The sequence below is a fragment of the Anser brachyrhynchus genome, assembly GCF_964034855.1.
Source record: "Anser brachyrhynchus genome assembly, chromosome: 4".
Lineage (NCBI taxonomy): Eukaryota > Metazoa > Chordata > Aves > Anseriformes > Anatidae > Anser > Anser brachyrhynchus.
In genome coordinates, this window is record NC_137698.1 from 27,803,600 (window position 1) to 28,353,321 (window position 549,722).

The 549,722-nt window shown below is 36.6% G+C and overlaps 1 protein-coding gene and 2 long non-coding RNA genes across 13 annotated transcripts; all 3 read left to right on the plus strand.

Annotated features, from left to right (window-relative positions):
• The first annotated feature begins 28,600 nt into the window (after positions 1 to 28,600).
• Positions 28,601 to 85,121, plus strand: LOC308195036. 2 transcript variants are annotated; one of them, XR_013951170.1, is made up of 6 exons: positions 28,601 to 29,265; positions 59,520 to 59,596; positions 73,601 to 73,710; positions 82,505 to 82,643; positions 83,858 to 84,197; positions 85,029 to 85,121. It is a non-coding gene; the product is annotated as an uncharacterized lncRNA (long non-coding RNA). The 2 variants fall into 2 exon arrangements; XR_013951171.1 differs by lacking the exon at positions 85,029 to 85,121 and having other exon boundaries at positions 83,858 to 84,916.
• Positions 85,122 to 128,252: 43,131 nt separating this feature from the next.
• On the plus strand, positions 128,253 to 446,825 carry SPOCK3 (SPARC (osteonectin), cwcv and kazal like domains proteoglycan 3). 10 transcript variants are annotated; one of them, XM_080591793.1, is made up of 14 exons: positions 156,035 to 156,090; positions 160,560 to 160,736; positions 161,829 to 161,978; positions 168,240 to 168,476; positions 192,408 to 192,491; positions 317,396 to 317,441; positions 336,835 to 336,949; positions 369,133 to 369,259; positions 388,160 to 388,274; positions 424,442 to 424,561; positions 435,429 to 435,650; positions 442,273 to 442,335; positions 443,549 to 443,686; positions 444,678 to 446,825. In XM_080591793.1, the coding sequence occupies exons 5-14, from the start codon at positions 192,417 to 192,419 to the stop codon at positions 444,848 to 444,850; spliced, it is 1,194 nt and encodes a 397-aa protein (XP_080447919.1). In that variant the 5' UTR covers positions 156,035 to 156,090; positions 160,560 to 160,736; positions 161,829 to 161,978; positions 168,240 to 168,476; positions 192,408 to 192,416; the 3' UTR covers positions 444,851 to 446,825. The 10 variants fall into 10 exon arrangements, with proteins under 10 accessions (XP_080447920.1, XP_080447919.1, XP_080447922.1 ...); XM_080591794.1 differs by lacking the exons at positions 156,035 to 156,090; positions 160,560 to 160,736; positions 161,829 to 161,978; positions 168,240 to 168,476 and adding an exon at positions 128,253 to 128,315; XM_080591789.1 differs by lacking the exons at positions 156,035 to 156,090; positions 160,560 to 160,736; positions 161,829 to 161,978; positions 168,240 to 168,476; positions 192,408 to 192,491 and adding exons at positions 246,295 to 246,401; positions 246,610 to 246,795.
• A 48,825-nt stretch (positions 446,826 to 495,650) lies between these two features.
• Positions 495,651 to 512,383, plus strand: LOC308195043. The gene is made up of 4 exons (XR_013951181.1): positions 495,651 to 496,217; positions 497,657 to 497,764; positions 507,947 to 508,076; positions 509,918 to 512,383. It is a non-coding gene; the product is annotated as an uncharacterized lncRNA (long non-coding RNA).
• Positions 512,384 to 549,722: the final 37,339 nt, after the last annotated feature.

Below are 549,722 nucleotides of genomic sequence, written 5' to 3' on the forward strand. Positions count from 1 at the left end.
ATGCAGGGTTTGGATTTGCTGTTAATGCTGTTAATCTCTGTTAATACTGCTGTGAAAATCTGCCTAAATTTTTAAAGTGACATATACTGTCTATGAAGTTAAACTGCTTTTATAATCATTTGCACTTTGTGATGATCTGGGCAGTGCTTTAAAAGAAAATGATCCATCAGCCTAATTATTAGATAATTACACACATTTTACTAGCTAATGTGCAGTAGTGCATTGTTTTTTTTTTCTGGCAATGCTTATGAATTCAAAAAGGGTAAAGGCCTACTCAGTCATTGAAGGACAGAGTACATGTGACAAGTATTGTCTCAGTCCTCCCACAGCTATGTAATTATGAACGCTGTGTATTGAAAAGGAGGATAAAGCTACTTCACTATTCTGTTAACATCCCACTTCTTTTTAGTATAGGAAGAGAACAGTGTAGGCAACTGAACCGAATGTTTAACTATCTTGAGGGGAAATGACACTACAGGCTTGTACTTAAACTCCCATGACTTAGACCTTGCCTACAGCTATATGCTCTGTGGATTTCCAGTACTGAAAAGACAGGAAGGGAAAGGAACAAAGGAAAATTCCAGAAACAGGGGCTAGCAGATAATCTTCGTTGGTTTTGTTTTCCTTCTTTTTTCTCTCCACATTTGGGGTATTTCCAACAATTATTTCTTTAATTACATACCTGTAACTGGAAGGGAAGGAAGTGAAACATCCAGCAGAGCAAATTATTGTCCTTGGTAAGGCAGAGCTTCCATGAGATTTCCACGGAATAATTCCAGAATCAGATCATCAATCAGCACGCAAACAGAACTGAACCCACAGCACAGATTGTCCTCCTCTGCTATGTTTTTCATCTGTCTCTGCACTTGCTGGTTAGGCTGAGGAGGAAAATACATGGGGCCAATGGACATTGCATATGCATAAACATTTCCAATGGTGTATGTAGATAAAGAAATAGCAATAGATTTCAGCATCCACAGCCCATATGCTCACTTTCCATATTGAGGTATGCACCTTGAAACCTTGCTGGATAAACTAAGCCAGAGTTCTAGGCATTAATGACCTAAAATTTTGAGGTCAGAGCAGTTCAAACAGTGGATCTAATCATAAATTTAAAATCCTGTAAATCCAGTGCTTTTTTTTTTTTTCATTTTTCATATTTACGGATACTAAGCAAATAATTCTGGAAATCTCATAAAAACCACGTTATCACGAGAGCAGAACTTTGGTGTTGAGTAAATTTGATGATATATTAGTGGATTATATTTCTGAAATTTCAGAACTGAAAAGCTCAAAATGTGGCTCTCAATCACATCTTGATTTCATGCTATTATGTGTCCTGATTTTGAAGGTTGCTCTGCTTCTAGCACCTGCCCTCAAATCTTGGCATCGCTCGCTATACAAATAAAGATGAACCACTCTTTTTGAAACTTGGCTACCAGTAATTAATTACTTGTTTAAAAATAAAGCATACAAAAGCCCTTAAAGCTGCACATAAGAGCAGTTTTGACACTGTAGCTAACAGGTTTTGAAGCTTAAAATACAAAGCAAAGCGAAAATATGGATAAACAAAGGAAAAAAATTGCAAGCATTCTGAAAGCATAGGCTTTTGTTTTCTATCACACAGATAGAAAGTACAGAGTTTGAGCTGAACTTTTGTAAGATAGAAATGTCTTGCAAGTATGACAAGATTCCATTGAGCTGAGAATCTTAACAATAAATAATCTTAAGTAGCTAAAACGTTAAGCGGGGTTGCTATAGATGTAGTAGGTAGAATTCTGATTAGTCTCTCATCTGAGCAGCAGTGAGGTGACACAATCTTCTGATGCCTCTAGTTAATCAGGAGTTAGAAGAAAGAGAAGTCAATAAATGCAGAACCAAGTGGGTATGGGGGGATATGGCAGCTATTCACAAACTGCTTTAAAACTCTGTTGAGTGATGAGGTATAAATGGTGGCTGCCCTTGCAGTGTTTTAATTTGGAAGTTGTCAGTTTGAAGAATTTTCTGCATGTAGAGTGGAAGAACTATAAAATAATGGGAGCTTTCAAACTGGTAGAAAGTTTTTCAAGAGAACGCCATCAAGAGAATTGAGATCCTGTCATGGGTTTATTTAATCAACAGCTACTCTTTTTATCTGGGTCTAAACAAAAGACAAAGCTTGACACCAATTATTTCAAGTAAGCACTTACAGAACTGTACATACCGCTTCTTCTGGAATTAATTTAGGTACTCAGTTTCACATAATTGCTTTATTTTTGGTTTCCATATATAGCATATACGTCTACAGTTCCCAATAAATACCTTACATGAATTTCTCGTATTTACATTTTACATATTTACATATTTTTTACATATTTACATATTTTACATTATACATTCTCTGCCCCATATCTTAGACTGGACACTTCTTTCTTTGGTCTTAGCATCAAATTCATCCTGGGTTCAGTATGAAAACACTGTCAGTCCCCAGCGCAGATCAGCTATTCAGCTGCACCTATTCTGTGTCCTCAGTGTCTGGTGTCAGTATGAATGCAGAGAAGAGAACGTACCTCTAAAGAGGGAATGCTGAAAGGCCCCGTCTTTGTCTTGGCCAAGAGAACACAAGTTAAGGGCACATTTTTTCTCTTTGAAACTTCCAGAGAACAGGCCAGAGAGCAGTCGCTTTTCAAAAAAATGTTTGTAATTTAAGTGTTATGATTTAGACCAGACAGCAAAGTAATCACATTCTAACTTCATAAAACCCAGCTCTATACAAATATTGAAGAAAGGGTTGCCACTTAGGAATAAGTGAGTGAAAACTGCTCAAAGTACTTCCATCTATTTTAATCAAGTACGTTACTGAAGGCAACATTATTTTAAAAGAGGTTTTGTGCCAGAAGCTGTCTGCATTGGAATTATAAATCATTTTTATTTGTTTTGTCACTTGTGTACTTCTAACTTGATTAAAACTGAAATTCCTCATTGCTTACTGCAGTTTTGGAATATGTGGCAGGTGAGTTTAGACTCATTTTTATTTACCACAGCAACACTTCTGAAATAAGCAGAAATCAATGTCTCTGAATAGTTGCTGATGCAATTCCAAACTGATTTTAAGATTACTGCAAAATATTCAGGGAAGGACGGAGGAGGGAGGAGGGAGGATGTAGTCTTAGCCTGAGTAAATGTAGAGGTGTAATGGCTTCTGCTGGCTGGTGGTCTAACTCTTACTGTGTATCGAGTAAAATGTGACAGTCTAGCTGAAAACAGGATTTATTGTTTCACTTTCAAGCAAGGCCCCTTGTTTCTCTCCCTATATGCTCTTAGAGGGAAATCATGTTTACAGTTTGCAAGATCACTTTAATTTCCATGACAACTACCTTGCAAGTCAAATGTACAGGACTAGTAGTTCTTACAGTGTCAGGCAAAACAAGGACAGATAGAAAACTTTTATTGTTATTATTATTTTTTAAATGAAAGATGAGTGGCTCTAAAGATTTTCATAAACAACAACCTGTTTTTGACCATGACATTAGGAGCATTGTCAGACCATTGTATGTCTGAGACAGTTTCAGAGACTCTGAGAGTGGCCAATAGTAGCTGCTTAGAAAAGATAGTAAAAATAAGGCAAGGATACAGCAAGCTTGTTCTTGGCAGATTCTTGATGGATTTCTTTCTTTCCTTTTTTTTTTTTTCTTTTTTTTTCTTTTTTTTTTCTTTTTTTTTTCTTTCTCCTGTACTGTTTTTTTGACTTCAACTATTATGGCTTAGAAAAAAAAAAGAAAAGAAAAGTAAAAAATAATGAAATAAAACCATATGTGTTTGTGTATTTAGGTAGCTTGTGCATCCAGTTCTCTGTGGAAGCATGCAATATTTCAGTAGATGTACTGGGAGGCTTTGGTGAGGTTAGGTCTGGCAGGAACAGAGAGGGTTCCCAGAAAGATAAATATGGGTCTGGGGGTCAGGGGAAGTTTTGGGAGGACTTTAAAGAGGTTTATAGGTGTTCCCACAAGGACTGTGGGAAGAACACAAGGGGATCGGTGTAGCTCAGAAGTGATGTGAGAGCTGGGCAGTGGGTCATGGGGGACTGCTGGAGATTGCTCGTGAAAGGGGATGCTCGGTATGGAGAGGGAGCTGGGAGTGGTCAGAGGATCTTCAAAGACTGAGGAAGGGTTTCCGCCTTTTGCTCTCAGGCCTTCCTCTTCCTTTCCCAGTGCCCTCTGCTAAGAGACCTTTATACCGGCACTTCCAAGGACCTTTTCCAATGCCAGGAGAGGATGCTCACATCTCCCTCCATCAGCACTCATGCCTCTGGCAGCTGCTCAGGAAGGGAGTGGCCTTCTGTAAGGAAGGAGGGGGACCCTGGACAGTTCTGTGGATGCTGCCAGGATGGCTGGGCTGAGGTTGAGGTTGCAGCCCTTGCTGCTTTGGGAGGCTATTTCCCAAAACTGTAGCTAGTTTTGGCTATACACATGTGCATGGTACTCCAGCAGCTGATTCCTATTTCCTTTGGTGTAGGTGAAGAGCTAGTCAATTGTGTTTGGCTTGCTTTTGCTCTGGCTAGCATAAGTTTTCTCTGGAAACATAGATACAGCAAAATATATGATGTCCTCAAGATCTAAATATCTGAGTAATAAGTAAAAATGTTAGGTTTTGTTAGCTGAGTGAGTTCACTGTTGAAGGTAAAAGGGTCCCTACCTGTTTGCTGCACGATTCGGCTGAGACAAAGGTGGGGATGAGGGTAAAACCACCCTATCTGCCATGTTGCATGCTGTAACATGTAGGAGCTCTAGGAGGGACCGTGTGAGAGCAAGATGGAGAAGGCTTATTTGTACAGCATCTCCAAAATACTTGGAAAATACTGAACATCTGTTAGCATCTGTCCTCTTTGTCCAGTTAGTTACCCTCTATGGACCGAAGTGACAAATCTAAGGCACCATTAAGTCCTGCTTACTTAGTTGTTTGGAACTAACTAACTTGCATGTTTCATTGGTTACTTTATGGTCTATAAAATAACGACACTGACATTTTCTGTAGATATTACATGATGTGTTTTGTACTACAATATAATTTTATTATCAATGCTAACAGCTACTGAATTGCTGCAGTTCTACTCCACTACAGTCTGTAAGAGCTCCATGGGTGTATAATAAAACTTGTAACTAGGAAAGTGTTGTTGGGTTTAAGCTTATGAATGTTATGCACAGCTTTTTCTTCCTTGTTGTTAGATGCTAGCACAGCTGATGGTCTGATTCTGCTGCTCTAAACCTTGTGAGCCCTTATGCTGCTCCTGTGTACAGTCATGTATGAGTGCCCCAGGAGCTGAGGGGGAAGATGGTGTTAGTGGTACAACCTCAGCTGCTTTTGTAGGAGCATTCACCTTTGCAGGAGAAGTGCTCTACAGGCCAGTTATAGCCAGCTGGAAAACAAACTCAGTTCAAGGAATCTGGCAAATAAAGTTCTGGTGTCTTGACTAGGAGTCTTGATTATAAGTGCTTACTAGCAACAGGAATGACTAATTTAATATGGCTAGGGGAAAGAAGAGGTGAAAGGAAACTGCAAATTTTACAAGAAAATGTGCATACAGTTAGTAACATTAAAGAGCAGTATGCTCTTATAGTGGGATGGGGAGGGGAGAACCAAACAAACTATCATAAAGGTAGGTCCCGAGTACTTTTTCTCCTCGGAAAGTCTAGAAAGAAGTATTTTCAGTTATCTGTAGAGTCTTGTGACAGATGATAACTGAAATGCCTCCTGAGGATAACTAAAAATACTGTGTAACTATAATTTATTTTCAGTGTTTTGACATTATGGGCACCTCTTCTGACCTGACCCTGAACCAGAGGTGAGAGTTTAGAGCATTAAGCATTTGACCTAAAGCCCACTGAAGTCAGAGGTAAACTCCCTGCACATCTGGTCGTGTCCCCAGTGAACTCAGAAGACCTTGTGATCAAGTCCCTGTATCCCTTGAACTGGTTCAGACCTATTACGTACTTCACAGAATATTCTTCAGTTTTCACTGAGATCTGTTTCCTGATATTGACCTTCATTTGTTCTGTTTGTTCAAAACCTAATTTAGTGTGTTTAAGTAATAACAAGTGAGGCCCTGGGCAATTTCTGGTGATTAATGACTGATTGAGAGAGTTGATGGCCTGAGGCAAGACTTAGGGCCATTAACTTTATACAAAGAAAATTTCTGAGGAAATGTTTTAGAATGAAGTTGTTGTTTGGCACTCAGCAGCTGTACCTGAATTGAGAGAGGATCACTCTGTGGGAGAAACAATTACCTATGAAGTCTGGATTGGTTTATGGGAAGAAAAGTGAAAGGAAAGGGAAATGTAACAGTAGGGGAAATGGAACAGTACATGTCCTCCATCCCTTTTACCAGCTTTTTGGCCCTAACAATGTGCTGTGCAAAAGCAAGGCAGTGGACATTTCCTCTCAAGAACCTTTTATTATCTTTTAAAAAAAAATGGTAAAGTATGGTAGAACTTCATAAAGCAGGTGATTCAAGTTTCTCTTATAGTTTGAATATTCCACAATTCCACAATATTCCAAAATGGATCTTTAAGTCTTTTTTTTTTTTCTTTTTATTTTTGTTTTATTTTTTTTTCCTGCTGGTCCTACAAGGGCTTGACCAATATGTAATGTATTATGATCATAATAACCTCCTTTACATCTGTGACTTCAATGGGATACTGGCTTCTAAAGTCTAGCAGATTTTAAAATTCTGCCTTAATGTGCTTTCTGTTTATTAAAACTAAAGAAATGTTGTGCCAAACTTGAATTAATGGTTATGGTTTTGTTTTTGCTGATATTCATAGTCAGTGTTGGCATTTTACTTCATGTTAGAAATGTGTCTTCACTGTGGGTTCTCTTTTGCGTCAAATTGCTGTACTTCATAGTTCATCATAGAAACAAATATAAAAAGCCTTTGTCAAGTGAAGAGCAGTTCAAAATACTTCCGTGTGCAAGGAGAGAGTTTGTAGTGTAGCACACCTCCTCACAAGGCTGCTCTTTCAGGTCTGCAGCGAAAAGCTGGCCTCTTCTTGTGGAACATACACCCCTCGCACTCCTGTCCCATAGAACTTTTATATTTTTATGCTATCCATTCTCATTTCTTTATATAAAATACATTTAAGATTTAAAATATATTTAAGAACATTCTCATTTCTATATATAAAATATATTTAATATGTTAGGTTTTCTGTCTGTGATGCTCATTGCTTGTGAACTGGGATAGGTAGATCCAGCTAAGCACTGTTTTTGAAAAAGTAGGTGGACACAAGGATTTAATTAAAACAGGAATTGAACATACATACATTTTAATTTGATTTTCATTTTCCCCTTCACTACAGTTTTATTTCTGAACTGATTTGAAAAATGACATAATGAAACATTAAGAAAAGATCTCTCATATGAAAAAGCCATGAGTATCTATACCAGCTGAGGGATTTTAAACCTTATTTTCAACTACAGCATTGCATCCACAAAACTTAGGTGAATGCAGAACTCTAAGCTGTTTGGTGCTTACCCAAATCAAAGCTAAATCTGACAGTTTTTATCAGGTGTGGAGAACCATCAAAGTTCCAGTTATTGGGAGTCTTTTCTCCCTTATTAAGTCAATGCATACTTAGGGAAATGCAGAAGTGTTTTATGCGGTGTTTTGAGTTTTCTACTTTTTGAATTTTCAGCAGTTCTGAAATCTCATAATTTCAGACTTTGAAATGCAGCATCAGCATTTTTAATGGTACTTTTCTTTACCTTATTGAAGAAGAAAAGACAATTTATTGAATATGAAGCTTATGGAAGGCTTTTTCCCCTGACAGCACAGACTTCTTTGAAAGAATTATAGATGCTTCTTCCTGTATTATTTTGAGAGTCCTAAAATTCAGTGATATCTGTGAACAGCAGACAACATAAAGCCGCTCCACATACCATTTGAATACTTTTTAGAGCTAAATTATTGCAATGAATTGAAAATGTGGATGAAAAATCTCTGAGAAGTGATTCAAAGCTGCTGTATTCGTCTTTGGTTTTGACCCTAATAATGTTCTGAGGTACCTTTTTAAGTAGGGAAGCTCTTATTAGTTTCTCAGTGTAAGGCTAATGCAGTATTTACTGGATCAGTCTACCTCTGAATGATTATGCATGGAGAATGAGGACCAACCATTCAGTGATCTCTGTCTCATGTGTTCCTTTGTTGGTTTCAGCCATTGCAATGTCGTTCACACCAAGCTGCATGATATTTTTCCATGTGGAATACACTGAAAAGCAAACGTGTTTCTCTCCAAACATCATCTACATGTATTTTAGTGTTAATAATCTTTATTTTTAGTATTTTTTTGTATTTTAGTGTTGATAATCTTTAGTTAAATTTTATCATAGTCAACAAGTTGAGATTTGAGAGCCCCACTACCTTTCTCATACACCTGATTATTCTGTTTTATACTCTTGTATTTTCTCTTAAAAGTTTTGGAGTCTTGCTTTACTTTCTTACGTTGGTTTGACTCTGCAGGTCCTTCTGTAAGCACTGAGGTGTGAAAGTCCTGGCCATGCTAGATGTAGAATGGAGTTCAGTATCTGTGTTTTGCAGAGAGCATGCTTGGTTTCACTTTGCAGATGTTGGATGAAGATATATCCATATCTCCTGAGAGATACCATTTTCTAATTTCACTGCTTCTCTGACTACTCTCATGAGGAACTAAGCCTATGTTGTCATTGTATCTGCATAACAGCATGCAACTTAATGAGTTTTGCCTGTATTGCTTGAAGAGGAGGTTTCTTTTGTTGGTTTCATTTATTCCAGGTGATGGCAGTAAAGGACCTTTGCTCTCCTTTGCTCTTTCAGCATGTGATATGAAGTACAGAAAGCTCTCAGACTCCTACTCCACCTCCGGAGGACAGAACTCCCTTCTACCATTCCTGTTCCTTCCTTGCAGCTCATTATGACATACACCATGAGATGCAAAAACAACATGGCTTGGATTGCAGGTGGTTTTTTTTCCTTCTCATTCTTAATAAATAATAAATATGGTATATATTTTTCACTTGCCTTTGTATGGGGCTCTCACACTGTATGTTCTGGTATAACCTTTCAATGTATTTCATACAGTGCAAGTTGCAGTGTTTGTTTTTAGACTTAAGATATTTAAAACTGCCCCTTGAAGTTTAGTATAGATTGTGTGTTAAGGGACAGAGGATGTCCCAATAAAGCTGTTTATCTGGGATTTGTCACTCAGGCAGACGGTAACATAGCAATGTTATGTCAAAAATGGTTTCAAAATGAAAAGGCTTGCAGTAAGCCTGGAGTGTACCTGCTGGAACTGGAACAAATCAGCCATTCACAGCTAATGTTTTATTGATGGTCTAAAGGAAAGGAGGAAAAAAAAAAAGAAAAGAAAAATCTACACCAGAAAACACAAATGAATTCAGTGTAGCCTTGAAACTTTTTTTTTTTTTTTAAGCCTGAATTTAATGAGCATAGGACAGGACAGAAAAGAGCTTAGCTTTGTGTTCTCAAATAAGACACGGTGATGCCTATTAATAGAGGATGTGCTTCACTTGTGATTTTGACTAGACTGGGTAGTGCTCTCTTGAAATCAGTGAGGGGGAATGGGCCAAGTGTTTTCCTCACAGAAGAAAGAGGGCTGGGTGTGTCTGCTGAAATTGTTGTCGTAGAGCAGCTTCGGGGAAGGTACCCAGTGTCTATCTCAAACTGCATGCAGCTTAAGGGCCGTAATAAGGGACCATGTCATTACAGTACTGTAATGACAGCAGTCTCGTACTAGTTTCAGAATGCCAGTGGGTATGAAAGTATTGTAGTAGTGTTCTAGCTCAGATCCAGAATGAGCTTTCGAAGCAAATTTCTTGATTGTCTCCTCTTACTGCCCTTTGTTTTATCTTTTTTTTTTTTTTTTTTATAATGGAGCAGTTTCTCAGATCACGACCTGGACTGATTTCAGACAAAGCTTAACGAGAAATGTGTTCCAGGAATGCATCTAATGCACCCTGGTCACAACAGAGTTGAGATAGAGTTAGCACAAAGGGAAAACTCCCTGAAATATTTTCAGTGTCGATGTCAGGTCCTCAGCACCAACTATTTTGCCTGATGGATTTCCTCCTGTTGGGCTGCTCTGCTGGCTAGTGCAGACCTGGCTTGTATTTCTCTCTGGCAATGTGGATGTTCACACAACATGTGGTGTCAGTGGCTGACCTGCGTGTGTGTCCAGTTCAGTTCAGAGGGAAAGTTAACTCTGCTTTGTTGATGCTAACCCGTGAGCCTTGACTAGGGGCCAATAGGTGCCCTAAGCTTTGCACCTTACAGGTGTGTCCCTGTAAAGTTATATGCTTCCAGCTGTGACATAGCTGTATGCTTTTTCCACCCTGAGAAAAGCTACACAACTGTGGTCCTTTCCCATGAGTTAAGTTTGGTCTTGCTCGTATTTCCATTTGCTGCAGGGAGAGGGAAGGAACAGGGCCAGGAGCCCTGAGCCGGATGCATTAGTACATCACCCAGACGTCTTCTGAGTCACTGAATCTATTTCCCCACTAGCACACACAATTGCATCACAGATCCCTATCATCAGCTGGTGGAGTTCTGTCTGGAACAGATTAGTTTTCCTCCTGTGATTACAATACAATGCATTTCCAGAAATATTTCTTTGGAAACTTTTCTCTTTATACACGCCTGTTTTGGACCAAAAATGTGTTAAAAAACGCCTCGTTTTCTGGTGTTTATATGTGCCTTCTGTGTTTGTGAAAAAACAGTAGTCAGCCTCAGCCATTATTGATAAAACAGGCTTTGCTTTCCTCTGGCTCCTTCTCTTTCTCGCATTATGTTCTTCATAGTGGAAGAACAAGAATAGCTCAGTATATTGGATGAGGCCCCACAAACTCCTTGTGTAATAGGACTGCAGTTAGTTCTCATCTCTACCGGTAATATTTCATCTTCCCTGCCTCAGTTCACATTTTTCTTCTACAAAGTCGCTTCACAGAGTCGGTGTGCAGTCACAAGACATTGAATGAGTCCACTGAGGTCTCTCCTTTGTCATTTTAAACTGATGATATTTATGCTTTAAGTGGAAGTCCCTGTAAGAAATTGCTGCATTCCTGTACTTGCGCTTGATAGTGTTAGATCTCATTCAGTTTGTATTAGTTCAGTTTTCCAGGTCATCTTTATTATTTTTCCCCAGCATATTCTTGCTTTCATTTGCATTCCTCTCAACTGCGTGTCATTAGCAAACTTCAGTGCATTTCTATCTTTGAGCCAAGGCCATTAGTGGAAATATTAAATAAGATTGTTCCCTAAGCCAATCCATCAGGAGCTCCATTGGCAATGCTCTTCGAGGCTGACGATCTGCACTTCAGTGCACCGGATTGATGTGTCTGTATTTAGCCACCTCGACCTTGCCCACGGAATAGGGCTATCATACAGCTTCAAAAGGAATACTGCAAAAAGAGTGAAATCTCTCCTTTATCAAGGGCTACACTGCTGACACACGTTGTCAGCTGGGGCTGGCTGCTCCTCGAGGGGTGGGGAGCCAAGCGCGCTGCGGGCCCAGCAGGGCCAGCACCTTGCCCTGGCCACAGCATGCCGTGCCCCGAGATCTCAGCCATGTTCAAGCAGCAGTGGAGGCTGCCCAGAAAGTTGGCGGTGATGGGGCAGGTCCAAAGTCAAGCTGGGAAGTCAGTCCACAAGGTCAGGGTCTGGATCTGTGGGGTGCACATGCAGGCAGGGCCAGGCTGTGGCTGAGTCATGGCCTGGTGCTGCTCAGGTGTGGCTTGGGCAGATATAAGCATAGGCTGCTGTACTTACCCTAGTAAGTTAAAAATGCTCAGGAATGTTTGCAAACGCTGAAGTCAACTAAATAGCATGGGATAGCCTGCGCTGGTACTTTTAAACCTTTTACCCTTCAAAACAGGAGGCTACCAACTGCTGGAAAACTGCACATTTTGTAATGGTCCTTGCCCAGTACTCACACCTGAACTGTTCCCAGGCCAGAAATTGTTTTGAAGATTGCTATTTAATGCTGTAGCCGTTTAACAGTTTAGAAGATAAACAGGAATGGTTTGGGCTGCTTTTATTTTATAGTTATAGACAGGCATTCAGTGCTTCTCAGCTTTCCTGGGTCATGGACAGCACAGTCGCATAGAAACCAAAAAAGCAAAGCAGTTATACAAGAAACACTTGAGTGTTTGGAAAATCATCCAAGTGTTTGGGAAAATACTGAGTTTCTTCACCTGAAGTTTTCAAAGTATTTAGTAGTGATGTAAGTTACACTGATAAAAGGCGAAATGAGAAGGGTACCGTAATGCTGAAATGGCAACGAGATCTACAGACAGACCCTCCTCTAGTGCAGAGGTTGTTAATGGGAATAGCCATTAAATAACTTCTTATCTTATCTGTTCTTGTCTTTCACGTGTTCCTTAAAACCCCCTGATGTTGAAAAGCTGTATATAGAATCAAACAGGTTAGAGATTTGGTAGAGAAACCTGTAGATCTTCAATTACAGATGTTGACATATAAACTGTGATCATTTTCTGTTCAGCATGTAACAATATAGGAAGACAAGTCAAATATTGTCCTTTGAAATTGTTTGCTTTGAGGTCAGTGGGATGCATGATCTTCAGCTGCAGGAAGCTAATTCATTTGAATTAGTAGAAGAAGCTGGAAAACAGGCTAAGATAACAGTCCAACTGTGATTTTTTTTTCATAGTGACATCTGACCGGTTATTTTTCTTTGACTGGAGGGATGACTGGCCAGTAAAAAGAAACTGAAAATGAAGCATTTGAAATGGAGCCACATGGGAAAGCTGTAGGCAAATTAAGATGGGGACTGAGATAAAATGTGGGAGTTATGCATGGAAAAGACTAAGCAAAAAGTGAGTAACGCTTAGAGGGGAATTACTAAACTAAAAGGAGATTTGAAGTGGTGCTTCTCTGAACTTGGGCTTGGGACTGATCATGTTTAACAATTTCATAAGTGACTGAGGCACAGAAAGTGTACTTTTTAAATGCACTGCTTAATGTACATTTGCAATGTGCTAACAGAACAAGAAAACATGGAGAACAAGAACAGAAGGAACTGCGTACCGCTGAGAACAAAAGTAACTTAGTGCCATGTAATTTAACAGTAAATCTAATAGTACAAAGGACAAGGCAAGCACTTAAGGACTAATAGTAAGCATTAGTAGTAAGACTATCATATTCATTTGTTCATATTCAGGAGAGATGGAATTTAACTGAAATGAGTGAAAAGAAGTGTTAACAGTATTAAATGAAAATAAGAGTTTGTCTCAATGGGACAATAATAAAAAGCAGACTGGCAAAATAAAGACTGAAGAGTATGATAATGGTCAGTGAATATTTAGGATGATAAACATCATGGACAGCACAGGTCATTTTTAGGTAGCGAATAGTGTTGGCACAGGAACAAATAAGAACAAATGGTACATAAATATTTTTAGGATTTATTTTATTTTTTTTTTTCTGGAATAACTAGCTAATTAGATTAGCAGTAGTAGTAGGTTTTCTGACATACTAGCAATGGACATTTTGGCCTCTGAGGACCTTTCTAATCTTATGTTCTTATTAATTTGTATGAAAATAAAATGAAGGAGAATGGAAGACAATGTCTGCAAAATTAGAGATAGTCTCATTTGTAGACAACACCATTGCAGAAGTATTTGGGATAGTAAGCAAAATATTTGAATAACCTCTTAGTCTTTTTTATTAATTATTGCTGAATAATTAAGCTGTATACAGGAATAAAACTACTCTGCAGAAGATCACCTTTCCTTAGTAAATCCAAAGTTTCATTTTATGAAATTCTGTGTAGTCAGAACTGCCAGCCATTGCTACACTCAAAATCTTGTTTATGGACAAAACCAAAAAAGGCCAAGAATTTATTGCTACTGTAATTGAAATCTTAATAGGTTAATCCAAGAACCATTAATAGTCCAAATGTAATTACTACAGAAAGTGAAAGAATAAATCTATGCCAAAAAAAGTTTAATAGCAATGAGCTCGCTGGCCGAGCCGCTTACCATCATTTATCGGCAGTCCTGGCTATCGGGGGAGGTCCCAGTTGACTGGCGGCTAGCCAATGTGACGCCCATCTATAAGAAGGGCCGCAGGGCAGACCCGGGGAACTATAGGCCTGTCAGTTTGACCTCAGTGCCAGGAAAGCTCATGGAGCAGATTATCTTGAGGGTCATCATGCGGCACTTGCAGGGCAAGCAGGCGATCAGGCCCAGTCAGCATGGGTTTATGAAAGGCAGGTCCTGCTTGACGAACCTGATCTCCTTCTATGACCAAGTGACGCGCTTGGTGGATGAGGGAAAGGCTGTGGATGTGGTTTACCTTGACCTCAGTAAGGCTTTTGACACAGTTCCCCACAACATTCTCCTCAAGAAACTGGCTGCTCGGGGCTTGGACTGGCGTACGCTTCGCTGGGTTAGAAACTGGCTGGATAGCCGGGCCCAGAGAGTTGTGGTGAATGGAGTCAAATCTGGTTGGAGGCCGGTCACTAGTGGTGTCCCCCAGGGCTCGGTACTGGGGCCGGTCCTCTTTAATATCTTTATCGATGATCTGGATGAGGGCGTCCAGTGCACCCTCAGTAAGTTTGCAGATGACACCAAGCTAAGTGCGTGTGTCGATCTGCTCGAGGGCAGGAAGGCTCTGCAGGAGGATCTGGATAGGCTGGAGCGATGGGCTGAGGTCAACTGTATGAAGTTCAACAAGGCCAAGTGCCGGGTCCTGCACCTGGGGTGCAACAACCCCAAGCAGAGCTACAGGCTGGGAGATGAGTGGCTGGAAAGCTGCCTGGCCGAGAGGGACCTGGGAGTATTGGTTGATAGTCGGCTGAATATGAGCCAGCAGTGTGCCCAGGTGGCCAAGAAGGCCAACAGCATCCTGGCCTGCATAAGAAGCAGTGTGGCCAGCAGGTCTAGGGAAGTGATTGTGCCCCTGTACTCGGCTCTAGTGAGGCCGCACCTCGAGTACTGTGTTCAGTTTTGGGCCCCTCGCTACAGGAAGGACATGGACGTGCTCGAGAGAGTCCAGAGAAGGGCGACCAAGCTGGTGAGGGGTCTGGAGAACAAGTCTTACGAGGAGCGGCTGAGGGAGCTGGGCTTGTTCAGCCTGGAGAAGAGGAGGCTCAGGGGCGACCTTATCGCTCTCTACAGTTACCTTAAAGGAGGCTGTAAAGAGGTGGGGGTTGGTCTGTTCTCCTACGTGCCTGGTGACAGGACGAGGGGGAATGGGCGGAAGTTGCGACAGGGGAGTTTTAGGTTGGATGTTAGGAAGTACTTCTTTACCGAAAGGGTTATTAAGCATTGGAACGGGCTGCCCAGGGAGGTGGTGGAGTCACCATCCCTGGAGGTCTTTAAAAGACGTTTAGATGTAGAGCTTAGCGATATGGTTTAGTGGAGTACTTAGTGTTAGGTCGGAGGTTGGACTCGATGATCTTGAGGTCTCTTCCAACCTAGAAATCTGTGATACTGTGATACTGTGTGAGAACACAGTTAAAATCGTTACTTACACACTTGCTATCAGGGGAAGGGTCAGAAACAGTTAGGCTTACTTCTCTGGGACATAAGGTCAGTGGCGCCTTCCGGGCGGTGGTGCGGGTGTTGCAGGGGTTTGTCAGCATACAGACTCCTCTGCCTGGAAGAATGCTATGTTCATGTTGATAGCTTCATCTCCATCACTCAGGGATCTGTGTGGGGCCATTAATTAAGTGTGCTACCACGCTTCTATGCCTTTGTTCTTTTTTCATTGTTTTTCATTCTTTATTGGTCTGCAGCTACATCTAAATCTGGTGCTTTCACATGCGTTCGATGCTATTGCTTTGTTCTATCTCACACATAAAACTGCTGTCATCCCACATTTCCTTTAGTGACCATTAGTGAGTTGTTTATAGCAGCAGGGTATCCAGTACCAGGCCTGCGCCCCATCTCACCTTATTTTTCAGTGCCTGTTCTCCTCCATACTGCATCCTTTTCTCCACTTCTCAAGATCTCTGCTTTTATATCAGGCCTGTACTATGCTACTGAGTGCCGTTATGTTAGCCATAAATATCTCATTCTGCATAGAATAATGGCTTGTTACTGCTATCTGTATAAACTGTGATCGTACTATAGGAGATGAATAAAACAAATTAGCCATAGAACCTGGTCAATTAGGAAAAAAAATGCAGTTAAAGTGAAGGGAAGTTGCAGGCAGGTTAAGAAGAGGCCAGGCAGACCAAGCCAGATGATCCTCAGTCCTGGGGCCTTACAAATTCAGTACAAAGCCTGTTATTACAGGGTGACACAGTTACACCCTCTTTACCCTGCATATACGACTTCATGTTACAGCAAGGTCTTTACCCAAGTTATTAGCTGAGAAACAAACCAACCAAACCAAACCAAGAAGAAAAGAAGCATGATGGCTAAAATCAAATTGATGGTACTAGTTTTAATATAAGGAAGCAGTATGTTAATTTTCCATCACATCTGCCTCTTGAATAATATAATCCTCAAACACTTCGGCACCTTTATGGGACCTGATTTGTTTCAATCTGTCCTTGCTATCTCAGTGAGACTGTTTGAACCTGCCAAACTCAGCAGTACTTTTATGCAACGTTCTCTTATGGCATGTATTCTGAATTTGACTCTCATTTTCCGGAGAATTGAGTGCAACTGCCAAAAGTCATTTTACTTGTCATCTTTAACAACCATCAGAAAAATGGAACTATGTCTATAATACAATGAGCTAAGAGGTACGTAGTCATCCATTAGTAAGTCCACTTAGACCGATGTTGTACTGCTCCTCTAAATGAGAGTGACACCTTCTATATCTCAGAATATATTAACTGACTCTGAATGCACACCATTATTTTTCTTTGTTAATTTGGCTTTACACAAGAAGTAATCAAATAGAATGTGAAACCTGAAATTAGAAAGACAGTAGAACCTCTTTGGAAACCTCTCAGTGCTTCATGATCCTTTTTCATCTTCTAGTACCTTGCTTGTTCTTCTGAATATGCTTTGTAAGCATTGGCTAAAAATGTGTGACAGAGATACAGTAAACTGAATAATGATACAGACATACACTGAAACAGTTGTGGCTTGTGAGTTCTTCTGTGCAGAAAGGCTAGCTCTCTCAGATATCTAGGAAAACCCTCACCAGAATGCTGGTGGTCAGATTAGTAAACGTGGACAATCACAGATCCTCATACTATTACCTTCTTACTCACCAAGGTCTTTGAATTGGGTATGTCCAGTATTGAATTCACAGAATGATATTTCTGCCTCCACTGAACAATTTGAAGAAGCCTGTTATAAAACACTTGGTTACAAGTCTCCTCTATTCTGTGCCAAACCCCAAGGAAGGGAAGTGTTAACCTTGTGGTAGGGAATTTCTTTGGACTATAAAGTTTGTTTTACAACAGTTACTTTTTCTGTGTGAGGAGTCACTGTACTCTGATCCAAGTCATTGCTATGCAGACCTTGTCCCAGTTGTGTATATATACATTAATAAAAAAAAAAAAAAAAGAGGGAGATGGGGGTGGAGCTAGAGCCACCTATCATGAATGGAAAGACTCTTCTGGAGAAATGACTCATAATCACCCTTATAAATTTTCCATTAAAAGTCAGAGGAACTGATTTAGTTGCTAGTTGCTGTACCGCACCCACTTGGGTAGCAGCACATAAATTTTACTATTTTCTGTAGCTTCAATTATGTTATTGGATGATAATGTGTAGATGTGTATTGATGTAGATGTGTATTTACTATCTAATGTAATACATACATACATTTTGTATTTAATAATACTAATACATTATGTATCTACTAATACATACATTATGTATTTACATAATGAAGTAGATGTGTATTTACTATCAAAATAGACAATACATCCTAGACAATACATCTACAATAGACATACAACCTTTGTTTTGTTTCTTGATTATTTCTTAATAAATTCTTCTTTTTTTTTTTTTTGTCTTTTTTTTTTTTTCCCATCAACCTTTGGAAAGAAGAAATTCACCCTTTGTTAAACTCTCCCAACACAATAGTAGAGGGAGGCATATGCTTAGTGGACCATGGCATCTGTGAAAGTTGAGTTTTCTGTTAGCAAGGTACAGACTGAATGACAGTGCCTCTTTCTGTTTCTCAGTTTTAAAAAGTGCATCTCCATATTTTCATTGGCATGGCACAGAATTGGCAGCACGGGGTGTCTCAGATGAATTTGTATAAACACTATATTTTTTCTTTGGAGCTGTACACTATCTTCAGAAGAAGGGATAGACATCACTGTGGAACAGGTCATTGAGGAGAACATCTGGTGAAAGTTGGTGCTTCCAAGTCAGCTGAAGCGTCACACAGGAGGCTTTGCCTAACCCATATTCCTGGCTTTGTTACCAAGCAAAGTGAGACCTGAGAGCAGAAAGAGGGCAGTCTGGGAAATGAGAAACAGGAAAGAAATGCAGCTTGTGCTGTGACAAAAATATGCGCGGCAGAAATGACAACTGTCAAGAAGGATTTGTAATCCAGTGGAAGTCTTCTGTCAGTATAGCCTTTGACTGGGAGAAAGAGGAGAGCTTGAGATCATAGGTGGTGATGGAGAGCAAGAGAACACCTGGGATTTTTGAGGACAGGTCTAAATATCGCTGCAAACAGTGTGAATTGCTTGGGAGTTGAAATGCATAGGCCTGCTGCATACATGGAGTCAGTGCTGTGTTATTTTTAGACAGTATGAAAAGCATCCATGTTGCAAATGGGTGATTGTCCACACTGGGCATTTTCATACAATTACATGTAGGATAACAGTAACTTGTGGCTTATGCTTAGTTCAGTTTCTTGAACAGATTATTGTAGGTATGTAAATATGCATAACTGCTAGTACTGCTGAAGGGTTGGAAGAGGCCAGAATTAAAACTGAGGCATGAACAGCTGTAGCTATGAGAGTTTGAACTTGGGAGAAATGTTTCTGGAAATTGTGCTGCCCAAAAGGCGCACAGTTAAACTTGCGGTGAGTAGCTGCCAAGTGAGAGGCAGCTGTGCTGCTGGGAGGAACCGTAAGTACTGATGGTCCTTGCTCAAAGCAATGAAACCTGTAGGTGCCAAGCACCAGCCAGGCCAAAATACAGGATGTATGTAAGGTTAATGATGCAAAGATTCACTCATGTGGCTCCAGAAAGCACATTTTGTAAAATTATAGAGGAAATATATCCCGTCTTTGTGGCTTATTTTCTCCCAGATCAGCTGAAAGGGTTGGGGGAAAATCTAAAATCAGCTAGAGGTGGCATGTAAAGTGAGGGACAAGTCACTCCTGCTTCATCTGTTACTACACGGGTTTAATCTTGGCAGGAAAACAAGTCTGCACCTTAACTTGATTCAAAGTGTGAACTGAAGCTGCTTTTTACTTCTTGGTTGTTGTTTGTTTCTCCCGTGATGGGACCTGCTGACACATCATCAAAAGATGGCAGGTAGACTTAAATTAGCAAGCAAAGCAAAAATCAGCAGGAAGAAAACTTGGAACTGCATAATAAAGTAATGTAAAAGGCTGTTCCATATCAAGGAAGAGTAATTGAATTTGTGAATAGTAGGCAAACATCTTCCAGTAAAAAAAAAAAAAAAAAAAGAGAGAGAGAAAAAAACCTGCCGACATAGGTTTTTCTTCTTAAAAAAAAGATATGAAATAAATCATCTGTCTTAAATTTCTGGCAGTGGAAATATTGTAAGGTAACTTTTGGAAGATGTTGTTGCTCTACAGAAAAGGCAACGTTGGATGAAATATTAACGAATTTACTCAACAGATAAGGAGCAGAGTATAAAATGAGTTGTCACTGTTTTCTTGAAATTTATTTTTTTGGAAGGATCTTAGCATTAAACAAGAAAAAAAAAAGGATCAAGGAAGAGCCACGTTATTCTTTTTTTTTTCCAAATGGCCTGTTGGAAAGGAAAACATGACCAGAAGTTTTACCCAATTGAAAGTTCTTAAAAATAAGAAAATTACCTCATATAATTGTGCTGTCTACTATTTTATAACATATAGCTATGTAAAACAAATATTTACATAATTTATCATAGAAAACTTGTATGTAGTATAAGGACTTTTAATACTGGCACTATACGTAATATTATTATGAACTTAGAATACTAACTCTTGACCTCATTTGAGTAGCAAGCCTGCAGCACAGTTTTATATGCAACTTATATATACTAGAAAATGATTACAGCTATTCTGGATGGCAATGGTACTTTCTTACTGGGATTTTCTTCTATCCTGTAAAATTTCTTATGGTATTTTCAGCACTTATTTGAACTAAAATATTATTGCAAGTAATAAAATAAATATGACTTGATTAAAACCTTATTTACTCAAAAATAGGTTCACAACTCATATGTCTGCTATATCTACCTATGTGCATCTGTGCTGCATATGGTTATTATTAAAATAAAACATTAAAAAGAGCTCAGTAGTTGAAAAGAGTTGCCAGAAAGTAGGATTGGTGATACTAAATATTTCTGTTTTACTGTTTGCTTTTTCCTAAATGGCAGAAGGGTAGGATTAGCCGAACAGTTTGTACAAAAATCAAAAATCCAGCCCTGTAGAAACAGCATTAAGGTCTTCCTTGTGGAGGTCAAGTATTGCTTTCAGGAGCACTGAAACTCTGAAGGAAGAAGGACTAATAAAACAGGGGGGATTAAGGGATAAAAAGAATGATCGCATCTTGCATGGCCATCGTTGTGTAGTTGTAATCATATGTGATGGAATCGCTGGTAAGCAATGTATTCTTTTTTGGTTCTTCCCTCTTTGTCTTTCTATACTTTTAGAATTAGGAGTTAGCAAAATATTTCTGTAAATGTTTCCAAACTTTAACTGTCTGTGGAGAGTTAGTACGACTGTTTTAAACCGAATGAGCTCAGATGAGCTACATAAATCAGATAGTGTATTTTAGTTCCTGTTAGAGAGATGAATATGATCCTTCTGTCTTTGAACATTTTGCCACTGTGCATACCTGTTGTGCATATGCAGTCACATTTCAGTTTCAAAAACAGTCTTCTATACAACATGTTTTCAGTTCACTTCAAACATGTGCATGTGTAGGAGGAAGGGAAAGACAGTGGAGTGCTGGAACAGTCTTGCAAGTAAGTTAATTGTATTATTTATCACTGTTGGGAAATATAAAATGGGTGTTGTGACTGATGCAATAAAGAAATTGCATTAATTAAATTACACATTTATATATTATTATATGTATGCAATTTTACCCAGTCTTTTTGTGGCTGTGGGGTTTATGATATTGGCAGATAGTAGGCAGTCACAGCAGAGAGATGTAATAGGCTACTCACTGATAAGTAGCTGAAAATAGATTATTGATATAGTTCTCTCTCACCCCCCTCAGTTATCTGACAGGGTGCACTGAAAGGTGAAAATCTGAAGAAATTGGGATTAAATTGCCCACCAAGAGGCTAATGCTTACTTTTACATTGAAAGATGAGCAAAACTCTCTACTTCTGTCACTCATGTTGCTATTTATGTGGTTTTGCTGCAGTCTTCTCCCTGCTTGGTGCTATTATTTTTGCTACATACCTATCTCTGTGACAAGTATCTACGTTGCCAATAACTGTGCTATTCTGCCCTCTAAGTAACTCTGTACACTGATGCAGTCATACATGCATATTTGCCAGAAGAAAAATATTCTGTAGAAAAGTTGCAATAATCAAAATATTTTTTCTAGACCATAATTTGGTTCCATTGCCAACATACAGCTCTACTTGCTTGAGTTTTCTGCGATCTAAGCATCCTGCCTCCTGTCTTTCTCTTACTATCACTCAGTAACATGTCAAAAAAAGTACTGACCTCCGAGATTAGCCCCACATTTTTCTACTTCCCACCATCTTGATTTCTAAACTCATGAAGTTGATTCACTTGTAAGCTGACTACAGCTCTTGTTTTGGTGTAGACTCCTTGGAGCAGTTGTCTTCCCCTCCAGGCTAAAGGAGGGAGTGGTTCAATGCTCTTTTGTTTAGTAATTGCTAAATCAATAGAGGCCTCCAGTCAGTAACATAAACCCATGGAGCACAGATGAACAGAGGAGAGGCTATGGCATGTGATTAAATGGTTTTCTAGGTGATGGAGAAAAGGCCCAGAGGCTCTGATGAGTATGCAGTAGGTAGAGCTGTGTATGTGGCAGTGTGCCCTGGAGAAGCAGAAGCAAGAGTTGGAGCACTCCTGGACAGAGGCACCCCACAGGAATGTGGTCCCCATGAGTGCTAGGAATACCTTGGGGTTAGGTGTGGCCAGACAGACTGCATTTCACAAATCATGTGCCTCAGGTAGGGTCAATGTTGTGCTTAGGAAACCACCGATATTTAAATGAGGAAAATCCTTTCTTCTTTTTTTTTTTCTTTTTTTTTCTTTTTTTTTTCTTGTCTTTTCAGAGAGAGAAAGCTCAACAACATAAGGCAAAGACAATGACTAAATTTGTGTAATGAGTTTGTTTTGGTTGTCTTTCAGCTAATTCAGTCGCTTGGAAAAACATACTGATGATCTTATCTGTATGCCCTTTCTAATAGCTTTTGTAGGCTTAATAGCTGATGAGTGACCAAACTGCAATTTTTTTTTTCACTCTACTTAATCTTAATATTCACTCTTGATCTTGAGCTGCAAGGTATATGAAAACTAAACAAACTACGGAATGTATGTAAATGAATCTGGCTGAGATGGTAATTAGACATACAACTCATTGATGGGGTAGTACATGCTGTAGGTTCAACAAATAACTATAAAGAATTTTCTTAAAGAATTGTGAATAGGTTTCTTTTAGCAAATACAGCTTTTTCCTCCAAATAAGTAGCCTGCAGCCATGATTCCTAGTGGCTTTGACTAAAATAACTAGATGGGTGTATAAATCATTATACAATGGAAAGATGAATTAGGTTTCCTGCTCATAATTCTTCTGCTTGGGAAGTGGGCTTGTGTTGCTCTGTGATTTTTTTTTTATGAGTGAAGTCCTCGAATGAAACAATTTGAAGAGAATGTGTGGAATAGGAGTACCAGCTGCGAAAGGGAATAAGTGCTGGAACTAACTTCCTTCCATAAAGCCTCACTTTTTGGGAATAAATAGAAGAAGATTGGAGTGCCTTTAGCAGCCTAATCAGCTATTTCCTGTTCTTCTATTACCGTGTTCCTTAGAAATAACCAGAACTCTTGGTTGATATCAGTGTTCATTGTCTTACTGTTTCCAATATTTATTTCTTTAAATTAGTTTTTGGTGCTGTTAATTTTTGTCTTTTGCAGCTTTATGGTCTTTAGTGCTTTCAAGGCCACTGAAGGAATGATGCTAAAATGGAATTTTATTGTTAATTGTTGGAAGCATCAGTCTGAGGTCTGAAAAGAGCATTTGGTGCAGTTTAAGACTGTTAACTATAGAGTACCCCTCACAACCGTCTCTCTTGCTAGAGAGAAATGTTTTATTCTATGATGTAACACATTATGAAAATATGTTTAAGTAAAAAAAGAGACCTCAAGCCAAAGAAAAAAACCTCTTGAGGGATGCCTGAACTCCAAAAAGTAAGGGAGATGAAAGCAATAAGTAAGAATGGTTGTTACTCAGAGAAGACTACTTGAGGCTATTAATTTTATTGACAAGATAAAAATACTTGACTAACTGCAAATAATTAATCTACAGTTTCTTTTTATCTCATCCTGTTTAGTCTGTAAATGTGCTGCTTGTATTCCTTCCATATTTCTTGCAGCTCTGAGAACATATAAAAAATAAGCTGCTGTTTAGTTATATTGACAGGTGACCAAAGCTTTAAATATATATATATATATTTTACTTAAAAATACAATTTTTCAAGAACCTAAGTGATTTCTCAGACTCTGACAGATGAAATTTATTTGTTCAATAGTTATTTCTACTTTGCTTGATTCAAAATGTGAGCTACAAACACTTTGATCAATGAATCGAACAGTCATCTAGGTTCATTACACAGTAGTTCATTCAAATGCATTTCTATCCCTGAAATCTTGTAGAGCAGTACAAGTGAACCACAACAAATCTACTTGTGCTTTTTACTCCAGCTCTTTATGAGTCAGATGGCTGTTAGAGAAAAAAGATCCTTCTAGCCAGGCTCATACAGACCTATTTTAACCTAGCTGATTTCACAGGAATGTTATCAGAAAAGAGTTCGGTATAGACTTCAAAACTTACAGAAGCTGAATAAATATTTGAGTTATGAGGCTGTGATGGGCTCAGCTAATGCAGATACTTTGCAAGCTGCACCTGCACTAGTTTAATACTCTGGGTATTTCTATTTGAAATCTGTTCTTAAGGTACTGTATATTCCTGTATTGCAATATGCCAAGACAAACTTATTTTCAATTAATTAGGTCAAAGTAGTTATATATGCTATAAATGCTGGGAACTATTTTTTTGTTCTACTTCTAAAATTCATTAAGGGGTGTTGCTAATGAATGCTGTTTGAAATAGATTATCTTCTGTCCTGGATCAAATTTCTCCTTGTTTGTTGCAGTGAAATGGCAAATGGCATGATAGTTGGGGAAAAAATCATTGAGATGGATACCTTTCAAAACTGTTACGTGACTGTAAAAAAAAAAAGAAAGGGGGGAGGGGAGATAGGGGTTGGGACTTGGGTGTGTGAGAATTGCCCCATCAGGGATAGTTTTGAAAGTACTTTTTCTCTCCAAATCATAACAAGAATGAATCAAAGAACATCATGCTCCTCACTGCCACTGGTGGTAATCTCTTGTTTCAGCCAGCTCAGTTTCAGGTTGGCAAGCCCATGCAGGAGAGCTGAGCCTCCTCAGCAGTCTCTGTGGTAGACACGGCTGTATGATCCAGGCTTCTTAAAAAATAAGCTGTTCTTTAAAATGTGCCCTTTTCCTTCTGTGAACCACCTGTACTCATGTATACATCCTAGTCTGAGCATCCGGCGCTAAATCTCATGACTGAAATCTCCTTTGTTTCTCTCTCACAACTTTATTAGCACTTCTAGTTTCCTTCTCTGTTTCTGTTCAAAGATTTCTGCTAGCAGCTAACATGGAGGGAAAACAGTTTTTGATCTGCAGGTCCTATTGTATATTGATCTGCCCTGAGTGTTGCTCAGTTGAGATTTGTGTGTTGTTCCTACCTAGTGCTGGTGCTTCCCAGGCAATTCAGCCCTCAGCTCAGTTCAGGTTTGGTAACTTTCCACATTGCCGTTTCCACTGCCACTGCCTGACCAGGTGGTCTGATCCTGTTCTCACTTCAGGCTGTTCTCTCACTGTGCCTGCCTTTCATCTCTGTTCCCTTTTCCCAGTGCCAACAGAAGTTCAATCATTTTTTCAAAACTGCTTCTAATTTTTCCTGGTGAATCTGTTAAGTATGCCACATTTTAGGGTTTTCACAATGACAGAAACATCTCCACAGAAGAATTGTAAGACATTCTACACCCCAAACACTTTTCTGCGGAGCTGTGGTTTGAAATTTATGCTGCTGCTTTATCCCCGGTCTTTCCAGTTTAGGATATGTCTATAATGTGGACAGTGGTAGAATATAAAACTCATTTTAAGTGTGGTGGAGTTCTGGAAACATCCTGGCTTCATCGCTACAAAATCTACATATTATTTATGTTAGCATAGATGCAATCTCCTGCCAGTTACGTCCAAGAAGGTGTGCCCAAATTTAGGTCAGTGTGAAACAGGAAAACACACAGCACTATTAACGTGAAGGTTTGGCTGTAAAAAATAAAGTTTCAGATAAGAAATCTTCCACTATTCACAGTCGGCTAGGAAAACACAAGAATCAGAGTCTGATTTACACGGGTGCTGCTATATTTGTGCAGATGCCTGCTTTTCAGCGAAGAAGACCTCTTTTCTAAATGACATTTAAATAACACTCCTCTTGCACCTTGCAGAAACATCACTAATGACTGCAGACCAGTGCAAAAGCTTCATGTGCCTCTGTAGCCAAACACAGTTTTTCTTAGTAGTCAGAGCATAAAAACACTGGTTTTAAAGAAGCAGCACTGATGTACATGCAGCAGTCAAGAAAAAAGTCCCTTCTAAATTTCCCGAGAAAGACATTACTACTGATTTTGATGCAAAAAGTCTTTCTTTTTTTTTTTTTTAAATAAATGTAGTTGCTACAGAGATATGTTAATCTCATCACTGCCTTTAGATATATCTTGTGACCTATTATATCTGAGGGATAATTCCCAAACATCATAGGAGTTTTTTACAATTTTCCTTTTCCTTAAAATTCACTATATATGAATTATTCTAATGGAAGGGATTGTATGTGAATGGTCAGGCATGGTTGTAGGAGGTTATTTCACAACTAGAAAATCTCTTGCTGTATAAAGAGAAAGCATGTGGCTGAGAGAGCTGTTTTTTGGCCTTTGCTCTGACTCTTGGGCATCTAGGAGACTCCATCCACTGATGGGACTTCTGATCTCCAAATGCTCTATGGGCCAGCACCCTCCTCTGCAGAGGCAGGGGGAAAGCCCTGCAGCACTGTGTTTTGTAGCTTGCAAGAGGATCCAGCTCTCAGGTACAGTAGTCTGTAGGCTTGTTTTTTACTATCGAAGTATCCTAGGTTAAGCAATGGTCTTAGTTAAGGCTGTGCTGACAAATGTTGTGCTGCTGATCAGAAAATGAAAAAAGTGTTACGGCAGCTGGTCACTGGTAAAAAGTCTTACAGAGAGATAGATGAACTTATGCGCTATATAAACACACTTTTATAAACATGTTTAGTGACATGTAAACAGCTACTATACAGCATAAACTACCAAGTACTGAGAAGAGTAATGATCAGTAAATAGCAAACTTCCTCCAAAAGGATGAGAGATTTGGTAGCTAATTTCTACACAGAGAAACTCAAAAAATTGAAGGTGGAGATGGCTTTCCTATGCAAGAGTTCACTGTTTTTTTTTTTTAATTTAAATTTTAATTTTATTTTTTTATTTAATTATTTAATTATTATTAGTTTGATATAATTCACTCATGAAAAGACGCACATTATCCCGAATCACTGACATAGGGTAGAATGTTGTTCTGATAGTCCACATACTTCATAGGTACAACACAAACGCAAAAGTTCGGGAAGCTACTGCTGGCCAGGAACTTGAGAACTTTGTGATATTGATAATTGTCCCAAGAGAAAATGATTTAGCTCTGTGGAATTTGACAAGTAGTGGTATTCAATATGTCTGACATGAATGTCTAATGTGAGTTTTTTGTTGCTAATAAACGTGTCACTTGAAATGAACAATAATGGAAAATAGAAACCTTCTTTTAAAGTGTTACCCTAAGCTGTTTGGGGAATATCCTGGGAAAAGAACTGTCTGATACTCAATTGCTGGGCTTTATATGCTTCCTAAGAGTCTGTAGCTCAGGAAAACTTCATGATGTTCCCTTTCAAACATGCTGGTATCTTGTCTCTGTAAAGGTTAGAGGCAAATTTACAGTGTGCCACAGGGCGGTTGAGGACTGATCCATTTCCACTTCATGCAGGGAAATGGAGCCCAATAGCTGTGGCTCTCACTTTGCTCTGGTTCCTTTGTCTACCAAGCCATGGTGGGGAACCTTTCCTATAAAGGTGTGTAACATACAGTGCAAGAGCATAGGCTTTCATTTTGTTAACCCACATGAATAGACATTGAGTGATGTCTGTTTAATTTGTGGTTTGTTTGCACAATATGATTTTTAAGAAAAGAACAACCAACACAAGGGATTTTATTTATTTATTTATTTCTAGTAGAGATAGAAAAAGTAAAGAAATTACTAAACAAAGGAAGAAAACAACAAACACCAGTTGCAAAGTTCTGACAGTCTACTGTACTTTTACTACATAAAGTGGAAATACTGACAATTTATTTCTCTTTCATTGACTACCAATTCTGATAGCTGTTATTACATATTTAGTTTGTATTACAGTTTCTCTAATCATAGAATCATTTCGATTGGGAATGACCTCTAGGATCACCAAATCCAATCTTTAACCTAACACTTCCAGGTCCACCACTAAACCATGTCACTAAGCTCTACAGCTGCACATTTTTTGAGGACCTCCAGGGATGGTGACTCAACCACTTCCCTGGGCAGCCTTGTTTCAATACTTCACAACCTTTTCAGTGAAGAAATTTTTCCTAATATCCAACAGAAACCTCCCCTGGTGCAACTTGAGGCCATTTCCTCTTTTTGTATTGCTTTTTGCTTGGGAAAAGAGACTGACCCCCACCTCACTACAACCTTCTTCAAGGTAGGAGAGTGATAAGGTCTCCCCTGAGACTCCTTTTCTCTAGGCTAAACAACCCCAGTTCCCTCAGTCACTCCTCGTAGGACTTGTTCTCTAAGACGTATGGAATGTTCTTGAAGGACCATATATGTATTGTGTTGTTTTCAGTGTTTTATAACAGAAGAAACATGGTCTATTTACCAACTCTTATGTTTTTCAATTTTGAGTCTTTAATCTTCTGTAGATATTCTCCTCAGCCTTTATTGTAAAAATAGGCAAGTATTGTTTAAAAAAGAGTTATGATAATTACTTTGAATGCATGTTGGCACATATCTATGGGTATTTCTGTGACTTCAAGCTTAATTTGTGTGTGTGTGAGAGATCTTCAGTTTTCCATAATAAGTTAGTCTGACTGTTACTGAAGCTGTTGTTTCTGGCCCAGTCACCTGCCTGACAGAGCCACTCTAGGCTGAGAACATGGCCAGAACTTGCCATGCCTCACTGATCGTTATTATTCTTTGCATTCACAGTACTGTTTTGTGACATTTTCCTGCATACATTTTAAACTTTACTGTTGATTGTAAATGCAATGAAACTAACAAAAGATGCAAACCAAGGGCTTCTCAGCATTATTTCTGTGTTGTAGTACATGGTTATGCTATATTTTCTCCAAGATCCTCCTCCAAGACAAGCCATCTGAACTTGGAATCATCCCTTACAAAGCTGTATTTTCTGTTACGTTTTCAGTATACCATTCTGTTAATTCAAAATCATCTGTGATACAAATCAAAAGCTTGGAGAGCAGAGGGTTAATCTCCAGGACAGGTTCAAGACAAACCAGATGTTGCTGGGAAGGTTAAAGGGAACAGGTGAAGCTATTGCAATGCTAAAGGGGGTGGCAGTAGGACTAATTATCTCAGCTGACTGCCAGGTGCTTGTTTGCTAAAATTTATAAAAGGATGTGGGGGTAGAAAGATATGGGTGGTGTTGTGGGCTTTCCTTTCTGATTTTTGGGTTGGTGTTGGTTTGGTGATTCAAAGGCCCTAGGTAGGTAGTGATTTTAATTTTATTTCAGTGTGTGTATTTTGTTAGGAATATTTCTCTCTGTTATGCGTTCTTCTCTTGCTGTAAGCTTCACTTTGGGCTGTGTAGCTCCATTCCATGTATATAGGCTAATAACTCAGACTAAGTTGCTGAGAGCTGCCCCTGTGAGTCCTATAAGTTTTGCAAGATACTATGACTCAGCAATCAAATATTGATTTAGGAAATCTTCTCCTGTGTATGCTCTTCGGCTTTAGTTGTCTGCCTGTTATTTGTAAATAATGTCCATCAGAAAGTAACACAAAACATGGGAAGACAAACTGCAGTCAGTGGGTTTTGTTGTGCCATTCTTAAGAAATAAGCTCTGAATAAGATGAAGTGCAAGGTGTTTTTTGTTGCTTTTGTTTTTTTTTATTATTATTATTTTATTTTATTGACTGCAGCAATTCAAGGAGGAAAAAGTAACCTCTAAAGTGAGGAGCAGTGCTGCCAGCGAGAAATTGACTCTGCCTCGGCAGTGTGCCGGGGTAAGCTGCAGCGCGTCGGTGCGGTGTGGCAGGAGCAGATTGGAGAATCTGACGGCGGTCTCCTTTCGTTTACTGTCGCGCTGGGTGGCAAGGGTAAAACAGCAATTGCTTATGTGGTTAAGGAATATTAGGAAAGTACTGAACAAATTTAAGCTGTCTTCCCCTGCAATTTAGCTGCTGGAAATTATTGCAAGCTAGTATCATAAGATCAGTCAGTATGAAGAACTGTCATCTGAGAACATCTGTGTTTAAATGATCAAGCAGTGCTATCATAACGATTGCTTAATTTTCATATGTCCCATATATTCGTGTGACTAGCCATAACTAGCAACAGCATAGATTTCATTACTTTTGAAGAATTAAAGAAGTGGCCTAGAAGTGGGCCTTCTCGGTGATATGATTATAGGTGGTGATATGATCATAAAAAAGAGGGTGGTATGATGCTGGCATATCTGAAAAGCTAGGAAAGCCAGCATACTGCTTTAATGTCTGGAAGAGTTCCAGATTTAATGAGCATTTAAGCTCTTTTCTACTGTGGGAACAGCATAATGAATACTGACAAGCCTGGGTTGCATGTTGGCTGATGCAGCAGTCCTTAGGATTCATGGGCTTTAATAGCTGCCCATCCCCAAGCTCTTGGCTGTTTTGAGTAACCCCCTGCTCTTGGTCTCAGTACCCTTCTTGACAATGAAAGCAGGTCAAAGGCTTGGAAAAGTGCTTTCTCACTACTTCTAGAAGTGTCACTGTGCAAACAGCAAAACCCCTCCTGTGTTTCATTGTGCTGTAAATAAATGCTGATCTTTGTTATATGCTATTCTGTGCATACATTTTTGGGGAGGAAAGTGGATGTAAGTTCAGAATGCTACCACTGCCAAATAATTGTAGAATAAGATTATTTTACTGAGTGTAATGTCTAATGCTAGTGAAAGGAACCAGTAGGGTTGTGTGACTGTCTGGCACAACAGCACTCTTTATTACAACAGTTTTTATATTGACTGCAAGCAGGATTGTTTTCATAGTGTTTGAAAAGGAAATAGCCATGTTAGCTAACACATGAATTGTGATGTTCTTGATTTACCTGTGCGTTCACAGTTAAGTAGTAAATGCTTGCTCTTATCAGATGCATAGGCAACATTAGGGAAGAAGTCATCATTCCACAAAGACGAAGGTATGGAGAAAAGTAAATACAGCAAAATATAGAGGAAAAATGCCAGTAGTTATTCTGAATAAGTACAGGGAGTAAGTCTATGGATGCCTATGTATGAGATAGAGGACTGCAGGCTTTTGTGTGTGTGTATTTAAAACACCGCCCAAAATCCCCTGTTCATCTAGAGATACTGCATTGTACTCTAACCCTGAAGGTCACTGTGAAGAAGGACCTCATGAAGACATTTGATTTACTTAGGGGAGCCAGTCTTAATGGCTGGCAGCATGATTCTACCCTCGTTGAATCTGGCCATAACATCTTGTGCATTTATTATTTCCAGAGTAGAGGCTGAAAGGTTCTTTCAGACTGATATCAGTTGGTTCAGACTACAGATTTTAGAAAGACTTTGCTTCAGATTCTGTAATTTAATTTCATGCTCCTTGTTTGGTTAACTCTACCACAGCAGGTGCATAATAAAATATGGCTCTCAACAGGTGAATCTGATTCTGAAAGCAGCAGTGGCAGGTGTGACCTCTAAGAAGTTCACAAGGATAGCACCTTTCTGTATTCAAAATACCTTTCTGGAACTCTGGGTCACCTCAAAAAGCAGTAGAGAGTAGTAATGTTTTGGAGTTAGAGCAACTGGTTATGAGAGACTCAGACTGAATGCACAAACTTCCTGAGTAACATGAACCAAGTGCTCTGCACAGCAAGGACTGTCTATTCTTGTAGTATTTTTGTATTTTTTTTTGAGAGCAATTAGTGCTAAAGGCTCCAGCTGAAATCAGGGTTCTAAGTGCTTTTGAATCTGCCTTTTTGTGAGTAAGCTGCTAATAGACTTTTACTTAATCCTTGGTGATAACTCATACTTCTTTTAGGTTGGGAGAGGCCCATGGGGTTGACTAGTTTAAACCTTGGTCAGCTTCCCTGTTTTTACTGTGCTGGGAAAAAAATCATGTAGCACTTTGAGTCTGGTCACAAATATTTTGGGTAAAATATACTTTGCTCTCAATATATATATATATATTGTCTAGATAATGAAGTATTCAGACTACTTACTATACTTAAGGATACCTAAATATCATATTTGCTTTCAAATTCCAGTGCCCCAGATGAGAAATGATAAAGTCAGAGGTGTGGAGTATTAACTTCTGGGCTTTGTGCTGGCAACCAGCTTATCCCCAGTACTCCAGAGCAGGGGTATTTGTGGTTTGGTCTGGATCAGCTTTCACCTTCCCTTCACCCCTGTTAGTGATGTCTGTTCTTGCATTAAAGTAATAACCTTTACAGGAGAATACCCATTCATATATTTTTCTCCAAATTCGAAGCCTATACAGTTAAACTTATGTTGAATACACCCATGTTTCTCCTGTTCAAGTACTTTAAGGCTTGCTGATCAAAAATGCTTATCAAATTGAGCTAAATTAGTGTACTACAGATTTGGGATGCTCAATTTAGTGTTACTGTGACAAATCCATTTGAGATAATAGATTTTGCCCTGGGATTTTAGAAGAACCACAAAAAATCATTCTTGGATTGCTTATTAAAAATCAGTAGTGTTGGGAAATGTTTAATGCTTCAGTCCAGTTCTTGACAAATATGACAGGTCTTCTGCATAATCTGAAAGCCAGCATGGAAGGACGCAAAGGAAGTCTACGGAGGCCTGAAACTGGCCTCTGTTCTGCCACACTATTTCCATCTGTTTTTTTTGCCTCGCCTGTTTTTAATGTGTGGCCCAAAAATGGGGTGGTGTCATGGCATTTACTGCTAATACAAAGCTGTTGGTCTCAAGACAAGCTCTTGGTTTCACAGAACACTAGAATTTAGAAAAAGCACAATGTTAGTAGAGCCAGGTGAAATCTAACAGTACAGAGTGTAAGGTAATTCTTAGGAATAATATGAAGCTTTTTGCTGTGAAACGTGGCTTGCCACCTTGTTTCATTGGTAAATCTTAGGAAAAGTATGTATCCCTAATGTCCTAGACTTTGCAGAAAAGACAACCAAGCCTAAGATATGTCGGGTGAGAAGTTTGGCAGGATAGTTTGAAATACTAATGCTAGCACAAAAGGTTAAGTCTTTGCAATAACGTGTATGCTGTTGAAATAGCAAAGTCAAAGCTCTTTTTCATCCCCCGTCATTGAAGCTATTTGAGGACCCAGAGGCTTTGGCTTTTGCCAATCCTAGCAAAACTGAGCACATGCAGGCATGCAATTGCTCTTTACTTAACCCTGCTTTGTATTAACAAAAGGAGGAGAAGAGGGAAGTGGACAGTCAGGACAAACTTGTATGAGCAGACTATGGGCTCACTTAGGCTGCAAGTTAGGAGACAGATTCTAGATATCAGAGGAAAGGTTTTTGAATAAACTTTGACTAGAGTGGGAGGAAGAAGTCTTAACTGATTTCTAGATAGAAGCCTTCATAAATCTATAGCATCTTGCTATCTACTCCTTTGCAGGAAACCGTGAATTATGTCATACAGATTTTTGTAAATCCCATTAATTTCTCTCACACCTCTGCCCTCACCCCGCCCCCCCCCCCCCCCCCCCCCAGAGAACACTGCTAATTCTGAGTACAGAGGAGGCTGGCATCAGTTTAATTGCCCAGAAAGTCTTGATGTCACCACTTTGAATGCTAGTTAAGCTGCTGCTTCCATTTTCCCTGCTGCTGGAGACTCTGCACCCTACTGAGCAAACAGGAACAGTCTGGAGTTCATCTGTGTTTCAGTATAGCAAACTGAAGATTGTCATTAGATGGAAAAAAGAACAAGCATTATAGCTTCAGACATTGTCTTCTGGACTGGATCCTGCAGGTTGGATTCTGCATCTGAGGTGCTGTAAAATAACTTACTGGGGAAATTAAATGTCTTTTGCGAAGAAATTTTTTTCTGGAATACGCAGAAGAGAAATGTTGCACTTCTTAAGTAGGAAAGAAATTCAAAGATGTAGACATTACTTTTTAGTATAATGCAACGTGTGAAGACAAGTGTGTTTAATAATGTCACCTTATAAATAAAGAATGCTTTCTAGTACTGTCTGAAACACTTAAAAGTACTTGTTTAGTCAAAGCAACACTGCTTTTAAGTGTGATGAAGTTCATTAAGTCTGTTCAGACAGACTTAATATATTCCTGCAAACTTGCAAGATGTGGTAGGAGCTGAGGAAAAGTGTACATGCAACCCAGTGTAAAGCTAAGCTGAATATTGATTTTTATGGGAGTGTTGCATTTGCTGTAGTTCAATTTGGATTATGTGAAAAATGGACTCCGGTTTGGAAGCAAGTGCCCTCAGAAGAAAATCTGTTTTCCGAAGAAGAATACGTGGTATAGAGAGCTATAAAATCAGTGATAGTGTGTCATTTTGGAGAAAGTTTCAGATATTGATATGTTTCAGGGTTTTCAGTATAACCAAGTTTTAAAAATTGGCTCCCACCATGCTGTACTCTGTCCATTCACTGCCTCTCTGGTGTGCAGTGCATTGTGACAGCAGTGGTGGTTCTTCAAGTTGTGCTATCCAGCCTGTGGCTCAGTGTGCAGGGTATACCAATTTTACTTTTGGTCAGTGCTGGTTAAGAATTTTGCATGCAAAATTGAAGAGGAGGGGTTGGCTCTTTCTTGGAGTGTTCGTTTGTGTTGACTTCAAAGGCCTCCATCAATTTAAATTTATCCAAGGCTTCCCATATTTTTTCCCATTTTTAATGTGTTTGATGGCTAGCATATGAAATTTAATGAGGGAAATGTGACAAAGTGAAATGATCTAGGAGAGGTACAAAACTTATAAGGAACACAATTTAAATTGATGTGATTACATCTTTTCCTCCTGTGTGCTTTCAGGCAACGATCTCCTTCCTAGTGAAACAAAGATTTCTTTATAATATATGGCTACATATTTAAACGGGCACTTAGTGTAGTTTTGGTTTAAAAACAACCTGCTTTCTGTGTGTTATTCTTTAGGCAAGCCCTGTAATAACTTAAATGTGCGAGAGTATGCTTTATTCAAAGCAATGTGCTTCTGTTGTTTTCCTCAAGATTTATAAAAATAGCTTTATAAAACTGCATGCATTTGGATATCATTTTATATCAAACAGGTTCCCTGTATCAGTTGTGGTCTTTGTGATAAAATCCAGAGTCTCAAGCTAGTGGAAAAATAAATAAATAAATATTACTAAGTTCTGCCCTTTACTCTTGTGGGAGAAAGAAAGGTGAAGCATGTTAGAGAAGCTGATCACGAAATCATAAGGAGCTGATGTAAGTGGGTGGAAAGGGAAGAGATGTCCTTGAGCACAATCAGACTAGAATACTTTGCAAATGATCTTTGGATATTCAGTGGTAGTTGATATCCATCACTTAGGTGAATGTTTTGAAGACAAAGCAAGTAAGGAATGGCTGCTGGACTCTAGCTGTAGAAGTATATCAGCAAGAAATACAGATGAGCCTTGCAATTTTGTTCTTAATATGTTTGCTTTTTATAATGGATGCTATCTGACCTCCTAAAGTCCATAGGACAATGTAGCTACCCACAATGGCACCAATAATATTCTGTGATGAGAAACGGATCTGTGGAGCTAGCATATTTATAGAGCTGTTTTTATTGATAATGTTAGTATTCAAAATCCTCCTGTGGAGTGATCATTAAAGCTCATTTAAAAACTCTCAGAGGATTGCTTATGGCTCGAGTACAGTGCAAGGAATTTAAATCTTAATTATATACAGAGGGATATAAGAAATAGAATTTGCAGTCACAATGCATTTCTTGATTGTGAATCCATAATATATTGTTTCTTCAGAGAGTTGAAATGATGCCATTAACTTAAGAGACGAAAGTATTCATTAAATCAGTGGTGCAGCGCTGGGCTCTTAATTTGATAAAAAAAAAAAAGATTCTTAGAACAAGTTTGCTGCAGTACTACAGCTTTTGTTAGTCTCTGCTACTGGTTACAGTGGTGATATTTTGGAAGTGAGTTGCATATTTCACTGAAGTGCAAAAATTAATCCTTTAAGCCACAGAGCACTCAAGAATTAATCCATGGCTAATATCTAGATTTGACAATTGCTGGTGGTTAAATTTTTTTATGGTCTTCTCATTGTTCAAGATATATACTAAATATTAGCGACTTCTAGTGACAAGCTTTTTGTATTTATTTACAAAAGATATTAAATTTCTAAAATTATGGATTTGATTCCATTAACTCAGGTGCGTATACTTATTGTATGGGAGCCACGTGCTTTTTGACATTACTCAAATGAACTTCTTTGAAAGGTCTGCAAGAAATTTTCACCTAGACCTAAATAAGAGTAATCTGAAGCAGTCTGTGAGTTTGCCTGTTCACCTGTATCACTGTATCAAATATTCAGCCCTGAATATCATTTTTTTTAAATGAAAGATTTGTCATCTAGAGTCTTTATTTCAATGTTCAGTGCTATTTAGAGTATTTTTAAGAACTTGAAACCTAACAGAGTATTTTGGTTGAGCAAGAGAATTATGCTGAATGAATAATTTCGTAGGAAACAACAAAACTTTTCTCAATCCTACCCCAACCTGGATGTGTTCTTGCTGTTGCTTTGCTTTCATTGCTTATGGGGATGGTTCCTTATATTTTTACATCTAATGTGCATGGGTCTTTGCTGTATCTATGTCACAGAAAATAAAAATGTGGATGGAGACCAGGATGTAGCCTAGAATATCTTGTTTATTTACCTAGATTTCTAGGAAAGCTATGGAAGTACTAGGCTATATGACAAAATCTGTTTGCTGTAATCTAGAGAATGTCATCGTGTGGTATTGGGGTTATTTCAATGGAGATGAGTTGGAATTGAGATATGTATTAGAGAAAGGCAGCTAACCTAAACCTCTATCTGGAAAACTTCAGGCTGAACATTCAGTGCTGTAATTACCTCAAAATGACTAGCTGAGGCTGGACAAAATCATTTTCTTTGGCACTTTGCTTTATGCCTCTAGCTTGAAAGAGAAATTAAACCTGCAAATGCTGGAGGTACTGTCAAAACAAGACAACTGAAACAAGAAATATGTTGCTTGCTTTCTAATTCTTATAGTTTTTTTCTCAAGCTCTTTCAGCTTACCTTCTGCAACATGCTATATCATTTACTGTTAATTAAATTCCAATGTATTGTGCAAGGAGATGAAATTGAACATGGGTAAGGTGACCAGCATCTAGAAGTGCACAGTGTTTACGTACAAACACCTAGGGCAGGGTAGTTTCATGGGCAGAGTGAAAGAGCCCAGCAGTCAGCTGAGTGGGAACTTCTGTAAAGAGACCTGGGGGGGCTTGTGTGGTGGTTCTGTGACCTCTAGGCACAGACATGGAAGATGGGCTGGTAGCATGATGAGCTATTCATACCAAGTGAGCATGAACTCAAAGAAATATGCAATTGTCAGTGGTTCTAAACAGAAGTTATAAATGTAAATTTGCCCAGTACCAGAGAACAGTTAATAATTGGCTGTGAGGGGATCCCAACAGTGAGCTTAAGTGTTTTCAGGTGAACTGGATGTCAGAGCAGTTCACGTACTTTCTAGTTTTAACTTATGGTAGACATTGCTAGACTCCTAGAAGCTCTTTAGGTAGGATTGGTGAGTAGGTAATAGACTTAGGTCCTGAAAGAGGGTATCTGTTCAGGTTCTTCCAGTCACTTACCTTGGCCGCTGTAGAAATCTACACAAACAAGGTTATCCTGAACTGCTGGTAACCTTTTCATTAAGAGTATGCCAGGAACTCTTGATATGCACACTTAATAGTTCCTCACTTAAAGCCAGCCTTAAGTAGTATGGGATTTTAAATATTTGCCATCAGGTAGCTTATTTGTACTATCTCCATTGCGCTTGCTCTACTTGAAAGTCTCTATTTCTCGAGTTTCTCTGGAAGTAATTTGAAATAGAGCATGTGGATAGCTTCCCTGTAGCACACCTTGAAAAAAGTTTCAAGAACCATTTTTTTTTCCTGAAGGGGGGTGATTATTTGGAATGTGGTTCAGAGTTATCACCCTTAGACATGTAGGAGTCTGTGCTTAGACAACACAAGGGTGTTTAAAATAGAAATGTACCTCACTTTGAAATGCATTTATTGGCAGGAGTAAACTATTTTTCACTGTTGTGAGACTGGTCTGAACAACATCTTGAAGGAGCACAGAAGAAAGGAACTGTGAATCCAGTTTTCCCAAGGGCAGACTGATCATCTAACCTAACTCTTGCTCACTGTTAGGGCAATAGTTAATGTAGTGATGGTGCTGGCTACACAGAACTTATATTGAATCTTTTATTAAACCTGCCTGGGTATAAAAGCTGTAGCCTGATCTTTCAAAGCTGAAAGGTCTGTGCTTGAACATCGAACTAGGCATAAGAGATGAAAGCATAGTGCAGATATTTTCAGGAGCATGACTTATCTACTGGAACTTTTGTTTGCTTTTTTAATATATTCTTCAGAAAATATCTGTAGATCATGCTTTGGTCCTACTCCATCTGTTTCCATCTGTATATTGGCAGTTGTTTTTAAAGGCTCCATGTTTAAGAGATGTGGGTTGTGGTTGTTCCCCACTTGGCTTACAGAGACTGTTCCAAACTGACAGCTGAATGGTAGATTGTTTTGGCTGAAATTCAGGAAATGGGGACTATTTCTACAGCATAATGCTTAGTGGCTAAAGCTTCACAACTGTTAACATTTCTTTAATGCAGCTCGAATAAAAATGTATAGTTCATCTAGCAGTCAAGGAAAAGGAATATAGTTGCTACTTTTGGTTGTTTTATGGTAATATTGCTCTTTCTCAAAACTGCTCACTACAAATGATGCTGTGATGTATCAACTTGGTGGATGATACAGCCTTGGTAGTATCAGTGAATTGAACAAAGGACAATGTGTCTGCTGCTGTGTATCTTTGTACAAAGCAGTTTCTTTCATTCATGGGGGCCAAGACTTTGAACAAAGTGAAGAATTTTTTATCTGTTATTTTAGAAATGAAAGAAAAGATGAGGAGAAAAGAGTAGAGATGTACTTGGGGTGTATGTAGAAACTTGAAGAACTCTGACGATAAAATGATTAATAAAGTTATGCTATTTATTCACCTTTAAATGGTGCAACAGAAACAGGAGATCTATAGAGAAGGACCTTCAGGAGATAATTGGATTTTCACCTGTGCCAGAATAAAAGGTGTAGTATAATGCAGCCAGCATGGGTGTAGTTTGGAACAAATTTGATAAATGAAATCTGAATTACAAACTTGTCCAAATTCAAAAAAGGAAAATTTAGAACCAGAGCATGCGAAGTACTTTTCAGGTAATGAGTACACTTAGATAAAATCTGGAACTGCTGAAGAATTGCCTGAAATACCTTCCTGCAAACGTTCAGTTGGCTTAGAAAGAATGGAAATGAAGAAGAAACCGTTGGTTGGCATTTTGAGGGAACAAGACAGGCAGATAACAAGTCTTTTTCTAAAATTAATAATAGCATTGTTAGAAATTTAGGTGAGAGATGGACAAATTGGTGACAATCTGTAAAATGTAGTTGCAGAAGTACTGAGGAAAAAGGATTGGACCTGATAAACTTCACAGATCAAACAAAAGCAGGAAATCATCAGAAATTAAATCTAATCTTAATAGCCTTGAAATAAAATGGAGAAAGGCAGTGGAGGGTAAAAGGCAATGAGTTAGTGAATTAAAAAGCCAGAATTAAGATAACGGTACAAGTCTATTCAGCAGTGGGGGGGGAGGAGGGGGGGGGGCGCGGCAAAACAGAACAAAATAGCAGAAACTGCACTGATGGCAATTCTGTGTGACACTGAGCAAGGGGAATAAGAAAAGAGAAGGCAGGATGGAAATAAAAACAGTTATCAGATAGGAATATACAGAAGTTCATAAAGATGAACCTTTCTGCATGTTAAACAGTCCTATACAAAATTCACAGATGAGCTGCCACCCTTGCCCTTCCTCTCTGTCAAACAAGGAGGGCTATCTCACAGCAGCTGAACCAAGAGATTACAAAGATAATGTTAATGTGACCCAATTATCTTTCAATTGCTAGAGGAAATTCTATCACTCCATTAAGAAGGACGAAAACCAAAACAAAACACTTGTTTACTTTTTTCCCTCCAATTTCTTAACCCTTGTTAGGCAATACAGCAATACCATGTAAATAAATGACACAGTATTGGATGTGTTTTAGTGCACAGAGAGGAACTCTTCTCAGCTCTTCAAATTGGACACTCTCAACTGGAGGTACAGTGAGGAGTGCAGTGACTGTTCCACCTCTTCCATCTTATTAAAATAAAGTGGATGTCAGCATCTCTGTTCACCTCTGTTCAGGGCAGGAGGCTTATGCTACCTTATTCCTACTTGGATTTTTGCTTTGATCAGCTTTGACACTAAAAGCATTGGTGAGAGTCCTTGTTCAGGAAGACAACCTCTAGACCTTGTGCTCCACTGGTTCACTTTGTTGTTGTAAAGCTTGTACCAAAAGCTTTTCATGCCCCTCCAGAAGTATATGAGGAGGCACAAACGAGCTGTGTGTTTGGCATGTGTGTAGTTGTTTGGTTCAGTATGGTAACCTCAGGAAGAGAGGCATGTATTTCTGTCAGAGTGATTTATACAAATCTCTGGAGACTGAGCAGATGTTCACTGTTCGATTTATTCCCCCCCCCCAAAATGTGTGGGAAGTGAATAAAAAAATCGATCTTTTCAGGTATAATAGATATTGACAGAGAAGACCCTTAAATTATTGTCCTTATACTGGCGGTGGGTTGTGTGTCACCAAATCACTTTTGACCAAACATGGTAGGATTTAAGCAGGGGGAAAATTTGAAAGAACATAGACAATATAGAGAGAATGCCCTTCATTGAAGGTGCGAAGTGCAGCTTATTACCACTAAGAAAAAATAATTACCAGTAAGAAAAAAATAGTATCCTACCTGGAGAAATTGAAGGAGACAAGTGTGAAAAAGATTTCAGATTCTAAAGCTATTTCTGTTTCATATGGTAAAGACCATGCGTGTACTTCCCTCTTCATTATATCAAAGGAAGACATGTCATTTGAAAAATCATAGCTGTCTTGCAAGAGATGGGAAGGATTCGTCCTACAGATCACAAATCTTGGTTCTGTTCAGCTGTTGTGCAAATGGAAAATGCCTTACGGAAGGCTGGGTTTCTAAACAAAGTGTTGCAATTTAAAATTAATAAAAAGATCTTTTTTATACTCTGGTTTTATTTTTGGATCAAATTAATGCCATGAACTGTTTTGTATGCTATCTTAGGTCCATTATATTGAAGTAGGCTGTCTGTGATCATCTTTAGAGATTTTTTTTTGTTTGTCAAATTATCTGACAGTTGTGGTTATTTATATTATCACAGCATCTATGGACTACAACGTGTGTGGACTTCGTAATTCTTTTGTTCCTATCAGCACAAATTCAAATCCAGTTTTTCTTGTGCTTAGTCCAAATGCTCTTGGTTCAGATAATGAGTTACAGTGAAAAGGTCAGAAGCCCTTGAAGTTTATTTCATAAAATAGAGCTTGTTGCCTTGCTGCCATTTTACACAACTGGTGTTTTAGCACCTATCTATCACCTGTACAAATGACATCATATAAAACTTGAAAAATAGCATAGAGAAGACTGCAGTAGATACCTGGTACATTGCAGACAGCACTTTTGGAAGAGCTAGGATCATAAAGTCCCTCAGGTGGGATATTATGGTATAGCTGACTTCTAGCTGATCAGTTTTATTTGGCTGGGTTATCTGAATGCTTGCCAGTATCTTAAATCATATGCTGCCAATCATACACTCCTTATGAATGGGAAATGCTAGTATTGCACTTCTGCAGATGAAGAACCAGGAGGGAATGCATGCCAGGACACAGGGGAAGCTGGTGGAGGGGAAGGGAACCAATATCGAAAGCGCCTGAGGCTCCTCATCCCTGCTATAGCATGACTCAACATCAGAATGAACAAGAGGGGAATGAGAAGGAAATGAGAAATTTAGAGATTATGTGGAGGAGAGGCAACCTGAGCCTTTAGTAGGTAGTTCCTTCAGCATGGTACTTGGACCACATCTGTCGTGTGCACACAAAATCTATCACTGAGAAGTGTGTGGTTAGCGTTGACACTATAAAGAGTGGAGAAGAAACTCCTCCTGGTTATATCACACTGGAATTTTTAAGATGAACATAAAATCCACGAAAGTGGTATTTCAATAGAAACTGAAATAATTGCCTCTGTATTTCACTTCTGTCATCCTTCAAAGCTGCAAAGTGGTAAGAAATTACAGCATTAATGCTCACAGCAAAGCTGAATGAAAATTGACTCTGTTTCTAAGGAGGGATATCCAGTGCAGTAATGCTGCTGTAAAGTAAGCAGTTGGAATTACATTTGTGGAGTTTATAACCTGAACCCAAACAACCTGAATCCTTTCAATGTTCCACTTCTGTGCTCATATTTTAATATCTCTGATGCTGATATTACTCTAATTTTATGGGCTTGAGGGAATGCCTGCACTAGTTGGAGTGCTTTCAAAAACGAAGGCTTTATTTTTAGGTCAAATGAATTTGAGGCAGAAAAAATCTAGACGTGAACTTGGTAATTAACTAGTTTTGAGCAATGAGTGCCACATCTGAGGAGGGAAATGAGTTGGGATTCTTATTTTGGTTGTTACTGAATATGTGGGGACGTTAGAATGTGTATTATGCTTATATTGATATCACAAATTTTTGCATACTAATAATGTAGAAAGCAATAAAATATGGAAAATATCAGTTATTTGTGCATAGCAAGAACATAATTAACTGCATAAGGTTATTAGCAACTTCTGGTGAAATGTTAATGGAGAAAGAGAAAACAAAAGTGCTCTTTACAGGAAAAAGCATGTCATTTTACCATTCATTCTCTACAACATCTAGCACTAATCCTGATCGTGCCTTGAAGGCATGGCTATTAAATGGTGTCATTGCATTAATACTAGTAATTTAGATTTTTTCAATAGGCTGCAGCTGATGGTAGCAAGGCAATCAAAGGGTCTGTCTAATTCTCAGTTAATCTTGTATTTGAATTATTTTAAAACTTGGATTATGTTAAAGAGGCTCCTGGGCCGAAAGGGAGATGGCAAGAGATGTCTACTGGGAGGAAGCTGTGATGTTCTCCATGTCATCCATTCTCCCATAGTCTTGTGTCAGCATAGGGATGAGCAGTCATGAGATAACATGAGCAAAGTGCACAAATGTTTTAGTGAAAAGTTACTAGCTTTGTTTTACTGTTTTTAGGTCTTAGAGAATATTCTAGACTTAAATATAGTTCCTGTTCCTAAACAAAAGGAGTGCAAGTACAATAAAAAAAAAGCCTTCATCCTGTTGAAATATTCTCAGGAAGAAACAGCGAAAAAAAGTTTGAATCTTCATGAGTTGATGAACAGTTTGTTGCTCTTAAGTGTGCATTTCTTTATCTACAAGATAAGGTAATCAACATCCCAACATCTTTAAGTACCTTAAAAACTAAAAGGATATATCCCCTCTAATATCAGTGCTTCAAAAAGCTATTTTTTTCTAAGAAAAATATTTATTATGGAGATTTATTTTACTTTTTTTACGTATCATGTGAAGTCTGCCCTTTACTTATCAGGTCCCGTGGGACGAGGTACATCTCTCTTTGTGAAGTGATATGCTGAAAGTAATGTTTTATGCTATGAAGTGCTCCTAGAAGAAATGAAGGTGTTTTTTAAACTTTTTCTAATAGTAAGAAACTGAGCAGTGGGAATTCTTTTCCCAGTTTCCTACAGAACTTCTTTAAACCTCACAAGAAAATAAAAGTACTGCATGCAATATGCAGGGAAAATAAAAGTTAATAGACATGCAAAGGAAAACCCATCTACAACCTCTACAGCCAAGAGATCCTCAAATTTCTCTTGAAGATGAGACAAAGTAATTTAAAAGTTCATCTAACCAGATTTAAAGATTAAAAGTTTATATAAAATCTACTGATGTTGGTTGGACAGCTTTCTCAATATTAAGTTTGTAATTAGTTGACATGACCTTGTCTTCCAGATGCAGTTACCTTCTTATCGCTATACTGTTATGCTGAAAATCTGCATTATCTCCCATGCAGTATTATCTCTTCATATTGAAAGCAACATTAATACCTTCATTTTTAGCCATCATAAATCAGATCTTTTTTTCTAGTTGTTGAAAAAGATCTTGAAGTGATTTTATAGCAGAACTCCAATCAGATAATGCTAATCTGTACGGAGTACAGCAATGCATTCACAGGAGAAAATATTAATATTGCAGTTCACCCCAGAGGTGACTGCATTTCAATTTGATAAATTGTTTATCATCATGGAATCATATCTGTCAAGCTTCGAATCTATTTTGGGGACTTTGGAAAGAATGAATTTCTACAGGCATGGTTCATTGCCATTTACAACAATATGCCAAATGGCACATGCTCTATTAGACATAGTCAAAGAAGATTAATTGTCATGTTTGGCAGAAAAATCAAAAACTTTTTATTAATTGTTTTCACTTCATGGGCTTGTCACAATGGGACAATCCTGGAACAGCCATAGAGCATTCTTGCAGCAATGGGAATATCTTATCTTTTCAAGCATGAGGCGCCTGAATCAGCTTCCATTGACATCAGAGGAAAAGTTAGTGAACTTGCATCATCATAAAATGGCTGTAACAGCTTATTCGACCTCAGAGTTTTGCTGTTGTGAGAACTTGAAAATCATCCAAATTGCAAAACATTCAGTTCAAGGTTCATACTTCTTGCACTGGCAGATTACATAGAGTTAACTATGGCTTTAATATATAGAATGCTTAAAATATAACTTGGATTGTGCAGAATTCTCAAGTCCTTAGAGATTTCATGAAACGTGATGCATGAATGGTCTTTAACCTTGGAAGTGGTAAACTGGTATCCAGATATAACAAAATACCTTAATGTTTGCCTCAACTTATTTAGTCTTTTTTTATAAATCTCTACACATATATGCATGTGTATACATAAAAGTAAGCTTTATTTATTTTTGTCCATTATAAATTGACATTTTTACTGCCCAAAAGGGATTTGTCTTTGAAGATATACTTTGTAATACACCTTCATCCTTCCACTGAAGTGAACTGCCTGTGCATCTATAAGAAATAAGATGCTGTCATTTGCTTTACTGAAAGTGTTGGTTAAACTAAATTTCTACACGAGACTTTAAACCAGAAGTTATATAACCAAAATATATTCAGCATTTCAAGACCAGATGGCTTCTGTGGTTTTTCAAAATGTATGTTCTCTACTATAACAACTTCTGGAATTTTTGCTTATAACTTGAGCAGAAGCTAAAACCAGTGCTATATTTGAGTTGGAAGGGACCTTAAAGGTCATACGGTTCAATCTCCCCTGCCATGAGAGTGTACATCTTGTTAATCAGTTTCTTGCTGCATCAGTTACAGATTCAGTTTTGAACTGCCCTAAATGTAGCTCATAACAGTTTTGTTTTCTCTGACTTGGCTTCAGGCAGCATGTGGAACTGGCTGTGTCTACACTTCAGGACAGGTGCAGTCAGCACAGTAACTCTCATCCCTTGTTCCCTGCCTAACCTGAAGAGGAAGAAGCACAGAAACCACATGCACAGCTGCTTTGCCATATGTCTGGGTTTTCTGCTGTAGACAACTGAAGTACGTGTTCATACCTAATCCTGACATACAGCTGGGCTGTGGTCAGCATATGCACTCCAGTGCTGAAGCTGAGGCATAGCCACTAAAGCTCAAGGCTCCAAAATAGTGCATTTTTCTTTTTGCATGAGCAACCAAGATGTTTGACAGCCTTCAAAATAATGTCTGAGCCTTATTTATCTATGAATATTCCTGTGATGCAAAAAATCCAGCATTGGCCTTAGAATATATAACATATGTCAAAGAATGTTAAAAGCAAACTGTAATATTCAATTTTATTTAAACAGCAAAAGCACTGTAATAGAGTCTCATGAGAGATCCTAATATTGGCTGTTTCCTTACAGTTTCAGGACAAGTGAAGGAAAGTGTATTTGTCTCATACTTTCTCTTGAAACTGTGCTTCTTCCATGGCTTGCTTTCCAAGTGTTCTTGTCTCAGCTACAAAATTCTTGCTTTAAAGAACCAATTTCATCTCACTTAATATAAATGCTCTTATAAGAGTTAGCAGATTAGGGGAAAAATTTGTACAGAGCTGCTGTTTCCTAGAATACTCAAGGAATTCTTGTCAGTTGCCTTAACTGCGTAAGTGGTCATATTTCTTTTTTTCACAATCTTTTCATATTTTTTGTGAACTTGACAGTGGCCTTCATTTCATGTTTGGCAATGACACTATTAACCCTCACAAACATTAGTGAACAGTTTCCTTACGTATGTGGGATGTAAGGTATAGTGAGAAGTATCTGAAATTAAGGCCTAGACAGGACCTTCTTGGCAGGTAGGTGAGCTGTTGCACATACACCAGAGGTACAGGTGGTTTCTTTGGAAGTGTTTTGTTTTCCTAGGATCTGTTTATCTATTATGGTCCTATTTTGTGCTGATTAAGGCGAGATGGTAAACACCGAAGTAGCAGTAATTGCATTTTCATGGCTTTACGCAACAGACAATGACAGAGAGAACCAGAAATGAGGAGCCAGCAGTGGAGTATAAGGAAGTCCTAGAAGTCTGCAAGAAGAACGTAGAAGATGCCATGCTGCTGACTGGCACTTCTGGGCAGAGCCATGTGCACTGACTGGGCAATGCAAAAACAAGTTTCACAACTCCCAACAACTAGAAGTGCCAATTAATGTAATTCTATTCTGATGAGCCTTGTGGAAATAATTATATCTGCATCTCCTCTCCTGGGAAATACTAAGGAAGATTACAAGTCTCTGGAGGACAAAGTTTGTAGCCATCTGTTATGTAGGTTATCTCAGACTCTCTTACTCTGCCTTGAACTAGCTGAGGACTTTGCCATGTACTTTTCTTTTTAACTTGCGTAACAGTCCAAATTTTAGAGTTCAATGATATCAACTTTAATAGTTTAAATATTGTTGTGGAAATTAGGTTATTCCCAGGTTTATTCTGTATTTTACAAGTCAACAGTTCATATTACTTAACCTGTGTCTAGAGGTAAAGAGGAACGATGACTTTAATATTAGTAAGATTCTGGAGTGAATTCAGCAGATGGACTAACCCCCATGAGCTGTCTCACAGTAGGATTGATTCCTCTGCTCTTTTTTGAGGGGACCTGTAAGTAGAGAGGTCAGATGTTTTACAACTCTCCCATTTGCTAGCACAGACTGCTTGTTGTTGGGTTTGTACTTCCAAAGCCCTTTTGTGCAGTGCAAACATGCAATTTTTATGTAATGACTTGAAAGTCTTAACACTAGATACGTTGCATATTTAACTGATCATTTTACACTGTCTATAAGTCTAGATTTGTCCCTTGACCCTACTGTGGCATGAAACCCTGAAATCTTGAAATCCCTGTAACTAGAGGGCAACAACAAGTAGAGGGCTAGCCACTGGAGGGCTACTACATTATAGGGTGAATACAAATTACACCAAGGTCTGAGCATCTTGATGCTATTACATTCTGAAACAGGGACTCAAAGCAGGATGATATATTTGTACTAGGAAATATTGGATTTGAGGGTTTAGATTTCAATTTTAAATTGGGAGTGAAAGACAAATTATATCTGACATCATGGTATTGTTGAGAATGGCAATATCTTCCATTGAATGCTTAAAATCAGCTTTCCCTGTATATTTTGATGCAAATAGCCAGCAATAGCTTTTTTTTGTTCGTTTGTTCGTATCTTTTCAAGAGTTAATTCTAAAGAATGCCTTAGCATCACTTCCAAAATGAAATTGTCAGGAGTCAAAATTATTATTCCTTTCCTACTGCTGTTTCATCCACTGACTTCATATGGTAAGCACCCTTGGTCTGATCAAATGTTGCCTGACCTGTAACCTTTGCTTTTGTAGCCCCATATGAGGCAAGAGCTGAAAAACAAATGTCAGAATTTCACACCTACGCATTGATTTTGTAGGAACTGTTTCTAAATGAAGTAATACATTCTGAAGATCATTTGAATTAATATTTAAAAGACACACCACATGTTCTGCTGTTCTAAGGCTATATTCTGAATGAGGAGAAATAGTTATTTTTGTTTTGGGAACTGCTTTTTGGCTGGAGGAAAAATAGCCTTTCTGTCACTGAGAACAGTAGCTGATTAGATCTCAGATAAAAAACCCAATGTGTACTTAATAATTCCATGAAACAGATCATATTGGAGGCCAAATGTGTGTAAAACAGATTATACTTGTTTGTATAAAGTAAACACTTCTGTTTCCCATAAGTGCAGACAGCTGTGAGTGTAGGTTTAATTCCCCTTCACTTCCAGGCTCTAACCACCCAAAATATTGTTATGCTCAAAGCTTTCATGAACAAACTTAATATAAAATGATACCCTGAGTAGTTTAAAAAAAATGAATCAAGTGATAGCAGTTTGGAGGAGGAGGATGGCTATGAGTACACAGAATGTCATAGGAATAGTTCTTATCAACACAACTGAAGGTTTTGAGTGGGGTTCAAACAGTGGCTGGAAACCACAAGTCGTAGTCTTAGTCATGCACAGTGGAGGTACTGTTAACCTGAGTTCCTTGGCTGTATTTCTTTCAAGAAATGAAACATTTTTGCAGGCTATTGATCAGGATTTTAGGTATGCAATGTACTTTTATTTTTAAAAATGATTGCCTTTGTTAGGCTAATACACATTTGAAAAAAAAAATCAAATTATATATAAATTAGAAAGAAAAGGCCTGAAGTTATAGCCATTACCGTTCAACCTTAACTGCTTTCAGCTAGTTGAGGTGATGTGAGCAAGTACTTGCTATCTATGAGAATATCCTGGGTGTAATTTGTGAATATGTAGGGGACAGCCAAGACTGTTCCTGTACAACGGCAATATTAGATTCAGAAGCTTATTCGAAGAGTTGGCACTGCCTCAATAGCTGCTTACGGCAACAATGTACATGGATTTTATACATTATTTTATATGACCTACATAAGATCTACTCTGTATAACGATGCTCTCTATAGTGAATGGAGTGTTGTATTATTCATAGGGGGCTTGCAAAAACATAATTGTGAAGAAATAGCTGATGTTTGACTCATTAAGGCTATACATTTTAAAAGAAAGCCAACATTTAAATTGATCATTTAATCACTGTCATGTATCACTGAAAGAATCTTCCATTATGTGTGTTTGAACAAATGACCTCTAAATGAGGATATTCTGAAGTGGAGCAAGAGAAGGTATTAAGGTCTCAGCTGAAGTACAATTTCTTAAAAACAGTTGTACCATGATGTTAAGACACAGCTGCAATTTTTAGCACTCTAGGCATGTTATTTTGTGGTAACTTTTTTTGTCACCTAGAAAAAGTTGTGTCTCTAAGGTGGTGGGGTAGCTGAGCTCTAGGTATCACCAGGGGAGTGCTAAACAGAGACAGTCTGCTGAACATAGTAAACTACCCTCTTTAACTTCTTACACCAGAGCTAACCTATGCTGTAGCATGCACAGCATGAAAAAAAGCCAATGGATACAAAAAAAAATGAACAGTCAAGAAAGGAAGAAATATATGGTCCCATAATGCTCATTCCTCACCTTCCAAATACTTCTGTGTGTGTGCAAGAAGTAGTTCTGAATTAAAGATGACTAAGTTACATTAATGAAATGTAAGAGTTGTCTAGAAAATGGTAGCTTTTTCTGCCATGACAACACAGCACAACAAAGATCTGTAGCAACAGAGGAAAGATTAAAATGCAAACTTCAGTGCATAGAAAAAACATGCATGATTATAATATTCTTGTCTTCACTGCTACATTTTTTAGGAAAAGAGTTAAGTCAGATCTCTAAGCCTTGTTTGTATAACTCTTTGCAGAGAATTTTCTGAGTACCTTTCTCCTTTCTGTTCACCAACAGAATTTGCAAGAGAGGTTTCTTAAACTGAGTCTCTGTGGAATTACCTGCTTGCTTGTATTGTGAGCACGATGTTCGGTGTCCTGTATGGAAAGCTGAGGAAAGGGGAGATACTCCTATTTTATTGTTGTGATATTTTATTCATACCTTTTTAAAGGAACTTTAAATGTATTTAAATATATTGAATCATGAAAGTGATGTCAGCAAGACTTGTGGGAAGGTTGTTAAGGCTTTGGGCTTTGACTCCCTGCCTAATAGACACCACGCTAAGTGAGTAGACAAATGTGTTCGTATTTGTCACAGACAGTGAATTAAGATAGAAGGTAATCTCATCTCTGAATACTTCTTTAGATACTCAGTATTAATTCTTTATCACAGATTTATTTGCAGAATTCTTGTTGCCTGGACAACATCAACGATCTGCAGAATATAAACTCTGGGAGGTTGGCTACACTTTGGGTCTTTGGTTTCTAGTTTTCACGTAAGAGAAAACAAAATGCATACCCACTTAGAGCATGCATTATTCTAACTGTACAGGATTATCATCTTGTACACTAAATTACCAAAGCTCTTTGCCTATGTGAGATTTCTTATAAGCAGGAAACTTAAATTACGTGCATTCTGGTTACTGTTTCATAGTAAGATCAGTTTCTAGCAGATAAATATTTTGCCAGTCTCAGAAGGCATTTTTGAAGCTTATTTGTCCCCTGTTCTTTTTATTCTGTTATGTTTGTTGGAAATGGCTTCTCACTCCTTTATGATTGCTTGTCACTTAAGTCACAACAAGAGATCTGGATGAAAATGGCAGAATGGAAAAAACAGCATTTCAATGGCTTTTTTGTAATATTGTACAAAACTGGCTGGCCACCTCTTCCTAATTTATAGTAAGGTTGGTTCAGCACAAGCTGATTTGGAGAAGTTTTGAAAGTGTGAATTTTAATTTTTTTCTGATGAATGTATACATGATTCATTTTGAACTTTAATCCAGCCATCATTGAAGTCTCTGGTGATACTGCCATCAATTCCTATGGTGCAGAAGTGGATTTATAACGAGCTATTTAACATGTCACTTATCTAAATTGTCACAGCTTGAAAGGTGTAGTAAAAGACTGGTGGGGTTTTAGAGTGACTGAAGGGCCTGTAAATGTAATCAAAGAGACCAAATTGTGTGTGAGAGGCTGTTTTATCTCAGTGTCTTTCATCTACAGAAACCTGATGGAATTTCAGTAGCTTCTGGCATACAAAAACACATAGTCAAATGCAGTGTTTGGAATGACTCTTCAGAATAAAACCAGACAGATGAGGAGCTTTACTGCTAAGCAGCTACAATTCAGGAGTTCTAAGTTCTTCAAGTTTTGTAACAAAACTTCTGATGCAAGTATTGTTTGTAAGCTATTTCTAACTTGGTTTTCTTATCTGCACAATAATGGGCTCCTATCTTGGAAAAGATCTGAGAATGTACTCTATTATTTACGATGTGTTTTGAAAGAGATGATAGTGATGAATAAGATAAATCATGAAAGCTGTATATAGTTGGTGTGTATTAACAGATTTCCTTTCTGTCTCCTGATCTTAATGTGTTGTTCAGAATTACGTAATTACATACACCTGATCTCAAATGGAATAAGCTTGCTTATTTCAGGAGTTTCTCTCATTCTCTCAGCTTCTAAAATTAAATTTGATTAAATACATCCAAAGATATACTAGTTAAACAACAGCAACAACAACAAAAAAAACCCACCATATTTTCTTAAAACAAACAAAAAAAATCAATTCCTGATGAAACATGGAACAACTTGTAGCAATTGTTAGGCTAGGTATGTATCCTGTTGCAGTAAATGAGGTGTGAAAAAAGTGACTTCATCTTCTTTCCAAAAGACTTAATTATAAACACTCAGGGTGATAGCATACACAATATATTTATTGTTCTTTTACCACAAACTGTCAGCAGTGACCTGCAGCAATGTGGGAAGAGCTGCAGTGTATGTTACACAGAGCTGACCTTGGAATTGCCAGAAGTTCTGAGCAAAAAATAACTTTAAGTTAATGGGAAAACTTTTATATAATATTTTTCCTTGAATTAAGGGATTCTAAAAACTAGTTCAGGAACCAGAACAACAGCAATAATCAAAACTTGGCCAGATTCCTTCATGTCTCTTCAGCCCCAATGGATATTGAATTGTGGAGGAGTTAAAGTTTCATAGGCTGGCTCTGCTACAGAATTTCATTTTTATTAATAATAAATGAGATGTCAGTGAATGAATCATCTAGAGTATTATTCAGCATCTTCGGGCTTTGCATTATCTTCTTTTCTGTTATATATGTTCCGTATAAATGTGTTCAGTGCAACTGCCCATGTTGGTTTAATGCGTCTGTCGTGTGTTTATAAAATAATGGATAAATTATCGCTTTCTCACCTTTGTTTTGAGATTTCAACCTAAATTTCTTTTGATGGTTTCTTTCCCTGTATTCAGATATGGTGCTGCGCCATGTTACTCTCCTGGCACCAGTTCTCTTGGCAGGTAGGCCATCTCTCCTCTCACCATCTTATCTGCTGTTAATCTAAAATTTTAATTGACAAAATTTTCTTAAATTAGGTTTTCCTTGTGCAGAAAACATTTCTTAGGAAGACAGTTCCATGGAATGTTAAAAATTCTAGGAATGCTTTAGAGTGATTTAGAGGCAGTATATTTTTTTATCATTGATTTGTTTGCAAAATGAACAAGCCAATAGAGTTAGGATTTTTAAATACACATAATGTATTTGTCTGTAGTAATGGGCACGGAACCAGATCTGTTTCTTCATCTTACAACGTGTTATCAGTCCTATGAGCTAAATGCCTGTATCCAAGAAAACTGAAAAAGAGGAAGGAAAGATATTTTTCCTAAAAGCTAAATCTTTCCCTTTTCCATGGGCTCTAACAAAGGATAATTGTAGTGTCAGTGGAGAAGACTGATCTGAAAAATCCCAACAATGTATTTTGCTATTACTTGTGTGTTTTTTTCTTAGGTGAAAGAACAGCCAACACTTCTGGAGACCATTCTGAGTAAACTCTGTGATAGGAAATGATGTTGAAATCATCTTTTAGACTTTTTAGGATATGTGACTAAGAAATTATAAAAACATAGGAGGATGTAAGTCAAAATGTGATAACACTGCTTGAGAAATGTAGTATAGAACTAGGCTTCGACAGGTTCAAAAGTTTCCAAGCCTTGTACTGACTTATTTATAAAACTGATAAAGGGTAAACAAGAGCGAACATGGATCTCAAATTTAGGGCTGTAAGCTCAAGGAAAATTGGCATCGATTGTGTAAAGCTTGGAATCCTTAAGGTTGTCTTAAAGGTGACACATCCAATTTCTCATCACTGGGCAAAACAAATGCCAAAAAAAAAATAATCCAACTCTGCCAACTGTTAAACTGCAGAATGAATTTGACATCAGAATATTCTGAACTTGTGTTCTTCATGGCAGTATCCAGGTGCATCTGGGCATAGAATATTATTTACAGTTACTTGCAAGAGTGTTTCTTGTTTCATTTGTGTGGTGTTTTTTGTTTGCTGTTTTTGTTTTCAACTAGAGTCATGCAGTGATTGTAAGTAATAAGGGTCAAATTTAGTCTAAACTGAGTCACTGCAGCACTGATATAACAGGAATGGCCAGGCCAAAGCCCAAGTGTTCAGGTTAACATTCAGGTTTAGAAAACTTACAAGTACAGTCTGGAAAAAAAAAAAAGCATCTCATTCTGGTAAACAAGAATTAAAATATATGAGGACAAGCCAGAATTTGATAGGAGATTCACTGATGGCCATTTGGCATCTGGATGACATTTTATTCTAGGTAATGACAAAACCACAAACAACTGAAATAAGTGGGTTTAGATGGCTTTTTCTTCCATACGGAGTTTTTGGGTTTGGTTATGTGCTTGTACTCTTCAAGCAATGAGTAAGAAGTAAAGAAGAAAGCAGTGTTGAATAGGGCAAATGCAACAAGAAGAAGATAATGAGGTAAACCTCATTTTTTTTAGTGTTCATACATTCATACACACATCGATGTGTATATATGTCTGTTATATATGTATGTGTATAAACATATTTAAATGTGTGTATATGTATACATCTCTTAGCCCCTGGTTTCATGGTAATGCTGCTCAAAATATCCTCAAATATGTCAGAAAAGTTACAGATGCAGCCAGTTAGTGGCTCTCATGGGTTATTGCTTAATCTGTTTTACTAGACCCAAAATAACTATCAGTCATGTGAGAGAAAAATGAAGTGCATCTTAAAACTTGCATTTCCAATTGCTAATCAAAATCATAGTTTGTTCTAAAGCCTCTTTAAAGTAAACATATATTTTTTTCCCCAGTCTTTGTATCTGACCCTTGAGGATTCTGTAGTATGACATGATGTATCAGTCTGTGCAAACAGGGAGAGGAAAGATGCCTGCCTCTGCCTTAATGGGTTTTTGACCTTCAGAAATAATAAGTAATGTTAGTCATGTGGGGCAGAAAAAAAAAAGGTAAAGAAAAAAAATGATTCATTGTTTTGCTCAGTAAATGTATGTTCATTGCCAGTTTATAGATATTTTGTGCTGCTATCACAGTGTAAAAAAAAAAAAGTAATAAAATAAGCCTGTCTATATAAACAAAAAGATTCCTTATAGCAGTTTCCAGTGTAAGATGCACTTTCACTCATTGAGCCTGGCTGTATTTTCAGATTGTCTTACTTTTAGCCACCCTGCTGTTAAGTGATGCAGAGGCAATCACTCACCACCTCCCCAAGCAGATGGATGCCCTTCCAGTCTCTCCACCCCCCACACTTTATTGCTGAGCATGGCATTATACCATGTGAAATTCCCATTTGGTCAATTTGGTCAGATGTCCTGGCTGTGCCCCCCAGGTTCCTGCCACCCCCAGCCTCCTTGCTACACTTGCAGCAACAGTGCTGGTGTTACCAATGCTATTTAATCACACACAGGAGCCAAACGGGCTCCTATGAAGGAAGTTAACTCCCTGCCAGCCAGAACAACTACAGCTCTTTTCTGTTCCTATCTCCCGTGGCTATGTATACTGATGATTTCTTGTTAGCAGCCTTTTCCCATTAACCATTTAAAAAAACAAACAACCAAACTGTTCTCATCCTCCCAGGCTTCTTTTCAAATATTTTTTTCCAATTCATCCATTTGTTTTGGATGTTGTCTTTTGTATTATTCTCTGAATGATTTTGTTTCTTGTAAAATTCATTCTCCAATTGACTGACCAAAATAATGATCCATCTGAATCTGTATTAAAAAATCCCAACCTCATTAGGGTTTTTCTTTAACTCTGTATGCTACCTTTCTTTGCTGTCTTCCCTAACATTGGTCACTCGACACTGTTCTCAGTTGTCTGCACCAAAACATTTTTACGTGTTCTGAGCCTGATGTAATACAACTTAAGCAGCATGATTGAGTAGTTCATATTACTTTGTTTACTGTGTATTGCCTCGCATTTTATAATTCTGTATTTCATCTCGCACCAAAATTTCCCCAAAGAAATTAACTTCTCTCTTTTCAGCTATATCTCTGCTTGGTATTGATAAATCATACCAACTCCTGATTCAGAAAAGCTGTGTATTCAAGCTTAAATGTAAACATGCACCAGAAGCTAAAAGATATTGAAATGTGATTAAAGCTGACCCTGAATTTTCTGACTCATCAAGTTTCTAGACAGTAATATTCTCATGCTGCTGGTCAGAGGTCACATCACTTACATGCAAGTCCTTTGTCAGTCTGAGTTACGAGGTTTGCTGATACACCTAGAAGACTTAATATTCATGGACTATGACTGAACAACTCTGTTACTTTTTGTGTTCTGGATTTTCTGCTATAATATATATGATACTCCATTATAACAGTAACCTCAAATAAGCAACACATCTGGAATCAAAATATTTTATTTCCTCATTTTTTTCAGTGCATTTTCACTAAAAATCTCACTCCAATTTTGATCATCTGTAGCTCTTTCTGTAATACAGAAGGTTAGATATGCCTGTATGCACGTAAGTGCTTACAACAGAGAAGTAGTGTTCTGTATTTAATTTCAGAAATGCGAAGGATTTGATGAGATGGAGGGACAGTGTCTCACAAAGTCTGGGTAGAAGGTATTCTCTTCTGTGGGGAGTGAGTATGGGTAGTTGCTGAGTGGTGCTAATGACTGAGACTGAATTTGAATCGTGTCCCAAGACTCTTTAGTAGATCAGAACTGCTTTTTTTCCCCCTTCAGTAGGATAGGGAAGGTGATGTGCAGACGTGACAAGCTGTATGAGGTGTGATTGCAAGTGTTCATGATCAGACATAAGAATGGCAAAAGTGTCTGAAATCTCATGCTACTTCAATCCCTGCCTTGCTAGGTAAATTCCCATCTGTGATGCTGCAGGCCACGCAGGCCACACATGGCCCATTAAGTGTTTTATGTAGTATTATGGGTAAATTTACTTTCCAGCTTCCCACAGGTAGAAGGCATCACTGTTGCAAATTCAACTGCAAGTATTTTAGTGGGGTGTATCTCTGCTTTTATCATGCAAATAAAAACATTCTTGATATAAATGATTTGAGCAGCTAGAGATCCCTGGGGAGGGCATGGGTATAAGGGGGTGGGAATGAGATCTATCTGCATCCCCAGCAGACTGCCAGCTTGCAAGTATGGTTTCACTGGTGGCACTGCTTACTTTGCTTGGTAGGGAAGAGCTGGGAGAGGGAAGAGTCTCTAGAAGGGGTTTTAAAGTGGGTAAGAGTCTTTAAGGAGGACTTGTTACCCTGTCTGTTTAGCATATATTGCTGGGAAGGAGGTATCATCCTCTGTCCTTGCCTCTGTGTAGTGCATGCTATACTTTGGGCACAATCAGTAACTTGGCATCCTCAGAAGCCATAGCAGTTTTCAAGGTCCTCATGAGCATTTGTTCTGATGACATCTTGGTTATCACTGTACCTCCTGGCAGAAAAAGTAAACACCTCTAAAATCCTCCTGCATGTTACCTCTGGAGGTCCTAGTATGATTTCTGAGATAAAGTGGGTTGATGCACAATGTTGTCTGGGGGCCTTTTTCAGGCTGCCCCCAAGCCAAGCTGGAGTGTAAGCTGGTTTAAGTGATGTAGTTGAAGCCATAGACTGATAGTAGGGAGTATTCAGAGCACATATTTCTGCATGTGCATAATATAAATTGTTTCCTTCGTATACTAGAAAATGGAACAGCGATTTTGGCTATTATTTTGCAAATAAATTTGCTGGGAAGATGAATACAAACCAATTACAAATATGCCATTCTTAAGCTGGTTCTTGTTTGAAGGCTTTGCCAGCTCAGTAATTGCTCTCAAACTAATCAGTTATACAAATTATCTTTGAACAAATTAGAGTAAACTGCTAACCTGATTTCCTGATTATTGTCCTTTTATGTTTTCATAAAGCTTTTAGATTAATTAATTCACAGATGAACATAATTTTACAAGCACAGTGGATGCTTTCTGGAAAACAGTCGTTAATCATTATAATGTATGACCTCAATCATGTCTTGTGTCTTAAGGATATGCTTTTATATTAGTAATTAATGTTAACTTGCAGTGTGTTTCACGCTTAAAGAATTACCCTTTTAACTTGCTTTTTGTTTGTAAAAGGCAAATAAAATTGACTTACAGACTTCCCATAGTAGCTTCCTCCTAAGCTGTTTGACTGTCAGAAATAGATGGTGGAAAATTCAAGATACTGTCTGTCATTTATTAGCTGTGTGGAGGATGGGGGTTTGAAGCAAAATATTCTTCCTGTATCAGTGTCAGTACATATGGAGCACGCTATGCAGTACACTGGACTGTGCATTTTGGGGACCGAATGTGTCTGCCGGGTTGGTTGTGCATTTCTCCCAAGTCCTTAGTGAGTTCATCATTCAACCCCAGTTTGATTGTTAGTCTGAAAACTGGTTCTTTATCTTTAGCGTCATGCCTGCAAATGTCAGATTGTTCTGCAGTTAAAAGAAATACATATATGTAAAGTCATTTTGAAAACTTGCATGTATGGATGCGTATGCATGTCTGTGTGTTTTACCTTTCTTTCTGGGTTTGGTAGGCAATCTGCTGGCAGGCTGTTTCTGACTGTGTGACCTTGAGAAATCCTCTTAAGATATCTCCTCTCAGCTTCCTTAATTTTTAATAGAGGTACTGATGCCTGCATGCCTTGTGTTCTGCAGATTCATGCGTGAAAGAATGCATCTTGTATGTGTGTACTTACCTACAGAATCAATGGAGATATGTCTATTTATTTATTTTTTTAAACTCCTATTAAGGAATTCCAGCTACCTCTTATTTTGAAAAAAACATAAAAATAAAAATCTAAGGAATTTCTGCAAAGTCTCTCCCAGTGACATGTCTTGATTTTAAGTCAAAATGAATATGTGGAGTTTTAGTCACTTTATTCTACAAAGGTTAAGCTGTTTAGATGGTTGTAACTAGAGTGGAAATTGCTTGCTTGACAAATCTACATCCTTGATCACTGTGCTAAGATATCCTCTACTGCCAAATACAACTCCAGGTTAGGTAGAGTGGGAGTAGTTGGTTTCTGAAAGACTTCCATGGAATACATTTACTGTCTGTAGAAAAAAGTCCCTGTTTAAAGCTTGTGTTGCATATGTTGGCAATTCACAAGTTTTATGGTATATTTCAGCTAACAAGTTATTATCTGTCTTATTTTGATATAACATCCATGTGTTTCATTAAATCCAGTGTTTAGAAATCCAGTATTTAGTTTTCAATATGCTTGGTATATTCATTATAACAAGTTCCCCTATTTCCTCTCATATGAAACATAATAACCACAAATTCCCATACCTATACTGTACAAACCTTCAAGAAGGGGACGTTATAATGTTTAATGGGCGTTTCATGGAAGTGAGACCAAGACACATTAAAGGTTCTGGTCACTATAATGAGGCAGTGTGATGTCGCTTCCACTGAGCTGCTTGGTTTTGAACCAGCTGTTTGAAAATCTACCTAAAATATTCAATTTTAATGTAATAGATTGCAGAACAAAGTAACTATGGAGAAGCTCTTCTTACATCTTTGTTATAGTAATTTTTGTATACAAATGATTAAATAGGGAAGAGCAATTCTTGTGATTAAAACAATAAAAACAGCTACCCAGACTTTCTGATCAAATGACAACCATAGCCATCTTCAGACTAGTGACCAAACACATTTTAAAAAATAGAATAAAGTTCTTATGGTTGTTACCCTTTCACACTCTAACCCAGGTTATCTTGAGAGCTCGCAGCTTCGGTTCAGGATGGATGCTGGTGGGTAAGGAATATAAAGCAGGTTTTACTTGTTTTGAGTGTTTTATTATTGTCTTAATATCTGTTGCGCTTCTGAAACTAGATGTTGTTTTCAGTGTTTGAAAATCCTCTAAGAAATTAATTAAAGTCTGTTCTTCTAGAAAACATGTTTGCTAGGACAGAAGAGAGAATTTATTGAGCTTAATCCAGGGGGATTTTCCTGAACTAGAATTCACATGTAGGCCACAGTGGTACATGATATATAATACCCCCTAGGGTTCACTGATACAGTTTCAGTACTCATGATCCTTAATTCTAAAGAGTATTTTAATCTTTACAGCATTGTAAAAATACCCATGAGATTCCTGAATGTTTTTGAAGCTACAATGGATCTGAATCGTGAAATGGAACTCAAAGGTTTGTTCTCTTGACCCTCATTGTTTCACATGCTTATCATAATAAAATAATTCCTATTATATTTCACACATTATCTTTCATTACAATGGAGGAATGTGAATGTAGCCAGGGAACAGCTTCAGAAATCTGCAAGGTTGTTTTGTTTGTGTTTTTTGTTTGTTTGTTTGTTTTTTGGTATTCTAGCTCATCTTTGCAACTAAAGCAACTAAAGATTCAGGACTGTTTCAGAGGAGGCAGTGAAAGGGAGTGAAGGAGAAATAAATAAGTAACTACAGAAACCGTAGACTGATAAACAACTAGCTTCTTCCCTCTTGTATTACATTTTTCCTGTAGCACGTCAATTTGGGAAGTTATTTGAGTGGAAGCATGAAGTATGAATTCTCACTCCGTCTGTCAGTCCTGTTTTGTAATTCTCTTGGCTTAAAATATTCTTTCCTCTTTAATAATAGAGCAGTTTGGCAACATTAATACTGACTTCACCACATCTCTGGTTGCCATTTTATCTCAGACATGGCTGTAGCATTAAAAATGTTCAATGTTTTCTTTAAGATTTTTTTTAGAATTATTTAATGCTTAGGTGAGTTCGTTCGAGTCAGGATGTGCTTATACCTAGGTTATTTTGTGTAATATAACCTTTACTGGCATTATTTCATTGTTGGGGATGGGACTTTGTCTACTTTATGGGGATGGTTAAAAAAGGGTTATTGTTCTTCAATCCATTTAGTAAGTGAAAAGAGAAGGTTCTATATAATGCTCATAAACTTGAAGTAAATCTTTAAGAAAGCTGAGAAAGACAGGATGTGTATATAACGCTAGAGGAGATGCATGCGTGGAAGTGTTTATGACACGCGGTCTTCCAAGGCCTCATCCCTTTAGACTTTCTCTCATTACTTTGAGACCCAGTAAAACAGGATCCAGTCCTTTGGGGGAATCTGTTTCCTGATGAGACTTGAGCTACAGTTGCTGGATAACTGGGGGGGTATTCAGGAGAGGATCCGTGTATGCCTGTGCTGTAACTTCCTCACATTTTATTCAGCATCTGCTACAGCAGCCTGCAGGGCTAGATGGACCTTCAGTCTGGCTTTAGTAAGGTATTCTTATGAGGTCATTTGAAACTTCTCGGTACTCTGCACTTTTGACAAATTGAAGCTACTTGTTTGGCTGTCTGAATGGAGACATCAGAGCTGAAACGTGAAAGTCTTGTGTTGAAAATTCTCATCAGAGTTTCTTTCGAATAATGGTTTTCAAATATAATTGAATAAACCTTAGCATGAAAATGCTACAGAAAATGCATTAAGAACATAGAAACAAAAGGTTTTTAATTAATTAGAAGTGCTTTCTGAATTGGCAGATAACTTTTCCCTGGGGATCTCTAAAATTTGCATAAAATGCTAGGGTACACAGAACAGCATCTTACAACAAATCAGCGAGTTTTCTCTTTAGACTCAGTACAGCACAAAAAAAGATCTCTGAAGGAGTCAGCTTGCTGCCAAAATAATCTTCCAGTGTTCTTTCCTCATTTCTTCTGATTTTGTTGGTTCACTAGCTTATGAACATAATTTGTTCTTCTATGTTTTTGTGCTATCAAAAAGGATGAAAGATTGGAAGCATTGTGATACATTCCCTGAGAGCTCTCAGGGTTCAAGAGTGATCCACAGTATTTTGGTGTAGTTTAGATTTTTTTTTTCCTGGCTGAAAACACATCTGCCTCCCCTGACTACTGTAATAAGAGCTTTCCACCGGTGCATTATCCTCAGGATTCAGTGGGGAATTTGCTGTGGACCTGCATTTCTTGTTGAAATCCCAGCATTGCAGCTTACAGATCTATCACATGCTCTAGGCAAGAAATGCCACAAAACTGCTCTTTGCGTAGTTCAGGCTGAGCTGAACTGCACCTCTAACCAACCAAAGCAGAGACTTACCCCTGCATCTGCAGTAGATAACCTATACAAGATATCACTTAAAAAAGAAGTTAAAACATACTGTACATACTGTATGCTAAGGTTAAATTAAAAGTCTGTATCTTTTTTTTCTTTTCCTGGTGGCAGTTCTCTAGCAGAGCTGCAGGTAGGGTTTCTGTATTTTGCATACCTTGTATCATGTTTGTGTGAGATAATGCATTGGTAACCCCATGACCTTCCATACCCTGAAAGCATCAGCCTCTCAGTATTTTCAAGGAAGCTTGTGATGTCAGATGAACTCAAAAGCAAGTGAGCAAACGGCACTGTATAGCATATGGGTTTCCTAGCCATCCCCACACCATTCAAAATGCAGTGGTATTAAACAGCCACCTAGTCTGTTCGTTTATATTAGGAGCATGTTTATAAAGTTCCTAAAGGGTTAGTGGGATATAATATGAATGAGTAATTTGAGTGCTAGTAACAGTGTAGCAGCATTTCTCCTGGGCTCCTTACATTGCTGATAAACCCTGGCAGAAGGCCAAGCTGTGCAGATCTTCGGAAATCTGGCTCCTTCTGCAGGATTATACTTTGTGCTGTATAGGCATCTCCTTACAGATTAAATTACTGCATGGTTGGTTTACCATATGAGGAGCACAGAGGAGTTAGACTACTACAAGAAACAAGCAGAGCTAATTTTATACTAACAGAGAACCTAATGCATATCAAATGTATCTCATGCTGCGTTAATGACATTGACTGTCCTATTACAAAAATACTTCCTGTAGCAAGCAACCTATTGACTTAGTAGCTTATGCAACAATCCATAGTGTTCGAGGACCTGCCCTCCTAAAGATTAATGCTTTATTAAACTTCTATAAACTGTTTACAAATGCTTCTTCAAAAAAATCTGTCAACAAACGTGACAAGTCTCTAGTTTCAGACCACTTTCTGTCTACTGTGAGATAGAGTAAAGAAAAATACAACTGAATTCAAGCAAATATACGGTACGAAGGCCATTCAGCAGATTATTTACACGTAGACCTAACTTCAAGTCTGAGGCAGTAGGGAGATGGTTGGGCCAGATGATTTTGGAGGTCTTTTCTAACTTTAATGATTCTATGCATCGTTGTGACCACTGAATGCCAACTAGGACAAAGAGATAATGACACCTATGAAAAACTATATCCTGGTCTCATGCTTTTCTGAGATTGTACCATCATTCATACATGCATCCTTGTTATCATCATCATCTTACCTTGCAGGACAGCTAACCTTGGAACAATGATATTTGTACATAATCAGATAGGTCCTACTGTTTACGCTAGAATGTGTTAGAGCAAGTTGTTTTTTGTGTTATGTATAAGGAGTGCATACTCATAAGGTCATGTACTCAAGGACAAAATATGCTGATTTATGATTACATCGCTGTTTAAATTTTTCATACACTTTTAATTATGTAAAATTATGAAAATATGTTGTTCACAAGTAATCTTTCCGGAACAGATCTCCAACTAAATGTTTTGCATTTTGTCTGTAAATAGTATTATTCTTTGCTTGCAATATGTCCTAGTAAGTGTTTATTAAATATTTTTAAAAGGGATTTATTTTTGCAACAAACTGGCTCATGTACATCAGCAGAGCTCATTTTTTTATATCTGTAGCACTTAGCTATGAATACATGATATGCAAACTGTAGCATTGTTGGGGGGAAAATACTGGAATTTGTTCGATATGATATTTATTTAAGAACTTTATGATAAGACTGCATCCATGGGATTGTTGGAAGAAAATTGTTTTTGTGTGATCAGTGTGGAGATAGAAAGCTGTGGGGAAGTTCAGCAAATATTTGTTGAGTGCTTTAAATTGAGCACAGAATCAAGTGACAGTTCTGAAAGACGAAAATGCTTGGCAGGAGGAAAGATGCTTTCGTGTGATCAGCAGTCCCAGACATAATGATTGGTATTACGCAAAAAGGTATACAGCCTTTGAAAGCCCCAGGGAAAATTGTTTGCTTCCCCCCCACCCTACGCCACAGATTTGTGGAGGGGAAAATATAATATTTTTTTCCCTGCTTCCTTGTCATGCAAGTTAAGACATTTTGGAACTGAACAGTGGGGAAATTAGTACCAACATTTCTCAGTGCACATTCAACATTTACTTATTTACCAAATCTATGCATCCTTTTGGAAATGCCTATCTTTTCAGTTTTGACAAGCTCTTTTGCTGCAGTCATTTGTGCCAGAAGATGCTTCTCCAAACAGGCCCTTTCAAAACGTTTTGCTGAAGAAATATTTTGAAAAATACATAGGGTTAAGCAATGAATCCATGTGTCTTACTATTAACAGACAATTCTGTTTCTTTGAAGAAAATCTAATGTTATATCTGTAGCGTTCAATTCTATATGCAAAAAATTAGAGATAATCTGTTTAACTGAAGGTTCTCCTACACTATAGTCTTTTCAAATTCATTTTGTATGAGTTTATTAAAACCCGGTATAAAAAACAGCAATTTGTATTTACAGCATTTAGGTTTCTGTTTCTGAACATAACTGCCTGACAGAAGTGATTTATAGGATTAATGCTAAATTTTGCACTTTTGCTTCACCTGAGGTATGTTCTCTATCAAGGCATTGTTACTTTTGCCTTCCTTCATCAATGGCATACAACTTTGTGTGTCATCATGCCTGTAATGCTCTGCATTGGAAACACACCTCCCTGTTAATAATGCACCTGCTATGAATCACGTCCTTAATGATGAGATATTCATTTTTCAGAAAACTGTCTAAAAAGTAATAGAAAGTTTGCAACAGGAAGTTTGTGGGCTGGATTGCCCTCATCAGTGCTTGATTGAAAATGGTGCCTGATACCTCTTCACTCATGAGCTCATCTGTGTGCCCCTCTACAAAATTAACATCTTTCTGATTGAAGAAGATTTGGCTGTATATCAACTATGCAATTCAAAACAGTATGAAGGAGCATGCTTCTTTGTTGCAGACCTTGAGTATACCACTCAGAATTAATTTATTGCTGTTCCCCTTATCCTTTTTTCTGAAGATAAGTGTAAGTAACAATTCAGATTCAGTAGATCCAGTCTTATAAATTCAGACAATTTATTACAACAAAGAACAGGCCGTTCAAGTGTACATTGGTGGTAATAAAGAAGGCTAGAAAGAGAAGTATAGGCATATATATCACGCTGTAACTTACATTTTTTTCCATTTTTGCAGGCTGTAAATGCAATCACAGAACACTATCATTAAAGAAATGCATAATGTATACGATTGTCAACAAAACTTAGTTCACTGGGGCACTTAATGGGGAACCTTTTGTACCAAAAAATTATAAAATTCTCTCCTGGAATTCTTGTATATGAAATGCATATGTTCATTTTCATTACAGTCACTAGAAGTGGGTGGAACCTCAAATCAGGGTCAATCAGTGGTGCTGGCCATTATTACAGCATTCTGGAAATTCAAATTCTATTTCTCTGTTTTTCTAGATGTTTGCTAGAGAGAACAATTCTGGTTTAAGAAATGAACTCCCCATGCTTCAAATTGCTTTTTTTTTTCTTTTTATTTTCTGCTACTCTTTAAAGTTATTTTGAAAACAAAGTCAGAAAGTACTGTTTGTTGTGCAACTGGCATGTAGAGCTACAGAAAGTCCTTTTAAAATTTTGTTCTAGAACTTCACTCTCAAGAGTTACTTATTCTACTTTCAAGCCCAGCCTTATTTATGATCAATCTATAATGATATGGTTGTGGCCTTTGCCTTTTTCCTTAAATAGCTCTTCTAATCATTTGTTGGTTTTCTACCACAATTGTAACTAGAAAAAACCTTAGCCTTTCCACCTCTGTTCTGGCAGTTGTTGTATTAAAAAACTTTAAAAGTGCATAAAAAATATATGTAGGGGATGGTTGGAGCAGATAATCTTAGAGGTCTTCTCCAACCTTAATGATTGTGATTCTATACAAATTAGGTAACACGAGTGAAAAGATTTTCATTTCCAAAATCTAAAAATAATATTACTTGTTTCAGTAGAAAATTACCTCAGCACTCTTAGAAATACAGAAAGCATGTTGATCAGTTTATTTTGTTTATTTAGTTTGTTTTCTATTTTCCCTTTCAATTATTGGGGCTTAGAAATACGTACCCCGTATTCTGTCAGGTTCATTTGATTTTCTTCATGTTTACTCTTTTGCATGCTTGTTTCCTTTTCTTTTCTCTCTTGTTCATGACAACATAAGTCTAATAGTAGGGTAGATACACTATTTAGCAAATCTTGTATCATTGTAGTAACGCAGTCACTTAAAAATATCCTTCAAGTTTTTCTGTCTCCCAAGATATGCAGATCTATACTTTTTTAACAAACAGGAAAATCTTTGACATTCCTTAAATACTCTGTAAGTCAGTTGAGTGTTAGCTGATTAGTAGAAACATTATATCAATTTTTATGGTGGGGAAATTCAGAAAATCAGGATTGGAGTCCCACTGCACTGTCACTGTGTAAGCACAAGTGGAAATCATTCCTCTCTTACACTAGAAGTCTTGGTCCTTCACTGTCCTATGCGGATCCTTAACATTAGATTAATCCCATTGCAGTGTTCCATTTGCATAAGTTTGCTTTTTCCCAGGACCTCAGAAAAAATTGTCTGCAGTCTTAGATACTCATGTGGGATGAAAGCTTGCTGGCCCTTTGGATACCAAAGCAGCCTGAAAGCCCCAAGAAGCCTTGCCCGTGCCTCTTTGTGAATCATGAGCCATATACTCTTGCCTCTCTACCCTCCTGTTCCTCAGAGCAAAGAAGAGAAATAATGGCATGGCCCCTATAGGGTAACATGGCATTGCTGCTGAATGTTGATAAGGGGAAATTTCTCTACCCTTTTAAGGACCTACAGCTGCAATAAGACTTCATGCCAGCAATAACAGAAACCATTGTCTTAATCTGGCTTTAAGCAAAATAGTTTATTTTCATGTTGCATACTGAGTATGTATTATCATAATGAGAAATTCTGTTTATCTAAAGATATGTGTACATCGTTATTCGGCTTTCCTACCATATTTTGGAGTGCCTGACTATAGAAATGATAACAATTTTTCTCTTTTTATTTACTTGCTGCCAGTAGATAAAATAGCAGACAGAGGATGTTAAGACTGCATAAATTAGAGCACATAAGCACACAAGGCAATAGATGGGAGTTACTATGGAAACTTCAGCTCAAAGTATTTGTTAATGTTAATATTCCACACTTATTCTTGCATTAACAGGTATGTAATGAAACAATTGTTTGAAACACTAGGTAACAGAAATGTCTTCAAAACCAGAAAGTTATTAAATAGCAAGAATAGCGATAAGCAAACTGTATCATTTTGCTAAATAAGCCATCAGCATCACTGTCATCATATACCGCTGGCCAAAAAAATTAACTAAAGATCCGTGATCAGTCATTTATTATTTTGGCTGCAAAGACTGGGCAACACAAGCATAGCATAGATGAAAATATCAACAAAGATAGATAGTAAATGTCATGAAGGGGTTGGTAGCAATTTGTGTGTGTGTGCGGTTAGAATTACAAAGATACAAAATGCTCAACAAAAGACCGGCATTATGAGTTTTAAAGAAATCAGCAGGTCACCTCCAATTGAAATCCTGGGATGGAAAGGGAGGGTGTGTTAACATGAATGCCTCCGTACAGGGAAAGGCAAAGGAGAAATGTTTCTGAGGAGCTAGAAACGTGAACTGGAGTTTCAAAAATTTGTTTTGTATCCCCAGTTCTGCTTTTGTTTTCTTTTATCATTTTTGATTGCCTCACCTGTGGCACCTGCAACTCTGTGCAGGTTGGTTAATGTGTCTGCAGGGCAAAAGTTGCCTTCATGTGTACTTGCCAAGCTACCTGGTGGGTGCCCCAGTACACAGAAGGGTGGGTGTTCCTCCTTTGCTTTGCCAGGGTATGTGATGGGTACAAAGGGAGTGCTGATGGGGCCACTGCATTGGGGTGTGAGCCAGACCCTCCGTGCTGGCTTTTGCTCACCACTCTGTAAAAGAAGTTGTCCAAATTGTAGGTCAGGGTAATGGTTAAAAATTTGTTAAAAAATAAATACTCACATAAAGAAGTTAAAATTGTAATACGACGGTGTGTGTATTAGAAGATGCTAAGTGGGAAGGTGTAGCAAGCTGTGGAGGATTGTTCCCTGACAGGAAACAGATGGATCCTTGTGCTTAAAGGGAAATGGAGATCAGCTGTCAGGAAAGCAATAATGTTAGAGTCTAAAGGCGAAATCAAAACTGAGCAGAACAAACAGTACTTTGCAAAGAATCTCTGACATAAAAACTGATAAGAAGCTGTCAACAGGAACAAAAGAAGTTGCAAATATTCTCAGCCACCAGGTTAATGGATGTATTTTTTTGTCAATCTTAGCACTGCTGGGGAAGGAGTGCTTTGCGTTCAACTGTGCTTGGGAAATGTGCATGTTGACATGACAGCAAATATTTTTAAGCACAGAGAAATTTAAGTTTTCTTTTTTGTTGTTTTCCCAAATAAATCTGTAAATGAATGAACATAAATAATAATTGAATAAATGAATGTAAATGAAACCCCTTCAACTGTTACTGGCTTGGCCCCTCTTCATGTTTCCTACTGGAAGCATTTTTCAGAACTGTGGTCTGTGAACGGATTCATGAGATGCAAAATTTCAGGGATAAGTATTAAAGTAATGACCTGTAGTTGCAGTCTGCTTGGGTTCTCCTCACTGAACTATGCTTTCATTGTTAAAAATATTAGAAAAAGGCCGCAATTTTCAAGTATAATTTCTTTTACTGTAGCTTGAATATAGACTTTTCAGGATAAAGTATCTTAAATTTAAAAAGCTAAGACATTCAAATATTTTGGTCAGTTCTTTTTTGGTAGCAGATCAGTTTTGTTCTGGGTAATCCCAGATATTGTATTTTTTCCTTCTTTTTGTCCTAAGACTCTGCATGTTTACACATATTTTCCAAAAGAACCCATGTGTTTAGCTGGGTTAAATGCAAGTATTGCTCAGCACCTTTACATGTTTACTTCTGTGGAAAGTAGTATATGATGAAACTAGAACACTTTTTATAGATGCAGATTTCCATGTAATCTTTTTCCCAGAAGAAGGAACTCACAACTTGGCTCTTTATTGTCTTTGCAAGTTCCTTTCTTTGCTGTATGTCTGTTTACAGCAGTGAACAGTCGATATCGCTTCCCTCTGAGACCGTATGTAGAACTGGGAAGTGCAGTTTGCAGCAGGAACATTGAATAATAGACATCTTGTGGGACAACAAAAGTATGTGCAGAACAGGAAGCAGGTCTGCTTTACCTGGGGTGTATCGCAGCTCCTGAACAGAAGTGCTGGAGCCTGCGTAGGTCTTTGGTCTTGGTGCTTTTGTCAGGGTGTTTGCATCACCTCTTCCTGCCACAGGTAAACCTGCAGTGGTCAGCAGTGTGCCAGAGGAGGAGCAGCTGGCTAACGTTGCGTTAGCAGAACATAAGTTTGATCACAGAGGAGTCTTTGTCCCTGGTGCAGCTTTTCTGCTCCTGTGTATGCCAGTACCATTCTGTGCAGATATTGCCAGATCTAATATTTGTACCAAAAAAACTCAACCCAACAACAACAACAAAAAACAACAACCAAGAGGTTGCAAACAAAATAAACAAATAAAGAATTTGAGATGATTAAATTAATTGGGTGCTTTCTTGTATCTAGCTGAATGAATTTTGCTTGAAGGGCTCCTCTCTTGAGAACTCTTTTTCTCCAGCTTTCATGTTATTCTCCGTAGATTCCAATTTGACCATGAAGCTTGGTCATGATCCTTGTGGTACCTTGATTCTTATAACCTTAACAACAATAAATTCTCATTCTTCTTTTGCCTTGAACTGATAATACACTTCCAGACTGTTTTAGAGGGAAGGTGAAAAGTGAATAATGATTGAGCAAACTGGCTACATTGTCAGCAGAGCTACAGAAAGGTGAAAAAGTAATGATTGCGTAGTTTTTCTTGCATGTTCTGAAGAGCAACAATTGGGTCATCCTACTACCGTGCAACTCGCGTTTGCGTGTATTCCAAAGCACCTATTAGTTAGCAAAATAACTGTTTAGGATCATTTAAAAAGTCACAGTAATATTACTGCCAAATTTGGAGGAACATAATACATTCTTGTCATCAACAATTACCATGTAGTTAAATAATCAAAACATTAAAATGATCCAAGATGGAATGACTTGATCCTGCAATATGCTGGCAGTTGGATAGTACTATTTTGTCCTTTCTGGACTTCATCTGGAATAGTTTTGCTGATGCTGGTATTATTTTTTTTAATAATATACTTTGATATTTAGTGTTTGTAAAATGATTATGACTATAAAATGCTCTGCTAAGAGGAACAAAGAGTCTCTGATGGGATTGATTCTGCTGAACAGCAATGGCAGGTGTTACTTTGCATTACAATAGAATCAGTAAAGACACCCCCTCCATTATGTCCGTCTGCAGTGCTACTGCAATTACTGTCAGTATCGTTACTGGAATTCTTTAAGGTATGTCATTAGCAGTTATGGAGGCTATTAAAATAACTATTGATTATTTCTAAAAGATTTAAACCTGAATGCAGCATACGGAATAGCTGTTTTATCTGTTGTTTCCTGTTCCTGTCTTTACCAAAGTGGTATTTTATTTTCCTCCACACTTTCTTCTTCAGTTCTAAAGCTGTGCAAAAAAAATAATAAAAAAAAAAATTACTTAGAGAGAAACTTATTCTTTAAGATGCTAGACTGTTTTGTCAAAACCAACATTCTAATTGGAATCTCCCTCCTTCTCTTCAGTGCTTTCCTCTCTTTTCTGCCAATGACAGCAAAATTGCTCATCTGGATACCACATCCCTTTGAATTACGGCCTCCTTTGCTGTACTTTCAGTTCTTCCCTTTTTCTTTCTTCTTAATTTTGTGCACTCCTGTGGTTCCCCTCCCCATTACATTAGAAAGGTTGTAAAGCTTCATTCTGTGCAGCACAAGCTGCTCTGCATCCAACTGCAGCTCTACCTACAGCATCAGCTCTACACCCCCTGATGTGTACCAGCACAGAGGCTTGTCCCCTTTTCCATCTCAGTTAGGTCTCCAGTGGCTTCTGATGTAACACTCAGTTATCCCTTCAGTCTAGATGAAAATGCGAGTTTGTCCACTTGAAACTTCATGCTCACCTTCAGGATGAAAGAGGCTTTGCTTTGCAGCTTTCCTAATAACACCACACAATGCTGAATCAAGAAGAGACTACCTTGTAAGTGGATCTGCAATAAGCTTTCATTTTTAGCCTTCATTTCTTACAAGATGAGCTCAGACTATTCAGTTTTCATATACAAGGATTATTTCTGAAAGTTACCCTTTTTTGTCTTTCATGTTCTTAGCAATTGTTTCCGTACTTTTCTCTCTTGCCATATTTTCACTATAATCAAACTATATTATCTGCTTACCGATGCTTGCTTTCTTTGATAATGTTTGAAATGCAGATATTTCTAAATCTAGGGGCATATATGCTGTAAAGAAGAAGGCTTTTGTCTTTAGTTTTCTAAAGAAAGATCTCCTCCTGCTCTACGCTGTAAAAAGTAATATCGTCACTCCTTTAATTGTCAGTACTTTTCTTTATATGTAAAATCCCTCCTCAGACCTGTTGCAGCTCTCAGGGACAACCCACTTCCAGATTTATAGCACGTATTAACAGCACCCTGTTTTAATGAATGCAGTTCATATCCCTCCACAATAACGACTGAAGGCTCAACATTTTCACATCAGGCCATCCTCCTTTTAACTAAAGCACCTCTTTTTCCTGTTCATTTCAGTGAAAGATGGGAATTCAGTATCAAATAAATACCCATTTAAGCACTGATGTAAGTATTAATAGAAATGTAAATAACAACAGAAATAACAAACCCCTTATCTTGGTTATTACACCAGTACCCGAAGGTTCTCTGTACCATTGTCCAACGTGAAATCATTAGCTTTCTCCACCACAAAAGTAAATCAGAACCTCTAATGATCATGGGATATTGTACAAGCTTCCAAGGAGATGGCCGAAGTTATGTCTCTGAAGCAACATACTGAATCTCCAAAAGCATGCTCAGAAAATCCACAGACTTCATCTGTTCTCAATTCTGTTACATTGTAAAAGGTTAACTTTACAGAATAATACTTATATGCCAAAGATACTCAGTCCAGAATACTGCATTGTATTGTATTTAAATTTTATTTTGTTTTATTGCTTTTACTTTCTTTTCTCCTAAACATGAATTCCATTCAATCATATATTTGTTTAATACGTGATAGTATGAGCATATCAGTGTCAGTACTCCAAGCAAGGCTGAAAGTGAAAGATACTGACAGAAAGAGGGAGCCCTCCAGCCAAAAGAGATTAAGTGTCATGAAGTGAAGGTCGCTTTGGGAAATCACGATGGACATTCATTGAAATGTAGGAAATGCCTGTGAGCATGTTTATTTTCATAATAAATATGAATAAGTAAATAATAAGTGAACTCCAAACTTTGATCTGGTCTGCAAGCTGGATTGTCCTTCATACTAAGATTCAGAGGAGAAAGGTGATTTGAGCAATGATCTGTCCACATATCTCAAAACAGACGGGAGTAAGGACAATTGTGGGGCTGAGCCATCATTTGAAAATAGGTATGGAGGGTAAAGGGTTGTTGTAACTTTCTATTGGATAACATCAGAAAAAGTCTCTGGACCTATGAGAAACTCAGACTCCCCAGTCCAGATCCAAATCCTCATTACAGCTTCGAAGGGCATTATAAGGAGCTGTAAAAATAATGGGTTTGGCAGTATGGGATGGACTTCTTGTTCAGTTCTGTGAAGTCTTGTCATCGGAATTAAATTGGTGCTATGTCAACTCTGTGGACCAAAACTAGTCAGCAATGAGTACCTTCATGACAATCTGTTGAATATTACTAGAAAGTCTGACACGATGGGATTGTAGTTCACGATGAGGGCTCAAAAAATATATGGTAATTATGAGGCAATAATTACAGGTCTGCAACGGTAGGATAGGGTAAAAAAATACCATGTCAATAAATATGAAGAGAAAAAAATATCTAAGGTTTTGGAATGGTAATGAGTATTGAATTGAGCTTTTAAAAAGCAAACTCTGCTAAATTTGGTCTTAAATTTTAGTTTTTGATTTAATGTTCTAGACTTAAAAAATAAGGTCTTTGGAGCAAGTGATTTTTCTGAATATGGGGTATGTGATGCATTTGCAAACCTGTAGTAAGGCTGTTCAGCCTTGTTATGTTATATGTAATACACAAATATTTGGTCCTGGTAGCAAGGGATATTTTTATTCCCCAGTATTTGTAACCCTGCTATTATAACAATTTGCTCTTATACTGGAACAGACAGAATGTGCAAATGTTCAAAAACCAGTCAATGAAAAGTGAAATGCCAGAAGGAATTTCATAGTCCGATTTGGAATAAGTGTAAAACTAAACAAAAACATAAGGACCAATCCTAGTATCTTCATGTCAGAGAACAGCAGTGTCTAAATAATGCCAGTCAATTTGGTGTCTTGCTTTCTGCAATTAGGAGCTGCCATGCAAAAAGGACAGTTTAGGCCCAAACCCTTGCATCTAGGAATAAGCATGCATTTTATTCTATTCATAATGGTGATAGTGTTCAGAATATTAATTGTCAAGCAGAGCCTCAAAAGCCTTTATAGCAAATTCCAGCTTCTCTAACCAGACTTTATTAGTGTGTTTCAGAAAAACATCAGGAAAGCAGTTATTTATGTGGAGCCTATAGGATTAGTCTACTACTGTGTATGCAGGGCTTTAGGCAACAGATCAAAAAGGAATGGCAGAGAGTAAGCATACTCTTCTGTAAGAAATCTGATCCTTAAAATATGATGCAGAGATTGAAGTATGTGACAAAAATGATTTTTCATAACTGGCTTCCTGTTCTTATTGCGTTAGTGTAACTGCTTTATGTATAATTTATAATGTTGTGGCCATGTTGTGGCTGAGATCAAAATACTTGTAGGCACAGATGAAATGCCCAACTATTTTTCATGTAAATTTATTTCTGAATTGTAGGTATGAACATCATTTCACAGAAGTGCTGGGAAGTATGAGTGAAGCACTGAAACAGCTTGCCCAAGAAACTGTGGAATCTCCTTCTTAGAGGATTTTCAAAAATTGGTCTGGTAAGATCCTGAGCAAACTGATTAACTGCTGAGTTCCTCATTTTGTGTTCAGAGGTTGGACTAGATGACCTCCAGAGCTCCAGCGTCAGCTTTCCTATGATTCCCTTTGGTGCAGCAGAAGTGGAGTTTTAAAGCTGAGCTGACCACACACACATTCACGATGTCAGTGTTTATATGTTTGCTACTATGTTGGAGCTCAGAGAGAAGCACATCTTTGCAGTGCCCGTATCTGCTACTCCTCAAGTTCTCTGCAGGAATATGTAAACACTGTATGCCACTTTTGTTTTCCTTAGTATGGACAAAATCTGAGTGAGTTTTGAATTTTGAGGAATTAATAAGTACGGATAAGTTAATGATAATCTTTTTCAGCCGGTACTTGTCTGTCTGCAGTTGTACAATATGAATAATTCTAAGTATTGTCTCATTTAATTTGCCTGGATGTGATTTTGCAAGTAGAGTATGTGCTGAATACAGTGTCATTTTGCCACCTTTAGACACGCATTTTTTTCTGGAGATAGAACTGCTGAGACACTATCTGTTTAGTCAAAGAGTGACCCATTAGTCAAGGACAGCACACGTCATTAGAAAAGCCAGATTTAGCCTGTATTGAAATCTCCAGTTGCCCAATCTTCTGCTGTCTAATACCAGCTCCCTGCTGCCTGTCTGTTCCATAACCCAAATCTGAAGGTGTTGAAATGCTGCATGCCACAGCTCATGCCTAAGTGACGACTAACACTTAAATGTGGGTGAAACCTGCTTTGGTTTGGATTTAACTTGTACAGAACATGCACGTATCTATCATTTAATTTAGAAACAAATTATTGATGTATTCACTTAAGAAACAAAAGTCATGCCATTCCACTACTGGCTTTGTCTTATAAAAGAAAAGACTCAAATCTAGATTTCCCAAACATTGTGGTATCACCAAGCAGAGGATTATCAACGTTTGGGATAGATTCTCTGTATGTAGAAGATAAATTGCACAAGATTTATCAGCCTGGGGAAAAAAATAAAAAAAATCAAGAAGGATATTTTGAGTCTACAAAATTATGGCTTTCATGGAAAAGGGGAAAAAAAAGCCAAACATCTCACTGTTTCTCATAATGCGAGAGAGGAGGAACTAATGAGGTGATCGGGTACTAGATAATTATTGACTCATACATTGACTATCGATTTATTATTTATTTATCGGAACAGATTCAGATATAATAGAACTGAAATGACTGGCTTTAGACTGAGACACTGGTGTGCATGAGCTGACCACATCAAAGGCGTAACTTTGACTACCTGCTCCTTTCCCAGCATGCTGCTTGATTTTAGGCTGTCAAATCAGTTCCCAAACACCATCACTTTTTTCCTAGCTCTGCATAAATGCTCAAGGTTGTTTCCCAGCAGCCAAAGGTGTCGCTGCCTGACATTGGACTGCAGTTAGGATAAACAATAATGTTTTATGGTTAGCATAGTGCAGAATAAAATGTCAGCTTCAATTTCTGGAACATAAGCATCCACAAGCACTGTATCACCTCATCCATCTTGCCATTCGGAGTTATTTTTCATCCTCAGCAAAGTAATGAAAAGAGACAAGTTAAGGGAATCATATGGTTGACAAGAGATGCAGCATTTGCCTTTTTGAGGACTTCTTTGACTTAATGAGTATGCACAGGCAGGGTATGGATATACTCTGATTTCTGTGTAAAGAAAAAAATAATTCTCACTACATAATATCACATGGAAAGGGTTTGTATTGTTGCAGTCCAGGACTATGCAGAGATAGAAGATCCACAAGAACAGAACCACCGTTTTTGATTTAAAAGGCTGGAGAACCTAGAACAGCTTCACTTATTTGGCTAACCATTCAGTAGATAAATGGCAGCTATCCATAAACAATATACAGAACAAGCAGACTCCAATACTCAGCAGAACTGTGTTGGTATTGTAGTGCTATCTCTTGGTAGGGAAATCAATAACTGCAGGATTATTTTCAGCTCATATAGTGCAAGGATTGCCAAAAATGCTGCAACTAAGTCTGCTTTGGTTTAAAAAGATCTGTAAAAGGATAGAATTAATTTTTTTTCTTCTTTTTTATCCCTCCAACATTGAGAAGAGAGTCGATACTGCTGCATCGGCAATTGTATTATAATGTGATTCATGTTGGAGGGACACAAGATGGTTGCAAAGCAGTTACAATTTGTTAAGACAATATTGAGAACCCGTTACAAGGAATGCTGTGCTCATTATCAGTGAAGTCTCATAGTTCATTTCTGTAATTTATGGACTGTGAACTGTGTTAACTCACGGTTTTGCTACTCACTGTAAAGAAGGGTGACAGTCCTGGGCTCAGGTTTGTTAAAAGTAGCAGTTTCTAGGCTACAGTGTGGGTTAGTTGTCTCTGGAAAGTAATAGCCTGCAAGAATGTGGAATGAAATGCGTGCTTATTTCCATTTAGCTTCTGTGGATTTAAAGACTCCCTAGCAGAGTTCTGTTCAGCACTAGGGCTAGCAGATAGGTTGCAATTTTTAGATGCTAAATAAAGAAGGAGCAAAAGATTGGAGATAAGGAGATAGCAGATCAAGTGAAAACAAGTGTTTCACAGAAATCATGACCATGAAGGTGCATCTGATCCTTTAACCCAACTTTTCAGTGTTACAGGCTGCGTCACACTCAGACTGAAGATTTTAGGCCAGCGTTCAAACTAGCTTTAAAATTTATGCAATCAATAAAGACATAAATTTTTCATTGCCTGAGATGCCTACAATGTAAGAGGATCGCCCAGGCAATATATATCCAACAGTTCCTCCTTCTACATGCAAAGAATATTCCCCATATCTCTCTTAGTTTCATTGGAGAATCTGTTCTTCCTGACCAAAACTCTCACAAACAGTCCGATACCGTGTATCTGAGTAGTGAGTACTGGGCAGGATTTTTGTAGAGAATGATCTATTTCTCAGCCTGCAGCCTCTAGCCATGGTGTATCGCTGATATATTAGAGTAGAGTAGGAGTACTCAAGGAGGCAATGAGGGGGAAAATAAACTTTTAAGTGAAAAGAGTGACTAGCAGAAGACCTGAGGCCTCGAAACAGAGTTTAATATTGTTTTTATTCAAAGCTGCAAACATTATGACTGTACTAATGCCTATCCAAGCAATTATTTTCTTATAGAGATCTACGAAGGAAGAGGAATGGAAGGACCTCAATTTATGAATTCTGAGACTGAAAGAATCACTGCAGATCCTTCCCAGCCCTTCTTTCACCCACCATAGGGCAAAGAATTTACACCAAAAGCTGGATCAGGAATATATTTTAGTAAGACAATAGATTTCATCTTGAAGATGATCAGTAATCATGAGTCTCTGTTTAGCAAAGGACTACTTTGATCATCCTCCCCAAGAGGAAACTGCATATATTTCCCAACTGAATTTGTCTAGCAGTAGATTGTATCCAGTGAGCCTGTTCTTAGTTGTCTCGTGCCCCACTTGCCAGGATTCATTTTGATTTTTGAGTTGTTACAACGCATCATCATGTCATCTTTCAAATTTGTCTTAAAGCAAGCTTTCAGTAAGGTGAGCTGTAAATCTTATTTTCCAACTTGCATATCTTTTATTCCCCTCTTTCTTTTTCACTTTTTCTCTCTGTCTCTTTTATTTTTATAAGCTTATTATATATATATATTTAATTATAATTTTATAATTTATAAATTTTATAAAAATTACTTATTTTCTCTCTGTCTTATTTTTACAAGGAGACCCTTAACTAGCCCTAAGCACTCTAGGGTTTGGAGCACAATGCTTTATTTGAAACTTCATTAATTTGCGAGAACAGGTCAGGTTTCTTAACAAAATATTTTAAAGATAATTCATCATACCTATAATTTAAGAAGTATTTTCATTTCTTCATCATTCCTAAATTTGCTACTGGGTAAAATACATTTTTAAAAAATAAATCTATTTGTAAGACATTTGTTTTCTTTAGAAAAGACATTTGTTTTCTTTTCTGTTAGAGTTTTTATCACCTCATGCCCACAGAATGAATGGAAAGCATATTACTGACCTTTGGACCAGTTCCTGGGTGACAATGCATTTGATATGTATAGAAATAACTGCACCCTCAAGTGCATCCAACAAACAGTTGAAGCATAGTAATTGTCATGACACCAATTCTGTTTCCATATGAATGTCACTTGTAGGATAAACAGGGAGAAAATTTTAAAAAGATACTGGACAGAATTATTCCACTGAAAAATTTTCTATAAAGAATCAGACACTTTTTTTCTATTAGGAGATGACATTTACTGTAGAAACAATAAATGTTTCTTGCAAATATGAGGCACTTGTAATTGATTTGCCATCCTTGATAGTGCCTAAGTAGTGACTAACAATCTCCAACATAGACTTGTCTACCAATACTTATCATTTCTTCCAGTTCACTCACCTCACTCAAAGACAATCACAGTGTTTCTGTAGCTTTTTTAAAGCTGTCTTCTAGAAAAAAACATCAGTTTCAGCAATCTCCACTGTATCAGACATTGCAGCCCCATGTACATATCACTTTTACACCTTTTCTAGTCTAGTAGTCTAGTAGTCTTTTATTCTCGGCAGAGAAATATTTGAAAAAAGGTGTTGCAGACATTCATAATATGACAATTTCTCTCTTTTATTGAAGCCCTGGGTAAGGAGTGGAGCTTTAAGTTATAGTGCTGTTTGAGTTATCATTAAAACTAATGAATTTTGACCTAAGAGCTATTGATTTATTGGAACTCATTGCTGCACTCCTCCTGTTGGAAAGGAGAAATGAAGCTGTTGGTTTCTTAGACTTTCATTTGGGATTCATTTACTAGTCCTCATGTAAGTTAGCCTTGAAGATAGGGATTTGGAGAAAAAGTCTTCTGTGGTAACAACATCGGTTAGATTGGCCAGGGCAATTGGCCAGGGCATGCTTTTAATAGCATCAGGATAAAAATTATACTGCTCTGTATCTGTTGTGGCTCATTTGAAGAGGGGTTGAGGAGGTGAGATCTGGTGTGGAGACTCAGCAGAAGTGAATTCAAGGACAGCAAGCCTGTGAGTCACCACTGAATCAGGAGGTGTCTCTCAAGAGGGCTCCAGATGGGTGAGCTTTGTGTAAAGGACAAAAACCTTTGGTCCTTTGCAAGACAGCTCCTAGCTCTTGGTGCAACATGTAAGCTGAGTGAACAAAAAGATTTTGGTTTTGCCCCTACTTGGCGTTGTCATCCTATAAACTGGCCTTAGATTCAATTCAGGCCTGGTAGGATTATAGTACTGGGCCTCTGTGCCGAAGAATGTGGCAGTTTGCCATTTCAATCTGTGCTGTGTGTCTGAGCAATTCTTGCCTGCTCATCTGAGCAACTTTTCACCATATCTGAGCTGGGGAATAAGAAGGAAACAAAAGATGAAAGAAAGGCAAGCTGAACAGAAATTTCAGCTTTTGAATAATCTTTCTTTCATTTGCTTAATTTCCAATCTTATTTGTACAACTTTACTTGCTCAAGCGTAACAAAACTTGTATTTATTTATTCTTTGTATAAACTCCAGCAAAACATTGGATACAGCTCTTGGAGAGAAAAATCCAGTGCTACATTTGTGTGTTTTTGAACATCTGGACACAATTCTCTTCCATCTCTTCAAGGACTGCTTTGTTTACCACATTGTTCATTGTTTTAGATAAGTACTTGGCTTCTAAAGTTGGCTCTTGCTGTGTTTGTTGCTTCTAAACAGAAAAAGACAGAAACACATTTTAACCTTTTGGCTACTTGGTCTTATGCTCTGAATGCATTTGTGAGATGGAGTCTCCCAGAAAGGACAAAAATAGTTACGTTGCCTTCAAGCACGAATAGCCCACAGCTTGGGGTATACTTGGGAGGTACTTACACTCCTCTTCCTTCACCTTGTCTGTAAACAATTTCCCTCTCTTCTTTCACTTAGCTCCCAAAAAAAAAAATAATATTAAGGGTCAAAAACTATGCTAGCAACAACTACATCATTCCTTCATTCTGAAGTATGGGCATGACAGAAAGGAGTCTGAGGGATCTTATAAAACTTTGCTGAGAAAGTTAGATGCAGCATTCTAGCATAAAAATACAAAATACATATATATCTATAGTGAAGAATTGACCTTTATAAAAATGCTTATTTTTATTCTTCTCTTTACCTCTAGGGCTGTTACAGCATGTTGTCATCTTCATAAATTTTTAAAAGCTTAAGCCAAATCCTAGGTGACTGTATGAATTTCTGTGGGAGGGAGCTTTGTTGCAGAAAGTCATAGCTCTCCTTATTTCCGTGTAGGTTCAAGGCAATCATGACTAAATACATTTTTGGCCATCTTGCTGGTGTAGTCACCATTCTTCCAAAATTGTTCATGTTTGCAACACTCTCCCAGTAATTTCTGCATCTAAGATGTACTAAGAGCAAGTTTTTATTACTACTTACCTTCTTGCATGGACACTGAAGTAAGTCACATGTTGGTCCTAAATAACCAAATTATGAGAAAATAACACTGTCTCACTTTCAGAGCAATGGAAATTAAACAAAGAGATCACAGATGAAATTAAAGTCATAGCCATCTTGAGCTAATTCAAAGATAATGTTTTCACTCAGCAAGCAGTTTCTTTGCTTATGTGCACTCTCAGTTTGTTCTTCATACATTTTTCATATGATTTCAAACCCTTCAAAGAACTGATAATTGCACACAACTTCATTTTTTTTTTTTTTAAATCAACTGGTAAGTTGATTTGAAAAGTTGTCCAGGTTGTGATAGCCATAAAGCAGGCTATGTGTAGCCACACTGCTCCTTGTGCACTCCTGAATGTATTGTGCCTGAGGCAAAAAGTTGCAGAAGCCAGGATGCCCTACTGGTTCCATTCCTTGCATGACAAGAGGTGATAGCGTAACCCCACATAAATATGGAATAGGTGCTGGTTCACTCATCTAAGCTCCTTAATTGAGCATGTTTGTAGGTGGGATTCCTTCGGAGCAAGGTGCTGGGGCAATTGGTGACACATTTGGACTACTGAGTTTATGCAGCAAGCTGAATGACAGTACCACTACAAGGCTTTCTCATTTCAGAGGATTAGTTTATGTTGGACCAAGAGAGGCTCAAAACCTGGGTTAAGCATCTTTCTACATTTTGTACTTAGGTAAAGTGAATTATGATCTTATTTCTGAAAGCTTTTTTTTATTTTTTTTAATGATGGGCTTTATATCCTGCCTATACTTCAACATGGGCATTGTAACTTTAAGAGTTAGTACATCTGCCTTAATGTAATTTTAATGTGATGCATTTAAGAAAAAAAGGCAGTTTCACAGGTGGCTGAGAAGTAATTAACATTTGGTTACTGAAAAAACTTGTGTTAATAGAAATTTGCTTAGAGGCATACTGAAAAGTAAGCAGGACAAGCATCAAGGCTGGGTATACTTCTCTGGGATATCATAGCACATGATGAGGCAATAAATGTGTTTTTTAATGTCTTACTTGTTATTTGATATTGATGTAATTTACTTTACAGCCTCCTATTTTACAGTACCTAATATCAAATCACACATCAGTATACAGCAGCAGAATCTGAAAATGACATAATGAAGTACAAGCAGCTGTGAGATGCATCATAAACATGGCACAAAATGATGTGAAACAAATAATATTTTATAGTAGAATTATACAATTTGCTAGAGATATTTATCAGAAATACTTTCTCTGCATTGATTGTTCACAACCCAAACACTTCATGGTATAAATTAAACTATATTATATAACATATTTTCTAAACCTGAGACCACCATTAGGTACTTCTGGATTGTTTCATGGCAGATTTTACTTTGTGTGGTTGGTTTTAAATAAAAAGGGAGACAAAGCCCTGTCATAACTACACTTGGAAGAATTACAGGATGGAATAGTCAATGTTTTCCAGATTTTTTATTTTCTTTTTGTTTTCCGATGGGGGAAAGTTTACTAAGATTCTTCCATCTTTCAAAGAAAATCTATCCACCACAACCTCCTGTGGTGGAAAAAAAATCAGAAAAAAAAAATCAGAACTGAGAAAGGAAAGAAGAATTTTAGCCAGAGCAAGTTGACAACTGTATGTGGGAAAGGGCGTTGAGTGAGAGTCGTCGGGCCTTGGGATAGAATAGTAGTCTGTATGAAAAATGGTATTTTACTTAACCAGTAGTCTTGAAAAGATTGTCAGTCCTGACAACATTTATGAATATGGCTTACACAGTTCCACTTTTCTCTGGTTATGCTGCCATAAAACTTTCTTAATCAGTGGAAATTTCAAACATGGCACTGCTGCCATAAATTTTTTAAACGGTCAGTTAAATGAAGACATTTTCTTGAAGCACTTCTAGTATGTTTTAAATGTTTTTCAATGAGGAGAAGAAGAATTTATAAAATATAAAACGTTTAGAACTGATGACTGGTACAAAAATCTAAACGACTGTTTTATTTTCTGGGCAGAGCCATGTAAAGTTTCTAAATTATTAAAAGCCTGCTTTGTAATTCCCTTTAAATCTCCTGTTTTACATTTTGTTTTGAAAGAAATCTGCAACTACTGTGGCCCCCAACAGTAGTTTACTAAAATATTTTTCAACAGTTAAATTATTATGGGGTTTCTGAATGGAAGAACAATGAAAGAAAAAAATCCATTTATTTTAGCAGAGAAAGAAAACACATTTTTGGAATAATGCGGCTAGCATTTTTTGAACATGCTATGTTACTGGAGATAAATTTATAGCACTTTACAGTCCAAGGGAGTTCAGACTCGTGCTGTTTTTTTATGGTTGTAGACCTCACCGGGCTGCTTCAGTGGTGACTATTTCTACCTGAAGATGCATGCATTTTTTCAGCTTCTTCTACCAGTGTTAGCCTTTGTGTCCAGTAGCTATGACAAATGAAGAAATTACACCTCATCAAGATGAAGTACTGGTGAGTTTTCTTCACAATGCAGACACTTCTCATTAAATCTAGGTTTCCTGCTACTGCATTCTCTTTCTCCAACTATGGAAATAATGTAATGCATATAAAAACATCAGAAGATATTCAGCTGAAAACATAATCCCTTCCATTCATATTTCTAATTTGGCTTTTGATTTCCTTCACAAGCAAAATTATATGTTGTCTGGGGAAAATACTGTTGAGATATTAGAAAGCAACCTAAATCTGAGAAGATCAAAAAACATGGCAAGCTTGTTTTTCTAAAGTCCATATTCGTTCATTTCTGAAGTATGTTAACAGGATTCTTTTTAATCTTCAGGAGTTAAGTCATGCAAAACAATGTTGTACTGTGGCATGGAAACACTTTCAAAGTGTTACATGGTTAGGAACAATATATTAAGTGTTTTCTATGACATTATTTTATAAAGACTACTAATTCATTCCCAGTTCCTCAAAGTATCAAACCGTTACTTTATTCAGCTGATAATACTTGTTCAATTTTCAATGAAAATTCTGATACAAGAAAAGACAGATGAATTGCCGAGTATTAGAGAAGCACATTCTCCTGCTTTTGGCAGTGGCTGCCAAACTGGAGACCTGTCCCATCCCCTCAGTTAGATTGGAGCTGTACTGATGCCTGATTGCTGCTAATTAAGCATTTAAAATGTTGGAGCTTCAGGCTACAAACAAAAGAAAACATCCAAGGTTAATTGTGCCTTAAAGATCGTATGGACAGATATTGCTAAATCCTTACATTATACATTCATATCAAACAATCTTCTGAAGAGCTGGCAGTCAGTATTTATATTTGCCCCATTATATCTTTGCAAATGAAATCTGAGGCACAAATAAGTAGTGCTGTATAAATAAAAGAACAACATTGCTATTTAGATGTTTCATTTCAGTTATATTCCTACTTACGTGTGCACAGCTAACAAGTCCATAGGCTACACTTTATTCAATGTATCTTTTAAATGTGGTAAGAAATAAATTTATTTGCAAGTATAATAGTTACACCAGCACTCTCCCAAAATTCAATAGCAAATTATTGTTTCAATATCATATCTATAAAAATAAAAATTCAACAACTCAGATAAAATTCATGCCAGATTCACTGTAACAACTATTGGGAATTAAACACTCTCTATTGTATTAAAGCTGTTATTTAATTGCATACCAAGTCAGTTCACGATTTTCTCTCACAGCTTCACATGTTTTGAACAGGAAAGTGAAAAAGATTGAGATAGCTTCAGTGGGACATTAAGCACCTCAAAGAAGTGGAGCACCAAAAGTAAGCCTCTATTGTCTTTCCTAAAATGAATAAAAGGAGCTAGCTTAAAATGACTCATTGCATCCAATCCAGGAGCCATACAGGAGATATGATGGCTTTACAATTAACAGTGCAAAAGACCACTGAGGTGATGTAAGGCATTTGTGGAAGATCCTGGTCATTACCCACAGTGCTGAGCAAACCATCTCTTCTGAGGGCACCAGCAGAGACATCCTTGCTGTGTCTGGCACCTGGGACAGGCAACCAGCGTGGTGGTGAGTGTCCTGTACAACATGTGTCCTCCTTAAGTTCAGGGCAATCTCTCAGCTTTGCACTGGGCCTCTCAGTCCTATTCTGTGTTGCTGTTTTATCAGCTTGATAAAGCTGCAACAGGAAACTGTGGGAAGATTTAGATCACAGCTTGTAGTCAAGAATAGTTTGGTGAGATCAACTGTGATGAATTTGAGTATCTTAAAATCAGAAATAGCTTGTGATGTATGATAATACAAATATTCTGAACATGAGTGCGTGCTGTCACTGTGTTAGATCGTGGAGGAGGTGTAATATATCATACCTTTGCACATATTTAAACATAATTTTTGTTTAAAGCAAAAAGAAATTAGAAGAGCATCTCTGGCTGTACTTGTATCAGTACAAATGAAACAATCTGTAGTCTTTAATATGTATGGAAGCAGCCCTTTTAAGTGATTAATATAATAATATTGACTGTAATTAGTATTGTTTTTTATCAGCCTCTAATTTGGAGCACAGTGTGCCTAGTATCTTTTGCCTACAAATCTTGATTGTTCACTTAATAAAGTACCCATATAGGTCAGCCTTCATGTTGTTGCATTACTCTCCTCTGCTGCTCAAGAAACAGTATGTAATCAGAGAGTTTTACTCTTAGATTTTTCCTGATAAAGCGTGAAGAATACATAGGGGATGGCAAGTGCCTTCAAATGCATCTCATCTGAAAGCAAGTGGCAGCCCATTGCACCCGTCCTAGCGCTTGCAATCCGAACGAATTCAGTGCTGGTGGCACCAGCGGGGGCTGCTCTTTGCAGTGGCTGTAGATATATGCAGTATATATCCACTGTGCTTTTCAGGTTCCCTGGATGCCCAGCTAAGATACTTAGAAGTAATCTCTGGATGATTGCCAGACGGGATATAGTTTGTTTCCTACAGATCAATACTCTGGGCTGGAGGGACTGCGCTGGTGGTTCCTCACTTCTGCATGAGCATAATTAATTATATAGGTGAGCTCTGTGTTTAGACGTCCTTTCATCCTTGATCTGCCTAACAGGCACTCTGCTAGGGATTATCTTCCCTCCTCACTGACTAATTTAACAACAGACTTTATCTGTGTCATTTGAGATAAAGATGAGAGACACAGTGCTGTCTATTGGCACTCTGAGTTTTGTAGTGTTTTAAAAAAGTGCCTTTCTAGCATAAACTCCATTATGAAAGATACAAAGGAAGCCCCCACTGCAAGTATTCTAATCAAAGGAGAACTCCCCTGGTGCTACTGAGGACAGAAATTGTGATGAGCTCTGTTCTGCTCTAAACTACTAATTGACTTTTTCTAAAGAACACCTACTAGGAGTCTTGAAGTTTTATGGCAAATGCTAAACAGCAGCTGTTTTCTAATTGTTCTTCCCATTCTATACTCCACACAAATATCTTTTTGAATAATAAGCTGGAGACACTTCCAGTTAGAAGCAGTGCAGATCAGAGAAAACTATGTAAATCTAAGAGGATAGGTCTTAAGCCCACAGAAGACATGAAATTTATGGATGAGTTTTAATAACTCTCTCTTTAAAGTTCTTTTGACTGTTAGTATTTCCATGGCTTGTATTATGGCATGAGAGACTGACATGCTCTTATGACGAATATCTGCCTATTATGACAGAAAAAGAAGTAATTACAGTATTAAATCTGAGTTTTATATAACTAAATCACTATTTAGGTTTTTACTGCGGCGTTTTCCAACCTTAATGATTCTATGATTCTGTGGTTATTGTTAGAAAATCATCATTGATGATCATCTTGATAATTCAAGAAAATGACTAGTAACAGGACATTCTTCTAGACAAAATCAGACCCTTTATGCCAAATTCTCAAATATATTACAGCCACCATGTATAGAATCACAGAATCACAGAATCATCTAGGTTGGAAGAGGACCTCCAAGCTCATCTAGTCCAACTTCTGACCTAACACTAACAAGTCCTCCACTAAACCATATCACTAAGCTCTACATCTAAACGTCTTTTAAAGACCTCCAGGGATGGTGACTCAACCACTTCCCTGGGCAGCCCATTCCAATGCGTAATAACCCTTTCAGTAAAGAAGTTCTTCCTAATATCCAACCTAAACCTCCCCTGGCACAACTTTAGCCCCTTCCCCCTCGTCCTGTCACCAGGCACATGAGAGAATAGACCAACCCCTACCTCGCTACAGCCTCCTTTAAGGTACCTGTAGAGAGCAATAAGGTCGCCCCTGAGCCTCCTCTTCTCCAGGCTGAACAACCCCAGCTCCCTCAGCCGCTCCTCGTAAGACTTGTTCTCCAGACCCCTCACCAGCTTCATTGCCCTCCTCTGGACTCATTTGAGCACCTCGATGTCCTTGGTATACGTATATGCTTCTTTGCCTACATTTGTAGTATCTTTCATTGTACTTAGCCGGTTCACTGGCTTGTGTGGGCCAGTGTAGAAATTTGTACATAGTTCTTATCCCAGGGCAAACATCTTACATATGAGTGATACCAAAATTTTTGTATTGCTCCCAAGTAGACTCCTTTTCTGTTAATAGTGGCTAGGTGTTTTACAAACATAAAAGTAGAAAATGAGTCAAAATGCTGGTGGGAGGAATACTTAAAAACGGAAGATAGGAAAGAAGAAAGAGGTTACAATTTTGAAGGTGTTCTCTCTGAATAATTTACCTAACACTTTAAATAGCTGGCCTGGTTTCAGTTCTGTCAAGTCAATTTAGATATCTTAATATATGTTTAGGAATGTAATTAAAAGTTTCATCAAAATTTTTGTATAGCTCCAAAAATATTTCTGATGAAGATGAAGGTGGTTGTAGGGGAAAACACTCCTGTGTATTTCATACAGTACGTTTTCATCAGGATAGCAGTTGGAGCCAGGTAAATCAGCTGTGACATGCTGTATCAAGTTTTATCCACAAATATGCCTTACCAAAAGACTGTTTTTAGGTCTTAAAGTGCAAAATCTAAAGATTTAACAAAAGAAAATCCTGGTGCCGCTATCTATGCATGGGCAAAACTTACCCTTGCCTGAGATGATTGGTTCCAGGGGTGACCAGCAGACCAGAGCATTACAGAGACCAAACTGCATTCTCTTTATGGACAGCCTGAATTCACCATGCCAGCAGGTCTGATCTGCACTTGCCTCAGACAACAACAGGACCTTTTGCTACGGAAACCTTTCTGTCTTGTTTTCTCCGTGGTCTGTCACGCAATTTGGCTGCAAGAGATTGAGTGGACAGGCCAGATTTGCAGGGGGTATATCCGTGCCATGGATAAATAGAGCCTGGTATGGGAGGCACTCCCTGTGGTGCATCAGCTGCTACATCACCCCAGATCTAAGACAGAGTATGTTTCAGTAGTTACACTGCGCAGGCATCTGGCAAACTTAGCTTTGGGGCTGCTCTTACACTAACTACTGTCTCATTATAACTGGAAACTGTCTCCGTTGAACCATGTCTGATCAGAGGTTCAGCGAGTGCACTGTGATAAATTGCTGCTAGGTTAGAGGTCTGGCATCTTTAACATTTATCCACTTTGGTGCGAATGACTATAAAAACCACAAGGCAATAAGGGCTCTGATTTCAAAGAGGACTGCCTGCATGAACAAGGCATGCAGGACCAGTCTCTGTGTGAACTTTTGAGCAAGGAGGCATTTTATATTAAATTGTCTTTTCCATCATCTAATCTTCTTGCCTTGGGAATTCAGTTGTGAACTGACCCCAGTCCATCATGCTATACATAAATTACTAACAGAACTTTGAAGTTGTTTCCACATTTACAGAGGAAGTTCAAAAGTATTTCCTGAAGGGATTTTCAACAGATATGTTTTGGAAATTAAAGAAAATAACAGGCAAGAGATTCAATATCCAAGTGAGTCTTGTATCAAGGAGGACAATATTACCAGTGATTCAGAGTATCCATCATGTCAAAATGTGCTAATAGGCAAACTGGCCTCCCTGCACAGTTATATATAGGTATGTGTTTATTTGTAGATATATATGTATGCTTTTACATGTATGCAGACAGGGATATAAATGACACCTGAGTATGGGGACATTACATTTGAACTTCTTCCAGATTGTGAGTATATGAAACTTGCTATATAGTTATTTTCCCTGTGTAGGTAATGGCTGTCAGTTATGCCCTCCTAACAGTGATCCCACATCAGGTTTCACACAGACAAGTCATCACACATTTTATAACAATTTCTAAAATTTAAATTATTTACATAGAGAATTCTTGTTTCTTAGGTGGGCGGCTACAGTAGTTTATAAATACTATAAAATCAGAAATAAATAATTCATGCATATTTATTTTTTAATCTGGTACTATGAAACCTTTTAATATTCGGAGTAAACATTTTAGGGATTGTTGGCATTTCTGGATTGTAGGTATCTTTTCACAGAAGTTAAGGCCTTGTTGCAGTGATGTACGTAAGCTGCATACTTAATTTTGCGCACATTCTGAACCCCACCCAAATCCTTGAAAGGCTCAGCACAAGATTGTGCTGAATTCAGTGAGAGTTAGTATGTGCTCAAGTGCTTTCCTGAACAAAAAAACAAAACTCATGCTAGGCTTTTACAGCCTCTCAAAATCCCCCCCAAATGCAGGTTTTTTGCTGCAGACAGAACATGCTGCAAGTACCATTGAAGACTTTCTTATCTTTGCTTGCATCTGCTTGCAGCTGATCCAGCACTGCTCCTGCATTCAGAGAATTTAAAGGAGGAGGAGGCATGTGGATTTCCCTCCTCCCAGCTTTTCTCATCCACAAAGCCTGATTCTCATAGAGGGAGAGCCCATCAGATGTCAGCAGATCAAACCGAGAACTTGCAGTTCTGGTTTTGCACTTCATCTTTGCAGGCCAGAATGAACAGGCTCTCATTCTTGCACAATTTGGGGTGTGCTTAATCAATTAGAAAGGAGCTTGGGTTATGTACGTTGTGCTTCTGTTGTCAAATAAAACATTCGGATTTGTTACCTGGTGTGTGATAAGCCAAATGCACAAACTAGGTTGAGATACTGTTTATTTCAGAGCTGTGCAAGTCTGGGGACCAGGTGGTGTTCCACAAGGTTGGCCCGACTCTGGACTTTCCCTGTTTTTTATACAAGTCTACACAGTCTACTCTGCAATATGAGGCTAGTATTAATGTCCTATTAAAAATTTCACTCAGGAGATGTCAAATAACTCTTGAGATGTGGTGATAGTTTTACTTCTGCTCCAAGAACCAACACTTGACATCAAAATTACCTGTTAGAAAGTGCTGCCTTTTTAGAGCAATTTGGTAAGAAAGCTTTTCTACTGAAGCAGCAATGCAAATAACAAAATGCCATGTATCTGTGATGCAGGAAACAGCAGCCCTTCTGTAACTAGCGCAGACATTTCAGGAAGTGTCTGCTGACTGTCACATTTGAAGCAAGGGTAGTCTTTTCATTTCATTTGTAGACTATGACTCTAAACACTACATTAAAGTACAGGAGATAATCATTAGGAATTTTATGAAAACTCAAAATGTAGCCTATGCGTTTGAGAACTTTTGTCCAAGACATCTGCCTTGGTCCAGATACATGCCTGCTTTTGAAACTTTTGAAGTGGTTTTTCAATTACTATGCAGAGTATTGCCATTAAGCTTATGAATGAAAACAGTTACTGTGCTATATGTGGGGTTGTCAGCTTTTCCTAAACCTTCCACTTTTTGAACTGTATTTATAGTTCTGTTTTTCAGAGCTGCCTAGTTTTCATCTCATGATGCACTGACGTACGTTGCTTGGTTAAAGGTTCTTTTCAAGGATGATGGCACATAGAGATACTGTGAAGAAAGCTAAGAAACTTACCTTAATTTTCTGTAGTCTTCATCAGGTGGGCTGTGAACGAAAATAATTTCTTCCGGTACTATGTTTTGCACTGTTTGTCTTTATTCATCCAGACATGACCTTGCAAACAGCAGTATATTTCCTTTTGACTATGAAGACAGATTGCTGCAGTTCCTTGTAGGGCTTACTAGAGAAGTTTTATTGTGCATTATGGATAAGGCAAAATGGAGTAGTGCCTCAGCTTGAGCCAGAACCGTTGTGACCCATGATAAGCTTGCTCTGTTTGCTGTATTAGTTCTTTATAAAATAATTGGTTATATGATGAATAACTGTTAGATTTTTTTGAAAGTCCTTGGTAAGGAGGAGGGATTACATTTGAAACCCTCTTTATGAAACTTTTCCTGCTTCATTCTTGTGCTTTTACACGCCTTTCATAAAGCCATTCAGTGAGTAAGTTGAAACTCAAGATATATGCAGCAGAAGCTAGCTATTGCTGGTAAAAGTGAAGAGATGGGTATTATCAGAGTTCTAACAAGCCTCTGTGGGCATTTATTTTTTTCTTTAGTGGTGCTGGCTGGTAGGATTTGGATGAAAAAGGGTATCTGGTGGATCACTCAACATAAACAGCTCAGAAAAGTCACAGGCTCAGCTAGGTTGCTGAGTGAGACTGGCCAATAAAACTGCTGGCACATGGCTACGAACAAGAAAAGCTTCTTCGTGTCTGGCATCAGGGAAAGCAGTGCTGAGAGCGGGCAGTAGCTACAGCACGAGCAGGCTAACTGGGCTGGGGAAATCCTCCAGGACAGGAGCCAGACAGGCCCAGACTCTCCTCTCCCTCCAGCCCAGGCAGGGAAGCAAGGGAGTAGGAGCAGGGTCCTGTTGTGCTCTGCCTTTCTCCCCTGGCCTCTTCCCGGCCATGGACAGCAAGTTCACCAACACTCAGGATAGGGTCTGATGCAGAGATGTCACTGCTTGCAGCAACATGGCATCTGTTTGGCAATGTCTGTTCCTTTGTCCCTAGATTGTGCTATAGCATTTCTATTAAGCCGTGAGGAGACTTGTCCTTGAACTTCTGCTGTGGAATCAAAACTAAAAAGAGAAGGTAGATTTGTAATAAAATAAACATGTAATTTAGTTATATAACAGGGAGTGATTAGGTCAGAAGGGTTAAATGCCACTACTCCTTGGAAGAGGGGTAGCAGGGTGAGCTAGCACAGTCAGCAATCAATAATCAATGACATGGCAAAGTAGGGAGGTAAGTGGTGGAAGGAAGGGTGTCAGGATAACTTGGAAAAATGGTCTAAAGTCTGGATTAGACATATATAATGATTATGGTTAGCATTTAACCTATATGATCATTTAAAGAAATTATTAATGTCTTCTTTTTTTGAAAGATTAACTTTAATAGTGTATGTATTTAAATTGCTCCAACTTTTCTGGATCTGAAGTGCTATATATAGTACAGTAAGAGTATTATTTTTGATATTTTATATGCAAGCTGGAGAAGACCTCAGGATGCTCATATCTTTCTGTGATGTTTGAAAAGTTTCAGTTTCTACACATGTGATCAGTTCTTTCCCTTTGACAGTGCTATTAATACATACGTATTCCACAATTCATGTGCGCTATATTTCTTATATTTCTTATTAATCTTGTGAATAGTATAAAGAATATGCATGTATTTACATGTATATACATACATGGGGAGGTAATTAATTCATTTGTTCTTGATTTTTCTTTTTGATTCTGCCAGACTCATCAGCATTACTTTTTGTTATTTGTTTAATAATGTTCTGATGAAAGTTGTAAAACCAGAACATTATTAAACTTATTTTTGCTTCCTTAGTAAATATATCTATAAGGTAGATGCTCTAAACAGTAGTCTCTGCATCATCTATCTTTTTACAGAGGAATGTAAAATAAAAGATTTTTCTGAAAAATAAAAGTGCTGAATTTACCTCAGCATTCTTGACATCAACCCAAGAACTCTGTGAAAGATCAGGATCCAAAATGAAGAGTTATCAGTCTGTGAAGTTTAATTCGTGAGGCGTCCCAACAGTACTATTCAAATTTTAAAAGTTATGCATTTGATTAAATATTGCACTGATGTATATGGCTTCTCTTGTCTGCCTGGAGTATCCAACCAAACCAAGAAAGATTCCTCCAAATTTAAAGCCAAATTTTTCAAATAAGCCATTTGTATATGCTAAGCATCTAGTAGTCCAACCTATCGATGCTGCTAAACTATGGAGATAATCATGATTCAGTATGTTTTTAAACCAGACATGTACATGTATTTACTGTTGAACACATATTTAAACAGTTTGCTCCTTCGTGAGACAGGTTCTGCATGAGCAAAAGAGTCCAGCCCCTCCTCACAGACTGCCTGCTGGCAGGATGGGTGGACATACATGCTGTGTACAGGCATTGTATTACAGCTTGTTCTTTTTGTATCATATCACTGCATAGAACTGGGCAGAAAAGGCCATTCTGAATGACATGCATGTTGGTAGCAGGACACTATATCACTGTATCAGGATTATCTTTTTCTTCTATTTTTCTCCTTTTATTTTTACACATATCTTCCAGTGAAGATGAGTTTTGAATGAAAGACAAAAATTTGTGAGATGTTTTGCATGACTTTTAGTGGGTGTTGACAGAAACGTCAATCTGATTCATAAACACAGAAAAATAGATTAATTTTCATCCAGAGTTGCATATAATGTACAAAATGAACTACACGGTACAGCTATTAAAATGCAATATAGTACTCATAAAATAAGAGTCTGTATTTTCAACAGCTCACGTGATAAAGGCAGGATGGATTGTGCCATGGTTTATACAGTAGTGTGTGTAATGGCCATGATTCCTCTTGCTGTGATTGTCTACATTCCTCTCGAGTTTGCAAGGTCTGTTTTGTGATTACATCTGCTTTGTACTCAGTAAAATTTGAATTTTATTAAATGTATTGGTACTCTCCCATTCTAATGTAGATTTCCAAGAATTTTGCAAAGGGAATATTGTTTACCTTATCTTCACGACCATTTTACAAAGATATTTCAGTTTGGAAGGGAAGTGTGTTTCTGACGTTCTGGATTTAAGCTCTGAAAATAGCACATTGGCTTCAGAGTCACTTGTGCCCTTTGAAATTTTTATTCCAATGCCCAATATTTATTTTTACTTGACTTAATAATTTTAAACCAGAAGGTAAATCAAAGTGAATAGTTAGATATTTGAGTTTAAATAGATATTCCTAAATTAGTATAATAGGATAGGTGATTAAGAAATATGGTATAAATTGGGTATATGAGAAATGTATGTAATCATATGACATTTAGCAGTGATTATTTAATTTTAAAGCATTTACAGTGCAATTTGTGACAATTAAATTATATCACATTTGCAATTCATTTTTGAATTATAAAGTATTGTGAAGTACATGAAATTAGCATTTTTGTTTTATTTTCATGTCCATTAAGGTAAAAAAAAAAGACTATAGTAAGTGACATGTTATAATGAATTCTTTTGATATTCAGAAGAATTTTGCTGTCTTTTGATAAAGAAGTAGTCTATGATTTAGTAGATATTTTTCTGTAACTTAGCATAGGGCTACCAGAGGGCAGCTCCTGACAGATCCATTCAGCTTCTTCAGACTGTTTGAGACCCAAGGAGCTGGGACCAAAACCATGGCTCCTGTGGCACTCCTGTGAGGCAGGTGCAAGGGACTTTTGAAGCGCAGTTGCCTCCTCAATTCTTCTCTAATCTCAGGACTCAGATGGTCTTCAGCACTCTCTCTGCTCTTACTGTCTGCACTTTAGGTAGGATTTAGCACCCTGGTTTCAGGAGGATCTTTTGCGCGCCCTATAAGCTTGTCCTTCACCATGAAAGCCCTCCACTTCTGCAAGTCAACTCTGCCTTAAGGGAAGGACTGGTGGGGCCTGTCCCTTGAGCAAGGCAGAACTGTCTTCTATCTCCCAGAAAACACAAATTCCCTGTACCTTTAATACATAGACTCAGCCTGTGTATATCACAGAATGGTTAAGTTTGGAAGGGACCTCTGGAGGTCATCATATGCCTCAGAAAACTCTCTTATTTAGGAAGCTCAAGTTGCAGCCTTCTTTGCCACTCCACACACCCATGTCCCTCCCACACACCAGGACACAGGACAGGACTCCTCCTGTTTGAGGAATGCGAGTGCACCTACGCAAGGTGCAGAAAGGTGCAGAAGGGTGTTCAGCTGAGCCACCTGTGCCTGCTGTTGCCTTTGGATGCCCTTCAGCGCAGCCCCCCCCACCCCATGGCAGAGAGGCCTGCCCAGCGCGGGGCACGGCACCTTGTCCCATGTGGCTGCCCGGTCTCCTCTGCAGGCCCTGTGCGACTTTCCTCAGGAGACAGCTGACAGCAGGCATGCTGCCTCTGATAGTTTCTGTGCTTTTGGCCTGCCCTCAGTGCCTGCTGACTTCAGGCTGAGCTTTGAGAGCATGAGAGAACAAAAGCAGGTCTTTGGAGCAAACATGAAGTACTTGATAGCAGATGCCTGCTCTGAACAGCCACATCAATGGCATTTAGCCTCTTCAGCAAGCTCTTCTCTGTGCTTACTTACTTTGTACATCTACACCTCTGTCAATTAGCCTTTTATTATGCAGATTTCACTTCAGTTTACTTGGAAAATAATACTGAATAACATATTTACTGGTACTAATGAGTATTGACTTGAGATATTTCTTCTCTATTCATGCCTAATGACTTAAATAACTTCAGCAGTTTGCTAAGCTGCAGCTGGCATCTTTACTTTTGATTTTTTTTTTCCTTCCTTCTCTTCTCCTTTGCAGGGAGAAAAATGAGTCTTAAAGGCGTTACCAGTGCTCAGGTACATGCCGGGTTTCGGGATGAAAAATAATACATCTTAAAAGCATTTAGGTGGGCAAAGTAATGCGTGCTTCCAGGATGAAAACCCTTCCTGAAAGGCCGACTGTCCCATCTGACACACCCTTTGAGTAGGTCATAACTGCTGCTGTAGGAGGCAAAATTTTTCTTTCTCTACATCCTGTCATTAGGAAGTAGGGAGTGGACCAACTGAGCTAATTCTCTTTCCTTCCCTTTTTCTCCAGTCCTTCTGCCTGTCTCTCCATTTAAGGTGAAGAGCACCTCCTGTGCTCATTTCCTCTCCTTTTCCAAGGAGGACCAGAAAGAGGGCAGGTGGGTGACAAGCCCATGACAACTTCTCCCCACCTAGCCTTGGAAGGAGGCAGGAGATGAAGAGTCCAGTGACAACTGAGATTAAGAAGGTAAAGTAGCTATACTGGAGAAAATGGGAAGGAACAGATGTGGGGAATGTACTGATATGGAAGCTGTACAGTGTAGGGAACTGCTAAATAGGTTTAATAATAGGAGTCTTACTTTTTAAAACCCCATTAAATGCTCAGCTGTAGCTGGAGTCACTGCAGATTTGAGGACTATGATCAGGAAATAATGTTTATCAGGACAAAATCAAAGAAGACTTTTTTTTCTTTTGATTAAAGAAAATGAACAGATCGTATTTTGTCCTTATGTCAAATGAGATTGCCAGAATAGTTTAATTGCTGATGAGGAAGAGTAACTTTCAGGCTTTTTTCTTGGATGCCACTAGCTGACTCACTAATTGAGAATCTATGCATTTATATGACAGGTGTTTTACCTTTGATTGATGGTATCTTCTGTTCATTTCTCTTCTGTGCCATATCTGATGGAAACACAGTTTTGATTCCTTATTTCTCTAAAATTATTCATATTTTAAGGGTAAACTCCAACTGTAAGTTCTGTTGAGCAGTTCTTAGATAAAAACCTTTACTCTCTTAACAGTGAAAACCTATATAATGAGGATTTTGATATGTTTTAAACAGAGACTTCTAATCTCTGCATTACACCTTCAAATTAGCCCCACCATTTCTGTAACATCCAGTGTCAATCTATATCCTAATACTTTCTGTAGATCATCTAGTGTAATGCTGTATTGCAGGTATCAGAACCTCAGGCTGCTGTGTTGGCCAGAGACACTCTCTGGAAGACATATCTTACAGGACCCCATAGGCATCTTATGAAAGACAGTAGTAGCAAATTAAAGCAGTCTGATGCACTGTTAATGACATAGCTAAAGAACAATTAACAAGAACAAGCATGGAAGAAGAAAATCCATTTGAATGATGTGCAAAGAGAGGAATTTTGAAAAATTGGAGCTGCTCTGACATACTACATGAATATTAGTTAGACTCCTGTCAGCAAAATAAGAGTAAGAGCAGAGAAAAATGTAGTGATACAAAAAAATGTAGGCCTGTAGTGATATGCACCAATTGAACTATTCTGACACCGGTGTTTGACCAAGTTCTTGTGAAATAGCATTGACAATTCTGAGTATGTGTGTATGGACAACTGTTACAAATATTATAAAACAAAATAGGAATAACCAATTCTGTTTCTCTGTTGTATTTTCTCTTACTAGCAATCCACACAGTGTGATGTAATCTGTTCTTTCTCAATGCATAACATTTTGAGAGGAAGAAGTACGTGAAAAGTGTATTCTTCAAGAGATCTGTAATTTGTTGTCTGAATTTCACATAGGGAATACTTTCATGTCACATACACAAAATATTTATATATATTCATTCAGGCTGAGTGTTTAAAACCAAACAACATATCAAATCATTTAATTAAGAATCAGAAAACATACTGTTTAACAAAATGCTTTGTAAATACTGCAAGAAATGGGAAGTGGCCAAATTTCTACAAATTTCAACATGGCCTGTAGTCTTTGTTCAGTCAAAATTCCTACGAAATTACTGGGAATTGTGACAAATCAGGACTGGGGGGAGAAATCCTGTCATTAGAAGAGGCATTATTTGCTAGAGTGGCAGCAACATTTAATCACAGAACACAAACCAAAGATAGGAAAACTATGTGCAGTTAAACTGAGTGCTCAGATTTTATGTGAAAGTAGGTCTATTTTAGATACAAATCACAGAGGATGTGGAAAAAGGAGAAACAAGACAAAACTGTTGTCACTCTCATGAATAGTTTCAGTTCTAACCGTACATGTGTGGTTTCTCAAAGGATTTAAGTCTGCAGATGGCCCTTCACCTTTCTGTTGAGCACTCTCACAGATGATGCTTTGAAGGAACAAGTTAAACAAAGGTTGTAATGAAGCACAGATTTATACATCATGAGTTATGCTTAACATCCATCTTTCCACTGGAAATAAATTTCATGGTGCTAGGGGTTTCAGCTGAGTCCTGATTTATCCACAGGTAGCAAGTTCTGGCATACCTTGATGTGGGTTGTCAGGGCAATGATTATATATTTCCGTAAATCCATCATCAATTGCTTTTATGAAGGCTTGGTGTCTGTGTAGTATGGGGGGAAAATTGTTTCAGGGTAGATAGATACAAGTGTATTAATTAGCAAAAGCTGCAGACTTTGGAAGATGATGGCCTTATAATAAAACAAAGCCTCAATATAAAGCAGAGGCTGTAACCTTTCTGGTCATTCTCTGAATAGGAATGTGTTTCCTAGAGGTCGCTACTAGAGGTCACTTGCTATTCATATAGCTAACAAATTATAAACAAAAAATGGACCCTTTTACACATTGAAATTTAAAGGATTAATTAATTAATTGGTTGCGAATATTGCAGTTTTAATCTTTCCCTGTCATCTGGGGCTTCATGTTGTTAACTGATAAGAAATCAAAAATCAGTCATTGAGTCCCAAGTAGAAAAAATCCATGTGTTCATTTGTGTTAAATCAATACAGCTTCATTGATGCTGATAAGTACTTTATGTCACATAAAGAACTGTCACATAAAGGCCTGTTTACCCTGGAAAACATAATTGTTTTTCAGTAGCAGTTAAATAATTTACAGATCCAGAATCCTCCATGGTGGATCAGGTAGTCAGAATATTCTTTCTCATCCTGTATGTACTTTGAATCTTTATTTGGCTGAGATATATTAAAAAATAAAGGTGGAAGAAAAGAAAAGGCAATTAGACTCTTTTAGCAGGCAAAACACAGAGCCCTTCCCTCACGCTGACTGCTCAAGCAGTTCCTCGCAGCACATTCAGTCGCAGAATCTGTCCTTACTCAGACACTGTCTCTCACTGAAAGATGCTCTTACACCTTGCCATCTGTCATGTGCCGCCTGCTCCCACGTTAAAAATGGCTCCCCCAGTATAGTCAAATTTGACAGTTATTTCCACTGAGATTGGTGATGGAATAAGCTTTGGAAATGCGTTCCTTTTCTCACGTCTTTCCTTGGATTGATAGCGTCTCACTTTCATATGTAGCCCTAGTGACTTTGTTGGGACTGCTAAAGGATGAAGACTGATGCACATAAAAGTTGTGCCTGAACCTTGTTATTAACTAACAGTGTAGAACAGCTTTGCTTTAAACTTTCCTTTTTCTATTAAACTTGGTAGAGTTGCTCCTCTTTACTAGAAAACCATGCATGTTAATTGGACACTGTTGTACCATTTTCGGGAATATGTAGCAATGATAATGGAGAAAGAGTGAGTAAGAAGGCAAGAAATATAGAACTGTCTGCAAAGATAGTGGCATACTGTATGCTTTCATGAGAAACAACAAAATTACAACATTGTCAATTGCATAGTTTTACTGGGATCTATCAGCTACAACACAAATACTAAGCTGAGAGCCCATACCCCTCTTTTCCCAATCAAATATGAACTTGCAAATACTAATCTTTTTTTTTTTTTTTCTGGTAGAATAACAAATTGAGATATGTTAGTACAAATTAGCAACTTCAGTGACTTCTGAAACATTTTTGAAATGTTCCATTGTCACTGTGATGCTAATTTTATGCTCAGTCTTCATCTCATTTCCCAGATAATCGGAGTGTTTGTATCTCAGAGCTGCAATAGCTAAACCTCTCAGCAAGCATCAGTGCCACAGGTTGCTCTGCAGTTCCGTGTGCACCAGCTGCAGCACATCTTCAGGGAATGCTGTGGACAGATTCATTCCCCCACCAGTATCTGCGGATGTCTCCAGCACTCCTATCAGCCAGACTCTCAGGTGCCTTGGCCTTTTTGGTGGTCGAGGATTCCTCTCTGGAAAAATGTCCAGAATTAATAGGCAGATTAAAAGGGCACACTCTCAGATATTGATTGCTTAGCTGTGTGAATTGCAAAATAAGAAACAGCATACTAAACTAGATGGCTATTTGGCTGCCACGATCCCACGTAGGACATCTAGGTAAAAATATTAGAGCACATTCAAAGATGTTTTGGATTTGTTGTGATTACAACAGATCTGTGGTGCACTGGGTATACTCCACATATCCAGATTGTCATGCATGCCTGACTTTAAATGTGTTATAAGAATTTGAGGTAACTAAGGAACTGTCTTGGTGTGGAATAAGAAAATAAATTCTTCGGTGATTGGAAAACATGGGTCCAAACCTTGCTGGCTGGAGCCTCTGTTAACGCTCTGAGAAATATCTGGAAATCTAAAGCAAATATATGAAGCCCGCAGGCTTTCTGCAATAGTTTTGGGAGTACATGTTTTCAAAAGCCTTGCTGAAGACTTCTTTAGATTGTGCATGTCTGTCTGTACTTTCCATGTAGGTAGGGTTGTCAATAGCATGCTTGACCTTACTACCTACTTGCTTTGAGCTTATGCTAGCCAGACAAGCTGACAGGAAACCCGTTTCTTCAGCTGGGGCCTTCTGTCAGAGAAGGATTTTATAGGGCATTACTGCTATTCCCTGTGACTGTGCAGTTCTCCCAGCTGCAAGAACTGCACTGAATGTTCAGACGCAGGAAGGGACAGTGGGGTTTCACAGAGTAATGCTAGCTGTTAGGAATAATTATATTTTTCCACTCGGGGAAAATGTTCTAGGCTATCTCAGGTATATCTAAGAGTTTTCATCTAGGTTTCTTTCTAAAGAAGCTCATCTGTTTTCTGTTAGCTCCATGCCTGGCCTAGGAGCACAGCAAGCATTGTGTGAATTCCAATTTCCCAGTGTGGATATTCTAGAAAATGGAGAGAATGCTACAACGTGGGTCTTTTCTGTGTTAAATCAGCAGAGGTTCAGATCTTCCAGTTAAAGACTTCAAACTTGCTTCTCTTAGCTTGAACAGTTTATCATAGGGAAAATTTCTATCAGTGTTTGCTGTCATAAATGTAACAAAGAAAATTGTTGGTCGGATACTTCAGCTGCTATATGGTGATGTAACCCTGTAGGAACTCTGTGAAATCTTGCTGGTTTACAGCAACTGGTGATTTTAGGTGGTAGTCACTGCAATGTGTAGTTATATGATTGTGTCCTTTTATAGTCTTGTCAAGAAGGCATTTCTAGTAGCATCACAAGTTGTTCAGAGAAACCTGCCAGACTCTCGGTGCATCTGAAAGAATATTTAGAAATATTCATGTTCATCATCCTGTATTAATTCAGGCATGCAATGCTTGACTTGTTTGTGTGATTAACTGTTGTTAAGACTTTGTACTGTCACAGAATGAAGTGCTTAGTATACTTTTTTGACTCAAGGAGAGGATTGCTTCTATTAGAAGGCAATGTGAGCAAATAGTAGAGGCAAGATTAATGCATCACCATAATCTGCAGTTATTAACAAACATAAAAAAGCTACAGAGAGCTGGAGCATGAGTGGTTTTTAAAGCAAAGGCAGTAAAATTTTCTAAATGTCTTTTTGGATAGAATACAGATTGCTATCCTTTTGTGGAAATCGTGTTGTTCTTAATACTTTTTTTTTTTTTTTTTTTTTTTTTTTTTTTGTATTCCACTGCCATTGCTGCTCTTTGGAATGACAGTCCAGAGTCATACTGCCATAGGGCCTCTTTAAGTGGAAAAGAGAGACCTTTTCCTTCCAGATGGCTTCTGTACCCACGGACAGTCACACTGGGCAAACTGTGATGGGAGACTAGGTAGCATTGAGCAAGATTGTGCAGCTGGAACACCTAATTCGAGTTCTGTGGGCTGCTGACAACCTTCTGGCTGCTGTAGGCAAAGCTGTCCCATATCAATAAAGCTCCTAAAGTAGATGGCAGATCTGTGAGGGACAAAAATGCTGTGCAGTTATCTTTGTCTTTGTGGCTGTGCCTTTTGGTTGGCTTCTCTCTGATTTGTGATCTGTTACTTCTGGAAAATATCTTATGGAATAATACTTCATCTGCTTTGGAAACTTAACAAGTTACCTCAACAGCTTTGTCAGTGTATCACAAGTAATCTTTCTGGGTCTTCTGTTAGCTTTTAAATCAGACCCCACTTAGGGATGCATTTGGATAACCCATGAGAGATGGCTTTGCCTTTGAGAAATGAATTTATGTCTGATAAAAAGTTGCCCCAAAATCTGTCCAGTGTTTTTACTGTGAAAGCCTCTGAAAATCAAAGCTTCTTTCTTCACTTTTTGTTTCAGAGCCTTGTCTTTTCTTTGAGATATTCAAGTTAGTGTTTATATGATCTTTGTAGTTTCCCACTGTTGCAGGCTAGTAAGAATAATTTTACATTTTAAGCACTATTTGTTTGTTTTCTTTCTCTCTGCATGGCATCATTCTTTATTAGATCTTGTTATGTCCTGGAACAGCATCTAAAGAAATGCTATGAGGTATTTTAATGACGTAAGTGACAGTTTTGGCCTTATGTCTCATTATCTGAAAGACAGCATCTCTAGCAGAACAGACATATCTCATCCTGCCAAGGCCCAATGTCGAACATAATGTGTGAAAGAGACTCAAAATGAGGAGAATGGATCTCATTCTTGCTTAAAATGCAATGAATTTTAGTCCTTTAGGGTGAATGACTGTATTTTATAATTCCGGTTGTAGAGATAATCAATAATTTCAAGTGACTGAAGTGACAGGGCAGTACATTTGTGTGAAAAGTGAGTCATTTGGGGAATAAACATGAGTGAGATCACTCAGAATGAGGTGCACGAGCCCACAGCCTGAGTTACTGGTTCAATATCCAGGCAGTAGAGTGCAAGGGCTTCCTTCATGCATGTCATATGGCAGAGATGCTAGAAAATGTGATTGAAAGCTTTGAAACTGTTTAGATCTGACTCTGGAGAGGAGACTGTAGAAACTCTGGTACCTTGTTTTTACTGTCTGGCCTGTCCGCAGTATCTTCCAGAACTGGAGACCTAGAAGCTGTGGGGTGCCCAGGCGAGGGGCAGCTGTGTGGTTTGTGAAACATGGTGCCGAGGACTCGAGGGCCTTTGCAGTCACCCCGCCACGAGATCCTGCTGGCTGCGGGATCCCAGCCCCAGCACGGATGCACGAAAGGGCAGGTGTGTTAGTGCCTGAATGCTGACGAGTAAGACTCATGTTCTGCTCTTAGGGCTAAGAATATCCATTTATCTCAACAGATGCAGGGGCTGGAAGCTTGCGGAGGTGGTTTGTTTTGCTGTAGGGCTTCAAAAATATATATAAATCACATTTGGTTCAAATTTGGTAGTAAAATTTAAATTTGAACCTATCTTTTTGAACAGATCTTTGAAGTGTCACTTTTTACAAAGACCTGAATTCTAATTTAAGAGAGCCCTGCTATGTCCTACAATGTCTGGTGAGGTCACAGAGGGAGAGTGGCTGCAGGTTATTGATTTCTGGACCTAAAGAACGTTCAATAATTATTATCAGTAGTTCACAGATCACAAAACACCTGCTGATTAACTTCCTTATCTGAAAGCCGTTCCTTTTCATGCTGTAAATGATATCTAGCACTCCCTGAAGGGGTCTATAGTTTATAGATTTTATAAGTGAATGAGAGAATGAATGCATTATTTTCTTGCCTTTTTGTGATGCTGTTAAGTTATTCACAGAATGTTCCATTTTAATATAATTTATGCTTTTACCAGCATTTTAACATTTCACTGTAGAAGAAAAAAAATGAGGCTTTTATCATTCATATTGAAAAAAGCTTAAGCCTTAATCCACTCAGAGTCAGTAACTGTTATTTGATCTTAAAGGATGGTACTCATAAACTATAGAAAGGCAAAGGCTAAAATATTCTTTATGGTGTAAATGTTACAGTGCATCTCATATTTATCGAAGGGACCATCATTATGCAGAGCCATTATAGCAGATATTCGTGGCACTGTATCAAGCAGCATCTCTGAATTTCATATTAACTCTGTGAGCCTGAATGAAGTACCTGTATCTTTCCATTATATTCCACTTTTCCTCCTATTTAAATCAACTCCCTCTGGAAGACTGTGTTGGTGCATAAATATGTACAGCTGCAGCAAAGGAATTAATGAAAACCATAATCATGGAAAGGAGTCTGTGTAGGGTCAGGTTGAGTAATCAGAAAGTGTACATGTTGTTTTTTCTATGATTTTTCATAGTGTATTGTGTACAATCCTCTGTCCATACATTTGACTGATATATAACAGTGTTCCAGGTACTTTTAAACTAATTTTTAAGAAAGTACAGATTAATGTTTGCTCCTTATTCAAAAGGATGCTTCACATTTTTTCTACTGATTATTAGTGTGAAGCAGTTACAAACCTGACAAAACAGCGAAAGTACAGATTTCTCACAGGTTTAGGAATCCCCAGTTTTTCTGATGTTGGTTATCAGTCGGAAGAGCTGAATTAATAAATATAAACAAATGAAAGTTGTTTATTGACATTTTCTTGAAAGTCTTATTCTCATGTTGGTACCTGGGGAAATGAGTCAAAGGCAGGCAAACGGAGAAAGGAATATAGGCTCTTTAAGGTAGCTCCTTTATTGAATCAACCTCGTAACACTGCAAAACTTCCATAAACCAGGTCCAGGGAAGGGAGTGCGCAGTTGTAGATTAACTGTTAATTTTTACCTGATGTTTTGAAACATTCTAAGATTTCTATACCCTCATTTTCCTCAGATGTATTTTTTGATGCTCAGTGGTGTCACTGCATTGCTACATAAGGGTTTATTAACCGAATTAGAACAAATTCAAACATTTGAAGCTTGGAAGAAGGTGTTACTGACAGCGGCTAAAATATATTTAGGCACCCTTTAAAAATTTGTCACATTGGGATTTTCATAGAGATGGAAACAGTTCCTGCTACAGGACTGCAGTTACCTGTTCCAACTGTTACTAGTTATCACTTGTAGTGTTTATATACTGTTTGGGGGGGAAAAAAAGTAAAAAAAAACAAAAAAAAACAAAAAAAACACCATCTATTCCCTGCTGTTGGGTAAAACAACCTATATAATTTCTGAGAATTACTAATATTCTCTCCAAAATGTGCTGTTATTTCAATCATGAAATTACATGCTCTTCTGAGTTTATTCCTAATTTTTGGCATTGCATTAGGGGAGAGAGGGTGTCTCAGAAATCAGTGCCTCACTTGGCCTGCCCACCCTTTCCCAAATGGCCAGCTGGCTTGAACTCACCGAGTGTTAATAAAAGAATAAGCTTATGGTACACAAGACCTGGAAAACTAAATATTTGCTCTTATTTTAGGCAAGGCATTAGGTGAAGAATTTGTAAATGTTCATCTAGAAATGAAACATTGCTGCTCGCCTGAATGGCACCCTCCACAACCAGGCCTTGGCTTTACGTGTCTCAGAGAATTGCTTGTGCTTTGGAGAAGCTATTCCCACTACTGAATGTTAAACTGAAAACAAACAAACAAACAAATCCCCATGTAGCTGAGCTATCAGGTTTTCTATTACCTGTTTTACAATGCTGTTTAATTTTTCTGTCATTATATAAATTATAAATGCAATGAGAGAGAATGTCTTTGCTCTTGCTGCAGGCAGTGTTCGGATATGGCACGCCTGCTGTCTAACCCCTGATGCGACTGCTGGGCTGGATGTGGTGTGACCCTTCTCTCTTTTCTCAGAGACATCTCTGAAGGCACAGCGAGAAACACCGTGCTTCTCTCTGGTGCACTTGCCCAGGAGCTGTTCTCCAAGCACTGGGGGCTGTCTGGTTTAACAGGCTGAAAACAGCAAGCAGCCTCCCACAGCCCAGGCACGTTCGGTGGTGTGATGTATGGCAGTGGCTGTACACGCCTTTGCACGCACGCAGGCATGCGTGCCCTCAGTTTAGGGCATGCAGAGGGAAGGAAGGAAGGAGCCTGCTGCTGTAAGAGGAGGGGGCTGCAGCTGTCATGCAAAGCGATGGGCTGAGCACCGCTTTCAGCAGCACGGGGCTGGGGCTGCGGTGGGAGCTGGGTAATGAACCGTGACAGGTAAGGGAGGAAGGAAATCACAGCACTCAGCAGACAGACCATTTAAAATGGTAATACAGTCAGTCGTCATCTCATCTCAGCCCTGACACTCCTCAGCACTTGCCTGTGCCAGTCATTCTGTGCAGATTGTCAGGTGGGTATCAAAACAAGCACGACTGGCACATAAATAAGAAAATCTGAGCAAATATTCTCTCTCCTGCCGGAATCGGAGACAAGCGTGACTGACAGGGACTCACTGATACTGATGATCGAGTTTTTATTCCGTGACTGCACTCTGTAGGTTTTTCCTAGTCATGCCCTGTAAATTTCAGATTACTTATGTAGGTCTCTGGTAAGCTTCCCAAATCATATCGGTGCTTAAGAATATAATTTTAACTCACTGTATTACATCAGATAGCTCTCTGAATGATTTCTCTGAAGCAATTTCAGGGATAAACCTTTGTGGTTTAATGATGAAAGTGCATTGACTAGGATTTAATAGATCAGCTATTAATAGATCAAGTAGTCTGAATTGCTGCTTTCATAATTTTTCTGCTTAAACTTTCTGTAACTAGGATTAGATGGAAAAACAATCCCATGAAGAATTCGTTTTAATTTCAAACCTTTATGCTCAAAAGTAATCCAAGTCTGTTATGTCTTCATGTACCTGTTATTAACAGAAGTGAAGCCTCAGGGCCTGGCCACAATCTGTTGAGTAGATACTATTTTGTCAGAAGTAAAATATAAAATATTTTTCTGTTGTAGGGATAAGAAGTTGGTTCCATGATAGTTAGAGGGAGAACTTTTTTTTTCTAAGTCTGGAGCCACAAACACAACTGTCAGTATCCTACATCTCTGTTGCAGGGCAAATCAGATAGGCTACCTTTGTCTCAACAACTGATTTTGGCAGGCTTTGGACCAGGCTCATTACTATTCTATTTCTTATTTAGAAATCAGGAATACTAGTAGTTGTCTACAAAAGAAGAGCTAGGAGAATTTTTGCTTTTTTTCTTTCAAACATGACCTGAAAATATTTTGAAAACAACTGTCTCCTGATGTTGCTGCAGGTCTTGTCTTAGTTCAACTGGAAATGAGCAGTGAAAACCACACTTCTTATCTTCAAAAGTGATTCCACTGAAGCTCAGATCTGAGAATAGGTGAAGAATCCTGTACGCTCATATTTTGCCCAAACCAGTTTGTTCCTACTCTTCTTTCTTTTAGAGCTAGACCAGAGAAGAAGACTTGTATAAGCCTGAATTTTGTATATATTTGATCAAGGTGTCCTAATCAAAGTTTCAATGATCATTCAACCAGATCAATGTTTATAAGCTATGTTTGTTCACAGTCCTTTATGGGGATTTAAACATGGTGTCCTTTCCACTGTTTGAAGTTTGGTTTGGGAGTTCTTGTGGTTAATGTCACACAGGAATTATTTACATGTAAAATCTGGAATCATGATTAGAAGTAGTACATTTTAGAGTGCCTTTAAATTCTATTCAACTGAAGCCATTTAAAAAAATACTTTCTTCACATGGCCGTGACAGAGAATGTAATACATATAATACTTGACATTTTGAGAGGCAAGATCCTACCTATAGTTACTAATATACAGACATCAATTGTGTTGCTGTTGGTATACAGTCTACACATATTCTGTTTTAATGTCTGAATTTATACACTTGTGGTATCTCCTTTCACCCAACAAAAGCCCAGTGTCTTTTTCAGTAAGTTTGAATAGTATTTGGACAAACATCCAAATTATTCCCTTATTAAATTAATCTTACAAATCTCACTATTAGGCTCATCCAGCTTGCAATCAGAGGAGATTTCTCCGACTGTGTGAATGGTTCCTACTGGATACTGGATTGCATGGAATATTTTGGCTGATTGTGGAAATGACACTTGAGAGGTAGCTGAAATGAACATTTTATTAAGGATTTTTTGTATCTGTGAGTAAAGTTGATTTACTGTATTTAGTACTGTTTAAAACAAACAAACAAACAATTCTTCCACTCCCAAGTCTTTTTATGGGACCCTTTAATTGGGAGAAAAAAGAATGGTTTTATTTTTTCTCTCCGCTTGCTGAAAGAAGCAGTAGGAGAATTGTATTATTTCAGGGTGGTATGACTTGGTATGAATTAACATTTGAACTGTTTCATATTTACATATTTAGTTTATACAACAGTTACTCAGCCCATATTTTGAAGGAAGAAAATAGGTAAATGATGTTAAAGTCATTTCCATGTTTGAAGAATTGTGCCTCAGTTTGTGAAACAAAATTCTCTTTCTCCTTTTAGTGGAAATGGCCTTTTTGTGAATGGGTATCCTGCTGAATGAAAACCAAACGTCTTTCAAACATTGTGCCATGACATTTTGTACTTCCTCTACACAGCATGCATTTACCCTGACTTCAGCCTATTAATGGCAAAGAGGAAAGGACTTTTCAGTTGCTTTGTCGACTGTGATATTAATAGGGATTTTCAATTTTTCTTTTCTCACTCTTCATAAACTGTTGGAATTTCAGGTCTGATGTCTATTTCACTGGTACTTGTTATTTGGTATGACACTCTCAAAGAAAAGGTTTGTAAAAATATTCTTATATTTAATTTCACAATCTAATAGTCACTTCATTACCTCTTATGAGGTTCTAGGCATTTGTCCCTTTCCTCTCCTGTGTGGTTTCATCTAAAAAGGAACGGCAAACTTCTTAACACATTTTAGGCATTGTGTTAAGCTCTCTAACCTGTTCACTGAGGTACGAATAACTACTTGAATACTGACATAGCATTTTGTTATGATATCACTTAGCTGAACAGTTAATGGAGTTTGGGATCTTGAAGGATTTTGCATCGTGGAAGCTATTACTTGAAGCCAATTTTAGCTTTCTTGTTCTTTTCAGCTCTTTCTACTTATTTTATTAATTTGCATATTGTTATAGACCATGTAGTAATTGTCTGCAAGTTGGACGCACAGTGTAACTCTTTCTGTAGCCAATTCACTAAATCCTTGTAACAGATTGTGAAAGTGTCACTTCTCCAGCGTTCTGAATACATCATTTGCCTTTTAACATTCTTGTAGCCACCCTGTTCCAAAACTGCACTCCACACCTGAAGAAATCTGTAATGCTACAGCACCATTTACCACTCATCCCAGTCTTCCTCAGCTCTGCACTTCTTTCCTTCTGCTCTCCACACCTACTCACCCCATTTCTCCCAAACAGGGCACAGCTCTTTTGCCCCTCATTGTTCTCTGTTCCTCAACTGAATATTCTGCTTCTCATTCCCACTTCCAAACCTCCCCCCTTCAAGGAAGAAAATGTAATTTAGGTGTAATAGCATTTTTTTTTAAAAAAAGAACCTCATTTGATTTCTTCTTGTTCAGTCAAAGACAAGAGAGAAAGCATACTGTCAGAGGTCATGAAAATACAGTTTTTACTTCATTTTCACTGTAACATTTTCAAGTGTGTTGCATTTCACCTCATTTAGCCTAGACAAACTCTAGATTTCTCCTGAACTTAATATAATTGCTAAGAATTAAATGATTTTGTTTGATAATTCCACCATCTAGTGCAATAAATCTTGTGATTAATTTGGGAAGTAAACAAAGAGGGACTTGTGCTCCATCTGCTCTGGCTAGAGAAGAACTGCCTGTTTAATAGATGTTATAGTTCAAGACCAGATTTTTCTGTCAGTGTTGTCACCTTCTCTTGAATTTGTGGAGATTGCATCAGCTTTATATTTGCACTACACGAGTGTCATGTTTTCCTGGTTTCCGTACTGCATCCTGAAGATAAGCCATCCCAATACAAATCAATCCACCTGCAGTACAGACTCACCATCAGCAGATTCCTACCAAAAATAAATAAATAAATCCACAGTAATGCTCCACGAGCAGCAAACTCCTATCTGAAAATTTCCACCCTGACCCTGAGAGACAACCAAGAGACAGCCAAATCAGACCAATGGTTGAGGCACAGTTGAAAGTGGGTGTGCCATGCAATTCTGTTGAGATGAGTTAAATCAGAGTTGGGCAACTTTGAAAGATCCTAAATGTGTACATGACTGTTTGGCATGGCATCTCATTGACTAATTATTGTAGAGAAAATTATAGTAGAGAATATTTTCAAAGATGCAGAAGCATATTGTGAGATAAATAGGCAGCGCCTGTGTTGGTGAACAACGTCTGATCCATTTGCTTCCAGATCTATTCAGGAACTGAAAAACAGACACAAATTTAGGGTGGGGTTGATGACCTCCAAATCTTTACCCCACGAACACTCCCCTGCAAGCAGCCTGGAAGTTTAGTTTTGTATTATGCCAACCTCTCCCACTTTACAGGGACGCCCCATTTTCCAAAGCTCATGGTTTAATTCCTGGGGAGGTGTTTAGTTATGCTTTATGTGGCTTTTCAGTCTACTTCCATTGCATACATTTCTGAGCACATCCCTCTGCTGCAGTTAGTGATGAATCTGATGTTTTCTACTAATTGCTCATTCTATTCATCTTCACCTAGGTGGCATCTTTAGACTGGGCCAGCTTTGTTTTTGGGATAATTCTTTGTTTTCACAGGGGCCTGTGTTTTTAGTGTATGCATTTCTGCACATGTTCCCATAGGCAAGGCTGTAGATGAGTCTTTCTTTTGAAAGATGGAGTCTGGCAAGATTAGAAGCATTTCTTGGTGCTTGTAGAAGTTAATTCCTTGGTCTCAGGCTGGCGCTGGCCCAAGATAAGTCATGTGCAGGTAGGCTTTATTCCTATGGTTAAGGTGTGCCCTTATACTTCAGGAATGGAGCTGTCAGCTGCAGTCCTTGTGCTTTTTGCAAACATGAAAAAATACCTTTTACCAGCCCACTTCTTTCAAAGGAGGGGAAAATGAAATCAATGTTAAGATGTCTAGGCTCTTGAGAGCCATCATCAACTGGGGTGCTGCCAAGAGTCAAAAAGTTATTAAGAGCCCAAGCTCGTTTCCATTGCCAGTCTGACTTTTGACTTCAGTATGGCTTGAATGAATTCCTTAGAAAATAAAGCAGCTTTGCAGCTGATGGGTAAGCTATGTGGCAAGTAGAAAAGATTACTGTAATATTTTAAACGAACTGTTTTCTATCTGTCCTCGATAGTTGTAATTAACCTGTGTGAAGCCAGTGCTATGTATTATGAAAGAGTGAAAAGTATCTGTGCTGTTTGTAGAAGAGGCAAGTTACGTATTTTACAGGCAGTGTAGCATTTTAAAATATAGACCTTTAAGGCTTTCATTCTAAATGACAGTGGTATGATCTGTAACTGCAATATGCTGCTGGAAACCATCTTTACCATACTCTGTATTACCTCTGGGGCTGTTTGTTCCTCAGTGGGATCTGAAAGAATAATTCAGACAAGTTTCATTTATTGTTCCTTCACCACAATAATATGCTTAGCTAACAGGTTAACAAGTATGCCCTTCTCCTTTTCTTTTTCATACAGAATGATTTAACAGGTCCTAGAAAGTACCTGCCAAATCTTGCAGTACTCTCCAGATCTTGCAGTAATAATAATGCTCCCTTTCCATTTTCTGTCTTTTTTTTTTTCTCTCCTATTTTATTGTCACACTCAACCCTTTTTATAACTCATGACAAGATGCTGTCTTCATTCCAGTCCCTCCAGCAATCATATTATGTGGGTTTGATTTTGTGTTATACATATAATATATTAAACAAGAATCTTAGCAGGAACAAATCATTCTAACTTCACTGGTGCATAAGTTCTGAAACAGAATGTGTGTAAATGTTGAAATTACTTTCCACTATCTACAGATGGAAATGTTGGAATTACAGGCCTCTTAATTTATATGGTATCTAAAGAAGATATAAAGGGAAGGTAGATGTAACAGTAAAGTAGAAAACTCAATAGGTTTTTCCCTTCTGGTTTTATTAGAAATCTCTTCTGAAAATAAGTTTTTAGATAAGTCATTTTATATACAGTTTTAGATACGTGTGTGAAAGTTAAAAGGTATTACCCATACTTCTGTAAAGTTCTGGACAATAATGAAATATACAGTGTCTTGCTGGTGGTGTTACGTTATTGATTAGATAGTCTTAGTAGAAATCAAGATACAATCTGATGTGCAAGAAGTACTTTTTTTCTGATTTTTTATCCCTCTGCTTATGAAATTAGCTCTCTGAGATCCAAATATATTCATAAAATCTGTACACATATAATGCCAAGATGTATATTCCTTCATCTACTATGTGTCTCAGGAGTGTGAGTGCCACTAGAAGCAGCCAGGTAACTCTGTAAGTGACAGGGTTTTTTTTATTTAAACTAGTAAACATGGAGTTTTCTCTAGTTTCTATTTATTCATGTTAATGCATTTCAACTATATTTTATTTTTGAATTGCAGCAACAGTGAAAAGACAAAAACAATCTAAATTAGTGTGATGTGTCTGGTTATTTTTTTTCTTTTTTTTTAATTGTAAAAGATTCTGTTTTGTTCCTGTTGTTTTTAAAGTTAAAAGATTCTTAAAGTTAAAGTTAAAAAAGTTAAAAGTTATGTTAAAAAAAACTTAAACTAAAGTTAAATAAAAGTTAAACTAACTAAAAAACTAACTTAAAGTTAAACTAAAGTTAAACTAAAGTTAAAAGGATTTATGAGTTTCAGTCATCCACTCAGGGATGAAAATCAATAGATCTTAAAGGGTCACTCACACACCGTGATCCACAAACGTCAAATATCAAGAACAAATAGTAAACAGAGAATATAACTAACTCTTTGAGTAAAATAATAGTGAATACTAATAGTGAATGCATTCAAAGATATCATAAATGATTCAAAGAAAAATTGGCGCTGTAGTATTTTCATAATCTTTTCCGTACGGGTAGGCCCTCAGTGATTACTCTGAACACCATGTCAAATCCAGTATTCCTTGAAAACTGAACCTCAATTCTGACATTGCTTTTAAATTTTCCATGTATATACTAAAAGCTTTAAACAGAATTTCTAATATTATAATGCGGTAACAGCTTTGTCACTGTGGATTTTCTAGGCTTGGCATTTTTTTCTTTAAATAAACCTTTCTAAACGTTGCTGATGTGTCAGGTCACATAACTTTAACTCCAAGGGCCAAGTATCTGACTTTAGGCTCTGGTGCAAGAATTTCCAAGGTATGACCAATGGTTCTACTTTACCAAGCCTCTGGTCATGATGTGACTTGCTTCCTCCACTCATAACTACAGAGAACAAATAATTGGGAGGTGGTGGTGGTGAAGGTCATGGAGGTGGAGGGTGGATGGGCTGGTCTCACTCCACCTGTAGAATCAGGATGGTGGAAAGCACTATAAGGTCCCTGTCAACCTCAGGATTATGTCTCAGCATATCAGGTTTAACTGTTCTGTGCCTGGGCAGCTCTGCCTTTCTCTGCCTCCCAGAGGGCTATCGACCTCCTTTTTACTCCAGCCTTTCACGTGGAAGTGCAGAAACTACAGCAGTAAGAGTTTTTCATCTATTAGAAGGTAAATGTAAAACTCATTGATTAACTGTACTGAAAGGGATCAGTGGTTTACTGCCTATATATATATATATCTTCAGTGCATTCTATGAGGGTCATGTTTAGGACCATAAGAAAGATATAAATAGTGGAATATACAATGTGCCTGCTAGGGGTATAAACATATTAGAGGACAGGATTTGAATTCGAAATATTCTTGGAAAGTTGTAAAACAAAGATTTGATAATACTGGATTAAAGTAATACAGATAAATTCAATCTTGGATTTAAGCAGTGGTAATCAACTGCACAAGTTCTTTTTGGAGAACTGGTAAAAGGTTTGTGGGAAAGGATGTGGAGTTTACAACTACTACAGTCTGACTATAAGCCAGTAGTGTCATGCCATTGCAATAAGCAACACATGTAGCCAAAGGGATGCCTGTGACACAGAAGACGAGTTTTTGTTTGTTTGTTTGTTTGGGTTTTTGTTTTTTCTATTCAGTTTGGTGAGACATCGTTAAGAGTGGAGCCTCCACTGTATGAGGCAGCACACCAAAGAGAGAATAAACAATAAGCAGCTTGTGCACAGGGAAAAAAAAAAAAAAAGACTGAGGAAACACAAGGGGAGTGATTTGAGCATGCAAAAGACAGAGAGCAACAGAATGGACTAGATAGCCTCCTGAGGTCCTCGTTAGCTTTATTTGTCATAGTTCTGGACAAGCATCTCTGCAGGAGATTTTTGCTATTTGCAGTTTTAGAGTACCAGTAGAATTATATGTTTTTCTTTTAATAACGCGTGCATATGTTCATCCATATGTTTTCAGGGTTACTCTTAAAATTCTGGAGTTTGCTTTTTGGATTAAGGACCAGTTTGCAAAATGCTGTTATCTTCATCAATGAGTAAGTGATGTTTCCAGTGATCTCCCATTAACATGATAGTGTGGAAAAGCTTTGTTTTAAAATGGTTGAAGAGTGAAACATGTTACTATTTATTACAAAGACCTGTTACAGAACTACTGAATCATGCTTTATTCCAGCAGTTACAAAGTGAATCAGTTATTTTATACATTATTTGTACGTTATAGTGCTTCTGCTTTACAAAATAGGTGGTTTCAAATGATACGTAACTTTCTCAATGCCAAATCTTTCAATTATTATTTTTTTTTCTTTCATTTCTGTTCATTTGCTTAGTGAAGCATAGATAGGCTAGCTGTCAGGTTGCTGATGACATGTAGCAGGGGAAACAACTCAAAAAAACCCTGCAATTTAAATAAATAAACGTTCCCTCTTGTGTTAGGTCAGCTGAATTTCTGTTTTTGGTCTAAGGATACTGTCTTTGGAGACTTGCCCAGACTTTTATCTAGAAGCTAAAGATCTGTTAGAGATCTTATTGATACTTTATATCAAGTATTTAAAAAACCTCAGTCTGATTAAAGCCAAATGTCTATCCATACTCTTATGAGCAACAACAAAATGAGTGTCAGCCCTGATACCTATATGGTTGCTCTAGTTACTTTACAACAGGGAGACTGTATATCAATGTGTATCTACTTTCTAATGTAATGTCACTACAACCCCATCTTTTATGGACATTTGGAAAGACTTTATGTCAACTCTCTGATAAGGACCAGTAACTACTGGTGAAAACACACTTCAAATACTATAAGAAGATCTCTGCATATAGAGTAACAACACCTGATTTCAGCAACGGGTGCTTTTTTTTTCCATCATTTGAAGTGTTCACAGGATGGTAGGAAGGGCTTTGCCAAAGGACTTTTTATTCTGAGTGCTTCTCTAAGGAAGGAGACTAACGGCCATGCCTTACTCCATGCCAGTGCTGCTGCTGCCACCCTTGCTGATTTGGTGGAGGGTCTGAGCACTACCAGCAGTAGGGTGCGTTCAAGTAGGGTGTTGGGTGAAAGAGCTGAAAGAAATGTGGAAAGCAGGTACAAAGAAATTTTAAATAACTTGTGTTTCTTTCAGTGGTTCTCTATAACACTGTATTATTTTACTTGGATTTTAAGCTCAAAGGATAATACAGAAAAATCTTCAAACAGTTATGATTTTCCTGCTGATCCCATTTCTTGCATATGAAGCTGATGAGTCTGATGGCTGCAGTAAGTTCAGCTATTTGCATATAGCCCTGTTGTTAGAGATTATTGGGATTTAGGGGGTTAGGAGTGTGCTCCATTTCCCCTTTGACAAGATTTTGACTAACAAAAATCAGGTAGGTTCAAAGCACCTACACGTTTTCATTACTAATTATCTGGAAAGTACATTAACTGAGTGGTGACAGAATTGGTAATAGCTACTAATTGTTAGGATTAGGGAAGAGCATGAAGGATTTCAGGGGGGATGGAAGTAGAAAAATGAACAAGTAGTAGATGGATTTTTATGGTGAAGTGCATTGTAAAAAGTGATAGGAATTACTTAGAAACTCTGCTGGGCTCAAGATTAAATGCAGCAACTCAGGAAAAAATGTTAAGAGTCAGTACAGATAAAGGACTGTAAACTTTTATACCTTTGATTTACAATGAGAAGGGAAACTAAATATCATGATGTTTAAATAATACAATAAAATGATGTTACTGCCTCGTTATGTGATTCACTGGTACATTCATCTCAAACGTCATGCACTTCCAGTGAAATTATGTATGTGCACAAGGACATCATAGTTTGGCAATGAAATACAGAGGTGAGTTGTTGAGACACTGTTCTGTTTTGGAGTCAGGCTTTGAAGGGAGGAAAGAACATGACACAGTGAATAAAGTAATGCATGGTTTAGAGAATAATGTATGGTTTACAGCACAAGCTCTAGTTTTCCCTAACCTGGGAATAAGGAGAATGGCAGCACACTTGGAATTAGCAAAGGAGTTTTTATGATGCATTAGTTACCTGTGGAGTTGATTGGCAGCTGCAGTGGTGACATCCTGATTATGGAGCATCCTCATCAAGGAGACTTGGAGTTCCAGATGAGATAACCTCTGAGGATCTTCTAGCCACTAGTCCGTAGTCTGTATTTGGTATGCATCACTTCACTGCCTGTGCACAAACATTTCTCTCTGGTGGATGGATATTTAAAGTTCCAGCTCAAACTTTTCCAGTTGGTTGTCCTTCCTTCCTTCCTGTCTCTCCTGCTTCTTTTTTCTCACCTGTCTTCTGTCTAAATTTATTTTTGTCTTATGCCTATAAATTCAATTTATCAGTTAATTCATGCCTCTGTTACTGCCTTTTGTTATTTATGCCTTTTTGATATTTAGAAAAAGATTTCATTCTCCTGCTAGCCTATGATGCTAATATAAATCACATGGTTGTCTCTGTAGACCATGACAGACATTGCAGCCCTCCTACCCACCACTGGTCTGATCGCCTCAGGGTGCTCTTGTACGTTGTATTTGCAATTCATTGGTATCTAGGATGCAGACGTTTAACTCTCTAGTTTATGTACAATTGTAGTTTCCTCCCCTGTGTATCATGTCTGTCTGAATATGCTGTTTTCTTAGGGTTTTTATGCTTTGAAAGACTCCATGGTTCAAAAATTATTACTACCTATTTTTATTTTTTTTCAACTTTTGTTGCACTACTTTTATCATATACTCTTGGAAAGGCCTGGATCAGACTCCAGGATGTCAAGATGAGTAATAAAATGAAGTCTAACAAAAACGATCTTTACAAGCCAAAAACAGTGTGTATTTCAACTCCTTTTGTAGAAAATGCTCTATAAAGCATCATTTTTTCTCCGTCTCGACTATAGTTGCTGTTTAGGCTGTTAAAGTGTAATATCTCAGTTGAAAAATTTAATTCTGCTTGCACAGTGGCTTAGACACAGCAGTTTGTTCCTGTATTTAAATGACAGACCTACTGCACCACATTTAATTTAACAGTGCTGACTGAGTGAGTCAGCATACCCTCATGTCACGGTAGAGCTGGATGACAGGGGCAGACACCAGAGTGTGGCTTATTTTCCTCCTCTTGTTACAGTGAAGTGTGAACTGCAGCGCGCCGTCAGACTGCCTGACACCGGCTGGTTCTTAGCTCATCTTCGCCTGTCATAAAGATCTCTTTAGGAAAGTTGTTTTTTAGGCAAACAGTAAATAGCACTGAACCAGACTGAAGAGGAAATGAGGAAAACTAAAACATAGCATCTTCTTAGCTGTTAAATATTTCCTTTAATGGCATAACATGCCTTCTTATTATACCATAGGTATTTACAGGCTCCTGCAGATAGATCTAAGGCTGTTTTCATGTTTCTGCTTGAAATTGAAAGCTGAATCCAATTTATTCTATTACCAGCAAATGGATGAATATCTAGCAACTAAAATATTATGTTTTTAATGTAACTATTTAAAATCAGACATCTCAAGAGAATCAGACCACAGGTAAACACAAATGTCCAGTAGATAATTTTCCTCATTCTGCCAATGTCTGTGTGGTCCTGATTCTAGTATGTGCAAAAAGTTTAGCCAATTCTACTTCTAATGGTTCAGCTGCTGGATTTCTACTACCTTCATTTTGCAGACAGTTGTAATTTTTTACCTATCATTTATTTATTTATTTATTTATTTTCTGTCAATTATTGGCAAAATAACTTTTAAAAAGCATTTATTTTGTGGTCCATGCCTTATTTTATTCACATGTAATGCCTATTTTAATTCTCTGTTAGTATTTCAGTAAATAGTGTGATCATTTTATATATCATTAAGTTAAGCTGGATACTAGCATAGGCCAAAAATAAAACCTCTCTTCTAAGGACTTCTATTATTTTACCAGAACATAAGAATTAGCAGCAGGCTGTGTTTAAAGACCTGTGGTATGTGATGAGCACTGTGTTTGTATGCGTAGAAAGTCATATTTCCCTAAAGCAATTGAGTAAATGTTTGCATAAGTAATTGCATTTGCATTTGCTCAGTTTGTATGTGCCTTTAGGTACCAAAGGAGAGTTAACCCTGCAGGAAATCTTGGCCTATGTGATGGTCTTGAGCTCTCGTGAGGCAGTCTTAACACAAACCCTCGCAAGGTACTGTGATAGAGTTTTAAATCATGATCGCTTGGTTTTCAGTGTTTCATTGAAATATTCTCCAGGACTTTTAAAACCATCTCTCAAAAAATTTAAACTTAAATAAATGTGTGTGCAGGTTTGGTTTGACAGTTGGGCAGAAGTTTGTGCTGGATCCTATTTTATCTGAAACAGTTTGACCATCCATAAAACAGAGCTAAGTTTTATCCAATTTCCTTCCTTTGAGCTAACGCTCAACGGTATAAAACAGTACATCCCAATACATCCTCTCTATCTGTTGCCAACACAATTATATATAAAGCCTCAGTGTTGAATTTTGAATTCTTTGATTTTGTTAAAGAGAGTGACAGAGTTATGAAGGAAAAAGTTTGTGGGAATGCAATTCGTCTTCCCTTCAGAAAAGTAATTTTAAAATAGAAGTTACATTATTTTCCACTTTTTGCTATTAGTAGATCTCCTGGGTACAGTTACCTTGGAAACATCATATTTTAAAGGAATAAGAATATATGGAACATTTTCTTGCACCCATTGATAGTGTCTGGAAAAATGACGCTGCTGATAGCAGTGGAAAAACATTCAATTTAGCTGAAGCAGAAGCCTGACCTCTGAGATGAGGCTTGAAAAGAGGAGAGAAATCTGGTTTGTGAATGTCTGTAGTTGAGGCCTGATGCTTTCAAGCCTCTCCATTATAAGAGCAACTGGTGGCTTAACGGAGAAGATTGTATTCATGTATCATCACTTTATCAACTGTAGAAAGATACCCTAAATAAGAGGACAATTAGAATATAATACATACATTAGAATATAATTACACAGTTAAGTTACAAAGAAATATAATGCAATATTCAGGTCTAAACTCAGTGCTTAATTATTATTTACAGATGTCATGGTTATAACAAAGATGAAGTAAACATTGTAAATTCAGTTCTGATCAACCTTCTTGAATTATTAAAATTGCAAAAGCGTTATTACTATTAATTATAGTTCCTTTAAATTTCTGAGAGAGAACACTGGCACTTGCTTGGTTTTGTATGAACCCTGATGGGAAAAGTGGGGCCTTGGTGAAGTGGAGCTGTCAGAAGGCTTCCTAGAATATTTAGGATGTGATTTTCTTAAACTGCAAAAAGACACTTGAATCAACATTGTACTGCAGGTCTACACATGATCCTCTGAAAATTGCAGTCCTCATTCAGTATTTTGGAGAGTGACTTGTTACATGGGCACATAGTGATAGGACAAGGGGGGATCAGTTTTAAACTAAAAGAAGGAAGATTTAGATTAGATGTTAGGAAGAAATTCTTAACTCTGATGGTGGTGAGGCACTGGCACAGGTTGCCCAGAGAAGCTGTGGATGTCCCATCCCTGGAGGTGTTCAAGGCCAGGTTGGGTGGGGCTTTGGGCAGCCTGGTCTAGTAAGAGGTGGGGTTGGAACCGGATGATCTTTAAGGTCCCTTCCAACCTGAACCATTCTGTGATTCTATGATTTTGGTGCTTTGAAATTCAGGCTGTTTCTGTTGAAATGACAATTCTTCAGATGAGGCTGTCCTGAATGTAACAGGAGTACCATTTCACAGATTCACAGATTCACAGATTTCTCTAGGTTGGAAGAGACCTCAAGATCATCGAGTCCAACCTCCGACCTAACACTAAGTACTCCACTAAACCATATCCCTAAGCTCTACATCTAAACGTCTTTTAAAGACCTCCAGGGATGGTGACTCCACCACCTCCCTGGGCAGCCCGTTCCAATGCTTAATAACCCTTTCGGTAAAGAAGTACTTCCTAACATCCAACCTAAAACTCCCCTGTCGCAACTTTAGCCCATTCCCCCTCGTCCTGTCACCAGGCACGTGGGAGAACAGACCAACCCCCACCTCTCTACAGCCTCCTTTCAGGTAACTGTAGAGAGCGATGAGGTCGCCCCTGAGCCTCCTCTTCTCCAGGCTGAACAAGCCCAGCTCCCTCAGCCGCTCCTCGTAAGACTTGTTCTCCAGACCCCTCACCAGCTTGGTCGCCCTTCTCTGGACTCGCTCGAGCACGTCCATGTCCTTCCTGTAGCGAGGGGCCCAAAACTGAACACAGTACTCGAGGTGCGGCCTCACCAGAGCCGAGTACAGGGGCACAATCACTTCCCTCGACCTGCTGGCCACACTGCTTCTTATACAGGCCAGGATGCCGTTGGCCTTCTTGGCCACCTGGGCACACTGCTGGCTCATATTCAGCCGACTATCCACCAATACTCCCAGGTCCTTCTCGGCCAGGCAGCTTTCCAGCCACTCATCTCCCAGCCTGTAGCTCTGCTTGGGGTTGTTGCAGCCCAGGTGCAGGACCCGGCACTTGGCCTTGTTGAACTTCATACAGTTGACCTCAGCCCATCGCTCCAGCCTATCCAGATCCTCCTGCAGAGCCTTCCTGCCCTCGAGCAGATCGACACACGCACTTAGCTTGGTGTCATCTGCAAACTTACTGAGGGTGCACTGGACGCCCTCATCCAGATCATCAATAAAGATATTAAAGAGGACCGGCCCCAGTACCGAGCCCTGGGGGACTCCACTAGTGACCGGCCTCCAACCAGATTTGACTCCATTCACCACAACTCTCTGGGCCCGGCCATCCAGCCAGTTTCTAACCCAGCGAAGCGTACGCCAGTCCAAGCCCCGAGCAGCCAGTTTCTTGAGGAGGATGTTGTGGGGAACGGTGTCAAAAGCCTTACTGAGGTCAAGGTAGACCACGTCCACAGCCTTTCCCTCATCCACCAAGCGCGTCACTTGGTCATAGAAGGAGATCAGGTTCGTCAAGCAGGACCTGCCTTTCATAAACCCATGCTGACTGGGCCTGATCGCCTGCTTGCCCTGCAAGTGCCGCGTGATGACCCTCAAGATAATCTGCTCCATGAGCTTCCCCGGCACTGAGGTCAAACTGACAGGCCTATAGTTCCCCGGGTCTGCCCTGCGGCCCTTCTTATAGATAGGCGTCACATTGGCTAGCCGCCAGTCAACCGGGACCTCCCCCGATAGCCAGGACTGCCGATAAATGATGGAAAGCGGCTCAGCCAGCTCCTCCGCCAGTTCTCTCAGTACCCTCGGGTGGATCCCATCCGGCCCCATCGACTTGCGCACATCCAAGCTCCGTAGCAGGTCGCCAACCATTTCCTCATGGATAGCCAAGGCCACATCCAGCTCCCCATCCCCTTCCACCAGCTCAAGGCACTGGGTGTCCGGAGAACAACCGGTATTGCCGCTAAAGACTGAGGCAAAGGCGGCATTAAGCACCTCAGCCTTTTCCTCATCCTTAGTAACTAGGTTTCCCCTCGCATCCAGTAAAGGATGGAGATTCAGGAGCTAATACAGTCTCTTGATGTTTCATTCACTGAGAGATTTGACTTTATTTTATATTATGTACTATTTGCACTTTGTTGAATGTAGGAATAGGTAAGCTGAGCTTATTAAACTCATGCAACTGTAAGGTCTGTGTGACTGACAGTCTTTATATTAAAGCCAGTAGCAAAAGAACCAGTGGTGCAGAAGATCTAGTTTTCTGTATTTGTAAACCTCAACAAACAAAGCCTTCAGCAGCAACTCTTATGTACAGATGCACAAAAAGACATGGAATATCTAGAAACAGCATCTTTGAGTAAAAATCCATGGCTCAGTCTGGATCCTCAGGTGAAATTGTCTTCAACTTGTGATACCAAGTCCCTGACATAACACATTAACAAAGCAAGTACATACCAGTGACATCTCATATAAATTTCATCTATAATTGTTTCTTGTACTGTTTCTTTTTGAACTTGATTTTTCAAATTTTTGCCTTTCTCAGAAAATGACAGAAGTCTGAATGAGACAGAAAAGGACATTCTCAGAGCTTCCAGCTCTGTACCCAGTCCTTTTTGGGGGACCAACTTAGTTTAGAATAGCTTTAGTTTGAATTTGTAACTGATAAACTGTGGAGTATTGAAAACACCCAGGAACAGAACAGCTGCAACTCTCTGCTTTTTGGGAGGGAGGAGATGTTCAACAGGTGCCCGGCCAGTCTGCTTCTCAGGACACAAAGGATCTGAAAAAGTGACAAAGAAACAATGCAAGGAAGAAAATATTGGAAGAGATTTAAAATTGCATTAGAGGTTACCGGAAATACTGTGGAGGTAGAATTGGGAATACACTAGAAGAGATAATTAAGATTTTAATCTGTTAATAGGAAGGGCAAGAAGAGTGTTAGGCAGCAGAGTATTGTTTATTCTTTTTTTCCCCTTAGATTCTTTTTACTGATAACTTTCTCAAGGAAAAGACAATCGCCTCTCTCAAATACTGTGTATGAGTCAGCTAGATCTTATTTCTTCTGTGGTGCAAGAGTCACTCTTTGAGAGTGTCTTGTCGTGTCAAGTTAGCCAGTCCTGTTAGTTTTAGGGAGGTGATGTACCACTAAGAATTAAAGATTATGGTCACAGCAGTGTCAGGCAGAACATCAGTCGTGTGCTTGCTAGAACAGCTCAAATCAAACAAATGTTTTACTACCTCACCTTCAACTGACCCCATGGAGAATGAAGCTTATATACTTACCTCCAGTGATGCAGTGAGACTATGTATATAGTTAAAGCAGGTATGGAAGTCAATATAACTAGGCAGTTTTATGAATATCTGAACCAGCATATGCAGGGGTAAGTGCCCAAAGACTGTTCTGACACATTACCTCATGCTAGAGAAAGGAAGTCAGTCTGCTTTCAGTTTAAAAAGACTTGAAAAAAAATGGAGGAAAGGCTGATGGATCAAGACAGCAGTGAAGAGAAATATTTGAATTGTTGACAGTCCAGCCAGAGATTCTGGAGTAATTTTCAAACTTGGTTGATATGGAAGAGAACAAAAAGATGTAAAATCAAAGATGAAATCCCAACTAAAAAACAAAACAAAACAACAACAACAACAACAACAAATAACACACACAAAACTCCTCCCCCCCAAAACCAAGCCAAACCAAACCCTTTTCCTGTACAGCTTTCATTTGGAAAGTATTCTATAATTTCCTCTAGAATATACTGCATTACTCTAAACAGATCTTGTGTATCCTGAATTTATAATTCTGTCTGGGTATTGTAGGGACTACAACTGAAGATTGAATTTTATATGCATGCTACTTTATTCAGGCAATAATGGTAAACAATGCAAAACACTGCATACCAGGGGTAAAAGAACATTTGGTAAGGTTGTACTGGGTTTATGTGGCAAGGTTTCAGTAGCAGGGAGGCTGCAGGGGTGGCCTCTGTGAGCAGAGCCCAGCAGCTGCCCCATGTCACATCACAGCAACAGATCAGCTGCAACAGCATTTGGGAGACAGGAGTGAGAACTGTCCCTGCAGCCCCCAAGGTCAGTGCAGCAGGAGGGCAGGAGGTGCTCCAGGCACGCAGCAGCAGTTCCCCTGCAGCCTGTGGAGAGGCCCCTGGTGGAGCAGGCTGGGAGAGGGAGTTCGGAGAATCTTATCAAGTAGAGATAGAGCGCTGACAGCATTAAACTAGGATGCTACTTAGTGTCTTTGCTAACTATGGTGCATTGTGCAAATTAACTAAAGCAAGAAGCCTTGGGCCCCTTACCAAGGTCAGTCTCTTAATAAGAGTGTGAGCCTATCTTAAGAAACTGGTAGAAACTGGTTCTGTGGATGGACAAGAGCCATGGAGCAACTGAGTCTGCGGAAAGACAAGGTCAACTAGCAGTGACAAGGAAGAGTCATCAACCTTCATCCCCATGACCCCCAGCGACCACCACCAGGAGACACTGCGCAAGCGCAGATGGGAGGAGTTTATGGATATGACTCCTTGGAACTAATTTTAATACGAAGCAGGGACAGGTTATGAATATGTATAGGTGTATTGTGAAACGTCATGCATATGTAACTCTTTGCTGCATATAACCATGGCAAATTGCCACATCAGGTGTGCATGACTTTGGTGGGACTACCCCCTGTGCTGCAGCGCTGAATAAACATACCTACTTTACAATCTTACTGATTGTGGAGTCCGTTTTCCGCAAGTCAAGGCTGTCCCCCTGCAGCCCATGGGTCCCACATGGAGCAGATCTCCACGCTGCAGCCCGTGGAGGAGCCCCCGGTGGAGCAGGTGGATGTGGCCTGGAGGAGGCTGCGGCCCATGGAGAGCCCCCGCAGGAGCAGGCCCCGGGCCGGAGCTGCAGCCCGTGGAGAGGAGCCCACGCAGGAGCAGGGGGTCTGGGGGGAGCTGCTGCCCGTGGGCGACCCGTGCTGGAGCAGTTTGCTCCTGGGGGATGGATGGACCCCGTGGTACGGAGCCATGTGGGAGCAGTTCTTGAAGAGCTGCTGCCTGTGGGCAGCCCCCGCAGGCTCAGTTCGGGAAGGACGGCATCCCGTGGGAGGGACGCCACGTGGAGCAGGGGCAGAGAGTGACCATGAAGGAGCGGTGGAGAGAAAGCATCGGGGACTGACCGCAGCCCCCATTCCCTGTTCCCCTGTGCTACTTGGGGGGAGGAATTGGAAGAGGGTGAGTGGGGGGTGAAGGCGTTTCTATTATGCTTTTAGTTTCTCACTGCTCTAGTCTGTTAGGAATAGGCAATAAATTTCATTAATGTCCCTATGCTGAGTCTGTATTATATCAATAATCATTATATCAATATAATTATATCAAATATCATTATATCAATAATTGTTGAGTGATCTTCCTGTCCTTATCTCAACCTTTGAGACCTTTCCATTGCATTTTGTCCCCCTTTTCCTTTGAGGAGGGGGAGTGAGAGAGTGGTTGTGGTGGAGTTCAGCTGCCTAGCAGCATAAAACCACCACAAAGGTCCAACTATGCAGCACTCCAGGCTCAAAGGGATGTAGCCATGGGTTTCTTTTGCCTATGCATCTTTAATCAGTTATGTTTAACAGGGCTTTGTATGTTGTACCATTTATTTCCTAAAGGTTATCTTCTGCCATGCAACTTTTATGCTTTTATTGATTTATAAATTGATTTAGCCAAAAGTCAAAGAGATACTCAGGCTTTCAGTTGTAGCAGCACTCTGGCATTCAGTTCCTTGTGAAACGTCTTCAAATGCCATATGAATAGATATTTTCCATCATGCACATTCTCATTGCTCAAAACAACTGGCATCTTTATGTGGATCCTTGCTAATTCACTGCTGGATAATACACACATTGCTCATTAGTCTATTATCCAGTGCTTTATCTATCAGCCTCTTAAGTACCCATCACTTGAGTTGCAACAGTTGTGCCTCATAATTTTCAGGCCAGTTCGGTGTTGTGTTAATGTGCACTCACAATTCTTTATTGTGCTCCAGCGTCTTTCCTCCATGAAAACTTGCAGCTGACAATAAAAGTATTCACGTATCATGACAATATAGGATTTGTGTACGTGTGTCTGACTGCAAAATGTGGGCTGCACAATGTAGGCATTGGAAGAGGTAAAAACTGGCTGACTTTCTGAGTGTGAGGTGGGAGTCCAGGACTGGCCAGCCCGCCCCCCCCCCCCCCCCCCCCCCCCCCCCAAATGTACGGCATCCTTCTCATACGTGAATAGCTTCTGTTGGGAGGCAGGAGAACAGGAGAGTCCAAGATATTTAAAACCTCGACAGCTTCAAAGGGCCACCCTGAATGGCGCCGGTCAGAATGGCTCTGCGATGTGGGAGATCAGCAGATTGCATCGGGCTCTTAAAAGGTCTGCTGGCTGCACACCTTCCTGGCACCAAGGGCTGCAGAGGGAGATTTCATAGCAGCAAAGAATTCCTCTAAACTGGGGAAATGTTCAGCTCCGCTGTTCTGTGTGTTTGCCATTATGTAGCTAATGCCAAATAATGCAAAGCTACTGGGTAGACAATGAAAAAAGAATAGAGGCACCATAACACAGTGCTACACTTTAGTGAATCACCTTTCCTAGTAGGACCGTGGTTTAAAGATTGCTACAGACCATAAGATAAAGCAAATTATTTTTTTGGAGGTGGGAAGAAGGGTAGCTTTTTTTATCTGCTTTAATTTAACGTTCTGGAAACTTCCTTTCCATTTCAGGTAGCTTATTTAAATTTAATCATAGGGGTGTTGAAGTATGGAAATGTTTAGTTGTGATACTGTTGGGAAATTTCAACTTTAACTTTAATGATACTACTTGTGTCTGCATTAAGAGGAGAAGTATCCATGGAAACAGTGCAGTAATTCATAAACTGCAGAGCTGTATAAAGTCTCTACCACAAATATGTCTCAGCAAGAAAATCATTGAGACACTTTTCATGTCAATGTTGCATAGCTGAAGAGCATGTCTATCTCTAAAATCAATGATTTGGGCCATTTTAGGATAGAGAGGATTATTCAGTATTGCATGACTTAATGAACCAACATAACCAATCCAGAACCTCAAAACACCCACCTGCCCAAGTAGATGATATTTCATAAAAATACCTGAAAATAAATTTTCTTGTGAACTAAGTATAAAGTTGTAGTAAAACTGCTTTTGCGAGTCTTTTTTCTTTTCTTTTGAATTATCAGATAGTAGTGAAATAAATGGAAAGAAGAATATTCTACTGGTACCTGCCCACGCTGAATTCTGTGTTCCTATTTAAGTGCTGTTAACTAAATGTGAATCAACTTGAGTAAGGTAAAAAGATTTTTAAGAAGTTATTCTAAGCACTCCCAAGCTTTCTTTCTAGGACAAAGTTGTTTTGTAGTTTATTACGCACCTCTGAAAATATAATTTCCCTCAAGTTAAATGTCACTCTGTTGCTTAAGTAAGTGCAAAAATGTCTAGTGCTGCTCTGTTCTGCGAAATGGGAACCAGGGTTCTAGGCATGGATTTGTCTGACTTCAGTCCTGTCAGCAAAGACCGCAGGCTCGAAGGGTGTGCTGCCTGCAGAGCAGGGCCCTCAAGCTGGTGTTGAGCTGTGCTGCAGCACATTCCTTGGCCGCAGGACAAACCTGGTCTGCAGTCAACTCCCACCCAGTACCAACTGTCTGGCCACCTGCGTATCTTTGCATTTACCTCACAGTGCAGCAACAAGTTATCATGTAAACGTGTCTTTTGTTTGGCAATAGAAGTGCCAGTTAGATTCTTTTTTTTCATGAGAACATCCTCCTGAGAGCTCAAAAGACATGAATGAGGTAGCCTTTCCATGGATGGGGTAGCTATGCCCTGGTTGGAGGCTTGCTCAGTGCTGCGCAGCTCAGGGATTCCACCATCTGAAGGGATGTAGGGTAATATGTGATATCTGATTTTTCTTTATAGTTTTAGCTCTAATAAATCTCATTTTAAGGGAAACTTACTGTAGGGTCTGAGTACCTTTCTTAATGGGTTCATAATGAACCAGCACTTCCTGGTGCAAAATGTGTATATAATGTAGGTAATCAAATAAATCAGCTTTCTGAAATGCCAGAGGGATTAGACATGGCTCACAGTGAGAGCTGAGGCATTGCTCTGCACACATTGCCTTTTCGCTTTGAATTTGGAAGTTCAAATATTGATGTGCTGTGTTGGTGTCTGATAGTTTATTCTGACATTTCTGGTTTACTAGTAAATAACTCCTTACACAAACTTACCTTCATCTGAAGAATGTCCCTTTATGCTAAACCTCAACACAATTTTTCAAATACCCTCCATTTTCAGATTTTAAGATAAGCTGCTTTTGAGATAGACCAGGTTAAATAAGTTTTAGAGCAAATTTGGAACAAGATGAGCAACACCTTTTCTTGAGGCCTCTGTATCAAAAATAGCTTTTTGAAATCACTTTAAATGTGGGGAAAAGTAAATTTTGCTGTCACAGTTCAAGCATGCAATATCTGAAGCAGAAATAACCTTTTTAATTAGACTTTTAAGAAGAAGGTACAGTTGAGCTTATAATACAATACACACTTCAACATTAGTGTTGGAAACTATTCTTATATCGTCTTAATACAATTTTTACCAAACAATGTTATACAGTAATTTCTTATTTCCTGTGAAATAGCAGGTTGGATTTTTCAATCTTGCAATACTTTCAGTATATATTGGAGCATCTGAAAAATAGAAAAAGAAATTACAGCCTGTCTGGTGTATCCACATTCAACAGCTAATCCTCAAAGGCAGGTAACCAGACAAGTCAAACACAATCAGGAAGACCTTAGAACAAACGCTAAAATGCAATTCCCTGTAATGATAGTAAGACAACACTTACATATGTAGCAGCATGTTGCAGATTGTCAGAGTGATCTGCTCTGGATACCTGATTCCGAAGTATGGAGCCAGAACAAGCAGTGGTTTTTATTGCAGGCTCACACAAACAATCAGTTCTGGGCAGATCTCATAGACTGATACGAATTTCTGTATGTCATTAAGTGATCCCTGGATGGTTGTTGACAGAGGAATTAACAGAAAGTTCCTGATTTCCCTCACCATCCTTCAAAATAGATAATTTCCTTTATCCAGGGATTCCTGTTTTCTTTCACCACCGTTCAGGAGATACACCTTTCTGAGAGCCTGCTAATGGCTTTGTCAGCACAGCTAAGCCATGTGTATTGCTCCCCTTGTGCTCTAAAATCACTTCCTTCCCAGGCTGCATTCAGATTGATCAGTAAACAGCCATCTCTATTTATAGTCCTAGCCCCTCTGGTGTCAACTAACGCTTGCACTTTCAAGGCTTCTGCCATCATTCTGCAATCACTCAGCTCACTCTGCAGAGAAATAATCTCTTAGGTGTGTATATGCGTGCGTTAACACCTTGACTACATTTTGTTAGTATCTGTCTAATACTGGTAATGCTAGTGGTATCATTTTGCTTTTGGTTCTTTGGTTACAATACGTTTTTGACTTTTGAGGGTTTTTTTAGATAACTTGGAGTAGTTTTCATTGCAATTATTTTGTTTTAATTAATAGAGGTAAATCTTAATCAACATGTAACCTGGCTAGCTAGGGTACTGACTGTAATTTTATAATAGATGCGTGTTGATAAAATCTTAACAGAAAATGCTGTGGCTAGCTTGCCTTAATTTACTTTAATACAGTTTTCACTGTTGTTTACACCAGCTCATATTCTGAGCTATTAGGTTCCATTTTGTCTAAAAGTGTCTTTCCCTTATGTGTTTATTTTCCTAAGTACATACCTCTCCTACTGAAATTCTTCCACATGTATTTATAGTATGTCTTTCTTGTTCAGACATAATTATCTTTTACTATAAATTCTTCTTAATGTTTCATTTTCATAAACATTTCAGGTACATTTTTTCCTTTTTAATAACTTCCCCATTCTCATGCCACCATAAAACAGAATGATGTTTTATATCTGAAGTTAGATTTTCTCAGCAGTTGCAGATAAAAAACTAATCTTCAGAGAAAATAACTTTTACTTACAAAGTAAGTAAAAATTGATTTATATCCATTGGTTGCTTTCTCTCTTTTCAAATAGTTACCAGATATCAAGACTTTTTAATATTCAAGCTGCTTAACATATCCTACCAGGTAACTGTGGAACTGAAAATATTTGATCCCAGGTAGGCTTTTTGCCTGGAATCCAACTGATACTCTCCCAAGATAGCTGAGGAAGGAATAAGTCTTTAAAAATGAAAGTTTGAAACTGGGTAGAACTTAGGGAAATTAGATACTTCACCATGGTTACATTTTGCTTTGCTCCCCTTTTCTCAAAAGCAGCTGTAGAATGTCCTTCTATCATGACTGGGAGTTTATCTGAAGCTCTAAATTAACAAATATAGCTTGTAAAAAGATTTTCACCCTGTTTATCCCTGTCTCTCTGAATAATTACCTGAAAAACTTGTCAATACCTGCTTTTCAGATCCTAAGTGTTGAGATTAGTTTTTGGATTTCTTCACAATTTTGTTCTCCATCAAAAGACTTGGCACAGAAGGCATGCTGTCCTTCTACATGTTTTTTCTTAATTGCTTTTCCTACAATCAAGATATGTCTAGCTGTTTATAGTCAGAGTTAGTGAGATTATCTCACCTTTGAGTCTCTGATCCTCCCCACTTGATATTAACATTCTTCCAGAACAATGAAGGACAGTCTTCTACATGTGCAAATCTGTTAGTAATTACTGGTTGTTGTTTTTTTTTCTGTCTAGATTTTGAATCCCTCAGATATTCTATATGCTATCTGTGGTTCACCTATTTCACTCAGCTCTGTCATGTAACAGGACTTACAGAAACACATCCACATGCTGTTGCTCTTGTAGGAGATTAATCCTAGCTGCGATTATGTCTTTTTAGACTCTGACAGTATGATAATTTTGGACATTTCTCATGTGCCTTGAACTAATGAGGGTATGGTTAAGCTGATTGGTGAACTTGCATGTAAGTGTCCAATTATGCCTGTTTATGTTGTGTTCTTCACAGTGTCTTCATATACGATTAAATTAATTAATCTAAATTTGCTGTTGTTGGTTACTCTGTGAAAGCATTCACTGTCTATTGTTCATTTCCATACCTATTCCTTTACTCTGCCTTGATTTAAGCCCATATGGAAAACTTCTATGATATACTTTTGAGAATTTAGATTTGGAAAAGTCCATTTTCAAATTTTGCATGAAATTAATCTTTTATGTTGTGTTCTTTTTCCTCTCAGTGAACTTATTTACTGATGAGATCAGTATTTTGGATTTTCTCTGTATCCTTTGCTACTCACTCATTAATACCTTCCAAGCCAAAGACTGATAATTGCATAATTTTTCTGCTTAATGTCTACAATAGAATTGTGCATATATTGTAATTTGGAGAGGTGTTTATACATAACTTCTTGCAAAGCTGTGCTGTGCATGTAGTCCTGTTTTGGATTCCATCACACCACTGAGAACTCTTGGCTTAGCTAAGCTTCCAACCATGAAGACTGTACAGCTAATGCATAGCCATATTTCATACTGTGTTGTTTTTGTTTTACCACCCAGCACAATTTGAGAATCTTTGCCAGTTACACATTTTTCTGGGTGATATTATGCCTTGTTCTTATTGGCAGATTGCTTCTTATGTCAATCCCCATCCTTTTACTTTCCTAGAAATGATCCCAAGTCCTCTATAAAATTAAGAATTTTAGCCTTTTCTCTCACCAGTTTTGCAGTCTTTCTGGCATTGTCAATGTAAATGAAAAGAAATTCAGTACTAGTATTCCAGTTACGTTGATCCAGATCACTTAGTCTCTGACTTTATTTGGCCTAAAGAATGGACCTTAAAAATATGATCTCTCTTTCTCTGTCACCATCCCAATCTCTTCTTTTTAAAGGAATTCATATGGAAATAGCAAGGCTAGAAGCAGATGAGTAATTGTTTCAAATAGATCTTCAACCTGCTATATTCAGTAGATTAACTCTAGCAGCAATCTAAGTGAATGGTAATTCAAGTGATGTGAAAAACAAAGCTGCACTGAACAAACAAGTATAATGAGTAATGTTCAGGCCATCAGTCTTAAAAAAAAAATAATGTCCTTTGTAGTCATGCAGAATCCATTCATTAAAATGAATCAGTCTGAGTTATGTATGGACTTCGTCACTATGGAAAATATAAAGAACAAATCAGAGTAATTTATCGATTGTAAACAACTAAATTTGTGTCACTGGCAATAAAAAAAAAGAAAAAAAAAAGAACAAGCTTTATTTTCTCACTCTCAAATATAGCAACTTATTCAGTGATTCTTCACCCCAAGTCCTACAGCAATAACTGATAAACCAGCTCATCAATATCTAGTTAACAGCTTTAATTTGGTTTGCTTATTTGTTGTATCTCAGTAGGCTTCTCTTTCCCTTACGCCAACTCACATCTCGCATTGCTGCTGCTACAATGATTAGTACTGGGGCTCTTCTACAACCTTTGCTACTCTTAAGGGTACCTTTCACCTTTCATTTCTTCATGTACTGTTTAGTTTGTGTTACAGCGAGCTGGAGAAATTAAACCGTAAACATCAAGTACGTAGTTAAAATATTGCAGAAGGGTCAAAAGACCAGCCTATTTATGCTATAGATGGAAAAATCATTTATAGAGAAACATTTGTTTTCAGTTTAGGTTCAGGGACAGATAGCACTGTTGTCTTAGAAACTTGAGACTCTGTGGGCTCCAGCTCTGGTTTTCAACAGAAGTGAGAAAACGAGATTTATATTCTAGGAAAGATGTTCACAGGCACCACACACTTCAAGATTCAAAAGCATTCTTCTTTAGTGCATTATGTTCATTACTGTTGCAGCTTTTCATATCCCCTTTGACTTCCTTTTTAGCTTAGCTTACTGATTCTGAGGCTTGTCCATTCAATAGTATTTGTTGGGGACATTGCAAGGATAAGCAATGACAACCTTTTCAGAAAAGCCAGCATTTGACATCTAAAGAATCTGTGCTTACCACCTGTTTTTCTTTGAAGAAAGTAAGGAACCAGATCACTCACATTCCTCACTTGCAAATATTTACTGGGATAATGAAAGGAAAAACAGGTGTCATACACTAGGACTTTTGCAAAGGCAAAACTTCTCGATGCTTTTGTTACAAGAGATAAAGAAACTTGTTTTTGTTATATATAACAAAACTGTTTGGTATGGCAGAGAAAGTAGGGAGAAAGAAGCTTTATTATTAGGAGATCTGTGGCTCTAAGTCCCTAAGCCCTTTTGCAGCAGGTGCCTGGATGTATACATACACTGCCTGCATCCCAGCGCTGTTCATCAGAAACACAGCTGAGAATGACTCCCAGGCACCACAGCCAGTGATTTTCAGAGAACAGTAGGAGTGGGTATTTCTCATCAGACAACCACTGATGAGAAAAACTGAAGTTGACAGGTAGTCATGGTGTGATCCCAGGGTGACGTGTCACCTGTAACATTTAAATTCTGACAGTACCATATATTTAAGTATAGCTGCCTTGTTCTGCTGGAAGCAGTAAAGCTTATTGCTGGGAAAGTACTGATCAGATCCAGTCAAATTTCATCTACAAGATGCGTTAAGGTCACAAGCTCTCCACACCTTCTTGCTGGCACTTGGTGGGCTTGAAGGAGCTGTGAAAGTTGGGCAGTAACCTCTCTGCTTTCTCTTCTGCCTCTTCAGGTTGTAGAACACATTAATTAATGTAGCTTCTAAATATTCCTCCAGTCATTCCTAGTTTTAGGTTGGTGAACATAAATGCAGGGCTTTGTCTCACTAAATCTTAAAAACAAACAACAATAAATGCCAGCAATAAGCCATTGGGAGTTACCTTTCCAGTTACAATGTGGATCCAAATCAGCTTTGATAACTGCTGAGTGCCATCCTAGTGGGTCCATCTTCACAGAGGTATTTAGCAACAAGCTTTCACGTGCATTATCATGGGAGCAAAATCAGCAGCAGGAACATCTTGTGCCCAAGGTCAAAAAAGTTGAATTGCCATGACTGGAGAAATAAAGTCAGTTGAATCCCTTGTAGTGTGAGGATAACTGATGATCCCACAATTAAGGTGGAAGTCACAGCTTTTGAATATAGAGATTAACGTGACAGCTTCTGCTTGGTGTGGCATGCTGCTGGGAGAGTCTTCAGTGTGGGTGTGGAGGGGAGGAGAAGAGGAGGGGTTGGATTGATATTTCTTTTACACTTCCACCGATGGTTTCCTCAGAAGGCAGGATCCACAAATAACAGTAACTGGTGCAGTCTTACTGGTGAGAAACATGTAAACACTGTTTTATGTGAACACTCTCACAGGCTGAGTCTGACGTTTTTTGTCTGTAATTTATGTTATCTATCTAAGCTGTTTTACATAGCTGCACTTAAGAAGTAGAGGCCTTAGGGTGTAATGCTGTAGAAATCTGCATTTGCTGTGGAAATGTGGCTGTGTAGGCACCTGTCAACTTATATATCCGTTCAGCATGCAAGATGCTCGATGACTGGTACGTAGCCAAGCAATGTATGGCTGGACAGGTGCTATTCCAGACCCACAGCCCCATTAAAGTCCCTGTGTTATGCTGGTCTGCAGAGTAATTACCCCTGATTTAGAGTACCGGTGGCATCATTTCATACCGATAGATTTTAAACAGTTTTTAGCACAGTTGAGTAAGCTGGGTAAGTTTAATCTCAAGAATAAACTTTCAGCTTATCCCCCTCCCCCACCCTAAAAAAGCTTTAAAATTTGGTTGTCTCAGAGCTCTGGTGTATGTGTTTGTTTTGGCTTTCTGTTATTTGATTTCTAGTGGAACGTTATAAAGTTTATGTAATTTTGGGCCTAGCAGTTAATGTGTCCCCTGCAGGCAGACTCCATATGAATTAGAAAGAAATTCAATTACTGAACTACTGATAACTTATCTCAACAGAATGCAAATGGATTAAGATGGCTAAATGCTCACTCGCTTACGAATGTACCATTTAACTTGACATGCTCTTTAAGAAAAAAACAACACAAAAGGCTATTCTGATATTTTATACTTTTAGGTTTTTGTGCATCTCATGTTACACTATTTACAAAGCAAACTATGGTAGTCTTTGTTATAACAAATTAGATGAAAACCTCAAAAACTATTTTGCAAACATGCCAAACAATTTATTAGCTTTCCTGAACAGATAAGGTGGAAATATTTCCCCTTTAAAAAATACGAATGACGCTTTTGCTAAGAAGTATTACGCATTTTAGCTATGTACATTTGTTTTATAGGACATTATTTACCATATGAGTAAAATTTTCTTATCTTTCTCAGACTTTCTTACATATAATATATGGCCATCTCTATGTATGGTCATTAGTTCTTACACATGGAACAATCAGATAATTTTATATTCATGAAAAAATTTCCCTCTCATGCCTGATCCTAATTTCTGTAATAATTAACTGAAACTGTTAACTTTTTTGACTTTCATTCCTCTGCTGATTTATCAGATTTTAAAAAATGGTCTGTGAATAGTTTGTATTCCTCATTTTCGCAACCATTTGAGACAATATGTTTATTAATTTACATAGCTGATGGATTAGCTCACGTTTCACAATGGGCTTAGAGAACATACAAGCTCATTTACTCACAGTGTGTGCGATGTATACTGCTGTAGGCTCTTCACTGGTGCATTTCTCTGAAAAAAAAAAGATTAAGAAATCTGTTATCTGTTTTATAGTTATCATATAGGAGACTAGCTGTCATGTAACTTTGGGATTCTAGTTTGACTGGATTTAGAACCTAAAAGCTAAGTTTACTCTTACCTTTTATTTTTCAAAAATTTATATGCATTTGTCTGAAGGGATGTACTTTTTAAACAAGAAAAGCCTTTTAAGAATGTTTTGCTTGCCTACTGAATAATCACACTGTGAAGTCGTCCTACCAATTATCCTGCCAATTAAATGACGGCTCCTTTTTAAAGTAAAATGTGTGGATAAAAATGTATCTTTTGTAGACTGAAGTTGAGGAGCTACTCTATCTCCTTTATACAGAATAGCTCTAAATGCTCTAATTGACACCATTTGCAAGAATCTGGGCACTTGTATAGGTCTGTTTCATTTCAGTGGGCCTTTAGAAGCAAATTTGTTATGAAATATCCCTGTGTAACTTTTATAAAACAGATATTTCTTCAGACCATAAGGCAGTTTTCTTCTACTTCACATCAGTGAAGACATTAAATGTGACTTGGAGTTGTGGGGTTAGAAAGATGAGCTTCATAAAAATGTTTTTATGAAATAAGGTTGAAACAGAAATAATGAATGATATATATCTGGTGTCACTAACAGCATATTCTTATTGGATTCTTCAGGATGCACAAAGTGTGTTTGAAAACCAATATCCTGGGATTGGGGTTTAGTCCTACAATGTATAGCACTTTATAACCCTGTTGAAAAAGGCATTCATATATATGTATTTAATCGTAAGTATGGAAATATTTCAGTTAGGCTTATAGTCTGGACCAATCCTGCAGTCTGCCAACCCCATAAAAAAGCAGCAACTGTCTGCACGTAGACCCAGCAGCTTTTCAGAGGGAATGCCGGCATGAAGAAGAGGCTCTGCGAATGCAGCTGTGTGGACTCTGCCCAGGCAGCCAGACACACAGGCACACACACAGCCTGTGCTAGCATGGGGTGCGCACCCAGCACCTCGCCCCTGGCTCCTGCAACCACGTAGGCATAGCCAAGGGTCTGGTTCTGCTCTGTTGAGAAACAGCATCCATGCTAACTTCAGTAAGATCTGGATCAGGCCATGGAGCAGATGAGAATGAGACTTTAAAGCGACAGTTTACACCATCACGTTATCTTTATTTCTCTCTGTTTTCTTCCTTAAACCAAGGGTCTTGACCGACCACGGCTCTGTTAACAAGCATAGCCCTGCACTTCAATAGATGTGAACTGATGTTGAATCCCACTGGAGTTTTCAGCACAAACCAGTTTGTGGATTACAACTACAGTATCACGGACATTGTAGGACCAAACTCTGAGAGCAGAAAACTTTCCTGCACACAAATAAATTCAGATGTATATTATGATACAGACAACACATTTACAATTCTTTTCATTCTTGCTTCAGAAGCACTTTATGAATCATGTAATACGTTAGTTCATCCGGAATAATAGCTAGCCTACTAGCCTTACATACTCCTTTGCCAGCCTGATGGGTCCATGAGAGAAGATACTTGTCTTTCTCGTTCTTTCCTTTCTTTGCAGACTAGCATAATCTAGCCAGAAAGCATTGATATACCTTCTGTTTTAATATGCTCAACTATTTTTTCACTTCATCAAGTGAGTGAAAGATAAAAACAGAACTGTCCTGAGGATTTTTTTGAAACCATCCCAAACAGAAGTCTGTGTTCTGGGGATCAGTGTTCTCTGTTACGCAACATAAACAGAAAGGTACCTACAGGCTTCACACCATCAACAGTTTGGAACTTAACAAAGGGTGGTGTGGTTTGCTCATATCTTCAGTCATCTGTGTCAGTGCTGGAAGCGAGAAGTAGTTATCAAAGCTTACTTCAGTCATTCTCAGTAGTATTACTAGTGAAGATGCCAATTAACATAACAATTTTAATACCCAAAGCACCTACAAACTGTAATTCGGATGATTTGATGCTGAAGATGTTGACCTCAGTACAAGTTCTTCCTGTAAAAAATACCGATGAAGAAACAGAGAATTATTTTCTAGGCACCCCTAAGCAAAAGAATACAATGCTGTCTTCTCTGAATTTTTTGTCATTTGCATAGTTCCAACAGAAGACATTTTGAAGTCTTAACAAACTAGTTTTACATCTATTGCTCACCCTGACTGTGGCTTGGCTGCATGTGACAAAAAGGGAAAGAAAGTTAAGAAGGAATGATAATGCTGAAAAAAGTTGCATCTGTAGTTCCACTCGAAATCCAATCAGCCCCAAATTACTTCTGTGTTCCTCAAAGGTAACTTTAGTAGTACTAATCAAGGCAATGCAACGAATTTTACTACCAAGAATGATAAAATTGTTCTGTTGCCAAGAAAATGAATTCATTGATACTGTGCCAAAGCAAGGTGTGCTTCTAATTATTGCAGTTTTCAATTGCAACAGTGCAGGAACTGCTTTAGACAGATGAACCAGAAAGCACACAGTTCTCATGAGATGTCCTTTACTATAAGACCATCCCAGACACATTTTTGACTATAAAGATCTCTTTCTTTTAAGGAACATCACCTTATCCTGTAACAGCAAACAAATTTCAATCTTTTCTTAAAAAAATGATAGTTTACTACTTTACAGTAAATAACAAAAACCTGTGATGGCTGTGGAAGTTATAAATTTCACTAAAAAATACCAAACCATCACAAATGTTGCGGGGTATTCTGTAGAATAAAATGTAATATTAAATTATTTTTTGTTTGTTAAAATTTTCAGAGATATCAGTAGTAAGCAGCTTTGAGGCAAGAAAGAGAAAAAACCCTAATGCAGACAAGCCTCTTTAAAACTCTGTGAATTGCAGTGTTCACCCATCTTGCAGCATGATTTGTAGCTGTGTTGGAAGAGCAATATGGTATTTATAACGTGGGAAGGAAACTAAAAAACATCTAAAACTAGGCAATATATATCAATGTAAATAAGCATGTAAACAACGCTTGCACCTTTCTGGAGGCTCCTTCAGGCAGACTTACTCATCTGTCCGTTGGTGTCTTTGAAGACCATTACTCCTTTAGGATACAATACAAACAATCAAAATTAGACACTTCCATGAAAGAAATTGTGCAAATACATATTGAAAAAAATCCTTTTTATTAGAAGTTTGTCTCCAACAGTAGAAGCAACAAAATCTTTGCAAGAAAGGAAGAATAAGGAATAAGGACAATAGAACTTAGTAATAATTTAGGAATTGTGTAGTATCTTAAGGGAAAAAGTACTAAGAGAGATCAGAAAGCAATTCAACAATGCAGGGTAATTATAAAAAAGAATAATATAAAAAAAAATCAACAGTATCAAAAAGGTAGTAATGATAAACTGCTTCAGTATAGATAAAGAAGGAAGTGATTCTCTAGTGATTCTCAGTATGGGTCCTTTCCCTGGAGGGTATTAAACCACCAGGTTTGGGGGTTGTGGGAGGCAGGGTAGTCTCAGGAAAGATTTGAAGCTTTTCCTCATCTTCTCACAGAATTCCTCTTTCTGTTAAGCTGAAAGCAATATCTAAACATGTCCTGTGATATCTGCATCTGGACCAGTACTTCGTGTACAAACAGTAAAACCAACAAAGAATCAAAATTGTGTAACTAACTAAGGGATAAATATAGAAGGGAAGCCTACAGAATTAGGGAAAACAAAGGCACAAAATGGATTACAGCTATTAGGAAATGTGAAAGGCAAGAAGAAACTCTTTAAAATTATAAGAGGAATGCCCCATTAGTTAATAAAGAAATAGAAGGTAAAACGAAACACAGAAGAAAGGCTGTAGTATTTTATCCTTTTTTTTTTTTTTTTGTGTGTGTGTGAATCTGTCTGCATACATGGATAAAATAGGCCAGATGTGACCTGTAGGTTAGCATGATCATTTTAATAAGGAGGGAACACAGGTTCCAACAGGGTAAGAACATTCAGATAATACAACTTCAAGTTATCAAAGCCTGATGAAATTCACCCTGGAGTAGTTAAGGAACTTCCAATGCTCTAGTCATTATTTTGTGAATAGGTGAGATCCTAGAAAACCAAAGAAGTTTTAGTATAAAACCTGTCTCTAATTTTGAGGTTCAGATGAAGGGAACATTAGAGGTCTGGAAACAATGAACCAATATGCTTTGTTTTGTTAACTTAAAAATACTTTAACCAATTATTAAGCAACCTATAAATATTTGGAAAATAAGTAAAGCCAGCATTGATTGGTTCTTGAAAAATCTATCTGATTTTCTTCTTTGACATAATAATTGGTCTAGTAAAACAGAGAAAAATAATAGATATTATAGATCTTGGCATCTTCATAAGCAAAGGAGATTAATACAGTCTACAGTAAAATTACCATTTTGTGGAGTGATGGGTCTATAAGCCCTGTATAGCAGGAAAGAAATCAACTCCAGCAGCAATTAAGAATAAGCTGTAAATGGGCCAGTCTGCAGAATACAGTACTTGTAGGAGACTAGGAAGGGAAGAATACTGTCTGGAAAAATCCATTTTGTGAGTAGATTGGGTTTCTAAGAAGATCACATGCAGACTCACTGAGGGAAAAGCTCCCACTTGATAATTGCAAATAAAGCCTCATAAACTGGGTAAGACTGCTATGTGCCAACAACAGCAGGCAGTAGCAGTGGCTGTGGGCAAGCTTCTGGCCTGGGACAGGATGGCCCTGGCTAGAAGTGGTTATCCCTTTGCATTGCTACATTAGCCGCAGGTGTGATATCTCTTCTCTGTTGAAGGTCTGCTCAGCTTCCACAAGCAAAGACATGCAATTGTTGGAGAATTGTGACGGGAATACTGATGTATGCTTCTGTCCCAACAGCACTGTCTTGGAAGTGTCTCCACTTTTTGGACGGCAGTGGTTCTGCTGATTGTGTTCTGAAAATCTGAATGATCCAGATTTCAGATAATGTTTCAGGAATATTGTCTTAATATGTGATTACACTGTCACCACGTAAAACAGTTGCGATGATATGCCACCCTTCCAGCCTGACACTACCTTGTGATAAAAGAAGAACCAGCTCACAGTACTCTCCTGGGTAATGGTGGTGTTAGCAGAAAGTTCCTGATTTAATTTTTCTGTCAATAAGAGGGAGGCAAAGCAATTTAAAGATCTGAGCAGTTAGATTGAGCAGTGATCAAAGATCCCGTTTGTTCATCCACATCAAACCACATCTGGAGTTAAGTCAAAGATTAAAATACCAGGCACAAAGGACAAATACAGGGAACTTACAAACAGATTCAAACTTTAAACATGGATGTGAGTAAGACGTCACATTTGAGAAAGGAAAATCTACGAGTAAATCTGGAGAACATCATATCTCAGAGATAGTAACTCTGAATTGTAACTTTTCCTTTGACTCCTCTAATCACCTTACATACACCTCTGCACATAACTACTCTACTGGTAAGAATGGCATGGTGGAACCACTGCTCTGGCTCTTTCTCAGCCTCTTGCTCTTGCTTCTTGCCACTAGCAGAGTATGAATAGATAGATGCTTCCATTTTGCCACATTGCCTTCCAGTTGTAGTGCAAATGCCAGGAGGCGGATTTGCTCTCATCTGACCTATTCAGTCAGTCTGTACTGACTGAATACATATATCCAGAAGTCAGCCTATATGAATTTGACAAATTTTCCAAACCAAATGCTGCTCAAGACTCTTCTGCCAGATAACCATGCCAAACTTAGTGAGAAACACCAGAGGAAAGAGAAATAACAGTTAAGAAACTTAATGAAACATTGCCAGTGCAGGAAGGAAGAAGTATCAAGATGGAAGCATATTTCAGAAGAGAGAAAACAGATGGTTATACCTAAATTGCCACATTCTGAGTCTGGAAAAAGGATAAATAGGTAATGAGCCTTAGTGAAAGAATTACTATAGAGATGTTATGGACATAAATAGGTTGTGTTAAAAATTGTTATGAATCCAACATGAAAACATATTAGTACTCAGAGCCATTGGCTACTGACCTGTAGCCACTGCTGGACTCTGTGCTGTATAACATCTATTAAGCATCTGTTAACCCTTTACAGCTAAGTGGGAGTTTTACATAAAGTGTAATCCTGTGGAACATAAGATAGCAGAGGTAGTATGATATTTATGAAGCACACCTTTTAGAAGGAAGTGTTTGCACCTAAGAAATAGCAAAGAGGTTGGGAGATCAACAACATGCAGATCTAGATCACTGAATGCCAGCCATTACATTATAAATGTTTCACTATCATCACATAATGGTAATTCACATATTTAAGTAGTCTTTCTTCTCTTATTCTCACATTTGTAAAGAATCTTGAATCTTTTATTTCTCACTGAACAAAGAACCAAAAGCTAGTGACTGTTACACAAACCCAAGTACAGTTTGATCTCTAACCTAGTCTCATTGGTCTGCAGTCATACACTGTACAATAGAAATATAATACAATTTTGTTCAGTAAATTAATGCAGATTTTAATCCTACACTGGAGCTCATCAGAACTCATTCAAGATTGAGGAATGTTCCCCTCATGAGGGGAGCACAAAACAAACAAACATGACAGGTGTTTTCAATGAGAAAATTTGTTGGTTAATGATCTGAAATGCCAAAAAAGTAGCAGAAATATGGGCAAAAAGGTTCAGATGCAATATGTAATTATTATAATTTGCTAGAACTTTTCAGCTCTTTAAAAATACTGTACAAATTCAGTGAAATTAATTAAAAATTATATTTTTTGTTAGACCTGAGTATTTTTTTAAAAAAGAATTTTAAATATTGTAGAAGGAAATTAATAGATCTTTTTGTTTTTCTTAGTGCTAGAAAAGTTCTTCATTAGCTGAGACATTTGCATGGAACATGAAAAACATTTTTTTTCCTTGTTGTATTAATTACCACAATTGTGAGTGTAGACTGGATAAACAAACTTACAAATGGCTAAAATTAAAAATTCGCCGTTACAAATGGCATTCCGTATTCTAGACTAAAGCCTTTCAAACCTGATGAAACACGGTTTGTAGCAGAATGCGTTCAGCTGGTGATTAGTACTGAGATTACATTTAGTCATTATATTCTTATGCATCTCTCAGAATGCAATGACTTCAGTTTGAGTTTGGTACTCTTTTCAATGAACACACTTCTAGAAAAAGAAGAAAAATTCAGAAATATCTGCCTTTGGTTCACAAGAAATTATGTGTGTTATCCTTGTATTATGCTGTTGAGTGACATTTTTCAAGTCTAGTTATGTAGGATAGATTTTTGAGACTGAAGCTATACTTAAGTCTCACAATTTATTTTGGGGTAATTTATGCAGTATTTTGCAGACAGCTGTGCTTTCAGTTTTGTCTGAATCAAAGGCAAAGATGGCTCAGAAGATAGGTGGCCCCCAGCATGTTTTAGGGTGTTGGGTTGTTTATCCCCACCTGCAGGACTTTGCACTTCCCCTTGTTGAATTTCACGAGGATCCTTTCAGCCCATTTCTCCAGCTTCTCAAGGTCCTGATGAATGGCAGGGCAACCCTTTGGTTTATCAGCCACTCCTCCCAGTTTTGTGTCACCAGCAAACCTGCTGCATTGACATTCTGCCCCACCACTCAGATTATTAATGAAGATACTCCACATTATTAGCCCCAGTATTGACCCCTAGGGAATATCGCGAGCTAGTAGCCTCCAACTAGGCTTTTTACAGCTCATCAAAATTCTCTGAGCCCAGTTGTTCATTCAGTTTTCAAGCCACCTCTCTCTCTGTTTACCCAGTCCATGCTTCATTAAATTCTCTATGACAATGTTATGGGACACAGTACTCTTGCCTTGTTGAGGTCTAGATAGACAATATCCATTGCTCTCCCCTCATCTACAGGGCCAGTCATTTCATTGTAGAAGTTTATCAAGTTAGTCAAGCTTGACTTCCTTTTGGTGAATCCATGCTTACTGCTTCTGATGATTTTGGTTTCCTTCATGTACCTCAAAATACTTTCCAGGATTGCTCCATCATGTTCTTAGGGGCTGAGGTGCGGCTGACCAGCGTGTAGATGCCTGGGTCCTCCTTCTTGCCCTTTCGCAGACAGAAGTCCTCCAGTTCTCAAACTTCTCTCCCAAATGCCTTGATCATTTAAAGATTTTTGAAAGTGGCCTTACAATGACATCAACTCCCTCAGCACTTGTGGGTGCATCCCATCAGGGCCAATGGATTTCTGTATGTCCCATTTGCTGACATATTCTCTAACCTGTGCCTCATTAGTAACCAACACAGATGATTCTTGTCTGCTTGCAAAATATCTGTATTTATGCACAGGTTGTTAGCTTTCCTGGGAAAGGCTTGGTATCTTAATTCTGTGTTTGTTTAATGGCCAGTATGATCAGATTCTAGGATAATTAACATGACCATTCAAATATTACTAATACTGTAAAAGAGTATGGATTGATACACATCGACATTACAAATTGCTTTAAACGTAAGCAACTCTAGGGAATTTGTATTGCTGTGTCACAGGTGAAAATGGTTTAAACACTGTATGTTCACTGTCCACTGAGTTTTTACTATTTTTTTTTACTGCTATTAATGAGTAGAAATATATGTTCCAGGTGATATGTCTTGAGAGGTTTACTCTGAAGGACTCTGAGGCTAACATTACTGTCAGATATTACTGGTTTATTCAGGAATGTCATTTGTTTATTCATTAGCTAGTGGAATACTTTTGTTTAGATTATAAAGTGTTCTAACATGAGATTTCACTTTGTGGCTGTTTATAAAACCAGTTCACAAACTGTTCTTCATTTTGTCACCAAGCACTTATTATACTAACCTTAATTTATACTAAGCCTAATTGTGCTGTATAGCAGTTCATCAGGAAAAAAAAAGAAAAAAAAATACTACTCCAGGCAGTGAGATTGTCAGACATCAATGTAAAAACAGGGAAAATGGCCAAGTGTTGAAGGTATGGATTAGATGCAGAAAGTGTTACCTATAGTTTTGAGTTTACTCCAAATTTTTCACTACATTCTTTGCTAAGTCATTGAGGACAACAAAATTAAGATGTTTAGGCATCCAAATCTGGAAAAAAAAAAGGGGGGGGGGGGGACGACGACTGAAGAACCTTTAAATAGGACTTCTGTAGACTTTAAATACCTAGATCAAAAACTGAACCCCAGAAACTCCTGCTTGTTGGGCTGTCTAATCAGAGTACAGAAAAACTTACCAGAGAGAGGAAGCGAGAATAAATGTACGTCTATATCTTGTCTGCCTTAAAGAAGCCTCCTTTGGATTCTGGTTTGTTTGATATAAATAAATGAGTGATCCCAGGGCTCCCCTCTCCCTCAAACCATGTAATAACTAGTTTGCAGAGTCATATGCAGGTCATAAAGCAAGCTCTCTTAGTCACCAGTGCTACCTAACAGATATACATCATCATGCTCCTGGCTGAAAAAAAAAATAATAAATCTCTTACCTGTTTGCAAAGAAGAGATGTGAGCTGTAATCCTGTTTGAATGAATGCCCTGACCTACATACTGAGGTCAGACATCTAAGCCTTGAATTGAGGCAAAGCTCTTGACAAATTCTTGTTGATAGATGTTTTTATTTTTTTAGTTTACTCAGAACTTATTCTAACACAGCTGACCTTGTAAAGCTTCTGAGATGCTCCTTCTTACACACATCCTGGCTTTCAGGCTCATTTTTGCGTCAGATAGCAAAAAATGATGGATTCTACTAAATCCCTTATGGCATTATTCCTAAAAGCATAAATGCATAGCAGCAATGCAAATCTGAGAGATGCACGTATTTGACTTGCTGTACTTCAGGTCATATTTAAATGCTGAAGAGCAGCATGAGAGTCCTGCGAGGATAGGTAAATGGACATGGTGGGATGCCCAGATACTGCAGCAGTGAGGGTCTTGATACAGCCATGGCCTTCTTGTGTCCTCAGCAAATCCACCTCCATACCCATAAGTATGTCAGTAGAAAGTATGGCAAAAACAGGTTCTGTCTATAGTGGAAAATAGTCTGTGGGTATCCTAGGAATGTGAACATGAGCTTTGCTGAAATAAGACACAATTGCACCAGCAAATGAGTCAATATAGCTCATATTATACACAAAATATGCATAAAATGCTACTTACCAAACACTTTATTGGTACTAAACTAAGCTCTATTGTAAATGTTGTCAATATGCATTTTTTATACATTTTTGTTTTATATATTTTTTTATATTTTTATATATTTTTTATACATTTTTATACATTTTATACATTTTTTGCATGCAAGACACTAAAACTTCACATTTATAAATAAAACACATTCAAGAGCGTATCATAACTATAAAAATATGTAGGGGCTTTATAATTATATAAAAACTTTGATAAGCTATTTGAGTTTGCTATGAACATGAGTATGATAATGCACATGGTTTAATCAATACACCTTTCAAAGGAGCCTCATTTGGGAAAATGCAAAAGCCATATCTTGCAGTCAGTAATAAATATTTCATTAAATTATCTCTAATTTAACTTTCACTCCCATTGGCAAACCTCTAGTGGTACATAGTTTTTTCCTCTAGATTTTATTGCTCTGGTAACATGCAATCATCTCACAGCCGTTTGCTTTCTGATCTATGGCATATTGCCTTGCCTTAGATTAATCTCATAATCATTATCTCGTTTAAGTAGGTGATATTTGACCATCTAATCATCTTAAAGAAATTTGAGTAGAATAACATAGACTTACATTTAGCATTCAGAAACATTTTTGAAACAATGAGAAAGTGATTTGACAAAAATATAGCATCTAAGTTATTCTTTTTGTGCATGAAAATGCACACTGCATTTACTGACATAATTAAATTGCCTATGTATCTGACTTTTTAATAATGAAAAAGCAAACCCTGGGGTGCTTAGATTATTTGCTATGTTCATTTAAAGCAAGGAATTCAGTAGTACCTATTCAGTCATTTACTCTTTCTATGCAATGTAGACAGAATGGAAACGGTGCCATAGCTTTCTAGGGTGACAGGTTTGATACAGGTTTGTTATTTTTTCTGTTTTAAGTGTTCCTTTTCAGTTCTTGCATTTGTATATACTAACTACAGAGAAAAGAAAAAATTCAGTTTATCTTGTCATCCAGCTATAGAAAGAAGCAGTATATTCAGATGTCACACTTATCAAGTTGCAATTTTTGATAGATAAATAACATATTTTTTTCAAGGCCTTGTTATGGTTTCTGGGCATATAGCAAAAGCTTTTAGGTGCTCTTGGAAATCAAATTTAGATCTTAAAAATTTTTAACTATTTTTCCTGAGGCCAGGATAGCAATACTATAAGATGCGTTGTCTGTGATATGAAATTAATTGAAACTGATGTTAACCTGCAAAGGCTTAACTACCTGCTAATCTTTGGATAAAGACCCTTGACTTGCTTAGACTGAGGGTTAGATAACATGCATTGGTTAAGACATCTGTTCAGTTCTTTATATGTAATCTGGTCTCTATGAAGCAACTTCTTTGGATGCTTGCCTCATTCACTAGATGCTATCCATCTTCTCCAAAAATATGTCAGTAGCTTTTCACATTTAATTCCACTGCTTTCTTGCATTTATGGGTAACTGAGTGAGTTATAACAGTAAATCTGTTAGCTTATGTTAAAATTAATACAAATTCAGGACTTCCAGAAATTTCAAAAATGTATAGACCAGGTATTTATTTGGACTTAATCAAAGTTTTAATGGGCATGGTAGTTTACTCCTATCTGCCTAAATCCTGGGTGTAAACAGTAATCCTCTCAAATCAAAAACCTTCCTTTCCCTTCTAGCTTCAAATTCCAGTACTTGCATAAGGCCTTCAGCAAATGTGCAGTAAACCACCAATCCCACTCACAGTCCTCTAGCTCTCCAAGGAAAAGTATGGACTTAGCTATTATTCAATAATGTACTCTGTCCAGTTGCTAGATTTATGGTTTCTCTTCCTTCTGTCCTTCCGTCCTTCCTTCCGTCTGTCCTTCTGTCCGTCCTTCCGTCCTTCCCTTTTTATCAGTGATTCTACTCCTGTCACTTTTAACTTCCTTCTTTCATTAGCACCCATTAACTACAGTCTCTGGATATGGAAATACTATGGGAACCATTGCAGGATCTTCTGTTCCTCTCTAGGTCTGTGTGCAAACATTGTTAAACTTCTTTCATTCCATATATTCCTCATAACCTTCATATTATGCATTAACTTCATGTTAAACCAAGGGAGAACTCTCTTAACCCCCTGTTTGTTCTTGCTCTGAAGAACAGCTGTTTTAATTTCCAGTATGTTGATTATCCCAACAGATGAAGCAAGTATGTAGCAATGTCCTTTGGTCATGTGCAGACTCTAACAGATCCGAGCAGCTAAAAGCCATGAGTAAAACCTGGATGTAACTTGAATGAAAAGTTAACATTCGGCAATTGTTTTCACATTTTGAGCCTGGAGGCCAATCATGAATAAAGCGTATTAGATCTCTCTTCATATGGGATAGATGGATAGAAAGATCTATGTTGCTTTTTATGACAGTTTCAGATACTCAACATTGTGAAATAAAGGACCACAGCATGACAAGATTATTTGTTATGAAGTATGCATGAAAGTACCCAGCAGTCAAGACGTGCTGGACTGAAGATATTCAAGAGTTTCCAAGTTACACCAACTTCACTTGCCATATTGTCTTTTTTGTTCCTCGTAGATATTTGGTATTTTAAGTGTATAGCAGAAGCATTCTGAGTCTGGAAGTGCAGTGCACTTCTTCTTCTCAGCACTGCTCCCTTAAGAAAGCCTTCGGAGTTTAGTGAATAGATGGCAGGGAGGTCCCATAATAACACTTACCTGCCACTTTGAAGAATAATTTATGACTACCATTACATGGTAATTTTAGTAGGCCTTTCTCTGATACTGCTGATCCATTTGTCATTTAGTCTGTTGATTAACTTGAAAGAAGAATACTGGATGTTTTCCGTTTGAAAAAGTGCAAAGAAAAATCCCATATACTAAAATATCTCATGGGCTTGATTTGGATACTACAAATTTTAAAATGTTACTTCAGGAAACACACTACATTTTATATGTATCATTCTGTAACATGATTTCAGAGTCTAGTGATTGTTAGAAAGACAGAGTTACTGTTATAACTCCCTCAGTTACCCAAATTAGGTTGCATATGCAATTCAAATGTGTAAAAATGTTAGAACATACCCTCCTAAGCAAAGCAAAATTGTAACCCTGGTGGAGGAATGTTTGATTACCTGGATTTAGATCTGTTTGTGTCTCTTGTAAAGAAGGTGGTTGTTGCAAAGAACATGAAAATTGAAGTTGTTTATCTTCAAAGGTAATACAACCAGTGTTAATTGGTAGGGGAAAAAAATAGATCTATCCCTAGTGACTTGTCTGCAAAGTACGTTGAATAAAGAAACTGCAAAAAAAAATTTTGGCCTATAGAATAGAGTAAAAAATAAATAAATTGTATATTTAGAAAATAACAATACAAACCACAAAAAGAATGTGTGAAGAACATGAAACCTTTTCTGATAGCTAAATATAATAAATAGAAGGAGAGAATATAGAGAATAAAACTGCCTTCATAATGGCAAATTACTAATGGGTTTCAGGCTCTTTGTATTATTTATGCTGTCACACTGCACTGTCATTAAGATTATGGATCTGTGTTATCTGTGTGGTATACTCAAGCTGAAGTGTTGCAATTTCTATGTTGTTTTACCACTCTTACACAAGTTCTGAAGAAAATATGCTCTGAAATGCAGTAGCTCCCGAATGTGTCTGGTGATGGCAAAGCAGCGATACTGTTTGTTCCTCTACATGAGATGCATATATTCAGTGTCAGTTCAGTTTTTAGACATTGTATAGTAGAGGAACCATGGGGTTTTGGTTTCTTTTTTTTTGCCAATATGGCAGCGTTCATTCTCTGCTGATGTCAGGAAGGAGCAGTGTTTCTACTTCTCTTTGCACGGGGACCTGAAATTTAAGATGTCAGAACATAAGAAGCTGCTTGAGGGAGGCATTTTCATATTCATCTATTCCTGAAAGGGAAGTCATTTTTTCCAACAGACTGGCATTTAAAAGACTATTCTCACTTCAAGCTCAGTCTGTGTGTATTCAGGCTCGTCTTTCTGGGCTTGTTTCTGACCATTGCTTTTTTTTTAATTTCTCATCTGGCAGATTAGTACAAATTTCTACACTGTCACACAAGTGCCCTTGGTTATCCTTTTCGTTGAAGCCAGCCCGGTCCCTCCTAAACATCCCTTTTGGCACTCTAGTTATGGCTCACATGCCCAGAGCAAAGGTCTGGAATATTCTATGCAGGCATTGGAATAGGGACTCTTCAATATGGACTGTATACAGGAGATGTCTGGATGAAAAAATAAAGTACTTAAATTACTTGCTTGTGAAGGAAATGAAGATATTATTATGATATCATATTCATAATGATAATCTGCTTGGGTTTAGCTGTTGGGTATCTCAAATTCACTTTTTTTCTGCTGAATAGCTTGCTTTCTTCTTTTGCTCAAGGAGTTCCTGGCTTGGCACTCTGTTCTTGAGGGTTTGGGAAGACTCAGACATACATCAGTCAGCTTCTGTAAAGCTGGAAGCCAAGTTCTTCATGGAGCTGAAACACTCATGTCATAGACTCCTGATCCTATGCCAGTCAGCCAGGAACCCCAGGGCAGATTGCACTGGTCTTTTAGGAGCTGCAAGTATTAAGATCCCAAATGCTATTCACTTTTGTTGATCTGACTCTCTTTGGAAGGAGGCAGCTTGAAATCCTGCAAATCCCCAAGAATGGATTAGTCTGACTACTGAAGTTATTCTGAAGTAAAGGACACAAGCTGGGAGCCAGGATAGTGCATGGAAGGATGTTAAAACTTAAGCTTTTCTCTGATGGACGCCTGTTTGTGACATGGCAAAAGTTTGCAAAAACTTGATGTTCCCATGTAAAGGTCATTGCTGATCCATCCTAATCCCCTCTAATATGGGGGTTTGGTCAACAGAAAGCTAAACATAAGCCAGCAGTGTGACCTGCCAGCCAGGAGGGCCAGCTGTACCCTGGGCTGCATCAGGCCCAGCACGGCTAGTGGGTCGAAGGAAGGGATTGTCCAGCTATACTCTGCACTGCTGTGGCCTCACCTCGAATACTGTGTGCACTTTTGGTTATCACAGGATAAGAAGGACATAAAAATTAATATTTTTATGTGTCCAAAGGAGGACTACAGAGGAGGTGAAGGGTCTGGAGTGGAAGATGTATGAGAGGCATCTGAGGTCCCTTGGTTTGTTCGGTCCAGAGCAGAGCAGGCTGAGGGGAGGCCTCATGGCGGCCTGCAGCTCCCTCACGAGGGGAGCGGAGGGGCAGGCGCTGAGCTCTGCTCTCTGGGGACAGCGACAGGACCCGAGGGAACGGCATGGAGCTGGGACAGGGGAGGGTCAGGCTGGGTGTTAGGAAAAGGTTCTGCACCGAGAGGGTGGTCAGTCACAACACCGAGCCTGCCATAGCTTAAGAAGCATTTGGACAAAGCTCTCAGATACAGGTTTTGATTTTTGTGTGGTCCTGTGTGGAGCCAGGAGTTGGGCTCATTGATCCTTGTGGGTCCCTTCCAACTTGGGATATTCTATAATTCTATGATTCTATATGTTTTTTCTTTTTTTCTTTTCCCTTCCCTTCCCTTCCCTTCCCTTCCCTTCCCTTCCCTTCCCTTCCCTTCCCTTCCCTTCCCTTCCCTTCCCTTCCCTTCCCTTCCCTTCCCTTCCCTTCCCTTCCCTTCCCTTCCCTTCCCTTCCCTTCCCTTCCCTTCCCTTCCCTTCCCTTCCCTTCCCTTCCCTTCCCTTCCCTTCCCTTCCCTTCCCTTCCCTTCCCTTCCCTTCCCTTCCCTTCCCTTCCCTTCCCTTCCCTTCCCTTCCCTTCCCTTCCCTTCCCTTCCCTTCCCTCCCCTCCCCTCCCCTCCCCTCCCCTCCCCTCCCCTCCCCTCCCCTCCCCTCCCCTCCCCTCCCCTCCCCTCCCCTTCCCCTCCCCTTCCCCTTCCCCTTCCCTTCCCCCTCCCCTTCCCCCTCCCCCTCCCCCTCCCCCTCCCCCTCCCCTTCCCCTTCCCCTTCCCCTTCCCCTTCCCCTTCCCCTTCCCCTTCCCCTTCCCCTTCCCCTTCCCCTTCCCCTTCCCCTTCCCCTTCCCCTTCCCCTTCCCCTTCCCCTTCCCCTTCCCCTTCCCCTTCCCCTTCCCTGGAAAGTTCTCAGATATCTTGATTTAAGATGCTTAACCCATAACTACTCTCTGGGGTTTCAGCCCAAACTGGGCTGAAAGACATAAAAAACCAGGTAATTCTAATTCTCATAAACGTATTGGAGCTGAGAAGTAAATACAGATGTTCAGAGTTCGTCATTTAAAATTGGAATGAAAAATTTTACCTCTGTGCTCAAAATCATCACTTTTATTTGATAACCTGGATTCACTTAATGGAGCATAATAAGGAAGATAAATTAATGTCTCCTCATTTCTAACCTCTTGTTCCACTCATTATCCTTCCTTGATTTCCACTAAATACAAAGATGCCCCTACTTCCAGATGTTTCTTTATTAAAATATTTCCAGGACAGATTAAAAACACAAGTCATCCAAAATGCTGAAAGTTCTCAACTCATTATCACATTTTACATATCATACAGACATACTGACAATGTTAATTAGTGAGAAAGGCTTGATTGTTCTTTAATTACTTTGCCAAGAGCTAGTACAAAATAGGAAGCCACAAATTATATGACATATTATAAGTGGATTGACTTTAATGATATCTTCATGTACCAACATGCATATTTCATTACTAAGCTTTTAGCTTAGTTATTAGCATTTTAACATGGCCATTAATAATAAAAATGCCAGGTTATGTATATGAAGAAAATTATTTCTGCAGAATTTCAAAAGACACCTGAATTAATGGTGCACTTATTTGTGTTTTGCAAAGTTCCTGATATCAACATCAGGAAACAGTGTATGGATCATAAACTTCTTCCTAAAACCCACCCTACTGTGGTGTCCTTATGCATTTTATAAAAAGATTCCTTACTGAAAAAAAATGCAAGCAATCTATGGAACAGAGTACAATCCTAAGAAAGTGCCCTATTGCGTAGAGAGTCAAATCTGTCTCATCTTCTGTGGCCCCTGAAGATCTGATTTTCTAGTGTTCAGTCTGGGGGAGGATTCCTCTTGTTGTCAGAGGATATTACTCCTGCATCTGTAGGTTTAAGGCTGAGGTGGGAAAGTCCCTAACTTTCCAAGCACTCTGAAAGCAAACCTATATGCATAAAATGGAAATAGTAAACTCACCAAGCTGTCTTTCTGAGAAAAGATAGAGCGCCTGCTTACTGAAACAAGTCTCATCCGCTTTTACATGGATCATGTTTTTACAGCAGTGCTATACTTGCTTGGATAAAATGACTACTGTTACTGATTGATAACAAGACAAAGCTAGTTTAATTTATTATATCTGCTTGTTTATTACCATCATATTATAAAGATGACATTTATGTATCAGCTTTGATTTGAGCAAATAACTTTGACATTCAGCAACAAAAGGTCAGTCCCTCAATTTTGCTTTGAAGTTTAGAGTTCTATTAGTCAAATATGGACAAACTTTTCTCCTCTTTACCTCACCCTATTGTGTACTATAGGATACTAATGACAATATGAAAAACAAAAGAACCGCATGTATCTGGTGATGAGACACTCTTATATTTTCCACTATATTTTCCATCATATGTCCACTCTCCTTTAAAACCAAAAATGGAGACGAGATATTTCAATCTGATTTAATAAAGAAGAAAAGCTATTGATCGCCATTGTGTAAGTAAGAAAACAGTTGGGCTTGACATTTTTTTTTTCAGTTTTATAATACTGTTTTTCACAGAAGAGTTCTCAGGTGGAGTACCTCTTTCACTATACCTACATTCAAGAGTGCTTTGTGTCCTGAATAATTGGAAGTCTATTGTAATTGCCTAGTCATGATATCTAATGCATTACAAAAATGTCACATTTCACTTTACTAAATATGATTAAAAATCTAGCAGAAGCATATGGCTTGGCATTTTGAAGAAGGTAGACTGCACAAGGATGCTGAGTTCCTTCACAAGGTTGCATTCTTCAATTCAAAAAGATGTCTTGTTCGTCCGGGTGAGGAGCTGGGAATACTCTGGGACTGACGGTCTTTCTCTTTACAATTAATTATGCACACATAATCACTTTGAGAATCTTCCAAAGGCTGACACATTATATTCTCGACGGAAAGCCAAGGATTTCTGTACTGTAAAATAACACGAGAAAGGATTCAGAACAGAGAGATTAGGATAATAGGTGAGAATCAGCAAACACTCTTTGGACCAGAATGCTCTTTTAATTTTCCGAAGGGAAAATCCTGATCCACTGATGAAAAGTCATGATTTCGAAAATCTGGAATACTCTTTTCTAGCCCAAAGAAGAAGAACTGAAAGCCTTGAGGAAGAGAAATGACTTGATATATGGTTGTATTTTGAGCATATTCCTAGGCTAAAGTTGACTTGGCTTTTATTTTTTGCTCACTTGTATATAGTTCTAAACAAAAAATAAAAAAATGTGGTGCTTTAGAAGAGTGGTTACTGTGCAAAGTAGACTCTCTGTGGAAGCTTTTATGTATATTTAATTAATCAAGGGCTTATGCATGATTAATATTTTCAGTTGGAGTGTAGGCATAGAAAGCTGTTGTTCACCTCTGGTTCTGATTGAGTTTTTCACTCTCGATACGGCTTACCACTTCTTTATAAGGGGAAAGACAGCTCATGGGCTGAAGTGAGAGTGAATGCATATAAAAAATTCTGAAGGTGGATGCAAGTGTTAATAATTTTCATTTTTTTCTCTCTGGTGCTGAGGCTATTTATTGCCTGCCAGATTTGCTTGCCCATTTTCAGATATTGCCAGCCTTCACTGGAATGGTGTGGAAAATATTTCCATTAGGAGTAGCAACAAAAAACCAAACTCCATGTTAACATAATTCAGTCCTTTATGTGAATTCAATATGAATTATGTGTTCACATATTATCTTCCAAAGCCTCTTGCCTTATGACACTACAAATAGGCAGCATTAATTTAATGATCAGCTTCTCATTTCATGGCTCTGTGAATGATCCTTTTCCTGATTTACTAGACATTACTCAAACCACACTTTGAAGACAGAACTGGTAATTTATTACTTTTTCTGTCACCTGTCTTCTTTTTTGACAGAAACAAATTTATTTGTACAGTGTTTGTGAATTAAGGGATATGATAGTGTCCCATTTGACAGAAGTGAAACTTCTAGTCAGTCAAAGGATACATTAAAATTATGGCCGAACAGTTTTACAGTTCAGTTAACAGTTTTCTTTTGTTTCGTATTAAATGTATTGGGTAAGCCCAAAGCCCAGCTCCTAAGTCATTGGGTGAAGCTGTGTATGTGCAACATCGAAACACAAGTGGACAATTTCAGTTTCAAGAGAATATCAGCCAGAATGGGATTTTGGTTAAACTGAAGCTACTGGTAACAAATAAAAGCAGAAGCATTGCCACACAAGGAAGGCAAACAAAATACAGCCCTCACATGTTTCTTGGTGGTAGCCAGCTGGTTAATTAGCACAGATGTGTTGGCTACTTAATTAGCAGATTTACAGCTCTCAGTAACAAAAACTGCTGTTTCTTACTCACTGAAGTGATATGAGGAGGTAGAGGGAGGAAAAAAGGAAGCTGAAGGTGAGAAATAGGGGATCCAAGGACAGACACCTGTAGTAAGCTAAACGTCATTAGAGCCTACTCCAATACTTTTGGAACAGCTTATTCAGCTGTGATCCAGCACTGAAATGGTCAGGAGATCCTTGGTTGTGGTTTGGATTCACAGGCAGTTAGGTAATGGAGTCCTGAGGGCAGGATGCTAATGTCAGATCCTTTACCCAAATGCTTTCTCTCTTCTTTGCCCTGCCAGTCTCCTACTTCAACAATTTTCTTTTTTTTTCTGCTATTGGATTTTTCAATAATTTCATTCGTGCTAAATGCCAGTGAGGATGGCGTGCTATATAAGAGCATCATAATAGAAACTTGAACTGCTCTCTCTGGTTTATGTGTATATTATGCCCTGGGATCATGATAAAGTGAGAAAGTATATGCATACCATACTTGCAGTTCTTTACGTAGTGACTAGGTTAGCTTAGATGTTTACATAGCTTCATATTGTGAATTCATATTCCTTTTGGTAAGGAGGGACAAAGCTATTTGTTTGTTTGCTGAAACATAAACAGTCCTATACCTGTCAAGGGACAAAAATCTTTGGATTTCATAGTGTGCTATGGGGATTTCATCTCAGGCCATCATCATGGAAACTTGTGAGATAGATATTTGAAGTACTATGTCTCAAGGTGACCTGGAAAGTGTCTCCATTTGATTTGGAAGCGTTACTTGTCTATTTAATATTTTTAATTTGCGTGTTTATTAACCTCCTGACACACACATTTTGTTTTGCATCAAAATATGAAATTCAGTGGGTATTAATAGATGTGTATTTTTTGAGGGCACCGCAATGGCATGATTAGTTGTGGTTACACAAGATGAAGGTAGTTAAAGCAAAACAAAAATCAAAAGAAAGAAACATCATTGCCCTAGGAGAGGTTGGTGAGATTTGTCCATTTGAGACTGCTGGAAGGAGGCTGCACAGTAGATTCAGAAGAGTCATAAATTTGTAATGTGTAGCCAGTGTGGCTGGAGGGATAAATATTCAGTACCTGTTATTAACTGATAAAGTCATACATATGTATGGATCTATTTTATGTGATAATTAGAGAATCTAGTTTTAGCATCTGCTTTTACCTGATAAACCAACTTTATTATTTTAAATAAAAGAAAGGCAATAATTCACAAGCTATGGGCATCAGGAAGATGCAAAACAAAGCTGTCAAAGAGGAGGAAGGATAGGAGGACAACATTTTAGATGGATACCCACTGGTAAGCAGGAGGTTGTGCAAACAAGAACTGCATGTGCTTGCTTCCTATACACTTTTTTGGAAATATTCTTGCCTGCTTTCAGAATACATTTGCAAACATTTAAACTAAGTTTACCTTTAAATAAAATGGAATTATGAACAAATTTGGACATACCATAGATATCTATTTGGGGATTTATTCTAAATATGAGTGCTTACAAAGATATCTGTTTGCTATAGCTCATAGCTGACAGAGGATTTTACCAGTGCATTTTGATAACCGATTGTTGCAATGGTCAGGTAACAGCCAGTGAATAAATAATAAGAAAAGAGAATTTAAGAATTCATATTTCATGTTACAGTCTTAGTCTGGAGCAATAATATATGCGTGCTGCTTCACCAAGTGCAAAATATTTGGAGCTCTTACTTTTCCTCCCAACAGCAGCAGGGTGGAGGAACAGATCTGAGCTTCAGATTGTTTATTTGGCTGCCGATAAGGTGAGAAACACTTTTAGAAGGTATTGCCTTTTTAAGAGCTTTTAAACTCCCACTGCAGTTTGTCAGCATAATTTATCTGCTGTCTTTTCGAAGTGCCACATTCCTTGAACGTGTTTTTTTTTTTTTTTTTTTTTTTTGGGGGGGTGTGGGGGGAAGGGAGTTGTGGTATTGTCATGGTGTTGTTTGTTTTTTACCCTCAGACCATGGTTTAGGGAACATTTACTGTTCTGTATGCAGTTTGCTTTCTTATAGAGTACTGTTGATACATGTTGTATGTGTTCTAGGCTTTTTTGTTTGCTTGTTCATGTAGAATGCAGTGCACCATAAAATATAGCCAAGTACACGTGTGACATGCAGATATGACTACTGTGCATTGCCTCAATACACCATATTGCAGTATATTTGCTCACAATTGTTACCATGTGTTATCCAAGCTAAACAGATAAGACAAATATTTCAGATGGTGATTCCTTTGAGGAATGTATCTTAGGAAGGTGGTGCTGTGAAAGGCATAGATATTTTTGTGAGAAAGTGGGAGATGATCTGCAAAATAAATGATTAACTCCTGTATATCAGGGAAGTTATGGTATGGCTTTCAATACTTCTTTGGAAAGTTAAGGCCCCAAGGACAAGCGGTGGGAAGGGAAAACACTGTACCACCTTAATGGGACATATGTATGAAATAGTGTTTTTCTAGCTTGCCCTAAGAAATGTGAATTTGTTTAAATGTTAGCCACGTGACCTAGAGCCCTGGAGGATGAAAACCCACTTCCAAAATTGCCATCGGCATTCTTGGAGGAGTACTCCAATAATGCTCTAGGAATTACCAATGACTGCTCACATGGTCAGAGTAGACTAGGGCAACAATATTAAAGTAAGAGAGAGATTAAGGTCAAACCTATAAATATCTGGAGAAATAATTTGAATGTGATGCTCTTACCTTTATTTTTCAAAGGGCTTGGAATTACCAGTAGATATCTGGTATTTAATTTTGCTTGAAGACAAATGTGCTATTCTTTTATTCCTTGAAATAACAAATGTTTGCTTATCAAAATAAATTATATACTAAATTAAATCTCCTTTATAATGCAAATGTAATGATGATAACTTCTTTGCCTCGCTGAATTTTATTCCACAGCACAGAAATATTTCACAGATTCTGCTTCTCAGCTATGTGGGTCCCTCTGCCAGTTGTTCTCCCTGCCCTTTTACGTGGGCAGGATGAGGGGAAAAGGCCAAGGCAGAGGTCTGCCGTTTCTTCTCAGTGAGCAGTCCCTCAGAGCCCATTGCCAGCTGAAGTATAAGGGTTGTCTCAAGGCAACTCAGGATTTCCATACATTGAGGTGATTCTAATTAACTCGCTGATGACCCTGTCACCTCCCTTCTCAGTCACACCAGGATGATCTCCTCTGCGATCCCTCAGGGCTGTTCCAGCAGCCTGCTGCATGGAGCTGGGCAGACTGGCCCTGCTGCAGCGCCCTTCTAATGAGCAGGCACGCAGCCTGAGAGATGTTGCAGTTTAGGTACAATATATAACATGTTCTCCTTTCTTGGGAATATTTCAAGTGTGGTCCTGACAGAATTAGTACTTAGCTCAATGCTCTGCATGGTTTGTATCATGAATAATCAAAAAAATGAGTTATAAAGTGATAAAACTCATGAAAGGCAAAAATGACAAAAACAATAATTAAAAGAAGCAGGTGGTTAATGCGAATTTGACTGGTGTTTTACTGGAACCAAATGTGGGGCATATATTTAAGGACAAGGAGTTCAGCCTGTATCTCCAGGTTTAAGAATTCTGCCCACAAAAGCAGTGACTTTGAAACCACTTAGGATTTATAAGGTGCCTATGCTAGTACCTTAGTTTGGATGAAGGGTGTGTTATTGTAACCAGTTTCCCAATCATCCCACTAACCTTTAGTTTATTCCAGGAGCAGTTCTGGAGCACATGAAACCAATTCCTTTTTGATAAAGCTAGACGTGCTTCCAAGGAGTGCAAAAATGTGTTGATGTGTAAACACAGTCTATAGTAGAAGAGATCATTCTGCATATAAGTATGCATTTATTCACAGTTATGTGACCAGGATATCCCATACCGTTCACCTTCCACATTTTCAAAGGATTATAAACACAGACTGTGCAATCATAAACCATTGAAGCTGATTCTAAAAGATACTTGGAGAAAGAGAGAGCCATCTGAATCTGCAGGGTGGTGTTTTTTGTTTGTATGTTTTGTTTTTTTGTTTTGTTTTTTTTTTTGTTTTGTTTTGAGGGGTGGTGGTTGTTGCTTTGATTTTTAATGTTTGATTATCGTGAATAAGAATCTTCAAGAAGACTATTATGATGCGAACTCATGGCTGGAAGATTGACAAATTCAAACTGGTGATGTGCATCACTTTTTTTTTTAAGTGGTGAGGATTATTAATGTTTGGAACAACCTTTCTTGGGACGAGATGAACTTTCTATCTCTTGATGTTCTCAGGTCAAGACAGAATGCCTGCCTGGAAGATGTATTCCGGCTAAGCACAAATTGTAGGTCCCACGGCAGGGCGATGTGTGATATGCAGCAGGTTGAACTAAGTAATGTCAGACTAATAGTCCTTTCTGGCCCTAAAATCTATGAATCCATGTTAACAAATTTATGTATGCTAACCTCTTATACAACTGACACCTCATTTTGAGCCACTTTATAACCACGAGTGACCTGACACGTATTCTATCCAGTTTCTAGTGTGCTCTTATTTCTGGAATTAGTATCACTCCATCCCGCACAGTCCCAAGGCACTTCTTGCAACCATTGCATTCATAAAGATAAGGTGTTCTCTAAACAAAAGAGCCGAATGCTCTTTTGACAGGTGGTGCTGTAATATAACCTTAATCAATCAAGCATATTGCTCATGATTTTTTTTTTTTTTCCAAAGAGCCTAGCAAGGGCGCTAGCTGTGGAGGAAAAAACACATTTGAAAGGAGAGCTGATAGTTTCCCACAGTTGAATTTGTCATTCCATTTTATCTCAGAATGTTTTCAGCACTTTATAAAATTTTAACCTTCTCTTCTGAAGTCTACTGTAGGTGTTTATTTATTTATTTATTCTAGGGAATGAGATTAGGCACAGTAGCTGGTATTTCTAATAATTACACTTTTATTTTTTTTTTTAGTTCCCTTTTGGAAGCCTCAGTGCTCCATGTGTCAGCACAAGAGGGAGCTGATATTTGAAAGGAAGAGAAATCATGATGTTGGGTGCTTTGCCATTTTATTTTAATCCAAATGATCTTAGACTTGTAAGTGTAGGCTACTTTGTGAGCAGTCTTTGTTTGCCTGATCTCTGCCTGTGGAATAGCCTCTGTTTCTCAGATCCACTTGTATGTGGGATTGGTGATGTCTACCTCTTGCCTAACCTCCTGGACACCTAACTAAAACTAGCCCTGAGCAGCAGCTTGTGTAGGCTTGTATAAGCTAAATTGCCATCTTTCTTATTCTGTCTCCAGTAGTTATCAAATGTTATTTCCAAAATTACCTTATGCTAAATACTATACTTACTGCCAAGTAAAGGAGTTTACACCTCTCCTGAAAACTGCAAAGATTCATATAATGGATGTTAAGCCCAACCATAAATAATGCCTTTCAGATATTTTAGTTTCAAGTCAATAACATTCACAGAGGTTTTTGACTTACTTTCCTCCATAGTAATATGTAAATTAAGATACCATATCCTTTCAAGAATATTACTTTGAATACAATGAGATTTTTTGCCTGTGTTGATGGAAGGTTGAAAATTAAAATTCAGTGCTGAAGTGCTTTCTTAACATTCTTACTGCTCAGTGACATGGTGTGTTGTTTGTGTCCTGCAAATTAATATTATCAAGGCCAGTTGCCTGGAGACAGCGTAAGTATTTCTGTGTTTAGAAATGAAAGGAGCTCTGGGAATTGTATGAAAAATATGTTTAATTAATAGGGACAAGTAGGGAATTAAATGCATTTAATTTAAGGACACCTTAAAAAGCACACCCATTTTTGTAGCTGTTACAGAAGCTGTCCCATTAAATAGAACCTGCTGTCCAATTTCTTTCTTATTTTCTCAATTAAATAAAATTTCAGCTCAAAAACAATACAATAGGAGACTGAGGATTAGATTATTTTTAATTCCAGTTGACTCTCTCCAGATTTACTCCATAGGCAAATATGTTTCTCTCCTGTCTCTGAGTTACTATAACTCAGACAGAAATGCCCTGAGTGGTGTAAATTGAGCTGTTCCTCACCCTCTCTCAGCTCCATGCCAAACATCTCTATGATGGTGTCATTCCGCACTTCTCAAATGGGCTGCCAGAGAAAAAATGACACAAAGCAGTGCTCTGAGTGGAAGAATAATAGGAGTCTCTCTCCAAACGTTCTCCTGTATCAAGATGTACTCTTGAGTCTGTTCTGCACAGCGATACAGCCTATTTCTGATGAATGATGCTTTCTCCCAGCCTAGCCTGTGGCCAGCTGAGATCAGGTCCTCAGGATCCATCAGCACAAGAGGACTTACGGTGACCTTCTGAGGATCACTGACATCAGTCACCACTGAAGCACATACTTCTCCTTCCCTTTATTCCCTGCCAAAAATACCATGGCCAAGGGACACAGGAGACAGGAAGACAGGTCAGGTAGCTTTTGGAAAGTTTCATCACAGTGCTTTTTTTTTTTTTTTTTTTAATACGAAGCTGAAGTCATGAAGATGCATGTTAGCATAACAAGCTATGCTTGATAGGCTTATAGAAATGTGTAATAAATATTGTTAACAAGTAAGCTGCCTAAAAATTTCCTGCTGTTCAATACCTTGTGATTAGTATGTACCACTGAACAAATGCAGCCCTTATTTCCTGGTGCAGACCAAGCAAACCTCTCTTCTCTTTCCAGCATCAAGGATAGGGATTTTGTCTTCTTCAGCTTACAAGGACCTAATGACAGATACTGAGCAGAGAAGTTCAAAGCCGTTGACTCCTTTTTGACTTTCAGCTGCAGCTTCAGAAGCAGCAAGCACACAAAGCATTCCTCTGCTCAGAAAAAATGGAAAGGGAGCTGAATGTTCAGTATTGATTTAATTGCTGCATCATTTCTGGAGACTGATCTTTTGAAAGGTCTGGATGGTAATTATAATAATGTGAATTTAAAAAATGGCTCAATGTTTGGATTGAAACATTGCATCAATGTCTGTGTGTGCCAGATACGGACCCCACCAGTTGCAGATAATTGATGTGTACACATACAGTAATGGAAATATAGTGAACAAATCAAAGTTTGCTGAAGGAGAAATGGAAAGAAAGAACAAATAATTTTCAAATATATGTCACATGCTATCTATTGGTCTTATGCATAATATGAGTAATTTGACTCTGAGTGCATTCTCTAAGCTTTGAGAGTTTTTGTGTCTTTAACTACAATTTACTTTACCCATTTGTCCAGATGACTCCTTTTCATGCAACCCCAAAGTGGCTGAATTCATTTTCTCTTAGTTTGGGTCTTACTCATCTGAGGTTGCATGTAGCTCAAAACCGATAGCAAACTCAGGGTTTATAGTAAAAGGTTAAAAAGAAAAAGTTTTGGTTAAGTTGGTCCTTGTCTCTCCAACTCTTTATTTGTTCAATGATAGTTTAATATGACCTATATTTGATAAGGCTGGGGGATGTTGTTGTGGTCTTGGCAAGATCAGGTTCATGGTTTTTCTTTTATTTATGTATTTTTTTTTAATGGTCCAGGAAACACACGTGGAAGAAGAAATACCAAAAATCTCCTGGACGCAGTGCCTGTCTTACAGTGTTAAATAGAAGCCCCAAACCTCAAAGCTATACAGAGACTGACATAGATACACTCATTAGATGTGTATCAATTAGCTTGACAGAGAAAAGGTATGGTATCTATGGAATAGAAGGAACATTACCATGAAGAAACATATTAAGATTATGATCTTTTCATTGCAAGGGAGGCATTTTCATTTACAGACTGTGAAACATCGACAGGCTAATGTGGAGAGAGATTATGATTTGCTATAAAACCAGAACCGTTATTGAATCCTGATGTTTGCTATCCAAGAGAGTTACAAAATGCATTGTGATGAGTTACATTTCGAGGATGTTTTACATGTCTCCCTTCAGGATTAGGACTGAGAGATCAGAGATAAAGGGACTGGTTTGTGTGTTCCCCTTCTGAAAGTCAGGCGTGCGGGGAGCAGGACTACTGTAGCTTTGATTCCAGCTGGGGTCTAGAAAGCAGACCACATTAGATCTAAATTTCCTGGAAGGCCAAATGCAATAGCACTCACGTGATGCTTAGGAAAAGAGACTTGCAACAGCAACACTGAAGGAATTACATTTTCTCATTCCTGGTGTGTCTTTGGGTTTTCACACAGTAGTCTCCTCCTTGATTGCTTCCCTCAGAAATCCAGTTTCATTTCTTTCCTCCACAGTTTTTTAGATGGGAGGACATAACAGAAAAAGCTATATTTCACCAGATAGCACAGCCTCGCTATTGTTAAATGGCAAGAGTACCTCCAGAGCGTTATTGTGAAGGCACCAGTTTTCTAGAACAGGTTTCAGACTATGGATATTGTAGGAGCTACCTGTGGTGAATGTCCTCAATATTTTATCCTAGTTAATTAGCTGAAAATGTAATATGATGGCTTGCCATTTTGTGTATCCCACTTGGAAACCCTGTCTTTTCCATGCACTGTGTAGGAAACCTAGGCACTTGTGTAGTTTTAGCCTGCAATCTTTCTCTAGTGCAACTTCACATTTATCAAATAATTGTACTGCTTCCTTATCTCACAGGGGGCTGCATGGCTCGATACCCAAAATCACTATGAGAGTCACAAAGACAACGGTCTGTTAAACATGCTGTGAGGAATAAATAGAGAACAGTCTGGAATTTTTCAAATGCAAGAGAAGTCAAAACATAAGATATTAGCATCATTACTGTTACTCTCTCTACAAAAAGAGAAATGAAACACTTGACATGTGAACAGCTCTTTACATTTTTGGACTTAAGTAGTAGGAGAAAGGGGGTGTGAAGGTAAAATTTGCATGGAAGAGCACATGCAACTCCTTTGCAAGATGTGCCTTGTGCTGTGTCACAGCTAGGCAGGTACTCTGCAAGCAGGAGCAAAGCAGCACTTCCTTCTTTGGGGAACTCACAGATTCAGGGAAGGTGAAAAGCCTGACATGGGTTCAAGGGGACAAGGAAGTAAGGCCATGAGATGTAGCCTGGCAGCAGTTAAAACACGGTTATATTAACGCACTCTAGAACACAATACATTATTTGCTCAGTTATGCCTCAAGCTTATTCTCAGTCCCCTAGTTGCCGGCAGAAGTGGATTGCAGAGGGAGGAAAGCAAACTTTTCCTGACAATAGCAAAAAGCTGATGTGAAGAGTGAAGAAAATTTAGGTTTGCAACAGTAGAAGAAGGGATTGTAGGGCAAGGTAATGAGTCATCGGTAAATGCATCCTTCATTCCTATGTCTGATATTCCACTATTTTTTTTTTAAGTTTATTCTACTTAAGTTTCATCTTAAGTATTAATGTATTTACCACCAGTCTCAGGAGACCTTTTCTTTGCTGCCACTTTTTATACATGATATACCATTTTCCTAACTAAATTACCATAAACAGATAATTTAAAAGTTATGGTGGTAATAGGAAAAATGTAGGAAATTACCAAATTCTCACAATTCTTTCAATTAGTAAAAAGAATGTCGTTGTATTAGATCCTTGCATTTAGAACTCAAAACAAAACTAGAAAAACAATCTTTTTGTTTTAGTTCTTAATGCCAGAACTTCTGAAATGAAAATTGTCTGATCTGTTTTGCAAATATTACAGAACATAAGCCATTCTGCAGTGTCCATTGTCTGCTGCTGTACAGTTTTATGCACACATTAGGGTATTAGCCTCATTTTCTTTTTTATTAGCCTTGTTGTTTTTAATTTGTTTTGTTTTTCTTTTCTTTAACACTGAAGACTGAACCTGCTGTGAGAAATGTTATCTCAAAGGAACCATCCTGGTGTAAAATGTTTCATCAAGTCTCTTCCAGATTGACAGTACTCTGCCAGCCTTTTGACAAAATAGCAAAGCCTGAACCTTTTTCTCTCTTCTCTTACATCCTGCCTTTATTTCAGTGTTTACATGGCCTGCACAAAGAATCCAAGCCTAGGAGCAGCTAACCACTCTCACAGCACAGAGAATAAACACTTTAGAAATTCTTCCTGTAGCACAAAATTTGCTGCACTTACCATGAATCTTATAAACCCTAAATAAGCTAACTGACATCATCAAGGCAGTGTATAATTACCAAAAAAAAAAAAAAAAAGCGAACAAAGAAGAGACATCTCCTGGTAGTTCTGTAGAATCTATAGGACAATATTAATAATCCAAAATATGGACGAGCATATGCACAGTGTTATTTCTAAATGAAAATGCCTAATTGTATCAATTACACATTCAGTTGGAGATGTATGTTTTCATCTATTAATTTTTCATTCATTTGTATTATGACACTGTATCATATTGCAGCTGCTCTCATCCCCCGGCATCTTGATCCGAGAAATGCTGCAATTCCAGCATAATTTCCAGGGAGCTCTCTGCACTGTTAGCTTCTCCTTTTCCACTTAGCTTCCCTCTCCCTTCTTTCTGCTGTTCCACTTTGTTGAAGATGCTCAGGCATTATGTGGCTGGAGAGTCAGAGCAGCCACTCTCCCAGCCTCAGTTCGGATGGGGCAGTGCTGAGCTGTGTTTCACACTGTCCTGCTGCCTTTCACTTTGCTGGGCTGTGTGTCGAGAAGAAACTCGTGATTAAATTAATTAAATTAAACCAGTGTCATGTAATTTGGTTCCTTCTATTTATTTACAACTAGCAACTTCTGCAACTCTTTCAGTTTTTAGTTGGCTTCTCATTAGCTCCATCATTATTCATTAGCTTCATGATTAGCAGAGTTTCTTTCACATAAACCCCAAAATTAACAACATTCACAATTGCCAAGGAAATGCTTATCAGTTTTTTTTTTTTTTGTTCATTTGTTTCATTTTGTTTTGCTGTTAACATTCTCAAAACAAAGATTCAGATTGTGCTTTCAGGTATTAAACTGTTATTTATCAATAATAGCACAGTGCTGCATTTTTTTCATGACTTCAGTTTGTGTACCTGATTTCTGAGTAATTTCAAGGCAGGGATTCATTAGATGAACCTCTCTCAGTCAGATTGTATGAACTAGGTACCTAAAATCTGCTTATACTTTCGATTGTCTACACAGTTTTGCATATCTCTTGTCTCTCCATTTTTAAAGAAGCATGGTTTCACTGGCCTTTCTGTATAACTATATTCTCCAAATCTATGCATCATTCAGTGTTCCTTTTATTTTCCTTTCTCCATTCCTGTATTATCAATTTTATAGCAAGGTGACCATAACTGAGCTCAGTATTATAGTGTAATGTTGTTGTAGGTCCACCATGCATCACATCTGTTATCTGCTAGCAATTTCTCTCTGAAATTTCTGCTTGCCACCAGAAAAAGAGTGACGGAAATACCTAAGATGTATGCTCATTCACATACTGATGCTGGTCTCAAGGTGTGTTTGTTTTTTAAAACCCATGCCCCTCGATTCTGCATTTCATAACTCATCATCATGGAAGTGTAAGAAATTGGGTGAAATTTAATTGCACAAAATTTCAAAGATTCAAATTGGTCAGGTAAGGGAAGACCATATTAAATCCATTAAGTTTTCAAAAGCATTGGATGCTGATATTAAAAGGCTCCAGAGGCGATAGCATTCAGTGCATAATGAAGTTCCTCAGAATCAGTTTTGCACGGTCTCCTCGTACAGTGACAAAAGCATCTATCTGTATCTGCAAGTGGGGCAGAGAAAGGCATTCAGTGTGGTAATGACATTAAGCCTCTAATGCCTATAATATTCTCTCAAACAACATATGAAACATTATGTTTATCTGCAGCTTTAATTCAAAAGCAGAACTAAGTTTAAATTCCTCAAAAATGGGCCTGCATGCTGTTTGCCTATTGATAGCTAGCAAGTAACTGTAAAAGCCTCATTTCAGGTAAGCCAGTTTGTCCACATCTTAAATGGTAATGGGGAAAACAGTGGTTTCCCAGTGCTATGGCACTTCTGTCAGAAAACGATGACTTGGAGGAATACCTCAGTCCCAATGCAACCTTCACTGGGCAAGGTGCAGGGGCAAGAGATGCCCCATACCAGCCTGGCAGGGCTCTTCTCTGGGATGGATGCCAGAGCCTCTTGCATGGCCCCAGCTCCTTGGTTGAATTGAGTGGGACAGGAAGGTGCTGCTGGTCACTGGGATGGGTGCTTGGCAGAAGGAACACTGCTCGAGATCCCAAAAAGTACTCTCATATCGCCAGGTGATACTGTAGTAACCTTGGCAATAGTGACTGTGAGCTGCAAGAAGCAGCATTACCTTGAAGGAAGTAATCAGCTGCCCAGATGGTTAATAAAGAATAAATAATGAGACAACTTAGTCTGCGAAGGCACCTCTTTGGCCTGAGACTACACGATAATTTTAGTTTGGTAAGTAGTATGTAATACGTTAATAAATTAAAGCAGAAAGCTTTGCGTGAACAGAAATTGCTCTCATCTGTACAGTGTACGCTCATTTAATAATGTATTGTAATGTATCTTTAAGATATATATATTTTTTTAAACAGGGTAATTAAAAAATTGCAGACCTAGTGATACTCTGCTCCTCCTATAAAGGGTCTGCACTTATCTGACTTGTTTTATGGATTTCAATAAAAGCTTTTTGTAAGTAGGTGCTGCAGGAATATGTTGCGTTTGCATAAGCTCATCCTCTTTGTACAAAATCAAATCCATCAAAGCAGTAAGTACACAGCTAAGTTTAAGACTGTGTTTGCTGTAAGGATGGCAGTTGTAATTAGGGCAGCTCACATGCCTGAGTTTTGATCAACAACATCTGCAGAAAGCAAGCAAGAGCTGCTCATTAAACATTGAGGAATTAATGAAGGTAAGGACCAGGGAAGGTAGACTTGATTCATTCCAAATAACTTTGTACTTACTTCTCAGGTGTAAGAGTAATTATTTCCCAGCCTTAAGCCTCACTGAGCTGGAAATTTTACTTTACGAATATCCACTGATTTGTTTATCTCAAGACTTAACATTTTTCTTGCGTTTCTTCCCGTGATGCTCTATATACATCACAGTCATTTTAATCCAATTGAGAACAATGATCACCTACTGTGCACCCAGATTTCTTCTTAAAAGAGTTTCTGTCCATTTTCCTTGCCACTTTACCACTTTATCGCTGTGAGTACAGATCGTAGGTAAACAGAAGAGACAAACTCCTTTGTTCAGTCTTGCTTTCTTTTGTTATCTTGGGTTATTTGCTGGTGTTGCGGTTGTAAATTGGCAGGATAGAGCACATTAGTGTGTGTGTGTGTGTGTGTGTGTAGAATAAGGCCACTTTTTGAAGTTTAGCACATGAATAAACGGTCACAAAAACAGTACACTTCAGAGCAGTACCAGTGTTTGTAGTACCAAGACAAATACTGTTTAGGGTGTTGTGATGCTATTCCCTTCCTAGGATTTTCAGGAGGTTTTGGGATAAAAATGCACATGTCTTTTTCTGGGGGAACAACCATGACAGCTATGAGATATTTCTACTTCTTTTTTTTCTTTTCATTCAGTCTTTACATATCCTCTATGCTGTACTGCCAGCTTTGGTTAGAGATCTTGCAGAGTGTAATTTCTATGGATGGCAAGCCTAGTTACCAGACTTCCTGGGCATATCAGTGATCACAAGATTAACTCCACTTCAGTTTGTATTTCAGCCTGCGTAATAATGACTTACAGTAATTAACCAGCTTTCTCTAATGTTTGAGTAAGGCAGCTCAGAATGTTTTTCCTATTAATCCAAGCATTCTGCCAAGGAATCTTGAATCTTATCCCATTGCTGATTTCAATTAGACAGTTTTGCTATGGTGCTTACTTAAAATTAGGAAAAGCACTATCACAATTAATTATGAATTAATTATAAATTATTAATCATGCATACATCATGGGGAAGTTGTGTCAGTTGTCAGAGTAGAATGAAATTGGACAGGACTTATCCTACGCTCATTATTTTTGTTTGTTTCTAGGTACTATTACTGAAAAGTCACTGCTTTACTTCAGCAAGAATTCAGACTTAAGGTAGCACTCCCTTAATGTGAAAGTCAGAAGATGGGATGCTGCCATAGTCAACACTGCCCTTCGTACCAAGATGTCGCAATTACTTCTCCCTGAACATGCTCCACAAGGACAGTGACAGCCTCTCCTCCCTTGATAGGCCATATGAAGGCAGTGCCAGCCTCTTGTAACACAGCCAGGGGAACAGGGTATGTTCAGATCCCTTCCTACTTTCCTCCATCACATTTTTTCTCAGAAAGAGCAGTCAGGCATTGGAACGGGTTGCCCAGGGAAGTGGTGGCATCACCATCCCTGGGGGTGTTCAAGGAAAGGTTGGACTTGGTGCTTGGGAACATGGTTTAGTGGGTGACATTGGTGGTAGGTGTATGGTTGGACCAGATGATCTTGGAGGTCTTTTCCAACCTTGGTGATTCTGTGATTCTATGAGCCTGCTCCTCATCCCCACTGTCAGCATCACAGCTGGTGCTCCCTGGTCCTCTCTGCTGTGCTCATTCACTCCTTGGGCTTGGGTTGCTGCACTGTGCTGTCCTCTCTTTGGCCACCTTCAGGTCTGGCCACCAGCTGACTCAGGGCCATGTAGCAGGGGGCATTACCAAACAGCACTTCATGTAAGTGCAAGGCTGCACCTCTTAGCAGTCTTTCAAGTCCCTCCAGCAAAGATAATAATGCAAATACCTATTAAATAACATTTGTAAAGAAAAAAAAAATAATGTGGTTCATGCCCTTCTCCTTTCTTCCATCTAGCTGAGTGCCTTAATATCTAGGCAACTCTACCTATAATATATGTGTAGTAAAAATAGCAATGCCACTTATTTGTAATTCAAGTCACTCTACGAAAAATTTTTGACGTTCTCCCTGCATGTATTTCTGCAGAGCTAATTATGCTCCCCTGCAGGATCAATGCTTTACTAATTTAAATATGTTGTAACAATATTGTCAGCAATGAATTTTACTGCTTCAAAAGGCAAATTGTTCTATGCCAACAATTAGAAAAAAATGCTTTGTTTTTCTTTTATGTAAATTCTTTGACATTAGCATTCACCTTTTCAGGCAGACATTTGATAAGGGACAAGTAGTGTATTACATAAAAGGGTATAAAGCAGAGAAATAACCACATCTGTCCAAAGAGAAAATTATAGCAATCTCTTTGTGATAAGCAGAGGATCCTTAGAAATCAAATACTGAGGTCACATCTGCTCTCAAGAAACCTGATCCACACATACAGTACCCAGCAGATAAGGCATGTCCATATTGGAATTATAATAATAAACCCCATGCCTGTAAAATACATTATACCTGATTTATTTTTAAAATATATGATTTGCTGATCTTCAAATGTCAGGAAGCACTGTGAGCTGCTGGAGTGACACACTGTCAACCAACTAACTCTTTGGGGGGCAAGTACCACTTGCTTGACATGAACTGCCACATTGACAGGCCCTAATGATCCTTCATTTGAGTAAAATAGGTGTGCTGCCCCTCCTTGTCTGTTCTTTAACTTCATAAGCACTGTAGAAGAAAAGGAGGAAGAGAAATGTCTCTTGCTTGGAAATGTTCATGTTTGTTTGATAGAAAAAATGATCAGATTAATTGGCAATTAAATAAAGACCGTAAACTGAAACTGAGGGAGTAACATTCTCCCTGTTTAGCTTTCCACTTTAGTCTCTCATCTTTTCTTTTGCAGCTTGCGATTATGAAGCAGTGGCTAACAAAACCCAGAGACATCCATTTTAAGGCACTGGAAGTGTTTGTCAATTCAGCTTGAGTGTGGGAACTTTTCTTGTGGTGAGGCTTGGAGCTGGTTTAGTGTATGTGCAGGAGTTGAGGCTTGCTGTTTATTCAGTTGACATTAGGACTTTCAAAAAGTATTTTATGATCAGGCTGGGGAATGTCTGGGAATTGTCTTTTTTATTTTTTCTTCACAGTGGCTTGTGCACGTGTTATCTTTGCCTTTTCTTGGAGTCGTGGCATTTTACATGCCAATTTGAAGTTATGACACAGAGTGGGCAAGAGCGATGCAGGCTGGCTTGGTGACACATGCAGGAGGCTTTGCCCTCACTGTGTTCCTGCCCTTGCAGTACTGTACAGGTGTCCCAGCAGCCCCAGTGTGAGCTCTTGGCCATGACCTACTCTGAAGCAAGTCTCCTTGACTTTCATAAGCAAAGCACAGTGGTAACCCTGAGCTGCAGCATGGTGCAAAACACCTTCACCCAAGTCAGAGTGCCCAGCTTGTCACACTCAACAAGTAGTACCTGAAGTCGTTGAATATCAGTGAGTTGGGTAATAGTCTCTGCTACTTCAAAAACAACACCCATCACTGACTGTGTATGTCAGTGTATGTATATGCTGTGTATGCCTGAAAATGTGTATTAAATGTTGACCACTTTTCCTTCCTGTTATGAACAGGTGGGATTTCACAGCTCAGTTTGGGAGCAGGTGCCTTCGTTCTCTACAGAACACAACTCGTTCCCCTGCAGCTCTGCTTATACCTGGTCCTCAAAGCTTTGCTGGATTGTAGCTTGGAGCTCTCCAGAGGCTGGTGCAAAATCACTTTAAGCTCTATGGAGCTGATGCTTAAATAACATTCAAATGAACTCTCTTCAGCCTCTAAGCTACTGTTGTACCAGGTCTGCCTCACAAAGCATTGTAGACTTTCATGTCTTTCTCTGGAGAAATAAATTTGAGGCTTCATTCACATGAAAAAATTCAGTATGATTTATTTACAGGTTAAGGGCCCAAGCACATCCCTATAAATAATGCTTTGGCCTTATATTTTCCTTTGTGAACTTAGCATTTTATTTTTTTGTGTGTGCTTCCTAGGGCCTTTGGGTTATTATCACAGTGAATACTGCTACATTTTATGTACTGTGTTGGAAAAGACTAGTTGTTTTCCTCAGCCTGAGGAACTAACACCTAAATCTACTCTGTGTAGTGTTGATACTTGATATTCTTTCTTCTGTTAATTTCTCTTGTGATTGTGCTTCTTTCCAAAGTAGATACCTAACTACTAGCACTCTGTTTACTTTGATATGTATTTCAAGATGCTGCAATTAACAGCATCGATATAATTATTCAAATACGATTATAGGTATGTAACAAAAAAGCAGGAAAACCACATAGCAGAATCTAGGAGAAAGAAAAAAAAAGGTATTTATTTTATTCTAATAACTTTCTTCAAAGGCTAAGTATAGGCCTTTTTGCGTTTTAAATTACAGCTATTAATATGATTTACTAGAAGTCGAGCTTTGGCACTTTATACTAGCTGCTACAAATATTACCAGTTTTTACAAGTAGAATATGCATTAAAGTCTTCATTAACTATTAATTTTAACTGAAGTCAATTAATTATTTTAACTTAAGTAAGAGCTTCAAGCCTGAACACCAGTTTATAAGAGGACATTAACAAAATTGCTAGTTACAGAGCAAAAGAGGAGTGATGTAGAACCATGCAATTCCTTTGAAGATGCATATTCATACAGCGATTGGCATTGATTTTGTTGCTGTAATCAATATAAATATCTTTTAAAACCGTTTTTTTGATATTTTAATATCTGACAGTTTTAGCCCTGTGTGTGGAATAAAATACAGTTACACTTTTCTCACTGGGCTGCCAGCTGATCTGTTGGTGGAATGACCCCAAGGTCAAAGATATAACAGGCTACTTGCAGCTTTTTACAGTGTTTTTATTGGGGCTATTTTTATTAGAGTTACAGTGGATGCTGTTATGCCTCTAGTGAGTCAGGGCCTTGGGACGTTTATGCCACCTGTCATCCCCTCTTAACAGCTTTGATCTTGCATGCACTGGTTGGAAAAATTATTGTGCCATTTTTCAGTTTCAGCCTGCAGTGGTTTAACACAGCTCCTGACACTTTTTCACAACATGAGTTGATACAGACAAGAATTTTTGAAGAGAGCCCTAAGGCTAACAATAATATTTATATCTTCTGCCATTCATGGAAAAGCAGAGCCAATAAAGCAGGCAAAGGCTCTGGTATGTGTTCCCTGTTGCTCATTAATGTTTCAGCCGATTCTGTGGGTGTTCTGTGGAAGAGTGGTTGCTTTCATTTTCTCATGAAAAGAAAATACGATATTTCTTATTCAGATCTATTACCTATGAGATTCTGCTTTAAGCTTTTGCTTGAAGGATGTTGTTCATCTCTTTTATGAAGAGAGATATATAACACAGGCATATATGCAAGTAGAACAGTGCTGGGTTGGCCTTGAAAAAATAGATGCACTGCAAGAATAGTATCTGACAAATGCAGATGGAGAAACAGAGAGCTTGGTTCAATAGGAAATGCCTACAACCTTCCAGGCTGCATATCTTTTTGAATGAGGAGAGGACTTGTCCTCAGACAGGCAAACCTCTCCTTCCTGTGGATGCATGTGTATATGGCCATGCTGTATTTCTCGCCCTGAAGGCTCTGCCAGTCAGTATCTGACTGCCTTTATACAAAGAGTGTCCAACTCCACTGTTCTAGTCCTCACTGTCTTGCAACACATGCTTCTGATCTGTCCCAGTGTCACTTCGTTGTGAGGTGCTGAATGACTATCTTGCACCCCTAAAAATGGTAAGGGTGCATTTCTTTCCTGAGCTTCTGCTCCAGTAATATACATGTTCAATAATTTCTCAGTTCTGAGAAAAACACAAACTCACAGTACAAGCACTGGGCATTCCTGGATCCCATCTAAATGGGATTAAAGTGTTGTTTAAAATTTAAATAGACACTTCTAAATGACAGTGAAGAGGGCTGAAATAGATATTTGTCCTGAAATGGCAGATCAAGTAAATTATTCCTTTTCCAAATATACTATTAGAAATTGTCTTGAAAAGATCTGATATTTGTTCTGTTCTTACCAGGGTGTGGGGTTTTTGCCCAGCAGGGCAGCTGGACTCCCAACACAGCCACTCTATCACTCCCATCCTCAAAGGGAAATGGTGAGAAAATACAACGGAAAGGTCTCAAAGGTTCAGATAAGGACAGGGAGATTGCTCAACAATTATTGTCATGGGCAAAACAGACTCAACATAGGGAGATTAATGAAATTTAATGCCTATTACTAGCAGACAAGACCAGTGAGAAAATAAAAGCACACTAAAAACATCTTCCACCTCCTCCCTCTGAGCAGTGCAGGGTAACAGGGAATGGGGGCTGCAGTCAGTCCCTGAGGCTTCTCCGCCGCTCCTTCACGGTCACTCTCTGCCCCTGCTCCACGTGGGGTTCCTCCCACGGGATGCCGTCCTTCCGGAACTGAGCCTGCGGGGGCTGCCCACAGGCAGCAGCTCTTCAAGAACTGCTCCCACATGGCTCCGTACCATGGGGTCCATCCCCCAGGAGCAAACTGCTCCAGCACGGGTCCCCCACGGGCAGCAGCTCCCCCCAGACCCCCTGCTCCTGCGTGGGCTCCTCTCCACGGGCTGCAGCTCCGGCCCGGGGCCTGCTCCTGCGGGGGCTCTCCATGGGCCGCAGCCTCCTCCAGGCCACATCCACCTGCTCCACCGGGGGCTCCTCCACGGGCTGCAGCGTGGAGATCTGCTCCATGCGGGACCCATGGGCTGCAGGGGGACAGCCTGCTCCACCAGGGGCCTCTCCACAGGCCGCAGGGGAACTGCTGCTGCCTGCCTGGAGCACCTCCTGCCCTCCTGCTGCACTGACCTTGGGGGCTGCAGGGACAGTTCTCACTCCTGTCTCCCAAATGCTGTTGCAGCTGATCTGTTGCTGTGATCTGACATGGGGCAGCTGCTGGGCTCTGCTCACAGAGGCCACCCCTGAAGACTCCCCGCTACCAAAACCTGGCCACATAAACCCAACACGTAGGGTCTATTTTAATGTGTGCTTTTGTTCTTTGAATCTATGCTGTAAAGCCACATCAAATCACGTCTTTGAAGATCAGTCTTCAAAGTTTCCCCTCCAATTCTGTCTCTAATTTTTCCTGGCTCAAAAAATCTGGCCCAAAGTCAGTTTCCTTAATGGAGTCTACATAAAGAGTAGAACTGTTATGATGTTGGGATTTCTTTGACAAAATCTAGCATTCTGACACAGCCAAGCTCTTTGCAGAAAGTTATCAGAAGAATACATTTGGAAATTGAAACAGCAGCTTCCGGATCAACATAGGTTTGGAAATTCTAGTATGGAATGAACATATGGAGTTAAAAAGCAAGAACAAGCAAAGGAGAAAGGTAATCCCTTTCAGTTAGGCATATTTAACCCAGTTCTTCAAAGCAGAAGTCATTCTTGTCAAAGCTGGTGAGAAGGTACTAAGGTGCTGAGGTCAGAGGTAAGAATGCAAGTGTTCAGCTGATTGTCTGTAGAGAATAAAATAATAATGTCTCCATAAAACATAAAATACCGGGTTATACCTACATATGAAGAAACCTGACAAAAGGTGAAGACAAATCTTTTGAAGTTGAAGGAAGTGAAATAAGTGAAAGCAAACTACAGTAGCTTCAACCAGTAGTGTGGCAGGCAGATGATGCAGAGAATTTTTTAAAGTTAATTCATTTTAAATGGGCCAAAAGTCCATTTTACTCACTTACCTGCATGTGTTTATAAAAATGTGACCCATGCATTTGGATCCAAAACAATGTGATAAGCTGTGACCAACCTGGAATTTGTGAGTAAACAAATGTCATTGTTTCTATTGTATATATGCAACAGGCCTATGTGATTTGTATGTATTGTTTGACATAGTGTCACACACACATACAAAAATGCATGGTAATTTACTATTTTATTTTTAGTTTCAGGGATGTTCACTTTCAATTCAAATGGACCAAATCCACTAGATAGAAAAAAATACAAAGTGAAGTATTTCATAATTGCTTTTTCATTTGCGTATTTTAAAATTCCACTGTGTAGAGCAAAGTTTGGAATAATTTAACTTGTATTATTTAGAAAACTATCATGAAAGTTCAGAATAATTCAAGTGTGTGTACCTGTTTGTCATAGTTAAATTTGGAGCCTAAGAAAATCGTGTTGCAGTGGTGTTTTAGATCTTCAGTGGGCTCAATCTCAGTTGAAAGTTACTTCATTTGAAAGTCATGGTTCATGTAAGAAGCAAAAATAGATTTCATTTAAATGCTGAAAATGGGCTGATGATAATTTTGAGCCCATCTATAGCAGCAGCAAATTCCAGCTATTTCTCTTTGCACCCATAGTTATTGCAGTCATGGAAAACTGTTTTTCACCAGGTTGCATGTGCTTATTCTTTCTACCGTTTCCCAGTAGTCCATGCTGTCCTAAACAAAGTGAAATAAAGAGGGATGTCATGGGCCACATAGCAAAATCTGGTAGTCATTCAAAGTTAAGATACACTGACAATTTATAAGAAGATGAGAATAATACATTGGAAGAACAGGGTGACCTTAAAACAGCATTAATAGAAATAGAATGAAATGTTCTAGTACAAGGTCAGGTACTTAAGAACTACTAATAAGAAATCTACTGTAAATTGAAAATGAGTGATAAAGACAGAGACACAGTTAATCATAGAATAATTATGTGATGTAGCTCTGAAAAAGACAAAAGTTTTCCTAAAATGTAAGTGTTCAGACATGGGGAAAGTATTTGTGCCAGTGAAAAAGGTCTTGATGAAATAATAGTTGACCATATTCCAAAAATACTAGCAAACTTTCATGCATATGACTCAAAAATTATCTGGTTAAAACAAAACAAAACACAGAAAACCAACAACCCCCAACAAGAATAAATACTTTTGTCATTATTCACAAGCATTGCAGATTATGTTTGTTCTTATAAGACAACACTAAATCACATCCTGGTAACTTCTGAGCCTTCTTTCTTTACTTCAGATGCTTCCCTCCCCTAACTTTTCTATAGCCAAAGCTCTTTATAACTCCTGATCCAGCTCCATCTCTGTTTTTGTCACTTGCTATTTTAAACAGGCTGGTACTAGAAAATAAGTAGATAAAGAAAGAAAGTGGACATTTACAATGAAGGTTTTACAAAACAGCATGTGGGATGATCAGCATGACACAGGGCATATCTTATGGTAGGAGACTGAAAGAAATCTGCTTAGCTTAGAAAACTTGAGTCCAAAGGAGGGTAAGATTGCTTTCTATTGAAGTTATGTTGGTGTCATCAGTGGGGTAAGTAGTTCAACACAAAAAACTACTACTTAAGATAAAAGTTAAAGCAAGCAAACAAAAAATAGAGGTATTAATGGGCCTGAGTAACCTTATGCAGAAACTATAAAATATAAATATCATATGAGTTATATTCTAGAATAGTCTTGAAACTGGAGCAGTGGAGAAGCAAGCACCAAAAATTAATTGCTCTTTTTTGATTAGTTTACAGAAGGGATTAGTTATCTACATTGCTTGTGATATCAGAAGGCCAGGCTCTTGATGATCTTGGAGAGTATTTCTGATAACAAAATCTGCGATCAACAAGGTCCTTGTTGCAAGACATATCCTTTTTTTTTTTTTTTTTGGATTTTTCCCAATTTCAGTTTCTACAAGCGACATAACTCAAGTCTGAAAACTGGCTTGAGTTTAAAAGTATCATGTATTTCTATTACAGCAGAAGTCTGGTCATCTTGTTTAAGGTGGGGGTTATGTACTATTTGTATATCAATCCCAGCGTGAATTAATCTCAGGCACTTAGTATGGGCTATTGTCTTTTCTGTTCAGAAGCTGCAAAGTATTTTACCAGCAGTAATTAACCTCAAAAGAATTCAGTGAATTATCGAACTCATGCGAAGATACCTATTGAATCAATAACAGAACTGCAAAATAATCCGTGTTTCTACTAGTTAAGAATTCTATTTCCACTCACTAGAAAGTAGCAGCACAGGCAAATTTTTAGTATATTATACTGTATTTTATGTTATTGTAAGGTTCTGTGAAGAAATCATTAGTACAGGTTTGCTTCAAAATATTGGAGAAATACTGTCTGATTTTACAAGAATGGGAGGTTTCTACAAGCTTAATTTGTAAAAAGTTCATTTTTGATATCTTTATCTCAGTTTTAGAGTTATTTATGGTCCCTAGAACAAGCTACATGCCTGAAGAAGGAAATTAAAACAGAGAATTGTAAAAGGCTGGTAGTAATGGAAGAGTGATGTCATGTCTGTTATCTCTTTGCATCACTGGGTGAGCAGTGTTAATATGTCCTAGGCTGACATTTCCAGAATTAAGCACTTGCTTACTGCACTTGCTTAACTCCGGTTTTACCTCCCAGAAATATTGGCAGTAAAGACATCACATATAGAGCCCAGTATCCAGATAAATGGATATGAAAATGGGGCAAGCGAGAACTGCAGAAATAAGTGATTTATTCAACACTGATGTGTTGCCTTGAGAAGTATTTGGTATCTGCTTTCATTGTAAATCCCTCGAACAGCTAAGTGTTAAATAATTTGTATGAAAAGTATGTTAACCTGAGTGGTACTGAAGCTCTGGAGATTTGTGAATGATAAATAAAAGATTTTTGTCTGTTTTAGCAGCATGTGTCCTTACTACTCACTGCCATGCTGAGCAGCTGAAAATGAGATAGCGGGGACATGATGTCATGTTTGTGTAAGTACTGATTTAGGGAAAAAAAAAAAATGGAAAAAAAAAGAGATCAAATACGCAACCTGTGAATGCATATTTTTTTACGAGTGTGCAAGTAAATATTATGCTAGTTGTGAAGCCATAATTAAACAAACCATTGAAAAGGCTACTTTTATTAACGTAAGAGAGGATGAAGAGTAATAGACTCATGCTAGACAAGTGAGCCACATGAGACATCTGCTACCTGAAACTACCCATCTGGATGCTTTTCAGTAATCAGATTTCTGCTGATTTATCTAGGATTTAGGCACCAATCTTGATATCACGTGCAAAAGAGAAAATATTTCACGTCAATGCAAATGCAATCCTGCTTTTGATTGCACTTTGGGTTGTGTCATGTATGGCAAGAGCTAGTGCAAGCCAGGGAAATGTGACACAAAATATGTGAAAGAGGTGGAATCTGTACTGAGAGATTAAATGAGCCTGCTGTCATAGTGATAGAATCAAGTTGTCTCTGCCTTGTCCTCCCCTGCACTGCATGAGGGTTGTGAAAAGTTCTGGCAGGTAGGTTTTGATATTCTCAGGTGTGATGTCTTTCAGTCAAGGCAATTGGAAAAAGTCAGATGCTTATATCATTAATTCCTTACGTCCAGTGTCTGTCTTAGAGTTCAGTACCTAAAAGGGGATTAAGCAAGCGCCTAGCGCTAGACACCAATCCCTCCTCCTCCAAATCTCACCCATTGCTGCCTATTACTCATATAACTCTTGAAGTTGCCAGGCACTTTTGTAGAACAAAAGACCTTGATTATTTTCAATCACTTGAAACCTCTTAGCTCAGTTACAGGAAGCAATCTAGCCACTAAGTGCAGTGCAAGCTGCAAAATTCATCTGCAAAGCGGGGTAATTTAGTTTTTACTCTGCTCCATGCTGGAGCTCAGGGGCTGGATGCTACTAGTTCCAGGTTTGGACTAATTTGACGTTAGATCTTTAAATTCTCTGTTTCATTCAGGATAAGGCCATGACTGCTATGCTGATACAGTCTTTGTTTTAGGAAGTTTGTCATCTAATTTTAGATATGGTAAGGAATAACAGTAAGTAATGGATAGGTGTGTGCCAATGTGAAAAAGCAAAAGGAGCTTGTTGTTCCATTATGGGCTACATGCATCTTGATGGTTCTCTTCAAGAAAATTGAAGGATATAATAGTAATTTCTCATGAAAGTTGCATCTGTTAGAAAGTAGCAGATTACTTATCGCTAGAAAGCGATACTACGCTAAAACACATAGAGCAGCCTTTTCTCCCACCAAGATATTTGTTCAAGGGCCTGGAGCTGTGGTTTCTGTCAAATGCAAGTTGGCTGCCCTGTAGCTACCCATAATGTTTGCCGTGAAGATTGAGTTTCGAGTTGTATTTCAAGTGGCATTTAAATTCTTATCCACCTGTATATTAAGCTCTCTTGTCTTGCTTCTCTTTGCAGGCTGTCTTGCCAAGAAAATTGTGGCTCAGTTTTTAATTGTCTACCTTCCCCAAATGCTGTCAGGCTAAGGTACATTATCTTATATATCATCCACCAACAGTTCAAGATTAATTAGTCTTTCACCCATTTTAAAGGTATCATCTATATCCTGAAGGCAGAGTATGGTGTTTGGCAGCCTCTTCAATCACTTAAAATTCTTCTCTGTGTACTGTATAAATAATCTGTGGAAGAATTGCTCTGTTCTGTGAATAGCTACAGATACAAATGGCATATTCTCTACAATTCCGCAGTCTTCAGTCTATACAGATTACCCCATTTGAGTGTTATATAAAGGATAATAAATATTTTTCACGTCTTACAATCTTACGGCAAAACTGACATATTGTTAGCGTTTACTCTGTGATTTCAGGGCTTTATGTATTTTTTGTTTTGCCTAGTTTGCAGAATGATCACTCGATACAGGATGTGGAAGGTCTGTTTGCGCTGCTGGGAGTAAATGTTATTAGGTGTACATAGAAAAAAATGAGCAGGCAAATTCTAAGCAGTTGCAGTGATGCTGTTTGGATGCATTACCTATATGATGATTATTAGCTTTTTAGATTATTAACTTTTGCAAGCAGATTTAATAACCTACTTGCTTACTTCCTTAAGTTCCTGCTAATTAGTCCTATTTCTTATGAATTAGAATAGCTGCCCAATATCCGTATGAAAATATGACGTCTGCCATAACGGTAGTGTGTGCGGTCTGAAAGCGTGCAGAATACGTTATCTAATGACTTCAGTTTTATGTATGTTTTGTCTAAGATATTGAGACTTTAACTCAGTGCCACTAGTGAACAGAAAGCAGGGCAAGTGTAATGCAGACAGGCTCTGTTCGTCTGTAATGCTCTGTGAACTGGCATCTTGCTGTCTCACTGTATGCTAGGGTAAGTCCTATTATGGGGCTTGGCTGTTTACATTAAGGATTGGTGACCAGTGTCTGAGGGTGAAATCCTCAGTAAAAGCCTTAGAGATTAGAAAAACCTAGAGCAAAATGCTATGTTTACTCTCCTCTATCCTTGTAATGCCAAAGGGAAGAAAACTGTGTCTACGGATGCGTTTTTTTAAGCGCAGTGATTGCAGAAGAAGGCTCTACCAAAGCGGCATTTTACAAATTGACCTGACAGTGTAAGGGTTGGATTCTGCCTGATTTCTGCCTTGGCCCGAGGTTGTGTGGGCAGGATTTTGCTGCCAGGAAATGCTCTGGTCCCTGCGCCTGCGAGTCAGCCGGTTGTCACTGCCTGACAGTTCTGCAGCTGATAGAATCTGAGCTGTCATTTATAAATAAATAAACAGGCTTCCTGCATTGCAAAAACACTATTCATAACATGAACTGATGTACTGCTTCCTCGATAAACTGCCTTTGCAAAATCTCTTCAGCCGAACAATAGAAAAATAAAGGCACAAGATTTATTACCTTATGCTTCAATATTGCTTTCACTTCAAAGCTGTTTAAACAAGCTAATGCTATTAACCATGAAAAATATGATTTTTTCCAAATGACTTGCAGGTAAGTCAAAATATCTTCACCTGGTAAGGAGGTGGAATACATGACCTAGTATATATTTTCTATTTTTAATGTCTATGAACTACTTTTGTTGGAAACACAAGGAAGAACAGAAATTACTGCTTTGTTATTCCCCTTTCATTTTTCTGGATAAAGCATACATATCTTCTTCTCTAAGGTCAACATAACAACAACCAAACTCCAATGCACTTCTGTTATTCTCTTATAGAATTAATTTTACTGAATTTTCACTGTATTTGGACCATTAATCTCTTGTAGCATTATTCAATTAATATTATTTTTTGCTGAAGTGAGATCATAAAACATTGGCTGAGTATTTTTCACATTTAAATAACAGTTTTGAGCCCCTCTATTTTTTTTTATATTTATTTTTAAAATGTGATTGGACGCTTTCCTGGAGATTTATATAATGCCTTTGATAAATTCTAAGCAATGCTTTTCTTTGCATTGATGGAAATGTTCTAAAACTGGTTTAAAGTTATGGATGAGAGACATGGCTGAGGTCTTATGAGAATGTACCAAGACACAAAGAAGACATTTGTATTGATAAGTCCCATGCGCACAAGCATACATAAGTTTCATCATAGATTGGATCATCTTTAAAACTCATGGCTGAAAACTCACTCAGAGAGGGGAAAACACATGAAATCTACCTACATCCACGTTAGAGCTTTCAGCTTCTGGTTTGGTGGATCTATGCATTTCAGCCACGTCTCCTATGCTGAATGACAGTTGAGATAACAGATACCCCTCATGTAGCCTGTTGGTCTCAGTTTGTAAGTCACAGACTATGGTAAAAACAAAAAAGCCCATTTACACAGCTCCCATGCAGATGTGCAAGCCTACTGGCATGGCCAAAGGCTGCTGCATGAGCTGCAGGCACTGCATCTGCAGGAACCAGCTTCCAGCCGACATCAGGAGAAGATGTAAATGCTGTATTGGCCTTGCTTTTTCCTATCCTTCTTGCATGGTGAGTTATGAAATGGGCTGCGAAGTTTTCTGGAGAGTTATTAAGGGAGGATTTTTTTATTTTTTTTTTAAGTATTACAAAGAAGTATTATAAGAAAAAGTTGAAAGAAAAGCTGTTTTATGGTCTTTGGCATGCCTCCGAGCCATGCCAAAAAGCCACAGCAATAGGCAGCTTCTCTGCTTTCCTCCGGGCATAAAACACTCTGTATAACAGCTGTCTCGTATTTAATGGATTCGGTAAGTTACCGTTTTAGAAAGAGAATTCTGGAAATCTCAGATCTCTGTGTCATTTCAATATTTAAAGTGTGGTAAGCTAGGGAACTGGTCCATATCTACTTTCTGTGAATATCCAGTGTTTGTTACAACCTTTGCCACTACATTTGTTATGCTGGCCGTATATTCCTGGTTATTTTTGCTGTAACTATGAGAACATCAAATTGTGAGGGTATAGCGGGGAGAGTAACAGAAGAAGGTCATCTTACTGCACAGTGCACACCTCTAATTTCAGGGGAATATGAAATTCAGACACCGTGTGGGTTTTGGACTTTTTCCACAGAACTGTCAGAAGAAAGCTGTGGCCTTTAATGATCACCAAGTATCTATGTTCAATTGAGTGTGACTAGATGAAGCAAGAATTCAAACTGAGTCTCCTCAGCGAACTGTCTGCTGATTGAGATGTAGCTCAGTGAGAGCAAAATGGTCCCATGAGGACAAATTTCTATTGAAAAGGCAAGTGCAAAAACCTGATTTGAGGCTAGAAAGTATTTGCTGGACAGGTTGTGATGTAGAATTTTGATAAAAAGGGAAGGGAAAATGATAACAAAATGCTAGGGCATTTTTTATTTTGAAATAAAAATGTGTCTCTCTCATTTCTACAATAAAGAAATACTCTTAATTTCTTCCCCTTTCTGTGGAAATGCTTTCTATTTGATCTGCACACAGAACTCATGGAAATTCATGTGACTCAGATGTTCCCCTGGAGTTTCAGTATTTCTTTCAGTGAGGTATTTCAGATTAACAACTGTCACCTTGTGTTGAGGTAAAGAGCAGCGTACAAGTTACACACTCACTTGTGCCAGCTTTTCTTGGCACCTTGATGGATTTAGAATTGGCAGGATTTCCCTTCATTTCTACCTTTCTGCTATTCTCATCATCCTATATTGGATAGTAAAATATTAAAAAATATAGCAGAGAATAAAAGAAAAAAGAGAACTACAAGGAGAGGTTAATATACAGCTCAGAAGAATTCTCATCAGATGCAATCTCTTCTGATGTATAGACAGAACAAAATACTGTTTGCCTAAAGCAGCATAAAACATCCAAGTCTTCTCCAACCTTTCTACCTCCTCACAGTCCAGGAAAGTGGCTGAGAAAATGGTGACATTTTAAGGTGAATGACAAGTTACTCTGAAGTTCCTTCCACACAAGGAAAACTTATGAGGTGTCTCAGGCAATGAATAAATGTCCCTGTGAGCCCATGGTTTACATCCTTGTCTTATTAGTCCAGGTACCTTTTCTCATTCAAGTCACTGTCTGCTGAAGCTGCTGAAACCTCGACGTAGGAGAGCTCTCATCAGCCTTTTAGAAATGCTGCTGACGAAGCTCTTCATATCTGAGCACCAGCTTGCTTAATGGCAACTTTCTGCACAGATCATTTGTTTGTTTGTTTTCAGAACAATTTTCTCCATCCTCTTTGGATGCCCTTATTTCACGTGGGTTACCAGTTTGTATTGAAGCTCAGCACTGGCCATGGTCACTGGAAAGTGCTGGGCTCCTCCAGAGATGAGGACACACAGCTGCCTGCAGTTTCTGACAGTGCTTGTTCACTCCAACCACGGAAGTCGTGGCTGACAGCAATAGCAGGTAGAGAATTCCCTGGCCATTAAAACATTTGCTGTTGAAATTAATAAACTAATTTGGTTTCGTGACAAAAGATAGCAATCTGGTTGTGCTAAATTTATGTTTTCAGGTGAGAAAATTCTTCGATACAGTTCCTCCATTCAGATCCACACCCATCTGAGGTGCACAGGACAGAGCCTGTTTGCCGTGGATGATGGCTGCGGTAACATTCCTCCAGCCAAAATATTATCAGCAGTTTTGTAAATGAACTTATGATAATTTTTATAAGCAGTCAGAGCATTCAAATTCAAATTTGAATATGGATAAGTTTCTATATGTGTTTATTGGACTTTTATCTATTTTTCTTGTTTTGTAATGAACACATTGTAGCTGTATAACCGTCTGCCCTGAAGTCTGCAATATATAAAACATAGAGCATAGGTAATGAGAACTGTTTGTCACAGCCTTAGAGTCTTCAGGGACCTAATATAAATCTAAGTCTAACTCCTCCCAGAGGTCTAGTCAGTTTTAAAGCATAGGTTTATATTCCATTTGTATTTTGATAACAAGTCATATTTATTATGGTCTTCCTAATGGCAGGTCTTCATTCAAGTATTAAAGAAGATATAATTCACAGGTGTGAATATACAGGTGTAGTCTGGAACTAAAAATAAAAAGACCCTGAAGAATATCATCCCTACATCATTACTTTAGCCATTGCTAATGAAAAAAATGTGCATTTAAATGAGGCAATTAAAAAGGATGCAAATTAAAAAAAGGAAATTGAAAATGCACATGACATGAACAGTATTTGCACGGGGGCTACCAACTTAAAGGTGATTAAAATGTTTTCACAGATTAAACCATAGCAGGAACATTGCCTGGTTATTCATATAGTTAATTATCTGGCTATACAGTAAGTGATTTTCTTATTATATTGCATCATTTAAAGGCTGGCTGCTACAGAAGCGGTTTGTCATAGTTTTGGATTAAATCTGGTTTTAAATCATGGCTATACTGAACAGTGGTATCTGGCTGAAAGCGTGTTAAGCACTTTAATTTGGGAAGTGCTTTTGAAAAAGTAAATACCTAAATTGGATGGAAATAGACAATCAGATCAATTCAATTGTCCTGGCCAGCACCAAGGCTTCAGAGGAAAGTGTTAGGACTTGGTATACAAAGCTCATTACCCTTCCATGCTGGGCTTATGGTAGCTTAACCCTGAAGCATGAGAATCAGTACTGTTCTACAAAGTTTAGTAGAAATGTTGATAATGCTGTAATGTCCTGTGAAAATAACTTGAAAAACATTAAGTTGCAATACTCTGATAGTGGAAGGCCAGATTCTGCTTTCAGTTGTACTCAGCTTCAGTTGCTTATGTGCTCTGGAGTCAGATCTGGTTCAAGTTTAAGATGCAAATCTACAAACATTAATAATTTTTGCTAATGAAAACTATTATTTACCATGCCTATTGTTGTCTGCAGTACATCACTTGTAGTTTTTGACTAGGGGAGTCACATTTCTTCAATTCACAAGACTGAGATTCTGAGGTAGTTCACCTTCAGGTAGTGTTAGCTGGGAGAAAAAAAAAAAAAAAAAAAGAGGTTATAACAGAGGCTTTAGTATCTCTTCAGGTCCTTTTGATCCTGTCAGTTACATCTGTATTATTTAACAGAGGCAGCTGAGGACAAGGACAGCATGCCATGAGGCTTTATGGGTTGCCTGCATTTCCACCAAAGCAAGGTGCCTTTGCCCACTCTGCCGGGATGCAGCAGTTTTCCTCTCTCTTTGGTGTCACTGGAGAGAGTTTTTCCCTACAGAAGTTAAAACTGTGTGATGGAGCATGTTAACAATCAACCAGTTCAGATCACGTGTGCCCTGGAACTGTGTAGTTTGCTAGTTAAGAATAGAGCCATTTTAAAAGCCGTACTTTGTCATTGACTTTGGAGGCATGTGAGTGGCTGGTGATTACTTACATCGGTGGCAGCAGCCTTTGGCTCTGCTCCACGCTGCCTGCAGAAATGCAACAAGAGTTAGGAGTTGTCACAGGGCACTGGGAGAAGTGGCCATCAGCTGCTCATCGGCTGTTGCACACAAGGGTTCCTGCATGTGCTATGGATCAAGCTCCCACAGGCAGCTCAGTATCTTTCTATAATCAACGCTTTCTTAGAGTCAGCTTGCTGACTGTAAGAGGAGCTGAAGCACATCACATGCAACTTGGTTACTTCATATTTCACTTGATGTTGTGCTTCACAGGTTGGGAAAACTTGTTTTCACAGTAGGAGAAATTCCTTTATGACAAACTGAGGTAAGTACGGGAAGCAGAGTTCGCTGTCTGGCCTGTCTCTATGTATTATAAGTTCAGTAACATGAAAGTACATTAATGAGCCAGTTTATCTGTCAGGAAGCTACAGGCTACCAAAGAGCTCTGTCCTGTGAGATACCAGTCTGCCCACCAACATTTCTTGTGAATGCTGGAGAATGTACAAAATCCCCTGCAAATGAGATGCACTGCAGTTGCTTTCCTCCCCCGATGCTCACTCCTTGGAAAGTCCTGTCTCATTATGTAAACCCCACTGACCTCAGGACCTGTGAACAAAGCTCAGAGGACAATTTAAACAGAAGGTGAACATGGATCATGTTTTTAATGAAGTACGTTGTTGGAGAAAATCCGACTGTAGATGTTCTTGTATAGAACATAGTGGGTAGAAATGGGAAAAGATCTGTTGGGCTGGGAAGTCTCTGTTCTTTTAGTGCAAGTTTATTCTCTATAAAACCTTCCCAGTTTTATCACCTTGGGAGTCTCAAATGATAGGGATCAAAGACAGCTTTTAAAAGGCTATTCGACAACTAGATTTTTGTCTGTGTCAGGAACATTTTTTTTTTTTTTAATATACTCTCTAAATTTTTGCTCTCTTAACAGCATTTAGTTATATTCCTTGTGTCACACTAAATTTTTTTCCACTATTATACACGCCCTTGATGCATATCTGCTTCTAGATGTTATATTCACATGCTCTTTCCTAATCATTGGCCACTGCCACGGATACAAAAGATTTCTCTTTGTCATAGTATGGACTCTGTACTTCGTATTCCTTAACCTCATTTGGAAAAAGTCATTTTTAAAGGTGAGTGAGCAGGCCAAGTTCCTTTATTCTTCCATCTCTGCTTTCATTACAGAAGGTGAAATTTGGTTGCCCTAAACATTGGCATCTGGTTTAGACATATTAAAGCATCCTGCCTGTCCTCCAGCCACCAGTGCAGAACTGTGAGTCTCCTCTGTCCTATTTGTCAATACCATGTGGGCAATTGTCCCCTGAGGATGTATCAGAGAAGACTGGGCAGCTTCATCATAATCTAAATGTCTATACTGAATGTGGAATTTAGACCTTCAAACAGCATCACTGAAAGCTGACTCCTGAGGAGCTGTTAAGGATAATGATTCAAAAGTGTCCATTTGAAGCAATAGCTTATGGTAACTAGGAAAAATCTATGAGTATGTTAATATAGAGATGTAAGATTGTCTAGAGACAAGGAAAAAACATTAAAATGTGTGAGTGCAGGCTGACTAGTGACTACACAAACACATACGTAAGAAATCCTACAGGCCCATTTTGAGTCTCCTTTCAGGAACATAATAGGCATTTTAGAAATTTCTGTTACCCATTTGTGGATTGACCCACTTCATAATTACTGTTAATAACCATTGTTAGTGTTCATTTTTGTAAGTTCAGATAAAGAGAGTATTTGGGGTATCTAGTGACTAATGAAAATAGTATTGAAGACTACATAAAAATATACGTGAAATAATTCTTTAATCATGTAAGGAATCTTGTAAGAGAACTGGGAATTAAGAAAACAATACTCTGTAGCTCAATATTGAATTAAAAGCATTACTTTTTTTCAAGTAGAAGTATTCATGATAAGTTACATTACTGTATTGATTTTACCCTGAGCGGTAATTATTTTATTGTTCTACAAATCATACCAGAAGACTAATTTGATATAAAACAGTGCTGACATGGAAAACAATAAGAAAGGAAGACTGTGTACTAGTGAATAATATGATAGGATCATATTTTTCCCTTTTTGCTGTAAATTTGACAGCTGTCTCTTTGTAAGAATCAAACTAAAAAGTTCAAAGGAAAGTGTGTAAAAAAGAAAACTGCTGGTCTAGCAATGTTTCATGGTGCTGGCACAAACTATGAGGTAGCCCTTCAGCTTGTTGAGTGCATATAGCATTTTCTACTAATAGTGATATTATTTTGTTACATTTTTTAGTTATACTCTTTTCTTCACATTTTAGCGGTGTTTTATTTTGATGATACCAATATGCTTTATATATGTAGGATACTTTCTGAATCTATTTTTTTTTCTTCCAAACCATTGTTTGTTTTGACTAAACTTTCCATTGCTGCAGCTACTTTCTATTTTTTTCTTGACAGAGCAAGAATTTTTTAACCATTGAGAATCCCCAGCAACAATCTACAAATAATAACATTATTTATTATTTGTTTCAGAAGCTCTTAGTATGTCCCTCCAAATATGAGAAAGAACAATTTCCCTGTAATGAAGGAGTTCACAGTAATACTATTCAAATTATTTCTAGCAATAACAACTTTACAATAAAATGTAATTGTAGCTTAGGAACATGGGAAGTGTAATAACGATGGAAATAGTCTTTTATTAAAAAAAAAATAAATTAAAAAGCATCCTCTCCCTTCCTGAGGATTTGAATTTTGTTCTGTTTTGTTCATTTTAGAAAACATGCAATAAATCATCTCTTAAATTTACTCAATGATATATTGAGAATCTTATATTAAAAATGTTGATCTCAATGTTGTTTAGAGCTAAATAGTCCTTATCTTGGGATAGACACACACATTACAAAATAGAAATAAGTTTGCTTCTAGTGCTTTAGTTCAAGGAAATATATTAGGCAAAGGGAAATATATAGGACAATGTCTATAAAACACCGCCACCAAGATCATGCAGTAATTCTATACTGTTGCTTGAAAAACAAACTCAGTGCCAGTTAAAAGAAATGGGTAGGAATCTCTGTTCTTCACATTTAAGCCGTCAGTCTTGAGGACATCATTTTTCAGACACTTGTGGAACAGCTTCCTTAGAAAATGAACTAGCAGCTGATTAGGGTGTGTGGTGTCCAAAGAGCGATGTCCATCACACTAACAGCTTAAATGGATGCAAGTGTAATTGCTTCTTTTTTCATCAGAGGGTATTAACCTTTAACACTGGCAGAGGAAAACCAGCTGCAATAAAAACCATGCATTTTAATATCCAAGTTTTACTTACAGTTCACATTAATCTCATGGGGACGTGGGAGTAACTTTGAGCATGAGTTTCTGAAGGTACATTGAGCCATAAGGCTTAGTAAATCCTGTCAATACTTCACTCTTTCATGGTCACGTGGGAGAGATTAAGGGGAGTATTGAAAATATTGTGAAAATTAGTTGGTTAAAAAAAAAAAAAGGAGCATTGCAGAGCTTTTATATTTTCTCAGGCCTCCAAGAACGGCTCTTTAAGGGGATTTTTTATTATTATTATTTTTGTCTGAAAGACAGAATCAATCTATTTTAATGGAGTCACTTGGGAATGATAATAACACCATTCTCTTAAGCTACAGGGAAAAGGATCATGAAATTCACTTAGCTGGATAGCCAAGAAAGTATTTCAGAAGATGATCATTCCTAATTAGTCATAGGTTCAATTTTTATATTTATCTGAGTAGCGGTTTGCTATGAGTCCAGTCTGTTGCAGCTTAAACCCTGCCAAAATGCATTTTAGCCTGAAAAATTTTGGAGAACTAGCGCATGTAATAAATGGATGGACAATCAGTTACAGAGATGTGTCAGTTCATAACACTCAATAGGAACTTGCTTCTGGATTATTACAAAGTGCAAGTTGCTTACAGGCTTTGTAGATTAATGCATGAGATCTTTATTGACTGCACAAGAATTACAGTTCAAGAAGTGAATACTCTTTTTAATTAAAACCTTCTTAATAAACACAATTTACGTTCCAAACATTTTTTTCTTTTATTTTAATTAAACAAACAAATAAATAAAACTTTTTTTTTTTTTTTCCACTTTGCAGTATGTGTACTTCCTCAGAGAAGCATCATCTTTATACCAATTGGAAATAAGTTATGCTTAAACATGTCTGTCATTCTATCTCTCAAAGACAATGTCATGGATTATTCTTCAAGCCCATAATCACCCCAAAGTTTCTGGTTACCATCATGCTTGAGCTCAGTAAAAAATCAATAGCATGTTGCATGGATTAACACCATTTAGATAACAGTATGATTATCATATTACATGGTTTTATGGAATATAAAGTTCAGACTCAGAACTAGACTATTGCCTGTGCAGGTGAGAAATGGGCTAAGAATCTGTTTAGGATTTAGCCAGACATTTCATTTTCTGAAATTAAAGGTCAAATTTCCTCCTGATGATCTTTGGAGCAAGAAGGGGCAAAGGTGGTAAGAACTGACTGCAGAACCTCATGGTCCTGACATTCATTGCTATGCATTGGGACCAACTCTTTACCCATATAACCCTGCGTGAATGGCTGCAGTTTGTCAGCTGGAGACAGAAGGGAGGAGGGAGGTTCCTGGATCTCGTGCTGCAATGCATAGGCTATATCTGGGCTTTTTTCTTCTCACCCGTCTGTGTAAATCCTTGTAACTTTCCATTTACGAAGCTCAAAATATACAAATAGACTTTGCTTCTGTCTTTGACTGATGTGCATCAGCAATGATTCAAGCTAATAGAGTAAGATAATCTCCCATCTTTAAGCACTTCACATCACTGACTGTTGCAACTCTTAGACTTGGTGTTTTGGAACAGTTGCTGCACTTGACTCATGAACGGTGGAATATTGCTTTGGCAACCCTTAGAACAAGGGTCCTGGTGGGATCTAGAAATGCTTAGCATCCCACTGCACATCTCCAAAATGCTCTCAGCTTGCACCCTCAATGTGTTCCACGTGCTACTTTGTGTGGAGTTGACAAGGCAAGGATCTCCTAGCTACTGCTGTAAACCAAGTGGACTCGCTGCTGGCAGCAGGGAGTAAGGGTTTACTGAGACAGGATTTCAGTGAATGTGGATACTCTGTTCGTGAATTTAGCATGAGTGTTCCATTTACTATATTTGTATATTTAATATGATTATTGCACAAATAAATCTATAAATAGTATACATTTAAAGTAAATTTATATAGGACTTTCCAAAGAGGTTTTAGATGGAGGTTACTTTTTTGCAATGTTTAGTTTGTTTTTTTTTTTTTTTTTTTCCCCATGCAGTATAGGTCTCTTTCTGATGATTGTTTTCTGTTCAGCTGATATAACATTCCCCATGTTCGAGAAACATAACAAAGACTTAATATTGATATTCACATTTTTACTGTTAGTACACAAGTTTTATAGCCTTTGGCCAAATTCTCCTCTTGCTTACACTGAAGACAAACTTTAGTTTTTAAATTTTTATGAACTGTATATGAAAACCCATATACGCCCACTGGTGATTTTTTTCGTGCTAGTAGAGTGTATTTGGTTTACGTGTCAAGGTTTTGGTAGCGGGGGGCTGCAGGGGTGTTCTCTGTGAGAATAATCCAGAAGCTGTTAGGTAAGGGTCAGTTTCGGCTGACTCCAAAGGGACCCGCTGCTGGCCAGAGCTGAGCCAGTGAGTGATGTTGCTTGCATCTCTGTGAGAGCAGAGTTAAGAAAGGGGAAAAACCTGCTGCACAACATCAGCTGGAAGAGAGGAGTGAGAAGCAGCCCTGCAGCCCCCAAGGTCATTGTAGCAGGAGGGCAGGAGGTGCTCCAGGCAGGCAGCAGCAGTTCCCCTGCGGCCTGTGGAGAGGCCCCTGGTGGAGCAGGCTGTCCCCCTGCAGCCCATGGGTCCCACACGGAGCAGATCTCCACGCTGCAGCCCGTGGAGGAGCCCCCGGTGGAGCAGGTGGATGTGGCCTGGAGGAGGCTGCGGCCCATGGAGAGCCCCCGCAGGAGCAGGCCCCGGGCCGGAGCTGCAGCCCGTGGAGAGGAGCCCACGCAGGAGCAGGGGGTCTGGGGGGAGCTGCTGCCCGTGGGCGACCCGTGCTGGAGCAGTTTGCTCCTGGGGGATGGACCCCATGGTACGGAGCCATGTGGGAGCAGTTCTTGAAGAGCTGCTGCCTATGGGCAGCCCCCGCAGGCTCAGTTCGGGAAGGACGGCATCCCGTGGGAGGAACCCCACGTGGAGCAGGGGCAGAGAGTGACCGTGAAGGAGCAGCGGCGAAGAAGCCTCAGGGATTGACCGCAGCCCCCATTCCCTGTCACCCTGCGCCCCTCAGGGGGAGGAGGTAGAAGAGGGTGATGAGGGGAAGGTTTTTTCAGTTTTTTAGTTACTCACTGCTCTAGTCTATTAGTAATAAGTAATAAATTTCATTAATCTCCTTATGTTGAGTCTGTTTTGCCCATGACAATAATTGTTGAGCAATCTCCCTGTCCTTATCTCAACCCTTTAGCCCTTCCCATTGTATTTTGTCCCCCTTTCCCTTTGAGGAGGGGGAGTGAGAGAGTGGTTGTGGTGGAGTGCAGCTGTCCAGCTGAGTAAAACCACCAGATAAATTGCTCACTTTTTTTCTAACATGTTTGTGGGAGTTATTGTGGCCATTAGCATGGATCAGAAGAGCGTACGTTGATATTCAATAGAGTAATGCAGAATGCCTATTTCCAAATTTGTCTTTCAGAGTCCTGAGATGGCTGCATCCCAGACGCTCCCATTACACAATTCAGTGAAACACCATGGCAGCTGGACCTGTAGCTTTTGGGAGGTGAGTAATAGGTGACGTGAGAAGTACTCTGAAGAATGGGGTTTATGTAACTGAAGTCAGACAAATTTTGAGCCATTTTTCAAGACCACAACATATTGTGGCTTATTTAAATTATGATGTGCAAGTGTAGCTGTAAGTGGACATATGTGAATAGCTTTAGCACAATCTCCGTGATGCACCTGCGAGATTTGCTAAATGCAGAATTGGAACTGTGTCCTGGTTTAGCTGCACGTCAGTGAAAAGACCAATTTAAAGGCTTTGTTATGGTGAGTTGAGCACTACATTCTAAACTATGCTTTTCAGCCACTCTAAATATTACCTGATAATTGTTTTTGACTTGAGGTGTCTCATAATTAGTCCCATCTTGTAATCAAATTGTGGTAACTTTTGGAAAAGCACCATTTAAAGAGAATTTTATTTATCATTGCCAATGTATTTTTCAATATCTTCTTTTGGCTGTGAGATGATTCTGAACTCATATACTGTTAACACTTTCCACTTGCATGTATGTAGTTCAGATTGGTACTAGGTTCTTTGCCATGAGCAAAATGCTTGGCTGTAATATGATATACTTAAAATAGAGAGATGTAAAATCCACATACACTGTAGAATCATTTCTTTAAACTTAGTGATGACACAAGGAGAGAAATGCAAAAAAAAGAAAAAAGTGTGTAAATAGTAAATGCTTATATTGTTATTAGGTTTGGAAATGTTTACTCATGTTAGGAATGAAACTGTGGCCTCTATGAAGTGGCTGGAGTTTCTGCCAACGGCTTCAAGAGGCAAAGTATTCCTATCAGAAGTGACGAGCTGTTGGATAAAAATGTCACAGGTTCTTAACAGCATCACTTCCAAGGATTCTTTTGAAAATCTTGCTCTTTTTCTTGATGCCAGTTACTTAACAGCTCTGCATTAAACACATTTTTCATAAAACAGCAACTACTGCAAACTCCCCAATTTGCCATGCATTCATTAAAAAGACCAAATCACTTATAGCATTGCATAAGAGCATACCTGAATGAAAAAAATAATGGGTTTCAAAGTAAGATGTCAGTCTGTGACCCCCATCAAAGGACACAATCATCATCAGCCAATTCATACTTGTCATGTGTACAATTTGGGCTCTCCAACTGCAGTGGAGGCGATACTTTAGCTAAAACGTACCCATACGTGACGTACTATACAAGTCTGTGGTAGCTCTTGGGTGTGTTACTGCTGCCTGACAAGGTCCCGTCTGTCAGCTGAGCTACAGGAACAGCCACGTCTATCTTCTTAGCCTGTCCCAGCTTCAGAGTGAAGCAAGCTGTCTGAAATTCAAGTTAAGGAAGTTTCAGCTAATGTATTTTACTTCCTAGTCTGAAAGCCAGTTCAGCTCAGAGCACATAGAACAATATTCCCACTCAGCTTGGGTGCACTCATCATTCCTCATGCCAATGGATCATTCTGGCAGTCTTTTGGTAACACTGATTGTTAAAAAAAATACAGCCCGAGAGTATTCTTCTGTACCAACTCTATTCCCTCAGATTTGCTTTCTACAAGAGAACCCCAGCACCCTCTTGCTAGTCAAATAACTAAAGTAGAAGTTCGCAGAAATTTGCCCATTATATTTAGAAAATCATTTGAACATAGTGGTAATGAATTGCTGTCTTGCTAAATTGTTAGAGATGTTATATAGCATCCCAGTTGTATTACCATGCAATTATCTCATGCAGATCTGCCTGGGAACAAAAGGGAAATTCAGAAGAGATATTTGCTTTTGATTTCCTGCCTTTTGTACTACTGAAGGCTCATTTTTAAAATTATAAGACTACACCTTTGCGCATAATGTATTGTCATTCTATTTTGACAGCTGATGAGCTTAGCATTCTGTGATGACAGTTATTAGAAATGATTTTAAATAACACGTGCAAACAATACCACTGTGTTTCTGAGTACTTACTCAATGACTTGTTTACTGGCACTTCCCTTCAGTACTGCACAAACTATAGTGACAGATTTTTCTCTCAGAAATCATCCATCATTGCCTTGAACTTGTCAAGATGAGTAAGACTGCCATACTCATCTATAATGGCATTCATATCTTTAAAGCCAAGGCTTTCATAAAGATATTCAGCCTATTGGAGGTAGAAAAATTTGATTAGATTCTTTGAAACAGTTAAAATCACTCCTTAGTTGAATGCCTAAACTCTAGAAACACAACTCTTATAATTTCTAAAAGCTCCTAAAGAAAAAAAAAATTGAATACTCTATCTGTTACTTTCTTTTGGACTGGCTTAAATAAACATCAGTTGTCCATACTGTGAAAAGACAATAGGTAAAACATGCCTTTTTAGCTGCTTCTTAGATTTAGAACTTTATACCATATCCATTTTCATACATATGTTAACCTAAAGAGTTAATGCAGCAATTCACAATTCACAATTCTAAGGAAAGCGAAGAGACAGTGCCATAGAAGACAAAATAAAGTAAAAATAGTTTTTTATTGAGGATGTTTGGGTATGGAGCCAGTGTATGGGGTGTGTGGCCCCTATAGCAGTGTTGACCATTCGGTCCCACTCAGTCCACTCATTACTGAGTGATCAGCACGCTAGCTGATGCTGCTGGGGAAACTACCTTCCCCTCCACCCCACTCCATTTCCCATGACAAATCTGCCCACGTGCTGAATATGCACAGGATCACAGAATGATTTGGCTGGATGGGATCATCTACTCTGACACGCCTGCCATCAGGTTGCTCTAAGTCCTGTCCAACTCAGCAATGAACACTTCCTAGGATGGGGCATCCACAACTTCCTGATATCCAGTGCACTGGTTAGCTTTGTCCCACTCATTTGGAAACTCTGTGCAGACTCCTAGACTGAAGTTTTTGTTAAACTGCCTGTAGTATCTACCTATACTCTGCATCAGGCACAGCAGGCATGGGGTACGCTGCTGACTCAGATTTCCACTGGGTATCAGCATTTGTAAACATCATACATCTTGCTTTTTGTTTAATCTGTATGAGGGAACGTAGGCTGGAAAACTGGAAAGCAGATAATCTTATTCAGTGAAGATGTAGCCAAGAAGCCTGAATGATTGCTCTTGGGCTTCAAAAACATTAACAACTTTCAGGGAGCGTCACTAGGCAGCTGTGCCTGGGCTCATGCCAGGCAGAAAGAGACATTCCTGGAGAAGGAACAAGTTCCCAAGGAGAAGGTACCAGCGGACGTTAGATCAAGCTCCATTTCTGTCCGTACCAGGAGAAAGTTATCCCAGATTACTGTAAGCACACTAGAAATGGCTCTCTAATTATAATTTTAATTGCCTATAATTGCCATGTTGCATTCAATTGCATAAAAGTCTGCCTGTTTCTATGGCAGATGCATATTCATTCAGCTTAAAAACCTTTCAGAGCTTGAGGTATGTAGGTTCATGGCAGGCACTGCTCTTGCTCCAGATGGCTGCAGCTATAGATTTGTAGCAGATTTTTTTAGGAGTACTTTTTAAAGTTCTTCAATCATGCTTCCACATTTTTGAGGACACACGATAATAAGGAGCAATGATATTGGCTAGTGACCCCCCAGCTCCAGAACACCTCACTTCTGTAATTTATTTGAAAATGAAAGGACAGAACTGGAGAACCTGGAAAGATTAAGATAAATGAGAAGGGATGCAAAATAAGATGAACAGAACTCAAAAGTATAGCATATGAGCAGACAGGAATGAGATGGGAGAAAAAGTTCAGAGAGGTAACATTTGGTTTATTTTCTTGTCGTTTGCAATACAGATACCATTTTTCTATGGAATAAAGCAAAGAAATTACAAATATCGTTATGATTTTCTGAAAGTGGAATTCAAAGATAATTATATGATTATTTCTATTACAGTGTTTATAAGAATAGATGATAGAACTGGTTATCATATTTAAAGGTCTGTGTCAATACAATATCTAAAAGCCTCAACATTTAATATATTGTAGTTGCAGAATTCCTGTCAAGTTTGAAAATGTGATTTTTCCTGTATTACAAATAACAAATTGAGGAAGAGAAAGAGGTAGTGCTACAGAAGGACAAAAATGTTGTGAAATTACATGCGCAACACTGAAGTTGGTAGAGAATGGATTAAGTAGACAGGAATATTACGGCAGGAATAGAAAGTGAAGAAAGTCTTTCAGAGAGTGTCTGGAAGCAACAGGTCTTATATATTTCAAATGATAGCTTTTGAGAAAGAAACTGCTTTGCTAGACTGCTTGAAACATGCATGCTTAAAAGATGTTTCAGTACTTAGTCACATTCAGTAAAAAAATCAATTTCTTATGTTCATATGGCATTTCATGTCTTTTAATTTGTGCCCATTGCTTTTTGTCCTGTCGGTGGACACTGCTGAGAAGAGTCTAGCCCTCTCTTCTTCATCTTCTCTAAATGGGCAATTGTATGCATTAATAAAATCACTCCTGAGCCTTTTCTTCTCCAGGCTGAACAGTATTAACTCTCTCAGCCACTCATATAAGAGATTCCCCAGTCTCTTAATCATAGAATCAGAGAATGGTTTGGGTTGGAAGGGACCTTAAAGACCACCTAATTCCAACACCCCTGCCATGGACAGGGACACCTCCCACCAGACCACGTTGCCCAAGGTCCCATCAACCTGGCCTTGAACACCTCCAGGGATGGGGCATCCACAGCTTCTCTGGGCAACCTGTGCCAGTGCCTCACCACCCTCAGAGTAAAGAATTTCTTCCTAGTATCTAATCTAAATCTACCCTTTTTTAGTTTAAAGCCATTACTCCTTGTCCTCTCACTACACTCCCTGACAAAGGGTCCCTCTCCCGCTTTCTTGTAGGCCTCCTTTCTTGAAGGCCACATCCTCATGGCCCTGTGCTGGACTCACCCACGTAAGTCCTTGTCTTTCTTGTACTGGGGAGCACAGAACTGGACCCAGCACTCCAGATAAGGCCTCACCTGAGCTGAGCAGAGAGGAAGGATTGCTTCCCTCCAGCAGCTGCCAACACTTTTGCCTGTGCAGCTTAGGATACTGTTGGCCATTTTTTGCCACGAGGGTGTGTTGCTAGCTCATGATCAGCTTTTTGTCCATCCCCAAGGTCCTCCTCAGCAAAGCTGCTTTCCACCTGGTCATCTCCCAGCATGTACTGGTGCATGGGCTTACTTATTCCCTGATGCAGGAAAATCAGTTAATGACTAAAACAACATGGGCAGCCAGAAGGGAACAGGAAAGTACAGATACTTTTCAACTGGTGTTTTAGTATTCATTCAAAAATTCCATTACTGACATTAAACAATGCAATTATCTCAAATAGGTGTGCTCTGTAGATCATTATTCTGGAGATGTTGTAGTTTTGGTCAATCCGTCTGTTATGACCACTGGTCTTTCAGCAAGTGCATACGGTTTTATTTCCTAACAACTTGAAAAGTAAAGAGGATAATTGTGTCTGATTGTCACAGAAGCCAAGCTCATGTTAACCTCTTGTCTGGGGTGCCTAAAATTAGGAGTTCCACCAGTCTCTGTGTCTAGAGGGAAAAGAGGTGAAAAGCACCTTTGGGGGTATTTCTGATCCTGGTTGAACTGTGTAATTTTCTTTACTGCCTTTCTCTTGGGAGATCATAGGAGCCATCAATAGGCTACAAAGTGGGGTGAAGTTTTCAAGAGCCTTGAAGTGGGAGGGAGGAATTAAAACCTCAGTGATAATGAGGGACATTAACACTAACCTGTGTAAACCTTTGGCCACCCATTGCCACAGACCATTGCCTCACTTGCCTACAAACATGCTTGTGTGTTAAATCACGTGTTAGTGCTGCCTGATGGGTAACCTGTATGAGACCTGATTGACTTCAGGGCATCTCTGAGCACTTGGCAGAGCTGATTACAGACTGAAATGGGAAGGGATTTCAAACCATACAGGTGGAAAGCAGCATTAGTTAGGGTCCTTCAGAATAGTGTAGTGCCTGCTCTTCGTGTTGAATTGAGAAAGAGCGTGTGTTATGTCAGGGCATTCAATAATCGTGTTAAAAATGGAACGACGTGTTAGAAATAGACAAAGCGCAATGTTATGATCACCGATACAGGAATTAAAAGTCAAGGTAACATCTGCTTCAAAAAATATATGATGTATTTCAATTTGCAAGATTTCAGATTGCTGGATGCCTTTAAACTGGCTGGTTCAAAAGCTTATGGAGAAATGTATAACACTTAATCACTGTCAAAACGCAGGACTTTCTGGTTCAACCTCTAATCATAAGCCAATAGTTAGCTGCAATAGCCATTGTCGGAAAGAACACCCACAGCTTTTTTATAAATCAGATGTTAAACAGATTGAATGAATTTTTGTTCATGTTTTCTGTGCACATGGTACAGGTCATAGATGAAGCCTTGTTTTTTACCTTCAATCTGACCATTGGGTATCCATTTGGAATGGAAAAATTAATCCTGTCTCTTCTATTTCGTTACATTCTAAGACAGACCATTTCCTGTCTCAGCAATAGAATTTGCTAATTAGCAGCTCTGAGGCTGTAGCAGCATATCTCAGGAAGAACCCAAAACTCCTCAAACCTTTGAACATTACACTTCTCTTTTGGATATGCAGAATACATTGATTTCCTTGTCAATAACCTGTGAATTGATTCTGTCCTCAAATTTAGGCAAGCAGTTTTTGTCGGTTTTATGTTTCTTGATAAACAGTGAGGCAGATATTGATTGCGGTGGTGTCCGTTCCTGTTGGCATGAGGAATAGATATTTGTTTTTGAGGTGGCTGAGCTTTATAATATACTATACATGACTGGCAGCTGCATTACAAAAATGAGTCACAAAAGATTTATGCCATACACATATATATTAAGTCACCCACTAGTTTTCACTAGATGGCTGAATAAATTAATTTTCTGACAGGGAAATCCACTGACACCATCAAATTCATCAGGAAGAAATGGAACTCAGGTCACTATGTGTGCTCATTCCTGGATAATACAAGAGAAGTGGTGGCATTGGCTCAGTTAGACAGACAAAACTTTGTCTTTTTCTAGGCTTACTGATCCTTTAGCTGAATCTGATTCCTACAGACTTAAAGTATCTAATGCTGGTGCTTAAATTGAGAGAGAAATTGTTCTCTACTTCCTCTTTAGGCCATGGTATTGCAAAGGGAGCTTCTCAGGCAGTGATCATTGTAGAGGCAGGTGCTGGCTGCTCTGCCAAATGAATTTGGGTGGCTACACCCAGCTTGAATGACTAATTAGATATGGATTGGCAATGATTAGTTTAGGTAACAGGTTAATAGGAATGATTAATTTAAATGTACAGGTCTTTAATTCTTTCCTGTGCTATCTCATGGTTTTGGTATGAAGGGTACCCCCATACCTGCCTAGCAGGTTAGGGCTTGGGATGCTTTGTTGAGGATCTTAGCTGTGGGTTCCAGTCCTTCTGGCTGAGCTCAGGTTTTCACTTTGTGATTTTTTTATCCAATGAACTGCGGAACATGCAAAGGTTTGGTAGGTTAATAGAGATGATTGTTCAATAATCTGTTCTTTTGGCTTTATTTTATTTCAATAAGCAATGCTGTTAGGCACTGTATAAATGATGTGTGCTGAGAAACCTAATCTCTGAGGGTGGCCATCTATGCATCATATACATTGGTGCCTAAACCTGAGAAAGAATAAGACTTGGCATGTGCCCCTCTTTTTAGCATTTTTCAGTGGCCAGTGTAGGCAATTTCCTACGAAATATTTGTAGGATATAGGATTTGAAATGAATTGGAAATCCAATTTTGGATAAAAACAGAAGAGGGAAAGATTAAAAAAGCACTATATGTGTTTCTTCAGCCCTGGGCTGTAGAATCCCTTCTTCAGGTGTGGCAATGAAGGCGAGCACTTCTGAGCCACGCTGTTCTCTCAGCCTCTTCAAGCACCTGCTTATGTTGGCAAAACGACAGATGTTACAGGCCATATTCTCTGCATCTCCAGAACGTGTTCGTGGTTTCTAACCAAATAGTCTGAAGACCCTAATCCATTCCTAATGGGCTTCTGTAGCCAAAGTAAAAGGCTTGGTCATGCTAAATAAATTATCTGATATCAAATCAAGGAGAAACACCAATGCAAAAGAGTTGATGGTGGTTTAATTGTGTGTAAAACAAAACTCTTTTCTGTCTTTAAAGTCAAGAAAACAAAAAATTTTAAGTTAATGACAAAGCTCAGTGCTGCTTTTCAAATTAATGTGCACTTCAAATTACTGTCTATATGCCATTTCTTATAATTGCCTAGTTGTACATTGGGAAAAGTTTCTGGAAACAAAATCACTGCAATGACTTTTTTTTTTTTTTTTGGTAATCATATTTTGCAGCTGTTACGGTGCCTAGAGTTCTGTTTCTAGGGACAGTGTAACTTCTCTTCATTATTTTTTTTTTAATCCCCTCCCTACCCCATCCTCCTTTTCACAATTCTTTATCCATATATATATATGTGTGTGTGCGGTGAGAGGGAGAAACCTGTTTAAACTTGCCTCACCAATCCACTGCTTTGAATTTTTAATGATGACAGCTAACTAATAAAAGCTCTCCAAAGGTAACGAAATCACAGTAACATTCTGATGTCTCCTCTGTAGTCTGCTATGGAAACAAACATCTGTGAAAGATGATTTCCTTTAATGCTGCCTGATGAAGATGACCTTTTGAGTTATCACAAAAGTGAAGCTTTAACCACCTGCTTAGGAATAAAAGGCAGATATTTACACAGTAAATATTTTAACTACTGCAGGGGGAAAAATAATAATAATAAAAAATGCTTTAGGTAAATCTTCAAACTGTATGATTGCTGATAATTGGAACTTTTCAAAGTTAACTTGTTGCATTTCATATTCAAATTAAGTAGGTAATAACAAAACAAAGGAACACCTCTCCCCCATTTTTTTTCAAATAAATAGAGCTTTAAACAGGCAATGTTTAATCTGCAAATTGAGAAAAGAACTATATTAAAGAAAATGTAAATTACTAAGACTTTAGTAAGCACTGCAAAGTAATGACAGCAGTAAAGACAAACAAACAAAAAACTGTTAGAGGAGCCTCAGGGTAGCAGCTGGAGTATACAAGGTGATGGTGGATTTGGGCTGATGCAGAATAGTAAATCTCTTCTGAAAGATGTTCTGGGTTAAGTCAGAATCACAAGATGCATTTACAGAAATCTGCCATTAGAAAGAGTGGGAGATGGAGTTTGGCATTCCTAACATTTGGAACAGTGAATTACTAAGCTTTGAGTCTATATCAATATAATTTTTAAAGGGGAAAAAAATGGAATATGCTTGTTTGGGGATTTTTTTTTCAATTAAAATCCAGTTAGATTTAGACATATATCAACATCATTCCACATAGTGTAAATATCCCCATAAATGCAGTACAACTCTATCATACTTAGATTATTCTTTTTATTGCAGAATTAATTATATTTTGCTATTGAATTCCACTTTTTACTATTTTTCTCATCTGACTGAATGAAATATCAAACTTCTCAATGGAAAACTGGTTCTCAAATCAGCTACGGTCAGAGCTCCTGTTCTTATTCAGAGGAAAAGTTTGTACCTCCCAAAATGTGTTTCTCCAACATTAGCTAGGGGTGTTGATTAATCTTGCCCTGCACACCTGATGAGCCATAAGTAGTCTCAAAAGATACCACATGCTGAGCAACCAGCATTCCTGGGAGACCTCTCCTTTCATGACCTTGCTTATGTTGTCAGAGGTAATGGGGTCGCAGCACATGGTTCGTTTAATGGGCACCTCTTCTTGGTTTGCCTGTCCCCCTGCGTTTCCGGTTCAGATAGGACAATCCTTTTTTTTCTTTCTTTTTTTTTTTCCCCTATTGGTATCATGATTTAGCCTTCACAAAGTAATCTCTAATACTTAGGGAGCAGACTGCCAGCAAAACAGTATGTGGGGATGATGCCATGTAATTGTTAACAATAAATAAATAAAAAGTCTGAAGGCAGGAAAATGTATCTTTCTTATTTGCAGACATTTATTCAGTGACTGGAAAAAAAGAAAATGGATTTTTCAGAGAAAAGCAATTATAAAAGTTGGTTAACTATTAACCACAGTATTTAATAAACCTTAAATGATTCAGAGAGAAGGTAAAGCATTAAAATCAGCCTTTAATTATAGAGGCTGGGCATTTCTGGTGGGAGTTCATGCTAAATGTCTTTTCTGTACAAAATGTGTGAATTAATTTCCTTTAATATTTCAGATAGACTGTAAGATTCCAAGAATTATTTACTTAATTTTTTTTTTTGGGGGGGGGGGGGCAGGGTAGGGTGTTTTTTTGTGTGTGTACGTGTGTGTGTGTGCGTGTGAAGTTCTTTGCATCTCATTTTACAAACTGAATTTGGAATAATCTTTTCTATGGTTTCCCTGGTGTGATTTTCTGCTAGTTGACAGTTCCTTGAGAACTATTCTTCCAGCAAAGCTCACTAATACAGTTTTTGATATGCACGCAGCCCATTTGGGTCTAGGCTGTACAGTGGATACGTGCTACTAGATCACATTCTGTTCACATAAGCTGTTCTAAGTTAAGTTTTGAGAAAATGTTTCTGGATTTGCCTGGACACACTCTCAGAAAATCCAGTAATACTTCTTTTTACCAATGTTTTGGGAAGTGAATAATTGCACAATGTCTTGAATTTCAGCTTGAGCTGTCCTAAAAATGGCCTGTACCATTAGGTAAGAGAAAATAAGTTTCTTTTTCAGAGACCAAAAATGAATCACTGAAGATCATGGGTATCTCTATAATGTTTAGCCATGGGTTAATGATACTTGTTGCTTATGGGAAACTCATGCTTGAGAGAAGAATACATCTGATAGTGTCTAAGATTAAGTGTGTTAGTTTGAGTTACTCTCATGAGAAACTCATGGCTTCTGATAAAGTACCAAAACTTAGAGAGAATGCAGAAAGGCCACATGCATATTATGTAGAAAATAGTTCAAGTGTATTCTCAGCACCTTACATATATAACTGATAAAATTCAATTATTGGTTCCCAGAGGCAAGAATGTTCAAAAACGTGAAGCATCTTCTTTAAGGATCGATCTAAATTTCAATGAATATTACTTTGGGGACTTGCAAAACAACATAAAGCTCTCTTTGTTGGTTTATGGTGAGAAAAATCATGAGGACTGAAATATTGATGATTCAAGGATTTGAGGGCTTAAGCAGTTTGTGTATGGTGAGATTGTTTTATAAGACCTTCATTAAAATTTTGTTTGAGCAGTTAAGGAGAGAAATAGCAGTGCTAAACCCATTTTCTTGTAGTTGGACTACTGGATTATGACCCACTTATATGCTAATTGAAGCTTTTAACCTGTTTGAGTTTAGGACATAGGCCCATATCCACAAAGCCATTTAAGGGCCTAATTCTTATTTGACCATCTAATTGTCACTGATTTGTGGAGAATGTACTCATCGGAATGGCAATTAAGTGCCTAAATACCCATGAATAACTGAGCCATGACGCTTTTCTCTGGAACTGTAGTTCATGTAGGTACTTATGTTCTAGTTCTTTGGGATATGGCAACACCCTTCTCACCTTTCCTATTTAAACAATACATATCTGCTAGTTAGACTCTGCTAGCACTAAATGGATAGGCTTTTATCACTTTGTATTTCTACAGCAATGTAGACAAAAGTTAGAAATTCATGTAAGCAAAGATAACACTTTACCTTTCCATTTCTGTAATATTCCTTGAATTTCTAGTCATTGCTGCTCATTTCATGAAATGTTGATGCAGCCAAATTAAGCACTTTTGAATCAGCAAGGGATTTTTCTTAACTGGAAGTGCAATATCCAGTCAGCAGAACCACCTGATTACTCCACATTTCTATATTTATATAGCTATGCTCACTTCCGTGTAATTGGGCTGCTACTATTAGCAGAAACCATTCAGACTTTATTAAACGTATTTGTAAAACCCATTTTCATTAAGTATGTGACATCTGCATTTCTGTCTGCTGGGCTCTGCTTTCCTACTTCAAACAATCAAAACTAGACACATTATACATCTGCCATCTTTCATAAACTAAACTGCCTCAAGTAGGAACAATGCATTTATATTTTATAATGAAAAGAAAGTCTCTGAATGCCAACTAGTAGACACAAAAGATTATCTTCCTATTTACCAGGCTTGGATTGTCAGACATTAAATTTTTTAGCAGCCACTTCTGATGAATTATTGATGCTCTCACTATTTAGAAAATGGATCACATCACTAGAGTAATTAGCACCCTGCCACTTCTGCCTATCATATTTAATGTGTCATGAGAGAAGGCTGTGTTGAACTATTTTTTTAAATGAGTGACTAGCTTTGTTTCTTATCCATTGCCCTGTTGCATATTACCATCTAGCACATGCAGATGGTATTCCATAGGGTGCATGTTTCTTGTAGCAATTTAATGATGTGGATTTTTCCTCTGAGGATTACTATGCCAAGCTAAAGTTTGAACCTGTATTTTTTACACACCAGCAGAATCTGTTGACCATAGCAAAACACATTCTTCCATGAAATATGAAGCTTTATCAGGCTAAAAACGACTCCTTAAGTCTGCCATGTAACGATTCATGTTCAGCTTGTAGCAGGAAATACTTCCTAAGTAACTGGCTTACAATACAATTTAATATTGTTAGCTCAATATTTATTTGAGGTTATCAACATATATGGTTTTCTTTTATTTAAATTGTTGCGGATTCATAAATCTCTAAATTAATTTAGTAGAGATTAGCCGTGGTGTGAATTGTCCATGTAGTTTGGCTTCAGTGATACAGAATTTAATTTTTACATGTAAACTGGATGCCTTCTGACACTGTCAAGCTGCGGTAAAGGTACAAGGTGTATTCAGATCAACGTAACCAAGTGGCGGCTTCTATATGCAAGATACTTAGACATCCTGAAATGAGGTATTTAGAAATAAAGTTGGTTAGCAGACTTTTATAATTTCAAATCAACAAAGTAGAGTTTTGCTTTGAAGTTTGTATTTTACAAAAGCACTTCTAGAAATATGAGGTTTAGAGTAGAAAGCACTCTCAAAATAAACTATACCTTAAACATAAACACAGGCCATGGAGATCTCATCAGAAATAAAATTATTTGCCATAAGTTGCTGTCCTTCAACAAAAATTAAGATGCAGCTGTGGGAGTTATTCTTTTTTCTTGATTTAAATACGTTCATGTGTTTTGGAGTTTGTCATGCCTTAGTCATCCATTTCTTCCTAAGAGCCTGCTAGAAATGACTGAAAACACAGGGAAATGTGTACTGACAAAGTCATTTTATCAGACCAGTAACTTATAAATATAATGCCTGTTACTTAGAAATACAGTTTTTTAAAGATATCTGCAAGTGTGTGCTTGCCTGGGTTATGGTGCACTTAACTGAGCACTCAATTGTTCTCTGCATTTAAATGATTTCTGTGCTTGGTATGTAGGAAAATAGAAATATTAGTGGAGGTACTTAAGAAAATAGGAAAGCAGAGGGAAATATCACATGCAGTTCATGAAGTCTTTAAGAAATCAATAACTGTGTACCTAAATAAAAGACGGAATGTGACCTCACTCTGGACACGTGTATTTAAATGGACAATGGATCAACATGATTAGATGCTTAACTGGGCACGCTAGTCCTTGAATGTGTAATTACAATACACAGTATTGAAAGGTAGCCTGCTCTGTTTCAAAGTGCTTTGTTTTCTGGTTTCAGGTATTTTAAATTACTGAGGAATATATATTACGTAAAAAGGACAATAGTGGCAAAAATTCAAAACCAGATGCAAACAAAAATCTATTCAACTGAATAAATAAAACAAAAGCGTAAACTGGGGTAATACAGAGCAAAAAACAGTAATGATAAACAGGACAAACCTAATGACCTTCAGTCACTTTTCCAGACAATTTATTCTCAGTGGTAGACATGCTTTTAAATTGTCCTACAATTGCAAAGTAAAATTGTTTCTTATTTCCCCGTGCCAAGCTGGAGTGGACTCTGCTCAAAGACGTGATAGAGGCTGAAGAAATGGCAGCTGCCCTCCCCTTGGCATCTAGCACCTTGGGGTGGGAAAGCTGCCTGGCAATTTCTGCGATCACTTGGCAGCTGTGGTAGGTGCTGGAGCACCTGTAGATTCTCTAAATTGAGTGCATTAAGCCTTAGGATATACTTAATGCATTAGTGGAGGACGTACTGCTCCTCAGCTCAGTGTGACTTGTCTATTATGCTGTCAAGCTGCCTCCACTCTGCTAAGGAAACCGCAGATGTGTAACAAGCGGAGCGTGCGGGAAGTTGGCAGAGGTGGTTGTCGGCATGCAACCTGCTGCTTGCAGGGGAACAGCGATAGTTTCGTCTCTGCCGGTCAGCGCTGGGATCCACTTAAATATGTGAAGGGTCTTACAAATCTCTCTGTACATCCAAACCATCTCAATTTCCTATCTACGCCCATATCTCTGCAGAGGGCTTTACAGACGTTAGCTATTTTGTTGTCTTTGTGGTGGTGCTGAAATACATCAGTACGTGATTGCCTCTGAAAATGTTAATTTGTGATTACTTCTTATTTTGATTGATAATAAAGGCAATGGGAGGGACTTGATACTGTCTACCCAATACAAGCTAAAACAGAATTAGCAAAGAACATGTGTTAATGACCAAGGAAGGTACTGATCGTGCTGCAAATGCAAGCACCCAACTCATCTATTCATTTTTACTGTTGCGAGGCTCAGTCTTTCTCTGTAGGTTGGAGAGCTGAATACAGTGCTGTTAAAAAGGAGGTGTGTGTCCCTCCGAGGGCTTTCAGCTTACCTTAAAGCTGAGGCAGGAGGCTTTGATGTGGGGTTGGACTTCAGGACCTGGGAACCAGGTAGCAGATGTATTGGGCTGGCATGCCAGATGAGCCTCTGTGCAGCCCATCTCTTTGGCAGGTTGCTTCTGGGTAAAGTACCTCCAAGGAAGCTCCTCCTGAGTGGGTGTCCACCTGTAACAGAGGGTGGTGGCATTGCCCAAGGAGGGGCTGCTTTCTGAGGCATCTGAGCTTATGGTTGGCAAAGTACTCGCAGTGGAAAAGCAGGATATCTGCTTCCTATGAAAACTACCGGGTGGTAAACTGTACATGCACTGCCTGGGTTCAGAGGGAAAGACAGACTGAGAGATTCGAATTGAGCAAGCCAACTGGCCAGTTTGCCACCTTCCCTGTTACTATCATCCCTGTCCATATGCTTTTTCATATCTATTAAGTTTTTCCTGAGCAGAACTCACTTTTTACACTGTCATCAAAAACTCAGTGCTGGGTCCTTTGCATTTCATGATTCTGCAACACAGCCTCTTGCTTGCTAATTCTTTCTGTCATAGATTCTGTTTTAGGAGGAGGATCTGAAACCTCTTTTGTTCCAAACATTGTGCTATTAGCCAAAAATCTAGGAAGTGCTTGATACCACAGTGTGCATTTCACTTTAGCTCTAAAGTAGGGAAAATAGTTCAATGCAGCAGTTCCTCTTCACTGGCAAGTGAAGTAAGGAGGAAAAAAAAAAGACAATGTACATCTGAAATGCAGGGTCTCCAAGCTTATTAGTGTGCACTCCTGCAATTACCAATACCAAGGCTCTAGCACTGAAGTGGCATCTCTGATCAGTGGTGGGGCTTGCACAGAACAAGAGTCACTCTGTGTGCTGCCAATTGCTAGCTGCATGTCTTGGTTTATATTCCAAAGTGTGCAATGCCAACATTTAAATACCACTCAAGATAAAGTCTGTAGGAGGCAGTGGACTGCTGCTATGTTCTCAGAATACAAATAGGAAAGTTGCTATAAAGAAAAAAGTCTGTGTTAAAAATCACTTAAATAGTTATTTTTGTATTGTTGTGTAATTAACTTGGATGTACTTCAAAGTACAATTGTGGTTTACAAATCCTTTTTTCCTGAGTAAAGCCAAATAATAATGAACAAAAGATGCGTAGCAAAAAAAAAAAAAATCACTTCAATTGCTTCCCCAAAAGTAATTATGTACACAGAAAAAGTAAGAGATATTGCAAACTAATCACTGAATTTAATATTCTCATTTAGCTTGGATGGCAGCAAGGGTCCTGAATACTTAACTCCTCTTTCTACTGGGATCATAAAACTCATGCAACATTGTATTTTTCTTCACATAATGTCAATATGAAAGTCTTGGATTCTCTGCTGTAAAAATCTCTCTGTGGTATTTGACATAAATAATATCACACTGAGTAATGGAAAGAACAATATAGAAAAATGTTCCGCAGTGACTCCAAGCTTCCTTCTCATTGAATTTTGGTAATACATAGGCATCTAAAAGTCTAAAGTTATATAGGAGGACATGTCTGTTTAAATTCGGTTTTAATGTTCTTTAGTTTCCAGCACTTCAGTTCAAAAAAAAAAAAAAAAAAACAACCTACAAACCATTCAGTAGTTACCTTCCCTTAAAACTGGCTAACTTATCCAGTATCCCCTCTTTACCTGATCAGGCACTTGTATAAGTTCTTGCTCAATACACCCACACAGCTGCCAGTTGGCTTTCTGAAGCTTTACAAAGATCCAGAAACTAGGTCTAGTGATGCCTAAATCCTTCAGAGGACCTTTCTGGTACTTGTGCTCTAGGCATGCCCCTCAACATTGACCATGGTGGCCCTTCTTCCTTCTCCATACTTGACAGGATGCAGACAAAAAGAGATGGTGTTGCACTTTAGTAGTCAGAGCAGTCACCCAAATAGGAGGCTGTTCCTGTGGGGATCTGGGTGGATACCTCCATTGGGATTCCAGGTCTGATGACCAGGGTTTCCCCTGTGTATTAAGAGTCATCCCAAGGAGTCTAACTTGCAGCTTTGCCTGTGTTCTCATGAAGTTCACAGGGGAATCTACGAAGATTTAATATCCTGAAATGAAGTTTAGCAGATAATATAGACAATTCCATTGGAGAAAGAGGAGGAAGTGCGCATTTTCTGTGGTAGATTGCCAGTAGGGTAATTAACGGGTCTGGAGAGATATATAAAGCCTCTCAATTATTTCTGGATATTGTACTCTTCAGTTGGGCTCCCAGATGTTTATGATTTTACCTGATTTGTGTTTAAATGAAAACTATGTACACGTATGCTAATAAGCTCTATCTGGGGAATCCCAGTACAGAAACTAATTATTTCTTCAAACTGATCTGACATAATGCACTATTGATACTGATGGGTGATATTATAATTTTGATGTGATTAAGCTGATTGCAAAAGCAGAGTCAGCTGTCAGTGAGTAAGGCTATCCTAACATTATAAATGAGTGATGGTCATAAACTCTTCAAATTGTCGGGGCATAATCGTGTTATTATCTCTTTATAGTAAGAACCTACTGGACTGAAAGTTTGATTGAAATTGATTTGTCTTTGTAACTCTCTCCGAAGCACAAATGTGCAGTTGTTGTACTAACGTGACTGCTTTCTTAAGTAGTTGTGGTAAAACAACATCGGGTCTAGTCCATGTGGAAGCTGGATCTTCATCAGCAGAGCCTCTTCCTTCATGACTTTGCCTGGAAGGGGAAGCCTGCAGTGATGCAGTTTTAGTCTTTTATATGTCTGCATGGTGACTGTTTTTGTGTTTGGGTTATTGACCTATTTTGGCCTTGAGGGGAAGTCTCTGCCCTTTTGGAAAATTCAAGGGTATAGGATGAGGAAAAGAGTATCATAAAAATGTATAATAAAGCAGACCGGCTTCTCTGCATCTGTCAAGGCCTAACTTGGAGCCTTCTTATAAGAACTTATTATTACTAGGATTGCAAAGTCAAATACTCAAGTCATTAATGTCAGGATTGTTTTAAGGATGTAAATTGCAACAAGGTTGACATGGTACTGCTTTTACCTTGCACCAGACCCCTGGCTTATTCAACATGCAGAATGTACATCTCTCATGCCCCATACTTACTACCTTTAATCTTATTACTCAGTATAAGGTGCTCAGCTTTATCTACTGTTCATTGTTCTAGCACTACTACAAATACAAAACTATTTTCCCTGGGGGTGTTTCTGTAAACCTTCATTATCATATCCAAGTGCTTAAACTGTAATTTATCACAAGACTGAGAAAAGGGATATTTTTCCATTAGTTCCATTTTACAGATAGAAGACCTTGCACTCGGGATAGCATCAGAGTTAACCACTAGTGGAGCAGCTTCTGACTTTTTTTTCCAACAGTGAGCATTGCAAACTTCATGTGTTGCATTGAAAGCACAGTGCTAGCCGGCTTTAGTCACAGTGGTGGCTCCTGTGCAACTCCAAATCTGTAGTCTCAGGATGAATGCTTATAAGTAGAATATGTATTGGTAACCGATTATGGAGTTTAATTAAAATAACTAGTCTAACATCAGAGATGTATTACATTTCACAGCTGTGTGTTGCTGTACACTTATGTCTCTGCTTGCTTAAATACTGAAACCAGCAGATCCGCATTAGTATTACATTCCCACTCTGGCTCATAAGGAGATGTTTTGTTTAGCCTCAGTGGAGCTCGATGTGAGATGGCTTAAGTATCTCAGCACAGTACTGCATTGTGCTATGCAGATGTGTCCTGTGTCAGATGCAGCAGCAGAATCCAGCTCTGTGTGATGCCATTTAACTTCCATGTTCATAGGGGTAGCTTCTGTCTTTGTGAAAGCCCTTGTCTTTGTTCACTGCACATTCTGACCCCTGCAACAATGCAAGATCTGATAGATGCAGGTCCCCCTGCATATTTAACACTGTGGGGTAAATGAATGCAAAGCAAATTTTTAAAAGATTTAGTTTTCGTGCATTTCGTGAAAGGGTCTTGATTTGAAAATCTTGACCTTGTTTGGTGGGGTTTCTGGAGGAAAATGCGCAGCCTGGAAATTCTGATCCCTCTCACACAATTTATTTCTTGTTCTAATGCTCTTCTTACTGAAATCTGCTTACTCCACTGCTTACTGTGATAATGCCTTCTTGCTCACGCTGTCTTCTCTCTGTATGCTTCTTACATAGATCCTGTCTTTTGCCCAGCAGTTGCCCTCATTCCTTAATAGGCTAAAACAAATCCAGGAATGTTTCTCTAAAAGGATGTGAAATGTTAGACCTTTCCAATGCATTTGGAAATACAAATTGCACTACTTTGACAATCAGTTTAACAAAAGGCACTGTAGTTCAAAAATAATTATAGTACAAGCTATATAGTACAAGCATCAAGCTGTGTTCTCTTGTGTGTGTTTTTTACCAACTTTGGTGAGTCTGGTGTGGCTCTGTACAGAAATCTGATGACCTGTTGAGCCTAGGGAGGAGAGCGCGGAGCTCCTGGCACAGAGCAGGGATCACACTTTGACTTAGAATCACATTTCACTTATTGCTTAGCATCAGAGGGGAAGTAAATTTTGTCATTCTTGTTCGTGGGGTATCCTGTGCCTCCCTTCTTAGTTCATTTCAGCTCATCCTTTACCTCCCTGTCTGGGAGCAGAAGTGAAAGCTGTCTGAAGCCCTGTGCTTCACGTACAGAGAACCTGGCACTCCCTGCTCTGAGCAGTTCAAGAGATCAGCAGAACATCTCCTTTGCTTCCTCAGGAGGATGTGTGGCTTGTCCCACAGCCCAGACACTGGCTTCTGTTCACTTTAGCTCTGCTCTTACACTCTCATGGGTGTGCACTTGTTCTGGGCTCATTTGTTTTGCTTGCTTCCTGCTCTAATTTTTATTAGGTGATCTTCAGGCTTTTGTTTATTACTTCTGAAAAATCAAAGTATACAATATTTTCACATGCCTTCTGTGTGTAAGATCTTAAAAGACCCCCAGCAAGTTAGTGAAGAGACCTTTATCTCTCAGATCCTTGCTGAGTCTCTGTCAAAGCGCATTTTCCAAGACCGTCACACACTGTGAAGTTTGTCATACATTCTGTATGCTGAAAGCTGATATTAAATTAACTTGTCCATAACTGTGTGCTGCGTAATAGCAATCTATCATCCTTCAGTGTTGCTCAGCTATTTCATAGAAACACTGAGCTTGTTTGGGTAAGGTGAAAATGACATTATCCTCCTGAGAACACTTCTTTTTCAAAATGGTATCTTCAGCCATTTATGGGAGAGAGGCATTATTTTCTGTACAAAGAGGATCATAGCATACATGACCTGATCTTCTACTACTTAAATGCCCCTAACCTCCATTTACTTTGCAGTCAAAATTATAGGAAGGCAAAATCAATACTGACAGTTCAAGGCAAAAGAAAATTAAGCCAAGAGCTTTCCTTCTTCTGCTTCTCCTTTAAGGCAACCTGTGGTTTTGAATGTAGGCCAAAAGTTTTGGTTTTGCAGGCTAGAGATGAGTGGATGCACCAAAGCCTGCCTTAGTAGCGAGATAAGTTAGCATACACAATGCTAGTACATGAACGAGGGTTCTGATTTTTGCATGCCTCTATCAGCTATATTACAAATGCACACTTTATTGTGCGACTTCAGACGCTGACTTCAGACAGTGCTAGGAGCCTTATTCTCCCAAAAGTTTGTTCTTTTTCCTAGCCCTGATTTGAGAGGCTGTCATGATAGTTTTATGTCAAACCGGGTAAAGTGACCCGAGTCTTCTCTATGGCTATTTCATGAACAGTTGTAATGTTCTAATATTTTTCAATCTTTTGACTCATGTCAAAAAATGTTCTTCATTTCCATCTTCATTTCCTTTCAGTCTCATAGCAATGTATAGCTAGACATAGTACTTTGCCTACTTTAATATGTGAATAATCTTTTCGGACCCATTTCCACTGCTATCTGTGCACTACAATTGCTAACTGTATTATACCATGGAATATGGTATCCAGCAGTCCATCAATCCTCTTTATTCATCTAAAGGCAGAAGATATATAGTAATTGCTTAATAAATCTGCCATTTCTTTATCTCAGTCTCCAATTCTCTATTTGCATTTTTAGTAGTTTTATCTTTAGGGCTGGTTGGTCATCTAACCAAGACAGGATGATAGCTAACTTTTATAGTACAAAAAGCAATAGGATTCTATGGTGAATTAATATTTTTTATTAATAACGGGTACTAAATCTTGATACAATTGTTAATGTCATACATAGCTCCAGCCCCTGCAGAGCTAATGTTGGGTACCTGGGATGGATTGCGTATTCTCTGTTTGCCTCAGGGTTGTAAGGCAAGGATATTTCCTGCATTTCAACAAAAAAATTGGCAACAAATTCAGTGATGAATTCCAATAAGATTGGCTTTCCCTGTGATCTTTAGCAACTCTTTGTCAAAAGGACTACCAAATTTTTAATGATTCGTTAGTGGCATATTACTGGTGCAGGGAATTCTTTTTGATTTCCTGCTAAAGCAATGACAGGTTCACTAGGTGGGCTCGTACTGCTGTGCTAGAGCAGTAGAGACAACATGCTTAGCAGAGGATCTGAAAGCAGATAGATCTTAGTGATTCTAGTTTTTTATGTATATTGACAAGAATTATTTGCTTTGAAACAACCTAAAATTTCTAGTCAAGAAAAAAAAAAGGAAAAACACAAAGGCTTCCAGCTTGTTTGTTTATCACACTTTAGTTTTACACCACATTCTGTACTGCATCAGAGAAGCTTAAGAACACTCCATTACTTAACTGAAGTTTAATTTTATGTTCATTGTTTGGCTTCTGAACTTGCTGTCTGAGTTGTGCTGGGGAGGATTTGCAAGGAAACATCAATTGCTGGTCTTGCTTATCTGTGCTGCCTGCCATTTCTGAACTGAAGTTTCTATTGAAAAGATCTTCAGATTTGATAATGAACATTTTCAGAATTTAGGAAGCGTGAACTGAGGCAGAATCCTAAAGCATATCTCATTAGCAAAACAGGTTTTTAACATGTTTGATACATCCTACCCACTCTGCTCCTCAGGCTTAGGTGAGAATGTCAAAGCACGTTCAAGATCCTTGTCTCTATCTTGAGCATGAGTCCCCAGACATCTAAAAGATCTTTAAAAACTGCGGCATAAAGACTCTGATAATTTGCAAGAAGCAACTTCCTACATAGGATTACATCTCATTTCTGATGACCATAAATCTCTTAAGGCTGTGCTTGAGACAATGGAATAAATACGCTGGGATTTTCACAAATCTTGCAAAAATCCTCTCTTGCCAAAATGTTGCCCTTGCTGGCATAAATACATAGCAATAAAGAGAAACTTTAAAAAGCAAACTAGAAATGACACCAAGTCAAGATAGTGATTGCATGTACTCCTAAAGAAATTTTAATAATGAAAACATGGGGACAATATTTAGTTATTTGTTAATACTTAAAAATATTAAAAGAAACCTGTGGAGGACTACCATAGAACTGTCAGAAGGTACTGCTGCTTGCTACTATTACAGTATACATCAAAATCTAGGAAAAAATGTAAAATCACTTATTTTGAGTCACGTGCCAAAGCAAGTGGAAAAACTTTTTTTTTTTTTTTTTTTTTTTTTTAAGAAAGTAAGCACAGTGTAACACACAGGTCCAGTCTTGCTTGTGCTATATGGAACCTAAGAGATTTAATTCCTAAGAGAGCACAGGTCCATATGGGAATGTACAGTGGAAGAATTACTGCTTTATCGTTTCCATTTTCAAAATAATGGAAAACATAACTAAGACAGCTTTTTTTAAACATTTCTTCATAGGATCCTACAGCATAATCCTTTTCATACATAAAAAGGATCAAATGGCAGGTGTGAGACATGAATCAGGCTTCCTGGGGTGTGTGGTCCAACACCCACTGGATGCAAGTGGGGAGGCTACCTCGGATCTTGAAACAAAATACTTTTAATGTTGACAAACAAGCACAGCAAGAGACAGAAATGTGTTCTGTACAGAGGAAAGACAAATTCTAAAACTGTAGATCTTACAAACAAGAACACTAAATTCAGACGTGATAGAATTGCTGCTTGAAAGGTGGGAAGGCCACATGCAGTTAGTTTACTCTCTTTTAGAGAACTAGATACACCAACTAGAATCAGGGGTCCTAGTGTAGTGAGATTGCGGTGTGCATATCTCCCTCTCCTATAACACAATAACAGTCTCATTCTTTTAGCTTGATTCTGATTCATCTGGGGGCCTCTAATTCCTTTCCATTTTTCAGACTCTTCAATAATTTAAAAAAATTTCATTGCTTTTATTGTTCTTGATTATTCAATCTTACTTGATAAAATTGGTCTCTACTGCCCTATCTCTTTTTAGCTTCAGCCTGGCTGAATTTGAGTTGTCTCAAATTCCCTTTGCAGTCAGTCCCCTTTACAAGATTTCCTTTCCATTGTAGAAGTTTGATCGCATTTCCTTAGAGTATTTTACATTCTTTCAAAGCTACTTGTATTATAAGAAATAACTTTGGTTCTTGCGAGTGTTTTTTGTTGAATGACAGTGCTTTAGCCAAGTGTTCCTTAGTTTCAAATTTACCTGTTTTACTTTTTCTCATTTGGCATACAAGTTCTTCTTAGATACCTTTTTTCCATGTTGCCTGGTCAGCAAACAGAAGTATGAATTCAACTCTGTTTTAAAACATAAATCCTCCTGATTTATCTGGGAAGGACTGAGACTATTTGTAGATGTCCTTGGACATATCTCCATGTTCCAAAGCTGCAGTTCTTCTCCCAGACACTACCTTTGCATTTTTCACAGGTCTCCTGAAACCTCTCCTGCTCTTCTCCAGATGTAGAACAGCATGCATGATTCATCAAAAAGACAAAGTGAATAACTTCTCTGTATTTCTTAAGTATATTGTTCTTTACCATTATTATTGATGCTCTTTCTGCACTGTTACTATCCATCTGATAAAATGGGCATTCTGGTGTTTTTAGTTCTATGTAACATTTATCCTTCAGTCAATCTTTGATATATTTGAGGGGGAAGGATGATGGAGGTGGGTGGGGTTTGTTTGTGGTTTTTTTTGCTTTGTTTGTTTGGTTTTCAAGTAATAGTGCTTTCTAAATGCATTCATAGAGGAGAAAAGGGAAGCTAGCCTTTGCTATCAGTATAATAAGGCTTATGTCTGTAGATAAAACATAAATGACTTCACAATAAAAATCTTAGGTCTGTTGATAATGAGACTATGCATTCTGCAATGATGGCCACAGTAAAAACCTGAAACCTCTGTGCATAAAAATATAAAACTTATCCATTTTATTTTCTGTCTTGTGACAACAAGCCGATTCTGGGAAGTGACCTAAATTGCTAGGTGTCAGCGATGAACATGAAGCTGGGGTATAATGCAGAGGAATCAAAGTAGTTTGAATTGGTTCTTTTCTACATGCTATGTCTATGAACTACTTCGTACTTTTTTTTTTTTTTTTTTTAACAAAGAAGAAACTAACTTGAGATATGAAAATGTTACAAGGAATTATAAATTAATTCAGGGATTTCTATAGGAACTATCATTATATATACTTGAAAATGTCATTGTGCAGAACATATCCTCATCTAGCTTGCTTTGGCTGATTGGCTGCAGAAGTGCAAAATGTGGCAGGTAGAGGCTCAACAGGGAAAGAAAAGTTGATCCTAGTAAAGCGCAAAGTTTTCATGGATTTCAGCAGAGCCAGGATTTCACCTGAGGAGACAGGTATCACTCCTGCTTGTCCTGGGACACAGCTGGAGCTGGCAGTGAGTAATTTCTCAGATGTTAGATTTTTGTAACCAATGAAACAGTGATAACAATAACCATTCAAAATACTGGTTTGCTCTGCAGGAAGGATATTCAGGTCTGAATGGATATTATATGTAGATCAACAGTCTTTTGCACTGGCCATAGATATGCTATACTAATAAACTCAAATTCTGGGTTTAAAAGGAACTCAATTCTGCAACGGACTCAGAAGTTAGACTCCTTGTTACCGGTTTCACTGCTGGAAGAGTAACTTCATTTCTAAGGCTTCAGGAAAATAAAAAACTACTTTGTATGGAGGTTCTCTGAAGGCCTAGAAACACTAGTGCCTCCAAGAGGACAGTATCCATTTGTTAACTGCTCAGTGTCATCCCTGGAAAGTTTTTTGCTTCTTGACAAGCAGCAACAGTGGAAGGAAATCAGGCTGCATCTTTAGGTTATAAGTTATTTTAAAAAGGCATAAGATCTGGACACACAAATAGAACATGTTAGCTGCCCAAGGTGGAAAGTGTCTGAGCACAGAGCACACTGCATGCTGCAGCTATGTATTTATTGCAGGAACAAACACTACAGAATTAGTGTCATTGTGCACTCCAGACAGTATGTAGTATGGACGCAATTAATGTAATGTAAACAATATGGACATGGGTTAATCCTTGTTGTTTTTACCAGGATCACATCCTGGAGCACAAGACAATGTAGGTATATTACTGAGTTCAGATATGTTAAGTCAAACATACCGTAGGCCAGGTAAGGGAGAGACTAGGACAACTATGAACTGTATGTTACTTTTAAGAGATCACTTAAAACTAATGTAACTAATGTTAACATTAAAAACAAAACAAACAAAATAACTGTATCCTGTAAGGGTACAGAATATTTAGGTATAACATTAATTATGGACCAAAATATCCATCTACAGCATCTGTCTTGTTTATTTGAAATGTTCTCAGTTCAGATATGTGAGTGTTTAGAAGTCACTTTACTCTTGACAGTCTGTGTAGTATCTGTTCCTGTTTTTTGTTGCATTTCTTTTGCAGCTGTGATTTGTGGCCATTTGCATTTTTGCTGACAGGTACTAAGAGTAAGTCAATATTTATAAAGTACTTCTTCTATGCCTTCCTTTTACTAGAGACTTCACTGATCGTAATGAGCTGCTGCTTCAGAAAATGAAATACAATTTGGGTGCACATGCCAACAATAATTGTACTTGTCAAAAGAAACAGATAATGTTATAACTACCCAAAATTTAATCACAGGAAACGTGATAATTCATATGGGAAATTGTGTTTTACAATATCTTTCATTTCATGGTGTTTAGTGTAGATCAGGGGGGAAAAAAATTACACTGTTTAGGCAAAGCATGCAGAATGGTATAGAATGGCAATTATGTGCAAAGCTTTTAAAATGTCTTGGTGTATCCTGCTGATGGAAATGTACCTGAGATTTCAACAATAATACCAAACAAGAAGTTGAAGTAAAAGTTGATTATAGCTCATGATTGTATAACATACCTAATTTGATTCAGTTACAAACCATTCAAAGATTTTCTGGCATCGCTGCTGGGAGTGTGTATAATGTAGCATTTCAGCTGTGGACAGTGAGATTCAGTTGGGTCATTAGTGCAACTCTGGACTAATCCATTAAATCAGATTTGTTGCACGTTGATAGCCACAAAAGTGATATCTGAATCTGGGCCAGATTTCGTATGCTAAAATCCACCACAACTTCAGATTCTGATTTACAATAATGACATTTGAATTACTTTTTTAAAAAAATGATCATCAGTCCATTGCGCTCAAAGCTAAATAAATAACTGGATTTGTTGGGATAGGGGTTAACTTTTTCCATGACTAGCGCTTTTTTTTTTTTTTAAAGTTATTGAAATAAGATTTTTCATTTTCAGATTTTTAGTTGACGTTTTCACAGTGACCAAGGTATGTTCTTAAGAAGTTGTTTGAAGAAATTGATAAATGACATGAAGCTTGCCCTTTAGAGACAGGCTTGAGATGTGTGAGCCTGCCTGGAGGTGAATGCAGAGAGCTCCTGATTTCAGTGCCAGGACAGGGAGCCTAGCTAGAGTCCAAGCTGGGTGGCTTAGCTCCGAGCTTCTACTTGTGAGTCAGCTCCTGCCAGGATGATGAGCCTGGATGATGAGCCATCATCCTCTGCTGGTATCGTGGTGCGTTGTGGTACCCTTGAGTACAGGAGACATCTTGTTTAGTGACACTGAGTGGCTGATTCACTACGAGTACAAAACTACATGTAGTACCAGGAGAATGCACTAATGTAAAACCCAGAAGAGCCAGTACTTTCTGTATCGTAGTGCTCCTATTGGACACACAGAGAAAATCATTATGTCCTGGAACGATCTCCTTGAATTAGGTCAATGCATAACACAGATAGTACGTGTGGCCTGGAACAGAGACGGAGCCTGCTTTGCTTTGTATGCAGTAATCTGGGGATTTTGCCCTGCAAAAGGGGAAGCTAAGAAATTCAACAGCCTCTTGAGGTTTTCATAGTGGTGGTGGTGGTATCTGCCTAGAAATGGAGTGTTGCAGGAGAGAGGCAGGCTCTACGAAAGAGAATAAGGAAGCTCAAAGTGGTGAAAATGAGGAGCAGCAGGAGGCTTTAATGAAAACAGGACATGGCAATGAAAACTAGGATGTTTAAAATGAAGTTGATGTTAAAATGCAGTTCAGCATAATCGCTAGATACTTTTCATCAAACCTGATAGATATTTCTTTGTTCAGCAAGGAAACTTATGAACAGTGCTATGTAACAATCATGGCAGGAGGTTCTTTGCACTCAATACCTTATAATGTGTAAAGGAAAAAAACAGTTTGTGGATTGTCTTACCAAACTCTGCTATAAGCCCTTGGTTTTGTTCTATGCTATCAAAACAAAGAAGATGCAGAGTAAGATCTTTCTTATACTTCAATTTTTATTGTCAGATATGAAACGTAAGCAGGTATACCTGAAAACAGTTCTGCTGACTGGTGTGCATGATCATAACACACCTTGCTTAATATTTCAAGGGCACTTTACGAACAGTAACTTTCCCCCTTCAGAAACTAGGTCTCAAGCCATATACAGTGACTTAAAGCTGATATGACAATATAACCCTAAAGAATCCAGCAAATAATTTTGAGGAAACCATCTCTTTATACTGAAGTTTCATGCAGCAAGAACTGTGGGGATGTAATCTAAGAGTCTAGAGCTCTGTAAGGGTACTAACCATCAGATGAGTTTGGCAGCTCTGTAACTTTGTTCTCTGTGGGTTCCCATGGTGTATTAGTGAGGTGATTCATAAAACAAGTCAGCTACAGATTTAGGATTAGTAATATCTGGACTAAGCGAAAATCTCTTTTAATCACTTTATATTTATACAGAGTCAGATTTACTATTGCATTTGAGGAGCATTATACCTTGAGAACAGTATCCCCTATACACTATAGACAGTCTGCTTTATCACATACACATTTCAATATGATACAGGACTTGTACTAGAATGTAGTCTTAAGTCAAGGCAAGGTGAAACTTCCTTCAGCCCTGCAAAAATGCATAGGAAAGGGTTAGAAGGATTAAACTCGTCATTTTAGTACTACTTACTGGTTTCTTAAGAACTGATTCTTGCTTAACCTTTAAGATTCTATTTTGCAAAAAGAAGTCAATATTGCTCTATAATTTTTCCATAATTTCATTCAGCATTTGAGGTACCAATAACTCTTGGTTTAAGCTTGATAAGTAACACAAATATTGTTGTTTCCTTCATCACTTTACTGGAGTTGGTGACTCATGAAATGGCTGTGACGCATCTGATGCTGCTACACTGTTGGCAGTGTTCATCTGTCACCAAATTTGATATAGGTACCAAAGATGTAAAAACAGTTTGAGGGAACAGAAGTTGAGAAGAGTATATATGTGATTTCTGAATGCACCATGTGTTTTCCTGAGCCATGCCCTGTGCTTTTTAAATGGTGTTGTTTGATTCTAGCCAAGTGCTACAGGAAATAAAGAAGAGATCCACTAATGAAAGCATTTTGAGTAGAAATTTCTTCCCTACCTTGATGGAAGAAAGGTTGGTGTCCTACCTGTTTCCCTACTGTCTTTGTAGAACAAATAAGAGCATTAAACACTGCTAGAGTTTAAAAATATCAAAACTGAGTTTTAAGAGATCTCAACAGTTTGGAAATATATTCAGCTGGAACACCAGGAGACTAAATTACTTTGGGACATCATCAGTAAGTCCATTAAAATATCACCATCTATTACATAAAGCAATAGAGAGCAAGAGGAGCTCATTTAGAATTAAATCTCCCAAATTCAGTAAAGAAAAGCGAACAACCATCTTCTTCCATTCCTAGTGTCTGCCGGAAGTAGATAAGGGAGAGCTTCCTGTCTTCTGTCCATTTGTATTCCTTCCTTCTACACCTTTTGATTGCTTTAATACTTCAGGAAATTGTGTTGCATTAAACTGTAGGTCTTTCCACTGTATAAACTTTGCAAGGGTTATGCAGTGTTTTCCAGACTCTTTAGTATGTGACTGGATTAAATGAGACGGGATCTTTCTCTAGAAAATAATATATTGCTAAATGGAAGTGAATGATATATGAGCTGCTCTCCAAGGAGTTGAGGTAGGTAAAAGGAGTGTATAGCATTTGAGATGAATGATCAGCATATGGAAGCTGGGAAAGTTAGTTGTTTGTGTATCAGGGTCAATGGGGTTTCTTATTTTCCCTTCCATGAAATAAGGTTATTAAGCTCCTTCACAGACATACTGGAGAGAGTCCACTGAAGGACCACATATATGATGAAGGCACCTCTCCTATGAGGAAAAACTGAGAGATTTGGGGCTGTTCAAGCTGGAGAAGAAGAGGGCTTGGGGGATCTTACCAATATCTATAAATACCTGAAGGGAGGGTGAAAAGAGTATGGAGCCAGGCTACGATCAGGCTCTCTGTGAACATGAGGAAGCGTTTTCTTCACTGTGCACATGACTGAGCATGGGAACAGGCTTCCCAGAGCAGTTGCTGAGTCTTCATCCTTGGAGATCTTTGAGAACCACCTGGATGTGGTCCTTGGCAGCCTGCTCTGGGTGGCCCTGCTTGAGCAGGGGTTGGACCAGATAGACCAGAGAGCCCTGCCAGCCTCAGTCATCCTGTGGTTCTGTGAAAGTGGAGGTAACAAAGCAAGATGAACATTTTAAACATGTAAGAGTAAACATGTAAGAGAGGTGTAAATAAGGTTAAATACTTGGGGTTAGTGTGTGTATGTATATATGCATAGAGAGAGATGGGAGTATGCACTCATTTTTCCTGCAGCATTTGGGAGATGGTGAATATTAGTTAAGCTTTGTAGCCTTTGAATTACAATTGTTCAGAATAAAAACAGAGATCCAAATATCCTTGTACATTTTAGAAGTTCAGAACTGAATCTATTCCAGTGTAATCCAATCTAATATTATGACTTTCACCTGTCCTTGAATTCTTGATCATCACTAACAGAAGAGAAGAATCTCTTAATCTGTATAATTAATTCATGTACTGAACACCAAATCGCTCTCTAAATATGTAGAAATAAATCACAGAAGGAAAAATCATTTCAGTCCAAAAAATATTATAATGCAGAAGATTAAAGAACTTAAAAATAATAAAAAATAGTAATTGGAGAGTTACGTAACAAACAAAACCCCTGAGGAAATGAGGGAAAACTCATATTTCAGGACTATGGCTCAAAACCTTTCTTTTTATTGATGGAATAAGCAAGATAAAGCAAATTTTATGGTAACTTCATCTGGGATAAATTCTTTTAATTTTAATTAAACAAATGCATCAGTGCCTTTTAAGTATTAGATGGAGGTGCTAAGTCACATACCTCAATGCAGTGACAGGAGCAGTACATTCTCTAGAACAGTATCATTCATCTGCTGTGATGATACATGGCTAGCAGTATCAGATACTGACTGTGCATGTGATCTTTTGAGTACATCTGTGTGAAATTTTGCTATCAGAGCCATGTGAAATGCTTCTCACATTTGAACAAAAAAGCAGAGTTTGTAAGTTAGCACTGACCTAGGGCAAGCAAGGCTTGCTTCTTGGTGATGAAAATGGCGTCCTCTCCCATTCTCATAGCCCATTTGCTAATAGGATATATTCTAGTGACATGCAAACCTTTTCGGGACACAGGGCAACAAGATTGCTCTCTACCATGTCTGCTGTTTCAAGGGAACATCTGGTTAACAAGCTTCAAGCTAGATGTTGATTCTAACTTGTGTGTCTGATTTTTATTTTTTTATTTTTTAAATTGGGTGGGGGTGAAGGAACCCAGGGAGCAAGGAAAAACAAAGCAACTACCTTGGATGATGCTCAGATAGGTACAGAAGTATTTCAGGGTTCAACCTTAAGTGTGGAACTATCAGAAATTTACATTTGCTACTTTGGTTTGGCTTTTTTTTTTTTTTCCCAATGGCTGTTACATATCAATCAGAGTAACTGCTTCAACTATTTTTCATTCGGATGTAGAAGAAGGTGGTGAAAGGCTATCTGAATATTTCAAAAAACTTTTTTTTTTTCCCTTATCTATATTAACAGTTACTACTTCAAAGAACTCAAATGGGAATGTTACCTCATTATTCTGAACTCATCCTTAACTCGTCACATTTTTCAGTTTCTCTTCATTACCATGCGGTCAGTTCTCTATGGTTGATGGAAATCTTGTAGGTTTATGGATTTGTTTCATTTGTCTCCAAGCAGGCTAAAAGCAGTGCAATTGTGTGGCACGCACGCCAGGAATCTCTCTGCTCCACAGCAGCCTTGCTAAAGCAAATACAAAAGACTCAGATCAGACACCAGGAGAGGGAGACGTTAGCACATCATAGGAACTGCTTCTGAAGTTTGAAGGACCTGCCTGTGATGCTTTTGCCTATACATCTGTTCTGCCTGTGGGTCCTTTAGTTATGCTTGCTTCCACACGTGCTCGCCATCACAGCCCATACCACTGGGCTCCAGCAGCTGTCCCACACACTAGATGACGTAAAGAAGTTATGTTGGACCAGATGATCTTGAAGGTCTCTTCCAACCTTAATGATTCTATGATTCTAGGTTTGTTTTATTTTCCTGCCCACTCCCTTTCTATTCAGTCACATTGTTGGAGTAGTTAGAGCTACATTTACAAATACCTTGTATAAGTGAGCTCTTGTACGTATAATTGGTAATTGAAGGGCGTGTTTTGGCATTCTTAAATGTTGTTTTTTAAACCTTTTTTCTTCATCGTTCTAGCATACACTAAAAATAAAGACTTGATTTGGACACCTGTATTGCCTCTCCATGTATTGACTCTTCTTACAACAATTGTCAGTATTATTTTTCTTTCATTTATAAGGGCTCTGTCAGGTTTCTGAAAAAAAACCTGATGAGTGTTTCAACTGTTAAATGGAGATTATGAATTTCCTTCAAATAGGAAAAGGCAAAAAATGACAATTACACTAAAAAATATGAAAATAATGCCCCATTCAAAAGGGTAAAACAAACTGCAAAAGCCTAGTGAGTTATAATTTTCTTTCACCTTGAATTTTGGATTTTCTCATTCAGAGCTGATTCACTGGTGTGCATATAACACGAACTTTACATTTGTAAACAGCTATGTAATAAATTTAGTGAATGGCTACTGGTCTTGAAATTAAAATTCCTATAGGAATTTTAGGAATAACAGTTTCTTAATGCATTTTGTATTTTTAAAAGCTTTTAGCTTTCACAAGTTAGGTCATTGCTATAGTATTTTTATACAGAGTTTTTTTGCAAGGGAGGAACATTAAATTTGATTGTATCTAATTGGTTACTTTGAGCTTATGTGTAGTCATTTATCAGTTTACTTTCACAATATTCAATATAGAATTTTTACCTTCTGAAAGTGAAGGCAACCTTTTTCTCCCCCTTTCCCCCTCCCTCCCCAAGATCATAGCCTTCCATTAAAGATTAAAAAAAAAAAAAAAAAAGTTTTATGGGCTTAAAACATGGATATTAATCTTGCACGTGTAAATTATGACTGTAAACCTTCATCATCAGGACTGTGTTTTAGATGCTGTTAGAAAATGGACTAAGAGAGGCATTTGCTAATTTAAATTGGCAAACTTAAAATTAGCCACTTAAAATAGACAACTAGGACCAGCATGAGATGGAACAGATGTGATTTATCTTTCAAATAGATCAGTCTAATGCATGTGTAGATTCCCTGATTTAGCTGGAGTTACTTCTGCTTAGATATACAGTAGCATATGGAAATTAGACTAGAGTCAAATATTGTCTTTTATGCTCTTGGGAGTTCTTTATTTTTTAACAGAAGAAAATGAAAAGTCACATGTAGAGCAAAGCAAGGTTAAAAAAAAAGTAAAAGATAAAATCATATTAAACACTCTATGCTCTATTATCTTCCTATTGCTCTGTTGTAAGAAAGGAACTAAAGCACAGAAAAGCTGTAAAAATGGAGGAAGGAACTGAAGTCAGAATATGATAGCTTATAAAGAGATGGTACACATAGCCAGGTAACTGTCCATACTGGAAAGTGCTACACAATGCCTCTTCAGTACAGTGCTTCCAAACCTTCTTATAAACATCCGTGTATAGAACGTCATCCTATAACTATTTATTAAACAAAACATTTGGGATCAAATTGTTAGTTTAAATTCTGTTATGAATGGAGAAAGATGGGACTATTCACTCTGCAAATCATAGTTATTTCCCTAGCTGCCTTCTAGTTCCGTGAAGAAAAGTAAATTGCTTTGGATCTAGCCTGCCTCCACATCTTGAGTGGACCAATTCAGAATGATTTACTGATCTCACTGCTAGCTTGTTCTGTTTGGCTAAACTTCATGCTTGTTTGCCTTGGTGAGAAATTCCACATGCTTTCTCCTTCAGGCTTTTAGGGACCATAACCTACTCACCAGGTATCCCAAAAACTATTTCAAAATGAGTATTCCAGTCGTGCACCAGTTAACAGTATTCATTGTTTGCCATACACAGCCTCTGCTCTGAAAAATCCATTTTGTATTGAGCTATTGGCCATTCATTTGCAGAAAGAAATACAGCATAGAGGACTTCTAGAACTGACTGGACTGTGGGATATTATTATGACCTGGATAACTATCAAACAAAGCAGTTAATTAGCAGTATGAATGAAAATCTGACTTAAATCCTGCACAATTTGGGGAAAGTTTGAGAGCATATACTCTGTGTGAGACAATATGCTGAAGTTCTTATATTCTTTCTCAGAATCATAGAACTGTTTGGGTTGGAAGAGATCTTAAAGACCACCCAGTTCCAACCCCTGCCATGGACAGGGATGCCACCCACCAGACCAGGCTGCCCAAAGCCCCATCCAGCCTGGCCTTGAACACCTCCAGAGATGGGGCATCCACAGCTTCTCTGGGCAACCTGTGCCAGTGCCTCACCAACCTCAGAGAAAAAAATTTCTTCCAAATATCTCATCTAAACCTACCCTCTTTTAATTTAAAGCCATTAGTCCTTGTCCTGTCATTACACACCCTGACCAAGAGTCCCTCCCCAGCTTTCCTGTAGGCCACCTTTAGGTACTGGAAGGCTGCTCTAAGGTTTCCCCTGAGCCTTCCCTTCTCCAGGCTGAATAATCCCAATTCCCTCAGCCTCTCTTCATAGGATAGGTGCTCCAGCCTTCAGAATATTCTGAAATATATTTCTCCAAGATAGTCCTATTTCTTCATGCATCTGTACCATTTTTCATCTTAAGGGTTATTTTACACAACGATGTTTTTTGCCTCTTTTTCAGTTTTGGCTTTGTTGTTAGGAAAGCTGCATCCTTTGATGTGTGTATTTTGAATGTTCCATGAGGTACTTGAAATGCTTGACACATAGGAAACTTTTTCAAGCAGCCTATGGTAGAAGAAAAAGTTATTCATTAAGCTTTTGTTTATTTCTTTTAGAATTCTGAATAATTCTCACTTATTTTGGTGACTCTCTTGCACTAGTATCTTATAGACTTACTTTTGCTAACAAGCGATTTTTTAAAGACCAACAAAGTATTCACTTTCTTGTAGCAGTTCTTGTGATTGCTTGGAGTCCTTTCAGTTGGTCTTTTGGTGGTGGCAGTGGCTAGTTGTTTGTTTTTTTTTTTTTTGTCATTCTATTTTTTTTGTCACTATAATGACTATAATAATCCAGAGTTAAAATTTATGTCCTGCCTTGCTCCTTCATGATCTCTTCTGAGTTGACATATAATCCTAGAATAATTCATATTTTGGCATCCTACATCTTTCATGATTTCCTTTCATTATGTGTACATATGGCTGGGCTATACACAGACTGTCAAAAGACATGCCTTGTTAAAAAGTACAGGTGAAATAATGTTAAATAAACATTCTAGTTTGCTTGGAATTGACCTTAGCTTTATAAATCTTTTATAGGAATGCAAGGTCATATCTAATGATGATTGAAGTCAATGGAATAAATTGTAATTTAGAGACCAATAATAGTTTTCTACATTTTTTAAAGAAGAATTAAGATTTGTTAACATGAACATATTCTTACAAAAACAAGTCTAACAGACATTGAAAATCAAAACTGCTTGGATTTTCACAAGAGTACTTTTAAAAATTGTAGCATTTACAAAGTATATTAAGTGTTGGAAGTTACTTGACAACTTGAACCTATTGCAGGATTACTGAAATATTGCAAGACATAAATACAATACAAAATAAATGTATTGAATGTAATTTAAAGAGTGACCTAAACAAATTATGTTTTGTCCTGAATAAATAAACTCTAAAGTGACAAAGAAGATTAATAATTTTAAAGGGAGTACTGGTGTGTACGTAGTGAATAGAGTACTGAAACTCATAACTTAATTTCACTTGGGCTACCTATTCAGGAAGGGATGCTGTGTTGCCCATTGGCAACCCCTGCCTGTATAAAACTTTAAAGAAAAATACACACGAGTGAAATACCGTGGCTAATAGGAAAACATGGCATAAAAAAATAAATAATAATAATTAAAAAAAGACGATAAGCTATTCAATTAGATCCTGTTCTATTAGAACGAGAAGCCTTACACCAGTTTCAATACATATTTGGAGATGAAGATAGTCTATAGAACTGTTTATAAGGGATCTTTTTATTTGAAATGTTAGGTTCACTGTACTAAAGAAAAGAGCAAACAAAATATATAATTCTGAAGGTTTCTGTATGAATTGTCTATCAATATATGCCCACTAATTAATGAAAGATTTGATTCATTTTTCCAGTGCTAGAATAGGGTAATGACCTAGTCTTTCCAAAAGAAATAATCACAGAAGACTATTGCCATGAATGCATCCTTTAGCAATAATTATCTTAGTCAGAAATTAAATAGCCTTAGTAATAGGATTTAGACCTGAATTACTCCTACTCTTGCCTACAAATTGATTGTCTTTCAAAATATTATTTTATATTAATTATGTATCACTGTAAAATCACCCTATATTAATCCTAATAAAACAACGTTAAATGCTTTCATACCTCCATATTAATTACACGTATATGGAAAATTGGTGGAAGAGAAAATAGATATGTGACTTTTCAAACTAACTGATATTTCCAGTGAAAAGGTGGTTGTAACCATGGAAATAAACTCCAAGTTTTCTAGCTGCTGTACTAGTAACTACTTGTATAAACAGCCCACCAGAAGTGGAACAACAAAAAGCCTTGAAGACTGTAACTGACCAAGCAATGTTCATGAAATCATTTAATTTTAATTTAACTTTAATCATACTACAGGTCAGATGAATGGCAAAGCAATGTAATTACCTCTCCTGGCTTTTACAATGTGTTGTGCTTACCAGGGTCTGAATAAAAAAGTATATCCCTAGGCCTCACTTGGAAGTTAGACTTTTTGGTTCTAACTGGGTTCTATCTGATGTGATAAAATTCTCTTTAAAACAGATATGCAAATGTTAGATTAAAAAAATACAACAAAAGATTGAGGAATGTTATCATGAAAAAAGTGAAAAAGATTGTGTGTAGTAAAATCCCACCAACTTTACACTGAAAACTGTTTTTTTGAAGTCTATTTTGAAAGGGAAACACATGCAGCATAGATTTTAGCAGTATTCTTATTAGCTGCAAAAGCTGAGCACCTGTTTAACACTAATATGCACATTTTATATGTACATTATTGACCTCATAGTGAGTTACAAATCTGAAACATCTAAATCCATACCTTGACTATCAGACTAGTTCACATACTATTAATACAGATGAAAACACACAATGTTTTGAAATGAAATAGTGAAATTGAAGGAGAAAATTTAACCAAACTAGAAAATCAAACTGGCTAGCCGTGTTTATTAATGCCTTAAGCCATCTCTAAACACTGTACAGAAAAAGGAAAACACAGATAATGAAAATTGTCATAAAATTTAAATAATAGTCATTGTAGAGAGTAATGCTTTTTAAATCTTTCTCACCATTTGAGTAAGTACTTTTTTTTTTTTTTTTTCTCCCTCAGTTATGTTAGAAGGAATCAGATGTCTTATTTCTGTTGACAACTTTTAGGCTTCCTTTCTTCTCTCTCTGCCCACTGCTCGTTAAAGAAGTTAACTTACGTTGTCCTTGCCTTACATATAACTCAGTTATCTCAAGTAATGACATGCATGGGGCTGCCCATGAAAGTAAAGATCACTCCACCTGAATTGGGTGGTAAGAGTGGAATATCTTCATCTTAAAAAGAGAATTTCTCAGAGGAAGGAAAACATAAGCAATCCTATATCAAAGAGAGAAAGTGATGAAAGATGAAGTAAGTAAACATTCAAAATAAAATATGGTGGCCTTTCTTTACGTTGTTACTGCTTTGCAAGGTATCTTTTTTCTCTCTTTTTTGATCTTGATGTGGCATGCCTTATGAACTGTCTAACTGCCCAGGCATGAAACTACTGAATGGCAAGTCTGCAGCTGCTGAAATTGATCTTATAGGAAGGCTAATGGAAAGAAGGCTAAACCTTTTTGCTGTGGATGAGCACTTCTGGAGATATGCTGTTTTTCAGCTCTATTAGGTCAAATTTGGAAAGATCTATTAGACTGTAAGTCTTGATTAATGGGAGAACTTGAAGGTCTGGTACCTTGGCACAAGAATATTTTAATGATGTTTTTGCAAAAGTTCTTAATTCACCTAATTTGCTTCAACAAAGCTGTTTGAGATAAGATATTATTGCTCACAGATGACTAAGCCCTGCATAGTTTTGTTGGTGTTCATTTGCAAGGGCTGTTCACAAAGTTCAATCCACAATGACTCCTTTTGGTGGGATGCTGAAGGAATTAGGGGAACAGAGAAGAATATGTAGAGCGCAGCTGGTCTGGGAGATGGAAAAGCAGCTTAGTGCTGCCAATGTATTATTTTTTGCTATCCAAAAGCTGTTTGAGACCAATACCTCCAGAAAGAAGTTCAACAAAAGGCCAATACTTTGCTGTGCCTCAGTGGAGAAACAAAGGTGCACTCAATCTCCTTGCATTACAAGTGTTTTTCTACAGAATGAACTCTGTCTATTACAGACTCTGTTTCCAATAGCTGTACTGTGTTCTGTGGGGATGGGGCCTGTTACTTGTGTGTGTAATACTGCATCCAGAATACACAAAATCTAAATTTAGCACTGCCCAGTTGAACTCCCAGTTGTTTTTTTTTGTTTGTTTGTTTTTCTTTTGTTTTTTACTGGCAAGAAAGAAAAATGTGTAAGTTTGAAAATATATACTTTAGTATTGTGTTTGCAGAATCATATTATGAACAATCTAGTGAAGCTTCTTGAAAATATATATAACTGCAAAGATGAAATTTGGAATACTTTGTAGCAAAAGATAAATTGTACACTTGTAGTAAATGTTTTGCATTTTGTGAATGCTTTGAAGAAAGAGTAGTTTCTTGAGGGACAATTTGAATGTTTTATTACAATCTTATAGATTCTGTGAAGCATGCTGTAGTTGAGGCAAAAAGAGGGTGGAGGAGGGAAAGGACACTTTTTCACTGTACTCGTGTCCAATGGCCCTTGGGAAAGGTGTGCGCTCATAATAAGCTTACCAAATAGGTGTAAGCGGTACTACTTTTTCTTATGTAAGGAAACTGATGGACAAGGAAACTGATAGATAACAGGATTCTTTCTGCCATTAAAATACACTTTTAAAAGTCTCATATTCTTCTGGCAGCTTGAAGGACAGAATAAAATGCTAGTATGAGGTGGAAGAGAAATTGCTTTAGACTGCTATTTCACATTTAAGCAAAATCTGTTATACTATTGGTTTCTTGTGTTGAAAAATCTATAGCTGTTTTAAACCAAACCAAACATGCAGAATGACAGAACATAGTACATACAGGCTTGCTATTTGTGTCAAAGTCTGTGTACTTCAGTCAGGACACACCAAACAAGGAATGTGAAAATATCTCCCTGGTTATAAAAATCCTCTTTTTGCAGCTGTGTCTAAACTGGGGGCTTCTGCCAGTAGACAGGTAACAACAGCATGTGCTGATCTAAACGTTATACTTGATTTCATTTCTTATTAAAAATGTCCTTTTTGAGAGAAACTGTCAACAGGTGGGTGGATACTCCTGTGTGTGCCATACTTTGACCTAACTTGTAGAGTAGAAGCGCTTCACATAGAGTAATCAGTGTTCTCATACTCCAGAAGCCATTGTTCCTTTTCTTGTCATGATCTTATCCCATGTAATTTGGGCATTTTCCCCCTAGTCCAGTGGTCCTACAACATTGCTCTATACTCTTTTTCTTTTCTCAAAGGTTGATCCTGTACAGTCAATAGTGTTCCCATCACTGTTTTAGAAACAGTAGGCATAATTTCTATAGAATTATAGCTACTACTATGCTAATTTGAAAATGAGAAACATGAAGGTAATGAAAACACACAATAGTGTTAGGATGTCTTGTCCACTTGCCAACTAGTTCTGCACCTTGGCAACTGCTATGGAAACACAAAAATATGAGGGCATCCTTGAAAGTACAAGGGAAACATCCACCTCCCTGCTGATGTATGTCAGTGCAAAAGTGGTTTACAACAGGGATGGCAGTCAGTTATGTACACTGATGATACTGAAGCTTACAGAGAAGGTATTCTAAACAATGCAGAGAAAAGAGGCAACAGAGCCTCAACATGAAATTCCTTGATGTGTTGTGGGTGTGTAAACAAAATACCTTTGGGAGTACCAGTGAATCACTGGAAGAGTTCTATGATATTATTATTGGTTTAATGGAAAATAATGCTCCAATCCTGGAGTATGGCACTGTTTAAAAATAATAATGATAAAAAAGAAATTGAAAGCATTAGGTGAAAAGAATAAATATGAAATAGGGGGAAAAAAAGTTGAAAGCAAGCTGTCTCTTCCACAGCTAGACAAGTTACAGAAGTCCAGTGTGCTTGGCTGACAAAGACTTAAAATAATGCCTTAGAGTGCCATTTGTCCATTGTAAATTGTGGTGCAGCGCTAGTGCGGTCAACAGTGGATTATTGCAATTGTTTGCTGTAGTTGGCTCAAACACTGGTTTTAAAGGATCCGCAAAGGCCCATTTTAAATTAGAACTGTGATGCAGCATTTTGTTAGAACTGTGTTAGAGCACTTTAACACAAACTGAACACACCAACAATAACATTCAAAACTTATCAAAAAAAAAAAGGAACTAAATTTTGTACCCTAAAAATGTTGAGTAGAAGCTTTCTGCTTCATCTTTTACTATATCTGACCTTTGGTGCTGGTTTCAAAGTGGCAGAGATCATAATATGACTGCTGTCTTGGCTGGGTGGATGGCTTTGGTGCTTAGAAATACACTGAGCTGCCTAGGAAGTATAAACAGTTCCACACATGTGGAGGTTTTGTGGGTCTTTTAGTAGCATTTGTTTGCTGTCTGAAAAGGACGTACAATCCCCTTGCACTTCTCATTACAACTTTGGGCTGGGCTGTTTTCTCCAGGAACTATTTATTTTGGTCTTGTCTCCTTTGCTATTTCAGAATTATGACCCATGCATGAATTTTCCTTTTGTTTTCCTGAAAGTGAGTTTATGATGAACAATGAATTTTTTTTTGCCTTTTTTTTTTTTCACAAACTGTTACCTCTAGGAAAATAATAAGTGTTCAGCCATTCTGCGTGAAATTTCCTAAAAACAGCAGTAGCAATGTCTGATTATATGGGCCACATATGCTCTTCATTAACAAGAGAAGACCTTTCCTTTGACAGATAATCTGGTTTACTAGGCACAAACACATAGATCTATTAATTTAGGCTTACAGAGTGAGAAATTGTCTGATTTCCTCAGTATCGATAGAACAATTGCAGATGTTTTTCAGGTGCCCTGAGAAGATGATGAGTGGCTCATGTGTCTAGCATCTAGCACATCATCTAGCACAGTGTTAGTGCAGTGTGATAGCACTACTTGCCTTCTTACTGCAGTACTGTAGGAGGGAAATGAGATGCTAAGAGGAAATAAAAATGATTCTAAAGACAGGCACAAAAAACTTCTACTGACATTAAAATGCTAGTCGCTTGTAGAATCAAAAGGGTGCATGGCTCTTACTGACACTCTTCTGGATGCTTCTCAGAGAACAGCAGTCCTAAAACATGTGAGCAGTCACATTGAAGTGCCAGAAAAGCTCACTATAACTCTAAGGATGTAAGTTCTAGTGTCTGCAGAGTTTCCAGGATCAAGAGTTTTTATGATCCAGTTACACTGTAAGAAACAGAGAAACACACCCGTTGTCAAGTGATATCCACTTTTACTATTAATAGTTTAAGTAGAAAAGGAATGGAAAAATTATTGCTAAGACGACGCAAGTATAGGAATTGTGTTTAAGAGATGCAAGATGAGTTACTACATCTTGACTGATGTTTAAAAAAAATAAGAAAATGTGATTTTCAGTAATCACTAGGGGGCACTCCTCTCCTAAATACATCACCAAAAAGGACCAGACAGTACATTTCTCAGTGACAGGAATATGAACGTGGGTCTGCTAAAAGTTTTCTGTTTCTCAGAGTAAATGCTAAAAGGTAAAAATATGTTGGTAATTGCCCTTGTGTCACATTCCTCAAATTTATGAATCTGACTAACTTCAATTTAAAATGGAATTTAGAAATGTTGGTTTCTTTTTAAAAAAAGAAGAGTGTTTCTTGAGGAACTAGTACTTTTAATGTATTCTCCTTGATTTCTTGTCTGTTTATGAAGAATATTATTAAATATCTTATTCCTGCTTAGAACTCAACAATGCTTGCACAAGACTGTCATGTTCTTAATCTTCATTGTTAGTTTGTAATCATTAACTTAACATTAGTTAATCCTTCCCTTATTCGTTATCCATATACTTTTGAAGAAATTTATAATTTAATATTCTTTGACTTAAAAGAACAAAATATGAAAGCTTTCCAAATATTCAGTGTGTGATCATTGCTAACTAGAACTCTTCAGACCTTTAACCCAGAAGAGTATTTTGATTCCCTACAAGTACCTTGGCACTGTATGTAGGACAATACAAAACAAACAAACAAAAAACACACAGTGCGTAGGACAATTGGTAAGTGGGTCAATCAGCGTAGGATCAGGGAAAGGAATAAATCATGGAATGGCTTGGGTTGGAAGGATCTTTAAAGGTTGTCTAGTTCCAACCTCCCTGCCATGGGCAGGGACACCTCCCACTAGATCAGGTTGACCAAGGGCCCGTCCAGCCTGGCCTTGAACACTTCCAGGGATGGGGCAACCACAGCTTCTCTGGGCAACCTCTTCCAGTGCCTCACCACCCTCTCAGTGAAGAATGTCCTCCTAACATCTAACCTAAATCTCCCCTCCTTTAGTTTAAAACTTTTCTCCCTGGTTCTGTCATTGTCTGCCCAAGCAAAAAGTTGCTCTCCATCTTTTTTATAGGACCCCTTTAAGTATTGACAAGCTGCAATGAGGTCACCTTGGAGCCTTCTCTTCTCTAGGCTGGACATCTGGAGCTCAGCCTTCCTTCATAGGAGAGGTGCTCCAGCACTCTCATCATCTTCGTGGCTCTCCTCTGGAGTTGCTCTAACAGGTCCACAAATTTCTTGTGCTGGGGGCCTCAGACCTGGATGCAGCACTCCAGGTGGGGTCTCACAAGGGCAGAACAGAGGGGGACAATTCCCTCCCTTGACCTGCTGGCCACTCCTCAGTTGATGCAGCCCATGATGCAGTTGGCCTTCTGGGCTGCAAGCACACCCTGCTGGCTCATGTTGAGCCTTTCATCCACCAGAACCCCCAAGTCCTTCTCTGCAGAGCTGCTCTCAATGAGTTCCTCTCCCAGTTAGTGCTCGTGTCTGGGATTGCCCAAACTCAGGTGCAGCACCTTGCACTTGAACTTGAACCTTATGCGGTTCACATGAGCATGCTTCTCCAGCTTGTCCAGATCCCTTTGGATGGCATCCCCTCGTTCTGTTGTATTGACTGCACCACTCAGCTTGGTGTCATCTGCAGACTTGCTGAGTGGTGCACTCAATCCTGTTGTCTCTGTCATTGATAAAGATATTAAATAGTGCTGGTCTCAAGAATGAAGAAGGAAAAAAAAAAGAAAGTAGTGTCACTATAAAACATGAAACAATATTACAAGTCAGCACTAGTTGATTTCAGTACTTAAGTTTCTTCAGTTTAGTTTGCAATAACCTCTTAGCAAAACTCAGCCCAAAATGCAATATAGGGTTAGAACAATGGTCACATTAGTCAACATACACATATTCTTTTTCAGGCTGGGAAAAGTGCAGTGAACAAGTTATAGAAAGGACAGTTATATTTTAAATACCAAGTTTGTTGTTAAGAGAAAAGCATTAATTGCATGCTCTGTAACTGCCTGTCTCTTTATACCCTCTGTGTACATGGCCTAGGATCAGGGATAATCAGATTCAAACATAATTCTAAGTCTTTAGTGATTAGGGCAGACTTCTGGCATACTTAACGTGACCTGGTATGTAATGATCAATGTAGTCTATTCATTTAGTGTTTTACGTGGCAGTTATAATTTGCTTCTATCATTCTGATTCTATGTACCATTGTCAGAACAATTTCTGGACAGCAGATGTCAAGATGAAAATTTCATATGCAGAAGTTCTATGGCACTGTCTAAAAATGTCTTTGCTCTGTCCATCAAAATATTTCTTATCAGCATAGCTTCCATTTTAGTCTGAGAACTAATATATATTCAAAAACCATTGAACTTATTCTCATGCTACTAAGATAGTTACAAGTTTGATGTCAAAAATTAGAAAGTTCTATGTCATTCTCTCACTGCTGGTTTTCAAGCTTCTCTTGGTGCATGATTCCCTCCCTCTACCAGGAGCACTTCAGATGACAATGCAATTGCTTATTGTGAGTCTCTCACAGAAAGAAAGGATTGAGTCATCTCAGCATCATGACTCTGATGTGAACTAGCACTGTAGGTGGTCAGCAATGTAAAATGATGGGGAGTGACAAAGAATGGGGCTGTTCCTCTTCCTTGATTAAAAGGATGTCTTCTATCCCGTGACTAAAACTGTTCCTATTATGTAATTCTGAAAACTGAGAGACCCTGTTATTAGGAACAGATGGTACTTCGATAGAGCTCTGATAAACACAAGCCTAGATGCTATGTAGTATTTCGGAAAAACTGGGACACTGATTTCTTAGAATTTGGCTGGATTTGTATAATTTAATGAATGTAATTTGTATAATTTAATGAATGTAATGCCTCCTTCAAAGGTGTTGATATTTTGGGGGTTGGATTCTCAAAAATGCATGGATCTACATTAGGAAAACATGGTTTGCTTAGCATGTGGGAAAATTGCCATCTTAGAGAAATTTAGATTTGAGACTGGATTAATGGCAATTCTCCTGGCAGTATCTTGTGCCCTTTGAGCCAGATCATCCTAAAGGAAAATCATCATTATGTAAAGGGCATGCAAGTTTCCAGCAGGTTTGTAAATTGTTTTCCAGACTCCTCCTCATGTGTAAAAAATTTCATGCCTTTCACATCTTCTTTCATGTCAAATCTACAAGGAAAATCGTTGTCCTAAATCTTTCTGTAGAATCAAAACTTTTTAAATATTGTGTATGTGTGTGCATGCTTTGATAGCACTGAAATGAAATGTAAATTTGAATTTAATTTAATCTGAATATTCAGAATTTGAGTCTAAGATAGCAGTAGAAGTAATTTGACTAAACTAATTCTTTATTGTCTAAACACTTTGGGTTCCTTTCCTCGCCTATGGTCTACCTAAGAAGCCAGCTGGTAAGAAATTTCCAGGTCTCTGAGCAGGCTCTGTGGCTGAACTACAGCTTCTACAATCCATCATGGTCTCCTTTGAGGTTTAGACATACATCTGGCCCACAGAGATTGGGAATATGAGGAATTTAGTCTTTGAAATACAGCAACTACACATTGCAGCTAATTAATTATGACAAACACACAAATTTACCGTTCAGTTACTTTTTGACAAAATGGAATCTTTCAATTTGGTTAAATAAAGTGGTTAATTTTTATCTTGCTATGTGAAAATCCACACTGTATAAGTAGAAGCATCATCCAATAGGGGGAAAAATGATTTTGCAGATTTTTTTTTCTTTACCATTTAACAGGATTACCTGTTAACTGGAGTACCATGTTCTGCAACTAGGTCTCCCTTTTCTTAATTCTTTAGGTTTCCTTCCTTTCATCCATCCATCCATCCATCCATCCATCCATCCATCCATCCATCCATCCATCCATCTTTTTCCTCCTTTCAACCATCCTTCTTCTGATTTTTCATGTATCAAAGGTGCCAAAAAGATTAAAATAGTAACAAGAATGATCGTAAAGCAAAATATGTACTTCCTACATATCCTGATTAAGACAAAATGCCAATCGTGAAACACTGCTGACCATTCAAAATGAACAAATTAACAGCTCAGTATAGAGAGATTTGGCTGGACATTGCAATAATTTACAAATTTGTACCAGTCTTCCGAATAGCTTCATCAACGCCAGTAATCTGGAAGGGGGGCTGTAGTCTACAGCAGTGTTGTTTGTGTTGTGTCCTTCTTGTTTCACATCAATTTTCCACCTCTGAAATAGACCAAATATATGATTATTTATTAAGTTAACAATGCAGACAAAGCAGTCAACTGAAGAAAGTGAGAGGAGGAGAATAAAAAGATTGAAAAAAATGAGTAAAAGAGAAACTGGATATTTGTATTCTGGAAATCACAGAAAAGGCAATGAATTGGAAGAGAGTGATTCTGAAAGGCAGTGAGTGACAAAGACAAAAAAGGTAATCTTAATAAATGACATTTCTCTAAGCAGGCAATGTGCCATTGAAAGGTGTCCCACACCAAACTTCATAGTTTCATATTTCAAAATCAGGCACAAATGTGCAGAACCTCTTCTGAGTTATATCCCGAAAATCCTGCCTTATTCTTTGCAAGATTTATGATGCACTTTATTTAATTTTAAATTACACAGTAAGTTAAATGATTACAGCACACGCTTATAAAAAAAAATAATAGTTTCAAAGACTTAGACTGCATATCAAGGCTATTTGTAAAGGAATTGCACATAATTGCCCCTTATTGTCTCTAAATGATTTGGTAACAAGGTAAGACATACAGCATGTGTAATAGCGCCTACAGGCCCGAAACAAATTAATGTAATAGGCTCAAATGTGTACTTTCATTAAATTAGGTGTTTGATTAGAAATGGACTTGGCTCCAATTGAAGATGTGGTTTTGAAGAGGAAAAATATGCCAGTAAAGTAAAACCATGTAATTATGTAATATCTTCTGCAGGTATAGAAACAGAGCCAAAGAATAGATGTAGTTTGTGATCTGACTGTAAAGTAAGTAAGATTCATCTTCTCCCCTTGCCATACAGATTCCTTTAATGTTTACACTTGCTCCTAAATCTAACACAATAACTAAACGTCATTTGTTTTTTAATTATGGTTGTGTCAATAAATCTTCTTATTGATACTCCCTAAATCCCAGTAAATTACAGAGCAAAACTCTCTTGAATACATGTAGTCCTCCAGATTTAGAATCATAGAATCATTTATGTTGGAAAAGACCTTTAAGATTATCAAGTTCAATCATTACAATTTAAATCGAGGTCCAACCACTTTACATCAAGGTAAAGCTTTGTTTTAAGTGGATGGTGGGTTCAACCAGACTGAAAATTGCATCACTGTGGCTATCTAATTCCATAGTTTAATTCGTCAGCCTACAGTTACTCAATAAAGTATTCCAGGTCAACCCATCATCACTACAAGATACATGATACTTGTTGGGGAAAGCCTTTGCCCAGTTTCTGGCAAAAGAAAAGGTGATTATGTTTGATCAGCTAAGCTTTTACTTTCTCAAGACTTTAAATCTTTCCCTTAAATCTTTATACTTTCTGAATTTGGAAAGATTTCTGTCTTTCAAAAGCACAAAGCTAGGCCAAATTAGTAACTATTTTTGTAGCTACCAATTTTTACTCTAAATTATATGTATAGTCCCGGTTTCTTTTATTAAGCAAAAAAAAAGTTAACTTTTTTTTTTTTTTCATAAATGAAACTTTATATGAACATTTTAAAACATGATTAAAATGCTCTGGATTTGGTGAAATGCTCTGTAACAGTCTTGGTAATATGTCGATGTCTACATTAGATGTGTCATAATATGTGTTATATTCAGAAGATAGGCCTTGATAAATGGCTGTATCCAACAAACAATATCCAAACATTGTACTGTATCTGGTGCTTTGAGTAGCATGCATCAAATGTTTCATAGGAAAAACATTATTTTCTCAATAAGAGGGATTTCAAAAAAGACTTAAAATATGAACTGATACAAAGTAGAATATTTCTCAATTTCATAAATTTGATCAAAAATTGGTTTAATCAATTTGATTAAACAATGTCATTTTAATTAGTGTTTTGGGAAAACAGAAAAAACTAAACTCAGTTTTGCAGAAAAAAAGTAGAAAGAATCATTTAGAATGTTGAAAAATGAAAATGCCTTAATATTAGAATTTTATTTGCCATCAAATCATTGTTTTGCTTGTTACGTTATGTATAGGCTAGAGCCATTGTTAAGAGAGACATATAAGAATTTTAAGAACCCTGTCTCGTCAAAATAAGATGTAAAATCAGACAATGGCTTGTGGTCAGGGAGAGTAAACATTAGAAAGGAGATTAATTAGCATGCCAAAAGATCTTTGCTAAAATGAGGAGGCTACAATGGGGCTGAAAATCTCCAGCTGTGCAGAACTATCAGGAAGGAGGAAAAAGTGGTAAATGCAGAATCAAAAAGGACCCCTACCTGTTTAATCAACTACAATGATTAGAATAATTCATGGATTTTTCAAATTGTACAATGAACAGACATTTCTTGAGATGCTGGTGAGCTCCATAGGAAGGAAAAACAGGAGAGCTTGTTTCAGAGTAGTTCAGAGGAGAGAAAAAAAAGTTTTCTGTAGATATGTCACATGCATTTTTTCATTTTTTATTTTATTTTCAGTCTTCTTCAAAAGAATGAAGACTTAGCCTGCATAGTACCTATCTAGTTTGGGATCTGTGAAAAAGAGTTTCATTTTTATGTACTTCATCTTCTAGTTTTGTCTGTACTAGAAACACTTGTCCAGATAAGTTATACAAGTGGATTTGCAGTGACATAGCTCACTCCAGGCCCCTTTTTCCAAGCAATTTATAGCTTATTTCAAACCCCCAAATCCATAATAATTATTATTTTTTTTAATGAACCCAACAATAATACATTTTTCACCTCATAGTTTCATCCACAGTACCTTTTTCTGAACATAACTCAGATTATTATTTCCTACCCCTGGGGAGGAAAAGATTTTGTTTTTTTACAGAACTACTGAAAACAGTTAGATGAGAAGACTTTGCAGATTATAATGAATAAAAATAATTGAAAGAAAATTGACATGCAGACATACAAGATTACTCTTGACATCAAGACACTGTGTTCTAGATTTTAAAATATAGTTAAAATTGTTCACTGGATATGAAGAGAGTTTTACATTTTTGAACATCAGAAAATACAAAATGTTATTACATGCTTTCCTGTAGATACAAACTTAATTTTAACAGTGACAATAGCTGAAAATACTCAGTACTGAAAGTGAAAAATAAAGATTTCATATTCAGAGAAGAGGCTTATCTTGAACAGACTCTGGTCAAACAGCTGCTGAGGTTGGTGTGGAAGTTAAAGGATACATTTCTGCAGCTTGTATTTTATGAAAAGTCAGATTCCTCTGTGTTTAAAAGCTCTGGATGAAGAACTCAAAACCCATGAAATTCTCCTATCTGCACAGGCCTGAGTTCCAGGATTTATCTATGTGAGCTCTTTCATCTGCTGAGGTAGCCGCGGCTGTATAGAATGGCAGAAAGATTAGGTGAGATGTCAGGCAGAGATGTCGCACCAGTAGGAAGCCGTTCTGTTTTTCAGTTCTAGGCTTGTGAGGACTTGGCTAAGCCCTGCATTGAGATGGTTGTCTGCCCCTGATCCTGGACAAGCCCATTCATCATGCCTTATTCTGATGGGTGTATAAACTGTCAGTAGCACAGATAGATGTGTGCTTTATGCTGATCACCTGAGCTCCTGTGCTGTCTGGATCCTTGCTTGTGCTTTCTGGCTTTCTGACAGTAGTTGTGTCAGCAGAGATGCGCAGATGTTTAGCAATCCAATTACATTCCTGAAGAATGAGCATCTCAGAGCATTTACCCAACAGGGTAAATATTAAGGATTAAATTGCAATAACAGCAGAAGAATAGGGAAAGTCATAGAAGACCAAATTTATTAAATCTCGAGGTCTGCATCTGCCTGAAATTGAAGATGAAAGTCAAAGAAGATTACTAGAGATGAATATTTCAAAGCACAGTTCAAGACACAAGTATCAAAAGCCAAGGTGAATCTGAGATGCAGCTAGCAAAAGACTTCAAGGTTAATGAGAAATCATTATGAACATTGTATTAGTATAAAGAGGGCAAAAGAAAGGGAAATGGCCTTTGTGCAGGTGGAATGTAGAGAAAAGGTGAAAGCAGGGAAACGGAAGGAACAAGTATTTAAAACCTGTGTACCAAAGGTCAAGACCATGTAGCTGGTTAACTCAGCTGTCACAGCAGTGACAAGGAAGCAGCTTAGATAAGACTTTGTAGCAACTCTGTTTTATAATTTTTGTGAAAAATATGATAATTTTCATCATATTATGAACTCTCCCCCTGAATATTTATACAATTCCTTGAAAAAAAGTGTCAGATTTGCTAGCAGTTGCTTTTGAGAAACTGTGGAGAACAAGTAGGGTAACAGATGACTGTAGAAGTAAATGAAAAGGGTTTTAAGAAAAGTACCTTCAAAATGACAGTGTGTCGAGAAGGGATCAGAAAATTAAATTCCTGTTGTCCAACTCTCAATTTCAAGAAAACACAGGAAAAGATAATTCAGTACACTAGTTCTAAGCATCTGGATGGTAAAAAGAAGATGCATAGCAGACAGCATAGATTTGACACAAGAAATCATATCAAGCCAAACTAATTTATTTTTATGAAGCAATCCTTCTGCTCTGATCAACACTGGGTAGGCATAAACAAGGTGTTCCAGTGTTCAAAGCACTGATGATGAAAAAACAGGGAGACTGATTTGAAAAATTCAACAGGATAGTAGGGAAAGTGATCAGAGGTCTCAAAGCCATGGCGCAAGCTTGAAAGAATAGGGTAAAAATACGATAAAAAACATCACAGACAGGAAATACGGAATGGGAATCTGATAATACAGAAAAGACTACAGAACAGAGGAAGATATTAATTTGTTTTTCATGTTTATGGTGAAGATGATTGACCATCAGATGTAAGCTTAAACTGAAACCTTAAAAACTCAAGTATTGGAAACATCTTCCAGAGCCAGACTTGTAAAAGTCACTGACATAGAATAAGTGTGCAGTTTCCATCACTGACTGGGACTCAGTGGTGGTCTAATAATAGATTGAGATTGACATCTGCCAGGATTGACAAAATATAGCTGGTTTTGCTTGTGGGCAATGGAATGGCTACGTGTTTCCTTGGGAGTTCCTTCAGGGGAAAAAAAAAAAAAAAAAAGAAAGATTTTTAACTGCAAGGACTATATTATTGTATTTACATAAACTTCATGCTTTAGTGCCTTAAATGAACATATTCTTCATTTGCACAAAGTGGGTAAAGCACTTTTGAGGCACTGTTTTCAGGGCATAAATTTCTTTGTATTTCTTAATAATTTCTCAGCATGTCCCCTCTGTTTCATTATCAACTTATGCATATAAACTTTTCTTCCAGTGCAGCTCTAGGCATCTCTATTACAGATTCCAGCACCCTTTCATACAACATACATAATTACATATATACTTCCTTTTTTTTCTCTCCATCCTTTTCCATAAGCAACATCCATATTGTTTATGACAATCTACTACCGTTGTATGTGTATATTACCAGCTACACCATCTTCTCTGCTATCCCCCTGACTCCATCAGCTAGTCAGCTTTAATATTTGAAAAATCTGTCATACTGAAAGCTTGGAAAACATATCATATTTTGAATTTTGAAATTGAGAAGAAAGACATTTTTAATAATAATACCAGTATTTCTTAACAGAACAATGATGAAAAGAGCTATAGCTCAGTTTCTATGATCTCAGTTTAAAATTATGTACCTGTTACCATTAATTTGATTCTCTTACCACTACAGCGATACTGGATTCCCTGGCGCATCTTAACGATACCATTTTTAGTCACATAAGTATGTAAGAATGCAGATATACTTTCTGTGAGAAATGTAGTTATATTTAAAATAAAGAATAATTCTCAAGATACGAAAATTAGATCTTTGAAGAGTGGTGAAATTATTGAGGAAAAAAAAAAGAAAACTTCTTAGTTTCATCTTCAAAATGCCATTTCAATCAAGCATCATTTTTTGTGTGCTTGAAGAAATGGAATTACCAACTTGTGTAAAGTCCTTGATCAGAATGAGGCTCTTAAACCAATTATGTGGAGATCAGAGTGCTTAAAGTTATGAGGAATACATTTAGAATTATTAAAGGCTTCAAATAGCTTGGTTCAGGCAAAAGTACATATAATTGATCATTTAGTATGTGTTGTCAGTAGAAACTGTAGTCATCGGTGTGGAAGATCACTTTTTAGACAAATCGCAGTGAAACTTTTGTAAAACCCAAACCACATCAGAGCTCACTTTTCTAAGAATTTTTACTGAAAACAAATCCCAGCCACTTTTATTTCTATTCTCCAGTTATGGAAAGATGCACCATAACTTAAAGTACTGAATAATATTATTATAACTGAAAAAGTGCAATACAGATGAAGCAAAATCAAAACAAATTACCTCGACTGCTAGGTAAATGAAGCCACAAAATTGGGGATTGGGGTGTTTTTTTTTAAGTTTAAATAAGTGTTTTTTACCAAGGGGGGGAAAAAAGCTGAAGAAGAAGAAGAAAGATCATTAGTTTTATAGAGAAATTTCGTCTTTGCCAAAGGGCAAAGGGGCTTGTAGGAAATTAACATGAAGATTGACAAACACAAACTGGATTGTCAGAAAGTGATTGTATAAGGGACTGACTCTATAACCCCGCTGAGAATAACATGGCTGTGATATTGATTCTTGTTTAGCCTCTGTACAGTCCTTCCATCCCTTTGCCTTGAATTTTTTGATTCATTTATTAGAGAATATAGTATTATTCTGGGTAGGCTGCATTTTCAGTCAGGACATAAATCTTAATCTTGCAGTCATCCTCTGTATCTATCAGACTGGTGACAAGATTCTCATTGATTTTCGTGATACAGGTTTAGGAACAGAATGGTATGTATTATGTGGTGTAAGATGTGGGCTAGGGGACTTAATTCATACTTCGGTATCTGTCTATAGTTACAGTTTATGACCAAACTCAAAATTTGCTAGGATCGCTCAGAATCTCATATTCACACCTCTTTTTGCATAAAGTGGCATTTTTCTCCTTACTGAATCTGGGAATGTCTGACGGAGTTGAGCCTAGTTTCAACTCCAAAGGTAACTGTGTTTTACCATGGAGTACAGTTCCAGGTAATGCACCAGGAGTGCTGTGTTCTCTTAACACACCTAGTAGCCTTCTGGTGGGTTAGCCTGAACTAAAAGCCCGCCTGCCCACTTCACGAGCAGGGCAGGGAGAGAGAATAGGAAGACCAGGAATGAGAAAGTTTGTGGATTGAGATGAAAGGCAGGGAGACTGCTCAGCAGTTACTGCTGCAGACAAAAAAAAAAAGACCTGGAGAAAATTACTTTATTGCCAATTACTAATGTAACTGCTAATTTGGATAGTGGGAAACGAGAAGAGGAACATTAGGACAACCTTTCCTCCCCCTGTACCCAGGCTCAACTTCTCCCTGTGCCCCAAGCAGCAGGATGGGTTTGGGAGGGTGACAGGGTCCAGTCATTGAGTAAGGGTTTCTCTTTGCTGCTTCTTCTTTCTCTCATGTTTCCTCTGCTCTGGCATGAATTCTCCATGGGCTGCGGGCCTTCAGGAAGACGTGCTGTGGTGTGGGTTCTCCACAGGCCACCGTTCCCCTAGGTATATCCATTGGCTCTGGCGTGGTGGGCTGCGGTGGATATGGCGGTGCATCTCCTGCTTCCCCCAACTTTGGTGTTGGCCCTTTTTGCTGCTCTTTCCTTCCCCAGCTCCTCACAGCACTTTTTGCCCCAACTATGCTTTCCTGGAGGCACCACCAGCCCGGCCCGCTGGGCTTGGCTGTGGCCTGTGTGCCGTGCCCATGGTGCGGGGCTGACATGGGGCAGCCTCTCGCCTCCCCCCACAGCCTCCCCCAGCCACTGTGCCATGGGCACCCACCTGATGCACACCCGAAACGACGCAAGCAGTGCGAGTCTGGGGAATCAGGCACGCATCGCAGCGCTCGGTGAACTGGGTCACCAGGCGGGCTGGCGGAGCTCGAAATCAAATATGGAGCAAGCCACACCAGGGAGGAAACCGAACCAGCTCTGCACCTCGCCCATTTCTAAATCACATTTAACCAGCTCAGGAAGGAGGGCGGCTGTCACCGAGGGCTGAGCTGCCGTACGGCCGCCGCAGCTTCGAGCCCCACCAGCCGGGTGAGGAGCGCCGGGCTCGGGCACCTCAGGGCCGGCAGCCATCCCCCCCCCCCCCTCACCTCAGACCGTTAGCCCCGGCGCGGGGCGGGGCGGGGCGGGGCCGGGGGGCGGGCGGGGCGCGGGGTGGGGGGCTGCGGGCGGCGCGGGCAGGCAGCGGGCAGGAGGCAGCGGGCCGCCTTTCCGGCCGCGGTGAGGAGCGCGGTTGCGGGGCTCGCGGCAAGGTGACGGGCTGGGCAGCCTCCTCTTCCTCTCCTTCCCCTCGCCTCTCCTCCCTTCCCCCTCAATGCGGCGCGCCGGGCTCCCTTTCCACCTGCCCCTTCCGCACCCCTGCCCGTTTCGGGCGGGCGCGGCGTGGGTAACCCGCCCTCCCCACCCTGCCGTGTCTCCTCTCGCCCAGATGCTGAAGGTAGCAGCCTTGGTGTGCGTGTGCGCGGCAGCCTGGTGCAGCCCGGCGCTGGCGGCGGCGGCGGCCGGGGGCAGACCGGACAGCGGCAATTTTCTGGACGATAAGCAGTGGCTCACCACCATCTCCCAATACGACAAGGAGGTCGGGCAGTGGAACAAATTCCGAGACGTAAGTTCAGCCCTTCCCTGGGAGCGCCCCTCATGGGGGCAACCGCAACTTTATTTTCGCCCCCGATTTCATTCCGGTTCTTTAAATCCCCGGCGGTGCCCGGGCGCTGCGAGAGGAGGAGGACGAGGAGGAGGAGGAGGGGGGAGGTGTCGCCGGGCAGTTCCCGGCGCGATGCCGCCGCTGAGCGGCCAGCCCGGGCCCGCTGTGCCCCGCGGTTCGCCGGGCGCTCTGCTCGCACCTCCGGGGCCCTGCGGCAGCCGCTCCCCGCCCGCGGCTGGTGGCGGCGCGGGGCGGCCGCTGGAGCGGGGGTGGGCTGAGGAGGGGGCGCGCGGCGGCCGTTGGGCCCCGGCGTCGCCCCGCTGTGGGCTGGCGGCGGGCAGAGCAGGGCAGGGCGGCTCCTCACCTTGCCGTCCTCACCTCGGCGGGGCTTGGAGCGCCTGGCAGGCGGTGCCAGAGCCCCCGAGCCGCCCCGACCCCAGTCTCTCCCGTTACGAAACCCGTCGGTGGTTGTCCCCCTTGGGAGCGCCTCGCTTTCCTGAGGAGTTTGTTGTAAGTTTAGCAAAGCCCAATGCGTCTTCACGAGGCCGTCCTGCGGTTTTTGATGTCGCTTTTAATAACCTGAATTCCAAGCGGGCAAAATCAATCTCTCCTTAGCCTCGCTGCATTGCTTACTGGGTTTCTTTGATTTGGTTCACAACTTCGGTGTCAACAGGTTCCTCGTGCTGCAGCTTGCTGGTGATGGGTTTGCCATCGCAAGCTGAAGTCGGGGGCTCCAAAAAGTCTCATATTTTTATAAGGAGTCTCATATTTTTATGAGAGCTATAGTGTACTTGCCATGCATGTGGATTTTGGCTTTATATATATGCTGCATGTGGGATGCAAACTTGGCTATTTATGTTAAGTAACTAGGGAGGAAGAGTTACTGTAAGAGTTGTGGGAGAAGTTAATTCCACAATAGCTTCTATTAAACAGAATTAATTTAGCATGTGACAACACTCATGTTAGTGTTCAGATGTTTTTGTTTACTTGGAACAGCTTAAAATGTAATAGTCACATGAAAAATATTCAGTGTACTGTACCTTGGGACCTGTGTTTTTAGAAAAAAATGCGCAGTGCCATAAAAATGTTTTAGGATGAAAGGCTGCTGCTGGAAAGCACCAAAATAAGTACATCAGTTATGTTCTATAACGGGGCAAAGTTGTCTATGTGAGGACTACCCTGCGAGGCTGAAGAAGCTAAGTGCTGCCTAATGCCCGTCTCCTGGGTGCCCACTGACATATACTGTAATATTGGATATTAGCCAGATAATTTATTCTGTGACAAGTAGGTGTCCCCAAGGGTTTTAGGAGTGACTGCTCTGAGAAAGTACTGCATACTGATTCACCTGAAGCAGCTTACAAATAGGCTGGCTTATTTATTTTTACGCTGTTGAAGTTCTATAAGACTGGCTCTTGAGAGAGGAGTCTGCTTTTACTTCTTGTGCAGAATGCTTATATCCTATTGATTGTTACTTGATCTGGAATATTTATGGATGAGCCTCATGCTTGACAAGGCTCTCCCTTTAAAGCGTGGATGGCTTTCAGTAATTCAGAGCTGGAAAAAAAATAAATTATGAGTTAATCTACCTGCACAATCATGAGTTATAGAAAAATATCTTGTAAGATGCACTGATCAGCTGATCAGTTATCATCCTTAAATATAACACTGTGGAGAAGTTTTATTAACATCCTCCAGTTTTATATAATTAGCAAATTTACTTGAATGACTGACTGTAATTTGTGGGTCTTGAATTTGTGATTAGCAATTTGATTAATGATTCAAATGTTTCCCCCCTGTTACGGAACAGTGCAAATACACCTTAAACATATGGAGGGGTAACTGTCTTGCAGAGTTAAAATAAACATGGGCCTTGCATACATTTGTAACTTAATTCTATGTTTTCTGAACAGAGCAACACATTTGTTGTAGGCTTTAAATACCCTACAGATATATGGGTGAGATTGAATTCTGGTGTGAAAAGAAGTATTTAAAGGCTTAACTTTAGACTTAACTGACAAGACTGATTAATGTGGAAGATAATGACCCTGACTCTGGTCATTGACTCAGTTTCTTAAGAGTTTTAGGTCACAGCGAGAAAGAACATAGTCATTGAGAAAGGGAACACCTACAAAGCCTAAGCCAGAATATGACTTTGAGATTTTGTTCTGTTTTAAATAAAAAAACAATCTTACCAACCTCTAAAATGTCATGCTTGTCAGTAAAGTTTGTTATTAACATGATACTAATATTAGCTGACGTCATTTCAGTACTTTGTACAGTCAGAACTGTAATGACTCTTCAGTTCTCCTGAAAGATCTTGACCATTCCAACAAATCTGTTGAAAATGATGAAACAAATCTAGGAAAGAACTTTGCTTTACTTTGCCTAAACGTGGAACAGTGGGAAGTTGAGTGCACATCAGATGCTCTTTTCACATCTTTTCTTGTGCAAAAATTGAGAATAGGCTCTTAGAGATGAGACTTGGTGGGATGGGGATAGGGGAAACATGTTCTTCATATGGCAGAGATTAGCTCTCCCACCTTATACGTGTGATTATGTACAAGGCTCTGTTTGTTTGCTGGGGAGGAAGAGATTTTAACTCACTCTGCTTTTTCCTGTAGTCCAGTTGCTGAGTAGCGGCAGCTCTTTTGTCACTAAGTAAGTCTTGGAGTTGATGTGTTTCTTACATTTTTTCAAGCTGCCTGGTTAGGCTGCTTCAGCAGCCATGATGCTGGGATGTCCTAGCCCACGTGTTCATATCCCTTGTTTATCTCATGGCTGGGAATTGAGGTTCTTTAGTAGACACTAAGTTGGGGGCATCTTCTTATTTCATATTTCGCTATATTTATGGTGTTCTGTGCTAATGGTCTCATCCATGATAGTTGGACTTATATTTTTAATAGATACATTTTATAAAAATATGTACTTTGTCTAGAATGAAGATTATTCCTTTAAAAAAATGTAATTGAATAATGGTGTTACACTTACACTCTTCAACTTTTCACATCCTAAATCTTACATATTAAACATTGATTACCTATAATGCTCTGAATCTGTGGAGGAAAACAAAATTTAGGAATAGTTTATTTTCTCTATGATGTGATTCCAAATAATGATATTAATTTTAATGTTAAAACCAAACATAGTGTCTTTGTCATTTATAATCACTTCGTTGTTTTTTTTTGTGGTCTTTACAACCAGTCTGACAAAATTTCACACAACTGTCTTTTATATTGCTATCTGAAAGCCTTTCAGAAACTTTTTTTTTTAAATTCCATGAAACAACATTCTTTAGCATACCTGATTTTAAGTATTGATATTTGCAACATGTCCATATGTGTTAATTAAAAAGGTTGTATAATAAATGTTTGACATGCTAAATTTGACTTGGTGCTTAAGGAGAGCATTACTGATGATCTGGCTTGCTTATTAGTGATTTTTACTTTTTCACTTCAACAAGGTGATAATTTTAAACAATTCCTGTACTTGTAAATCTAAGACGTGTTAGGAACTTTGTAAGGAAACATGCTTGTTGTATATAAATGAACTCCAAACAACTCAACTATGGCATAGCACTGTTTTGAAATGGTGTGATCTGTTGATCAGTATGATCAGTTGCATCATCCTACAGTGTTACTGTCATCCTGCTGGATTGATACAATTATCAAAGGTAAAAAATGTAGGACGAAATTCAAGTAACAGACCTTAAAACCTTGTGTCGGATGTGAATGGGTAGTTTGCACTGTTAATGCTAGCTTTTATTCTGTTTCATTGTGCCTTCACCTCCAAATGTATTCTAAAGCACTTGGCAAGTTTGGGCAACTCATGTTGGCTTCCCAGATGCGTCCTTTGGAGATAAGTGGAAGAATGTTTTTCCTCGGTGAAATCTAAGCCTTGGTGTTTGGAAAAGAAGTGAAACAAATACTAAGTCTCCATACAGATTGTGTAATTGTTAGAGTATTCATTACTCTTTTTTTAGGCTCTGTTTTACTCTGTTTTTAGGCTAAAGGCTTCTTAAAAACAAATGCCCCCCCCCCCCCCCCCCCCCCCCCGCAAACCTAAGCTCCCCACCACCTCCTCTACATGTGATGTTTCTTTAGTGTTGTGAGCAGAACATCTCTGCATGATTGTTCAGCCGTATGACTGCATTTCTCTGCAACTAAAAAGGCCGAGGGCTGTTTTAAAAAGGATTAATCACAAGTTTTTTTGCACTTTGTTGTGTGATCACCATGAAAATATTTGGAAGGTTTTCATGTTTCTGGAGTGGAGTGCTGATAACCTGATTTGGTGAGAAGAAGGGCTCCTGCTAAACAAGTTTTTTTTTTTTTTTTTTGATTTGGCTAGAATCCCTCTTATTTTATATATTTCTTAGATTTTTTAACAGGATTTTGCAGATAGCTATGTTTAGTCTAAATGAATGAATTTTTTGTTTTAAGGCTGAGAAGGTTGACAGTCTAAAGTCAGAGGAGCAGTTATGTTTTTGTAGTTATGTTTTTGTTGAATTCATGATAATGGGATTGGCATCAAATACCTGTTTTAAAACTATAGAGTGATAATCATCCGGAGGGTCTCCATTCTAGTTTTTTAGCTAGCAGTATAGCATTTACTTTAGACTTTGTGGATCAAAACTTTATATTACTATTACAATATCACTTAAATATTGTTACAATATGACTTAAATATTTTCACTTCTCAGACATATGGTCTGATTTTTGGGTGGTCTGGTGCGGAGCCAGGAGTTGGACTCAGTGATCCATGTGTCTCCCTTCCAACTCAGGGTATTCCATGATTCTAAATAAATGCTGTTACACAGGGTGACTGGTACATGCTGTGCTATTTAGTTGACCAGTGAAAACTGAAAGTTGACTTAGGTTTACCCTCTAAAGAAGTTTCTTTTCTATTAATAATAATAATAATAAAAAACTTCCTGAGAAACTTTTACTGGAATCCTGTGAAAATAATAAAAATTTTTTTTTCCCGTGTAGTCCAAAAGACTACAGTTTGGCTGAATGCTGGCGCTCACTTTTCTTTCACTGTGGACAGTGATTAATGTTACTTATATATTACTTAGTGACTATGTATATATTACTTGTGAGTGTAGGCTTTGTTTGTGGCTTGTTCTTTGGTCCAGGTCAGTTTTTGTCTATAATTTTTCTTCCTATTGCTTGTTTTCTTGGTATTTTCCAGTCTGTCTATGAACTGACAGATCATTCTCTTTTCATAATGTCCATATACCATTAATGCAAAATGTGGTTATGTCATTATACAAAAAAATGTAGTTTCTTTAAAGGTACATACTGCTGAACTTTGTTGTGAAACTAGCTGCTCTGCAGTCTGTTTAATGACAGACTAGGATGTAGGCTTTTTTCTTTTTCAGTTTAAAGTAAATCTTGAAAAGTAGTTTTGCTGCTTCAGAATCATCTTGGACTAAAATACAGCCAGCAGCCAGTTGTGATCTTAAAGTGAGCTTTTGCTTAAAAAGAAAAGGATTGTATATAGTAAGTAGGTCACTAATATGCACATGATAGAAGGAAAGGGAATGAAAAAAGGATCATGAAAGTACTTTCTCTAAAGTCTTTAGGATTGGATAGCGCAGCACTCATCAGTCTTTCATTGCTGAGGTTAAGTCATTAGCTGTCAAAATTGGTTCATTAGGCTTATTTGTCTTGTACTTCTTACCATTCAGGGTAAATAAAAATATTTCTTTCCCTATTAGTGGGTGCGGCAGCTCTTCTACTACATACATGATAGAAAATCGTCATTATGGAAAAATGGAATTGCAGAACAAGAATGATCAAATTCTTCATTAAGTTGTCCTAGGCTTAAGTTAGAGCAAGAAGAAAAGGATGAGCAAGAAAAAGCTTCAAGATTCTTTCTGGATAAGGGCACCGAATCTCAGTTTTCCACATGCCAGCTGGTTATTTGACAATTGGTTATCAGCTATTCTGAAGTGTTGTCAGTGTTTCTCTTTTTTTTTTTTTTCATTGTGACTTTTACTTTGTATAATCTTAGTTTTATTAATATGGTGAGGGAGGAAAAACTTTGCAACCCAGAATATCTGACAGGAAGAATGAGTATTTTATACTTACAGTGGTCGAGTCTTAATGTAGTTATTATAACTGTATTTTAAACCTTGAAATATAGGAAAATATTAAGAATTTGTATTAAAATTATGGAAATTAAAAAAGCTATTTAGTTGTCTATCACTTTTTAACTGAACACGGTATGTTGTATTGGAAACCTTAACTTTTCATTCCTTTTGCATTGTGGGTAAAGGCTTCTGATTCTTATACGTACTTCTACGTTCTTCTCAAGTATGGATTCCTTTTTTCTTTCACCTGGTTGCTTTTCCTCCAGTCTGTTTTTGCTTGGTGTTTCTTGTAACAAATACTTTTTTTGTCTGCAGAGACAGTCTGCTAACCTCAAACTATTGTTAATACTGAACTCTTAGCTGTCTCTTGGAAGGCATTAGCTTGGAAGCTCTTTATATAGCTAACGCCGAGGAGTTAAGTAAACTGTAATGTGCTTTCCCTTAGATTGGCCTCATAATCTAACGGAAAGCTGATAACATCGTTTCATCTTATCTTTATCTCCTTTCTGTGAAGAATAATCTTTATTTTATTTGCTGTAGGTTGTTTAGTGGATATGGATACCCAGTATTCTCTTGTCTTACCATTAAATCTTATTGGGATTGACTCTAGACATCTGTGCTTATTATAGTGTAGTATAAATAGATTTGTAATACACTAATAGGTGGTAACAGTAACAGAAATTGCATGGTCTGTCTTGGATTTATAATCAGAATGGAAAGATGTCTGGAGCGAGAGGTGTATTATCAGGAGAAGTTGAATGTAGAAAAAAACAGAATATGAGTACAATTAGAATAAGTTGTTTTTAGACACCATCAATTCTTTTTTCCCCCCCATGTCTTCCATCTCTGTTACTTGATAATCTTTGAAGCATTTGTAATAACTAGCTGTGGAAAGAAGAAGTAATAGTTTGGTTTAATTTCTTAGTAGTTCTTGGCCAGTTTTCAGGCTTAACTCTTTCCTTTAAATAGACGCTTACGTTTAAATAGTTTCCCTCCCACTAACTCCCACCAAGAGGTGCTGGGTGCCTACAGTTCCATACAGGAAATAAGGAAGGAAATCCCCTTCCAAGAACAGTGGTTTTTTTTTTTTTTTTTTTTTTTCTCCATGCATAGCTTTAGAGCAACTCCTATACTTTCAAGTATAAGGAAACTTGTTCTAACCAGTTGATTTCTTTGTCTTTCCTACCAGTACATGAAAGATACTTTTTAGTAACATAGCTTCAATTTCTCTTTATGGGTATCTTTCTAATGTAGACATTTAAAAAAAAAAAAAAAAAGTGTACAGTCATGTTTTTACTATTGTATATATGTTTTAATCTCACATAATCACCCTCCTTGGAGATCTTCAGAAGCCACCTGGACATGGTCCTGGGCAGTCTGCTCTGGGTGGCCCTGCTTGAGCAGCGGTTGGACCAGATGGACCCAGAGGTCCCTGCCAGCCTCAGCCATTCTGGGATTCTCTGATATCTGAATGCATTAGTAACCACAGATGAACAGCTTCTTTTTCTGAATCTGGAATTACCAGTCTCACTTTGACTATGCTTAATGCTAAAATCTGCCTTGTTTGCTGTAGACACAAATATGAAGGCAACAATGCTGGCAACAATAAATGCTAACATAATATATGGTATTAAATGTTATTTTCATACGTCTTAAATTTCTAAAAGAGTCTTGTTGTTAGTAATAGTGGTGTTCAAAGCTCCACTGGGCATCCTTACTTAACGTGTATGATCTTTAGTTACTTGATAGATATTTCTTTTGATGATTTTTCACTCTTGCTTTCCCAACTCACCCCATTTGACACTGACACATTACAGTAGCAAAAATTACCAGTTGAATTACTGGTGTATCTAAGGTTGTGCAGGGTGAGGTAGGAGTCTTGGATAGGACACAAGGAGAGCTGGCATGAAATTCTAACCCAGTACAAAGTTTTCACATTTCAGTGAGGACGTTTTCATTACTCTGTTGATATCTTCACAAGGTAAGATAATACGTTGAAAAGATACCAAAAAGTTTGGATGATTTGCCTTTTCTTTTATGGAAGCTATTTTCTTAATACATTGTTACTAAAGGTTATCAAGTGCTTGTTGTTTTTCTGCAGAAAATCCTCATGACCTAGTTTTTTATTTTCTCATGTGATGTGCAATCATTGGGTCAAAGTAGACTGTCAGTTCTCAGCTTGTTCAACATCTCTCTAAAAAAGTCTGCAAGTTATTAAATAACTTTATGTATTGCATTTGTAATCAGGCCTGTCTCCAGCTGAAAATACACTCCTTTGATATTTGTTGAGTTTGCATTAATGATGAAGTTCATTCTATTGTTAGATCTGTCTAGCGGTGATAAGGGCAGAACTTACTCCTCAGTATATGCTTCCGAGAATGGACAATGCCCTGTGTTTTAACAGCTATTTAGTAAAACTGGGGAAAGTTATTAGTGTGAAGAGTGTAGGAGAGTGCATGTATCTTTAAGGATTTGGTGGTTGTGTTCACGACTAAGTGATCACTCTTGCAGAAAACCCAAACAATGATTCTTGTAAGCAGAATCAATCTGTTGGTATGCAGAGCATCAAAGCCAGGAATCCATTGTGTAAGGCCCTTCCAGCCTTAAGCAGAGGAATACATTAACCAGTTTGGTCAGATTTAGGAAGCCCATGTGAAACTGAAGGAACTCTTTGTTTAGCGTCCAAAGGGACCATTGGATTTGATGATATGCTTGCGTGAAGATAGTATAGGTTGTTTTAAACCTGAAAATTCTAGTTGGCAAAAGCATTGCAGGCTTCAGGAAGTTGTACTGTGTGCCAGTGGCATAGACCAGGAAAGACTTGATTTCTAAGGCCTTTGATGTCAGGAAAGTAATTAGCTGCAATATTTCCAGATGATGTAGGCAGCAAATCTATGCTGTTTTGCAGCAGAATAAGGAAGAATGATGTTTAAGCTCATGTGAACATGATCTGGGGATATTTACTTCTTTGGCCCCAATATGACGAGTAGGACTTGATCAATCTTTCTTACACTTCATTTTAAAAAAGAATTCTCTCCTACCATTTTCAAGGCGTTGTCTTGTGTATATTGCCAGTAATTGTGGCCCATTACTTTAATGAAATAATAACAAAGAATGTTGGAATAGAAGCCAATTTAAATCCTAAGAAAGATGGAGAAATGGCTTCTGAATTTCCATTAGGATATTCACTGTGGTATAAAAATCTGATTGTATTTGTTGTCTTAATCCAGAGTGTAAGTCTGTAAACGTAGTAGGGATTAGGTAGCTGGTCTTCAGGGACCTCCACGTTGCATTTAGTCAAAAGCTACTATATCTTTGTCTTTCCTTCCTTTTTCTCATACACTAAATGTTTACAGTTCCTATTTTTTTCTGTTCCTGCATAAAGGTGATTGTTTGTAAGTGTAATTCTTGCTTCTTTTCCTCTGAGTTTTCTAGATGTGGATTGCAGCGTAGCTTCTTGAATTTTAAGACATGAGTAATGTTTTTCCCCAGGAGACTTGAAAATACTAATGTTATGGAACATCTGAAGTTCAGCACATTGAATAGTTCAGTTCTTTTGTTTTTTAGAATAAATATGAATACATGCTATGTGCATGTGTGTGTGCACATGTACTCCACATAGGCATACGCTAACTGGTATCCCAAATTGGTAACAGCTGAAAGGAGTTTTATTCAGTTTCCTGTTGGGGAGCAAAGTACTCAGAATGTTCGAAGTATTTCATAGGTCCAACCTCATCATGTCTGCTGATCCTGTCTTAATTTCAGATTTTGATGTCCCATCCACTGTAGAGCATTTTTTTGGTATATACTGAGAGTGACATGGATTTAACTATGTTTGTGGAATGCAGAATAAAATGATAATTATGAATTCATATTTCAGCTATGCGAGGCAGTTGTCTACAGTAGTTTCAGTTAACTGGCTGGAAGAGATACCAGTTTTTGTTACATGCTGTTATGTGTCACATCAGAACGTGACAAGTATGACTACAGATATCTAGAGATTTGCAAGAAAATGTTTGTGTCAAACTCCAATTTGCCCAGGAAACGTAGTGGAAGGTATCAAAAATATTTTAATGGAATTCGTTATTCTGTGAAGCAAAACTGTAGTTAGATTTTAGCAGTGCTTATCTCTTCCTAAAATGTGATAGTATTTTCCATAGTTGATGTCTTAAAACAATCTTGCTTGTCAGAGATTCTTTTAGTTTGAAAGTGAGTGAATCTTTTGAGTTAGAAAGAGTTGGACTGTGACATTAAAGCCTAGTTCGGGTGTAGCTGGACTATTCGACAGTATGAATATTAGGAAACCTTTATTTTAAAACATTGAAAATTACTGTCAAGCAATACTAAAGCTTCTCTTCACAGATATTTCTGCTTTTAAATTTTTAGTTTAATGCAGATGAAGGATAGTAATTTGTATACATTTACAGATCCTACTGTTGATTATCTGAAAGAACATTTCACTAAATAAATATACTAGTGGCAGCTAAAATTGCTATAGTTGTAAAATTACGCGCATTGTTTATACAACAGGTTTAAAATATATCAGTGTTCAGCTTTTACTTATACTGGTTCCAAAACATACATCTACTTGATTTTCAAGCTTAGTTATTTTCAGTTTTGACAACTGAATTTTTCAGTTGCTTTATTTAGGTAGCTTTAGCCAAACAGCTTGCTCATTAGACCAAAAAACCTGCCAAGAGTAATCAAGCATAGGGATGAAACAAAAGACATTGTGATTTACTGTTTTATGCTTGGCATTTATCAAGAGAAGTGCTTGATTGAAGGGAAGAAAAAAGGAAAAAATGAAAAAAAAAGTCTTCATAATGCTGAAGTAATTACTATCATAAAAGTTGAAAACCTCACTGATGTGCAGGCAGCTAACCCTATACTTCCTGAATTGTTGTAGAAAATCTTACAAACAGTGTATTTTTAAGGAGTTTTGCAAAAAGTGAATCACTTTTTGTGAAGTAATTTTTTCCCATCTTTTTTGAGCCTTCATTGTGGATTTTACTAGGATAATGTCCTATTAAGCTGGACTACAATCCAGTTTGTATGGAGTATTTTCTTGTTCAATTGACGTCAATGAGAACATGTTCACTGATGTTTGTGAGAGGTGGTCTCTATCTTTAATTATGCCGGTTTACTTACTGTTCAAATAATGATTTTAAATAAGTCTATAAAAATAGACTTTGGAATGCATTTTGCAGCTTGGAAAAATAGAAGATGAACTTGAGCTGGAGAACAAACTAAGTCATCCATTTCATTAGGAAATCCTATCTGGTGGTCTAAATTAGAATACGTATCAATAGGATTTAAAAAAAAAATCCTTTTCTTTTTGCTTTATCGTGTATAAGGGAATTCTTAATTTGTTGCTATGTCTTGGAGCACAGTGAAAACAGTGCCTTTATTTTCTTAAGCCACTGGGTCTGATTGGGATTTTAGTTCTGTTTTTAAACAAATTGTTTTCTTGAGTAAGTTGTTCACTTGGTTTTTATTCTTCTCCCTCCATTTCTGAGGGGAGGGTAGAAAACAATCTTTCAGTTTCACTGACCTGAATCAAAATACTTTGTTTTGGCTAATTCATCTGAGATGATCTCTGCATGTGTATTTTTAGCCTCTGTCTGTTTCGTTTGCTGGATTGCTTCCTGGAGTTGTAGGTAGGCACCTCTGTGCTGCCCTACATGCCAGGCTTCTACAGTGAGTTACATACTGTGTGATGCCCTCAGCTTTCCCTTCCAGATGAATCCCATGTTGCAGTGTGCAAAACAGTGCAGAGATCCAGTTAAATGGGAGGATGGTAAGTATTAAGTAGAAAAATGAAAATCAGACAAGCATAAAAAAGCTCTGGAATGCATAGCAAGATAATATTACTGAGGCTAGATTTTCAGGCTGTATTAGAAAGGCCATTTATATAGATAATATTATTAAAACTAAAGCTGAATAACCTATTTGTGAGAGGTATTAAAGCATCTGCTACACAGCGTAATTCTCTGGGAAGTTATTAGAGTTTATGGTAAAGCTAAGCAGTGGGATGGATTTACATGCTATTCGTTTCTTTTATCTGAAACTGGATTTTTTGATTTATTTTATTTTTTTGAGATCTGATGATGGACTAGATTGATTATCTAATGTAGTAATTCTTAGATGTCAGAAGTAAGGCACAAATCTGTAGGTAGTGCTTTAACTTGTTTTGACAAATATATGGTGTTTCTTTTTGTGTCAGGAATCTTTCTTGAGCAAGCTGGAGAGTACAGAGAAGTCAGTGATCAAGAGTAAAATTAGAACCTGGATTAAGTATGAAATACCACAGTATAATTCAAGAAATATTTTTTTTTTGGAAATCTGTAGTCTATTTTCTGTTCTTAGTATGGTGCATAGTACTTACTTCACTTGTTTTATGAGTTCTGAAGCTCTGTTACACCTATCTCAGCTTTATTTTCTTACAAGGTAGCTGTGTCACCTGATGCTTCCAGTGTTTGTATTTTTCCTTATCTTTACTCAGAAAGCTATTAAGCCATTCCCTGCAAACCTCCTGTATGTAGGCAAACAAACACAGAGAGAATGTTGTTTATCTTTAAATATTTCCTCTAAAGCTAAAACATTTTATACCACTTTCCTTTTATAAGATTCATCAGAAAATGAGGAATGGGGAGCAAATGAAATGAAAATCAAAATTGTATTGCCATTTTGTTAACTATAGGGATTTGTAGCATGTACATTCTTTGGATGGAGGCATCTTTGATACAGATTACTCTAGTAGATGTCCATTTACACCAGGTTAATGTCCCTGATCATTCCCATAAACTTTTTTATGTATTTCGTTTCTTGTGATCTCCTTCAAACATAACAAGTAACCCCCAAAAAGGCACGTGAAGTTTTACAGCTCAGAGTTCTGGTAACTGTGGTACCATTTGGTCTTTGTTCTGAGTACCTGTGATCAGAGGTTTAGAGATGATCTCTGATCTAATCAGAGATTAGATCTTCATCTAATGGGGTGTGCAGCAGTCAGAAATAGCTCAGTTCAGCTCTGAGGGGACTCTTAAGATACATAGATATTTTCCTGACTAGAAAAGCACAGGTGAGGTGATGTTTTTTCATGAAGTTAAATCTAAAATAGTTTTATTAACTTCAGTGACAATATTTTTGCTCAGAGGCTCCAGGCAATGGCCAATGAATGTTAGTGCTGCTTTAAACCAGTTGAAATTATTTTTATGTGGTATAAAGGAATTGAAAAAACATGGATGAAGAAGTAACTCATTTCTCTTTCACCCTGGATGTAGATATTCAGGATCTCTTCTATTTTAACTCTTAACACTTAAATGCACAAGACTATAAACTTTGCAGTTGAAGATCAGCAGCACCAACCATGTAACGCTTTATGACAGAGTTACTAAACATGTAACTTCTTTTCCTCTGTAAACATATATTAGTAGAAAGCTGCTCAGCGTAGTTACATCATCGGAAATAGAACATTTATCTAGCGTGACAAAATTGCATCAATTCAGACCAGAATTACGGATCTTATCATCACTTATACCATGAGTTTGGAAGAGTTTTCTATCATTCTGTTCAAGATTTAACTTCATTGGAACTGGAGTTCAGAACTGGAATATTTTGTCCTTTTTGACAGTAGAAAGTATAAACCCAGAGGACTTTTTCCTTGCCTTCTGCAAATTTAAGTTTAATCTTAAATAAGGATTTGAATGGATGTGGAAATGTTGAGCTTGTTTAAGTGAAATGTCTGTAATAGAAAATTGTTCTTTTTGTGTATGTATTCTGTGGACTTTGTGACTTTAACATAAAATTTAACACTTACTGCTTTTCAAAATATAGTTTGTTCCTTTTTTTTTTTTTTTTAATTTTTTACGTTTAGGAGTTCTGGTGTTTCTTTTACAAGCCATCACAATATGGCAGGGAAAACATCTTGAAGACACTGTAGGTTGATCACTGGAAAAAGGATTTAAAAAATGTTCCAGTTATATGTGATTAAGGGGAGGTTAAGGGCTTCACTCCAGTGGCATAAAATTAGTTTAGGACCAGATAGTGTGATTTAGCTGTGTAGTGTTGCTCTGAGGAGAGCAACTGTTAGGAACAGTTGTAAAGACTGGCTGGTAGCTCTGCTGCCAATAGATTTCTAGGACCAAGGAGAATCCTGAGATGATCTGCAAACTCTGTTTTAGTTTTCTAAGAAAATTAGGAGCAAATACATGGAGTCTTATGGAACAACAAAGTAAATGTTTTGTTTGTTGGACATAAAATAGTATAATAATAACTTAATAACCACCTCAATAACCTTGGCTTTAAAGTTAAAAATAGATAATACAAATATGAAGTAATTGTCCTTTGATTTACTGTTTCTCTCCTAATTTGATGTACATATTCAGTTTGCTCAGTTTTCTCTATTTTTTTTTTCTTACAGCAGTTAAATCAGAACCCTAGGGAGAAAGGTTGAGAATAGGGGGCTCTTAAAGGAAAAAAAAAATACCATGATTTATCTTTGCATGAAAAGAACAGAATATGGTGTTTGATGATTTGTTGTGAGTGTGCAACAGCCCAGCTTGTCAGAACACGGAACATTTACCCAAAGGCACCAGGGTATCCAGAGTTCTTATCTCGGTGATGTCTGGCTTTCCTAGCTAGACAACCTGCTTACTTATGTGTGCTTATTTGGGGAAATGAAGTTCGTGTCTCATATCTGTCAGATTCCAGGTTTATTTCTAGGAGTCCATCTTCTAAAACACTAGAAAAAGAGACTCATTTATTTCCTTAAAAGCTTTGGGTAATGTAATGAAAATCAGACCGAGCAATTTATATACTCAAAGTCTTAGTTGTCACAATGAACAATAATGTCTGAACACGTGAGTTTGTTGCATCCTTCGCAATGAAGGAGCAGGTGGTCTGGCAGGCTGCTCTGTTAATACAGCATTTAAACATAGATTCATTTGTAGTCCAGTGCCATTGGGTGGTGTGATTGACATCAGTCCTAGAGGGGTTCTGACACGGGGTTTCTGAGGTGAACCTGAGTAAGACAGTGCAGTCATACTTAGTTACTTTCTACTGAGCTTATAGATGTTTCCACATGATTAATTTGAATTTCTCATGTCCTAAGTGCACATATATGCCCTATCCAGCAAAAAGATTAGGCTGATGGTTAGCATAAGCCTTATATGTAGGCTTAATTTGAAATCAGTTGCTATGATTCTGGTAAGTGAGACTCTTCTTTCTGTTAAGACTGTTACTGTCTGGCCATTTTTTTTTTTTCCCTGCTGCTCATTTAAATAGTTATTTTCAGAGGTAGTTGTTGAGTTTGTTTGCTTTTAGTATAGGTAAGTCTGCTGTTGGTGGGCTTGAAATTTATTTGTAATTATTTTTCGTATTTTTTTTCTAAAATCAATTTTGTTTAAAATAAATAACTTTTAATGAAAAATATGTATTTTATTCAAATGGCAAAATTATTAGGATAATTTCTGTGAATTCTTGCACACATTATTGGAGAAAGATGTGCTACAGTGTTATTGTTCCTTTATTAGTGCTTGTTCCTTTATTAAACACTCTTCCTAACACCTTGGTTGTGAATGCCCATCATAGAAGCTGGAATGAAGATAATACTGCATTGGCTACAGCGGATGAAACTTTTAATTTTCCTGTTGGTATTTTTAATTTTTTTTTATTTTTCCTGAGTTCAGAAGGTATTTTCTTTCCCCTTGCAGCCAAGAGTTCATTTATTATGTAATTTAGTAACTCCAAAATATGTGTTTAGTTGGTACTAATATTTAGATTAAGATATGCAAAACCATTAAACTGTTTTACTGTGTTGACTAAAAACTTTTCTTTTTCCATTTAGGTTAAAAGTGTACCCCTTAGTTTGGTTAATGGTTAGTACAGCTCTGTGGAATGTGTAATGAATAAGTAAATTATAATTAAAAGGAAATAATGTGGAGAGTGAAACATTCTATGCCTTACTTTCCTAGAAATATTTTTTAAAAAATGAGTAATTTAATTGGATTATTCATGTCTTGTTCCATAAACTTCTTAAATGGCAAATGAGAAATGACAGTCTCTGTTAATTGTAGAGCAGAAAGAAAACAAAAGTTGGAGGCGTTAATTCTGAGGTGGTCAAACAAGCTAAGTCATTATATTTTGGTGGGAGAAAAGACTGATGTATTGCAGTGTGTATCCAATTATGGTACTACTGTGATGTAATCCACATGATTCTGAAACCACTTTTCAGAGATCAGCTTTTAATTAGCATTTAAAATAAATGTTTGCATTTCTTCTTTTGACTTCTAAAGGATTTTTGCTCTACTGAAGAACAAATGTTTTTAGCCATAGATGTTAGTTGCATGGGAAATCAGATGTTAAATTTAATGGAACCAACAGAAATACTCAAAATTAAGTTTTTTTTTTTTTTTCTGATTCTGACTTAAGATTTTTCTGCATTGTTTGGTGTATGTAGTATTGTTTGCTGTGTAAAACACTCTTGATACAAGAAGATTATTCTGACACTTCAGAAAGTAAAACTCTGCTACTTTGGAAAGATTAATTGTAGCGCCAGTGTTTTTGACAGTCTAGTTCGCATTTTAGTGTGATACAAAAACAAAACACTATAAACTGTCAAACAACTTGAAATACACTGACTGAATTCCATGTTCTGGTTCTTTTACTGGAAAATGTTAATATCACTGCTTTTGGGGACCAATGAAACTTGCAAATTTATTTTAAATTCACTTATATACATGGTATAACTACCCAAAATGTAGAATCTGTGGAGGGATCTGCTGTGCAGGGGCAAATAGTGATCTAGTGCCTAGTAGTATCAGAACAGGTGTGTAGAAACTTCTAGATTAATTTTGAGATAGCCATTTTTAGATATACCTATCCTGAGTAAACACTGTGCTTTTCAGTATTTTAAATTTTATTAATGAAGAATATACCTCTAGAAACGCAAAGTAAATATCTTTTCAGTAGTTTACATGGGTCATTTTATTTGGGACAGCTTTGAGATTTTAATGTTTAAAAATAAGCCTGAAAGGGAGATTACATTCAAATTTCAGACCCCCGTCCCCCTTACATATTTAAAACTAAATGTCAGTTTGTGTATTTACAGAAACATTTAACTTGATTTTGCATGTTGGCTTCCAGGACATAGGTTTTATTAAATTTTTGTATTTATGAACCTCCTTAAGAAGTTTTCTTCTATAACTGTTTGTGTGTTGCAGATCTCTCACAATAACTTACTGAGCTGAAGAGTAAGCAGTAGCTAATCAAGCGCAGCAGAAATCAAGGGCATGACCTCAATTTTCCTGTCCCTGGGGAGCACTTACTATATGGATTGTAATATGAATATCATGAAAAAGTCTGTGGGCTAGTTTTTCTTTAGCAGACAGTTCCCATATTTTGTATGCTTTCATTTTGTTTTCTGGATATTTGACCTCTCTGGGAAACCTTTCTTTCTCATTCTCTTACCAAAAAAAAAAAAAAAAGGCATTGATTTCTGGAGCTGATAGCTGTGCAGCAAAACTAATTTAAGTACATACCAATGAGCACTGGTCATGTGCCATCACAAAAGCATCAGCGCTGTGAGCACTGGAAGGTGGATTCTGCACTCCTGGGTTGTTGAGGAATTTCTTTAGACATGCATCAGCTGTCAGTTGACATATGCAGAGGACAGACTCTCCTTGACTGTTGCAGAGTATGCTGTGGGTACAAAAATAACATGATCAACCATTTTGAATCAACCATTTTGAGGACATAATAGTGGTATGGGTCATATTTGCAGGAGGAGTGTTTAGAAGTTCTCTGTTTGGCGAGAAGGTTTTGAAAGGACAGAATTAGAGGTGCACAGAAAAATATTTGAGATCATCGTTTTCATAAAATGATATTCCTCTGCATAGCTTTCAGCATTTTAGAGAGAAAAATGAAGCAAAATGACAGATGTCCCTCCTTGAACATGCTCCACAAGGACAGTGACAGCCTCTCTTCCTCCCTTGATAGGCCATATGAAGGCAGTGCCAACCTTCTGTAACACGGCCAGTGGCACAGGGTACATTCAGATCACTTCCTACTCTCCTCCATCATGTTTTTTCTCAGAAAGAGCAGTCAGGCATTGGAACGGGTTGTCCAGGGAAGTGGTGGCATCACCGTCCCTCGGGGTGTTCAAGGAAAGGTTGGACCTGGTGCTTGGGGACATGGTTTAGTGGGGTGACATTGGTGGTAGGTGTATGGTTGGACCAGATGATCTTGGAGGTCTTTTCCAACCTTAATGATTCTATGATTCTATTCTATTCTATGACATCAAGGAACCATTCTTGGAGACATGGTTGCTAACTCCTATTTGCAAGATGTGAAGGGAGGGCTGAGCAGCATTGTAGTTGTAGAATTGTAATCTCTAAACTAACTCTGCCCAGAAATGTAGTAAGAACAAGACACAGAAGAGGGAAGTAGTCAAATTAATCAGAGGAGACTGCTTCAGAAGAATAATATTCACCTACATAGAACGCAGACTGCACCTGGGACAATCACCATCCAAAAACTGCGCTTTCACTGAAGGTACAATGTTGTGGGATGTGGATAACTACCCAATGGCAAGGAAGTTGTGTTCTGGATGCAGTCCTGCTAGGCACTGCCATCTGGAATAATAAAGAAGTGACTGTGCTTACTTGAATGCTTTCAGTCTCCCTCTTCATTTTCCCCCAAAGTAGATATAGAGACATGAAAAATACAATGCAAATACAAATCTAACACTTCAAAACTGTTATTTCCAAAACAGAAAAAATGCAAACATAATGCCTTCTAATGCTAGTCATTAATTTAATAAAGGCAGCTCAGTCTTTTCTTGATTTTTTTTTTTTTGTGTGTGTGAGTGTGTGCTGGTACATCAATCTCAACATGAAGTTCAAGAATTGAAATTTGAATTTTCTTTTTTAACCAGAAAAGTAGCTACATGCATTTTTGAAGCAATATATTCATCATTGGTTAAATAGCATGACTGTTTTGATTTCGTGTTACTAAATAATTGACTCATTTACATGTTCCATGTTTCACAGGACTATTGATGAATTCATTGAAAATAGCTAAGTTTAGTGCATGTAGAAGATGGTTTTTTTTTTTAGAAAATAAAGTTATCCAGTGGGATTTGTCTTGTTTTTTTAAATTAAAAAAAAAACAAACACATTTTTTGTACGCAAAATTGATTATTTTCATCAAATCATGTGATCTGCACTGAAATATATAAAATTGTTTCCTACAGAAAATCTCTTAATGAAGATAAATCGATTGTTTACAATGTTAGTTAATATACTTGCTGTAGGAAGCAAAGTAACATTAGTTGATATACTTGGTAGGAAAAGTTGCTTGCTCAAACGCCTCAGTGTTACGTAGCAGCATCTGGAAAAATGTCACCAGACACATTGTTTGTACATGAAGAGTACTCACAGGTTATGTAGTTATCAAACTATCAAAAAGACTGAAAAATACACAATGAGAACTTGAATGAAAACCAGGTGTATGATATATGGCTTTTTATGCTGCACTGGTGTTATGTGCTCCCAATTCTTTCAGTTCTTTGGCCATTCTAGAATATATTTGTAGTTGATGCATTTCTTGGTTGTTTCCGTCAGTGTGCTTTCTATTTTTTTCCCCTCAAGTATTACTGATTTAGTACAAAAGTATAGAGCATCATGTTAGAGTATGGTTTCAGGATAGGCATTATATTTCTTGTTACAGTTACATTTTGGTATTCTTTATATGTGTGTGTATATAGTATAGTTCTTACATTTGTATTAAAACAACAACAAAGCAACCTAATCTATACATTTTTTTTTCTGGTTATTAAGTTAGTATTAATGGAATTGATTAATGAATAATTATTTATCTTTAGCATATGTAGTCCGATTAGAGGAACAAAGCATGCTTAGTATTTTCTGTCTGTTCTTAAGGAGTAAGTTATGTGCTTGGCATTTCTGTATACTTTTCCTGTTTTGTTTTTCTTGCTCTCTCAGGTGTTTCATATATACTTGTCTTGTGACTGCTTTTCTGTTGCTTTGTTAGGTAATGAATGGAACAAAGGAATCTAACAGGTTTTCTAGGGGAAATGGCAAAACAAAATGTTGATAAATATACAACATAAGCTGTCAAAGGGTATTTCTCTCTGATCTTGAGAACTATAGCAGCAGTATGGTAATTTCTTCACAACTGGATTTTTACAGACAGTGCTGTCTTAGATTCATTCAGGAGTAAAGCAAGAAGGTAAGTATGTGGCTGTTCGCAGCAGGAGCAGGTTTTGTGTGTACACATCGCACTAATATGCACATTTATAGTGTATATTCATATATAGCATACATCATATATATGTGTATGAAAATGGTAGATTTTTTCCAGCATAGAAATCCTGTGACTGTCAACTATAGGATTTTGTAGTCTACAGGAAGAAAGAAGAAAAGCAGATGAGACCAGATGTTCATTTTACTTTTCCTTTAATTCTGATTACGGAGCTAAGCTTGAGGAAGGGATATTCTGGATTCTTTTTATTGGATTCCTTGCCATATATGTCATAGCATAGATTAAGCCTGTAGGAAAATTAAAAGCTTTTCTTTTTCAATTTTGCAGATAAAATTTCCATTATGTTGTTACAATTCTAAGAGGACTCTTGCAAAAATACGTATTTGTTAGATTTACTGCATATACAATTAAACCTTTGTTTCCATATATAAGTTATTCATTTAAAGTTGGGAAGGTTTGGAAGACTTAAATCAGTTTGTGATAAATGGACAATATGCCATCCTTGCTAGCTCATATTTAGTAGAGAGAAGCTTGGAATTACTTTTATCCCTGAATTAAATGGAAAATCTTGCTGCAAATCTTTGTCATTTGCTCAGAACGTCAGCAGAGCATGAGTTATGCCTGTGGGTATTAATTTCTACTGAGCACTTTTTCTATCAGTGGTGGAAGTGTCTTGCAGTTTTACCTTGAAAAGTAAAATAAGCTACAGATGCAGATAATATTTTGCTGGAGTCACGAACTGTCTGCTGAATCAAGTCATGATTACAAAATTGCTATCAACAACTGATACATGTGTATGAACTTCAGTGTAGAATAAGTAGGGAAGGGGAACATCCCATTCCTTTGCTTTAAAGCAAATGCATTAACTATTCCTTCTGATATCTTCCTGTGGAGGGACTTAAGGTGTGTCTGCACTACAAAGTGTTCTCAAGAAATGTGTAATGGATGAAGAGATAGAAGTAATAATGAAAATATGGAAATAGTATAGCTCTAGTAATGCAGAGCTGTAAGCAAGCAGTTTTATCCCGTTTTTGTTGAGTAAAGTCTACAAAAAGCACTATATGCTCACACTTGTATTAACTGTGATATTGGAACTCCATATGCAGAAATGATGTGGGCATCTCCACATGGTACTTTGCTTGATTTACATGGTTACACAAAAGAGTGCCTTTATATGGGGTAATAAAATGTAAAAGTATTTTTTTCAACTCCAGTTGAGATTTTTTTTGCAGAACAGTTATTATGCTTGCCCGTATGCAGCAGTTAGTTCATTAAACTTATTTTTGAATGATGGGTATTAAAAATAAAAATAAAGGTACCTGTTGTGGCTAGCAGGATATTTATTAACATTGCTTTCTTAAAAGTTCAATGACAATGTTATATAAAAGCAGATGTTCAGTGACTGAGTCAACTTCAAATCGCTGTTCTTATCAGTAAGATATTTAATTAGGTTATGAATTTTTAAACCTGAAACTTGAAGAATTATTTCATTTGTTTGTGTACCTGTTTTTTTTTGAGTTGGTAATTACATTTTAATTCAAGAGAAGAAGACAAAGTAATAATTTTTTAAAGCATAATTGGCTTTTTTCATGAATTTTGCTTTTTCTTTCAAGAATACTTGAGAGCTGTCCAAACACTTACCAGAGAACCAGAGAAAGATCCCATGGAGATCAGTGGCTCTGTTTACAGTTACTGATTGTAAATCAACTGTACTGCTATAGCATTTCTGATGTTTCAGCTGAGACTCAATTCAGGACCCACCTGAAGATTTAGAAGGTTTTTTTTTGTTGTTTGTTTGTTTGTTTTTTAAGAGTCCATGCTTTCTTGAATTTCTTTTGTTGTAGCAACTGAATTGGGTATGAGAAGGAGAGAGTCCTGATGTATAGGGGAAATTCTTCAGTGTTCCTCTAGCCATGGTTAACCTGACCTGTTAACCAAAGGAGAAAGAGCAATAAAAAGAATTAGACTGAGGAAAATAAGAGAATATGCACATTGTAAATGTTAGAATAGAAGGGAAAGGTGTTTTTTTTTCTGTATATCCATTTCAGACAGTGACTGGAGAGAAGAGAAAAATTCAAACAAACAGAGCGAAAACAATGTTTGAGTTTATGTCCTCTGCTATGTATGCACGAAATATTTAGGTAATTTGCCTGTTTAGCAGCCAAGTGAGAGAAGCCTCTTTCTATCCACGTGCTGCTTCAGGGTTCTTAACAATAAAACAGCCTCTGGGAAATAAAGACATGAGTTCAAATTCCTTTTAAAAGTATAATTTAATTTATTTTAGACTACTGCATCTCCTCTTTTCCTGTAAGGACGGATTAGGAGCTTGACCCCAAAGTACTGGAATAAGATGATACTAATGCAGGAAAGCATGTGATTGATACTGGATACTGCTATTGCTGTTGCATATCAGCTTTATGATTATGAAAATATTTAAGACAAGTTTCAGACTCTCTAAGTGTGTTTAGAATACTTATGGTAGAATTGATATTTTAATAGGAGTTACCAATTAATATTACAGTAACCTTTCTACTGCTAGACGTGTTCCTGTACCTTAGACTCTATTTCCTGTCCTTTTTTTTCCCCATTATAAGACTAACTAGAAATGGAGGAATTAAGTAAGACATTTTATCTTTTAAGCCTTTCAGCTTTGATTAACGTGACAGTTGAAAAGGGAGAAATCTTTGCAAAAGTTTCCATCTACTGAAAGGTCATACCTTTTCCACATAATTTGATTTGTAATTAGAAGCAAGAGTTGTTTAAAAGGGGAGTGAGTTTAATGGATACTATGCTTGATTAAAAGAGCAAATCTGCTGTCAGTACAAATTCTACTTCCCAAGTGCCTGGATTTCCTTCTCAGAAGACCTTTTTCCTTTTTCCCCCCATATGAGCCTTTCAGAACCTTGTGTAGGATGCTTTTTCCCTCTGTCCTAAAGATTGAGAATACAGTCCAGGCAGAGGTAAATTGGTAACATGATCATCAGAGGAACAAAAAGCCTTCAGGCTGCGTAGATGACCGTGTTGGTTTTGCTGACCGTCTGTTAACCTGTCTTAATTAAGAAGCTGTGGTGTGTGCCAGGTCTGTCCTCTGTACTGGTTCACTGCTAACCTCAGTAGCTTGATCTGATAATTGTTTACATTGTCTGAGCTGAAAACAGTAAATGCTTGTCTTGCTTCTGCTTTACCAGGATAGGAAGTGTGCTGGGGAATGGTGTTGAGTTCATTTATTTTTTTATTTTATTTGCTTGATTACATATGGTAACAGTCATTTAGCAGAAATATATTGTGTGTGAAATTTTCTAGCATTGAATAATTCTAGGTAGGGTTTATCAGGATCACTTCCAGTGCAGATTGTTATTGTACTACTAGTGTTGCTTTTCTTCATTGCCGCAATCCTAGTTTTCATGGATGAATTTTGCTTTGATCCAAATGTCAAGTACCCGAAAACTTCATCGTATTTCTCTGTGTTAGGAAGAAAAGTGTCCTGTGATAGGGCAAGAGGAGATTTTTATTTTTATTTCTGAATAGTTTTTTTATTTTTATTTCTGAATAGTTTTGTTAGAGGAAATAATAAGTGAAGAAAAAAGCTGATATTTCAGTTTCTGCATTCCATCATCCCTCACTCTAAAAAAAATACCAAAAACACTTTTGTCATAATTTCTTTGCCATTGGGATACAAATTTTGAGAACATGAAAAACAATCATGTCATGAAAAGTAAATACTGTTTCTCAACAATGTCAAGAAAGATACCATGTGGCTCCTCATGGCCTTTTAAATCTATCACCCTGAAAATCAGGTATTAGTGGACGACCTATGAGGAAAGACCTGCCTTGTACAGTTCATATATCTTTATGTATTCATTTTTACGTTAAAATTATATCTGGGTGAGAAATAAAACTAGGATATGACTTCCATGGCTTGTGCTAGACTGGGAAGGCCTTTCAGTGCCAGAGCACTTATCCTGGTTCCTTTGGCCATCAGAAATTTCTTTCCCGTTATTTTCCTCACCTAATTTCTTTCCTTACATTTCTGATATTTCTCTTCTTCAAGTCTTCCAAGTTATGAATGCTATTTTCACCAGACTAAATAGCCAAAAATAAAACTCTAATGTAAGACTTGAGGCTAGACATGTAAATTGTCTTTCTGTTGGAATAGTGTCACAGTATCACAGATTTCTAGGTTGGAAGAGACCTCAAGATCATCGAGTCCAACCTCCGACCTAACACTAAGTACTCCACTAAACCATATCGCTAAGCTCTACATCTAAACGTCTTTTAAAGACCTCCAGGGATGGTGACTCCACCACCTCCCTGGGCAGCCTGTTCCAATGCCTAATAACCCTTTCGGTAAAGAAGTACTTCCTAACATCCAACCTAAAACTCCTCTGTCGCAACTTTCGCCCATTCCCCCTCGTCCTGTCACCAGGCACGTGGGAGAACAGACCAACCCCCACCTCTTTACAGCCTCCTTTAAGGTAACTGTAGAGAGCGATAAGGTCGCCCCTGAGCCTCCTCTTCTCCACGCTGAACAAGCCCAGCTCCCTCAGCCGCTCCTCGTAAGACTTGTTCTCCAGACCCCTCACCAGCTTGGTCGCCCTTCTCTGGACTCGCTTGAGCACGTCCATGTCCTTCCTGTAGCGAGGGGCCCAAAACTGAACACAGTACTCGAGGTGCATAATGTAAATCGAGTACTCGAGTGGATAATGTAAATTAGATATTGCCATATTACAAGTGAAAATATTGATTCCGTTTGCCTAGAAAAATATCAGCATTAAAAATACTTTAGAAATTTTGTTTTAGGGGAAAAGGAACAAATGTAAATTACTCTTGTTTAGAACAACAAGCTATTTCTACTAGCTTGCAAAAATCTAATTTGGATGGAGGTTGAATTAACTGTGCTAGCAGCGTATTGCTTCATTTTTGTTTGGAGATCCTTAATGTTGCAGCCTAGATTAGAAATACCATAATGCTGTATCTAAGGGGAAAAAAAAGTCTCAAGGACCCACCCTCCTCATCCTCTCCCCTGAAATAGTTCATTTGGAGAAGTTCAGTTCTGTTTGCTTAAATTTTGTAAAACATTAATAAAGAAAACCTGTTCATTAACCTAGATCGAGAACTATTGGGTTTGTGTGTCTTGGGAGTGATCAGGGCTGCCTTGCTTCACTGAAAAATGGGAAGTGAAACATATTCAGACTCATCTCATGTAAGTCTCATATAAGACTCATCTTTCTTAACCAGTAATAGTTTAAGTTATATGCTTAGCATAAGCTGATTTTCTGTAGACTTCCTTCATAGTAAGTTGAGACAGATACCTGCTTTAAACAGTTTGTAATGTTGTGTATGATCGAGTCACCTTTTCAAGGTGATACCACCTCTTTCTCTCAAGAAATCTGATTGCCCTAGATTCTGTGTAGATGAAACAGCTTATTTTTGAATGACTGAAATTAGATGTAGTTATTCTGTATTAGATTAATTTATGGAATAGACTGAGACCCAAATTACAGGTGTTCTGTACAAGTAGGAGCTATTTTTTTTTCTGAATTAAGTCCGTAATAGAATAAAGTTCAAACCCTGCATGTTAAAGAGTTGCTTTATGTGTAGAGTATTTTTTTAAATGAAGCATTATACTTTGAAAAAAAAAAAGAACACCTGACATGTATGATGGTTATTGTGTAGTTAGCTGACCTTTCTCTAAAACCTATTATTCTAAACATACTGAAATGTGAAAATAAATATTCTGTTCTAACAATCTTCTATTTCAGACAGATGTAAGGTTATTCCCCAAGAATAAGGCAGATTTCCAAAGTTATTCCCTGCAGGGAAATCCCAGGATTTGTTCTTTTCTATCTTTTAATTTTGATAATATTGTTGGTGAATAGGTACCCTTTTATGACCACATTTGTGTTAGAGAAGATATATTGTATACTTCTAAGTAATTATTTCTCAGATTTTTCACAGAAGTGACTGCTTTACAGATGAGCTTGTTTAAATGCAAAATGTTGCAGCCTTTTTTCTGTATGGTGCAAAACTGGTAAAGGGTATGGCCTGAAATTCTTGGAAATCTGTGGAGTACTTCAGTGGACCTCGAAGGCAAAGTGCTATTCATTTCAGGGAGATATACAAAGAATATTCTCAGAAGTGATACAGTTTGTTAAGGAAGTGTAGCAGTATAACCGTGAATTGCTTTCCTATCACTCAGCTAAACTACATCCATTCATTTTCTGTGGTTTCAGGGAGAACCTTCAAAGGCTGCTGATCAGAGTAACAAATTGAGGGATCAGTAGTAAATTTTGTAGAAAATATGGTAATGAAAGCAGATGAGGTTGGTGTTAAAAACAAAAGCTTTATAAAATGATAAAATGATACAAGCACGAGTGGTAAGATGCATGGGTATCCATGTGTAGGTAAACCTGCTCAGCAACAAGAAAAAATCTGAGAACAAGAAATGAAGCAAACAAAGCATGTTTTCACGTACAAGATGTCATACTTTATCTAAGAATACATTGCATGTTTTTATAATGTTGCTACTCTGCATACAAAGAAAAATTTTCTAAACCTGTAATCTTTGTATTGCAACTGGTTATTTTTGAATCCGAAGAAAAACAGCATGGCACAGTACATGCAGTTACCTGTGCAGAGACAAAGGTTGGGACTTACCCCCAGAATGCCTCAAAACATTAAGAAGATGGATATGGTCACTATTTTTAGCATGTTTTCTGAAATGAAGCACCTTCACACTAAACATTTTCTTTTTTTTGGTCCTACATATCCTTAGCCTGAGAAGCAATGAGAGTTCAAAGAGAAAATATTCTGACTGTAAGATCCTACCTAAGGGACTTTGTGGAATGGGGCATAAGGCTTGAAAGGATTCTGGTGGCTCATCAACACCTGAAACTTCCTGACTAAAGGCATTCTTTATCTTACAGCCAAAAAATGAAGAGGCAGCTCTCTGTCAATAGATGATTGCAAGCATTTCTACTAGAAATGTATACCGATCAAATCTGTTTTCTTTTTTTTTCTTTCCTTTTTTTTTTTTTTTTCTAGCTAGTTAGAAATGATTTTATTACGAAGTGTAAAAACTCTTGTCTTCACTTTCAGGCTACAGGATAGGCTAAAGAAAATTTTATAAAAGTCTAGGTTTGACTCTTATTTCTATATAAATGGGCTACATAAAATACCTTTTTAAAGTCACTTGAATGCATTTAATGGAAACTCTATTTAATGAAGTAAAGCAAAAAAAGAAATTTTGAACAGTTGGGAATAACTAAGTGCTGGTTTGGAACACAGAGTAATGCCTATAAAAATTCCTGAGAATTAGAAATGTTTGTCTGCAGAGGAATTAAGATAATGAGGACACAATCATCACTGCATTTGAATTTCAAAGCAAAGAATAGCTGTTACTGTACACTGGAAGAAAGCCTTAAAGTTTGAATTTTTATTTTTTATTATTTTTTTTCTTTAGTATTCATTTGGATAAGCCAGATAGCTTCAATTTTTTGGATGTTCCAGCAACCTTTTAAGAAAATCCTACTAGAATAGGAAGTGTTAATTCCAGAGCCTGATCCCTCAGTCTGTATGAGGTTTGGTTAGTTGATACTTTGAAGTTGGTGTCGTTTGCTTTTTGATTCTGTTGGAACATCAGTTGTTGAGAACAAGTTTAGAGGAGGTTCTAAATAGGTTTAGTTCCATTTCCTATTCTCTTCAGTGAAGCTAAAAAAAAAAAAAAGGCAGTATTTGTGGGTATTTCTTTCCGAAATTGTATTTATTTTTTAAGACCTCCAGTAAAGTTTCTTTGTAAAAACAATTGATAGTGCAGTCGTTGTCTTTACAGAGAATAGTTAATCCACTCTAATAAGAAAACAGTTCTTGTGCGCATTTGCTATGTTCTAGTGTCCTACTGCAAAGTAGTTTTACTCTCAAGTCTGACTCCTTTTTAGTCAAGTTGAATGAATTCAGGCCTTAGACTTGTGAATTCATCTATATTAGTGTAGTCTAATGACAAGTTCTTTGTTTTTTGACAAGCCCTGAGCTCTTTTTTTACAGAGTTCATTTTGTCACCAGAGTTCAGGCATCTGTGGTATTTTTTCTCTTCTTTTTTTCCTCTTCCTTCTGGAAGTATATTTTGTCCACTGAGTCTAAATACGTTCTAATCCTTTTGGAAGTAATTAACTTTGTTCTGAAGACTTCTATAAGTGCCTTTTATCTAGAATGTGCCTATCCTCTAATAGTAACCTGCAAATGTTTACTTTCTTAAGACAGGAAGTCTTCCTTTCTCTCTGTATACTGACCAGTAAGTAACTGCCTTTGTGCATTTTGTCTTCACTAGTTTGGAGGAAAAAAGTTTATCTTGCAGCCTCATTAGAGCTCCGTGTGTTGGTAAAGCCAGCAGTCTAGTATGGTTACTTATTTGCTCATGATAGTTTTGTTCAAATTAATCCACTTAGTAACAGTATGCTTTTTTTTTTTTTCTGCTCCTTTCTAGGAAGCCTCCTCTTAAGACAATATAATTACACTGAAAGTACGCTAATAACTGGGCTGGTATAAAACTATTATAGGACAATCTAAAATATCTAAGAGATCATAAACAGGACCAATTCCCTAATTATTTTAGACATAATTACTCCCTTGTAATACAGAGCTAAATTATTTTTTTTCGGTAAATGTTTCAGTTGTTTCTTGTAAAGGACAAAGGCATTATGAAATCTAGAAACAAGGAATATCTTCAGTTTTACTGACACAAACAAGAAATTTAATGATTCAGGAGACACAACACATCTTTCTTGTTTACAATTGTTTCATTATATTGAAAATTTTCATAAGAAAATAATCCTGGTGCATATGAAGTGGCTTAACAGCTGAAGTAAGAGCTTGCTAGTATTATTATTTACTTGTAAATTGGACTATTTATTTTTAGATAACAGAATTGAGAATGCTCTGGCCATGACTGTATAATTTCATTACATGCTCCCACAACATCACAGATAAATTTTCTGGGGGGAAAAAAAAAAGTTTTGAAATTTATGAAATGAACACATGGCATGTGTATCAGCCTTCTGTTTGTTTTGACCAAATTTACAGGGAATTTCGACTTTGTACTCTTTTAAAAATATATCCAGATAATCATCATTGCTAAGATAAATTTCAATACTACACTTGTGTCTCATGTCACTGGCCTATTTATTATTCTAGATTATTGTAGATAAATATGAATTTAAAGTAGTATGTGGAGGTATGCTTTTCTTTAAAGGTATGTATCTATTCAAGGAGATGTCGTGATTTCTGAAAGAACATCACAAACTTGTATACAAAGGAAGGAAAATGATGCTGAATTTCTTCTGAAATGAGAGAAATGGGTAATTTCAGCATGTAGTTTAAAGAACAAAACTATTTTGATGCCAGAATTCATGACACTTACAAAGAAACCTTGAATTCAGGACTAGTGGAATAACTTCACTGATAACTGGTTAGGTCTTCATAGTATGGATTTGTCTGAAGAGAAACTTGATGTATTTTTGGTTGTGTTTTTTTTCCTCTCAGTAACTTTATATATGTACATATATATATATACACATATAGACAAACATAAACAGACACATTAATATATATATATATATAATCTTGTTTGCATGTAGTAAAAATATACATGGAAAAGGGGACTGTGAAACTTGAGTATCCAAAATCTTTTTTTTAATGACAGAATGCTGTCCATTTATCCTACCATATATTCAGGTATCAAAACTGCTTAAGATAGAAATGCAAAAGTCACAAAGGCCATTATGCCTTAAGGTCATTTTAAAATATTACAAAGGCACTCAAGTACAGCAGATAATGTTGCAGACTTTCTTAGCATTTCATCAATTTTTTTTCATAAACTTCTTCATAAACTTCTCTACTATACAAATCAAAATAACTGGATACTTGACAAAATGATATAGGGTAAAGATGCTATTAATCTCTGATATAGTTAGAATGACTGCAACTAAAGAAGATAATTAGTTCGTGCTCTATCGACAATTCCCCAATTCATCTCTAAAGCATATTCAGAAAGACTTAATTTTGGCAGTATGTACATTGCAGGCTGTATTCCACTAAGTAGTTGGCTCAGGTGCAATAATATGTCTTGTTATGCAAAAGTCACTGCAAGTCTTATTTTTTTCACTTAGTTGCATGTAAAAGTTCCTTTTCTTGGCTATATTATACAGAATACAACAAGCAAATATTTAAAATTGTTGCTTTAGTTGGTAGGTGATCATTAGAGCATAACAGACATTCTCATCTTGCATTTAGTCTTCCAAAAGTTCAAGCAGCTGCCTTGAATCATGTATTTATTGCATCAGGCAGAACTGGCAGCTTATTGAGTGTTTGCAATCAGAATACTTTTGTCGAACATGGCAATAATGGGACTGTGGGATTGCTAGAATCTTCGTTGTGATAAACTGTTAGTGTCAACGTCATTTTCTGAAAATACAAGCTTTATTTGCTAACTCTTGAAGTCTTAAGTCCTTTTTAATTTTGCTACGCTTGGAACTCTGAGCTAAAGGAAGCCCATCTGAGACTCTGCCAAGCTAATTGGTTTCAAAAAAAGGGTGGCAGTACTCCTGGGTTTGATGAAGAGAGCATCCAGTTGTTGTAAATACTTGTTTCAGCCCTTTGGGGAGAGAGAAAATGGAAAGGATTATTATTATTATTTTTTTTAATAACTTGGTGTCCTGATGCATGGTGTCAGCTTGGTGTTCTGCTCATCAGAATCTGAGAATCACATTCTCAAATAACGCTTGGCTGACCAGTATCTACCTAGAACTGAAAATGATGAAATTTTGAAAATATAGTATTTCCATGCAGCACAGCCTGATTCAAGGTGCAAAAAGGCTTTTTTCCTCATACGACATTTCAGTAGCCATTGTTTACTTCATTTTTGTTCTGTCCTGTTGTGACTTTATTCATTGAAGTCTACCAAAAAATGTTCCCAAACAGCATGCTAAATCAAATTTTGTATGCTTAGAGGTGTAGTGACAACAATCTGCTTTGGAGTTATCACTTATCGGTGATGATACACAATCTTACAAGTGCTTTTGTGAAATTCCAGTAATTTTCTTTCAGTTCCATTTTGTTCTCCTCTGATTTGCTGAAGTCCAATGGCATAAACCAGCCTGTTATTTCTGTCTTCCAAAGTTGTCCATCCTCATTCTGTGCATTTTTTCTCTTTCCAGAAGATTAAACAAGTTACACTCTTGTAGTTTTTTTTAAATGCCTTTTATCTGGCCAAAGTCTCGATCTCTACCAGTGGTCTGGTAGATATTCTAAGGTATGTAACCAGAAACCGTATAAGGAATACCGAGAAACCGCTACAGTTGTGTACATAATAGTTGTGTAAATCGTAAATGAGGGGTGAAATGAAGAACTGAAGAAATTATAGTGACATGTACCTACCGTGTTTTAATTTCCCTGAAACCAATGTGTGTTCTTGTTGTCCTCTAAAAGTAGCCAACGCTGGAGTTGGCCACCAGGGGGCAAACCAAACATACACGCTCTCCTCTACATGTTCTTGAAAATCGGCTGCAATTGCTCATGTCAATAAAATTTGCTTTTTCCATATAGTAATTGCAGATAATTGCTCAAGATTTTTTTTTTTTTTCAGGAGGCTTTGTTGTCTTGATTCATTATATGGCCACAGTAATCTGAAAGAACCGTTCTGAAACAGGAAGTAACTGTTCTCTAGGAATAATACAAAACATGTACAGCTACACTGTTCATCTTACTGCTGACTGGGTTTTGGTGACATATATAACCATATCTAGTCTGAAAGAATGTTTTAACTATTTAACCAAGAAGGCAATTCTGTATAGTCACTATATATAGCAGCTTAAATGGTCTTCTGTTACTGTCTACTAATAGATGTATTTTAGTTTTCATTTCATTCTCTTTTAAAGAATATCTTTCCTATTTGACATTACCTAAAGCTGTCAGATCAAATTATACATGTAATGCCTTTCTTGTTAGAATGTAAAGTTAGTGGCATACTGTTTTCTTTATACATATTATTTACAGTAGGAATTTGGTGTCAATTTATACACCAGTTTTAGAATAGGTGAGTGTACATTCTTCCCAGTGTTTATCAATATCAAGGAATGACTTGGCATATTTCTGTTATGAATTCAGGATTCTTGAACATGGTCAATTTTATTTCATAAAAACCAGTATGATCTGGATCAAACCACTGTAAATAGGTGAGATACTGCATGATAGAAAAAAAAAATGCTGTGACAGGTTTTGTATTGAGTAACTTTGACTTGCAGAAATTTAGGATTTTCTAAACCTCTCGTGAATTTCATTGCTCTCTGCAAAACAGTGATTAATGTAGCTAATATGCTTATTATACAATTTGTGTCATTCTTTGTCAACATTTCTGAAATTATTATATCTCGTATGTTGTTTGGTATTCAAATGATCTTCTAGAAAATTTGGACTTGGTTCATTTAGAATTGCTCATTTTATAGTGAGACCACTTAACAGTTGGAAAATGATCCTGACAGAGTGAACTAAGTATTTGACAGCTTTGAGTGAGTGTGTTTTATAGATAGTAAGTTGTAACATAATTAGGTATTTGGTTCCTTCTGATAGAGGGGCACTTTGAGCTTTTACATTAGAGGCTAAGAATTTTATTTGGAACAGTGTGTATATATATGTACATATTAACAGGTGTTACAGTATAGAACCAATTTTTGACCAATTAATTTGTATATTAGGATTGGCATGATACTTAGGCATGGAATGTTTGATAATTTAAAGCAGAATGAATGTAAGTTTGGAAAATGATATGTAATGCATTTATTATAGTTTGTTTCTTCCGAGGGAGCTTGATACTTTTTCATAACATCTTGACCATATCCATTACACTTCACGATGCTTTTCTTTTGAAAGAGCGTGTGGGCTAGATGAACATGTTATTGTGTTGGAGGTGTGTCCCCAAGTCATTTAAAAATGCAACAAAACAAACTAAAGACTAGAATCTTTTACAACAGAAACAATTACAAGCTTCAAGCATTTGTTTCACAAAGAAAAGATGTACATTCACTTTCTCATGTGTTCAGAACTGACTCTAAGGCTATTTCAGAAACAATGTTTTGCATTTCTTTTATTGTGTGACTCAAGAGGTTGGTTGATGTTCTGGAGCAGTACAATTTAATGTTGAGGGAAGGAGCAATCTCTCATAAGTCTGTAGAGGAGAAAGAGGCACCTGAAGTCAGTAGGCAGAGAAAAAGTGATCTGAATTGTGTAACTTTTTTAGATGATGCATAGCAGCTTGTAAGGCAAAACTGTTATTAATCAAGATTTAGTTAACAGTTTAAAAAAAACAAAAACAAAAACAAAAAACAAACCTGATTATTCACCTACTTTCCACTTAACTCTTAAAGTCAGTCTGTTCAACTGCATGCAAGTGAGAAGGTGTAATCTTACAGAGGATTAAGTTATCTCAGTGTGGTTGTTTCACCTGGTTGGGCAGCTAAATTCCACCACACCGCTCTCTGACTCAAAAAAACAAGTGGAGAAAACACTATTAAAAAGGGCTCAAGGGTTGAGGTAAGGACAGGGAGATCACTCAGCAATCATTATCACAGGCAAAACACAGTACAGGGAGGTTAAAGTAATTTATTGCCTATTGCTAACAGACTATAGCACTGAGAAACTAAAAGCACACTAAAAACACTTCCCCCCCCCCATCCAGTCTCTGCAAAGCCAGTTCTCACTCCTTGCTCTCCCAGCTGCTGTTGTGCAGTAGGTTTTTTTCCCTTCAAATCCAATAGTATTTTGATATCAAAACCTTGCCATGTAAACCCAATACACTCATAACAAATTTCTATAGGATTTGAAGAAGATTCAACTGAAGATAATCTAAAACTAAGTCTTACCTTCCCTTTACCTTTTGAATTAAAACAGAGTAAGCATGAGAAGAATCAAACAACTGTGCATTATTTTGGAAATCGCTATAAAGATGTTATGATATATTTACAACTCAGCACATTTTCTTTTCCTTTTTTTGAAGTAGATGAACACATGAAAATACTCTGTGTATTAAAGATATATGCTTATTTTTTAAAAAAACTTAACACCTTATTTAATATGAATTTTTGAGATAGTTCTTCAAGAATTTCTAATGAATTGCCATGAAATCCACCACAGCATGTAGGATTGCATTACAAGAAGGAATTGACTACATTACAAATTGGAACAATAATCTGCATAAGTTTTTATAAGTTTATCACCCCCATTAACATTATAATTGTATAATGCCTACTAAAAATTTGGCAGTATTAGGGAAAAAAAAGTCGCTTATATTACTATTTCAATTGCTTAAAACTGAAAGGATGGTTTTGGTAAGTACCAATTAAAGTGGTATATCTATGGAATCACTCAAGATTCTTTTCTGAAAGATTATTGAAATCTAATTTAGAATTAACTTAGAAATTGTTATTTTCATGGCATTAATGCCATCTCTGGTTTGAACTCCAGTCTGCATTAATGATACACATTTCTTTTCCTTATACAATCTTTTCCCTGAAATTGTCTTGGTCTGCTTGTTCATTTTATTCTTGAACAGATGTAGGAATGTCTCCTACATCTCCAAAAGAATATCTCCAAAAGAAATTGCTCTAGAGAAGAAAAGTAGCTTGGAAGGTAACCACAAAAATGAGAACTTGCTGTATTTGTTAGTATATTTCTTGTGCTTCAGGAACAGAGTATAGTGAACGACTTCTAATTTCAAGGGAGATGATTAATAACGTGAGTATCAACTAAAGTACAGAGACAAATTAAATCCCCCAAAATGTTCTGTTCACATACCAACAGCAGGATTTCCAGATGCGTCAGAAGAACTGACATAAATGTCTTTCTCTGCCTTTTCTGTTCCAAGTAGAAGGAATGCTCGCTGCCACTGGATGAGATGAGTGACAGTTCAAGGATGGAATAGGAGGGGGGCAGGGACAGGGAGGAGGAGAAAGGCTTTTTAATAATCTTATTCCATAAACTACTGTAGTTTATAATCAAAACTGCCTTGAGTGTGATGTTGACAACTTGAACCTTAAAGTCTTAGGGTGCATGTTTTCTGTCTGTGGTAGAAATCTTTTAAAAACCTGACATTTTCAGATAATCCTGAGCTATTTATTCTTCTGTCGTTGTGAACATATGTTTATGTGACACAGCATTTCTTCTGAAGGTAATTTTGTTTGTTTAACAAGCTGTCTTACGTTCAAGGTTTTTGTTTTGGTAATGTGCAGTTAGTGAATTATGGACTGCACCGTAATGAGTAATTATTATGGGAAGAAGAGTGCATCCACTTCATAATTGCCTTTTGCTTCTTAATTTAGTCAAATCTGTAGTTATAACCATTCAGCTATTGTCTCTCTTCTCTACAGTCTTCAAATAGGATCATTTTATATATAAACTATTTGGACTATTTGATCTTGTAAATATGTTGGAGATTTAAAGATTAAGGTCTTGTAGAAGAAAAAAAAAATCCCTTCATTGACAGACAAACCCTCACGTGCAAACTTGCCTGTTACTTTTATGATGCTGGCTATCAGCAGGTTGTTTTGTAATTCTTCCACATTGGAATTGAATCTGGAGATGTTCAGGGGTCACTTAGCAGCCATCTGATCTTCTAATAAAACATAATTGCACCTAATCCTTCTGCAGAATACTATCTAAGGTAACTAAAGCTATGTCTTTGGAATATTTTCTAAAAATGTAGCAGCATTGAGAGGAGAAATAAGATTGATTATTCTTTGTCAGGAAAGAGTAAGGCTGTTTGGAACCAAGATATTCAATCAATTTATCAAACTATATATATATATAATATTTTCATATGTTTTTATATATAAACATTTAGATCCTTATCAGATTGCATGCAAGTTTCTGTACTTCAGTTCTTTCTTTCAGTATTTTCTTTTTATAAACAAGTTATTTGAATTATAAGAGGAATCAGATAAGAGGCTTTAAATAAAGTGTATGACTTAAATATGTGGTATTGAAGGGCTATGAAACAACAGCAGCACAAGATATCAATGTTGGAAATGGCAATGACATTCATGTTGTAAAGCTGTTTACCTATGTATATTTAAAGGGAAAAGTATATTAGGCAAATGATGGATGACTGCAGTTAAGATATTTAGAGTACAACTCAGTTACCTAAGCACAGGTATCTAGTTTCAGTTCAGTTGCTGTAAATTATTCTGTCTGCTTTCCACCTGCCAATTCCGGAGCAGAGATTTCCCTTAGATGCTCTGTCATGTATGACAGCCATGTGCAAATGCGTAGAATCTCCTAGGTAACACAGTGTTTAGGCAGCTACATCCCACCTCAAGTCCTAATGTGAACTTTTTCTTAAGATAAGCAACACATGAGAAGTTTGAAAAGCAAATTTTAATTTGCAAATGGGAAATCTGAATATCATTTGTGCTTTTGAAACTACTGCCAAATGGAGAGATTGAATTAACACTTCAGTGTCTTTACTACGTTTTCCTTAAAACATTCTGACTGCTTTGAGGCTTTTTGTAATTTAGGATGCTGTTCATTTATGAATAGTATTTGTTATTATTTGGCCTAGCTTGTAACCTTCATTGGTCAGTCACTAAGTTTACATAAGCACTTAATAGCCAGCAGTCTAGTTTTCCGTCATATCACAGTCACCAAAATAAGCTCCCAATATGTGTGGTATGAAGCAAATTATAAATCTTGTGTTACTGCTTTGCTTGGTCTGTGGAAATTCTCCTGTGTTATCGATCAACTCTTGCTTGTCAAGACAGCTGTTAGAATATTGTGCAGTGTTCTGTTGTCTGCATTACAGATGAGCAAGTTGAGACCCCTATCCTACAACTTAGCTTCCCTTTTTAAATTATATTTAGGGATAGCTATTCTGTGTGAGTAGAACTGTACTTATTTGTAGGTTCCTGGTTTTGTATGTAACTTGATTGAAGTGTATGCTGTCTCCTTGCACCCAGCTTCTATCTCTGTAGCTGTGTGTCACCTTGTGTGCCTTCTCCATTATTTCTCTCTTGCTCTTGTTTCAGTTGTTTTTAATTCTTTTTTTGTTTATAAATATTGGAAAGATAAAAAACTGTTTATGGTCAGGAACATAATGTCCATAACATCCTACAAGAAATAAACCTGATGGCTTCCTATATGTAGTTGCATTTCTATATTGGTAATTTGCTGTTGGTATACTACTATTGTTTGCTGTGTTGCTCTTGTACTACTGCAATACCTCAGTTAAGTCTGTCTCATATCACATACATGGTAATAACTTATCCATATTAAATATGTGGGAACAATACACAAATTGAGCTAAATGTTCCTCTAGCCCAGTAACTAACTTGTTTGATGGTTGGCAATATTGACATGTAGAACAGCAAATAAATGCGGAGAAGTAGGTAAAGATCCTTAAAATAGCTTTTCCATGCTCCAGTTCATAAAAATTTTCTTAAATACTAATTTATGAAAATCTGTACTGTTATGGTATCTTTTTATGTTTTTGTAATGTGATATTGCTGCATTTTTGAAAGCTTTTCGTATTTTTTTTAAGTGTATTGTTGTAGTCAGGACTGAATTAACAATTTGCTCCCATATTTAAGCATTTTTATAAGGTAGATTCTTTTGTACTTTCTTTTGGAATCAAACTTTTTGATTGGTATATTACTTTTACAACAATCAGGAGAGACATACGCAGCAATTCAGGTAAGGTAGCCTATGGTGGGAGGGGTTGGAACTAGATGATCTTTAAGGTCTCTTCCGACCCAAGCCATTCTATGAAATAAATAAAGCAAAAGGCAATATGTATTTTTTCAGTAATTCTGGAGTTATCCAGAGGGTAAGTAAATGAAACATATTCTTTGAAGGCCACATTCCAAAAAAATTTGAGTTTATACCTCATTTAGGTTTGCTACAGAGGTAGTTGAAACTGATGTTACAGAGCTGTCTCATAGATACCAAGTAAAAAATAAAGTAGGGAATATCATTTGGGAAATGGTGATGACAAAATCGAATGTGTAGGCACATGGCAGAGTTTTGGGACTAACATGCTCTGCGAGCAGTGTTCAGCAATAGCTAAAACATTGGTGTTATCAATGGTGTTATCAATGCTGTTTCAGTCATGAATCTAAAGCACAACACCATGTGGGCTACTTTAAAGAAAATGAATTCCATCCCATCCAAACTCCATGTTACTGGTTCATAACTTAAATGGCTTCCCTCAAAACTAAACAACTTCTGAAGGTTTGAGTCTGTCTTGTAAGAATGGACTGGCAAGTGTTCTATCTCCCCTTGTTTCTTCCATATTTGCTTCCACTGCCATTCTGATATGAAACCTGCTATGAGAGACAAGACTTATCACATAGTTTTCCTTCATTCTGTCTTTAAGAGCACTTTCCAAATTTTGATTTTCTGCTGTAATCATACATTGCTCATAAATGGCTGAAGCCAAAGATTGCTGCTGCTTCTAGACACTGATTTAGCTTCTAATTTAGAAGCATTAGGTGATGAATACTTCAGAATTGCTCACCCATATCTATTCCTGTCTTAAAAGGACAATTACTCACTTAGTCAGTGTTTTCTGAGGTGAGTGCTTCCAGTCCTCTGGACTTGCAGGCCAGTACTCAGTTTGGATTACTGTTATTTTTTTTTCTTTTTTTTGTTCTTTCACTGTATATTCTGTCTTTTTTGACCAAGACAGCTGGGGTCAAGGCAGATAGCTTATTCATTTTGTATATACTTAAATAAATCCATAAAACTTGTTTTTGATAGGTTTCATCTTTTAAAAATTATTACTGTCCTTTCCCTAATGCAAAATAAGCACTTTGATTTGGCAAATTGATGAAATTAAAATGTCTGTGTCATGTTTTGAGTCCTGATGAACCAAAATAAAGAAATACATCATTTCTGTATGGAAACTTGCTGAATTCTTGCAGGTGTTGAATTGAGAATGATTGATTAAACTCTTCAAGAGGTTTTGGAATTACGCTGTTGGTTAAGGTGTGCATGAAGATTTTCATGAGTTTGTTTTCCTTCATAATTTTCTGGAAAGTTAAGGTACCACATGTACTGTCAGTTTTTAACACTTTACTGCATAGGGTATAGGAGGGGACTTCTTTTTTTCCCTCCCAGTACTCGGTGGAACTTGCTTTACATAAACTTTGTTACAGAACTTGTACTATGAAACTTTCACTGTAATGAATGATGTCACAGAGTTGTGTGTGACCAGCTTCAGGAATTCGTCCTTACCATGTATTTGTGTATTAAAAGTATTGCGTACCCCAGTTCTTTGCCAAGGATGCAATCCTTGTAAGATTGCAATATTGAAGACTATTCTCTTCACTGCTAGCTGTGATTTTTGTGTCATTGTATTAATAATTCTGTTTTTAGTTGCTGTTTGTCAGTGTACCGTAAACAGTGGAGACCTACAACTTTTGTTTACAGCAGTTACATCACAATGCTGTTGAAGTTATGTTCGAACATTCTCTTGAATTTACTCTCTCCTTTCTCTTGCTTGTTACCTTGTGGGATAATGCCACTGAATGGAGGAGAGAGGGAAAATGATGGAACAACTTATTCCTATGAATAAAGTTTCTACTTCATTTTGTTTAGTGTGTTTTTTTTCAGCAAGTAGTCCAGTTAATATGCAAATATGCACCCAAAAATTCAGAGGATTCAGAACATTGCCATTACTATCTACACATACTCATTGTGTCGTTACCGAAACTTTACGGAAATAACTTGTCTCAAAGCTAGTATGTTTTTAAACACAACCATAGATAAGATAGCATCAGCATGATTTTATTTTATTCATTTTTTCCATTTTTTTGGTGATTTTATTTTACAGGGGAAATAGCATTTTTAACTTTTTCTTTTTTGGATAAGGCTATTCTTTTATGTTTTTGAGCACTTAAAACTGGCAAGGAAGAAATCAGTACTTCAAGGACAAAGTGAAACTAGCTTTTTATGAGGAAGCTGTTGAATATAAAGTGATGCTGAAAAGAAAAACAGTTTTTGCATTTTTCACCCACTGCTTTTATTGAATAGTAGTTTTGTACTAAGTAAAAGGAAAATAAAAGCTTTTCTAACAACTGTGACTTTTCTCTTGGCCAGAGTTCTTCCAAAATTAATAAAAGACTAAAGTTACTATAAGAACTGTGTATTAATTTATAGCTTAGGAGCCAGCTAAAAAGAAGGAAAAAAAAAAAGTCTAACTATACAGTAGCAACTAGTAGCAATAAAAAACAAATGGAAGACCTAGTTAAGTTCCTGTGTAATTCTATGTGGCACCTTGTACATATTGTCATTCTCCCTCTTCCCTCTCCTCAGGATATAGTAGAATGAGAAGAAAATTTCAAAAGAGCAACAATAGTAATACACAGTGTGGAAAAAAAAAAAGGCAAATTCTCATAAGGAAATGCTTAATAATTTAATGATTCTCCAATTGGGAGCAGAAATGGTAAGGAAGAGATGTTGATCTGTTTTTTTCCCCCCTCTAAAAACCTGTGTTTATCTATTTGAATAGTCTGTTTATCAGACTAATATCAGTCTGCTATTTTATCTGTATCTGTTCAATAACAGATCACAGTTCCTGGATCTGATTGTAGATGAATGGAAGGGTGGTGATTCCATGGGAGAGGGTTTAGATGTTTCACCATAACACCATAAATTTAAAACAGGTAGTCATATGTAAATTGAAGTATTTAAACACACAGGAAATCTAATGGAATAGGAGTCAGAATCATCTGAACTGTAAAATAGAAGACAGTAGAATAGTTTTGACAAAATATGAAAGATGTATGCGGCATAAGTCATGGGATGCTTCTGCACACATTAGTGGGTTTTCAATCTTAACAGGGACCGTACATTTTGAGAACAGAACACTTTTCATTTAATCTGAACTCTGCTTCATTGGAAAACAAGTAGGGTCACAGGGGCACTAAAAAATCTATTTTTCATGACTTAGGCCAGCCCTAGCAAATATACAATCGTGATTTTTTTGTTTAATCTAACACCAATGACAATGCTACTACTGGTGATCAAAAAGAATCCTGAAAAATATGTGATGATATTTTTGATGTATTTATGAAGTCTGTTGCTGTACTTATTACTTCATAATAACAATCATCCTCTGTAGAAACACGATCAGTTTCTGGTGCATTCAAAAGAAAATTAACATGTATTTCATATTGTAATTTTTCTTGATACTTGCTGAAAGTCAAGATGGCAATTTAAAAGATAACAAACAACCAAACAAAAATCCCAGCAAACCAAGCTAACAGAAAACAGTTGTTACTTTTCCTTCAGTTTTTTATAGTAATCTGTTCTTTTATTTTTAATTTTTTAGTTCAAGTTTAAAACAGCAAACAAACCAAAAAGTGCTGTCAACACAGCTCCCTAACCTAGGGAAATTCATGTCTCCTGTCTTTATCACTGTACTTTCTATGAATAGAACTGTTGTAGGTTTCAGTTATTGAGGAAAAAGATTGGAATAATCTTTACTGTAGAATATCACTGCTTTAACATTGAACTCACTTTTCTTTGTGGAATGACTGATTAAAAAACACACCTACCAGCTTCTGGTGACTCATACTGCTAGGGAAGACTTGAGATTTCACATCGGTTTGTCCTTATTGAGATATCTCAGTATTTTTCAGGACTTTGATATGGTATGGGTAGGATTTGATGTGACTCTTTGCTTTCACTAGATAAGATTTTATTTATTTATTTTTATATTTTTCTCATCTTACTCTTCTTAGTTTATGATGATTTTTCTGGGAAGGTATGACTAGAGGAGGGGGCATTGCATTTTGGGAAGGCAAGTGGCAATGCGTTTGGAATATAATCCTTTTAACTTTTTTTTTGTCAAAGATTTTTAGAAGATACCCAAGAAAGAGAAATACAAAAATATTCCGAAGAAAGTCTTCCAGGAGTCATCATGCCTGGCAGATGTTTCATCATGGCAGAGCTAAGTTTGAGTGCACTGTCAAAAACTGGGTCTAAACAATGAGCACTGAAGCTCATTGCTGTGGAATAGAAGGACTGGTACTTGGCATAAATTATAGAAGTTGCCCAAATAATTAATTTCTTGCAAGTACACTTGCCTGAAATAGACACAATAATTGAATGAATAATAGTTTTTGTCAGTCAAAGCATTCACGTTTTGCCCTTACAGGAATTACACGGTCAGAATCAGAGGACATTTGACCCAAGCCCCACGAATGCCTGAAACTTTCAGATATGACAGTAAGTTGAATTCACAAAATAGAAGTTGGCTGCCGTAGAGGATCTGAGCACGTGAAATGTATGACTGTTTCATTTAGCAGTCATTTCAGTGGTACCATATACAACTTAATCTTTGTTGTGGCTGTAACAATTCTGCAATAAGTGGTTTTTATTTTTTTAAATAAATAAATAATTGCTTACAGAAATTCAGCTGCATATCATAGAGTCATGGAAACATTTAAGTTGGAAAAGACCCATAAGATTAAGTCCAACCATTACGTAATGCTACCAAATATACCACTAAACGATATTTCTAATCGCCACATCCGTGTGTCTCTTAAATACCTTCAGGGATGGTGACTCCACCCCTTCCCTGGGCAGCTAGATCCAATGCCTAACTACTCTTCCTGTGAAGAAATTCATCCTGACATTTAATGTAAACCTCCTCTAGCGCAACTTGAGGCTGTTTCCTTGTGTCCTATCACCTGTCATCTGAGAAAAGAGACCAATGCCCTTTTTTGCTGCAGTCTCCTTTCAGGTGGTTGTGGACAGCAATGAAGTCTTCCCTCAGCCTCCTTTTTTCAAGATTAAACAAACCAGTTCCCTCAGCTGCTCCTCATATATGTTGCTTTCTAGAACATATATGGGTATTACATACCTAGTTACATAGATATTTTAAAAGTAGCTTTATTCCTTTTGCCTTAAATGAGGTTGGGCCATATGTCACCATAATTTCTCCTTTCCTTCTTAAATGCCCTTAGAGGATTTTGCAGAAATAATAGGCTGAAAGTCTGCAATGTTTCTGGCATCTTGATTCATATCTGCTTGATCGTGTACGTAGGAGAGCTGATGTTGCCTCTTAATGGAGATGGAGTGGGAGTATTGAAGCCTGTGTTGGGTGATTTATTTTTCTCCTTTTTTTCTTAGAGTTTACTTTATAAAGTGTTACACTTGCATTATTCTGATCCTTCTCTGATACAGCTGCAATAAAGCAGTTCTGAATCAGGCCAGTGGGATTTTAAACATGCATTTTAATGATACACTAAAAGATGTTGTCCCTTAAACGCAGCGTGAATGAGCATCATCATTTTTATAGTGTTATTTTCTTGTGAACTTGCATTGTGGCATCATGTGGTTTATAAAGTGTCATGGTTAGAAAAAAGCTGATGAATTGATGGGGGAAGGTTCTGAAAATCAGAAGTTCTTAGACAGCACAACAGTATGTTGTTCCATATAGTGGATACATTGACATAAAAGAAATGTGGCAAATCAGGTTTTTCATTCCTTTGAAATGCAAAAAAAAAAATCTACTCTATTTAGCAGGGATTTGTTGCAGGAGCTGCGTGTAATATGTTGAAGAACAGAGATACTAAAAACCCCATTGGACATGGCCTGAGTGACCTGCTCGGCTTGACCCTGCTTTGAATGGGGGTTGAACTAGGCGATATTCAGAGGTCCTTTTGAAGTGAACTTTTCTTTCTCTGATTCTGTGAAATACAGATTCTGTTAGTTCCCTGAATGAGCACTCAAAACTATCAGTTATTATTTTCAACTTTATACCTTAAAGTTGGCTGTTGATAAATACTTAAACGTCTTCTGTGTTCAATTGTGTGTGTTGTTTTTTGAGCACAGACTTGTTAATGTGTTCCAGCTACAGGGATAACATGCAATTCTTGTTTCAGTTTAGAAATGTTCTATAAATGTTCTATTGCAAGTCCAATGACAGCAGTGTAAGTGTTACACACATATGAAAAAAAAAAAAAAAGAACTTGTAAGCTATTTGCTTTAAGTTCCAAAACTGACAGAAGCCTTGCACTGCTTTCCGCATAGTGAAATGATACTAATCTTACAATTGACTGCCTTGTAGCATCCTGCAAGTGCTTTTACTTGCGAAGAATAGGAAAATATACCTATGGGTTCTGCCCAGTGCTTCTTTTTTGCAGACATACTTTATTCAAGGTGAAGTAAAACCATCCTCAGTTTATAATCAGTATTATATTCAGAGGCTTTGGTTCCCATGATAGTTTGTTCCTTTGTCTCAGCAGGATCTGAGTAAGACTTGAACATTGTGTTCCTTGTTGTTTCATCTTCATATTTCTCCTGCTCTTTCTATTTGTGTGTTTAACAGATTTTTTCCTATAGTTGGAAAGTATGTAATGGATATGTTACATTACAATACAAATCAAATTGTGGCAGGCACAACATTTATTTCTGATATGATTTCTGTTGTCTGTATAGCATCAATTTATACTTCCAGAAAAATGGAATGAAACTAATCTATTTGGTTTAAACTACAAATTATTGTATGACTAGAAATAGGTATTCAGTGGTAGTAATGCACCATTTTAAAGTCTTACTGCGTCTCAAGTACAAATGTGGTGGTCTTTTCTAAAGAGAAGTTACAAAACAGCTCATTAACCTTACCAACAAAGCACCATCTACAATTTGTGCTTAAAATTAAACTTAAAAATTAAAAACTTTTCTTTAGCTGATAGTTGCTTATGGTTATATGTGAGCTTAATTGTTTGTTGTTTCATTTTCATATTCAGTTTTTCTAGAAGAATATTTTCCAGTTATAATGCTTAATAACAAAATCACCCGATCTGACATATTTTGCTGCAAAATTAAGTATATAAATTGAAAGAAAAGCTTCATCATATAAGTGTATTGAAAAACTGTATGGATTTCAGCTCATCGTTCTTAAATGGGACTTCAGTGGTTTCAGTATATTCCTGGAAAATAACCTGCTTAATACTTTATAAACAGTTGGATAAGAAGGCAATTACTTAAATTTTTGTGTATGTGCACGCGCACACTTTAAGCCATCAAATGGTTTACCAAATCTAATCGTTTGGCTGTTTTAGACACATTCTAGTCTGAAACAAACAAACAAACAAAAGACAACACCAAAATATTCCGTTATAAAATTGACATCAATTACTCCAAATTACTCTTCGGCTGGAGAAGCTGGCTGCTCATGGCTTGGACAGGTGTACAGTTGTCTGAGTGAAGGACTGGCTGGGCTCAAAGAGTCCTAGTGAGTGGAATTCAATCCAGTTGGCAGCCGGTCATCAGTGGCATTCCCCAGGGCTCAGTACCAGGGCCGGTTTTGTTCAACGTTTCTTTATCGGTGATCTGGATGAGGGGATTGAGTGCACCCTCAGTACGTTTGCAGATGATACCAAGTTAGGGGGGACTGTTGATCTGCTTGAGAGTAGAAAGGCTTTGCAGGTGGATCTGGATAGTCTGGATCGATGGACTGAGTCCAATCACTTGGCATCCAACAAGGGTACAGGGTCTTACACTTCAGTCATAACAACCCTGTACATTGGTATAGTCCAGTTGCCCAAGACTATGTCCATATGGTTCTTGAGTATCTCCAGGGTTGCAGAATTGCACGATGTCTCTGGGCAACCTGTGCCAGAGGTAAATCACCCTAACATTCCTTATGTTCAGCAGAACTACCTGGGTTCCAGTTTGTGCCCATTGACTTTTGTCCTGTCAGTGGGCTCCACTGAAAAAAGCCTGGCTCTGCATTATTTATACTCTCTCTTCAGGTATTTCTATACATTGATAAGTTCCCTCTTGAGCCTTTTCAGCATTTTTAATGGTGAATGTGATTTGTTTCTTGTTTGATTTAGATTTATTCCTTAACAAAAGCAGGTAGGCTTTTATTTACCTCAACTGCAAATCTGTGCTTTTTTGCTTCTGTTGCGTGAAGTAAATCTGCTGATGAGCAAGCTACTGGATGAACTGGAGTCAGAGTTAAACCACAAAGTGACCTTTGCTTTTCCCATATATTTTGAGTTTCAGCAGTGATGCAAAAAGTACCTATGAAGAACTTTAGGCAAGTTTTGGCAAGTAGCATAAAAGTATTCAACTATAGTATTAGTGCAGTTAACAGTGGATGTAATTAACATCAAAATATTTTTCTTTGTTCTTCCTAGTTTATTTTATGGTAGTTCAGGTAGATTCTAAACTTTGGACTTCAGGATAGTTAACATTTTTATAGGCATAGAGAAGGTTCAGTCCATGATTTTTTTTTCCCTTTTTCTGTTTGGACAAGGTAGATAAAAGATGTATGGAAGCTGCAGTGGTATAGACCAGGCAGCTGACTTGCCCAAAACTCAAATATGAAGTCATTGCCAATGTCTGTCTTAAATTATTTTAATTATTTTCTTCCTGATTGAATACAAGAATACCCAAAAGACACCTCAGTTCACGCCAAGTAGAACATGTTAATAGGTATTTATCAGGAAGTTTCCATCCAGCACGAAATGTATGGAAACACATGGAAGTAGGAGGAAATACCTTTATACTTCTGGAAGAATCAGGAGTAGAATGATAACTTGGCATTGTGTATTTTGGATTAGATATGAATAGTTCTTCAAATAGGCTAACATATATTGTGAATTTTGACCCAGAAATGAAGGAGAATATTTTGACTGCAAATGCAGTTGTTAGGAGCAATACTGTATGAATTCCATTGATTTTTAAGTATTTATCATGGTAGTGTCTTTGAGAAGTCAGTATTCAAAAGACCTAATAAGAAACATAAATATTCCCTTCAGACAGCATTACAAAATGAGAAGGAAAATACCATTACATTAACAGCATTTTTGCTTTTTTTTTTTGTCTTCTCAGTCAAAGCATTTGTTGTCAGTACTTTGCAAAAGCCATTTTTTCCCATGTGCCAACTAACCATTCAAATACATAGTTTAGCTTTATTTCTCTGGTTTCGAAAGAATCTAGTTTTAGCAGTAAACTGCTACTCTGACAAGAAATGACTAGAAAATCTTGAAATTACTGAAACTGGAAGCCAGTTTGCTAATGTTCAGTAGGCTCAATATATAGGATGCACTGAATCTATTGCCTTCCAGCATGTGCAGGTGATGAAACTTATGTTTCATTTATTGGGAAGAATAAGTAGAAATATTGACTGTTGTCAATTCCACATGATATTTGCACATTAGAAACAGTAACTTATTGGTGATGATGATCCAGTGTTTTGTTATTCATATATTATTATTATATTCATGTATTATTCATGTATGCTATTAAGAATACAAATATTATTACTGCAATATGTATCTCAAAGCTTTCTGTTTAAAGATATTTTTCATCTTGATGTGATACACTTATGTAATTTCTCAGAATTTATGTATGCACAGAATTTCTCATAGACTCCAGCTTCTTTTTGAAAGCATTCTGAGTTGGCTAACTTCCAGTACAAGGATGTTTAGTTAAGGACTGCAGTTATGATAGAATAGGAAACTAATTTGGTTCAAACAAGTGTAATTTCTGAATTCTCTTTGATTTTAATTTGGTGATTTTATGAAGTTGAAGTGGGGGGTGGGGGTGGGGGGAGCAACACTTAAAGGTTGCAGGGTCTTTGTGTTTCCTGTCCAGGGTGGGAGAAATGAGGTTATTATTATTATTATTATTGTCTTTCACCTTTTTTGTAAAAGAGGAAGCTAGACTAAACAAGATGAGAATTCCATTTCTGAAGCTGTCTCAGAGTAGACAGCTTGATTTATATGTAAGGAGATGATGATGATTATTTTCCCAAGGGTTTTGATCACTATTTTATTTTATTTTATTTTATTTTATTTTATTTTATTTTATTTTATTTTATTTTATTTTATTTTATTTTATTTTATTTTATTTTATTTTATTTTATTTTATTTTATTTTATTTTATTTTATTTTATTTTATTTTATTTTATTTTATTTTATTTTATTTTATTTTATTTTATTTTATTTTATTTTATTTTATTTTTTAAAATTTAATTTTATTTATTTTATTTCAATTTTATTTATTTTATTTTATTTTTATTTTTTAGAACACACTGATAACTTTGAAGTTTTCTATGCTCCTTGAAATACTTTTAATTTCTTTGAAATCTGAAATGCGTAAAAGTGGTGTTATTTTTCACTTACTGTTTGAGAATGGAAATTTTCTAAGTTGTTGGTTGAATTATTTTACCTTATCGTACACACTGTATACCAGTAACAACATGATCTCAATTCACTTAGTCAAGACGGTCACTTAGGAAAATCTTCTATTTTAAGAAAACTCGAGATAATGCTGTGTTAATGAAAGTTCCCTGTGGCACATCATGGTGAAGAGGTGCAAAATATCAAAAAAATCACTTAATATTTTTCACAGTAATTCTTTTTTTTTTTTTTATTTGAAAGTGAAGGTAAGAGTTTTGCTTAGATTCTCAGACATGTTTTTAGGAGCAAATCTGCATGGATGCACAGTATTAGATGATTTTTTTTGAATTCTTTTGAATTCTTATGAAGAAGGATGTTAAGATTTTTTTCCCACTTCTCTCTGTCTCTCTTTTTCCAAGAAATTATATGTAATTATAGAAGTTAAATTGCAGAGCATCTTTAGGAAAAAAGGTGTGTATTTATGTGTATGTTATTCACACATACATAGGTTATGTACACTAGCTTACAAATCCAGATTTATTGCTTGAGTTGTGTCTCTGTCACACTAGGAAGCTTGGACTAGAATCAGACTAGAAGTCTCTAGCTGGAAAGAATTAAGGACATAGGACAGACAAATGGCTACATCTTACAAAAGTAGTTTTCTGTTCGTGCCATTTGTCAACAGTAAGTATTTTGTTAATTTTTCTGTGGCAAAACTATAACATCATTAAATTACAGTTTCCTTTTGATTTTTAATGATTATCAGCAAACATGCATTGAAAAAAGAATCACATATTAATTGCTAGGTTTCTGCCTTTTTAAAAATTATTTTCTTTTTTTTTTTTATTCTTAGCATTTTGGTGCATGTTTCCTTATCTGTGTTATTGGCTGGCTTACTATCTCACTTTGTACAGTGGTTTAGTATTATAATTTCTCAATCTCATGAGAGGGAAGATCATCTGTTTGCATTTTTTGATCACAATAACACTAGACTCCTCTTACCTCTCTTTTTATATCAGTACCCTTTTGTTAGAATTTCTCCAGCAGGGCAGCTTACGGACATACTTTTCCTCTGAGCCTTTTAAGTACTTTATCTCTGCTGCTATTGAGTCAGCTGATTATTATTTTTGTTTAATTTTATTTCATTGTGAGATGGTGGAAAGCAAAACACTATCTCAGGCCTAGTTTTTGTTGTTGTTGTTGTTTGTTTTTTTTTTTTGAGGTAGAGTATCATCTGCTTCTGGATCTAACATTATTGAGGCATATCTTCTGATATCTGAGAGTGGTAATATGGTAGAGGATTTGGGAGGTTGTCTTTTATTCACAAGCACCATGATTTTCATGGAGTACCCTTATGTTTTATAGAGAAACCAGGAGTCTAAATGCATAGGATTGGAATAAGGCTTTAGATCCCTACTGACCATGTACTCCAAAACAAGTTCTCTGGAGTATTTTGTGGAGAAGGTCACCATATCAGTGCAGTAGTTGGTAGCTGTTGACCTGGAAAAATAAAATATATATATTTTTAATCATTTATCACTGTAGTGTTTTACAACTGACAAAATTATAAGTAGCCAAAATGGAAACTCAGTCTGTCTTTAAGGTATCCCCAAGAAGAAATTAACCTAAATGTTAATTCACACAAGTGCCATTTCAGGTTGTTGGTTTTGATTTCAGCAGAGGGAAGGTGGCACAAAGAAATCTCTACTGCATTAGAAATAATGGTTGACAATCTTCAGCTGTGATTGCCATTTATATATGAAGTACAATATTACTGAACATTTCCAGTAGACTAAAGAAGGGAGTTGCAGTCTTGTCTTAAATCTTAACTTTAGTTCTTGTTAGCATTGAATTGACTGTAAAGATTTGGTATATTGTTTTCATTTTGTAGCTATCATATTGACAGCTATGACATTCTGTTCCTGCCTGTTTGTCACCATAACTAAGATGACTTCACAATGTAGTGCTTCTAGGTAGACCCATGGTAAAGGGACTAAGGGTTTGAATCTCTAGTCTTCATGTGTAACTGGTTTATTGCAGAACTTAAGTAACAGGGAAAGGAAGTAATGTGCAGTATTTTAGAGGTTAGTTTCATGGTAGGTCAAGATTTGCTAAAAAAAAGTCAACATTGCATCTGCTGCATTGAGCTGTCATTCTTTACAAGGTTTTTACTGCTTTTTCCTTTTGTTTTTATGTTCTTTCCGTCTAATTGATAGCTGTGAAAACTGCTATTTGTAAGATAAATCAGAAACAAATATTAACGTCAACATTTCCAGGAAAGGTCATGCAAAGAGGGCACAGACCGAGAAAGCCTGATTCTCCTTCTACATATATAATATAGCTTTTAGAATCAAAGCAGAATTAAACATAGATAATGAGTTATCTGTAATATTTTTTTTTCTCTGTAATCTTTGGTTTCTCTATTTGGAACAGGTAGGCTCTAGCTGGTTTCTACTACAGCAGTCTCCTCGGTGCCGAGGTTTCCTTGGGCAGGGATTCAAGGTTTCTACTGGCAGTCAATGTTGAATTTGATGTGCCATCTTTAATAAAAGCTGGTTAGAAAAATGCTTATTTTGAATAGTGACAGCACTGTACAATGGGAAGCAGGGATGCGTTTTATTAGTGATGGAAGTATAACCTAAGACTAGTCTTCTTTTAATAAGATAGATTTTGCTACTCGGTATTTCCTAATGAATCAAACTCTAGATACAGACGGTCTGTGTTGAATCAAAAGTAGTGGTAAATAATATCCACCCTATTTCTGGTAGTAAAAGATAAGTCATTTTTTTGTGTTACAACTTGGAATGGTATGGAAAATGTAACTAAATATATGCTGGATGTGTGAAAACCACCATTTCAGCAAATTGATATAATTAGTTGCTTTCAAAGTCCCTTTTCTTGCATACATTATGTGCAACTATTCATTCATATTCCTTTTTTTTTTTTATTTATTTGGTCTAATAGCCAGTGATGAAACTAATGGTGAAGTCTGGTCCGAAGGTGAAGAAAATCTTCAGAAAAACTTTTATTGGCTTATGTGGATTTTGGGTCAAGTCTATAGGGAAGTGTTCCTGAAAGTAAGGCTGTGAAAGCAGATGTAGTAAAATGAAAAATGGGGGTGAGGATCTTTTGATCCTCAACAGAATTCAACAGAATTTTTCAGCATAATGCTATAGGGGTAATTAAAGTAATAGAGAAGAGATAAGTATATAGACTGGTTTATAGGTACTAAAAAAGTAAATTTAATTTGGTCTTATTTCTTTTTAGCTCAATTTAGGCATTAAAGATAAAGTTCAGTAAAATACTACTGATGACTTCTGAACAGAAAAGAGACAGCACTGTTTGGAGAGGAAGAGTGGATGATGGTGTGTTTTTTTTTTTTTTCTTTTTAATTCTTAGTGTAGAGAACTTTAACAGGGCTTAATTCAGAAACTAATACAGTGAAGTAGGAAAAGGCTGAAGTTCACAAATTGCTTCCTATTTGGAAAGATCCCAAAATACATTGCACTTTATGCTTTACAAATGGTTAACATTTGGTAACACTGAAATCGGTCCCATTCTGGGACAGGATATAGCAGATTGTAGTGCTCAGCAGTATAATTCTATTTTAAGGCAAATTGAAGGCACTCACTGTACTTGAAGCATAGGGAAATCTCAAGAATACAGAATGTAATTTCCTAATTGGGCATCAAAAAAAATCAGAAAAGCTAATCTTCCATTTTTTATATGGAAAGAGTCATGTCAGTTGTAATTATAGCTGCCAAGAATTTAGCCAGAGTGAAATAGTCAGGTCTTCAATATTAAATCCCATAGAAGAAAAAGATCTTCTAGCTGCACAGTCCTTTCTAATACAGTGCTCCTATATGAATTCAACACTAACTTTGTCTGTCATGTACTGAAGCATCAGCAGAGCTTCCTGCAGCAACTGGGATTATCCTTTGTCAGTCATCCTGGCAAGGTCCGAACCTACCCGGTTTGAGATTAAAGGCAATAATAACCTGCCATAGGACCTGAGGGACTGAGATAACAGAGTGGTTTTGTGGATGGGAAAGAAGATGATAGGGTGCAGTAAGGTTGTGAAAGTAGGACAACATAATTTCTTTAACTGTTAAATAACCATTTATGTTAAGTCTGGCATTTTATAGTAATAGATGTAAGGTGCTACCAGAAATTTGATACTGGTTACAGGAATACTGGTTTACAGGAAAGAACCAAGCTTATTGATAAACCTAGCATTTCATTTTCATTTGAATAATTTCATGTGAATAATCCTTCAGTAGAATCAATGAAGGGGGGTTATGCATTTGAAAATTTACCAGGTGTCTCTGTCAGTGAAAATATTACTGCTGATGTCCTTGATGTTTAGAGAAACCCTGAAGGCTCAGGGATTAGACCAATAAGTTTTACAGTTTTACTTCATAATGATTTTGACACAGTAATGAGCAGGAGATATTTTTTATTGATTAGGCCAGAGGACTCATTGGGTCCCTCCCCCCATGACCTACACAGATAGTAACAAACATTTAAACATTAAGGAAATAGGATTTTTGGAAAAGAATCTGCACTAAGTGAGACAGAAGATAATTTAGGCAACACTCCTTACTTGTCTGTTAAAAATTGAAAGTAGAAACCATTCCATTCCATGGGAATAAAATTTGCTAGATGATGGTGCTGTGCTAAACTGACTAAAAATAATGTTAAAAAAAAAAAAAAGTAAAAAAAAAAAAAAAAAAGTAGTGTTTCAGAAAATTTCCTGATGCCAGTAAACTGGGGGATTTTTGCATCTGTGATGGTCCTGATTGGTGATCTGTCTGGGCAGACAGCATAGTTCCCAGGAAACAAGGAAAATTATCAAAGCTGAAGAACGGGATAGTATGTCAAAAGACTGAACTAAGGAAAACACACTTTTAAAATAAAGTTGAAAAAAAATCCTGGAAAATTCATAAGATTAAGAATAAGTTATGAAAGAGAGTAGATGATTAGTAAAGGAAATTCTGAGAATGTGATGGTGTCTATTAGTGGCAAGGTGCCGCTGATGCAGTGTTACTAGATGATAGACGTTTTTTTCTTTAAGAAGATTGGTTTCCAGTCTCAAATTTATGGTAGTTTTTCCACTATCAGGCTTATCTTAACAAAGGGAAGGAGACTTTCTTTACTCGTGCTCAGTCTGCTGAAATTTCTCACTGCAGAATTTTGTTCTTTTATATATTCAGAATGTCTGTAATATGAGAGAATTTGTTGCAACTTTCAGGGAACCATTTAGGAATGGGCTGTTTCTTGCTCTTTGTCTTGCTGTTCAACAACGGATGCATTGTCAATCATCTTACAGTGCCAACAGTCAAAGTTGTTTGGAGTTTCCCATATGAAACAGGAACTTCATACTATACTGCATATGAAGATGTCATATATTGTATCTGTATAATGCAGTTACTAATGATCTAAAAGAAATGGGTCAAATACTTAAATTGCATGTAAGAGTAATTCCTTTAAGAAATTTAGCACTTGGTAACATACTGATTCATTATCCTTGATGAATCTAATAAAAGAATTATACAGATATTTCAAACTTACTTTTGTGCTTAAAATTCAGATTCCTTTGCTGAGCTGCCTTTCTTTAGGCCCCATCAGTGAAAGTTACTTCTTTAGAGGCTGACAAATAATGTTCTCTTACAGAGAGCTGCACGTTGAATTGCTCTTTTTCTGAATAGCTTCTGTACCTCTCAATGAGGCTGAGGCCACAGTCTTTGCTCTTAACAAAAATGACTGATAGCTCTATTTTCTTTAGAAACAATGGAAGATAGCCATTTTGGAGCCATTAATTTCCCTGAAGAAGGCTATTCTTATGCAGCAGCTTTGACAGTTAACATTTAATGATGAAAGACAGTTGTAAAAAGTATACAGCACCAAAGTGTGGTTTTGTATATACTATCACTGCTGCTCAATAAAGAGGTTAAGGATAAAGTTAAGGGTAGGATCTGTATTACCTGCAGGAGAAAGAGACAGCTGAACAAGCAGGGAAAGGAAAATGAAAATAAGATGTGTATAAAGCAGAAAAATGTAGGTGCCAGAAAAGGTATCTGGCACATTTACATGCCTAAAAGAACACTGTAGTGCCTGACTTACAGAAACTGCTTTGGGCTATTCCAAAGCATTTGAGCTAGAATTTGGGCTAGATCAGCTGCTCTGTAAATGAATGAGCAGGAGGGAAAACTGCATGTGTCATGTAAAAAAAAGGTTGTATGCTATACCTGGAATTACTAACAGAGAAAAGAGTGAGCTAGACACTTCTGAGCCCTGTTCTCTGATGCCTCCTCTGCTGTTAGTAAATCTATGCCTGCCATTCAAAAGACAGAGGAAGGCCACTGTAGTTATTCTGTAGTTTCTGCTGATGCATGTTAGGTGTAGGGTGCTTTGACTCCTTTATCACAGAATCGTCTAGGTTGGAAGAGACCTCCAAGATCACCTAGTCCAACCTCTGACCTAACACTAACAAGTCCTCCACTAAACCATATCACTAAGCTCTACATCTAAACGTCTTTTAAAGATCTCCAGGGATGGTGACTCAACCACTTCCCTGGGCAGCCCATTCCAATGCCTAACAACCCTTTCAGTAAAGAAGTTCTTCCTAATATCCAACCTAAATCTCCCCTGGCACAACTTTAGCCCCTTCCCCCTCGTCCTGTCACCAGGCATGTGGGAGAATAGACCAACCCCCACCTCTCTACAGCCTCCTCGTTTCAGATTTTCTTAGTAAGTAACTTCATGGAAGTTATTATTTAATAAAATAATTTGGGAAGTCTTAGAAGTTTAGGATACAAGATATCATAGGCAATGTTTACTTCTTGTGATGATTTATTTTCTTTTTAGTGTTCTTCGTCATATCTAAATAAGAATTTTCTACACATGGTTAGGATATCCAGGCACCTTAATTCTGCAAAAAAATGTCATGGTGTGTTAGAGAAGAAAACACCTGCAATTACTTTGAAACTTTTTTTTTTTCTTGGGGGGGATTGGATCTCATTTGTCTTTCTCATGTTTGTAAATATGATATCACTGTAATGCATTTTATCTGAAAATTTTGAAACTCTTTTGTTTAGTCCATTTTAGAATAGTTTTTGTCAAGGTAAAAAGTAACTAGAATGAACAGTGTTGGCAATGTTATTTATTGAATATCTGCAAAGTAGGATAAAGGAAAATGTCAGAAGACAGGTCTTTCTTAAGGGATGAGTAAAAGCATTTAAATGTAGGTCATACTAGAGCTAGCCTTTGTGAAATTGGCAAGTCAGAAAGCTTTTTGAGATGGAGAACTGTGCTTATTGTCTCAGAAGCACCATAATGGTACATTAATTTTGTTAGCTAATACAGCACTTTTATTGCAAATAAAATTATTTCTGGTTAGGCAAAGTTCAGAGTAGGTGAAGTAATTACTGGTAGTATGAATTTTGGTCTTCATTTTCACTTAGGCTTCATTATCTCTTCCCCAGGGCTCCATTTTAGGGCCAATTCTCTGTTTTCATGAGTGTTTTGGAGGCAGGACCTGAAGGTATATTTAACAAGTTTGCAGGTGACACTAAACTGGGAGGAGCTGTTGACTCCTTCAAGAGCAGAAAGGCCTTGCAGAAAGATCTTGACAAATCAGAGAGCTGGGAAATCAACTGTATGAAATTTAACAAGAGCAAGTGCTAGATCTGTATTTGGGAAGGGACAGCCCTGGCTATAAGTACAGACTGAGGGATGAGAAGCTGGAGAGCAACCCTGCAGAAAGGGATTTAGGGGTTCTGGTTGACGGCAAGTTGAATATGAGCCAGCAGTGTGCCCTGACAGCCAGAAGGGCCAACTGTATCCTCGGGTGCATCAGGCATGGCATTGCTAGTCGGTCGAGAAAAGGGATTGTCCCGCTCTGCTCTGCTGCTGCCTCACCTGGAGTACTGTGTGTAGTTTTGGGTGCCACAATTTAAGAAGGACATAAAACAGTTACAGAGCATCTAAAGGAGGGCTACAAAGATGGTGAAGGGTCTAGAGGGGAAGTATATACGAGGAGTGGATGAAGTCCCTTGGTTTGTTCAGCCCAGAGCAGAGCAGGCTGAGGGGAGGCCTCATGGCGGCCTGCAGCTCCCTCACGAGGGGAGCGGAGGGGCAGGCGCTGAGCTCTGCTCTCTGGCGACAGCGACAGGACCCGAGGGAACGGCATGGAGCTGGGACAGGGGAGGGTCAGGCTGGGTGTTAGGGAAAGGTTCTGCACCAAGAGGGTGGTCGGTCACTGGGACAGGCTCCCCAGTGAAGTGGTCACAGTACAGAGCCTGCCGTAGTTCAAGAGGTGTTTGGACAAAGCTCTCAGAGACAGGGTCTGATTTTTGGGTGATCTTGTATGGAGCCAGGAGCTGGACTCGTTGATCCTTCCAACTCAGGATATTCTGTGACTGTAAATGTAAGTTGAAAGAAGGAATCCAAAACTTACTGATATTTGTTAAAAGAATGGCACGTTCTTAAAGTAAGGCTGTAGCTGTGAAGTATGTTTCCTGTGGAGATAAACAAAAGTGTAAATTTCTTGTTTAGCACAGAGGACATAGTTAAGCTTGCAAATATTTTTCTAAGAAATGAAGCCTGACTGAGTTTTCTTTAAACAAACAAACAAAGATGTAGGTGTGAAATTCCTCTTTCATTTGCAGAGTGACTATTTCTTTTCCATGAGGCAACTTATCTTTTCCAAGTTTATCTAATCCAAATAGTGGAACCCAATTCCAATGGTGTCAAGCTAGGTTAGACTACTGCTATAGAGTATGTATTACTTGATGAAATATTCTTAATTTTCCTAACCCACAGGGTACATTGCATTTATTGTACTGAATAAGATACAAGTCATACAGATTTTACAGGGATATCCATTATGTTGTATTATGTTTTCCAAATGGCTAAGTTTGTTCTTCTCTAATGTTGGCAAGATGTATGAGAAAGATGTTTTTGCATCCCAGAAATCAAAAGGGATAACTGACTTATTTATAACATAGCTTTTTACCAGCATTCTTCTTCTTACCAACATTAATTTCTCTCTCTGTATCTGAAATCTACTGATGAGACTGTTACTGTTTTTAGAAATGAAGACAACTATAACACCTCAACCAGCAAAATATTTATAGTGCATGTACAGAAATAATTTAACAAGTAATTAATATAATGCTAAATATATATTAAAAACCAAGCAAAATGCAAACAACAGATCATAAGCAATATGTTTGGAACTAGTTATATTATCCTTGCAAATAGGTTTGATTATGTTAGGATCCTGTCAATAACACACTGAAGTGAATAGTGATGTTTAACTACTCTCAAACTTCACAATGGGTATGTTCTAATTCAGATAAAATCAATGTTTTGTATCACGTATCACAGCAGCAGTAAATTTTGGGGAGGTGAGCAAATTATAGCCTTGGAAAGCAGGGGAAGAAAAAAAGTCACATAGGTTATCAACACATTCAAGTAGCGAATGACAACTAACTGTACTCACAACTCTACACCCACATATCCATACCTTTAGCTAATCATCAACAGGTGCTACTTACTAACGATCTAAAAGTGGTAAAGCCTATGAAGAAAACTCACAAGTCTGTTCCCCCACCCTTACTTGTAACCAACCAACCCCACTTTCTGAGCATCAGTTTAGGAGCAAACTGTGCAAGGAGATGCTGGCCTGATAACTCAACTGCTCTTAGACATAGAAAGCATGTTCCTTTCTCTTCTGAAAGATTTTTTTTTTCCTGGTAAAAATGTTGTGTTTTTTTTTTTTTTTTTTTTTTTCCCTTGCCACACTAGTTCAGTCTTAGTATTTTTCACTAAGCCTGAGCTGCAGAGAAGGTTCTCCCATCATCAAGACTCGGTGTTTTCCCAGGCTTCTATAATAAGAGATATGAATAGTGAACTGTGATAATAACCTGCTCTCCACAGTTGGTTATGTTTAAAGGGCAGGTAGTAATAATTCAGGAATGTGTATGTGTGCACATTTAGTGTAGGGTTTTGGAATCATGCATGTACTATCTCGTTTTTTTTTTCCCATTTTGCAGTTGCTATATTTCTTAGACATACTTGACACTTTATATAAGCTTGATGAGACCTTTTCTTTGCTTTTCTTACAGATACTGGGATATCTGCATAGTTTTCTATCACAGTATCAGGACTGGTTAGGAGTTGGATGTTTTTTCTTTTGATATGGCGTTAAGTGCTGCTGTTTCAGTGGTATAGAGTTCATTCATGTTAAACAGTTTTACATCAAGATAGCATTTGATTTCTGCAGGTTAATGGCTTATATCAATACAATGATTCTAAATGCAAATATACTAAAAGTTTGTATGACTTTTATTGTTTTTGATAAAGTGGTGTACTTTTGTGTGTTATGGGTGTACATTGTTTTGAAATCGTTATTGTTCAAGTTCTTAGTTTAATATGCATAATTTAGAGAGAAATTATGAGAATACATACTGTCTGAGTAGTTAGGATGCACAATGCTGAGATCATGTAAAGGCTGCAATTCAAAATGTAGGAGAAATAGGGTAACATTTTAATTTATTGCATCCAAATTACAAATGCCTCAATGATGGGGTGCTGCTAGAAGCAGTTGGGGTACATATTTCACTTTAATGATAATATACTACAGTGTACTGCTACATACCCATGATCAATTTGGGGTTCCTCATTCTGAAGTCTGGTGTCTGGGCAACTAGTTGTTACTTGCTGTCAAAAGGCATCTCAGCCTGAGTCAATCATGGGGAATTCTGTGCATGTTCAACTCAGCTTCTAAAACTGGTTCTTCTCAGTTCTTCCTCTGAGTTTTTTATTGATCAATAACTGATCGTTTATTATTATTATTATTTTATATTATTTGATATCATTCTGTGCTTGTACTTGAAAGTGCTCTTATGTTACCTTTCTGCATGTCCACCTGGGGGTCCTGTTGCAATCTCTTGTTTTTATTCAACAATCGTCAAGTTGTGGTTTTCTGATAATAGGCCTAATGCTTATTAATGCAATTAAGTCACAGGTGTGGACTTGTTCTAGGGTCACTAGATAGTTCACTCTACGAAAGTAGTGACCTAGTAGAAGATGTGTTTATAGTGGTGTATGGATACTTAGAGATGTTACAAATTTAACGCTTTGGTAACTACTTTGTTGTTGTTGTTGTTACAGTAATATTATTGGTAGGCTATCAAAATTGCATAACAAAAATGGGAAATTATTTTTTTCAGCTTTTATGGACTTAAAAATGATTGCCAACTTTTTCACTGTTGTTTATGCAATGCTTTTCACTTTGTCGTAAGCATATAAGTTTGCTTAGTTTTTCAGATGCATTTAAATAGCAATAAACAACTCTTTGAGTCTGAAATTCTGTCCTACGATACAGTCTTAGTGGTGATATGTCTAAACCAGAATGTTGAAGATGTAATGCTGGCTCAAGCTTCTACTCCCAACACTGACTGCCCTGAGCATTGGAAAAGCAGTCTGTTGAATTGGTTTTCAGAGGAGTGTAGGAGAGTTTGCAGACAGAAGGAAGCAAAATAGTAGGTTTTTGTTGTTGCCTTTTTTTTTTTCTTTTGCTGCCTGGCTGTGTTTACTGCTTTGCAGTAAACACAAATATTAACCCAGGAGGTTTATGCTCAAGTTCCAGGTGTCAAGGTCAGTTTCTAAGTACAGCAGAGTTGTGCGTCTTGGAGGCATGGAGAGTTCAAAAGAATTCAAGGTTTGAGCCAGTGGACTTAACAGTATAAATGCTTGAAGGGAATAGGCTTTAGGGAGATCTTAACGCTGACTCTGATTATTGGCATAGGTACAGACTATAGTCAATTTTTCATCCTTTTTAGGGCATTCTTCCCCTTGATGTATTTCATCTTCTGGATCACCTGGGAACAGTAACTGTTACTTAATGAGTATGGTGGTTGGAAATGGTCTTTTCCATTCTGTTCTGTGGTTATTTATTGTATCAGTATGTTCAGTCTGTTTAAATAACTTCTTGAAAAAATATATTATTTCTATTGCAGAACTCTGCGCTTTTTTTTTTTCATTTACAGAATGAGACCAAAGAACACAGCTTCTTGTCGTTGAGAATGCTTTATTTCAGATAATTCTACCAATAAATGAACCTAACAGGAAACAGATTAGGTTTCATCAAAGAATACATGTTCTTCCTCATGAACAGATACTGATGAAACAGTTTTGAAGGAGCTTTTAAATTTGTATTAATATTTTTAAAGAGATGGGAATGCATGCTTGATTTTGTAGCTAAAGCACTTCAATTTTAAAAACGTTCCAGTTCAGCATTCTTATTTTATCTAAATGGGAAACACAAACTAAAGTTTTAGTTAAAGCTTTAGAACACAGCTTGTCTTATAATCATTCTTGCACTGTTGTAAAATTAGTAGTCTGTTGTCATTGTGGTAGTTTTACTGGAAATTGAGATATCACTTCTAAAATACTCAAATTTTTATGTATTAGAGCCTAGTGTACATGCAGATACAGTTATGGACTATTTATAGAAACAGCAAAAAAAATTAGAGGTAAAAATATTAATAATACTGATCTGTGAATAGACATGGGATGAGAAAATGGTTAATAGCCTGTTTTGAAAAAGTAAGTACCAGTAGAGCTATTAGATCTAACTTGAGCAAAGTATGTATGCATGACTGTTGTATAGTTAAATGTTTATGTTTAATATAGTAAATAATAATAATAATAAATAATAATAATAAATTCTCTCTCAATGTATTTCCTATGTAAACAGGTGTACATAATTACATTTGTGAGTCGAGGAAAGTAAAGTACATTTCCTGTCCTGTTATGTCTTGTGTTATCTGATACTGCCTTATGTTTCTCCACCAATTTGGCACAAACTCAGCTTTTAGAAAGATATGAAATTGGATGTAGAAGGGAGTCACAGAAAATAGAGTCAATTGGTTTAAGTCTTTCCCAGCATGTCCTGAGGAAGTCGACAGGATGTTTTTTTCCAGTTACAGATTTTGTAGCTAAATAACTGCGTATGTTGAGAAATGCCATGTATGCTGACAGTATAAAAGGTCATCCCTAATATCTTTGCTCAGTCTTATGGTGAAATTTTGAACAATTCTAAGTATTATTAGTATTCTGCATTTAAAGTATCTCATAATTTTACATGAACTAATAATATTTTCAGTATAATACTTTGTTGTTATGTCTGTGCTGTGGCCAGTGGTAAGGAAAATTTGGACATCTACCTCTATTTCTATGAAAGGCTGACCAAAGGAAAAAATTTAGTAACATACTCAGGTCATTCATCCAGGTATATGAAGTATTTTGTACACTTTGCTGTTAGATTTGTAAATTCCTCAGAATTTAGTAACAGACAATGTGCGTTAAGTGTTCATACTTTTTTTTCATAGCCAATTGTAATGACTGCTTTTTCTACAATTTTTGTTTTTTATGTAACTCAGTATTATATATTCATGAGGCTTGCTGGTTCATATGATATTTTTAAGCTTCTGTATTATTGACCACATCTGTAAGTAACATAATTGCGAGAGGACCACTAAGAACAAGAGGACATAAAAAGGCATTGTTGGTTACGTTTTATCGATAAATTAAGGTGATAACTCTTGAGAAAGAGTCCCCATCTTGAATCAAATAATAGTTTGTCCACATTATGAATAGCTTTAAGCTCTAACAAAAATAACACCTACCAGGGTGCAGTTGTAGAATGATTGAATTTTGGAACAAATTTATATATGTTCATATAAATTTGTAATATATTTTAATAATATCCTTTTTTTTTCCTGAATTTACTGTCTGTGGATCTACCCAGTTCACAGTAGAAATGGTTTTCTTCTAATACAAGTTATATAAGCTCGACTATAATAAATATATATAAAAATAACCTTCCAGTATTGATATTCACAAAAAATATTGAATCTTCTATCACTGGTTTAATTACGGATTCTGAAGTGCAGATTGTGTTCACAGATACAAGGTTCAAGTTAAGGTGTGCTACATTGACCATTTTCCTCATTTGGACATAACTGTTATTTCACTGTAGAACATAGTCTGGTTGGTCAAGTGCTGTAAATCTTGGTAGATCTACACTGAGTATTTATTCTTGTGTTTCATGTGCCTGGAAATGGACTCGAAGAGGACTCTTCATTGATCTGTACAGGGACTCTGGTGAGGCTGTTTGGCTTGTAGTTACCTGGATCTGCCTCCTTACTTTTTTTTTTTTCTTTTTTTTTTTAAGATTAAGATGCTAGCTTTTTTCCATTTCCCAAAGATCTTCCTGGTATGGCTTACCATTTTTCACAGATAGAAATGATAGCCTCACAATCATACTGGCCATCACTTTCAGCACAGTTGGTTGAATTCTCTCTAGCCTCATATATGGGATGTGATCTCTCTGTAGTCTGTTATTTATTGTTATGTCACTGTTGGCTGGACTTCTCTTCTCCAGACTGTGCAATTGTATGCAGAGGTCAGAAAATAAGTTCTGCCCTTGTTACCAAAGGTTTGTGCATTAGTGAACAGGCACCTGAGGAAGACTTCCTGAATGGGCACATCAAAGTCCCATGGGTGGCCTGCTACCATGCATATCATCTGTTTCCAACTTTTTGCTCAACTCTGGGCTTCTACTCTTGTAGTACAGCTAATCCAATGTAAGGCCCTCCTTACAAGTTGAATCTTGACAACATAACAGGAGAAGCATGGCCAAAAACTTCCGTATTTATTTGTAGTAGAAAGATAGTTCTTATTATTTTATTTAAGTGATCTATAGAAGGTGCTCTTTTAAAGAAATAATGCATTGAAATTTTTATGGGGATCTAGAGGGTTCATGCTTTAATATTAATTCATTCAAATTCAAAAGAAAAAATCAGTATTCTTTCAGTATTTGTGAATATAAGCTTTAATGAGCACTTGGTATTTCCTGGCAAATGATTTCAATGCTGTTCTGTTGAAACCTGCTGTTAGTAATGCCGCTAGTATCAAATAGACATCCTCCACAGAAATCTTACTGAATGAGATCTGTGAAACAGAGAGGGCTGAAAAGTTGTGGCTCTTAGCCCAGCCTCATCAACAGTGCTAGAAGTGTGAAGCAAAGAAAAAGGAGCGAGGTGCACATTGAACATGGGGAATTTGGTGCCAGAGTTGCTAGAAGCAGCTTTGGATTCTGATTGTGCTGTGCCAGCCTCATGAATACAGGCCTTTGAGGTGGCATGGCCCTCAAGTCTGGAGCAGCAAAGGAAGCTGACAGCATCCTCCCCGGAGGCTGGCACTGAACAACAAACTAACATCCTTTCACTTGTCACTCCAGTGCTCCACTCGAGGCAAGATGCCAAACAAATAGGAGTTTTGTAGCAAGACCCAGTCTCACCTACTGGTGTTCAGCTCCTGCAGTACCAGAGGAGCAATGTTGGTATTACCTCTGTGGTTGTTCATTATTCTGGAGGTTGTTTTTTCATGCTGACCTTTTGACTTACGGGACTGATCTTTAAGATTACCTGATTCCAAGGAATATTGGATGTGAATTGCCACTACTTTTATCTGTGTCTGAGATATTTTGTGCACTGAACTGCCTGTAGTGGTTTTAGCTAAACTAACTGTATTTCTAACAGTAGACTTAAGCTGAGGAAAAGGAGTCAAATCTGGCAATGGTCAGCTTTCTATACTAACCTGTAAAAATCTTAAAGACTGTGGTTTTATTTCTTAAGTCTAGGCAATAGATCTGTTGTTTGTTTTTTTCCTTTTTTTTTTTTTTTTTTCTCTTTAAACCTTTATTCACTGAAGCAGGGTTCCTGCTCTGTTCTCCTTTGGAGAGTTGGAAAGGAATCCTCAAAGGTGGCTTCATGGGACACATAACAGGCGTTTCAACTGGTGAGGAGAGATGGATCCTGTTGAGAAGAAAGTACAGTGCTAAAAACTTACTAAATAAACAGTCCCTGGAGCTAGTTCTGCTGCAGGTCCTTAGCTGTATGACATCACATAACGTATGCATGTATTGTCCCAAAGGTTGTGCAACCCATTGAATACATCTGGGACAATTTAAAACAACAACAACAAAGACAAATAAGTGGTGCTTAGGAGCACATGGTCTGCTGTGTGTGTTAGGCTTCTTGCCCTCTCAGATGTGCTGATACAGATAAGATGTGGGATAATAAATACAGCGTACAGAGCATGGTAGATGTTGGTCATGTTCCCTTGAGTGCGTTGCCAGTTAGCTGGCTAAACATTAACTCCACAGCCATACAACAGAGCGCTCACATTGGCTATGATAGATTGGATGGCTATGCAGGACAGCAGAGATGAAAAGCAGCATCTGATAGACAGGTATCCACATGCTGATAAAGAGCTTGTCTGCCTCCTGGATGAGGATTTCAGACTGACTCAAATTTCAGGTTACAGAATTTCATAGCACAGAAACATCACTCATGCCCACCCTACTGCAGTGTTTTCAGTGATGTGAGCAAATACAAATTCCTGCACTAGATCTTGAAACAAAGAACAGATGCTTCTTTGGGACATTTTCTCTGTTGCTAGGAGGCTGAAAAGAGGCATGCTTGCTTAGCTTGCTATAAGGGAACACTCAAGAATATAAACACATGTTCATAAACTCTGCTGTTGGAGAGGTGAGAAGACATGAAGGAGGAAGTACTTGGTGAGATCAAGTCTGCTGCAGAGCTGAGTTTGAGGCAAGCAAAGACCTGTAGTGGTGGACTTGGTGCTATTCATCTGGCTTGCTGAACTGGAATTTTGAATTAGAGTAACAATTACCTAGCCTAGGACTGGTTTAAAAAAAAAAAAAGAAAGCTTTGAGATCGGATGACAAAGGGATGTATGTACTTGAGATGCAGATATAAGAAATGGAATAGAGAACCCATTAAGAATTCCATGAAATTAAAAACAGCAAAATAGTCTCATAGCTAGTGACAGCAAGGAAAAAATGATCTGTCCAATTGAATCTAATATTGCAGGTTCTAAGTTACATTAGCATTTGCAGCCTGAGACACTTCAGTTTCTGAAATCATCAAAATATGATTTCAAAAACAAACTCCTAAGGAATAGGGAGGGTGGCAGTAAAATGTATTTTTTTCCATTACAATAACTTGTATAAAGTTTGAGTGAAATTTTGTATGGGTGGAATTTAGTTTGACCTTGAATAAAGTTCTGGTAACTGTTAAAAGTTTTGTTTCTTGAAAAGGCATTGTATATGAAGCAACACCATCACACTGAGACTGTTAGACTTCTCCTTGAAATGCTGGTTTTAAAATCACATAGTAATATCCCAAGTGTAGAAACTGCACTGTAGAAACAAAGTTACACTTGAAAAAATACAGTTACAAATTCAGAAAATTGGCTTCAATTTAAGTGGATTCTCTGAGATAAATGAGCTTTGATTTTAACATACAGACTTTCATGCATAGACAGTACTAGAAATAGGAATGTGAACATGAAGAAAGGCTTGGTTTTCTATATCAATTTTTGCATGTGTATCTCAGTCTGAAAATATTTGCTAAGAAAATGCCTTGCTTGCTTTAGGATACCTGCTGTTTTCTGAATCAGGTTTATCATAGATAACATGTATCATAATATTCTTTAGCAGTATGGATTTCTGTTAGATAATAGTTTGAGTGGTCAGCTATATGTGGCAGCACCTGAAGAAAATGTTGCAGAGGAAAGAACAATAAAGTGATGTAACTAATATTCTACACAAGAAAGAAAATTTGTTTTTATCTCAATTGAAAGCTGAAAATTTTACCACTTAACTATATTGTTAGATATAATTTTTTCCAGTGAGTTTTTTATTTTCCTACAGTGAAATATGTATTTCTTAAAAATAATATATCAACTACTTTTTAAGAATAAGAAAGAAGAACAGAAAAGTCCAAAAAGAACCAACAAAAGTATTTTAGTATTCTATCAGTGGTTTTTTTTTTTTTTTTCCTTCTTCTGATTAAAATGTTCTGGTATGATGCTTTTGGTCATTCTGAATTCTTAAGTCTGTCAGATTTTCAGAATATATATATATATATCTTTTTTCTTAAGGTGGGCCATTTTCAGGAAAAAAATAAACACGTATATTAGCCTCAAAGAACATACGCAATTATAGCATGAACTTTAATTCTTAGAAATGCTGTATCATTATGACCCTGAGTAAGCATAATGCTTAAACGTGCATAATTTTTAGACATAGATATTAGCTCAATTGAAATTCATCATATATGGCTCTTAGAAGTGCTATGTATGTGCTGTAGACAGAGATTTCCAAAAATTACTCGAATTTCACATAGTTTCCAAAAAGATCAGTAAGGATGAATTTTCTATTTAAAATCCCTGGTTACCTTTACACAGGTAGTGTTGAAAAAGGAGTATGGTTACTGTGACAAATTAATGACTTTATTCCATATACCTTCATGACTTGCCCTTTAACATGCCCAGGACAAAGGCAAGAAGGCCCCTGAAGAAAACCGTAAGTCACAGTCTCTTTACTGAGACATTACCTTTTGCATTGGTAGATCCAAGGTTACTTTGGCTAGAGATGCTGTAACACAACTCAGTCTTCACTGTCAACTGTGTATTTGTTCATTCTTTTTTTAATCTTATATTAAAATAATGAAAAATGAGGCTTTATAAATTTGTTATCCTCTTGATGATACCCTGAAGAGGATATTGAATGTTTCAATAATCAACATCATATTTACTGAAGTTTAGGAAAGGTCTGAATATAACAGGAAGACATTTTTTTTTTGTACAGCTGATACATCAAATAGCTTTAGGATTATTTCCAAAGGTGTCAAACTGTGATCTATTGAACCAATTTCCTTACTTCAGATGGAGACTTAATTAACTATTTTATCTAGTTTATAGAGGCACATAAAATTTTTGTTTAAAATATCCAGTAATGGATTTTCTTTAAATAACAGGTGATTTGAAAATGTAGCTGCTTGGGAAGATCGGTATAGGTATATGATATTTTTCTAGTGTATTGAAATAGGTTTGGGATGATGTTTAATTCAATATATTAAAAAAAATAAAAATAAAAATCAAATGTAATTTTTTAATGGCTTGATTTCTCTCTATTGGTTACAGAGCAAAGTGCTTAAGTGACATGCTTCATTCACTTGTAAATTAAAAAGTGGCTGGATATTCATTATGAATTGGATTTGTCAAATTTTCTTTATTGCTCTTCATACTCTGTATTATGTTGTTGATGAAGATTCTGTAGCAGGGAACACGTCAATAAAATAAACAAAAAGACTCAGAAAAGATTCAGAGAAGCATAACAAGAAACACGTAGAGTACCTTTGTAAATGGAAATCAGTTAGCTAGGACTTTAAGTTCTAGAAATCTCCGTGAGATATATTTGGGATCTATGAAGTTGCATGCAGGTATAGAGAAGGTGAACAAGAATTGATTTTTTTGTCTTTTCCAATATAAAATGAGGGTTACTAAAATGATCTGAGTGTATTCCAGGTTTGAAACAAAATGACAAAGAGAGTTTTCATGCAATGTGCATTTAAGTTGTTGAACACCTTGCTATGGGCTGCTCTAAATTCTGAAAGCTTGTTTAGTCTCAAGGTGAAATTGGACAAGCTCATGGAATAGCAGAGAGAACTATTAAATACACAGGAAACACATCTTGTTTAGGAAGTAATTTAGCTGCAAATGGTTTGAAGCCAACTTGGGAAAATGTAATAATGTATACAAGTCCAAACTCTGCATTCTTCCCTAGGCATAATGCAGGATGCTTCGCCTAGAAGGGCTCTTAGACAAGTTGGCCCGAATGAAACCTCTTTTCTCATAGATTTATTATTTAGTTAGTTATTCTAATTTTTCAGCATTTTAATGACAAACAATATCTCTGAATAAGTTCATTCTGGGTGAACATTACTGCTTTACTAAAAATTTGAAGACAATTAGCGCTTTTTGAATAAATCTTCTAATAGCAGTCTTCAGTCTGGAGAAAACAAAAAGAATAAATGATGTAAATTGTGTATTTTACTGTTCTAATATCACTTCCATCGGGGCTTTTTTATTTATTATTATTGCTTATTTATCTCTATTTCTTTATTCTTATTATAATATTCGTTATTATAATAATTATTTTAATATTTTTCATTTCTTTACTCTCTATTATCCCCAAATTCAGCTGAATTGCATGTAGCATAAAAATTAAGAAAACCTTCTATTCATAGAAAATCTCGATATATTTCAGAAATGAGCAGTTGGTAGAACTTAAAGAGGATACTGTATATGGTCATTTTGAGAACAATAAGTTACACAAAACTAAAGATAAAAGCAAAATTTATGACCAGCTGCTTTGGTCATAAATTTTTCAACACAAAAGAAAACTAACAGAAAATAGAGGATTTTCTGTTTACACTCTGTTACCCTATGTAATGTGGATAAAGTGTGTGATGCCTGTTTGTAAAATGTAACATCACATAATACATATTTTTAAATTAAAGAAATAAAAAAATAAACGTTAGCCTGTTAAGGTATTTACATATCATGCTTTTTCAGCAACTGGAAGTTTTAGAAATAGGGTATGTGATTCATGGAGCAGCATGGTATTAAATCCATCTCAAACCTATTCAGACCACCACTGTAGGAGTAACATCTCCATATTTACTATTAGGAGGAATATAATTGGAAAACACTGCCATAATTGTCATTTCTACTCATGTCTTGCATCATTTTAAACTCATTTGATGTGCCATCTGGATTTATTTACTTTCAAAAATAGTAATTAAAAAGGCAAATATTGTTAATCAGCATCAGAATAAAGGAAAGCATAAGTGTGGTACATAACTGTGATTCTATCCTGTAATTCCAGATTCTTATTTCTTTCTTTCTCTTTCAAAGAAGGAATTCCCATAAAAACACCTTTTACTGATAAAACATCATCAGTGAAAGGCAGCTTAGGATGCAACCACTTTTTTCCCCCCTTTTGAGGTAAAACTATTGAACTGTTAAAACCCAAAGAGCATTTTGTACCTGTAAATACCTGCTTGATGTTTGATTATTCTTTTAGTTGTGATTATGTGGCTTTGACAACTGTACGAGGCTCAAATTTTTCCAATAGTTCAATTATTTTATAAATTGAGGTTTTCCTGTGCTCTTCTTGGTGATATTTTAGCGAGTGAGTTAGAACTGCTGGATATGATAAAACACCCAGTTACTGAACCAAATTTATTCATAAATTAAAATGATGAGTACAATTTCTTCAATGTTTTGTTCTAGAGAATTATTACTTAATTTAAGAGATGCTTTTATTCTCTTTAGTCATCTTTCTGTTCCACCTATTATCTGAGGTTAATTATTAATTTGAAATTAATTTATTTACATCTTAGCTATGAATTTGTCATTTATTACCATTTTTTTAAAAACATTGAAAGTAGTTTATTTAATTCAAGTCTTTCCTTCTTGTAGCCTAACGCAGCTGATGATGTAATTAGGAGGATATTTTATTTTTAGGAAGATTATTTGTAGAAAATTGAGCTAAATAATTTTTTTAATGGCAAATTTTACTGATACAATTGGAAACTGCATAAGAATTTCCTAAAATTCATTTGCCGTTCTTTAAAATTTTATTTTATTGATTGTGACTTTGTAGCTTTGGGTTTGAAAAATTATTAAGGGAAAAAATAAAATTTTTCAATATTTTAGAATTTAAAGTACAAGAAAACTACTGTACTGTTTTAAAATCAGCATTAGAAACATTGCTTCCATAAGTACTCTGAGAAATACCATTTTTATTTTTAAATGCTAGTAATATTGAGTAACATTTTTACTTGATGTGTGCAAATAGCCTCTGAATTACAGTTTCATTCTCTATGTGTAATTTGTCCCATTATGATGACTGTAATCTTTCTCTTTTTTTTTTTTTTTTACTGCTTGCCTTTTCTAGGAAGTAGAGGTTGGTATACATCTTCTGTCTTTCATGATCCTGTCAATTTTGCATGAATACATTGATTTCATACGTTTTACTAAATGTAGGTTGTTTCTCCCTCTCCAGGATGATTATTTTCGTACATGGAGTCCGGGTAAACCATTTGATCAAGGTAAGATTCTGCTCCTAGTTATTTGTGTGGTTTAAGATTTCAATATTTGTAAATGTGCTCCTGTTTTAGGGTAATCACAGAACTCTCTGAATTTGTGTTCTCTTCTCGCTCTTCAGATGATTGATGTAAAGAGGACCAGAAATTCATTTACAGACTAATCATTATTTTATCTCTCTGATTTTTGCAAACTTTTAGTGATTAGAGACAGACAGGGGGCAGTAGAAACATTCAAAGTAGCTGAAAGTTTCCCTTATCTAAGCAAGTTCATGGGGTTTGGAAGGCTTTGTTTTGTTTGACATATATACTTAAAGTTAAATGCCATTTTCAATAAGACAAATGGCATTTTCTTTTTTAAAGAAAAGCAGACGTACAATCTGATATTTGTCTTTATCAGTTAAAAAAAACCACCAAAAAAACACATTAAAATGGTGAAAATCTCTGTCTCATAAAAGAGGTTCTAGGAAAACTTTAGAAGTCTCTATCATGTTCATGTGCCCTTTCTTGAGGCAAAATACAGAATGTGGACAGTGCTACAGCAGAACTTGAACCTTAGAGATATGAGCAAATGCAGGCAATTTTGACATTAAATATCACCTCCTCAGGCATTAGAAGTTAATATTTACTGTCAAAGTAATCTAATTCCTGCATGTTGTTTCAAAGTATGCGACTAATGGTGTGAAACTAATGAGAATCATGATTTCTGAATTGCTGCAAGGAGCCATGTCAGAGACTTGGTCTTCTTTTCTGGTAGTATCAATGGCAAAAATAGACACAGTGAAGAAACAGTGTAGGGGCTTGTACACAAGAGACTGAGATAAAAGTATGTTGCAAAAATAATGTTTACATAATTTAAACAATTTTTGCTGTGATGGATACTTTTAGGGGAGATTTATGAAGAACTGTATTTTATAACGAGTTAAAACTAAGAGACCAAGAAGAAAATGTAAACAACTGAAAAATTTGGAAGGCTTTGTAACATGAGAAGATGACACAGAGTATGGAGAGTAATTGTGATATATAATAGCAGATACTGCAAAGAAACTGCACAGTAGTATTCTGTGGTTCTGTAACTATTTCATCCATGTTTAATCAAATTCTAGTACAAATGATTGTTACATTGCCCAGCAACTAACTACTGGAGTAAGGAGTTGAGGCTCAAAGTTCAGTTTGCACAGAATAATCTATGAAAGGAAACTGAACTTGTGTGTGAATAATGGGAAAACGTCATTACTAGACTGAGACTTTGCTTGTCAGGTTTTAATTGGAATGGCAGTATTCTTCTGTAGAGATTGTCTTAGCTAATGCCAGTATGATGTAGGAAAATAAAACCCAGAATATATACTGTTTGACTGTGTACTCTTTTGTTGTGGTTAAATATTGTTCTGAATCTTTTACTGAAGATTCCACCGTGGAACTGTTAGAATTGTTCTAGAGAAGCTTGAAGGTTGGCATACCATTGTGGAAAGTTTTATTTTTAATAAATACTGATAAAGTGAAAATAAATTATTTGCTAGTAGATTTCAAATTGGTTCTTTCACCTGTCTGGTAAGTTGCAACCACACCTCTTAGAGATGGACTTTCCACCATGTTCTGTGCCTTTGTTGCTTTAATTCAGGATTACTGTATGCACCAGGCTTGTTTTGCTAGTGTGTTGGGGGAGAGGAAAGAGAGCAAGGGAAGAAAGACAGGTTTACATTATCACTGCTCTGCGAACTGTGGTGATTTTGTTCCTTTTTGGTGGCAATTTGTAAATGTTAGTTTATATCCACGGCAGGCCAAATGTTTTTGAACCTGCCAGTTTCACAGACCATACCTCTCTTCTTATTCTATATTAATACATTAGGAAAGAGTACTTGACTTTGGTCCTCTGACTTCTCAATGAAAAAAGTTTCTTTCTCTTAGTGAAGGACCTCTTTTCATTGAAGGACCCTCATCTCAGAAGCAGTCTTATCACTTCAGTACAAGATACCTTTAGTTTATGCCTTTTCTTCTTTGACTTTTGATAGAAGGGCATGGTGTGCAAGTATGTGTTTGGTATGAAAATAGGAATAGGTTATAATTTGATTAATGACTTACTGGTGGCAAAATCTTTCATCCGAAGACATTGTGTTGAATGTACTGGGGGTTTTGCTCATGATTCATTTTGTTATCACATAATTGAAGTGTTCTGCTTTTTTTTTTTTAAACTGTTTTTTGGTTTTGCAGAAGATATTTTATAATAGGATTTTTCTACCAGATCTACATTTTTAAATACTCAAGATCGTTATGTTACTCTGAGCTCTTTGGGGATCCTGATGCTAATGCTTGTGGAATACTTCTCTGAATTTACAAACAAGCCATCGAAGAAAACATGTTAGGGTTATTTTTCATACCTTGTTACCAAAAATGCATTGTGTATTGGGTAGTGAATATTTTAAAAGAATGCCTACAGAGTTCACATTTCTATTTTCATATGTTTGTTAACTGAAAATTAACACTGAAGAGTGAATTGCCTCTGCTGAGTAGTTTTTATCCACAATTTACTGTGTTAATTGCAACTGAAGAACAAGTAATGCTAACTGGGGTAATTTTTTAAAAATTAAAGGGACACCAAAATTTTGTTTGATATATAAACAATTTTGTCTTAATTTGTCAACGTGTCATATAAAGATCATCAGGTGTTTACCTGCCAGTATACTGTTGTTCAGTTTTAACAATGTAATAGTTCCACTACAGTCTGTCAGTGAATTAACCTCAGCTGGAAACACCTAGTCTGAATTTAGTAATGATACTGAATTGAGCTGCATGTCGAAAGATTTACAGTTTCTGAAGAAGTTAAATGTTTTCTAAACTCTGATTGTCATGCAGATACTCTTTGTTAAGAAGAGGTATGCATGCTGTTATTTTGTTTTTGTTTTGAAAGTAAGTAAAGAACATTACTGAGTACATTTGGGAGAAGTACTTTTGGTTATAATGGGAAATGACTTCTTGAAACAGCAAAATATTAAAATAAAACTGTACAAGTACTATGTACTTGTTTTTACTTCAGTGTCTTCAGATGGAAAAAGTGATTGTGTGGTATTTTGTGGGAGGAACAATTCATATGTATAAAGTAAGGCAGCCTTAGGAGTTAGTTCCTTAGGACTGAATGCAATGAGGAATGACTATATTGTTCATGGCTCTCTAAAGAAATCAGGTCTCTTAGGATTCCCTGTGTTTGCCAATAAAAGAGAGAGAACAGTGGCAATCTCGGCACAATTTTATCCTAGTATTATTTAATGAGATAGGAGGAAGTGAGTGTTGGTAGACTACAAATGTAAGCTTAAGTCTTAGATTTACATTCTGACTGCAAGGCAAGCTCTCTGTGTAGAGAATCTTTACGAGGGCTTCCCCCTTGATCTTCTGTTACTGTGCAGCAAATAGTACTGATGGAGATGCAGGTAGTCTGTCAATATGCACTGGGCAGCCAAGTTGTTTGAGGATAGAAATACATAATTTTCTAAACTTCTCTGTTTTTTGTTTCTTTCCATCTTTCCATTATATTTGTTGTATCAGTATTTGGCTTTACAGAAACTTACCTATAAATCTGTGAAAGTACGGAATAAGCAAGAAATCTTTTTGAAATTAAAGTTCTGAATGCCAGTTCTGCTCAGTTGTGTTTTTTGTTTGTTTTGTTTTGTTTTTCTATGAAAACAGTAGATTATAGGAATTATTTGTGCTTTTACAGAAATACTTCTTTGTTGGTTTAAGTTATAGCAACTTTACACAATTAAAATATAAATGTTTGGAAATTTTAAAATCTATACATGGCCAAATATGAAGACCATTAAACTGCGTAAACCTCAGGCTGCCTATATATAATATGGGTGGTGGTATAATATTTAGCTCTGTATCTGGGTTTTCAAATTGTTAGCTGTCTTTTAAGAAGACACTTGATCTCTATTCCCTGCCCTTGTCTTTTAGTCTGTGGTGTGGGTAGTTGGTACTCATGTACTTCCTTGTCAATATCATCAGTAGTCATATCTATGGGTTCTCATTATATTTATTCATGTATTATGTTGTATGCCCATTTTTGTACTAAAATCAACAATATACTTGGACTCTTTACAAATTATATTTAGCCAATGCCCTTGTTAATTTACAGGTAGTATTTTTAAGGAACCAATGCTTTCCATATATGTGTATCTTTGTGATCTGTACGTAGTTATTATTTTCCTAAGATTTCTAAACCTTTTCTAAGATTTTCATAGATTTCCTATATAACTCCCCCCCCAAATACATCCTTAATTTGAACCCAAATCTCAATGCTAGTATGTTACTGTATTTTTAAGGGTGTGGTTCAAGGAATTAATACAGTTCTGTAAATGGTAATAAATGAGTGACTTAATAATGTCTGAATTCACTCTTCTATAGTGTGGTATGTTTTGAAATGTATTCTTATGTTAATATGACTAAGATGTCAAAATTGCTCCAGAAGACAGATCTCTGTAGTTCTATGGGTATTAATAGGAGTGATTATATGGAAGTATCCAAGCATTCCAGGAAGTTAGCCCTTGCTTTGAAAATGTATAGTGCTGATTATTCAGTTCTGCTGCAAAATCTAAGTTACTGTAGAAGATGGAAAAATACATTATTACCTCCATTTCAATCCACCAGTGATATTCCTTAAAACATGATTTGTCCAAAGAGTACTTGATCCCACTGAACTTTCTTTTGATTATAGACATATACAGGTAGACAGATGTATTTAAATGAAAGTTTTTACTGTGTATCATATATATTTATATACATTTTTACTTATATCAATATAGAAGTTGATATAGACAATAATATGGAACAGGTATTATTTGTGGAATAAATCTGAAATTCTTTTATATTTAGTTGCTGCTAAAAGGTGGGTTTTGTCATTTCAGTGGTTTTAGAAACAAACAATTATCATGATTTGTGTTTTTTTGGGCTATTCAAAGTTCATTTTAGTAGCTTTAATGTATGTTTTATCAAAATAATAAAAAAGCAAAAAATATTAGCACATTTTCTTCATATACCGCCTTTATATCAGATAAAAATATACAAGGTACTTTTAGTACATTTTATTTTTAGATGGCAGATAGAAGTAGAGCTTGGAGGGTGTAGCTATTGAATAAAGTTGCATACACAAAGACACTGGTGTAATTTTTTTTTAGTGCGGAGGATGTTTTCCTTTGCTCAACAGAAATACCTTGGAGGAACAGTGGAGAATTTTCATGTAATGGAAAAATATGAAATGACATTTCCATGGAGGATGAACACCCTGAAGGTGTAGTTGGTTTGTAGATATATTTATAACATTTCTTGTAGACCATTCCACTGAGGTTTTTTTTGGCTTATATCAGGTTATATTAAATATCTGTTTACAGGAGAAATATTGTAGATACCATTTTAAAGCAGTAAGATTTTTAAACAATTTCAAACAAATTTTAGTTCTGTCTTCGCCTTTTAGCTATTTATGTTTCATCTACCTAGTTCTGTAACAATTTGGGTAACCAAGGATATGTGAATACATGCATTCACATCTCTGTACGTTTCTGTATGATGAACCGAAAACGTTTAGAATCATGTTCAATAAAATCATTTGATTTCACTCATTTGTAAGCCCTGGTAAATCATAAAGGAGTTTAATGAAGATCCATTAGTTGAAGACTGAAAACAATCACAGATTTAGATTTAAACTTTGCTACTTTGCTACAAAAACTGGAACTTCAGTGCATGCAGCAAAGCTATCGATGTTTTAAAACTAGAGGTATATATTAATCTCTTTCAAGAGAAATTGCAGTTCTTCGCAATTAAAATGTCATAGCACTTTAAGTATTCTCTAGCCTTAATAGTAAATAAGCATGAAATATTTTTAACAGCTTCTCAGTTTTGTTTTTTGAAATTCATAATGTCCTCCTAAAAAGACACTATTCCTTTATTTGAGCTAACATTTTAATCTGGTGAGACTTTCCACTTTAATCTGGAGACTTCCAGTTTCAGGTATTAGGTATGTCTGGGAATTCCTTTCATCTGGAAAATGAACAGAATTCTGTTATAAATTCTTGCTGCTTTTTATTACTTTCAGCCAGCCTTTGACTGAAAAGATCTTATGCAGATGTGTGGAGAACACTTTTAATGGTGGTTTTTCTTCGTTATGTAATGCTGTGCTTCAGTAGTTCTTTAGTTCTCCTTTATGAATTTCTCTACTGTGATAACACTGCCAAAGCAGCTTCTCCTATATGGTTCACAGTCTGAGCTCTTAACTCAGGTTCAGTGGATAATGTTTTTCTAGTTGTGGATCTCAAATTATTTCAGTATTTATTTCCAAAGAATCACTGAATGGATTCTAAATTCTTACATCTGTTTTAAGAAAGGCTATATGAAGGATTTTTAGTAAGGTTGAACCCTACTCATGAGATGATCTTGCCTTCAGTAGCAATGCCAGTTTAACTCTTTATTACTGCTCCCTTGACAGCCCATCTTATGTTCTGATGCAAGGTCTGTAGTGCCATCAAATCTTGAATAATCATAAGTTAAAAAGTGATTTTTTTTTTTATTATAATCCAGCTAGATCGTAGATTCAGGTAGCCATTCAGATCCACAGAATAGTTAAGTCAGCAAAGTGGAAATGTGACAGGGGGCTGCAGTGACTGAGTAGAAGCAGAGACCTTCTTAAACTGACAGTATGCTAAGTAAAGGGTATCTGGAATTGTTTTCTCACATTTCACAAACCTGATAAACGTTTAGTCCTTCAAAAACTTCAAAAACCCTCCTAGAAAGACTCATCCTTAAAGTCCTTCTACTCCTGTCACTGGGCTGTGATGTCCAGCTAAGAGTCTTGAAGTCACAGGTGCCATCGTTTCCTGAGGACTGTGCCTGAAAATGTTTTGGTATGTATTAGGACTGCTTATTTTTCACAGGCTCACTTAATGGTCTAGTGAATTTATGTTTGCAACAGGGATTTAATAGGAAAGCATGTAAAATGGCTAACAGAGTTATCAAGAATATGAAATCTGAAATTATTGCTCACTGGTGAGGGAAAAAGAAAGCCTAGTAAATGATGTTTGAAAAAAGAAAAGAAAATGGCTATATATGTTTTTCTTGAATGTAAGTAGAAGCATTATACTTCTTAAAGCACATTTTAAATGTTAAAATTTGCCTTTTTTACTCATTTGTATTTAGCCACCTCATTAAAAAAATGTTTTCTTACTTAAGTTCTATTCTTGCTTCTTGTGCGTTTCTGCAGTGTTGTTTGTCTTTGGTTGAAATATCCATAACTCTTTACTGACTTTCAATTTACAATGTGGTAAATAACATAGATCCAAAGACAAAGTAAGTTACGTACTCTAAGACACTGGCATGAAAAAGTCCTTTTAGTAACCCCTGCATTTTTCTTGCGTTTTGCTGGACAAGGTTGTTAAAGAAGTGTAAGATTTCAGGATTGCTCCTGAAGATCTTGGGAACTAATTGGAATCATGCTATTATTTATCATCCATGCAACTGTGAGAACCCAGCTTGACTTCTCTTCTAAAACTCTGCAAGGGAAGCAGTAAATAAATACAATTTTATTAAGTGGACTTTGAGTGGATTTGATTTGAGAATCAGCGGGATGGACTAATGGACAGATCCAGAAATTATCAAGTAGCTGAGTTGGAAGGGACCTACAAAAATCATCTGGTCCAACTACCTGACAACTTCAGGGCTATTCAAAAGTTAAAGCATGTTATTGAGGGCATTTTCCAAATGCCTCTTCAACACTGACAGGCGTGGGGCATCAACCACCGCTCTAGGAAGCATGTTCCAGTGTAAGACCACTCTCACAGTGAAGAATTTTTATTTTTTTTTATCTCCAGTCTAAACTTCCCCTGGTGCAGTTTTGTGCCCTTCCTGTGTGTCCTGTTTTCAGTTACCAGGGAAAAGAGACTGACACCTCCATCTCCCCTTCCGCTCATCAAGAAATTTTAGAGAGCAGTGAGGTCGCCTCTGAGCCTTCTTTTCACCAAACTAGAAAACCCAAGTGTCCTCAGCCTGTCCTCACAGGATGTATCCTTCAGCCCTTTCCCCAGCTTTGCTGCCCTCCTCTGGATGCTTTCAAGTACCTTAACATCCTTTTTATATTGTAGAGACCAGAACTAAATGTAGCAGGAGAATCTCCTCTTTTGACTGACTGGCTGTGCTGTTTTTAATGAATCCCAAACTGTGGTTTGCCCTCTTGGCAGCCAGGGTGCACTGCTGGCTCACATGTTGAGTCTGCTGTTGGCTAGCACCCCTGGATCCCTTTCTGCAGAGCTGCTCTCTTCTGTCTCCCAGTCTTTACCATTGTCTGGCATTACTCCATCCCAGGTGCAGGACCTGACATTTTCCTTTGTTGAACTTCATGTTGTTGCTAGTCATCCAATTCTCCAAGATATCTAGATCCCTCTGCAAGGCCTCTCATCCCTCCAGGGAATCACCATTATCACCAGCAAACTTGCCGAGGGTGCATTCCATTCCTGCATCCAGATCATTGATAACAATGATGAACAGAATTGGCGCTAGAATTGAGCCCTGGGGAACACCACCAGTGACTGTCTGCCAGCCAGACGTAACCCCATTCAGTGCAACCCTTTGAGCTCTACTGTTGAGCCATATCATCACCCAGCGTAGCACAAACCTATTCATCTCCCAGTTGGACAATTTGTCCAGAACAATGCCGTGAAGGACAGTATCAAATCTCTTACTGAAATCCAGAAAGGTTATCTCCACTGCCTTCCCTTCATCCACTAACTTGGTGACCTTGTCAAAGACAAAGATTGAATTGCTAAGGCAGGACTTTCTACTTTCCCTTGATGAGCCCACATTAACTATGTCTGATAAGAGCTTTGGCATTTAAATGCCTTTCAGTATCCCCCAGGACAGTCTTCTCCAGAACCTTTCCAGGGACTGAGGTTAAACTAATAGGTCTGTAGCTTCGTGGGTCTTCTCATATGCCCTTTTGTAGGTAGGTATGACATTGGCTAGCTTCCAGTTGTCAGGAACCTCCCCAGTTTTTATGATCTACCTCATTTTTTTTTTTACTTTTTTTTTAGAAGAATACATTAAGTATTTTAAACAACAATGAAAAGGGAAAGGAGCATGTACGTCCATACATTTATTTAACTGTGTATCTGTGAACAAATAATTTTATTCAGCTAGGTCTTGTTGTAAATTACTGAGACTTTCTCCAAGTCAGTCAACTCCAAGTCATGAGTTTTAAACTGACATTTTAAAAAAAATTGTGTTCATGGATGGAAACAAGCAGACTGCTTCGTGTATTGAACATATGTTGCAAGATAGATAAACACAACTGTAAAAATTTCAAAATAGGACTTAGCTGAAACTGCAAAATTTATCAGTATGTCAGATAAAAGATGAGTAATATTACTACCAAACGTATTTGTCATGGTAATAAACCCAGGTCATTAGTAAAGTTATCACTGGTATTCATTAGACACTTTTCTGTACTTGTCTGCTAATACAGAAATGAGTCTCAACTTTCAAATTGCTATATTGAGTCAAGGTGCATTTTGGAGAGAAATGCCAGCTTTGGCTGTGGGACGTTCTGCCTGAAGCACTGCATGCTGTGCCTCCCTGAGGCCACCCAGCTTGAATTGTTCTTGCCAGCTACTGTCCACTCCATCCTATCCATGTACAGGGAACACACAGCTTCTTCATCTTCTGTGCTATGTCATGTATTGATAGTTATGAGTCAGGACATGGATGCATACTCATAACTAAGTTACAGATTTCTTTACTGCAAGCTAGTAACTGCAGAACACCTGTACTTGTGTCTCTATTTCCAAACTACAGGGATCACTTACTCTGGAGACCAGAAATACTTCATGCAAACATGAGTCTAGTGATCCAAGAGAAACCCTGCAAAGAAACATTACAAAGTGAATTTCTAGTGGAGTAGGTCCATTTTGTTTTTTACATTCATAATCCCCACCCCCCCTCCAAATGGCAGCTTAATTCTATCTGGAACTCTTGCAGGTTTGGTATGTTTGTGGTTATTAGCTTGTTAGGAGTGAAATATTTTTAAATACTGAAAGCAGTATTTACTGCTTACTGTAGTATTTACTACAGTATTTAAATACTGAATTTCAGTATTTAAATACTGAAAGCTGAACCTGTTGGAATTTTCCTTTAACTTCAGTAATTTAAAGCTCAAAGGACTTTCCATAAATGGTCTGGCTGAGCCAGGATTTGTGCAAAAGCTTCACTGACTCAAAAAGAAAAAAAAATTATCTTCTGTATATTGCGCTGCAGGATGTGATTTCAATTTTTGTGGCTTGTTAGAGAACATATTTTATGTCTAGATCATCATTGAATTTTATAACAAGTACTCTTCCTGATTATTTTTGTTATGCTAAGCTTCTCTAAAATACACATATATATGTATTACTGATGTATTGGATACTTTATGTGAATAATATACTAGATTCTGTTTTAGCTGTTTAAAAAAAAAACATTAAAAATTAAACTAAATTAAAAATTAAGTGGATTACAGTCAAAACATTCTGATTTAAGTTTTAACATTTTTTAGCATAAAAATGATGGAAATAAATACAGAAATTGACCAGTTGTACAAGAGAGTGGAATAATCAAGATACATTTTATTTCACGTTGCTTTGAAAGAATAAGCATTTTGCCGTTTAAAGATAATAGTTGGGAGAATTTTCAAGACGTTTCTTTTCCACTCTTAGAGGAATACAGACATTTCTTTCTCCTGATTGAACCGACAAGTCAGTTATGATGCAGACAGAATGTCTCTAAATCATGATTTAATATTCTTAAGAAAACTAGTACAATGCTTAACTACTTGGTAGTGCTACATTACTATTGTGAACTTTCATGTAGTCTTTACTACTTTACTTTATCTGCAGTTACTTCTTTCTGCCAAATCAAGGAAATGGTCATTGCGATTTAAAAATAAAAGTGCTTCACTAAAACTGCTGAAATCTTAAATGATGCCAGCCAAGTATGCACATGCATTTCCATTAGTCATACCTGTTTTGGATAATTTAGCAGAATATTTATTTAGCCTGCTGTCAATTACATCAGTCTGAGTCCAAAGTAACTCTGTTCTTTGGCAATTTAAATTAATAGGATCTTTTCTGAATTTGTGTAGGTGTAACTAAGGGCAGCATTTGACTTTTGCTTCGTGGACTTTCTCATTTATATCAACTTTTGAGCTGTGGGTAGAATATTCTATTGTAAGTGTTTAAGGAATACCTACCAGTGAGAACACATATTATGGTAATGTTATTGAAACACAAATATGTGTGAGGAGGAGAATTTCTTATAATTTAGAAGTTATACAAATGCTACCACAATATCAAAAGCTGTTGGAGGGCACCAGTGGTTGTTGCTAAGCACACAGTTTGAATTTGGGATGAAGCATGTAGGACAGAAATGTGGAACTTGGGCAAAGATTTTCCCAAGGGATTGCATTTTTAATGATGGTACCTTTGAAAATAATGTGGCAGTGCAAAATTTTGACATGAGACTTAATGTATCAACATTTTTGTCCAGTAATTTGTTATAGCGAAAGCAATTTTCAGAACCACAACTCCAATGTTTTCTTCTTATTGGCTTATTGCTTTGCAATTAGTTTGGTATTTTGAGTGGAGTATGTATGATGGGATGATGAGGAGTTGCTTTGGGTCCTTAATGGTTTACAAGCCGTTTGGCAATCAGCAGTACAATATTCTTCAAGTCCAATTATTGAAACAGTTTTATAAGGAAAAGAGGGGGAAGAATACAATTACTATTAGCTATTTTATGCACATTCATTAACAGACACATTTTTATGATATAAATTATCTGTCATAGCTGTTTATCTTGGGATATACCCTCTTAAAAAACTTGCTTGCCCTTTATTTCATGTTGAGGTTGCTATGAGCAAAGTTTCTGAAGTTTGTGCAAGGCTTCTGCAATAGAAAAAGAACTGTTGGCAGAAAGTGCCCTACACAGTTTCCCTCCTCACTCATATCCATGCCCCTGTGAGTTAGCATGGGGTTGTGGACTAGGATCTATAAATAAGGTTTATGCTTCTGCTTGAATGACCAAAAAAAAAAAAAAGTGTGGCCCAATCAAGACAACTGTTTTGAGGAGTGTCCAGAAAGTATGAGGAAAGTATTTTGAAATTGTGAAAAAAAAAAAAAAGATTAAACTTTAGCGAGCTTCTTCCAGACGAAGACAAGAGACTGCCAGATACAATATTATGAGTCGGAATAAATGTATTTTTAGATACTTGTTCTTTGAAACTTTACTGCAGCAAAACGGGTGAGCAAAAAGAAAATATGCCAGTACTTATTTAATGTCAAATGGTTCTAACTCACCATTCGATGTTTTCTTTGCTTATCAGAACTTCATCTAGCTTAACTCCAGGTATTGCAAGGCAACTACACACGCAGTACTAATGTATCAGAACTTATTAGAATAAAATGCTAGGAACAACAAAGCATCTGAGAATAAGCATGATAAAAGGTTTTACACAATTGTCCCTGGTTCATCAGGATGGAGACTTCCTGAAAAAAATCTTAAAAGCAGGCACTTCTTGGGTGGATGCAACCTCCATGCACACAGACACATACTTGTTGAAACATTTGCTCACAAGTTGAAAACCAAACTTCTAGACTGCCTGTAGCCTTCAGGGGTTTGAATCTAAACTCCTAATTACTTGCTTGGCCACCAACAGAAACACTTTCTCTCTACTCTTCTTACTGGAGTTGTAGATTCATGGGAAGATTCCTTTTGTGAAGGTTCAGCTGTAGCTACCCATTCTCCTTTTCATGTTATCTAGTGAATCTTAAATGGCAAATGCAGTCCCTGGGAGAAGAAGCAAAAATTCAAGATTCTTCTTCTCAGAACATCCCCATCAGGTTACGGAGGTAGGCTGTTTCTTGTTTATTCTCTCATTATTCATGTATATGAGATTGTTAGCTGCACAATGGTTCATTTTCATGTAAAGATAAAAAATGTTTACTCTCAGGTATGTTGCATAGCAAGACTGGAAACTCTTGGAATGAAAAGCAGTATGGATTCAAACCATCTGTGTCTGGGGAGAGCCTGTATGTATGTATGTCTGCAAATTCTGGATGCAGATCACCATACAATTAGGGCAAAAAAAGGACCACTGTTACTGCAATTAAATATCTCTATTCTGTTTTAGTTGACAATATCAGCTGAGTGTTTATATGCTCTATCATGCTTTCCCCCCTGCTGTTTCTGGAAATTGTGGTGCCAGGATCTTCCTCACCTCTCTAGACCCAACACAATTCTGAGTGAGAAATTCTGCTTAGGAGTTGAGGAATCATCATATTTCAAAGTGGAAAACCAAACGTACTGATCATCTTTAGGTTTCTTCAGGAAATAAGTAACTTATGAAAGCAGGTAATATGAATCAATCTGTTCTAGATGTCTGTCTGCCTAGGGTTGTAGCTTAGGCATATGACTATTAATATTTTATTTAAAACACTTAGCTAATTTATATTTTTGTCCCTTGCCTCTTAAACTAAAGGAATCGAACCACTCATTGGTTGCTCAAAACATAACGTAGGTTTTGGTGAATTTAGTAAACCAGAAAGTCCATCTAGTTCTTTTTCTGCCTGTCTGAAACAAATCTTGAACTTCAGAGGAGGGGAATAGACCTTAGGTCTGAAAACTTTGCCCTTTAACCTTCTTTTTTTTTTTTTTTTCTTTTTCCCCTTTTTGCTGTTTATGGAAAATTGGGAATATGTCTAATTGTAAGATTCTAGTAATTTATCGTGGTTTCTACAACGGAGCTCTTATCAAGAGGATTCCTATATTATGTCTTGCTAATCTTGATTTCCTATTATATTCCCAATAAACATGATCTGGATAATGTCAATTTCTGGGAGCACTAGCTGGAAATTAACTTAGAGAAGAGATGGAGAGAAGCTTTCCTGCATTGCTCTTCCAAATCTGAATGATAAATAAATAGATCCATTAGTAATTGTTGAATCATTTTTTCTGAATATTAATTACTTCCTTAGGATGTGAGGATAACAAATCCATATCCATCTATAAAAGTCACCAAGTGAACCTAATTCTGTTCCATAGCTTTTCAGCATAGCACAGATTATTTTTAATTAACAATATAAGTTCTTGGAGAAAAATTATACGTTACAAGCATTTTATACCTTTGTAATTGTTTTTGTGGCAATGAAATTTTTCTACTTACTGAAATTTAATTACCACTGCATTTGGTATTAATTTAGGCAAATATAAGGACAAATGTTAAATATGCATATAGGCAAATAACCTATTTTTTTTTCCGGAGTATTAGGAGCTAAATAAAGCTGAATATTACCAAGTTAAGAAAGCTAAGATCAGACCTATATCTTTAGAAGCTGGTTGTATCTGATCTTCTAGGATGTCAGCTGATACATTATAGCCACAAATAAAGAAATGATTTCTGGTAAGCCATAAACAAACATATTGCTATGTTCTAGAGGCTCTTCATCGTAGAGGAGCCATCACCTATTTTTAGTGACAGTATAAATATGCTGTATGATCTAAGTTTTCATTTCAGTTATGAAAAAAGGGTGTCTGGTCTTCATGATTATGATGATAATTTAGTAAAAGTGATGATGATTGATGTCTGTTTCATGCTGAAGAAAATAACTGAGGGATGCAAAAATTGCTCCACAGTGGGATTTTGGCACCTATGATGTTTCCAGTGTGAACATTGTACTGCTTTATAGCTGCCTATTTTAGCAGAAGTTGAAAGCAACGTGTTTTGTTGCCAGTGCAAGACTGCATACTCGGAGTGAGGTGGGGTAATGCAGGCACATTTTGTCAGCAAATACTAAAAGATGCAGAGAAGAATTAAAGACTTAATGCCATATATTTTCTGAGTTAACTTGACTGAGTTATAAGCTTACATTACATCAATGATACTTTCCCTAGAATCCCTGGAATAAATTTATGTATTTTCATCGTAGTTTAAGATATTTAGGATGACTCCGTGTGGAGACAGGTCTTAGGTATGTCCCTGCAGTGTAATGGTAGTCCAGTTCTTACTCAGCATGAAAAACTTAAGACCATTGTTTTAGTAACTGTTTTTCTTGTGGTTTGTCATTCACTTTGCATGAAAAATATCCATGTGTGTGCTTTGCCTACTCCAGATATGACATAAAACAGTTTTTGTAATTATTTTGTTTCATGCTTGTTTTTACAGAAAGAAATGTCTGTGCTTTTATAAACATCCAATTTATTTTAGTCCTTTCACAGCTGTGCAAATTAATAATGTAATTTGTATTTTTTTTTTTCATTTTTATAAAGCACGTTAAATACTAAAAATGTGTGATTGTGCAAAATGTGCACTTGGAATTGCTCAAGATTTCCATCCAGGGCATCATAAACACAGAGTCAGTAAATACTCGAAGGTCAAATTGTTACCGTAAGGTTTGGATGGGCCCTGGAATATATCCCCTGCCTTCCATTCCTTTTGGTATATGACAGCCTTTGGTAGGAGAGTGCCCAGTCTAGCCCAGGAAGTGGTTCACTTTGGAGATGCCCAAAATAGTTCTCTCCATCAGACTCTCCAGTCAACTCTTAGCTACAAAGGCCTGCCTCTGCGAAGTTAATGCCTAATATTCCTCAATGTCTAATTGTTATATGTGGTGTCTGAAGTTTCTTATCATTCATTTCTCTGAAGCCAGACAAAGATGTCAGGACAGTCTTCTGCCTCTGCAGAACTGATTTCTAATATTAGGTTCTCAGCAATGTATACCTGTTGCTATCTTTAATTTATAAGGTGCAGTTTGTGACTGAGTGGTCCTCAGAAATGTTTTTCTTTTAAACACAGAATTCTGAACAAATCTGGTTTATCTTTTGTGGAAACTGTCTGTTAAATACATAAGGAAACTAACCGAGTATCAGTACTCATTGAAACTCATACAGACTCTTTTGCTTCCCAGCAGTGGTTTTTTTTTTGTTTGTTTTTATTTTCAAAATCTAGCATATTCATCTGTGTTGTCACTTATGTGGTCAAGGCCATTTTCTAATTTGATCTCCTGGTTAGATCTTTGGGACTTCCAACTTAAAATGGTGGTTTTTTGTTTGTTTGTTTTTGTGTTTTGTTTGTTTGTTTGTTTTGTTTTTTTTCCCCCTAGGAATAAAATCATTTTGATTTCAACAATAAATTTGAGGTCTTCTTCCCTAATTTGATAACCATCTTTATGTTGTCATAAAGGCCAAGTGATAGTATCATCTCTTGGTTATAAAGTTGGGTTCTGCCTTTAGCATTGCCAGAAAGACATGTTACAGCTTGATAAATTTTGATAGAATTATCAAAATATATCTTCAGAGTCCCAAGAACTCAGGAAAAGAAATAACCATTTAAATCACGTTTGATTTAAAGAACACTTGCATGATCACCCCCATTCATCCCTTTTCCTGAAACACATTTTCTACTTGATACTGGACTCAGCATCCTTGTATGATTCCAGATTTCTTCTTGCTAATGTGTTTTTATTTCAAAAACCTATGCAGTTTTACAAAATATTTACCTGAAACTATGTTGGTGTCATATTCAGGTATTGCTACTGTAGTGTCTCCATCTGAGAGCATTCTAGGAAGAGGCGCTTGAGCAGTACATTAAATAATAATTTGTTCATGTTCATTAGGGAGAGACATTACATTCTGCTTGACTTAAAGCAGAGAAAGTATTTTCCACGGATGTTAAAACCCAAAGTACGTTGGAGAAGGATACTGAGTATGCTTTCGTTAATTTGAACTCCAATTCTATTATTCTAGTTCAGTCATTCTAGTCATTTATTGCTGCATTTCCTTCCCACTGGTTTAGAGTTGTTGTAATCAGAGTTATTAACTACAGCTGGATGGCTCATTGTGTATTTCTGGCTGTTTTGCAGCAGAAATAAAATACCTGGAATAGGAATGCATCTATCTACCTGTATGTCTTAAGCTGTAATTAAAGAAATCTTTCTTTTCAATCTGCACTGAATTACTGTTATATTAATGATTTCATCACATTTCTATTTTGTTAATAACATAAAGTATATATTTTGTACAGCTGAATACATTGTTAAGAAGGAAATAAGAATGAAAAATTCACCATTTAAACTGTATTTAATCCTGCTTAGCCCCCAAAAAATTACATGTCAAAACTGTAACTAACTGTCAGGCTGGTCTTGTTTTCTGGGTGCATGCTTTGTCAGCCTTATATTAATATCACTTAGCAGTTCAAATGAAGTTGTGGTTAAAAGTTTACTTTTGATCATGAAGAACACAAGAATATAACTTTCCTTTCAGAAAATATGTATGCAAATACACATTTTATAAACAAATGTGAAAAACAAGGGGAAAGCATTTCTGAAAAATAACTGAAGGCTGGACAGTAATCTGCTTAAGTGAAGGTGAACACAGTATAACTGAATATTAGTTGTTTACAGCTTTTTTACTTGATTTTGAAATTGGCCATTTAGGGTTTTCAGTACTCTTTCTTTAAGCTAGGGTTTGGTATATAGTTTCTTAGGTTTTTGTTTGTTTGTTTTGGTTTTGTGTTTAATCCAAATAAAATAAAACCAAAGTGGGGTGACATGGGGAAGGCCTTCCATGTAAGAGAAGGATATCCATAGGAATAAAAAAAATAGTTTGGGAATATTTAGATCTACCTGAAAACACTGTGGTGATCAAAGAAGGGAAAAGTTGTTTTTTTCTGGTGAGAGTGAATATTGGCTGAAATTTTAGAATCTACTGTATTGTCATGTAGACTTGATTAGTCAAGAAATAAGCTATGCAAATTTAACACTAAGTAATGAAAAGGAGTGTTTGACTTTTTTATTCCCAGAAATTAGTATTTGTAGTTTAAAGTGTAGTTCAAAGCTGAGGGTGTATTAAAGAGCAAAGACTGAGCTACAAAAGAAACAGAAATAAGAAAGCTAGAATATTGCAGGCAGAATTTATTTTTACAGAGGGCTACATCCTGAGATCTCTGATGCTGTTGTCATATTTGTACTCCTACCCTATCTTTATTTTCTTTCTAATTTTCTTTCTTACTTTCTTGGTTTTACTATTTCTTCCCTATTACATGTGTCTCATTTTCTGTTGCTTTTAGGCTTTTGGATTTCCCTCCTTCTCGGTTACCTTTCCTCTATTCTTCTAACAGTGCTTTTTACATTGTGTATAAGACCTCTTCAGGAGTTAGAAAATGCTGATTCAGACTTTGAGTTGATCAGTGTCAGGAGCATGACTTGGCATACTCATACAAATCACTCATCCGCATATTTTAATATACTTTTTCTTTTATTTGAATCTCATCTGAGTTATAATTTCTGAGTAAATTCAGATATTGTCATTATTTACCTATTAAGAATGCTTAGTTGGAAAAACCCAGCTGTATCTTAGTTAGCAGGAAAGAGAAACTACTTTTACGGTAGAAATACCAGTATTTGGGGATTACAGTGAGAAAGTGGCAATTGTTAAAAAAGAACATGGCGGTGAGTAATTTTATTAGCTACACAGCAGCTAAACTTAGTCAATGGATGCTTTTCCTCTTCTCTGTGTTAATTTGCAATGGACCAGCATATTACTATTTGTGTCTCACTGAATTATTACTATACAATGTTGGTTCGTACATGTTATTTCATGGTAGAAATGACATGAAAAGGATTGAGAAGTATGCTTTTTTTAACTAGCATTCTGGTTTACAGCTTTTACAAAGATTTTGTATGTGGGAGGTGTAGCAGCCAACATCTGAATGAACAAATGTTCCAAACTCCTGATAAATGCCATTTGCCCATCTTTTTGGCATATTGTTTTATTGTCATTTCAGATGTGTTACAGCTTTAGAACTATAACAACCACAAACCTAATTCTGTTTAGAAGTGATGTCACTGAAATGGAGAACTGAAGGCAACAGAATCCAATTCAAAGCATTTTCGTTTAGACATTAGTGCTTTGAATGACAAAATGGATGTGCAGGATTCCTAAAAGTCTTCAGCAAATTCTAATATCAAGAGTGTTTTTAGCTGTAGTGAAAACCACCAGCCTTTGCCTTTGTTACAAACCCTGATAAGGAGAGAGTTGTGTAGGATACTTAGTATTTTTATGAATAAATAGCAGTGGTATTGTATGAGAGCATACAGGAATATGCATGGTTCATGAAGATCTGTTTTCCTTGTTAAGGAATTTTGTACAGTTTCATTTTGCCTTATTATTGAATATGCTGCATTTTATCCTGATGAAGATCAGAGCCGTTCCTTTTGGCTACCTGTACAAACATCAAGCCAGCCCTCCCCCATGTACTTGGTGGGTTTTGTGTGTGCTGTATTTCTTTTTTTAATTGCATGCTTCTAGATAATTGTTAACAATTTTCTAAAATTATTTTTAGCTTTAGATCCGGCTAAAGATCCATGTTTAAAGATGAAATGTAGTCGCCATAAGGTCTGTGTTGCGCAGGATCAACAAACTGCTGTTTGCATTAGTCACCGAAGGCTTACACACAGGTAAATACTTTAAAAGTTAATCCTATAGACATTTTTAACAGTGTTCATGACTGACTGTAAACCATAAGTATACTATAATTAGTTTAGTTATTTAACAACATATAAGCAGTGGATTTTTATAAGTAATTATGTATGCATAATTTGATTAGATTGTTTAATATTTGATTTTTTTAATAGGCTGGTAAGCTAGAGGGCGTACATATTTAAACATCACAAGCTGCTGATGCAACTATATTTAAGGAAATACTAACTGTGCAGTACCAAATAAATATTGTGATTGTGGTAATGCCCTGCTGCTATGCATTGTTTTGACTTTTTCACTTCTTATATGAGGCTAGAGAATTCAAAACTGTCTGTTAAACTTTTATATAGTGTGCCTTTTTTTCTTCTATGCATTCTTGTTTTGCATTGGACTTATTAAATATAAGGAACATACAATAGTTTTTCCAGAATCAGAATGCAGATTATTTTCATTCTTACCTTTTCTTTTTTTTTTTTTGCGGGGGTGGGGGGAAGTGGAGGTGGTGGTGGTGAAGGGAAAGAACAGTTCCAGATCCTCTATTTATGTAGGTCTCAGTGTGGCAAATTTTTTGCACTTCTCTGGTTTTATGTGGGGTAGATAATGTATAGGTAGGAGGCCTGAACGATACCCTTAGTTGAATCATGAGATTATTGTTTGCTCAGGAGGTGAAGTGAAGTTGCATTTTTGACTTGGAATTGTTCATTTTTTTCGTGCTTCATTGTGGGAAACAGCACAGTAGAAAGGATAGAGCCTTAGTATCACTAAACTTCAGTATCATGATTGAACTAAATATTTGATAAAGTTTCTTGCTCAGTAGGGGCTGAAAAGAGCTAAGGAAAACAGCGTCTTTCTTGTGTAATGTAAAAAGATAATTTTGAACTTTTTAGAGAGCCAGTACCTCATTGTGAATGATATAAGGAATGTTCTTCCTTGTGGCTAGTTATGTTTAAATACACCTGTCTATAGCTTTTTCAAATGAGCAAGATAGTACATAGTGAAATTAAAAGTTTAAATTATCCTAGATCTGTAGCTGCAGATAATTAACAAAAACTTATTTGCAGAGCTATGCTGTTTCTATCAAATAATCTCAGGGTAGAGCTAGTCATTTTGGTTTGATAAGGTATTATGTATAATAAGTTGAAACAATTATTATCAGAGAAAGCCAGGTAGTCTAATTTCAGCTGCATGTGAACTGCTGGGAATATGTCAGTGTAGATTGTGAGAAGACAACACAATTGTTCAAAATTTCTGAGGAGATATTAGACACATCATTGAAAACAGTGGAAAAAATGGCACCTCCACTTTAAGTATACAAGCAGCAGGTAAAGACTGAAAACTTTTTACTCTAGATGACACTGCATACGGTGGTTAAATTAATAAATGTATTGACATCTGCCTTCATACCTGTATTATTCCTCCCACAGTCCCTGGCACTCTTTTTGAAAGGTAATATTTTACAGGGCAAAGCCTCTCTGAATATAGCACAATCACATAATGGGAAACTTTGAAATGACAACTTGATGATTAACCCTTGTAATAAGCACTGCACGTCTAGTCTTGTAAGCTAGGTTAAGCAATTCTCTGCCTACTTGTCAAGCAGGCAAGCCAGGCCAAGGATTTCCAAATGTAGATATCCCTGTTCTCGCAGGGTATTAGCCTCAAGGAGAAATCAATTGCTTTGTGTCTTCTTTCTAATGCAGTCTTTGACTTTTTTGTAGTGTGGTGGCACAAGAATATGAGTAGCGTATTCACAAGCAGTCTTGTCTGCTAGTCTTTTTTCCTCTGTTAACTTCTTTGGCCTTAACTTTTGTTTTATCCGTTAACTAATACCTACAATTTGCATATTGATTGTCAACGTAGCCACCTGCTTTTTTTTTCTTTTTTTTCTTTTCAGTTTCCCAAAGGATTGGTCAACTCAGTTATATGTTTAGGTAAAAGCTGAATGAGACATGTTATATTATCAGCCACCAGGTTGTTTTATCTACCTTTGTCCATTTCTAACATATCCACTGTGTGTATATGATTTAATGGGAGTAAACCTTCACAAAATTTCATCCCAATAATTTTCTTTTACCACTTCACTTCCTCTGTGTGTGTGCATGTGGTATTCTTCAAAGATTCGATAATTTAAATAATATCTGATTTAATTATTTTTTTAAGCACGTGGGGGTGTCTCCTGGAAAATAGTTGAGTCTTTTTTCATGGATTACTGAGAACTCTTTATAGGCACTATGCCAATAGATTTCCATTTGGTCATATTTGCTATGTAGATGTTCCAGAAGTTATTCTCAAGAAACCTACACTGGAAAATTAGTTTTAAACATGTGAACTGGTACAGTGGCATAGGTTATGCTCAAGAGAAAGTCAGGGAAGAGGAAACTGCGTACCTCCAAGGCAAGTGAAAGGTTTGTGAGCACCTTTGGGCTACCTCTGGGATAGAAGCCTGAGATACACTGATATAACTGAATAGATTATTCTGAAGAGTCATCGAGTTGAAACTCTCTGACTTAGTTAAAAGTTAAATTTTCCATTATTAAAAGCACTGTTTTGAAGCAGCAATATTTCTTTGTTCAGAAATTTCTGTAAAATAATTTTGTCACTCTTTAAGGTAATAACATAGACAGAGAGGTTGATAATCAGGGGAGGTTGATAATTGTATCAAATGGCAAATTCACATTAGTAATTTTTGTTGTTTTATTAAAAAAATGGCTTGCAGTAAATATGCTTACGCTTGGATATTCTACTATTGAATAAATTTATCTGACTGTGCTGTCCCATTTTTTTGTTTGGTCATTTTTTAAGTCTTTACAGCACAATTTCCAAATGATTGTAACCATGTATAGCTTGCTGAGAGTATCACAGTGAAGCATGTGATGAGTAGTAGATATCCCGGCCATCTGGAAGGATGTTAGCGATATGATGTGGCATGGTCCAACTGGTTTAATTAATCTGACAATACTCAGTACTGACTCAACCTGTGGTTTCAGAAGTATTTCAGTTGGTGTTAGACTGTGCTCTGTTGCATGATTCAGGTATACTTGTTCTGCAGTGTGATGGGAAGGGGATGAAGGACGTCAGTGCATGTAAGTGGCAGCTTGAGAAACTGGTGTCTCCTGGTGATTAGCTTTGCTCTGTAAGTTGCACCCCAGTTCTAGGAAGCATGTTTTGCTACAGCTGTGGAAACTTGAAGCTGTGTGAGGAAGAGAATGAGAAGACCTCTTGATATTTGCTCAGGAAGTAACTTTTCTTGTAACAGTTTGTACTGTTAATATGTTAGTAGTTCTGGACATCGGAAGAGCACATCAATCAGTGCGCTAAATTTGGCACTAAAGCTGGAAATGCTTGTAGAATTTGGGGATGACAGTGAGTGTTTTTCTGTAGATCTCAATGGGACTTCCAAGTTATGTTTCAGGATACTTCTTCCGTCACCCTGTCAAGACAGATCTGAACGTGTAGAAACTTACTGCCTCCCTCTCTTTTTTAGGAAGTGGTAAGTGATTTTTCTGTGAATAGATAGCTGTTGTCACTGACTGAAGTGGTGTTGATGCAGAAGACTGCAACCATTCAGAAAATCTCTTTTGAGGTCACAAGCTTTGGTGAGCTCAGGAGGTTATTGTGGCATTCTGAATCATGCTGCTGTGCTGCTTTGCTTCAATTTCAAAGTTTGTCAAAGAGTATTTCTCTAGCTGTAGTTCAACACTTTTATTAGATTTGCTGTATTAAATAGAATAGTCACAACATTTCTAAAATAATTTCTAAAAAGTATTTTTAATAAAGTCTATTTACTTGAAGATGCCTAAGGTGAGACATTTTTCCTTCCAGTATATCAGAATATTCAACTTCTGCCATGATCCTCTTTAAACAGTTTAAACTGTCTGAGCAGTTTTGGGTTGAAATGATGTCTGTATGGGATGCTGAAAGGCTGTTTCCTGATAAAGGCAGAGACTGTTGAACATCACCTGGTGTGACCTAGTAACAGTGCTTTTGTTGCTACAGTATCTCTGAAGGAAAAAGGCAGACATACCAAAATACTGAGAAGCTTATGCACTTAAGTAAGGCTTAGCTTTTTTTTTTTTTTTTCTAAAGGGTGCCTTTAGATTCCTTGTTTTCTAATTCTGATAGTAGAACAGATACATATACTTACTTTCCTTCTTGTTGTTAAGAGTATTTAATCACACAAATAGTTTCATGATAATATGCAGAGGGAGAACTATTTTTAAATCAAATGCCTATATTTTACTTTAAAAATTGCTCGTAATTATGCTTTATATAATCTTCATTTATATTTAATTCAAATGGGGGAGATTACTTAAAGCAAGTTCTTAAATATTTAATGATTATTTTAATGAAATGTCACAAATTAAGTGCAAGAATTACAATTTCATGTTTTAACTTTTTTGCAATTGAGCTTTAATCATTCTTAACAAGTCAAGATGTAAAATATATTATTTTTAGTAAGGCTGACAACAGAAGCAATTTTGCTTGTAAACTTAGCAGAAGAGCAAGTATTTGAATTGAAAATATTAAAAATAGTGAAACCTTGATACACAAACTGGAAATTGATAGTCTTCTCAACATTTGCTAATTCTCAAATTGCAGTTCTGACTTTGCAGCTCACCACGATATTTTTCTACAGGCATTCTCCCTCTCTTGATTATGCATTTGAAAGTGTGACAGAAAGTTTCAGTATGGCCCTGCAGAATCACTTTCCTTATCTTACATGAGTGGGAGAAGATGTTTGCTGCAGTATGCTTGCCTTTGCAGGGTTTCAAAACCAGCCACTCTATCTCACTGTTCTTTTCATGGTGTTGGGGGTCAGACAAGCCTATGGTTTGCTATTTCTTCAATTTATATGGCAGCAGAGATAATGTTTCCCCTCAATCTTGAGGTGTTGAACGCAGGGCTTGTTTCCTTTTCTGCTAAGATGGCAAGTCCTCTTCTAGCGAGCTTCTACAAAGCCACAAAATCCTGATGCAAGAGCTTCCTGTACTGTAAATACTGAACATTATTTGACAAAAAGGTCAAAATAAGTGTTGTATGTCATTGGTCATGAGTGTAGTTTGCAGTATCACAGCTTTAGAAATCATTGAGGCATGATTAGAGATGCCAGGTGTTTGTTGGCAGCAGGTAATTGCATTTGCATATCTGCTGGACATGACTTTGTTGGAAGTTGTGTTCTGTATGTGTTGTGTTCTTAGCTGTGCCCTGTGGAGAAAAAAAAAAAAAAAGTGTTTTAAACGGGAAAACATGCAGGATACATATTAATATTATTCATCTAAATGCTTCCATGTGGATTGCTGTGGGAAAAAAGTAGCTGCCTGTGTTAGAATGTGTAAGAAGCAAATCAAAGTCTGATGTGAAATAGAATTTTTCATTGATTCTTTGAAATGCTGGAGATTGATGTTAACTTTTCTTCTTTGCCTAAATGATGGCTTTACCATCCCTTTATGCTTTCACATTTATCTTTATTGTTTAAATGGTAGGCTTTATGGGGAAAGAATCTATAAAATGTCTGTACGTATAATAATGAAATGCTTTGGAGCATACCTCATTCAGTTACAAACACAGCTTGTAGAATATCATAATGCAATATTGCCAATATGGTGAATACAGTGGTGTGAATGTTATGGTTACGAGTGGGATATTCATCATAGTAATAGAAATTTGCCTACTTGTTTTAGTTTTCAATCGCTTCACTTTCAGGAGATATAATTATTTGATTCTGCTATACTGAGAAAGCTGGGAACAATGAGTTTAGCCCTGTGATCTTGGGGAAGGGGAAACAAGTTACTTTAATATTAAACCAGAAGAGAGTTGGACGGGAAATAAAAAGGAGTCAAAATAAGGGGGCAGTAGGTGGTAATGGATATTATTGAATACCTACAATGGAGTATGTGCTCTCTATATACTCAGAGCAGCAGGTGGTAAAGGTAAACCCTTAAATCTTCATGTACTTGTGGTTGCTCCTTTGAACAAAGAAAGTGATACTGCAGCTCATTAAGACCATGAAAAGCTGATAGCTAACTGGGCTTGGAAAAGTGGAAGAGTTAGTCTAGCAGCAAACTATTGTAACTTTGCAGATCCTGATAAATAGTTTGTTAAATAGATTTAAAATGGATAATTGAAATATGACAGGACACATCACAATTTTCTCTTAAGAATAATATCCCATGAATCACAGGCTGTTGTGTTAAACTATGCAGTGTCTTGGTGCTTGCTTGTAAGCAAGCAAGTTAGCTGCAGGTAAAGAGCAGGACTCTAGAAAACATGAAAAATGGGACAATAGCCTCTCAGTAGCAAATTTAAATATAACAATATACATGGGAGAGTGCCTGTGGTTTTAGCTTGTATTCAACTGAATTTCTTTCACTGAAATTCTTTTTGGTACTGCATATTTATCAAAACAAAAATATTTAAGCCTAATGCTTATACAAGAAAAAAGAAAAAGTTTGCTTCAAGTGTTCCTCCTTGCTTTTATCTCAAATCAGCTGCAGGAGACAATTTCCAAGTGAGGTTAATTCAGTTGAGAATGAGTCATTATACAGTCCATTCCAAGAATTGACTGTTTGCTAGAAGAAACTGGTGAAGTGATGACTTGTTCAATAACATTTAGAAACACATTTTTATATAGCTCTGGAAATACAGAAAATTGTAAGTTTTCAACCAAAAGTATTTTCCTGGTAAATACCAGTGTCTTGATGTGTTATACCTAACCTATTGACTATTCTTGCACTGATTGATCCTAGTAGAATCTGATCAAACAGAATCTCTTTCTCTTCCTCTGTAAGTTAAAGAAATATGCTGGATAAATTTGACTGGATAATTTAACTTCATCAATGCTTGGATGCATTAAATTTGTCAGTGCATTAAATGAATGTGCCATTTTGCTAGGGAAATGTAGATCTTTGTTTTGTGAATTCCCAACCATACATTATGCATCCCCTTCCACCCTCGATTATGAAGGTTCTGCAGTGCTTTTTATGGATTTGTTTGTAAAATGCAGATCAGCATGACAGTTCCATGCAATAGGATAAATAGATTGCAGTTCTCTGCCATGTCACATCCATGGCTTGTTAAAATGGAACTAAAATGCAGAAAGACCCACAGTTATTACTTGTGTACATTTTCTCTTTCTATTCAATTTCTTACCAAACACTTCTTAGATTTCAAGAGCAGGAAACAGCTGTAACACAATTCAGGTATTCTAGTTCCAGTACTTTTTTAACATCTATTATGTATAGGGAATCTCTAGGGAAATACTTAGAAATAAGGGCTCATTCCTTGAGTAACATTTTTTTTTATGATTTATTTTCTTTCTCTTTGCATATTATGCATTGCACTCATTTACAGTTCCTTCTTTATCTTGTTTTTATATATTTTTTTTGCTTTTTTATGATAGCAGCCTATGCAAACATCATTTTAATAACATAGGGAGGGTGTGTAAAAGACGACTAGGATTGCCCTGCCATAGAGGTGTGCAGCTTTTTGGATCTTTGGAACAAAATTGACAAGAAATGGACATCTTGAAGAGTGTGTAAAGGGATAAGAATTATGTATTAGCTTGTAAAAGAAGATTAGATGGCTATTGAATATAAAACTTAAGGATCTTCCTGAAGGTAGAATGAACAACCACAGTACACAGCTGTTTTAGTAGGTTTTCTGTGCAATATTTTCCTTCCCAAAGTGACCTCTGTCCTACCTGCAAAGTACCAAAATGGAAATTTTGCATTCGACCCAAGTTGTTCTAGAAGCTTGGTCAGTTTATAGTCAAGAGTCCTGACAATTCACTAGTCATGGACAGAGAGTCATAAAAAGCAAGCATTCAATGAAGTTAAAGCAAAAAATTATAACTGCTCTTCTTGAAATAGAGCTTTACAAGGCATGTTCCAGAGAAGTGTGTGGACTGAACATCTATAAAACGTGGAGCTTGGTAGGTGATGAGCAGTATAGAGGGCCCAATGATACAAAATTTATTATTTTAAAAATTAAGGAGAGAGTGATGAGTGCTATTTGGGTAAAATGCTACCTCTGTTGTTACTTGTTACTTTGTTCTAAAGAGTGAAGTTAGTTTTAGGAAGAACTATTCCCTAGCCCCCAAGTTTGTGGGGAGTAGGACCTGCATTCAGTGATTAGCAGAAGCTTCTAATATTCCTGCCTGTTGGTGTAGTCTTTAAGTTACCACATGACTTCACTACAAACGTGTGAAAGAACATCACTTTATTATAACACTGAAGCTAATAATGGTAAAAAAAAAAAAAAAAAAAAAAAAAAAAAAAAGTTTTAGCACTTAATCTAATTTACTAAGGCAAGCTAGTTGCATAGTCTCATAGTTTTTGTGCCAACACTTGATCTTATGAAAACTTCCTTTAGGCTTTTGAGTTAAATGACATTTCCAATTTCTGATTTGGTTCAAAGCATTGGTCATCTCGTCCATTATCTTGCCTTGGATTCCTGCCCTCTTACAGTGTTTTGGAAGAATATGGGAAATGGGAAAGATGAAAATTTGATCTAAATGCTTCTTTATATGAAGTTCATCTTCCCTAGCTGCGTTCACCTTAATGTTGTAACATGAGGAAAATGTTCTGTCTCAGCTTTGAAGTGATGAGTGTTGGGCCCTGAAGCATGAGATTGGTTAACCTTTCCCTGTGATGGATGATGTGACAGAAGCCCAGAGTAAATTTCAAATGCTACAGAACTGTAACACTGATTCTACTGCAAAAATGAAAGCAGAACCTCTTCTGATTCCATGCTGTGCTACTGCGTGGCTGAGGTGATTGTGTCCCCAGGCATAAAAAGTGAGTAATTCCAAATATGAGAGACGCCCATTCTGTAAGAAGAATGCACACACATAGAGGCATGCATATGCATATGTTATGCACACACACATACATGCACATGTAAATATAAATATATCTGTACCCACATATATGCTTCTTTTTTTTCTGTTCATATCATATGTATGTTCATATCATATGTATGTTCTGTTCATATAATATGTATAATAGATTTCCAGAACATCAGAATATGGAGTTAACAATTAATGAATGCCAGATTTTCAGGGTAGGAGCATATTATTAACTTTCAGTGAGGCTTTTATCACTTTTGAAAATGGGAGTTAATCCACAGTAACATCTAGATCTTTTTAGGTCATTCTCAAAAATTTTTAGGCTCTAGGATCTCAAAGGATAGGTCTTATTCTCAGGAATAATCTTCTTGGTTAGAAATACAATTTATATTTTGAGGTTGCTCACAAATGTTTCCCATATGTTTGATTATATGTTAAGTGAAAAAATACAAAAAGCTGAAAATGCCATGTAGGCTTGAGAGGTAGTTGCAACACACAGAATAGCATTGTTTCATTTGCAAAAAAAAAATAGTTTAAGAATTGTTTAAAGGTTCAGTTTGTCAGATGAGAATCAATCTTTCTGAAAATACTAAGAGGTCTTGTAGATCAGTACACCATGATTTAAATAAAATCTACTGTATTTGAACAGTGTATAATGACAATGGTACTTTTTCAGTAAATATTCTCACTGGAGGCTTTCTCTGTGCCCCTTGTGGAACCACGTATGCATTGAGTGATGAAGAGAATGTTTGTTAGAGACTTTTAGACTTTTCTCTGAAGACGTAATATTTTTGCTATTTCATTCATATGTACTGATTCCTTTGTTAGCACCTTACTCTTCCATTAATATATGAAATTAAAAATGGGGGGGGGGGGGGGTGTTGAGTTTAGGCCTATTAAGTTTCTGATTTAAAAATAAATAAAAAAGCTGAAATTGCAAGTCTGTAGTTCCCTGAAGTGAACCGAACAGTTTTCAAAGAGTCTTAGAACTGGTGGGGAAGATACTGTGGTGTTTTTTTGTTTGTTTCTTTTTGCTTTATTTTTAAATTACAACCTGGAACACCCTTACTTTCTTTTAAATAAGAAACAAAAACAAAAACAAACTAACAAAAAAACAAAAACAAAAAACAGAGAATAAGGAGCAGTACAGCTTTGTGGCTTTTCTGTATCTTTAGGTGCTGCAGCATATTTTTATGATGATTACAAAAAAGGTCTCCCAAAAGAAATGAAGTAAAACAAAGGATTTGCTTTGGGCACGTTGTGTGAAAGTTGCAAACACTTTTAGGATGTCATCATTTTACATTATAACGCTGCTGAAGAAGGCCAGCTGGTGCAGTTAAGTCTCTTAATGGAAATCTTAGTCTGATTCATTACTGTGATTTGTAGTTGTATACAGAAACACTTAATCATTCTTATGCTCCAAGCTCTATTGAATCTACTGAAGGTTTTCTGTTTCTTTGCATAATTTGTGCTGCCAGTCTGCCAGCTTGGCAGTGTTTCAAGCTTGTTGCATTATCTGTGTTTGTTTGCACAGGAAGTGATGCTGCACGTAGGCTGAATTTACAGTAATTCTTTTGTAATAGGTTAATGAGCAGCACTACTTCATTCACAATGCTAACATTATATACCTTTGATTAGTCCAATTATTGTACAGCTATGCCATTGTGATCCCACTTACACTCTACAAGGTACTAAAAAGGAAATTGCTTAGTCATAGCTTAATTGAGCTTGTTGAGAAAATAATTTGGACTTTCATGTGCTTAAAAAAAGGGGTGAAAATATGTAAGTTTCTGAGATTTTCATATGCTCCACAATTTAATACATTAAAGGAAAAAAGTGAAGCTTCTTTGTTGCTAGCTGTTTCATTACATTGGGAAGGAAAAGCACTGTGCATCATGTTTTACATGTGCTGTGAGGGACTTCTCTTTCCTTGGTTTTAATGTGTTTCTTCCATAAATTTTGGTGGAAGTTATGGATACACAGCTAGAGGAAAACGGTACCCTCTAATTGTATTCTTTCTCAGTTTATAAGTAACTTCTGTTAATGTGAATGGAAGATATGGATGCAGATGGCAAGAACGTATGCTGCAGTACCAACGTTAGCCATGTTAGCATTATCGCTTATTAAGGTTTTAAGATACCCGTAAAGTATTTAAATTTTGTGTAGCGAAACTTCTAAACTTGAAATGTGCTGTGCTTAAGGAAAAACAAAACAAAATAAAACTGTCTATAGAAGTCTAAAAGAGATTTTTTTTTTCTTTATTTTTTAGTGTATTTTTTTTTCTTGGTACATAATATATGTTTTGTAGAAGATTAAAGCAAACTTGAAATAAGGGAAGCCTAAACAGAACCTTTTTATTTATTAGTAGAACACATCTCAGAACATTTTTTCCCATTCAAAATCTGTGATATGCCTTTTTTAATGTAAATGTGGAGTTAAACTCTAGAATGATGCAGATGGATTTCAGTTAATTTACTAAGTCCTAAGCCTACTCATGTTGTACCTGCTCCCTTAATCTTGTTCAGATTCTCAGTGGCCTGTGGGGGCAAGAGGATTCACTGGATAATCAGTCAGCATGATGAGTTTTTCAGTGATCAGGAATGTCCTACTTTCCACTTCTGCAATGAGATTATCAGTTAGGATATATATGTATATAGGCAAGACAACGGGCTCTAGCTTTCTGTATTTTTTTCCATCTTGCTAGTCATCGAAGGCACACTCAGCTGTACCACCTTCTAAATGTCAGTAAGTTTTTCTTCAAAAAGTTGGGCATAGGAAGGAATTACGAATGTGAAGTCTGATCTAGAAAAGCATTGCTGTTAGAGTGTACAACTTGTGACTAAGACAGTGGGATGTTAATGTGCTGTCCCATTAATGAGAAATTGTTTATGAGCATTTATTTTATTTTTCTTTGGCCTTTTCCTTCACAATATTCCTGCAAATCTGATACTTAAAAAGATTGCCTTTTGACAAAATTAGGAGGGTTGTTGAAGATGGTGCTTATAGATGATTTTTCTGTCCTTAGCTATCAAGTTGTAATCGTAGTCCATAGCAGTAAGATTCACTGTGGACTTTTATGTCAGCACTTGAAATATTACGAAGTAATAAAAGTAATGGAATGCTCCTTCATCAGAAAATGCATGCAAAATGAATTTAGGAACTGTTCAGTATTCCTTCTTACAATTACCTACCTAAAAGAAAGCTTGCACTTTTTTTCCGTTTTTGTAGTGCTTTATAAAGTAGTTGTCACTATCAATTTTCAGTGTTCTGTAGTAATCAATTGTAAAATGTCTGATACTAATATTTTATAATCAATTAGTGCCTAATTTGGGATTTGTTTTTTTTTTTGTTGTTGTTGTTGTTCTGTGCTTCAGTGTTACTGAAATACCCAGCTGTAATGGGAAAGAATAAAACTCCAGGATGATTTTTTGTGAAGGTTTCTTTTATGAGTTTAAAAATCTTCATGTGGATTTGGATCTGATTATTATTAGGTTCTCTTATTACCAACTTACATCAATACTAATACATTTCATTTCATGTGAAGGTCTTGTTTCATGAGTTGTATTTAGAAGCTCAGAATACATCTGTTGTTTTGCTTATATACCAGTGGTGTTCAAACTGGTGTTTGAAATTGAGTGGGGAAAACTGTTCAGAGAGCAGAAATCATTCCACTAATTTTCATTTGTGAGAAACAATACCTTCAAGGTTTCCAATGGCAAAAAAATACATTGCAGCTGGAAATGTTTGTCATCATAGCATGGAGTATGTGCATATATTGATGCTTTACATTAAAACATACTACTGCTTTTGGAAACCAAATAATTCAGCACGCTTTGTGATGATAAAGACATGTCAGGAGTTGCTAAATATTTGGCTTTGTTTTGCGTGGTCAATTTTTGTATTTCTCTTTCATTTTAAACAAGCATCAAGAACCATTTAATGTGTCCAAATTTTCAAAAGTACATTCTCTTTATAATATGTTGTAATCTCCTAGTAGAGAAGAGTAGCATTAAACTTACATGTATGTTTCCTTCTGCTGGCTACTATGCATACTATATCAGATCCTTATTGCCTAAAAAATATTTTGTCATTTTGAGGTTTAACCCATACAAATAGAAACTTTTATGTATTTATCCTTATACATACAAGTACTTTTTCTAAAACTGTTATGCAAAGTGTATAGTAGTAGTAATAATAATAAATTCTTACAGTCACAATACATTTAAGACTTGATCTAAAGTTTCCTTAGTCTTTGGGATCTACTCTCTTAATTGAGATGGTGTGGTTATTCATCTGTAATTACATGTGTAATTCATCTGTATGGTTATTTCATTGAAGCTGTGGGTTTATTGCACATGTGCAGATCGTCTGCACAATGCATGCACCATAGAACCTATGTCCAGAAATCTCAGAATAATGTTCAAATTCTGTCTAGACAAAGCTTCTGGATGAGGGGAAATAAGTTATATCTGGGGAAACCAGCAGTCATGGTAGCCATGACTCCAGTGTTCTCTGGTTTAATTCCTCTGAGGAAAACTTTCAAAGACAGGCCTTCAGTGATATATTTGAACATCTATGGACAGGTAAACCCCAAACAATATCTCCCTTCTAAGCCCAAACTCGTTGATGCAAAGACGAAGCAAATAAGATGAAAGCTGATCTTAGAGGAGAGTTAATTAAGCTGTGGAGTAGAGCAATAAGCATACCACTACAGGAAACAGATAACCTGAGGATATGAACGATTGATTTTTAATCTTTTGGGCATGCTGTTGGAGTCTATAAAAGTTATGAATATACAAGCAAGATGGTCTAGATCACAGTCTCTTGCTCATGGTGGTCATAAACTTCTGTGCTACAAAATAGGACGTAAGGGCTTGCTGTCCTCCTTATTCATTGTTCTTACAACTTCTGCCAGTATCAACACTTGTGAGGTGACTTGAGCCCTCTATCTCACACATTAGAGGCATCTCCTGAAAACTGAATTCCCTTTCATATTCTAGAAGTATACTGATATCATATAACCATTTCCTTCAAAGTACAAATGCTAGAGGTTTTTAAACTATGCTGCAGTGCTTCTTTTGTGCTCCCTAGTTCACCTTGCTTATCTTCAAATTGTAAAACGAGGTAACACAAGTTACAGTGACTAGTGTCTGTATGTTCTACTGAGAACCAAGCCCAAAGTGTCATTATGACTAACTCAGGGAAAAGGTATGTAGATGCAGCAGTTATAAAAACAAACAAAATGTTAAGAATGGTAAAGAGAATCATCTGTTACAAAATCATTTTCTGATTGCAGTCTCACAATTTATTTGTGTTAAGTCCTGGTTATCTCTGGCCACCTTGATGCACATAGCAAAAACAGAAGCAGTGCAAAGCTATTAAAAATATGGTCAAAGACCTAGAGAGGCTTCTAGATGAAAAGGCACTGAAAAATGGGCACTAAGAAAAAAGGTAAATTAATGAGAAAGACTGATAGGATTTTATTTCTGGAATTACTGCTCAGTTGCTTTCATTTACTCTCTCATAATGAAAGAACCAGGAGAAATGCATGACGTAGCAGATTCAAAACGAATTTCAGGGACCTATTTAATTCTGACATGATGTTACTCCTGCAGAGTTCTTGGTCAGCGCTGAGGTTAAAAGAAATGTTTAGATATTAATGTAGATAGCTGGCACAGGCCTTTAACCTATCATACAGATGCAATGACTCATTTTTCTGACATGCAGCAACCTCTTCTTGGCAATTAAGAGGTGTAGGATTTGCCTGTTTCTTATGGTCACTTTCTGTTTTTTTTTTTTGTTTGTTTGTTTTTGTTTTTTTTTGTTTTTTGTAAGGCTGCTCTCTGAAAAGAGGTGCTGCATTTGATCAGCAGACTGCACTGGACAATAGTCCAATTAGATACCACAATGTATTTTTTTCCAAAGCTACTCAGATACCAGAAGATACAGTTATTTATATATACTTGAAGCAATAAAACCAGCAATAAAAAGAAATTGAAATAGGGAAGGAAAAAGTACCACTGTCTGATCTCAAGAGCTTTCAAAGCAGAAAATCATGTCTTGTTTGTTTGTTTGCTTGTTTTTATTCAACAGTTGTTTTCCTAAGCAAATTATGAAATGCTTTCTGTGTCCCACTGCACTTACACATCATCTCAGTAGATCACTGTTTTACTTTCTCATTTAACCATGGCCTCTTTCTCAGTCTTGCTACATTGCAGTTTTTATACTTAAAATCTGGATTTATTGTCTTTTATTTCTAAAGCACAGTATTTGGAAATGCATTCAGCTCTGAGGCTGGGAGTGGTTATTTTGTTATTTTGCACAGTCATGCCTTTGAAGATTAAATTAGGCAGCTAACTTAGGATACATGTTGTGTTTTGGCAAGCATAATACCAGAGTCCCCCAGTTGGGGCACCAGCAAGGACCCCAGTTGCATGGAGAGGGAGTCCCTATAGAAGCAACAAAGTAGAGAAATAGTTGAGGCCTAAGGTATCTTATTTTTCAGTTTTTCTGAAGAGCTTGAAATAATTTTCAAAGTATTTAGGACAATTTTTCAAATTCTGCATGATGCAGAATGAAGTAGGGAACTAAAGTCAAAGTTTAAAGAAAATCCTTATGTCTAGAGTACAATTCTCTTCCTGTTATTGTAATATAAATATTTATTATTGCTATTTCATCTTTGAGATCATGTTTTTGTTTCTTTAGGGTTTGATCCCTTGACACTTTCCTTGTAGTTTTCCTTAATATTCTCATCTCTTGGAAAATAACTCTCCTTCATTTTTATGTATTACTTTGCCCTTTCACAGTACTTTGTTTCCACTTACAGCATGGATTAATGTTCACGCAGTCACACTTGCAAACCTGAAGTAAAACCTGGTTGGAAATACTTTATGGAGGCTCGAATGGAGAATAGGTAGATTATGTATTATCCCGTAGATACCATTTTATTGAAGCAACATTAAAATTTTAGGGAAGGAAAAGGGAAGAAAGAAGGTAGACTGCGGATGTGTTTGTATACTAATGGAAAAAAAAATCAAAGAAAAATAGGAACCTTAACCTTCTCAACAACAGAAGAATTGGCTACCAACTTACTTTGTAGAATAAAGATTTTTTTAAAAGATATAATAGGAAATACAGTGTCAACATACATAAGAGAACTTCTGTCATGTTAGACTAAATAATGTGAGACAACATTCCATTAGTTTGTAAAAACTTATTTTGGCAATCTTATTAGTTTCTCTTTCATATCCTGGCACAGAAATTTCATCATGGATGTCTCTATTTTTTTTGTATTAAATTTCATCTTTAAAATTATCTATTTTATCTCTATGTGTGAGTTAGCAGACAAGAAAACTTAACATTTTTAAGGTCTTTGATTTTCTTGCTTCAAGCAACAGCACTAATAATATTTTGTTTTAAAAATAGCTTCATTTATAGAAGCCCATGAAAATAATAGGGTTTTGTTTTAAACTTTTTTTTTTCCCTCAACACAGCAGTGTACTAAACTCAGATAGATACCCAGAGATAGAAGGGGCATCTATGACAATAGTAGGCTAGTAAGTAAAACCAACTATTGGAACTCTTTCAAACTGCATATTAGGATTAAATTTTAAAGAAAGGGGGAATTGCAAGCAATGTGGAGTCAAAATGGAGTCTGTGTATTACTGTCTCTTTTATTTATTTTCGTATGTTTAGCTGGCACAGTGCTTTGTTGAATTAGGTTTTACATATATCTAAGTTGACTTTTTGTGCTCATAGATTTTGTCAAGACAATTTTTAATTCTTGCTCAGGAAATTTCTATATATTTGGCATTATGGGTGACCACAGACAAATTGCACAGTGAATGTATGATAGAGATGGTGCTCTTTGGTGCTTTGGGCTTGCCATGCATATGCATGAATTTCACTGTGTAGTCAACTCAGAGGTGAATTAGCGTATCTAACATCTGAGGAGAAGCACTCCTGACCTACAAGAAATCTAGACTGTCTTCAGTAATAGGCCAGAAAATATTCCTGGAGTTTTGTTTTATTTTATTTTATTTTATTTTATTTTATTTTATTTTATTTTATTTTATTTTATTTTATTTTATTTTATTTTATTTTATTTTATTTTATTTTATTTTTTTATTTTATTTTATTTTTTTATTTTATTTTATTTTTTTATTTTTTTATTTTTTTATTTTTTTTATTTTTTTATTTTTTTATTTTTTTATTTTTTATTTTTTTATTTTTTTATTTTATTTTATTTTATTTTATTTTATTTTATTTTATTTTATTTTCTAAAAGAACATCATTAGGGTAACTTAGTATGACCCAGCAGATGATTCTCTGTGTTTGAGTTTCACGATAAATCTTGCTGTGCTATCATCTTATTTGTTACTGTATACTTGTTCTGAGCAGACCTCTGGGCCAGCTTTATCTTCTGATTTTTTTGATGTTATTAGACACTATTCATGAATCCCCAAAATACCATACTAACATAAAGATAATTCCAAGATGAAAGAACTTCTTTCTCTCTCTACCGCCCCCTTCCCTCCCTCCTTCTCTCTCTCCCACCAGGGGTGTGAGAAAAGAGGTGCTGATACGTGACTCTCCCATCTATCTAGAGAGTAGTTGGAATGTTGCATTATACTAAGCTGTCAGTTAGCTAGATCATCTAAGGGAATTCTGTTTGTCATAGAAATGCCATATCTATTAACCAGAGCCAGAACATAGAAGTTTAGTTTCATAAGACACTGATATGCAGACGTAGATTATACTCATAAAAACTTATGAGCTGTAAAACAGTTTTTGTTTGCAGCTTGCAAGGGATCTTCTAACACTGTATTAACAGCATCATCTGAAAACATCATGGCCTTTGCAAAAAGTGAGTTAATGTAATCACACTAGCAAAACCAGTTCAAGGTGATACTATTTCATTTTTTATTTAAATTCCATACAGAGATTACGTGTAATCCTGAGGACCAAGACACAAGTCAGTTTTCTGTCTGTGTGCTATGTCTTAGAATCTATAACTACAGGCATGATGGTTTGATGCTTTTGAAATGATTAGAGGAAGATGATGCATTCTGGCAGTAGAATAAAGGACAAGTAATGCTAGCACTAGAATTACTGAGACAGCTGGCTCATTTCAAGCCTTATTGCTCTACAGCACCAGGCAGTAGATAGTATATAGAGAGGCTTGGTTCTGTTTATTACATAGTTTTCCTCAGCAGAAGTACTCCTGATTTAGACTAGTAAGAGAGTTGAGTACTGTTCAAAGGTGTTTAATTAAAACAAGTATCCAGGGTAGGTAGAATTATTTTACACAGTATGTGTAATATAGCATATTAATGTAAGAAAAAACAAAACACGCAAATTATTATTACTGTTTAAGTGAAACAGGTGTGATATTTCTGTAGGTGGGGAGAACGATTAATTAAAACTGGCAGATGTAACAATTTGAACTGTCAGGTGGTGGGAGCAGCATCAGCCAGGCAGAGGAACACAATGCTGAATGGAGTTAAGTACCAGAGAAAGAAAACCAAAGCAGGTTTAAAAAAAAAAAAAAAAAAAGTGTAAAGCTCGCTTTAAAGCTGTGTTACAGAGCAAGGAACATTCATTAAAATGAATGGCTGCAAGGGTGTGTGCCATAAAGAGACTCTAAAGGAACCCTGATCCACTCAGGCAATTAAGGGGTACTCAGATCCCTGAACATGAATATTTTGAATGTATTATTTGGAAAAGTGGCTTTTTACTCCTCACAGGTGTCATAAGGAATTGGGAATTGCTAAATACAATCTAGAGAAAGACAGAGATCCTAAAGCCTCTCCTTGCATTCTGGAATTGGCTCAAAATACTTCTGTTACATACACATCATAAGAAAATAAGCTACTGAGCATGAAATACACTGCCATATTCCAGAAAAAAAGTTTCCACTGATGTTTCCAGAAAAATATTTCAGGTAAATTCTACTCTCTAAAAATGGATTATCTCACCGTGTCTCAGTTGGTGTGAGAAAAGACATGACAACTCTGTAAATGTCATCAGTATAAATTAACAAGGGGGAAAGATACACAAACAGCAACTGTAGTGAATGCAGTATATATTTGTTTTAAATTCAGGGCTAAGAGACTCAAATAGAACATGCTGATTTTAGGATACTTCCACAAGTTATTTTGTGCAGTACCCTTTTTTAGTTGAAGTGCTAAAACTGAAGCTGATATAGTTAAGAACAATCAACGCATATCAAAGTGTGTTGATGCAGGAAAACATCCAAAGATAAGAAGTGCAGTGAATCAATTTGCCAGTCAAACACTTATTAAAATACATGTTTGATTGTCTCTTCTTGGGGGGAAAAAAGGCAACTAAGGAATTTTTGTGGTGGTTTCTGGCAGCAGAATAGAAAGGGAAAGCTCAAACTGCATCCATTGGTATCAGCCGTTCAGTGTTAGTTTTCCCTTTAGTCTCATGATTTTGTCAGTTAAACATGGGATGTGATGGAAAATAGCCAACTTTTACTTGGCTCACTATAAATCAGTGACTTGTCGTTTAAGCAAGGTGTACTAACAGAGATAGTGTTCTGCTGTTAATCTCAGAAATTGTCACAAGCTGGGAACTAATGAATCAAGGCCACAGAACTTGGGCAGATTTTGAATGTATTTGTGTCCATGTGTGTATATCTCAATGCACATTAATATAAACATTGTTGTATATGTATCAAATTGTAAAGATAAGAAGGAAGCATGCTATAACAAACCGCCACATTTGAACGTACTGAAAAACCATTTAAATAGGCCTGTAGTATGACGTTTGGATCTGAAATGCTAATGCCAGCTATGTAATTTGAACAAATTAGGAATTTATGAGTACTGGTAAAAAATAGTAAAAATGTTAGAGTTACTACACTAATGTAGGCATGTTGTAGTGATGCAGTACCTGGGTGTTTTAGAGCTCCCACTTGAAAGAAAGCTGTTAAAGCTGTTACGCTCCCCTCCCCCCCCCCCGCCCCCAATGGAGAATGTAGAATCATAGGACTGGTATTACATATGCTACTGTCAGTCTTGAGTTGTCTCTAAATTTAAAGATTGCTAATTAGTGGGGGAATGCACTGATCTGAATGAAGTGTAGAGCAGTTGTACTATCTCTAGTTGTTCTCGTGGAACTACTACCACAATACTGTGCCATTCGAATGCCCGCAATTCAGGAAAAATACTGAGAATTCTAGGGGATTCAGAAACAAGCTACAAGAATAGCCAAAGGTCAGAAAATATACCTTATCGTGAAAGACAGCAGGGTACATCATGCATGTTTGTTTGACATGGGAAAAAGGAAGAAGTCTTTGCACTTACTGTTTGAAAATTTATTTGGAGGCAAACTTTTCAACAGGCTTGCCAAAGTAGCATTAAGATTTAGCAGAGGAATCGAAACTGGATGGTCTAAGGGTACCTTCTTCCAGCTTTGCAGTATGCAAGTTTCCTAATGTGTTATGCAAAACCTTTCTTTGTTATAAAGTAGGTGATGACAGTAGAAAGGGTATCAGTTTAGTCAGACATGAAAGTAATCTTCTGTAAATAGTGTCATACTGTCTTTTCTGTACTTGCTTTGAACAAGGCATGTTGCCAGTTTTATCAACAAGTTTTTACACATGATGTGACCTGTACATGCATTAATCATGAATTCTGAAATAAGTATTACCATATGATTGTTTTTCCAGCTGCCAATTCAGTATGTATTCAGTTCAGGTTTTCTTTCAGACAGATATATGTGTGTGTAGTTCAAATACCATATGGACAGCACATCTTGATAACAGCAAGTTTAGAAGAAATGTTTAATATGTAATTGTACCTGCTTCTGTAAGTTGTGCTAAAACCTATAGGGTTGGTTTTTAAATTTAAATTTTTTTATAGAACTGACCACAACTGCAAATGATTGCCTAGCCCTTCTGAAAAGCCTTGCAAATAGAAACTACTTTAAAAGTAATTTCTGTAACCAGAATGATTTTTTTTTTTTTGTGAAAGAACCCTGTAAAATGAAAATCAAAATCATAAAAATATTTGTGGTCCTCATTCCTTATCACCAGGTGTGCTGATAATGTATTATATTCAGCCATTTACTGCTGGCTTACATTATTGGTGGTGATCTCTCAAGTCCAAATATGTTTGAAAAGCATCCAAGTGTGCTCTGAAGTTTACAATAAATTCATGATTGCAAAGTCTACAGTAGAGGAAAAGGGTCAGTGGAACTTCTTAGTTGTGGTCAACAAGCTCTTAATGATAATACATTGTTATGATTTATTCGTATATATAATTAACTGTAGTGTTTCTCATTCTGAGAGATGGGCTTTTGCCCCTGAGCGTGGTGCTGTTTCTTATAGTTTTGTTACTCTTGAAGTTCTTTTCACAACAATGTTGTGAAAATAGCATATACATGAGTTTATCAGAAACGATGATAAGTCCATAAGCCTCCATTGTTGTTTTTAATCTTCCTTAAAACAGACAGGATAAAAAGTGAAGAAAGATAATTTCAATTCCTCTAGCAGTCTAGAAGTAATCAAATTTAAAAAAAAAAAAGTTGTTTATTAAATCTTGTTTACAAGGATTGCATTTACTGGTATTTTTATGAATCTGAAGGTGAGAAAAAGTGTCCTTTGTTTTGTAGCTATTGTATGTCAGCTCTCGCAAAGGCTGCATAGGCTTTTTTTTTTTTTAAATATACAATTTGCAAACAAGTGGAATAATAAATTAATTGCTGAATTATGTGGTGTTGTGAAGACAGGCTCATGTAAGTTCTGTGTAAATGGAAAATGTATGTTCATGTTCCCTTCCAGCAGCCTTACAACTTGTTTCTGTGTGGGAAGAGACATCAGAGGACTGAGACAATATTAGTTTGTACATTATAAATTCCTGACGAACAGTGAGGATACCAAGATTATCAATGTTATTCAAAGGAACACAAGGTGATCTTATTATAGTTTCGTACTGGTGTCTTGGTACCAAGGAATGACAACCGTGTAGGAAAGTATGGCTAACCAGTCTGACACATAATGATGCTATTCCTGAATTGTATTTGCTCTTTTTAAATTAAAAATCAAACACCAGCAACAACAACAACAAAACACCTTGCTTATTCCGTATTTCCCTGCACCAGGTCCACTTCAGGCTGAAAAACGTCAGCTTGATTTTCTAGAGAGTTGTACTGCTTTACGTATCTTTAGTGACAAGTGTCCTGGGCCATATCAGAATGCATTTGACTTCATCTTGTGCTGCAAATGAATCTGGATTTAATGAAATAGGAGTTTTTTAAACAGGTAGGGCTGATGTTATAAAGCCAGGAATGGCAAATACACTTGTCTAAGAGATGAAATAGAAATTCTCAGAGAGGGCTAAATATTCTTTCCTTAGGCGTGTACCTCTGTTCTGTGTTTACCTTTTTATTCTCTCACCAGCTACCCTATCAGAATAATGTATAGCACTCAACACTCAGTATTCTGTCTTATCTTTCTAAAAATCTGAATTTTACTATGGTCTTTTAATTAAGAAGCTTATAGGTTTTTCCTTATTCCAAGACTTGAAAATAAAGCAGATCTGAGAACTTCCTGCTGCCAGTTGGCAGTTTCAAATATTACCTGCTCTGATTATGAAATCTTATTTTAAAGTGTAAGTTAGCAATGCGATTAGTGTTTTAAGATGTAATATACGATAAAAGCACATTGATATTTGTAACTATTTTAAAGCTAGTGGAGAGTTTTTCTATCTACTAATCTTTGTTGTATATGGGAAAAAAATAGAAACTTTGTTTTAATATCAATTCCATAAAAATTGGTGAAGATTGATAGGAATATATTCTTAAATTCTAATATAGTTACTGGTTTTAAATATATAGTTCACGTGCAGTGTACATAAACTGCTGAAAAAAGGAATCTTAAATAATGTGGAGGAACTTGTACAAATTTTACCACTATTTGTCCCTATTTAAATGTAAAGCTGGCTGTTGCAGTTGTGTTATGTATTCTGAGTTGTCATAGAGCAGAGGACAAAGATTCTGAAACATCTGCCTTAAGATAACAATATTAAGTGAACAAAATCCAAAGAAGTTTTCTTGGAACAACAACAACAACAAAAACTTTCTGGGAGAATGAAAAAAATCCCTTTACTTGATCTATAATAAAACAAAGAAGATATTAGAGCTACAAAATGGTGTTAAAGTCTTCAGAGGAAAATGGATTTTAAAAAAAAATCCATAAAGTCCAAAAAATCATAAATCCTGGATTTTTAGAGAGTATCACTTGTCCTCAGATTTAAACAAATTGTGCAGGACTAGTCAGTGGGACTTTGGTATGGTATCTTGCTGAGATCAATCACCTAGAAGTCAAATGAAATGCAGGTGGCATACCTGTATGGCAACACTTGACAAGCTGAGTAATCCATTTAGATTTAAAACGCACAAGTTCATATCTGTTTTGTTTTGTTTTGTTTTACTATTGGCTTTACAAATGCTCTAGTTTACCAATACCTTTATTCCTTTGTTTCTGCTTCCATTTTAAATAAAGCATAATTGCTGACATATCATTAAGAACCTTTATAAAATCTATAGCTGTAAAACGGCCTCTGTAGCAGTTGTCTTGATTTCTTTTCGGTATATCTAGCATTAGTCAGCTTTCACTCCCTTTGATGTTGAGAATGTAATCTCTGTAGACAAAAACTGTAAAATGTTCTGTCTTACCCACTAATGTTTAAAGTGGCACTGTTCTCCTTAATAAAATTTATTTTTCCAAAGGTTCAGAATCTAAGGAGATCTTCAGCTTGTTTCCATGTTCTTGACTTTTAAAAAATTGATCAGATCATTTGATCAAATATTATCATATTATCAAAAATTGATCATATATGAATATATAATTGTTGTTGTTGTTGTTTTTTATTTTTTGGGTTGCATGGAATTGCATCTTCTGGAATTGCATTGCCTCAGGATTTATGCTATGTCACTGCTGGGGAGTGATGTGTTTTCCAGAAGGTTACAAATGCTTTTCCTGAAAATGTAGCAGCATCATCTTGAAGTAATTTTAGCATTCATATATGAATTTGAGAATGCCTTCCATTAAATAACAGATTAGTTTACTAGGAGGAATGAATCTTTATTTAAAAAACGAGATGAATGGATATGTTTTTTAGAGAAAATGAACAGGTACAGAAAAAATGAATTTAAATGTTCAAGCTGTACATTATTTAAACTCTTGGTTCACATCAGTCACTTTGTAGAAGTAATGTTTCTTTAGTTATCTTCTTTACTATTCAGGAATAAAAAAGACATGTTCTTCTGAAACTGATTATTAGCCCAAATATTTTCTACCAATAAGCCTACCAGAAGAGTTGAATATAACGTTTTTAAGTATGCAGACAAACTTCTTAAGTACTTAAAGAAACAAAAGTTTTCAGCTGCCTGTTGGCACTAGAATTCAGGTGATTGACACAGAAGGCATATATGATGATGATAATAGAGAAAATGGAACTCCTTCTTTCAAATATTAATGTGATTCTTATAAATAGACTTTTCTTCCTTCTTTCCTATCTTCATTTTCAAGCAGACACTGTGACTGATCCATGTGAGGGAGGAAAGAGCTGGGAACACAGGCAGCTGGAGTGAAACTTGCACTTAGAAGGCAATGAGGAAGACAGATTGCATGAGAATCACTGTCTGTAGGGTTCTGGATGTTAGGAGTGGAATATGAATTTACTTCTGTAGTGGTAAAAAAACAGTTTGTGGCAGTCAGTGTTCTGGGCCTGTATGGAAATTAGTTATTTCTAATTAAAAAATTATTCTGTTGTTCTGTTCAACATAAAATAAGTAGATTTGGAAGGAGTGGCCATTCAAATGGTAGTATGAATTAAAATATTTTCATTATTTTTCTTATTTGGGCTGTAGCAGTGATTATTAGTTATTTGATCCTGTTATATTTATAATTTTTCTTCACTCATTTATGAACCAGGCATTAAGATGCTCATGAGAACTGTATCTGTAATTGGACTATCAAATGCATTTTGGCATTTTGCTTTGCATAGTGAATATGCAGAAAACCGTGATCGTGATAAACTTACTTCATGTACTAGGGTCTGTTTATGTTTTGTACAGTTTCTGAAAACATTAATCCTTGAACACTTCTAGTAGTGGTTGTTCCTGCTATTATGTGAATCATCAAAAAGTCCTCCTTTTGGGCTCAGCTTTGCTCTATCATATTGTGATGTATTTTGTGAGAAATTATTATTTGCTATGGTAATTCTTGTCTACCAAACCTAGAAGACTTATCATGATTACTAAACCAGGTATCAACCTAGATCATTGTATAGGTTTTGGTTTTGCTCTGCACTAAGCTAACAATTTATCATAGAATCATAGAATGGCCTGTGTTGAAGAAAATGACCTTAAAGACCATCTAGTTTCAACCCCACCCTGCTCTGGGAAGGGTCGCCAACCATTAGAGCAGGCTGCCCAGAGCCACATCCAGCCTGAATAAGTAAGTGTTATAAGAACAATGGAGAAGGCAATCTCTTTAAGATATCAGAAAAAAAAAAAAAAAAAGCCTCTAACTGTGTGGGTATTGCAGGATCATCCTGGTGGCCATTCTCTGGAGCTGCTCGCACATGTCCATGTCCTTCTTGTGCTGGGGGCCCCAGAACTGAATGCAGTGCTACAGATGGGGTCTCATGAGGACAGAGAAGATGGGGAGAATCACCTTCCTCATCTGCTGGCCACACTGCTTTTAATGATATCATCTTGGAAATCAGCTTATCTGCCAACATGATCTTTTGGCCTCCTTACGTTGCATTTTTCTGCTGAGTAATGATCTGTGATAAGATTTCTCTGTCTGGCCTCTAGATGGCAGAGTAATTTGGGCATGCTGTAAATTCATGGGCTGCCAAATGGATACCTGTGTAGAACACAGCTTCTGGAGAAATGAGAACCTTTACTGTAAAAAAATAAAAGAAAAATCGGATGTTTCCTACAGTTTCATAGAAAACAAAGTTAATAGTCTTCCATCAATGACTAGTTGTTTTGTTCCCAAAAGTTTAGTTTATTTTTTTGGTTTTGTTTCCATTTTCCGAAGTGTAAGGAGTAGCCTTAAGCAATTTAGAATGGACATTTACAGAGCCATGTAATCACGGTTAAATTGTGTAGTGCAGTATGTTTAAATTGTATGCTCTTTGCAAGCAGGCTTCTCAGGATTACAAGCTGCTGTAATGTAGTTGTTCTTCATGCTTTGCTCAGCTATAGAGAACCTGCAGCAGTGGGAGGTTTATGACTAGTATTTATGACTAGTATATATTTATATATATATAGAGAGAGAGAGAGAGAGAGACCTTCTCGCCGTACATACAGCAGTGTTCTGTAGATACAAGTTAGTACATTTAGGAAACAAGAAGAGAACCTTTAAAACCTGAGGAACTGGCTTTCAGGAAGACATTCTCTTTGCAGTTTAAATATGCGTCCTGCGTATTTTACCACTTGAAATGAGAAATAAGGTTATTGCTTTACATCCTCTTAACTGTGTGTGAAGTCTCTAACTGTTTGGCATCAGTACTGTTATTACAGTATTTACAATACTTAAGAGGGAAGTTGAAAGAAATTATGGATGTAACAAAACAACCAACATCAAAAGAACTGAAAAATACATAAATATACTAGTGATTAACCAATTCATGGTTTAACTGTCCTCTGAGGTGTTGTTGTTTTGTATAGTGTAGAAGAACTTGTCACACAGCCATCTTAATCCTTTAACAAGTGTATATTCTGTTACTGTCTCTAGGTAATATTTGAATATCCTTTTTCTGTCTTTGATCTTCAACTAAAAAGGATTTTAATGATAACTTTTTAAAGACAAGCTACAGCTGGGAGGGAGGACTGACATGTTAAGTTCAGAAGAGCTACCATCTCTTATAGTTTGGAAAGAGTATTTTAGAGCCTTTTCTACAGAGGTCATTTTTTCCTTCAGTTCGCAAAAAAGTTCTCACGAAGTACTAGCTATTTTAAAGCAACATGTACCTATAGCCTACCATCTGGAAATTAGGGGCTTTGATGAAAATCTTTGCATGCTTCAGCATCTGAAATATTCCCCTCTTTCCCCTCCAAAAAAGCCAAAACAAAACAAAAAGCTTCTAAACTTGTGGTAATTTACATAGTCACGTATAACACATTACTCCTAGAAATGTGTTTACTCCTGTAAACTTTGCCAACCCAAAGGAGGTTGGTGTGAGTTCTGCATTCAGCAGTTTGTATATTAAAATCCCTTTCACCTCTCAGGCAACTACAGGTAAGTTAAATAATGAGAACTCATTTCTGGGTTGCTGTGCATTCTTTGCTTTTCTGTCCCATTAAAATCCTGTACGACCTAACTTCAGTCAAAGTGAGGGAAATACTATTCCAGAAAATTTCAGCAGTATTACTTACAACTGTTTCTTAAGAATATATAGGGCTATTTTTTTTTTAGGTTTTAGTTTATTATGTAGACATCTAGAAAAAATACTTGTTTCTTTGCTTGACAAAAGTAGGCAGAATACTGCAGAAAATAATGGAGCTATATGACAACAGGTCCAGAAACCATCTAAAAGTATTAAGCATTTTGTTAATATTACGTGTAGGTGAAAGGAGTAAGAATTTGTATCTTCAAAGCATCTGCTTGTTTTCCTTTTCATGTGCAAATCAGTAAATAGCATTTTGATTTTACATGCACAGAAAAAAATACTCTGAATTCTAAAATAATACTGAGTATGTATGTTTAGTGATCCTGACAAAAATGATAGATCACATGCAATTTTCTGGTCTGACCTCTTGGGTGTACGTGCTGGGGAAAAATAATAGCTGAATTTATATAATCTCACATGCACCTGCTAAATGTTATCCTGGTCCATCAATAAATACAAACACCTTGACAACACTGTTAATTTAAATTGCTAAAAATGTATTTTTTATTATATTTTTAGAGCAACTTTCTTAGCCTCTGCTTCATTCATCTCAGATTTATTCAACTATTATTAGTTTCTCAATATAATTTTTTCTTGTATTCTATGGGAATAATGCAAAATAGTGAAACAAGTCAAAATAACATAGAAACACACACAAGAGCTGGCCATGTGGCCTAGTTTTGGCTGGGACAGAGTTAATTTCTTTCTAGTAGCTGGTATGGTGCTGTGTTTTGGATTTAGTACGAGAATTATGCTGATAACGTGTGTTATAGCTGTTGCAGAGCAGTACTCACAGAGAGCCAACAACTTTTCTGTTTCTCGTGCTGCCCTGCCAGCGAGGAGGTTAGGGGTGCACAAGGAGCTGGGAGGGGACACAGGACAACTGATCTAGACTGACCAAAGGGATGTCCCATACCACATGGCATCATGCTGAACAATAAATATGGGGGTAGTTGGTCAGGTTGGGGGGGCTGCTGCTCAGGGATTGGTTGGCTGGTGGTACACAATTGCATTGTGCATCACTTGTTTTGTGTATTTTATTGTTGTTGTTGTTAGTCTTAATAATATTATTATTGTTATTATTTTCCCTTCATTTTCTGTCCTATTAAACTGTCTTTATCTCAACCCATGAATTCTACTTTTTTTTTTTTTTTTTTTCCTGAATCTCTCCTCTGTCCCCCTGATGGGGAGTGAGTGAATGGCTGTGTGGTGCTGAGCTACCTGCTGGGTTTCTTTTGATATTTGAAAGGAACATCTCAAAAACATACTGACAACTGTAGTTTTGTTCCAGGATGCTTTCACATGAAAAAGAAAATTTGAAGGAAATGTAGTCAACTCTAACAAAACTAAATTAGATTTTGCAATACAAGTGCTTTTTCTAATTATGTTAATCTGACACAGCCTGATTGTGTCCCCCAAAGACCATAGCAAAATATAATCAGACAGTCTCTATATCAGAATAATTCTAAACTATCTAAGAAATGCAAATATAGTTATCAGAGAAAAAATGCAGGAGTTCTTTGAAACATTAGTTCTTTAGTAAGTCAAATTTGTTTCTGTCAGTCTGCATTTGAAGACCTGTATTTGAGGATTCTCAGATCTAGCTATTAACTATCAAGTTCCATCAAGTCAATTGGATACTCATGCATTTTATATGTCATCAAATAAGTCACGTTTCCAAAGAGTCAGTAGCTTGTAGCTGAATTTTCAAGGCGTTATATTAAGCATTCTTAAAGTATTCACAGGCATGATCATTGTGTATACAGAAAGGTAAGTTTATGTATGCAAACAGGTACATAGGCTACAGTAACTGTGCAGATTGTCTAATTACGTTTCCAGACCTGCAGTTGCATGTGCAGTCTATGAGCATATGCACAATTGGGTGTACGCAAATTAATGCAATCACAAGTGTTGCTGGTAAATTAAACCCATAGATTTAATTCTACTATTTGGGTCTCAGCAATGTCAGATAATGTGGAGCTTGTGTATTCAGTACTTCATTAACTTTATTACAAGAGAGATCCCAAAACCCTTTTCAGGAAATCAAGAAGTACAAGATTTGTCAGTGAAAGAGGCTAACTTTTACGTGGCTTCATATATTTGTTGTGGCAAAATAGTAATGGACATGAACATTTATACTGACTGTAATGGAATCAGAAAATTAAATGACACAATTTTAGTAACTGCGAGTTGCAGTAATCTGGGTGGGTTTTTTTTTGCTTATCAAATGGAAAAAAAATTGAATAGAAGGAAGAAAAAAGTGAAATTTTACAGTGGAGTAACTTTTTTTTTTGTTGTCTGTTTACTAATTCTTTTACTAGTACTAATTATTTTCCTTATATGTAGAATGTAACAATGTATTGCTTTATGTGTATATCTTAAGTAAATTGTAACTGAAATTAATTACGTTGTCATTAAACAGTCCTTCTGGGTCTTATTTAATGACATCATGGGCATACAACAATGATTTTAATTCAAGATGATTTATACCATAATAATAATGGCTTCTTAGTTATTTTCATGCTAATAGTTTGTATGTAAGTTCATTGCCTAGTTGGGAAAAAAACAACAACAACAAAACAACACAAACCAAAATGCCAATATAATGGCAACATAGAAATAGTCAAGAGAAGCAAATTTGATATAATTAAATAATGATGAAAGGAAATGTTAGAGTATGTAATTTTAAGGTACTATTGATAGATTTTATGAAGTGCATGTGTGTATCATAACTGGTATTCAAAATGTTTTTTATTGATTTTACTTTTTTCCTGTCATCTCATTGACTGATCATCAGAAAATAGCTGTTGGTCAACTACAATTATACAAAATCTTTTTTTCTGCATTATTGTACTAAACCTTCTGATCATACGTCCATCCAAAGCATTTGTATGACCCAGTATCTCTGGACTGATACCATTATTTATAATTTATTTATCATTTTACCTTCTGAGTTAGGAAAACACAGATACTTTTGTTTAAAAGAAAAATCTTATTAGTTATATGGAAACCAAGATCTTAAAAGTGATTTGCTGAAGGTTTCAACAGAGTTCTGTGTAGAATGTAAAAGTTGACTCTCTTCACCCTAAATGAGTGGCCTGGGATAGTCTGCATTTAAAAGCCTAATGAAGCTGAGGCTGGTTAAGAGAAGCCGATCAGGCTACGTTGTTCTTCATACGTCTCCAATGGTCATCTCACAGACGTGTGATTTCTTTGTCCTCAGCTTGTTCTAGTGTCTAGTCTTGTGATTCTTCTTTAGACATCATTCTCTTTCCTTCCTTCAGATGATTTTAATAATCCTTTTTCCTCAGTCTGGATGTGTGTGTTCCCTCCCCCATCTTTTCTCAGGTGTATACTTCATTTATGGCATGTACAAGGATAGAATAGTGGGGGCAGATAAGCTAAAAAACTCAATTTCTTCTAGTACCATCTTTGATATGTTTTGAGAAACTATAACCAGTAGCCTCTGTGTATCCCACAAATCCTGTTTGTAATTTCTAGTTTTTGCTGATACCAGTAGAATTCTTCCTACTGATGTCTGGAACTTTTGCAATTGTTTTATTCAATGTTCTAGAGTTACCGTGACTCTGATGAACAGAAGTTCCATCAGGTAGCTTGATAGCTGGGACTGTCTGGTCCTGTTACTAATCTCAGGCTACTGGGACACTTCTGGGAATCATGAGCTACAGAAGAAACAAGAAGTAAGAGAAAGATGCAGCCATCTAAACACAGTCTCATTAGGCTGGAGCTCATGTGGATGCTTGGAAAATTCTCAGTCAAGTGAGAAGAAAAGCACTAATCAGAGATTACTTTTTTCAAGTTCATATCTTTTTTATTACTCCAGACAAGTTCTTCTCAAGCAGTGAATCATGACTAAGTAGCAGAACAGTTCTTGATGATCTTTAGCTGAACCAAGCTGAAACAGTTGTGCTCCATCAAAGATTTGATTTGAGCTTTTTGAGCGTGAACACTTACTACTTTGTTGTGTCATGATAAGTCATCGCTGTATTCTAAACATAATTATGGGTAGATTCTTGATTAAGATTCAAAGCAGAAAACATGTTATAAAAATTATCCATTATTGTTCTATTTTCTTATTTACATGGAAGCCATTAATATAAAAAGCATGTTGTAGGCTAGCCTATGAATTAGGCAACTCTCATAAAACAGATCTTTAAGGATGCAGTGGTTGCTAAATGCTTTCATAGGTGCAAAAAGCAATTGGAAAAATAATCAAATAAAGGTTAATTCAGAGCTAGATGACTCAGAACTAGATAATTCAGGTAGATGCATGCGGGCATACACATATACACACATGCAGATCAACCCTGTGTTCCAGTGGACTGCCTTTATTTACCTTTGAACTTTACCTTTGGTGGTGGAGTCTGAATTTTAAGAAATGTAATCTATTATACTTTGACAGTGGTCAAAGTAGGGTAAAACAGTACTCTGAAGGACCAGCTGTTTCTATTGAAGTATTTATGATATAATATAATTTATATATTCTATAATGCTTAAATGTTGTCTCTTTAAACATGAATATTAATAATAGCTCTGTTCATACTACTTAATAAGAACAGAAATGAGCAAATACCACACAAGTCAGACATCTTTTACTGATCAATAAATGTAACAGTCTCCGAAGCAACATCTTAATCATCTTTTCAACCAAGATGTCTTAAAAATTGAAGTAACTTGCAGGTGTATCAAGTATATGGTATGATAGTGAGTGAGCATAGGCTGACAGTGCTTTACTTAAAATAAAATTTAATGGCTGAAATTATGTATGGCTTACTGTTTGTAAAGGCACATTACAATACCCTGAATATGTTCTTTTTTTACTACTGCTTATCAGAATTACATACTTTTTGTTTACTTACAGTATGAAAGAGGCTGGTTTAGGCCATAAACAGTGGAGGGGTGTTCCCATTTCATCAAACTGCAAGCAGTGTCCAGTAGTTTATACCAATCCTGTTTGTGGATCAGATGGTCACACATATTCTTCTCAGGTAAGAATTAAATAAAGAACTGAATTATTCTTTTGTTGTTCACTTGAATTTCAGCTCTTGGGAAATAAAATACTCTGTTGTTACACAAATCAACTTTTATTTCTTTTGACTAAAGTATGTTCCAGACTGCAACCTACAGCCACAGTAGTGTATTTTAAGAATAAGAGGTGAAGTGGTAGCAAACGCCAAGCAGCATGAAACAATAGTACCTGAAAAAGCATGGTGCTACTGTGTAGCAGAGCTCCAGATTAGGTCTGTTTGCTACAGATACCAATGCAGGGTTTTGAATAGGAAGTAGAGTGTTGGTGTCCCCAGTTTGTGGTCAGGGAAGCATGATATTCCTGTTGACCACTGAGGGGATGCTTCACATTCCAAGAACTTAGGCATAGATGTAAAATACCCAGATAAAAAATGTAATAATATAAATAATTGTTGTGTATATTTACTTCTTGCAACAGCATTTTGTGTATTTTAAGACCATAATCAAATCTTCCTTCTATATTCCTCAACCCTCCTTTCTTTTCTGTCATACTTATTTGGAGACAGAATAATAATTCAAAAACAGTACTGTCAGTTTACCCAGTCTTTTGTAGAGAAAAGATTTTGGTCACACTGAAGTCCAAAACCCATGAGCCTGCATTAGTACGGTACTCAGCTCAGACTTGGGACATCTCACTAGGAGGTGGAGAGACAGACTTTGTAATGCTGAAAACAATTGTTTTGTTTAGTGTCCTCTCTTAAAACTTTCTGTAGAAGAAATTAAAAAAAAAATCAGAATATAACTACTGTTTCCTCAACTTTGACAATTCTAACGCTTTTATCCTTGTTTATGTTAGAAAATATTTTTCTTAAAAAAATGCAACACTTAGGGAAGTGTGCAAGAATCTTAAATTTTCCTTAAAAATTATAATAATTCTCATTCTCTACACCCTGTATCTGAGGCTCACTACATAAATTTTGGACACTCTAGCTTAGCAGAAAGATCATTCCTTTCCAGTGATAATGTAACTTAAAGGTTTAATTTAGGTATTTGGAAATGTTCTTATTTGGATTTACAGTAAACTCCTATGTTTCATCAAGAGCTTGAAATGTGCTTGCATCTTACTAGACATTAAATGACTTTTTAGATGTCATTTACCATTTCTTTTGCTGTATCATGTGAAGGTTGAGCCAGTCTTTAATCCCCAAGACTAACCTTCACATGGCTATAAACCAGAAGGTAGTTCCTATTTTCTAATTTAAGTAGACAAGATAGATAATTGGACAAGTAGATAATTGGATATAAACAATACTGAATGAGCAACTTTTTTTTTGAAGTATTGTTAACTTTATCTACTACAATCTCTTCCTACTGTCTTTCTAATGTAACAAACATTGTAGCTGATTTTTACCCTTACTGCCTATTTCAGTATATTATCAACTTTCTGTCTCACAGAGAGCCTGGAGGAATTGTAGTAGTCTTTGAGGGAGGACTTGAAGACAGGAATTAAAACAGACCTTAGTTATCCTACTGCCACAGGCTCCCCTGTCCTTGCCTTTGGAAGCTGGCAGGTTGTCTGAAAGAAGGAACAAATAAATTATTTGTAACCTCTCTCTGACCAACATGATGGGGGGCAGAAGCAGTTCCCTCTCATAAAAAAAAGAATCATAGGGAGAAGTGAAATGGGTGGAAAGGTAAAGAAAGGAGTGTTTTCTCACAAATTAAGCTCAAACTGTAACACTGTAAAATGAAAAAAAACAACCAACCAACCAAACAAACAAAAAAAGAAACCCACGACTACATGCCAAGACAAGCCTGGGTGCTTCTACTTCTCTAATTGAAGATTGAACTTCTGTAATTGTACTGGGGAGGGGAGGGGGGAAGAGGGAAAGCCAGTAGCTCTGTATTTGCACAGAGATTGTTTCTATAGCTGTGAAGCAATTTTTCACTCATTTTTAGAATCAATCCATTGTCCATAATGAAATATTCTGATATATGCAATATTGGTAAACCATACGTGGTTGAACTCTGATATACTAGCAGAAAATCTCAGAATTGATTCATATTGTGTGGAAATATGGGAATAATTGATCAGAAATAAATGATCCATTTAGAATCAAATAACTTCAGTCACCGTGTATTCTGAATAGTCCTATAAGTGGTTTACAGCCGCTCTGGGTCTTGTCTGAAGCAGATGTACAGAAGTCTGTAAATAATGATGAGATGCAGGTATTTTTACATCAGTTCATGTGTTAAAGGCAAGGCAAGGGTGTGCTGCTCAAACAGGGTGATGAGAAATGAGTGGAATGAATAGGTATACTCTGCTTCCTTTCCAGTGCATTATTAGACCTACAATCAGTACAGTAGTACATATTATCCAACCTCTATGCCTGTTGCATGGACATAATGCAGAGGTAATGCAGCACAGCAGAGCGCATTTGCAGAGCTTTTCCTTTTGTCTTTCACTACCTTGTAATGGTAGATTTTAAATGTAAGTTTATGGTAGCAAAATGCTTAAAAAGAAAAAAAAACGTTAATGACAACAGAAGATTGCATTACTATAAATATTTATATAATTATTTTTTTCAGTGGTGTTATGATTTAAAATTCCATGCTGCAGTTGCATCAAAATAAAGGTCCTTGCAAGGTTATTTCAAGAGAGTCATTTTTAAAATTGACATAAATATGAATGTTTGTGTTCCTTTACTCCAGGCAAAGTTTAGTTTCATTGTGGCATGCAGCTCCAGTAGCAGTTTATATAGCAATTTTCTTTTATTTAGAATGCATTTGTCAATGACTATGGCAAAGCATACAGTACATTTTCTGAAAAGAAGTCAGTAAATTGTAATAGTGCCTTGGAACACAGCTAGGCAGCTGGCAGTTTTCTGATGCTGATGGACACTACTTTGGGAGTACGGACCTCCCTTTTCAGGCCAAACACATGGAAATGTTTGTATTTAATTATATAATTATAGATATTTCATACAGTTTTTTTGCTTTGGAAAAAAAACCACTTATAATGGTACATAGTAGAAAGAATTTTACCTTGTAGAAAGTCTAACTTCTAAGCTGAGCTTATCCAAGTCAGGTAAGGTTGTTTTCCATTGATTTTTAGCAGTCCAGGTTAAAGTTTACTGTGCTTTCAGCCCACAGTTATTCACATACAGTCAGCGTAAAGGAAAAGTAGCAAGTATTATTAGCAGTAGAAGAATATTGAAATAAAAATATTACTTGCTGAAATGTTGAGTACTCAAAGTGAATGTTAATTGTTACGTAAGAAGAAATTCACCATAAAGGGAGATCCTGCAGTTTCCTTAACAGGGTGGCATCATACACCTTTCAGTTAGTAGCCTTTAAATAACAATGCACGTGTTTTAAGTTTCATTAATCCAGTTTTACCTTCTGTATTTCTCTAAACTTTGGCATTTGAAAGTGCATTATTCGTTTTAACTCCAGGAATTCTCAAACAGTGCTGTAGCTACCCCTGTATATTTGGGGCTTTGTTACCTGCGTATATTTGGCATGGGGATCCATACTCCATGGGAAATAGGGTCACCACTGCCAGAATAACTCATGCAGCCTGTTTCTGGCTTCATCTTTCCTGGAATAAAAAGGACTTGGAGTGCAGATGGGGTGCAAAACGCCTCAGATGGGGTGTTTTGTTGTAGAAGCCTACCTTCTGTCATTGTTTTAGACAGCTATGCACTCAGTGCTGTCCAACATGCATTCAGTGAAGCTAGTGTATCTGTGGATGAGGTGATGGCTGGGATGCTTGGAACAATTCACCATATTGTACTATATTGCAACCAGACCTTCAGAAAATGGTGCAAGGAGAAAAAAATATGGTCACACATCACATGAGATTGTCTATAGTGAGATAAAAATGTGTCTTCATTGATCCATGGAGTACACTTTATCAGGTTAAATGAATCTTTAGAGAAATAATGGAAACTCTTTGGTAATTGTTTAAATGTTTAAAAACTAATACTAAAAAATCAGGTGTGAGGCTGTCTGGTTTTCCAGCTTCTGCTAGCAACGCCTTTTGCCAGTAATGTTTGAAATTTTATCTGGAATCTTGAAATTGATAGGATAGTATAGGATATTCAGAAAAATAACAAAATCAGACAGAAGTGTCAGAAGGGTGACTCACTTTATTTAATCCATTTTTCTACTGCTAAAATTCCAAATTATATATTAACTGATCTCTCCTTATCAAGTGCATTCAAAATAAATAGCTGTGAAAGCTGTAGGGAATGGAAATGATAGCTTAGATGACAAATTACATTATAGAACGTTCAATATTTTGAAATTCTGAGCAGATCAGTATTTCTTAGACTAGGATGACATGTTTATGCTACCAAGAATGGAATTTGGCTCCCTTTCTTCACTTCCAGAATACTATGTTTGCTTAATGTAAAACTATATGTTGGATTTACATTAAAATATACATAAACTTTAAGACTTCAATAAAAAAAAAAGCTGCTTTATGGACTGTAAAATGTTTTCTTAAGCCTTGATCTATGTAATGTTTTTACATTGTTTTTAACACAATGTTAAGTTTTCTCTACAACAGAACAATCTAGGCTGGAAGGACAAACTAATTAAGGAATAGGGCAAATTGACAGGGGAGAGTGAAACTACTATCAGCGTTTAATATTTTTCATATCACAGCAGCAGTATACTGTTAAAAATAATGTAGAAAGAACTCAGATTCAGAATCTATTCATGAAAATCTAAGTTTGCATATTAACTGTCAAAAGAGTCAGCCAGTCAAACAAGAAAAATCAAATAGCTTAAAGTAAAGTTCAGAAGATAGTTCGGATTTCAGATTTCTTAAACTGTTAAGTTTCATTGAAGACATTCATAGTTATCTGGGGATGAAATAACAGTTTTCCTCTGAGTGGCTTTTAACCAGCAGCAGTTAATCTTTTGAAAATAGCATTCAAAATGTTCTTACTGGAATTACAGCTGAAATAATCAGAATCATTTTGCCGCAAGGCTTAATTCCAGCCGAATATATACAGCATACATCATATGCAGACAGAAATGTATAGAGGCTGAACACAGGAGTTGCCAATGGTGTAGATATTCTGTTGGAGTGGTGGTGGTGAGCAGATAATAGTTCTGAAAAGAAACCGAGAGAAAGATGGGTCTGGAGCATTAAGAGACAATAAATAATGTTCTTAAGTTTGCATAGCCATTTGAAACATTAAGGTACCTGAGAAGGCAGTGGAGAAGATGGTGATGAATTGCATCAGTTGCAAGGAGGGGATCAAAAGAAAAGGTTGTCTCAAGATTTACCAAGCAGAAGCTCATTAGTGAGCCTGGTTTCAGTGGAAAGAAAGATAAAGAAGGTAGTAATTGGAGAAGTAATTAGGTGGGATTAGAGGATTTTTTTCTGTGATCATGGGGACTTCGGTTTGGGTATTTTTTTTTGTTAAAAAAAAAAAAAGAACCCATTTTTAAGGGAAAAAAGGGAGCAGCTAAAGGCACTGAGCGTGAAACAATGTGGTGTCAACCTAGGGAATGAATTTTGAGTGTTAATAGCAGACAATAAAAATGGCATTAAAGAAAATGAGATTGAAAGTGTCAAATGACAAACAATAAAACTGTGTCAGGTCTTGGCCCAGTAAAAACATTTAAATATTATAGTAATAATTCTCTGAAAGAAAACCCCAAGGAGTGTGCCAGTGTAGTAGATGGTATGGAAAGTACATCTAAGCACTTTCTAGAAAGGAAGTCCAGTGGTACATGGAGTAGCCATGGAGGAGAGACGTGACTACCCAAATTGTCCTGCTACACAAGGCAGGTGCTCCAATTATACGAGGAAATGGAAGAGAATGTATCAACAAATACATTTCTAATTTTACTGTAGATCGTATCACAGAAATAAGTAAGTTTAAGATTTAAATGGGTCATTTTCCTAAAATTATCTTGTAGGATAAAATATGTAGCTACACAATAGTATAATTTAAAAAAAAAAAAAAAAAAGTCTTACGAAGAGCCCGAATAAGTGTTGGTTGGCTGTAATTTATTTCCCTTTTCTGAACAATCTTTAATTTTCTTAAAAATTAATTCTATTTTTCCTTCTAAGAAGGGTTTTTAAGCAACATATATGCAGCAAACATGAAAGAAAATGTACTTAACATTACCTAGCCATTTTGGTTTTCACTGACAATTATCAGAACAGTAAGCATTTGAAAAGCTACAGGACTGCAAATGAAGTGAAAATTACTAGAGAAAGTGTAATTATTCAAATTAAAATTTATTAGAACTTGCAATTAAATTTAGTAATCAAACAGAACAAAGTGTTCAGCTTCTAACAAAAATATTTTTACACACTGTTCATGTAGGTCACATTAGCACTTAGCACGAAACTGAAATGACTGTTAAGTTTCAAGTAGTAACATCATACAGCCTAACAGAAATTTAGACCAGCAGTGCTATGAACTAGTCACACTGTCACAGAGAAAACAAAAAATCTCAGTCCTGGCATATGGCATATCTCAATGAGGTATAATATCTGTAACATTTAAGAGTCATCTTACAAGGCTCGCTATTTTTGTATTTGCGATTTTGAAAAGTTCACAATGAGATATTGTGGGCATGAACCAATAATCATATAGCTACAACTCTACTGAAAATACATTCAGTCCTATTAGCATGATTCAAATATTCCTTTGCATTTTCAGTATTGCTGATGCTTTAGTATGAGAATGATGTTCTTATATACTAAAGATTATCTGATCAAAATTACTCTGTAAATTAGAATTTTAAAACTGTTTTTGAAAGCAGGAGGATGTGTGTGTAGTATTCCATTTTTGTGTGTACTGATCTTATTTAATTGTTTTTTAATATGACACATTTAACATTCGGCATTGTGAAACTAACATTTTATTGCAGCTCAGGCATATTAAATGTATAGCATTAAAGTAATACTGTTCTTCAGTCAAACCACAGAAAACTCTATTAGATTCAGGTTTTCTAATGTATGGATGTTGCAATCCCCAGTAACCACATTCACATTCCTCACAAAATAATTTCAGATTAAGTTATCCAAAGCCACATATGGAAACATGAATCCAGAAGATTATGTGAATTTTACAACACTGAGTGTGACTGTGAAGTTCCTCTTTACTTCAGGACTCTTTGGTTGAAGCACTAGTTAACACCCTCTACCTTCCCTCTCAAAAAAAGCTAAAAATATATATATATAAAAAAAAAAGAAAGGACCAGACAATATTCAGAAACATTCTGAACATTTTAGCCAGCTCTCAGACAAAATCCTTAAGGTTTTCCTGATAATATGGAGTCCCTCAGGAAACCTGACTTCTTCCTACCTTCAAAAAGTGGTTCTGTTCTAACCTAATTTCAGTTCATTTATAGCAAGAGAAGAACTGACCAGCCTGTTTACTTACATATCCAATGCCTTCTAAGCTGTTTTCTGCTAAATTTACAAGGAGCAAATAATAGACCACTTTTCTTCCACAAATGTCAGGTTAAAACATTCCTTGCCTGCTTGACTTGCTTGTTTGTTTTTCAAAAGAGTACAAACAGATGTACTCTTGGATGAGTAAATTGGAATAAAAATATGAAAGTAAAATAATGTAAAGAACAGATCTGGGCATTGATATACACCAGGTGAGAGCTGAGAGACAAGGATCTGAAAAATATGATTGAACATCAAAGGTATATCTTTGTATCATAGCAAAGTTCCAGGAAAAAATAGAACATCATAGGCCACCATGGACTTACTGGAACAGAAAAATAAGTTTGCTTAGCAAAATCTGCCCCTCTATCTCTTGGAACGTGACGTATGAAGAATTGGCTTTGTGTTGACCTAATTTTAATCCACATGTTTGACAAAGTTAGAACATGGAACCCTTCACACATCTTATAAATATATTAGTAGAAAGATTTGGGCACAGTTCTGTGTGTCTCTACACAAGAAATATCTCTCTGAGTTCAAAAGGAGATATATGTACAGAAAAGCTGCCATGTTTTTGGACTATTAACACCCACCTGTACAATAAATAGGGTGTTCCTTCCCTGGCAGGATGAAAACCATTATGAACATGGAATTTCATAAATGTCCTTCAGTAATAGCACCATGTAGCCTACTATTTCAGACTTTTTAATCATTAGAATCTAGTATTTTGAATTTAAATGAATCCTAGCATACATTTTTAGGTGGGCAAAAAAAGAGTAGAGATCTGTAGAGGCAATGTGATGGAAAGAAATCTGAGAATGCTGAGGCGTCTCTAACTACTGATCAAAAGGGGATGATTCTGTAGGGCATTGATTTGGGTTTCACCTGAATATAATTATACAGATTTTTTTTTTTTTTCAGTTGACATGGTATAGTTTAAATATCTTAGACTTGGACAGTATAACCTATCATGGACCAACCAAGACTGTGCACATTAATTTAATTATTTTTCCTGTAATTAAAGACTAATGAGCACGCCCTTTGGATGATATTTTAGCTCACATATAATTTTATAAATATTTCAACTTAGATATAATTAGATAAATTGAACTTGTTTAATTAGTACTGTAATCAGCCAGCATGGTTTAGGAAACTATATCATATTAAAAATGTAGTGATAATGCATGCTAATAACCTGTAAGCAGATTTTTTTGTAATAAAAAATTCCATGCTATTACAAGCCATTTATGTCTTACTATAAGGTTTTATAGCTTTCCCTCTACTCTTATTTTACCATTGCCATTACTCAGAAATTTTCATGTCAGCTGAAAAGCATTGAAGTTCTTGACAGATTTTCAACCAAAATAGTCCGCTCTTTCTAAGATGATTTAGGAGAATTAAACGTTTTCCCATTTTTAAATTCTCTTTGAATATTCATTTTCAAACTTGAGGTGGGAACTTGGAAATGTAAACTGAGTTTTGTCTGAGCATTATTCCTTCCTCTGCCTCTCAAGAAACTTTCTCCAAATTATAAAACTGAGTGCCAGAAACAAGGTAGACCAAGGGTCTCATGTACAGATTTGAGTGATGTTCTGTGCATCTGTATCTTGTCTCTGATAAAAATGATGAAGAATTTTATAATAAGGAGCTTGAAGTGCTGGAATTTGGGCTGTATGAGTGAGGGCTCTTAATAAGAGATGATATTTAGAGTATAGCCTTAAATATACCTGTGTATATATGTCAGAAAGAGCAATTATTAATATTGAACATGTTTATAGTAGGCTATTAGTATATTTTTAAGCTGTATCAGTGTTTATAATTTGGGAATAAGCCAAGAACAGAAAAAACAATATAGATGGAAGTAATATGGCTTTATATTTTTACCCCTTGTGCTATTTTTTAAGAAAAACTCACAACTCTCTAAATATTATTATTATTTTTTTTTATATATTTAAAATATCTTGTCTTCTACAGAGTTATTGTCTTCAAGGAATATTGAAATACTAATTTGGAAATGAGGTAATATATTACATTGTTTTAGACCAAAAATTTCTAGAAGCGTTATTATTAATTCTTTTAAAGAATTTTAGTTTGTTGGAAATAGCACGTTTCAAGTAGGGATATCACAGAGTTATGTCATTTAGCATTAATTAAGCTTTATGTTCTCATTTTACAATATAAAGTAAGAGTCTATCTGTTTTCAAAATTTAAGAATGAAGTGGTGAAGTATGTATTTACCAAAATAATAGGTATCTAAAAATTCAGATGGCTGATATATAAAGTAGATGGGTGCTTAGAAGGATTTTCAAAAGCTCCTAAGCAACATATGTCTCAAAAGCATGTAAGTATGAAAGTAAAGACAAGTAGGTGTCTACATTAAATAATCCTGGTAGGTATCTATCTGCATCTTTCTGTGAATTAATGTGTTTTCTAGGGTGTCCAAAAGAGATTGAAGTTAGTTGACCTGATTTCAGGCTTTTCTTTGCATGCTGTTTCACTGTACAGTGCAGTAGAAAACAAGCAAGAACTATAGAGGTGAAGAAGGAGGAAAACCGCATACAGATTTTTATTTTGTCATGTAAATTGTTTTCTCTAGTTCATAGCTTTTGGAAACAGTGTATCATCAGTTCTTTCAACCACAAAAGATTTCCTTTGCTCAAGGTCTTAGTTCAATAGGCACATGTACTCTTGTTCTCTGGTGAAAATGCTAGTTGCATGTCTTTATGGTTGGTATTTTTTAAAGTTATTTTCATTTTAAACAGTAATTTATTTGCTGAAAGGGTTTTTACCCAAACTCCTATTGTTTGGGTAAGTAACGTGATTTAACAGATTGTTCCTGAATTAGGAGAGATCAACTGTTGCTGAAAGGATGTTTGGGCATTTTTGATCTGTGTGTGACAGGTTAATTTTTAATTTCTAAAGCTTGAATTATTTGAAAATATGGTATCTTGGCATTATGTGTAGCTGAATTTTTTTTTTGCGTGTGTGTGTGTGGGGGGGTTAGTTCAAAATTCTGTATTGCAATTGCTCATGTCTTCTCAGTTGCTCTTTGTAAAGAATTATAGACTGGCATAATAATTTCCATATAAGGTCTACCATAGTATTGTCACAAACTCTGTGCATAGTTTCGCTTACAATTTAAACCAACCTAAACCGATACCACTGGAAAAAGAAGCAATATCAACCATTACCTGCTATCTGCCACTTGAATTTTGGTGGTTAGTTTCCCCTCTTCCTTGTTCCATATCAAGCAGTGCTCCAGCAGTACTGGATCTGGTGCATAACCAGATTAATGCTCACTTTTTTTCCTCCTCACACAATTAGTGACAGGAATCACCAGCCCAATTAGAGCATATTGTGATTTTATACCTATTTTACTTTAGGAGACTCAAATCTGAAGCCATAAATTCATGTAGCAATTTGCACAAAGTACAGTAAAAGCAAAATTTGGAGCAAGAGAATATATGTAGTCTTTGTGAAATGAAGATGAAGTGGAAAAGTAGGGAATGTGGGTAAGAAAAAATGCATGAAATGAAGTTGAAAACATACAATACTGAGTGCTGGTAAACAGAGCTGTCAGAGGTATCAGGTTCTAAAAATGAAGAGAAAACCGAGATTTCTATTGGTGGTTTAATGTGGAGTTTTGTGGGAGAGATTTTACTATGAGTAAGGAACATAATGATCCTGGAAGAAATATTTAACGCTATTATTTTTTTCAGCAGCTTTCTTTGTGGTACCTCCAGCAAAGAGCTCTGTTCTCAGAGACCCTGTTGATTGCATCATACAAAAATCTTCTCCCATTCATGGTCATTTAGAAAATAAGGAAGAAAGAACAACAGTCTTTTATTGCAGGAATATGTAAAAATTTGAGACAATATTCCAAATTCTCCCCTCTCAACCCTTTTTTTTTTTTTCTGTAACAGATAGGTTTCTCTGCTCAACCTATGAATATTCAGTTGGTGAGTAGTAGTGCAGAAGGCTGTGACGTACAACTTGTAGACTACAGTAGAAGGATTTTGGAATTCTTTAGTCCCTACTGATATCCCTTGTTTCACCTTATTCTTCTCTTCTGTACTCTGGAAAGCTTGATTAGAGCTGAGCAAACGAGTGTGAAAGAGTTGAGGAATCAAAAGGGGCCCTCTTGTTTTCTACTCTCTCACTGGCTAGTGTGAGAGTCATTATCCATTACCATGGTTGGTAATAATAATAATAATAAAAAAATCTATTAACTGTTTTCCTTATATGGATGTATATAGCTAAGAGTTTGTAGCATATGAACTAATGATTATGAGATGAGTCTGAATTTAATTATTCATCAAAGTATTTTTTCTTAGAATTGGATAGCACGACCCGTTTAATTTTAAATGTACAGAGAAGTCATGGACCTCTAAAGAGCTCTCATTATTCAGATTAGGTACAATTAAATGTGACAGTTCTCTTTCAAAGCTGAAATATTTTTTACAGTTGCATAAGTATGAGTTACTGGTTGTCTAACAGGTAGTTTACTAAATGCTCAGCATTAAACGGGACAGGTGTTCTGGAAAGCCTTTTTGTAAGTAACATACTTCAGCCCATCAAAAATTCTAGAAGACTTTAATTTATGCTCCATCTTGCACTGCAGATTTATGTTTATATCATAGAAAAGGGTACATTGACATATCTGACCTAACTTCAAGCTTTCAATGCCAAGGACTAAAAGCAATATTGACATGGCTTGAAGCACGTAATGGATGCAATATGTATACGAGACTGAGGTGAATGCTCTGGCAGCTCTCTTCAGTGTCTTGTGTACTGCCAGGGTGTACCAGATCTGCCTCTAGCTGCTCACTATGTGAAGGAAAGGAGGAGTTGTAGGGAGTATCTGAAGTGTGCTCTAGTGCATGAGCTGCTGTTCCTTACTTGCCAGGGAAATTGCATGTATCCTTAATACTTGGCTTTAATTAGTTTATTTAAAAGCTGATAGATATTCCTAGCAAAACAGAAGAATACTTTGTGGAAGAATACTTTACCTTGTCTCTGAAGTAGCATTCTTAAAAAGGGATAGAATTAAGTGTATGAGAAAAATCCAATTGGTAACAGACTGTGAAATGCCAAAGCTAATGTTACACAAGCACTGTTTGTTATTCTTCTTAGGTAGACAAATAATGTGATCTTACCTTAATTTGTTACTCACTGTTTCTTTCCCATTTCTCTTTCCTCACTTAAAACACAGAATGGCCATACATCTCTCTATCTAATCAGTCATTTGTTTTCTCTGCACTGTTCAGTGCAGTCTTATGTCTTTGATCTGTATGGCTGCAGTATAATAAACTAAATTCCTCTTCTGTTTTAATATCTTTATTTCCTGTAGTTTCTGAGAGGTCTGCAAATAGTAACTAATTTACACTGTCTCATCACAGTCACTCTGTGTGATATGGGAGTGTTGCTTTACAGATAGAAGACTTGCAGATAAATGAAAGATGAAATTATTTGTGAGAATTTGATGTCCAATTAAAGAATCATCTTTTCATGTTTCACATAGAAAAGCATTTATATATTCAATTCCTATTAATTTTAGTTTAGCATGCTCCCAAATCACATCTCAGGTTTTCAAGAGCTCAGGGAAGCAAAAATACAGACTTAGTACCAAACAGAAGAATTTTGCTGAAGTAAGTTATCTAACATTCTTGGGCCAGCATAAACATTAATTTCCTTCTCTTTCATGTGGTTTCCCTACTTAATTCATTACACATCATGCAAGCAGTAATCTCTTGATACTGAGCAAGTCTATACTGTACTTTCTCATTCAATAAGTTTCATCTCATCTGGTTGACCCATTTTCTCAAAGCAAGACAAACTACACAGGTGTCGTTCCTGACACTCTTATCTGATCCTGTTTGTAAAGATCCCAAGGATTAAGATTCAATAAACATTTCCAGCAATTTATTTTAATACCTCACTACCCTTATTATTAGAAAGTCTTCCTAATATCTAATCTGAAACTCTTCTGCAGCAATTTAAGCTAATTATTTCTTGTAACTTTCATCATAGTACTCTCTTCAAAAATGTTTCAGATACCTTTTCTTTGACAGCTGTTGTGAGAATCCTCTTTTCTCAAGCCTGAACATACCCACTCCTTGAGCATGTTTTTCAGTGATGCCATTTTCTAGGCCTCTAATCTGTTACTCCTGTTACTCCTTTTTTTTTTTTTTTCCCCTCCTTTTTCTGGACTTTTTCCAGTTACTTCCTGTCTTATTGGAAACCTTGTCCTGAAGCTGGACAAGGTGCACTATTTTAATGCTTGCCAGAGCTGTGTGCATTTTACATGTTTTGTAGGGTGCAGTCCTGTTTATGTATCCTGATATGGCATTTTTCTTAAAGACCATGCAATTGTTCATAGAATTATAGAATGGCTGGGGTAGGAATGGAGTTTAAAGATAATCTAACTCCAACTCCCTGCCATAGGCAGGGACACCACACACTAGATCAGGTTGCTCAGGGCCTCATCCAGCCTGGCCGTGAACACTTCCAGGGACGGGGCATCCACAACTTCTCTGGTAACCTGTTCCAGTGCCTCACCACCCTCCGAGTAAAGAATTTCTTCCTAACATCTAATCTAAATCTTCCTTCTTTTAGTTTAAAACTCTTCCCCCCTTGTCCTATCACTATCACAATGTCATCATTGTTGACAATGATCTCTCTCTCTCTCTCTCTCTCTCTCTCTATATATATATATAATTCATTTGGAACAGAATTCTAGCCAGTTTTTCCATAGCTTGTATTTTAAAGGTTATTATTATGTGTACCTGAGAGTGGAACAGCAGTTTTCTGTATTGAATTATATATAAATACATATATATTTAACCTATTTCGATAATAAGAGTATTTTTATTCTATTAATGTATTCTAAAGTTATTCTAGACTCTTACATGTCTGGATATGTCAAGGATAGCTTTCATTTCATCTTCTAAGACATTAATGAAAAGACAAAATCATTCTGGGTTGTGATGCACCCTTGCTAAAGTCTACTTCCAGCGCAGCCTTCCATTCTAACTGTGAGCCATTATAATCAACTTACAGTATGATTATACAAATAGCATACTTACCACTATGGCTTACAAGGTTGCAGTGTAAGAGAGCATGACAAGTCTTGGTAAAATAGAGGTACTTGCAATCTGTTATATGTTTTCTAAAAACTGCCCCAATAGAATTGATAAAGCTAGATCTGTTATGATTTGCCTGATAAAACCTTGTAGCATGGTTCATCTTCTTTCTTCTTCTAGATGCCCACAAGTTATTTGAGTATTTTTTTCTGTGTGATTTCCCATAAATCAAACTTAAAAGTTGTTTTTCCTACAATTTCTGAAATCTTTTCCTTTCTTATTAATTGTCTTCCTTTCTCATTCATTTCCAGTCTAACCATACATTTTCTGTCCTTTAAAATTTTTCAGTGGCTAAAAGTTTGCTCACACAGTTCTTCAAGTGTATAAGGGTGTAAATATAAAATCTGAAATTTGAAAATTTCTAAGTTGAAAATTTCTAGACTATATAAATATTCTCTGAATATTCTTTTTTTTTTTTTTTTTGCTCTACATAGAGGCTTTACCTCTGTATATGTGATACTCATGCTGACATACTACACTTTTCTGTAGAGGTTTATTGTGTATTTTCAGTCAAAAAGTTTTCCCAAGTCACAGGTTTTCTCAGTGTCCCTCCTGTATATACACACACATACTGTCATTCACACTTGAAAATTAGATCAATTGGTCACAAGAACATGTTTGGGGATTTCTTAGAGGTGAATATATATGTATAGAAGTGCATGATATTTACTTGGAGCTCAGTTTACAAATACAAGGCAAGTTGGGATTGTTTTGGAACTTACTGTAAAAGTAAAGTGTATTCTGCCCTTTTATTCCTACCAATGAAATGCACAAAAAATTACATTTTTTTTCCCTTGAATTTTCATTTTTTTTCATTATTTTGCCATGGAAAAGAAAATACTATATATTTTTTCTCCATTTTGGGGTGAAACTAGGTTCTTTGTACATGCAATGTAGAGAGATCAGTTTGGCAGCTGTTGAAGGGTAGCTACTTTGGAACGGAATGTAGCAGAGCTTAATGAAATATATTACTGTCATTTAATCTTTCCAACTCTGTAAGAGTAGTTAGAAGAACAGAGCTTATGTATATCAAAATAACATACATTGTAATTGTTCCAGAAATATAACTATTCTCATCTTTACTGTAATAACAGTAAAGCTGCATGAGTCATGTCTAAAGATGACATATATTCTTTGATGTTCTTCCCACAGATTTTAATTGCTTGTCTCTAGTTCACTAAACATCTACTTAGGGCAAATCTTGGAGAATGTTGGGTCTATTTAAAACTGAGCAGGTTTTCAAACAGGCAGAATATAAGTAAACAAATTGCATCTTTCTGTGGGAACCTTGACAGTGCTGAAGTGAGGAACTTTTCATGCTGAAATACATTGCCAAGAGACCCTGACATGGTACATATTCTTTGTCTGTATTGAAACATTTTTTTAATCACTGTGTAGCATATTGCTTTAAAGTCAGAAATACCTATTCTTCTGTCTTGAAACAAAATGTGAAAATTCAAACAGTTGAAATGTCCTTAGAATTAAACATAAAAATGAGACATGCTCTAATTCCAATGTAGAAAACTGGTATGCTAAGAGGAAAAAGGAATCAGAAGACAGAAAAACTAGATATATTCATAAGTAAAATGGATTTTTTTCATGCATATATCGGATTGTGGTGAAAATAGCACAAGTAGTTAACAGTTTATAAAACCAAGTTAAATAAGGAATATTATGAAATCCAACAGATGAGTTTCTTGAAAATTATGTGATGACTTATTTTCCCCATGTAAATAATAAAGCCAAATAAATTGCAATTATTTTATTGCTATATATAACATTATACTTGCTAGTTTTATGTTCATGTATTTTTCTGCTGTTTCAAGTAGTCCAATATTTTTTCCCACAAAATTAATGATTTCGCCATGTTCCCAACACTTCCTCTGCTAGTAGTGTAAGACTACTTTTCATTGTGTCCTCATATACTATATGCCACAAATTTCTTTCTTTTTTTTTATGAGGTTTTTTTATGTTACTTACTTTGCTGCCGGTTCATTGAGACTAATGTTGAGGGATATCTTAACTTGCCTTGGTTTGATTGAGCTGCCTTTGCAATATCCCAGTGTATTGTCGATTCGTGGAACAAAGGCAAGAGGTTTAAACCGGAATTATATTCCTGCTGTCATTAGCTGCTGATACTAAATTGTCAGAAAAACCTGTTGATTTATTTCTGACTTACTCAAGGACTGTGATTTTGCTTTGTTACTGGAGATGGGGAATGTAACTCTACTGGCTGCCTGTCCACAGAATGTGTTCAGTGAATGTAAAATTGTAGCACAGCTGTGAATGGGAATACCGAATTAAAAGTGTTATGTACTGACCTTGCACTCACTAGCTCGGATATCAGGTCCTGTGACAGGTGCCAGGCATTGTTTTTGTTAACATTTTAAGAGGGCAGTGTTACTTTCAAATAGAACCAAGTAGATACTTTAAAGAAAAATAAATCAGAATGACTGAACTCACACATCATACTTACCTTGTTAGCTGGAGCAACTTTGAAGTGTTTACTAGTTTCTGTAGCAACATTTGAGTGAAACAGAATAGAAGCACTAGAGTCTTAAAAAAAAAAAAAAAAAATATCTTAAGTCTCAAAAATGTATTCTTGCGTTTTGAGTTCCTCATGTTCTGATTCTCAGTATATTTAAAAAAAAAAAAGTTTTATAATTCCAGTTTCAAATGATGGTCTCATTAAGTTCAGTCACCAACGGGAGTATTCAATGCCTAAAGCTCTTTTTGTAAGTAGCCTAAAGGCAAAGTATTTGTAGGTTTGACTCTTTAAGATACTAGGATTGAACAATAAAATTTTCAGATCTTAAAAAAGGGAAGATATCTCTTTTCCACATAAATATTTATTAAGTTCAGGGTATGATCTATTCTACCAATGCTGAAGATTGTCTCAGGATTAAAATATGAATTAGGTCATGCGCTGTCTGGAAAGAGGTCTGGTGGGCATCATGGCTAGTCAAGCACTTTCCTGTACAATAAGGCATACTGTATGAAGCCATTTTTTTCATAGTCAACTACTGTAGAGAAGGCAAAGCTGGTTTCTTTGCTTTAATTTTCTGGTCCTTTATGAGACATCGGTCATATTTGTACAGCTTTCAATTGGAACAGATCTATTCTCCTTTTTTCTCCCCCTTTTTTTTTCTTTTTTCTTTTTTTTTTTTTTTATTAGAATTAAAGATTGTTTTAGCCCCGCTGCCCTTTATCTATGCCTTTCTGGGGAAAAGGTGGCATGTTCAGAACTGAGCTGAGATGATTATTTTATGCAAATGCACAAAATTTCAGGTAGCAAAACATCAGATGAGTCAGGGAATATAAGGCACAAGTTCTTTTGAAATTGTTTTTCTGAAGTTGTGTAATGCATAGAAAACACTTCCATGTTTTTATTGGTCACTTGAAATGGTTTTTGACTCCTATACTTTTTTATTTTATGTCCTTTATCTGACTAATAAGGCATCTTCAATCCTTTGTTCAAAGATAAAATGTTCTCTATAACCATCTTCCTTTCCCTTCTCCTCTTTCCCACTTTTCCCTTTCTCCTTCCCTTCTGCAGATACTTAATTCTCTTTTTTTCCTTTGTTTTTGTTTGTGTTTTTCCTGATTGTATGTTGGTAAAAGATCCTACCGATAGATCTGTATATCAAGAACTTATTTTGGAATAACAGTGCAGTTTTTCAATATGAATGTCCATGTTTATAATAGTGTTATTTTTAATAATGTTTATATGAACATTAACTATAGTGGTTTTATGTTCTTGAAACAACAATACCATTTCCTGGTTAGATTTAGTTAATTTGTGTATGGTTTCTGAATCAGAGCTATAAATGTACAGATCAGAACCACACAAAATGAATCTGTTTCAATATTGGAGAAGACTGCCACTGTCTAGAATAGCATCAACCACAGATTTCTATTTTATTTGTTACTGCTTTTCACTAGAATACTGTCATTTTGAAGGTAGATATTAATTCATAAATCCTGTAGTAACTCCATTAATTGCTTCCTATCAATAATGAATTGAATGCCTTGTATATTTGCTCATATAATGAAAATGAAACCAATATAGTCTAATTCTGTTTGATATATGTAACCAAATCAGTCTAACAACAAAAGTGCATTCATACTTGAATTGAGCCTGAAATTCCAGCCAGGTTAGGGAGTAGAACCTTATACCTTTATCTAATCAGATTCTTAGTACAAAGGTAGCACATATGGCAGAATTTTTCCTAGCATCTATGTCTACTGACATTTAAACACCTTATTAAAGATTCCTTCAAAATATTTAAGGATTAATTTATATTATAAAAGATGTTTATATTAATGATAGTGATTTTCTTTCCTTGCAGTGCAAATTAGACTATCAAGCTTGTGTCTCAGGAAAACAAATCTCAGTGAAATGCGAAGGACGTTGCCCTTGCCCTTCTGACAAATCCACAAGTACAGGGAGAAATGATAGGAGAGGTGAGTGATGATAATTTGTATGATATTTTTAACATCTAATTTCTAGAAGGAAATAAGATTTTGTTCATAGAACAGCACAGTGATCACAAACGATTATTAAAAAAAAAAAGTTTTATGCAAGGGTCTTTTCTTTGCAGTGGCTTTTGAAATTGCACCTACATTAATACACCACTGTGATTTTCAGTGCAGCTATTTTAGTACGACTTATTGTTGTTCTTTTATTACTCTTTAGTACTCCTCAAGATACTTGTAGCTGCACTTAAGACAAAGAAATAATCACTCCTTGCTCCTTACTGCTTTCAACTGAATTTTCAATAAAATAAAGTGTAATAGGAAAAAAAAGGCAACTTTAAAAAGTCCTTATTAAAGCTTATAGGAGCAAGCAGTTGCACTTAAACTACAGAAATATTGGTAAAGGCTGTCATATAAAAGTGAGTTATTTGAAAAGTGGATAGGATTAAATCAGCTTCCTTTTGGATCATGCATGAGATTAGGCTGCAGAAAAATGCAGTTGCTTTGCACTACTGCTTCTTAGCCACTGGTGCAGCTGGAGAAAAAAAAATGTGGCCAAGCATATTTATATTTCAGTGATTCCCAGGTGACTTTGGAAGGTTGTTGTTAAACAAAACAAGATACAATCTTTGGTGTTCATAAAGAAAGCCATCATAGCATGAGGTTTTAGGCCACCATGGACCTGAATTTGCCAAGAACAGCATGATTGGAGGTCAGCATTTTGTATTTCTTTAAATTTATTTTCTAGGTGTATTTTTTTTCTCTTTCCTGTCTAGTCACACCTGTGATGCACAAATTGTATCCTCATACATTTCCAATGTATCTTCATTGGAAATACACCAGACATAGTTTTTGAACTTTTTTTTTTTTTTCTATAGCAACCTTTTAAGGACAAAAGAAACCAGGACTGCATTCCTGGCTTATGTAAACATTGGTATTTTATTATGCTAAACTATTAAGCTTGATGTACTATTCTTAATTTATTGTGCCAGAGAATCATTATCACTTCCATTATAGCTGCTGCCAAAATGGTTTTTACTCCTAGTTTAAAAAATGAATGAATATTCTTTGAACAAGGAGTAAAGGTGAGCACTGTGAACATTGAGCTGCGTGCACACAAGCCAATTAATAAACTTTTCCGAAACATCCCTTTAGGTCAGTCTTGGTATTCTGTAATATTATTGATTGTGTATAAATATTAATTAAATTTGCATAAGTAAATATTCCCCATGCTGAAAACTCTCTGCAAAGCGATATAGCCTTGACATTTTTTAAAACATTAATTTACAATTTCATGTACTAACTGTAAATAAATAAAGAATAACCTGTTGTTTACTCTCATTGCCTGCCCGAATTAAAAACATTGTGGAAGAGACAGTCATATGCAGTTAATGTGGCCCCTTGGATAAGACATAGAGCATAGTATTAATGAGGTTGTGGTTTGCACTAGCAACAATTTCTGCCTTTCCAGCAGTGACGGAGGGATATTTGCTTAACAGTGGGCATGAACTAAAATTAAGATAATCAGCTGAGAAGTATCCCTCTGTGAATAGTAGGTCTGTCATTCTTTTAGTTTTTGCATATGATATCATTATCCTCATTTTTTACTAACATAAAATTAGCATTTTCTCTGTGTTAAGCTGTTTCACCTGTTACGGGTGATATTTTTTATCTTGGTGTGTGTTTTCTTAAGCAGACTATTTTTGGTATTCCTCTATGTTAACATTGAAAACAACCTATAAATAAGTTTTATTGGCTTCAGCAAAATGGAATTGTTTTTAATTAGTACTGGTAGGAATGAACTCTTCTTGACAATTTATTTTGCCAAAGGATCAAGATTACTTATGCTTAGTTATGTAAAAGAGAAAGAAGAAAAAGCCTATATGAGTATAGGAATTAACACTAATCCTGTCCTAACAGATTGTTGGGGCAAGCAAAAACCAAGGCTTTTCCAGATGCTACATTTTACTGGAATATTGAAATTCGAATATCATTTCTTTACAAGGCTAAAGGACAGGTGACATGAGAAATATGAAAGTGAGCTGACTATCATTACTTGAAATTTCAGCCATAATTGTAACTGAATACAAATTTTCTGCTTAAGAATCCAGTTATTTTCTTTAAATTGAAGTCTGTTAAGTGTTCTTGGCTGTATATGCACCTGTGAATTTCTTAGAAATTTGACAAAACCAAAGAGGCAAAGTAAGATTAGTGCTTCAGTTTCAAGGATAATTTAAGTGAGGGTTTCATAAAATATTTCGCCAGTCCAAAACATTTTTTTCATTTGTTAAGATTGATGAATTCTGCCCATTTTTATTTTTTGTTGTATCTAGGAAGCAAGTATATCTATGAACTTCCACAAAATACTCTTGTTATGAAAGTCTATACTCCTTTGGGATTTGGTGCATCCAGGTCAAACTGGCTTGTACATTTGTGCATGTAGGGATTTCATGGAGCTGGAATCTACTGGTTTTCATTTTCCTAAGCTCTTCTGTTTGTTGGTTTTGTTTGTTTTCTATTGGTTAAGTGGGACTAGAAACAAGGAAGGCTTCTGTGACACTGTCCGCATTTTTTAAGACTGGGGAGACTTCTGTCCCCTTGGTAGTACCTGGGCACCATTTTTTGCTCTAGATATTACGTATGATCTTTTGCGCTGAGGCAGTCTAAGCCCTGTCTTTCACCTATCATAAAGGACAGTGTTTTTGCTAGTCCTGATCTTCAGTCTGATGATCATACTAGCAAATATGCATGATGCACAGTGTAGGCTTACCAACTATCACTAGGATAAGGAGATGAAAACATTCAACGGGGTAAATGTAGATGTTGCACTTGTTTTTTTAAGATGTACAAAATCACATTAGTCTTTGATACTGTTAATTCTGCACAGCTTGTCTGCTTTACCTTCTAGCAAGTCCATTGTCCATCCTCCCACCCATCCTCAACTATCTAGAAAACAAACACCAAATCAATCCTTTTTCTGCTTTACTCTTGGGTATAAAGCATGCATATTCTCCATACTCTACTATCTAAAATGAGGAGGAGATCGTACACTAGCATCTGTGCTACATAGCATCTGCAATGATGTTTAACCTGTTCTGTAACTGCCATGAGCGAGATAGAGTAAATGGAAACCTGCAGTGCATCTGGATACCAGGATTGTTCAAGAACCATCAAGATTAGAGCTTTTACCGTGTTTGATTTCATCTCACTCACCCACGTGCACACCCAGTGCTACTTTCACTAGATCTCAATGTGCCTTCCAAGCAGAGAGATCACTGCTGACTTAGGACAGCCAGGTAGAAAGTCATGTCAGTTCCTGCTGTGCAGCTGCTTGCAGTTACCTATCTCAAGTGGTTTTGGCCATGGTCTTTGGGAATCCCCCAGCGTTCTTCTCAACACACCTCTTTGATCTCCAGGATCTTTCCTCATTTCCAGGATCTTTCCACCACCCAGGATCTTTCATGGACCACTTCTTTCTGGAAACTTATTCTTCTTATCAGGATCCGTCAATCCCTACCACACTGTTCTCCCAGCCTAAATAGTCTATGTGCAAAGGCACATGTGTTCATCCTGCTATTTGTTATTTCTGTCCCATGTCTCTTTATCTAATGGAGAATAAGTGACATGCCACTTCTGTTTAGTACAGATTTGATCAGAATTTATGCCAGTCCATACCAATTGCAGCTAGCTTTATGCTTGAGGGTTCAAAAGTTTGATTTTTAGACATTCACAGACACACACACAGACTTACCTTCTTCCATGTTAGTGTTCACAATTTAAACTCTTTTTGCAGCTACCACAACAGTACATTTATTTGAGGCTTTGGTTTCATTTAGTACTTTACAACTCACCAACCCACTCTTTCACTAAATTACACAGTGTATTATGAACCTCTTGGCAGTTGGCTATTTTGACTTCACTTAAGTCTTCATTTCCTTTCAGCCAAGTTGAAGTTAAAATAATAACAGAAAAATTTCTTTAGGAAAAATTAAGTTAGTTAATAATAAGGAAGTAGAGGCAAAGGAGACAGGGCTTTTGTATTAGAATGTATTAGAATGTTTTGTATTAGAATGTTTTCTTGTCTCATTAACAGATTTTCCTTTTACTTAGGGTGTTTCCTTAAAATAGTTTTGATTTTTTTTTAGAACAAAAATAGTTTTACTGACTGCTCTTTTGTCATTAAGCACTTTTTACTAATTTTTATTTGATTTTTTTAGCCAAGTATTTTCCCAGTCAGTATTAAGTAGCAGTAAATTCTTAATTGGATTCCTCCTGATTGTCTAGTCCAGTACTGATTCATGTTTGATTTGTATCGATTTGATTTGAAGCCTATGACTAGAAGCTCAAACAGAAAATACAGTATAACAAAAGTACATATTGCCAACATCGCATTCTTAAGAAAACAAAAATTTAAGTTTTAACGTATGATTATAGGAGGTGGGATGGGAGAGTGTTCTCAAAAGTTCTTAATTCATTTCATGGCTTTGGTACAGGAATTCTACTATCTTCTTAAAAGAAAGAAATATTCCATTTTGTAATTATAAATTGTTAATAAGGGCATGAAAAACTGCAAGAACAACAAGTCGAACAAACTGTATGTAGTCACAAGTGAACTTCATGCTTAGCAGTAATATTCTATAATGCACGTTAATATATTCAAAATGCTTTTCTCAGATGTGCGAATTTCCTTTGATGTTAATGAACACCACTAATGATCATTGCAATTGCATAACAAAATCAGAGATACCTTGCCATGATCCCAGAAGCATTAAGGCTTTCTTTCTAGTTTATTTAATGTTGCTTTTGTTATTTTGAATTTTTGATGAAATGTAAAATGTATCTCTTCAGAGCAATATACTCATATTCTCACATAAGTATGTACAATCTATTCAGTGAACACAACCTGTTAAATTGAAGCCTGTTACATTTTATATTTTTAATTTTTGAATATGTATTGAAATGGCCCTCATTCAGGAGACAGCTGGTGTTACTTCATACTTTTTGTTATATGTGATGTAATTCAAAAACTGAGACATTTTAATGAATAAAGATATTATCAATATGTTTCTTAACAAAAACTTCTACATGCATAATGGAAAGTTTCATTTTTTCTCTCTCATACAGAGTGAGTAAACCATGAAGGCAAAAAAGCTATTGTAAAATTTGCACAAACTTCTCTACTTTGATGTTAGTCCAGCTGTATTCATTGACTTTGTCAGTTCTAATTATAATGGAATTACTCTGAAAATGTATCTTGGCCCACTGTACTGTCTTGTGCTGTGTTAACTTTTTTCACTCAGAAGGTGGTGAGGCTCTGGAAGAGGTTTCCCAGAGAGGTTGTGGATGCCCCACCCCTGAGGTGGACTGAATTTTAAATCCCACCCCAACCTCCAGAAAATAAAAAAGGAGGATCCAGACAATAGCCCTCTGGAGTCAGCTGTAGCAGTTAAAATTTCTCAAAAGCTGCAGAAAGATGCAGAGAAAGGAATATGTCAGTCCTTGAAAGAAAATTGTCCCTCATCCATTCAGAAATTGAGATAGAAAGAGATTATTCACTGCACTCATTGCATCAGTAAGATTTCCTTATTTAGCCAAGACATTTCCTTCTGTTTCTCCTTCACTTTTTATGTAGATTATATGGAGGCCTACTGACTAAATAAATTATATATATATATATATTTAATACAAATAATATGAAAAACAAGCAGGAGGTAAGATTTTCTTGCTGGACTGTCTTTTTTTCTTGTCTGGACCAAATTCCTAGTATACGTCTTTCTATCTCACAGAACTGTAATATGATATGAAATTTGCTAATGCAAATGACAAAATTCCAGTACGTCTAAAGAAATAGGCCCCATAAAGATACACCTGGTATTTCTGCATTTACAGGAATGTTCTCAATAAACATGTTTTGAATGCCAGGGTGGCAGATGAGTGTATGGCTGACAACTTTAACTCTGGACAAATTGCTTTTAGGGGTATCTGAGAAAAACAATCAGTAGTCAGTTGGATAGAATTTACTGTACAGGAATTTGCTATACTGATGTTGGAAAAAAATAATTTTCCTTAAATCCAAAAAGCTTGAAAACCAGTGATCTATGTCTATCTTCTAGGGCTAAAGTAATGCTGATAAATGTGTCACGACATCCCCAGGTTCCTGGTTTCCCAGAACCTTAATATAGTCTATATTATGGATTTGACTGATGTGTGCTGTAGCTTCCTCCTGATTTGTCTTTGGATGTTTTCTTCATGGAAGCAAGGTTGGGATTCTGTCCCAGTATACAGTCAAGGTCCAGCTGAAACGTACACTCATACCGAGAAAGCTCAGAACTGGTTGAAGGTCCTGCAGTTGAGACTGAAAAAGGTGTAATACAGTGGGTAATATATTAAATATTAATTTTCATTAGCTACTGAAATAGAAAAATTTGCTCACAAAAAATTTTGAGTGAATTTCTAATAAATTCTATAGTAAGAGATCACTTGGTATTTTCAATAAAGTATCAGAGGTAGGCATATTTGTGAAAGAATGGGCTTCTCTGTATCTGATCATCTAGGGAGGACAATGTAGGTAACAGGAAGCTGCTATAAAGTTTATGCTCTTTAAGTCTAAACTTTTGGTAGAAGGAAGTCAAAAGGCAACACTGCATGCTGAAAATATTTTCAGTTAGCATATTTGAAAGACTAATCATAGAACATAGCTGCTTTCTCAGCTGCATCCTATTTTACACTGAATACTGCCGAATTGTTAATTGCTGTGAGGAGATGATGATAAGTAACAGTAGGATTAAAGACATTGTGGAATCTGTTACATTCTGTGTGCATCGATGCATGAAAAACAAATATAGGAAGTTTTTTCTTTTTTGTTTTTTTTTTTTTTTGACAAAGAACAAAACAGCACTCCTCCAAATCCTCTTACTTTATTTACATACCAGCATCCTCTCAGTGCATGACCTCATCCATGCTTCATATAGTACAGGTGTAGACGCCAAAAAAGAGCTTTTGCTCCCTTTGCATGCAAAGAGAATGTTGAATGTTTTCCAGAGTTTACAAATGTAGAGGTTTAGGGCCAAAAACAGCATTTGTGTTATGGAGAAGGAAATAGGAAGAGCCATTATAAGAGACAATAAGCCAAAATTCCCGTCTCAAAGTTGAAGAAATTCATGCTGTGTGGTCAAGGTTAAAATTTAACTATCAAACCTCAAATAAAGTGACCCTTCAAATGAAATATATGTTAGGTTGTAGTGCTTTGTAGTGCTTTTTCTAATGTGCTGTAGTGTTTGAGATGTATTTAGTAATATACTAGTATGTTTTCAAATATTTCACAAAATATCTAATCATAGCATCTAATTTTACAAAGCCATACTTGTTTCAGAAAATATGTGATTTCCCTATAGAAAGAAGTACTAAGAGAAGTGTGCTGTTTTTCATCGTGGAGAAATTACTCTCTTGTTAACTGCCTCAGATTAATATGCACAATAAATGGAAGAAGGAGTCTTACTTAGTAGTTTGGAGGTATAGACAGAGGAACATTTGATACATGTTAGTTAAATTTGCCTTAGGTAATAGTGAGCTTTCTAGCCCACTGTTTTTCTCAACTATGTATTTGTAATTCAATAAAATACTTTGTTATAATTGCTACTGCAATTCTATAGAATGCAATATTAAATGAATGAAATCCTCTATACTACTTTAGTTGCTTAAATTTCATTAAAATTTTTTGATAATTTCCCTCAAAATAATACAACTATCAGTGGAAGCACTCAAAACCAGAAATTTGTCTCATTCATTTGAGAATGTACTGTCTGAGAGTGATGTCTCTTTGTGGTCTAACCACAAAAATCAGATCTGGGCTATTATTTTCTTTCTTGCCTTAACTACTGGGGTCGGTGTGAATGTTGCTATTTATTTAAATGCAGATAGACTCTCACTCTGTGGCTCAGTTACCTTTTTAGAGGAAAAGACATTATCTGTAGGAGAGCATTCTTACTCTGCTAATGTTTTTGAAAACTTTTGTGATTTTAAAGAAACTACAGAAGTAACATGTATTATTGTATATCCATTTTAGTTTTTTATAGGATATTGACTTAGCAGTAAATGTCCATTTTGCTTTTATTGCTTTTTATACTATAATGCGTAGTATTCACTTTCAAATCTCAAAGCAGTTCATCTTAGACCTATATTTGTCCAGGCATGCAAGCTGAAATGCTATTTTTCACTTTGCTTAATTCATCATGTGCTTTTACCGGTAATTGTGAGCTGTAAGTATACATTATATGTACAGCAAAGCCATTTGAAAGTAAAGAGAAAATTGATGCATTGTAGATTTTTATGCTTTGATATTGGGTCAGGCCATTAAGAGTATCTTTTCTTTTCTCTCTAAGATGTATATAAGTTGCCTTATAGACCATTTTTACTTGATCTGTAATAGGAAGCGCTATTATTTAATCAGATTTTATTGCTTTAGTAGTATCATTATATTTTAGAAATGTGTTTTTTTCTAAGATAGGAGAGTAATAATCTTAGTGAGGATTCATTTGTATCGAGAAATTATTTTCATATCTGTGATATAAAGGGAATTTCCTAGCACAATAATACTATATTATTCTATCTGTAAAAGACTGTTATTTCATATTCATTACTGTGTTTGTGTAATATCAGAAGCTTAATGGAACAAATTTTATTCCTTCAATGTTAAGATAGATTTTCTTTATGAACCTTTTGTTGATTCTTAAATACAATCTGTCTTTGCTTGAGTGACACTGAGAAAAGTAAAGTTGTCAGCAGTATCTTATTAATTAAACGCCATACTTAAATGCCATTAAACGCCAAAACTTAAAAAAAAAAAAAAAAAAAAAAAAGGCTTCTTCACCCGAATTAGTAGTAATCTAATGCAGTGTGGTGTGAAACGAGAGAGAATTTATTTGGAATGAAAAGGTGTTTATGACCTGTATGCTCACAATCCCCTGATCCCCTTACCTAGCTTGTGCCTGAGCAAACCATGTGTGCAGGGTTCCTTCCCCTGTAACCCAGGAAGGGTTGGTAATGAGAGGGGTACGGGATGCTTGCCAGGTCTTGTCTGTGTGTGATGTAGCAAAGCACACATGGACTTGGCAGATGGGAAGCTCAAGGACCTAATAGTTTAGTCAGATTAATGAGACCAGAAGGTAAAATGTATAAGAAATACTTAGGGCCTGTGGCTGTGTTTGAAGAGCTGGGGAAATGGAGATGTAGCTGTGTGACCTGTTGTTAGGTTGAAGAGATTACTCCATTTATTATTTTTGCTTCAAGTGTGTGAGTTTCTCCTGTAATTTCAAACTCTGTTTTTGGTATGAGTAGAACTTCAGACCTTTTACATGCAACAGGACAAGAACAAGGGTGTATTCATTTTGTTTTGAATGCCTTATATACCTCAAAAAAGATAAGTCAAATTGGTTAGGTCATTAACAAATGACCTTTAAGCTAAAAAAAAATTCTTCCTTTCCATTCTTACAGGCATTAGACTATTTGGGGATAAGGAATATAAATAAAAGGGTCCACGGTAACTAAATCAACAGAGCAGTGGCCAGCAGATCAAGGGAGGGAATTGTCCCCCTCTGCTCAGCCCTTGTGAGGCCCCACCTGGAGTGCTGCATCCATGTTTAGGGCCCCCAGCACAAGAACAGTGTGGAGCTGTTAGAGTGGGTCCAGAGGAGGGCTACAAAGCTCTCCAGAGGAGAGAGTGGGTCCAGAGGAGGGCTGGAGCACCTCTCCTGTGAAGACAGGCTGAGAGAGCTGGGGCTGTTCAGCCTGGAGAAGAGAAGGCTCCAGGGTGATCTTATTGCAGCTTTCCAATATTTAAAGGAGTCTTATAAAAATGCTGGAGAGCAACTTTTTGCTTGGGCAGATAATGATGGAACAAGGGGGAATGATTTTAAACTAAAAGAGGGGAGATTTAGATTAGATGTTAAGAGGAAGATCTTCACTGAGAGTGTGGTGAGGCACTGGAACAGGTTGCCCAGAGAGGCTGTGGATGCCCCATCCCTGGAGGTGTTCAAGGCCCTGGGCAACCTGATCTAGTGGGTGGCATTCCAGACCATGGCAGGGAGGTTGGAAGTGGATGACCTTTAAAGTTCCTTCCAACCCAAGCTGTTCTATGATTCTATGAAAAAGAACTTTTTATTGTTTTCAGAATTAAGTGAAATCCTTAGAGGAGATTGTTTGCTGAGTGTTGTCTACCTTTCAACAAGCTAACACTAAATGGAAACCTGGGATATTACATACCTATTGCTGGAAATAATTCTTTGCCCACAGCTCCAAGCCTCTTTGCAATGGCAGCCTTCTCCAGAACAGCTTCCTCTTTGCCTTTCTGTAGGTCTGCTTTGTTATTTCCAAGTCCTTCCATTTTTAATGACTGCTTTTGAAATTTTGGATCTGCACAGATTGTCAAACCCAGGTATATCAGGTACCCAAATTTACATTTAAGTGGAAAACTCTTCAGATGTCAAGGCTGTGAAGAGCAGTCCTAGCCTCCCACGTGCTGTGCTTTGAGATATTTCTTCTGTTACCAGCAAATGGGCATGTAATTATGGATCTGTCCCTCTGTTAAAAGCATTGGAATAATATGTTGTTCTCATTTCTAAGTACCTAAGATAGTGTGAGTGCTACATCTTTGCGCAGTGTGTGGGTATTTTCATCCTTGGACACCAATGTATGTCCTGTACCAGCTGAGGCTCTGAAAATGAAAGTGTTATGTTTGAGGACAGAAGCACAGATGGGATTTCTTTGGCCTTGTCCATGCTGTCCAGAGGGAACACTTTTGGAGTGAACTTTCCAAACTTTGTCTCAGGTAAAACTATTTGATTCAGTTCAAATAAGTATATGAGAGTGAACTAACATACATGTAGTGGATGATGCACTTGAGGATTAGGATTTATTGTCTTTTTTTTTTTTTTTTTTAATCCTTAATTTTTATGGACTGTTCAGGCAGAACCATTTAGACGTTCTGGTGCTTTTAAGGTAACGTCTTACAATGACTGAGTTTTCATTCAGAGTTACTTTCTTCCTTTTTGAAATAAACTATGCTCTATTCATATAGTTTTCATGAGAGAAAACAAACTCTATAGGAGATCGCTTTTAATTGATTTACTATGAAAGTTTTCATTAGCCTGGTTGATTTTTTTAAATTTCCTTTCCCCTTGTTTTGTAGTGTAAAATAAAAAAGGAAAGTTCATGAGTATTATGTGTTTGAAGAAGGCAAAAGTTTTATCTTCATAGTAGATGATATTGCAGGATCATCCTGTGGTTTTGTAGCCAAGAATATTCTCTGTGTGTGCTGCTGCAATTTTAAGAGAGGAGAATTAGACAAGTCATCATGATGAAAGAAGATAATTAATGCTGTTTAATTTTGTGTTTGATAATCATTAATTTTAATGTAGGTCATTAAACAATCCATGAACAATTTCAGTATTAGAGTCTCCAAAACATGCAAATTGTTAGTGAAGTTTAGCCTGTGCAGCACAATAAACTATATTAAACTATTTTAGATAGTCATAAGAGAATGGTTTTTTTTTTGGGTATGTTCTTTGACTTCTTTGCTCTATGCCAGTCAGTATTTATGGATTATAAATTTGGAAGCTTAAATACAGTTCAGACCATTAATATTGTGTTGCATTTCATTATAATGGCCATAATTGCCTTAATTATGTAAATGAAGGGGCCTTGCCAGTTTTATGATACATTAAAGGCTTTAGAAGTGTGTCACAGTAGTTCTATTCAGAGTAAATAACCAGAGATGTAGATCATATGCTAAGTATCTGGATTTGCATTATCTTTCTGTTTGTGCAGTGTCTGAATAAGCCAACAACATGCTGCTGTGTTTGTGTCTCTATTACTGATGTGATTGTAACTTTTTTTCACTGATACTATTTTTATGCCATCGATATGCAGTTCCATTTAAAAGTGATTCATTGCTCATCAATGGGAAATAAGTGCTAGAAAAATACATTCTTTATCAGATGATTATTTTAAACTAGGTTATTTACCCCTCCTGCTTATTTTTGGAAGCTAAAACTTATGGTGGCAATCATAACCTACTGCCAATCTATTTTGTGCTGTAATCATGTTGGCTTATTGGATGCTGAAGCTACAAGAGATCATTAGGAAACTCAGGCATGGAGTGATGGTTCAGTAGCATTCTGAAGGATTGTTGGGTCAGTGAGTTTCACTGAGTTGTCTTCAAGTCAAATGTAAACCCACTGGTATTTAAAGAATGTGTCATTTGCAACCAGTTCTCAGCAACAGCAATTGGATTTTTAGTAGTTTAATTTCCTATTTATTTCACAACTTCAATTGGGCTGTGTATGCTCTTTGTTAAATAGTTGTAATATCTCTAATCTGAAGTGAAAATTTTTGAAATTCAGGAAAATTTTGACTTTTTTTTTTTAAATCCTTTAAAAGCCAGGGATTAAAAATTATGTCTTTGGCTGTTTTTTTTGTTTTTTTTTCAATGTTTCTGTAGTTACTATACTGAAATGACAGAAATAAAATGGTATACAATATCGCTTTCTTAATTATTATTTTTATTACATTTTTTATGATTCATATTAGATCTCAGGAAAAAATATAAACACTTATTTTTGAAGCAGATCTCTGTTATGAAAAATAATTTCTACTTAACGTAAGTCTAAACAAATATGCCAATAACTTATGCAAGAAAGGAATTTCACCTGGTGTCAACTTGTTCTTATTTACCTAATTTAGTCTTACTTACCTAATTTCATCTTTCTTCCAATAATTAAAATATAATCAATTCTTCCACCAAAAAAAAAAAGTTTTCACTAAAAAAAAGAACATTTGCTGAGCATGTGAACAGGAGAGAAATAGACTTACTATTTCTTTTTTTTTCTTTCTTTAATTATTTTTTATTTTAAAGTTATTGTAACTCAAATGGTTAAAAATGAATATTTTGTTATTAAAAGGAGGACAGAATGCCATAAAAAAGACTTTGAGTATGCATCAGAGAAAATGCTGAAGGGAAGCTACATGTATCCTGTCTTCCTCAAGTGTTTTGTGAACTGTTAGTGTGTAAATAGATTAGTGGAAAACACAACAGATTTTCTGGTAGATTTTGTTCTGATAAATTTCAAGTGAATATGGTAATTAAGCATTTATGCCCCCAGTTTTTGATAGTATTATTTGCTTTGGGTAAAATGCCCACAAAACTATGTCACATATCTTAATGGAAAGCTTGTATATTTGTTGACTATTAAAAAAAAATAAAAAAGAGAGAGAGAGATTCATGGGTACAAAATTAGTATATTTTGTTGAATACTGTTTCAAAAGAAGCTGACATTTCAGTGCTAGTGATTTGAACATCCAACATCCTGTATTTTGTTTTGCTATTGTGAAAATGCAGCTAACTTCAGACCTAAAAGCTGAAAAAGTAACTTGAGAGTTGTCTTAGTCACAAATGGCATTTAAGATAGGGAAGAGTTTAAATATCTGAGAAATATAATACTTCTAAAATATCTTCTGAAATTATGTTGATCCTAGCCTGTTCTCTCATCAAAACATAATTAATGGCTCTACCAAGGCATATGTAGCTCATATGGTTATTTTTATTTCCTAAATATTTTAACTCATTTTCAGAACTGACACGTTCATTTGGTTGGCGTCATATTTTGAGGCACTAATGGAACAGTTTATATGGCTAGTATTTTTTCAGTGATGCACTGAGAAAGTTTAGCTGTGCAGTGAAAGTTCAATGAGACTTAGGCCACATTTATGTCATCTGATTATCCTACTTACTGTCAAGCTGCGGTAATTTCTAAAAGTATGAAAAGATGATGCAACATTAAAAGGAGATTTAACAATATACCTCCTTGCCAGGGCAAACCTTACATGCAACAGAGTGTTTGTCTTTGAGAATGCATCTTCCTCTTCCCTCTTGCTTCCAAAAATAATAATAATAAAAAACAGCCTTGTTGTTAATGCCTAATTGCCATTTTACAGTTTTCCACAAATCCTGCCAACTTTGACTCTTGTAGCTTACTGCAGATTTACTCAAAATTTTAGTAAGAAAACATACACAAATATGCAGTATTATCAGCATCATCTAAATATACTTCAGTCTAAATATACTGTAAGGGGTGTATTTTTGTATCTCCAGGACTTTCACTACCGTGAAAGCAGATTTTCTTTTTGGAAAAGAAAAAAAAAAAAGTGTACTTCGATGAATCAGCATTATGAAAGCATACATTAATAAAATGATTAGATAGATATTCTGCGGCTCAATTATCACAATTACCCAATTGTGTTGCTTTTTTTCTGCTTCAAGAATTACATGAGGTGGGCTACTTCACAAGTCAGAAATCCACTAAATAAAACATTAAAGCTTTCACAGAAAATGAAAAACCCAACTTCTTCCCTGAAGGCACCAAGATCCATGAAATTAAGTATGGTATCTGTTTTAACCATTGTTCCTGCTGATACTGCAAGATCAAGTGCGAAACCCACCTTGTATGCAAGCATCAGCAGTTGCTCAGTTGTATCAAACTGTAAGCTCTGCCTCATTAGCATGTGGCACCTTTATGATAGTCTGAATAGTGAATGAGAAGCAGTCAACTTTAAAAAATAGCTACCCACTAAAATCAAGTGGCTTTGAAAATCAGTTTTGTATTGGAATTTATTAGTACTGACATTTTTTTTTAGAAAAAAGTCTTGTATTTACCATTTAGAGGATTGCAATGCAAGTCAGAAGAAATGCTGTATTGATACATATTGAATAATAATCCTTATCAAAATGGTTAGCATTACGTATCATATATATGTAATTTATATAGAGACTTAATGAGTAATAAACTTAGTTCACTGTAGTTCTGTGTGCAAATGTATGTATTCTTCCTTTAGCCAAAACACAGAAAAATACATTCTGACCTCACATTTTTTAGGTACAAAATGAGAAATGTGTGGCCTAGCATATAACATAAAATGTAATCATGAAAATGTGATTTAAAGCTCAAAATATATTTATCACCAAAAAAAAAAATAAATTGCTCATCATCTTTAAAATGGTGAAGTAAATCCATGCATTTCCCAGAAAGCTTGATATTTATGGAGTTTCAGTCCTTCTAGGCTTATATATTAACTAGGTCAGAGTTCCAAGAATGTGTTGGAAAAAAAGTTTGCTTACAAGCACATAATGCAAAAGTCTATAATGCTTCATATATATGTTAAAAATATAAAACTCAGCTTTGCCTTGCAAACACAAGTATTCCTTTTCCTGTAGCAACTAGAACATTGAAACTCTTCTGTGGAACTGAGAATTGCGTTTTACTCTGGGAGGTAACTTAACCACATACAAGATATACTGAAAAGTATAATCATTAGTAGTGGTCAAGAAACCCAAGATATCTAAGATATTTTCCAGAACATTAGCTCATAAAACGCATTTGCAAATAATGAAGATAGAAAGAAAAGGCTGTTCTGCAAGCTGTTTTAGCCTCTGTGATGTAAAATTCAATTAATCTGGTATAAGCTTGTTAATAATGATTTATTCTTGATGTTTGAACAAAGAACACAAGGAGCCTTGGAAGTAATTATTAAATTGCTAACCATATGATTTTATACGTAGAATAATGGTGACTACAAACAGCATATGGATAAGATTAGACTGAATTTCATTACTACAGATGTCATAGGATAATACTCGCTGAATCTGCCATTCCTTTTTACTTTACCTCTAAAGAAGACTTCTTCAAACTGAAAGAATGCCCCCTTTGCCATTTAAGACTTAAGTAAGGAAAATATTAATGCATATATCTATTAAGAAGACATTTCCAAAGACAGTGATGGAGTTGGATTGCATTTTCTAAGCACAAAGCCAGTGTATGTGCAAATTAGTTGCACTTTGCATGCTTTGAGTCTGATACATCCCAGGTACTTGCAGCTTAATGATTTATGACTTGAATTTTACACTCCTCTGGGACAGCTGAACATAAAATGGCCTGGTCAGAACTACTGCTCTTGCTCTGATATGCTTGGATCTTCAGAAATCCTATGAAAATTCCTCTTTTATTCCAATCCTATGAAATTCCTCTTTTATTCCCAGAGTTTTAGGGTAAATAAAAAACACATGCCTGAGAAAATGAAATGGGGTAACCCATGTCCTATATAGTTGAGTGGTTTATTCCAGTGTATCATGTGGAGATAGGAGTCATTCCATTACATAAACAAAAAGTGAATAAAAAACTGTTATCAAACATTATGAATACTTATCAGCATTCTTCTGAATGACTAAAGTTCCTTTAGCAGTGGAAGACAAAGAGTAATGATGAAAACAAAGTACTAATGCCTGATGTGTTCTCAGTAGTATAGCAATCAAAATACAGAATTTAAGGTTTTGAAGGGACCGTCTAACATAGAAATGAATACTCTAATTAAGACAAACAAGAATCCATAGTAAAGTTTAATTTCAAGATTAGTGATATCAGTGATATCTTATTTTCTACTATCAGTCTCTCAGTGTTAAACTGCAGTTTTTATTTATTTTTTAATATGTTTAATTCATGAAATAGCAGGTCATCCAAAATGAATGTTTTCTTAAAGACTGTTTCATTGCTTCTTCCAGTGCTCTAAGGGAAAATGGTTAGACATGAACATGCATATGTTCATATCATATGCATATGATATATGCATATCTACGTGTTTTATTTGTAGTGATTGCATAAATGGTTTGGTTATTACTGAAAATTTTTAGAGGAAGCATTATCTATATTACGACTTTACAACTTACTGTATACATGATAGAATTTTGAATATAGGTATTTTCATTAAAAGTTTCCTGCAACTGTTTAATTAGTCTTTTAATTAATTTGACAAAGGAGTGGTGGAGGAAAACCATTTAATATATTTATGAAAATATAATTGCCAAAGAACATTTTAATATTCAATTGTGACAGTAATTTTTTCGTCTTTTGGTGTTACAAGTATCCTCATAATTCAGGCAAAGTTTGTTCTCTGCTACAGTTCCCTTCGCTTCATTTTTCTTGTACAATTGCCAATGAAAATGTACAATTGAAATGTACAATTGCCAATGAAAAAATAAAAGTTTTTCATTTTAATATTTTTTCCATAACAGAATACGTTATTTTGCTCCAGAACACAATTTACTCAGTAAGAGTATAGTATGATAAATGTAACAGGTACTTTGGTATAGAATTACTTGTAAACTGAAAAATATTTAATTTCACAGAAAACTTTTCAACGCCAACATGCTTAAAGAGGACAGCTGTGTTGTAGAAGAAAAGGTGCAGACAAAAATGCCTGGCTCATTAGCTCTTAACAATTCAAAATGTGAGGGATTAAGGAAGGAAACACTTTAGAAGGGGGAGAAAAAAAAAAATTATCAGAAAGAAAATGTTTCTTTAGTTGTGCTTCTAGATCAAGTGTCCAGTTCTTTGTCCACCAATCAGGTACTTGGCTGCCTAGTGCAGAAAGGGGAGGAGAGCAGGACTCTTTATTTTATTTTATTTTATTTTATTTTATTTTATTTTATTTTATTTTATTTTATTTTATTTTATTTTATTTTATTTTATTTTATTTTATTTTATTTTATTTTATTTTATTTTATTTTATTTTATTTTATTTTATTTTATTTTATTTTATTTTTTATGGCTAGATTCAGTCATATGTTTATGTTCTAAACTTCTGCTGAAGAGTTTACCTATGTATTTTTTGTGGATGGTAGATTAGAAACAAATATAATCTCAATACCCAAGATACCTAGTTGACCAACTCTCAGAGAGGTTTTGGAGAGTTAGTGTGAATTTCAGGTTGTTACCACTGCATGTATCCACAGGAAATTTCCTCTGATTATGTTCAGTTACTGCCGAGTAACTGAATAATCAGAGGAGCTGTTGCTCAGATTATCTTCACAGATGATCAATGTCCGTGTTTTTTGAAAATGTCACGTTTTATGTTTCCTTGATTAATAATTACTAAGATACCTACCTACCTCTCTGACATATCTGAGCTGAAAGTAGTGACTGGACATCCAGTAATCATTTATTCTGGTGGGCTGTTGACTTGTGTTAGATATTTAATGCAACAATGTAATGGGGGGAAGGGGAGCATTTTGAAATTTAATGTACCAGGTGTTGTACACTGCTATTTGGATGCAGATCCCTGATGCTAACGCATATTGAAAGAAACATACTACTAAGTCAATAGGCATTATTTTAATCTGATTGCTACGTTGTGATTCTGTTTTATGAATCTGTCAACTTGCTTTTCTGTTTAATAGATCTGCTCAAATATGGCATAATGTGTCTTGAGGCATCCACAGCAAAATTCACAAATTTACTCTGAAGCTTCCCCCCCTTCAAATATCTTTTCTGTAGTTAGAACAGAGGAGACATTGAAGTACCAGTCTTTTTTTCTCTAATTTTGATTTTTATTCACTATTTTGTTGAAAACAAACAAACAAAAAAACAACAGTTTGTTTTTCTCTAGACCTTGTCAAAACAAAACAAAAAGCAAAGAGCACTCTATTTTAGACAACAGCATCATTTTTCTGTATAGAAAAAAACAAAACAAAAAAAACATTATTTTCATGGTGGGGATTCACTATTAGTGAAGAACTGAGGATGTAAGAGTCCTTTCTGTATGGTATATATGTTATAGTTGTACCCTTCAGTGCAGCAGTCCCTCATGTGGTGAAGCAGCTGCTGCTCTTCATAGTCTGCTTTCATATGGCTATGTATGTTAATCACTAGATCCTTCTGAAAACATGCAAAAAACATAACATGTCTAAAGTCCACAGTGGTTCATTACTATTGTAAAGATTTTAGTATACATTTCCCATAAAACATTGCAGGTGACTTTGACTCTGTATATCTAGAATGTTCACTTTTTCTAAGAGTAGTTGATCAAATTTTAATGTTCCTTACTCTGTAGTTTTGATCAAATAGTTTAAATATTAACTGTTCTGATTGAGGTTTAAATTGTGCGAAATAACTCATTTACATCTGTGCAACTGCAAAAGGAGAGACACTAGATCAGAACTTCAAACTCAGTTAACTTTAGAGATTTTAACAACATGTACCTTATTAGGTTCTTTTTCTTTCTGGATTATAACTACAGACAATGAATGATGTGTTCAATCTAGAAAACAATCAATCTACTTCAACCAAAGCAAGTTTTCTCCTCCTTCCTTCAGCAGTGTAGATTTGTGAATGATTGCTGTACGCCTCTGACATGTGATATGTACTATCTTGCATCAAAAGAGATGTTTACATTAAAAGTGAAACTACCGGTGTAGAAGTTTAGTAGAAGACTAACAGATATCTCTCTCAGGTGCCTTCTCTTGAAGTTTTAATGTCTTCTTAGCATAACGAGAATATTATTGCAGGTAGCTGTTATATGCAATTCATAGCCTCAGCACCTGGTGATGTACAGTCTGACTATTTTGCTTATTGCTTTTTTTTTTTTTTTTAATTTACCAGGAGAAACTTTCAGAAGACACTTAGGCTTATAAGAATTAATGGGAATATTTTGATCATATTTCTTATGATTCAAACAATCTATTATATATATTTTATTATGATTATGATTTTAAATGTTTAGAAAAGTTCAGTTTAAGTAATCAGTATGAATCTTGATATTTGTTGTTGTTTCTTATTATTTTCCCAAGCAGCTACAGGCTTTTAGTTACAATCAGCCACTGGTAGTCAACTTTAGCATTATTTCAGTACTAATTTTTGCTAACCAGAATAAATGATCTAGCTCTGATTGTTTGTATATTTCTCAATGTTGACATTTCTTATTGATAACAATAAAAAATAGGGAATTGCTTGTCATAGTTCATAGTTAATAATAACTGAAAATTTATCTTGAGCTGTGTTCGTTGAAAAAATACTGAATTTAACAAATATTCTCCCAAGCAGCTTTCTTAATTTGTAAGTAGTTGTGTTTTCTTAAATGAATAGAATCTTCCAGCTTTCTCAGCAACTTACCTGTTCTAGATGCCAAAGAAAAAAATCTTCAAAAATTCGTGTTCTTAAAACACATCAATTTGTTAAACAAGGGAGTCTTTATTCGTAGTTAGTGAATTTGCTGATTCTTTTGAACACCAAGTTGTTAAAAGTTTTAATGTTGGTAGACTATATCATTCTACATCCATCTCTCTTTACAGATTTGAACTTTTTTTCCCATTTTTTCCAATTCCCATTTTCTTTCAAAATCAACAGTTCACAACTCATTGTTGGATGAACTGATTTAAAGGCCACCCTGTAATTGTATTATCTGAGAGGTAATAAAAATAAGTTAATTTCTGTGATTTTTAAATTCTTTTTTCTTATTAACCTGTAAAATAAAACCAATTTCTTGTAACCTTTGACACTTTAATGTATTTTTTTATATTTTATCTTTATGTTACGATACCATTTGAAATTGCACATGAAATGTCTCTGGGTTTGTTGGTTTGCCTTTGTTCGTATTATAATTTCTCATTTCAGCTTGGAACTATTAGGGTTCAATATATACGTATATATTTTAAAGAAATCAACCATAACTCGTTACTGTCTGGTTTCAGAAATTACGAGTTGAACTTCTATTTTCCTGCACAGAATGTTAAACTAGATCATGCTAATGACAAATGTTGGCCATGCTACCTAATGTCCTGCAGCAAATTTATTTAGTTGTAGTTTCTCTTTTTTTTTTTTTTTTTTTGCTTACTAATGTATGATTATCAGTAGATAACACTTCTAGCTGTCCTTGACCTTCTAACAGGTCAATGGTGGCAAAAACTTAAAAGTGTCTATAACTGTTTTGCATACGCTGCAGTCCTAAATTCACCACAGAAATAGCGGTGATACTCTGAATATGTCTGCCTTCCACTACTGCTGTCAGAGGTGAGCCAACAGAATGAATGCTATACTCTTCAACTGGTTCTGTACAAGGTCAGATAGATTTAAACTAAAGTGTCAATAAATGTAAACTAAGTTTTCCATTGAAAAGGACCGGTAACACCCATAGCCTTGTTCTGCTGCACGTGCTGTAGTGTTGGTCTGTGGCAAAGGGGCACTGAAAGGACCTGTTGTTTCTATCCCAGTCTGTGATTAAAATCAAATAATTCATCCATTTTGGATTTTTATTCTAGGGGCTACAGTAAAAAAAAAAAAAAAAAAAAAGTTAAATAAATCAATAAATAAAGCCTGCATGTATCTTAACGTTATAGGAAACAACCAAGCTCATAAGTCAAGTTTGAGCACGTTAAATCAAGTTAAATCAAAAAAGCTCCAGAATAGTCACATTTTGGTTGTCAGATACAGCTTAAAGCAATTTCCTGCTGATCTAATACTGTAATTCCATAATTGCTGTATAGTTATATTTTAAATAAAATTATTCTCTATACTTAATGATCTTTTCAAAGTGCTTACTATATGCAGGCCTACTTAAAACAATAAAAATCTAAATTAGTCTTTCATGATTGACTTTAAATTGCAACAAAGGTACTCTGTGTTGTGTACAATGTATTTATTCTTTGTCATAGTTACCAACTCTTATTATTCCAAGAGCAGCCGTGGAAATTTTTTTATTGTTGCTTAAGGAGGTCTTTAATATCAAATGAGACTAACCCAGCAATTTATAAGTAGCTTACATCTTGAGAAATAATAGCAGTCTTGGCTCTTAATTCTCAACATATCTGATGATGTCCATTTGTAATAGATCTAGGCAGCAGCAACTGAATAAATGCCAAGTCCACTCAAGCATTCAACTGATAGGCAAATGATACTCTCCAAATTACAGGCCTCAAACTGGGAGGAAGAGTGGGCTTCGCACAGTGGAGTAATGAGATTTTTCATATTCATTGAAGGAAAAACTGGCCATAGCGAAGTCAGTGACAAAATTTCCCCCAGAACTGGAACCTGAAGTTCTGTTTGTTTAATGAAAGAAGAACAGTGGTAAAAAGTCTTAAACTTGAACCAATTCATCTCCAAGCAAATTTTCTGTGTGGTGGTACCTGTTACTGAATCTAGTAATCTCTGTCTGTACGTATTTGCTGTGCCTTAGTTTTACCTTGCTGAACAGGACTCTGCTGTAGTCTGCAGGTCATTGAGGTGCAATATCAGCATCTTGAAACCAAGGCAATGAGCTGTGCAGGCAGGAAAGCAATGTCATCCTGAGCTCAGCACTATGATAACAAAGCCACATTTTTTTTGACCATGGTTGGGTTACATACGGCTGTCAGTTACCAGTATGTTTAAAAACTACCTGAACAGCCTAGTGGTCCAGCTGGCCCAAACAGAATACAAAAGTTTCTCACAATTCCACCGTACCATGCTAATCTTTGTGGTAATCACTGTTGAAGAATTGAGACTTCTAGTTTCTTTTACTTTTTTTTTTTTGTGACCACCAAAATTTATATATCACTGTGATATATGTATGCACATTTATCTGTAGTTAATGATGTTATTTCAGAAAAAAAAATACTTCTAAGAGCACTGCCAACAAAGGGCAGAAGGGAAACATGCCTGAAATTGCAGTTCATTAACATAAAATATAGCACTATGTGAATGATAACCAGAAAATTATTAAAAAGAAAGAATTTTGACAAAAGAATATATAAAACATTGACATAATTTCACACCATAAATATTTCTCACTGCTTCTACTAGAATATCCTTAAGACCATTATCAGTGAACATTTGAATAATTATTTTTTTAATATATATATTTTTTATTTTTAAGGCAACTGATGCATTATTTTCAGACTCTTTCTAACCAAGTACTGATGCCACTGACAGTGTAAATGGTTCCACAAATTTTGCAAGCAGTATAGAACAGTGATGCCATTATTAGGGTAACAGTTATTTCAAAGTCTCAGATGCAGTGGAGAAAAGGTTCACAGCTGATGATATTTGACAGTTCTTTTCAGCTGTAGGCAAAGGTGCTGATGGTCAGTGCATCCACTTACTTCAAAGATCCTTCCTGTTTTATGATTAACAAGCAAAATTATAACTGAATAGATTACTGCCTAGCATCTCTCAGAGTCCATGAGCTTCTTTTCTTGAAAGGTCCTCAATCACCATACAGAAAACAATGCACATTCTTGTTTTGTAGATTTTGTACGCAATGCAACACATTTTGTTGTTTGTTTTTGTTTGTTTGTTTTTTTTTCAAAATTTAATGTGATATTTCTTTAAGCAGGAAGATTATATTTTTTATTTTCTTTCTATGGTCTGTAGTTTATGAAGTGTCCTGATTGAATAATTCTCAGGTAGTACTGCATTCATTCACTTTTGAAACCAAAAAGAAAAAATGAGTTTTGATTGTGAATAATGCCAACAAAATTGTTTAAACAACCACCACAATGTCTATTGATCACGTTGGCATTTCCTTCCTCTTCAGAGGACCAAGTAGTTGGAGCAGACAACAGAAAAGTAGGGATGGAATTCTGTACTGAAGTGAGCAAGAATTTTACTGCTGATTTCAGTATGATAGGAATTTTTTCTGAACATCAGAAAATATATCTGGATCCTGTGTCTTAACAGCTGGTTAACATTAAACTAGCATTTCAGTGTAATTGTAATCTTTTGCTTTATATCTAAAAGCATGACCTCAGATTTTATTTTAAGAAGTAAGGATTTTTTTAATTACATTTGTCTTGGGCTGAGGCCACCAAAAGAGAAACCAGATTACTTTTTCTTACTTTTTCTCTCTACAGAAATTCATATCTGGCTTTAAAAAGCCTCATGCACATGTGTTTAGAGATCAAGCAAATGTTCTTATGTGCTTCACCACACATCCACTTTGTCCATTCTTGGAGGCTGAGTACTGAGCTAGATGAGTCTGACGTACTGTTGTCACTGTTAGTTTTTTTTCATAACCTGCACAGACCATATCTTGTCAGAGGTCGTAAAGAAGTTGGTTCCAGTATTTATAGGCCATATCCATTTCACAAGAAGAAAATGACAGTTTACCTGGCTCAAGTAAACAGTGGAGTCTCATAAATAGTAATATTACTATGCTGTTTTGTAGGGAACAGAGCAACTTCTTAATAGGATTCACAACTTGTGCATTGTAAGTTTACCCATATGGGATGTGAGTAGGTGATTTATAGATTTCAGGAGGATCTTTATCATGCATATTTTATTTCCTTGTCCTTCCATAAAAATAAAGTCTTTATTTTCTTAAACATGAAATGTGCAGTTAGAAGTGGTCAGATTTCTCATTACCATTTAAATTCAGTGAACCTAAAGCATCTCATGGATCAAACGGGGAGAAAGCATACCACAAAAATATCGCTGTCTTCTTTCCACAGCATCTGTGATAAGGTTCTTCTGGAGACAAGACTTTAGGCTTGATAGAGTTTGGTCTGACCCGAAGCTGCCGTTCTTATGCATGACTCTGCAGCCATAGAATTGGCATTGTTAATGATGGGAAGTTACTGTTTTGCTGCATTTGTTGTAGTCAAATTTTTCTTTTGCCTCTTCCCGTCTCAACTAAGCTTGTTCTCCCTGCAAGAGGAAGTTAATTGAGTCCTTTAGTTTTTCTTCATCTTTCCTTCATCTTTCAGGTTTTCATCAGATTGAAGCCTGTTTTTCCTTTCTGATGGGCTCAAATTGTAATGCATACCATAGTTCTGATGGCTACTAGAGCATTCCAAAGGAACGCTGTACACTTCCTAGATGCCGCAGGATGTGTACAGGTAGCAGAAAAAAGCACAGAGCTGTTTGGAGACCAAGCATTCATCTTAACAGAAGAAATGCCATACATTCTGCTGGAGAAAGTTTATAGACTTATGAAATCTTAAGTGCCAACATTATAAATGTAGAATCCCTCAAAATTATATTTGGTGTTACAGCAAATGGTGAAAGCTACAAGGTCTCTACTTGCCTTGCACATTAGCTTCACTGTTTGCTTTGATTTATTTTTTTTTAACTTATACAGGATCTTCTGTTGCCAAGCCAAGTAAGTTAGTTTCTCTTTTTCAGTGACTTAACTGTCAAATTTTTATTACCTCTGTGAATGACTAAGGAAGAGCACTTTAAAAGAGTTCAGGAGAGTTATTCAATGCAGTGGGTCAAATGACAAGTATCTTATAATTTTAGACTTTGTTCAGTTTAACTGGAAAGGCTGTATAGATGAGGAACTTTGTATTTTGGTGTTTACTGACAGGGTATTTTACATCAGAGAAACATAGTTTAAACTTTCCAAAAGGGATATGCTGTTGCTAGGTTCAACTGGATTGTATCTACATGCATGGACTCTGATCTGAAATGGGAAAAAGGCAACACTGAGGTTAGAATCCAGTCTGCTCAGAGAAAACCTGTATTATTTTAGCACATGAGTCAGAATAGGTTAAAAAACAAAATGAAAAAGGGAAACCTTTTTTGGTGGAAATTTTTCCATTTTTTCATTAATTATATCTTGAAACTTTTGTCTTGAAAGAAGGATGCCAACCTCTGGAAGTCTCATTTTCTTTTCTGTAGAAAGTTGGAAGTTTACTAATGGTAAACTTCTGCATATTTACTTAATAACTGCTTTATAAAGAAGCATTTTATTATGATAGTCAGTTCATCTTCAGCATTGCAGTTCTACATCTCCCCTGAAGAAGGGCATTAAATCTATCCCTTAAACTAAGAGAACACCCAGAGTGTATTTCTTTTCTGAATGTTGTCATGCTTTGCAGAATAATTCACTGACCATTATTAGTTTGCTCTGGAGCTATTTCTTCTTATACTGAACAAGCTGTAGTCTCTATTTCTGGACTACAGGCTTGGGGTGAATGAATACTGGCCATCACATAAAGGGTATATTTGAACTGTCAAATATTGTAGCTCATTGGTTTGCTTCTTGGTTCTTGTCCTTGGTTTGCCCTGGGTTCTAGCATTTAACTGATTGTGTTTAAAGAATCAACAGACTCTCTGTTGGCATGAAGTATCCATTCCCCTTTCAGGTATGCCTCTGAGAATAGTTTTCTCCATGAAGTGCTTGCTGTAGACTGAATGAAAAAGCAGTATAGTTCTTTATCTTGCAAAGTTTCCCAGTGCACTGGTATAGGCACCCTCTAACATTTTCACACATCTATGTGCCACACCAGTATGTGCTTCTCATATCCTTCTTACGTAGTTATAAAACAGAACTTTCAAAAAAAATTTTCCTTTCCTCTCCAAAAATAATAGTTGTAATTCAATGGGGTCATTGTTGGTAGTGCAGGATTTTTGGTTTTAAAAAGATGTATAGGCATGAACACACCAAGGCTAAATAAATTTCTGTCTTTCTGAATATTAATAGATAGCTTATAAAAATTCTCTGAACTTCATCAGACATTCACGAACAATCCATTTAGCGTTCAGTGTATAGACTAGCAAAATATAATTGCACTTAGCTAACATATTTTCATGTATGCATGTGTAAACATTTTGGTTATTTGTACCCTAATCATATATTTTTAAAACCATTACTTTCTTCATTGATTCTTCAACTTCTGATTACTAAATTTGTGTGAAGACACAGCTGCAGATTACATTTAGTTGAGTTCTGTTTTCAGTGAGCTGTTGGCACAGTGTAGTAATTTTTGCATCTCACGGTGCATGTGATTCCTGTGCTGGGGGAGTGGGTCCTGCTATTATATTATCAATGTAATGGATTGACTGCCATAGTTTTCTTCAGTAGTACAGAAAGAGCTTGTCTTGTCTACCTCTGATGGCTTTTAAAGGCACAAATAATTCGGTAAATTGAAGTGATTCTATTCTCAGACCTCACTGACAGGTCCACAGAAAACTGTAATGTACAATCTTATGTGACTATGGATAATGTTAGTGGTTAAGCATTCAAGAAGAGCACACAAGAAAACAACACATACAAAGTGATTTAAAACATTAGATCACAATCTAAATACAAAAAGAAAATTGCTTCAATACCAACCTTAAATTTGTCAGACATTACCAGGATCCAATGTGATGCAAAATTCCTGTATGCCAGACACTCGCAGAACACATTTTAGTTAACTTCTATTACTATGTGTTTTAGTCTAGTCTTCACTTCTGCTGTCCTTTCTTGCAGACAAAAAGGTGTAAACCAGTGGGCAGTCCTATCAAGGCACAGTGGTAATTTTCTCTTACAATAGGAAGGCCATCCGTTCCTTCCACCCAGTGTGCTAGACCTTTGAAGCCTCTAATCAGCATAGAATTTTTCTGATTTCTGGTTAGAAGTATAGGAATAAGACAAATAATTCATATTTATTTTTGTTTTCTTTACATAGAGCATTATCTGTTTTTTGTTGTTGTTGTTGTCTACAAGGTTGGAAAAACTTTGTATCAAATACAAAAGAGATAATTATGGGACGCTGTCAGTCTTGATCTTGAAAGGAAGAAAATGTCCTGACTTTATACCAATGCTGTACAATGCTTTCAGGAAGCCTTGAAAATGAATTTGGAAAACTACCTCATCTTTGGGAATGGGTTGGCTGGAAAGCTTTCGCCACTAAAATGATTGCTGTTCTATCCCTATTTGATACTTTTGGTATCTTATATTATATGAAATATTAGATTCAAAGGAATACAAAAAAAGTTATGGGCATGAAAAAATCTTGAAAGATAACATATTATAGTGGACTGCCCCCTTGCTATTTTTTTTTTTGCTATCTAGCTTACTAAGTGTGCAATTTACAAATTAACAATATAATCCTCAGAAATTAATTGCTCAAAAAAGCAGAGCATGATGAGAAATTATAACCAACACTTAAGGTTAGTAGTAGTTAGCAAAGGAAGCCATATGTATTGACTGCCCTCTAGAAAATAAATTAACAAATTACACAGTAGAGTTGGGATACTTCTGACAGATTAAGGAATTACTATCATCTTATTTAATTACAATGCTTTAGGAAGTTTACGTATTTTAAGTTGAAAATAGTATTTTAGCGCATAAATTCTGTATTTTGTAGTTACTACTATTTTTTCTGCACTCAGAAGTGGTCATTATATTTAAATCTGGAGTCTTTAAAATTGTGAGGACACAAGAAAATCAGTTTTATTTTTTGAAAATGTAATTTAATTGAAATCATTTTAAATTTTATGAAACATTAATCATGCGCAGAATGTCTGTATGGAACATTAATTTGAGACAGTAGGAATAAGCAGCTGCAGTTCCCTGATATGGTATCTACAGCATTTATATTAATTATCTCATAACAGAGACTAACTGAAGTAGAAAATTCATTATGTTTAGTAAAATAGTAAGGAAATCAGAATGCTTTTATTCATTAATTTCAAGGTATCTTCCTAAAATCATAGGCCCTAGAGGTAACAGATGGCTAATAAACTCCATCAGCTTATAGAAATGGAAATATATATATGAAGCTTTTCAATTTACAACTTTTTTTTTTTTTAAGTTCGGATTTTACACATGGGACTGTGAAAAGATAACTTAAATGATTGTCCCGTCCTTTAGTTATGAGCTTGAAGGGCTTTTTGTCCTTCAGACAAATATATTGTGTTTTGGCAAACGCATTTATCTTTACCATAAATTGTGCTTTGCATTTGTGACAGAGATGATACTGAGGTAGAAACGCTGCTATTTATTGCAGGAATTGTTAGACCATTGGCCTACTTCTGGTATTCTTAGACGTTCAGAGTCCCCAGATGAGGACTAACCCTTAGTCTGGAGCCTGGCATTTTCAGTTTGAAGAATCAGTTACTTAGGGTTAAATTCACAAACGTGTGCAGAATGGAAGCCTTACAGAGCACTAATTCTGGGTAGGTGTCTTTTATATAATGTTCCAGTTTACTTTAATAGATGCTGTGTTTAAAGGCAGCACTGAATTCTAATGCCAGTATTAGGGTTACCATATTTTCACACTGGGCTCTCTGGAAAAGAAATACATTTATATGCACTACTGGATGTGAAGTTTATCAGTGCATCTCAGGGGCATTAGATTTACTGTTCAGCCATACAGTAGTACCTGAATGGTAGGTAATGCATTGAAAGAGCATCAGGCTCTCTAAGCATCAGCTGTGAAGTGCTCTAAATAAGCATTCTCACCATTGAATTGGAATTGCTGCTATAACCAGTATCTGGATGTCTAGCAATCCTGGACAGCTGGGTGCGATCTCCAAGTTACAGCATGGAAAAAATGCTCTTGTACTTTTGGGAGAAAACAGTTTAGAGTTATGAGATTGTAGTATATTGTTGATTTTAAAGAGGGATAGTCTTCTGTATAGTGAGGAACCTTCATGTGAACGGCACGATAATCACAGGACACGAATGACTGGACACTGCCCTAAGCAACCTGGTGTAATTAGACCTGCTTTTAGCATGGCTAAATGACTTCTGGAGTTCAATTCCAGCCTAAATTATTCTGTGATCATCTGTAATGATTCCAAGACACAGAGAAAGCTGGGATGATCAGAAGTCTTGCTTTAGTACACACTCTTTGTTAAATTGCCCATCTCAGGTAGGAGTAATTCCTAGTTCGCTGTAGGAGGGTGTTGATGTTATCCTGTTTTTTGCATTGTCCATGTGTTCTCTGTAAGTTTACTTTTTGTTATTTTATTATGTACATGAATCTCTAAATATAGTCCTGCCTGAATGCATGAGATTGTATGTGCTGGGGATACTTCTTTTGCAATTGTAGATATGTGTACCTTGAAACACCTGATGGCGTTGTGGTAAGCACAAACATATCATGTGGTAGCCAAGTACTACATTCTGCCTTGGAATTCTGCCTTCTTTCAGGGCAAGGTTCTTCATATCTCACTCTGAAACAAAGGTTAATCTTTCTTCCACAACTTAATCCCATTGGCTGCTAAAACTTTACAGTCAGTAAATCGTAATTTTCAGGCTAACTGGCCATTAGCAGATTTGGGAGCAGAAGAGAGTTATGGTATGATCCGTTATGTAAAGACTTAAGAAAAATTCTGGCTGTGGGACACAGAAGATAGATCAGTGGATCAGTTTTACACTCAAAATACCATTAAATTGTATTTTAATAATTTCTTTAGGTTTTTATAGCTTCCTTCACAATTGTCAGGCCTTCTGTTCTTAGATTTTAATTTTGAACTGAAGTCTGCTGCTGAAAATGTAGGTGAAAGTATCTCTTCCCAAAGTAGACAGAGACACAGGTTCTGTCTCCAACCTCATGGTGCCCTGCATTATTGTGAATGATGCTACATAGTGTGGGGTGTGTTTATCACTTTTTTTTTTCCAAATCACGTTTTGACCCTTCATTTAACAAAAATTACTCCATAATGCAATTATGTGCTTTTTATGTGCTCTTTAATGTGCTTTTGTCAACATAGTAATGATTTACACTTGTTGAATTACAGATAATTTTATGTGTGTGTATACCTATATAAAAAGTGTATACTGTTAAATTACCTTATTTTCTGTTATGTCAGAAAGCTTAAAACTGGTTTAAATATGTTAGAGAATTCAATTCACTACATTAGTCCCAAAATATGTTCTGCATGTGTTTATAGCTTTCAGTAGCACTATTTTTACTTCTTCATCAATTAGCTTGAGTTGAAGGCACTGAAAGAACATATACTGATTAGCATTTTCACATATTCTGCTTCCAATCAGTAAATTATATTCAAATGCCAACACAAATTGTAATATTTACTGTATGTGAAAACAAATTGAACAGTTGGTTCCACCTAATATTTAAATAATATTTATTATAAAGAAAGACATTTCTGGATTGGGTACCTACAAGTTTTCAGATCTGGTCATGTTTTTGCATAGCCATGTAAGTTGTTTTTAAAGGACAGTCAGTTTTTATTACTTCACATGATAGGAGACTCCAGTAACCTTTGAGCTGGTGACTTCATTTTACCCCATACTAATTCTCTTAATGGCTGCTAGAATTGATTGTAATAGCAGGAATCCCTTACATTGGCATTAGACAAAAACAGAAGTACTTCCTGGCAGGTTCCTGAGTGGATTCATGTGATTTAATATGCATTTTTTGATTACTGTCTAACCTTTTATGACCTTTACTGTCTGTCTTTCACCATTAAAGATTCATCTCCTAGTCTATCAGGTGAAATAATAGTCTGAATAGATCTGAATTACTTCATCATGACCTATTTTAAATCAGCACAGATCAATGCATACAATGTTTTCAGCAACATGTATCTTTTCAAGTTGATCACTGGGAAGAAAAGTCCCTAAACATATTCTAAAGTGCATTAATTAATACAATTTTTCATAATATAGCATAACCTTGAGCAAGCACATTTCATTGGTGAATAGCGTTCTAGTGAACAGAGCATTAGGCTGATCGCCTTTGCTAGAGAGTACAATGTTTATTCACAAGCATCCTTGTGGCTGGTGCTGTACTGAGACAAGCTAAATCAAAACCAATTTAGATGTTTTCAGTAATTATACCTGATTTTTTTGTGACCTAAAGATTTTACCTAAGGATAGCTTAGAGTTAGTTTGTACAGCCCAGGGTTACTTTGTGCAGCCCAGCTTCTCTGAAAAAAAATTATATATATATATATATTTGTTTGTAACTGTGATAATGTCTCAGTGTTATTTGCCACTTCTCATGACTTTCAGAAAGCTACTTCTTAGACTGAAGTGTTTTTTAGGTCCGTTCATCTGAATGTTTGTGGAAAGCTGAAAAAAACCTTACTGATCTGTTTCTCAGTGGGAATTCTTTATTTTACTATTTTAAAGATTATTTTGCTGCTACTTTCCTTTTTACATGTCAGTATCACAGAAAGGTTCTTACATGTCATAGAATTATAGAATCAAAGAACGTCAAAACAGGAACAAAAATTTGAAATGTGGTTAAGTCATTTTAGAAATTATTAAGAATCTTCAGTTTGTCTGTATATGTATGGCTGATATCCTGTCTCCCAAACGGATATGGTAACCTCTAACTGTAGACATTTCTGTACTACTTTAAGGATGTTTCCCCCCCACTAATACCCTGTGCTGAACCCAATGATCTTTTGACGTCCCTTCCAACCTCGGCTGTTCTGATTGTATTGATTCTATGTGTTCCTTACGTACTTATATAAATCTGTTTTCTGTTCCGTCATTTTCCAGTATAAAATATCATGTTCTGATAAGGTCTCTCTTTTTTTTTTTTTTTAAAATCTTTTAATTCTCATTATAGGATAGTATTGGCCTTTTTTCCCTGCAAGCACTACATATATACATATATATACACACATCTTATGAAAATAATTCTTATATATACATATATAAATAAATATTGAAAAGCATTTCAGAAACATAAAACAATCTTATGAAAATAATTCTTATATATATACGATTCTTATTGATTAATGTATATATACGTATATATACAATTCTTATATATATACATATATATATATAGGAATTATTTTCATAAGATTGTTTTATGTTTCTGAAATGGTTCAATAAATATAACATAATAGAATATTTAGAGAGGATCATATGCAGGAGTAACCGTAAAAGTGAATGAATACTGGCAGATACAGTGAATTAACCTTAAGTAATTCCACCAAAACCACCTAACAGGCATCATAAAATGAGAAATACGTTCTTAATTTTCTTCTGCTGCTATTTTAGTCTTAGCATAGCTAGATCTTGAAAAGCGTTCTGAAAAACAGGAAGTATACTGAAATCTGAAATTTAATTTTTCAATGGAAAATTCCAAAGTAGAGAAAAGGGGAGAGGGGAAGGAGGGAAAACAAAAAAAAAAAAAGAAAAAAAGAACAAGAAAAAAAAATCTCTCGAGTCAAAGTAAAATTGCATGATTGGTTAGTGGTTATTTAACTTACTCAAAATTTCAACATATTTTAAGCATCCCCTGGAAATGAAATGATTGATAGAAATTTTCATGGCAAAAATTCTAATTTGCTGGCTGGTTCTACTATTTAAATCTTCTTCTGGGATGTTAGTAAATGAAATGAATGTTCTTTGATAAAAAAAAAAAAAAGTGATACTCAAATATTGAAATATTAGATGTTGTTCTAAACCCATGATTTAACTCATCGATGAGAACACTGTTTGTCCATGTAAATTATTAAGTGTGCAGATCAGTGTAATTCTGCTGCATTTCTCATGTATATTTCACATACAGAAGACATCTGCTTTTACTTGACATATTAGAAGTGTCATGAACTGAAAATTCACTGTGCATTTAAATTGGTAATACAGTAAATGTAATTACCTGCTGTGTTGAGAGCTGACTCCAGCACTTGAGTAGCTATGGGGTGTAAAATAGGCAAATGATAGTTATAATCAACTTGTTTTGCATTGCCTTGATTTTTGAAGATGATCTATTCCCATGATAAAATTATCAAAATAATTAAAATTAACCAAAAAATACGATAGTTTTCTCGATCTTTGTTTTGATATAGAAACCATAATTTAAAGCATCAACCAAAGTTTGGGAAAAAAGGTTATTAGAAGTTGAAGTTGGAAGAATGCCCCTAATCTGAGATCTGATATGGGATGTGTGTGATGCCCAAAATGTGCTGTAGGTACATTCCATTTTGAAAGGAATATAATTCACAAGAGCACAGAAAATTACATTTTAGGTCATATTGTACGTGGCAGTGGCTAGTACCAGATGTTGAAACAGCAAGCCATATCTTATTCTTATACATAGTCATTAAAGAAACACTCTTTGCTTTTATTAGTGCTTAATGAGTTTAGGAGATGATTATCTTCAGTATGTCTTATGTATCTGGTTCTGCAAAATGGAGGATTCATACATTATCTCCATCATGCAATTGTCATGTGCTACTTTCTGTTAATATTGTTCAATCTGAGCTTTTACTTATAGCTGGCACTCCCTCATGTGCTCTTATATGCATATATGTGTGTGCGTGTGTGTGAGAGAGAGTTCTGAGAAACATGCTCATATGCTGCCTCTGAGTAGGACAACTCAGAATCAGAGGTTAATCAACACAGCACTGCACATGGACAAGTTAGACGAAGATGAAAAGAGCCAGGTCAGTGCACCACACTAATGTAGCTGTGCTGTTTCTGGGACTTGTGGTATTGTTACACAGCATTGTGCAGAGTAGATAAATGGAAGTGGTTAAATAGCAGGCTAGATACCCCTAATGATTATGCTTTATTCCAAACCCTTTGATTCAATTGTAAAAGTCTTTCTGTTAAACCCAGGGAGGGTAGTTAGAGGAGAAAACAACATTATGCTATTTCTGCTGTAATGAGAGGGGAAATTAAAAAGGGGCAGGGTGTTCCAAGTTAATGTCAGATTCTTTATGCTAGCCTGTCAGCTGGTGCAAGAGTGGTAAGGGAAGGTGTCGTTGTTGTAGCAAGTGTAGAAGTCCCATGAGTTTGAATTATGATGTGGAGTCTTGGCTCGGGAGACCACTTTCATCTGGTTGTCACAGTATGACAGTTTTGAATATATATGCCTGTGGGTCGTTAACAATTTTTTTCTCAGTTCTCTATTGAATTATCTGAAGAAAAAAAAATGGTTCCAGTACACAAGAAAAAAGCACAATATGGGTTTAAATAAAATGTCAGTTTGTTCATAATATATGCAAATGTATGTATATATTCCACCTAAGTCTTTCATGGAGAGAATCAAAGTCCTAAGAGAGATGTTTTAAGCAAAGGATGAATAAACAAGTGCAGGGATGCCTGCTGTTTTAAAGGCATTGACAGTTGTTGACATAATGACATGTTTCAATCTTACTCAAATAAAAATAGGTGTTTCACAGTGTTTGATTTAATAAAGTGTGCTGAAGGCAATATCACCAAACATTATAGATTGCTACATAATAAAGGTAAAGCAAGTTGAACTAGAGATTTATTTTCAAGAACATTGCTGTGAAGCTTTGCTGCCTTAGGTTACAAGCTTCTCAGGTTGTAGCTTAGTCAGTTACTAGCAGACTCGGAAAATGATCCTGTTTTAGAATATGGACTATAGAATAGAATATTTCAGTTAGAAGGGACCTTCAAAAATAATCTAGTCCAACTGCCTGACCACTTAAGGGCCAACCAAAGATTAAGACGTTACTAAGGGCACTGTCCAAATGCCTCTGAACACTGACAGGCATGGGGCATCAACCACCTCACTGGGAAGCCTGTTCCACTGTTTGAGCACACTCACAGTAAAAACATTTTTCCCAATGTCCAAGTCTGAACCTCCCCTGGAGCAGTTTTATGCTGATATCATTTGGAAACTACACCTGTTGCCAAAAGTTGGTGGAGGTATTTTGTTACCTAGGGAAGCAATTCATCCAATGCCTTTTTGCTAGTTGCCTTCCTGCTGCTTTTGCAGTCTTCCAGGTTCTATTACTTCTCTCACCTTCTCCCAGCTTCTCTCAAACACCTGAAATGGGAAAACAGATTTCTGGAATGGATATTTCCAAGCACACCTTTTCTTTGCCATCTTCTCGAGCAGCTTAGTAGGCTTTGTGTCTGCACAGCTCTACTACATGTCTCTTCTGCTGGCCGCAGTACTAACTACCAGTACTGTACAACACTTCAGCCAGTCTGTTACCTGTCTGTAGCTCTTGATGCTACAGATAGCCTCTTCAATTTTGTGTGCTTTTTCTGCCTTTGCTGTTTCTGGTCAAAGCCATCCTTTTGATCACCAATGTGTCGCACTGTTGCCTGTTATAGTTATGTGCTCATGATCCTTGGCTCGCAAAACTGTGTTCAATCAAATAAGCTTTCAGTACACTTTTGAAGGACCGTATCTGTCAACCCTGTTTCCTCTTTTCACACTCCAGTGTAGGGAATCAAGTGGGGTGTTCCTGCATTATCTGTCTAAATCTCCAATGTGTTTTGGTAGGGCTGACTGTACTATTGCCTCAATAAACATAACAATGAACCTCTGTCCTGGGACTCTGTCATGCAACCTCTACATCCCACTACAGCAGGATGTGAAAATATCTGTATTAGAACTAGTTGTTTGCAGTAGTTTGAAAGGGATATTGTTATTTTATATATTGTTGATGATATTGATGTATAATTGCATTATACATCATAATTTTATTTTTGAGGACCCCAATTGGGCTTTGAAGGCCTAGGCTAAATAATGAAAGTAAATTTTATGAAGGAAAGCAAGCTGTGGAACAAACATGTTTATATTATTTTACATGTGCTACGTTCTTGAAGCATAATTTGAAAAGTTGTATTTGGCACTCAGGGGAAAAGCATTTAACATTTTGCATTTTGTTTTCCAGTATGCAGTGACCTCGAATTCAGGGAGGTTGCAAACAGGTTGAGAGACTGGTTTAAGGCGCTTCATGAAAGTGGAATTCAGAATAAGAAGACTAGGATTATTCAGAGGCCTGAAAGAACCAGTAAGTGATTTCTACTTATGTTATTTGGTGATCCCTTTGAAACTTTTCCATACTTCTGTATTTCTGTTGCTAATACTTGCCTTACCTATGTGTGTTTTAAAGAGGCCATACCTTTGTGCTTTCCTAAGGTTAATTTTGTATTTATGAAGCAAACCCATATGGCTTAGTAAGGATATATGATGTTAACTTTAAACTTTCAAAGCTGTTTGGCAAGACTTTTACTCATAGAAAATATGTGGCAGCTACCAGTCACAAAGCTATCATTTAAACCTTTATGTATGTGAGAAAATGAGGGGGAATGGGCTAAAGTTTTGCCAGGGGAGGTTCAGGTTGGATATTAGGAGGAATTTCTTTACTGAAAGGGTTGTTAGGCATTGGAATAGGCTGCCCAGGGAATTGGTTGAGTCACCATCACTGGAAGTCTTTAAAAGACGTTTAGATGTAGAGCTTAGTGATATGGTTTATTGGAGGACTTGTTAGTGTTAGGTCAGAGGTTGGACTCGGTGATCTTGGAGGTCTCTTCCAACCTAGATGATTCTGTGATTCTGTGAAAAGTGACAGTAGATATGTGCTTGATAATTAGCTAAATAATTAGCTTGATAATTAGAAAAAAGAAAAGAAACAAGTAGGGGTTTTGAGCAACTTTTTCATAGAGAAAAGGGAGTTGCAGAATGGCTAGCCATGAGAAATAATATAGGAGCTCTAATTATGTGTGACCCATGATTGCTAGTTGATGTCACTATAAGTACTCGTACAGAAAAACACATGAAAAGGAAGCTTGTATGTAAAAAGCAATTTTCAAAGATGTACTTCGTATTGGAAAAGACTAAGGAGTACTAATGAATTTGAAACAGTAGGGGGAATAATTGTTTTTTAAATATCACAAATATGTAAACAGACTTTTCGTTGTAGAAAACAGTAAAGTTTTTGAAAGGTTTTTTAAAGTTTTAAAATATAGTTATCAAATTTGTTTAAAATAGCAAATTTATTTAAAATGTGCAATATTAGTTTTAAGAGCGACAACCTACTCTGGAGGAGAGTCAAATTAGATTTTGTAAGTCTTAAAACTCTACCTTACGTTCATATGAAGAGCAAACTATGAATTCCTCCAGAGAACAAATTTCACAGAACTTGGCCACCACTGGCTGATTACTTTAATTCCTTCATTATTAACATTTTAAGTGTTTGAGACATTTTAGCTTTTGCCTGATTGCTATTCGTAGCCAGCCCCCCCCCCCCCAGTTTATTTATTTGTTTTAATTGGAGTCATCATTTCTTTTTGTGATTTTTTTCATGATAAAATTATAATTCTGTAAAACACAACTAATTAAAGATGATTCTGTCTTATCTGGGAATTACTTCTCTTACCACTGAGAAAAAACTCTTTCTGAAGTATGGTGGTAATGCAAGAATGTTAGGTGGTAGTATAGGGATGTTACTTTTTCTTGATCTTGAGAAAAACATATTAAGAAAATATATTTCCAGTTTATGTTCTGGATGGTGCACATAACTGCCATGTGTTGTTCTTCTCATCCAGTAATGAAATCAACAGAAATACAAACTGTAAAGCTCATTAAATAAGCTTTTACTGTGTGGTAACAATAAAAAAAAAAAGTATCTAATAATATAGCTAATGTTAGCTCATCACTCAGTTAAAGCTCAGCTCTAGCATCGAGTACTTTTATGTACCTGTACATTTTATACTCACATTTGTTTTATAATTTGTTTGCTAATTTTTATTTTATAATCAAAATTATGGACTGTATTTAGACTAAAGATCTAAGACTTTTAATAGGTGTGACTCTAAAAGTATGAGTCCTTTACATTTTTGGACCTTGTGAAGTTTTTGACGTAGGAATCTGTTGTATGTTCAGGCTGGTTGGTTTGTTTTCAAACTTAAGTGGTCACAGAATAAAACAGTGAAGTTTGGAAGATTGAATATTTTTTACCTAATATAGATTTTATGTCTAGTACATCCTAAATGTTCATGTTTATGAACAAAGAATATTATGTTCAATGCAGAAAATAATAACCATGTGCTTGGATTATGTAGATCAAAGCAGTTGTGAGATACCTGGGTGTGTTTAACATAGGTTGGTCAATTGCATAAAACTTTGGTCTGGGAAGTCTGTGAGTATTCACTTCTGTAGCAAATATTATGATCCAATTCAAAACGTTAGTGTCTGTGGGGATCTTTCCTACCTGACTTGATCTTATAAAGGAATCTTTCTAAGGCAGGTAGAGAGATTTATTTGCCATTAAAAGCCTTTAGAAGAGGATCTTATCTTCAAATACAATTATTGCAATTGAGGGAAAAAAAAGTTTCTGGCCCAGTTTTCAGAATTTCCTTTTGGGAAGCCTTCATAGTCATGAATTTTTCTCCTTTGACATTTTAAAGAATTCACACATGGTTTACAGGTAACTGAAATTCAGGAACGATTTAGACTGGATCCCACCCTACCAATTTTTTGAGAGGCAAAAATGGTTGATTTGGATGGCTAAGAATAGTCTTTTCAGGGCTCTTTTTATTTGACAGGTAAGGAAGTAAAAGGTGTGGAAAAGTCTGTTTGTGTTGCACTACAGTATTTAAACTCCCTGTGAACATGGTACTGTCAGAAATGTTTGACTGACACTTGTAACATGGTACCAGAAATCAATCACAAATATCTAGAATGTAGTACAAAATATTAATTCAAGACAAAGCTGGTTTTAAATTTGGCTTTCTGTTTTGAGGAATTATACCTCATCAACCTTAAAACAGAGATAGCATTGTTATAAGAATGTTGAGAAGTTTGCTAATTGTTATAGGAATGCTAGGTTGGAAATGTGGAGTTGTGATGATAGGCTTTAGCATGTTTGTTTTCTTTTTACTAAAATGAGCCAAATCAAATTTAAGAAAATGCTTTCATGTTAGGTGTTCAGATTGCCTAATATTTTCTTCTTTTGGACAAAATTGCAGAGTTTCACAAAGACATTTGAACAATGACTATTCAGAGTGTAGTTTTTCAGTACTACAATCAGTTACTCAAATTGCTTATATCTAATTGTGAAACAAATGTTTTCAAATATAAATGATCCTATTTTCTTGATATTTATTCAGTTTTATAGTTGGCCAGTACTTACTTGATCTAATTAATTTGACAGTCTACTGACTGACAAACTGACAAACTGGCAAACTGACAGTCCTTCTGTAGACAGAAAGGGATTGAATGAATATACAATCAGTATTTCATGGTAAAATATTGGTATTTCAATTGGTATTACCTTTTTGGATTTAGGGATATAAAAACTGTTTAAAAACTGATTTGGTTAATGCAACTCTGTATTTTTTCTGTTTTCTGTACATTTCTGACCTTGAAAGCTCCTCATTTTGAGGCAGCAAAAGATACTGTAATTAACAACATTCCTGTGGTTTAGAAGAAAATACTGGATCTCTATGTCCCTGTAAAAACACAAACTAAAAATGAAAAAGAATGATAATCATTCAGCATGGTAATATCCTTTCTAATACCATTAATAAATTCTTACAGTTGTTTGTCAAGAGCTAACTCTGAAGGAGTATCCCTAAAAAAAGTTGGTCCCTCAAAAGTTGGTCTCCAAAGTCTTAGTGGGTCCATAACACCAGGCGTCTTAATTTCTAAGTGCATCAAGATTAAACAGAGTCCGCCCCCTCTTTTAGGGTTGTGTGACAGCTTGGTCTAGAAGCAAATGCAAAGAACTTCTTAATTATGTATTAGCATATGAATCTTAAAGAACTACACAGAGGAATAGCTACAACGAAAAGATACCTGAATGCAACTTCCCCATTCAAAGTCCTAATCATTCCAACAGAACCCTGGACTTGTTTGTTCCCATTGGGAAGTTAAAAATCTGTCATGGCACCCTTTCTTCCAGGCTGCCTTTTATTCTTGTCATAGTTCCTTCCTTGCTGAGAAACCATTCTGCATTTTAAAAAGCAATTTGTGACATCCTTTCTGGTTGTCTGTTTGCATTTATTTTTCTTCCTTTTTCAGTCTCTCTGGTGGCACTTGGAACAGTATTTATTAAAAGACTCAGTCCTTCTGCCCAAGGTAGATATGGTGAAAGTTGATTGTGCCTTGCTAGTACAGTTCAGAGTTGTTTCACCTATTAAATGCTCCACATTTATGGTTACAATCATGGTTGGTATTTCTAAACAGCCCAAACAATAGTATTTAAGTTGATGTTCTTTTAGAGGCATCAATATTCTGATATCAAGTTAAAAATATAAGGTGCCTACATTGTTGTGTTTTTACCAAGTTACACAGGTTTTTTTGACTGACACATTTTTTTTGTCTGAATCTTACTAGTTATGCAAACTATTATATTTCTAATAATTAATAGCATTTTATTTCCAAAATCCCTTTTGTGCTCAGGTGTATTCTGATTGTATGTCTCTAGAAGGATCATTATTATAAATGCTATATAAAACCTTAAATCTTGTCCTCAACCCATTTATGGTCTAACTAGATGACACAAAAGGGAAAAGAACACTTTACCCCCATTCTACAATAGTACCCCCATTATTATTCCCTTGTGGATGAGAAAATAGAGTTGAAAAAATAGGTGAGATTTTACTCATCTATATAAAGATTTAAAATAATTACTGTATTTCTGTACTAATTTTGTGTGATAAAACTCTAGGGAATTAATCCATCAAATGCAAAGCACAAAAATACCATAGTCCCATAAGTATTTCAGTTAACAGGCAGTCTATTTCTGAAGAATACTTGTGTTCCTTGTGTTAAGAGATGAAGGACCAGAGGCTACTGATAATAGGGTATCTTCTTATGGCTTGGTAATAGTATGATTATTTGGATTCAAATACACTAATACTTTTGTAAATAACAGAAAAAATATAAGTCTGAAAGAAAATTACTTGCAAATGGCTCGTCTAAAATTAGTATGGAGAGATACTATTACACTGGAATTGTCAAATATCCTTATAAGCTCAAAGCAAGAAAAGACTAATTTTGTAGAGAAAAGTGAAAATAAAATCAATAATTTCAGATATTACTTGGAGGTTTTTACTTTGTTCTGACTATCTGAAGTTCCTCATTGAAGAAGAGACATGACACAGCTGTCATTATGCAGAGATAAATTAAATTTCCCTGGTTGTCTTTACTGAAGCATATATAGAAACCCCAATGTACAGACAGAACTGGTAAACAGAACAGTAAACTACTGCTTACTGCTCTCTGTAGTCTCCCATACAGTCACTGTATAGTTTTAAGAGATAAAAAGATTATAGTTTTAAACATCACTTTTGATGTCTTGAAAATCCTGACTTACTGAGAATTTGGCTTCTTTCAGAGATTATCTCAGACAATGTCCAATATCCCCTACTGGAAAGTTCTACAGGCTGGCAGACTGAATCATACTATCTGAACTGCATCACCTTTTCTGGAAGGAATAGGTTCTTCTAGTGACTATCTGAATTTTCAGGTTAGCATACTCAGAAGTACATATGAGCAGGAATTTTAAATTAATCCACCTTCACCTAAAATTAAGAATTTGAATGAACTAAATTTGTATTGTTGGCTGACATTTTATTTCAACTCAGTCTTTTGTACAGGATTATCCCTGTACACAATGAAACATCCATAGATGCTTATTTTAGCATTTTATTTTAATTCTCCCTCCTCAAGTATCTTTTCCTTAACAATCACTTCATTAATAAAATGGCCCGTCTGATATGATGTTCCACAGAATACATTTAATCCATGCTGTCAACCTGTTACAAATGGTAACACCCCCCCCCCCCACCCAGAGAAGGAGAGACTTCAGGATGCAACCTTTTGCAAATGTTTAAGGGACTTTGCAGCTGTGCTCTATTTCTTTCCCATCCACAATTCGATGCAAAATGAGAGTCAATTTCCCTAGGCATATCATAAGACCTTTGGTACTTTCCCCATGTCTTGCATTAATCCTTGCTCTACTCCTATCTGTGTAATCACAGTGAGTAGACAGGTGACAGAGTACTATGCCTGATGCTATCTCTTGGGCTAGTATGGAGCCAGATGACTCTCAGCTAGATCAGCATTTTAGTGAGCAGCAAATGTGACAGAAAGCATTCACATCTGCTTAATCGTCCCCAAAGTTAGTCCTTCTAGCTCTAGTCTGTCCTGATAAAACTACATTGGGAAAGAAAAGCTTTTCCCAGCTTTTGCACTGTAGGCCTCAGCTGTGAGATTTTGTTAACTGAAAGTTTTCTAATAACCAAGATGGTAGACAAATCCATCACAAGTGCAAGACCTTTTTGCTATGCAGCTTGCAAGCTGAACAAGTAAAGGCCATGATCTAGATGGCAGTTTGCACTCTAGCATAGAGTACACGTGTGTTTATTTACATGTGATTTGTCAGTGCCTTTCATTATGCTCTACAGTGAGCTGATAGCAGAAAGAATCACACTGTTTACTTCTCTTGGTATGTATAAACAACTTTTATATAAAGCAGTGTGTGAACCATATGTATATATGCTATTTCAATTTCCACATAAACAGTGACAAAAGCTATCTTCCTCAATGTACGCAAAGATTTATTACTTATGAGTGTAATAACCAGGCAAACAATATTTTTACCTTGAAAAGCATATTATGTTTACTAAGTTGAAATTCTCCGCTGAAAAATAATCAAAAACATAGGAGCATTTCTCTCTGTTCCTTTTGATGTAATGTTTTGAATGCTAATATGGAAGCCATGGATGAGGGGTGCGTTTCTCAATAATATTTCCCTTGGGATTGTTTTGGCTGAGGAAGGAAGCTTATGCTGGTACTTCACATTTTCTAAATCAAGTTCTCTTGCAGTATATGCATTAGGTGAAATTCAGCTAAACCCTTAATACTTCTTCTATTCACTTTCACTGACTTTCGACAATGTTCAGAAATAGCTGCATAAAAGCCCACTTCATTAGCATATATGGAAATAGATTTCACATAAGCGGTTAAAATGAGAGAGAAAAAAATCTTTCCCCTAATTCAGATATCTGAGCAGCAATTTTGCTCTCCTCAGTGTGATGTCATGATACTTAACATCAGCAGGAATGAACTGTTATCCTTTTACTGTATTAATTCTTCCCCTTTACTTTCTTCATTTTGTTTTGTGTCACAACTGTGAAAAATGCATAAGAACATTCTAGTTGGCTCTCAAGTGATAATATATGTTGTCTATGATTTGGGGCAATTAATTTCTGAGTTCTGGGTCACCTGATGATATTGTCTCTCATGTCATAGAATCATAGAATGGTTTGGGTTGGAAGGGACCTTAAAGATCATCTAATTCCACCCCCACTGCCAAGGGCAGGGACATCTCCCACCAGACCAGGTTGCTCAAAGCCCCAGCCAACCTGGCCTTGAGCACCTCCAAGGGTGGGGAGTCCACAGCTTCTCTGGGCAACCAGTTCTAGTGCCTCACCACCCTCACAGTAAAGAATGTCTTCCTAATATCTAATCTAAATCTACTCTCTTTTAGTTTAAAACCATCACTCCTTGTCCTATCAGTGCAGTCCCTGACAAAGAGTCCCTCTTCTGCTTTCTTGTAGGCCCTGTTTAGGTACTGGAAGGAAACAGTGTCAAAACATGTCAGCAGATGTTTAGCTCTAGATATGTATTTAAGAGCTCTGCTAACTCTTTTTCTCAAGTATATCACCTTCAAGAGTGAGAGGTGTATTAATTTCTCAATATTATAGTTGAGGAAGAAAGTCATTACTGATTATCCTAAGTTTGGCCAATTACTTAAAGGTTCTTAAAGGTTGAACCAAAAATTTGACTTCAACACAGTAATCTCTTAACAGTTGGTACTATGAACATGGAACTCAGGATAATGACCTTTATGTGTTTTCACCATTCTGGAGTAGGTGGACAATGCCATTTTAAGTCAAACGAGGGTCATTTTTTCTCTGTCAACACGTGCCAGGCCTACCTCTGAAGTACTTTATCAATTTTTATTTATTTCACCTAAAATAATATTCGACCTAGATTTCAGACTTCCTTCACTACACTGCAGTGATTGATGGTCAAGAAAGTTTGCCTTGTTTCACTTTGCAAAATAAAAGCAGAGATGCTATTTTCTCTATTTAAAACACTAAATACTACAGTTTGTAAATACCACAGAAGAGAAAGAATTTAAAAAGAACAACTTTCAACTAAAAAAACCAAAACACTACTTTCAAGGTAAAGTATGATTAGTTTTTGAAGTGATTACATGATACAGTTATCTGGTAGAAAGCTAGACCCTGTAAACCACAATGCTTTTTTCCAGTACATGATGCTATTTAATAGATAGGTTATCAGAGCTTTAATATGAGTAAACTTTATTTTTCAGACTTCGAACTAACACAAGAAGGTTGTTGTATGAAATTTTGTTGTAAATCCAGTGAGACATCACTACTAGACACTTTGTTAAAATCTAAAACCTATGTAGAAATGAGAAAATTTTGAGGAATGAGAATAGAAAATGAATTTAAATCAGTAGATAATGCTAATTTAGGAAATCAAGAAAAAAGTCACGAATAAACTATTTTGCAGACATATAATATCATTCCAACTATAATTTAGTGTTGCATGAAACGTTTGAAATGTTCAATGGTCCTTCACTGTGCTTCTGATCAATGTATTCTTCTTAGGGCAAAATTTGAACCAGACAAATAGACATAAAATAAGCAGTAAGCAGAGTGTTCGTTTGTTGTTGTTTTCCTTAGAAGAATTTATTAAACATATAACACCAGCTTCTAGTATCCTAGAAGACAAGATACTTAAGGATTTGAGCATTTCCAACAAGGACCACAAATACTGCATCTCAAGCAAGAAAGTGCTACCTCTTTCCGTAAACCCACACTTAAAATTCCACATGCTGATAAACTCTTCTGCACAATTATCTACTTTCATCCACAAGATCCATCCCTGAATGCACGTTTGAAGTGGCTTGTGTCTTACCTTCCATTCTACCTTCCATTTATTCAAAAAAATCTGTGTCTTCTCCTCATGGTTGCTCTTTTTCCGCAACTTGTCTTAAAGTTTGGTGAGCTGGCCAGAATTCCAAAATCTGAAAAATTTTGTGAGCACAACAATAATTCCTCCCTTCATACAGGTACACAAAAGGCAGGATAGGAAAGAGTATGTTTGATATCAAACCCTTTCTGAATCCAAGGTGGAGGATCTGTAGCTGAAAGCATGACTAGCAGAGGAAAGCGAAGTACCTGAGAAGTGTTAAGAGGCCTTCAGAAACAGAGCCTTAGAGGTAAATAATGTTATACTGAACATTCATCCTTAGAAAAAATGTTTTAAGGTGGAGGAACCTCCCAGGATTTTTCAAACCAGAAACACTTGTTAAATAATTTTGATGTCTTTTACAGATAAAGCTGAAAAACACATGCACTAGTATGTCCTTATCCATTCAGTCTGGTCCTGTCTGTCTCCGCTCTTCATAATCCACAAGAAAATAATTTATTTTGTCTTAGTGTCCTTTGGTTGAATGCTTGACAGTGTTTTTACATTGTGGTAAACACATCAAGAAGATCAATACTGAAGGGATTCTTTAAGGGATTTTTTCTTCCTCTTGTCAAGCAGAAATAATAATGAATGCAACAGGGAGCAAGATTAACTTAAGCAAAAGGCATCGTTAATTTAAGATTCCTGGGGACAGGGAGTTTATGTGGTTGTCTTAGTTTCACAGGGAATTTTCCTTTCTGAAATAAATGGTTGTTCTACCATAGCCTGGCCATTTCCACAGATGTATATATATGAAGAAAAATCAATTGATTTCCAAACCTAATTTCTGAGTTACACAGTTTGACCTGTTTTAGGAATAGGGCCATTTTCCAGATTTCTTCGTTGTCTTCAGAACAACAACTAAGAAAAGCAGGCTTGATTTTAACAGTAGTAGATGCTAGGAATTCATAATCATGTATCTCATTTTTTAACTGCTCAGTTTTAGCTGGAAAGTTATTCTAGTAGAGTAGTATTCAGTATTTTAGTAGAGTAGTATTCAGTAAGGACTAAATCTTGTTCTGTATTAGGATATATATTCAACTGCTTGTCCACATGCACCATAAGCCCATGGTAGGATCCGTGGCACATGAACAGGAAAAAATGTGTTTTTACACGCAGTTTTTATCTGCATGTGTGAGAGACCTGGCAGTTTCTGAATTTCCCTTCCATGTCCATATGCAAGTCTGCTTGTACTTTACAGTTGGTGCAGGACATGAGATCTGAGATCTGCCTACAGGGATAATTAATTCAGCCTGTTCCTCATGGTCCATTTACCAAGGAACAATTTAAGGAAGATGCAAGCTGTTTGAGTAGATCTGATACTGGCAGGAGGCAGCTCTTATTGGTCACCTTGTCTATGGTCTCCTGAGATGTGCAGTACATCAGGTAAAGATAAAAGGAAGAAAAAGGTGGAGTCCAGTGAGTTACTTGGGATTCATTCTTTTCTTAGTTCTGTACACATTGTAAGCCACTTAAGTGTCGCTCCACTCTCCTGATTTATAATATCACTAAATTTCCTCAACATAATTATTTTCCAGAAAATCATAGTGGATCATTTATTACTGTACATAATATGCGTGCTATAGGCATAATGTTTGACAAGAAGACTCATATTTCTAAATGCTTTGAGACTGATAGTAAAATTAATTTTAAGCAGGTTAATTTAATGATTTTTTTAAATAAAGCTGACATATAATTTATACACAGTATTTCAGTAGCGTGCACTGCTTATGTACTCTAACTATGTACCACTGAAGCAATTTCCATGATACAGCATTCTTGTATGGCGGCTGAGCTCAGCACATGCTTTGTCTTTCCTGTTATCTGATTTATTTATTTATTTTTATTTTTTTGCCTCCTAGGATTTGATACCAGCATTTTGCCAATTTGCAAGGACTCCCTTGGCTGGATGTTTAACAGGCTTGATACGAACTATGACTTGTTGTTGGACCAGTCAGAACTTGGAAGTATTTACCTTGACAAGAATGAACCATGCACAAGGGCATTCTTCAATTCTTGTGACACGTACAAGGACAGTTTGATATCTAACAATGAGTGGTGCTACTGCTTCCAAAGACAGCAAGGTAAAAGATGGGAACAACCTGCATATGTATGTGACTGATCTTTTAATAGTGCTCTATCTTTTTCTTAACATAGTAAGATGATTACAGTGAACTACAAGCTTTTAAATGCTGTATCATGAATCTTTGTAAAGGTTTCTGATCTACCTTAAATACCTAACAAGAAGACAAACAAACAAAGAAACAAACAAAACAAACAAAAAACACAAGTTAAATGAAAAGCTAGCCAGAAAATCAGAGATTCTAAATAAAGTGCAAAACAGTGGCTAAAGCTTTTACAGCAATATTGTTTTTCATGCCAACTTTCAGTAAGTATTGCAGAGGAAGGAGATCAAAATAAAGAACAACATTACTTTTATGTTATTTCTTTCCCTATCTACTTCGCTTATATTGTAAAATAAGCCCTTTTATTGCTAAACTAGGGCATCTTAATGTTCTATTTTGTAAACCTATTAAAATAACTGAATTAACATTATGGATAAAAAAAAATCGGTCATTTGGACCTAAAACTACTTGAGTTTTTCTGCCTAGATGAATCTCCAGCAAATGTCCTGATGTGATTCAGTTAAACAAATTAACACAACATATAAGCATCATTTTTCTGAGGATCATATACCAATTTTAGATCTAGGTGAGTCATAGCATAAATTATATATTCAAACCAGTAGTAATGAATTAATGAATTTCCTCATCAAATATTGGCTGAAAATAGACAGAACTGCCAATTCATTTTTCTTACTAACATGAGAGAGATTTTCAAAGGAATAAATAGCAACTCAGGACCAAAGTTCTGCTGATAATCAGTAGAGGAGATAAGACTGATTTGGTGGAAAGTTTCAAAGTCATTTCAGCGTATTTGAAAATTTTAATCTAATTTTTTGAATCTCACTTGTGACATTAAAACTTTCACAATAAATCCCCATTATCACTCTATATTCATTGTTTGTCTCTGATTTCTGTGGAAATAAAGATTTTTATCATGCTACACCATCTGTAAATCTGAACAAAAATAAATATGTACTTCCCTAGGTATATACTAACTGCCATCTTTTATGTGGTAATTTTGCCTTTTAAAAGTTAACATTTAATCTTTTAACACACCTTCATTGTTTTATAGTAGCACAATATTTTGGCTTCCATTTTTATAAGCAGTGTACTGCTACCAGAATTAGTCAATAAAACACTACCCAAGCAAAATTGTTTTTAAAGTAAATAACATAATGTGTTTTGTTTGGTTGTCTTTTTAAAACAAACAAACAAAAACAACCCACAATCATTTCAGCCGAATATATAAACACCCTTATTCTTTGGGGGACAGCATAATTCTTTTCAATTGTCAAAGAAAGTACAGCACATAAAATGTTGTTTAATACTGTCCAGGGTTCTAACACTAGTTGGCTGTTCTACCTGATCCTTGCAATGTGTGTAGAGTATAACCTGGATATTAAGAAAACACTTCCATAAATTAGCTTCAACTAATTTTACATTCTTTTATTTTCTAAAATGCCTTCTCACGTGTACTGCTACAATCTGATGATGGTATAAAGCCTGATCTAAACACTACTGTATTATATTAATGGTACTCCAGTGGCTAAAAAAAATGGAACCATGCTACCAGTGACACCGACTCTCCACATTGCAGAATCCAAAATTGTCAAACTTTTCCTTGCTTCTTTTCTCTTGTTTCCTCCGTCTTTCCCATCATATAAAACAGATATAAAACAGATTAGATAGCTTTTGAAACCACGGTGTGTCTGGGTGTGTAGTGAAGAAGTATCATCAATGTTGTAAATAAAGTGAAATCTTATTCATTGCGAAGTCCTGGCTATCCTTGCACAACATGAGCTCCATCCCTCTGAATTAACACTGTCAACAAAATCTTTTTTTTTTTTTTTCTGAAGGTGTAAAGAGAGAAAATGCTTATAGTTTTCTTTTGTTATTTCTTGTTTTCATGCACAACTGTCAGACTTCTTGCACAACTGTCAAACTTCCTAGTATGCGTGACCCACTGAATTCTCTAATCATAATTGTAGCATTCTGCTAAATCTTTTAATATCTTCATATTTGGCTTTTACTTTATCGAATAATCTAAATAAGGTCTTTAACAAGACCTTTGCTGTAAATCGCAAAGAAGTGGCTAGGTATAGAAATTCAGTGGCTTCTTTCTGATGTACACTAAAATAAGTTGATATTACAGAAAGCTTCATGTCATATAGACAGCTATCTTTATTCATCGAACTTTGTAGGGGTTTTCTCGGCAGATACACAGTTTTACTAGAAATGCTGTTGATTAACCAGGTTCAAAGTGAATACAAAGTTTTAATCAACTGTGCATCATAGGGGGATAGAAATTCTATTATGCTATTTTTAAAATACATTTTTTATTTGCTGAAGTCGTCATCTTCATCTGAAAAGACCTCTTACTCTTTGATTTTAGCTTACCAGATCAAGACTGTCAGTATCAGACAATTATTTGATCTCTTCTTCATTCTTTCTTTTTGCTTTAGGTTTCTTGTGATGAGTTAGAGTACACTAGATCCCTTACTGCACATTACTCCCAACTTCTCGTCAATACAAGCAATTTCTTAGAATACTAAAATCACATCTGTCTTGCTCAAAAAATCTCCCTGTAACAACAGTCCCACCTTGACTGATGCTTAAATTCTTACTTAGGTCTCAGTGGTGCTCATTGCATTTTTCCTTGGCCTTATTCTTCTCTAAGTGTAGTTTAGCATTTCTGAGGTATATCCAAGACACTATAATACATTTCTGCAGTACTTCAGAATTTGCACTTTGCCAGTGCTCTGCTGTCTTCCTGTACGTTTTGTTCCGTGTTGCCTTCTAGTTCCACCTACAGATTGTGCAAGTGCTTCAGAACTTATTTTCTTAGGTCTTTGATGCTAGCCTAACACTTCAGTGCTTGTCTAAATGCTGAGGCACTTGCTCTGTTGGCCTTTTTATAGGTTGAATTTCTTTCTGTCAGTACTTCATCGTTATTACAGCCTTGTTTTTGTTGCCTCACTGCTTGAAAATAGAGTAGGAGAGTAACCAATTTTACCAGGAATATTAATGCTTGGAACATAAGCATCTCTTTACTGCAGGCTTCTGCATGTGTCTGTTAGTCTAGCATTTCCCTGGATGCCTTTTTCCCATAGGCTTTTCTGTCTATCAGGGATGAAAGACTACTTCATGACTTTGAAACTAGTCCATCTTGTAGAATAACAATAATTATTGTGATTCGTATTTGTTACATCACTCTCTTGAGACCACAGGGCATTAAATATGATTATAGATGGTTCTAAAGGTATAATGTGTCTTGCCACATAACTGAAGTTCCCAGGAAGATTTCTTGAAGTGCAGTATTGACTGCTTCAAATCCCTATAACTAGAACCTCCATTGTCCTAGAACAATTATAAATACTTGACCCTGAGCAGAGGCAAGACATAACATGGCAGCCTTATCTGCAGTAGAACATACGTCAAAAACTAGGGGATCTGCCAAATATTATCTACTTGATAGATGGAAAATCACTGTTTTGTAATTTAATAAGATGGAGCATCTGTGAAAGCTGGAGACCCACGTTGTTGAGTACCAGTTCCTTGAGGCATTTCTGTTATAAAATTCCAGACATTCTTTGTCAAATCTACCAGTTTTACTCCTGTTGCTCTCTTAATGTGCCTCTTTTTGGTAAACCAAAGCTTAATCATACAAGCCTTGCATCGCCTCTTGACACAACTGAATATTGATGTCTCAAGGGCCAGTATTAATAACATGGGATGCTCTGGTGTGCATCAGTACTTCAAGCACTGAAGAACTGTGGATGGCTGTTAAATGATTCATGAATCACTCATAACAATGCAGTGATAATGTCAGAAATATAATTCCTGCCAGATTTGTTTAAGTAGAATTAAGGATGGAGATTATTAGGTCTCTTATTCAGATTATCAGAAAGATTTTTCTGATGTCAGGATCGTTTCAGTCTCAAGGGAGACAATAACAATGATTTTTGTACAGAATAAGTCTCCTTAGCTCAAGACTCCTAAAGGTTATCTAGTGATGCTGCCTTTGTATTGAAGTAAGTTCAGAAATCCAAAAAAAAAAAAAAAAAAAAAAAAGCTTTCCCAAAATCAGGAACTGACTGGAAAATACAAATTATCATTTGGGGAGAGATGAAAAATTATATGCTATGGATCGAAAGGAATTGGTTGAGCTTCCATCATGCCACTCTCTCATTAAGCATTGTTAAGAATTTTTTGCCACTTTTATCGTGAGAAGCAAAACTTAAATGTGAATCTCAGACCTAACCTCTGCGAAGAATTTTGGGTAAGTAACTTTCTCACATTGCATTGATACCATTTGATTAGTGGTGTTCCTGTTTCTAATTACAGCAACAAAGATTTATAGCTGAAAATAAAGGATTTTTGTTTAGGCATAGGCCATCATTTTTACATTTAAATGATAGTGCTTATAAATACAACTCTGTTTCTAATTCAAGATTATCTTTTTCATAGAACAAAATACATGTATTTTTCTTGTTAGACTAATTCTTCTCCTTCAGCATATTTCCCATCTTCTTTGATAGATCCTTCTAGCCTGTGGTACTCCTATGCATGAATGACTGTCATTATTTGATTTTAGAGTAATTGGAAATACCTTTTGTTTGAGAAATAATTGATCGTTAGAATGTTGTAAATACAGCTGTGTGGAAAACTAATACATTACTAAACACAATTAAAATCTTAACTCTTTAAATATCAGGAAAGACAGAAACCTTTGTTTTGAAAGGTGCTGAACATTTCTGTCATAATAGTGAGCACAGTCATCATCAAAGTACTTCTTACACCAAGAAATGTATACCTTTATATAACTTCAGCAGATACTCAAAGAGTGAAAACACCATACCCACCTAACAATGCCAGGTACTAGTTGTTTTGAAGGGGATGCACAGAAAATTTACTCATTATCTGGAAAGGCATTCCTTGAATTTTATTCTGGCACTAGGACTCCTGTGAACAATATTTTGCCTTAACTCTAAAAACAATAATTATAGATTTAATGTGAAAACCAAGTCCACTAGAGTTGAGGGCTCTATAAACTTTTATGTCTTTAAATGTATGAGATATGTATATAGCATTTAAAACATAAAGCCAAAAGAAATTAACAGCCTGTTCTCAGTGAGGTGTTATTACTGTGTTCCAGTTTCTATTTATCCAGTTAGGTAAGAGCTCATGAATAAAACCAAAGGCCTATTGGTATATCTAGGCTATGCCAACCAAGAGGCTCTGTGTTCACCAGAAGTATATTTTGATCCACAGTTACTCTACTTATTTGTCCCTAATGTTTGAGCATTTCCACAAGAAAAATATCCTCAGGTTTTATAATGTATTCTTGCCATTCCTGAACTTCTTTGTGCATCCTGTGCTTGTCCCAGCTACATCCTAAATTCTTTCTCATCTGACTAAATGGTGTTTTCCTTTAGAAAAATTCAGGAAAGGCAGATTTGAACTTTCACCTCTCAAGTGATTTTTTGCATTACCTTACATAGTGAATGATTTCTGGTCTAAGTGTGTACTTAGTCAATAAGCTACGCCAATCTTACAGATCTTTTAAGTAACTTAGTTTTTTCCTGTGTACACGGACAAAAGTAGTTTCAGAAGGCAACCTTGAGTTACTTGCATAGCAAAGATGTATTCTAAATAACTGGTCTGCTAAAATGAAAAAAAAAAAGAATGTAATATTCATAGCATGTGAGTTTTTAGTGAGTTGTTATCAGAATGTTGTCTGGGAACAGTGTAAGTTAAAGACACACGTGAATAGTATTACTTTTGATTTAGACTGTTACCACAAAAGCATCTCTCATTCTAATGTAGTACACTGTATTAGTGTTCAGAAATATATATTTCCTTCCCATTCATGGGACATAGTCAGACTTGCTTTTATGGAGAGTAGAAAAATAAATTATTCAGAATTTAACTAAGCTATAGCTCTGAACAATGGAAAACTGAATTTTAATAACTTCTGCATCTTACAGACATCTGAAGTCTGGTCAGTTTTTAACTTTGCTGAACATAGGGCTTTGGACCCCTGGGGTTCTGTCTTTAATTATTGCAATAAAACCACAGTCTTGCAAATTTCAGTGGAGAAATTCTTATTTTATTAGTATAATATGTGAAGTACAAAACTTGAACATGACTTCTAACAAAGACAAAAGGGAAGGAATGAAAGAGCCATCCCACTTCTAACCAATACTTGAGTCAAGCTTCAAAGTCACCCTTAGATCTCTGTAGACTGATAAAGTAGGGTATGATAGAGTTACTATTTCAGTCTAGCATTCTTCAGTCCTCCAGACTAGTAACCAGATGTTCAACTACAGATGGGTTAACTGGGAGTGGCCTTCTGCACAAATCCATGATGGTGATCTGTTTCATAATTTTGGAGTTGTAACAAGCTGGAGTAATTATTTTCTTTCAGAGTTTAGGATGTGACTACTAGTGCAGGATCTGTACCTTTCTTCAGATCAGTAGTTAGACAGACCTTAGAATGTAGCAAACCATGAAAACCTAATCATATGCTTTCCTTCCTAGATACAGTGTAATCTGTTCAACATTTTTCTTGTCATTTTAGACCCACCTTGCCAAACAGAACTCAGCAACATTCACAAGCAGCAAGGAGGAAAGAAGATCCTAGGTGAGCCATAGATCATTCTTTTGAAGGTTTTATTGCTTACATAAATAACCCTAGTGAAACAGCAACATAAAATCAATATTAATCCAACAAAGATAGACCGCAGTAAATTCTAGCAACAAAATTTATGAAGTTTTTGAAAGCTATTAAACTTGGTTTTATTACCTTACCTACCAAAAGATATTACGTCTCTTCCATTATCCTAATAGAACGTAGATTTTTACAGTTATAGAGGGGACAGTCTAAGGCACTCCTAAATTAGTATCTCTACTGATCTTTACTTGTAATATTCTTTAAGTAATTTAAATCTTTGTTGTGAATCAGTTTATGCTGCATTAATATTACTAAAACGTAGGGTAAATCTTCATTTTACCCTTTTCAACTGTATGAAAGCTGCAATAAAAGGCTTGGCCCGAAGTAATCAAAACTGTATTTCTGCTAAGGATGGTTTCAAACAATAACTGTGCACTTCAAAATGTTTTCAGATTCATGTTTTGTACATTGTCATTTGTCTAAATTTTATATTTCTTTTAAAAAGTCTCTGTTCCTTTCAAGTGAGGAACCATGACTTACTCAGCCTTAGGAAATTCACTGCCTCACTAAATAAGTTCATGATAGTGCCTCTAGTTCTGTTGGTGGGGGACCATTTTAGCTTAGAGTCTAATTTGCATAGGTATTATGTCTATAAAATGCAAATTTACCTTTTTTTTCACATTTATTGTTGAGAAAATTGCTGTGTTACACTTACACTACATTTATCTTCTATGGTGGAATAAATATTAGTGGGTAACTAAACGGGTTATTACATATATATCTAAATTAAAAAAAAAAAAAAAAGCTACTAAGCCTAGTAGCAGGTAGTTTGTTAGTCTGGGAAGCCTAATCCTTATTATTCAGACTTCTTTGCACTCCACTGATTATAGAACATCCCATTCAGAGTTGTGAGCTATGTCCCTTTCCCCAGCATGCAGCAAAGATCTCAGCTAAGACATTCAAGGAGTAAGGAAGGTGTATCAGAGGATCAATGAAAAATTTTAAGGAAGATTGTCCACTCTTTTTCTTGAAGGCAGTCCAAGGCTGGTATCTGTCATTTATAATCCAGTCAGTGGAGAATCTGGAATGTGGAAATAGCAAAAGGTAGTTATTTTCTGCTATGATTGTTACATTGGCCAAGGGGCAGTTATTAATATTCTTATTCAATATTTATATATCACAGGGCAATATATCCCCATATGTGATGAAGATGGGTATTACAAACCAAGTCAGTGCCATGGAAGTGTAGGACAATGTTGGTGTGTTGACAGATATGGCAATGAGGTAACAGGATCCAGAACAAATGGTGCAGCAGAATGTGGTAAGTTATGAACCTTGCATGGACTTTGGTTTAAAGGTATTACTTTGATTTCCAACCAGGCTACATTTCTTCAGTAAGAACAGGCGTGGGATGCAACTACATTAATTTTATGTAAATATAATTTGTGATTTTTATTACTTCATTATTTTTTGCAACTCATATTACTGTGTCAGCTATTAATAGACCTCATATATGGGCTTGGCACAGTGTATATAAACCTAGGGAAAATTAATTATCTAGAGTAGCATTATACAAGTCCAAGAATGCTTGATGAAATCCCTTTGGGTAATCAGTATGCTAGTTAATTCAATTTGACATTTTTTTCAGTTTGTTTGAAGGAATTGCCAAAAGTTCCTAGCAACCAAGTCTTCCCTTGCTTTTCCCTTCCAATACCCTATGACTTCCAGGAACTCCCATGTCGCCATTATTTTATGTCCCAGACATCAAAAATGGCAAGAAAATATTTTTTTTGCATTACTCCTCTTCCCTTCTTTTGCAACAGAAGAACATAGCCTGAAACATAGGGTAGATTTAACACAGTATTTGGCATACCTGTTCAGGCGTATTTTCCATCTAATCCGGGATACTTTCTGAATAAATGTACAGTTCTAGATAGTTAAAGATAATATGTAAAAACTGAACAGTGTATGGTATATATCATCACTAGTCCTTATTGTGAACTGTAAGTTGGTCTTAAATCTCTTTCAGTGTTTCCTGGCACTCATTATAGTTCCACAAATCCATAAAATTCATCTCTTTTTCTTAACATTGAAAAATTCATCCCTACTAAAGTGGGTTTCTTTTAAGACAAAAGATTATTGATGTTGTTTAAGTTTTCTTTCTGTCACAATGTTTAGTTTAAAATAAGTAAATTTCTTGAAATTAAATTTTCTTCTGTCTTATACATATTACGCTATAAATATGATATATATTGTGTTAGCAATAATGTAGTGTATTTTGTGTCTTTTGTATAACTATCATACCTTTTTAGCTATTGATTTAGAGACTTCAGGTGATTTTGCATCTGGTGATTTCCATGACTGGACAGATGATGAAGATGATGAAGATGAAATAATGAATGATGAAGATGAAATTGAAGATGATGATGAAGACGAAGGAGATGATGATGTAGATGATGATGATGATCATGATGGATATATTTGATGATATTAGGAGGGTCAATAATTGTAACTTTCTAAAATTCACAAGATGACATTTCATAAAATCCCTTTGCTCTTCAAGATCGAAAGGATTCTAACAAATGTGTATATTTTGTATGATTATTTCAAACATTGCAGCTGGAGTCATAGACTTTTTTTTGTTTAAATAAGAAATATTACATGCTTTTGAGTTGTTAAATGCCTTTGCGCTGAAGAAAACGCATTGAAAGTGTAGTCAGAAGAAGGAAATGTTATGTGCTACTGAACTTATAAATGTGCAAAACACTTTAAAAACAACCAGTCTTTTTAAAATTTATGTGAAGAGTTATTTGCCCGTACTTGGAATTGTGTGTCCTCTTCAGGACAAATAATGTAACTTAACTTTACTTTTGTCAGGCCCTGCAGGCTTTGCAAATTGCCTGTTTAATACATCAGAATGTATTATGGTAGAAAAACCTCGGTGCACAAGTAGCGTCTTACCAGCCTTTAATTAACCAAAGGTATGGAGAAAAATTAACAGAAGGGAAAAATGAAGCAAAGTCCTTGTTTGTGTTTGCATTTGTAGTTATGTTTTTTAATATGAAGTGGCTAGGTTATTGAAAGGGTTTTTCTAAAGCAGTAGCATGGACAAGCACCAACTCTGTAAATCTAACATTTTCTTATCCTTCCTTCTTTTTTTTCTTTCTTTCATGTCAAAGTCATGTAGGTGTTATTGTTATTTACTCAAACATCCCTTCACCCATTGTTGTTTCTCTGTATTTCTCTCTAATCAGATTACTATAAAGTATTTTACATGGGGAAAAATGCTTAAAATTGTATTACCTTTATACATGACTGTAACTCAGAGTATTGACACTTGCCCGAGCATAGTTTTAAGAAGCGTATAATTATACTTTTTATTTTCTTAATTCAGGAAATAGTTTTGCATCTTTATCTAAATTCATGTTGTTTTCTGTTACTAGTGCAGAAACTTAGAGAACGTATTGTAAAGGTGCCTTGCAAAATAGAGATAGAGAGGTTTTAGCATGCATACCAGTATAGGATGTTAGGCAATAGCTAAGCACACCCAGTTACCAAATTAATACCAGTATAGGTACTGCTGCTGGAATGAAGAAAATGGATTGTTTTAATTTTTTTCTATTGTTATGTAATTACCACGTGGACTAGATTATAATTATTGTGTAGAGTAGCACTTCAGATTTGACTGTAGAGAAAATTTCTTTAATCACTGTATTTATGTTAGCATGTTAATTAACTGTGTAGACATTTTGGGACTCCACCATCTTCATTCATATCATATCTATTGCTTTCTGTCCACAATAAAGTTGACATGACCTGTATAATGTAATACTACAGGTTGTATAATTTCCAAACTGGATCACTGGTTTCCCATCATTAATTAGAAGGAAAATCAGTTTATTTGAATTATTTTCTACACATTAAATACTAAATTTAATGTTTATCCTATGTAATATTGAAAAGTATAATGCATTTTCTTTTTTACCGTTTCTGTATAGTTTGCAAAATAAAGACTCTTGTAACCAACTTTCTGCCAGCATAGCCCATCATTTTGAATTTTTACAAGGTTTGAAATTTTGAAACAGGAAGAATTCATGCTTCAGTTACATTTCACGTACAAAAATATGTATTTGTTTGTATTAAAACCATTTATCAATATTTTATTTCCAGTAAATAATTTTGGATTAAGGCAAAACCCATAAGGAAAATTTATTTTTCTGTATTTTTCTGTACATTTGTTATGTACTTTTGTGACATTGTCTTCATTACATAGTGAAGGGAGACATACTTCCTTTCAAACTAATTCATAATTTGTGGGGCATAGTTGTATTATTTTCTTAAATAAAAGTAGTTAAAAGTTTACCATTCTGATACAATGGGATTTTATCAGAGAACAGTTTCTTATGGCTGAAATTAACTGATATATAAATTGATTTTAAATAAAGAACCTAAAGATAAAATGTTGTCATTATTGGCTGATGTAACATACTTTTTTTTTTCTTTCCTGATGTGACAAATGGTCACTAGCTGACAAAGTTAAAATGTATTTCATTAAAACCTGTGACTTAGGGAATTAAAGTATGAAAAGAGAATTCATAATTTATTTAGCCTATTGGGATTACAGTACGAAGACCTTCTAAAGTGAACTGTCATGCAGAAGAGCATGAAAGAGGTTTGTATTCTTTCTTCCCTGAAAATTCCATATTGAACTGGAAGAGGAGTACTGGCTTGGATTTTAGTCCTTGAGTATGACAGCTATCTATCACAGAAGTCCGAAATATGTCTAGATAGCTAAACTTATTAAAGAACAGTGACAGTGAAGATTCAGGGTCATCTTTGAGAATTTTTGTGGTCAAAATCTAAAGCAGCAAAACCAAAAACATAAATTGTTTCTCATTCATGAGGAAAAGCTAGAGAAGAGATTACTAATGTGAGACTTCCTTTGAAAATGTAGGTAAGCGTGGATCAATATTATGGAGCTGGATTTGCTTTCATGGTACCAAATGAATTGGGAGCTACTGCACTGCAGTGTTAAAGAAATGCATGAAATCAGGAGCACGTAGAACAAATGAAGGCAATGCCTAAAAATATATAATGAAATTAGTATGCCATTCAAAAGCTTCTTTCCATCATATCCAAGAATTTGCACAGTGTATCCCCATGAATACAATCAGGCAGAAGGCAGCAGGGAATCCTTGATTTTAAAACTTCATTATTTTTATGGTGTCACTGTCATTTTGTGTTTTTTGTTTGTTTGTTTGTTTTGTTTCTTGATCTTACAGTTGTGCACATATATATTATAAATATGCAAAGATATGGATATAAATGTGGAGATTTTTCAGGCAGTGATTAATCTTTGTACTTAACTGAGAATATGTGAAAATGTAATTCCCATATTCATTGAAAAGTAAGAAATATTGCATTCCATTAAATTAATTATTATATACTCTCCCAAGGAAATATTATTTTTTCAGGTCAAGCCATATAGATGTGCTTAGTTTAGAACCAAAGGAATTAGTGTCATTAGCTTACTTCTATAAAAACTAGGTTATTGTACAAGACTGAGGAAGTTGGAACAAAATGACAGTAGAAAAAAAAATTTACTTGCTTTTTACACATGGACAAGAACTGTAGTTCTAGAAGCATGAAAGAGTTAAGTGCACAGGTGGAATAATAAAATTATAACAGAAAGTGGATTAATTTTATGTTTTACAGGAAAGTTTAAAAATGCTTGTATTTACAAGGATTCTTCATTAGAAGAATATATATATTATTACTAAATGTTTTTAAAAATTGGATTTAGAGCTGTTGCAGCACAAGCTTACTTGAAATACAGTAATCATTTTTAGCGTTTTTCTACCAATCTGAATATAGAAGTAGAAAATTGTCCACAAGTGTCCACAATTTTATTTCATCTAGTTCACTGAACACTAAGTACTTCGTCACCAAATTTCCATTTGAAGAAACAGATCCAAATAAACATGAAGAACAATTGGAATTGGTAAGGAAGAATCTCCAACTTAACTAGTTAACTATTTTATCATTTATGATAAATCAGAAGTTAAAAAATAAAAAATCCCACTCCTGAAACTAATTACTGTACTGTACTTGCTGAACTAATAGCATAGCCCTTTGTTATGAGTAGAACTCCACTGACATGATGTGGTTGTGCTTGTTGCACGGGATGAGTGCATTTTGCTAACTTGTTAATTCAACCGGTGAAATGGCAGTAGAAATGACTTTGAACTTAAGGAACTGGGGCAAGAATGGGAAACAGTTTTGCCTACACTAAAAGGTGACACCTCGCCTTGAATTTTTTGTTGTGTTCCAGATGCTAATTGAACCACATCCTGGAAAGGAGACTACCGTACAACATCTGTCTGTCATCCTGAAGGTGAGTTTTACAAATAAAATGTGTGCCTATTTTGATAAAGAATTTCTGTGCTATATTGGATAAAGCAGGGTGGTTTATATCTCTTCACCAGCTTTCCATATCAACCCACAGAAAATTTTGATTAAAATTTCAGAGAATGGTATCTACAAATCTGTCATGCCTGTAGGGTAGTTTATTTTTTCTCAAGGTAGTTGAAATCTATCAGTTAAAATAAAGATGGACAGAGAGATGGCACCATGTCCCTGTCTACCCATAGCATTTAGTACCATTCATGGCTACTTTGTGAACTACCAACATTCTTGCCAGCAAACTGCAGTCTCCTGAATTAAAACAAACAATCAAACAAAAACACATCGCTAATTTGAGCCATCATACTGTTCATGAGGCAAATGCAGTTTAAAAGATTTGGCTAAACATTTTTAAAAAGATCTGGCATTGAAGGTGTGTTCCATAGGTCTTTTTATTAGCATCAGATACCTGTTTTTAGGAATACCCTCAAATTCCTTTCCCATTTCAGTTTGTTTACATAACATGCTTACCTAATGACAGTTTTTGGTGAGGTTGCATTGCCTGTTGGTCTTAGTCCTGGTGAAGCAGAGGAAACTGGATCTCTTCTTCTGTACAGTAACACTTCTGTTACTGCATGTCCATGTGCCTGAGAGGGCTGGAGGGCCGTGCTAAGATTTATGCGGTTTGAGGTGGTGAAGTAGTGATTAAAAGAATAATTAACTTTTTTTTTTTTTCAGAGCTAGCAAAGATTTCTGATGCTTTCTTTCAAAAAAAAAAAATCAACAACAACAACAAAATAACTCTTTAGTAAGAGTCTATTTTTGCAGCCATGATGCTACATTTTTTTTCTTTATTGGTAGAGAATAATGCAGTTATCTAACAGCATGTGATAATTAAGAATCGATTGTTTTGGAATAGCATACAAAACTTCTTTGGGGCTCACTCAGTTTTACTTCACTTCTTTATGTTCCTTAGTGCTGCTCTGGTGATAAGCAACTGAAACAAGCTTTAAGAAAAGAAATCTGTATTTTGTTGAAGTTCTTTATCTGTTTGCTAGTGTAAATATTAATTCTTGATGAGAACAAAACCCACAGATGACATTAAAGTTGTCACAAGTATAAATTCAAGCCAAATCTCCCAAAGCAAAACATGACTATAAAAACACTCGTGGATCATATGAGGTATGATTTTTTTTATTTTTTTTTTTGGCCACCAAGGATGAAATAGTTAAAAACTAAGAATTCTTATTGTTCTGTGGCAACTACTTGGCAAGTAGAGTTGTACATATATGTAAGTGTATGTATTTGTCTTGGGTTGGGCAGTTTTCATGTTTGTTCAGCGTGATGAAAAGATTTGTACAAAGTTAATGTCACTGGGCTTTGCCTTCATTGCAATTAATTGACCAAATAGATGCTACAAGTTTATATGTTAGTGTAAATTCAAATGAGAGGATGGACTATGTAAAGTGACACTGATAATACCAGTTTCCTGATGTGCAAGTGAACTTGAGTGAAAAAGCACTAAAAAGCCAAGTGAGTAGGTCTGGGGGTTCAAATGGTATTCTGTACTGAAAAAATAAGTGACTGGTTCATGACTGTTAAGCATACAGCTTGAAAACATTACACATGGCCTATCTCACATAACCAGCTAAGGACTTGTGTGGATGCATGGCCTCAGGAATGTGGAAGGAAGACAACTTAAGAGTTGCTGGAGGTTGATGTGTCTAGCTTAGCCTCTCTTTGCCCTGCGTGTACTAATCAGGAATAGAAAATTTGGGGATCCAGCTGGGGTTTGTGACAAGGTTTTTTTTTCTTTCTCTCTGAAATGTCTCTGAAGGCTCTCATCAAATGTGGATTTGAGTGTTTTGGTGTTCTGCTAAGGATATGTCCCCAAAACTGTTCATAGATTGGTGTTTTCATCCTTTCTATTCAAACGTGAAGCCTTAGCTTATGATCAGCCTTTTATTTAGTACCAGTTTCTACCTATGCTACATCATGAATATAGGCCAAAACACCTGAGTCATTCAATCTAGTTAGCCTTGTTTCCCACAATTTCCCAAAACACTCAGAAGTGTAGACTAGTTTCCAATGAAAAGAGGGAATTAAGTGTTGAGTAAGGCTGCTTCCTTCAGTAATAAGAACTCTAGGGTCTGTCCATAGAAATCTTGCTAGCATAAAGAAAGGTGACTCCTTTGAAAGCAGAGCAGCTTTAAATGCACTGTTTTAATAAGACTGATTATCTTGGAATATTTTGCAAAGAAAAGCTACCTCCAGTTTTAATTTATTTGTTCAAAATGTACCTGAATATAAACTTTGCTCATGGGAAGTTTATTTTATTAGTTAAAAGTAAGCAAACAAACGAATGAACAAACAAAAAAACAAGGGGAGGGAGTTGGGGAGAAGTAATGCTGTAAGTAAGGCAAATTCAAAGTAAAGAGGCTGAAAGAAGCTCAAGAGAAAAACTAGAATAAGGTGGTGTTGGCAGCATCTATGTATTTGAGCAGCTGACTGATTCTGTCACTGAGAACAAAATAAGGCACTGAGAATTCTAATTTCATTGCTTGTGCTGCTCTTTCCCCTCATAAGTGCCCCTGCACGTTTTTGTTAGGCTCTGTAGCATATTCATAGCGGAAATTACTTCTGTGTGCTGAGAGCTGTGCAGCTCCCATAGTAGCATCATAGCAGAAAGCATCTGCAGGCAATAACACCATTGAGCAGCCTAGAAGCTGAGAATGTTACACTTTAAAGGGTTCCTTAGAAGAAAAAAATTATAGCAGATATTTGCCGAGATGTATTCTGGTATATTCATTACAAACACTTGCCTGAGTGCAGGGAATGGTCCAGAGCTGTTGTTCATGTAAATGGTAATTTACTTAAATTCTGAAGTAAAACTGGAATAATGTCATTGAAAATTGTATATCTTGTCCATTGAGATAGTTTGATTATGTAGTAGAAATTACATTAGGACTTTATCTCTTTGTGTAGCAATTTTCATTTCAATCGGCAATAGCAGAAAAAGCATTGCTGTCTAACTAAGTTTCCTGTATCGGTTTTGAAAAGATAAAAGAAATGTCAGTGCTGGCACAAGGTATGTCTTAAGGCCAAGCAGCTAATAAGTAGACTGCAATTTACAGTTCACTCCTGTGATTCACAGATCTGACTTACACCACAAGCACTAGCTGCCTGGTTAACTGTTCTCTGCCCATATTTAGATTTCAGTTATTATGAGAAAGTGAGTGAAACAAGCTCTTTCCCCTTCTCTCCCCCCACCCTGTTCAAGTCTGTAATACATGTCTTTTACTGTTAATTAGAGGTCAATTTATCTTAAGTTCTCTCCCACTCCACTGCTCTTTGAATACCACTACATAACAATGGGGAAAAAAAGGCCTATTAATCTTCAGCAGCAGGAATAAAATTGCATAAAATTCCTATTATTTGCTGCTCTACAGGGATAGGCCTTTTCTCTTTTTATGTGCAGACAGAAGCCTTGCCATGCGTCCCACATCTTCTGTGGCGTGCAGGACATAGCAGTGCAAATGCTGCTATCACGAGCAGCGCAGGCTTTCAGAAGCCTCTGCTAAGCAGCATATCCCATCTGTGTGCCATCCTCCCCAGCACATCCCTGCAACCAATTTAGCTGTGTTGACACCTGACTATGAAGGGATCAGCTCTGTCACACAGTAAAGATTTGCTTAAGGGGAATTGCACGAGCCTAAGGGTTTTATGGTAGTGCTGCTGCTGCTTCCCTGGATCTTATGAGAAAAAGGAAAAGATTTTTTCTCATTTTGCATAGTCAGATTATACAAACGGGATAGTCCCACAACTGTGGCCTCTCTGGGATCTCTACTTTTTCTTCATAAAAGGCATTTGCTCTGTCAGGCATGCCAACTTAACATTTCTGCTGGTTGGACTGTAAACACAGAATAAACTTATTTTCACTATCACTTTGTCTATCTCAAAAAGAAGTAAACGTTGTACTTGTGAGATTTACTTCTAATGTTGCTTCTTCACTTTTCAAATATTCTTGGCCCAGCTGTTAGAAAAAATAAAGAAATGACAGCAAAGGGAAGAAAAAATAAGGCAGAAGTCTGAAGAATTGTCATCTGCTGAGGGTAAGAAACCTCCATAAGATTTCTAAAGGCTCTGTTAGTCTCCTGATCTGTATCTGCATCAGTCAGTAGCCATCACTTTATCCCATATTTCTGAGATTCCATTTTGCTCATGGAGCAAACCTTCTATGATCTGCGTTGATTGCCAAAGCTGCATTTTTCACATAGGAAGAGGTTCCAGTCGCCATCGCTTGGGATGGAACAAACAATACTGCAGCATGTTTAAACAAAATGTCAAAAAATGCTGTTTTCCTTCTTCAGAACACCTTTTTGCGATAAAAACACTAAAAAAAAAGAAAAAAACATATTGAGAGTTATGGATTCTAATCACCGTCTTAAACTTAGTACTTTTTTTTTTTTCTCATTAAGAATGCTGATATTAGAGTTTGTCAGGTACTTCCCTTAGAAAGCTATGACTTCCAGTAACTTCTTTTACTTGATTCCAGTGGCTAAAATATTGATCTTGGAATGATTGCTGCATTGAAACACTCCAGTGAACCTTCCAGAGCGCTCTGAATTTCTTCATAGCTATGTTGATAAGAAATGAGCTAAGATGTAGTTTCAAGGCAAATTTAAATTTGAAATTATCCCAACTGAAAGCTAAGTGGTGTTTAGTAAAAAAGTCAGCTACAGTTACCCAGAGAGATGTGAATTTATGTGATTCCAGGTGGGCTATAGTTATTCTTAAGGGCCCAAGTCCTCTCCAGGTTTTCATAATCCACCTCATAGACTGCTTGTAACTTTAAAAATTTTCACTAAAAAATGCATGTTTGGAAAGTGTGACCTGATTTTTTTTTTCCATCTCTAAAATATGCAAGTTTCTTTAGACACTAATTTCACATACATGGCAAGGTCTAAATTAAATATTAGTGGTTCAGAAATGGATAATTAGACTAGAGTTGTACAAAATGTACACATTAAAAAACAAAACAAACAAAACACCACCACCACCACAAAAAAAAAAAAACCAGTCCATTAACGACGTTAACATTTCTGTTTTTTTGCAGAAATGCTTCTAGCCAACAGTCATGTGTCCTGCACCAGTAAATGGCTCCCAATCTATACTGAGCTAAGCAAGCATATAGCAGATCCTGACTGTCCCCCTAGAAGCTGTCTGAAAGAACTGAGGAGAGCCCCTATACATTATTTCTAAGAGTCACCCTTCAAGTGGCATCTTCTCAGCAGACTTAGGAAGTGATGAACACATCCTCTGAAGAAATAGTCTTGACTACAGAGGGAGCAAGCAAGACTTTCAGTTATGCCTCTTCTTACTACACCAAACTGTAACAAGTTGTTCCCTCTTCTGAATGTGACTTTACTGGGGAGACTTCTTTTTCATTGTGAGGACATTGTGGTTCTGCTCTCTTTGGCTATTATCTGTTGAAAACCGTCATATCTAATAACCATCTACTGCACAAGTGAATTTTCCATGTATTTGGATTTATTCCTTGACCATATCTATTCTTCCACTAAATACTTTGTTTTTGAAGGATTACTGCAGCAGTCAGGAAGCTCCTTAGTTGCTCTTTGTTCCAGTATCTCATAAACTCAACAGATCTCTTTCTGCAATTTCCACAAGATCCTTTCCATATGATCCTTCACAGAAGCAGATGGCCATCTTCATACTCCCTAGGAACTTGCAGTTAACTCAGAAAGTAAATGTTCTTACAAGTACTTCACACCATATTTTTTCCCTCTTACATCACCTTTTCTTTGCTCTCATGCTTAATCCTCTGGGTTATTTCTTGAAAGAAGGCTTGTTGAGTGGAACTTTGTCAGATTCTTTATGAAGTCCAAATTAATCAGGTCTTGCCATTGTTGACCTTCATTACAAATTCTTGGAAGTTAAACCTAGAGTTAGGCAAGATCTCCTAGAAGGCTTAGTGCCCTTTTCTTTTATTGGTTGAATATTAGAACTGACAAAGACACATCTGAATCAAGAGGAAAAAAAAAAAAAACAAAAAAAACATGACCTATTGGCTGGAATTTGTATTGTGTGTAACATCTTACTTAAGGATCGCATCCAGTGGTATTAAAAAACAGACATAAAAAAGTAAGTTTCCCTTTCACCAAGCTATATGACATTAATAGCATTTGACAGGCATAAAGGGGTCACTGATAATTTACTCTACCATACTTGTGAAGAAAAAGACCTTTATAGTTGTTCTAACCTAACATTATTTTTTTTCATGAGAAATCATTTAATACCTCACTCCTTTTACAGCCTGGATTTTTATTACAGTCTCAGTTAAATATTACAAGTTTCTTTGAAACTCATTTATTTGTCTTTTTTATTTCTGGGGAAAAAAAAAAAAAGGCTTTTTAACTAAAGTAATTTAAATAGATTTTATGACATTTTCTTTCTGCCATTTTTTTTTCCATAGAGCAAAATATATACATCCAAAAATGTATATTTAATACTTTATTGTTTTTTAAATGTCTGTGGGTAAGCATACTTGCCAACATCTGCCAGATCCCATAATGTAAGTAGTATAATGCTACAGTGACTCTGCTGGCAATGTTAGAAATAGCTTCAGTTTATTGTTCACCTTGCCAACAGTAGGAAGTACTGCAAATTTCATCTGGGAATCCTTCTCGTACAATTTCCAGACCTAAAAGTTTTCAGTAGCAGCCAAACTTCTTTACTTCTTAGAGGCAAACCTCAAAGTCTTTACATCTATCTCCACTTCAAATTAAGTTCCCGTTTCTGATCTGCTTGCTTGCTTTGAGAGGAATGACCACAGACATTTTACATGGTGACAGTGATGTTTTACATTGTTTTGTTCTTAGGATTTATTCTTTCTCAGCTAATTAAAAGTATCTGTGAGGATAGTGAGTAATGAACATTTTCAATAGAGCAAGAAAATGCCATGACTTCAGAATGTAATTAATTCTATGAAGAGGTGATTCTAGAATGGCTGTGGTAGTGACTACTCTCAAAGAAACACTAGATGACAAAACAAACAATGTTGCATGTGTTTGCTGGTCAGAAGATGAGTTTTAGATTCTTTTCCTTAAGAAAGAGATATGATTTCTCCCTTTTAGTGCATGAATAGAGAGGCCCTGTTTCTACACAAAGAAATAATTAATAAGTGATATTTTGGTAATGAAAGCTTTTATTCTACAGCATAAGTTCTAGATTTTGGTGAAATTAAGTAGTAGCATAACTGCTCATTTTGCTTTTAACATATACAAACTACTGTATAAGTGTTAGCTTATTAATATTTAAAATGCACTGTCTGATAGCTTGGAAAAACCTGTCAATATTCTCTTTGTATGTGGGTTCTACTCCTGATCATATTGACCAGTAATCTTGTTAAAATCTTGAGCCTGGAAAACAAGTTAGTGAATGCATTGAAAACAAAAAAATGACAACAACAAACACAGCAAAATAAGTTATCAGATAGGTTGGTAAATAGTTAAACTATTTGGGAAACATTTTAGATTTTGTTCATATTTTGCTTTTTACTTTTTTTTTTTTTTAATGAGCTTTGTAATGTGTCTGGACAGCAGAGCTCTGATATGATTCCCAGAAGTGGCAGGATCTCTTTCCCTGGAGACATTCAAAGCCATCTGGACATGGTCCTGGGAAAGCTGCTTTAGGTGGCCTTCCACGAGCAAGGGGGTTGGACCAGATGGCCTCCAGAGGCCCCTTCCTACCTCAACCATTCTGTGACTCTGTAAAATCATAATGAGAAAGCTATTTTCTATTCACTGCTTTGCCATTGATCTGTTCGATAGACTTTAGCACATGCCAACCCTTCTTCCCCACCTATATCATGAGAGTATTAGAAAAAGTTATGCATTATTCAGACATAGATTTTTTTGAAAGCTGAGCTGTAAATTATAATTTAATGGTTTTGCATTTTTGAAAAGAAGAGTGGTGTCCCAGCAAAAATAAAAGTTGTCTAACTAGCTTAAAAACTAGTTAATTTGGATGGGATCATAAGCTCAGTACTGTGTTGTCACTTTTACACAGTGGTATTAAGAGAAGACACATGATTTATATGCTATAAGAATACAGTGACTGTGCTCCTGAGAAATGCATAAGACCTGTTCCTGCATCCATCTATGTTTATGAGGAATATTAGTTGTATTAATTTCAGTCAAACTATTTGAATGGCATTTAGTGCAGCTGAGGGTGTAGGTAAGATCATACGTCTATTTTAGTGGTTGTACTTTGAGTCACCCTCAAAACTGAGGGTGCCTGGTAGTGATGGCCAAGTGGTAGGTAGTGAGCCTCCAGCCAGAGTGGGTGCTGGAGGTCCTGGAGGTGGAAATGATGGCAACACATGGTGTAAGATGCCTGGGTGAGGTACATGGGAGGTGAGGAAAGGGGCATGTCAGTGAGGATGGACCATGCAGTTAGATGGGATCAGAAAGAGTATAGGCAGACGGGGGAGATAACATGGGTTTGAGGAGTCATCATCAGCGGACGCTCAGGTTATGGACCTATGGACTTCCCTCCGCACAAAACAGAATTTGTATCCCTTTCTTGGGTTTTAACTACTGGTCTATATAGCATATGCCATTTATGAATTTTAACTCAAAAAATATAAGCAAACTGCTACATTTGTAGAGTGTTACTACAGTCCATGTATCACTACTGTCCAACAGAACTTTACTTAAAATCATGATTGTTCCTATATTGATAATTCCTGCTGAGGTGGCTCTTTCTCTTTTAGAAAACATATATTTCCATCTTTGTGACACACGAGTTTACTGCTAAGTCTTCTCTGCCATTGTGTTTTTTTTGCCTATGCATCCTGCCTGCTAGTGTTTTTAGTAATTACCTTCTTTTCCCTTATACTTGAATTATTTCACTACAGATTTGACCTTAAAATAATTCTGAGATGAAAATCTTCATTTTATTTCATTTACCCAGGAGCAGACAATTGTAGGTTGGGCTACTTACAAAAGAAATTTCGATTTCACCCAGAAATATTGAAGCAAATGTCACTGGGAAATGCAGTGACAAGAGAGAAAAAACCTCTCCAAAGTTCAGTTCTTAGACTGGGGCTCTTTACAGCAGCTTCTTAATCGGTATTGAGGAAAGTATTAGAGAAACACTTGAATGATTCTTGTTTGCAGTACCCCAAATATTTATTGTATGCTAAATGTCAACAAAAAAAGTAATTGTGGCTAAGCAATAAAGGGAATCAGGATTTGAGTAGCTTCACTTTTCTGACAGAAAAAAAAATGTTTGATAGTGATGGCAGGGACTGAGATGTACTGGCAGCATGCACGATCTCTGATTATTTCTATAGTTACAATGAGATGTTGTAGCTCAAGGATGAAAGAAGAAACTCTTTCAGTATTATTTCCAATATAAAGAATGATTTACAGGCTACCATTCAGATTTATTATTATTATTATTATTATTATTATTATATATTGCCTATTCTCCACAATTGGTTGTGATTCAGAAGTAAAATGCAGAAGCCTTTACACAATTTGCGAGTAATTCTTAGTCATCTGGTAAATGACATTCTTTTCTGAGAAAGAGCTGAAGAATCTGTCCTGTGTGAAAGGTAGCCTTCACTTATTGCCTCAGTATTACAGGATGTGTCCAATAACTTTACTTGTAATGTAAATGCTCAAGTTCATGTTTGCTCCAAGTTCAGAATCCTTCACCTTGAGATTTTTTAATGCTAGTCAAAACCTAAATCTCCTTCGTAGGAGCTTGATGAGTAGCCATTGGACAGATAGTAGAGCAGATTTCTTAATTCTTTCACCACCCTGAAAAAAATCCCCTACTGGGTCTAAGGCACTTTCATATGATTTGCAGTCAAAAACAAAACAAAACAAAACAAACAAAACCAAACCAATTAATGAAAACACAAGCATTTTATCACTAAACACTTCACAGGCTTGAGGAGCTCATTTGCAAGTTCACTGTAAGAGAATTGTAGCTAATCCTAAACACACAAGAATTAGCAAGTTCTCACATTTTTACATCTGTATTTCTGTTAAAAAATACAGAAAGTGGCCTAAAAAGGGTTTTTTAATCACTTTTTTTCTTTCTGTTAATTTGAAAATGCTATCTAATAAGTTACTTACAAAAGGGTCTGAAATATATACAGAGAAGCAATGTGTATCCATTACAGGAAGATTTATATTCATTCCCACTGTGACAAGGTGGCTGTGCAGTAAAATCAAATAAAAAATGGACATTAATATATGTGATCCACATCTGCTATCAGATGCCACTTCTGGAGTCCACAGGCACCCCATGACCCTTCAGCTATAAATCAACACCACGGTTGTCCTCAGCTGTCCATAGTGAACAGGACTCAGTGGTCTTTTTATCCCCCATGCTGCTCTGCTGCAGGATGATGGAGTAGCACTGCACGGGAAGCTTGCTCTTATTCCTCTTTGCAGCCAACAGGAGGTTTAGAAAATACTTTTCAGACTTATAAATTCTTCCTGGGAAACTATACTGTTGACTGTAAGGGAATGGCAGAGCTGTACTTCTGGGACTGAACACTGATGTACAAGGACAGAAATGCAGATGAAGAGGGTAATGACACGTTTGTTGATCTAGTAAAAAGTTTCAGATATATTGGTCTAATTATAGTTAAATACCAAATGTGAGTGGGTAGTCATTTAAATCCCCTAAGCCAGATGGTCTAATTCATCTCTCATTTAGAGCACTTTGATTTGAAATTTGAAATGGTCTAATGCACCATTTTATCACATTTAGGTCTATAGAAAGGTGGGAGGGCAGTATATTTCACACTCAGAATTCTTCAATCTGGATGTATGAAGTGAAGACTTAGCCACAAAGAAAACACCAGCGTCTTGCTGTTATAGCAATAATCAGGGCATGCTTTCTACTTATGCTTTTCTAGTGCTAGAGAAGCAGTAGACAAAAATCAGTAGGAAAGCCAAATCTCCTTAGCTGCTCTTTCTAAAGCATGTAGCTTTGTACTTTTTTTTTTTTTTTTTTTTCCTGCCCATAACCTAAAATTGCCGTGGGCACTACAATGGTCCTGACCAGTTTGGTTTTCTCTTTTAAGACAGATGAAGAAGAAAGCCTCAGCAGGTCAATCTTGATGCATAGCTGAACTCTGAAGACTGGTTAACTGACTTTCTCTAATGAGAAAATCTATCTAATCTAATGAGAAAGTCTGACTATGGGAGCTTTGGAATGGGTTATGTCTGAACATCTACCAGACCTTTCCCCATTGGGGAAGTCCAGGGAGATGAAGAGATTAATCTATAGGCTAAGGCTTGCTTTCCCAAATTTGCTGTTATTTATAAATGTGTTTATCTGGAAAAACACTGAGTAAAAGAATTTTCTATTTTCTATAGTTATGAGGATTTTTGAAGGTTTGCTGAGGTCATAAGCAAAGACATTGCTTGAAATTGTTGAAAGGAATTTTCCATGATCATCTATTTACATTAACTTAGCGTGAAGTCATCAACCCATTTTATACAAGTGTTAAGCCCACAATAAACAAATATCATTAATCAGACCTCCATTTCCAATCAGAGGTGATGTATTATCTGAAAAGAGATTGTGTATTCAGATACACATGTTCTGAAGATAGAAAAATCATGTCAGTTTTATGCATTTTTTCTTCAGTTACTTAGACCTGAACTTTGGTACTGAATACTTGTATGCACCTGAATCCCTTGCTTCTCAGTTAGTTTTCAAAATAGAGTCACTGTGCAGCTTTAAATTCTACGCTATTACAGAAAATTTATAAATGTGTGGGGAAAACTTGACTGGAACTTTTTAAAAAGAATTACCTGACCTTGGTATTTTTGGGTTTACCATGTAATAATTTCTTTGATGGTCTCAGTAAAAAGTTTCTAAACTTTTTTTCTAGTGGACAGTCGATACTCCCCACTCAGATTTACTGTGACGTTCAAGAAGAGTGCTGCTTTCTGCTTAGCTTCCTCCTGTGACTGATTTGCTAGGTAGCTGCATTCATAATACTCTGCTGTCTCAGCTTGACAGGCTTAGCACCATTTGCTCTTCCTCTGAACTTCCTTAACTGCCGTTCTGGCATATTTCAGGCTTAGATACTTATAACTCATTTTAAAGGCAAACTTATAATGACATACTGGGAAAAATAGCTCTCAGCAGAATTGTCAGAGCTGGTGGTCAGAAGAATATATGGATCCTTTTAGTAACAGGAAAGATGGCATCAATCTGAATGGGTCTGACGGAGATAAAAATGAGTTTTGCAAAGAGAGTTCTGTACTAGTATTCAGAAGTTGTTTTCCCTGGATCCATATTTTAAGTAATTGATTTATTACTTATCAGAATTATCTACTATTGATAGTCCCAATCCTCAGGGGCTTTGTCTTAGCTCAAACTATACTTCTTCCTGGTGCATATGTGAGAAGTACTTACCTGGACAGCATAAAGGAAAACACAGAAGGGTACATGGGTATGTCAAACTGAACCTTGTTCTTACCGTGGTACCTAACATTGCAGATTACTGTATTGCTGATGTAAATTCTTTAAAACTGTTATAGAGAAACGTAACATATGACAGTAGTTACAAGGCTGACATTAACATTGTGAGAAGCTTCAGATGCCAACTCAAGGGGGAATGATGAACCTTTAACAGATATTTTTTCAACAGCTTTAATGTCTCACTTAAGAAGAAAAAAAAAACATTTAGACAATATCCACCTGTGATGCCACTAGCAGGTTATTTTACTAATTTTCTAGTCTAGGCATATTAAGGGAAAGCAGAATAAACATAGATATGATTAAGATATCTGTCCATAACATTAAAGGTGCATGAAACCTTCAAGACTGGTTTGTAGTCCTGTGTGTAGCCACTGATAATGTTAACTTGTGCTCTTCTTAATGAGCTCTTGCTGAGGGATCTTGATGAGCCTCCCTGTAAACACACCAAGCTAGTGAACAGGGAGGCAAACTTGCTCCAACACTAACAGCAAAACCATAAAATAATGACTGTAACTCTTGTGCCAGATTATAGCAGCCCCCCTTGTGCTTAGTCTCACAATAGAGGATAATAAGTAAAAGGTTTATGGGTTTATGTATGAAGAAAAAAAGTAGATTCTTACCAAAGTCCAGGGACATGTTTCCAATTTTTTTGTTTGTTTGTTTCTGAGACCACTGAGTATAGTGCATGGCTGATTTTGCACATATAATTCCAGGTGTAGTGAGGAAATATAACCTGTACTAGTCTGAATGATGGCTTTTCCAAATTCATGGATCCTAACATTTAAATGCATATTGTTATATGCATTTACTGAAAAGAAATTCAGTTTGTGTGCCCCAGGATGAGGTCCTTGTTTTGGACACATCTCAGTGAGGAGCTGTGAGGACAATCAGCACGTCTTCAAAGAACATTCTGAGTCTGAGCTAAACTGTATGTGTAGATCTACTTCGTCTCCTTTTTGTTTCAGCTAATAATATATTGTCTGAGATAGTGCCTCAAAGTAACTTCTGAAGTGCCTGTGTGCACAGGAAGATGGTATCTTGTTCTTCTAAATATAGGTGAAATATTTATAATGGCTGCTGAATTGTGTGATTATTCCCCATTTATCTGCCCTGAAAGTGATCTCAGCTGAAGCAAAAACACAAAAGAAGGGCTTGCACGTTGAGGGTGTGTGAAGAAGGAACATAGTTTTCCTTTGGTTATTTTTATATATATATATTTGGTTGCACAAGCACATAAGCTGTAAAGAATCAACAGTAATGACTGCAGAATAAGGTGTTTGTTGAAGTTATCAATACTAGAGGTATATTCATCTTATTCTGAAGTTCAATAACACCTCTTAAATAAGACCAGTCTGAAAAATCCTCCACAGCAGAAAATGATTTATCTGTGTGCAGTCTGAAGTGAAACAGGTTAGAGTTTACATAGAACTCAGAATAAATAAATTAAATATATATATATATATATTTGTGCTCATACATGTAGGTATACTCTCAGAGATATACTCAAAAGTAAGAGTATTGAAAGCACTCTTTTTTTTTTTTTTCGGTGTATCAAAAAAACTTGAATTGTCTTGTGGTCAGCAGCTGACACTTGTTTCTATGTACCGGTGTACCATAAAGCTTTTCCTGCTTTCATCTAAAGAATGTAAGATAATGCTCTAGGACCAAATCTTAAGCCACTGTAGTCAATGAGCAAAATTCTCCTCTGTCAGATTAGTTGCTGCCCTGAAAACGTGTTTCAGTGATGGATCTTATCAAACCACAGAAAGTGGTTTGTTTTTTTTTTTTTTTTTTTTAAATACAGCTTTAGGAAAATCAGTGAAGGTGGTCCCTGCAGTTTTACAGGGTGTAAAGTCAGCAGAGGGTTTTGTTTCTGAAGTTGCCATAACATATTTAAAGTAACCTTCCCCCTTCCCCAGACAGTGTTGTCTGTATGGATCTGGTCATTCAACTCTCTGTGGCTCACTTATTTATTTGTACAAAGGATATTAAATATTCTGTTTTCTTGAACCCTGAGAGACAAGAAGTACATTTTTAAAAGATTCAACAATCTTCTTAATAATCATGCAGGTTACTCTTCTCTCTTCTCTAAATACCTTCCAATTACTGTTTTTTTTTTGTTTGTTTTGTTTTGTTTTATGTAGTTTTAAGCCTGGAAATGAAACATGGTATTCTGTTACCATTCAAACTTTCTTTTGGCATATCTGAATAGGACTTTTCCAACTTCAGACTAAAATTGTTTCAGCTGTCAGTTATTTTTAATCATTTGCATTCAGTTACTTCTAAGCTATTTCCATGGAATATGTATTTCTGTTTTATCTAAAGATTAAGTAGCCTGCATTTTTCAAAATTCGATTTAATGTTTTTTTTTTGTGTTTTTTTTTTTTTTAGTACGTGATTGGCAACAGATCCGTTTGATCAGTTTTCTTGTTTCATTTTTATTTACTTGTTTGTTTGTTTTGTATCCCCTTCTACTTCAGCTTAATCTTTCTATATCACTCTGCGCTGTTTATTACATTATTGTGATGATTAATGAAGAGGAGAGGAACACAAAACCATACTGATTTCTGTGAACTATCCTTTCCTGTCTAGATTAACCAACTGATGATGCAGCCTTTCTCCTAGGGTATCTATCTGAAAAACTTTTGTTAAAGTCAAAGCCTTTTATTAACAACTCAGTCTGTTAGTGTCAGTCTGCTTACTATGGAAATAGAGTATTTGGAGATGGTGGAAGAGAAAAGGAAGAAGGAAGCATAATCTGTAGCTACGTAACACTCTTCCTGCAGTTGGATGGGTTTCCTCTTATTCAGTTAATTTCTGTTATTACAGTTCATTTGTGTAATATTTTGTTTTAATAAATCCAGTAAGATGACCAAGATAATGATGTGTCCATCATTTGCTTCCAGGAGAAGAAATTGGCTTCCGGCAGCAGCTAATGTTTTGGTAAATCAAACTTGATGAACAACTGACTAGAGTGATTTCTACTGGAGTAGAAAATTCTGTTTTTGTTGATTCATATAGTAATTATTATGGTCTGTTGCTACTAGTATTTCCTTACCCCTAGATAGCTTGAAGTTTTTTCAGACAGCCTTTGAAATCTGCCTTTCTTATGGATTTCCACCAACCTTGAATACCACACTGTCCAACCACTTTATAAAGTTCTGGAAAGCACCCATACTGCTGAAGGAGAATCCAGACAGAGAAAATAGTTTATATAAGGTCAAAAGATTTCAAAGCAAAATAAAAGCAAACCTTTTCTGTTTAGCCTCAGCTGAAGGTCTTCCTAGTTTCCCTAGTAGTATGTATGTCATAATTTTTGTGAAACTTAAGAAAAGTTCCCTGTGTTTTTTTTCTGACACCACTTTTCCAACAAAGCAGTGTAAGCTACAGCAAGTATTCTGACACACAATATCTGCTTTCAGATATTTCACTATCTCCTTGTCTTTCCTTCAGTTTGTTTAATTAGGCCAATAAGAACATAGTTTCCTTTTCTACAGGGAACATGGTGACAGTGACAGCAATACCCACATCTTGCTATGCTTTCCACCTGAATACTTCTTTACTGCAAGAAATGTGCCTTCATTCTAAAACCAGGAAGCTCATTTCTTTGTTAAACATTATTCTTTCTTGGTTAAGGAATGAAGTTATGGTAGGAGAAATGCAGTTCTAGTTAAGAAACATTTACTAAAATGACCTATCTGAAGAATGCACTATTTTTAATATTGAAACATCCCATTGTGAAAGTGAAATTGGTTTTATCTTGAGGTGATTCTTTTATTTTCTGGATATGGTTACAATTTGTCTCAAAAGAAGCTCAGGAAAAATGCATGTCTGTGCTCAAATATGTTTTTGTACACATACATAGGAGGAAATTCTGTCTTACAGAAGACAGAAGTTTTGTCTTGTCACCTGGAGAAAAGATTCAGGACCTGAAAAACCTGATATGGCCTTAGTGTCTCTATAATGTATTACAGCAATCCATCAAGACTGAATCCATGCTAGGAGACTGATCTGAATAAGCAAGTTGACATGTTGATCATATATTTCTGATTTCTTGGTTCAGTTGTGAATTCTGTGGTGCTTGAGAAGATGGAAATAATCTCTCTCTGCTGTTTTCTCTTCCACTAATGGGTGATCTATTTATCTGTGTGATTTAATGTTTCAGATATTTGTAGAAATCCTTGTATTAGCTGCGTATCACAACTTTTTTTCCTATTTGTTAAATCTGTATGACATTTTTCCTCCCTATTCTACACTTGCTGCTTTTGAGTGTTTAAAGGTGGTAAGCAAAAAAGGTGACTTTTTGCCTGTCAGGTAGCTGACCTTTCTGGCGACGCAAAGGGAGGATTTGTAACAGATTTTACATGTCTGCTTTTTGAACTATGGTACCATAGGTCAAAATAATGTGTGATAGATGCAGTGTACTGCAAAGGGTAAGGTTATGTTTCAATCTATACTAGCAACATTGATAATCACATTATCCTCCGTAAATTTGAAATTCTGTTGACATTTTGCCATTTGTAACTTTATTAATTTCCCTATGTTGTGTTACATTTATTTTATAAACAGCATATGCACAAAGCTATGCCATAGTCTACAAGAAAGGGGAAAAAATCTAATATTAAGCCCTAAAGGCATCTGTTCAGTAACCTGTATCTGAGAGTAAGGCAACCATGCTGCCATCTGTTATATTTTCTGTGTGATGGCTATTGCCCTCGTTGTAGGTTATTGCAGGTCTCAAAGGGCTACGCTCACTTTGCCTCTAAGCTATTTTCTAGAAAATAAAAAATATCTTGCATTTTCTCCTGTCACTGCACAAACTGTATTGTAAAGATTGCCTCAATTACTAGATCACTTATGTTATTTCTAAGCAGAATTGATTTTGTTTTCATGTTGTATAGATGAAAGTGAACTCTCTAAAAGGCTTTTAAAGTGCTATGTTGTTTTACTTTCAAGTACCTGAATGCCTTGCATGACTTTGCATAATGGTAATGACATTATTTACTATTTATTTCAGATATTTAGTGAGAAAAAAATCTTCTGAGAACCCATCTGCCATCTGTGTACTACAAAACGAAGACATTCCTTAGAGTTGAATGTTACAAAACAAAAACATGAAGCAAAATGTATAGCTGTTATTTTTTTCAATCCTGTTCCAGCTGCTAATCTTTCATGATCTTTGTCAAAGTAAGTCAGATGTATTACAAAGAAAGAAGTGGCTTCAGTCAGTAAACTCATGGCTCTGCTAAGTGTGAAAGGTTCAATACTCTGCTGTGATCCTTCTTAGATAGCCACTTCATTTCTTTGCCAAGACTAACAGGCAAGAAAAAGCCCCCACCTATTCACCTGCCAATATGTAGTTATAAAGCTTTGGCTTTTCTCTGCAGTGGAGTTTTCCACGCTTTTCTGGGTGCAAGAAAAAAATCATAAATCTCTGAGAACAAGACTTTTGTTTTCAAGGAAAGAGACAGCCTGGTCTTTTCGGAGCCCTTCCACGACCCCTAACTCATGAATGGCAAAAATGTCATTTCCCTGCTCTCTCTCATTTTTTTTAATTTTATTTTTAAGAGAACAAAACCACATTTTCTCCAACATGAAATATGTATTAAAACTAACAGAGCTTTGAAAAAAAAATGTTCCTACATCAAATAATAGCACTGAAAGAGACGGGGGTTGGAATGGGGATTGGGAAGTGTATTTTTAGTCATTTTTGCAAATTTCTTTCAGAAAAATCTAATCAGTTAACACCTGAATGTTTTGGAAGGTGCATTTGTAAATTGAGTACTTACAGTTCAGTGTTGTATCAGGTAGGAGGGATGAGGAACAACAGATGTTCATCCAGACAGACTAAAATAGCATTCTTCTGAGTGAGATCCTTTGTTATTTACCACCAAACGAATTCCTGCAACATTGACAGCAATTTGAAGCATAATATTACAAAAATCCTCTGCATTATTTAGCATCTTTTAATGTGACTTAACAGCTGAAAGCAAAGAGGACAATCCGCATCCTTGTAGGTAGATAGGTAGTGTTACACAGACTAGTTTTAGGAATAAAACTAGAAAATACTTTCTGAACTGCAGCTTTTAACAAGTAATACAGGCTATCTCCTTGCATATTTTACTATGTGATCCGCTGCATGAAGAAGTGAGTTGTAAATATGCTATGATACTTCCTGTTCCTTGACTATGATTGAATGAAAGCAATTGCAGCAGAGCCTGGTATGTCTTTAACCAAGATATGCAGTTCCTGTGAGGTGAGCAATAGATTAGATTAACCAGTGTCTCATTTCAGGCTCAACCCTTATCTCTTCCCATTTCATCTATTGTAAATGCTTTCCTGTAATTTAAAATCATATTTCAGCATTCACCTCAGTGATTTTTGTATCCTGAAGAGCAAAGGAAAAAGACTGGAGGGGGAAAAGGAGGTGAAGAATCCTACAGCAAGGCTTGGAAATGAGGGAGGGAGCTGACAGAACTTGATTGAGGTGGATCAGCCACCGGTGTACCAGGTGTACTTAGTCTCTAAACCTGCTAAAAGTGTTGCACCGCTGATTCGTTGTAACTTTGAGTTAGAGTAGCTACAGAGGCTGGTTTAGAGAGTGTCTCAATCACTTGAACAGGTAAGGTATGGACTACGTTTCTGAGATATTTCCCTGTAGTTTTCTATGAACAATGATAGATTTAGATTCCAGTTTAATCTTAGCAAATGGCTTCAGTGAATCATAGTATATCAAAATTTCGTTTATAGCATTTGCAGAGTTTTCACTTTTAATGGAAAGATGAAGTGCAATAAGCAGAGATAGCTATTTCTCCCTGTGATTGTGCAATACACATTTTGAACTTTGACCACTTTCAGCTACAGGAAGGATCATCAGGTAACTGTTCCTCCTTCAGGCAGATAATATAATGACAGGTACAGTTCAGAAAACAGCAGGCAGTTCCACATCTGATGACCTATTTTTATTCATTTATTTTTTCATCTTCCATGACAATAGTTTCTCACTGCGGATTTGGGAAATATAATGAGAACATGAAATGTGAATGAGTGCAAGTATTCTTTTCATGACTTTCTTAGTGTTGGTATATAATTTATTTAATGTTTGTGCAAGAAAAGGGAATGTGTGATTAAATACAACTGGCATTGTTTTCTAGATATACAATGATGTATCTTTGTTAGAAATGATGATAGAAAACACCTATTAAATAATCCAGTCCAACTCCTGAAAATGGCCATTTTGCAGAAATCTGTCAAGAGAAGAGGAGGCAGAAGATACCTAAAGCATATTGTATTGCTCAGAGTACTTTTGAATATTTCAGAAAGAAAGGTAAGGGAGGCTGACATAAAAACAAAACAAAACTAAAAAAAAAAAAAAAAAACAAACACCTGACCTCAATCACTTTATCCATGTACAGTATTACAAACTGGAATTGAATGTAAGAGATAGTAGTGATAGAAGAGTAACAGCTTCTTTTAAAGCATTAGATAATGGCTGAGGTTGGAAAGGACCTCTAAAAGTCATCTGGGCCATCCCCTGAACATAGATAGTATTGGTTGTTTTTTGTTTGGTTGGTTTTGGGTTTGGTTTGGTTTGGTTTTTTCCTTATCCAAGTTACTGATTATGTTGTGGTATAAGGTGTGGAGTCATGACTCAGTGGGCAGGCATTGGGATCCTGAAGAGAAATGCAATGGTGACGATTTTATTTATTTAAGGGCTATTGTAGGGTTTTTATTTATCAGTCAGTGAGGCTATGGCTTAAAAAGCAAAATTAAAGACATCATCAAAAGAGGCGAGGCGAGGTGAGGAGAGAGGATTGATCCATTCAGTTTTAGAAATGATTTGTTGTTTCTGAGAGACTGGTATTCAAATATTTAAAGCCTCCTACAGTCTCTGTTACTTTTCTTTATTGGTGTGCAATCCAGCTCCTAATCTACCAAATTCTCTTCCTGCTCACCTTCTCTTTGAACTTGACAGAAGCGGGAGCATATTTGGAAAATATTCTTTACAAGGCTTCCTTTAGATTTATAGTCTACATTTGTTCAAGGATATAGTGTCTAGGTTGTTGCCACATGCTATCAGACCATGTGTACATTTTGTCCCATTTTATATGTTGAAAAGTAGAGTCCATTGTTATTGCTTTAAAATGACAGGAAGAAACAGAGCTTTTCTAAAGGTGGTTTTAAAAATCTAAACTAGAAAACCTTTTCTTCTGCATTACAGACACCTTTTCCCCTTCTATTAAGAAAAATCTATTTAAAATAAAGTTGTTGAAAATAGCTAAGGTTAACTCTGATCTGTTATCTGAAGTCTTCCAACTCTGTGTTTGGTAATTAATTCATTATAATTGCCCATCTGCTTATCCCCAAACTCAGACTTTGACACATTCTTTCTCCTTTAGCCTCTTACCATTTGCTTCCTGAAGTTTTCTCCTGGCTCTTTCTGTTAAACCTAGTCTACTTGTGAATCACTTCTTTCCATTTTCTGCTCTTTATCCAATTGTTGTGCTTTCCTCATTTTTCAGAAATGTCAGGAAGAGGCTGTTGCTCTGAGGAAATGTCTTAACATTAATGCTGAGGAAGACATTTGCAAAGAACGAGTGAAGAGACCATGAAGGATCACTGTAATTTTACTAGGGGAGAGAGAGAGAGAGAAACGCTTGTACCCTTTACTCTTCCTCCAAGTTTATAAAAGAAGTCCTTTAAATAAGCTACTAATTCTTTTGTTCTCTGATATCGCTGAAGAGAAGGAAATTTCTTCAGACCAAGGGGTTTCAGAAAACAGACCTATTGTGAAATTGGGCATGGCAATTGGTTCCTATGACAACTCAGAAAGAATGAAGAAAAGGTGATTACAGGTACATAGATGTATAATTCTGTGCTGATTGACTCAATGTTGTTGCATACAGTGTGCCCTGAAGTACCAGCTGTCAGGACTGTGACACCATTAGAGTTGTTGCCACATTTATTAACCAAACCATCTGTCACTGTAAGACAAACTTGGGGATTTTTTTTTTTCCCAAGACAACAGAGAGCATCCAAAAATCATCAAGACCTGATTATTCAGTGTGATAAACACCCATGGGACAGCATCTTATTTGATATGACATAACGGGCTTCAAAACACAAAGTGGAAAAAAAACCCAAACTCTTAATTGTCTCTGACCATAGAAACATTTGTAAAGTTAAAAGCAGTTCAGTCTGTTGCAGGTGGGAAAATAGGACCTTTATCAAAAGACGTTATTGTCTGCCCCATCATTGTTAGAATTTCGGATCAGTAGAATCAAATCTCAGAAGCTGAAAATACTGAATGACAGTATCTGATACATCAATTGGTGGTACTAATGCTGGACAGCTCATGTCTTTATTGAAGAAAAATTACTTTTCTGTAAAGCTGTGCCAGGACTCTCAGCAGACTAATGCCTATTTCAGATGATTTTGAAGGTAATCAAAGATATCCGTGGACAGTGGCTGCAGCATTCAGTAATCTCCCTGAATGGTGACAAGATAGTGATAGGAAAAAGTAATAGTGTAGTTCTTCAAACACTATCTGATACCTTATGGTTTCACTACCTTACACATCTCCAACCCCTTGATATACCTAAAAATCAGCACTGGGTCCTCTCTGAATTCTGTAATAGAATTTATTCCAAATAATATTTTATTTAAAGCTGCTGAATGACCTGAGTGTTTACAATTATTTTGTGACTGCAAGAGCTCTTGAGATGTTCTTGATTGCACTGCAAAAAGATACTTGTGCTAATCAGAAGAGCTAGACCACGAGCAGAAGTGGGAGATTTTCTGACAATCCAGTAGTCTCACCCTGTTGCCATCTTCAATAATGCACAATTGTAACACATTTGAATGACTTTGCTGACATTTTCAGCAGCTAAATGAACCCCACTGTTTTCTTAATGACTAAAATATGCATGAGTGGAAAATGGCCTTCAGAGCAAAGGAGACCTGTCATTAGTCTCATTTCTAACTATACTGGAGGAAAAGTTAAACCCTTCAGGAAGTTACGAGTAGCGCACGGAAGAACAATTTTCTGATATGTGGGATTATTATGACTTGTCGAGGCGATCGGCTCCGGGGCAGACGCGTTCTGTAGCGGAGGGGGGGATCGGGACAGGCAGGGCTTCTTTTCCAGCACCGAGGCCACTCGGGGGAGCGGCCAGGACCCGCAGCCCTCGCCAGGGAGGCTCACGAGGCGTAGGCGGAGCCAGCAGCGCCCCCTCCCCGGCTGTTCAAAAGCAGCCCTAGGGAGCGCGGCGAACAGGGCGTGGCGCGGCAGTTTGCGCAGGCAGGGCGAGCAGGGGGGGCAGAGCGTTCCTCGCCGCACATATGAACAACTACTCTAATGACTGTCGACCGCCAGCTAGGCTGCGATGGTCTATACCAGGCAGAGTGCTCTCTCTAGAAAGTCTGTAACCACCCGGACTGACTGCCTGCTCAAAAATGCGGCCGTTCAGGTCTCTGGGTGCAGGGAGTGTTTGAGCCTGTTGCTGCCGTCTGAGGGAGGCAGAGAGACTGCGTGTGTGAGGTGCGAGCAGGTGGATGACCTGGTCCACCGGGTGGCAGAACTCGAGGAGGTGGAGAGGTTGAGGGCCATCAGGGAGTGTGAGCGGGAGATAGACTGGTGGAGCAACTCCCTGCAGGGCCTGAAGGAGAGGTACTGGGGTAAGACACCCCAAATAGGGGTGGACCCCCTGCCCTATCGCAGTCGGGCAGATGGAGGGGACGTAGGAGTTGAGGAATGGAGACAGGTCCCTGCTCGACCTCGCAGGCAACACCCCCCCCTACCGGCCCCACGTTCCCAGGTGCCCTTACACAACAGATTTGAGGCCCTGGAATTTAAGGGACCGGTGGGTGAGGATGAGGTAGAAAGTCTACCCAGGAGGATGCCTAGGGCGAGGAAGTTGACTCCACGCCTCAAGACTGCCTCCACCAAGAAAGACAGAAGGGTAATCGTTGTAGGCGACTCCCTTCTCAGGGGAACAGAGGGCCCTGTTTGTCAGCCTGACCCTACCCGTAGGGAAGTCTGCTGCCTCCCTGGGGCCAGGGTCAGGGATGCTGCCAGAAAGCTTCCCAACCTGGTCCGCCCCTCTGACTACTATCCTCTTTTGATAGTCCAGGCTGGCAGTGACAACATTGAAGGCTATCAAACGGGACTTTAGGGGACTGGGACGGTTAGTGGATGGAGCGGGAGTACAGGTGGTGTTTTTGTCTATCCCTACAGTGGTAGGGAGGGGTACAGAGAGGACACGGAAGGCCCACCTGGTTAACATGTGGCTCAGAGGCTGGCGCCAACACAGAAATTTTGGTTTTTTTGACCATGGGGTGCTTTACTCGGCACCCGGCCTGATGGCCGCAGACGGGTCCCTGTCTCTAAGGGGAAAACGGATCCTAGCACAGGAGCTGGCAGGGCTCATTGAGAGGGCTTTAAACTAGGTAAGAAGGGGGACGGGGCTGAAATAAGGCTTGTTGGAGCTGTGCCAGGGGGAACAATGGCAAGGCCTGGGGAGAAGGCAATGGCCCGACTGAAGTGCATCTACAGTAATGCATGCAGCATGGGTAACAAACAGGAGGAGCTGGAAGCCATCGTACAGCAGGCAGGCTATGACTTGGTCGCCATCACGGAAACGTGGTGGGACCACTCTCATGACTGGAGTGCTGCAATGTCTGGCTATAGGCTCTTCAGAAGGGACAGGCAGCACAGAAGGGGCGGTGGTGTGGCTCTCTATATTAGAGAGTGTTTAGATGTGGAACTTGAGGCTGGGAATGATAAGGTCGAGTCCCTGTGGGTTAGGATCAGCGGGAAGGCCAACAAGGCAAGCGTCCTGGTGGGGGTCTGTTATAGACCGCCAAACCAGGATGAGGAGACGGATGAGGCGTTCTACAGGCAGCTGGCAGAAGTTGCGAAATCGTCAGCGCTTGTTCTCGTGGGGGACTTCAACTTCCCAGACATATCCTGGAAGCACAACACAGCCCAGAGAAAGCAGTCTAGGGGGTTTCTGGAGAGCATGGAAGATAGCTTCCTGACGCGGCTGGTTAGAGAGCCTACCAGGGGAGGTGCCCCGCTAGACCTTCTGTTCACAAACAGAGAAGGACTGCTGGGAGATGTGGTGGTCGGGAGCTGTCTTGGGCAGAGTGACCACGAAATGGTTCAGTTCTCTATTCTTGGCGAAGTCAGGAAGGGGACCAGTAAAACCGCTGTCTTGGACTTCCAGAGGGCAAACTTTGAGCTGTTCAGGACACTGGTTGGCAGAGTCCCTTGGGAGGTGGTTCTGAAGGGCAGAGGAGTCCAGGAAGGCTGGGCACTCTTCAAGAAGGAAATCTTAATGGCTCAGGAGCGGTCTGTCCCCACGTGCCCAAAGACGAGCCGGTGTGGAAGAAGACCGGCCTGGCTGAACAGAGAGTTGTGGCTCGAGCTTAGGAGAAAAAAGAGGGTTTATAATCTTTGGAAAAGAGGGTGGGCCACTCAGGAGGACTATAAGGATGTTGCGAGGCTGTGCAGGGACAAAATTAGAAAGGCCAAAGCTCATCTGGAGCTCAATCTGGCTACTACCGTTAAAGATAACAAAAAATGTTTTTACAAATACATCAACACAAAAAGGAGGTCTAAGGAGAATCTCCATCCTTTACTGGATGCAGGGGGAAACTTATCTACAAAAGATGAGGAAAAGGCTGAGGTGCTTAATGCCTTCTTTGCCTCAGTCTTTAGCAGCAAAACCAGTTGTTCTCTGGATACCCAGTACCCTGAGCTCGTGGAAGGGGATGGGGAGCAGGATGTGGCCCTCACTATCCATGAGGAAATGGTTGGTGACCTGCTACAGCACTTGGATGTACACAAGTCGATGGGGCTGGATGGGATCCAGCCGAGGGTACTGAGAGAACTGGCGGAGGAGCTGGCCAAGCTGCTTTCCATCATTTATCGGCAGTCCTGGCTATCAGGGGAGGTCCCAGTCAACTGGCAGCTAGCAAACATGACGCCCATCTACAAGAAGGGCCAGAGGGTAGACGCAGGGAACTATAGGCTTGTTAGTTTGACATCAGTGCCAGGGAAGCTCATGGAGCAGATTATCTTGAGTGTCATCACGTGGCACTTGCAGGGTAACCAGGCAATCAGGCCCAGTCAGCATGGGTTTATGAAAGGCAGGTCCTGCTTGACGAACCTGATCTCCTTCTATGACAAAGTGACACGCTTAGTGGATGACGGAAAAGCTGTGGCTGTGGTCTACCTTGACTTCAGTAAGGCTTTTGACACCGTTTCCCACAACATTCTCCTCAAGAAACTGGCTGTTCGTGGCTTGGACTGGCGTACGCTTCGTTGGGTTAAAAACTGGCTGGATAGCCGGGCCCAAAGAGTTGTGGTGAATGGAGTCAAATCCAGTTGGAGGCCGGTCACTACTGGAGTCCCCCAGGGCTCAGTACTGGGGCCAGTCCTCTTTAATATCTTTATCGATGATCTGGATGAGGGGATTGAGTGCACCCTCAGTAAGTTTGCAGATGACACCAAGTTAGGTGCGTGTGTCGATCTGCTTGAGGGTAGGAAGGCTCTGCAGGAGGATCTGGATAGGCTGGACCGATGGGCTGAGGTCAACTGTATGAAGTTCAACAAGGCCAAGTGCCGGGTCCTGCATCTGGGGCACAACAACCCCAAGCAGAGCTACAGGCTGGGAGATGAGTGGTTGGAAAGCTGCCTGGCAGAGAAGGACCTGGGAGTACTGGTTGATAGGCAGCTGAATATGAGCCAGCAGTGTGCTCAGGTGGCCAAGAAGGCCAACAGCATCCTGGCTTGTATAAGAAGCAGTGTGGCCAGCAGGTCTAGGGAAGTGATTGTCCCCCTGTACTTGGCTCTGGTGAGGCCGCACCTGGAGTACTGTGTTCAGTTTTGGGCCCCTTGCTGCAACAAGGACATGGAGGTGCTCGAGAGAGTCCAGAGAAGGGCAACAAAGCTGGTGAGGGGTCTGGAGAACAAGTCTTACGAGGACAGGTCTTACAAGCTGGGATTGTTCAGCCTGGAGAAGAGGAGGCTCAAGGGCAACCTTATCGCTCTCTATAGGTACCTTAAAGGAGGTTGTAGTGAGGTAGGGGTTGGTCTATTTTCCCAAGTGCCTGGTGACAGGACGAGGGGGAATGGGCTAAAGTTGAGCCAGGGGAGGTTTAGGTTGGATATTAGGAGGAACTTCTTTACCGAAAGGGTTGTTAGGCATTGGAATAGGCTGCCCAGGGAAGTGGTTGAGTCACCATCCCTGGAGGTCTTTAAGAAATGTTTAGTTGTTGAACTTAGTGATATGGTTTAGTGGAGGACTTGTTAGTGTTAGGTCAGAGGTTGGACTAGGTGATCTTGGAGGTCTCTTCCAACCTAGACGATTCTGTGATTTCCCTTCTAAGCCATGTAAACCAACACCAGACAGAAAACCTAAGGTCAGTAATAACTTCGTATGAGTTTGTGAATGCTTAATGACAAAATTTGTCTTTCTGTTCTTCATCATTAATTCCTGGTAGGGCTGTGACAGCATTTTATTTGTAATCTTTATTGTTTAAAGTTTAGGAGAGAAAGTGAAAGAAAAAAGGTTTCTTACATAGGAAAAGTAGTCACCACTTCAGACAATTAGCAAAACTAGGTCTTGGGCTGAATCTTTTTTTTGTACAAGATGTTGGAATTCTCTCCTCTCTGTGGTTCAAATGCCAAACAGGATTTTTTTATTATAATTTTTATTTTTAATCAATAATTGTTTACCAGACAACCGAATGAAAAAGCTTCTAAATCTTTCAGGCCCAAGAAAGGTCTTAAGTTTCATATGTACACCTGCAGTCAGTCACTGGCATTCATTTCTACATAGTCATTCATTTTTAGGCATTTTCTTGCTGTTAGCTCTGTCAACACTCTTGGTCATTCTGTTCTTCAGATCTTGCCTTTCTGACTTGAAACCTGCAGCTTCTTCTATGCTTGGAACATGACAAAGAAATTGATGGTGCCCTTTTTATTACACTCTGTGTGAGTATGCATATGTCTGCACATGTGCACACATATATGTGTGAATGAAAAAACATGAAAAAAACATGGGGTGGGCTTCTGGCTTTAAATCTCTTGTTGTTATGATATGGGACACTGAGATATTGCCTGAACCAGAGTCATAACTGAGGCTAAAGATAAAGGAAAAAAATCCACTTATTTTATATATATATATATATATACATATATATATATGTAAAAATGAAGTTTTCACATTGTTGTATATATTCTTTTCAAAGTTAGGGAAAAGGTTTTTGCCATACCGATTTAAGAATTAGGATATACCAGATGAATTCTTTAGAAGCTCTCTATGAAACGTCATGTTGTTTGGCCCATCCTTTTTCTCACTTTCTGCAAACAATGCAGATCTTCCATTCAGAACTTCTCTGCAGGTTTTTCTTTGAGGGTCTCAAAGCATATTTAAGAAAAGGCAATTCTAAATAACACAAGTGACCTTTACAGTATATACCAAAGATGTCACCTTATGTATCTGTACACATTCTATCTCTGCTTTATGTCCTCAGAACTTCTACCCTATGCATATAAATATTTAGATTTTTCATCCAATAGATTTATTAGTTTTCAGGTGCAGACCTCATTCATTTTTGTATGTGAACATTTGTCACCTTTAAATTATTCTCTACAGCATGTCTTTGTCACTACTTAGAAGCTCAGGAGCTCTGAAATAATGGATTCATCAGCTGAATGACATTGGCCTCTACTGAAGTTTCTGTGCTTTCTCTTGCACAATAAAGAACTATACAAATAAATGTCAGGAAAACCTTGATGCTGAAAGGAGAGATTTAAAATGAGGTTGTAGCCAGCTGAGGGCAAAAGATTCCTTGTGTACTAAAAATAATAACAGAAATTAGTAAGTGCTACCCAGAGGAAGACTTTAAATTTGACACAGGCCATAGACAAAACATCCAGGCAGGACAAGAGAATTATCATATATAATTTTGTATGTTGCTTGAGGATGTTTTTAGACTAACTAAAGAGGAAGATTTGCCCCAGAATGAATAAACCACAGGATGCTCTCTACTGTCTTAGTAAAACACAATAGCCTAAGCCAAGGAAATGGCCAAAATTTATGTGACTTGTGTTAAGTGAGATGTAAACAGTGATCCCAGGTGCTTTGCAGAGCTCTGAGAAATTAATTGGCTTTATTTATTCTTGCAGGTTCACTCTTGTTCATATATTTGCTATTTCAAATATATACTGATGCATGCCAAATATATATAATATGTATAATTATTATTATAATAATAATAATGCTCTTTTTCTTGGTTTCAAGTGGAAATTGCTAGTCTCTTCCTCACTTGAAATCTTGACTACGTTGTAAAGCCATTTTAAAAGCTCATTATGAAAAATTAGCTTTAAAAGCAACAACAATAACAAGTAAAATATGGGTATGCATATAGCTGCTCTTCCAATAACTGAACATGATTTTACATGTGTAAAATGACAGGTGGCAAAAATAGAGAAATATTACATGTATATACATATTGTTGAAGAAATACCTAATTAAAATAAGAATGACAAGAATTACTTCTAAGCTTGTGCAATCATATTCTTGATCTCACCACAGAGATTTTTCTAGGCACTTTCTCATTGCTTCCTCCAGTATATCTTCCTTTTATAGCATTTAAGTAACACGTCTTCAAAATAGTGGTGGAGAAAATATCTCTCAAAGGAGAACTGATTCTCAGATACAAATACTTTGAAAGTATTGGAGGCTTTGAAGTGTTTGGAGGCTAGGAAGGTGCTTGATACATCTCTGTACAGCTTCTCTGTGCAACACCTACACAGAGCATATAATAAAAAAGGTGTTGATTCATGAGCAAGGGTTTAATATTGATAAGCAAAGTGTTATGGTTATAACTAGCGATATTCCCATGTCTTTCTAAATAATGCATCCTTGCATACACTTTACGTAAATAACACAATATAAATATTGTAATGACGTATCTTTCAGTAATTAGAATGGAAAAATGACCTGTATGCTTTCCTCCTCCTTTTTGCTTTTTTTTTTTGTTTTGTTTTAAAGTCCTTCAATTCCTTTTGGATGTTCGGTGACTATATTCTGAGGCAGTACATTTAGCAAGTATGTGTTTCTTCAGTGACAACTTTCAAACTCAAGAAACATTAAGTGCTCCTAAAGCTCATACAGAAAATTCTGTCTACAAGGAATTAAGAAATTATTGTTTTTTCAATAACTTATAGCCAAGAAATGGTTGCCAGCTACTCCAGATCCCACAGAAATCAGCGGAGAGATTTTCACTGACTTCAGTGAGTTTAAGATCAAGCAAATTAAAAGCTGACAGCCTCAAATTCTCTCTCCCTAGTAGCAGTAATACTTAATACCTGTTTGCTACTAACTACATCTGTTTCTCTGTGCTCTGTACTTTCCAGATGTTCTGATGAGCACATGCTGTGTTTCTTCCCTCTGGCCCTGAAATGTTAACAGATTTCTACATGATATGTGCTTTGACTCCAGGAGACTACCATTGATGCAGGAAAGCAAGAGAGCTTTACTTTTTTTTTTTTTTTTTAATACATTAAAGTTAATTCTCAATAATTGAATCAATTTTCTGATTTTTTTTTTCTTTTCTCAGTCCTATTATTGTGGCTGCAAAAACTCTCTCTCTCTCTCTTTTTTTTTTTGACTAGATTTTTTACCTGATCATTTTATTGCCTCTGTTACATGGGGAAGAGATTGTTCCCTGATGGGGCTTCATTGTTGGAAAGCAGAGATTACCTTTCATCGTTAATAACATAAACAGGGAAACATTGGGGATTTTTTGTCATAATGATAATGTATTCCATTGTGTGTGTTCATAGCCACTTTGTTTAAAATATGCTTAGACACAAATAAGTTGGCTGAACTAGTTTTTAAAGTAATTAATATATTAAAATATTTTGATCCTCAGTTTTTTTTTTCTGCTGAGACACTCATTATCCTTTCTAAATGGCAGAAATGAGAGATGAGGTGCAGATACAAAATTCTGATATGTTTCCCAGTTTCTACAGTAAGTCTTGACTCAAAAAATAATAATAATTTAAAAAAAAAATCAATATTTGGATCCAGTTACATCTCTTCTGTAAGGATAGGAATCCCTTGTTTTCCATGCAGTATTGAGGACTTGACATTTTCCTGTTGGAAGTCTTTCAGAAGAGAGTCTGTCTTTCTGTAATAGCTAAATTCCACTTAGAAAAAGAAACATATATATTTATGTTTACTATGGTTATTGCATTTTGTCTTGATAGGGCATAGGATTTTGCTTAATTGGCAGATCTTTCTTTTCTACTGATCATTCTACAAAATTAAGCAAGCCATATTTATATCTTCTAATGCTTGACATAAAAAAAAAACAAACAGTTGAAGGAAATTAAATAATTTGATTTCAACTATTTCCAAGTAACATAAATGTCAAAATCAAGCACAGCTTGATATGGGAAGTAGAAGTTCTGATTTATTATTCCAGAAATGGTTATTTTACTAAGTCAACCAGGTAAGCCAAAATAACGCATATTCAGAAAACTAATCACTGTTACTTAGAGGGCATTTGTCATGATAAAGTTTTGATATTATTCTTCACTGTTAAACTGAAGCAAAAAATGTTGCAGTAGCATATTTTCAAGTGGCTCCATCCACTTTCTGAATGAACTACAACTTTGTACAAGCACTATTTTTGAAGATTATCCATGTCCAGCTGCATGCGTGATGTCATCACAAAGCAGTTGCAGGGGATTCTCTTCATTGAGTGGTCTAAACCCCAGACCGACGTGGTCTCTTATGCCAACAGACTGCACAGTGGTAGCCTGAAAGTGTGGGAGTGGCAGCTGGTGTCACCCTTGGCAGGCAGGACTCGCCACCACCTGGCCTTGGCTGGATAAGGGAGAAAATGCAGAAAGTGTTAAACAATAATTCTGAAAATAAATTAATTTGAAACTTTGTATAGTTCTATTAAATCATCAGTGTAACAAGAAATGAAGCAAAGTGTTAGCGTTTGCACTTATTGTTTCAGCTTTATATGGGATCATTAATCTTCATTCAAACATTTACTGACTAAATGATTAACACTGTTAAACTTGAGCTTTTCTTACCAGACAATTGAGTAAAGATAAATTTCTTATAGCAGCATGCTTCAGCTATTGGAGAAGGAGGTGAGGACACAAAAATATTAACTTCTCATGACATTTGTCCTAGGAAAGCCATGCAGAAAAGTGAAAAATTGCATAAGGTGGCACAGGTCTCTATTACAATCTGAAGGCCAGAAAAGTTTTGGGAAAATTTTGGGGATATTTTCAAACAGGGGTTGAGATATAAACAGTAGAATTTGCTCTGAGGTACATAAGATATTAACAGCTATCTAAGAGTATGATACTACAAATTTGAATATATGTTTCCAAGTCTCTATTTCCTGTGAGTTTGGATTCCTGGTCAAAAAATAATGCCTATGAAATAGGACCTGCCATGACCCTTACATCAGATGTTTTATGTTTTCAAATGAAATGTGACTAATCTCTTATTAATAAAATGTCATTTTAAACAAATAAATGATCAAGCAGTAACCTGGAACATATTTTGTTTGCACACTTTTGAGGTCCCTGCATAGGTGCCATTTGGTCTGTTACTGGCAAGTGTATACCCATCCCAGAAGAGACCTGGAGTTAGAGAGCTGCTGAAATATGTGTCACGTTAAGCAGGACACCTCAGAGAGAAGGCAGGTAGAAGTGTTTTTGCAAAATCATTTCTCAGAATGGTTCATAAGAAAAAGATAAGTGGAAAAAAAAGAAAAATTCCATCTGATCTTAAATAGCCATTCAATAGATTTTATTTATTTAATTATTTTCCCTCCTTAGAAAATCACTGTCTTGGCAAATTCAAAGCTGTAACAAACAACTTGGATGATAGCACAGTACCTCAAGAGCTCTTACATGTGGTTGCATAATAAAACTGCCTGAACTGCATTTGATGCAGAAGAAAAGCAGCATTTTTCAGAACTTGATTTCTTGGGGTGGAAGAGAGAAGGAAGTCACTGAGGTATATGGAGAAAATGATAGAAGGTTTTTTATTTTGGGATTTTCTATTATTTTCCTATGGCTTTTCTTAGACATTCAGGCAGCATCCTGACAAGTGGAGGCCCTGTATATAGCCCAAATAACCAACTTTCAGCTTTGTGTTCTGCTCAGTGGAGCTCCACTTTAGCAGTAATTTCAAAACCTCATGGCATCAAATTATTTCAAGTAGGTTGAAGAGAAACATTTTTGGAAACTCCACCTATACCTTGCAGCCTATGTGAAATTCACATTGGAGGCTTTTTTTTTTTCTTTTTTCTTTTTAACTTTTCTGTGCCTTTTTCATGCCATAATAGATCTCTTGAGAGTGCAGGAAGAAAATAGGACCCACAAGAAAAGACAACCTATAAAAATCAGTCTTGAAACAATGGCAAGCTAAAAAGAAATTGGAAAACCCACTGCATAATGAGGAAGGAAGTAATGCAGAGGTGATTTAAAATAAAAGTTGAACATGAAAGCACAACAATGTTACATTGAACTTCCCAGTATGTTTCTTTAAGGTATGTCACCATAGCCATCAGTTAGGTTTTGACCACAGCACAATCTCTTTGATCTGAGTTTGTCAAGGCAAGAAGCACTTTCTTTGCACTAATTGAACAGTTTCCTCCCATGGGCACAACATAAGTCAGTAGATTTGCAGTACTATCAGTGGGATAACTTTGCTTAATAAAAGCTACCAAATACGTTCACTGAAGTTCTGGGCAGTTTGGTACTGATTCTCTTTGCTGAGGAGGTTAGAAGTTACTGAGGCCAGGTTAAGCTCTTTTCACTAGTTAGTGAACCCAGAACAATACAATAAGTTAAATGTCACCAAAAAATGCAAGTACCAGAAATGCTGGAACATAGTGCTTTGCACAAATATCTGTATGAGTCCATTTATCACATCAAAGGACACTTCCATTCTTAATGGCATTATAATGAGGAAAAGCTTAGTATTTAACTAAGTTCAGCAACTGATAATACTTGAGAATTTTTAATGCATTACTAATGCAACAGTAATTGCTGGAAATACATATGTACAGGAATCAACTGAAATTTGATTTTTTGCTTTCTGTTTTTGGTTGCAATAAAATTTTCAGCTGTGATGGTAACAAAGGCCAGACATCAATATATTCTCCAAGACTCATTAAAAACATACTTCACCAACATACTTTATTTAACCTGCTGCTGCAAGATTTACTGGGTGATGGAAAAATCTCGACTTAGCATTATAAAGTTTTTTCTGCTTTGCTAACTCGGATGAATTCTGATGCTTCAAGAAGTGATCTCCAACTTTTCCATGCTAATAGGATGCTATGAGCAGCATCTCATGTTGCTTTTGCAGTCAGCCTAAGGGATCACATACATTTGAAAAGAGGAAGATGCAAGCAATATCAGCGGGTCCTGTGAGCAAACAACCAGCTATGAGTCATAGCTTGGGAATCACAGACCTAAATCCAGCAACAATATTAATGTGTTGTTGAACTGCTGCTCTGAATTAACGTGGGACTTTAGTACCAGGGTCTGTTTCTCTATTGCAGAGGTGAGGATGTTGAAAAAGGCTGTGACACTTCCTTTTCATTTGTAAAGCCAGCTAAAATGCCTGCACATTCTTAATTAAAAGTGACTTTGCTGAAAATTCTAGGAAAAAAAATGTTAGCAAATCTAAAAGATGGCTTGGTTTGGTCTTTACTATTTGACAATTTCAGTCAAGAGTTAATTATTGGCAAAGATCTAGTGCTCAATGCATTACAAAAATATTATTCTACTGCCAGGTACAAGGGAGAAGCAGTATAACTTTGTCAGGGAGTATCAAGTTTAGTAAAAATATCTATAACTATGTGAGAGGAAGTTCCTCACTCACCATATGTCAGATGACAGGGTTTTTTTGTTTGGTTGTTTTTTTGTTTTGGTTTTGGTAAGCACTACAGCAGTGTAACAGCTTTTGCTTCTCAACATATATCAGAAGCAGTAGATATTTCGTACAAATAGACACGTTTTATTCTGCATCAGAGCTGAATGCATTCGTAAAGGTAGCCCCACTATGCTTATTCTCTTCTTCTTCAGTCCTTACATTTTACCATCATTGATATGCAGCAAAATTAAAGCTGTCATCCTTTCCTTAGAACTGATGCATATGCAAGGATAATGACTTCATGTATAACAGTGTTGACCATCAAATTAGACTGAGATTAGTTTAGATTTAATATCTTTGTTCAGTTGACCTATGGTTGACTTAAGCAAGACCAGGAGTGAAGTGTCATAGTTTCCCATTAAGACCAAAGAAGCAAAAGTCAGATAATTATCTGTACTTTCTTGAATACTCACAACTTTCTTGATACAAAAAAAAAAACAAACAACACAAAGTCCAACAGATGTAAAAGGTGCCATCTTGCGAAAAAAAGCTGTATAAAACTCTTTCTTAAATTTGCCTCTTATAACCCAAAGCAGCTAATGAACATTTCCCAAGACATTATGCTTTATACACCTGATTAAATATCAATTACAGTTACACTTGCAACGTTATTATGATCCCAGTTATCTTACAAGTATTTTACAAAATTACTCAGTGTGACAAACCACTTCTTAAATTATCATTCTTGAATAATATCAAAATACCCTCATGAACCTTAAAGCATTTCTAGTCCAAGAAATGAGTATGTTATACCTCATTAGGAAACCAAATGTATTGCTTTATTTTAAAGTTGAATTATTTTTATTTTTTTTAAACTACCCATAGAATTGCCAGGCTGCTACGTGTCTATGGGTATATCTTTAGACACTCTATTGTTTCATAGTATTTAGAACTGAGAAGTAATGATTATGTCAAGACTACATGATGCAGTCAGCTGTGATAACAGGGAACTGAATTAAGCAGCTCCCTCAGTTAGCTTGTATTTTGATATTCTGTTGCCCGCTTCAGCTTAACTTAGGATTCTCTGAGTATGAATACTACATATAAAGCATTAGTTAGAGCACTTCTTCCATCACAGTTATGTGAACTGGACTTTCTTTACATGGGAAGAAGTGTATAGGGAGGAAGGTTTTATGGCTGGTTCTCACTCTAGTATTGAGTGTGGAAACAGCTGGAATATGCACAGTGGATATGTAATTGAGATGCATTTTTTGCAGCAGGGACCAGATATAGGCTAGATATAGCTTTCTATGCTCCTCTCTTAATCTGTCATAAAATGGAAACATATGAACAAAGAGCTATTTGGACAGCTTTGAAAGCAAAGACGTTGAAAACAAACAGAAAAACTTCATGCATATTAAATATGAAAGAATTTGGATCTAGGCAACTCAGAACATGTAAAGGGTGAGATTCTTAAGAAAATGGTGCTCTCATAGATCCCAATAAACTTACTGAGAAAGTGTCATATGTCTTCATCAAATAGACAAAGTTTAAAAATATTGCTTGAATTGCTTGAATACAAAACAATCTGTTTATATCTAATTTATGTAATCAATATATATAAAATTTACTTTAAAATAATTATATTAAAAATTTCTTTTGCTGTAAATAATCATGAAGCCTTTTTTTTTTTTTTCCTTTCTTTCAGTGAGTAGAAGTATAGAAATAGTGGGTACTTGAATGTCTCTAAAAATCAGAATTTTCTTAAAGCCCTTGAACTGTGTGGACTATTGGTAATGTTATGAAGTTGTTCCCACCTGATGTCTGACCAACATCTTTTTTAGAGGAATGGTTCTTTGCTGTCAGTGGAAACATTGCCTTCAATATACAAACCTTTGTGAAAGGTTTCTTTCAACATGAAAATGGTATTTATAGCTTTTTCTGTCATTTTTAGCATTAGAACTTGGAGATGGAGCTACCTCATCAGAGAGGGCTGTTCTACAGCTGAGATTCATTTTTATTGAAGGCGGTGTGAGGCAGACATGAAAGAGGGCAGAATGAAAAGGTTTGTGCTCTGTCTCCCCATGATGTAGATAAATGTAGGATTGTGGTGCCTTTAGTGTTGTTGAGCCAGAACATTTCTCAATTACCAAAATCACAGAAAAAATAAAACAGATTCACTACTGGCAAAACACTGTGTATAATATACAAACTATATTTTTCCCGTTGTGCAAAGAGTTTTACAGTCTATCTTTCTCAGTAAGCTTTGAACAGGGAAGGCTTTCTTGAATGAGAAATCACCAGCAATGCAGCATTATTTATGCGATTGTTTGCACACTACATATGCTGCAGAAAGAAAAAAAGAAAAATGCTATTGTGCCTGTTGCTGTGTGCAGTCTCATTTTTAACAATGTGATAAGTTTAAAATCCCAGTGTAAAGTCCAAAAATGCTATTCTCCATCTGTTTTCTAATCTGAAGTATTATAGACTTCATATTTACTCATTAAATGTAAAGTTCCCCTTAGGTTTAAAAAGAGTGAAGTGTACTTACTGTTCGACCTATTGTTCTTACAAAAGTACATGACATTTATTCTGGCAGTTTGTATACCTGCCTTGTCTGAGTAGTTCTTCATATAGAACAGCAAGCATGTAGGTAGAATAATCATTCAAGAATAAAAATTTTCTTCAGTCCATTAGGAAATTTGGCAATGGAAACACAAAACTAAGTCTTATTTTTAAAAGCTTGGACTGTAGAACCCCCTGAAATGCTATAACAGAAATGGTAAAATACCTTTTCACAGGACAACATTTTACTTAAAAGGGAGACAAACTTTACATTATTAGAGACAATCATGAGAAACATTAATGAGTGCAGCTTATCACTAGAAACACTTCTCCAGAAGGATGCATTTTAGGAGATGGAATTTTTAAGAAGTTCCTGTATTCCACATCCTGAAGCTTGAAACTCCCCTGTGTTGCAGAACCTGGAAGTATGAATTTTATGGTAAGATAACAAACTGAGAAACGTGCCTATTTTAAGCATGCTCCATGTAAATTGTGAATTTTCATTAGTAAATATCAATATTAATCAGCAGGTTTAAGTCTTCTGTATTTACCTGCAATAAAAATATATGCTTGTCTACAAAGGCCTAAAATTATCATTGCTTGTTTTCCCAGAAGATAGTCCCACCTGAAAAAATTATCCCACTGTGTGTAATATTTTTGTATGTACCTTTTAATTGATAACTAAATATATGTGAACATTGTTTATTTTTAAAGAATGTAGAGTGACATTCCTGTGAGCACTGTGCTATGAGTCAGTGTGTCAGGGCAGTTTCTTCAGTGGTCTAATGTTCAGAGGTTCATATCCTAGCAATGATATGCTGCAGGTGATTCCAGTCCTCATCTATGCTCTTGCCATATGTCTGCGTTTCTCTCCAAGGGTATATCCATCAAAGATGCTGACAAGCAGCACTAATCAATGTGTATCAAAAAGGACTTGGTTACAGCTCTGGTATGAAGCTTGGAGTAGCTGTGTCATGGGAGGCACAGGAGATGCCTCTAGTTAGCATTTATAGCTGAATAGATACATCTGGGGAGGAAGACCTGCAATAGCTGTCTTTTGAGACACTGAGGCTTTTTCTATAATGGCCTGTCTGTTCCAGTAAATGAAAGTCAGTTCCAGGTGTCTCTTCATTACTGCAGTTGCTAGTCTGCATAAAAATACATCAAGGTATTTGAATAGCAAATGATGTAGTGTTAGGAAGAACCTGATCATCATTTCTCAAAAGAACAAAAAGATAACAAGGTGACATTCGGACTTAATGTCTTGGGCAGACTCCACAGACTTGTGGAGTGCTAGCAATTTCAAGTTTTCAAGGTAAAATCTGCAATAGACAAAGAGAAATATAAATATTATTTGAAATAGATTCTGTACATCTTCTTGCGACAAATCTGCAGTATTCTTTAAAGAGAATATTAATGCATACTTATCTACTTGTGTTTCTGTTGACTTATAAGTTTGCAATAGACAGCCCTTAAGTGAACTAAAAGCAAGCTTCCATGCTAGGAATTTATTATAGACCTGTCAGTTCAATCTTTCTAAAAATAAAAATCTAAACTTTGAACACTAGTATAAGACTTTTTTGTACTAGGTTTGCAAAGTATAACATGGGCAGTGGCTGGTTATTTCATTATATCAATGTTGTATATACTGCTGTTTGTCTGTGACTGTTAATTTTTAATTTTTGCATTTTAGATATTACTTTATAAAAGGGTGATTTATAGAAAGTATTTAAATGGAAACTTAAAAAATATACCTTTTCTGCTTCATTTGCATGGATGTTGTGATATATTAATATAATTGCTTTTGACTTGTATGTTTGGGACCTGTAGTTCTTTGATGTCCTGCTTTAAGATAATGAAGCAATTATGGGCCTGAAGGATACAGATGTGCATTTGCTTGCATGATATTTATTTGCTTTAGTTTTGTGCGCACACACATAAATATTCATATTCCTTTGCCATTTTCCAGTAATTCTGTTTTTGAAATCTCAGAGTCATATCACAGCCTGTATGGATACAAATTTGATGAAACTGCGTGATCTGAGATTATTATCTATGAAGTTCTTTCAGAAGTTGAAGTTGCTCACAATGTTACTAAAACACAACTGTATTTTCCTATAAGATCAACCAAAGTCCAGAGCTTTGCATATGAAGAAATAGGACCAGAATGAAAGTTCAGAAGCTTCAGCTACTTTTTCTTCTGCATTGCTGTGTGTACGAGACCCTGGCTGTGGTGTCATGACTCTCAGCACTTCTGTTCCTTTGTAGTGCCACAACAATGATAACGCAGCCTGGTTCATTGTTCCTTTTACTTCACACTTTCTTTGTTATTATTATTATATAGTTTTTAGGATATTTCCATGGAGTTCAGGACCAAGATCAAAGAAATGGCAGGCATTTCCTTCAACAACTTCTTGTCACACATAATTTATGTCTTTTTATTCAAGTACACTCCACAGCTAGTAATGAACTGGGGACATAGTCTTTAGCCTCCTTAACAAATGAAGTATTTACACGTTTTATACAACATAAGCATATAATGAAAATGTTTTTCTGTCACAATAGTTTACTGGACATGCTGTTCGGCAATTAAAATATTCATAGCTAGTTTTGAGGGATGTTAAAGTTTTCCTAGCTAATATCTCATAAAAAAAGGGGGGGGGGGGGGGGGCGGGTAGAAAAGAACTTGAGTTGCTGTGTCTTTTTAAAGTATGGTTAATTATTGATGTCGGTCTTGATGTGGCTGAAATGATGATAGATTCTAATTTAGGTACAGTCTGTTCCATACATTGACAATTTTGAAGACTTTATTGTCTCTGTGGTAAAACTAGTGAATGAAGATTCCTTCCATTTTATGGTGGAACCAACAGATGTGCTATTAGATACTAGATAAAGCTAAATAAATCAGAATTTTCTAATTAAATAAAATCTCATTGAATTTTTAAAGTCTTATTAAAAATACTTTAAAATTCTGCATCTGTTGTTTTTGAGTAAATCACCAAGATGACAGAGTCTTTGTACTAGGCTTCCTTATTTTAATGGAACCATGGCAATTATTCCTTTAAAATACTCCCCTAGAAAAACACCCAGTACAGTAGTCATGGAAGCAATTGTAAATTTGTTGATACTGAGTGCAATGTAGCTGTGGCTACAGTGCCACCAGTTCTCCAGCTGGTTATTTTATCTATGCACATTGACTTTACACATGTACATACTGTTCTCAGGTTTGGTATGAAGCTTGACATGGATATACTATTTCCAAGTACCTATTGCAAGAGTTCTTAAAACTTGGTTTCCTACCAGATTTAATGTTGAGACCTGTCTACAGACTTAGAAGTGAAAACTTTTACCATGGTTTACATGAAAGACAAAAATGCTCTTTAAGACCTGTGAAAGATCTCTGGCACAGACTTGTGATTTAGTTCTGCTTTGGGCAATTATATGATCTCTCCTCTACACAGGTGCTGTTTTGGCAAAACTTATGATAACATTTGACAGGGTAATAGGTAAACAGAAGTCCTGTCTGGTTGCACAGATCTATCTTGCAAAAGAAATTGGGATAACAAGCAGACTTGTGTTCTGAAACTGCCTCCTCTAGGATTTTCATTATGAAGCTGATGGTATGTCTCAATCTATGGTTTACCTGCTAACTTGAATTTAAAGTTTGAGCTATGTTATATTTGACAGAACAATACATATGTAACAGGTGTTAAACATCATGCTTCAAAATAATGAGTATTGGCATATACTGAGTTTTTTTTTAACTTTGAAATCTATATATAGGGAGAAGTACAATTCCTCTCATTGAATTTCCTCCATACTGCTAACTTACGTGGTAAACCTTGGAGTGATGAAAACAGATTTAGTAATGCAGCTTCTACTTAACACTAATAGGGCTTTTACAGCTAATTTACTGTTCACCAACTGGAAAATATGCCACTTAATATAATCTAAACGTGTATTTATAGCTTAATTATTCTCTACCATTAGACAAAATGCAACATGATATAGTTCCATAACTTATTTTATATTGTATTCTGTAATAATATATATGTTCTCCTTGGGAAAAATATTTCCAAAATGTTTTGATTTGGAAAAAAAAAAAAAAAAAGCAATGAAAAAATAACTGTCTAGCTGGAAATTTTTATTTTGGAAATTAAGAAACAATTCTGAAACATATACTAAATTTGAACCTACTGGAATCATACAGAACATGTTTTCTTGCTGTAAGTAATGGAAGAGAACAGACTTTGTATCCAAAATGGCATCTCTGCCGTTTTGAAAAAAATAATCTATCCAGCTGATATAGTCTGGACTTTTAACTGTGTTCAGAGTTTTGTTTTCTGAGTGATCATTGCATGAAGTGTTTGAATTCTGAAAAGTATGAAGTTTCATAGTTGCAGTGAAAACTGGGACAGTTTTTTGTTTGTTTGTTTGTTTTGTTTTGTTTTCTCTCTTTCCCAGTGTGTGTGCTTGATCAACCAAAGTCAATTTCTTAGGAAATTGTAAACTCTTGTGAAATGGCCTTCAAAATAATAATAAAAAAAAAGATAACGTTAAACTACTGAGGTTGTATGTAAGACTATAAAGGCCTAAATAGATACTAAGTTAATTTGGTATCTATCTTAGTACAAGCATTAGAAAAACATGTACATTAAAACAACCAAAGAAATGACAATGCAAAACACGCATGATAAGACTGGTGGATCCAGTCTGATTCAGTGCATACTCTTCATGCAGTTGATTAAATTACTTATTCTGCACTTAAACATATTGTACTCCTTATTATGTTAGAAAGAAAAGTGATTAATTGGATGAATGATTGCTCTTGGTATTTTTAATAAATGTAATACTGTGGCAATATTTTTAATGATAAACACTGCTTAGGAAATTCCAATGCTGGTGCCAAAATTTGGCAGTAAGAGTCTGATTGTATACGCTTTCATACCTTTATTTGTATTTGCTAAGGTTATGGCCCTTAGGCATGATGATTTCATTTCATTTCAGATTTGGTCAAATACCTTTTATATTTTGTATTAATTTTTTTTATTTATTTTTTAATCAAAACTTGAACACTGACTCACCTTTTGCTTGGCCATAATTTCGCTCTGTAAGCAGATTACTACAGATTTTTAAACCAACCCCCAGACCTTCTTACCTTTTCTTAAGGCTGTCTCTGTGGTGAACTTCCATAAATCGATGCATCAGGTGGGTTAATCTTCTTAATCACAGATATCAAGTGCATTTGCTAGACGTTATTTTTAATCTCTAAAAAATTGGCTAGAAACTTTGAAACCAAAACTTTTGTGACAATTTCCTGTACCTGAAGAATAGGTGACTATTGCCTGGATCTAAATAAGTTCTTCCTGGAGTAATGGAGACTCTATCTGATTGACCTAAACCTGAATGTTGTTTCAGTATGGCACCTGATTCTTTATACCTTATATACCACCTTCATCACAGAGGACCATAGGGTTTTAATGTTTCTAATGCAAGAATCTTTATTTTTGCTCACTTTCAGAGCTAACAGAAACTGTTACTGGAATTGGACACTTTTCCTTGGTTCAGCTGCCCTGATACAACTCCTATCATGCATTTCAGTTTCCTGCATCATTGACTTTGGCAGTGAAAGATTTACACTTAGCATCACACCTCAGAAGCTAATTTTATGAAGCAAAAATGTAGTCGCAAGAGTCCTCAGATACTGGATTTTGGTGTCCACAAGAGACCAACATATAGAGTATTACAGGGTCCATGTGGAAACCTTTCCCTCAAAAGTTAATGACACTTCCCTTTCTTCAGAGTATTTATAGATGCAAATTATCCTCAAATTCAGCATGCTGCTGGATCTAAAATATTTCCTGGTACTATTCTCTAAGACCGGTAAGCATTTAGGATGCTAAAGAAATACATTTTAAACAACTTTTGACTCTGAAGGCTGGGTATTTTCTAAGACACTTATCCCAATTTGGAAAGACATTTTGAATTACATTATCTTCCTTCTTTTTCTTCTGCTCTAAATCTAATTGTATTTGAGGGAGACTGTGATTTGTGCAGCTGAATGTATCTGTCTCAGACTTAATGAAAACACAGCTGATGATATAATGAGGAAATACTGTGCAATGAAAATGGACCTAAAGAGCTTCTTTCAGTTTCCACATTATATGGGAGTAGTGGCGGTTAAGAAATCCTCCACAGTTAGTTCACCAACCAAAGGCAATTTTAAAATATTGCTTTGATGCTTAAAATTTATCTCACATCATTAGCTTTCTCTTAAGGGTGGGGGTAGAAAAAGTCTATTACAAATATGAGTAATCAGAGTGCCATCTGCTTAAGGGACATAAACTTACTATATAGCACAGTTTGTTTATATGGCTTAAAACAGACAAAGCTGTATGCCAGCAAAAGAATTTGAAACTGTTTTTCTGGCAGAACACTGACTCGTAGTAATTTATCTTGATATCCTATTTATATAAGAGCTGTAACCTTAAAGCGTACAAGATTAATTAAGGTTGATTTGACTGCCCGCTTTACTTCCTGTGCTTTCCACAGCATTGTAAAGGTGGTAGATTTCTAATCAAGAATCCTTGACACTTTGTCCAAACTTAGAGGTGAGAAACCTCTGTTTCTCAGAAATGATAATTACATGTAATTCCAGCCATGATCTCTTTAACTATGAGTCACAGTTAAGACATTCATCTTTTCCACAAATCTTCCTTACAAAATGAGACCACACTGTAATAAATAGCATTTCATTACTCACAGAACTGTTTCCTCTTTTATGATTTTAGCTATGACACTGCATCAGTTGGTTTAATGAAGCTACAGATGGCAACAGTTCACAGTGACACTGTCTTTATGTACTAAATAGGACACTAGATTTTATTTATTTTTTTTTTTTTGAGCAAGCTTACTTGTAATTACCACTGTACTGAAGTGGTGCATTGCACTTGAAGCTCAAGCTTCTAGATACAGATCATATCTGAACATACTTTCTTCTGAGCCTTTAGAGGGGTCTTTTATTATTAGAAGATCATGCCTCTTAAGCAGATTCTAGCTATTTTGAACCAGTGTAACGCTGGTGTTTTGTAAACTCTGGTACTTAAGCAACCCATTAACTGGATAAGCCTTTAAAACATCTGCCGACTGAGTCACTGCAAAAGTTGATACATAAATTACTCACATCTCTCATTGATTCTGGTCATTGCATGGATGAAGGAGCTGGTTGTTTTCAGGCACAGGAAAACTGGAATCTGGACTGCAGCTCATGGGTGGGTGTACTGGGTCTGGCTGGGATGGAGTTAATTTTCTCATAGCAGCCCATATGGAGTTGTGCTTTGGGTTTGTGCCTAAAAGTTCTCTCAGTCTTCTGTCCGAGACAGCAACAGGCAGGGTGCCTCAAGGTTCTTACCGCCACCTGGGTGACTCCCTTTGTTCCTTCTTAATATAGCCATGGGAAATAATGAACAAACATGCTTTATACATCACATAAAATAGTGTTGACTACTAACTCATCAGTGTTTTGGCTGTTGCTGAGCAGTGCTTGCACAACTTCGAGGTTTTCGAGGTTCGTTCATTCGTTTGTTCGTTCGTTCTTTCTTTCTCTCTCTCTCTCTTTCTTTCCCTTTCTCTCTCTCTTTTTGCCCCAGTGAGTACACTGGAGTGCACAAAAATCTGGGAAAGGACACAACCAGGACAGCAGACACATATTGACCAAACAGATATGCCTTACCATATGACCTTGTGCTCAGACAGAAAATCTCTGGGAAAGGAGTAGGAAGCAGGAGACATTTGTGATTATGGCATTTGTCCTCCCAGGTAACCATTACTTGCGCTGAAGTCCTGCTCTCCAGGATACCTACCTGCTAATGAGAAACAGTGAGTGAATTCTTTAATTTGCTTTGCTTGCACATGCAGTTTGCTTCACCCATTAAACTATATTTGTCCAAACCAATGGGTTTTGAACTTCTGCTCTTCTGGTCGTCTCCCTTATCACCCAGTCAAGGAATTAAGCAAGAGAATGTGTGAAGGCTTAGCTGCTAACTGAGGTCAACCCCCAAAAATGGGTATTAATATTTCTTGATGCCTTTTTCTTTTCAAATGTATTAACCTAATAAATATCCTAAATCTTTTGTAGGCTGGGATGTTTTGGAACAGGGACCTGAAAATCTGTATCTGGCTTTAGGGATTACTTCTGAAAAGGTGGATGAATTAGATGGTTTTGTAGCCCCAGAATGCATTATGAGTCAATTGTTCTCTCCCTTCTTTATTTGCTCCCTATCATAGTCTAAATAGATGTGGATCAAATATACTTAGGCTGAAATGTTTTACCCCATTATTTTGTGCATTTTATGCAGAAAGAGTTTGTTCATCAGTGCAGGACAACAGAGAAATACTAAGAAATTCCAGTGCATGAAAGTAGTGCATGAAGAATACTTCTGTCCAAAATTGTTCAACAGGATTGTAGCTTTGCACAGTTTCATCTCTAATCTTCAATTTTTCCATCTGTTCTTAGTCCTAAAAACTCTGGTTCTTAACACTTCAAGGACTACAATGACTACATTGTATTTATCTTACTTCTGTGTCAAGGTTTTGTTCTTGTTTCACTCTAAAACAGAGCTATGCATGAAGAGAAGAAAAAAAAATATGTGACTCTCAGTTCCCTTTCCAGAAATATACCCTTCAAAATGTAAGTTGATCTAGAAACTGATAAAAACTGCTACATTACTGTTACTAAGCAGTAACTGTTGTTATGTACAATTTCATTTCTTTTGATTGTGTGCAACTAGTTGTGTGGAATAATTACAGTTACTTGATTTCAGTATGGACTGTTTCACATTGATTATAAATTAAGATAATGTTTTTGTAAAAATTAATGTTTTTGTATGTTTCACGTAAAAAGAAACCTTCGTCTTCACAGCTGCGCAGTAGATTCTTCCAAAACTCATATTAGGCCATGGCTTAATGTATTTACTAAAAACCTTGATGCATTGGGTGAAAAAGGAAATGATAAATTATTTTCAGATGTCATCCAATTATTAAAAATTAACTTAAATTAAACAGGATATTTAGGGAATTTGAAAGGACCTAGCAAACCCAGTCAACTTGACAGAGGATGGTAAATTTCATGCAGATTAGATACACATTGGAAGTAAAAACATTTAGCTGTAACTAACCAGGAAAGAACATGCTAATCAGTATGAATAGTTCCATGAAAACATTTGCTTTAAGCATAGCAAATATATTTTCCCTCTACTTCTTTATTTTCAGTCTTGACTTCATGAATTGCTGCCATTAAAACAGGAAAGTTTTCATCTTTCATACCTTTCCCACAAAGGTAGAGTGAAAAGCAGGAAAGTGTTTTGTTTGAATAGCCATTGTTGTTCCTTTGTCATCATCTATGTTGTCCTAGATGTTTGCCAAAAATTCAGTAAAAGATCTAGCCTATGAAAAGGCATTCAAAATCTAAGGATCAATTGACAAGGTTACAGGAAACAAATACTGGTAAAAACAGATCAATATGTAGTGAGAAAAATTGTCTGTATGAATATAGATGTTCAAGTCATTAAAGATGAGGTTGGCATACACCAAAAAAAAACCACATTGCATTACAGGATATTTTTTTGTTTGTTTGTTTATTTGTTTTGCTTAAAAGAAGGTCAGTATCTCTATAGTGGCTCCAATTGTTCTTGCTTACAAATGACATTTTGCTCTTGCCAGAATACCTCTATTTAATCCTTGTTACCTTATTCTTTCCGTACCAGCTTGCCAGCTTCCCAGGCACCTAACACACTGATTGCATACACACTATGAAAACAGTTACTGTTTCTATTTAGACTGTAGAAACAGTCTTAATAGGAGGAATAATAATAATTATTATTATTATCAATATTGCTGGGTAAATAGTAATTGCATAATCCTCCTTATTTCAAAAAGCTCATAAAAAAGAGGATGAAATAATTTGGCACTGTTTCTGGCTGCTTTCCTTTCCTAATGTGTAATGACTGCAGGTTGGTACTTTAATGCCACTCATTTCCATTCTCCCTGGTGACCTGCTTGTGTAGATTATTGTGACCTACTAAACACTGCTGATTCTTGCTTGTTGCTTTCATAAAATAAACAATAATAAATGGGACAGACAATTGTTCCAAAGAATTGATTGAGAAACAATGATCATGCAGGTCAGATTTTGTGTGTTTCTAAGGACATTGAATTAGCAAAGACGCTGAGAACCCTTTCCTCTCCAGGTTTCCTTATCCCTCACAGTTTTCCAGCTCTTTCCAAGTCTTTTGCATTTGCTCTTGTGACAGCAGGCTTTGGAATTCTTCCCTTCAGTCTGTACTCTGGGGCCAGAAGATGCACATCATTTTGGAGGTAGCAGCTTGACTTCCTTTTCCTGGGGCAGCACAGGTAACAACAGCTTAGTTTTTTGTCTAACAACCTACTTCAGAGGAAAACAGGAAAATTGTGCAGTTAAACCTCAGAATTGGATTACATATGCCTGAATGAACTTATGTAACTTAATTTTTTTAAAAGCAAATATATTTCCATGCACCCTTTTATATGTACTCACTAAAAGTTCTAGTATACATATCTGTATGCACACACATGCACTTTTTGTATTTAATAGAAATGGTGAATATAGGATTAATTTAAAAACAAGCAAACACAACTGTTCAGCCTATATAATCAATCTCCTGTACTAATATAAGGGAAGAAATATTTCAAATCTTTTAATTAATTCATTATTATACCTTTTTTTTTTTTTTCTTCTTCTCCTTGGAGGACGCAGGTTTTCTGGAGAGACTGGGAGATGGGTTATATGAATTTTTTGTTTGTTTGCTTGCTTGTTTTGTTTTTGTTTTGTTTTGGTTTGTTTGTTTGTTTGTTTTAAATCTCTCTCATGCGCTGTGAATTTCCCTTTAAGATGCCATTCTTCACAAATCTTTCAGAATGTCTCATTCTCCAAGGAGTAATTAACTTTCACACCTATTTGTTGAATGTGTGTGTGCAACAAGTCTGTGAAACAGGCAGCAGAATAATGGCTGTGAGCAGTGTGTAGTGGGGAGAACTCCTTCCCCCAGGACATTAAATATGTTTGGTGGCATACTGTGTATCCTAACAACGAAGTAACACCTCACCATGAAAAGGAGACATACAGGTCACCCATGTCCCGCTGTTAATATCTAGACTTTGTACCCAGTAATATTCTTTTTCTTCTAAGTGCTTGTATAATTGTTTTGGAATTTGTTTATTATTATAGCTTTTGTGGCTCTTTGGCGGTCCATTTCACATACTAATCACCATCTGTGCCCATTTATTTCCTCAATGCCTTTCATGCCTAGTCATTTCTCAGCTCAGTTTATGTTTCCCTACTTTACATTCTTCATTACCTCACAGAATAACCCATTGGCACCAGCTTTTCTCAGTACTGCTCTTTAAGTACTTTTTGGAGCCACAGGAACTGACGTCTTTTTCTGTTAATCTCAAATTTATCAGATGGAAATGAACTTAATTTTCTTAACCTGTGTCATTGATATTAACATATTAATTTTTCTCTCATTCTTGCAGTTTCTTCCATATTACAATTACATATTACATCCATACTCCATGAAAGTCTAAGGTTGGAGAAAAAAAAAAGGCACAAAAACGATAACAACAAAAACAGTTGCTTTAATATATTTTGCTTAATTTCTCTTATCTACTGGTTAAGGTTTTTGACTGAACTTGATGGATGCCAGAATATAAAAACCTGAATGCTGAAGTTCTGCAAGAGTGTAGGTAATGTTTTTGGACTGCCTCAGAACACCATTTTAAAATCAATTTGATTTTTTTTTTTTTCTTTTGAGTTTGCAGAATCTTTTACATGAAAAATGAAGACTCTGGTACTAAATTTAACTGAGGATACAGTCAAATCTCTTCTTAACATGAAGCAAGAATTACCATTTTGCTTGTAGGCAAGTAACTTTTTCAAATTTGAGCACTTGATCTGTCTGCAATTTACCTTCTCGTTTTTGCTTTTTATTTCTCTGTACAGTTCATTTCATTACATATGTCTTCCTATTACTTATTGCTTCTTCTTCTTCATGCCTTTTGCACTTTGTCTTCTAACTCTGTTCTTCATCTAACTCTGTTCTTCATCATTTTTCCTGCTGATGTATTTGTCTTCTTTCGCATTCTTCGTTTCCTTCATATATTTCTTCTCCTCCTCTATTTCTCTATTTTCTCTGCATTTAGCACCTCTTATATTCTCTCCACCTCATTTCCACATTGGCAATATTATTCAGTTAAAACATCTCACACTAATTTTCTGTTATCCATGCACTATGTACCAGGAATATGTTTCCCCTTTCTCCAGGCTGAAGATGCTCCGTGAACTTCTTTCACCTTTGTGGGAGAGAACAAGAGTTCTCCAACAAGAATACTGGTATTTTAGTGTTAGTTTAGCATACTAGGAACAGTTAATCAACTTCATCCAGTGCTTTCTATGTGTAGATCCAGCTGAATGTTACTGCTGTCAATTCTTTTTCAGTTTTAGAAACAATGGAAATGACCATTTTCTGCAATCACAAACAGTAGGTATTTTATTAAGAACACTAGAGTTATCAACATACATTTCATACATTCCCATACAACAGAGGCCAAAAAGACATTCCCAAAAGACTAACAGTTTACAGAAAAGTCTGAGAGCTACAAAAAGAGATCAGGAGAGCTTCATTTTTGTTTTCCAAATGCCCTTCAAAAGTAGTCATTATTTCATAAATATCAAGGATTTTTGGATACTGGACTATACATCAACTATAAATGGAAAACGAACCACCAGAAACTCTCTACCACCAAAACCAAAAAGAAAACAAAGAAATAAATAAACAAAACACACACAAAAAAGTGTTTTCTTTCAGTCTAAGCTGAGAAAAAGTTATTTCCTGATGGCAGATTTATTGATTATTTTATCACTGAGTGTCAATGACAACAAAACTACTATGTGATGACACACTTTTCAAAATTAAGTAGAACAGGTAAGAATATAAGCCAATTTCTCATTTCTACAGTTAAATAAATATATTGTTTTCAAAAATGTACAGTATGATATTCACCCTAATTTATGTTACACGATTACTGCTCAGTTACTACAGAAAACCATCACCATTTGAATTTTTTTATATCAGAATTCGGTCTTAATTTTGGAAGGAACCAAAGGCAGGTTTTTCACATTTTCTTTAATCCTGAACTGCAGCTGCAACTACGTAATTTGGGTTTGTTTGCACTGTATAAGACTATAAGACTTTTTTATTAGTAATATGAAAAGAATACTTTGTTTATCACTTTTTAAATTTAAGACATACAAATATGTGGCAAGTGGCACCAAAAATCCTTGAGGAACATACATTGCATTAGACTTATTGTACTGAAGTGTCTTTATTCTTCTTTAGCTTAGTACAAGCTGCAACTAGTAAGCGTTCCTTTTCAATGAACTTCAAGTGTCTTCAAAGGTGAAGAACAATCTTTAAATGGAAGAAAAGAGAATGACATTTCATTTTTTTGGAACTGCAAATTTTATTTATTTTAGTTTAGTTTTCATAGATGTGTTAACATAGTACTTGTGTATTGAGCACTTAAACTTTGAAATCACCATGAAGGTTTCCTGCCCTTGACCTGTTTTTAGCAGTGGAGTATAGTATTCCTTAAACTTTCCACATAAAGTGACAGCTGTGCTATGCTATCTTAGAATGAAGTTACAGAAATGGAAAAGTCTTAATTTTCACTGCTTTCTTTTCATGCAGTGACAAGCAAGATTTCTGATAAATAAAAGAAAGATCTGACACTGACACGTCATAGTCTAAAGCTTAAATTCATACAATACTACGAGTCATGTATTTAAGGCATAGCAAACTCCATCATCTATACTCAATACCTAATTCATATTGACAACAAGTTGCCATCTAAAATGAAATTCAAAAGCAAATTTTTAATTATAGAAGGACACCTTAATATTGGCTTTAGCTTGATGGTATGTCTGATCACTAACATAAGGAGATCAGATTCCCTGCTTACCTGAACAACAAGGATAGTTTTGTTTGTTTGTTTGTTCTTTCCATGTCTTGTTGAACAATGAAAGAATAAGAAGGTACAATATTTGCAATTTGCAACAAAGAAAAATCAGATTAGACATAAGAAAAAATACTTCACAGTGAAGTGGTTAAGCTTGCCCTGGGAGGCTGCAGAATCTCAATCTCAAGATTTTCAGAACTTGACTGTCTGAAGCAACCTTTGAAGCAACCTTTGAAGTTAGTATTTCTAAGCAGAAGGTTGGACTGGATGATATTAAGGAGTTTGTACCAGCCTAAACTATTCTATGACAGTTACTCTAACATTGAAAGCACTTACACAGATTATGGGAATTATCCATGCTCTGTCCAAGTAGAGAAGTGAATCAGGGGCTCCCATATCCCGTTGAATCTCATGTCTACAGCATCCTTGGAATCAATTTCTTTGTGTGTGTGTGTGTTTTGTTTGTTTGTTTGTTTTACCATTACATGACCAAAGTTATTATCAGTTGAACAGCTGGATCAGAAAGGTCTTTAGAGACATCCCTTAATTATCCTCACTTTGCAGTTAATTCCTAATTAGTTCAATCCACTTTTCAGTCAGCTATTTTTTGCAGATTCTCTCTTAAGATACCTACTCGTCAAGTCAGGCCACCTAAAATAATGCTACTAGTGCTGCTCTGGGTCCAACCCAGGTGACACCAAGGAGCCCCAGTAGCTTTTCTGGGAGCCTCTAGTGGTCCATGTTTCATACTTCGGGTTCTTATTTCTCAGAAGGTATTTATATTTATTATAATATATGGACATCCTTCCCACCACCAAACATTTTATCTGTGATTTATAGCTGTAAAAAAGACAAGAAGAAATAATGGTATTTTTCTTTTTCTTAAGGCACTTTAAACTCAGATACCATTCCTTTGCCCACATTTAGTTGCAGCTGAAAGCCATAAGCCAGATATTTTATGGGAAAGGAAAAGTACTGTGCATTACTTATAGTTTATTTGTTGTTGTTGTTGTTTCTATTTTGAGATAACTTTATATATTGTTAAGACCATTGAGCTAAATCATTTTGACTAAGATGGTGAATCTTCCTGAACTACGTTTCTCTGATACAAATAAATACCTCATGTCACCAGAAAAAAAAAGGACTGGAAGAGAATTTGCTGGAAGTGTTGCAGGGTGTAATAATGCTCAGTTCCAGATAAGTCTGTACCTCTGATTCTAGGATGTTGTTAGCTGGTGCTACTGCAGCTTCTAACAGGAAAAACCCTGCACACCACACTCCAGAACCAAACAAAACCAACCAAACAAAAAATCCCACAGCCTAATTTTTATTTTTTTCTACTTTTAGTCCCCAGTCATACAGTGGACTAAATACAGGTGGGTAATTCAGAACAGCAACAAACAGTGAGAGAGATTCCTCAGATGTGATTTTCAGTAAAGAAAGGTAATTAGTGAGATAAAATGACCCTCAGGAATATTATCTTCCTGTTCATGAAACAGAGTAAAACTTTTTACTGTTCCCTAACTACTTAATCAGTTCTAAAATGTCCACATAAATATATTTCATATTTATTTTTTCTTTTCTCCTTATTGCAGTCAAAATATTTCATTATGTAGACATTCAAATTTTGGAAATGTGAATGTTGCATGAAGGTTTTGGGGAGCTTTCACTGGTCAAACTGTGTTTGAATGCTTTGGGATTTAACAGCTCTCTTTGTTGTCAGCTGTATATTCTTTTAACAACTATTTAAATGGTGTTTGATGTAGCTAATGTTTTCTGTGCTGGCTATCACACATTTCTATAGCTACATGTATATGGATTCTTTAAATTCATAAAGTCAGCAGAGAGTGAAAAAAGGAAGATCTTCCATTTTCTGTAGATGTAAAAAAACAGGCATTGTAGTGCATATCTCTCCCCTGAGTTTTCAGAGAACGAAGAAGTGCCCAAGTGATTGCAGGGAAATATCAGTGCCAGAAAATCTGACACAGCTCAGGGAGAACAGAGAAACCACCAGGACATTCACCCCCGAAAAGGGAACTGTTCATCTGTGAATATTTAATGATGTATACTTTTATTCCTACGGTCAGATGTTTTGTATGCGTGACATGGGGTTTGCTTACATTTTTCACCCTCTCAGTGAAGAATATACAGCCTGAACCACCCCTGTCACAGCTTCAAGCCATTTCCTCAGGTCCTGTCATTGGTTACCAGAGAGAAGAGATCAGTGCTTGCCCCTTCGCTCCCCCTTGTGATTTCTTACTTGGTAAGAAGTGCCAGATTTTTTTTATTATTATTTTTTTTAGCATTGTATATTCACAGTTCTGCTGATAATGACCTAATTTTAAATCTTTACATTCTTTAACTTTCTTACTAACAGATGCCAATATAACTACTTTCTATGAAGTAAGATCATTTTTCTGGAACTTTGAAGAGAACTTGTTCTTATTTTCTTTTCATCACCTAAGGTAGCTCAGAATTATACAGAATTGCCTTGACATTCTATTTCTCTTTTTCTATCACTTTTTTTTTCTTTTTCTATTTCTATTTCTATTTTCTATCACTTTCTTACCATGAATGAAACTCCACTATGGATAGGAGCATGAAAACAAAAGAATTAAACCTGATGGAAGAATGTCCTAATCCTTTTTTTGTATGTGCTCTCAAATTCCTTTATGATTTTAATTGAGGCATGAAAATCACTCAGTGGCCACTTTCCCCCAAATTTAGATAATTTTGTTAAGCCTCAGTATTTATGAAACACTTATTTCATATACAAAGCAAATTATATGACCATATTTTTAAATCACCACCCCCTTTTAAATTCAAATTCATGTAATTTTTCATATGGGGTAAAGATGATTCAGAGGTAACAAGTTATATAAACTCATCTGACCTTCAACAGCATGACTATGCACTTGTCCTTCACCATGCAGTCATTTTTCTCTAAACTCTTCTTTAATTTTTCAAAGTCGTTTCATTGAATATTCTAGCAGCAAATTTTTTGATCCTTATCCAGTTGTGGCGAGCTAAGATGATGTTCAATGTAATCTTTTCAGCTTCCATACTTCCCTAGGCTGTCAATAAGCAGGTATGTTATTGAATATCATAGCTCATCAATTCAATTTAACATACTGTTAAGGAAAGAAAGACATGAATATATTAAGTATATCCTCTTCACATAGCTCCAGCAAGAGTTGGAGCAATAGCACATTCTTAGTGTTCAGAGAGGGGTCAGAGCTTGTTTTCACTTACAGTTTTGCCACATGGGATCTAAAACAACCTGAGACACTTGAGCATTTTTTCATCTTTGGTCCTGGTGAATTTGTTCTGCCAGTACTTGGAAAGGATAAGAACAGCTATCCATTTATATAATCAAAAAAATATATGTTTTTTTCTTTCTATGTGAAGTGCCTGGCTGTGATGTTGAACATCATGCTTTTTATTTTGTTGCACTGAGGTTGCTTGAAGAATCAGAGGCAGAGCTCCAGCACACTTTTTGTTAACATGCAGGAGGACTACTACAATTTCTTTGTGTCTAAAAATAACTGGGTGCAAAGCAGGTAGAGGTGGATGCATCTTTCCTGATGCTCTAAGCAGGCAGAGTGATTGTCTTTGCCTGGATTCCTAGATGTCTGGACCCAGCCCAACTCTACTCTGAAAGTAGGTGCAGCATTTCATATATCCCACTTTTTTTTTGTTTGTTTTTTTTGTTTGTTTTTTTTTTTTTTCGGTCAGGGATCATTAACACAGGCACAGGTCTCCCTTTGTTCTCTCGCAGCTCCAGGGTTAGAGCTGACTTTCAGTAACCAGGCCTACTGGCATGTATCATGTCCATATGTCTGTCCATAAATAGCCAAGTCACTGTTTTCCTGCAGTGCACAGGTAACTGGAATATTAAATTACAGGCAAAAGACTGCTCTCAAAAAAGAGGTAATGTGATGTCTTTTTTCCCAGACATGAGAGAGATGAAGCTCTGAGTAGCCAACTCTTCCTTGTTCTTCTCTGTAGAGCATATTGTTAATTACCAGTTGATTACACAGGACCCAGTCTAGATGATTGCATGTATATCCATGTATTACATCAGTGCAACCCTTATTAGTATACATAGCAGTCTTCTGTGGAGAGCTACATGGACCTCCGAGACAATGTTGGTCTAGTCCAAAAGTGCAGAAATTAGAAGTTAAATGATTTATCATTCATCTGCCTTGTGAGACTTTTTCTCAGGCTGCTGGCTGAAGAATAAGCAGGTGGGGAGAGGTGTCTTCTTTTCCTTAAGCTAACTTATGTCTGTTCACTGTCAACAAGACAATATATATAATGGATGTGCTCTATAATTAACAATTAGACTGTTGTAAAATATGCAATTACAGCTACTAAGAACACTTTTATGTCTGAATCATAAGTGATTTCAGAATAGTCAGTAAAGCCTTATAAGTGAGTAATATGGTTTCCAAAATCTACATTTTGTAATTTGTTTTTCATAATGAATAATGCCTTCAAAGCTATGTACTTAAGATAAATTTACTTATTACAAAGAGCTGGGTACAAGATACTTGATATTAACTGATTTTACTTTATTTTACTTTATTTTCAGTGTTAGACTTTTAAAATTCATTAATAATTCCAAAGAAATAGAAGAAAAAGTAGGAAAAAAAATAAAACAGCAAAGTAACATTTTCTCAATCTTCAACAATTAATATTATTTAGGCATTTTATTCCATTATGTATCCCACAGAGTTACACCTTACGTTGGGGATGACATTGAAATTACAAGAACAATTGATTCTTACTACATGCAGCCATGTAATTGACTTACTCTTGACAAGAAATTAAAATGCATTTCCTGTGTCTGTTTGTGATCTGTTAGCAAACAGTGTATCTTTGTTGTGTGGAGTTCAAGTGATTTTGTGTTTCCTCATCTTAAAACTCATGCTTCATTTTCAGCTGCTATCTAGATATTGTAGCCAAAAAAGAGATTTTGCACATAAAGAAAATGATGAAAAAATATTTGCTGTAAGGCAAGAAGAAAATTGACTTGTTCTACACAAAGCAATCAGGTAAATGACCTTTTGCTCCTGATTGCTATTTCTTAATGCATTTCCTCTCTTTTCTTCTGTTCCAAACCATTATATGAAAACTTGTGCAGAAAATGAAAGCAGAGGTCTGTCTTGAGGGCAGATTTTGTAAATAGCCTGTTCTGAGGGAAAGACAACAACTTGGGAAGACTTCTGTCTTTCTCTCCACCATACATGCTATGCCTATACCTGTAACACAGTGCTGTTACAGAGGCACACAACCCTACCGTTGCACTACAGGAAGCTGTAAAGCCCGCAGTGCTCAGCTCATGTAGCATCAAAGTTTTGCCTGAGCATAGCAGTTCATGAATTTGGCCATGTCCCTTCATATGAGAAGCCACTAACACTGACTTTCTAAGACGTGATCCACATCAAACACAGTATCAGAGACTGAGGTACTCAAAGAACAGGAAAGCCACATATACGCCTGAAATGCAAAGATGATTGTAGTGTGGCACTGCTCACGAGGAGCTTGTGTTCATTTTGCTTCAGCTCTTTGCCAGTTCCCTCAGTGCAGGCAGGGTCTGCTCACGTCTGTCCACTCAAAATTTTTTAGTGTCCCATGCTTCAAATCCTGGGGAGCTACTGAGGTTTGCTAGCAAGTGTGAGAACTGAGTTGGCTTCTGACTGGCATGTGCAGTTGCTTTAGACTAAGCACTGTGCAGAGACATCTAACTGGGGACTAGCAAATCTGACTGTACGCAAGCTAACTGTGTGCCATCACTTGAGTCTCTGCATTCTATTTTTCAATACTTCCATTTCACAGCAGAGCACATTCCTTGCACCACGCCTGCTATAAGAAGCCCAGCTGATCTGAACTGGTTCTGAACTGAGCCAGTTCTGAGTCTTCCTATTCAGGGCACAATTAATCCACCTGGATTTGATTATAAATGGTTAATCCCCTTGGATAAACCATGGATGGGGACTGACTAAGCCCCTACTGCATAAGAAATATCATTATACATTGACTTCAATAGCAGCTTGAGTGATCTAAAATAGAATAGCTTGTTTTACCAGAAAAATAAACAACTAAAAAAAATAAATGGAATTGGGTTTTATCTCAGCCAAGGATTACATTTGGAAGGATTTTAAAAAGTGGATTTTAAAAGATTAATTTAAAATAATCTCTACAGTTTGATGGGATTTAAAATTGTATTAATTTACTTTAAAATATATTTAAAGCCCTTTTAAAAAGTAATTTTCTTTCTTTTCCTGTTGCATAACAACTTACCTTCCAATTTTTGTTGTACTACCAGCCTCGTGTTATGTGATAGGTGTTTAATTTTCACTTTAATTAATATTGATTTATAATGCTATAATTGCCATTAACTTCAGTCATATAGCTTAATGACTGTGATTTATGAGAGAACACCCAAATACAGGATTCCAACCTGAGCCTTGGTGTTTTCTTTCTGATGGAATTAGAAATCTGTCTTCATGGTACTGTTTTTATAGTACTTTTTACACTGACAGAACTCAACATTAAATCATTTAAAATACATAAAAGATTGGGAGAAAGGCCATTTCTATTCTTTTAGTATTCCAGTTGTTACTTGAATAAACGTAGTGAAAATGTTTCGAACAAAGGTGTACTTATAGTCTTATTTGGTGATTATCCTCCTTGTGAAAATATTCAAATAATATCAGAATAATATCATAATAATATCAATAATAATATCAGAAAATAATATCAAATAATATCAGAATAATATCAGAAATATCAGAATAATGTCAGAAAATAATATCAAATAATATCAGAAAATAATATAAAAAATAATATCAGAAATATTCACAAAATGCACTTAAAGGTGAAGAAAGTTGAATAAAATGTAGGTAAGAATGTGCTGTGAGTACTCTAAAGTCAAATATCTTCAACTATTTCTGAATGTGCAAAATGAGCGTTCCTTGCACTTGAGAATGTGTTCTTTATGATTTCTGCTTGGTCTATACCTCTTTTTTCCCTTCTGATTTCATAATGAAATGAGAAAGATGGATATATTCAACTTCTAAGTAGGTGGAATTTAGGTCTGGGATGGATAGTGTTGTGGGGACAGAAAGGTGATTGCTGTGTGGACAACACACAGGTATTTATATCACATTAATTCTGTGTTCTCCGTACAGTAAAGAGGTCATCCCTGTCACCCAGTTGTTCATTCAGCTTTTTTTTTTTTTTTTTTTTTTCTTTCTTGGTGTTAGGAAGAATGAAAATTACTTTCTGGGTAAGGTCAGAAATATAACTGGGAAGCAGGACATTAGGCTGAAAATTAACTGTAATTTTTCTGAATGAACTCATCCAGGGTGATAAGAATCAGAAAATGGCTTTCTTCATACAGATTTTTGTTTATAAGAAGGAATATGTGGGTAATTCTTAAAGAAAACACACTTGAATGATCCAAAGTATCAGACCTGGTAGAATAATGAGATATTATATTTTACTCCCCTTACATACTTTCCAGATGAGAAGAGTATCAATACTATACAAAGTTTGTAATCAGTCCAGACAAGGTAATGGGAGTCCTAGCCTACTAGATTTATTTTACTACTATTACTACTGTTACTATTTTTGCTTTTACTAAAAAGCAATAGAATTACTCTGTCTTGATGTTTACAATAGCCTAAAGACCAATTAGATTGCTGACTACTTTAAGATTCCACTCATGCAAGTAGAAAACAATCTATCTAATTTCAAGGTATTTCAAATACATTCTCCAGCCTCATGTATTTGCTATATAAATAAATGATTTATATAACACCAACTCTATAAGCAGACATCTCCATGCCATTAATATAATTTTTTGCTCACGCTAGTTTTACTCTGATACAGGACCATTGGTTTTAGTGGGCTATTTCAATATTTATGTAAATGTCTTAATAAAATAAGAATGCTGCCTAAGGTGTTCTTTTTCTCCTGTTATGAAAGCACACCAGAAATATGATCAAAAAGAAATGCATTCACTGACTGCAAAGCAGCCCCTTTTCTTTCTGCCATGTGACCACTTCCTTATTTTCCAGCCATGGAAAGAGGATGGCAGAGGGAGTAAACTGCAGTTGACCATGCTTGAAACATCTCTGTGCCCTATCCATTGTGTGTGACAGCAGGAGTTCCCTGCCCAGAAAATGGACTGCATCTCTAGCACTGCAGGTAAGGGCAATCTCAATTCTGGGCTCTGTTGTGTGGCCAACATGGAAGTGGAGCTGTGGGGAGGGGAAGGGTTTGCTGGGAAATCAGCTGCCATGGGTGGAAACAAGGCACAGGATACCTGTGGCCGTTGGCTCTGGCTTCCCTTGGGAGTGGGAGTACAATGACTGTAAAAGCCTCAGATGTCTCACTCCTGAAGCTTGCCCTAAGCTGCTCTCAGGCTTGGAGGGAAAAGGTATGACTCATGGCTTGGGACCTTGATGCATATTTCATATCACAAAACCTGTGCAGTCAGTACATGTGCCTGTATTTGAACTTTTAAGTCTGAGACCATAGGTAATCTGATGCCTAGAGTTAGTAGCTTATTAGCAAAGTTGTTTCCATTTCAATTAAAGCAATTAAAGGAAAATGAAAAGGAAGTAACTAAATAAAAATTAATTACCTGAAGGACAAGTAGGCAGTAAAAAAGAAATCATTGCTTATGAGAGATTGAGTTTTTTTCCATCTATTCTCCTAAAACTTTAGATGATTTGGCAGTTTTCTAAAAGAATAGTATTTGTCTAGTGTCTCCTGACAACAGATTAGTATTTGTCTAGTGTCTCTTGAAGCCTAAGATACTGAATGTTTCAATGTGGATTTGCAGAGATTTTTAGAATGGGACTTTATAGGATGTCCACAGTATAAAGTGGTAATATTGGTGAAACATATTCCAAATAGAATAAAATACATTTGCCATTTGCTTTGGGGCTATGGTAGCAGACTTTTTAAGCCTAATTTCAGCTTTCTCTCAATTCTTCCCTTATAAGCAATTTAGTTATTCGTTTTCTTATGAAAGCACTAATTAAATTGTCAAACTTTTTATTTAAATTGAATTATTACCATGAGTGCTTAATGGGAGAGGAAAATGCTGAGTTTTATTAATCAATGTTTATGATTTATGACACAGCCCACTGAGTTTCTTGTGTTTTGTGTTTCAAATGAAATCACGTATAACAAGAAAGGTACAGTATGAAAAAGCTAAACGTCCTTAGAAGAGTGTTTAATTCTTTCCCGCATATATGAAATAAGAAATGGTAAATATAATACATACATTCAAACATGATAAGAATAAATGCCTGAGAAATGTAGCCAAAGATGTTAATTTTAGGTTTGTTTGAGGGATATATAAATCACACTGTAATATATATAAAAAAAAATAATGTCAAGACAATTTTCCTTCAAATACCTTTTCACCTATAGACTGGGATTCTGAATGCATAAAGCACATTACCCGTGAAATAACTGACTTCTGCCTTAAAACATACATGTATGAGACAAAAAGTAGTCTGCTCATGATATTTTCTTAACAGGCCAGATTTGCTTTTCAGTTTTAGAAAATCCTAAGGGATTCAGACAAGTATGAAGAGGTCATTCATTTTCCTTCATGTAGCGATAACATTGACATACTGTATGTTTTACAATGTTAGGGCCTTTGCAATAGTTAACAAATGGATTAACTAACCATTTGTGGGTGTTATAACGCTAAAGTAGTAAAAATAAGCAAAATTTGTGTATTCTGTAAAGGAAGAGTTACAAAACAACAGAAAGAAAAAAAAATAGTTGGTATCAGGAGTCTCTTGTAGCTCTCTAGTGAGGGGAAAATCTAAAGCATCTCTGAGATATTAAATTTGAAGCATGTAGCGCTACAAATATAAGAATAATGTAGAATAATAAAGGAAAAACATGAGTCTTTGTGTTGTGAGAACCGAGAATCTAGAATACCTTACACTAGAAAGAGGATGAAATAAATGTTTAAAATTAATCTACCTTTTAGTCTTTAACCTTCTGTTGTATTTATTTTTCAGAAAGATTTAGGAAAAAAAAATAGTGATATATGGGCAAACTAATTTTTAAAAGTGGATGCAGAAGCAATTAAGCCTTCATTATGTGTGTTCTGGTTTGACTAAAGACAGCTCTCCTGATCAAGTGAGTGACACTGGTGCAACAGAATATCTTTGAAAAGTTCAGGTTACCACTAAGGTAGGTTTGGTTAAAAATCGTTGTTGCTAAAATTAAGTGTCTCCAACTGAATTTTCTTTTGTACTCTAAACACTTACATTTAGTGAAGTGGTTTTCTTCATAACAACGTAAGTCCAAATCTGTAAGTCACATTTAGTGCTGAAATCCACAGAAATTTTACCTGTATTAAGATTACTAGGTTACAAAATCTGGTCCATAATACTTGTGGCTTTACACAAAGACAGAAAGGTATGTAACTGTATTTGATGAACAGACAATCATTTTCATTAAGGAATCCCATTCATTAGCAAGTGTAAATATAAAAAAAGTAATGGTGTAATATGTACCCCATCAAAGGTCAATTCTTTCCTACAAAAAAAGTTCATAGAGTTTTTTACAGTTTTGTTATGTTTTTAATAGAGTTTCCTGATTGCCAAACAGACAGTTGAAGTCACTAACTTTTTTATTAAACTCAGTTTGATAGGTTCAAACTGCAGCAAATCATAAACCAATCTTCATTTGTTTTAAATTATTCAAAAGAAAATGAGACCCAATAGAGTGCTCCTGTCTTCTGAGTCTCGCATAAAGGCAATGAAAAAGCACTGTTTAGTTCAAAATGGTCTTGAAACTGATTTATGCTATCAAATGAAGTGTGCTTCTCATTTATTGTTGCTTAGATATTAGCGTATATCATGAACACAGCTCAGTTTATATCTGAACGGATGCACTCCATTTAACAAAACAAAGATGGGCATTTCTGTAAAACTGTCAGAAAAACAAACCTGTTACCACATAAAAATACTTGCAGCACTCTGAATGCTTTATTTTAATGAATTTATTGTGTGGTGTTTATCGCAGGCTGTGAGGCAAACGACAGTGATTTATAACTCACAGGGCAGTAGCCCTGATAGGATGATAAAGGACCATTTCCCCTCATTATGCCAGCAGAGCTTCTTTTCATCTCTTCTCTTATTCTCTGTTCATTGTTTGTCCTTGGCATCATCAGTCACCAGGCAGTACAGTTTACAAACACTGTTTTGGCTGGCAGAAAATAAATTGTTTGGCCAATGATGTGAAATCTATCAAATTCCTACCACACAGTATCTTGAAACCCCTATTCAAGCTCTTGTCTTAGGCTGATCCATAGGGTAACATTTTACTTCTAAGAGATAGATTCTTTCCCTTCTCACTTGTTACTAAAAGCAAGCTGCGTTTTCTTTAATCTTTCTGCAGGCAAAGTCTGGCCAGCTTCCACTAGCTGTAGAAACTTTTTGTTGTTGATGATGTTGTTACAAAACCCACCTAGACAACTTATAGAGGGGTAGAATAGTGATATTTGTCATTTTGGTTAACCACATATGAGTGACACCCAACATAGTAAATATGTAGCTGGACTTGACTTTGCTGTTGAAAAGATAACATATACACCAGAAAGGTGACAGGGACAGGTTTAGAAACAGAAAGAATGTGTTGTGTTTATCTGTCTGCTTGGCAGCATCTGCACAAAATCATTTAAACTATAAAGCTGTGTTTATTTGAATGGCTTGATGTAATCCACATGCAAATCAGTTGGCTGTAAATGACTGAAGCTGCTGAATGGGGAATTACATGCTGGTATATTTAATCTAAAAAAATAAATCTGGATTACAAATTTAAGCAAAAGAAAAAAGTACACACTCCAGTATACTTTTCCTTAAATAATCCAGATATGTGGTAGAGTTTGTGTTATAATAATGTGACTAAAGACAGGCTAGGATAGAGCAATAAAGAAGAGAATTTACAGAGCACAAAGACTGAAAGGGAAGTGTTGTCTTTAAGTGCCAAATGTACCTGCATTTTAAACTGTTGGGTCAAGTCTTGAAAAATACCCAGTAACCATCCATCATTACTGAGAACAATGGCGATTGCATGCTGAGAGTAAGAAAAAAAAAAAAAGTATTCTCTCAGTCCACTAAATCTGCATCTAAATATTTATTTGAACAATTTGAAACATGATAAATATTAATTTGGCCTTTTTTTCTACGATACTCATCGTAAGATGTTAAACCTGAAATTACTGCTGGGTCTGAGTTTGGAGGTAAGTATAAAAACAAAACATTTTTTTTTAGCGTTCTGACTTGTTCTTCTGTCCTGTTAACTGGATTTACTGTTTATAGCCCACTTGGTGGTGACATCAACGATAAAATCCTTTCCAGAATGAAGCTGAGGAACGGAACAAGTATTTTTCAAGTTTCGCTCTGCACAACTGTTTTTTTGCAGGTGTCAATAATTATTCTCCATTAAGAACTGGAAATAAATATGTGCATAAAGTAGCCAGGAGTAAGAGTTTCAATCCTCTGAGTCTTTTAACCCTCTTAAGGTTGTGTGTTTCATGCTTCTTTTCTTTACCTGTCTATGTTAGTAATGCCAGGATTGCTGAATTTCCTGACGGCTGGGGTGATAGACATCATTTTCATACATATCACACCACTCAGTTTCACCCACCCTGTGTGAAATATGGTTTATCTTCCTTGTAGACAAGTGAGTACTTTCAGCTGACCTAAAACATTTCAGTCTGCAGAAGACTAAGCTGAAGGTTGCTACAGTCTCAGTACAGGAGACTGCAGTGCTTTCAGTGTCAGAGACCTGGGAAACAGGTTAGGAAGGAGATCTCTCCCTCCCCTCTGTTGGTCCCAGGGTTCATAGAATCATAGAATATCCCGAGTTGGAAGGGACCCACAAGGATCATCGAGTCCAACTCCCAGCACCACACAGGTCAACCCAAAAATTCAGACCATGTGACTAAGTGCACAGTTCCTATGTGTCTGAGGTGGGGGAAAAAGCAGAATAAACTCCCTCATCCCAAATGTGGCATTCATCTTAATTCCTAACTTTGTGATCAAGTTACAGCAGCTCAATGTCTAACAAAGTACCCACGTCTCAGTAGCAGTGAATAGTGTTACTATTCCACCAGTCTGGGCTGTCTAGGAGTCTCAGATCTGCTGTTGGTTCAGATGAGATGGGCCAAAGCTCCAATTCACCCCAACTACTTCATGTGGTTAGTTTTTCAGAAACACATAAGCGACTAATACTTTCAGGCTGGTCTTACTTTCTATTGCAACATGCATTTGCAGATGACAAGCCTCGGCAGAGGTTCTGGCCCTCAGAATGATAAAATTCAGGACAAGAAACACACTGCTGTAGAAAACAACTGGGGGGTTTTGCAGTCCTCTTAGATAACAAAGGAGGGAAATATGTTTTACTCCTGGTAAGTTTGCTTAAGTGCCATATAATATCTCTCTCATTCCTTCATGTTTCAGTCATCGGACTGTCACAGCTGTCACAGATCTAGCTATCAAACTGTCTAAAGTATTTGTTTTAACAAATGAATTTGTGCTTTGGCAGCATCCTTAGGCAGTGTTGTTGGCAGATTTTTAAATTACCACTTGGATACTTTCAAGACTGGCTGCTGATGTCCATTCATTTTTTTTAATTATTGTTTTTAATTTTTTATCTTTCTGTGAGCATGGTAATTTATATTGCGTTTTTTCTTTGTTTGGCCTTTTTTTTTTTTTTCTCATTTTTGAGGAAATCATGTAGCCACTTCTTGGGTTTCTGTATACTTCCAACCCATTTCAAGATCAGCAGCTCTGCAGATTACTTTCTTTCTGGAAATATTTGACATTTGTCTTGTGAATATGGGGGTGGAAGACAGCATCCATGTCACTTAGTCTCGCATTCAACCAAGCCAATATTGTTGAAAATGAGTTCAGCACATTCATTCTATTACATGTTGATGAAAGCTCCTGAAACAATGCTATGTCCTACCTAGCAAAATCAGACATTGCAGATACACCTCTTGGGTAATTTGCTGTATACAGTTTTGTAAAAAGAAAAAAAAAGAAAAAAAAAAAAAGGTTAGCAAAAATGGTAAAGATATGTTAATTTTTAACAAGAAAAAATCCAGGAGGTAGATGTTATTCCAGCATTTGCTATCTGTGAATGCTTAATATTGCAATTCCTAAAACAATCCAAGTAATTCTGTGCACAACTAAGTTGATATAAATTCTTCTTTATCAGTCATTTTTCCCTCAAGGACATGTCCCTCCTAAATGCTTATTTTTTTAGAATATCCTGTTTATCTAAGGGTTTCCAAAGAATACAGCATTTACCTCTATAAAAACTCTTAATGTGGATAGGAGACATATATATAACGTACAGTTGAAATGCAGGGAAATTTACTTCATTTATCTTAGATTTTGGAACAACATTTTTTCCAAGCAGATCTAACTCTAAGGAAATAACTGACTTTAGTGAGCTTCACCTGTTTCCTTTCTGACAGTAAGCAGAGGTGGCAGTTTTGCGGAGCACACAGATGCGTGCAACCATCAAATAGATGCCACTGAACAATCTTTTGGCTGTTTTTCACAGGAAGCCTTGCTATGGCAAACATTCATTGTGACTTTTTGTGGCACAGCTGTTGTGTTGCAGGATTCCTTTGAATCAAAGAGAGAGTAAGAGTCAATGTTTTCCTTCCTTTTGTAGGGGAATTTTTTGTAGCATTCCTTTGATTATTTTTTTCTCATCAAATTTCTTTATCAAATGAATGAGTTTCTGTGCTCAGTTACCTCCTAAATGCAATTCATATTTCATAGGAACATTTATTGAAGTCTTGACACAATTATGAATTCATCCATATTTAGTTCTTGTAGAGGTAAGAAGATTATTTTTCTCCTTATATGAGTAAAGACTGAGTGGAAATAAAAAAAGATCAGCTTCAGGATCTGAATTACTAGTTGCTAATTCTCAGAAGCACAGTAAGTTCTTTATGAATAAATAACTGCAGTCTCACTTCTGCAAAGATTTTATTCTGCCTAAGATATAACAAAGATATTTAGATCCAGAGAGCTTGGAACTTCCATTATGTTGCACTGCCGGGGGTCAGTCATATCTTTCCTAATGGATGTAAAATGCCAACCTTAATTTTAATGTGGAAGTGTAATTTGGCAACAGTCTACATGGTGTGAATGACTATAAAGGTTGCAAAGTTGTGGAGTACTAATGTCTATAATTTTTATTCTGCTGTGGGTATGGAAACAGCTGAAACTGCTTTGGAGCCTCTAAAGGATAGTATTTACTGCTCTACTGTTCAGTGCCTGTTTTTCATTTGAGATATCCTTCTGTCTGCAGTGAAAAAATCTTTATTAAAACTTCAGATATGATAACTTTATAACTAAGCTTACATAAAATATCTTTCCCCACTCTTGCTTCTAACACTCATTAAATACATAAATTCTAGTAATATTGAAAATATCACTTGTAATAGAGTGTACCCAGTAATATAGTATTACTAAGCATATTATGCTTCAGGAATGAATACTAGGCCACTAGGAAAGTCTTCAGGCTTCTGAGTCACCTCAGTGGTTTCACACAGAGAATGAGAAAGAAACTTAATTATTTTGAGACACCTGACAAAAATGCCCTGGGAAATAATGATTTCATACATGGAATCAACTGTTCTCCTCTAATGACAGTATTTCTGAGCAATGGGAATAATAATCTAGAATCAAATACATACTTTTTCTCCTTTTAATATGAGGAAGCCTCTGTCAAACATGGATTTGCATTTTCCTGAGTTCCTCTATATGCACAGCATCAGCCTCTGATGCCTCTTTTATTTAATACTGAATCTTCTAACACTCTTTAAACTTTTTTAAAATCAAGATTAACATTAAAGAGAGAAAAAAAAGAAAAAAAACCATTATTTGGTTTCTAACTACCATTAGAATCGCTGCTGGATTGAAGGACTCTTCCCCCGTACCCAGCCCACTAGCACAACATTTGAATTCAAATCCATTAAAGCTTCAGAATTTTTATTCCTTCTTCATATGAAATAGATTCCTTTAGATAAAATAGATTTTGGAGAGTTGTATTCTTCACATCTACCTATCACAATCTGAAAACTATGCAGCTCTTGTTAGGAGGGCACTTCAGACTATTTAATCTAGTAGTTATAAAACTGAATATTCAAAAGCAAACAAATAAAATGGTGGATACCATCACTGTGCATTTATGATAACCTGCTTCTTTTTATGAGTGTCTCTGCATGGTTTCTTGCATTTCTGGAAAGCTGAAGCTGTGCTGAAATGCCTTATGTATTTTTCATATATTTAATTTTCTGCTATAATGTTCTTATTCTATTTTCAGTCTTCTATCACCTATCTGTTCTCACACCATGCTCTTAGGGTATAATGAAGGACACCAATAAATCTGAATTCATAACCATAATAAATCTTTCAAATAACAAGTGAGCAAAAGGTATGAAAAGACTATATGAAGATAGATAAAGGGATCTTAGTGGTAGTTAGTTCATCAGCAAACACTCAGTCTGGTCTTAGCCACAACTGTCCCTGAATGTTACATTTCCATCCAAGCCAAATTCTCTTTGAGCAGTATATCTGTAAAATCTAGAGTTTATTTCCTCCTCTTTTCCTCCTCTTTTTTTCTCCTCCTTTTTTTTTTTTTTAATTTGATATAATTAAATTTACAGACCATGAATGAAAATCTGTAAGGTTCCTTCACAAAACGTATATTGCTTCAGAATATATGTAATGTAATATGTTATCCCTGGTCACCTGTTTCTCATACGGATTCTTCATGCAGTTTAATTATTTTGTTTTATTGTTCTCTTTTAGAAATGCTGTATTTTTGTCTGTGCTAAAGATACAAATTCCCATCTAAAATAACAGTGAACACTTCCTTGAATTTTTTTTAATCTTTTCTCTTAAGATTTTGACCATTTAGCAAGAGTTTTGTTAGGACTCGTTTCCAAAGAAACTAGGAAACATTTTGTATAAGGGCATTTCATGCTATAATTTTTATGCTAAATTTTATGATTTGCATGCTATATTATGTTGGGGAAAAACATAAATTAATAGGAATAATAGTTCCTATCAACAATCTTATCCATAAATAAAATAAAATAAACCCTCAACAGTAAAAGCAGCTTCAAATATAAATGCCTCTGGGTGTATCTTTCAATTATCTTTTCTAAGTGAGGAAATTAATATGATAATGTCATCACTCTGGTAGTATTTGCCTGTCTCTCCCCTGAGTGCTTAACCTCTTTCTTGTTAACTGTGCTGGTATCCCTGTGGCAGCCACAGTCACACAGATGAGGAACTCCCCTACCAGACCTGTGGAGACTGTTAACACAAAGCAGGCTTTTTCCTGTGGAAAAGCTGACATTTGCTCTGGAGTGAATTTAATAAATGCTTCACTTTTAAATGGAACTGTCTACAGGAGCTATACTTAAGAAGTCTATTTCATATGCCATCCATTAGATGTCCCTAATAAATGACTGACAAGCCAAATCTGAAAGGGTTCATCAGTGATCTGTCAAAATACAGCATGATTAACTCTCAAAACTTATTAGTTACTGTCATGAGGGTTGTCAGTTTGAGTTCATTTGTTTGCTTTACTTGGTTTGGCTGGCAAAACCTATCTGTGTGTAAGACCAGGCCCTTGGGAATATCTGCCCGGTTCATTTTGGCTTCAGAGTAACCATTCTCTCTGCTCAATGCTGGAATCAAATACATCATGCTCAATTGGTAGAACAGCAGATAGATAAGCCTTCTGGGAAAGCCACCAGTTTCCTACTTTATTCTAGTACCCTCCCATAGTCTGCACAAGCATATATGACTTATCCTTTAGTTTATACCACTCATGCAGATCCATTTCAGAAGTTAGGGAAGGCTTGGATTTGACAGACACAAGCTTGCTTGTCTTCTGTGTAGACAGTTTCAGAGATTACTGAAATCTAAGACTTTACACCGATTCAAGTAATTTTGAGAAAAGCCTTTGTCTTGGCTTTTTCAGAGTATAGTTGTTAGAGTTTAAGACATTCTGCTGTATGAGGTAGAAATTGTGATAATTGCTGTGTACTATGGAGGGAGATGAAACTCATGCTGTGACACTCCTACAGACCTTTTCTAGCAGTCTCTAAAGCAAACTTCTCTGGGGAGAGCTAGTTACAGAATACTAGCAGAAGGCAGCAAACTAACCGCTGGGCAGTAGGGTTGATTTTGAGTCTAGTATGTGAGATTGCTCCCTTAACTTTCTTTATTATGGGTATATCCATTATAGACATGTGGTCATATCTACCGGAGCATCGGTTTATTGATGGGCACTATTGCCAAGATATAGATGCAGCTTGCACTAAGCAAAACGGCACTTATTCTGCACTCAGATGGAACAAGGAGGCCCAAATGGAATTAAACACTGAGGCCCTTCCTCATCCTACCTTTGGCTGACAGAGATACATCAGAGACTAAACCTGAAGTATTAAGTGCTCAGAAGAAGGAGCTCTTAACATCCCTTAAAAACAATTAGGGCATAGTAATCTTATTTCTTTGTTAGCCTTATTAGATTCTCTTCCATACTGCATACCAATACTGGTGGAGCTCCTGCAGATGGTACAAAAAAAAGAAGGTCATATACATGTTTCAAGAGCTGTGTAAATAATAGGCTATGTCATTTCAACAGATACTTTCTCATTTTTTACATTTATTCAATATCCAGAGATCTTTTAGGAACATTTGCTACAGTGTTTAGATCAACTCTGCAGCTGCTCATACTGACTGAATTGCTGAGGCAGACAAGCAGAGATTTTTTTGTTGTTGTTACATGCTTTTCTCTAGTTTCAAATAGTCAATGTTACATAAAGTCAAGTCCTGAAACCATTATTCATTATTTATTCTGTTAAAAGTTCATTTATTACTGAAAGAGCTTTACATGAAGGTTTGGTAGTAGCTGGAATTTATGGATATGTTCTAGCATCATTATTTCATAATACATCCTCTTGTGGGATATCTGGCCTAGAGTAATCCTACGCAGCTGCAGGTACCTGCATTAAAAACCTCATTGCTTTAGATTCCTCCTGTAATCACTTAACGCCTGGGTCACCCTGAGGAATTGCTTATCTTTCACTAATGGCTTAAAGGGAATTTAGGATGACAAGGCTCCTGCTTTAGTCCCTGCAGATAGGAAACTGGAAAGATAGTTGAGCCCATGTGAAGGCATAACTTTAAACAAGGGGGAGGAATATAGACTTCTAATTGTAGACAGGGAGTCCTTCGGTCTCATTTAATCCCAGAATTAGTTGACCTAGACATATGAATGTAATCTTCTAGAAGAAGTGCTCAAACAGGAATTTATTATGAAATTCAAAATCATTCTTTTTTTTTTTTTTTTTTCCAGGAAGTCTTTGTTGTTAGAAAGTAGTCATTTTATAAGGTCAACTGTCCAAAAAAAAATGTAGCCTTGTCTTTCTCAGGATTTCTATACAATAGAAATGCCAAATTTAATTAGCTAAATTGCTGTGTTTTGCAAAGATTGTGTAAAATCCTAGTTTAAATTTTGAAATTTTATGTGTAAGTGCTTTTTATTTTCAGGTTTCCCAGAAAAATAGTTAGGAACAGAGGTTTCTAACTTTTACAGCTTTCCCCAAGATGTCTTTGCCTGCTTTTTCCCTTGTACTTTTTTACTTTGTGAATCTGTCTTCACACTTGAAATAAGATAGTGCTGAAATTATCTAATAAGGGGATAAAATACTATATTTCTTGAGCAGTTAATCATTCAGCCCTCAACTTTCTAAAGCATTAAAAATTTTTAACATCTTTCCAAGCATTTGGTAATTCAACCAGATTACTTGTGCTGAAATTAAGTATGCATATAAATGTTCTCAGGGATTAGGACTGTGCTCATTCCTTTAAGATCCAAGCCTTTGTTGAAGAGAACTGATATCTGGCTTCTCAGAGGAATGATGACTTCAGTTCTGCAAAGGAGCTAAACTGGAGTTTTGCTTGAGTATTGGCCTTAGTTTTTGCTATTCTTCTCACTAATGGTGCCTGATAAGTCCTTCCAAACATAGCTGAACAACCTAAAAGATTGCATATTATAAATGAACAGAGAAACATAAAATCATCTTTACTTCCTCTAAGCAAATCTCGACGTTAGAACAGCTATACCCCCAACTGCTTTACATTTCTAACTTAAGAAACAGAAATGTGGTACACGCTGAGAGGCTCTGACTACAGGAAGCTGTTAAAATAATGAACAATTTATTTTGAAGGATAATAAGGGTTTACATTTGAATGTCTACAGTGAGGAAAAACAAAAGCAATACAACTAAAGTATATGAAATTAGAGTGGTGTGAAAACTGTGTGAATGAGGTCAGAAAAAAAAGATTGAAAATGTATTTTCAGGTGCAACTCTGTTGTTAAAAGCAAAGTTAGTTTTTTCGGGTAACATCAGCAGTTTTTATAATCATGCATTTTAGGAAGACAAAATTGTTTTATAGCTTTTCTACTGTTTGTGTGCCTCAGCTTTATTGTGTAAACATGAGGCCTGATCCTTTAACCACTGTTCATCTGGAAATGGTCACCTTATTCAAATAGCCCACTAAAGCCTGTAGGCTCATAGGGTGGCTTGGGTTGGAAGGGACCTTTAAGCTAGTTCCGTACTGCTCACTGAGGTGGATTTGAAGGGCTCAGCCTTCAACTGATGAGAGTTTCAACTATTTTAGAAAAAAATATCTGTATTAGATTAAAATACATAGTTATATGTTTATGGTTGAAAACAAAGCCCCTTCTTTTCCTAGTTATGATCAATCTATTCAGAAATTCAACTGTAAATACTTCTACTTTTGTAGGCATTTAAATCCTGTTATAATAGTCTTGTACATTACAATGTCTACAAAGTATGTTTTTATAGCTTTGTCTGTTGGAATTATAGAAATGTTATAGAGAGTACTTTGTCATCCTATTATTCTCTGGATAGCAACAAATGAAAATACTGGATCAAAGTTTTCTACTTTTATCTACATTATCCAAACATTCTTTTTAGGTTTCATCAGGTCACATTGCTGGCAACTTGTACTTCACTGTGTAAGGTGCTGTCATGTCACCTCAGATACAGTGGGAAAGGATTTGGCATGGTGTCACCTGCGATCATTATGGTTAGGACAGATTAACTCTAACTTAGAGAAAAAGAAAAAGAAAAAAAAAAAGAACCATTTTAGAAAATTGCTGAGGAGAGAAACCTCAGGTTGTGATATTTCCTGTTTGGAAGTATTTGGAAGAGCATTCTAAAATAATTATGCCAGAATGGCATAGCTTCCACGCCTTGTTATAAGAAATAGTTATACTTTGTTAGGGAAAAGCTTGATTAAAACAGAGAAGACTCTCCTCTAGAATATTTTGTCCAGTGGCAAGATATCATGCTTGTCAATCCTTATGAGATGCTAAAAATGGAATTATTTTATTGTTTCCCAGATTCGGAGATATAACTTGTACTTTCAGATTGTTCGAGATTGAGTATTGCAGTGTAACTAAATGGTTTCTGATGGTTTTGTTCTCACTTTTCCACCCTCCTCAACTCTTATGTTTTGGGAGAGTTAGAAGTTGGAATTACATTTTTAAAAAAAGTTTGTCATTTCCCTCTGCCAGTAAAAATCTGTGTGTTTTTCATCTTGCTTGGTACACTAGGTATGTAAGTCAAATTGTGTGAAGTCCTATACATCAGGTAATAAAAATACAAAAACAAAACTTGTTTTTGTCTAGGCAGCTGTTTTCCACCTCACTGTAAATGAAATAATTTGGCAAAACCAACCTATTCTGCTGTTGTGGAACATTCTTACCAAATCAAACTAAGCTTGAAGATCATCTGTTAACAGGATGACAAAGAACTGGAAGTTTTTCAGGTAAATTTGACATAGTTTTGTCTTCCATTCAACATTCTGTTTTTGGTGGGGAAAAGATAAAAACCCTCTAGGAGAGGGAATGGATGCTTTTTTTCTTTATCTATTTGTACTAATACCAAATAAATCGCCTTTAGAATATTAGCTAATCCTGAAGTGTTGAGAAGAAAGGGACAAAAAGGATTTTTTTTTTTCCCCTGCACGGATGGTTCATGGCAAACACAGCAGGAACAACAGCAAAACATTAATTTCTTCAGTTCAAGAGATCTGCTGGTCTACTGGTGGTGTCACCAGCAGTATTTGCAGTGGAACAGGTAGAAAGAGGAAGAGCTGAGATCTTCTTGTTCAACTGTTTTTTGCATTTTAGCAAAACTTTTCTCTAAGTTTTGTATCATTCCAGCCCTAATTCATAAGCATGTTTAAATTTTAAATATGCTTCAAAATTAAATTTTAATAAGATAGCATTCTTCATGAATGAGAAATGTTCTGTGCAGTGAAATCAAAGGCAATCTGACTGCTGCACAAATACATAGACAGACTAATAGATAAATGCAAGATGATAACTGTTCATGGATTTGTTCTTAACTCACTTATCAATAGGGTTTACGTTATATAGATTCTTTTCTGTGTGTTATAACATATGATATTAAACTCTTTTTACAAAAATCTGCAATGCCTTGTAGCACAAGCATTACCAAAATATTGGCTTATTGAAAAATTAATGAAATGTGAATTTCTGATCTTCAGATTTCAGAAGCTGGATTTAATCATTACTTAGTCATAAAACACATCGATCCTTGGTGTGGTGGGTATCTATGTGGAATAACTAAGCTAATAGGACACAGCTTATATTCCCCAAAGTGAAAACTGATGCATGTGACGACAAAGAGGTGCACTTTTAATGGCTGCTATATGCAGGTGTGTGCTTCCACACCAGTAAGAGTCTGATTTTTCAGTTTAAATTTTAAAAAACATAAAAAATAAATCAGAATCCTTCAATGCCTAATCTCAAGGAAAGACATGGTGGAAAACCCAAGGATTCCCAAGGTTAGTATTATGGTGCACTGAACTATATATTTTGTTACTTTCTAGGATAACTCAGCTTTATTTAAGAACATATATAACTTATAGAACTTATAACTGTGTAATTTTGTTTGTATTTATGCATTTCTATTTATGCATTTATATATGTATTGTAGATGTCTCCATTTTACTGTTGTGAGTATATATGCAAGGCACAAATCTTATATGTTCAAATTAGATATTTAAAAGTGAGTATTACTTCCTCCAGTGTATCTAGGTATTTGACAGAATGCTTCTAGGCAGAGTTAATAGATCTTTCCCATATCCCCACTGAAGACACATAAAAGGTCTGAGATTTCACGTGTCCTTCACTACCCTCAGAATTAATTAGTAGATACCTCCAGGTCATGGCTCTGAATCCACCCTCTGGATCTGGTTCTTTCAGACACTATGGCTGGTTTGGTTTGAAGGGCCAGGAAGCTGAAGTTCAGCCCATAGACCATTATAACTTCTGAAAAAACATTTTTGTTTCATTCTTGAACTCATTCTTGAACCCATTCTTGAACCAAATCTGACGAGGTAGATTCAAATTAATACTAGAGAGAATTTAATTAACTTTTCACTTTTTATTTTTTTTTTAATTGATAAAACGTCACTAGTCCAAAATATGAATTTTACGTAGTTGTATTTAAAGGAGACATAAAACTAACAATTGACTACACTCAGAAAACACAGTAAAGAAACACTTAACCTAGGAAAAGATTCTGACATACCAATCTACAAATACAGGTTTGTGACACTTCCTTTATATTGTCCCAGGAAACCTCAGTTTTCATTTCATCCAGAGTGATAGAAAATCTTGTCTTCACAGGATTTTTTTGTTACCATAGGTAAGACACCTGTTGCTACCCTCTCAGCTTCAAGATGTACCTGCAAACAGCCTGTCTGCCATGGTTCTTGGTTTAACAGAGCTAGTATAATTGTTACAAATACCATAAATGCCCAATTGAATTATCCTGTATGGCACCAGTTTGATTGATGAGCTGGGGTCTCGATCCTTCACTGAAGGAGAGTCAAAGCCTAGACCTGTGATGGCTTTGGTGGTCTCCAACGTGGAGTATGCATGTTAACCTACTCTGTGGAATTCCAAGTGTTATTAGTGAACTTGCTTAGCAGAAACAGTGAACTACTGTATTTCTGAGAGGCAAAGAGATTTCTTTAACAATGTGCATACAAAAATTTTTGTAAATACAGAAATAGGCAAATCGCAAAAAGGTGACAATTCAATGAGTGCAGGGAGATACAAAAAAAAAAAAACTAGTCTTGTTTCTGACAGTAGTTGTAGCTTAATTTTTGATATGATATATTTAACCATATATGTATATGATTCTAAGGGTTTTAGTCCTATTAGAGGGAAATCGAGGACAAAATTGCAGAAGCTAACACTAAGACTGGCAACAGTGATTACTCTCAAATCTTTTTTGGTGAGAGGAAGTCATAGTTTTAGATTTCAATTCAAGCAGAAATATAACGACTAAAATACTATAGTTTCAGAAAAAGAAATCTGATATATTATATGAACACTAAAGTCAGAGAACAAATATTTCTTTTTTTTTTTTTACAATGTTTGATCTAATTCTAATTAGTCTAGAATTCCCAAAGAATATTAATATCCAGGCTTGTAGAAGGAGGGGAGATCTTACTGAAGTAATGAAGATTCTTTTTGGAAATACACAGAAAACTGTAAGTTCATAAACACATGCAAAACCAAAAAAGGATTTTCCCTTTCTAAGGAGAAGACAAAATGCCCCCAGATTATTGTATTTTATAGATTTTCATTCTTTTCAGTTAAAATATGGCAAATTACTAAAAGAAAACCAGACTACATGAATTATCAGGAGTACTTGCTCACAAAAATATGCTTTTCTAGACTATATATATATATTGATATAGTAGTAGTATTAGTAACTGGAATATATTCAGAATATATATATAATATTTGGACTTCAGTAAGTTTCTTCATATTGTCTCACAGCACCTGATTTGGAAAAATTGAATCAAAATTGGTTTGGCCTGTAACACTATCTCATGAGCACCAAACTGGCTAAAAGACAAAGCCTACTAATTAACGGATACATGCTGAATTGCAGGGAACAGGCTAGTAGTTATTTTTGTGCAGACTGTACTTATGCCAGGGCTGGATATGGTTCATTGTTTCCTGTCTTTTAAGATAACAATGACCAAATGAGCATAATTAATCCTGATCCTTTTTGTTGACAATTATCTGAATTGTAAAGGCACCTTCACAGTTGGGTTTGTTTGGGCAGTCACAACAGCAAATAGGAAAGAAAACCAAACTGCTTCCTCAGTTCAGAGTCAGTCCCTCTAGTTTAGGGCAATGGATGAGAAATGCTGACTGTGCAGTAACTGGGGTTGCAGTTTATTGCTGTGAATAGCAGCTGGACTCAGAGACACCAAACTGTTCTTTGATAAGTTTGTACCATGGAGGTTTCTGTATAGCTGTTTCCTATCTGTTTCATGTAGTTACACTGGAAGGGGGAGGATTAAAACACCCCAACAATATAGTCCCAACTTTATAAATAACAAATGTGATTTACAAGATTACATTGTTTTCTGCTCTTTGCCAACTAGAATGGCAAAATCACATCCATCAGAGCTGTTCCGCATAAATAACACTAATCAACCACCAAAACTACACAGTGATTGTTCACAAGTGTAGGTGAACTGTGAAATTATCTCATCACATATTGAACCAGGTATAAAATAAACACCTGTTTTACTGCTCTCCTTGTCCTCTCTTCAATTTACAATAACATAAAGAAATCTTGCAATATATTTTTCCAAACTTTTGAAATTAATCCATGTTAATTCTGGCTCCTAAAAACAAACAACAAACTGCCATTTCAAATTACCAGAGATTTAATTACAAAGCAGATTTCTTCACTGAAACCTGAACAAACTAGTAAAACATACTAAAAGCCTTTCGGGTCTGGTCCCATCTCAGGCTCCCAGTTTCTCAGTAGTAAGTAGAACATATCAAGTTTGAACAAGACATTAAATCAACAGAGTCTAGCCTAAGGCACAAAACAGAGACTACATTAGTGGTATTAAACTGTGACCTACTTGCAAGATCCTGGACATGGTAAGAACTTGCTCGAAGTATTGCTGTCAGTGCTGCTTTTAACACAGTGAATTACAAAATATTTCTGACCTGCCTTTATAATAAAAGAGAAATAGATATGTTCATTTTTTCCATCTGAACACAAGTTTTGCTGGTGGATACCTGCTGCTCCCCTTTCAAGGTATTCCGGGTGACACCTTAAAAAGGAATTGTATTATTTCAGCTATAGTGGTTGATTTAAGGACAGACGTTTTCTCTTATCTCTGTGATATCAACCAGATTTTGAATAAAATCCTGGCCATGTGGTCCCACAGTTCAACTTGTGCCAGCTCTAAAAACCTACTGAATTTCCCCTTCCATGTAACTCATTAAAATGGAGGAAATACAACTCTGCAAAAGCTGGATAGTTCTCTGCCAGGTTGATGAAGTAAATTGAGACAGTGAAAGTCTCAAAATGCCCTAGAGGCAGCACAAGGAGGAGGGCAGGAGAGGGTGACTTTGAGCAGTAGGGCAATGAGGAGGAGGAAGAGGAGGGGAAGGAAGAAGGAGGGAAAAGGAGGACCAGGGAGGCGGAAGGACGGAGCAGTATCTCTTCCCTTTGGCAAACTGTTACATTTGCCCCAATGCCTGTGGAAGGGCAGTCTCACCTAATAAGGAGAGGACTTAAAGTAATAAGTGGACTCTGCTTAGAAAGGAAAATATTAAACATTAGAATAGCCCTTCACGTACCTCCCACCACTCTTGCTACAAACTTCTGCTACCTCAGGTAGCAACTTCCCTGGAGAAGGGCAGGAAGCCCTAATGTTCTGTGAAGACTCTAATAACTGATACAGTCTTTATAAGCACCCCTGTTTATCTCAATGAGATAGGGGGACTGCATAAAATCTCAAGACAGACATTGTTATCAGCCACCCATCCAATAAAACCTTAACAGATTCATATAGAATTAGAGTGTTTTCAGCTATTTTGGTAAGATATATAGATATACCATGATGAAATTGGAACAGCTATATGGGAAGTATTTGTGAAATGCTTAATAAACTATGCTTTACTTGAAAATAAAAGCCAGCAAAGTGTTTCTGGCACAGACAACTGTATGTGATACTAGGCCAAAGGCACCACTGTTAATAGCTGCTCCCATAATACACACATTTCTGGTTTTTGATTTCTTTGCTGTAGTTTTTTTTTTTTTTTTTTTTCCCTCTTGTCATAAGTATACTGTCTTAATTTCTGCAGTTAAATATGTAAAGTCTTCTTCTAAGTCTGCTTTAGGTGAGGGGGTTGTTTAATTTTACTCATCATGACAAAATTGTACTTAAAAGGTTGAACAGATGCACAGTTTATTAACTGCGGTTTCAGAGTTTCTGAGGAAAATCCTAAGTGCCTGTTACCATTAAGCAAAGCTAGGTTTAGGCAGTAAATCAAACTTTTGAAGTCTCTATTGTATCCTGGTCGAAGACCCTCACAGTTTTTGGAAGAGAATTAAAAAATAATTACTATATATCTGTTCTTTCATATGAAAGGCACTAAGACACATCAATATTTAGTTAACTTTTCTATATTTAAGAGGGATATGTGATGTAATATAAAAAATATGGAAGATAAAGATAATTGAAAAAGGAAATTTTGATATGAAGAATGTGTTCTCTATTAATGGCTTACAGACAGATACTTTAGATAAAGCTTCGGTATAATCCTAAGAAAAAAACCTGCATAGTAATTACATGAAACAAAACATCCATTTCTGAAAGTCAGTGATATAGTGAACAGCAAAATGTACCCACAGTTGTTTAGTTTGTGTCTGATGCCATCCCTCCTGTATCACGGAGAAGGGTAAAGCAAATTTTCTCTGAAAACAAATTAGATAAATCTGAGGCCTCATTACCATGGAACTGGACAGAATTAGTTTGTAACCTATTACTAGTGTAGAGATTTTTGGACATAAGTAAAAAATGCAAATAACATGAGAAGTCACACTTTCTTGATTAGGACAACAAATGAAACAGAATTGCAGAACTATCAACAATAGAAAGAGACAGTCATGCTAAAATGTCATCTTACCTGAAGAAAATTGTTGAACTAGTCACTACAAGTAATCACTGGGATATAGAACTAAATCAGAAAAATGTCATGTATTTATCATACAGGCTCTTTAAAGGTTTATTTGTTTATTTATTATTTTGGTGTTGATCAACTATAGCATACAGCATTAAAGACTTTTGAATCAGTTTCACATGGTGTGTGTAGCAGTAGCTATGTCCTGTGACTGACTTTATGTAATCATCGTGTCTTAGTTGGGCTTATTTCTAGACCTTGGATAAACTGAAATAGAAAATAGATATCAGGGTTGTTAGAAAAAGACAGTTTGGGCTGCTCAGACATTTGACAGTTTGAAAACATAAAAGTTAAAAAAAAAACATTTGAAAAGATTCAAGGTCAAATTTTCTTCAGCCCTTTCAAGATTTGGGTTTTGTACCATAATTTCAGACTTAACAGTTCAGTTCTCCCTTAGACCTTCTAGACCTTATTCAGGTATGGGTTTCAGTTTTGAGGAATTCAAAAATTTTTCAGGAGTGATTATTTTCTGTAGGTAAGAAATAAATTCTATAGATCGTATTTTCTATGGACTTGTATTGAAATGTCTATTTATACCAGGCCTACAAGAAAAAAAATAATAAAATAAAAAGCCTTGCTTTGTGACTGTTTCCTCACTTCCAGATGCTTTTTGAGGGCTGTCAGTTGGCCATTCCTTAATCCCCTCACAGTGGGTTTTATTGATATTTCATAGTGGTCATTATTAAATCAGCTCAGCTTTCTTATGGTAGATTACAGATTTGTCTTTGAACCATCTGTGACTGTGTATATGAATGTGTAAGCCAGTGGATGCCTATTTAGAAACAAGACAGTAAGTTGCTGAAGGTTGAGAAAGAAAGAGGTTGAAAATGAGCCTGGATGCTGAAATTTGGAAAAAAAAGAAAAGGGAAAAAAAAACCAAACAAAACAAACAAACAAACAAACAAACAAACAAACAAACAAAAAAACACGTTCTTTCATGGGGGGTAGCTCAGCCAGCCTGTGGTCTGTGCTGTGCTAGTGCTCCAGTTGAGCATCAGCAATACAAGAACTACAGCAAGATTCCAAAATTGTCAGAAGTCCCACCAGAAGTTTATTTATCTTTAAACTGCACTTTACTAAGAAATTTCTGCTATAAACAATCAACAAGTTTTATTATTTCAATCAGCGTGACAGGTTTTCAAACTAAGAATTTAAGTCATTGGGGCAAAATTCCCAAGACCAGCTGTAGATCTTTCATACATATTTGTTGCTAATACCAGGAAAACAAAATACTTTTTGAATTTTAAAGGCTTCTTGGGCCTCGACTATTTGATAAAGAGCCTAGTTTTCTTAACAGAAAAACTTTACTTATTCACATTTCTTCAGCTCTCCTACTTTCTTGAGAAGGTGGATGCTTCAAAAGAAGGATTTTGTGATGATAATAATGAAAAAGTCCTCCCACTTTATATTGCATATAAAATTATATGCTACCCACCTTGAACTTGTTTTTAAAAACAGTTTTGTCTGAAATTTTCCATAAAAAGAGTTTTTTAAAAGACTAGTATTAATAAGGTATTTTGTTATATAGAAGTTTTAATATGTGATATTTCACAAGTTTTGACATATTCTTCTAACTCTAATGACATATACCTCAAAGATATTTGTTTCAAAGCAATACAGGTATTCATTTTTCCCCATCGAGAAATGTACAAAAAACTCTTTAAAGCAAAACAGGCTTAAAATTTAGTTACTTAAAATTTAGTTACTTATTAAATGATTTAATATTGAATAATTTCTTACAAAATCAATTTACATTTTCAGTCTTCTATGGAAAATTATAAATCTTTGTGCAATAGTAACAAGCATTGATGATGTAAAAGATACTCTGTGTGTTTACATTTTATTTTTGAAACAAAGTGGAAGGTGGTAGGATGCATGGAATTACAGAATTAGTCAAAAGTACTTAATTTCCTCAGTTTTGACTTTTTTTTTTTTATCAGACAGATTTTTTTATTTACTTGTTAAGGTTTATATACTATATTGACTATATTAGTTTAATTAAATTTCTATTTGTAATTTGCCTTATTTTTTAAAGCTATAGGGACCGAGATTTTCAAGCTTCAGCCAAAGGCATCAGGTTTATGAAGACATTGTAAGTATGAACATAAACGACCTCTGCAGTGTTCAGAATCTTCTTCTAAAACTAAATGCTTTTATTCTGAATCACAGCTCACCTTGCCTAATGTCAATTGCCTTGACCACAAGGGAAAACAGCGTCCCCTTCTATGAAAACACGGCCTTCCCTTCTTTCAGAATTAAACCAAATGTTGACAGACAGGTGTCTCTGGGCACATTTTTCAATAAATTTTAAATACTTATTTGGTGTCTCATCTTTTTTTTTCCTGAGACAAATTTGTATGGCTTTTCTAGCTCAGAAGAAATTTCCCCACAGTTGCTTAAACTTCCTTGTTTCACACATTCTCAGCATGTTTCTAAGTTCCTACACAAATTTACTCACTGGCTACTGGCAGCTTCATCCTATGAATCAATTTATGGAGACTGGATATTTCCTGAAAAAACAAATTGATTGTGCTTTCCACTATCTCTGGTTTAGCCCCCTGAGCCAGAGTACTTGCTAAAATTCAAACTGCCTTTTTACTCTCGGCTCATCTATTATGTTTGCAGCCCTGGGGTGTGGAGTCCATGGGAATGCAAGGTGATTTCTGCCTCCCCTACCTCCATCATAGTATAAACAGGTTAGTGCCTGATCTTTACTGGTGATGAAACCTCTGAAGGTTTCCTGTGCTCTAAAAAATTTGCCTCAGTTTTTTTTTTCTTTACATTGCAAGTAATTTATTTCTATATTTTCATTATACAATTATTTTGAATGAGCTACCTCTGAGTACAAATTTCTGGTCACTGAAAACAGAATGCCATTTATTTCCATCTCCTCCCAAGCTGGTATGACAAATTTGAGGGAAAATGTATTGTCTTTATCTTTAAAGAACTCCAGAGAATAGAAGGACTTTTTTTTCTTTCTTTCTTTTTTTTTTTTTTTTTCCTTCCTATGAAGTTCATTATACTTTTCAGGAACCATGGTCCTTTCATATTTTTTTAGGACAAGAAAGTCTACCTCGATATAACTCATTAATTATCAATAATATGAAATGTAAATGTGAAGAGTTGTGATTATGTAAATTCGCTTAACTCTTAAGTATGGTAGTGGACCTCAGAATAAAGGATTCATACATGGAAATTGACAGCTAGATCACAGAGTTACAAATGTAAGGAGGGTGATGGGACCAATGTTTTGTTCACAGCTTGACACAGTGAGGTTATTCAAGAAAATAATGCGTTATGGAACAACTATCTCAGCATGTTACTTTTTAATCATCTGAACTTGCACCATACCACCATCATAAATCTTAACATCGTAAATCTTAGCATCATAACTCTTAACAGCTGTGTCCTGGCCAAAGCATAACAAGAAGAAATATTTCTTACCTTTCTATGTAGATAATACACATAATAGCATGTATGTCTCCAGATATTTGCTACCCAGAAAACACAGATCCTTCTAGTTCTCTTTTCCCACAATGATAACCTAAAAAGGTCAGAGGTTATAGAACAGCATATATGACACAGTCAGTCTATTAGCATTTGATTCAATCAAGAGAATGACGTTTAACCCAATTTCTCTTTGACTCTTTTCAACACTCCAGTGACAAGGCATTTTTTCTTCAGAAGTAGCTGATTGGATGCAATCTGGTCTGCTGTGGTAGAGCAGGTCATAATCAATCAAGATACTCTTAAAGAAAGTAAAAATAAAAAAAGAAGGATTATTTACTTACTGGTGAAATACCTTTTTACAATTTGAAAGGTAATAAACAGGTGTCTGAAGTCCTTTTTGTACTCTTTCTTCCTTTCATGTAGATAATATTTCATTACCTGAGGGCCTAGAAGATTTTATTTTAGTCCCATCAGATTGTCAGTACCACAAAAACAGTTTCTAATCGACATTGATTGCAGGGAAGAGACCTGTCTGCTCAATCATGAGGCATAGATCAGCTCAGGATCTGTACGTGCCACATGATGTGAATAGGAAGACATTTACTTGACAGCTCCTTTTCCAAGGGTAAATTGCCAATAGCTGTAGTGCTCTGTAAAGGCACTAGAGAGTTTGAGAATTTGGGGTTCTTTCACATCCACACATACTCTTCATTTTCCTTTCCCTCTAGTGCTTTTGGTCAAAATTAGTCACAGAAAATGATACAGAAAAAAACGAAAATGTAGCTGTGACTTTAACAGTTTGCTCTGGTAGTTCTGGCATACCCAGGCCAGTATTGCCTGTGGTCTACACTTACAGAATTTAAAGTTCAATATGTTGTATATCTATCAGCTCTGCTTAACTCCTCTTTCTTGTGAGCTATGTTACGGTGTTTTTTTTTTAAGTCTCTTGTGACTGAGGTACAGTGTGTGTTACACATAGCATATATGCATACCTTTCTTAAAGTTAGAAGTGAAGATATGAAGTTCCTGCTTAATAACTTACTGGGAATTGTATGTTGTGCCTCAGTGAAAAATCAGACACAGGAAGCCTATCAATCCGTAGTGCATGTAAGATAAGATTTGGAGAACTTTCCTTGCTTATCCCTTGGGCCCACCCATACTGCTCAAATACCTGAGGACCTGAGAGAACAGCCAGTCTCCATCAGCCAGTTCTAGGCTCAGCAGAGACTTCTCCTGCTGAGGTCCCAAAAGCAAAAGAGCCACATCAGTGAATGTTAACTTCATGTTTTCTGACCATTATGCTTCTAGTGTGGAGCCAGCTCTGCTGCTGATGAGGGAAGGATCTCTGCCTGACCCTTTGCTCAATGATCCTTTGATCTGAGGCCAATTGTGGATTTTGGCCTTAATCTTCTAATGCTTCTTTTTCCCAGAAGTGTAATAATACATATCTCCTTCTTCAGTATTTGAGAGATACTACCACGTATGTTTTCCACAGCCCCAAAGAGAATGGAGAAACTAATATAGGATATGTTGTGTATGTACTACCATAACTCAACTTCTAATGACGCTTACCCTGCTCATATTTCACTGGGGATGTGCCACAACTACACAGGCAATAAATATCTAACGTAGCTGAATAAGGCCCAAAACACCTAAGGATATTTCCTGGCCTCAGGAATAGAACTATATTCTGAGGTAATGTTTTCTTCACAAATCAAATTTACAAGAAGAGGCACATTGGCTGCAAAATATTACTGTACTAATTTTGAAAGGCAAATAGTTGAAGCTGTATTGTAAACAGAAGGGTGCCAAAATGCAATGCTCAAACTTTACATAATGCATTAAGTACAATGTTATTGATTAAGCATAGCTAGGAAAAAAAATAATAAGAAAGCAACAGCAACAACAACAACAGATTAAATTCATTCTAAATGTAATACTGTGAAAGAAATCAGGTAAAAATTAATGCTTATAAATAGGATAAAATCATCTAAATCATCTCAGCATGACACAGAAGAAGATACAAGCTAATGACAGTGCTTTCCAGTACTTTTTATAGAGAGGATTAAAAAAACATGTGAGGGAGAATAAAGCTCCAAACTACTTCAGACAGTTTATTCGTGTTGCCTTGCTAACAGCTCTTTGCATATTGACGCATAATAATTGTTGATCACTGTAGCCTAAAAAATAAACAAAACAAAATACTGGATTTGGTCCTTTGTCTATTTTATTACCATGTTTTCAGTATGTGATAGCAATTGTTTGTTGCTCATGAATTTCAGTGATCCTTTTCATTCTAGGTTCCAAAGAGAAAGAACATCTGAGACCAAATTACTTTGTGCCAAATAAGCTTCTTGAATTTTGATTTATTAATATATTTAATTATCATTGTTTTGCAATTACAAGCTACCCTGCATCTTCTTATATTGTTGTGACTGCAGTAATGGAACATTCCTTCACTTGAGAAATATGGCTTGTGGTTTCTTCTAGGGATCACTCCACCATCTTCATCATGTTCATTTCCTTTGGGTGCTTAGAAACTAATAAAGTATTGCCAACCACTGCAGCATCCACACAAATGGCCCTCATTTGTCGTCTGAACTAGCCATTAGATGATATTCAAGTGCTTTGTGATAAGGTCATCAAAAACCAAAGAGATTCCTGCTTCCAAGAAAACAACACATCCAATTCTTCTTACCTTGAATGACTAGCAATAACTCCATATGCTGTGTACCTGGTAGTCTGCACTTATGTCTTAGAATCATTAGAAAGTGTATTTGATATCAGAAGAGCTTTTGTCCTCCTCCAGACTGCCCACAAACAGTAAGTACTGCCCACTGACTTACCAGCTCAGTTATGTAGCCCTGATCGGTCTTGCTGCTTTAGCTGAAGGAAACAGATACCGAACGTATTGCAAATGGACATGGATATGTCATGCTAATGGACCTCTAGCTTTATTCTGTCATACCATGTGAAAACAATAATTTTGGTTGTGATGTTAAGAAATAGATTACAGTTTCTGCTCCTTCAAAGGATATGCAAATGACTGAACGAAAGCACCCACCCTGGAGAAATGATCTGCAAACCCTTAGTTTGACTGTATGACTACAAGCATAGACTTCAAAACGTGGACAAGGCTGGCACACAGTTGCCTAAGAGAACTGGCATTTCACTCTAGTCTTAGAAGTTCCAGCTGGGATGCCCTTCTGGGGCAGTATTAAAGGAGAGGCACAGAGGGAATACTGGTACTGACATTCAGAACCCCTTAGGCAATTTTATTGGTCCAGTCTGAGTTTAGGACACTTCTGTACACACACTACAACAGAGGTAAAAGGATTTATAACGAGTTCATGAAAACATATTCATATAGTATTGTACATATTTCCCTAATCCTTACTCTCTTTTTTATTACCTGATGATATTTAAAAGGTGTCAGTCTTTAAATTTTTGCACAGCCACTTAACAGTCTCATAGCTATTACTCTAGATTCACCTAGTTTTCATTCATCAGTTACATCCTATTAACAGTTTACATTTTTTTTCATAACCATAACAGTAACACATTTTCCTTACTCCTTTTAATGAAAACTATGATTAAACTGTAGTTTAAAGTTGTGCTACAATGATTCATGGATTTATATGTGTTTCTGAACTTTTAATTATTTAAACCTTTAAATGACCTTAAATAGAAAAGAATCGCTGCACTTTGCAGCACTTTTCTCTCCAGATTAATTGAAGTGAATACTGTACAGAAAAAGCTCTCTATTTCTCTTTGAAATAGCATGATTAGTCAGTATTCCCTTTGTTTTACAAATGTCAGAAGTGCCAAATAAATTACTTACAATATGGACTTCTACTTGGTCCTATGTTGTCCTATTAGTCTCTGCAAACACGGACATTCTGTATGAACTAAGAATTGGAATCAAAGACAACTGAAGCAAATGAGATATTTTCCAGTAATGCAAAAAAAGTTTAGATCTCAAGTTTCCAGTTAATCTTACAATTACGTATATCATTTTTTGAGCAATATAATGCTATCTAACATTATAACTCTGATGAAATTGCAAAGGGAGCTCTTGCAATACATAAGTCACCCATTACTGGTTGCAAGCTTATTTACTGTTTAATCAACTAATATTTGTGTTAGTTACCTTGTTTCTCTCCTGTATAACTGCTGACATATTTCATAAATAAGGATAAGATTTAGGGAGATCATCTTATACGGGTATAAACTGGGACAATATACCAGTGTTCCTCAGATGAGATGGAGTTGCTGTTCTTTTGCTGTTAACCCCTCATTAAAAGGAAGACCTAATTGTTCAGGACTTTATGAAAGAGGCAGCAAAAGAAAATGTTTTGAAAGGTGCATGCTCTCCTCTCCTTTTCATGCCTTTTTTTTTTTTTTAAACCTTAGTACTATCACCAAATCTGTAATTTTTTTCCTAGTTTTTCATGGCTTAAAGGTCACTTCTAAGATTAATTCAGAAGCACAGAGGAAATCCTACAGCTGAGAGCTTTAAGTAAAAATTTCCTTAGAAAATGGCTAGTCAGTTTGTGCTACAGTAGGAGCAGGTGTACGTTGGATTGTAGTGGGTAATATTTAAAGCTTCTTACTCTTGCAGACACTGCTGCCTGCCATTATTCCCTATTTGCAGTCTGTAAAACAGAGGTTATTTCAAGAAGATGGAGTGAATGTTAGAAGATATATGCCTCCATCATGAGATCCATGGGGAGACTTCAGCACATTGTATTTTTAGTCCTGAAGAGGAAGAGGTGCCTGCAGGGGCATAGAGGAGATTGAATATCAATTGAGAAAAGTTACTTTATTAGCAGCTCTTCAGTATAACAGAAAAGTAAAATTAATGAATTAAGAGCAAAAGGCAGTGACAGTCCCTTAAGGGGTACAGCAGATTGTGTGAATGAGTCATAGCACTTAGGGGAGCAGAACATTCGTTCTCTTTATTTTCACACAAAGAAGGGATAAAATACAAAAGTGAGATTATTCTGCACAAGTAAAAAGGAATACCAGAACCCACAGGTCTGTACGTATTTTTTTCAGAACGGACAGTTCAGAAGAAAAATTGCTGCCATCTAGTTGTTCTTTTATTATGCAACTTTATGGAAATCTAAGTGAGCAGCATAGTCTGCAAATTTAGCATCATAAATAGTGTGAAGATTTAGGGTTGGAGATAACCTTGTTATCTTGTTCTATCTTCCTGTACTCATTTCATATCTCATTAAAGTGTGTCATGACTAAGGAAGAAGAAAGTCCTGTTTGTGCGTAGTGGTTTTTTTTTTTTTTTTCTTTTCTCTTTTTTTACCTGGAGAGATTCATAAGCAATGCATAAGATTAAAAAATGCCTGCACCTTTTAAATTAACTTTTATGCTTCTTCTACATCTGCCTCTGCTCTTCTTGTTGTTCTTATGATAGTGCTGTTCTGTTATACCATTAGAGGTCTGATGAGAGGGAGAGTGGGCAAACTGTACTGCTGTAGAGCTATGGCTTGCAGGCCACCCTGCAAGCATACAGAGCTTTATGGAATCCCCTGCCATGTAACACAGTGACACACATTGTCTCTGCATTCAACGTAGGTTTGCCTTTCTGTTTGACTTACACACACACTGCTCTGATAAAAGTAGTTGTTTGACCCATGCTTGATCCTGTTATGTAGTGAGAATCCACATGTACCACAGGGAACCGCTCAGAACTAGCTTAGGCAGAGGCAGGGGTACTGTGACCCAGGCCATGTCTGAGTTACGTTTTTTTGGAGCTGATAGGGAAAAAAATTACAATCATGGATGCAATGTTAGAGTTGTGAATGCTGCTGCAGGAAAGCTAGATTATGTTGGCAACTGACTCATCTTTACTCTGTGCTTTGAGACAAAGGAGAGAGGGAAAAAATGAATCCTGCCTTCAATTTGTATATTAACAGGATGTTGTTTTATGTTTCAAATGTCCTTCAGCAAATTTCAAAGGGCCTATACTATGCCTTGTATTAGCTGATTTGGAGTTTATACTTGAAGTCCTAATAACAAGTGCAAAATTGTTTGCACGTTTAATCCATGCAGTACTGTGTTCATTACAAAGAATATAAAGAAGTGTTATGTATAGATATTTAGCTCATAAAATGTTTCGAATCCCATGCTTGTTCTAAGAATGCACTTGAATGTTTTTTCAGCAGTGAACTATATATCTTTTAGAGGTAAAAATAGCTGCCCTTTTCTTTCAGTAGCAGGATACTACAAATCAAACCCAGAATTTCTTTTTTTTCTCTTGAGAATTTCCCCGAGGCTTATTGCAATGAAGTGTTTCATGCCCTTTGACTTTGGTAGTAGGACACTGAAACCTGCAGACTGCTTGCCTGGCTGGTTAGATAATTCTGTTCTATTGCTGCCCTTGTCCTCACAAAACAGTATATTCTCAAGTGCTGGTATCTTAGTATATGAAATATATTCTTAGTATATAAAGCCAATGATATATAGTCAGGCAATCTAATTCCACAGTCTCTCTCTGCTTTGATGACATTTTGTTCTGATCTGCAAAATTTGACTGATTTTGGAGAAAACATTTCCTGCTGCTGGAACCTGTTGTCTAAAAAGTGAGGAGATACCAAACTAAAGAGAACAAAGCCCACCTTAGATATCTCTTACCAAAACACAAGGACAAAGACAGAAGCCAGCAGTCAGGAAAAAAGGAAAACTTCATTGCAGAGAGGAAGAGGCAGGAAAAGAACAGACGATCTCTAACTGTCCAGTCCTCTCTGCTGTTTACAAGTCAAAGACCATCCCCAAAAGTGCCACTCAGGCACTCATTTCTTTCCTGGATTTCAGCATCACCAGCCAAAACAGCCCTTTGGCACTCTGTTAACTGCCAAATGTTCTTGTTCCTTTCACTTTCAGCAGTCTCTGGAAATGTTTGATGCGGCACTGCAAAATGACTGGTAAAAAATTCAACAGCATTATTTACTATGGTACTTTGATGTTTTATTGAATGAAACCATCTGCTTGGGAATGTTTCCCAACATTGTGGGCTAGATCTAGAATTTACAGTTGCAATATAACTTGTCTGAGGGATTTTCACAGCAGAAATGCCACCCAATGTATCACAAATAGTTGAGACTCTGGATAAGGGGAATATAGAGAAAACTTTTTTTCTATTCTCCCATAAACAGAGTCAACTGATTTCTTGATGGCAAAGATTCAAAATAGTTGCAATTTTTTTTTCATGCTAGTCTGACAGCTATTCTCTATGTTCTCTGTAAATCTGTGATTGAGTGTATTTCCTAAACGACTTCAATGGCTAACAGGACATCAACTGTATACTTGTGGCTGATGGCAAAATGCACTGTAGGTCAGATTTATGGGCCTCCTACTGAGATATTTGTAGCAGACAGAAGATGAAAGAAGGTAGCATTTTCATTCACTTTTTCTATTACACTGAAAGAAATGGGAGTTTTAAAATGAGAAGAATAAATTTTGGCCCTTTCTTCAGCTTCTGGATCACTTGTTGCTTTGAGGTGAAACAGGATGCAGATGCTGATAGAAGGCAGCTTTTAGGTTTATGCTGAGGGTATTGTAGTTTTAGGGATGGATGTTAGGACAGCTCATATATGAATAAAATTAGCTAGATGATGTAAATACTGAAAATCTTCCTTGATGTCTACTTGCAGCCTGGACCTTCCTCATCAAAATGTTTTATATATTTCATTGACATTTACTTGCATTTCCAAGAACAGGGAGGAACTTTGAGCTGGAGAGCTGAAAGATGCTTTAGTTATTTTCTTATTCTGTCACCAAATGAGACCTTTTGTGAGCAGTAGTCTGAAAATATGCCTTTGAAGGATTTATATAGTTTATCTTATAAATATGCTTCATTTAAACTGAAGTAGTCTGCATCATGTGCAATGAGATGACAGTCTCAAAGATTTCTATTTTTCATAAATATATATGTACTTGAGGCAAAGACTTACGGGTTCTGATATAGAAAACATCTTTGATCCAAATCTTCTGCCTACCATTCTGAATATCTTAACATGAGTCCTGCTGACTCACCACAATTTCATAGATTGGTTAAAAAAAAAAAAAAACAGAAAAACAAAACAAAAAAAAAACTATGCTATGTGAATAGGTTTCAAAGCAACAATATTTAGCTGGTACATAATATAGTCACACACCTACTGTTGTAGCTGCAAGGTTGAGTAGACAAAAATGTTTTGGAAAAGCAATTGAGGTGTGTTTGCCCTTGAAAGTGATCCATAAAGGAACAGTGCAAATGAATAATGGTGCCCAGGCACTGCAGTTAACCACACATTTGCTGTTCAAACAAGCATACAGCCAAGCAAGGACTTAGGAGTTTTGTAATGGGCCTTTTCTGCAAATTGGCTATGCTCACATAACTATTAGCAAGAACAGTGTAGGACAGGGGAAATATTAGCAATTGCCAATATTTTTCTGGATTTATTTAGGAACAGAAGTACTCAAAAATTCAGCCCCTTTCTGCTCTGCTTGCTCTGCACTGGATGGAGTCCACATGCAGCATGAAGCTCTTTTCCTAGCTACAGAGCAAGAGCAAGGAGAGAATTCAAATTCATCCCCCTAGAAAGTTGAAGCCAGAGGTTGTAACAGCATAAAATAGTTATGTTTGGGTTGTGTTCAGAGCAGGGACAATTTTGAAATCACAGTCAGATTATTCGGTTCTCCTTTTCTCCAGTATTGAAGATTTCCAAGGCTGATAGATTTCTGTACTTCGGTGAAACTACAGACATTCTGCTAAATCATCTATGCAGTTCTGATTAACATAAATACAAGAAACGGTGTCATTCTTGTGGAGTTTGCAAAATGAGGAGCATGCACATATTTCCCTCAGAAGTACACTTTAGCATTGAAGAGTGACTCAGAAATCTTATGAAGGACCTCCTATGCTTAGAAGAATCATGAAGTAAGTAGCCTGCAAAACACTTAAGTCATAAAGCCTTCTGTGCTTAAATACATACACAGACAATCCGAGTAGGTGTACTCTGGTTTGTTTCAGAAAAAAAAAAAAAGGATCAGGCGTTCAAAATAAGAACATTTCATCACTTCAGTAGATTTTAGAAGTTGTTAGACTTTGTATAGAATAGATATAGCTCCATCCACCACCTATTTAATTTTTTCTTTGTTACAATGATATTCAATCAACGCAAATGTATTACAGGAAAATCTCCCTGAGTGCCTGGCTTCCTACCAGAGTTAGCAGTCATGATAGAAAGCATAATTATCTGGGCCATGGCAAACGCTTGCTTTTTCTCGAGATCATTAAGTTTTATCAATGTTATTTTTCAGAGGTGGTAATTCCTGAAACAAATAACATGGACAAATATAAAAATGAACTTACATTTCTTTTGCACTTGTCAGGGACAAAAAGCACATACAAGAAAGGGGTCCTTTTGAGATTACAGTGTGTGAAGCACAAAATTTGACATTTAGCTAGAAGTAGGTCCTTAACTCATGGTCCTCCACATCATTTACTTTCTGTACTGAAGCATTAGATAGAAGTTGTATGCACACTAGTAACCAGTGACCATGGCATTACTCATTAACACCCATTGCGCTGGTCACATACATTTTTATTTCTCATGCTGCATAGCAGAACGAATCAAAGCACCAATGCTGGAAAGAGGCTTTTGACAAGAAAATCTATTGATGACTACTTGCAGTAGACTTCTGCTCTACTACCTTGCACGTACCTACCATTACATGTAAGCATTATTTATTGCATTTTGTTTTCATCAGTGTCATGGTTTTCTGTGTAAATACTGCTTTTTATTTATTTTTTATTTATTTTTACAAAAGTTAATCGAGCTATTTGAAAATGTGTAATTATTGGGGCATTCCAGCATTACTTTCCTCAGCAGGTTACATGGTTTATTAGGGAATATTATCATCAAATCTGTCGATTAACACAACAATTTAGTAAGAAAAAAAAAAGTCTTCAAACACTGAGTATTCATACTAAGGGCAAGTCCGTCCAAGTTTGTATTACAAAACCATGCAAATGGTTTCACAAATAGTGACGACACCCAGCTTAAATATTTTTAATTTCATAAGCTCAATTGTACAGTTAGGTTCTGTAAAGACAAAATTATTCGACTATGTTTTGTTAGATCTATGTAAGGACTGTCTTTCACAGAAAGAAAATTTGTCCAATATGATAGAGGATAATACAATTCAGGTTTAATGCAATTCTGAACTAAAAACATATTTATGTGTCGACATACAATAATTACTTCACATGATGACAAGTTGTTCCAGAGAAAAACTAATTGGAGGCAGATTAAAATGAATTATTTAAAAGATACCATGTTTTTACGAATTTCTCCTAATAAAAAGGTTAACTCTGGAAACCTGCTTCAAAATATGGGATATAAACTATTAACTACCCTATAACGAATTAAGAAAAAGGAATCTCTTAAACTGTACTCCATTTGGAAAAAAAAAAAAAAAAAAAACACTTCAGCGCTAACTTTGCTCTATTGTGGATTGCTTCATTTGGGTCAATTAGTTCAAAGGTTTGACACACAGGTTTTCAGTGGTACTTGAGAATCATCTGCCTGTGTTCAGTGTTGGGTGCTATTTAAAATTTCTCTCTTCAGCACCAGACCAGCTGCCACATCTCAAAGCAAGGGCTAAAAATGAAGCAGCATTTTAATCTTCAGCAAGGAAGATAGCTTAGAAACTTCCTGCTCTATTCTGCTTTTCCTGTCATTGGTCCTCTTAACTACTGTTGTTCATTTATGTTGTGTATGTTTAGGCGACAGTGCTACAAAATTTTAAGAAAATCCTTGTTTTAAGACAATTAAAGATTTTTTGATAATGTTGATAATGTTGATAATTTCAGTGGTTTGGCTCACAGTGCCCTGAAATAATACATTTACTTCAGAAAAAAAAAAAAAAAAATGAACTGGGGGGAGGGTGAAGGGCTGAGTATATTGGGAATGAGGTGAGAAAAGAGCAATATTTCTGGGGACATTTCTTTCCTGGACAAAATGTATTCTGCAACTATATGCTCAGTTTCCTATGTGAACATACTGATAGATAAGTTTGCATTGATGAAGCTCTCTTTCTCTCCATTTGTGACTACTGCATAGATTTTGAATGGGTGTTTTTTCCCCATGCACTGAGAAATCATAATCTTTTAACTTTACAAAAATGTAAAGAGCCTTTATAAGGGAAATTGATTGCCTGGCCAAAGTGTAGTGCATACCTCCACTTAGGTCAGCCACTTACATGTGAAAAAATATATTTTGCGTGACTTTAAAAACTGAATCATCTGGCCATTTTCTTGGGATGCCCAGTAGGGCTGAGGTTCTAGAGGAAGAATATATCTTCCATACCAACATAAAATACAGGCAAAACCAAGAAGCCCTTGTGGTACAGCTGGAGTTATTTGGATAGTGCTTTTAGTCACTCAGTACTGACAACAGCCAGCTGGCTGGTTTTGTTCTCCCCCTCTGACTGTATTTTTTCATCACATTATCTGTACTCCAACTGCAGCAGTATTTGTTGTTTACTGTAGAGTCTTTGTGTCTGAAACCAATGAAAAGTCACCAGTGGTAGAGAATTTACTTCATTATTCACTAGTTAATTAGTACAAATAGGTGGGGGGCTTACAAGAATTTGGTCTTGATGCTTTTGTGTCATTACTGCTGTCATGTTCTCCTTTCTGTCTTTACAATTCTACTTTTCTACTTAACTTCACCAAAATCCTGCCATTATCCCTTCAGTTACTATGAATGAAATATATAACTTTAAAGTTTATTTCCTGCTGTTGTCCTGCACAAAATAACATTAATAAATGATTTAATTCCTTTGATAAAAGCAGTGTGGAAATAGTATGTTGCCAGCAATAAGTTCATGTGTAATATTCATCAAGAAATCATAACTAGTAATCATAAATCAAAGTCATTGCACAAAACTGTAGATAGTAATAAGGGAAGTGACTGTCAAATCTGTCCTCTGTAAATATGTCTGCTAGTTGAAGTAATGAATGACGTTAAAAAATGAGCATTAGGTTTTCTTGTGTACCCCCAATATTACATGGTTGTATATGGTACATTATTAAGGTGATTATCTTGCTTTTGAAAGCCACCCCTCATAAAGCAATGTATTTAAAAATATATATATTGCACTGATAGAATCAGAAAGGATGCCAGACGCACAGTCTTTTTTCTTGCAGATGTGAAGCAGGTAATCAGTCAGTCTTCCTGTATTAGCTGTAGACATGATTTTTATATTAGTTTATTTTCTTTTTAAAGTACCTTTTCATTCTTTGAACCAACAGAGAATGCATTCTCCAAACCTTTAGATTAAAAATCTTCTCTTAAATTAAAAGGAAGAAAAAATATTAAAGCAGTTTTTCAACACATATATTTTAAAAATTTTCAAAAGAATAAAGTTTCCTACCTACCATGTATAGCTAAATATCTGAAACTTAGAAACCAGTTTATCTATCTTACTCTTTATCTCAATGATTTTTGAGGAGTGTCATGTATTTATCATGAGTCATTTGCTGGCAAAAGTCTGGGGAACAGCAGCATTAGTTCTGAATTTCCTACTTCTTGACATTTAAATTATACCATTTGGACATTATCCAAAATCCCTTGACATAGCTACAGCAGGTCCCATCCACTGAAATGAGATAGATGAAAATTCAGAAGAAGACAGAAGAAAAAGAACCTAAAAAGTTTGATTACAGTGATGTGTAGCTGCTTTGCTCACTACAATGTCACCACAAGGTTATGAGGCATTTCCATTTTTAACAATCTTAATGGATTCAGGTCCCCCGAAGTCCTTATTGAATTACAGTCCAATTGATTTGTCAAATGTAGATCTAGCCTATATTTATGAGACGGAGAAATAAATACATGGTAATGTAATCTATCTTGGGATTTAAACTGGATGCTGCTAGTACTAATAATGTGAGCAATATAACACAAAAGTATGTTCTCTGTGTAGTGTTTTTAAGTGTGACACTGTCCCTGGCTGAAAGTTTCTGAAGCAGAATAAAAACTTTGCTGCCCTTTACCCTTAATTATCAATCATGAATAAGCGCTCAATTAAAGCATACATACAAGAATCAAACAATCAACCAACAAATAAATAAATCAGTTCATAATAAGAGTAGAAATTGGTCTTAGTTTAAGGAGATTTTACAAGGAATTAATTGTAAATTTTCCCAAACCATACAAACTAAAGTTTTATAAACACTCACGAAATATTATTGTTTTGATTTTTACGTATATGCATATATCCCCTACCATGAAACCTTAAGTTTTCTTATTTATAGAAAGCTGTCTACAGAGAAAAAAAGTGAGAATTCATACTTTCTTATCCTGTTTATTTCAGTTAGGCATTCTCAATCTGATAGTTTCACAATTGTTTTAACAAAAATGTTGAAGTTTTTGTTTTCTTACAATTTGTGGAAAAATAATAATATCAGCATATTAAATAAGTATAAATCATGTTTAAATACATATAAGAACATCCACAAAGGCAGAGAGGAGTGAGCTATTTGATTTTTTGCATTTTTACTTCACATTTCATACTGTGAATGTGCAATAACTGTTAAACAAAAAAACAAGTCTTATTCTGAGACTGCTCTAGGCCATACAAAAATTACTTTCAAATACACAAGCACTTCTAGCCACGTTTATAACCCACAATCTTTAACAACTTGGAAATCCTTTAAACTGACCATCAACAAAATATGCACTCAAGAAAGCATTTATACATGATAACAATCCAGTGAAGAAGCATAATGCATGAATGTTGTATGGTACAAATAATTTGTTTTTTAATATGAAGCCATTAGCATTCTGAGAAATGACTGGACACTCAGTTTTCAGAGAAGTGACAGCTGGAAGTTTCTACAGGTATAATTGTTTAATTTTGAGCAATGCTGTTTTTTTTTTTTTGTATTTCTTGTGTATTTTCATGGAGATTTATATGTACTTATTTATTATTTATATTTTTATTTCTTTTCTTTGTGGAAACTAACAGAGCTAAACTCTAGTGTGCCTTAAAAATAAAATAACTAGGATGATAAAAGGAAAAGCAGTCTTGTACTACAGCTATGCTTTTAATGTCTAGTTAAAGTACTGTCAGACAATTAGTGACGCTAGAATGCATCTTCACCACCCCATAAAAGCAAATCTTTTTACCTCAGAGCACCACTTAGTAATGTACATCTGGGAAAAAAAAATAAAGAAAAAAAAAAAGTCCTTGTTCTGATTTAGCAAAAGATTGTCATCTTAAGAGTATAGTATTGAACAATAAATTATGATGTTTTTAAGGTTTCTTTATTCCTCCTTTGAAATCCACCTGCCTACCTACCTTGAGAATTCTTTTTCAGATAGAAAATATTATAGCTAAGATAATCTTTATAAGCAGTTAAAGATCATTGAAGATCAAATTATATATATATGCGTATATATATATATAAACATATATACATATCTTTATCTTATATCCTTATATCCTGATATATATCCATATCTTTTGTTTGGGATTGTTTTCATGGAGACATGAATAAATGAATAAGCTAAGAAGAGTGAGAAGCAGGTGTCAGAGTCACCACTGGAACTTTGGTATGGCACTGTCACATCAAATAAAGGACACAGAAATGCCCACAGTAATTCACAAACAAGCTTTTGGCATTTCATCTAATAATGCAGAAGAAGCAAGGGATTCACAGAAGCCAATGTGCTGAAGGGAAAGATATCCCTAAATAACTGCTGATGAGAGGGATTTTGGTTTACTTTTTATGTTTGGAGGACTTAGATATCTAACTCTGCACTGGACATAGCCGTTTATTTTGTGTTTTACAACCCTTAACTTCTCCTAAAAATAGAACCATGTCTTACAGCAACAACTTTATTTCTACCACTGTACTATTGCTACAGTACTTCATAATTTTTTCCTGTAGTATAACCTTTCCTATATTATTACTCGGACCAAAATTTCTGCTGCAAAAATGATCTGGAAAATACAAACTTCCTAAAGAAAAGAAACTTGGAAAATGCAATATTTAGATTAAATTTTCCCTGTAGGTACCATAAATTGTGTGTGCTGTTGTTGCACACTATGGTTTTCCACTTAAAATCCACTTAAGATTTTCCATCTTAAAATGACTTTCTTTGTGAACCCAAATCTTATTTTATTTCCAGAAAATTTACAACTATTTGTATGCCACCGAGATACCAATTTTGTACATCAGAGAGGTCAAATGCAGATTTTAGCTTTCATAGCTAAAAAAAAATAAAATTTTTTGAGCTTTCTGAGTCTAGATTTCAGAACATGAACGATTTTTTTGGTTAAAAAGTTATTTTTGCAAATTTCTTTAAATATATTACATAGATAGCAATCTCTGATCATCACGGTTTTTTTGTTTGTTTTTGTTTTTATATTTGATTAAATGTGATTTTGTTTTAGGGATTTTATTATTATTATTATTCCCCAATGAATACCTATGATTTAATTTTGTTCCATACAGCTCTGAGGACCGTGTTGATATGTAGGTTTCATATATATAAGAATATTTGGAATTAACAGATGCACAGTAAAGAGAAGTCCAATTTACCTTACTAATGAACAACAACAACAAAAAAAAAGCGTTATTTCAGCACCCAAGCACTCTATTTTCAATAAATTTGCAAGGTGTTTCAGAAGTGTTTTGCTGAAGACACGTTAATAATTGATCACATAAAGCTTCTTAGATATTTAAACCATAATCTTTATGATTAAAAAAAAAAGGGAAAAAAAAAGAAAAAAAAAAAAGAGCAGTTGTTATTTAGTTAATTAAATCACAACTAAAAGGCCTGAAGTTCCCTGACAGTTTGGCAATTACTCATTCTGTCTCACTATATCTGGCTGTCAGCATCAGTTACCTGGCCAGTGTAAAATTGGCTAAACTAAGATGTAACTAACAGTTGGATATGTGAAAACCAGATGCTTCCTACAACGTGTCTTGAATTTGAGGATATAGTGAGTAACAGTATCCTTAGCATAATAAAAAGACTTCAGAATTTAAGCTTATGAATATTTCCATTGTATTTCTTTATGCCTCAGAAAACCATTCCTTTCAAAATAAAAATTTTCATATTAATCTAAACAAAAAGAAAAAAAAGTTTCTTCATTATAATAAAGATTTATAATAGAGAATTTTAAGCTTTTTAATTTAATGAAAAAAGCAGAAGTGAGACCTGTCTCAAATTTGTGTGCTGATTCAGCTGGTGTTGATGGTGAGAAGCACATTACCCTGTACTGCAGCTACTATTTCTTTTTTTTTTAATGCAAGTAAAAGTGACCGTGTACAGTGGTTTAAGTTTTTACAAGTGGGTGTAACCCTATATGAGTGACAAATATCTCTTGCAGAAACATGGACACTCCCACTGAAACTGGATCTCAGAAATTAAAGAGCTGTTCAGCATTTCCTTTTAAAGCAACACCCCTGTACACAAGGGCCTTGCTCCAACATGCTAGTTGGTATATGTTGGTTGGTCTTTCACTATGTGATGTGATGCTTTTCTTATAAATGCTGAATCATTAGTGCTGGGCTAGTAAAGGTCACTAGAGTCTTGCTATTCTTGCTATGAGCTTTGGCACTTCTCACATCCCAAGACATTACAAATGACCATAAGCATATGGATAGTAGGGGCTAAGGGCTGAAAAGTATTATCATACAAGAGCCTGCATTCCTCTGCTCAGCCATTAACAAGAATTAATTAAATTTTGAGAAAACAACAACAAAAAAAAAGAATAAAATGTGGAGTTGAAAAATTGTATTCTTCCATTCTTCCAGGCATGCAACTTTTCTGTATAACATCACCTTACTACAGTAGTATTTTCAAGCATTTAACCATTTGGAATTATGAGAATATCTTTATTCCTACCAAAATAAAATAAACCAGTATTACGAAATGAAATTGATGGCTTTTTAAAAAGAATGTTTCAAATGGCTTCTACAAAGAGGCCTAAGCATTTATTTTCATTTTACAAATAGCAAGCACTTTCGGTTCTAATTATTCACAATTATTATAAAGGCTTTCTAAAATAAGACATAATAGTTTAGACTAGCAGTTTAAAGAGCTGCTTGATACATTGAAATGAGAAGTGAGAGTATGAAAAATACATTTCATTACTTCCTGCTGCCTCGGCATCTTGGGGCACTACGTTTCCAGGGAGAAATACTGCAAATAAAGTAACCCATGGAGCAGTTTTATGGTGGACATTTTCCCCTGGAGAATATAGCAATTTTGACAACAACTTCCACATATATGCATGCTGTACTGCACCACATTTGAATGTCATTTAGGGAAGGAAGTGAAGAATTACAAGAAAGGGCTGAGTCTCAGTGGATGTTAGAGAATCAGCATGCAGAAGAGGAAGCAATTATTTACTTGCAATAAGTGGGGAGTGCAATCCGCAATGGACAGATTGGATTCCTGTGCTAATGGGTGACCAATAAGGAATTTCTGTTATGACACTGCCACAATTACAGCTCTGTCTCATTTGAACCATAAAGTTGGAGACTGAAGGACATAATATATATATAGAAAAGAAAAAAAAATCTGGTGTCTTTGGGTCTCCAACATTCTCCTGAATATTGCGGGGAATAGACAAAAATAAAAATTGATGTTTCTGCATTGTTCAGGGACATCAGTTGCTTTCTCAGCTTTACAGAATTACTTACTTCATGGGTTTCAGGACTAAATTTTCACACAGAGTAGCTGTTTTTTCCCCAAGAAACAGCATTGCAATCCTTGCTGCCTATTCTGGGGGTAATCATAGCAGCTCTGGGGATATGTTATCATTCCTTGCCATATTGTCTTGAATTACAGCAAGTTCAATGAATTACAACGTCTTCCTCTCTACATTTTAGTCTGTGGTGATACCAGCAATCAGCAAGTCCCACGGGTAGGAGAAAACCCAACTGAATGCTGCCTCTTACCATAATAATGATGTTGTCATTCTAGCTTCCTGCTTGGGCTTCTATTCCAACTCCTAGTGACTCCGTCTCTTTGCAAGCTATGGAAACAGACTGCAAAGAAATCATGTCAACTTTTATTTGAATCTCATAAATTCAATTAAAAGCTATTTTTGTACACTGTAAACAGAATATTTACAAACCCTGTTAAACCTAAACCT

Coding starts and splice junctions, on each gene's coding strand:
- SPOCK3 (XM_080591789.1), top strand. CDS start 246,610: ATGCTGAAGGTAGCAGCCTTGGTGTGCGTGTGCGCGGCAGCCTGGTGC. Junction 317,442..336,834: donor GGGTAAACCATTTGATCAAG/GTAAGATTCTGC, acceptor AATTATTTTTAG/CTTTAGATCCGGCTAAAGAT. Junction 388,275..424,441: donor AGGGAGAAATGATAGGAGAG/GTGAGTGATGAT, acceptor TTTGTTTTCCAG/TATGCAGTGACCTCGAATTC.